This window comes from Musa acuminata, chromosome BXJ2-2, assembly GCF_036884655.1.
Source record: "Musa acuminata AAA Group cultivar baxijiao chromosome BXJ2-2, Cavendish_Baxijiao_AAA, whole genome shotgun sequence".
NCBI lineage: Eukaryota > Viridiplantae > Streptophyta > Magnoliopsida > Zingiberales > Musaceae > Musa > Musa acuminata.
In genome coordinates this window covers 34,130,683-34,679,294 of record NC_088339.1, presented here as the reverse complement: position 1 = coordinate 34,679,294, position 548,612 = coordinate 34,130,683, and the positions used below count along the sequence as shown (strand labels likewise).

The 548,612-nt window shown below is 41.1% G+C and overlaps 75 protein-coding genes and 14 long non-coding RNA genes across 162 annotated transcripts; 49 read left to right on the top strand and 40 right to left on the bottom strand.

The window, feature by feature from the left end:
* Nucleotides 1-4,883: 4,883 nt before the first annotated feature.
* On the bottom strand, nt 4,884-7,271 carry LOC135606293 (uncharacterized). The gene is made up of 3 exons (XR_010484758.1): nt 6,866-7,271; nt 5,494-5,623; nt 4,884-5,426 (listed from the first exon to the last, which is right to left on the bottom strand). It is a non-coding gene; the product is annotated as an uncharacterized LOC135606293 (long non-coding RNA).
* A 356-nt stretch (nt 7,272-7,627) lies between these two features.
* LOC135605096 (VQ motif-containing protein 8, chloroplastic-like) lies at nt 7,628-9,197 on the top strand. The gene has a single exon (XM_065094787.1). The coding sequence runs from the start codon at nt 8,576-8,578 to the stop codon at nt 9,113-9,115; it is 540 nt and encodes a 179-aa protein (XP_064950859.1). The 5' UTR covers nt 7,628-8,575; the 3' UTR covers nt 9,116-9,197.
* A 581-nt stretch (nt 9,198-9,778) lies between these two features.
* LOC103976661 (uncharacterized) lies at nt 9,779-18,491 on the bottom strand. Its single transcript, XM_009391949.3, has 9 exons — nt 18,081-18,491; nt 17,449-17,683; nt 17,135-17,307; nt 15,856-15,998; nt 15,508-15,685; nt 14,776-15,343; nt 13,200-13,312; nt 10,838-11,081; nt 9,779-10,138 (listed from the first exon to the last, which is right to left on the bottom strand). Exons 1-9 carry the CDS (start codon nt 18,269-18,271, stop codon nt 9,911-9,913), a joined length of 2,073 nt encoding a protein of 690 aa, XP_009390224.2. The 5' UTR covers nt 18,272-18,491; the 3' UTR covers nt 9,779-9,910.
* Nucleotides 18,492-19,022: 531 nt separating this feature from the next.
* LOC135606292 (uncharacterized) lies at nt 19,023-26,302 on the bottom strand. 6 transcript variants are annotated; one of them, XR_010484756.1, is made up of 6 exons: nt 26,148-26,299; nt 20,453-21,152; nt 20,317-20,383; nt 20,159-20,227; nt 19,990-20,067; nt 19,023-19,430 (listed from the first exon to the last, which is right to left on the bottom strand). It is a non-coding gene; the product is annotated as an uncharacterized LOC135606292 (long non-coding RNA). The 6 variants fall into 6 exon arrangements; XR_010484757.1 differs by lacking the exon at nt 19,023-19,430 and having other exon boundaries at nt 19,590-20,067; nt 20,453-20,838; nt 20,953-21,152; XR_010484753.1 differs by lacking the exon at nt 19,023-19,430 and having other exon boundaries at nt 19,590-20,067; nt 20,453-21,823; nt 26,148-26,302.
* A 553-nt stretch (nt 26,303-26,855) lies between these two features.
* LOC135605095 (uncharacterized) lies at nt 26,856-27,779 on the top strand. Its single transcript, XR_010484305.1, has 2 exons — nt 26,856-26,962; nt 27,088-27,779. It is a non-coding gene; the product is annotated as an uncharacterized LOC135605095 (long non-coding RNA).
* A 1,616-nt stretch (nt 27,780-29,395) lies between these two features.
* Nucleotides 29,396-30,902, top strand: LOC135605094 (transcription factor MYB78-like). Its single transcript, XM_065094785.1, has 3 exons — nt 29,396-29,585; nt 29,694-29,823; nt 30,007-30,902. Exons 1-3 carry the CDS (start codon nt 29,426-29,428, stop codon nt 30,596-30,598), a joined length of 882 nt encoding a protein of 293 aa, XP_064950857.1. The 5' UTR covers nt 29,396-29,425; the 3' UTR covers nt 30,599-30,902.
* A 2,466-nt stretch (nt 30,903-33,368) lies between these two features.
* LOC135606290 (uncharacterized) lies at nt 33,369-34,335 on the top strand. The gene has a single exon (XM_065097320.1). The coding sequence runs from the start codon at nt 33,487-33,489 to the stop codon at nt 34,261-34,263; it is 777 nt and encodes a 258-aa protein (XP_064953392.1). The 5' UTR covers nt 33,369-33,486; the 3' UTR covers nt 34,264-34,335.
* Nucleotides 34,336-36,479: 2,144 nt separating this feature from the next.
* On the bottom strand, nt 36,480-37,733 carry LOC135606291 (uncharacterized). Its single transcript, XM_065097321.1, has 3 exons — nt 36,978-37,733; nt 36,762-36,825; nt 36,480-36,665 (listed from the first exon to the last, which is right to left on the bottom strand). Exons 1-2 carry the CDS (start codon nt 37,659-37,661, stop codon nt 36,763-36,765), a joined length of 747 nt encoding a protein of 248 aa, XP_064953393.1. The 5' UTR covers nt 37,662-37,733; the 3' UTR covers nt 36,480-36,665; nt 36,762.
* Nucleotides 37,734-39,477: 1,744 nt separating this feature from the next.
* LOC135605093 (uncharacterized) lies at nt 39,478-40,694 on the top strand. The gene is made up of 2 exons (XM_065094784.1): nt 39,478-40,305; nt 40,467-40,694. Exons 1-2 carry the CDS (start codon nt 39,610-39,612, stop codon nt 40,527-40,529), a joined length of 759 nt encoding a protein of 252 aa, XP_064950856.1. The 5' UTR covers nt 39,478-39,609; the 3' UTR covers nt 40,530-40,694.
* A 4,635-nt stretch (nt 40,695-45,329) lies between these two features.
* On the bottom strand, nt 45,330-49,216 carry LOC135606289 (LEAF RUST 10 DISEASE-RESISTANCE LOCUS RECEPTOR-LIKE PROTEIN KINASE-like 1.2). Its single transcript, XM_065097318.1, has 5 exons — nt 48,444-49,216; nt 48,022-48,057; nt 47,670-47,933; nt 46,655-47,596; nt 45,330-46,573 (listed from the first exon to the last, which is right to left on the bottom strand). The coding sequence occupies exons 1-4, from the start codon at nt 49,213-49,215 to the stop codon at nt 46,659-46,661; spliced, it is 2,010 nt and encodes a 669-aa protein (XP_064953390.1). The 5' UTR covers nt 49,216; the 3' UTR covers nt 45,330-46,573; nt 46,655-46,658.
* LOC103976665 (uncharacterized) lies at nt 45,670-46,376 on the top strand. The gene has a single exon (XM_009391953.3). It carries the CDS (start codon nt 45,670-45,672, stop codon nt 46,189-46,191), a length of 522 nt encoding a protein of 173 aa, XP_009390228.3. The 3' UTR covers nt 46,192-46,376.
* A 1,020-nt stretch (nt 49,217-50,236) lies between the features above and the next one.
* On the top strand, nt 50,237-53,741 carry LOC103976819 (LEAF RUST 10 DISEASE-RESISTANCE LOCUS RECEPTOR-LIKE PROTEIN KINASE-like 2.1). The gene is made up of 3 exons (XM_009392145.3): nt 50,237-51,027; nt 52,101-52,139; nt 52,368-53,741. The coding sequence occupies exons 1-3, from the start codon at nt 50,256-50,258 to the stop codon at nt 52,826-52,828; spliced, it is 1,272 nt and encodes a 423-aa protein (XP_009390420.2). The 5' UTR covers nt 50,237-50,255; the 3' UTR covers nt 52,829-53,741.
* A 1,256-nt stretch (nt 53,742-54,997) lies between these two features.
* On the top strand, nt 54,998-57,472 carry LOC135584968 (protein PAL OF QUIRKY-like). Of its 2 annotated transcripts, XM_065097311.1 has the most exons (3): nt 54,998-56,282; nt 56,378-56,411; nt 56,484-57,472. In XM_065097311.1, exons 1-3 carry the CDS (start codon nt 55,096-55,098, stop codon nt 57,123-57,125), a joined length of 1,863 nt encoding a protein of 620 aa, XP_064953383.1. In that variant the 5' UTR covers nt 54,998-55,095; the 3' UTR covers nt 57,126-57,472. The 2 variants fall into 2 exon arrangements, with proteins under 2 accessions (XP_064953383.1, XP_064953382.1); XM_065097310.1 differs by having other exon boundaries at nt 54,999-56,282; nt 56,378-57,472.
* A 1,361-nt stretch (nt 57,473-58,833) lies between these two features.
* LOC135606288 (lipid phosphate phosphatase 2-like) lies at nt 58,834-66,630 on the top strand. Of its 5 annotated transcripts, none has more exons than XM_065097316.1 (8): nt 58,834-59,038; nt 62,406-62,465; nt 62,711-62,798; nt 62,895-63,004; nt 63,113-63,206; nt 65,219-65,407; nt 65,510-65,569; nt 66,130-66,630. In XM_065097316.1, exons 2-8 carry the CDS (start codon nt 62,415-62,417, stop codon nt 66,264-66,266), a joined length of 729 nt encoding a protein of 242 aa, XP_064953388.1. In that variant the 5' UTR covers nt 58,834-59,038; nt 62,406-62,414; the 3' UTR covers nt 66,267-66,630. The 5 variants fall into 5 exon arrangements, with proteins under 5 accessions (XP_064953388.1, XP_064953385.1, XP_064953389.1 ...); XM_065097313.1 differs by having other exon boundaries at nt 58,836-59,038; nt 62,406-62,630; XM_065097317.1 differs by lacking the exon at nt 58,834-59,038 and adding an exon at nt 61,461-61,614.
* Nucleotides 66,631-68,798: 2,168 nt separating this feature from the next.
* On the bottom strand, nt 68,799-79,900 carry LOC103976670 (uncharacterized). Of its 3 annotated transcripts, none has more exons than XM_065097309.1 (13): nt 79,296-79,900; nt 79,086-79,178; nt 78,910-78,996; nt 78,654-78,816; nt 77,877-78,587; nt 72,269-72,411; nt 71,980-72,168; nt 71,824-71,914; nt 71,586-71,754; nt 70,901-71,017; nt 70,722-70,818; nt 69,419-69,521; nt 68,799-69,216 (listed from the first exon to the last, which is right to left on the bottom strand). In XM_065097309.1, exons 1-12 carry the CDS (start codon nt 79,337-79,339, stop codon nt 69,425-69,427), a joined length of 2,001 nt encoding a protein of 666 aa, XP_064953381.1. In that variant the 5' UTR covers nt 79,340-79,900; the 3' UTR covers nt 68,799-69,216; nt 69,419-69,424. The 3 variants fall into 3 exon arrangements, 2 of the variants coding, with proteins under 2 accessions (XP_064953381.1, XP_064953380.1); XM_065097308.1 differs by having other exon boundaries at nt 79,086-79,183; nt 79,296-79,898; XR_010484751.1 differs by lacking the exon at nt 68,799-69,216 and adding an exon at nt 70,383-70,469 and having other exon boundaries at nt 69,481-69,536; nt 79,086-79,183; nt 79,296-79,899.
* A 3,752-nt stretch (nt 79,901-83,652) lies between these two features.
* Nucleotides 83,653-85,067, bottom strand: LOC103976671 (AP2/ERF and B3 domain-containing transcription repressor RAV2-like). Its single transcript, XM_009391964.3, has one exon. The coding sequence runs from the start codon at nt 84,854-84,856 to the stop codon at nt 83,840-83,842; it is 1,017 nt and encodes a 338-aa protein (XP_009390239.2). The 5' UTR covers nt 84,857-85,067; the 3' UTR covers nt 83,653-83,839.
* Nucleotides 85,068-87,606: 2,539 nt separating this feature from the next.
* On the top strand, nt 87,607-88,272 carry LOC135604871 (uncharacterized). The gene has a single exon (XM_065094525.1). The coding sequence runs from the start codon at nt 87,607-87,609 to the stop codon at nt 88,270-88,272; it is 666 nt and encodes a 221-aa protein (XP_064950597.1).
* A 4,636-nt stretch (nt 88,273-92,908) lies between these two features.
* On the top strand, nt 92,909-97,140 carry LOC103976672 (protein SUPPRESSOR OF K(+) TRANSPORT GROWTH DEFECT 1). The gene is made up of 8 exons (XM_009391965.3): nt 92,909-93,698; nt 94,258-94,363; nt 94,961-95,159; nt 95,987-96,055; nt 96,155-96,229; nt 96,363-96,461; nt 96,546-96,701; nt 96,784-97,140. Exons 1-8 carry the CDS (start codon nt 93,221-93,223, stop codon nt 96,907-96,909), a joined length of 1,308 nt encoding a protein of 435 aa, XP_009390240.1. The 5' UTR covers nt 92,909-93,220; the 3' UTR covers nt 96,910-97,140.
* A 1,215-nt stretch (nt 97,141-98,355) lies between these two features.
* Nucleotides 98,356-102,145, top strand: LOC108952134 (CASP-like protein 4A4). 12 transcript variants are annotated; one of them, XM_065097304.1, is made up of 7 exons: nt 98,356-98,815; nt 98,892-99,027; nt 99,102-99,770; nt 99,869-101,343; nt 101,439-101,465; nt 101,532-101,642; nt 101,740-102,145. In XM_065097304.1, exons 1-3 carry the CDS (start codon nt 98,502-98,504, stop codon nt 99,282-99,284), a joined length of 633 nt encoding a protein of 210 aa, XP_064953376.1. In that variant the 5' UTR covers nt 98,356-98,501; the 3' UTR covers nt 99,285-99,770; nt 99,869-101,343; nt 101,439-101,465; nt 101,532-101,642; nt 101,740-102,145. The 12 variants fall into 12 exon arrangements, with proteins under 12 accessions (XP_064953376.1, XP_064953377.1, XP_064953368.1 ...); XM_065097305.1 differs by having other exon boundaries at nt 101,526-101,642; XM_065097296.1 differs by having other exon boundaries at nt 99,869-99,963; nt 100,915-101,343; nt 101,439-102,145.
* A 1,121-nt stretch (nt 102,146-103,266) lies between these two features.
* LOC135606287 (probable serine/threonine-protein kinase PBL7) lies at nt 103,267-108,812 on the top strand. Its single transcript, XM_065097292.1, has 6 exons — nt 103,267-104,090; nt 104,176-104,436; nt 104,539-104,705; nt 105,162-105,241; nt 105,336-105,483; nt 108,362-108,812. The coding sequence occupies exons 1-6, from the start codon at nt 103,526-103,528 to the stop codon at nt 108,701-108,703; spliced, it is 1,563 nt and encodes a 520-aa protein (XP_064953364.1). The 5' UTR covers nt 103,267-103,525; the 3' UTR covers nt 108,704-108,812.
* A 102-nt stretch (nt 108,813-108,914) lies between these two features.
* Nucleotides 108,915-110,115, top strand: LOC103976675 (peptidyl-prolyl cis-trans isomerase FKBP17-2, chloroplastic). The gene is made up of 3 exons (XM_009391969.3): nt 108,915-109,391; nt 109,475-109,519; nt 109,595-110,115. The coding sequence occupies exons 1-3, from the start codon at nt 109,051-109,053 to the stop codon at nt 109,947-109,949; spliced, it is 741 nt and encodes a 246-aa protein (XP_009390244.2). The 5' UTR covers nt 108,915-109,050; the 3' UTR covers nt 109,950-110,115.
* Nucleotides 110,116-110,458: 343 nt separating this feature from the next.
* On the top strand, nt 110,459-115,542 carry LOC135606286 (uncharacterized). Of its 2 annotated transcripts, none has more exons than XR_010484750.1 (7): nt 110,459-110,603; nt 113,640-114,003; nt 114,116-114,197; nt 114,302-114,426; nt 114,522-114,558; nt 114,873-114,988; nt 115,085-115,542. It is a non-coding gene; the product is annotated as an uncharacterized LOC135606286 (long non-coding RNA). The 2 variants fall into 2 exon arrangements; XR_010484749.1 differs by having other exon boundaries at nt 113,507-114,003.
* A 488-nt stretch (nt 115,543-116,030) lies between these two features.
* LOC135606284 (DELLA protein SLR1-like) lies at nt 116,031-118,774 on the bottom strand. Its single transcript, XM_065097291.1, has 2 exons — nt 118,615-118,774; nt 116,031-118,533 (listed from the first exon to the last, which is right to left on the bottom strand). The coding sequence occupies exon 2, from the start codon at nt 118,170-118,172 to the stop codon at nt 116,334-116,336; it is 1,839 nt and encodes a 612-aa protein (XP_064953363.1). The 5' UTR covers nt 118,173-118,533; nt 118,615-118,774; the 3' UTR covers nt 116,031-116,333.
* A 641-nt stretch (nt 118,775-119,415) lies between these two features.
* Nucleotides 119,416-121,064, top strand: LOC135605092 (uncharacterized). 4 transcript variants are annotated; one of them, XR_010484303.1, is made up of 5 exons: nt 119,416-119,522; nt 119,985-120,301; nt 120,374-120,487; nt 120,576-120,731; nt 120,832-121,064. It is a non-coding gene; the product is annotated as an uncharacterized LOC135605092 (long non-coding RNA). The 4 variants fall into 4 exon arrangements; XR_010484301.1 differs by having other exon boundaries at nt 120,374-120,731; XR_010484302.1 differs by having other exon boundaries at nt 119,985-120,487.
* Nucleotides 121,065-131,779: 10,715 nt separating this feature from the next.
* LOC135605091 (uncharacterized) lies at nt 131,780-132,460 on the top strand. The gene is made up of 2 exons (XM_065094783.1): nt 131,780-132,289; nt 132,360-132,460. Exons 1-2 carry the CDS (start codon nt 131,780-131,782, stop codon nt 132,429-132,431), a joined length of 582 nt encoding a protein of 193 aa, XP_064950855.1. The 3' UTR covers nt 132,432-132,460.
* Nucleotides 132,461-134,652: 2,192 nt separating this feature from the next.
* Nucleotides 134,653-136,458, top strand: LOC135605090 (transcription factor TB1-like). The gene has a single exon (XM_065094782.1). It carries the CDS (start codon nt 135,331-135,333, stop codon nt 136,372-136,374), a length of 1,044 nt encoding a protein of 347 aa, XP_064950854.1. The 5' UTR covers nt 134,653-135,330; the 3' UTR covers nt 136,375-136,458.
* Nucleotides 136,459-145,988: 9,530 nt separating this feature from the next.
* On the bottom strand, nt 145,989-147,902 carry LOC135606283 (protein FAF-like, chloroplastic). Its single transcript, XM_065097290.1, has 2 exons — nt 147,334-147,902; nt 145,989-147,233 (listed from the first exon to the last, which is right to left on the bottom strand). Exons 1-2 carry the CDS (start codon nt 147,699-147,701, stop codon nt 146,111-146,113), a joined length of 1,491 nt encoding a protein of 496 aa, XP_064953362.1. The 5' UTR covers nt 147,702-147,902; the 3' UTR covers nt 145,989-146,110.
* Nucleotides 147,903-153,400: 5,498 nt separating this feature from the next.
* On the bottom strand, nt 153,401-158,003 carry LOC103976679 (probable plastid-lipid-associated protein 4, chloroplastic). The gene is made up of 6 exons (XM_009391972.3): nt 157,622-158,003; nt 157,294-157,407; nt 156,809-156,907; nt 155,542-155,616; nt 154,373-154,440; nt 153,401-153,690 (listed from the first exon to the last, which is right to left on the bottom strand). Exons 1-6 carry the CDS (start codon nt 157,922-157,924, stop codon nt 153,612-153,614), a joined length of 738 nt encoding a protein of 245 aa, XP_009390247.2. The 5' UTR covers nt 157,925-158,003; the 3' UTR covers nt 153,401-153,611.
* Nucleotides 158,004-158,411: 408 nt separating this feature from the next.
* On the bottom strand, nt 158,412-173,030 carry LOC135584944 (phosphatidylinositol 4-phosphate 5-kinase 1-like). Of its 10 annotated transcripts, none has more exons than XM_065097286.1 (13): nt 172,889-173,030; nt 172,413-172,471; nt 171,191-171,285; nt 170,977-171,093; nt 169,062-169,199; nt 167,822-168,871; nt 167,019-167,186; nt 165,405-165,570; nt 164,150-164,257; nt 163,886-164,073; nt 163,073-163,227; nt 161,083-161,254; nt 158,412-159,101 (listed from the first exon to the last, which is right to left on the bottom strand). In XM_065097286.1, the coding sequence occupies exons 5-13, from the start codon at nt 169,181-169,183 to the stop codon at nt 158,816-158,818; spliced, it is 2,415 nt and encodes an 804-aa protein (XP_064953358.1). In that variant the 5' UTR covers nt 169,184-169,199; nt 170,977-171,093; nt 171,191-171,285; nt 172,413-172,471; nt 172,889-173,030; the 3' UTR covers nt 158,412-158,815. The 10 variants fall into 10 exon arrangements, with proteins under 10 accessions (XP_064953358.1, XP_064953357.1, XP_009390252.2 ...); XM_065097285.1 differs by having other exon boundaries at nt 172,873-173,023; XM_009391977.3 differs by having other exon boundaries at nt 172,637-173,005.
* Nucleotides 173,031-175,109: 2,079 nt separating this feature from the next.
* Nucleotides 175,110-179,030, bottom strand: LOC108952165 (uncharacterized). The gene is made up of 3 exons (XR_001976755.2): nt 178,911-179,030; nt 175,613-175,710; nt 175,110-175,248 (listed from the first exon to the last, which is right to left on the bottom strand). It is a non-coding gene; the product is annotated as an uncharacterized LOC108952165 (long non-coding RNA).
* Nucleotides 179,031-180,596: 1,566 nt separating this feature from the next.
* LOC103976682 (WAT1-related protein At1g21890) lies at nt 180,597-182,796 on the top strand. Its single transcript, XM_009391980.3, has 7 exons — nt 180,597-180,834; nt 181,237-181,299; nt 181,391-181,507; nt 181,575-181,812; nt 181,908-182,066; nt 182,151-182,302; nt 182,395-182,796. The coding sequence occupies exons 1-7, from the start codon at nt 180,644-180,646 to the stop codon at nt 182,585-182,587; spliced, it is 1,113 nt and encodes a 370-aa protein (XP_009390255.1). The 5' UTR covers nt 180,597-180,643; the 3' UTR covers nt 182,588-182,796.
* Nucleotides 182,797-183,434: 638 nt separating this feature from the next.
* On the bottom strand, nt 183,435-186,232 carry LOC135606282 (uncharacterized). 2 transcript variants are annotated; one of them, XM_065097279.1, is made up of 5 exons: nt 186,089-186,232; nt 184,569-184,646; nt 184,380-184,483; nt 184,191-184,256; nt 183,435-183,754 (listed from the first exon to the last, which is right to left on the bottom strand). In XM_065097279.1, exons 1-5 carry the CDS (start codon nt 186,129-186,131, stop codon nt 183,566-183,568), a joined length of 480 nt encoding a protein of 159 aa, XP_064953351.1. In that variant the 5' UTR covers nt 186,132-186,232; the 3' UTR covers nt 183,435-183,565. The 2 variants fall into 2 exon arrangements, with proteins under 2 accessions (XP_064953351.1, XP_064953352.1); XM_065097280.1 differs by having other exon boundaries at nt 184,380-184,465.
* A 3,383-nt stretch (nt 186,233-189,615) lies between these two features.
* LOC135606281 (cold-regulated protein 27-like) lies at nt 189,616-195,407 on the top strand. The gene is made up of 6 exons (XM_065097278.1): nt 189,616-189,845; nt 192,485-192,685; nt 192,767-192,814; nt 192,896-193,175; nt 194,682-194,797; nt 194,916-195,407. The coding sequence occupies exons 1-6, from the start codon at nt 189,780-189,782 to the stop codon at nt 195,012-195,014; spliced, it is 810 nt and encodes a 269-aa protein (XP_064953350.1). The 5' UTR covers nt 189,616-189,779; the 3' UTR covers nt 195,015-195,407.
* Nucleotides 195,408-197,946: 2,539 nt separating this feature from the next.
* LOC135584933 (UDP-glucuronate:xylan alpha-glucuronosyltransferase 2-like) lies at nt 197,947-201,511 on the top strand. 2 transcript variants are annotated; one of them, XM_065097276.1, is made up of 3 exons: nt 197,947-198,263; nt 198,374-198,962; nt 200,222-201,511. In XM_065097276.1, exons 1-3 carry the CDS (start codon nt 198,099-198,101, stop codon nt 201,178-201,180), a joined length of 1,713 nt encoding a protein of 570 aa, XP_064953348.1. In that variant the 5' UTR covers nt 197,947-198,098; the 3' UTR covers nt 201,181-201,511. The 2 variants fall into 2 exon arrangements, with proteins under 2 accessions (XP_064953348.1, XP_064953349.1); XM_065097277.1 differs by having other exon boundaries at nt 197,949-198,268.
* Nucleotides 201,512-201,570: 59 nt separating this feature from the next.
* LOC103976688 (uncharacterized) lies at nt 201,571-206,113 on the bottom strand. The gene is made up of 3 exons (XR_010484747.1): nt 205,716-206,113; nt 204,164-204,279; nt 201,571-202,016 (listed from the first exon to the last, which is right to left on the bottom strand). It is a non-coding gene; the product is annotated as an uncharacterized LOC103976688 (long non-coding RNA).
* A 2,115-nt stretch (nt 206,114-208,228) lies between these two features.
* Nucleotides 208,229-209,409, bottom strand: LOC135605089 (cyclin-dependent kinase inhibitor 3-like). Its single transcript, XM_065094781.1, has 4 exons — nt 208,989-209,409; nt 208,850-208,899; nt 208,588-208,758; nt 208,229-208,494 (listed from the first exon to the last, which is right to left on the bottom strand). Exons 1-4 carry the CDS (start codon nt 209,322-209,324, stop codon nt 208,425-208,427), a joined length of 627 nt encoding a protein of 208 aa, XP_064950853.1. The 5' UTR covers nt 209,325-209,409; the 3' UTR covers nt 208,229-208,424.
* A 5,683-nt stretch (nt 209,410-215,092) lies between these two features.
* On the top strand, nt 215,093-227,821 carry LOC103976690 (uncharacterized). The gene is made up of 12 exons (XM_009391988.3): nt 215,093-215,428; nt 215,523-215,624; nt 216,429-216,509; nt 219,515-219,624; nt 219,735-219,870; nt 219,950-220,048; nt 224,227-224,332; nt 224,431-224,804; nt 224,882-225,064; nt 225,156-225,353; nt 225,878-226,195; nt 227,338-227,821. The coding sequence occupies exons 1-12, from the start codon at nt 215,111-215,113 to the stop codon at nt 227,428-227,430; spliced, it is 2,118 nt and encodes a 705-aa protein (XP_009390263.3). The 5' UTR covers nt 215,093-215,110; the 3' UTR covers nt 227,431-227,821.
* Nucleotides 227,822-228,556: 735 nt separating this feature from the next.
* Nucleotides 228,557-229,861, top strand: LOC103976691 (uncharacterized). The gene has a single exon (XM_009391989.3). The coding sequence runs from the start codon at nt 228,580-228,582 to the stop codon at nt 229,669-229,671; it is 1,092 nt and encodes a 363-aa protein (XP_009390264.2). The 5' UTR covers nt 228,557-228,579; the 3' UTR covers nt 229,672-229,861.
* A 1,801-nt stretch (nt 229,862-231,662) lies between these two features.
* LOC103976692 (patatin-like protein 2) lies at nt 231,663-233,719 on the bottom strand. Of its 2 annotated transcripts, none has more exons than XM_009391991.3 (6): nt 233,481-233,719; nt 233,209-233,390; nt 232,811-233,000; nt 232,568-232,729; nt 232,200-232,502; nt 231,663-232,118 (listed from the first exon to the last, which is right to left on the bottom strand). In XM_009391991.3, exons 1-6 carry the CDS (start codon nt 233,637-233,639, stop codon nt 231,864-231,866), a joined length of 1,251 nt encoding a protein of 416 aa, XP_009390266.2. In that variant the 5' UTR covers nt 233,640-233,719; the 3' UTR covers nt 231,663-231,863. The 2 variants fall into 2 exon arrangements, with proteins under 2 accessions (XP_009390266.2, XP_009390265.2); XM_009391990.3 differs by having other exon boundaries at nt 232,811-233,012; nt 233,481-233,704.
* Nucleotides 233,720-236,605: 2,886 nt separating this feature from the next.
* LOC135605088 (cyclin-D3-1-like) lies at nt 236,606-239,271 on the top strand. 2 transcript variants are annotated; one of them, XM_065094778.1, is made up of 6 exons: nt 236,609-237,624; nt 237,937-238,023; nt 238,140-238,244; nt 238,358-238,559; nt 238,651-238,772; nt 238,860-239,270. In XM_065094778.1, exons 1-6 carry the CDS (start codon nt 237,301-237,303, stop codon nt 239,094-239,096), a joined length of 1,077 nt encoding a protein of 358 aa, XP_064950850.1. In that variant the 5' UTR covers nt 236,609-237,300; the 3' UTR covers nt 239,097-239,270. The 2 variants fall into 2 exon arrangements, with proteins under 2 accessions (XP_064950852.1, XP_064950850.1); XM_065094780.1 differs by lacking the exon at nt 237,937-238,023 and having other exon boundaries at nt 236,606-237,624; nt 238,860-239,271.
* Nucleotides 239,272-242,262: 2,991 nt separating this feature from the next.
* Nucleotides 242,263-250,661, top strand: LOC103976694 (pyridoxine/pyridoxamine 5'-phosphate oxidase 1, chloroplastic). 4 transcript variants are annotated; one of them, XM_009391994.3, is made up of 14 exons: nt 242,263-242,622; nt 242,706-242,744; nt 244,751-244,918; nt 244,995-245,100; nt 246,247-246,413; nt 246,539-246,781; nt 246,962-247,050; nt 247,148-247,198; nt 247,328-247,418; nt 248,422-248,526; nt 248,617-248,687; nt 249,950-250,045; nt 250,153-250,222; nt 250,365-250,661. In XM_009391994.3, exons 1-13 carry the CDS (start codon nt 242,272-242,274, stop codon nt 250,217-250,219), a joined length of 1,644 nt encoding a protein of 547 aa, XP_009390269.2. In that variant the 5' UTR covers nt 242,263-242,271; the 3' UTR covers nt 250,220-250,222; nt 250,365-250,661. The 4 variants fall into 4 exon arrangements, with proteins under 4 accessions (XP_009390269.2, XP_009390270.2, XP_064953346.1 ...); XM_009391995.3 differs by having other exon boundaries at nt 250,324-250,661; XM_009391993.3 differs by having other exon boundaries at nt 242,264-242,622; nt 250,393-250,661.
* A 9,614-nt stretch (nt 250,662-260,275) lies between these two features.
* LOC103976696 (transcription factor bHLH96-like) lies at nt 260,276-261,908 on the top strand. The gene is made up of 3 exons (XM_009391999.3): nt 260,276-260,772; nt 260,853-261,308; nt 261,393-261,908. The coding sequence occupies exons 1-3, from the start codon at nt 260,518-260,520 to the stop codon at nt 261,483-261,485; spliced, it is 804 nt and encodes a 267-aa protein (XP_009390274.2). The 5' UTR covers nt 260,276-260,517; the 3' UTR covers nt 261,486-261,908.
* Nucleotides 261,909-263,414: 1,506 nt separating this feature from the next.
* Nucleotides 263,415-264,587, bottom strand: LOC135604870 (E3 ubiquitin-protein ligase RING1-like). Its single transcript, XM_065094524.1, has one exon. The coding sequence runs from the start codon at nt 264,585-264,587 to the stop codon at nt 263,415-263,417; it is 1,173 nt and encodes a 390-aa protein (XP_064950596.1).
* Nucleotides 264,588-269,797: 5,210 nt separating this feature from the next.
* LOC135605087 (uncharacterized) lies at nt 269,798-271,000 on the top strand. The gene is made up of 5 exons (XM_065094777.1): nt 269,798-270,070; nt 270,161-270,223; nt 270,307-270,377; nt 270,470-270,663; nt 270,752-271,000. Exons 1-5 carry the CDS (start codon nt 269,805-269,807, stop codon nt 270,869-270,871), a joined length of 714 nt encoding a protein of 237 aa, XP_064950849.1. The 5' UTR covers nt 269,798-269,804; the 3' UTR covers nt 270,872-271,000.
* Nucleotides 271,001-277,321: 6,321 nt separating this feature from the next.
* Nucleotides 277,322-282,291, bottom strand: LOC135606278 (uncharacterized). 2 transcript variants are annotated; one of them, XR_010484746.1, is made up of 5 exons: nt 281,773-282,291; nt 280,706-281,654; nt 280,408-280,491; nt 278,265-278,527; nt 277,323-277,834 (listed from the first exon to the last, which is right to left on the bottom strand). It is a non-coding gene; the product is annotated as an uncharacterized LOC135606278 (long non-coding RNA). The 2 variants fall into 2 exon arrangements; XR_010484745.1 differs by having other exon boundaries at nt 277,322-277,834; nt 280,408-281,654.
* Nucleotides 279,138-280,151, top strand: LOC103976699 (uncharacterized). Its single transcript, XM_009392003.3, has one exon. The coding sequence runs from the start codon at nt 279,347-279,349 to the stop codon at nt 279,875-279,877; it is 531 nt and encodes a 176-aa protein (XP_009390278.2). The 5' UTR covers nt 279,138-279,346; the 3' UTR covers nt 279,878-280,151.
* A 148-nt stretch (nt 282,292-282,439) lies between the features above and the next one.
* Nucleotides 282,440-285,371, top strand: LOC103976700 (small ribosomal subunit protein eS6). Its single transcript, XM_009392004.3, has 6 exons — nt 282,440-282,572; nt 282,733-282,797; nt 283,861-283,918; nt 284,005-284,113; nt 284,194-284,466; nt 284,954-285,371. Exons 1-6 carry the CDS (start codon nt 282,567-282,569, stop codon nt 285,190-285,192), a joined length of 750 nt encoding a protein of 249 aa, XP_009390279.2. The 5' UTR covers nt 282,440-282,566; the 3' UTR covers nt 285,193-285,371.
* Nucleotides 285,372-288,326: 2,955 nt separating this feature from the next.
* Nucleotides 288,327-291,196, bottom strand: LOC135606276 (uncharacterized). Its single transcript, XR_010484743.1, has 2 exons — nt 290,631-291,196; nt 288,327-289,068 (listed from the first exon to the last, which is right to left on the bottom strand). It is a non-coding gene; the product is annotated as an uncharacterized LOC135606276 (long non-coding RNA).
* A 253-nt stretch (nt 291,197-291,449) lies between these two features.
* Nucleotides 291,450-296,628, top strand: LOC135606275 (polyadenylate-binding protein 2-like). 2 transcript variants are annotated; one of them, XM_065097272.1, is made up of 6 exons: nt 291,450-291,620; nt 291,710-291,812; nt 292,594-292,664; nt 295,837-296,028; nt 296,127-296,254; nt 296,343-296,628. In XM_065097272.1, exons 1-6 carry the CDS (start codon nt 291,519-291,521, stop codon nt 296,386-296,388), a joined length of 642 nt encoding a protein of 213 aa, XP_064953344.1. In that variant the 5' UTR covers nt 291,450-291,518; the 3' UTR covers nt 296,389-296,628. The 2 variants fall into 2 exon arrangements, with proteins under 2 accessions (XP_064953344.1, XP_064953343.1); XM_065097271.1 differs by having other exon boundaries at nt 291,454-291,620; nt 291,704-291,812.
* LOC135606277 (uncharacterized) lies at nt 292,671-294,177 on the top strand. The gene is made up of 2 exons (XR_010484744.1): nt 292,671-292,856; nt 293,076-294,177. It is a non-coding gene; the product is annotated as an uncharacterized LOC135606277 (long non-coding RNA).
* Nucleotides 296,629-298,358: 1,730 nt separating the features above from the next.
* Nucleotides 298,359-303,143, top strand: LOC135606273 (14-3-3 protein 7-like). Of its 2 annotated transcripts, XR_010484742.1 has the most exons (8): nt 298,359-298,635; nt 299,619-299,925; nt 300,134-300,221; nt 300,338-300,447; nt 300,584-300,729; nt 301,469-301,503; nt 302,245-302,380; nt 302,899-303,143. XR_010484742.1 is itself a non-coding variant. In XM_065097270.1 (7 exons), exons 1-7 carry the CDS (start codon nt 298,572-298,574, stop codon nt 302,902-302,904), a joined length of 756 nt encoding a protein of 251 aa, XP_064953342.1. In that variant the 5' UTR covers nt 298,364-298,571; the 3' UTR covers nt 302,905-303,143. The 2 variants fall into 2 exon arrangements, 1 of the variants encoding a protein (XP_064953342.1); XM_065097270.1 differs by lacking the exon at nt 302,245-302,380 and having other exon boundaries at nt 298,364-298,635.
* Nucleotides 303,144-305,144: 2,001 nt separating this feature from the next.
* On the bottom strand, nt 305,145-305,709 carry LOC135606272 (uncharacterized). The gene is made up of 2 exons (XR_010484741.1): nt 305,571-305,709; nt 305,145-305,480 (listed from the first exon to the last, which is right to left on the bottom strand). It is a non-coding gene; the product is annotated as an uncharacterized LOC135606272 (long non-coding RNA).
* A 382-nt stretch (nt 305,710-306,091) lies between these two features.
* Nucleotides 306,092-313,812, top strand: LOC135585977 (LRR receptor kinase SERK2-like). Of its 10 annotated transcripts, XR_010484740.1 has the most exons (14): nt 306,094-306,224; nt 306,324-306,397; nt 307,829-307,938; nt 309,677-309,809; nt 309,988-310,059; nt 310,342-310,485; nt 310,582-310,653; nt 310,818-310,910; nt 311,061-311,131; nt 311,256-311,396; nt 311,759-312,100; nt 312,413-312,801; nt 313,066-313,465; nt 313,563-313,812. XR_010484740.1 is itself a non-coding variant. In XM_065097265.1 (13 exons), the coding sequence occupies exons 1-13, from the start codon at nt 306,156-306,158 to the stop codon at nt 313,378-313,380; spliced, it is 1,992 nt and encodes a 663-aa protein (XP_064953337.1). In that variant the 5' UTR covers nt 306,092-306,155; the 3' UTR covers nt 313,381-313,528. The 10 variants fall into 10 exon arrangements, 9 of the variants coding, with proteins under 9 accessions (XP_064953337.1, XP_064953333.1, XP_064953331.1 ...); XM_065097265.1 differs by lacking the exon at nt 313,563-313,812 and having other exon boundaries at nt 306,092-306,224; nt 306,327-306,397; nt 307,859-307,938; nt 313,066-313,528; XM_065097261.1 differs by lacking the exon at nt 313,563-313,812 and having other exon boundaries at nt 306,092-306,224; nt 306,327-306,397; nt 307,838-307,938; nt 313,066-313,528.
* A 324-nt stretch (nt 313,813-314,136) lies between these two features.
* On the bottom strand, nt 314,137-318,276 carry LOC135606271 (signal peptidase complex-like protein DTM1). The gene is made up of 3 exons (XM_065097269.1): nt 317,902-318,276; nt 314,377-314,488; nt 314,137-314,294 (listed from the first exon to the last, which is right to left on the bottom strand). Exons 1-2 carry the CDS (start codon nt 318,138-318,140, stop codon nt 314,401-314,403), a joined length of 327 nt encoding a protein of 108 aa, XP_064953341.1. The 5' UTR covers nt 318,141-318,276; the 3' UTR covers nt 314,137-314,294; nt 314,377-314,400.
* A 1,045-nt stretch (nt 318,277-319,321) lies between these two features.
* Nucleotides 319,322-324,474, top strand: LOC135606270 (ras-related protein RABH1e-like). The gene is made up of 6 exons (XM_065097268.1): nt 319,322-319,551; nt 321,435-321,505; nt 322,311-322,399; nt 323,357-323,468; nt 323,824-323,914; nt 324,001-324,474. Exons 1-6 carry the CDS (start codon nt 319,435-319,437, stop codon nt 324,142-324,144), a joined length of 624 nt encoding a protein of 207 aa, XP_064953340.1. The 5' UTR covers nt 319,322-319,434; the 3' UTR covers nt 324,145-324,474.
* Nucleotides 324,475-327,931: 3,457 nt separating this feature from the next.
* Nucleotides 327,932-333,507, bottom strand: LOC135606269 (putative pumilio homolog 7, chloroplastic). 3 transcript variants are annotated; one of them, XR_010484739.1, is made up of 6 exons: nt 331,899-333,506; nt 331,589-331,751; nt 329,757-329,920; nt 328,512-328,770; nt 328,259-328,437; nt 327,932-328,140 (listed from the first exon to the last, which is right to left on the bottom strand). XR_010484739.1 is itself a non-coding variant. In XM_065097256.1 (5 exons), exons 1-5 carry the CDS (start codon nt 333,236-333,238, stop codon nt 328,330-328,332), a joined length of 2,034 nt encoding a protein of 677 aa, XP_064953328.1. In that variant the 5' UTR covers nt 333,239-333,506; the 3' UTR covers nt 328,152-328,329. The 3 variants fall into 3 exon arrangements, 2 of the variants coding, with proteins under 2 accessions (XP_064953328.1, XP_064953329.1); XM_065097256.1 differs by lacking the exon at nt 327,932-328,140 and having other exon boundaries at nt 328,152-328,437; XM_065097257.1 differs by lacking the exons at nt 327,932-328,140; nt 328,259-328,437 and having other exon boundaries at nt 328,631-328,770; nt 329,708-329,920; nt 331,899-333,507.
* Nucleotides 333,508-339,699: 6,192 nt separating this feature from the next.
* Nucleotides 339,700-341,495, bottom strand: LOC103976710 (uncharacterized). Its single transcript, XM_009392014.3, has one exon. The coding sequence runs from the start codon at nt 341,177-341,179 to the stop codon at nt 340,091-340,093; it is 1,089 nt and encodes a 362-aa protein (XP_009390289.2). The 5' UTR covers nt 341,180-341,495; the 3' UTR covers nt 339,700-340,090.
* A 2,799-nt stretch (nt 341,496-344,294) lies between these two features.
* On the bottom strand, nt 344,295-346,562 carry LOC135606268 (probable trehalose-phosphate phosphatase 6). Its single transcript, XM_065097254.1, has 11 exons — nt 346,315-346,562; nt 346,095-346,235; nt 345,931-346,002; nt 345,740-345,838; nt 345,540-345,593; nt 345,339-345,440; nt 345,168-345,245; nt 345,015-345,084; nt 344,855-344,925; nt 344,679-344,771; nt 344,295-344,593 (listed from the first exon to the last, which is right to left on the bottom strand). Exons 1-11 carry the CDS (start codon nt 346,450-346,452, stop codon nt 344,513-344,515), a joined length of 999 nt encoding a protein of 332 aa, XP_064953326.1. The 5' UTR covers nt 346,453-346,562; the 3' UTR covers nt 344,295-344,512.
* A 7,405-nt stretch (nt 346,563-353,967) lies between these two features.
* LOC135606267 (acyl-coenzyme A oxidase 2, peroxisomal-like) lies at nt 353,968-357,575 on the top strand. Its single transcript, XM_065097253.1, has 7 exons — nt 353,968-354,474; nt 355,265-355,380; nt 355,490-356,373; nt 356,446-356,625; nt 356,717-356,883; nt 357,064-357,187; nt 357,275-357,575. Exons 1-7 carry the CDS (start codon nt 353,993-353,995, stop codon nt 357,428-357,430), a joined length of 2,109 nt encoding a protein of 702 aa, XP_064953325.1. The 5' UTR covers nt 353,968-353,992; the 3' UTR covers nt 357,431-357,575.
* Nucleotides 357,576-357,950: 375 nt separating this feature from the next.
* On the bottom strand, nt 357,951-362,833 carry LOC135606266 (protein ALTERED PHOSPHATE STARVATION RESPONSE 1-like). Its single transcript, XM_065097252.1, has 5 exons — nt 361,019-362,833; nt 360,842-360,919; nt 360,493-360,707; nt 359,999-360,222; nt 357,951-358,794 (listed from the first exon to the last, which is right to left on the bottom strand). The coding sequence occupies exons 1-5, from the start codon at nt 362,004-362,006 to the stop codon at nt 358,143-358,145; spliced, it is 2,157 nt and encodes a 718-aa protein (XP_064953324.1). The 5' UTR covers nt 362,007-362,833; the 3' UTR covers nt 357,951-358,142.
* Nucleotides 362,834-364,915: 2,082 nt separating this feature from the next.
* LOC135604869 (protein SOSEKI 2-like) lies at nt 364,916-367,075 on the bottom strand. Its single transcript, XM_065094523.1, has 5 exons — nt 366,853-367,075; nt 366,711-366,780; nt 366,508-366,620; nt 365,719-366,412; nt 364,916-365,309 (listed from the first exon to the last, which is right to left on the bottom strand). Exons 1-5 carry the CDS (start codon nt 367,073-367,075, stop codon nt 365,195-365,197), a joined length of 1,215 nt encoding a protein of 404 aa, XP_064950595.1. The 3' UTR covers nt 364,916-365,194.
* Nucleotides 367,076-371,968: 4,893 nt separating this feature from the next.
* On the top strand, nt 371,969-380,409 carry LOC135606264 (probable protein phosphatase 2C BIPP2C1). Its single transcript, XM_065097250.1, has 13 exons — nt 371,969-372,572; nt 372,704-372,786; nt 373,216-373,405; nt 373,936-374,075; nt 374,742-375,220; nt 375,386-376,635; nt 377,319-377,377; nt 377,503-377,572; nt 378,425-378,512; nt 379,195-379,355; nt 379,487-379,630; nt 379,733-379,861; nt 379,966-380,409. Exons 5-13 carry the CDS (start codon nt 375,025-375,027, stop codon nt 380,131-380,133), a joined length of 2,265 nt encoding a protein of 754 aa, XP_064953322.1. The 5' UTR covers nt 371,969-372,572; nt 372,704-372,786; nt 373,216-373,405; nt 373,936-374,075; nt 374,742-375,024; the 3' UTR covers nt 380,134-380,409.
* A 688-nt stretch (nt 380,410-381,097) lies between these two features.
* LOC135606265 (non-specific lipid transfer protein-like 1) lies at nt 381,098-382,919 on the bottom strand. Its single transcript, XM_065097251.1, has 3 exons — nt 382,283-382,919; nt 382,155-382,187; nt 381,098-381,453 (listed from the first exon to the last, which is right to left on the bottom strand). The coding sequence occupies exons 1-3, from the start codon at nt 382,899-382,901 to the stop codon at nt 381,290-381,292; spliced, it is 816 nt and encodes a 271-aa protein (XP_064953323.1). The 5' UTR covers nt 382,902-382,919; the 3' UTR covers nt 381,098-381,289.
* Nucleotides 382,920-384,544: 1,625 nt separating this feature from the next.
* LOC103976716 (formin-like protein 20) lies at nt 384,545-393,634 on the top strand. The gene is made up of 5 exons (XM_009392019.3): nt 384,545-384,961; nt 385,476-386,780; nt 390,498-390,692; nt 390,775-390,926; nt 392,817-393,634. Exons 2-5 carry the CDS (start codon nt 385,523-385,525, stop codon nt 393,294-393,296), a joined length of 2,085 nt encoding a protein of 694 aa, XP_009390294.2. The 5' UTR covers nt 384,545-384,961; nt 385,476-385,522; the 3' UTR covers nt 393,297-393,634.
* Nucleotides 393,635-395,118: 1,484 nt separating this feature from the next.
* On the top strand, nt 395,119-399,926 carry LOC135584882 (F-box/kelch-repeat protein At1g22040-like). 3 transcript variants are annotated; one of them, XM_065097246.1, is made up of 3 exons: nt 395,133-395,253; nt 395,375-395,615; nt 397,868-399,926. In XM_065097246.1, the coding sequence occupies exons 2-3, from the start codon at nt 395,576-395,578 to the stop codon at nt 399,349-399,351; spliced, it is 1,524 nt and encodes a 507-aa protein (XP_064953318.1). In that variant the 5' UTR covers nt 395,133-395,253; nt 395,375-395,575; the 3' UTR covers nt 399,352-399,926. The 3 variants fall into 3 exon arrangements, with proteins under 3 accessions (XP_064953319.1, XP_064953318.1, XP_064953321.1); XM_065097249.1 differs by having other exon boundaries at nt 395,148-395,253; nt 395,375-395,418; XM_065097247.1 differs by lacking the exon at nt 395,375-395,615 and having other exon boundaries at nt 395,119-395,253.
* A 2,839-nt stretch (nt 399,927-402,765) lies between these two features.
* LOC103976719 (small ribosomal subunit protein uS9) lies at nt 402,766-403,506 on the bottom strand. The gene has a single exon (XM_009392024.3). The coding sequence runs from the start codon at nt 403,425-403,427 to the stop codon at nt 402,990-402,992; it is 438 nt and encodes a 145-aa protein (XP_009390299.1). The 5' UTR covers nt 403,428-403,506; the 3' UTR covers nt 402,766-402,989.
* Nucleotides 403,507-408,952: 5,446 nt separating this feature from the next.
* On the bottom strand, nt 408,953-410,346 carry LOC103976720 (universal stress protein PHOS34). Its single transcript, XM_009392025.3, has 4 exons — nt 409,787-410,346; nt 409,528-409,637; nt 409,325-409,443; nt 408,953-409,227 (listed from the first exon to the last, which is right to left on the bottom strand). Exons 1-4 carry the CDS (start codon nt 409,962-409,964, stop codon nt 409,155-409,157), a joined length of 480 nt encoding a protein of 159 aa, XP_009390300.2. The 5' UTR covers nt 409,965-410,346; the 3' UTR covers nt 408,953-409,154.
* A 153-nt stretch (nt 410,347-410,499) lies between these two features.
* Nucleotides 410,500-416,232, bottom strand: LOC103976721 (4-alpha-glucanotransferase DPE1, chloroplastic/amyloplastic). Its single transcript, XM_009392026.3, has 16 exons — nt 415,814-416,232; nt 415,292-415,354; nt 415,059-415,147; nt 414,921-414,981; nt 414,028-414,106; nt 413,509-413,645; nt 413,260-413,418; nt 413,105-413,181; nt 412,228-412,367; nt 412,064-412,095; nt 411,908-411,982; nt 411,716-411,788; nt 411,480-411,568; nt 411,289-411,333; nt 411,040-411,192; nt 410,500-410,834 (listed from the first exon to the last, which is right to left on the bottom strand). Exons 1-16 carry the CDS (start codon nt 416,198-416,200, stop codon nt 410,730-410,732), a joined length of 1,764 nt encoding a protein of 587 aa, XP_009390301.2. The 5' UTR covers nt 416,201-416,232; the 3' UTR covers nt 410,500-410,729.
* A 3,574-nt stretch (nt 416,233-419,806) lies between these two features.
* LOC135584868 (HVA22-like protein a) lies at nt 419,807-425,728 on the bottom strand. 7 transcript variants are annotated; one of them, XM_065097239.1, is made up of 6 exons: nt 424,958-425,713; nt 424,012-424,789; nt 422,486-422,512; nt 422,268-422,390; nt 421,235-421,478; nt 419,807-420,402 (listed from the first exon to the last, which is right to left on the bottom strand). In XM_065097239.1, exons 2-6 carry the CDS (start codon nt 424,065-424,067, stop codon nt 420,148-420,150), a joined length of 705 nt encoding a protein of 234 aa, XP_064953311.1. In that variant the 5' UTR covers nt 424,068-424,789; nt 424,958-425,713; the 3' UTR covers nt 419,807-420,147. The 7 variants fall into 7 exon arrangements, with proteins under 7 accessions (XP_064953311.1, XP_064953313.1, XP_064953310.1 ...); XM_065097241.1 differs by lacking the exons at nt 424,012-424,789; nt 424,958-425,713 and adding exons at nt 423,235-423,323; nt 423,410-424,005; XM_065097238.1 differs by having other exon boundaries at nt 424,012-425,713.
* Nucleotides 425,729-428,458: 2,730 nt separating this feature from the next.
* Nucleotides 428,459-429,739, bottom strand: LOC103976722 (myb-related protein 306-like). Its single transcript, XM_009392027.3, has 3 exons — nt 429,532-429,739; nt 429,322-429,451; nt 428,459-429,234 (listed from the first exon to the last, which is right to left on the bottom strand). Exons 1-3 carry the CDS (start codon nt 429,662-429,664, stop codon nt 428,628-428,630), a joined length of 870 nt encoding a protein of 289 aa, XP_009390302.1. The 5' UTR covers nt 429,665-429,739; the 3' UTR covers nt 428,459-428,627.
* A 4,158-nt stretch (nt 429,740-433,897) lies between these two features.
* On the top strand, nt 433,898-436,581 carry LOC135606261 (cyclic dof factor 1-like). Its single transcript, XM_065097237.1, has 2 exons — nt 433,898-434,182; nt 435,306-436,581. Exons 1-2 carry the CDS (start codon nt 434,087-434,089, stop codon nt 436,344-436,346), a joined length of 1,137 nt encoding a protein of 378 aa, XP_064953309.1. The 5' UTR covers nt 433,898-434,086; the 3' UTR covers nt 436,347-436,581.
* Nucleotides 435,457-437,560, bottom strand: LOC135606262 (uncharacterized). The gene is made up of 2 exons (XR_010484738.1): nt 436,572-437,560; nt 435,457-436,479 (listed from the first exon to the last, which is right to left on the bottom strand). It is a non-coding gene; the product is annotated as an uncharacterized LOC135606262 (long non-coding RNA).
* A 3,745-nt stretch (nt 437,561-441,305) lies between these two features.
* On the top strand, nt 441,306-445,051 carry LOC135606260 (uncharacterized). Of its 4 annotated transcripts, none has more exons than XM_065097234.1 (5): nt 441,306-441,449; nt 442,066-442,323; nt 442,494-442,732; nt 443,558-443,706; nt 444,401-445,051. In XM_065097234.1, exons 2-5 carry the CDS (start codon nt 442,145-442,147, stop codon nt 444,623-444,625), a joined length of 792 nt encoding a protein of 263 aa, XP_064953306.1. In that variant the 5' UTR covers nt 441,306-441,449; nt 442,066-442,144; the 3' UTR covers nt 444,626-445,051. The 4 variants fall into 4 exon arrangements, 3 of the variants coding, with proteins under 3 accessions (XP_064953306.1, XP_064953307.1, XP_064953308.1); XM_065097235.1 differs by having other exon boundaries at nt 441,333-441,449; nt 442,055-442,323; XM_065097236.1 differs by having other exon boundaries at nt 441,340-441,449; nt 442,008-442,323.
* A 2,068-nt stretch (nt 445,052-447,119) lies between these two features.
* On the bottom strand, nt 447,120-448,491 carry LOC103976727 (expansin-A15-like). Its single transcript, XM_009392033.3, has 3 exons — nt 448,240-448,491; nt 447,839-448,151; nt 447,120-447,757 (listed from the first exon to the last, which is right to left on the bottom strand). The coding sequence occupies exons 1-3, from the start codon at nt 448,370-448,372 to the stop codon at nt 447,451-447,453; spliced, it is 753 nt and encodes a 250-aa protein (XP_009390308.2). The 5' UTR covers nt 448,373-448,491; the 3' UTR covers nt 447,120-447,450.
* Nucleotides 448,492-450,104: 1,613 nt separating this feature from the next.
* Nucleotides 450,105-453,750, top strand: LOC135606259 (exosome complex component RRP41-like). Its single transcript, XM_065097233.1, has 7 exons — nt 450,105-450,733; nt 450,894-450,972; nt 451,659-451,761; nt 451,846-451,966; nt 452,550-452,638; nt 453,252-453,401; nt 453,482-453,750. Exons 1-7 carry the CDS (start codon nt 450,595-450,597, stop codon nt 453,560-453,562), a joined length of 762 nt encoding a protein of 253 aa, XP_064953305.1. The 5' UTR covers nt 450,105-450,594; the 3' UTR covers nt 453,563-453,750.
* A 727-nt stretch (nt 453,751-454,477) lies between these two features.
* On the top strand, nt 454,478-466,902 carry LOC103976729 (uncharacterized). 2 transcript variants are annotated; one of them, XM_009392037.3, is made up of 20 exons: nt 454,478-454,732; nt 454,832-454,901; nt 455,600-455,642; nt 456,361-456,438; nt 456,570-456,654; nt 456,739-456,821; nt 456,993-457,050; nt 457,619-457,729; nt 458,026-458,083; nt 458,238-458,334; nt 458,487-458,519; nt 460,150-460,286; nt 461,562-461,632; nt 461,711-461,764; nt 462,817-462,959; nt 463,129-463,275; nt 463,806-464,039; nt 464,557-464,616; nt 466,083-466,313; nt 466,534-466,902. In XM_009392037.3, the coding sequence occupies exons 1-20, from the start codon at nt 454,621-454,623 to the stop codon at nt 466,678-466,680; spliced, it is 2,052 nt and encodes a 683-aa protein (XP_009390312.3). In that variant the 5' UTR covers nt 454,478-454,620; the 3' UTR covers nt 466,681-466,902. The 2 variants fall into 2 exon arrangements, with proteins under 2 accessions (XP_009390312.3, XP_009390311.3); XM_009392036.3 differs by lacking the exon at nt 461,711-461,764 and having other exon boundaries at nt 454,483-454,732.
* Nucleotides 466,903-467,351: 449 nt separating this feature from the next.
* LOC135606258 (ribulose-phosphate 3-epimerase, chloroplastic-like) lies at nt 467,352-472,862 on the top strand. Its single transcript, XM_065097231.1, has 10 exons — nt 467,352-467,610; nt 468,208-468,322; nt 469,008-469,148; nt 469,290-469,403; nt 470,300-470,378; nt 470,952-471,061; nt 471,148-471,204; nt 471,769-471,838; nt 471,999-472,108; nt 472,653-472,862. The coding sequence occupies exons 1-9, from the start codon at nt 467,498-467,500 to the stop codon at nt 472,046-472,048; spliced, it is 849 nt and encodes a 282-aa protein (XP_064953303.1). The 5' UTR covers nt 467,352-467,497; the 3' UTR covers nt 472,049-472,108; nt 472,653-472,862.
* Nucleotides 472,863-475,005: 2,143 nt separating this feature from the next.
* On the top strand, nt 475,006-475,962 carry LOC135606256 (late embryogenesis abundant protein D-29-like). The gene is made up of 3 exons (XM_065097229.1): nt 475,006-475,347; nt 475,418-475,483; nt 475,571-475,962. Exons 1-3 carry the CDS (start codon nt 475,062-475,064, stop codon nt 475,888-475,890), a joined length of 672 nt encoding a protein of 223 aa, XP_064953301.1. The 5' UTR covers nt 475,006-475,061; the 3' UTR covers nt 475,891-475,962.
* A 78-nt stretch (nt 475,963-476,040) lies between these two features.
* LOC103976731 (vacuolar protein sorting-associated protein 27) lies at nt 476,041-480,608 on the bottom strand. 4 transcript variants are annotated; one of them, XM_009392040.3, is made up of 10 exons: nt 480,370-480,579; nt 479,080-479,136; nt 478,920-478,987; nt 478,146-478,347; nt 477,959-478,074; nt 477,797-477,872; nt 477,647-477,706; nt 477,526-477,576; nt 476,893-476,971; nt 476,041-476,476 (listed from the first exon to the last, which is right to left on the bottom strand). In XM_009392040.3, the coding sequence occupies exons 1-10, from the start codon at nt 480,448-480,450 to the stop codon at nt 476,385-476,387; spliced, it is 882 nt and encodes a 293-aa protein (XP_009390315.1). In that variant the 5' UTR covers nt 480,451-480,579; the 3' UTR covers nt 476,041-476,384. The 4 variants fall into 4 exon arrangements, with proteins under 4 accessions (XP_009390315.1, XP_009390314.1, XP_064953298.1 ...); XM_009392039.3 differs by having other exon boundaries at nt 477,959-478,080; nt 480,370-480,578; XM_065097226.1 differs by lacking the exons at nt 478,920-478,987; nt 479,080-479,136 and having other exon boundaries at nt 477,959-478,080; nt 480,370-480,608.
* Nucleotides 480,609-480,817: 209 nt separating this feature from the next.
* Nucleotides 480,818-484,604, bottom strand: LOC135606257 (GRF1-interacting factor 3-like). The gene is made up of 4 exons (XM_065097230.1): nt 484,421-484,604; nt 483,840-483,916; nt 481,340-481,424; nt 480,818-481,263 (listed from the first exon to the last, which is right to left on the bottom strand). The coding sequence occupies exons 1-4, from the start codon at nt 484,496-484,498 to the stop codon at nt 480,949-480,951; spliced, it is 555 nt and encodes a 184-aa protein (XP_064953302.1). The 5' UTR covers nt 484,499-484,604; the 3' UTR covers nt 480,818-480,948.
* Nucleotides 484,605-485,696: 1,092 nt separating this feature from the next.
* LOC103976733 (RING-H2 finger protein ATL3-like) lies at nt 485,697-486,888 on the top strand. Its single transcript, XM_009392042.3, has one exon. It carries the CDS (start codon nt 485,799-485,801, stop codon nt 486,591-486,593), a length of 795 nt encoding a protein of 264 aa, XP_009390317.2. The 5' UTR covers nt 485,697-485,798; the 3' UTR covers nt 486,594-486,888.
* A 2,998-nt stretch (nt 486,889-489,886) lies between these two features.
* LOC135606255 (ethylene-responsive transcription factor RAP2-12-like) lies at nt 489,887-491,992 on the top strand. The gene is made up of 2 exons (XM_065097225.1): nt 489,887-490,161; nt 491,009-491,992. Exons 1-2 carry the CDS (start codon nt 489,939-489,941, stop codon nt 491,242-491,244), a joined length of 459 nt encoding a protein of 152 aa, XP_064953297.1. The 5' UTR covers nt 489,887-489,938; the 3' UTR covers nt 491,245-491,992.
* LOC108952130 (uncharacterized) lies at nt 491,331-491,750 on the top strand. The gene has a single exon (XM_018822107.2). The coding sequence runs from the start codon at nt 491,331-491,333 to the stop codon at nt 491,748-491,750; it is 420 nt and encodes a 139-aa protein (XP_018677652.2).
* Nucleotides 491,993-496,754: 4,762 nt separating the features above from the next.
* Nucleotides 496,755-502,692, bottom strand: LOC103976736 (sucrose synthase 2). 2 transcript variants are annotated; one of them, XM_009392043.3, is made up of 16 exons: nt 502,539-502,692; nt 500,962-501,085; nt 500,494-500,623; nt 500,258-500,409; nt 499,969-500,161; nt 499,685-499,803; nt 499,378-499,594; nt 499,209-499,304; nt 498,949-499,122; nt 498,706-498,822; nt 498,409-498,575; nt 498,086-498,310; nt 497,705-498,023; nt 497,369-497,613; nt 497,141-497,279; nt 496,755-497,050 (listed from the first exon to the last, which is right to left on the bottom strand). In XM_009392043.3, the coding sequence occupies exons 2-16, from the start codon at nt 501,057-501,059 to the stop codon at nt 496,994-496,996; spliced, it is 2,448 nt and encodes an 815-aa protein (XP_009390318.2). In that variant the 5' UTR covers nt 501,060-501,085; nt 502,539-502,692; the 3' UTR covers nt 496,755-496,993. The 2 variants fall into 2 exon arrangements, with proteins under 2 accessions (XP_009390318.2, XP_018677895.2); XM_018822350.2 differs by lacking the exon at nt 502,539-502,692 and adding an exon at nt 502,390-502,513.
* A 2,796-nt stretch (nt 502,693-505,488) lies between these two features.
* Nucleotides 505,489-506,349, top strand: LOC135605086 (uncharacterized). Its single transcript, XR_010484299.1, has 2 exons — nt 505,489-505,598; nt 505,714-506,349. It is a non-coding gene; the product is annotated as an uncharacterized LOC135605086 (long non-coding RNA).
* Nucleotides 506,350-508,418: 2,069 nt separating this feature from the next.
* On the top strand, nt 508,419-515,930 carry LOC135606253 (uncharacterized). The gene is made up of 2 exons (XR_010484736.1): nt 508,419-508,708; nt 513,744-515,930. It is a non-coding gene; the product is annotated as an uncharacterized LOC135606253 (long non-coding RNA).
* A 2,837-nt stretch (nt 515,931-518,767) lies between these two features.
* Nucleotides 518,768-528,556, bottom strand: LOC108951981 (uncharacterized). The gene is made up of 6 exons (XM_065097224.1): nt 528,399-528,556; nt 528,147-528,305; nt 526,165-526,257; nt 521,705-521,758; nt 520,990-521,123; nt 518,768-520,880 (listed from the first exon to the last, which is right to left on the bottom strand). Exons 2-6 carry the CDS (start codon nt 528,280-528,282, stop codon nt 520,866-520,868), a joined length of 432 nt encoding a protein of 143 aa, XP_064953296.1. The 5' UTR covers nt 528,283-528,305; nt 528,399-528,556; the 3' UTR covers nt 518,768-520,865.
* A 370-nt stretch (nt 528,557-528,926) lies between these two features.
* On the bottom strand, nt 528,927-531,516 carry LOC103976827 (probable flavin-containing monooxygenase 1). Its single transcript, XM_009392153.3, has 5 exons — nt 530,982-531,516; nt 530,659-530,899; nt 529,925-530,103; nt 529,485-529,834; nt 528,927-529,409 (listed from the first exon to the last, which is right to left on the bottom strand). The coding sequence occupies exons 1-5, from the start codon at nt 531,423-531,425 to the stop codon at nt 529,061-529,063; spliced, it is 1,563 nt and encodes a 520-aa protein (XP_009390428.2). The 5' UTR covers nt 531,426-531,516; the 3' UTR covers nt 528,927-529,060.
* Nucleotides 531,517-537,149: 5,633 nt separating this feature from the next.
* LOC135605085 (ethylene-responsive transcription factor ERF017-like) lies at nt 537,150-538,194 on the bottom strand. Its single transcript, XM_065094776.1, has one exon. The coding sequence runs from the start codon at nt 537,899-537,901 to the stop codon at nt 537,359-537,361; it is 543 nt and encodes a 180-aa protein (XP_064950848.1). The 5' UTR covers nt 537,902-538,194; the 3' UTR covers nt 537,150-537,358.
* Nucleotides 538,195-548,612: the final 10,418 nt, after the last annotated feature.

Here is a 548,612-nt window from a genome sequence, read left to right as displayed (position 1 = left end):
AAGACAATAAGGACAAGGGCACCTCTTACAAAGTGATGCTTGGATATTTAGTTAAGAAGGGGTGTGGTAGGTCTCTGGTCTAAAGATGGAGCCTCTGCATCATAGGGCCATCACGGAGTTGTACCTTCAGCTTCGGGGTGCCGTTGCGCTCTCAACTACATTTGACCAATCCGGGTGGTACTGTCGATTTGGTTGGATCGGGTTCGATTCAGATTAGCCTCGTTATCTACCAGAAAGCCATCAATACGAACCTGAGCTCCAGGACTTCTTTTCTTCCTCGATCTCTCTGTCTCTGTATCTCTCTCTCTCTCTCTCTTTCTCTCTCTCTCTCTCTTTACTACATTTTTTTTATTTTTTCTTTCTCCTCTGATGCGGAGATCCATATCTTGTATCTGATATGATGGGAGTGCTGTTTTCTACTCTTACACGGTGATTGGGTTATGGGGATGACAAGTTGTAGCAGTCTGCATAGCCATAGTTCTGATCACCTCTCATCAAATTCCTCAATACATTAATGTGGTCCCAGCTCTGAAATTGACATGGTTCTTTCCTTGCTGGTGCGTCCACCCACCAATTTTTCTCCCTTTTATCCACCGGAGGGAAGGGGGGAGTAGGGCTGAGTAAATGAGATGTGATAGATAGATTTCTAAGAATAGCTACTGCCTCATGACTGACAGTCGAGACTGGACCGTGGACGGGGGGGGGGGGGGTGTGGGTGTGGGGGGTGTGTGATAGGGAGAGACGGGAAGGGACGGGAGAGAAGGGGAAGCTTTTCCTTGCCCGTCTCACGTGACTTCGAAATCTTTCCTTCTCCGTCCTCTTTGTGTCTCTCGTTGCCGGATGTTTGCCCAGCACCTGTCTCTGTACCTCCATCGGGCATCTCGGCGCTTTGCCAAGCTGCTGTCGTCCTACCACTTCATCCCTCTTCCTTCTACCTCATCTCCCTTTTAAATCTTTAGTTATAACAGTGTGTCTGAAGGTTCACAACAAGCAGAGCAGGACAATAAGAAAACAACAAATCTAAACTCTCTCTCTCTCCTTCTATCTGTCTTTTTATAATTATTCTTGTAAAATCATGGTAGACCAATCTTGAAGTTTTATAGAATATGTTATTGGTAAGGATGGACAAAACTTTCAGAACTAGGAAACTAGAAGAAGAGATGTTTTGAGCACTGCATGGAAAACAAAAAAACCGAAGAGAAATTATTAGGATTCGGTGGGTCCTTATTAGAGCTGTCCTTTTGATTTCATCATCACTATCAAGGGGGATAATCGTGGAAAATGATACCATAATGATCGATCAGATGATTAAAAGGACATGACCAAGGTAGCTCAGTATTACCACACACAGCGCCAAAGGTGAGAGTCATTTCTACTGTTATATTGAAACATTGATCATCACATCTTTTATCTTATGACCTATTGTCACCACACACATAATAAGCATTATTCAAACCTTGGGTTCCTTGCTTCTTTGAACGTACTAGTTGATGTGTTGGCATATGACCACTTTTGAGCACACAAGCTGATTTAGATAGTCATAGAAACCGCATGGGAAAATTGGAAATGCAGTAAATACATCTGCCAAGTAACACACACATATATCTGTGTTCTTCTGGTGCGAAGGATTAGTTGACACTGTTACAACCTCCTCATACTCATGCCGAGTATTACATCAAAAGTAGAATGATACATACTGATATACGTATCTTGTGTGTGTTAGATTTCCCTCGAGAACAAGTCTTTTAAATAAATTGCCCCACCCATGAGGTGAAAAGGCAAGCTTCTGATAAGGGAAAAAAAATAACAGGGAACAACAGCTTGTCCGTTGTGCATTAGGGTCAAACCGCGTGGGACGTAAACAAATAGCCATTGCAGTAAAAAGCTGGTGCTGTCGTCTTTTTTTTCCTTTTGAGTTTGATATCACTTTCATATCAACAGCAGCGAAGGGTGTGCACCGTGCAGATAGGAGCCTCCCGAAACGTTACTGATAGAAATAATAGAAGATAAGAACAATAATTGAAGAAGCTTTATTATAGAAATGAAATAGCTTTAGCTTGAATGTATTAACATGTTCCCTCTCCTATTTATACATATTAGGAGGAAGAATTTCCCTCAACAGAATAAACAGAATAGAGAGATTTCCTCATCTAATTGGGGAAATCTTATCCTCTATCAAGTTGGGGAAATCTTATCTTCTATCATGCCCCCGCAAGATGGTGCTCATAACAAGGATACTAATCTTGTATCGATGCAGATCGATACAAAGAATGGTTTACAAGCGAGAGGCTTCATGAGTAATATAAGTGTAGATCGTTGCTGCTGCTTCGATTGCTGTTGCTGTGATGGCACAGGCGTTCCCTTCATTCTCCTTAAGTCTGCCGAATGTTGACAGATCAGCGAAGACTACCGCGGTGAGGAAGATGAGGATTGACCACGGAGCCTCTTAGGAATGCAACGGCATTGATCGCTGGCCGAAGGGTGAAGCTTCACTTTTCTCAGCGACGTTGGTCGCTGGCCGAAGGCAAGAGCGAAGCTTCGCTTTTCTCAACGACGTTGGTCGTGGTTGCGATTACGACGGCTACGACGGTAGAGAAGAAATCTACAGCAATGTTGTAGTGATGCTACTACAGCAAAGGAGGAAACTGCAACAGAGGAGGAAGCTGTAGCAGAAGAGGAAGCTGTAGCAGAAGAGGAAGCTGTAGCAGAAGAGGAAGCTGTAGCAGAAGAGGAAGAAAAATAGCTACAACGAGAAAAAAAGGTGGGGCAGTGCTGATGAGCAGCACTAGAGATGCCGTAGCGGAAGGGAACGGACGTTGGCACAGAGTGGTAACACCAATGATGATCTGTGGCAACACCTGATACCATGATAGAAATAATAGAAGATAAGAACAATAATTGAAGAAGCTTTATTGTAGAAATGAAATAGCTTTAGCTTGAATCTATTAACATGTTCCCTCTCCTATTTATACAGATTAGGAGGAAGAATTTCCCTCAACAGAATAAACAGAATAGAGAGATTTCCTCGTCTAATTGGGGAAATCTTATCCTCTATCAAGTTGGGGAAATCTTATCTTCTATCAATTACCACCTGCATTAGCATTAACCGGGATTTGCGAGCCACTGCCAAACTTTGCTCTCAGGTGCATGGGAAGGAGGAGGAATGTCCCGATCTGCATGAACAAAGTGTACGTGCCCCTCCCTACCCTCCCTATTTTGTGCCTCATCTTTCCCTTTCCCAAGCCCACCAGGTCTCACCTCACCCTGTTGAGCTGCTGCTCTCCCAAAAGCCTCTTGACTTTCAAGGAACGATGCTTGTTGTCTTTCCCAGAGGCCTCAATCTCTTGAGCAGAGAAGCGCAGTAATACAGTATATGATGTGCAGTGCAGTGCAGTGCAGTGCAGTGCACTGCTTTATGGGGTACGGGTGGTCTTAAACAGCCTTTGTTTTTGTTTTTTGTTTTTTTTGTTTTTGCTTCTGCCAAGTATATGACATTTATGGCTGTCGACGATATGTATATATACGTATGTGTCTCTTCTGGTTCACATAGTTTACCCGTCGTATAACTTCTTGCCATGTGTACAAACTTATGTAAACTTAGTTATTAATCTCTCACTTGTGCTTTGATTGAAAAAAAAAGAAAAGAGTCTTTATGTAAGTTTTGATCACCCAAAATTACACAGCTCCAGATACAAAGATCATCGACTTGAGGAGGACAAAATTAAACAAAGCCCATCGAGATTAATATCATCCAAGGGTAAATACTTTTGCCTCAAAAGTGTGAAAGTTGAGGGGCTGAAACTTGAAAGGGAACTGTGATTATTATTATTATTATTATTATTATTATTATTATTATTATTTCATAAAAATTGTTGGCCTTGTTGGAATGGGTGGGATTGAAGAGGAAATCATCTGACACTGTTGTCAAGTCGCCATCCATTTGGATATCATTACCTGCGGAGGCTCCTCCTCAAAAGACTGACTCTGGCTGTGGCGGCACATGAGGGGCACGACGCCTGAGACAAATCCAACAACTTTTACCATCATAGATTTTTGGTGGGGTTCTCCACATTCCGTACGATCCAATTTGGAATAGGGGAAGAGGGGAGGGGACCAAGGTGAGGTAAGATAGATGGTTTCTTTCATCTCTGGCGTTACATGCACGCTCTGAACCAAAGCGTTCAACTTTCAACAGTATTCACATGTCAATATTATTATTAAGTACGCAACCACTAAAGTTACTATTGGGATTCTAACTCAGATTATTATTGCATCTCAGTGCAGCTGCACCAACTGGACTCATAGCAGGAGTGCAATAATCCAAAACAATGAGATCAGAAATGTGATGTTGGCTATTGAAAATGACAGCGAGGGAGGGACCATCCTTTCATCAAAATTGCCCAGGTCAAACGTTCTCTTTTTCACCTTTTTTGGGCAAACCTATGTCCTGTTACACAATTTTACATATATACTTGGGGAAAATAGGAATATAATTCAGTATTTCACAGTTTTAGTTCACCTTGTCTGCAAATATATGTTCAGTTTTAGTTCACCAGGTTCATGGAAAAGTGCATGTAATATAACTTACAGCTCATGGTCCATGCCTGTGATAAACGTATCCATGCCTGTGAGCTTCTCCTGCCTCATAAAGATTGCCCCACTTACTATCAGGCCCATCTCTGTGGTGGCTTTGAGAAGATTGTACATTTATCCTTCAGCCGCGAGACTGATTTAGTTGAGAGAGAGAGAGAGAGAGAGAGAGAGAGAGAGAGAGAGAGAGAGAGTAATCATGTCTGAAACTGCTTGAACTGATTTGCAGAAAATAGATTCGGCAGGAAAAACAATGATCAACATACATATGCAGTGAGATACTGAGAGAGTAGTTACTTTCAACTAATGTCTTTGATTCAACAAAAAGATGCATGGTATTTTCTGACATGGAGAGAGGTACACTGTATCGTATTGTAGTACATGCTTCTCTGGCAGAAACATTTAGCCCCTTTCTCATCCTAAACTGCCAAGCATCAAATGAAGATTAAATGAACAGATGAGGCTTCATGAATTCTGTAGCGTATCTCCAAATGTCTTGCGGAATTCCCTACACAAAGGCAATGGTGTCTGAATCCAGACGGACATGCTGGTCATGCAGTGATCAAATGGCATCTGCAAGTAATGTCCCTTTTGGTCCGACTCCACTTCGTGATTAGTAGGCTTTCTGAACTTTCACTTTCCTGATGCTTCTGCAGAGTATGAATGACAGATTACAAACTTCCATCTTCCACAGCCAGAGCTTATCCTGAACCTGTCTCGATCGGTGCAGGTCCGGCCACAATGCCCTCGCCGATTTGATTATGATCGGAAAACCACCAGTATCATAATGCAGAGCTGGCTGGCCGGATGAAGTTCAGATTTGATGTTTGCATCCCCTGTCAGCTTGGGACATCAGATGCTAGCAAATTACCAAATATCCAGTGCTAAAGAACACCAAATTACCTTTCCTGAAAACTTGATGAGATATCTGATTGTTCCTGATTCAAATGGCTGCCAACTATGACTCATTTGTTCACCTGGTGGAAACTGAACTGGAAGGACAGTTTCCTATCAGCAAGAAGCAAGTACCTGCCTATATATTCACGGAAAGAACAACATGAGAGAGAGAGAGAGAGAGGTATGTCTTGAGTTGTCATGTGTTATGTGTTGATTAAACCAAATTTACATCAAGCTATCATCATCGAAGCCTTTCTGTATCAAAATCAGTGTAAATTATAGAGTATCATGCATATTTTATGATTAGTTATTCACCTGACACCAATCTTCCGAAGCAAGTATCATTCTGTCCTTGGATGAGGATAGAGAAGAGAAGTTCAAAAGGCCCGTAATGATCAAGAACAGAAGAGACAGATGGCTGAGCCAAAAAGAAGAGATTTGGTGTTTTCGCCTTTAAAAAGGATAACAAATATGTCTAAGGGCTGGTGTTATCCAATGCGCTTTACTAATATATTATCCATGTTTTAAAATGAGATATTTGCAACAGTAAGACATTAAAGAGATTTTATATTGACTCAGCTTTTTAGATTAGATTTTACATTTCAGAATGTTTTCGAAAAAATCTTGCAAAACAATATTATTACATTTATTAATTTCAGCAAAAGAACATGAACAATTTATGATTCGCTAGAACATCCACTTGATAAATTTGGTCTGATTAAATCCATGTATTGCGGTAGAATATTCCATTTAGGCTGGCTGGCTGGCTGGCTGGCTTACCAAATTAAAAAGTTCAATTGCCAGCCTAAATGATATTATATTATGCTGTATAACTTATCACCTGATAACCAGAAGAGCATAAACAATATTATATCCGCTACCAAGCATTCCTCTGTCGACCAAGAACACTTGAACTGAAGCTGTCATCAGACGATTAGATTAGATTAGATTGGAAGCCGGGCATAATATGTCTGTGATACTAATTCCTTTTCCTTCTCCCAGGTTTCTCTAAGACCAAAACATGCAACGTAGTTTCTATCATGGAATTCACCTACTTCTCTGTGTTGCCATCTTATATCTGAACCATAACTCCTTTGTATCAAATGATACTATTACTTGGACTTCCTGAGATCTATCCTTTTGTGGTGGATTCCACATCAAAAGACCTATTAAGAATTAGCTGATCTGTCTTCTTTTCGAGCAAAAAAAATCTCTCCTTTTTCGCTTTTAGTTTGAGATAAAAAAAACTCGATAATGTTCTAAACAACAATCATTCGAGTGGATATAATCGGCTGAAATCAGCATTAAATCATTGTAGTTTCACCACTAATTTATTTGTATTGAGCCAAAATATAATGCCTAAAACTTGCGATGGTACCTGACGGATTGGAACCCATGCAAAGAGGAGGAAAGCGAGGAGGGACATATGGCGTCGCAGTACACTCCGGCAGGCTTGTCCGAGACAAGACGATAACCGGATATGGTGGTCGAAGACGATGCCGGCGGCAGAGGAGGAGAGCCCCGGACCTCCCGGCGGCCGACATCGTCACCAGGGATCCTCCGCCTATACGCCGCCGTTGATGGACAGGGGACAGACGGCGGCTAGCAATGGAGGCCGAGGAGGGTGTTTGATGCGCTCAGACGACCAAAGGGCGGTGAGCAGACTCGTCTGTCAACGTACCGCCCTCCGTAAAGCGAACAAAGAGGCCCAAAAAAATAATTTTTCCTTACCAAAACGTCCAAATTTGAGTTTCTTATTCTCACTACGGTTACCGTACTCGACGCACGCGGTACCTTTTACCTCCGTGCGTGACTAATCGTGCAATGCCGGTGAGCAGACTCTCCCGTAAACTTACCGCCCACCGGAAAGCGAGCAAAGAAGCCCAAAAATAATTTTTTCCTTTCGAAAACGTCCAAATTTGAGTGTCTTATTCTCATCGCGGTTACCATACTCGACGCACGCGATACCCTTCTACCACGTGTGTGTCTAATTGTGCAATGACGGTGACCAGACTCTCCCGTAAACTTACCGCCCTCTGGAAAGCGAGCAAAGAAGCCCAAAAATAATTTTTTTCTTACGAAAACGTCCAAATTTGAGTTTCTTATTCTCACCTGTAGTTACTAACAAGAGTAACCACAGGTGAACAGACTCCACGCAGCATAGATGATCCAACAAGAGTGATTTGATTTACCGCAACCAAGAGCCCCAAAAAATAAAATTTCCCCAGCGAAATCCACCAGATGTCGGGTTCTCGATCTCCCCGATGGTGAACAGACTCCACGCAACACCGCTGATTGCCAGTAATGGCCAAGAGGTGGGGAAAGCGAGGAGAGGATGGCGCCAAGCCAGCAACCAAATACTTATCCTCGAAGACGATGTCAGCCACAGATGGGCGTGATTCCTCGGCAGACGTCGCCGGCGGGCGCTCCATGTTCTTCGATAGAGACGGGTGCGGCGGCGGCGGTGTTAGTGGGATCAGGTAGCATCTCATAGCACACCGCCTCGACGGAGCCATCCACCGATATGCCGCTTGACAAAGGAGGGGACGACGGCAAGTGGTTTTGGGTTCATTAATTAGATTCCATTAATTAAGATTATTATTTTTGTCTATAAAGTTCAAAAAAAAATTACAGAATGATACTGATTCAATCGCATCAAACCATCAGCTGACAACTTGATCATTTAGTTACATCGGCTTATTTATTTGAGGCAATTAACATTTCGATGACCGAAATCCCTTCTTCTTCTCCTCCTCCTCCCATAACCTTGGAAATCTGAACAACTTTATCCATCTGAGATTCTAAGATCAAAAATTGTCATGTAAGCCATATGTAACCCAAAACAACCATCCATATTTCTCTCCATCTCTCTGAATCAGATCCACCTCCAAACTTCCCCCCCCCCCTCCTCCTTAATCGAAGCGATGCAGCGTATGCATACATACTTACATATTTATTATATATATATATAAATATATATAAAAATCGCGTCCTCTTCTTCCGAGTTGTCATCTCCGTTGATTACTTCCCATATTTAAAGTCGTCATCCATCCACCTCCTCTATCTCTTTCCTAGTGACTCCGCCACCATGAGCCCGTCCGTACGAGAGATCAACGGCCCCCGCTCCGCCCCTCTCAAGATCCACAAGGACTCCCACCTCATCCACAAGTCTCCCTCGTCCTCCGCGGCCACCGGCGCCCGTTGCCAGCGCAACCATCCCGTCGTCATCTACACTCATTCGCCCAAGGTCATCCACACGCAGGCCAGCGACTTCATGGCGCTCGTCCAGAAGCTCACCGGTCGATCCCAGTCCCCCGAGGACGACAACGGAACCAACGACTCCGCTCCACCGCCGGACGTTTCACGTGAAGATGACGCCGCCGTGTCCGGTGATTCATCTTCCCGGTTCATAAGCTCCTCGTTGTCATCTGCCACGACGATGTCTTGGGCGGGGTTCGACACTGTGCCACCACCGAACCTGTCGTCGGCGGAGACACCGATGCTGTTGACGCCCGGCTTCCCGAGCGCATTCTTTGAATGCATGGATGCAAGTGGGGCAGTGTCGCCTTCTGTCGTCGAAGCGATGAGTATTGACAGCTATGGAGGGAGACGGCGTCCCCGAGAGTGAGTGAGCAATCAATAATTCTTCGTTTCTTTTCGTCCGCCGATGTTAATAAAAATGGGCTCATATGATGATCCCTTCTTGGTTACCACCCTTTGGCACGAGGACACGAGTGTTCCAATTTGGTCGCCCGCCGTTGATCTCCATCCGTTGGATTACCCCGTCGTTGTTGATGAAACCGATTACTTGTGCACCAGAACAGTAACGGAGTGTTCCAATTTGGTCGCCCGCCGTTGATCTCCATCCGTTGGATTACCCCGTGGTTGTTGATGAAACCGATTACTTGTGCACCAGAACAGTAACGGGGTATATGTAGATGATATCCAAGTCGGATCACTGTGTCACTTCTCTTAATTATGTCCTGCACAATTATGATCCGCAAAATATTTCATAATTATATCATGCACAATTATGACACCCGAAACATTCTCGTGACAATGGCAGCGAACACCACCACCCACTACTACTACTACATGGTCAAAACATAATGCACATGCCACGGTGCTATTAACTTTTAGGGTAAATTCAACCCATACTTGTGCATCTAATCCTCAAGAAAAAAAACAAAGCAAAAACAAAACAGCAGAGCAGATTTTTAAGAAGCCCTGTATACTCACGGGTGCCATTTCACCAAGATCAATAAGATCAATACAGCAAATGCAAGTACACTGAAGACAATTGCTTTTACATTAATAACATTTCATTTCTTGAACAGTTGACATTTTCTGAATGACTGGGCAATGTCATCTTATTTACAACCGCAGTGAAGAAATCTACGTTCATGCAACTATGTGAACAAGATCACCTCTTCTTCTTATCCTCCTTGTCTCTTTCAAGAACAACTGGAGCTGCAGGTATGCTGAACCACCACTCTCTCAATCTTCTGGTGCATTTCTCTGTGTTCACCCTTCTCGGTGGTGAATTCCTTGTAAATATTTCCAGAAATAGCATCAAGAGAAGCAGTTTACTAGGTAGAAAAGCTATCGCCAAGGCCATCAAAACCAGCACCAGTATAATTCTATCTGTAGCCTGTTGACAACAATTGAATGGTTCAACAAGTTTGACATTCAAATGCATGGCTACATTGTAAACTGCTAACAACATAGATTAGAAACAAAAAAGACAAGCAAACATTAGGAGCTTATAAGCAAATTCACATGCTAAATCAACATGTTGCAAACCATCTTCTGTAAAATGTCACTAAATCAACATTAGGAGCTTAGAGCTGATCCAGAATTATGTAAACCATCTTCAGTACCATGTCCAACTTCTCTTGATTAATGGCAACATATGATCATCCATGTTTCTTACTTTCCATCCATTTTGCATTTCACAAGTGGTAAACACACAATCAAGTCAAATTGTGCCGATATAAACTTTTTATAGTAAGACACAAATGTCTAGTCTCATAATAAAACTCAAACAAATGATGAATCAGCCATATAAAAAAATAATTTTGATTACATAGTTGGAGTGTATCAATTGGCAGTAGTTAATAAAATAATAATAATAAACAAAAAAAATTAATCAGGTTATGATACTTAATGCACTTTAGTGACCTGACAACATACGCTTGGATCCGTTTGATTATACATTGTTGATCTCACAACACATGAAGTAACTTAAAATAACTGCACTTCACGCCACATATCTTATAGATGAATATGAAGTGTGTTAACACAAACCAACAAGAATATATGGGACAGCAACAAAGGAGAAAAATAAAACCTGGGAAGAAACAGCCAGTAATAAAGCTCGTATTTTCAAGAGAACAATATTTCCATCCTGAACTAACTCTTCAACTTTAGAGATAGCACTCTGAACTGCCAAGATCTGCTCCATTGTGTTCATAACTGGAGGAACCTTCACCTTGATCTGATTTATTGGCCTTCCTTGATTAGTAAATCGAGTAAGCAGCATGAAGATGGCAACAAAGAGAAGCACCAGAACGAGGACATAACCAAGCCATCCCCTGCACAAGTTTAGAATAAAACATAAAAACCCATCATCAATTCTTTAAGAAGAAAAAAATCAGAAAGATAAAAAAGAGAGTATACTATTAATCTGATTGAGATGTACTTTCAGTTTCGACAATCAAGGATTTTCATGAACTTTTGCACTAAATGTTATTAAAGGAGACCTAAACAACAGAGGGCACAGAAATTACAGATATGCATAGAGAACCTGAAAAACAATGCAAAGTGGATTTAATCCTAGTGTCTCCCTATCCAAAGTGCCAGGTTTGTGGTTATCGAGCCACAAGAAGAGTAAATTTTCTTGAGACATGAGGATGGTATCAAACCAGCAGGAGAACTTGGGAAGGTTCATTAAAAGGCTCCGGAATAGCTACAAGAGCATAATTCACCAGCCATTTTACAGAATAGTAAATACGCACTTAAAGTTTTGTGAGATTTTTAAATAGTATTTCTTGCTGAAATAAACAACCCACCATCACATAAAAATAACTGAGCAATTGGTGATCTAGAAACCGTCTATGGATGAGACTTGGACAAGGCTCATATGAGAAATCCTGTAGAAGCATGCTTCACTCAAAAGCTTAATTTGCACAGATCGCCGAGTCAAACCAGCTGATATAACATAGAACAAGACTCAAATCTATTCAAGTGCAAGCCTATCCTATGTAGCCACCAAGAGAGCTAGAATCTTATCACTGAATTGAAATTTGCTTCTGCGTAGCTTTAATTAGATTAAGGCATAAGCAAACAAATACAAGTTTATGGCTCCGTCTGGTTAAAGAATAAACACTTGGGTATTTACTTACCCCATAACAAAGTCTCAAATGCAGTTCCTCCTCTGGACTCACTTGGTCTTAATAGGAATATTTTTCTTTTTTCTTTAATTGATATCTTATATTTTGTATAATGATTTATAATATAATTAATTTGTTTATGCTTTTTGACATAATTTGTGTATCTACAAATCTTCTTTATTTCAATCATTAAGTATGTTGCTTAGTTTTCTTTTTCATATTTCCTCTTCTTAAATAATTCTTCATTGTTTAGTTTTAGTGAATGTTGATCAAGGACAGCAGTACCGGATGACATGGTATGCCAGTTGACCTAGCCACCGGCACTTGAAACAGGGTCAAACTAGTCGTATACTAGATGATTGGTGGAATTTGATTTGGATAAAAGACAAATTGAAACTTGAGGTCTGATGGAATTTGATTTGGATAAAAGACAAAAAAAATGCTTATTCTACCATGTTAAATGGCTAATTCGGGGCTCATTCATGCATTTGTATTGATTTATGACATAATTAATAAGAATTTATATTTTCGACACATATAGCTTAGAGTTTCTACTGATTTATAGTTTAGACATTACTTTATTCTTATTTAATTTAAATTTATAAACCTATAAAACAGAGAAAAAAAACCTGAAATAAGTTTTTTTGGGTCTGATTTTTCCAGTCATTTTCTTAAAATTCTGGTATGTTGGTACATAGGGAACCAGCCATACACACCGGTCCAACCATGAATTTAGATAGCATTCATATACCAAAACAACATTTTCATTGTTGGAACTTCTTACAAATTATCTATGTTTCTTCACATCAATTTCATATTGATGAATTTCATTTTGTTCCTTGATTATTCTGTCAACCAGGTTACAGGCTTCTTCAATAAAATGTCTCCATTATATTAAAAAAAATGTTCTAATTATCACTATTGAACAGGTTCTGAATTCAAAAATGCTCATTTATGTGATGCACTAACCATGTATGTCTTTCTTGTTTTTCCTCGTGTCTTTTTCCTCAAGAGAGTTATGTTTTAGAAAATAGGTATTCTATTTTGCAACTATTCTTGGACAAATTTGAATAGAATATTTATCACTGCCTGAGAGCAATAGCGTGATGAACATTTTACATGTATACTTCAAGAATCAAGATACAGCACGTAATTTGTTCCATAAATCTGCAGGAAGCTTAATTTTCTAAAAATAAGAAATTAATTATCTTAATCCAAAAGTTTAAACATATAATAATGACCCTGAATCTGCAGGACAACTTCTTACCGTCTAAAATATTTAACAATATTCCAGTACAAGAAATATAAATAAAAACAAACCTGAAAATGATGAAACAAGATAAAGAACTGAATACGAGGGACTTGATGGGTTCATTCCAAGAAGCCATAGCAACAAAGAAATTTCCCAGTTGAATCATCGGTTGAAGCAGCTCCTGCAAGATTAATTCAATCAACAAGAATTAAATCAAATTGTATCTTTCTGCAAACAGAAATCCAGAGCATCCATAAATTCTACGGTCAATTGATGACACAAACTGCAATAGCCATTCGCATACTGTAGAACTAATCATCCAAAGTGTATGTATATTCACAGGGCAAATGGATCTTGCTCCAATTGTTAATAAATAAAGAAACATTAATCCTTTTCTAAGCAGAATCAACTAAGTAAGCTCTGGAGATATGAAGTCCCGTCAGAGTTTCAATGGGTAGGAGATAGCAGTAAGTGTAGAATTGGAATCTAACATAAAAAGAGTCATCAGGTATTAGTCAAATGCTTACAGATCCAAGCTGTGATTGGCTCGAGAGAATGAAAAGGCAGCAGAGAATAGAAGCAATTAATCATTTCCAAAGTCACACCCTGGATTCAACAGGAGCAAATATGCTGAGACACACTGTGCCTTGGAAGGAGAAAGAAACTAAAGCAGAATGTTGTCTTAAGAAGACATCTAGTTAAGGAACAAGAAGGTTTGAGAAAAGAGTTAAAAAGGAAAAGAAAACCATGAATAAGAGGGATACCTAGTGACCAATAAATCTAGAAATTCTCCTGTCATTCACCATTCTTGAAACCTCAATCTCTATATATCTTTCATTTACACAATACTTATAATTCAAACTGTCTGACTTGAAACTTCACCTCACTGACAGACATCTAGTTAAGGAACAAGAAGGTTTGAGAAAAGAGTTAAAAAGGAAAAGGAAACCATGAATAAGAGGGATAACTAGTGACCAATAAATCTAGAAATTCTCCTGTCATTCACCATTCTTGAAACCTCAATCTCTATATATCTTTCATTTACACAATACTTATAATTCAAACTGTCTGACTTGAAACTTCACCTCACTGACAGACATCTAGTTAAGGAACAAGAAGGTTTGAGAAAAGAGTTAAAAAGGAAAAGGAAACCATGAATAAGAGGGATAACTAGTGACCAATAAATCTAGAAATTCTCCTGTCATTCACCATTCTTGAAACCTCAATCTCTATATATCTTTCATTTACACAACACTTATAATTCAAACTGTCTTACTTGAAACTTCACCTCACTGACAAATTCCTGAAATCTATTATTTATGATATTATGTTGATTCATCTTTCAGTTAATTAGCATTTGCTGATATCAAATTGTATTGCTTTTGCATTATGGTTAACTGACAGCTATTCAGAACTCCAGTATCATTAAACTGTGACAGTGTCAACTACAACATATCACACATGGCTTACCTTCCAATACAATCAAGGACACTATTCAACATACTCAATTCTAAAGCAAAAGAAGTGTGATACTAAGATCTTAAAAGCACAAAAGTAGAAGTAAAAACAACTACAAGATAATTCCATGATTGTTTCACGTCATTAATTTTATCGATAAAGATAAATGTAATGCAAGCACAATACCTTCATCACTACCAAATTGGTATCGAGACCATCTACTTTAACTCCATCAACTGTAGCTTGTGCTTGCTCTACCTGTTTATAGCTATTCCTGGACTCATTGACAGCCCTTTCTAATGAAGTCATTTCCCCTACAACTATCTCACCAACAAGAAGCTTGTCATCTGCTGAGACTTGTGATACAAGACCCAGGTTTGACAAAATACCCAGAGCAGATATAGAGTACATTCCACCTCCTGAACTAAATTGGTTGGTCCGATCCAACTTCCTAGAGGCTATCATATTGGCTAGTGTTTCCAGTATTACGTCACCTCCAGGAAGCTGATCACAGAGATTAAACATCAGAAGGGTTTCGTATTTCACAGGCACCGAAGAAACTAACTCTTGAATAGCTTGCAACCGTAGAATGCCCAGTACAGCTTTTGAGAGTGTTTCTTCTTTCTCAACACCTTCTATCTCAAATTTCTGAATAAATCTATGGGCATAAAGAATTTCTCGCATTATGGCTAGCCAATAATCCCGACGAGAATGACCTGTAAGCTCGGGAAACTCCAAGATTACTGGTTCTGATCTACAAAAAGATATGGGAGGCCGTATTAATCGACAGGTCCATGGTTAATAATATCAGTTATGCTCTTAAATCCACTAAAGCCCCAGAACTAATTAAAAAAATTAAAAACATCAAGTTATTCACTATAAATTTTATACAGTAGATTGGTACATGGACTCACTTACAGTGATATTGATTTGTACATGACAGCCTTGTCAAAAAGACGTGAACCCCATGGCCCAGTCAACTCAGGCTTGATAATCTGTTTTAGATCATCTGCAAGCTCATATACCTTTGGCTTATCAGAGGTTACCAGTCGTAGTGCTTCAAAGTAGAGAGCATGGTCTGTCAATATTAATCTTCCTGCGGTTGACAAGTTAAAGAAATCAAGTAGATGTTCAGAACCATTCAAATATGAGCTTTCAGAATCTGAGGATGTGGTGATCTAAAACCATCTACTAAATTACCAATCACTTGTATGGCCTATACTTATCAAATTGCCTAAAACAAAGTGGACCATAGAAGAAGCACACCAGGCCATGTAGAAAGTCCTATGTGTTCAAGTACTGGCTGTGTGGTCAATGTTCCGTCCACTTCAAGGATCCTTTCTCCTCTATGGAGACGAAGACCCGATAGAAGAGATGACTCAGACTGAGTTTTCATCTTCTTTATTGCTCTGTAGAGTAACAAAAGGAAAACATTTAGAGAAGATACTGCTATTTTCAGTTTCTGGCACACTATAAGATATCTGAAAAAGTAAAAGGAGATGCCATACCACGTGTATACCAAAATGAACATCATCCAACCATGTAACAGAAAACACTTAAAAGTAAGCTGCTGTCCCATTTATTCAAACGTGGGCATAGCAGCATTATCTTTGGAATGATATATTGATTTGCAAAGTAATATAATCATATAGAGCTAACAAAATTCTATAACAGAAGGTATAAACAAGAGTCATTTGCCTCATGTACAACATCATCTCAACAGTTTCATGCTCTTAGGAATCCAAGATGCTACCGCATCTTCCATGTCAATAAGAAGCAGCACATCATATTTCCTTGTTGGTCCAAAATAATTCACCTATTAACTTGATCCAAAAGTATCAATAAATAGGAACAGCCTATTGATGCACTGCACGCTCCACAAGATGATGCATCATTCAACCAGAAACACAATCTAAACATATATGATCCTAAAGTGGGTAACACCACTAAAAAGCCTAATAGTCTCTTCTTTTCCGGATCATGATTCTTTGAAAAAACCACCACAATATCAAGGATTATATCATCACAGATGGGTGCCACTGGCCGAGGGCTGTGACATATGTGTGTCAATCATTTAATGATCATGAAGCACCATGACAATGTGGGCACACTATGAGCAGATGCACAGTGACAAGACTAGATGAAAGCAACGTATGATGACTAAACACTTCCACAAAATCAATGAATTCTAATTTTCGTAATTTTTTTTTCTTCATAAAGAAATACACTCCATGTTAGTATACATAGTATGAGCAAGGGTGCCACCCTTGCCCTTTTTTGTCCTGGAGGGAGACAAAAGAATGTATGACTTGTAGACTACATGGGCATAGTCTTGATAACAATTAAATTGTGACCAAAGCATCAAGGGCAAAGTGGAGTTGAATAGAAATTTATCAATCATAGATACATTGAAGAAGATGGGCTACATTCAATTTTGAGTAAAGATTTTCCAATTATTAGCAGCAGCTCTCTGGTTTGGATTACAATCATAAATCACTAATAAATAAATACTCTAAAGTATTAACCAGGTTGCTGTTGGCCGTACCTGTCTAATGCGGCTAGGTACTTCTCGTAGATAGCAAAAGTAAGCCGACCGCCAGTCGAATTGGTAAGCTTATCAAAAAGATTGAAGCAAGTAATTACATCTGCGATGGTGGGGATGGCAGGTGCTATTCGAGAAAAAGCCTCCACACCTGCAGTTCTCTCCTTATCCACCATCTGTAAAGCTAAACACCGATCAACTCACAATGACTAAGGAAACCTGTTGTACAGCTTACACTACACTAATTGTTCACACCAGTATTTACGGGCATAAATGGCAAAACATGGATGGGAAAAAGATGAATGGCAGATAGAGACCTTATGTATAGGCTGGTCTGCAGCAGCAGGAGCCTCCCAAGCAAACATCATATCAAACGTCAATCGGCGAAAGGCTTTATCCGAGAGGTGGCCAGCAACTTGAGTAGAAAGTGCAAGGGTTCTAAAACAACAGTACTCCAAGAAATTCCTTGCATAACTTGAGGAATGCTTGATAGCATCAGATGCTTCCGAATCAAAATTCCGTTGAAGTTCATCCATAGTAACATCAAGAATTCTGCAGAAAGACAGAACCCCGAGCACCATCAAGAATTCCGCAAGAAGATGAAACCCTAAACATATAAACATACATATGACAACATTTGTGATGATAATCCAACTGGTACAATAGTTCTTGCACCACATCATACATTTCACTAGGAATTATATCAAGAAGCCAAAGTATAACCACTAAACAAACACATACATAACCGCTCAACAAACACATCCATTCAAAGATTAGGAGCAATACTAAACTATGAATCGTTGTTTTACTCTGCTAAAAGAGAAGATATCTTTGTATTCTCTTTCTCGAACTACATTCAGGATTGTTTCTTCTTCTTTATTGGCACTGAGATCAAATTCAAGCTGGTGCGGCTGAATTAAGGAAAGGGGTGATGAAGAGACGAACATACTGGGAACAGCGGCCGACGATGACATTAGCCACTGAGGAGAGGTCCGATATCCACTTCCTGCGTCCGGAAGGCGACCGGCCCATCTCCTCGTACTCGTCCTCGAAGGAGGCACGGCGGCTGAGAGCCCACTTGAAAGACTTCTCTCGCACGAGCCCCTCGATTAGGTCGCGTGTCTTGCTCATCATCGCCATCTCCCTTTGCCCTCCTCCTCCTCCTCCTCCTCCTCCTCCTCGAAAGATCCGAGATCCCTCCTACGTCGAATACCAAATTCGTTCTAAGGGTTGCGATTTCTGCTTCTTGAACCCCATGTCCCCTCCGAGCGCTATGTTCGGATGCGTGGGGCGAACAATTGGGGGATTCCGCTTCTTGAACTCTCAAGAGAAGAGGGAGCAAAGCAAAGAATGCGATGTGAAGGGTAAAGAGGTGGATGCGACGCAAACGTGGGGGCGAAGGGAGTAAGTACATGGGCCTACCGAGTCGGTTCTCCGTTGTTACTCGCGAGGCGTCGGATCAGTGAGGCTCTGGGGCCTAAGGATCAATCGACTGCCTCGCCAAGCGCCTCGTTTAACCATCGGTGCTCATTTACCCGCGTTTTGGCTGTCGGAGAAGGGAGCCAGCGGGGCCCAGGACCACTCCGCTGCCTGACCAATCCCCTTGCTTACCCTCTGCATGCAGGTACGGGTGGGACAATATTACTTTTCCAAGAACATGACGAGCCTGTAACCGTCACCTCCTCCTTTTTGTCTCGATTTGCTTTATAGTCGGGGTTTTGTCGATGAGAGCCTCGTGAAATCAATGGTTGACCATCTCCGTGTCTTCATTCATGTACTAAATGCCGCTGATTATTCCGTAGGATGGAAGGATGCATGTTTTTCGCCCACCACCGCCACCGCCACCGCCACCGCCACCTCTACCTCTCTCGTGACGTCCTCATGGGCCGGGCTCATTGGGGGTCATGAGTTCAACGATCCGTGACTGACAGCAACATGCAACCCGCTTCATTCGATATCTAAACGACATGCACGATAACTTGGTAATAATAATATGGGTATCATACTTGCGGTGTAATCTGAGGTGCCACCTGATCTTACAGGTATCGTCTGTTTCATGTCGAAGCAAAACTAAAGAACGGAAGAGAGAGACTACTACATGCATATACATGGCATCCAGTGAACATCCATCCTGCTAATCATGCTGTTTCTGAAATCCACCTGCGTCTCATATTTAACGATCTGGTCTTTGCTTACAACTAACTATTCCTCGGTAGAGAGAGAGAGAGAGAGGGTAATGACGAGAGAGGGCAAATGAATGCAGGTAGGTGGTCAGGGAAAGTTCCTTTCCTGTTGTTACCTGTTAGGAAACACAAAGAAGCACGTATTATTATTATTAGGTTTGCTCTCGAGTTACCTATTAGGTTCTCAATATTAAATCTGGAAGCCTAATGCTTCATCTCTCTTGTTTTCTTCTCTTTCGCTTAATAATAATAATAATAAACAGTAAAGTGTGGATAACACATGTTAGAATGCATCAGGATGAGACTTATGACTCGAGACCGGAACTCATGTGTACCACCTAAGCTCTAAATTGTGGCCAACTAAAGGATGTTAAGTTCACCTCAGCTAGATAATATTTATCATGGGCATTGGTCAAACAATGAATCATCTCTTGCATCCTGTGCAGCTCTCGGATGCTCGCTCATTCGCTGTCATGTTGACAGCATAGGCTATTAGAATTCTTTGGCAGCGATGCTTTCTGGGGATTGGAAAACCGACAAAAACAAAAAAACTAGAGGCTCTGCTCCTTTCCTATCCCACGAACTGGGACTATTTCCCCATGATATGCCACTGTGTAGAATTGTTTGGGCAGCACAAGAACAAGATGAAAGGATCGTTTAATTTATTATGCTCACCCGCGATGTCAAAACGCTCTCGGTGTCGAGGCACTAGTCATAAATGAAGCTTGCAGCCGAAAGTTTAATCGAAAGAAACTGTAAAAAAAAAAAATTATTCAAGGTTTCAGAAAATGAAACAGGAAGCAGAGTGAAAACTCGGTTCTTTTAGCGTAGGAACAGATCTTACCTCGACTTGGTTCTGCAGTGACTGAACATAGTTAATGATCTCATCGAGCATTCCCGCCATGCCCATTGTCTAAAAGAATACCTCAGAGATCATCATGGCTGCAAAGCAGGAGAAATCTAATGACAAAGGCTACTACTACTAACTACCTTGTAACAGACCTTGTAACAGCCGGGAACAAGGGTCTTGTAAACATCGCATTCTTTCATTAATCTTCTCTCTTCTCACCTGAAACCATTCACAAAACCATATAAGCAACAAAGATATTCAATCAAAATGGAGTATAGCACACATTACATTCTTGTTCTTCATAGTCTTGACTTCCGTAAAGCCAGTCCATGAACGAGCTGCCGAAGAGTGATCATTGCTGGCCTCAGTCGCCTCCATGGTCCGCCTTTTTGGGTCTCCCTGACACTGCTCTGAAATAGACGCCTAGGACTGCGGCAGCACGGTGGCTATTTGGCATTCCATGGGCAACAGACCAGACGAGTGATCCGGGAAAGGCATGCAGAGGTCAGCCTGGTTGGACGAGTAAGTCTCTCGTCGGAATAGCACATCGATCCAAAGCCTGAAATCTCCATGACAGGGCCATCTACCTTCTCAAGTTGGCTCATCAATGCCAAGCTCCAATCCGTTTCCATGAAGGAGAGGAGGGGCTTTAGGCGGTTCCGACTCTCGACACACTCCTCCCCATGAGACCCCAACAAATCCAGCACGGAAAGAATGAGCAGGGAACTAATAAAGCCTCTGAAGTAGCATTTAAACCTTGTGGATTCACTCATATTTGACATCTCTACCTTGGAGTTGGACAGTCGTGGAAGGTTTTCTTCTGGAGCATGTTCTTCCCCTCCTTGCCTTCCTCTCGAAGATCAAGGAAATAGATTTTACTTCCTCACCAAATGATGGTTCTCCACAACAGAATTAAGAGCCCATTATTCTGCATCCAGCAGCTTTAGCCACAGTGCGGATATGATGATCCATTTTTCCGTCACTGTCACTGCAAAAAAGAATAGAATCCTACTGTTTAACTTAATGAGTAAACTGCGTTTATCCACACATCATCTACCAATCCATAACACAGTACAAGGATTGTTCCAATCAAGTAATCTTAGTTGCAGGCCGACTCACAAATAAAAGAACTATATCAAACATTTGCTCTCTAGATCTAGGACGCCTCTGCCGGTTTAAATCTAGCCATCCATCTCCCCATAAAGTTAACAAAAATTTGATCCAGGCGATGAATAATAACGTTTAATGTTTCATTTAGGCCAGAAAATTTAAGGATGGCCGATGGGCACCATACAAGCTCTTATTATTCAAACACGATGACTCCACTCAGTTTGAGATCAACAAAGCAGAGACTATTTTTACATCCTTCACAATCTTCTTAATACGGTCTCAATAAGGATTCTTAGTTGTTGAATTTGATACTAATGCAAAAAGGCTCTCTGTTATAACTGAATATCACCATCATTTCTATAATTTTCAGGCATCGAACTGATAGGTCAACGTCATATCCCAACCAATAGGATTGACAGGTTCGTAGGACTTGCAAGCACTTGTTCTTGTCATGCCTGAGCATTGAATGGCACATGAATTTGGACTGTAAGCTTCATCTGAATAGCTCCACATTAGGCACTTCTCAGTTTATAAACATATAAACTCAATCTGCTAATTTTAAAACTCATAAGGAAAAAATGTAGGCCAGATTTACTCTCAGAATACTAGAGTTAGAAAGCATGCATCATTAAATGGTTTTGAAATGAAAAAGATATGGTTAAGGCATATTAAAAGAAAGACTCACTGGCAATTTGATGACAGTCGACCACTGAGTTTTAACAACTCTCGGCCACAAAACATATGCTTAAAGAAGGCCAGATAATTACAGAAACCAAACGAGTTGAAAGCAAAATCATACTGAAAATGGGCACCTTGTTTTAAATACTAAACCTAACTTGAGAAAATAAGTTGCCTTAAATTCCAGCTCATTAAGTTTCACATGATCAATTGAACTGAATGGGAAACAAGCCAAGATTAGTCAATTCTAAGGAAATGAAAAAACAAAATTCACAAGGACCTCATAAGGCATCCTTATACAAAACTACATCACAAAGAAATGAATATTATATATATATATATATATATATATATATATATATATATATATATATATATGATACGATATGATATGATATGATATGATATGTTGAAGTGGAAAAATCTTGGTATCAGGCTTGAGATGAATGATCTCCAAGTATTGGCAATGCAGATCTAGTTTCCTTTTTAGAAATGAAAACATCTAGTTATGTAATACAACAGAGTCTAAAGCTATGTGATACAAACTAAATGACTCCTTTTCGCTCTGGCTGAAGTATGAGTACCAAGGTCTAAAGCTAAGAAAAAACCTCAGCATTCCAACCCCATGACCTCTTCAGTAGTTATCTGTAAAATGTGAAGCACAAGTCCATGATGAATGCCAGCTAAAGTAGCTAAAATGAGCCACCCACCTTTCTGCTGATATAGGCATAACAAACACCAAAATAGCCAATGAGAACAGGCTTCAAATATGGTATTATATTCTCTCATCTTCCACCTAAACTTTCTAATCTAGTGCCAAAGTTCCATTGCCAGCATCTCCATCAGTAGTTAGGCCAAACTGTGTGTTGCTTGTAAACAAATCGAGGAATGGTTGCAACTGGCATCATACTAACTATTAGTTGGTGAATTTAAGAAATGATATTGCCAAGTGGCAACCTAACATCCATTTAATAAGTATGGAGGCATATAAATCACAATGAAAGACCTTCAGCTTCCAAAAAGGTGATTTCCTTCAGGATTCGAACAATGCTAAAAAATGTTTAAATTTCAGAGAGGGGATATATATACCGTGAAGGCAATCAAGTTGTCAATTGGCTAGCAAATCATGCTAGAATGTACCTAACTTCAGCGTTTTGGAGAGCAGAGTGGTCCTATAGTCTTTCTTCTCTCATTGCCTCTGATCTAAGGGGTGTTATTTTGTACTCATGCGGTTGAGTAATTGATTTTTCTTTCAGAAAAAAAATGTTCAAATTTTCAATATTGTACTAGAAAATTTTCCTTTGGAATTGCAAATATTTGTACTAGAAAGATATTGAATAAATTATCCAAGTCATTCTAATAATAAAAAGTTGTTGTTGATAATAAACTGCCTAGCTATTCACAACTGGAAATGAAAACTTTAGTTCTGTTCGATCTTCCCCATATATCTAAAAGCGGTATTGCTTATTTACAGTCTAGGAAAGAACAAAGAACAATGCAAGTCTGCAAATTTAATGAACTTAATATTGTACAGCTGCAAGAATATTGGTCTACCAAACATATGGAATTGATGAGTGCAAAGTTTCCACTTAATGACCTGTGATGATTTTCCATAACCTTTATTGCCCCTGCAGCCACCATACAGGAAAGCAAAATCATCTTCATTACAAAAACTAAGCCATTAACTTTATGAGGCTAAAACCATGTGATCCAAAATGTTTCCACTCAACCAAGTGGTTGGGAGTCCATCTTACCTCATTTATCATCATAATTATTCTGGGACTATTTGGTGTGCCAGTAAAGAAGTCATAGATACTTCCAAGTAACACTTGGTATGACAAAAGTCATAGATACCTCAAGTAAGGTCTTGGTATTAGAGACCTTAGCGTGGCTCAGAAAACCATATGTGCTAAACGCCCCAGGAAAACCATCTTTGGGTTTGGATTCTTAAAGCTAAATATGACGGGTTAAAACCTTGGAGTTCTGAAAGATTGTACAACTGTTCCTGGAATTAGAGGAATCTGTGTCGTCTGATGAGGGATACGGAGGATGGGTTTAAGAAGTATATTGGCTCGAGTGTGGGTAGTCACCATTGGAATGAGGCTTGGGTGGGTACCATCCCATTTAGCCACTGGCCTACGCTGGTTTACATCAATTGTTTTAATGATTTTGATTCAGTTTCTAATTCATTATCTCGAATGACTGAAATGTTACCCCGCTGAATTCATGTTTTCATCCTTGTTTAATGAGTAGGATCTGAAGGAAACATTTGGCTAGGAACCCCAGTGATGACTGCTGGGTTTGGGCCTCCACTCCGGATGGCTGTGTCACTGCCAAAAGTGCATATCATTCATTGAGAGGAAGGTCTCAGCCTAGTAATCTCAATACTGGTCCAGTTGGACGACATTGCGGAACATGAAAGTTTATCCTAAAGTTCAAATTTTCCGATGGAAGATTAGGTGGAACAAATTGCCTGCTTCTGATTACATTGCTGGTATCATTCACTCACAAATTCTGTTGTGTCCTGTGTGCAAAAATGTGCTTCAGAATCTGCTAGGCATGATATGTTTCAATGCAGAACTGCTTCTCTGCTTTGGGCAAAACTGGTTGAGCGTTTCCAGGTTGATGTAGTGAGTTTGAGCAATGGTACACTGGATGCTGGTTGGAGGCGAAACAAAGGGATGCTAACATTAGCGAGGATGTGTTTTTAGCGCTGATTTGGAACACCTAATGGCAACTTTGGACAAACATGAATGACATTCACCTATCGCAACCATCAGACGAGTGTGGAAACCCTCTTCACGAAGGTGGCAGCGACCATTGATGACTGCTTGAGGGTTCTCCTGAAACTTGATGGGACTCCTAGCCAAAGGCCCAAGGGAAACTTACCACTAATAGAGGATTACAGATTCAGCATGGAGTGTGATGGGTCATTTAATGGTGATATGTTTTTGCAAGGGCTGGATTCATATCAAGGATGGATGGGGGCACTTAGTGGCAGCTGGGCATGCAGTTTGCGAGGTGGAAAGGGCTGTGTGTGGAAGGCAAGGCCATTGTACTGGCTCTGGAGAGGATGCAAGCCGAAGGATGGAGCGATGCTCGGGTGCAGTCTGACCCTAAAGAACGGATTGACTATATCAACAATTGATCCCAGGTACCTTGGTACCTAAGGACCCTTCATAGGGACATTTTGAGTTTGTCTAGTGAAAACATGTTAAAGGGTTTGTACACATTAGGCGTGATATGAAGTGAGGTGCCCACAGGAGGTTAGCTAACCAGGGAAGAGCCCAAGGAGTTGTGCAATCCTGGGGTGGAAGTTTTGGTTGGGGTTCTATGCCTCACTTTTTTTTGTAGCTGATGGCTAATCTATAGAAGTTCTTTCTTTTTTCAAAAAAAGAAACAAATGAGATGCACAGTTTGTATCGAATATATAGCATACTGCTTACTGATATATAATCTAGATGAAACATTTGTAAGAAAGCAATCTAGTTGATAAGTAATAGAATAAAGTCAACTATGTGTTGTACAGCCAATGAATTTAACATTAGCCTAGTTTGTATCACTTGGTATGACAGATATATAATGAGATGCATAGCTTGTATCAAAAATGTAGCATACTGCTTACTGATATAATCTAGATGAAACATTTGTAAGAAAGCAATCTAGTTGACAAGTAATAAGAACAAAGTCAACTATGCGATGTACAGCCAATGAATTTAACATTACCCTAACATCATTAGATCCTTTTGGAAATTTATTTGGTATTGCAGCAAATTTCAATCAGTCGATTCCTCTTATCTTTGGAACTCATGCTACATTACAATTTCTTCTTGAACTTGTCAGTGCTTTCCAGCGACAAGACTCGATCACATCTTCAAAGTTAAAGACAAATCCCACCTTTTTATTACCATGAAGAGAGAAATCCAAAGCTGGTCAAAATGCGAACACAACTACTGATCACCAGACTAGTCCCACGATTTCAGAATTAAACAACTCCGACGCACCCAACATCGTCGATCTTCCGATCATGCTTTCCTCCTCCTTCTTACCAAGACAAGCAATCACTACACGTCGCCAAAACCTCAGTTTGACGACAACCACTCCCATCACATCCCAGACCGAATGATTTCAAGAATCGCCCACAACAGAAGACATAACGAAGATATAGACCTAACGGGAGAAGATAAAGGATAACCTGAACAAAGACGCCGAGGGGGCAGCAATGGTAACCCACCCTAGCGAGGGGAAAGAAAGGAGGGCGGGCACTGACGCGGAGCTCAGCGCCAACAGAGACGGCACTCCGCTTCCGTCGCGTGCGAACGATGACGGGGCTCGGTCTTGTAAACTGACTCACGTGATACGCACCCATCCGGCCCAACAATTAAATTTATTGGGCCCAATGGGCTCCTATAGTTAGTTACTTGGTAGCTCCAAGCGAGAAGGTTATATTGATTAAAGTAATAATCTTGATGTATTAATATCCTCAGTGCTACCATTAATCGCATGCTTAAGTTATTGATTGAGAAGGTTATATCTGGCACTTTAGTCTTTTTCTTTTCTGAGTGTTGCTTGTATGGATGAGAGTTAACAATTTTGGAATCACAAACGAAGCAGTCTATTAATGCATTATCAAATCATGGATCTGTTGACTGTTGACTGTTGACTGCTTTCATTTCAAAAGGAACATGCTAATGACCGTGTGGAAACCATGATCTTCTTTCTGCTCATGTGCATGCACCACCAACTGGGTGATGAGAATCACATTTAAACAAATGAAGGTTGTTCACATTGACGTCTTTTGGTGATTATTTTAGGGTATGGATAAGGAGATGATGGCTCGAGTGCCTGTCTATAAAGCCAGCCTATGGGTTAATGATCCCAGCCAAGGCATTGGCACAAAGGATTTACTCTTAGCTCTCTTTTCTCGTCAGTCCTCCTTCTTCTAGAGCTGGTTTCGTTCGGCAAAAAAGAATATGGACCGGTGGGGATCAAACTCGTGGTCTCCATAATGTAAAGTCGATGCTCTTTACATTCCCTAGTCAAACAAGTTTCTTAAGCTTTGTTCTCCTCCGCATATGATCCTGTGTTTTCCTCTCAGCGAGAGATTTTTTATGGTCATGGATTCTTGCTTCTAGATTCAGAATTTTGTGGCATCAGAGGCAAGAAATTACTGCTGGATTTTGCGGCAGCGATGAGCAAAAGGCATGAAGAAAAAGTTGGAAGTTTAGATAATAGCATGACAACAAACACGTAGGAGATGCAATACCACAAGCTTTTCGCAACCAATGATTCGATATTATCCGTCAAGTGAATTAGATTTTAACTGGTTTTTTCTCTGTATAATGCTTGATATAATCTTGTTCTGTCAATACACCAGAGGCTCCTATCGATGCCAAGTCTTTATAAGCAAAAACGCTTTGTTTTCATGGCTTGGACTGTGATGCCAAGAGCGAGTGACCCTCCGAACATCCAGCCTTCTTTTTATGATGAAGCTTGACAAAGCCACCATCGATGCTCATTTTGAGTAGGTTATCCATGAGACCCCACCCCGCGATAAAGCAATTCGAGACTAAAAATAGAAACTGTGGTGGGACTAAGAAGAAGATGACAACCAAAGCAAACAGGCACTGAGTGTTGATAGTTCGACAGACTCTCCTGACCTTTAATTTCATGAGAAGCAAGTCCAAGTGTCGAGCAAATTGCTGTTTCTGATGGCCATGATCTCCACCGGTAGAAGATTTGATTGCACAGTCTTCTCGCGGTGCAAAATTTCCCTCGGAATAAATCATGTTCCTGAATCCAAGAACAGTGGAAGATTGCTTCTTTCTGTTTGCTGCATCACATGTAATGTTTCCTCTTGATCACGATGAGCCGCGGCCATCGGGTGTAGTCTTCGATCGGTATCCGTCCTTGGGATTGAAAACGTTATTTCCTCAAACGATTTTCACATAACATCAAAACTTTAAGAAATAATTGCATAAAAATGACCATGAAAAATCACATAACATCGGTGTCCGTCCTTGGCATTGTCAGCATCAAACTCGAGGAAGCTTACCCAAAGATCGACACTCGGACATTTTGCATGCAGAATTATCACTACACAGAGAGAGAAAGAGAGAGAGAGAGAGAGAGAGAGGATGACGACCGGTAGACAAAAGATGCTTCCAACTTGGTAATCTACTCGAGACTGGCATTTTCTATTACCGAGGTTAGAACAACTTGAATTAGATATATATATATATATATACACACACAAGGTAAAAATGTATATTTTTTGACTTGATGCATCCACTGTGCCATACAGAAAATACTGTATGTATTCTTCTCATCCGTGGACCGTGCAAGGTAGAGGAGAGTAGACTGGTAGGTGAAGCCTATGAGAGAGTGGAAACCTACATCACTTTCTCCACTTGGGATAGAAAGTGGTTGGAGTGGTTCTACCCATAGGAGCTCCAAATTGTTTCTCATCTAGGTTTTTATTAGTTGTCGAATGATAGAGTGCATATGGTATGCTTAAGATGCAAGGCCAATAATATGTATGGGCTTGTGGTCCGGAGAAAACTACACGATCATAAACAATGCTGCTTCTGATGCAAGGGAATGGAGGCATAGGTGATAGCTTATGCACAGTGATCGTTCACCGGCCTGCGCTGAGTTAAACAACGAAGAGGGTTCAGTTTCCTAACGTAAAGCCAAAGAAACTGTGTAAAATGTCCTTTCCCGACACCTGCGCACGTTGTGGAACAAAACACCTATGGAGGATGGGAAACCTCACGGTTAACTTGGCCATCGCGACGAGCACGATTTGCAGCAGGAAAGTGCCAGATGCTCGCTTTGTGAAGACCGGTGCAGAGCCGTGCGATGCATCCTTCGACTCGGATGGCACCGGGAATGTTTCACGTCTCATCCAAAGCAGAGACTCGTTCCTGCCGGACAATTCAGGCTCTCACACCTTCATGTCCCTGTCGCCAAAATGGAACGCATTTGTTTCTCTTTTCTTGCACGGGGGAGACATCCTCGACAAGAGACGTTCTTAAGATTCCAGCAGCCTAACCGCCCTTAATCTCTTTCGCTCTCTAAAAGAAATCCAAGTTCGACAGTATAAATCAACCACCGCTGTGATCTATTGTTTGGTCAGACACGTTTATCGCAGAGAGAATCCAGAGTTCCCACAGAAATTGACTCACATGATCTCCACGGAGCTCACTTTCCATTTTCGTTTTTTTTCCCATCCACTGTAAACCTCAAAAGTATATGACTAGAGAGGGAGGGAGTGAGCCTCCAAATATTCCCTTTATAATTGCCACAAGTCACAGAGAAAAGAGGTTTACTGTTCAAATCCCATTCCATTCATTATATGTAGGCTTTGACTCTTCTCGGCATGGTGATCTATATAACATGGAACCTCAGCCCTCTTCTCCGTGTAGCTTCCCCGAGGCTCCCTACAGAAAGAAGCTTGGTCAGGAGGCAACAATGTCTGAGAAAAGAGCATCATCATCATCATCATACGACAGAATCGAGCTGGGAATGGAGCTAAGGCGAGGGCCATGGACTCTAGAGGAGGACACCCTCCTCATCCACTACATTGCTTGCCATGGCGAAGGTCGCTGGAATCTCTTAGCTAGATGCTCAGGTAGCTGATGTGACTCCGATAAAGGCTACTCTTTGTTCCAATTCCTTTCTTGATGTTTGCGATTTGCTCCTAATCCGTAGCCTCCAAATCTTTTCTGCCAATTCATAGGCTTGAGGAGAACCGGTAAGAGTTGTCGGCTGAGGTGGTTGAATTACCTGAAGCCGGACATAAAGCGAGGCAATATCTCCCCCGAAGAACAGCTCCTCATCATTGAGCTCCATGCCAAGTGGGGAAACAGGTTTTATATCCACATATGTATATATACATATACATATAAATATGTACATCACTGGTGATTTTGCATGATTTCATGAGATCATATCATACTGCATTAACGTTTCATCACGCCAATCTCTCTTTTACTTGATGCATCACTCTGTCTAGGGTTTTGATGGCCAGGATCCATGATATGTGTGCGTAGGTGGTCTAGGATTGCACAGCATCTACCAGGGAGAACAGACAATGAGATAAAGAACTACTGGAGGACTCGAGTGCAGAAGCAGGCGAGGCAGCTCAAGATCGACGCCGACAGCACGACGTTCCGAGATGCCGTGCGCTGCTACTTGATGCCGAGGTTGCTCGAGAGGACGGGCTCCTCCCAAGCCGCGCCATCATCTATGGATGCCGTTAGCATCTCTGCAGCAACGACAGCAGCGGCCGACCAAGCCCAGCAAGCTTCTCTCCATGACATCTCCGATGCCAGCATGCGATACTACGAGCCACCGGGACCGGAGATTCGCAGCCCGAGCAGCTCGCCGTGCTCCACAGTGCTCCCTCGACTCCCAGACACCGTGGCCGAGGCGGATGTCGTAACCTTCGACCCATTCTCTAGTGGCTACTCTATGAACGACGCCTACGACCTCGACACCTGGGACATAGCTTTGATGTCAGCATCATTGCCTAGCTATGCAGTCTCCGATTACACGGTATGTAACAATAATTGCGGCAGAAACACCGGAGATAGCTTGTGGAGCATGGATGAGTTACATGATATGCTTAAAAAGCTTACCTGAGTGAGCAGAATCCAAAGTTTTGTTTCAGTGAGACCCCTTGAAGAAAAGAATACAACAAGCTTAAAGGTGTATGGTGTAAGAAGTCCGTTAATTCCCGTGCTGGAACGGGAGACCTCGAGTCCTTTTGTTTTCCATGTGACTGATCTCTTGGGTAAAGCTTATCAGCTCTTTTGCAATGGAAGAGAAGAATAAGGCTTCCTCGAGTCCTTTTGAGATTGTTTTTGGCCGTTTTAGATTGGTCTGCTACATGTCGGAGGTAAAGATAACGAGTCCCACTCGAGTGAGTTCCACTGTCGACCGTAGCAAGGGATCAAGGAATAATAATACTTTTAAGCAACCACATTGAAAGTTTATTTCTCATTCAAATAATTAATTGATTATTCCTATATACTCATAACTTTATTAATATTATTATGATATTATTATCGACCATCAGTGCCTTTTATTTTTTTTATAACCCAAAAATGCCCTTGATAGAATAAACCCACAGGGGGCGGATCGACAAGAGAACAGCTCTCTCTCTCTCTCTCTCTCTCTCTCTCTCTCTCTCTCTCAAGTACTTCACTCTCCAAAGGTCAGATTCCAAAGTGGCTTTACAACGATTCTTTGCAGAAAAAAGGAGAGAGAGAGAGAGAGGGTTATATGTGTGCCTCCCAATCAAATCAAGCTTTGGGATGTCAGAGAGAGAGAGCGAGAGAAAGAGAGAGAGAGAGACCCGTGACGGGACTCAAGTCCCAGGATGGGCCACATCATTCAGGGATGTGTATTCACTCACTGCCAACCCGAATAAACTCCACTGTAGCAGCATTAGTTTCACCTCCATTGGTGGAGCAAACCCCTGCTGCAACAAGCAGAGGGATTTGGCTACAGTGTCAGTGAGTGTATCGTATCCCCTACGTTTCCATCACGATGTTTTCCCTACGTTTCTTCCGCTGGTGTCAGACAGTCTCTCTCTCATTCGGTAAAGCTCTCGAGCGGGCAAACACGTCATCACCACATTGTATTGTGCTCCAATACGTCCCTTTCGAATCAGCATATGCTGCTCGAATGAGGAGTTAAGTAAATCCAACACCACCATTTGCACACGGCAAATCAAATAAAATCAAAAAAAGAAAGATCTACAAAGAATTGAAGTCATTGCAGGGCTGGGTTGGGTCTGACCTGAGTCCAGCATTCTTTTTTGCTTAATGGACTGGCCCGCCCAAGTCTCTTCTTTGTGTACGAAGACGACCATAAGATCATAAAACCCTCCTCACTATTTATGATCGACTGCAGGAATTAATTACTCGTCCAACCTATTTACTCTTGTACGTACGCCATCCTAACTCCATATGCTCTTTATTGGTTTTGCCTTGGCCTAATCAAGTTAACTTTCACGTGCACCGTCTGCGATCCAAGAACTTGTCAGCTGTCCATTTGACTACATTTTATCTTGTTGATTTGGGCAGGAGGCTTGGCAGAATAGAATGGCTTTGTCTTCCCGGATGAAGCTTTTTCTTTGTTACCAAATTAAAGCTCCGGTTTGGTGGTATGCACCTCAAAACTCCCCAACTTTTTAGGCTGATATGGTCTGCTCTCACTCACTAAAGGTCTGTGTCTGACTCCTGGGTGTGGCTGCTCCGGCATCAATTGTCATCATAACAGCCTTTCTGCACGCAAGGGTGAGACGAACGCCAACTTCCAACTCTTCGTCCTCTACCGCTTGTCTTCTCTTGCACACCCTGAGACAGCAGCAGAGTCACGGTTTCTGTGGCCGCCTCCTCCTCTCAACTGATGGTGAGTGCCCGAAAGCTGAGCCTCATCTCCACTCGGTTTCGATACCGTAGCATCGGTGGCTCTGTTTTGATGCCTCGTAGCAATCCGCTCTAAAAGAAATAAGGCATCTGGCCTTCCTGTACGTACATAAAATAAAAGCCGACAACTTTCCTTCTGCGAGCAATTCCAAGATGTTGCTGGCACTGTGATGGACCAAACACTCGCTGTTCATCACATACTGACTTCCAACTCGGGACCTGTGACTGCCATTGAGGATCCTCTTGTTCTGCGATGCCGCGCGCTCAAGAGGAGGCTTGACCACGTAGTACTGCTCGTAAACAGTAGCCCCATTCCACGCCAAATCTACTCAGTTCGTCATCGGCGGTGGTCAAACTGGAAGACATGAAAAAGTTGGAGGTCGTAATGCCCGCTGGGATTACGGACCGGAAACAGAGCTCGCTCGTCTGACATTATCTTTGTTCTGCTCTGCCTCCTACCTCAGTGGAAGGTACGCAGCATTTAAGCTCATGCAAACAGGTTACATGCATGGCATCGATGCAGCAACTGAGACTTGTGTCAGCTAAAACCAGCCTACTTAAGCGAAAGATCCGTCGATTTGGATACTGTGCTTCCCTAACAGGGAGAGGTTGACTTATATATATATATATATATATATATATATATATACGCAACAGGTGTCCCTTCTCGTTTATGTAATAGGCTCTTAAAGACCATCATCCGAATCTAGCTCTGTACTTTGACGAATTAGCAAGTATGTTAAAAGTACACCTCTCGTATATCCTCCCTTCGACCGACCTTTGCTATTGTAGTCGTCCTCTGTCTTTATTAGACGACCACTGGCCCTTAAAGAGTCGTTCTAAGTTCCCCAAGCACGACGAAACGTCTCCGTTCGTTGTTGGCGACGCCGTCTGCCGGCTACGGGCCTGCATGTTTAATCAGCCACCCCATGTACACCTCGTTGCCGTTAACTGCCGTTAACTTCCCCCTTATAATTCCCTCCTTCCTCTTCTGTCTCTCTTTACTCCCCTACTCTTGTTTGCTCCTCTCTCTCTCTCTCTCTCTCTCTCTCGTCTTCTCTTTTCGCTTCTTCTTTATGAAAGTTGAGTGGGGCAATGGAGAGCTCGGGATGGGCGGGAGTGAGCCCAAGGATCTCCTTCTCCCACGACCTCCCCCAGGCCGACATCTCCGGCGGCGACGATCACCGCCTCGACCTTTCCCTTCCACTGGATGTATCCGCGTCCTCCGACTTCGACTTCGTCCTCGGCGCAGACATCTTCTCCCACGACTCCTCCCTCGCCGACGACCTCTTCTCCGACGGCAAACTCCTCCCCTTACCCATCAAGAATCCCCCATCCTCCTCCTCCGCCGCCTCCCCGTCGTCGCTGCCGTCAGCATCAGCAGCCGATCCACCTGCAGCGCCGAAGCCGGCGAGCGCACGCAGGAGGAAGCGCGGCAGCCTTCGGGAGATCATGGCGAGCTGTAGCGAGGGCGGCGTCGGCATCGGAAGGCCCTCCCCCCGCAGGAGCAGCAGCCTCAACTGCGGAGACAGCAGGAGAAGCCTTTGTCCGTTCCCTTTGCTGCGGAGCAAGTCCTCGGGCTCGATGCCGATGAACCCATCGAGCACTAAGCACTGCGACAATTCCAGCATCAACACGATTGCCAGTTTTAGCAGCCCGTTCACGGAGTTGTTCAGGAAAGGCTCAAAGGAACCGAAGACCAGAGTCTACTATTACTCGGGGAGCTCGCGACGGTCACACGGGAATGCGGTGAGAATCAGTCCGATCATAAACGTGCCGACGCCGAGCAGTATGAGCATATTTAGCTTTCTACTTTGCAAGCATGGGGACAAGAACATGGCCAAGAGCTCAGCTGTTACCTGTTACCCGTAGTGGCGTGTGTTGGTTTGAAATTATTAGGAGGGAGGGGGCGGGACAACGGGGGGGTTGTTTGCTTGTGATCATAGGAGCTGCTTTTGAGAAAGAGGGGGAGGGGGGCTTCTTCCTTACCCTTCTTTTCCATGCCCTTCATCTTTATCACTTTGGAGTGCTTGTGGGACAGTAAGGGGTGCTTAGGCCATGGGGGACAGCAAGAACACCGCCCCCTCCCCTCTCCATGACTGGTGGGTTGCTTGGAATGTTTATGGACCATTTCATCTCTCTCTCTCTCTGTCTTCCCATTCCATTCCTTGGTCCTATGATTTTTCTTCGGGTTTGATAGTAATTTCGTGGAGGAGTGGTATGCTTTTATATGAACAACTTGAAGCTTGTGAAGCCTTTTGACTTTGGCTGCTACCTGCATCTATATATGTTATTGTATTTAATGCCTTCCGCAATGCTACGTTGTGTCCTATGTAACCACAGTTGGTGGAAAGATAAGAAGTCATATTCTTCTTGTCTTTATGACTTGACTCTGATGGCGCACCCACCGGTGAGGGATGCTTGGGAAAGTAATTATTTCGAAAAGAAGTCTTTGGATGTATTGTATGCAGTATGGTTTTTGGTAGATCTCTCAATCATTATGTCTGATGGCATGCAGTAAAAAGGCCACCGTGATGAACGTGATCTCTACAGAACCCAACCACCACATGTTTTGGTGCGTGCAATATGCTGTAGCATTATGTGTGGTTAAAAGCTGAAATAAGAAATCTAAATGAGTTCCTCAACGACCACAAGTAAACTACTCACCATCATCACCACCAAGTGTTTCCCAAGTAATAGCTTATCTAAAGTCAGAATAGTTTCACTTCCTCATGAAAAAAGGACAGAGACAACGAGCCTTGTTTTTAGTGGTTGTAAGGAATACTGTGATCACATCAGTTGACAAATCAAATTGAACTAATTGCAAACATATTTAGCATCACACTGCAACCTACACCATATGCCCAGTGAAAGACTGTAATTAATCTACTAATTTGTTGTAAAGCACACAGTTTTATCACCAAATATAGCTTCAGACTCCATGCCACAAGAACAAAGGGAACAACGGCTATTGACTAGAAGCGAAGTTTAATTACTACATGGAGTTATACAAAAGGATGGAAATCAATATATTCACCATTGTTCTTATAATAATGGTGCAATGGTTGGAACGAGTGATTGGGCAAAGTTATATGAATGTTCACTCAAACTACATAGAGCAGCATAGTTACAAAAAGAAAAGAAATTCTGAGCTTGTATGAGTGTTTACTCGAACTACATAAGTAAAATGAGGAGCACTAAAACAATACAATGATGTGCACATGCATGGACTATGAAATATTTCAGCTGTCCACAGGCAAGTTGTTGGACTATGAAATATTTCAATACTCATTCAAGTTTGAGTTACAGCTAAATGCAGATTTATGATGTGTTGTTGTCTTTGGGAGCTAAATGTTTGAAACAAGTGAAAAAGATAACATGTACCAGCACTCGATAGTTCAATTATGGCATCATTTCTGATTGGATTTTTGCATCTTTGCATGAATATGCACCTAAGAAATTATTGAACTTGTAACACTGCAGCTGGACAGAAGGAGCAGCATCTAAAGGCAAACACCAAGGGACCTGCACGAGGAATGGTTGTTGATCTCAAATCATTTTAGCATTTCCTACCCATCGAGTTGTGTATTTATTCAGAGGACAAGCACCTCTGTGGAACAAATGCTTGAATGAGACCTTTTAAGTGCCAATGTATCTTCACATTGATTGAAAGGTCACAGTCATCCACATCCACCAAATGTTGACCGACCTTCGTTAAAGATTGAACGTGCACAGAACCATAACGTATTCGAACTACTTCTCTAAAAATTCTCAGTTGGCACAGCACAAGAAGCCGACTTCTTCTTCAATATGGAGAGGGGTAGATGACATCAAAAGGCAGAGAAGATAAATGATGTATTCTTGTGGTTACTCTCCATAGATTTCCTTCCGTGAAATGCTTCATCAAATTTAACTTAGACAAAAAAATTACCTCCACTTATTTTATTCAAAATGACACAACTTTCAGGGTAAGAAGATCACAACTTTATCAAGTAATAATAATAATAATAACAAATCTCACTAATTAGCAAAAGCTCTTCTAAGATATAATGGAATTCGATGGTCAAAAACAATATTGACAAACCACGTTAATAAAGAAGCAATCTTAAAGAAGATTAAACCCAAACATATCTTACTTGTATTCAAGCTTCATTTCACAGATTAAAAAATAGGATACCAAACTAACCATGATACAGGAATGCAGAAATAATCAGCATCCAAAATCCATGAACGCTCCCCTTCGTCAGCGTACTCACCGACTTGTGTAGCAACAACTGCAACGACAAGATCGAAAAAGCAATTCATTCGGTTCAAATTTGAAAGGGTAATTCAAAAAATTGGGTAAAGAAAAATATTATTTTGTGTATTACCTCATTCATCGATCCTGTATGTTTCCGGAGTTACCTCCGACAACCACAATCCAGGAAAAAGCAACTGCAGAAAGGATTAACCAAAGGATAAAATTACATTGAAAGCACAGATTAGTGAAAGATAACAGCAAAGAGTTCGATAATGTAGCCATTTATAGGAAATTAAACCAAAACAATTGAAAAAAAAGAAAATCTCCTCTTTTCGAAATATCTTACATCGAGCTGTCGCTGCACGATTCGAAGTCTCTTCTTTGGCCTCCGGGGAAGCTTTCTCCCCTTAATCGCCCAAATGTCCTGTTCAATCTCGTCCCGAGATAGTGATACCGAGAATTTCTGGCGTTCCCCATTCTCCGATCCGCTGGATTTCCTCTTCATCATCTCCGCCGCGGGGCAGCTCTTCTCTGCCTCGAAAAGCGACGAGGAACCGGAAGCCAAGACAGGGTAGAGGTACTCCCCGTTCTCAGACGGAGCATTACACGCCGCCCTCCGGGTCCTCAGATTCCACGGCTTGGCGATTACCGCAGTCTCCGCCTCCGCAGCAGCAGGCAAAGAAAAGCACCTCTCGGCCTCCGCTTCCTCCCGTCGTCCCACTTCCCCCTCCTTCGAGTCCCTGAACCTCGCGGACTGCTTCTGCAGGAGAAAGGATTTATCCGGAGGGGACAGCGGCCGCCTCCTGCTCGCCCGGCTGTTCTGATCGACAGCGGGAGCCACCGATCCGGCGTTGTCGGGATCGCCGCCGAAGGGGAGGTTGGAGCAACGGAGGGTGCGATGGGAGCCCCAGCTGCGGGTAGGGAAAGTGAAATTGTGCAGTCTCGACCGGGAGAGGCGCGACGGCGGCGGCTGCGGGGGAGGGGACGAGGCAGCGGGGCCGTCTTCGTCTTCTCCGTAGGCGATCACCATGGCTCTCCGAGTCGTGGAGGTGGCCGAAGAGGAGGTTTCCAAGAAAGCGTTCCGTGTAATTTGGGAACCGGGATCATATGATGATGAAGGCGACGACGAAGTTGACTTGATCAGATGCAATCATGTCCACGTGATCAAATCGGTCTTGGCTTTTCCATTTTAAATTATTTGGAATACAAACAACGTTTGAAATAACGGCCTTTTGTACTATTCCTCCCTACGGAAGGACGCTTCCCTCGTTCGACAAACACGACTATGCCACCTATTACGGCTTACCTGCCGACCTGTGATTGGATTGAGCGATGCCCTTCTACGTGAGGCCCACATGATGTGCCCCTGCCTCTGATCACAAAGCAGGTACGTTTCGGGTACCAACCGTAGCCGTTATCCATTCCAACCACTTTTGTAATTATTTTGTAACGAATTTTCGAAAAAATAGAAATTTTCAGATAATACTCTAAGTTCAAAAAAAGTTTATAGCATATTTTTTTATTAATCATTTTATCCTATCGACCATCAACGTTCGTCGATCTTTGCCTATTCCTCCATCACACTGATTACCCCCTTGTGTCATACCGATCATTCTCCTTCGTCGAACCCATCTAACGACGAATACACAACAATCTGGACTCACGATGAAGGTGTAATATCTGCGATAGGCTATAGACAATGGTAAGTCATCCCACCTCCTTCCTTGTCCATATTCGATAATGAGAAAAGAGTATGAGGAGTTATGAGGAAACTACATGATCCTTCTACAATCATTGATGAAACTGTAACGATGTATCCGCAAAGAGGATAAATAAAGTTATCGATAACGATAGTTATTTATTATACAAGGGCTATAGTCGATACAAACGATACATGTAAGACGAAGGTGATGATAGATACAATGAAGATAGTGAATCGAAAATTTTTTTTAAAAAAATTATTAGGAGTAAAATAATTTTTTTCTGTGAAAAACTTTTTGAACTTAAAGATGTTGTCTGAGAAATTTTATAGTATTTTGTATTCGACAACTAATATACAGCAAACAACCAATGACTGGACAATTTGATACTGATAGAGCATGACGAGATGTGAAATCGTCCACACGTCATATCCTTTATCAAATGTGTTCCATCATAATATATATTGATAGAGCACAAAGGCCCCTCCCATACGGAGATAAGTGGCGCCTAGCCCAAAGGCAAGAGCGATAATCAAACCCACAAATACATCACTGAAACTAACCCACAGGATTATATAATCAAATTTAAGGAACGATTATTTTATTTTTATTTTTAGGGAACAAATCAGTCCTCAGTGCTTCCAGATGTAACTCTATTAAAAGCTATTTTGCCCATGAGCCCAAGTACTTACAACTATAAAAGTTATTATATATATATATATATATATATATATATATATATAAGCAATACTGTCCTTACACGTTTGCAGGACACCCGGGTCGCTTACCCTCTTTTGGGCTGGAGGTGGCGTCGAAGATCACACGGGTGCCACTCTTTAACCTGACCAATAGATGAGACGATTAAAAGTGGGGTAAATAACAACGCTGTTGGATATATATACACATATAGGGAGACGACTTTGATGCTTCCTGTTATTGTAGACGGAGGAAAGTCGTCCGAAAGGTCATTGAGATTTGTGCGATCACATGATGGACGTCCCACGTTGTTTCTCGAACTGCCTTGCGTGTGGTGGCTGCACACTCTCTTCCCTCTTATGCGTGACGCGAATAAAAAAAAATATAAAATCTTATATGCGCAAATAATTATTATATACTTATTGATTTCCTTTTATAGGCCGGCCTTAAGTGGCAGTCGGCAGTCCCGCTCCGGCATCCCTTCCCTTCCTCTCCTCACCCCCTACGCCAAAGCAAACGTTAGAAATACCTCCGGCCACCACCCGCTTTATTTCGTAGCACCGCCGCCAGGGTCGCCGCCCCATGGTCATCTCGGCGGAGACGACACCACGGCGACCGGATACCGCAGTGGCCTCGTCGGCGGCGGTGACGGAAGCTACGCCCCCTCGAGGGGAGGCGCAGGGTAGCCTCCTCCACCACTTTTCCTTCCCCATCTTGAACACGTGGGGGAACCACAGCGCGCTACGTTGCATGAGCGTGAACGGCAAGGAGGAGATCGTCGCTGGTGGCGGACGGAGATCGACGGCGTCCCCCGTGGAGACGCCAGAATCGCGGATCCGTGCCTCTGAGACTGGCCCCGGCGACGACCCTAGGATAGAGGAGGTCAGAGAGAAGCTTATGGCTCACCTTCGGGAGGCGGCGGACCGGATGAACCTGGTGGTCCAGCTTCTGCCGAAAGGTGGGGCCGACGAGGCGGAGCCGGCGCCAGAGGCGAGGTTGGATCCCAAGGCCGACGCGTCGGCGGTGCCGGCGGCGCTTCCCTGGAATCTGAGGACGAGGCGAGGAGCCGCGAGGGCTCCGATGGAAATCCAGCGGCACCTAAGCTTGCGCCCGCAAGCGGTGTGGCGCAAGTCGGAGGACGCCGAGCGGCGGCAGCGGCCCAAGTTTTCGATCTCGCTCACCAGAGAAGAGATCGAGGAGGACATATACGCGATGACGGGGTGCAGAGCTCCCCGGCGGCCAAGAAAGCGGGCGAAGGTCATCCAAAACCAGCTCGACGTGAGTGCCTTCGCCCCCACCTTCCCTTCCATCTTCTTCCATCATCATTTTTGTGCCCCCAAAACCCAATTTTTTTGCTGCTTTTCCCATTAAAAGAAGGAATTTTTTTCCCCTAAAAAAAGGACTGAAATCTTATGTTGGTTTTCTTCTTCTTCTCTCAGTCGTTGTTCCCCGGGTCGTGGCTGTCGGAGATCACCGCCGACTCCTACAGGGTTCCTGATTAGAGGTACGTGTACCTCCGGTGACTTGATACCTACTTCTCCGCCAAACTCCCTTCACCTCTCTCTCTCTCTCTCTCTCTCTCTCTCTCTCGGGTTGCTAGCTTCAAAATCCGCGGCCGCCGCCGTTGATTCTAATTCGATCAAAAGAAAATTCTGCTTTTTCATTAATGTTGCTTCTCTTAGAACGAAAATTACTTCTTCCTTGTAAAATTATCGAGTTAAATTCGATCAACTTCTCTCGGTCAAAATCGAATATATGTCTACTGTTGCTCTCTTGCTCATCTACATGAGGATTGGAAGCGGTGGTGGTCGTCGTCGTCCCCGTGACATTGCCTGGACGTCCATTTCTCGAGTTCCAGCGTGGCAACGTAATGGCACTGGCTCAACGCTGTGCATTACAGTAAGGCTGTGGTCGTGCTTACTGCATTCTGCCAAGAATTAGGAATTAGCCATATGCTCATAAAAATATGAAGGACATGGGTCAACACCAACACACACATCATGCTGTTCGAGGCTGGTGATGGATTAATTACCGCACCTTGTGTTGATCAATGTTCATGCGCTCATCACAATTTCGTCGATCCTTTTTGACTCACCGAATCATGATAGCATCACCACATCTGGTGAGGGAAAAAAGAAGCGTGTTTTATCATGAGTTTTTGCGAGTTGACTCGCTGACTCGGTCAAACCCCACGCGACTCGTCTCGTCTCGTCGCAGAAGATACGGAGATCGGATGCACTGCAACGTTCTCCCCTGAAGTCAACATATGGACTTCACGCATGCACGGAGTCAGTCGGGTGGCTTCTCCGAGTCAGGACCCGGCCGGAGCCAGGCTGAGCTTGACGTCCAGCCCGGGCGACTCCTCCGTGCCGACCGAGTCCACGGCCATGGCGCTTGGGCCCTTATTAATAGAAGACGTCTTCAACGAGCTCGACCTGGCCGCCACATGGCCCTCGGCATCGTAAACCCGCGCGTCACTGTCATCTCCGCCGTATCCCGCGACGGAGTGAGAGAAGACGGCGGGTCTCGATGCGATCCTGGTCACGGACGAGGAGGGGAAGAGACACCCATCCAACTAGTATAAAGGAGACGGCGGCGCCGAGCGAGAGAAGTAGATCCAGCGTTCGGCGCCAGTCCCGGCGGGGCCCGAGCCAGGGAGGAGACGAGGCGGCGGCGTAAAAACACACCGGGCGCGGCCCGGACACCGCCCAGAGCCTGCGAGTTGGCGAACTCGCGGCAGCAGCAGTCGCACTCGTACTTCATGCCGTCTCCTCCGCCACCGCCGGGGGAAGTGGTGGCCGTGGAAGAGAAGTAACGGGATCGCAGCCTCGCCTCGTCTCCTTGGGACATGTTGACGCCCGACAGCTTCAGCCTGGGGTTGCTACCGTTGTCAGACAGGCAGTGCTCGGTGCGTGACCATCTTGTGTTCTCTCCTCCTCTACCTGCAAAGCGATGTAAAGTATACGGACTCTTATGTCAAGAAGCAGCAGCTAATGAGGAGGAAAACAAACGGAAGAACAGGAAACAGGCGGATTAGGTTTGGTTTCCATGGCTTCAGCTCATGTCTCCCTGTACCTATATATGTATATGGTTCGGCTTGAGTTGTGCGAAGAAGAGCTCAAAAGAGTATAAGAAAATGGACATCAATCGGATGTGTTGATTTAGTTCATCTCAGATAGTCTCGTATTATGGAGTTGTACTGCTGTGTGATTGTGGATACAGTGTGTGATTGAAAGGTGCAATCGTGTGGGGACTAAACATCCACAGCCTTAGAAACTTGAAAGAGAGATCGTAGTAAATACAAAAGCCGATGGCAACAAAGGGAGACTTGCTGTTCGTTCCATGACGTACGTGCTTCCACAGCTGTTGCTGCTTTGTACCGCCATTGTCATTATTGGCGTATGCTGCAAACATGCATAGCTACCATTCTTGTTGTGCTGTTTCTCTGCAACAGTGCTTCACATTGATTCTGTCATCAGATCTACCAACACAAATTTTCTTGTCGAGTCCATCAATTTTGTCGTCGCCCATATGGATGTTCGATGACAAAGTCAGTAGTACCGCTTTTGGTCATCCAAGTTGGGCTAATGGGATCATTATCGTGCTATCAGAATTGGATGGAGAGTAGTGCTATCAAAGAAGTGTAATGCTGACAAAGAGAGAATCTAAGAATCCAATGTTTCTGTAAGTCGTCTCCGTCTGAATAGTTCATGGCGTGGATTATTTGTTTCACTGCCAATCCGGTCTTATTCTGTGGCACCTACCAAACTGTTCTTGCCAAAATGTGTTTGACCAATTTAGCTGAAATTTCATGGAAGGGTTTCTTGATGACTGTGAGGCCCATGTCTGGTGTAATAAAACTAGAATTTAAAATTTGTTAGATTACAAAATAATGCAAATATATTAGTTTTGAGAATTTTTTTTGGCCAATTGTAGTTCCCAAAAACCTTCCCTTCCTAATGTAAAGACCTTCCACATAAATTTAGACCAGAATTTGGGTGGTCATTTGCAGCTACGCAAGTCTTTTGCATCAATTTAGTCCCACCCCGCCTGCTTTTGCTTTCTCTCTTCGCCCTTTCGCCACTCCAACATTCGGAGGTCCCCGAGCGACTGAAGGGGCCCGTGTTTTCGACCTCGGAGGAAATCACTGAGGCACCAGAGTTGCGAATCTGTGTGCCGAAAATTGGCATCGAGGACGACTCCGAGGTCACGATGATCAAAGAGAAGCTTCCATCCTACCTTCGGAAGGCGATGGGCCAGATAAACCAGATCGTCCAACTTCGATCAAAAGGTGAAGTTAATACGAGAGGTAAGGTCAGCGTTTCCTTGGAATATGAGGAAGACGCCATTGAAGATCTTACAGCATCTAGGGCTGCACACGCCGGTGTAGAAGGCGGTGCATATAAATATAATAAACTTGATATTATTAACCTTCAAATATAAACACTGAACGATAATATTTTCCTTAGATATGAAAGAAAAGTAATGATATCATAAAAATTTATATATTATTTTTTAAAAAATATTTAAGGTTATAAATAGATTTTTTTAATTTACATCCGCTCGAAACCTACATTTGTCGTGGCATACAATGACACCTCTTCTCGATTGTTGAGCAACACCATCCAACTTAGGTGTTGATGCTTGTATTGCACGATGTGTCATTAGTGCACATAACAGTATATGTTGCAAGTAGCGATGCCACCGATAAACCCTTTTGCCACGGGTTGGTTATAGCAACGCTCGAAATGTCATGACTAGCACCATACTATCTTATTAGGATTGTTGCCTCCTTTACTGTCACCCTCAAGAGAGCTGGCAAATGCAACGTTATACCATAATATATGCAGCCATTGCATGTAGCGGTGTTGCTCGCATAGCCCTTGCTTGCGATAGGGTTGAAGACCAATGTAGGTTATAATGTTTGACAGTGTCACCATCGATAGCAAGCTATTATCAATCATGATAGGGCAACAACTTTTTATCCATAGTTTTGTTAGCTTAGGCAAGTAAATCTTTATCTTTTGAAAGCAAATGACTAGGACGAATAAGATAAACAAAATATATTGGATCATCCTTCGCATGCGAAGGACGATAATACAAAACAAATCTAATACTTTTATGATATATGGTATTTGATTTTAAAATATACTTTAACACCAAGCATAAGTATAAAAACTATAATCATGCTATTATGTAGAATATATTTAATTTTAAAATTTAAAGTCAAATGATAATTTATAATTTATCAAATCTAGGAGGTGTATCCTTCGAAGTTATTTAGAATACTTTCTTACTTTTCGATATCATTCATAGTAGCTTTCTTTTGATTTGTAAGCACACCATCATTCAATTATAAATGTAAGGAGAACTAGAATTATCTTTTTTCTTTTTACTTATAATTCATATGGCTAAACGATACAATGACGACTAAGGAGAGATAAAAGTATATATGTAATATTTTATATATGTATGATTCTTACGAGGTTTTACCTATTTATAAGTGAGAGCAAGGGTGTTGGATAAAAAATAAAAAAATTCATTCGATCAATATTAAAAAATATCATAATTAAATTTATTTTTTATTAATCGATAACTTAACTAGAAATCGGGCGAGGCTCGGCATGAGTTTCTTCATCCTCATATTTTCTTCCCTCATCATTATCTTTCCAACAAAGAAGACCGAAAAATTTATATTAGTTTTCTTCTTCTTATTCTTCTCTCTCTCTCTCTCTCTCTCTCTCTCTCTCTCTCTCTCTCTCTCGGTAGTTTTTCCCCGGGTGAATGCGATCATCCCCATGACAGTACCTCGACCTCTATTTTGCTAACTCCTACGAGATTCGAATTCTAGGAATATGTCTCGTGCTACATGAGGAATGGAAGCAATGGTCGTCCCCATGACACTACATCGACCTCTATTTCGCAAGTTCCCGGATTGGAACGATGAGATATTACTGTGCGTCGAGTCGATTGCATTCTGCCATGAATTGGAGATGCAGCCCAACGTCACGAAACAAACACACGTCATGTTGTACGTCACGGAGCGCGTGATGGATAACCATGACGTGCGTTGTCATTCCACGTACACGAACCGATCGAGACGGTAGCGCGCCCCAAACCCAACTCCGGCCCAGCCGAACCCGAACCCGAACCCGAACCGAAGCTCCTCTCAACCAAAAACCAAAAACCAAAAACAACCCTCGGACTCCTTTCGGAGAGAGACCCACTCGCGCTCGCGCCTAAAGCGTGACTCGATCCTAATCGAACATAGCCCCCGAAGCTGGCCGCAACCAATCAATCCGTAAGACAAATACGAAATGTTGTTTATGTCCAAAGCATCCATCCATCGATACAGAACAAAAACATCCCATACGTCTCCGTAGCACGATCACAGAAAACACCCGAATTGCTCAACACCACCCACGAACTCCCTCACGACACTGCTCGCGAGCTCGTATGCTTCCGATAGTGGGACACCGCTCGCATCAACGGCTACCTGCAGCTGCCTCGCTGTTTCAAATTTCAGAGCTAAAGTACAAATCCACCGACCTCGGCAGCATCGCTTTCCAGCTCTATACCCCACTCGCTCCGCCCGCGCCTCCCTCCATTAAGACCCCGGCCGAGGAAGGAGGATGCGCAGCCATGGTGAGAAAGAGGAGCCCCATCGTCAGGAAGGCGTTGGACCTCATCGCCCTCAGCTTCAGTACCCGCGTGGCCAAGGTCAGGCGGCCCATCGCCCGGAAGCTGCTGCTCCTCAAGCGGACCAAAAGGTTCAACCTCCTCCGGCACTACAACTACGCCTTCATCGCGGAGTACGAGTTCTCGCCCTCCAACTCCCCGCTCTTCCGCCGCCCTTGTGCCCCGCCGAAGAAGAGGAGCCGCTTTCTGTCGCTGCTTTGCGGCGGCGATGGCGCGGAGTCTGTCGCGGAGGGTGGCGTGTTCCAGGATGAGCACGAGATGCTGTCGCCCGGCGGAGCTTTTCGGGACGAGCTTCTGTACGATGACGATGGAATCGGAAGAGAACTCTCTCGTGAGTTCTCGGAGTACGGTGATGAAGAGGACGGGACCGTGGATCAGAGAGCAGAGAGGTTTATAGAGAAGTTCTACGAGGAAATGAGGAATCAAAGGCGGGAGTCTGATGCAGCACGCGAACATGCTATTTGAGTTACGCTGTGCAACTCGCTTGTGATGGGTTACTTTGTCATATTTGTGCCCTTTCTCTGCAGGTGACCTTTTAGCATCTCAGACCGTGGAGAGATTCCATTTGTTCTGTGTTTTCGTTTCTGGAGGTAAAAATCTTCTCTTTCTGTATCTTCGTTTCGATGAATTGAGTTCCTCTAGTTGTAAAACTTTATGTGGAACTCAATTAGACAGCAGCATTGGGGGATATTAAGTACCATTGAGTGTGCTAATGTTGATGTCTACTGCTGTCTGCCCCGTATTCGGCTGCAGAATTTGGCACGATCTTGGTTTCTGAGAAGCCGGCGGTTCAGCCGACCGGCAACCCATTAATAGCACACGTAAACATCGATCTCCCCTGGAAATCCTACAAAACAGAAACTCCATGCACTACGTCAATCTTTAAAGATACATAAATCGAACTCAGAGCTATCAGATTTCACATCACCTCATCAAGCACTATAGTTTGGTGTCGTCGACTTGCTTTCCCACCGTGTTGCAACAGAGTCTGGCGAATGTGGCGGCGACTTCTTCCTCAGCAAGCAATCTTCGTCATTTACCGTAGCATCAGCTTCCACACCCTTCGCGCCGTTCCGTCCCTCATCCTCTATCCCTTTCAGTACCTCGAGAACCTCTTTGATGGGAGGCCTCATCTCCTTCTCCGCTTGCAAGCACCTGAACGCTACTCCAGCCACCCGCTCGATCATCGTCCTTATGTTGCAGTCCGACCGAAACCAGAGCTTTGGATCGACCAGCTGATCCAGTTCTTGCTTTTGGATCTTGTCGATGGCCATGTTGGCCAAATTGATGTCACGGCTCTGCCTACTGACGTCCACAGCAGGCTTGGAAGATATGAGCTCTACCAGCATCACCCCGAAGCTGTACACATCACTTTTGTCGGTGAGCTGGTAGCACTGGTGGTAGTCGGGGTCGACGTAGCCGGGCGTGCCCTGTGGTGCGGTGGATACGTGGGTGGCGTTGACCGGGAAAAGCCTGGATAACCCGAAGTCCCCAACCTTGACATGGAAGCTCCTGTCGAGCAAGATGTTGGTGGTCTTGACGTCTCGGTGGATGATTTGGGGCGTGATGGCGTGGAGGTAGCTGAGTGCGTCGGCTGTCTCGATGGCGATGCTCATCCGGAGGGGCCACGTGAGGGCCCCCTCGCAAGCACGGCAGCCATGGAGGTGGTCTGCGACGGTGCCGTTGGGCACGTACTCGTACACGAGGAGGAGCTCGCGACTGCTGCGGGAGGTGCAGCCGTACAGGGTGACGAGGTTCTGGTGGCGGATGGAAGAGAGGATGTAGACCTCGTTGATGAACTGCTCGACGAGCCTGTAGTTGTCCTTGTAGAATCGCTTGATGGCCACCGTTCGACCATCACGGAGCTTTCCTGCAGGATAGAACCATCAATTGAGCAACGAGGCCAACCTCTTCCTTCCTTGGCAGTACCGACGATGACAAACCTTTGTAGACAGTGCCAAATCCGCCATCACCGAGCACATTTGAGGTGCTGAAGCCATCCGTGGCACCCTCCAGTTCTTCGTACATGAAGATTTGGGTATGGTATTGTTCGCTGCCGAATTCTAGATCACTCTCAGAAGTTGGATGGGAAGAGACGTTTCGCGATAGCAGAAATGATGATTGCTGTTTTCTCCTCCAGCTGCAATGGTAATAAAAGAAGCATCCGAAGCTTGCCATGACCAAGCAGCCTACGCCTACACAAATTCCTGTTCGCAACAACAGTAACAGCTGCTGCTGTTAATTCCTCCAATATATATATGTATATATATAATACAGAAAACTTAAAATGCTTACCTATCACAAGCTTGTTCATATTTTTGTGTCGTTTTCCTGCATCATAAAAACCATCACAGACTTGTAAACTAATAAATGAAGAATAATAAAAAAAGAACTATTCCTGGCTCCAAAGTTTGCCATGTCTCATGCAGATTGATAACAGTCTCCTACGATTAGGAGAGTGTAGCAGAAACGTCACAAAAAGGGCAGAGAAATGTCCTCTGAATCATTCATATATATATATATTTTCAGGAAAAAAGGGAAGAGATTATAGAATAAAAGTAAATAAATAGAAAGGAAGAGATGAATGTTGTAATCATGAATTCCTTTTCTAAAGCATACATCGAGAGGGACTTGGTTATGAGTGAAAGCCAGTAAATCTAAGAAGGAAGAATTGACAACAATTGAATCGGAAACAAAGAGATCGAAGCGGAACTTACCGCAACTGCTGGGTTCATCCCATCCTCGTGGGCAGTGACAGACGAAGTCCCCTGTTTCGTGATGAGACCCGCACTTCCTGCCGCTCTCTCTGCATTCCTCACAGTCTTCAGGGTTCGACCACCACTCCACCAGAAATCCGTTCTTGAGGAGATCCTCGTAGTTGGTACGTCCACTCTCTTCCTCTGCACCATACGGGAAAACCGGTGCATTGACCACCTCACACTCGCTCGACCAATTCGGCGGCTTTGGGTAGTCATAGCTTTCACCGAGTTCAGCGAAAGTATCATTAGCGCACCGTATCCTTTCGTGATGGCCGGGTGGGATTCCCGAGCAGTTACGAAACAAGAAGAGCACTTTGTTGGCGGTGCTGATCGTGAAGTAATGGTCGACGTGATCATGGAGTCCTAACTGGGAATCGTCGTGAGGGATCGGGCAGTCGCCGCGGGCGAATTGGGTGTTGGCAACCAACAATGACTTGTTACGGTGGAAGATCTGTTTGATAAAGTACGACCCTCCTCCCAAGGAGTTCGCCAGAATGGGGAGACCACCTGTGCACTCGACTTCAAAAGCGGGATCGCCACAGAATGCATCACCCCCACTGAGCCAGAAGGGGTCGCTAATGTCTACAGCATCTCCGCAGCGGCTGCTGACCTCGCACCCTCCCGTCTCTGACCCGTCCGCTGCGGCTGGTTTTATCTGCCGCGAGAAGCTGATCAAGAGCACGAGGATGGAGAGGATAAGAGTGAAGCTCGGCAATGATTTGGCACGCATTTTGTAGCGATGACACGGAGAAGGGATGAGGCAGAACGAGAAGAGGAAACAGAGATTTAAAGGAAGATCACGATGGTGATGGCTGGGTTCATCCTTGACCACCAAGTCTTCGGAGATGAGTTCGCCAGGGAAAGTTCCAAGTAAAGTAGTAGGTAATGAAGCTCTAAAACTGACATGAATTTTATTGCATTGCCGATTACTACGATCGTAAACATTACTTTATGGATCTTCTATTCCTTGTCGAGCTGCTTTGTGTGGTGGATCCAATTATGATTCTAGTTGGAACACTGCAATGCAATGAGGTGTGAAACCTCAGTCGTCCTTTTTGAGAAAACGGTCCAATGCCAACCGTGTTTTGTGGCATGCGTTGACATGACCGACTGTTTAACGATTGCAGGAACAGCATCGAGGTGATGCGATGGGCGCCAACTCCGCCGCGTATGACTCGACGACCTACCCGCCTCCCTTAACGACAATAACGGCTTATGGGAATCCTATCGACGAAGTCTTTGACACGGTACAAGTCTTGATGGGCGAGGAAGACGTGCGAGACGGAGTCGTTGCAGCGCGTAAACCCCAAACGATGCCGTGTGAATTGAACCCGTGGATTTCAATTAAATTGGTTGGTCGTGTAACATGAATCAGACCTGTCTCGATCCGATTCCATGAAGATTGAGCTCAGGATGTAAAAAGGGGGCTTCTAGGTCCAATTATTCGCACATTTATTTAATGATCCGATCCGATTTTGACCATTTTTTTCCTCATTATCAAGGGGTATTTTAATAATAATAATAATAATAATAATAATAATAATAATTGGCACTTATTTCCTTGTGCAAATCCGAGATTATTTTCTTTTTCTTGAAAGTAAAATCCAATATAGACTGCATCTATTTTGATTCCGCCACAAGGCCCGAGTCGTCCGCCGGCAAGACTTGGGGTCAGCAGTAGCTACGCCATTTTGATCCCTACTTCCGCAGTCGTCTCCTTCTCTCTCCCGCTACTGTTTGCTTCTCTCTTCTCCGTGTCATCGCCACAAAATGCGTGCCAAATCATTGCCGAGCTTCGCTCTTCTCCTCTCCATCCTTGTGCTCTTGATCAGCTTCTCGCGGCGGATAAAACCAGCCGCAGCGGCCGGGTCAGAGACGGGTGGGTGCGAGGTCGGCAGCCGCTGCGGAGATGCTGTAGACATTAGCGACCCCTTCTGGCTCAGTGGGGGTGATGCATTCTGTGGCGATCCCGCTTTTGAAGTCGAGTGCAGAGGTGGTCTCCCCATTCTGGCGAACTCCTTGGGAGGAGGGTCGTACTTTATCAAACAGATCTTCCACCGTAACAAGTCATTGTTGGTTGCCAACACCCAATTCGCCCGCGGCGACTGCCCGATCCCCCACGACGATTCCCAGTTAGGACTCCATGATCACGTCGACCATCACTTCACAATCAGCACCGCCAACAAAGTGCTCTTCTTGTTTCGTAACTGCTCGGGAATCCCACCCGGCCATCACGAAAGGATACGGTGCGCTAATGATACTTTCGCTGAACTCGGTGAAAGCTATGACTACCCAAAGCCGCCGAATTGGTCGAGCGAGTGTGAGGTGGTCAATGCACCGGTTTTCCCGTATGGTGCAGAGGAAGAGAGTGGACGCACCAACTACGAGGATCTCCTCAAGAACGGATTTCTGGTGGAATGGTGGTCGAACCCTGAAGGCTGTGAGGAATGCAGAGAGAGCGACGGGAAGTGCGGGTCTCATCACGAAACAGGGGACTTCGTCTGTCACTGCCCACGAGGATGGGATGAACCCAGCAGTTGCGGTAAGTTCCGCTTCGATCTCTTTGTTTCCGATTCAATTGTTGTCATCTCTCCCACTTGTCCCTCTCGATTGTTTTAATTAGCTTTAAGAACAAGCATCACTTGATCTTTGAGACAGACTCAAGACGTTCTTTCCTCCTTAATCTCTTCTTTTGTCTTCAAATATATTAATGATTCATTCAGAGGTTACTCCTCTGCCGTTTCTTGTGGGGGTTTTAGACTAGAATTTAACACTCCATGGAGAATGTGAGCAATTGTATTTTCTTTATTCATTATTTTACCTTCTTACTGGTGTATTTCATGCTTTCTTTCTTTTTGTGATTATTATGCATCATGCTTGGCTTCGGGTGCAGCATCTAATAGACCAGTTGCTCTTTATTCTCCCCTTAGATAGGGGAAGGGATTTTTGTTTAAGGTGATGGTGACTGACAGAAGGAGTCAGAAATGATCCTTTCAGATTAAATTGGCAAGCAAATTTCTTCTTCTCCGTGGAAAATGATTCGATGTGACTTGGAGATTATTATAGTCAGTCAACAAAGACTTTGGCTCAAGACAACCATCTCATAAGCCTTTGTATGGTATTGCTTTGCAAGTAGTGTATTATTATTTTACAAAGAAAATAATTTTCCCAGATAACAAAACATTGCAGTTTCTTTTTCTTTGTCCACATGACATTCATTCTCCTTGTTTACCAAGTCTTCTTGGGGAGTACAAAGTTAGGGGTGCAAGTAGAGTTGGTCCTTCCGAATGACCTCATTTTACTTGAAAGCAGGCCTCATCATGACCTGCATCTCGTAGTTAGTATGGTTATCTTTCTTCAACTACAAGTTTTAGTAGATGCTCAATCACCAGGAGAAACACATAAAGTCACAATCTCACATGGTAGTTTCCTCAATTACCCCATTCTTTTTTTTCACCTCGGGAATCTCATCCTTATTTAAGTTCATGAATCCTTTTAACCATATTTTCTTCATGTGAATAACTGTATGGATTTACACACGATGTCTGATAAACCTGTCAAACTGTTTATGTTATTGCGCTAATACCTGTCCTGTGGTGGTTATTTTTGCTGCAGGAAAATTCCATAATTTCCATAAGAAGTGGATTGCGATAGGTAAGAATCATATTTCGGAAAAGTCTCATGTATTATTAGATCTTCTGCCGAGCGATTCGCTTATTAAAGTGAAGTTCCTTTCCAAACTCCAGTTTGTGAATTATCATCCATCTCTCTTTGTTTGGTCTATTCCTCGGATTCCTCTAGCCTTACTAGATTTTGTTGGTGATTTAGATTTGTTTTCTTTGGGGCTAATGACAATTTGACCTTTCCTCTGTGGCATGTCAGGTCCAGTGGTAGGATTGGTGAGCTTCCTGTTGGTGTGTGCTGCATTATTCTTCTATGCGCAAAAAAGATTTGATATCTCTGACATATTTCTGAATAAATCAGATAACACACGAAACATAGAAGCCTTTTTAGATAATTATGGATCCTTGGCCCCCAAAAGATACAAGTATTCTGATCTTAAAAGCATGACAAAATCTTTTCATGAGAAACTAGGGGCAGGTGGATACGGAAGTGTGTTTAAAGGTACACTTGAAGATGGTCGTTTGGTGGCTGTGAAGATGTTGATGAGCGAGTCCAAAGAGAATGGTGCAGAATTCATGAATGAAGTCGCAAGCATCGGTAGGACGTCGCATGTTAACATTGTTAGTCTGCTTGGCTTTTGTTTAGATGGTCACAGAAGAGCTCTGATTTATGAATTCATGGCCAATGGATCTCTGGAGAAGTACATCTTTTCGGATTAGCCAAAGGCAACTCTTCCATGGGGCAAATTATTTCAAGTAGCAGTTGGAGTCGCGCGGGGGCTCGAGTACTTGCATCGTGGATGCAACTCTCGCATAGTACATTTTGACATCAAGCCTCACAACATTCTACTGGATGAGGATTTTTCCCCCAAGATATCTGACTTTGGCTTAGCTAGATTGTGCTCTCAGAAGGAATCCATACTCTCGGTGGCAGATGCAAGAGGAACAGCAGGGTACATTGCACCCGAAGTGTTCTGTAGGAGTGTAGGAGTGGCTTCAACCAAATCCGATGTCTACAGTTACGGAATGATGATCCTGGAAATGGTTGGAGGAAGAAAGAATGTAAAAGCACACGCAGATAGGACCAGTGAGGTGTACTTTCCTCACTGGGTTTACGAGCATGTCGATCGAGGTGGAGATCTTCGAGCTTATGACGTGACAGCTGAAACAGGGGAAATCGCAAGGAAGATGATATTAGTCGGATTGTGGTGCATACAGATGGTGCCAGCGAATCGTCCTTCGATGAGCAAGGTTGTAGAAATGTTGGAAGGAAGAATCAGCGACATAGAAAAGCCACCAAAACCATATCTTTCTTCTCCTCCTGGATCGGTTGTCAACACTTCATCCTAGTCTAAACCAGAAGAGGAAATTGGTTTCCTTTGTCTTGTGATGTTCTTGTGTACATCCGCAACGACCCAAGCATATGGAGACATTGACAAGCTACGAAATGCCTGGAGATTGAACCGTGCAATACATCTTTGGTGATGCAGCAGATGAGATCAAACATGAAGATCGAAGGTGGATGTGCCATGACTGGTGAAGTTTTTATGAACATCGTCTCCTCTGCAATAGATAATACATGTATGGAAAGCCTCAGAGCATTCCTCTGATATTATTATATTTGGATGTTTGTTGCTGATAGAATTTAATGTATAATTCATCTTCTGAAAGCTTAATTTTTTTAGATTTGTTGGACTCAATCAAATTAAAGAGGTTTAAACTTGTGAGGTTTATGATGAATCTGATCAGCATTTTAGTTGAAGCATCTTTTATGCATCAATCTTTAATTTGAAGTAATTGGACTCGAACAGAACGAGTTAGATGCAGATCGACTCTATTTGCTGTTACAATACTAATCCCGTGATATGAATCTTACAAGTTAAGATCATTACAAGTCAAAGTATGGTTTATGGCAGAAGTTATAGAAGAATAATATGAAATGAAGAAATTGGTCGATCTTGACGGGTGGAGGAAACAACAAATGGCATTCATCTTCTCAAATGTGCCACCACATCAGTCTTCGTCCAACCTTTCAATGATCACAGAGAGAGAGAGAGAGAGAGAGAGAGAGAGAGAGAGAGAGAGAGTTCAGCCTGGTGACCCAAACACACTCGAGGACTCCTCTCTGAAAGAGGTTGGTTTCTCAAGGATGATGAGTGAGAGTGAAGCTTTTAAAAGCAAGCTTGCAAAGTAGGCCAGCAATGTTAAAAAGAGGGGGACTGATTAAGATGGAAGGCAAGTCAATATTCTCCTCGACTTATATAAAAGATTAATGTTTCCCCCCATCGTGAAGAGGTCAAATGCCCAAAGATTATATTTAGATTGGCTTGCACAGTTGTCCACTTCCACAAGGAAGTGAGAGAAGCCACCTTCCCCACCTTGACTTCCAGCTTATATTACTGAGAGAGCAACTGAAGCGTGGTGGACGGTCTCAGTCACCATTAATTTGGAACAACTCTTCTGGTCTCTCACTCCATTATATACTATATTAAATGCATTTTATTTCACCAAACAACTAACTTTCCCTGAAATTAAACTCATCGAAAAACCATGCTGTTATTACTACTGTCCGTAACAAAACATTGGCTTTGATGGAAACTTAATGCAGTAGCAATCATTAAAACAGGAAAAAGAGAGCTCGAATTTGGGACCTTATCGCGGTTGAGCGGTCATTAAGGCTTTTGGATTCCAGCCCAGCCGTCGGATCGGACGGCTGTTGCATTTGGGAATTGGACTTACGGGGGCCAATAAAAAGAAATTAAATGTCGAAAAAAAGAAAAGAAAGACCTTTTCCGTGTTCCGATTTTGGACGCGACCCCACCGCTGGCATCGCCCCGTTGACGTGCGCCACGTCTACTTGTCGGACGTAACTTCAGTCCCACAACTTCTCTCCCCCATTTCTTCCCCCTTCCTATCCCAAACCCCAAACCCCAATCTCCGTGACTCGATCCGGGCTGGGCGATCCCTTCCTCACCTCGCGCACTGCGATGACGGAACCGGCGGCGACGGCCATCTCCGAAGGAGGCGTCGCCCCAGGCTATGCGGCCTCCGTCGACTCCTCCCCTCGCTCTCGAGGCGGCGACTCCTGGGACGAACCGTTCTCTTCGTCTGCCGTCGCGGCGATGTCGCCGCGCCTCCGGCTGATGTGCAGCTACGGAGGCCGCATCGTCCCCCGCCCCACCGACAGGGCCCTCTGTTATCTCGGCGGCGAGACCCGCATGGTCGTCGTCGACCGCAACTCCTCCCTCGCTGACCTCACCGCCAAGCTCTCCCGGGACCTCCTCGGCGGTCTCCCCTTCTCCCTCAAGTACCAGCTCCCCAACGAGGACCTCGACTCCCTCATCTCCGTCGCCACCGACGAGGACCTCGAGAACATGATCGAGGAGTTCGATCGCATCTCTGCCGCCGCGGGCGGCGGCGCCGGCGGCTCGACCCGTTCCCCCCGACTCCGGCTGTTCCTGTTCCCGTCGATGCCGGAGTCGGAGCATTCGTCCACGATCGGGTCGTTGTTGGACGAGTCAAAGTCGGAGACGTGGTTCGTCGACGCCCTCAATAGCGCGATTGGCTGCATGGGCATGGATGGCCTCCCCCGTGACTTCTCCGCGGACTCCGCCTCCATCAACGGCATCCTCGGCCTCGAGGACAACTCCTCCGTTCACTCTCGCAGCGGCGGCGGCGGCGGCGCCCACCGGGAGCCAGAGCAACTCGGTCTCCACCGCCCGGACTCGTCGTGCAAGCTCGGCCGCCATGGCCATGAGGCTCACTCTGTCCCCGATTCGCTAATGCTCGATAAGTCTTCCTCCTTCGGGTCCACCTCTTCGGCTCCATCCCTCTCTAATCTCCCACCTATCCCTGTCCCCACAGATGACCGCCCCGCGGATCACCGCATCGCCGGCCTTGACGACCACTTGGCCCACATGCGCCTCTCACCCGACTCGGCCACCAGCCAGAGACCTAACGAGGGTTTCAAAGAACCAATCTATGCACCCCAGCGGCCACCTCCGCCTAACCCTCTCCCGACTGACTCTGCTTCCTCTCCTACCATCTCCGCCACTGAAAACTTCAATAGGGTCTTCTCCGATGACGAGAGGTCCGGGCACGCTGGGCTCCGTAAGCTACCGCAACCTCCAAAACCCACCCACATCGGTGCTACCGCCTTGGATCCAGCGTCAAGGTATCGTCTTTCTTGATCTTTGGCGCTTTTATGTCAAAAAAGTTGTGGCTTTTTACTGAAAATTTGATGAATTTTACTCTGAATTCTTCATCCAGGCCTACGTACTTGAATCCGAATTCTGATCCGAAGGTCTCTTCTGATCTTAGCTATCGTGATCCATTGCCTACTGATGCTCCCGGTCATGTATTGCCTGTTATGCAGACGGAGCAACTCCAGCAACAACAATTCCATCCCCACCTATATCAACAGCAACCACAGTTCATTCCCAGGAATCCCCACTACATCCACCACCCAGCGGCCACCATGCCTTCCTACTACCCTACTGCAGCCCATCCGACGCAGCAATCGCCGCAAGCGCATCCATTCGACCCCCAGCTTCAATTGTACTACATGCCTGTTGGTCACCCCGTGCCATATCCTTTGGCTGCAGTTCAGCCCAATTTGGCGGATCCCAATTCCGTACCATCATCTGGAATGCTGGCTGTGCCAGTTCCGGGAGTTCCGACGAAGCCTGACTTGCCACCGAGTTTGTACAGGGCAGCTGCCCCGGGACCTGCACCTGCTGCATTGCAGCCACAACTGATCTCTGTTCCTTCCAACCAAGCTCATGCCTATGCCGGAACAGGGTATCATGTAATGCAGCAACCCCACCTTTCTCAGTCCCCTGCAGCAATGGCTAATTATGGTTATGAAGTCGCTGCTGCTTCTGGGCATCCCCAGATGTACTACTCGCAGGCCTCTTCACATCCGGCACACACCCTGCAGTATCAGACATTGAGCTCCACAACTGTAATTCCTGATGTGGCTGCTTCCGAAGATTCGAACGCATCCCGAGCATCATGAACACTGGTCGGTCCCCTCGTAATAGAAAGAAAAAGGCTTTGGGTGGAGGTGAAGGGAACTGCAGTAAGCTCTTAATTGTCTTTGGCAATCTTATTACTTATGAACCATGCTAATTGTGTGTTCTCATTTAATATGTTGTTTAGTGCTTGGCTTGTGTGTCTTTGTGTTGTATGTCTGTTCTTGTGATAGGAATAAAGGTAATGGATGTATGCTCGTGTTTATCCTGTCAATAGTTTCAGGGATCTTCCTTGAGTCATGGTGTCATAGTATCTTTCTCTTTGAATAGAAGACTGCTTTGCTATTATTATTGTTATATTAGAATAAAGTTACAGCACTGCTTGATTGAACTTCTTGTATATAAGAAAATTTACTTTTTTTGAGAAGAAAATATTATTTGTTTGTCTTTATTCTCTTTTGAATGAGATGTTCTCGTACTAATTATGCTCCTATCTACTTGACAAGTAATAATGATGTGATTATTAGAATAGCTATTCCCTCGAATGAGATGATGCCGTTCTTTGTTGCTTCATGCTCTGATGTTTTGTTCACAATCTATGGTCTTTCAATCCTTGCAATTTGTAGATGTGGGTTGGTCCAAGTTATACAAAAACACTAGTTGCTTAACTACTCTGATTTGCTTTCTTCAAATAAGAAGGTCCAATGTTCGATCTGCCCTTTAATTGTTATTGACATTGTGTGATTTGACTATGCCATTGCTGGCAGCAAGATTCTTAGATAGTAAGCATTCTTTTTATTATCTGTATAACCTTATAAATAAGGAGCTGATCACAGCTTAATTAATATTAATGGTTTAAATATTTCTTCTTTCTTTGTTGGAGGGTGAATTCAGCTTTAAAAGAATCACTTGTGTTCTATATAACAGCAAACCTAGTTTAAGAAGAAACAGGAGAAGTCTAATTGAGTCTATCCATCCTACTGTTTTGTATGAAAAAGCTACTATATCAAACTTTTGTTGTCTAGAGAACCTGGTTTGATGCAGCTATCCCTCGTGGTGAGGTATCAAATTGTTCAAACTCCTGTAGGAGAAGGTCAAGTTGTAAGGCATGATGCCTTGTCTTCTGGCACTTGGTACTGGGTTGTATACCATGCATTCAGATTCTGCCTTGCACTTGGGGATGCGATGGAGAAACGCCGAGTACTTATTGGACTTGGCTTACAGCAGCTCTGCCCTTATTCTGGTAGATGTTTTCTGTTGTTGTTCATGTGCTGAATACTTATTGGACTTGGCTTGCAGCAGTTCTGCCCTTATTCTGGTAGATGTTTTTTGTTCTTGTTCTTTTAGCAGCTATGGAGGGATAACATGGAATGCTCCATTAACTATAACCTAAGTAGGCACTATTCATATATAATGCAAAGCTCCATCTTCTGCTCTATTCATATTCAAACTCGATGTTCATGCCTTCACATTGTATTTATAAATGACCCCTCTCTCTCTCTCTCTCTCTCTCTCTCTCTCTCTCTTTATATATATATATATATATATATAATTCATGGACTCCAATGGAAACTACTTTTGATCTTAAAGTCCTTTCATCGGCATCACTAGTTAATTCAATAAATAAAACCATCCAATTGGGCTCTGATTGAGCCCATTGGGCTCCGAGTGCACGACGAAGGCGACGAACCCAATTGAGGAACTCCGACGGAGGGCTTCTTATGAGCGCGCTCTTCTTTCCGCCTCGTCAAATCAATTTCTCCCCGTTCCGTTTGCTCTCTCTCTCTCTCTCTCTCCTTTTGTGGCTGTCGCTTGTCTTGGTCTCGGAACGCTGAGCGTACTCAGAAACATCCCTTTCCTTTCCCTTTGCTTTCCGCTCCACTTTACTAATTGGCAGCATCCAAGAGCCTCCTAAGCTCGTTGCGGTGTGCGATCTCGTTCGAGCACAAGGTTCTTGGTAAGCTTTCCGTTGTCTGATTTCCCTTCTTTAAATCCTGTTCTTTTCAACGATTGATTTCTTGAGTGGGTTATTGTAGTGGTGAAGATGAACCAAGTCTTTGTTCCTCTTCCGTTTCAATTTAACTATGGATCGGAGAAGTAGGGAGGGAAACGAGTGGCATCTGTTGATAGGTTTTGGTTGGGTGAGCTTGCAGCAGGAATTGCAAGAAATGCTGGATTCTTGGTTGTCGAACCATCGTTTGTCAGTTTATTGTCGTCGCACAAGTTTCTTGCAGTTGATAGAAAGTAGAAACCCTAACTTGGATGTCTGAGACGTTCGTTCCTTCTTGGGGTTTAAGTGTTTATGTGAAATATCCCCTCTTGACTCATTGCTGAATACCTTTCATCCTAAGGTGATACCCTCAACCATAAGCAACCATTGGTTTGGTGCAATCTGATCAGCAGAATGAGCGATTTACTAAACTTGCTAGTATTAGTAGGGGAAGTGACAACGACAAGAAAAATGCGTCTAGGTCAGCTTTTCAATCTGAAACAACAATCTTAAGCTTCGTCCACAAGATTGCCTTGGCGGAAGCCTCAAATATATGTAATTGATCCTGCGAATTATTGAAATTGTTAGTATATGTTTTGGCCAAGCTCATCATTATGGTCATTGTATAAAGCTGCTAGGTGAAGGTGAGTTCAAATTCTACTGAAGCATTGGATGCCTAGGGTGAAGTAGATAAAGATCAAATTCTAGTGGCATCTGTGTCATGAATATCTTAAGAGTTGCCTGGGATCTTTTGAGGTAGGTAGTAGAGGTTACATTATGCTACAAAAATTAGCGCAAAACACGACAGCGACCAACTGGTGTTGGAAAATACTCTGAAAAATAGAGGAAAAGTGTAAATAATGAAGGAGCCACTTGCTAGATGGGTTTTAGTTTCTTTGAAAGAACAATCCTAGGTGCTTATACTGAGGCATATAGATACAAAATTTAATTGTAGAGCTTGGTGTCAAAGTCTGAGACATGGAGACATCCTCAGGATGCTGTAAAGCCTAGCTATGGACTGTAGATCAGAATGCTATATTTTCTATTCATGAAAAGTTTGCGGTGTAGATTATGGATAAAACGAGGAAGGCATTGAAGGTGTTGCAGATGTGTCAAAAATGCTATATTTTATGTTCATCAACAGTTAGGAACATGTAGATGCATCAATTAAGCAAGGTGAGTCAGTTCAGATTAGTGGTGAAAGGAAATATCTTAAAGATCCTACAAACACAATAAATTGTGGTTGAATAGTGATAGGTGGAGTGGGATTCCACTTGACATTTCATGCTTGGAAGTACTTCTAGGGTAAGTCCTCACAAAACTTCTAGTATCAATTTGCTAGAATTGCTGCACGGAACATTTCAAGGAGCATTGCCAGAAGCAACCAATCCTGAACCTGCAACAGGTCCACACAATACAAGTGCAGCAATCTAGTGTGGCACTTGTGGTTCACAGTGCATGAAAAAGGCAATTCTTCAAGATGTAATCATCTGATGGAAGTCATTGGCATACTGATCTTGTTGGAGTGTTTATCCTTCCTGTGTCAAACCAATTTAAAGGTTTCAGCTGCTGTCTTAGGATAACCCTTCTTATGAGAACTTAATTCTTCACTTTTTTTTCTGAAACTTAATTCTTGGCTCTCTCTGTTAAGTTATAAATAACTCGATCGATACAGGGATCTAGACTCAGAATGATACTTTCTTTCTACTGTTTAGAATAGTAAAGGCTACACTTTGGATGCTCTCTACGTGGCTGTGATCTCTCTGCATTATGTTTCTTATTTGTGCTCTTTTGTACCCTTTGGTGTCTTACATACAAAGAATGGACCAAATAAATATTTGGATCATGTCTTTGGCGGATGGTTCACCGTCACGTGTGGTTCACGCGGCTGTTGGCCAATGGTGTCGTGCGTGGGTCTCAACCACGCGGGTCCTTCTCCGTGCGTGGGAAAACGGCGTTCCCTATCTTAGGACACCTGGTCGAGGCAAACGGGTGCGGCGTCCGCGCTGATACAAACCACGCCAATTGCGCGTACGGCTTCTGCAGGAAGTCTGGTTTTTGTTTTCTTTTTGCATCGAACGGTTCGGGCGGTGCCAAGTCACTAAGCAAGCTGTGCTCGCAATAGAAGTGCGTCGTTCTGTATGACCACCGCATCCATGTGACAGAGTAGGCTCTTCGTGTTCCATGGATTGATGTAGCAAATGTATGTTGATCTTAGGGGCCCACGCCCTGCACCCTGCATCTTTTTTTTACAGAAGCTCATTTAAACCGGGACCCTCTCTTTGGAATGTGGATGAGACGGGACTCCACCCGTCTTCCATCTCTCTCTCTCTCTCTCTCTCTCTCTCTATATCTGTCTGGTTCTTGATTCGCTTATCCTCCATAGTCCAGCTGTTCCAGCCAATCACGGCCCCCAGCGCAGGAAAGAGGCCCTTCCAATCTGAACATCACCCACTCCCTACAACTTCCTAGTGCCAAGTGGACGCCTCGACACGCCTCTCTCCTCTCTATCATTTCTCTCCTTTCTTGGAGGCCGCTCTGAGGTGAAAGGTCATTTCATTTCTCCTGGGGTCGTCGTTAAGTCAAGTTCATCTCTTTCATCCGCTTCGTTCATCTTTTCCCTCTCCTCCTGTGATTTTCTTGTTTTGTTCTTCTCTTTCTCGAATCATTTTGCCCACCGGTGGCCAACGATTTCTGTGTTCTCGAAACTGAATCCGTGCTCCGCGACTGAAGTTGCCTCCAGTGTTACTGATGTCACGGGGGACTCAATGGGAAGATGATCACGGGACTGCGGAGTCTTGTAGAGGTTTGGCGGAGATGACATCAATGGCTGAGTTGATATGCGGAACCCTGATCTCCTCTCGATGTAAATGATCCATCCAGTCTAGGACCGGAGAATTCTTTCTAGTTATTACTTTTTCTAATTACTCGCCTTGATGTTATGGTGATCTCGTCTCCTTAAAAGCATTGTTGGATGCGTCGATGGTAGCAATGTATCTTACATTGATGAAGACAGGGAAAGGTATCTGGCATCCCATGTCCCACGTTGAACCTATAGAGCAGGCCACTAGGTGCAAGAAAGAAAGGCATCCTTTTGTACCAAACTTGGCATGATTGTTTCGTCCTTGGTTTGCTCTCGTGCAGCAAAATAATGCATATGACTGATGCATCTTCATTCGCATCAATTTGCATGATCTTGGAACCATGTATTACTCTATGACCATCTATTGTCCTTCCATCGGCAACCACTTTATATTGCTCTTGTTGCAATTTACTAGAGTTTGTAGGCCATGCTGACATTATTTGCTGAAGAAATTGTTCATGTCAATTCCAGGGAAAGACAATGGCGGATATACAGTTGGGTGCTCACACGGTGCAATCTCATGGGGTGAAGGTTGCAAGATTCCACATGCATGACTGGATAATACTACTACTTCTTGTTGTAATAGAAGTCATATTGAATGTTATAGAACCATTTCATCGTTTTGTGGGGAGAGACATGATGACTGATCTGAAATACCCACTGAAAAGTAACACGGTGCCATTTTGGGCTGTTCCAGTATGCTCTTCTTTGGAATTTTGATATTTTACGTAACTTTCTTATGGATGACGTACCCATCACAATTTGCATTATTACAGGTGATTGGGATTATCTTGCCTTTTGTAATCTTTCTTGCAATTTACTTCAGAAGAAGGGATGTATACGATTTGCATCATGCGATCCTGGGTTTGTCTACTATCTTTGTATCGTTTCAGGCGTAGAGCAAGTTTTCTTCTCAGTACAAGGTGGATTAAACAGTCTATTGGCAACATGTATGTGCAGGTCTCCTGTACTCTGTGCTCATTACTGGGGTGATAACAGATGCCATTAAGGATGCAGTAGGCCGACCTCGACCTGACTTCTTTTGGCGCTGTTTTCCTGATGGAAAAGAGGTGGTTTATAATTTATTTCCTTTGTCCTTGACCTAGAAACCCATATCTGTATTCACCACTGTGTATTGCATAAAACTCATCAGTATTTGCTGATACACATGCCTGTAGGTTTATGACAATGTCACAACAAATGTTATATGCAATGGAGAAAACAATGTTATAAAGGAAGGACACAAAAGTTTTCCTAGTGGCCACTCCTCATGTAAGTGATGCAGCAGTAAAACTCATTATAGTTTCTTGATCGTATCTTCAGCTTTTGAAACTTTTGAAAAGGATAATGCTACTAGACACACACAGAGATTTCTTCCAGTTTTTTTATCCTTCTGATGTAAATATCTCAAGTTCAAGAAAACATCAAAAAATTTGTCATGCATGAGATACTTTTTCTGCAACTGTTCAATTATCTGTAGCTTCAATCGCTTATAATGTCACTGTTTTATTTCCTGTAATATAATATAGGCAACACAGGTGTGAGACCCCTAATTAGTTCACATGGAATATAGCATGCCATGTGAATAGTATTTAACAAATAGGCAACACAGGTGTCAGTACCCATATTCTGAGAGCATCTTTGCAGTATTAGTTTAGGATCTGGTTGCAACAAATTGGGTACATGAGCAAGTGTAGGACTGCACCTATGTTTGTATTGGTGGACCCAGTGAGATTGGGCTAACTGTCGATGCATCATAATTTGAAGTCAATTATCGCTCCATATGCCCTTTTCGTGGGCATGGTCACGTGTTTTTACACTTGGGTTATGATTATTAGTCGCATGAGACATTCAAATCCTCGCTTCTTGTGACTACCACATGGTGACAGGTTTTAGGTCCTCTCGTTTGCCTGATAGCTCAACAAGGTGTTTGTTTTTGGTAACTGTATACAAGCTTATCGGGAACAATATGGAATGATTTGATATTGCCATCACCAATGGTATCTTTATGGAATATCTGAAGATATTTATTTAATGGTAATTTATTACTAGAAAAATCTTTCTCTTTTAATAGCATTTTGTAAATTAAGCTTGACAATGCATTAGATTAACCAAGTACTGAGGTTTAGTTTGTCATATTCTTTCACAAATTAAAGCATGCCCAGTTAATGTACTGAAACATCGTTTATTATCGAATTAGAATTTGATCTGCATATATTTTTTTATTTTCTATTAAACTGATCTGTTCATAATCTCAAAGATAATATTATGAACTAACCAAATGCATGCATGTTGTATGCTTAGTATACAATACAAATCTATTTAAGTTAATAGTACTAGATGGAAAAAGGCTTAAGGCTTCACATGAATGCAAATGCTGAAATCTCATATCCTCCAAATTCACTAGCAAGATTCTTTTCTTCTCAATTTCCTCTCCATGCCTTCCTTTCTCCTATCTTCTTTCTTGGGTTCACCTGGAATCAACCTGGATTTCTGTTTTAGTTTCAGTTACCAGCCAGTTTAAGGCCAATAAATTGACCATAACATGGCCACTCCTGGTTGATTCCAGTTCTGGGCTGGGTCATATCACAATCAGCTGATCAAGCAAACAATGGTGGTTTTACTTAGATTGGGTGTGATCAGGAAGGGCACCAGACCTATTCCCTCTAGTTTTAGTTGCCATGACTTGATAGGTATCATTTTATTACTAACTTCAACTTGTGAAGTTAGTAACTTCAACTTATTTGGAGTGTTGGGCAAAAATCCTTAAGGTGGTGCATTTTTTTACTATTGATCTTTTATAGAAAAATAGTGGGAGGTAACTATCGAAAGACTAATAGAAAAATAGGGAGATAAAATTCTTGGAGTTCTAAGTTAAAATTCTTTGTGCTCTAATTTTTTATTGTCAAAGCAATCTCATTTTCTAATTGATTAAATATGTTTATATGCTGCGCTGCCAACCATGTTCGATTCTACTAGGTTAGTATACACTTGGATTCATGTCTAAATATTCATTTGATGCATATGTAGTAAGCTTTAACTCAATGAACAATTCGAACCACAAAAGAACTGGAGCTTAACAACCCGTAGTCAGCCGCTTTGTGGCTAGAATTTGTTTACTCATTATGTTACTTAATTCTTCTAGTGCTTGTAGAATCAAATTTTCTGCAGCTACATTTTGTAGATGCCAGTAAACTTGTTGCTTATTGGAGAATGCGCAAAAAATTTATCACAGAAATTCATGCAAACTTGTTGTTCTACTCATCAAGCCCATGTGCACTCAGGGTCTTTTGCAGGACTAGGATTTCTTTCATGGTACCTTGCAGGGAAAATCCAAGCTTTTGATAGAAGGGGCCACATTGCAAAACTCTGCATTGTATTATTTCCCCTACTTTGTGCATCTCTTGTGGCGATTTCTCGAGTGGATGACTATTGGCATCATTGGCAAGATGTGTTTGCTGGTGGTTCTTTAGGTTTGTATTGTTAGGCTATATCATAATGGATTTAATGTAAATGTTTGTTTTGTTGATGCCAATTATATAACTCTTCCTTTGTTTTCCATTTCTTTTTTGCAGGACTGATAGTTGCTTCGTTTTGTTATCTGCAGTTCTTCCCACCACCACATGATACAAATGGTGCTCACGAATCCCCTCACTTTCATTTTCTTTGTTCTATTTTGGTATGATTTATGGTACTCGAGCAATTTGAGATTGAAGAGATCTTTAGTGTTGCCAGGGAAAATGATTTTAACCCGCTGAACTTCATAATTATCTTGATTTTTACTGTCAAATGTTGTCTCACCCTCTTAGAAGAAAAGTTAGGTACCAACCCCTAGGAAAAACAACTACAGTTTCCAACCGGCCATGTCCTTTATCCTTGTCCGGGACATCAGGACTGCTTATGGAAACTCTATTATAGGATACATTCATTATATGATACCTGTGGAACATACATTATCAATGGTGTAAACACCATTATTACACAGTACAATGATTTGATACTCTGGTGCATGAGCTCATGGTAATTTCTTATGATACATCTTGAAAGTTGATATATGGTGTGTGGTCCGTTCGATCAAATGCCAGTGTAGTTAATACATTTTGTTACATGTTTTATTTTGTGAAATGGATTCAGGATAGCCCTGACATACATGTTGGTCATTGGAAGCTTTTAACGTTTGATTCTTATTGTGCAGGTTGGGGCCCGCATGCATATTTCCAAACGTTGGCAGATACACAGAGTAATACTCGGATGACTCATGCTGCAAATCCTCTCAGTATTAGGTCATTGGAGGCCGAAGCTGGTTACATCTATACCCGACAACAAGTTTAGATCAACATATAGGTTCAACCCTGTCGTGGGACACGAGTCTGATCCCAGATGCTAAGATCTCACTTCAGATTGTCACAATGAGCCACTTCCGAACAGCTTGTAGATGTACAGGATCTAGAGATAAGTCTTCTGTCATTGTTCTACATGCACATGGTAGACTTGTATCGTGTAGTTCGTGCAGATATGTCTGGTATCTTGAAAACACAAGGTGTGTGTGTGTGGTGGAAATCCTGAAATCATCAAAATAGATATAGCCAGCCAGTATTTGTCCTCCAACCTTCACTAGTAATTCTTTATAAAGTACACAATGTGGCACTCATCGGTTAATATTATTGTCATTATAATATTAGGAGGTTTATCTTCACAGTGAGTTATCATTCATGTTTATTTTTTTTTGTTTGTTCTTTGATAATACTTGGGAATGGCGGCTATCAGTGTTAGTCATGCGCATCTCGAGTGTGGCCACCATAGGTGACCGTATGATTGCGACGTTTTTGTGGAGATTTAAACTTTCTTTTGTTGTGCTTTACTCTCTGAGGAGATATGGTAAGCCTACCCAATTGTCAGTGTACCTGGTTTCCATGTCCGGTTTCGGTTGACGCTCGCGCCCTCTGTTCCCGCAGAAAAATCTTCGTTTCGCGTCGGATTGCTTCATGTCATATCCTGCTTCTGCGAACGTCTTCGAGGACGGAAGAAACCGCCCATGGAGATGCGCCCCGCCGCCTGCCTTCGAGTCTTGCGTTTGGGCTTGTAATTTAATGAGAGAGACAAGAGCCGCCGAGATGGGTCGATCCGAGCCAGGCTTGTTTAACCCACAGACAGTGGGTACCATACCATCCGTGACCTCACCATACACCAGTCCGGCTTCAAAACGCCCGAAAACATTATTTTTTGCCGTCCAAATCGTTCGACTTCCAGTTCTTATTCCCACCTGCAGTGACCGCACCTCATCATCGATTAGTTATTCCCGCGACGCTCGACCGTCTCTTCCGGGCTCCACGGCGCAACGGCGCCCACGCCACGGACTCCTGCTTCCCACCCGTGGTCGTCGTCTGTAACGCCGCTCGAGCTTGCCGCTGATGATAGAGTGAGAAGAAGATAGTGAAGTACCAGAAGGCGGAAGAAGGGCGAAAAAGAGGGAGATAGACGATGACCGGAGATGAACATCGATCTTCCGCCTCCTCCTCCTGCTCTTGTGGCCACCTTCCTCCTCTACTGGTTCAGTCCAGCCTAACGCCACCGTCAGCCGACGCCCTCCTTCCCGGTGGCCGCTCCGCCGCAAACCGAGTTTGGGGGTGCGGAAAAAAGTTGGACCGCCTTCCTCCTCTTCTGGCTCACACCAGCCCAACAGACCCATGAAGCACGGACACCACGGCCCAACAGTGCCACCGCTATGACTCCCACAGCAGTCGTGCCCACCCTCTCCAACGCCGCCGACAAAAGACAAAGCAGGTGGCGGAGGAGTAGAGAAAGGCGGAAGAAGGGAGGAAGGAGGAAGATTGAAGAGAAGGATGAATGGAGATGGACACGATGAGGAATAGAGAAGGAATAAGGAGATGACCGAGAAGGAACAAATTCATAATAGAACCGATGTCGAAGCCAAATCTTCCTCTTCCTCCTCCTCCTCCAGCTCTTGTGGCCGCCGCCGCCCCTCCTCCCTCCCTCCCTCCCGGTGCCCTCTACTCCGTCGAACCGGGTCGGATAGGGTCGAAATGAATTCAACAGGGCCTTGTACCCGTAATTATGGACTCGAGTTAAACAGGCCCATGAAGCACGATTACGACGACCGATCCGTGAACTTACCGCGTGGGAAACAGAAGACAAACAGGCCCGAAAAATTTTTTTTTGGTCCTCAAACCCTCAAATTTGGTTTTGTTATCGTCACCAGGAGTGACCGGAATCTAAAACTTAAGTAGGCCCATCCAACCTCCCCCAAGCCCAGTCTTGTTGATGGGCCCCCATAGATATGACTGAGGAGGTTAAGCAGACCACGCAGCGGACTCACCACGTGAGGAAGTGACGACGAAGTGGGCCCCCCGAAAAAAATTGTTCTAAAAAACCATACGGTGTGTTCTTTTTACGGTATCCCACGGTGACCACAATTTCAATCTCACATTTAGGTCGTTCCAACTTCGTTAGTGAGCCCCCCTGATATAACCTTTCGGGTTCAGCGAATGGAACGAAACTTACCCGGTGCGCAACCGACGAACCCCCAAGGTACGCTGTCCTAACACCGTGGGTGAGAATACCGTGTCCCTATTTCCACCTGCGGTGATCGGAATCTACAACGTCCATCTCCCGTGGTCGGGCAGTTTCGTACGGTGGACTCGCATTAATAGCGTTAGCGCCCGATACCTCATTTCTTCGTCAAGGAAGAAACAGTGTGAAGAGGAAGAGAGAGAGAGAGAGAGAGAGAGAGAGAGAGAGCGAAGGGCTTTGGCTGTAAACAGTTGGCAGAAGATAAACAACGCACGTCACTCGAAGCGCGCATAATAGAAATCAGCACAACCACAGCAGAAGTTTCCATGCACATGACAACTTGTGCGCTTATATTTCGACCATGAACTGAGCTTTTGCTGTCACCTAAAAGAAACAGGGCACCGAGAAAGCATGAGCAGTGGGCAGCAGAGCAGAGGCAGGTCTTTGTTTCTCCCAATTAAAAAAAACAAAAAAAGATGATTTTTTTCTTTTTCTTTTCTGGCTACGCTACGGTAAGCAACGCAGCTTCAGCTTACAGGGCAACAATTGCAACAGAGAATAGCGGGTGTAAAAAAGAAATAAGTTGGCCAAAATTGACACACAAAAAAAAAAACCGTCACTTTGCTGTTGTGTAAACAGCAATTCAACACATTCCTTTTGTGTAAAGAGCAATTCAACTGGCCGTCAGTCAGCACTCCAATCGTTGTTGCATTATATTGCTCGTCTACTGAGCTTCCAATTCTGCATTGACCTATAGTCAAAATTAGAGATGCTAGCCTGCGTTAGCATAACATGAATAAAAAAACTCTTTTGTAGACAACTTGTAAGTAAACACATGCACATAGAAATAAGTACAAGAGGAACAGCTTTAGATAGATTAAAAAAAAGCAGCCACCGCATTTGCAACACAAGGACGTTGTTGAAAGGAAAAAAAAACTGCATTCTCATCTTACATGAACTCATTCTGCACCATGCGTTACAAGCTTCAACTTCAAATGTACATCCTCTGAGTCTTGTTCCAGAAAACCGCCACTCATCTTTTGCCTCCAGTTCCTCCTGTAATGTATGCAACTAATTGTCCACATTAGTAACTTTATTAATAAAATTAAAGAGATTAAAACATTAAATCATCTAAATTATTATATAAAAAAAAAAAAAAGCAGAGAAGGTAAAAACATGGCACAGAATGCAAAAGAACATGACTGGCAACAGAAATCATCAAGGGTATAGAAAGGGGTATTTGGGATATTCACAACTGTTTAATCCCGTTCCTAAGAGCACATGGATTGCATTCATGATGAAACATATAACACTGATATTCTCCCCAAAAAGTGTTTCAAGTCATAAGTTAACCAGATCAAAATGTCCATCGGAGAGTGTTTAGATTTCTATTCAGTACTCAAACTATTACCTCAATGTTGAATAATAAAAAAGATGGGATAAGCATGACTTCACTTACTACCTGTTCATGATATATAAGCTATTATTCACAATAAAAAATGTATTCTTAAGTAAACTAATAAATGTCTAATAGTAGCGCCTTGAATCTAGTTTTGCTTAACTTCCAAATTCTATTCATAATTCTTCACGGCTCTAGACAGAACCTGCCCAAGGAAGTTACAGGATCATGGTCAAATAAAAAAAATTGTGGTTGGACAGTGATTACCCAATCTAGGAAAATTGAGCCTTATGCTGACTGTTGAAGCTGCAATCGATTTGTACCTCGAAACTTAGTTTTTTTACTTTGTTCAAAATGCAGAAGACATACATTCACGTTTCAAATGTTCACATAACTTGTACGCAATGTCATGCTATATAAATCAGAAACATCTACCTCATAGTATATAAACTATCATCTCAATTTACCAAGCAAACATCATCTACCTCAAATCTATATGATCAGTCATCTCAACTTACTAAGGCAAACATCATCATCGGACCAATCTTGGCCAATTAGTAGAAATATGTTATCGCATATAGACACCACCATAATAGAAATCAAGGCTGCACAAGTTCCATCAAACAAGTATTAAGAATTGCCGTTAGCCATTCACTGGTCCACTTGAGAACACAATTTCACTGAAAAAATAGCAAGCAATCAAAAGGGAGCTACTCAAACCCAACTACGTAGGTACTTATCATCTGAAGGATATTTATGGACTATAGAATATCATCTAAAGCAACAAGACATGGATCAGACTGAAAGCCGACAGCAATAAGGGCAATTAGAAACTAATGCATGGGAAGAATCACAACCGTGAAGAAGAAATATGTCTCTCAACTGAGTTCTTTTCCTCTTCAACATATGTAAACCATTTATCCTCAAGCATCACTGAGTCCCAAGTCCTGATATCTGCAGAAAGTTAAAGACAAGACTTCAATATTGTCCTGTTATGACATTTAAAAGACAACAAAGCAATTCTAAGAAGAGAAACCTTGAAGTATAATTTTAGAATTACTACAAAACCCTCCAAGAGTCCAATACACGCGTCCTTCTCCTTCCAAAAATAACGGCTCTGTTCGAACTGCATCTTTTCTTGTGTTATCTGAATCTGTACACAAGGTGAAGAAAATAATGAATGTCAAAAGTGGCTCACAAAACATAATTCTTTAATCACAACTCCTTGTGATTCTCGTCCTGTTCAACCTCTGAATCACCATGGTCTCGAGGGACTCAACCAACCATGATGCTCGGTTAAGTCAACACCTTCGTTACAAGATGAGTCCGATTTGATGATATACACTCGAGGGACTCGACCAAGCATACCATGTCCTCAGGTCACCGGTGACATCTCTATGTCGTAAGCAGGATAGTGAGTCGCGATATAAGTGAGCCTCGAGGGACTCGACCATCTCAACCTACACCGACAATCGGTTCCTACTTATAACGATGGAAGGCCACATGGGTCAATCTAATTGCATCACATTTACTGACTTAATATTATCAAGAGAGATGTTTGTATGATTTGGTCTCCTAATATGACATTATTAGCATCCAACAGGTGAACTAGGACAATCCAATTTAAAGATTGGACATGGTAAGACAATGGAACATAGACGGTTTACAAAGAAACAAGTAAACCAACAAATGAACAAGTAGAAATCAATCTAAAGGCACACCTTTTGGCAATTGTTCCATTATCTCTAGCATCTCAGCATGAGCTTTTTCTGTCTCAGCTCTTATTTGTGAGACAAGATTCTCATGCTCAGCATCAGAATATGATCCTTCCTTCAAAGAAAGCATAGCTTTGGCCACATCATCCTTCAATTTTTTCTTTAGATCCTTTCCCTGCATAAAATCTAAATTTTTAATAACCAACTCAGCAACAAGCTATCAACTAAACTTTGCAGAAAAGACCTTTTTCTTGGCAGCAATAATTGTTTCTTTTGCCTCCTTGTTTCTTTCAATATATTTTTTGTTTTCTTTATCAATCCAGTTCCGTAGTTCCCTGGAAATAAATTGATCAATAAAAATCTGAATATATGACAACCAAGATAAAAGTATGGCACTCACTCAGTTCCAAGTGTTATATCACAGAGAAGATTCAACAATTTGAGCTTATCTGATGCATCCCAACTATCATATGCTAAGGAATCCTTGTTCAAGCATTCCAAAGGTACCTTTAAGGCACATTCAGATTCATTGATGCAGTTAACAGCAGATTGCAGCCACTTATCTCCACTGCTTGAGTATGAAACAGACCTAAAAATTTAGAATAAGAAACAAGTTCACCAGTCATTAGACTAAACATAAAACAAGTGACATAATATTCTATGCATAAATTAAGGGTAAAGTATCATACTCGTTGCCCATGTCCTTCTGAATAAACATCAATAATTTGATGTGAAATTTAACAATTGAAGAGTGCACTCCTCGACGTCCAACACATCCTCTTGATAGTTCTCTGAGAACATTTATAGGTTCTCCTTTCTTTATATCAAGCACCTAAATGATCATAAGTTCAGTAAGGAAAGAATTCAGCTTCCAGCAACATCCTAAATTAATCCAAAAATGAAAGAGTGTGTATAATTAAGTTTTTGCACAAATTAAAAAGAAAGGAACTGACTTCAGATGAAGAAAAAGCAACTCAGTTAAGAGTCCAAACTAACCAGTTCTGGGGACCAAGAACATGAGGACCTTTTTTTTTTCGCAAAATAGTGTAAATGAAGCCTTTGAGGATCAAACATAGTTCCTCATATGTGACAACCTAAACTAATGGAATTGGCAACAGTTTCCCCTGTAAAATTTTGTTGAAGATGATCGATGGGTGTATCTAAGCTTGTCTTATGTTTGTATATTTTTCAGTTTACATAAGACTTCATATATTGTTTTGTTGTTTTCTTGGTATTTTTCATTTTTCTCAGAAATGATTAATCTTTTTATTTGCTAATTACTTTCTTTATCAAGTGACATGGTAAAAAAAATTGTCAGCATTAATTTCAAGTAACACAAATAAAACATTGTGGAACAACTATCCTTCTGGTCAGAAAGAACAAGTTTGGCACCAAGTCCAATCTGCCAACCCAAAAAATTGTGGACCAAGCTTAGTTTACAAGCTGCTATTACATACAAACCAGACTTCTCAATACAAAAGATAATATGTGATTCAACTTTGGTAATTGTTTCCAGAATTTCATATAGTCAAGATTATCTTACTCTATATGTTTTCTCAACATTTATGCAGACTTTTAGAACATTACACAACAATCTATACAATCTAACGCACAAAAGATAGAATGAATTAAATAAATTCTACCATAACAGATTTGCAAAGGCAAAGATGAACGTGACATTCATAGGAAAAATAGGGACATCAACCCAACCCATCACTAAGAAAATCATGAACAAACTTCAGATCACCCAAAACAAGCAAGCTGACAAAACAAAACCTACATTGGACATAATCTGATAATATTAAAGGACGCCTGTCGGGTATGGCAACAGTGAGATTTATTTAAAATTTCAAATCATTGATCTGCATTTAGTCAAACAATTTGCCTGTCTGAAAATGTTTCCTATAAATCAACTTCATGGTTTACTTTTTTCACATCCTAGCTACCACCTTCATAAAGGTGATTCTAGTTTTAGAAGTTCACAATGAGCTGAAAGCTTACAATTTACAGTTGTCTTGCTTTTTTACATAGTTACTACATTTTCCTTTTTCTCTTTGCTAACAAGTTCCAAATTTTCCTTTTAACTTTTATTAAAAACATCAATATTCATAAACATAGTGGAAAAAGTTCTTGATATGAGAACAAATGACAAGAAGGCAGGCCACGACTCACGGTGATAATAGAATTGATAGCAAAACAGATATTGTTCATGCAAGACAAATTATGAAGCACCATCTCTAAGACATTTCATCAAAAAGATGCTGATATGCTATATTGTTACGATCAAATGAATAAAGATATGATAAGAGATCTGTCGATTTTGCAACAATATTTTATAAGCCCAACCCCATGAAATGAACCCAAAAAAATTAAAAGAATAGAAAAAAAAAAGAAAAGGAGGGAGCACAAATTTGATATGAAGAATTTTACCGGTTCACCTAATTTTACAAGCATTGGTACTTCTAAAAGATACCTCCCAGTTGCCGTTTTTGCTTGGAAGGTTCAAGAGAGAGAATTTTTTTTATAAAGCCATAAAGTTCCACAATAATATTAGTAAGCAAGAAGAAATATTTGGGCATAATTTTCCTGGAGATGGTGGTTTCTGCAAAACTCTCAACAGGAAATTTTAACAAAATCACAAGATAGTCATATGTAAAGAATTACAAATCAAAGTGCACACCTCCTCCATCCTGAATGCATCATCCTTATTCATGGATTCATTGATTTAAAGCCAAAACAGTAGTTTGAAGGATCATCTCAAAATATATATATTCTTAATTTTAAATGGAGCAACCATCATCTAGATTTCCCTACTGTATAAAAATCAACAATTCTAAGAAAAAAAGAAAAAGAAAATTCAACATACCCATCTATTTAATGGATTAAAATATTATTTTGACCTAGAGCTAATGAAAAAATGGTCCCAAATCAAAGACTAGCATATGCTTTCTTTAAGTTTCACATTGTGTACCATCTGTTTGCTTTTATTTACCCATCTATTTAATGGATTAAAATAATATTTTGACCATAGAGCTAATGAAAAAATGGTCACAAATCAAAAACTAGTGTATGGCTTCTTTAAGTTTCACATCACATACCATCTGTTTGCTTTTATTATTAAAAAGCATATCAACTTTCTATTTGATAAGGGTTAACTCCTATACTGACCAATGATCAGTAAACAAATTCAACTCGAGGAGACAACAGTCAACAGTGCAATCTAAACATAAGGTCTCTTAAAGCAGTGATTCACCTCAGCTAAAGATATTTAGATTTTACTGAACACTTTTGACATAATCTAAAGACAGAATGAAGAATCATTTCAGCTTCTTCAACAATTTTGAGCTTAAGGCAAAGTAGGTCTTCTCATGTCTGTAACCAGTAAGAACCTAAGAAGATGTATGGTTGAGTACCAACTACGTCTAAACTAGTGACCAAAAATATTACAATTTACCACTTGGTTCTAAAACATTTTGCTTCACATAAATCAGTACCAAACTTTTAGAAGAAAAATGCATATTTAGGGCCAATTATTAACCATAATAATTAGGCATAAAATACTTTTGATATGCCAAAGAAAGGTCCCTGATATTTTTGTCATAATTTAAAAGGCTTAATTGTTCATTAAAGGGGCCATTGCCATGAGTGTATTAGCATTTAATGCATTTGTTGACAGGCAATATCATAATTAATTTCAGAATACTAGCTTAATATACTCATCTAATCAATCAATTAATTATTGCACTTCAGCATTATCTTAATACTTTCACTCTTCAAATCCAGGTACATATCAACAACTAATTTGCAATACATTTAACAACAAACTTAATTTCAAGATGTCACAATTATCTAGAAGGCAAAAACATAGCTGCATAAGAAACGTAATATTGTAATGATCCCCTCTCTGGCCAAAAATATCACCAATTTTGGAACCCCGACTGTCGTATAGAGAGAGTCAATCAAATTGGTTGCAACCAGCATCTTATTTCCTAAACTGGTAGTTAAATCACTTTTTTTTGGAGATATTGATGATATTTGACAAAAACATTCTCTGTCTCTTCACTATAGATTCATATTCTATTTTTGTCCAAGGAAATAGAAGAAGAATAAAAAATTAAAGCGAACATCACTGAGATGATTTATTAATATATGCTGACACTAGGAGATAACGGAACATCAAAAGCCTAACAAGACATAGCTATCACTTGAAGAACCTGCAGAACTTACTATATGGAAACATAATGTTTGATTATAATGGGGAAGGAATGGCTTTCCTTTCTTCTACAGCCTTTCTCTCAAATTCTTCCTATCATAAATTCTTCAATAATGTCTTCATTCCAATTTCCTAATGAAATGATATTCAGATAGTTGACTTTACCTTTTTTTCCTTTACAAGAAAATTGTAATATCTTTAGTGGCCCAATCATCATCATTCTTTTGCTATTTCCTATGTGAATCATTATTTGTTAGGCACCTGCATATTCTGTTATACTCCTTTCTATTTCACATATTTTTGCCAATTTGGTCATCTAAAATCAGTATCACCAAAATCATTCTACTATGTCCTCTATTCTTTTGCCTTTCTGGGTTAAGCAAAGAAAAGCATAAATGGAAGAACCAATGAGTTTGCCAGTTTTTTTGGAAGAAATGGCAACCATCATCACCATCCAATGCTTGTCCCATCAATATGGGAACAACCGCAAAGCAAACATCAGAATCGAGAATGACACAACTTTTGCTAATTTTATAAATGAACAGCAACTCAATGTCAATTCCCTGTATACATTTCCTAGCCATAGATAATCTAAGCAATAGATAAACATGCTCCAAACCTAAAAGCTTGGATAGAATATAGAAAGACATCTAGGAGTGTAATATAGGCAAGCTAAACAAGCCTACCGAAAATTTTTACACCAATATGTCACAAAACCTATAAAACACAAATAATTCAAATTTCTCATGTTATCCACATTGAATATTTGTCAAACAAGAAGCATATAGATACTTCTTAGATGTCTTAAATGCTTTCTTAAAGTATCTAACTTAAAAAATAATTATTCAAAAGCACATAGTTTTAGGATACTTGGAACACTTTGCATATGCTTATTGGAAGAGTTTATTTGTCTTTTTCAAAGTCAATTTAGGCAAGCTGAGGGCGTCGGGCTTCGGTTGGATCAATGTACGCAACCTTATATCACCAACATATTTCGAGAGTCTATTACTTGAACCCCTAGAGACCAAAGGAATAACCTTATCATTATACCAAGCCCAACCTCTAAGTCTAGATAAGTTGAATATACGCTTAATATGTTCTTCTCATTCTACGAAGCATAAAATTAGCACCAATGAAATTAAAGTAATGGGACATCATTACGAAGAGTGTCCATCATTCTCAAAATTCTTGAAGCTCTATAACCTAAAATACTTTCCTATGATGAATAGTATAAGAAAACTAGGAATGACGTAATACAAATTTGACAATAGTCTCCCTAGCATAGGACCACTAGTTACTTAGTTGTTATTATTTAGCATGACACAAAATAAAACATAATAAGAACATAAATAAGAACTAAGCTTTGTCATACAAATTGAGAAGAACTAAATAATCCTTATGGCTACACGGGATACTAGTTACTTTTTTGTGATTATTCATTGTGATGTATAACTAAATATTATAATAATATAAATAAGCGTTATGCTTGTCATATAAAGAGTGTATATTTGCACATTTTAGTGTTGCAGAAGTTCCATATTATTATCCTACTTATTCGAGATTTACGCATTGGCATATATCATCATATATTCATAGATCAAGGGAACAAACAGAAATTGTTTTTTTATAACCACCATCATGTTAGGTATGAACCATTAATTAATATCACATAATGTGTTATCCATATATGTTTTGATTACAAAGCCCACACTAATGACAATATTTCCAAAGAAAACACTATAAAGTGCACAGCTTGGTGCAGTACAAACAGGGCTTTGATCTTTGCTCTGCAAGTGAGCAGAGATACAAATACAGACTTCAAATTTGCCATGCAAATGAGCAACTCAGTAGAATCACACCGTAAGAACAAATCTTAAAAACCTAAAAGTACTGCACTGAACCTAGTTGAGTGTTAGCAAAAGACCAGACCTAAAACTCATAAGAAAGACACTACATTTGCATAAACAAAAGGACACCCAAGCGCATAAGACTTCCACCAATGAGGCTCCTTCTAATGCATGATATCATATCAGCATTTAACATAATGATCCTTTTAAATCACACTAAGCAATGTAGCATTATACCTCTGAAAATGCATTGCAGAATTCCAAAAATTGCAAAGCTGCACCAACATCCTCAGCTGCCCAATCAACCCCTGCAACCTCTATTAATGGTGCACCCTGAGGAATCACAATTGCTAAATTCTCACGTTCAGTAGGGTTGTTGCTACCATATTTCCTGGACTTTCGATCTTTCACCAGTTGTTTGAGTTTGACTTTTTTGTTTGGTAAGCCAGCTGACACTTTTTCCTCAACAATATTTGAGTATTTATTACCATGTTTCTTGATCTTGTGTACTTTGCGCGAAGGTTTGCCTTGGACATTATGAATTTTTTTCTTGCCAGAAACTTTTATTGCATCTGTATTTAGCCAATTATCTGTATAATCATTTTGTTGTTCAGGAGAATTTGGCAAATGTTGCAAACCTTTGAGTTGATCATTAATGCAATTCATATGGACAGGCTTATCATTATTTGGCTGCATCTCTGTATTGCCATTCTTCACAAAGGGTTTCTTTTCATCCTGCTTTTGTGTATCATCATCCTTTGGTTTTGCATTGCTTCTACAGAGCCCAATTACATTCTCACCGCCACACTCACTGTCACGCTTTAGTTTTTTCGATGCTCTTTTTGTTTCTTTTTTCGCATGTGAATTACCTTTCTTGTCATCACCACCAACAGAAGGCTCATCAAGGTGATTTTCCTTGCCATGACTTCTTTTATGAGCCACCAACCCCTTCAGTGAACAATGCTAACTTATCAGCACAAGAACGGCAAAAAACCAAGTGAGCATAAATCAAACCTTTTTATAGACGTCAGGGCTTGCCGCGCTCAAACTTCTCAGTCCATTTGCAGCAGCCAACACATCAGATCCCTGCTTATAAAGTAATTCATGCACCGAAGAGAACCCAGTCGCCTTGGCGGTGTGGATGAGAATTCCTGTCGGCAGGTGACCCTTCTTCTTCCTACAAAGTTAAGACCCACAGCCATTTTTTATTGCAACAATAAAAGGAGTGAAAATTCATAAACCTAATTCCGAGCGCAGGGAGAGAAACTACATGCAGCAGCTACAGTTGCAAACGCCACGGCATTTGGGGCAACTCCAGTCTTGCATCAGAGCAACCTCTTCAGCCTTCTCCCCATACCTGAATTACCGCAAACGCCTGTCGTAGTTACCTCAGATCGAAACACGATCTAAAGCGAAAGCGCACGAACATCATAAATCTAAACAAACCTATTGAGGAGACATTTGTAGCAAAACTTTATGGGGCAGGGCTTGTCCTTCCGAATCTGCCTGCACGGTGCCCCAAAATCCGTTGTCCTCTGCCTGCACTGCGAAAATCGCAAATGAAAAGTATAAAAAAGGGAAACTCCGAGGATTCGGTCACTCAGATTAAGAAAGTTTGGATAGAGAGACGGGGTTCACAAAGATCTTCTTGACTACCTGATGGCAAGACTTGCCATTCTCGGAGTCGTAGGTTCGGCCATGGGCAACTCGAACGCCGAGCGATTTGTTGTGCTTGGATGGAGACGAGACGGCGGTCGGAGAGGCCTCGGCGGGGTTCTTGATATCCTCCGTGGCCGGGTCGCCTTCGGTGGTGGCGTTGTGGGGCACGGCCATGGGATCGGAAAGGCAGATGAGGGGGTGGGTCGACGGGGATTTCCTCTCTTTGGGAAGGAGAAGAATGGAGACGAGGGTACGAAGAGGGAAGGGAATTCGTGAAATTTTGGAGTTCGATTTGAAATGGCGCCCTAAATTTTTGGGGGAAGGGGAAATGCTTCTCGGAGTTGGAAATTTACCGGGCATGGTTCCGCCTCATAAATTTTGGCTCTACATTCTAGAATTCTACCCGCTTCTACACCTTCTACATCATTGGGCATGGAGGTGACACACTGCCCGGTCCCAAGCATGCGGACACCAAAGACTGACGGTGAAAAGAAACGGAAGCCGGTAACGAGCTGAAGCTGCGAACCGACTCTTCTCGCCCCTCAGATGTCCGCCACCGCAGATCGTCGACTTCAGTTGGTGGTGTTGGATGACCTCGGTGCGACGCAGCGTCCGCCGGCATCGACCCTAATTCTCTGTATGGGGCCCACTTACGCATCCAATGACCCACCGTCTGATTATAAAGAAAGCAAGTGGATGTGCGGCACGTCAGTCGTGACCTGAATTCGTTCGCGCGTTCTCGTCACCGACTTGCCATCCCAGCCGTCCGCTGTGGGATCCACGTGCTCCTCCAATCGTATACTTTATGGGTCCCACGACGAAACTGTGGACCCAAGTCAAGTCAACGTCGCTTTGTAACGTTGACCGAAGTGCGCCAAGCATTTATCCGGCCCCGTGCTTTCGGAATCTGCAGATAGAATACGTGCGTTGGGAAGCTGCATGCAACTTTCCTTCTTCCTCCAAACACGACCGCTGACCGATACAAAAGGAATAATTTCCATCTTCCGAAATCCGAAGAGAAAAAAATACAAGTGTTTTGTCATAATAATTAGTATTTGATCCACGCATTGGTACAAGAAAAGTCAACATTTTCATTGAATGCAAGCGTGAGCATAATTTAGAATAGTTTTATGAAATATCCAAATTTCTATTGAAGATAAAGTTTAATCTATCTTTGTATTTGGAATCAAATAACTTCTTCCGTATAATAGTGCCAACATGGATTAGCTGTGGTTCATGTTACGGCCGTATGACTAATCCATGATGGTTTTATGTAATCGCTTCGATGACAGATTCTTCGAGCAACTAAGTTAGAGATCCACCGACTTGGCAATATGTAGATGACAGATTTCCTTGATATAAAATAATTATCATTTTTATCCATTTTTCTTTGCCATGGTTGACACCGAATCAAAATATTTCCATCACAAACCCTTTTTCTTATTATGATCAAGGCTTTTGATCCAATTTTTGCTTCTTAAAACTGGTGCTCTCCAAAAAAAGGTATGTTTTACTATATCCTCAATTATTCAAGGTATATGTCCAATAAACTCAAGTTAACTACTACTAGTCATGGTTGTCGTTGAATTGTAATAAAATGTAAATTTTAATTACCTATAAATATTCTTTGATGCTCACATAAATTATTTGACTCTTCATTTTTTTCGATATTTTTTTAATGGAACATTAATGTCAGTTTTAGTTTTAATATTAAGTTAATGGTCAACTAACGGATATTAAATGCAAAATAGCATATCTTCAAGTTTTAATGGATATATATATATATCATTTTTGTCAAAAAAACTATTAGCCACAATTTGTTGGAGATGATTGGCATCAGACTTTAATGGATGATGCATGTCTTGGCGGTAGCCACTCGTAGAAGGTGAGGTTGTTCTCTGCTATCAGAGTCCTCATTCAAGTTCGGTGTGGACTTAATTAAGAGGAAGATCACACCGTTTGGATGGACGATCTCAAAAGATGCAGAAAAGGATAAAGGATTCGGATGCAACTTGTGAACATGATGATGTGAAGCTTCTAAGAGACGCTGAAATATATTCAAATAAACAAAAACAGTGTCAAATAATAGACTGCATGTTGAGCTACCCGACACGTAACATCTCAACCTCAACAACGAAGGTCGCCGCATCAGCAACTCAACTACGACGTGTAAATCGCACAAGGAGCGATTGAGCTACGTAAGCGACGCCAGCAGACGTTGTGCCACCTTAGCAAGTGGTTGAGCATAGTCAGCAAACGTTACGACACTTTAGGAGGTGGTTCAATGTCGGCAAACGTTATACCACCTTTGCAAGTGGTTGAGCCACATCAACGTCAATAAACGTTATGCCACCTTAGCAGGTGATCGAGATAAGTTAGCAGATGTTACACCAATGTGGCAAGTGATTGAGCCACGTTAGTTGTTCCACCTCCACCACCATCTCAGAAGGAGGTTACAACAATTGCCTAAACCGCCAACGACCACAAGGAGCTAGTTATAAATACAAACTCTTTCACCTCTATTTTTCTTCCGCCTCCGGTATTACTGATTTAAGCTTTGGAAAGTTCAAGTCGAGCTACCTACCCCTGGTGTCAGTAAACGATTATGCCAGCAAGTGATTGAGCCAAATCAGCAAATGTTACACCATTGTGCAAGTGATTGAGCCACATCAATGAAGATTATTCCCGATGAAAATAATAGAAAATAAGAATAATTATTGAAGAAGTTTTATTGAAGAAGTAAAATAGCTTAAATACATTAACACGTCGCTCTCCTATTTATACAGATTAAGAAAAAGAATATTTCTCAACAGAATAGAAGATTTTTCTCGACAGAATAGAAAGATTTCCCCGTATAGTTAGGAAAATCTTATCTTCTAACTATAAAGTGACTTAAAGTTTGAATGGATCGAATCGGGCTATTCCTGACCTCGGTGTTTTATATGATCTCGGATGACACATCAGGAATTAGATAATATCTAGATTCCAACGATAGATTTCTCTTTTATCATTCTGGATGTCTGATGAACTTGGAGTTAACACTGATCAAGCAATATGCAGAGTCATCTTTATACTCTTTGAAATTTGGCTCAAGAAAACGAAAAATATAAGTTTTTCTTTGAGAGGTGGTATAGATCCATGATATGAAACAGTGTTAATTGACTCATGACCAATAGAGAATATATTGGTCTACGTAATGCATCAGCTGCTCACATTTTGGCCAACCTTTTATGACATGCAGTTGATCTCTCATGATACTGTACTGTAAGTACGCGGAAGAACAAGAACTCAGATCTATCCACCGGTGGCAGAATCCAACATATGGTTTGGTTCAATAATCTGATGCAGTTGTTTGCGGTCCCAGAACATGGCCTAATATCTAGCCTGGTGGTGTTGTTTAACATGAAGAGTTGTGAGAGTTGACCATCGTCTACAAGGCCAGTAAGGTTGCACATCCTCTTCGAGGATTAACATGTTCTTCCGCTGGAGATCTGTGGTAGAATTAAGTATTGTTTAGTTCCTTGTGCAAAAGACAACTTGGTCATATGTTATGAGATTCAATATATAGGTTTACAGCTGCAGATACCATTCAAAAGTGGCCTGTGTCGTTCGGATATCCTGTGAATGCTATTAACACCCACACCCACCCATCAAGACTTCCACCTTTTCAGACATCCAATGTCAATGGTCCGTTAAAGGAGGCAAACCCTAAGAAGAATTAGAACACGAGGGCAATATTATAATAGAAAAGCACATAAGGTATTAATTGACCTGCGGCCAGCTATTACCATTGCCTTGGAGTGGTGGCTACCTCATTCGACCGTAAACCTTCTGCTCGTTGTTCGCTGATATATCTCCTCCGTTGACGAGATGGAACGCAGTCGAATTAGGAATTAGGCTCACAGAAAAGAAAACAACCGAGGAATACAATCGTTTTGCATGCTGCCCAGGAACAGATGCTGATTCATATCTACGAGGAATATAATTGAGCGAGCTTAATTATTAATTTGGGTTTGGCAATAATATTCTCCTTCCCTGTTTCCATATCTACGAGGAATATTTTACTCAACAATAATCTTTTGCCTACATTCTGACACGCACAAGAAGCCACATTTTTATCGTACCGGACACACTGTGCCTTTGAACTAAAAGCTTGCAGTGTTTAGACTTGTGGCTCAATTCATAGTTGTTTAAACAGGCAACAAAGTCATGAAAGACTTGTTTGAAGTGCATTGGGATCTCTGTTCTGGTCATTTGACTATAATTTCTGTCAAGTTAAAGCCCACTAGTTCAAGTAAATGTCAATTTGAATGTCTTGCTCGAAGGATACCCAGCTTCGTTCATGCTACCAAAGTCAATGAACTTTCAGATTTTTCTTTTCATTTTAACTTAATTTTAGCAAGCCAATTCTCCCTAATAATTCATGGATTTACAAGCAATTAACACATAACACAATGTACATTCCTTTTGTGTTTTGCGTTGTTTCATGAAACAAAGGCGAAACGAAGAACAGAATGGGAAGAATTTGGAGGATAAAATCACTACAATGTCTCTACGAATGGCTTCTCGAGGGGCTTTGGCGGTGGAAAAAACTCCGTCGCCTCCCTTCCCCTCTTCCATTCGCCATGGCTGGCCGGCAATTCTGATATGTTGACGCCGAACAGCCTAATAACCGATGGCAAGGATGGATTGTTGGCGACTGCACCAGTCCTGCAGTTGATGTACAGCTGCTTCTCCGGCCCGGTGGATCGCCAGAAACTGACCAGATCCCCGGCCTTCAGGCCCTTCTCCTTCACGTACCGGCTCCAGCCTTTGGTCAGCACGTAGCTCTGGCTACTGTTCCAATACGAGTACCTAAACCTCCACACCCTTCCACTGGCATCCTCGAAGTTGAGCAGCACTCCCTTGCATGCGAGGCTACTGCCGCTCTTCGACGGGAAATGCTTCTCGGCGTGATGCTTCGGTATCACCAGCCTGTTCAACTTCCCGACGTCGCTGGGAGTGACAACCTTGTCGAGCAAGAACTCGCGAGCCGATCGCGAGTAGCCGGGTGTCTTCCTCCGGCCCACGGTCGCGCTCCGGCCAGCCCCGAAGGCTCGCTTGCTCTGCTGGAGTTCGTCACGGTACGTGTGCTTGCGCAGCATGTCCACGATCTCGGCCTTGGAGTGCGCGGCGAGGAAGGAGAGCTCGCCGGCATCGTCGTAGGCGGAGTCCGACAGAGGCCTGAAGTTGGTGACGGCGTCGCGGCCCCGGAAGCGCTGTGCAGCGACGTCGTAGGTGCGTGCGGCCTCGGCTTCATCGCCGAAGGTGCCGAGCCACACTCGGTTGTGCCTCTCGTAGATCTGGGCGCCCCACCGGCCGTTCGGCTGGGGGACGACGCCTTTGTACTGAGATGAGGTCAGCTTCCTCGACTCGGCTTCGGTTCCTCCTCTGGGAATCGGGTCGAGCACCACACTCGCGCCGCTGCCCATTCGCTGCAGCGCCTCCATCACATGTAGCGGCGCCTGTAGCCGCTTCTCCGAGTCGCTCGATGCCTCTTCCACACAGCTAGAGTCCATGGCTGTGCTAACAACAGATGGTTTCGTACAGAAAGGCAAGGAAGAGAGGTTGGGTTGAATCCTTTGCAGGAGGACTCAAGGCCTCATATAGACTTCGATGTAAGCTTGTTGCGGTCAAGATTGATTGTGTGGCTTGCAAATGTGTATCCTTCATGTGAAGTTCTTGAGGAAGGATGGCGTGAGTCAACTATGTGGAGGTGGGAGGAAGATTCCAGGGAGCTGTTTCCCTCTCTATCTCTCTGCTTCTCTTCTCTTCTCCTCTTGTGGTGTCAAGTGAGAGAGAGAGAGAGTCGAATGGAGATGGTAGTGGGACCTGAACAGAGGCAAGTGGGATCGAGTGGGGTTCACATGAATGTTGTAGCATGTGGCCAAATGCATCCCCTGAGCTTTCGTTGCCGCAGCTGCTGACTGCCACATGAATGTCTCTCTCTCTCTCTCTCTCCTATCTATCTCCAAGTCTGCGCATGCATGCAGCTGCCTCCGAGATATGGTAATAAATAAATGTTGGGCTCATCCGCGAGGAACACATAAATGTAGGAGGTGAAATATTATCCATGTATTAATATTTTATTAGTGTAAATTGATTTTCCCATGTCAAGTATCACGGGTAGCTATGGTTGCTATATTCGTTTGGGTTGCTCTCTCTTTATGACTGGATCACAATCAGTGTTTCCATAGGTTCATATTTTTGACTGTTCAGTGTTTCCTTAGGGTTGAACGAACACCGATGGGAACCCCGGTATCCTCATCTTTTCTTCGACCTAATCTCGTAGAAACGGTCGTAAGTTGACTCGGTCGTCCCTCCTTTGGATGATGAGCCTCGTCGACTACTGGTGAAGTTGCTGACGGTGGGGAGTGTGATCACAACAATGAGCGAGCACAAGGAGAAGACGATGGACGCCAACGTCTGAACCTACGATTACGAACTCGAACGCCTTCGCATGCTAAAAACATTTCAATGTACAACCCAACAGGTGTCTTAAGCTGCACTGTCAAGATCATGGCCAACCAAAGCATTAAACCCAATGAATCATATGTTATCGTTCCCGAAAGGTAATACTTGATCATGGTGGCACTGTGGCACGTTGTGCATCAAATTATACACCTCGATGCTCGTAGATTGGTGATGGATTATGGAGAATACTAAAACCAAGAGATGACCCTACATCAACGGGACCAAACGAGGAGTCAGCCCATCGTGCTTAACGGAGAAGAGAAGTGTTTTCTTTTCCCATTTACAATAACAAAAAAAAAAAAAATCGACGTGTTATAGTTTCATGGCATAAAAATACTTTTTAACTCTGATAAGCTCGATTACTTACTGATATAGGGCATATTTTGGTAATCTGCCCTCTAACTACTATTCACGGTCACATCAGCATCAAGGACAACACATCGGATCATACCCCTCGGTCAACTCTATTCCGCAAGGGTTGGACGATGCCAATCGAGTACGGCGCTGTCCTGCAAAGATCGGGACAGCACCGACCGAGTACAATGCCATCCCGTAAAGACCGGGTCGGCGCCGACCAAGTACAACGCCATCTCGTAAAGACCGGGTCGGCGCCAACCGAGGACAGCACATTCTGCAAGAGTCGAGACGACGCCGACCTAGTACAACACCGACAATCATAAATATGACAGGTACGACTGGTCCCTTGACGGAAGGATAAAAACCCCTCGTGGGGCCAATAACAATAGGTCTTTGGCTCATTTTCCACCCAGTGCTAACAAGATCTTCGGAGGGGTCGAAGTTGGAAGCCCCCTTCCCAACCCCGACCTGTGTGCAGAGACTATAGATAGAGAGGCAGGCGGCCAACCAAGGGGAGCTTCCAGACTCTGAAGCCAGAGCCCAAGCCCACCCTCACTGGACGACGATCCCTACCACCCAAGAGCTAACGTGGATGATCTTGCACACCCGGGACCGAACCAAGCCATGTTGAATCCCTTTGCCATGGCGTAAAGGATTACTATCATATTGGTGCTAGAATGAGGGCCCGATGTCGCAAGATCATTCTCAGCCGGGCAACATAGCCGAATAATTAGGCAACAAATGCCTCTCGACCCAATTGACTCCCGGGCTCGGGGAACAACTCCCACCCACTCCTAAGCTAGAGGCGAATGGCTCCTTGGCCACCCCGGGGCGCTATTGGCGATTGTTCACGAACTCGGGGTTATCATTCCTAGGAATGGCTACTGCTCATCTTTCTACCTCCATCGAAGCATTCTTCAACCTGACGCACCAAGTTCAGGTTCTAGCGGGGATAATGCAAACCATCGTCACCCTCGGACAGCTCCTAACACACTCATCCATGTCGCAACGGGAGTTGCCGCCTCCTGTGCCCGTGTAGCCTCCACCCTCACCAGTGTCGCCTCTGATCCCCCAGCAGCCCGCAATGATGGATGTCATCTCCTCACCCGAGCGACGGTTGAACCCGAGGCCAATCCCCATGCGCAGCACACGAAGCCTCCGACACCCTCGTTCCGATAGTCCCGAACCCGACACATTGTCGTCCGACTCGGCAGACTCTCTCCGGGCACAACTGCGCTCGGTAAATCGGCACCTAGATGAGATTTAGCAAGAGTTCCACAAGTCCAAAGATGAGCTTGGTGAGGCCTCTTCAGGGGGATCGCCTTTCACCCCTAAGATTTAGGACAAGTCAGTCCCACCGAGCTTCCGCCTCCCGGTTCTTGAAGCTTATGATGGCAGCTCCGACCTGACGGAACATGTCACCGCCTTTCGAGCCCTGATGACTTTGTACGACACCTCGAATGCCCTCATGTGCAAGGCATTCCCGATCTCGCTTCGGGGCCCAGCTCGGATGCAGTACAATCGACTTAGGCCAGCTTCAATTGCCACCTTTGACCAGTTGGCCAGAGAATTTGAACTCAACTTCCTAGCCAGTGTGCGACCGAAGCCGTCCGCAACCCTGCTCCTCGGCCTCAGCCAAAAGGACGACGAGCCACTTTCTCATTTTGTGACTCACTTTGCTACTAAGATTCGGGGGCTGCCCGACACTCATCCCTCTTTAATAATGCAGGTGTTCTTGATGGGGCTCCGACCTTCTAGATTCTTTTGGTCGCTGGTTGAGCGGCCGCCAACGGCTATACCCGAAATGCTTCAGCACGCCAACCAATATGTAGCCGTCGAAGCTTTGATGGCGGGAAAGAGCAAGGAGCACAAGAGGCTGCTAAGAAAGAGGATCGACCAACCCGATGCACCACCCCCAAGGCTCCTACTCCTACCTTTGAACTCCTCTAGGATGAAGATATTCTTGCAAATCAAGGAAAAGGGACTCCTAAAGGCCCCTAACCCGATGAGGGCACCGTGTGAGCTCAGAGATCGCTTGAAGTACTGCTGGTTTCATCGCGACTACGGACACGATACCAAGGAGTGTCGTGACCTCAAGAACTAGATTGAAGAGCTCATATGTCGGGGGCATCTAGGTCGCTACATTGGGAGAACCCGCGAGCTGTCACGTCCGATCGAAAAATAGATTGATGTGATCAGCGATGGTCCGACATCATAGCGTAATAGCATAGCGGGGCAGAAGGCTTATGCCCGAGCAGTCATTGAAAAACGCCTGCAGTAATCACCGGTGCCCGAGATCACATGCCCGATGGGAGAAATCAAGTACCCGGAGCATGACAACGTGCTAGTCGTCTCGGCCAGGATCGCCAATGCTCGGGTTAAAAGGATCACGGTGGACACTGGGAGTTCGACCGACGTCTTGTATTTCAACATATTCCAGAAGCTCGACCTGACCAAGGAAGACCTCGCCCTGATTTAATCGACGCATATCGGATTTATAGGAGATTCAGTTTTGTCCCTTGGCACCACCATCCTATCAGTTACACTGGGCGTGGACCTGTGGATCAAGACGGTCATGATAACCTTCATGGTGGTGGAACTCCTCTCGGCATACAATGCCATCCTGGATCGTTCAACCCTCAACAAGCTCAGAGCAGTCATCTCCATATATCATCGGGCGATAAAATTCATGTCCCGAGAAGGGGTTGGGGAAGCAAGGAGTGATCCTCGAGAATCCCAACAATGTTACCTGACGACCGTCACATTACCCAAGAAGCCGAGGCGCGAGCATCCCATCGTCGACCCTCGGGACGTTGCTCAGCCAACACAATACCTCGAACTGACCGAGCACACCCAAGAAGTCTCGTTATGTCACAACTGGCCCGATAGGGTTGTTAGGGTTGGGTCGGGGAGCATGCCTGAAGGATTGCTACCCACTACCAAGGATTGACCAGTTGGTCGACACAACCTTGGGCCATGAGCTCCTCATGTTCCTAGATGCGTACTCAGGATATAAAGCCGAGGAATTTTCCCGAGTTGATCCCGAAGACACACTTGGCGGGGTCGAGGCGCATGCCGCACTCCCGCAATGTTTTGAATGTCTCGGCAAGGTCCATTAGGTGGGCTCGGGTAGATTTGCTCTTGATGATCATGTCGTCAACATACACCTACATGTTTCTCCCGATTTGGCAGGCGAACACCTTATTCATCATCCTTTGGTAGGTTGCCCTGGTGTTCTTCAACCCGAATGGCATGACTGTGTAGAAATAAACTCCTCGGTTTGTGATGAAAGTTGTGTCTTCCTGGTCTTCTGGTGCCATCTTGATTCGGTTGTATCCACCAGCCATTGTGACAAATCTTATCCAAATTTGACATGTCCGGACGAATGCTCAAGTGGTCAATCGAGCTCGAGGAATTCGATATACAATATGTCCTGAGTACGACCATCAAGGCCCAGGTGGTCACCAACTTCAATCGGCCAGTTGACTCCGCAACTCCGATATCCTTGGCACAATACCTGCTCTTCTTGGCCCGATGCCCGAGTCCACGACCCGAATCCTTCTGTCGATACGTCAACCGATCCACCGGCCCGACGTCTAATCTTCTGACATGTTCCTCCGGCACAACATGATTTTTCCTGCTTTAATTGTCTCATCTTGATCGAAGCATCCTGCGTCGCTCAAAACGCAGATTAAAACATAAACACATATCAAGTGGTTTCATCATCAAAATACGAGATTCAACACAACTCTCCTACCAAACTATTGCAGCCGAAGAGGTGGCACCGCAGATGCAACCCCGACCTGGGTGGAAGAAACCCTCCACTATAAAAAGGACGGGGCACTGCTAGCCAATAAGGTGGCCTACTGACGGCTCCGGTGCACCCAGGCATGGTATTGTGAGATGAACAAGCGACTTTACCGGAGGTTGTTCACCCAACCGCTCCTATGCTGCTTGGACCCCGCGGAAGCCCAGTCAGTGTTAGCCGAAGTTCATGAAGGAGTTTACGGGGAGCACATTGGTGGTCAGACCATGGCCTTCAAAGTCCTCCGACAAGGGTACTACTGACTGACCATGCGCCGAGATGCCATGACCTACGTACAACAATGCATACAGTGCAGAAGCATTCTCGAGCACCTCATCAACTTGCGGTTCCTCTGACCCCCCTGGATAGTGCATGACTATTCGCGCAATGGGGAATGGACATCCTCGGCCCCTTCCCATCGGCTTTGGGACAGCGGAAATTCCTCGTCGTCGGGGTGGATTACTTCACCAAGTGGTTGGAGGCCGAGTTGCTAGTGTCCATCACCAAGAAGCAAGCATTTCTCATGATGTCGCTTGGCCACATCAGTCATACATACAACGCCCGAGCCATGCCACTCGGCCACTTCAGTCATACATTGCCCGAGTCATGCCACTCGGCCACATCAGTCATATAGTGCCTAAGTCATGCCACTCGGTCGCATCAGTCATATAGCGCCTGAGCCATGCCACTTGGTCACATCAGTCATACAGTGACTGGGTCATGTCTCTTGGCCACATTAGTCATACAGTGCCCAAGTCATGTTGCTTGGCCGCATCGGTCATACGGTGTCAGAGTCATGCCGTTCGGCCACATCAGTCATACAACGCCCGAGTCATGCCACTCGGCCACATCAGTCATACATTGCCCGAGTCATGCCGCTTGGCCACATCAGTCATACATTGCCCGAGTCATGCCGCTCAGCCACATCAGTCATATAGTGCCTGAGTCATGTCGCTCGGTCGCATCAGTCATATAGCACCCGAGCCATGCCACTTGGTCACATCAGTCATACAATGCATGAGTCATGTCGCTCGGCCACATCAATCATACAGTGCCCGAGTCATGCTGCTTGGCCACATCAGTAATACGATGTCAGAGTCATGCTGCTCGGCCATATCAGTCATACAATGCCCGAGTCATGCCACTCGGCTACATTAGTCATACAGTGCCTGAGTCATGCCGCTCGGCCACATTAGTCATACAACTCCCGAGTCATGCCACTCGGCACATCAGTCCTCAACACATGAATCATACCGCTCGGTCACACCAGCCTACACCACCCAGGTTGTGCTTCTTGATCACATCAATCTTCGTTACCCGAGCCATCCAGCTCGGTCATACCAGCCTATGCCATCGAGGTTGTGCTTCTTAGTCACGTCAACTTGAGCTGTGACATTCGACCACATCAATCCTTCAGAATCTAAGCCAAGGTGCACACCGAGTCCAATCGAATCACCGTGCCCAACATCCAGCAACGTCGTTCGCCCAGCCAAAATCCCGACAATCTTTCCCGATGGACCTTGTCTACGATCAATCTCCGCTCACATAGGTTCCCAACGTCCCACCAACCATTACACATCAGACCCGACTTATGAGAGGGGGGGGGGGGGGGGGGGGGGGGGGAGGGGGGGAGGGAGAGAATGATATGACATATTTTGGTAACTTGCCCTCCAACCACTATTCACGGCCACATCAGCATCAAGGACAATACACTAGATCGTACCCCCTAGTCAACGCCATTACGCAAAAGGTTGGACTACGCCAATCGAGTACGACATCGTCCCGCAAAGATCGGGACGACGCCGACCTATAAAGACCGAGTCGACGCCGACCAAGTATAACATCGTTCCGCAAGAGTCGGGATGATGCCGACTAAGTACAGTGTCGACAATCATAAATATGACAGGTACGATTGGTCCCCTAATGGAAGGATAAAAACCCCTCGTGAGGCCGATAACAAGAGGTCTTTGGCTCATTTTCCACCCAATGTTAACAAGATCTTCGGAGGGGTCGAAGTCGGGAGCTCCCTTCCCGACCCCGACCTATGTGTAGGGACCAGAGAGGAAGGTGGCCTGCCAAGGGGAGCTTCTAGACTTTGAAGCCATAGTCCAAGCCCGACCTCACTAGACGATGATTCCCGTCGCTCGAGCGCCGACATAGACGATCTTACGCACGCGGGACCAAACCAAGTCGTGCTGACTCCCTCTGCCACAACGTAAAGGGTTACTATGAACTATTAAAATATAATTGACTTGCATAATGTTAAGTATATCAGACTTCATAGCACACCAAACTATTTCTTTGCTCTCACTATATAAGAAACTTGGCAGATAATCTCACTAGGGAAGTGATACGCATGCTGGATCATTCAATGACATCAGACATAAGATGAAATCGGACTAAAAGCCTCCTCAAATTCTAGTTGTCTAAGTGAGTACTCTGAATCGAGTCTAAATAACATCACATTTGTGTAGCGTGAGCTAGAAATCATGCTAAAGCGTGAGTTTTGATGCTCGTTTATTGATTAGAGGAATGCAAATTATTGCTTTCAGATTATTCTTCCCTTCCACTACATCATTTTTTTTCCCATTTTTAATCCACCATTTCGATCTTTAAAGACAAATAAATATTATACATATCACATGTAAATAGAGAGTGCAGGATTAAAATTTCAATATATTTATGCTAATAATTAATTTTCATTCTTGACGCAAAATCGAGATTTTGAAAAAAAAAAAACTTTACAATAAAAAAATAAATTCACTTTTTAATAGAAAGCGAAAAATAACATTTCATACATAAATGGTATTGTTTTATTTCACGTGTATTCATTGATCAAATGGGGGTAGAGGAAGCATCGCATTCTGCAAGGGACCCACACGCGTGGGATAGCCGCCTCTAATCAGAACGAAACGGGTAGATTACTTTGTACCGTATAGATCGAGGCATTAGCCCCATGTAGCCTCTTCTCCCACCCGGCCGTCTTCGTTCTTTCTTTTTTTCCCAAGTTGCCTAAAAACGAAGTCGTCGAACCCTTCAAATCTGTCCATCCCCATAGCTCAACCAGAATTGCCGATCGCAAATCCACCGATCCGAATACCCCTACAAAAATTCGATCTTGAATCGATTTATTAGGCTTTGCCCTTTCTCGACTATCGGAGAATTGGATCGATTTATAGGGTCGATCTGATAAGGTTTGTGATTTCTTGGCTCTCGGAGAGAAAATTTTGGTCGGATTGCTTATTCGATGTATAGCAATTTCAAAGAGCAGGCGATCGAGTACGTGAAGCAGGCGGTGCAGGAGGACAATGCCGGGAACTACGTCAAGGCTTTTTCCCTCTACATGAATGCCCTTGAGTATTTCCGCACCCACCTCAAGTACGAGAAGAACCCCAAGATCAAAGAGGCTATCACCCAGAAGTTCACCGAGTACCTCCGCCGCGCGGAGGAGATCCGGGCCGTGCTCGACGAGGGCGGCTCCGGGCCTGCTGCCAACGGGGACGCGGCCGTAGTCGCCAGGCCTAAGACCAAGCCCAAGGATGGGGACGGCAACGGCAACGGCGGCGAGGACCCTGATCAGGCGAAGCTCAGGGCCGGGCTTACCTCCGCTATCATAACAGAGAAGCCCAACGTGAAGTGGAACGATGTCGCCGGTCTTGAGAGCGCCAAGCAGGCCTTGCAGGAGGCGGTGATCTTGCCAGTCAAGTTCCCTCAGTTCTTCACTGGTTTGTGTTCTGTTGCCATCTTTGAAAATGTAGCTGTAATCGATGCAATCCTATCTTGCTGATTTAGTGTTTCGCTGAGAAGGTATACTAACAATTCATTTGAAATTCTGAATTAAAGAATCCATTTGTAATGCTGACAATGAGAAGGTGTTCTAACAATAAATTCATTTGAAAATTGAAACATATCTAACTGGTAATTCCTAATGATCCTTTTGGATTGAGAGAATTGAAGCGACTAGATAAGACCATTGCCTGTATTTTAGCTATGTTTCTCCTATGGGCATGGCCCAAGTGGTGTTAGTCGTTTATTGTGAGATGTACATCGAATCGATCGGTATGGTACAGGAATAAACTTGAGATATGTATTTTCAATGGTAATAATTAGGTTTTTGGTGGCTTCTGTTTTGTTGCTTTATTTTGTGGATTAAGCCTCATATATATACATCTGTTGTGGTTCTTTACTTTCTCAATTTAATTTTTCTTAACTAATTTGAGACCATTCTTTTTTTTGCTTGAATTGAAAACCAATTGATCAGAAAAATCCTTTGTTTCCTTGTAGGAAAGAGAAGGCCATGGAGGGCATTTCTTTTGTATGGTCCACCGGGAACTGGAAAGTCATACTTGGCAAAGGCTGTTGCAACCGAGGCTGAATCAACCTTTTTCAGGTTATTTTCTATCAAGAAAATATGGGTCAATTGAACTGTTGAAAGAGAGGAACAGAACTCTATTCTAGCAGTTAGTATTCATGTAATCTATGTTTTTTTGTATTTGTCCTTCCTTTTTTTCTTTTCTCGTGGCGCTTGTTGTTTACACATTTCCCCTCCCATTCTTTAGAGTGTTTGTTTTCGGGACCACTATCCCTCATTGCAAGCCAGATCCTATGGTCTGAGCCTTTTGAGCTAAATATGTTGCTTTATTTTGGAGAACTTGCTTTAAAGCATTACATTTCTGTAATGATTTGTTTTGCTTCTTTTAGTATGTTCTCCTTTGGAACTTGCCAGTTTCTTATATTTCACTTGAGTGATGCATTTTGTGTTTGCATGCTCAAGGAATATGAAAAAATAGTTGGCTTACTTATGTGACTAGTGGTTAATCGCCCAATATCTTTTTTTAGTTAAATTAGATGCATTTGAAAACAATATTAATGCTTCTGTTAGACTTGCAGTATTATTTACCTACATTTTACCTAATTATTGTCAGTAATTTAAAGCATAAGTATCTGAACAGTGCAAGGATGTTTACAATTGATTGAACTGTTGCAGTATATCTTCATCAGATCTAGTCTCAAAATGGATGGGTGAAAGTGAAAAGCTAGTTTCCAACCTTTTCCAAATGGCTCGTGAAAATGCTCCTTCGATAATTTTTATCGATGAAATTGATTCTTTGTGTGGTCAGCGTGGAGAAGGCAATGAAAGTGAAGCCTCTCGGAGAATTAAGACAGAACTTCTTGTGCAGATGCAGGTAACTTTTACACAATATGTGTTGAATGTGGATCTTCTCCGAGTCTTGAATGTCGAGGGTATAGAGCATAATAATGTTTTTTATTTGTGATCATGGTAATATCTCTTTCTATATTACAAGTCTCTGTCTCTTTCTATATTACAAGTCTCTGCTGGTAGTGTAGGGTAACTTGACAAAGGAATCATTGGAGCTGCTAGGTTGTTCAAGTGGTCTATGATCTTCTTTTATCCTTTTGCTATTAAGTATTCTGGTCCACATTGGACTGGCCAGACATTGTACTAATACGGTATATTGGTATGCACTAGTTTCTTGACTAACAAACACAAGCAACAAACAAAAGAAAAAGGAAAAAAGGAAAAAAAGAAGAATAGAGCAAGAAAAAAATGAAAATACTCCAAGCTCCTCTTCTACTCTGCAAGATGGGGTTTTGGCTGCTACCAATCTTGTCGAACCAAAGGAGATCGGAGCTAGGGCATTAAAATCTAATGATAGGGTTAAAAACACTGGGCCAGGCTCTAAAACTTCCCATAAACTTGCCTATGAGTGGTTTTGCACATATACCAGTTATTTGCTCGGGTCAGTGTATACCTGTCAGTGCAGTTGAGGCCGATGAATGTTCAAATCCTTGGTTAACAATGTATTTTATATTTTTTTTGTGTACATAATACTTCTAAAACAAAAAAAAGGTAAATCTGAATAGTATCTATTTTTTGCTGTTCCATACAGTTAGATGCTTGACATTAGAATACAAATTGAAACTGGAAATTGTGGCTGTCTTGTATCGCCCACTGTTGTGACCTATGCTATGTATGGTTCTGTTATTGCAGGGTGTAGGAAACAATGATCAGAAAGTTCTTGTTCTTGCTGCCACAAATACTCCCTATGCTCTTGATCAGGTCGTTGGCGTAGACACTTTTGCTATTAGTTGTTGCAGCTAATTGCTTTTATAGTCTTCAGAACCATCATTTATAATCGTTTGTAATAGTGAAGCACAGGCTATCCGACGGCGTTTTGACAAGCGGATTTATATCCCTCTTCCTGACCTAAAAGCCAGACAACACATGTTCAAGGTATTGTAAATATGACCAGAACACTGCTGGAAGTCCCAAGGATCAGTTAGTTGGCAGCATTTCATGCTCCCTGTTCTGTGGCATAAAATCTCAGTAATAGAGAACTCATAAAGCTCTTATGCTCCAATTATAGGTACATCTGGGAGATACCCCTCATAACTTGACTGAGAGCGACTTTGAGAGCTTAGCTCGTCGAACCGAAGGATTTTCTGGTTCAGATATCTCTGTTTGTGTAAGTGGTCTTTGGTGAACTCTTAGGGGGTTAAATCTTGCAGGGATCTGAATCCATAATGTTTTCTTGCTTTGTTCCAAACAGGTCAAGGATGTGCTTTTTGAACCAGTTCGGAAAGCTCAAGATGCCATGCATTTCTACAAGACTGCTGATGGCCTGTGGATGCCGTGTGGGCCAAGACATCCAGGAGCCATTCAGACCACATTGCAGGAGCTCGCTGCGAAAGGTCTTGCAGCCAAGGTGCACGATCTGGCTATCATTCTGCTCTCTAGTTCGTTTGGTTATCTTTGGCATATCATGTTTATTTCGAGCAACTGAACAGATCCTTCCACCGCCGATCTCAAAGACAGACTTCGATAAAGTACTGGCCAGGCAGCGGCCGACCGTCAGCAAAGCTGACCTTGAATTGCACGAGAGATTCACAAAGGAGTTTGGAGAAGAGGGCTAATGCATGAGGTATGTGATGGTACGTTGCAATCCTCAGAGATTGTTTGCTCCATAAGAACTCTACATGATGTTACCAGGATTTACTTTTTCTGGTGTTCGCTTCACAGCAGCCTTCTAAATAAGTGTTCTGGTTTGTACCCCTGGTGGCCTTTGGTGCCACCCAACTGTTCAAATTAGTCAGCTCTTTTGTACATGTAATTTCTGTGATCCATATGATATGAACTTTGCCTCTCTTTTTTTTTTGGCGCTACAACCCTTGCCCTCCCCATCTATTTTTCCTCGTCCGCCTGTATGATGCTTTCGTGCAAGAGGTTTCTGTTCTTAGATCTCTTGGTATTCTTTGAGTTCTTGCCGAAGCTTGGATCTGTATCTTGGGGCTGCTTCAGTATCATCATTGAGCACATTTAATATTTGCTGAGCTCGTAGTAAAGCCTTAAATCGGATGCTTTTTGGACATAATGTTTGTTTTTTGCACCGCACCCAAATGACTTGGCAATTTCGTGAAGTACTCGCCACTTTTCTTTGAACTGCAGCAATAGCAGCATGGTTTAGACTCTTGACCTTCGTTGTGAATGATCATTGCTTCTCTCACCTACTCCCACCTTCATGAGATACTTTACAATTTCAAGCAGTCTTTTTCTAATAATAAATTAACATAGTCTTACGTGTTTATCAGCAGGGATTCTCACAGGTCAATATGGGAAGTGGAAGCTTTAAATTTGTGCAAATATCACATCTTAAATAATGGGTGGAAATATTGAGACTTGCCCACATGATTGTTATGCTCAAATATAATCCAAGTGGCAGTGAATGGTTGATGACTTGAGAATGAAGCTGGATAGCATGTTTTGATCCCATTAATATAATCATCCATGGGGGGACTGACTGACTCCAAGCAGTCAATTGGGAAACTCCCTCAGACAATTTACTAATATATTTCTTTCTTAAACAATATTTTAGCTGGAACGCACGCCACAACATAGTTTTGTCCCAGTGCATCAAATCTCTACTCCATTATCTTCTCTGGTCTTCATATACAATCCTGCCTTATTCTTCCAAAGCATCTTAAGGCTGCAGCGGCCTCGGAAGAGTGTGCGGTGGTCGATCCTAATAAGAGGAACCACAAGTCATGCAGCAGTTTGTGGATCTCCTCTTAGCATTCGGACTTAATTTGGCATATTTATCAAGGCAAATAAAGCGCCTTAATCGTTTATTAACAGATATTAGTATAATGGGTATAAGAGAAGAACCATGATTAAGTGCTCTTGCCCGGCATGGATGCAGTGCAACAACACGATTCATGGCTTTTGCATGTATCAATCAGTCTTAACAAGCTTTAACCTTATCCTGTGTTGTTACTCTATGGGCTGAAGAGGATGGTTCAACCCTGCAAGCAACCTTCTTAATCATCCAAGCCGAAGAAGACCAATGAACCGTCTTATTCCGAGTGCAAGTCTTCTTCCCGGTGGAACAGTCAACGAGGGGCGCAATCGTAATAAGATAATATACAGCAAAGAATAGGAAGGAGCCAGAGTCAATGGTTTGCAGATTACTTCTTCTTCCACTGTTCTCTTCTTCGGCCTTGGATAGATCATGGCGAGCGGCGGCAATGTTGTGGTCACCCCGGTGGCCGTAGCGTCTCCCGCAGGCCAAAACCACCACTTATACCACTACCTCTCTCGGTTCACCGCCACCACCACCACCACTCCCTCCCCTTACGTCAACTCCTCGACCTCCGCCGCCCACTGGATTTCGCGGCCGTCCCTCCTGCGCCACCTCAACCTCCTTCTCCGTCTCCTCGGCTTCGTCCTCTCCTTCGCCTCCTCCCTCTCCCTCGCCCTTCCATCTCCCCAGAAAGCCAGTGGCAGTCAGCGACCCTTCAGCTTCCAGCACCACCCCGAGTTCAGGTCTCACCTTCCTCTCCTCTTCTTCTCGACAAGATCATCGAGATACGAGAACTGACGTTGTTTGGTCCGATCCAAGGTACTGCATCGTTGCGACGATCATCGCTTCGCTCTACTGCGCCCTGCAGCTGTTCAAAGGCATATGGAATATAGCTTTCAAGGGAATCTTTGTTCCCGAGAAAGTCTCAGACTACATCACCTTCTTCTGGGACCAGGTAACACCACAAGTAGGTTTGAGGACTCCGATCTAATGCACTGCTTCTGAAGCTCTGTTTTCTTCGGCCAACAGGTCGTGGCTTACCTTCTCATGTCTTCCTCCTCGGTGTGCCTGCTTGCCACCCAACTCAATACCCCGAGTAGGTTCCGAGCCGCAGCTATCGTTTCCACTACTGCTTCTTTTGCGGCCTTTCTTGCCGTTGCCGCGTCGGCTCTGCTCGCGGGTTACAGGCTCTGCAAGAGGATTATATGGTGATCTCTATACACAGGAAGAGGACGATCGCACTGACAAAACGAGTACGGCAACCAAACGACGTGTTCTTATTACTGGAAACTGGAGTTTTATGTAATTAATGTAAAATGAATTGAGATTAACAGTGAAAGTATATAATTATGTGCTCGGGAGGTTGATAGATTTTAAGACAGATTTCTGATTAATTGATGGGTGTTCAGCACATCTTATTGGCATAATCAAGTCCTATATATATATATATATATATTTATGTTTGTGTGTATATATATATAAATATATATATATATACACACACACATATATATATATAACCATGTAGTTGCTGAACTCTTTATGACCCGCTTCTTCCGAATTCTTATCCGGTTGTTGATTCTTGAAGCACACGTTCCTTTCGTTACTTCTCCCCCTTTGATTTGATTGAAGCTGCTACGTATGGAGTTGAGATTGTGGTGCTGTTCGTTCGTTGGTTGAAGGAGTTGAAGAATCAAGGTCGTCTATGTTTCCCCTTTGATTTATCCTGTTAATCGCTGGATGTATATGCGACCCTATGTACTTCGGATAAGAATTAGGCGTTTGTTTTCTTGTAGGCTTTATGTCAAGCATGTGGTGGGTGCTTCTACTTTCGGGGGTGGGGGGGTGAAGAAACCATCCTGTATAGGGGACTGGATTCTGATGAGCTCATGTTAGACTAAACCTCTTTCTGCTTTGCAAACATGTCTCTGTATTCGTTATCACTGCATGCAGTTCTTGAATTGAGATTCACCTCCTTGCTTATGAACATTCACCTGTTCATTGGATTTGGGCAGAACACTTTTGTTTTTTTTAATCAGAGTACCCCTGGCATGCTCTTTTCATCCATTCGTTGTCGAATTCCAACATATCAACTTTGTTTGTGGCCTGTATTTTTGGTGAGGAAAGCATCTCATGCTAGGTGTTGAGTGATTAATCATATGCCAACCAAGATATCTAGTGCAATTTGTGGATTAGGTTTCTCAGTTTAGATCCTCTAGGGATTCCATTCCAAGTTGTAAAATATTCTGCTGTGGGTTCAGCGGTTCAAAGGTGGTCTTTGAGCTTGTCCTTCCATGTCAATAGAGCTGACTGCATAGCAGGGTTCTCAAAGTACAACATTGTGCCGTAAGAGTTCTCAAAGCACAGCAGTTCAGTGTTGCTTTACCTCGTCTTACTTTTTGTTAAGGTATGTTACCCCATCATCTATAGGATTAATTTTCCAACTTGGCTCCCTTTTATGGACCTCTCAGATTTTTCTCATTTGAAGCTGAAATTTGATCTCATCGATCGAAAAAGATCAGAACACAAATCACTAGGATTAACCAACCCTTTTCCTTTTCAACTTGAATGATGACATTTTTTATTGGCTGTATTGAAGGTTGACCTCCTCAACGAGTCTATTCTGATAGATGTTAGCTCATGATTATCAAAATATATTTCTTCTGTTTTAAATACTTTAACTGGGGATGTGAAATGCAAGAAATGTGATTTATACAAGCAGAACATTCATGATTTGTTGGTAACCTGCTTAATTCTCTCAATGCAAAATATGATCGAGTGTTGTTGAGTGAGCCATGGAATGCCTGTCTCTAATAAAGCTTCATTGAGTTGTTATTTTTAGGATTCCTCTCGAGGACATCAAGAATCAGCAGGATATCTGCACCTGAAGCTACTTGATTATGTTGGAACTCAATACTGTATAATCTAATAGTGGTTGTATCGAGAAAACATGCCCTCCATCTTTTGGTGCATTCTTTATCCTCCTTCGAAGCAAACTTCAAACAGGCTCGACGCAAGAGCTTATGGATGCATTTTGATGCAAGAGTGGAGTGCCATTAGTTCATAAGCATGACACTGTGAAAATATGCTTTGTGACCTTTTTCTCTACGAGGGCTAACTAAATTTTCCTCCCGAGATTGATTATTTGTGTGATTGGGGCCGGTCTTGTTTGCCAAATACAAAACTATTTGCACCAAAGGAGGTCCAAGAAAAAATGTCATGGAGCTGCTGTTGATCTCTGTTCTGCGTAGCTTGGTAGATTAGCTTTTCGGTTAGTTTTCTTCTGCTAGGTGCACCTAAGTTCCAATTCCCTTGCATTCCATCATTGCTGTGCTAAAATATCTCTTATGATTATGCTTGTTGCAGGACACATCTTGGTGCTGCCATTTCCAGGTGTTATTCTTGGCTTTCTTACATGTCCAAGTGTTGAATTGACTGATAATGCATCGCCAGTTGCAGGATGAACCATGCATGTCACTTGATTACTCTGTGCAAAAGAGCCTCGGCTGTTGGAATGGAATGGAATGGGTTCCAGTAAGGACTAGTACTTGAATGGATGGTCGAACAAAGGTAAAGATCTGCTGGTGCATGTGCTTCTCATTTTTGATGTTGAACTGTTGCAAGAGACAGAGTGGAAAGATGCATGCTCACGACTATGTTGCAATAGGGAGATGCAGCTGATGGTAAGCAGCAGCAGTTGACATTCGAGTAGAATGTCAAGCAAAGCAATTTATACGTAGACCGACACAGGTCTCATGGCAATCATTGGCACGTTAGATCAAACTCAGCATTGATGTGTTCTTGCCACCAAAACCTGGTCCTGTTGTTGATGCCACTCATCATGTCTGTTGATGCCTCTCTCGACTGTTGATGGAAGAATTTGTGGGATCCAACACAAATCTGATGTATACTTTTTCTTTTATTTATACCCTGTTTGCATCCATGGTTCTCTGCAAGAAACTTTAGCCGGTCTACTGCTTACTGTTTGTTCGATCGAGTTCATTTTAGACTGCCCCTAAAACATTGTTCTGATATATTTACTTTTTTATTTATATCATAGAAAACTTTGGCCAGCCTACTGTTTATTTGTTCCGAGTTCAGTGCACCTGAAATCTTTTTCTGCTTAGATTGTGGTGGGATGATATCGATTGATGACCGGATTAGTTCGACTGGATTGAGGTTGGGTGCCTGTGGACTTTAAGAAGATTGGGGTTGGGTTGGTTTTTCTATGCAATACACTAAAGTTTGTAATGAAACAGAGTGTTTGAGTAAATAGTGATTGGTATCGATTACTATTTTACAATATGGATAGAATATTTCTCTAACATTTTATATTGAGTTGATGTTTGTGTGGACTGATTATTGATCGGAGCTACATCCTCCTGAGTTATCAAGTGATAAGTTTTGATTTGATTGGACTGGATAAAAATATTTCATAATATGGGCGCCTTTAGTATTTTATATTACATAAATGTCTAATATATTAGATCGAGCTCCATAATGAATATTTTTCTTATCAATTTGAAATGATAGATTAAAATATAATCATATAAATTTTTATACCTCAATTATTGATATACTTGATTCGGTTATCTTAAATGAGAATTGAAAATCTTATTATTATTATTATATATATATATATATATATTTAAAAAAATTGATAATTTGGCTGTAAATATTTTGATAGAAAGATAAAAAATTGATAATTTGGCTGTAAATATATCAATCCAAACTTAGATCAGATAAAACTTGTGTATCGTGAGTGCGATCATCCTCTTAATCTATTCACTTGGAAGCTTCCAAATACCACACCGGCCATGCAAGACAGCTAACAATCTAATCACACATCGACTCGCAACCATTTCTATAACCCCAACAGAGTACCACCACCAATTGACCCACGATTGACCGAGGGCCCCACTCGATTGACAATGGTATTTGCGTCTGATTTCCCCGAGTCAACGCCAATAGTTTAGCGCTACCGCTCTCTTGGACTCGGTTATTGGAGTCACATCAAACCCTTCTTGGACTCGGTTATTCACCGGAAACCGCTGCGTCTCGCACTGCGAACTTGGATGCGATGTGATGTTGCGTGGTAGCTGGGCATCGTAAGCTTTTTGGGAAGGTGACCCAACTCTGGCTTGATTTCTTGGTTCATCCATTTATTTTGACTTCGGATTGAATCTGGTGAAAGACGGGAAAAAGGTGAAGGTGGAGGGCATCTTTACTTCTCTTGCTGCAAGCAAAAGGGCAATGGGATGATGATGAGTAGCTGCTGCTGCTGCTGCTGCTGCTGCTGATTAGATTGACCTTTTCTTTTTACTACCTCCCTTTATGCTCGAGAGGTATAAAGAATTGGTAGCCGTCGGTTTCGTTCTTCTCTTACTTGCTCCGCTTGATACTTGGAGTTTGGTGGAAGAATCGGGGCCGGAGAGGGAGATCGGTTCTTTCAGATGGGATGCGCCCACAGCACCTTCGGCGACGACGACGGCGGCGGCAGCTGCATGGGCGCCAGAGATGGCCGGCCGCCTCCTCCTCCTGCGCGTGAGCTGGTAAATGCGGGATCTTCCGGGGAGAAAGTGGCGTGGAGTTCGACGAGCCTCATATTCTCGGCGGCGGGCGTCGTCCGGAGGGGGAGGGGGAGGTGGCGGCGGCAGCGGAAGAGGGGGGAGGTGGAGAACAAGTCCTGGTTGCTTGCAGAGGCCCGAGCGGAAGCGGAGGCGGCGGCGGCGGCCGACCCGGGGTCCGTGCACTCGTCGTTCCGCTTCAGCTTCGGCTCACAGACGGAGGCCGAGGAAACCATGGAGAATGCCGCCACTCCGACGGCTACCGCGGTGCTGCTTCTGGTGAGTTTGGAGGACGAGGGGGACCGGTTGGGCAATGGGGACGCCCATTCCAACAAACGGCGGCAATGGCAAGGGCTGGAGGTTTTGGAGAGGAGCATTTCATCCGCTGCTGCAGATTTGGCGAGATTCAGCTACTCCGAGATCCGGTCGGCCACTCGGGGCTTCTCCAAAGGTACCAATTTGCCATTGCTTTCTCTCGATTGTAGCCTAGCTTGCTTGCATTGGGTGGGCGACAAACGTTCTCCGGCTAATACCAGGAAGGGAGCTCGGCATGGGCGGCCTCAGTCGGGTGTATAAGGGAAGAATTGGGGCAAGAAGAAAGTCCGTGGCGATAAAGCGGGTGGAGGGGCGGGATCGAGACAGTGCAAAGGCCTTCTGCAGGGAGCTGATGATAGCAACCTCTCTCCGCAGCCCCTTTGTCGTCCCTTTGCTCGGCTTTTGTATTGATCAAGAAGGAATTTTCCTTGTCTACAAGTATGTCTCGGGAGGAAGCCTCGATCACCACCTCCATCGCCAAGGTACTATCCTTTTTCCTCGCAACAGGTTGTGTGATGGAATGTTAATGAATGTGTACCTTTCCGACTAAAATTGGTACTCAATGGTTGACATGGGGAGCACAGAGAAGAAGAAAGGGAGGGGGAAGGTGCTGTCATGGGAGGTGAGGTATAAGGTGGCAATGGGGATAGCACATGCGGTGGAGTACCTACACTTCGGCACTGATAGGTGCGTTATTCACAGAGACATCAAGCCCTCCAACATCCTCCTCACCTCTAACAACGCCCCCAAGGTGAGCTGTTTTCTTAATTTACGTTCCTTAAGAGTTCTCATTGAGTTGATCTTTGGCCTTGTTGGTTTGTTGAGTTGATGAAGTTACATCGATCAGAAGTTGCTAGCTCATCACCTGCATGCCTAAATCTTTATCTTGCCCAGTGAACTTATTTCTGTGAATCCTTTGGAATATGCATTAGAAGTGGAAGACTTCAAAGTTATAAGCTGCTCTTTTCTTCCAATGAGAAAAAAGATGCATATTGAATGGCTAAATCATCGTTCCAGAATAAATTCCCATCCTGGTTGTATGTAGCTAAATTATACTTATAGTTCATCATTTGTGAAATGCTTTGTTAAACAAAAGAAAAAAAAAAAGAGTGAAGTATAGAGATCTTGTTGGGAAAGTGCATATCTGTTATATGCTAATTTTGTTGAAACTTATATAATATCACCTGCTTGTGCTGGTCCAATGCAGCTTTGTGATTTTGGATTGGCTACATGGACGCATGGACCTTCTGTACCTTTTCTCTGCAAGTCGGTCAAGGGAACCTTTGGGTAAAAATATAGTTATTGAACCTCAGATTTCTCTTTCTAAAAAGATGTGTTTAAGATTTACTAGTTTTCTCTTTTCTTGTGGCTGCAAGTGCAGTTATTTGGCACCTGAGTACTTCCAACATGGTAAGCTGTCAGATAAAACCGATGTGTATGCATTTGGGGTTGTACTCTTGGAATTAATCACCGGGCAGAAAGCGATTGATCGGAATAGGCCTCAGGGAGAGGAGAATTTGGTCTTATGGGTAAGTAATCTCAGCTCATCACTGTGTTATTGCTGCTGTACTTGTTCTAATTATTCTATAAATTACCATCAAAATTTGAACCTTAACTCACTGCAGGAAAGAAGGTATATGCTTGTATATGATTTTTGAGTCCCTCGGTTCATGTTGATTATCTACAATTTGAGCACTTAGAAAGTTTGGAAGTTTTATATACTAAGCTCATTGTAAGGTTGAATGTCTATATCAATTTTGATCAATTGCAGAAATGAGAAATTCATTGATCTGCACTGATACACATCTACATCTTTCTCACCTAAAGGTTATTCCTTTGTCGGCCATAAATTGTTGTACACCAAACTATCTGCACCAAAGGTAAAAAAGAATTTCCAACTACAAGAAGGCATGTGATTTCAGGGCTTCTTGACCAGATATGCTTCTCACTTTCACATTATTTCTGTTCATGCAACAAATGACCTAGGACAGACTTCTCAAGAAGAAATGAATCAGCTACTAATAGAACAGTTGCGTGTACCATGTGCTTTATAAAATATGATCTATTTGGTGGATAGTAAAGACAAGGAATAAGGAATTATTGGTTTAAGATTCATTCTCTGTAGGAAGAGATGGTTTTGGAAGTGCCTAAGAAGGTGAACAATGATTTATCAACTGAGAGTTAAATGGCATAGTTTGGGGAGTTTGATTCTATTGAGTTTGGTTTATGGTATTAAAGATAACTGGACTAAGCTGGAGCATGTAAAAATTAATGAGGGTGTGAGCATTTTGTAGATATTATCACTTGAGAGAAGAGATATCTAAGGTCCTTTTATGTGATTCTTCATGTAGTTGATGTAGAAGGTACAGGAGATGTATATTGCATTTCCAGACATACAGTTGAGATCTGCATAGTCATAGTACAAATTTTGTTGGTTGATTAACAATTCTATTTAGGATATCAGACATGACGTAGAAAAGTCTGAGATCGAAACTATCTCTTACAACAATTAGGTAAAACAAATGGCTCACAAGTTCTTACAAAATTATTATTATTGTACTTCAATTCATGGAAAAGACTCGACTCGATAAGATTGTATAAATGAAACATGAGGACAATGTCAGGGAGATGATTTAGATTTGTGCTAATAAGATTTTGTGATCTTACCAAGCCTGAGGAGAATTTGTTGGAATATTCAAGGGTCTTGCGGAACATATATTGGGCAAGGTAATATTACATGCAGAAAATTTATTAGCTGCTTTTGGTTAAGGAACTGACCTTTTTTTTTTTCGGAAAAAAAGAAATTATATTACTTCGAAAAACCTGATACAAGGTAAAACTGTGCTCCTCGGAGCACAAAATTCAACCAAAATCTGTTGGCCATTATCCCCCCCAGTTAGTGCAAACATCCATACATTTTCAATGACTGAGGATATGGGTCAACTAGCAGCGTTTTCTTTGAAATTTCTGCTTAAACCAAACTAAAGTTATTGTCTATGTTATGCATCTCTACACAAGCACAAGCATTTATAGACACAAACATATGATACAACAGTGTCATATGAAAATTGAAAATATGCAATTCCATATGACATGCAAATTATAGTTGAACACACCCCATGTACGAGATACTAAATAATGCGATCTTTAAGCAAACAATTAACAATGTAGCATTGATAATGAACTAAAAATATTGGTATATGATAAACTAAAAAACTGCCATCCGTGGGTTTTTAGCTGTAGTCGTAGTAAAAAAACTCACCTACTTTGTTTACATCAGCATAAACCTACACAAAATTCTATATTGGATGGATAGTTGCATATTTCTTTGGATTTTGGTTTGATTTTTACTATTTGGTTATTGTTATGTGTACCTCTGTGCAATTACTTGGGTTTCTACCACACTTTTCTCACCTGCTTTTCTCCTACCCTGGATATGATTTAGTTGAGATGTTCTTGATTGAAATGACAAACTCTGTGATTCACTTGTCTCAATCTCCTCTTGCAAGCAACAGATAACTTTACATAATGGCATTTCTAGTATTTTTCTGATCAAATATTAATTCTCTTAGTATTCTCAGTTTAGATACCCAGGCTAATTGTTCTGGTGAGTTTTTTCCATTGTGTGTTCAACTCGAAACTTGCTGTAAATTGTCTTAGGTTCCGAGCATATGATGCTAGAAAATAATATAGTAGGTAGCAAGCAAAGATACCAGTAGCAGCAACATAATTGTGAAATATGAAATTTGCTAGGCAACAGGGAAGTAACATCTCAATTCGCGCTTTTACATTTTTCATCTATAGTCATCAGGTACTTTCAGTGTATCGGAGTCAGACAATTTTACGCATCATGATGAGGTATTTAGTGCAAATGAAATCTCTCTCAGCATGCCATGCTGGTCCCTTCAGACATGCATCATGTTGTTTCTCTTTTATATGCCTGCTTAGGCTCTTTTTCTTAGCCAGCAAAGTATTAATTTATCTCGTAGACACATGCCTCCACCTAGACTCGAAGAAGATCTTTGAAGTGGCTTTGGAGATGTCTCATGCCAGGTATTGCACCATTCATTGTTATCATGCCCTCCCCAGTTGCAGGAAAGGCTTGGATGTCTGCTGTTCTTGTAATATCTAAATGTGCTTTCTTAATTACCCTCCATGCCAACTACTAGTTTCTAAGATTCTTAATGATGTCGCTCTGAATTCTCGAGTATATGCAGGTCGCATGTTGTGTTCTTACTTAGTTCAAACTGCAAATTTAATTGTATGCATGTTGCATCAGTGGAGTTAGGATCCATGGACAGAGCTTACAAGGATTTAGGCAATTTCCTGGTCCATCAGAGAGAATAAAGCTTTCTTGCTTGAATACTTTTTTCTGCAAGCTTATTTATGAGGACGTGTGTTTGGCAGGCAAACCCTCTGTTGCGGCAAGGCACCATGGCTGCTGGAGAGTTGATCGATCCCAGATTAAAGCCTGGATCTTATCGTCCGAGTGAGATGAGCCGGATGATTCATGCAGCCACAGCTTGTCTCAACAGCGAAGAAACAGGGAGGCCAAACATCCTCGAGGTAATCGGAATGCTGCGAGGAGAAGACGCCTGCAGCGACTGGTCCATGCTCATGGCCAACGGTTGCCTGACCGGTTATGGAGCTCGGTCTCACGACGCATCGGCGAAGAGCGATATGAGTAGTCATCTAGCCCTGGCCATGCTCGGTGTTTCGGACGAGGAAGAAGACTTGTACGATCGATGATAATAGATGGGTCTCTTCTTGATCAGTGATCACATGGAGCGGCTCATGAATGTACATGCATTGTTGTATGAACGGACTGCTGGAGAGTTGCATTTGTTTCTTGTACAAACATCATGTCGTTCGATTTAGCTCAAAGCCAAAGGACAAGCCTCGTAAAGAAATTGACACAACGCCATCCATCATTAACTCGACCGAGCTAATCTATATATGATGGGCCAATAGAAGGTGACCTCTTTGATCCCCACGACGCGGCCGGTTATCCAGTCTTGTCACAAAAGATAAGGTCAGGACTGGTGGCTTTGGTTCGGTTCAGCATCGTCTCGTCTCTCCTCCCCCGTCGGAGAGCCATGGCTTCCATATTGGGATCTCCGGCTTTCCTCGCTCGCCCACTGACAAAGCCGCAGCTCTCGTGCTCGCAAACGCCACGCTCTCAGCAACCGATCCGATCCCAACCGGAACCCTCGGCGCAGCCTTCATCCCCTCCTACTCCTCCCCCTCCCCCTCCCCCTCCGAAGCCTCAGCAGAAGCCGAAGGTCGCCGCCGAGTCCACCGACTGGATAGCCTCCAGCCTGACCAGGCGGTTCGGCCTCGGCGCCGGCCTCGCCTGGGTCGGCTTCCTGGCTTTCGGGGTCGTCTCGGAGCAGATCAAGACGCGCCTGGAAGTGTCTCGAGAGCAAGCGAACACCAGGTCTGTACTCCCTCCACTTCCTCATTTCCTTCGATCACGACATGTAGTAGTACCGCTTCGACTACGATTGCTTTCTTATGCAGAGTGGTGGAGAAAGAGGAAGAGGTGGTGCTTCCGAATGGCATCAGGTATCGAGCTCTGAAGTAAATCCAGAAGAGGAGTAGAGTAGGCCTAGGCTTGACAAGGTAGTATCGCGTCTCCAGGTACACCGAGTTGAGGGTCGGCGGCGGGGCTTCGCCGAGGCCAGGAGACTTGGTGGTGATAGACCTCCAAGGGAGGGTGGAGGGCAGCAGCGACGCGTTCGTGGACACGTTCGGGGAAGGGAAGAGGCCGCTGGCGCTGGTGATGGGCTCCAGGCCGTACACCAAGGGGATGTGCGAGGGGGTGGAGTACGTGCTGCGGTCGATGAAGGCCGGAGGGAAGAGGAGGGTGACCGTGCCTCCCGTTCTGGGCTTCGGAGACGACGGTGCCGATCTGGGGGCGGGTCTGCGGATACCTGCTTCCGCCACGCTCGAGTTCATCGTGCAGGTCGATAAGGTCTCCATTGCGCCTTCTTGAGCTCGGAGGATCCACCCTGTGGATTCAGTTTTGGGTGCTCACCAGTGGCTTCGATTGCTATTTCTTCGTGCCCCGACTTGAAATAGCCCTTCTAATTCAAACAATTTATTCGTTGGATTGTTATATGCAGTACTCATTAAATCAAAATTACACAAAATTGCATGTATATGTATTCGTGTTACTCTCTCAAAATCGGATCTCCATCGATTCCTGTTGGAGTGATCTGTGATGATGGTAAAAAATTGAAATATATTTAAAAGTATTTTATATTCTTTGATATGATCGAATGGGATATTTCCAGATGTCTAAGGGTAAATGCGGTAGTTTTCGAACGGACAAGGATAGATATGTAAATGAACTAAGAAACGTAGACCAGGCCTGCTTGCGGGCCCAATCTCCCGAGCGAGCGCGGCCTCTTTTCCTTTCTTTGCGTAAATAAATAAATAAATAAATATTAAATTATATATTCCCTTCCCTGCCCTTCCCTCCCTCTTAACCGATCGAAACCACGGAAGCAATGAAGCCAGCGTTGGCTTCCTGCCGATCCGGTGTTCCTCGTATGTCCCCGGGAAGATATCCTCGGTGGGTCGTCAAGCGGCATGTGACCGGCTCCTTGTGGGTCGATTCGAGTTCCTCTCTCCCCAGTGCCGGCATGTAAGCCTAAATCATCCTTTCTTGATTACTATCGCTATTCCCCTTTTCTTGATTCATCGTCCGATCGTTGCCTCAACTTTGTGGGGAAGGTTTGTGATCGGATGGTCATATGATGGTGGTCTGTTGATTGTTTAGGTCGTACGTGTAGTTGCTTAATGCCGTCGGATCGTTTCGCTAACAACCGATCGTTGTCGAATGAATAGGGAATGATCAGCGAACTTCTGTTGTTATCGTGTAACCCTAATTTACATTTTGTCGCGCAATGTTGGAACGAACTCGTGCTCGTCACCAACCTCGGAGATCACTGATACTGGTTTAACAGAGCATAGATGACCAGATAAGTTGTCGATCTCAGGGTAAACCACTTTCTTGTGAGTTCAATGGGGAAGCGGTCTGTTGATGTTGGTCAAGGATTCTAGGATGAAATACCAAAAGTTCTATGAGACGTTCTTTTCATGGATGGATGCCGTAAACCCCACACTGTTTCTTTGTCTAATTATGCTTTGGTTGAAATATTTTCTCTTAGTCTTGTAGGACTACTTTTGCCATAAACTGATATAAAGTGCATTATGCAAAAGGTCTACAGGAGAATGAAGTTGGAGATTGCTATTGCATGCATTATGCTAGGGCAAAAACTATCATGAAGGTTGCATGATTTGTGATTCTGCATCCAAACAATGACAACTTCAAAAAGAAGAAATATAACAATGAATATAGTAATATTTTCCTTTATTTACATATGAAAATTCCTGCTGACAATCAGTAGTAGTTCCCTTAAAAATTGACTCTTCTCTTCGTTTCTGTATCAAAAGTAATTCTATTTGTGTGGGCAAGTTTTAGATGGGTGGTGGTGTTTTTTTATTCTGCTGGTTGAGAGGGTGTTAGGTACTTGCATAGGGAAGTCTGCTCTGGATATTGACTTGGTGCGGATTGGGTTAGGTTTGCAACATGTTAACCGAAGTCCAACCTAGTTTGATCATGGACTGGCTTTATAGCATGAGCAATACTATGCTTGGAAAAAGGATTATGATTATGACTCGTTAATAGTTCAGTTCCATCTACGTGAACTTGCTGGATAAGAGCGGACAAAAGAGAGGGAGGAGAGGGGGTAATTATTGCTATCAAACCTAAAGCAGAACAGCAATGAGATTGCAACTTTTTGTTATTAAACTTTGAGTGGATTGATTCTGCTTGGTCAGGTGCCTTGCTATACAGAATCAATTAACCTAAAATAAACTGACAAACTATTTCTGGGACACACCAAGCTTAATGCTTGATATGTTACTGAATGTGCCAGTTTTCTCTTATCAATCATAATGTTAGAGGTGAAAAAAGGGGTATAGATAGTAAATTCAATCTTCTCAAATATATTGGTGGTTTCTAATAGAAAGACATGATTTTGATTTAGTGTTTGTAAAAAATATCTCAAAAACTCAAACGTGGGAACTGGAGATGCAGGATGAGGATACGAAGCATTCACAAGAGTTGCTTCTAGTTTCTTGGTACACATGGCAGGTTACGTGTTTGAGAATACTTATTAGGTCAGATCAGGAATATGAGATACTAATGTTGTCCCCTTTGTGAGATTGGAAGGAGGCATTTTGGATGATTTGCTGAGGCATGTCCAGTCATTAGCTTAGTTATCAGTAACATCTAAAATGATTGGAAGATCACATACATTAATGGGCTGAAGTAGCATGATCCAACCAGGCAGATAGACAGTGTTGTATGACATGAACATGACCCAAAAATCATTTGCGTGCTGGATGCACATGCTGGATAGGCTAAGAAGGATCAGATTATTACAGAATTTCGATCAAAATTACAAACCTACGTTTTCAAGTGTCTAAAATATAGAATGTGGGGGTCTTTTACTCTTCTTATTCTTAAATTCATGACAGGTGTGGGTTATTCCATATATGACATTGTGAATTGCATAGTTGCAACATTGGTCTATGAAATACCAAATTATAAAGATACCCTCCTGAATTAAACTTCTTGTAGGAATGGTTTGGGCATTGAACATAGCCTGGTTTGTTGCACAAATTATGTCAAAAATGTAAAGATTACTTTAACATTGATAATGTTTTTTGTATGTCTCTATCTTTATCTTTTATGCTAATCTCATTTTAGATATCTATATTATAAAACAGTAATCCCAAAATAAAATTAGGTAAAGATTGGTTGATTACAAAATTATGCTTCCTATTTAGCTATGCTATATCTTTAATGACATCGATTCTATTTCATCAATTCTTATCTCTTGTTTTCCAAATGCTGGAATTGTCTTCTTTAGACTGACTTCTGCTTCAATTAATTATTAATTAGTTGTAGATATTTTGGAAATGCATTTAAACATCAAAAGATGATGGAATATGTTGTTACAGGGTTGGTTTTGCTTTCTTCTTTTGTAGTTGAGAATGGCACCTGAAGTTTGAAAAGTGATGGTTCTACAACTTGTTTTATACGCAGAACTTTTTGGTTGGCTACAATAATTAAATGAAACATTATATCGTTGAACTTGATATGGTATGAACTTATATGGCTACAATAATCAATCTGGTCAATTTTATCATGCTTCTGTCATAACAATAACTTGTATTGAAGAGTCATGTTCAACACGGTAGTATGATATTATTAGTTGCACAAAGTCAAACATCAATTCATAAAATTAAAAATGGTAGTATGATACTATTAGTTGCACAAAGTCAAAGATCAATACATAAAATTAAAAAAATCATAAACATCTACTTTGATTGGAGCATGCTGACATACTTGTAAATTTGCTGGATCCAAGATTCTTGCATGCTTGAACTTAGATTTTGTTTGTGTAATTTTCTGTCAGTAGAAGGAAAATTATGGAAACTGTCATAAACAAGTCTTGTGTACTTCTGCAATTGCAGAAAAAGAGTTGCAGTTTAGTTGGTTCGCTGGCTTTGCTAAGTAGCTCACTTGTTGCCATCAGAATTTTCCTGTATTTGAAAACCCTGTCAATGTCAGCAAGGAGGTTAGCTGATGATTGCTTTTTAATCGAAGGATGTCCAAGGTGGAGTTTGGTTAGGGGGACTTGTTTGATGCAGACAGCTTGATTCCACAATGATGCCAGATCACAGTGAGGAATAGATGCAACTCTGTCCATGTGAACCAAATAGAGCTGCATTCGGTCCGTGGATTGGAAAATCACTGATCCTCTTCGAATTGGCTTCTCAAATAAAGTATTTGCAGTGGCTTTCACAGGAAAGGAATATCCTTTTCCTGCACGAATGGGTTGGTGTGGGCCAATCAAACTCCAGGATTTTTGTCTTTCAACACACACTAGTTCGTATGAGTACCTTGAGCAGGATGAGGCGTTTGGTCATGTGTTTCACAGAGGAACTCTGAATGAACGATCCAAAATCGGGTAATCGAAATAAGCAGTCTTCAAATCCTATTCTATTCGCAGATCAATGCTTTTGATTACCACGATATTTACCATCTTCTTATTATTTTTGATCACGTATATGATGGTGCAGCTTGCTCAAAATAATGTTTCACCCGGGTGTAGGACAGGGTTCATGATGTTTAACATGCCCCGCTTAATCCGTAGTCATGGAAGTATGTTTGAAAAGTTACAGCACCAATGACTAGTCTCTTCGATTTTGATTCTTTACATAGTTATTTTCTCCTATGTTTTTGTGAATTCTATGGAAATGTTTCAGATTCATTCCGGAAGCTCACCGAAAATTTCAAGTGTCGGGTCGACATCATCAAGTATTGGATCCTTGCAAACCTGTCATGAGGAATGATTGTACTTGAGGACCTCACAGTGGTAACTTGGTGAAAGGTAGATTTTTTTTCTGTAAAGAAGCTAATAAGTTCGCTGAGTATGGAAACCATAAATGTGGCTTTTCAGATGTTTCTTCTGAATTGAATCGGCAGGTCATGATGATGGATGGAGTCGGTGTCCTTGTGAAAGGTGAATCCTTTGACAACAAAGCTAATAGGATAGTTTTGCTGACTAGCATGGCGACTACGGGCGTTGGCATTGAATCGCATCTTCTTTTTTTTCTTTTTATAAACAAGAATTGCATAGAAAATATCCAAAGGAAACATCACATAACCTTTGGAGAGTTCGAAACTCGCAGTTAGTTGGACTCAAGAAAAGACACTTGACATAAATATTAATAGAAGATGGTTTTCGTTTAGAGAAAATTGTTGGGTATTAGGGATATAATAATGCGTTCACAGTTTTGTTTAGTCTTGATCTGGTGATATCATCATGGTTGGCAGATATTTGATAATGCTGTCACATCCTGCCTTGGAATTCGATGCTTATCAGATGTACGTGAAGATGGAGAATACATCACCAGAGGTCCAGACTATGTAGAATCAAAAAGCAAGCACTGGTGAGTACATTGTTACACATACTAGTCGCATCACCGAACCAAATTATGGTTGTTATCAGGCACTGCACTAATTCTTCTTTTTATCTTCTTTCCAAGGAAGAAGAAACGAATGGCAGCTGGACTTCGCTGGTGAAGAAGAGGACGATTCACGTGGCGAAGGCTGACATAGACACATATGCACTCACCGTAGACCTTGCCTCTCGGGGTACCACGGTGCAAGGGCACCAAAAAAAAAAAAAAAAATAATCCAAGGTAAAAGCTTATGTGCAGAAATAATAAAGTGGATCGCCAGGCACCATCACAGAACCTTTGCAGTGCATTCCAACATAACCATGCATGGAATCAGGCAGATGGAGCCTGCAGCCTCCTCTTGCAAATCATTCACTAATACCTACTTACATACAGACAGCAACATCCAGACAACCATTTATCTTTTCCCTACACTCACTCGTTTGTTTACTGGCCCCGGTGATCCGGAGTCGAATTATTCAACAGTCCCAAGAGATACTCCTTTGATTCCTCCATTTCTTTATCTTTAGCATTATTGTGGCTCATCCATTTTACTAACTCAAATTTCTTTTTTCCTTTTCCTGTGCTCCGATCCTCGTCCGCCATGCACCAACCTTCCTCAGGGCTGCGGAGGCTGACATGGATGGATGGATGGATGGATGCGTGCGCGACGGGTCTCTGTCCGCCCCCAGTGATTCGATACGCATTCATCTAGTGGAGTGGCGATGGGGCCCCAATGCCCCCTCCTCCCAAGGCTGAGTGTCCCAATGCGTCTCTCTCCTGACATCCACCTGATCCTGATTGGACTGCTGCGGTCGGGACGCCTCCACTATCCCTACCAGGTAAGCCAGCCACCAGCCTCCTGATACTCCCTAATAATAATAATAATAATAATAATAATAATAATAATAATAATAATAATAATAATAATAATAATAATAATGCCTTCGTGCTCGCTTTTGTCCCAAGTGGCAAATTACGGAAGCTTGTTACTCCATAAACGTCAAGAAGAGAGTTACATAAAAAAGCTAAATAAGATAAGGCTGCTCTTCACTTATTTACCAGACTGGATGGTGGACAGATCGTAGATAGGCACGCTACATTTTCGAACAGGAGAGAGGACGAGAGGTTAAAAGGTAGGCAAACAAAATTAACACAAACGGAGAAAGAAGGAGAACAGGGCCCGCAGTGTGCCCAGGGCCAAGCCAGCAACCGCGGTCCATTGAACCGCACCCCAACAGGGACCCACAAAGACATGGTGGATCAGTAGAGCGACTAGAGAAGCCATCGGACGGCCGAGCGGCGTTCGAACAGGAGGGAGGGGAAGTTTTGATGATCAGCGGGCGGCGGCGATGGGATCACCGCCGGCGGAGGCGGCGACGCGCCAGGCAGAGGTGGCGATGAGGGGCCGGGTGTGCCAGCCCAGGGTGAGGCAGCCTTCCTTCTCCTCCACCCGATAGCCGTCGCCACCGGCGAAGAGGGCCAGTAGCATGCTGGCCTGCTTGAAGGCATTGGAGCCGATGGCGACGGGGTCGAAGCCTGCGCGGCCCATCCGCACCCGCCACTGAGCCAGCGTCTCGTGCCGCTCCGTCCGCTCCACCCCCTCGCACGACACTACGTTGCAGATCTGCCGCCCCAGGTACACCTCCGAGAACGCTTGGTCCCGCCTCCCTCCACCGCAGGCCGCATCCGCTGCCAAGGCTCCGCCCTCCAGCGAGTCGAACATGGTCGAGTAGTAGTGCAGCGCCTCCGTGAACCGCTCCACGAAGGTCCCTCCGTTGTGGTTAGCTTCCTGCTCCACCACCGTCACGATCCGCGGCTGCACCGCCCGGACCGTACCTAGCACCTTCTCCAGCGCTCCCGGCCGCGCCAGCAGCCCGTGCAGATCGAACACAGAGTTAACCGCCACCGCCTCTGGCTCCTCGTCCTCGCCTCCGTCGCTGCAATCGCTGGTGTTCGGGCCGAGCAGCATGTAAGGCTCCAGGTCCGCGAGGCTGGAGGCCACGAGGCCGCGATAGCGGAAGTCGATACGGATGGTGTCGGCTAGCTCGGCAAGCTTCCGCCCTACCTCCTGCAGGGCGTCCGAGTGATCGGGCTGCGGCGGCCCGATGCCGGTTAGGCGGAACGAGGGCGGGCCACCGGGGCGGAGGGCGAGGGCCTGAAGGAGGGCTGGCCACTGCAGTCCTTGCCGCATCCCGAAGTCGACGACGTGGACGCGGCGGCAGCCGGCGAAGGCCTCGAGGATGGCCTGGTTGGCGGTGAAGTGGGCAAACTTGAGGTAGGGGCTGCTCTCGTAGAAGTGCACGTGGAGTATGTTGTCCAAGGCCGCCGAGTCCTGGGAGGAGCAGCCCACGCCCCGGTGGGGCTGCGGCCGGTAGATGCGGCGAGCGAGGGCCTCGGCGAAGTACCCGGCGACCTTTCGCATCGCGCCGCCCTGGGACGTAGTCAGCACTGTGATCTGCTTCACGAGGGCGTCCGCCGCCTTGAGGCTCTCCTGCTGCACCGCTTCCGCGCACGCCATCAGTGCATGGACGAGGCGGATCCCCGCCTCCTGCGTGTCAACCACCACCACCGGCAACGCCTTGTCCGACTTCGCCGCATCTGTGGTCGAGGATGACGAAGGAGGCGAGCTGCAGACCTTCAACCTCTTCCGATCTCTCGGGGACGGGGCAAGGACAGACTGGGCATCTGATCCGTACACGATCCTACCGGCGGCGGCGTGAGGAGCAGGCAGTGGCTTGAGGTCGTAGTTGTCCGCCAGATGCCGGGGTGCGGTTGGGAGGTCGACGGTGATGATGGTGGATTGTTCCGGGGCAGCGAGTGGGAGATCAAAATGACGTTGGTGGTGGCGGTTGTGCAACGGGAGGGCGGGTGGTGGTGGTGGCGGCGGCGGGGCCAGAGGGGTAGGAGGTGCGTTAAGCTCCGAAAGGATGTTGTCGACCCATGTGAAGATGTCGGAGGGGTTATAGTGCACGGTGTCGGAGGCGAGGTGGGAGAAGAGAGCGTCATCGTTGGCGGCGGTGCTGCTCCCCATGGCCTTCTCCAGCTGCTCCAGCTTCTGCGCAACGTCGGCCATGTCCGACGACCGGACTTTGTACCCCAGCGCCGCCAGAAGCTCATCGACGCCGCCGTCCTCCTCAGCCCCCATCGTGTCCTTCCCCTTATCGTGCTCCATCTCCGCTGCCTCGGGTTACCAACTGCCTCCGCCGTCGACGGCGTCTTGATGCTCTCGTTTCATCTCCTCTTTCTTTAAATAGTGATACAGAAAGCTAATCCATCTCTTGTTCTCGTGTGAAAGGGCAAGCTGCGGAGCGAGGGAGGGAAGAGCCAATAAGAGAGAAGCAGGTACTCGGGAGGAAGGGAAGGAGGAGAAAGGGGTGTAGGAAGAAGCTCAGGCACAGGTATAATCAAATAAGCTGCCACCAATTAAACAACCGGCATCCCTCGCCATCCTCTCTCTCTCTCTCCCCTACTGAACTGATTCCACCTGCTTTCCCCTTTCACTGGGACTCGATAATCCACCAGCGCCGATTATTCTGAATTATAACAGGGAAATCAAAACTATATTTGGGTAATTTTTGCGAGGACAAACCAAGAAAAAAAAAAAAGAATCGTACCACCACCACCACTGCTATTTTTATAAAACTTGCCACAGGGCTGCAGAGAGCACTGCAAACAACAGCGACGCTACTCGCACCGGACCTTTGGCGTCTGCGTCCAGCATTTCTTCTCCGTGCACGACCCCTGGCGTCCGAGTGTAGGCGAGCTGGAAAACCGTAAAAATTTCTTCCTTTTCGAGGAAGCTAAAAAAGAAAAGCTTACAGTGTTTTTCCTATCCTCACTGCCGACCGGGCAGTAGATAAGTTTTCGTACCTTATCCTTTTCACAAGTTTTCGTACCTTATCCTTTTTTTTTTAAATTTATATAAACGTTATTATTTGTAATCTTTTTAATTATTTATAATCTTATTTTATATTTTTAAATTATTTTTTATAAAAATAAACGTAAATATTTTCCCCCTTTTTCTTTTTTTAAAGCTTTCTCCTCTTATCTTTTCTCCTCGTCGGAGGAGAACGAAGGTGGTAAACGACGATGGCGTTCATAGGGCGACTGCGTCCAGCGGGTTGAAATAAGAGATTATGAAAAAAAAAACAATTTTAGAATTATAAATAATTTAAAAAATTATTTTTTAAGAAATTGTCAGTAGTAAATGATTATGAATAGTAAAAAGAAGACTTTAAACAGTAATTTAAAATATATATATATATATGACGCAAAAAAATTAAAAGCAAGCATAACACTTTGGAGGCAGCGATATCCAATAATTCAGATTTGTTGAAACGTGTTTCCTTCAATTATTATATAAATTGATTATTAGGGGAGATTCTTATTATAATCGTTTTTTTTTTGGCTTTATGGATGTGTTATGCAGGGGGGAGGCACGTGAGTAAGAGGGAGGAACAGTGCAGCATGGAGGTACAACAGACTGCTGCAGCAGCGCAGAAAGATGAACGCGATGGTTTAGGTAAGGGACCCAACTCTGCACCCACACACGAGGGCGAGGGCCCAGCGGTCATTGTCACACGCAAATGCGCCGTGGGGACCCTGGCCACCTCCACTACCCATCCGGTCCCATTCCCCCTCGACTGCCAGCGCTGCCGATCCGGTCCCACTCCCCATAGACGGGCAGCAGCGCTAGGCCTCCCTGACGCTTCGCGGTCCCGTTCACGGGTCGAAACGCCGTCATCTCCGCGAATCCCCGTTGCGGGTTGTCAGACGGGGGCGGGGGCGTCGTGACGGCCATCCGTAACCGCCTCGGCGGACCTCCCACGACCTCCGTCCCCGTCGCATTCCGGTCCGTCATCGCTTATTACTTTCTTTATTCTATCTGATGGCGATGGGTGGACGGAGAAGCTTTTCTAATTCATTTTTTTTCAATTCAGGAAAATAAAATATCGTTTTTTAAAATAAATTCCGTTTGTTGCAGGGATATTAAATCGGGTCGGGCGTGGAGAGCAAAGCGAAGGGAGTCACGGCGCTTTATCCTCCACGACGCCCGTGTCACTCCCAACCGCACCCCCACATGAACGCAACGGCTCCAGCGCGGCATGTGGTCGTCCCAGGTGTCCAGATTCCTCGGGCACCGCGGTCCCCACCCCCTCCGACCCCCGTACTCTCCCCCCCTACAACTCGCTGATGGAACGAACGTGGAGGGATGGGCGCAGAAAGCAAAGTTTGGAAAGGCTAAATTGGATCACTTGGACATAGCCTTTTCCATCCATCGCCATCCATACGGGAGTAAACGTACATACATACATATATACATAATAATGTAGAGTTGCTAACATAAGCAGTTTTGTTTATACTTGAAACCAGGTTCCAGGCGTGGAGCAATGAGCGTCAAGGAGACGAAGCTGGGCGGACTCTCCGGAAACATTTAAATGACAGAATAATTAAATGCGAATGCTTCACGATCCCTATCAAACGAAAGTTTGACCACATCCTCTCTCTCTCTCCCTCTCCTTACATTATTTGATTAAATGCTACTGCTCATTTTTTTTGCTTCACCGTCGTGTAGGCACCCGGCCGTCACCGATTTCGCAAAGGGCTTTCAGTGCTAGTCATGGGCCTGGTGATGAGGGCAAAATGCAAGGCTGCATATGGGATGCATGCATGCTCTCACCATATCCCGGACAGCTGCACCCTATCAGCTGAGCCGCATGTGACATGTGAGGTTAGACGTTTTGGATCCCGATAAGCATCTTCCCAGAGAGTCTGGAGATTCCTTTCCACATTCTTTTTTTAATGATCGATCGAACACTTGGCACGTACAGATAAGGGAGCCGTAAGATATTGGAACCACCCACATCTACTTGGACACGGTGATCAAACGGAGGAGCTGTCAGTGCAAGCTCACACCGCCAACCTTTTCCGATCTAGTTTCTTGCTTTTTCTTTTTCATGGTTTGCATCCGTATTTATCACCACCTCCGATGACTAAGAAAATATTGGATTCATAGGCATTGACATTGGAGGTACTTGCTGTCCTGGGACGGCAGAATACGTTGCATTTCTATTTCATCCTTACTAGAAAATTCATGAAAGATCTAGTATTAGATTGCTAGGGTTTGCACATACCCAATGGCACCTGAAAGTGACCATGGTCTACTTTGTTCATCGGAGCAGGGGACAGACATTTCAACTAGTGTGTCGAGGGAAGGTGACAGTGGTGGTATGAATAATTAGATAGGTCCCAGAATGGGAGCATGTTTGAGGGTTAGCCTATCCTTATCACTTGGGCCCCGTGGGTTCCCGGAAGGGTAACTTATCACCATCTTCGTCCACTAAACGTGGACCCGTCAGTCATTCTACGTGAAAAGGACTTGCTAACCGGAGAATGAAACGGGAGACGAGGGACTCCCACCCAGTTTTGACGTGTCAGCGTGTGACCCCACCACTCGAGGTCAGGCTTCGCTTGGATGGCTCCGGTGGATGGAGATTCCTGATGAGATTAAGTGCACCGGCCGACAGAGACGGCGACGTGGACATCGCTCGTGGAACCAGCACACACATGGACCGCACCATGCGCCCCCCCCCCCCCCCCCCGCCGTCTTTATGCTGTTCCGTGGGCGCATCCAGAGTACCAAAGCTCACTGCTGACTTCGTATCCCAACACCTTTTGGTCAAGAGATTAGCATGAAAAGCGATGGGTCCCTTCGGTTCTTCTAATGGGTTAGCGGGAGGGCCGGGCCGGGCCTCAAGAGATTATCATGAAAGCGATCGGTCCCTTCGGTTCTTCTAATGGGTTATCGGGTGGCCCGGACCGGCCCGGCCCGGCCCTGGATCGAGTCGGAAGATCGAGGCCCGTGTGCTCCCCCGAATTCAATGTTGGGGGTTTGGATACGTGTAATAAAATATTCTTCTCCAAGGAGATGTTAAATCGAGCTAAGGCGGCGCACGCGCTGGCCGCACGAGTCGTTCTCCGCCTCCTCCCGCCTCTTCCTCGCCATCAAGATCGTCGCCCCCGCTTCCCTGGTCAGTTCGTTTTTTCACCCCGCTTGATTTCGTCGCCCCTCGCTTCCTTCCTCGTCCGAATGTGGTCGCCTATTTGGATTTCTTTCTTGAAACGGATGCGATTCTTCGATCTTGATGGTAGAAACTCCATTATTTTTGTGTGCCGCCGTCGATTGGACATCGGGAAAGCGGGGCGGGATGTTCTGACTAATTTAGTTCCTATTTTTTTCTAAATTTAAATTTATTTATGGAGCAGTCGCATGAAAATCATTGGCCGCCCGATCAGACTCTGTGCTGTCGGTTTGCGATCGACCAGAGTCGGCCGAAGAACATGGCCGGATCAGGATGTAGTTTTCGGAAACGAATTTGGGACTTGTGCGGGACAACGTATCCTTTCATTAATAAGCCTCCTCCATGTTGCATTGGCAATTTTATATAAGTAGTCTTGCAAAGATAACTACAGCATCTGCAAATTACGTGTGGTCTCTTAGGTTCTTCACATCGGGATGAGATGTGAAACAAAATGATATGGTCGGTTTTGTTGTGGTTTAAGGACAGTATTTATTTGTAAACATGTAAATGTGGTGGTAGGATGAAGGTCTCAGAGAGCTTAGCTTAGCTGGTAAAAGCTTTGACAGTAGCAACAAAGTTTGATAGGATGGCCCCATATTGGGCTCTTAACTTGGTGATTTCTGGTCGTAGCAACAAAGTTTCCCGACAATGGAAAGAAGTCTGTCGTAGCAGCAATATTTTGGATGCTGAACTGTCTTCTGTTTTAGCTGGTTAGTGATTGCACCTGTGCATGGTGATAATGCAAGATAGTTTAGTCGGTCATTCTTGTGGCTGCAAATGCTTTCTAGTGGTTCTTGTGGTCTTGTGGATGATGGACCAACTGTTTTTTCATTTAAACATGTAATAGTTTCATCATGGGCTACTTTGTTTCCTAAGTTTTGGTACGCTACCTCAGACTTTTTGCATATTGATTTCCATACATTTCATGCTGAACGTGCTCCTAACGGAACAATTGCATTTCTTCCCCTTTGGGCTTTTGAGATGATCATCCCTGTGGGCATTGTTGGATATTTTGTTTAATGCTGTCATTAATATTTATATTTATACCATATTTTGAAACTCGATGCCAAGAAAACGATCAATCTAACTGACACATATTTCAGACATTCTGACTTCTTGTTATTATTATTATTTTTTTGAAAAGAGAACACTGTATTAAAAAATAAGTATGAAAGTACAAAATGCTTGTGAGGTCATGGTAATCGGACAAGTCACCAATTCCAAGTACAAGAAAAATCCTCATGTCTTGCAAAACAAGCTAGAGAATGTGCCTTCTTATTACATTCTCTGTACAAAAAACTGCACTTAGATAAGGATACCTAAACAATCACTTAGAGGGCTCCTCGATACCAAGGCATAGCCTCAAAACTATTGAGAAATTTCACAGTGTGTAGTGAGTCCGATCGGATCCGTATATTTCTAAAGTCACCTTCAATAGCAAAACAAAGGGCTTTCAAAATTACCTCACATGTTTCTGGCAAGACTGAGTGAACCCTCATCGCTCTGCACCCCGCAACCGCCAGATTTCCCTACTGGTCTTTAAGGATGAATCCCAACCCTGCAATGTCATTGGAACTCAAAAAGGACGCATCAGTTTTAATGGAGAAATTAAAACTAGAAGGGTGACACATGAGTTCTTGTGTACCTCTTATTGCCACTGGTTTGAGGTTTGGACTTTGGTAAAAAGATTGAGATACTGCCTCCTGACAAGATGAGCACGTGTACCTCTTATTTGCCCAAGTGAATGTTTGTTCCACTCTATCTGCTCTTAGACTTAAAAGGACAATTATGTCTTGTGCCATCCTTGCACCTACCCAAATGGAAAAGTCCCTGAAAAAGCAATTACTTCTCTATTCTTCTTTTATTAGAATTACTGAGACATTCCTTTTTGTTTGATACTAAAGCCAACGGATGCTGTTTTGGTGTGCTCTAGATGTCAAGCTTTTTGCAGATTTCGGCGTATCTAGATGTTGTATCTTTATTTGGTTGTTTGGGTTGCCTTTGAATATGAAACATCGATTTTATAGATCTTGTGGGATTAGAGCTGTAAAAAATAGCATTCAGAGGTGAGAAATTTGCCTCATTCAACATGGTCTTTTTTTTTTTTTTTTTTCTCTCTTCATTTTGATTTGTTTTGAACGGTTCCTATGAATTAATGTGATGTGATTCGAAACTAGTATTTTGAGTTCTGTGTTGCTAAGCTGACTCATGTACTAGATTCATACTAAAGCAAAGCAAGTAAATTAAGTGTTCCGTGATACCTTCTTTCTGTTCTAATCATATTTTAATCAGTGATTTAAAAAACGCTAGGCGCTCGCCTGAGCGAAACGAGACGCTAAAATATAAAAATATAAAATATAATTAATAAATAAAAACATTTAAATAAAAATATGTTATTAAATTAAGAAAATTGGGTACAAAATCATAATAAATAAATAAATCATAATAGTATATTTTTTATTTTTAAATAAAAAATATTATTAAATAAATAAAATTAATAGTATTAAAATAAAAAAAATAATATATTAGTAATATAATAAATAAAAATACTATTATTAGTATATAATTAGTAGTATACTGTTAATATACTGTTGACGGTATAGGGAGAAGAGTGCGAGAAGATCGAAGCTGCTGAGGCAACGACAACGGTAGCAAGCGACAGCCGTAGCTGGAGCGGGAGCGGGAGCGGCGAGCGGTGGCGATAGCGGGAGTGGGAGCGGGAGCTGCGAGCGGCAGCGGGAGCGGCAACAACAGCGGCGAGCGACGACAACAGCGACGAGCAACGATTGTGGTAGCGGCGAGCAGTCGGCGAGCAACGATTATGGTAGCGGCGAGCAGTCGGCGAGCAACGATTGTGGCAGTGGCGAGTAGCAACAGTAGCGGCGAGCAGCGACAGTGGCAGCGGCAGCGACAGCGGAGAAGAAATCTCGACGGTAAAATCGCGAGTGTTAGGGTTGGGGAAGTCGAGGAAATCGCGAAAGGGAGCATGATATCGGTGATTTAGTTGGTTCGATTAAACTAACTAAGGTACCAGAGACCAACCAGACCTAAAAAATCTAGTTCGGTCGCCTGGTTTAACCCAGGCGCTCGCCCGAAGCGCCTGGGCTCGGGCGAGCGCCGCCTAGCGACGCCTCTTTGAAGTGAGGCACCTTGACATGAAGCGAGGCGCTCGGGCTTCACCTCGCCTCACCCGAGTGCCTATTGAAATCACTGATTTTAATGTTTAATCACAGAGGTAATTTGCTCGCCTAGCCTTACCGCTATCTGCATGCTGCACGGTGCCTAACTAATATCTGAGAGGTAAAAGCTACTCTTGAATTTATTAGTATCTACTAGACATGCGTACCACGCCATGCTACGTATCTATTAGTATCAACTTCAACATTTTGCTCACCAGCATTATCGTCAAGATGTGTGAATATATGTTTAATTACATGCTCATCATTTAATTTTCTTCACATCTATGTAATACATCAGTTTCCTTTTCGTGTTCTACATTCTCTTACCTTGCAACTACCTTTCTGTGCTGAAATCCTGAAATTTATGTAGGCTGGTGTTTACGGACTTGTTCATCGTCTTTTTCAAGAGAAAGTGGTCCATCAAAATATTCATGGTCCTCCTGTGTGGCGCCGCCAAATCCTATGCAAGTATGTTTTCATGTGATCTCTTTCTTGTTATGTGACTGTATAATCTTGCAGTTGATCGGCATCAAATCCTATGCAAGAGTGCTCTAGGTGTAGTGTCGTGGTTGATGCTTGTTGTTGTATATGACATTTGAGCTCACACGAAGGACCAGAAGTACGTCGAAACTTCTCATGGAATCGTGTTGATAATAGGAGACATTAAAGTTTGAGATATTCCGGCGTTTCTACTCTCACTCCACCGGTACGATGTGTTGAATCTCGTATTTTGATGATGAAACTACTTGATATATGTTTATGATTTAATCTGCGTTTTGAGTGACGCAGGATGCTTTGATCAGGATGAGACAATTAAAGCAGGAACATCATGTTGTGCCGGAGGAACATGTCAGAAGATTGGACGTCGGGCCGGTGGATCGGTCGACATATCGACAGAAGGCTTCGGGCCGTGGACTCGGGCATCGGGCCAAGAAGAGCGGGTATTGTGCCAAGGATATCGGAGTTGCGGAGTCAACAGGCCGATTGGGCAATAGGCTGCAGGAAAGGACGATGCGCCGAAGAATCGGACGAAGCGTCGAGGGACCAATGACATGCCGGACAACTTGGTTAATTGCTTAGGATTAATTGTCTCGATCGAAGTTTTGCTTTAATTGTGCAGGATTAACTATGATAACGATGAAGACATAAAGTGAAACAAAGTGTCAGAGTCAAGCGCGAAGGATTTGTTGCAAGTTCGAGAGTTCGACGGAAGTCCGAAGGTTCATCGGGAATGCTACCGGAACTAGCCGAGAATGAGTTGGGAGTTTGCCGAAGGATTTTCGGAAGCTCGCCGAAAGGTTCGTTGGAAGTTCGCGGAGCTCGCCGAGAAAGATCGAAGCTTGCCGAAGAAGCTCGTTGGAACTCGCTAAGATCAAATCGTGAAGTCTAGGAGCTTGCCGGGAGTCCGCAGAATGGTTTCCGAGAGTTCATCGGAAGACCGCCGGAAGTTTGTCGGAAGCTCGCCAGAAGAAGTCTTGACTTGCGGACTTTGTAATAGCTTAGAAAATGTCTTTAAAATCATAGTTAGCACGTTAATTAGGGTTAGGATTAGGTGTTAATCCTATAACCCAAGTAGGGGCCAATTAGGCCCAAGTTCGGACTGGTTTGGGCCAAGTTTGGAGCCAAACCAAGTGAGCTGAAATAGTGAAAGAGGTGGCACCGCCAGGGTCAGAGGTGGCACCGCCCAGGAGAGGTTCTCCCAACGAAGCTGGGAGGTGCAACCGCCCCAGCCAGGAGGTGCAACCGCCCAGGCTCAGTCTCCGAGCGAGACTGGGCGGTGCAACCTCTTCTGTCAAGAGGTAGCACCGCCAGAGCTCAAGTTTCGAGCTCTGCCAGGCGGTGCAACCTCTCCAGTCAGGCGGTGCAACCGCTTGAGCTCGGTCTTCGAGCTCTGGCAGAGAGGTGCAACCGCCCCTGACAGAGGTGGCACTGCCCAGAGGCTCAGTCTTCGAGCTCTGCCAGGCGGTGCAACCTCTCCAGTCAGGAGGTGCAACCGCCTGATCCCGGAATTCCGGGATTTGATCGTTTTGAGCTCCAAATTTGAACTGGGTTGGGGCCTATAAATACCCCACCCATTCAGCACTGAAAGCATAGAACACACACTCGAAATCTTGCTATCTTTCTGTGTTTCTTAGAGCTCAAAACTGCTAGTTCTCCTCTTTCTATTCTTCAAGTTTGAGTTGTAAAGAGAGGAGAGAAAACTTCTGTAAGGGTTGTCTCCTAAGCCCGTCAAAAGGAGTGAATCTGTAAGAGGGTAGTTGGCCTTCGCCTATTGAAGGAAGGCTTCTAGTTGACGTCGGTGACCTCGTCGGTGGAGGAAGCCAAAAGTGGAGTAGGTCAAGACTGACCGAACCACTCTAAATCTCTGGTTTGCTTTCATTTTGAGAACTTTATCATTACTGCAAACCTCCTACATAGCTACTGCTCTCTGCGCTTTTACGAACAAGTTTCTAAGTTTTGTTCTTTTCAAATCTGCATTCAGACGTAAATCGGTGTTTTCGTACGATCTCTACATTGCGGTTTACACTTACGTTTTGATTCTATTTATAACTGTAAACTTTCTTCTGCGCTTTTACGAACGAGTTTCTTTGCAGTTTACGTTTACGTCTTGATTCTGTTTATAACTACAAACTGATTTCTGCGAACGAGTTTCTTTGCAGTTTACGTTTACGTCTTGATTCTGTTTATAACTGCAAACTGATTTCTGCGAACAAGTTTCTTTGCAGTTTATGTTTACGTCTTGATTCTGTTTAGACGTAAAACTGTGTTTTAGACGTAAACTACTTTTAAACGTAAAACTACGTTTAGACGTAAAACTGCGTTTAGATGCAAACTGCGTTTAGACGTAAAACTACGTTTAGACGTAAAACTGCGTTTAGACGTAAAACTGCGTTTAGACGTAAAACTGCGTTTAGACGTAAAACTACATTTAGACGTAAAACTGTGTTTAGACGTAAAACTGTGTTTTAGACGTAAACTACTTTTAAACGTAAAACTACGTTTAGACGTAAAACTGCGTTTAGACGCAAACTGCGTTTAGACGTAAAACTACGTTTAGACGTAAAACTGCGTTTAGACGCAAACTGCGTTTAGACGTAAAACTACGTTTAGACGTAAAACTGTGTTTAGACGTAAAACTGCGTTTAGACGCAAACTGCACTGCGCTTAGACGCAATCTGATTTTAGACGTAAACTGCGCTTAGACGCAAACTGCGCTTAAACGCAATCTGCGCTTAGACGCAAACTGCGCTTAGACGCAATCTGAGTTTAGACGTAAACTGCGCTTAGACGCAAACTGCGCTTAAACGCAATCTGAGCTTAGACGCAAACTGCGCTTAGATGCAAACTGCGCTTAGACGCAATCTGCATTTAGACGCAAACTGCAAACTGCGTAAATTGCGCTTAGACGCAAACTGTGTTTAGACATAAACTGCACTTAATCATAAGTAATCTTAGAATTGGCTTTTGCATCAAAATAGTTTTTTATCGAACGAACGCAGCTTTCGTTTTTAATCGCTGAAAGATTTCTGCTGCACTAATTCGCCCCCCCCCCCCCTCTTAGTGCTCTCGATCCTAACACGGTGGTGCATACAAATGAGGAACCGAGTTCACAGAAAAGTCTAATTAGGCTCCTGGTCTCCTTAGCGATCAAAATTCGATGGATCTGTCATCCTCAAATGTGATCGGGGCACATTGGGTATGAACTCCGATTTATGTCTTCTAATTGTGGTGGACACTGTCCCATGCATCGTAGAGCCCGCTTGACATCTAAAAACTCTCTACCAAGAAGAGCAGCAGCAGCAGCCGAACGGTAGACCGGTAGGTAGGTGCAAGGGAGCATGTTTTGTAATCTGATACTCTTGTTGTTGTTTATGTAAAATTGAAATAGCCAAAGGCAATTTGGCTGCTTTGGCTGTGTGTTATTACAGCCTCGTTTGACGTTCCGAGAAATGTAGAAAGATAATAATTTGGTCGATTCCAAATACTTTGAACTTTGTGATTTTGTTATTATTGTTTAATATTTTTTGACCAATTGGAGATTTGTGGTTGATTGTGTATAATTTAGTCGATTCCAAATACTTGCAACTTTACAATTTTGTTATTATTATTATTTTATTTAATTTAGCTCGTTCTCGCAATTGGAAATTTGTGGTTGATTGTGCATTTTTACGGAAGAAGGAACCCACCACACCACAGTAGTCATTCAACTTGCGATGGCAGTGCTGCAAGGAATTTGGAGAAGATGATGCTTAAACAGAGAGGTCAAACGAACACGTGAAGCATGGAATGTGTATATAATAAAACATCCGTCGAGAAACGAAGGTGAGATCCGAAGGAGAACTGTTTCACGCCGCCCTCTTGTCCCGACGTGAAAACGACTGGCAACAAAAAACCAAAAACAAAAAGGTCACCAAATTATTTGCGGTGTGGTTACCACACATACGTTGGCTTCAAAGTGCTCCCAAAAAAACAAAATAATCCAAAACTATTTCGAATTTTAGTTTCTTATGCTCAACTATAGTTCTCGGAACCGGAAAATAAAAACAAGGTTACGGGCACTCTCGGTGCGTTTACCCCGCATCAGTCCGGTGTCAAAGGGCCCCCAAAAAAAATAAAACGGTTGCAAATCGTCTAAATTTCACCTTCTTATCCGGACCTTCGGTGAGCAGAACTTGGCGACAAAAACTAAGATACGGACACTTAACGGGACGCTTACCGCAAACCAGTCGGTTCTGAAAGTGTCAACAAAAAAAAGGAAATCGTTCGATATCATCAAAGTTTTTCGTTTCTTATCGTAATCTTGGGTTACTGGAACCTTGCTGATGCACTTAACCATCGTTCGGGACTAAGAATACAAATTTTAAGCGATTTTGCAGGAAAAAAAAAGGGTGCTTTGTTCGATTTGTGGAGTGGTAAGGTTACGAAAGAGTCTTCTTGTCACCGTTGGGGCGAGAATGAAGGTCACATCATTGACAGTCCACGTGTATAGAGTCTGGTCACCAAACCTAAGAATAAGTACTCGAATGTTGGACGATTTCACAAGAAAAAAAATATTTTTAAGGCTCTTTACCCACTAGGTAGAGGAAGGTAAGTTTACCGAAGAGTCTACTATACTGACCTTCTTCTTCTTCCCCGTGTCTCCCGCCCTGCGCGTGCGTTCACCCCTTTCCATCTGAAATTTTATCCTCCTCTCCACCGCATGCATCCGAACGAATTAACTTACTCGCACCGGTAGCAGAATGTTAGATCGATCGAGATACATATCATGATCAGAGATTTTGGAGAAGAAGACCCTCGAACAGAGATCGAAACGAACGTGGCGCGGTGATACGAAGGCAAAAAGAGGAAAGGTCAGGAATGATTTCCGGTGCGTTTACCGGACATCAGTTGGCGTAGAAGTTGCCCCAAAAAAAATTAAAATGATCCAAATCCGTCCGAATTTAAGTTTCTTGTACTTACTCGCGGTGATCAGAACCCGTTGAAAAGGAGAATACAGACACCGTCCGGTGCGCTTACTCCGGCGTCCAAAAAAAAATAAATTCGTTCGATGCCCGGTTTCTTAACCTGACGTCCGGTGAGCGGAACCCGAACAACGAAACGACAGGGACGGACGTTTTCTGGTAGACTTTACCGCACACCAATTGAGTCCAGAAATATTGAAATCGTCCAAATGTCGCCAAACTCTTAGTAGTTTCTTATACTCCTTGCGGTTATCGGAACCCTAAATTGAGGACGGTCGCGTGATGCGTCCGTCCGCATCATCAACCTCACGTTTGTTAAATTATACGTTTCCAATGATTTCTGTAATACACAGCCAAAAAGAATTATTTTGGTTAAATTCCTTAAAAATATATATATTTATATTTTTTTAGAATTATCTTATTTTTAGAAATTTTTTACATCATTTTTTTAACCCAATACCTAAATACTTTCGGCTACTTATTATTTTTCTTCCTCCCTTTTTTTAATTAGTATTATTAAATACCTAAGATGATGATGACACGTCATTACGGTAGCGACCGGCGATATCTCGAGACGAAGCTTCTCATCGTCTTACGAAGGAAACAAAAACGGCGAATACACTTACTTCTCGGAGCGCTTACCGGACACAGCGTGGGTGTCATATTTACGGATTATTCTAGTCCGGAGACGGTTAGCGACAGTCTCGGGTGCGCTTACCGCACTCCGCTAGGCCATCAAAGAGCCTCGAAAACTTCGGAATCGTCCGAATTCGACTTGTTTTAAGATTCTTAGCCCCACGGACAGTCACCGGATTCATAAGAAAGCACACTGGTGGGCCTTGCGGATGGGGCCCGCATGCTTCGTTGGGCCCCGATGGCTCGACGGTACGGTCGAATAATAACATGTACAATGGGATGTCACAACTGTATCGAACTACCAAACGCAAACCGATTCCACCGGAACTCCAAATTCCAAACTGGCTCGGACTCCTCCTGCCTATATATCCAAATCTATCCGCACGACACTCCCCATCCCGCCCGCTCTACTGTATCGGCATGGGGAAGTCAAGGAAGCCGGCATCGCAGTCTCAGGCACGCCGTCAACCGAGCGCCCTCCATGCCCTTCCTCCTCCTCCTCCTCCTCCTCCGTTGCCTTCCATCCTCCTACGCTGCAATCAAGAAAAGAAATGGAAGGCGGTGCTGGGCACGGCGCGCAAGGTTGAGGCTCCTGCTGCGATGGCCACGACGGTGCCGCAGGAGGCTGTGGCGGGGACGAGCATGCCGAAGGTGGAGAAGACGATCAGGATGACGACGAGGTCGAAGGCAGCGGCTCCCGTCGCTTCGACGAGCCACGCCGAGGACGAAAGGTGGCGGCGGTCCAGAGGACAAGCCGAGGAGGAGGAGGAGGAGGAGGAGGAGCGGGCGGCAAAGAGGAGGAAGACGCTGAGGTTTCGGCTCTCTCTCTCTCGGGAGGAGATAATGGCGGATTTCGAAGCGATCACGGGAAAGAAGCTGCCGTCCCGTCCCAAGCGGCATCATCCCAAGGCGGTCCAGGAAAACCTCAGCGTAATTAAGCTTTTTATCTTCCTTGTAGTATTTATTTGATTCTTTCTCATGGGGTTGTTGGGATTTGCAGGTGATGTTTCCCGGTTCGAATATGCCCCAATCCATCAACGCCAATCGCTACAAGCCGAAGAAATCTTCCTGATGATTTGCTTCGGAGTTTGCACGTCCTTCCTCCTCGCGGCCTCCTTCCTCGTGTGCTCAAGTCGTCTTTGGGATAAGGAGATTGATTCCTCACTCTACGTTGTGTAACATAACTAAATCCAAATATTATTATTATTATTTTTCTTAGCCAAAAAAGGAAATAAGAGATAGGCAATGTTGTGTAGATAGATAGATAGGAGGGTTGGTTATTGGCCACGGCTGACCAATTCTTTAGAACCTTTTGTGTGTCGGGCAGGATAAAAGAGGGTGTTGGTTAGATGGAATGAAGTGGTAGATGCAATTAGTGTTGCATATAAGTAAGTTTTGGATCCTTCTCTCTCTATACGTATTCATAAAACAAAAAAACTTCCTGCAAACAGGTTCTGAAATTGACCCTCCTTTTCTTCATACATTATTTTGGTCCACAGAAAGAAAAAACCAAATGCAAGTTTCAATGGGGCATCTTACGATGCAAAAAAATCAATATGTTTGGGTAACAATAACTATGTATTAGTGTTATATAGAGAAAGCCAAAACGATTACCTTTTTTTTCTCGGACTGACTTCCCATGATCGTCTGGAGCCATTTAAATCCTAGTCTTTATCAGGTTGTCTCTCATACCTTCCTAACCTAAACTTTATTGAAATCCTTTCCTTCTTAGCTCATCATCATGTTTCTTCTTCCTTCTCAAGGTAGAATTTACAGGGAGGATAACTTTTGATATCAATCAAAATTTTACTCCATGCTAGCATTTTCTTCTGCGCTACACTGTTCCTTTTGTTACCTTTCTTCCTTCCTTCTCCCTCAATGTGGCTTCAAGACCGCTCCGACATTATATATATATATATATATATATATATATATCGTATGACGTAGACATCAGGCAAGTGATGCCACGGAGATAAAGAGACATGTAGGCTTAAAAAGGACAAGGCGAGTGCGGGTTAGTACGAGACCCACTGTACCGCAAGAGATGGCATACGCCAAGACTAGATCAGCGTCCATTTCTCCTGGTAGTCCACCCTTTGTTGTTCTCTTCCACAAGGAATCTAACTAAGCACGACAGATGAGCTGACGTGTGTGTTGGTGTCCGAGGATGAATTGAAAGCAGTGGAACTCACTCATTCGCAGCAAGCTTCAGTTAGTAAGAGTCATACATACATACATACATACATATATATATACAGATAATATCCACCGTCTTAAAACATTTAACGGAATGCTAACAATGCTCCTTCGATGGTATTGGCCCTCCCAAGTATGCTCATATAGATCCGGAGAGTAAGCTAATAAATGTAAGCATCGAAGCAGCTCTACTTCTCCCCTCCATGTGGAGCAATTATATGTGGGCAACGAACGCGCCACCCTATACTTGCATTTCTTCTCCGTCCAATCATATCCTTACGAAGTGGAACCGGGCACAGTGCACGGGCTCGCAGGAGAAGGAACTATGAGTGGGAGGCGATGATTGGGGGCCTAAGCGGAAAGGGTTTGGATAAGGACAAAGGTGAGGAGGACGAAGAAACGCGGCATGTACATATGGAAAGATAAGATGCAGGGCATGGCTACAACATGGGAACCATTTGAATGACCGGAATGCTGCTACTGCCATTTTTGAGAGCATGTTTGATTTATTTGGCCCTTGTGCCGGCCCCTCAGACTTTGGCTTCCCACGGTTCACGAGCAAAGAGAAAAAACTTTTGAAGTGTTGTACAGTACGAACGAGATGGATGGAACGATTCTTGTCCTCCGCTATTGGCCACTATGGAGAGGGAGAGGGAGAGGGAGAGGGAGAGGGGGGGACGAGAGAGAGAGAGAGAGAGAGAGAGAGAGAGAGAGAGAGAGAGACTTTCTTTGTGCGGGCGGCAAAAGAGTACACGGTTAAGCCAAGAAAAGGACACCTCGCTTTAGTGCTGAGAGAGAGAGAGAGATGAATAGTCAAAGTCAGGGTGGATTGAGAGGGAAGGGTTGCAGAGGGGTGAGGATAGGCAGGGCTAATAGAGCGAAATAATTGTCCCTATTGCTTTACAGGATGAGGACACGCGTACGATCAAAAGGAGATACAATGTACTTAACTGAATGTACTGTTCAATTTAATAGACAAAAGATACAAAAACCAAATTTTCTTTTAGGATCACATCATCCCTTAAGGGCTTAGATCCAAACCCTAACCCTAACCCTAACCCTGAATTCAGACTATCGACATAAGTTGGTACCGTCAATCAAAATGAAAATGAAAATGAAAATGAAAATGAAGCCAACCAACTTGTTGCACTCGGACGAGACACATGGTTCGTTTTTCGTTATCCAACTCCTAAACCCCAATCCATCTAATCCAACACTTGTTTCAGCGATTGCGCCTTTGATAGATTGAGTATAATGTGGTAAAAAGTCTGTTTCCTCCCATCTTTCAACTCATCCAACATGTTGGGTGCTAGCTGCTCTCTCACTTTATCCGCTCACTCTCATGTTCTCTTCTTTGATGAATAGTGAGTGATAGGACACCTTCTCATTCCTAATAACTGCCAACCAAGCACTTCCTTCTTTCTCAAGCACCCTACACTCTTCTCGTCGTCTCCCATCTCATCTCCGGTTCTCCTTCCTTCCCCCATATTCCCATCTTCCCCGCTCGATTCCATCCTCCTCTTATCCATTCCTTTCTGTTAGCTCCTCCTACTTGTACATAGCTAGCTCTTAAGCTCAGACAGAGAATCTATTCGAGGTGAAACGTTCCGCGTCCAGTTCCTGAGCTCCATCAAGCAAAGGCCTCATACTGTAGTAATACTCCCCCCCCCCCTCCCCCATTTCTACCACGTAAGGTAGAAGGTTTGGTGCAGTTCATAGATTTCCTCTACCTCTCAACAAATATCTCTTCTTCCCCGTCCTAGCAGACCAGAAAAATGCTTCCGATCCGTGACCCCGAGTACATCTTTGACCAGTCTTTGAACGAGCAACTTGAGTTCAACCCTCCTCATCTTCTTCTTCCCAACAGCTCCTGCTTCCCCTCCTCCACTCCGACAATCTTTTGTCCCGATGCCTTTCGTGATCTCTTCTTAGCCTCCTCCAATATCGGCATCGCGAATGCGGCTCCAACATCTACTCGGCCAAGCCTTCCTCTCGGTGATTCAGCCACATCGGTGGAGAGGCAGGAAGGCGACGACAGTTGTAGCCGTAAAAGGTCTCTGAGGAAATGCAGGCACAGCAAGATAGTTACCGCAAATGGGCCGAGGGATCGAAGGATGAGGCTCTCCATCGATGTGGCACGGAGCTTTTTCCGACTACAGGACACGCTCGGCTTCGACAAGGCCAGCAAGACAGTGCAATGGCTGCTCACCGTGTCCAAAGCTGCCATCGAAGAGCTCGGCACCCTTTCCTCAGCCGAACATAGCGGTTGCAGCAACCGAAGCCCGAAAAGTGAATCATCCGCTTTGGTATGCCAGGATTCGTCCGCTATTTCTAGTTCCAAGAACAAGTCCTCCACCGTGACCGCTGCAGCCAGGGAAGTAAAGAAGAGCAAAGCCAGAAAAGGAGGTGTTAAGCCGACGAGGAAGGTGGAGTACCACTCAGCGCTTGCGAGGGAGTCGAGGGCCAAGGCAAGGGCGAGAGCAAAAGAGAGGACGAGGGAGAAGCAAAGGATGACTTCCTTGGATATCATCAAGGAAGAAACAAGCTTGAACAATATGAACTCATTGATGGAGTTTGCAAATATAGAGGAAGACGAATCTTGCGCACCGAACTGGTGCTTGAACGTAGCCAGCGACACAGCGGCAGCCTATGAAGTCCCAATGATAGGTGGACCAGTGCTGATTCCGGTCTTTGAGAATAGCCAGTATACCACGGCAATCAATCACGCAGGTGGCATCTTCGAAGAACAGTGGGACGTGGACGCACTTTCCTTGTACTCGACATCGCTGGTGGCCTCGGACAGCTATCCGAATCTGTAATAACGCAAACCCCTTAATTATCATTGTAGTTCTGTTTCGTCTTCTTTGCTAGTTTGATCTGTGTGGTGTTCCTTTTTTCGTTAATTTCGAACTGCTTTTCTATAGTAGGGACATGTTTCTACTACAACTAATATTCAGTTATCTCCCTGTAACCACACACTCATGCCTTCAACTACATATGACTAGTAGAATGAACCGCTTCCATATGACTCAATCTTTGCTTGCTGAATTATCCCTTTCTTTTTCTTTTGCCGGACACTCTCATAGGTTACCTTTGCTTAAGACTTTTTTTGGTAAATTGTGCTTCTAAGCATATGGCAAAAAAAAAAAAAAAATCATAATAGTCTGTAGTTAGCAAGCTATTAGTGGTCTTTCACTATCATTAAGAATGAAGCACCATGTCTTTTTGTTATATCATCCGGTCTCATACCACCGTGAATAGGCCTGGATTATTTACTTGGAACCTCTCATTCTTTCTGAACTCTCACAGTGAGATATCTTTGATCTAACAACAACCATCATTCTGTTAGTGGGCAAACACATGAATCCAAATGCTGTTAAAATCACGATATCGGTTTCTTATGTCCTTTGTTTCTCTAGCACAATACTGTGTCTCCAATTGTATGTATGACCACCAATCATTCGTCCAGCCACCATTCCCAGAACAGAAAAGAAGACCATATACTCGATCACGTTTCCAATGTCAATCCAAAAGATGGAAGCTTATTTTTCTGTATCTTCAATCATATCTTCTTTTTTTTTTTGGGTGACTACTACTAGGACTTTTGTAACTCACTCAATCATAGTTAACAGATATGGAAGTTGGTTCTTACTGATTCAAATTTCTTTAATTTGCTTTGCAATATAGCACCTAACATCTGCCACCAAATTCATGTCACCGTGTGTGGATATATCACAAGTCGTGTGCTCCAATTTGATAGTTATCTTTTCTGGTGTGATAATTAACTGTGTAAGATACTTCAAAAAGAGGAGATATGACAGAAATCATTTATTCTTACCTCAATATCTCCTGACGACTTTGTGGTTGAGGTTTCCGTCAACTACTCTCTAGTTTGGGTGGCATCTTAATCGAGGATATTGTCCCTAGGCTTGCCTAATGAAATAAAAACAGATATGACAAAGTTAAAGAGAATTTATTTGGAAATCATTACCAAAATATGTAATAAACTTGATGATGGAATAATAAAAGAACATGGGAGAATGTGAGGCAGATGGAGAAAGCGCGAATTGTATGAAACCAACTGCGAAAACCAACTACTCTCGACTCTGCACCTAAACACCACAAGCACATAAACATTCTACATCCATAGTATACTTCAAATTAACTTTTTGGTACCTTAAGGGTGAAAGGTACAGCATACCTTACTAGGGAATTCATGTTGCCACTTTCCAACTCCAAATTCTGCAGGGACAAGCTGCTTTCTTGAAGATGAGGCATCTAAAACTTGTGTATCAGACCTTGAGGTGAAAATCGAGGTGGTGATTTTCAAGCCAGGAATTTAAGATACTAACGAGAAATATACGTAAACATACATACATTCGAAGTAAATCTTGAAGAAGAAACATAAGATATCTTTGATACTGTAGGGTTATAAGAATAAAGTACCAAGTCTACAGTTTTTGTTTTTCTGGACCATCTCAAATGTGTTTCTTTAGGTGATTGCCAGTTTGTCTATGTCCTGATATTGATACATTTACAAAACAATGGTCATGAGAAGTTTGGAGTATAACTTGTATGATCAGGCTTGTGTGAGAAATTAGTTTCTAATCTTGTACATTATATGAACAGGTTTTAAACTTAGATTCATTATTTCTGGAGGCTCAATTTTTATGCAACTCACTCTTCTACCATTTAAATCTTTCTCTTCTATCATCTAAATCTTTATCTACGAAAATTTTCTAACATGTGCCTTCATATTTTCTTCTTCATCATATGCATGCCTCTTAATATTTTACTCTTGTCCAAGCCTTTCATAAGATTTATTTCCTACGAGACATACTGCCTCGATCTTCATCTGCTAGCAGGACTGGGTTGTGCAGGTTTTTATTTGTGCATCATCAATTTGTATCACACATGAACTACGACAGCTAAGCTAGACTTTTGACTTTGTCGATGAATATCCCAGACACGCACAATATATGATTTCCCATGGTAAGACGCAATGTCAATGTCTCATAATTTGCTCGAAAGAAACATCATGATGCTGTTTTGAAGTTTTTACATATAAGGGGCAGGAATAAGTGTCCAGAACTTGCATACAAGTATGCTTTGGTTTTCAGCTATCCCATTTTATAGCATCAAATTAATGCAACTCATGTGGGAACATCAAATTGCAGTTGAAAGAAAGTAAATGTTGTGGATTTAGAATCGTTAATTTATTTGCATAGACAAGAGACATTCATCCACAGTTTAGTCTCCGACCTTTTAGACCAGACTACTGTTACCTTTTCCTTTTCATATTTTTCAAGTTGCATATTGTTACTGCAACCTCTTTTCACAAGATGTTTTGGTCATAGCTGTTGGAGGCTATGAAGATGGTTAAGCATGGACATTAACTGCTCTAGCTAACACCAGGAGTTGATGACTACTAGTAATATCTCATCTTCTCTTTGTCAAAACTACGTTTTGCACAATGCCAACAACATATCTTTAAACGGTAGATACGGGAAGTATGTAATTTACACCTAGTCTTCCATCCAACTTTGTTCCTTTTTGTACACCAACACCAACATCAACTTCAATTTCTTTTTTTATGTGACAGAAAAAAAAAGGTCAAACATGCGATTCTCACATCATGTCATAGTTCTTATGATAAAAAGATGTAATTTATGTCACCGTCCACCATTTAGGAACTTGAAAATTCTTTCTCATTTGCTATTGTATTTCCATAATGTGGCTGAAACCCAATTTTACAAGCTTCTTCTAAGAAGCTTGAAATTTGAGTAGTATAGGTTCACAAAAACGTGCATGGTACAAGTGCTAGAATTTTCTCATGCAAATATTTTAGCAACAACTCGAATTCCTTTACACTGATAGCTAATCCGGTGAGGTAAAAAGAGATTTCTAGTTTGCTCTAAATGTAATATAATATGTTTTTTTTTATTAGAATTTCAGGCCGTGGAGGAAAAAGCTTCTCCTATTAATAGCACTTCTAGCTAGAAATGGTATCCTGAGCAGCGTTATGACATCTATCATTTCGTCCGAACAAAATCGGTCATGTGTCTGTTCCCCTTGGATGCAACTATTTAAATCTGAGCTTTAGCTCCTTTGCTTCTAATATTTAACAGAGTGTCTTCATTAGGCTGCCCAAATAGTTAGTTCTTTAACTAAGAAAAAAGCATATCACTCTGGTCCATTTTATGAAGACAGTGACATGCTTCCCTTTGGTCCATTTTCAATGGGAGGCATAAAAGAGCATTGAGTTTTTAGTATCACCCAAATCCAAATTTCCTTAACATACAGTGTGGCGCGGGTCCATGCACCATATAAAAAGCTGATGTCTTTTTTGCTTTGCTAAGTTGACCTAATTCTATATTGATCATCAGTCATCTAAATCATCACTTGCTCTTCATGTAACCACCAATGTGGATTCAATAAAGAACCGTCAATATAATGCCCCCAGACTGAGATTAGAGTTTGAGGTGATTTGAAAAACTTTTCAATCTGTTTTGGATGACCCTACCGGACCAATTTCGTAGTGAGCAATAAAGAGAATTATCCCATCCATGTAAACAAGCAAAGAGAGAAAAGAACTATCACGGAAAAAGGAAGATAGCAGAAGATTCGAGTAGTTATGTAGTAAAAAAAATCTGAGCACTGTCTTAAGCCATGGAAAAGAGAATAAAAACCTGCAGTTTCTACGAGAATGCAAATCTTAATCTAGTTTTGTTTTCTGAAAACAGAAACAAAAATACGCACGATCCAGAAATAATAGCACGTATAAAGAAGACATAGATCATTAGGATACATACCATCAGTCCATCAGCAATGGTCGGCGAATTCTACCAACTCCCAGCAGCCCTTTTCCCACCCCATCAAGTTCTTCAAGGCAAAATTTGTCATTTCAACGCCTCCACAGATCAAGGCAAAATGAAGAAGCAGGAGAAACTGCCTAGCTGGATGTGTAATGGTTCGCAGCTTTATCAGTCTTGTTTGACAATAAAGCAACCCATTATTGTCTGTAAAAGAGCACAATTTGCTTCAAAACTCGAAGAAATACAAAAAGATGGTTGTCAGCTAGTCGTGTGATACTTGTAGTGGAATGGGGGGATTCATAGGCCGGAAATTTCATCTGCTGCTATCTATAAACGTTGTTATCAGACGCCTCTACTTAGGCTGACTAAATCATACCCAGAAATTGCTAAAATTGGTATGATCTCTCATAGACTTCGTTGCGGTGGGACGTCCATGCTCACGAGCCTCAGTCATCAAGTTTGTGACATGACATTGGACTTCAGTCCAACTGAAGTACGCTGCTTCTTATTAGCACATGAAGCAGATATTTTTAATCGAAGCTTTACGACCGAAAAGAGAACCACAGACGACAACAACTACTGAAGAGGCTAGTTTACATTCATTGAACAAGAAGAGTAAAAAAAAGAGAACATGTCACAGTGATTTTGCTGTAGATAAATATATCGGTCGCCGTCCTTCTGGATTTGGACAGCGTACCAACGAGCAACAACGGATATCTTTCTTGGCAGAGAAGGCGGTGGCCGGTAGCTCGAGGCCCGATGCACAGCGCTACAGTTTGGGAACGCACGAATCCAGGCGTCGTCATCGCCCGAAACGGCGCTGTCAGTCCTATACGTCCGGTGCAGGAACACCCATTTTCCTCCGTGCGCGCGTGTCGTCGTAACAGTGAACTACCAGACGCACCAAAAAGACTGCACCCTAACCATAGTATAGTAGGCCTTCGATTCGGAAATTTTTTTCTATCTTTTTAAGCAAAGCCCGTACTCGTACTCCTTTGGGTTCCGTATGTATGAATTTGATTTGCTGAGTTTTAATTGAAAATCACATCATAACCTACTCAACCCGATACCACCCCGTGGCTTTCGTCACTAACTCATTTATGAATGTTCAAATGACCACACCATGGCCGTTTATTCAAAGCAAGGCTCGTCTGTCTATACATATTAATTCAACTAGAAACCTTTAGAAACACAAAAGTGGCAAGTTTCTCGAGGCCAATCACTATAGCCGTTTAACATCCCAAACCATATCACCACAATCCAATGTAGACATTCGAATATGTTCTTTCATAGGCCATTTTATGTTTTACACGCATGCAACTCGAGTTCTCAATAAGGTAAAAATAAATGGTGGAAAAAAAACCTTTAAAAAAAGAAACAACCTTGAAACGCCATTACAATGAACCACTCTTAAGAGAAAATAATTGAAGATACTGGTACAACTGGCTAATCACCGTATAAGAATGAAAATATTAATTTCAGAACGAGACACTAATCATGCTAAACTCTAAAATATTCCTCTTTCTTTGATCAATACGAATGAAACTAAAAGATCTTTGTAAAAAATTAAAATTAAAATTAAAATCATTGCTGCCTCTTATTTATGCTCAACATAAAAATAGTTGTATGTAAAAAAGGATGATTTCAAATAGTACTTTCAATGTAATAAAATAGCCGAATTATCTCAATCAAACTTACTATAAGTCTAAAAATATGATATTGTAAGCAATAACATTTAACAAGGCAGATATGATGTCATTTGCAAGGTTTTTTTATAGTGTTTATAGTATTTGACAGTATCTCAATAAAATATTATAAATACTATTAAAAAATATTATAAATGAGTTAAATGAAAACAATGTAACAATTGAAAACTGGTAAAAAAAAATGAAGGAAATAATTTAGCAAAGAAACTTTTGAGGGGTATGTTAAATTAGAGATATTGCTTGGAAAAAAAAAGTACCTTTTAAAAAAATCTAAAACATGAATTTTTTTTTTTAAATCATTCTTTGAAAAAAAAAGAGAGAGAAGATACTATCATTGTGGCACATGTAGAAGGTGTTTTAAATTATAATGAAACATCGTATACAGTTAAAGTCATCTCTTAAATATATTTGAATCTAATAATTGTCAGCTAATCTAGTTAATAAAGATCATGATAGACAGATCCTGATTTCGAATGCTGCCTTCTTCTTTTTAATTATAGTAAGAATGATCCAATAGCTGACAACCATTCCAAGATTTCATTATCATTGCCTCATAAAATGACTTCAATGTTAGTTTTTAATCTCTATAAATTTGATCTCAGTTTTAATAAATGAAAACCTGAAGTATAATTTAAAGTTTCAGTCCGACACTAACTTCGCCGAACAATTGAACCGGTACAGCACCAAAAGATTGTTTAATATTAATCCAAAAGGAGTAATTTCGGTTCAAGAATTGGCCTCTCAACGAACTAAACTGAACCAAATACATCAACTAGAACCAACAACGATGGCTGCATCACTACGCCTTGATCACACTACAGAAACCTAATTTAAATAAACATAGCAGGATATTTTATGGAAGTATGGGTGTGCAAACAAAATGAGGTCCGGATAGGATATCATGTATCTTAAAGATTCCGCTAACTTATTTTATTAATTAGATGAATCGTGATTTTACATCCAAATGTGTTCGTTTCCAGATCTTCCAAAACACACTTGAAAGAAATATAACTCCTAAATGTTTTGTCAAACATTTGCTTCTCATGATAAATCTAATCCCTCTACAGATGGTGCACACATCGTCATGATCAACATGGAGAGGTACAAATGTACATTCCCCGGAATGGTCACTCCGACAATAAGGGCGCGAACATAACATAAGCGCCCTTATCTCTAATGACCAAAGGAGACAACAAACAATGTATGGAGGGACAAATGTCACATAACATAAGCGCAGAAAAAGTAAACTGGGAAGGATATTGGATGTATTACCGAAATAAGTGTGCCAGCATGATTCCCGTCATCGATGTGAAAAGCGAAATGTGAATTGCCGACACTATGTCGATCTCTGGTCAACCGTGATGCCACCTCTTGTTCCGCTCCAACCTTGATCAAGATCATGTGTTTATCTCGTATTGAAATTAAATCGCATTTGTTCATCCAGAATAAATTTCCTGGTCTGACACACAAATAGGGTTAACAACAACAGGATCTCGGGACTCACTCTGCTCGGGCAATTTCCTCAGAGCTCCATCAACAGACAGATTGTCTGCGTCGAAGAAAGGTGAAATCGAGAGGGAAACGTGGAAGATGACGTGGGTGTCGGGTGACTGGAAGAGTTCCTCCGGGGCGGGGCGCGATCGATAGACTCGGTTTGGTGAGAACAAGAGACCATAATGGGGATCAACCAAGAAGTCTTTAGGGTTTGGACTAGCTATGAGACGAAGGCCTTAGGCGATAGGAGGAATTCGTCCAGAATGCGATCGATAGACTCGGTATGACTTGTATGGGTCCAGGAAAAGATGAGATCATGAAGGGAACCTCGAACCTGCACCAGATTGTGGATCAGCTAAGAACGAGTTAGGGTTTGGTCCTGGCAGATGACAAAGACGTCGGGCGATTGGAGGAGGTCCTGCAGGGCGGGGCGCGTTGAACTTCTCTGCGTCCAAGAAAACATGACGTCAAGAAGGGAACATCGACACCCCACCAGATCGGGACCGGCCACCACGAATGAGTTAGCGTTTGGACCTGGCAGATGAGGAAGATGTCGGACAGAAGGAGGAAGCAGGCGAGGCGCCTGCCTGCGAGAGATCTCTTAGCAGAGGGTTCCGAGATCGACGGAGAGGGAGGAGGATGGCGGCGATAGGTCAGGGAAGAGGGAGAGCTGGCGAATGAGGGCAGGAGGCGGTTTCGCACCACCATCTTTGTTGCGTAAAACGTCTCTCTCCTCGGTTTGGTATTTATACGCAGGGATTCTGCGAATGATGGCACGACGATTTGGGCTCTAATTCTGTTACGCTGGAAGCGGGAACGAAATCATGGATTCGGATCTTTTCGTTCCATGGATCCGATTTCGTGGATGAACTCCAAATTTACGTGGGTCATAAATCACGATCCGGCCCAACCCGGTGGATCGCCCAAGTCGTGGCCCGTTAATTTGATGGGGGCAGACTCGAATGCTTTCACTCTCCATCAGAAAACCAATTTCTCTTTTTTATCTACACTTGCAAAAATATCCATTTAAGAAAAGGCTGTGTAGAATTTTATGATAATCTTCAAGTCATAATAACATAAACTTATAGTGTTATCACACCTCACCTGCAAATAAATTAAGTGAACTTTACTACTTACTGATATAAGAGGGTCTTAACATGTGGATGATCCAACATCGCGTCATGCCAGATTGGATACACTATTAGCCTGACATGCGATCGGGCATTATTATGTGCAGCATCAACTCGATGTCACCTTGGGTACCCATAATGGTCATTTACACTCACTCATCGCTACAAAGCCCACCACATGGAAGATATCAAGTGATTCTAGTATGGGGAGTCTTTGTCTTTGTCAACTTTAGTCCTGACCCCATGGATTATGATAGACTGAGATGCCGGACTCGAACTGACTTGGAATCTTCTTGCATGTCGGACAGGAAATTTAGTGATGAGAGAGAGAGAGGGCAAAGTGACAAAAGCACAGCAGAGAGTTCCTTCAACAATGTAGGCTCTCTTTTGACAGACAGACAGCAGCAGCAAGCAAGCTTGCCAAAATGTGTGAACCATGGAACGAGACCGGATTCCGTGTGTCTTCAGGTTGCTCCCTGCTCTTTCTGCCTTTGCCTTACTAGGCTTTCTGAATCTGGCATCTCCATGTAACTACAAGGGGGGAAGAACATTGCCCAATACCTACCATCAACACTTGCAATGCTAGAGAGGCATGGTATGATAGGTATGTTAAAGCGGCTTTTCTATGGGTCGATGGCGAGCTGAGGGAGACAAAAGGCATTAGGTTCTCCTTCTTTCCTCTCCTTTTTGCCTTCGGCTCTACGGTGAGCTCTGCCTCTGCTGTTACCACTTGTATTTCATGATGATGTATGTTGCGCTAGTGGGAGCTTAGATTCCCGCCATCTCATGTTCTTCTTCCGCAATCCCTACTGTTACATTTAGGTCAGCATCCGAAGGTGCCGGCAGCTGCTACCTTCCCCAGGTATACCAAACACAGAAATCGCTTTGGCTTTAAGCAAGATCTCTAACGTTGCCTGGCTACTGTTTTCCCCTTTCCTTTTTCTCATGGTATTAAGCCTGTTCATGTTGCCGATCCATCGACAACTGTAAAACGAGAAAAATAAGCCGATCCCAGTTGAAGAGCAGTAAGAAACTGTGATCCCGAAGCTGATGGGATTTGCAGAGGGGAAGCAACACCCAGAAAAGAACATATAACACAATCCCTCCGAATCCATCTCTTTTGACTGAAATAAGATGCCTTTACGTCGACCGTCGAAAACACATGCACGTCTTGACACCTCTCACCACGGTTGTGTGCGCACATCTCAAAGCATCCATGGTCTTCCATAGCATGATACCGATATGTTTCCCAGATCAAACGAGAACAACATCAACAACACCCCGATCATCTATTGTAGTGTCCAACTTAATCATTGGTGGGAAGAAAAGAAGATTGACTGCGATACAGGGGAGATAGATCAAACCACACGGTGAGGGTTTGGACATGGTTAGGAATGCTAGCGAGTGGTCTTAAGAGGAAGTGGCAATGCAACAGGGCTCCCATATGAACAGCGGCCTCCGTAGCTGGCTGCACCTCCTCATGTTGTGCAGCAGCTCCTGGCGGCTCCGCCGCTTGGAAGTGAATAGGATCTTGTTTTCCTGCGGCGAGTGGTGTTCCCATGGCCCGCCGTGGCCGTGCTCGTTGTAGCCTGCCGTGGCTGCACTGAGCGTGGACGCCGCCGCCGCTGTGGTGGCCGTCGGTGATGCCCGCGTGGCTGACGGAGCTGATGCGACACGGCGGTTGTGTTTGTTCTGATTGCTTGTGCTGTCGTCGTCCGACAGCGGCGTGCCGCCGACGAACTTGTTGATGACGAGCGAAGACCGGTGCACTTTGGTGGCGCCACTCTGTTGCTGGGGCTGCCTGCTCACCTTCACCTCGACGACAGTGCCCCTGTCTACCACTTCCACTTCCTCTTCTTCTTCCTCTTCCTCTTCTTCACGGCAGTTCTTTTCTTCTGATTCTACCTCCAATTGCGTTATATCGGTTACTTCTTCGTCTTTAGCATCAACATCTTGTTGTTCGCGTGATTGTAAGGTCTCGGACTCATAACCCGGCTCGTCTTCGGACGTGGCATCGATGAAGGAGAGCAGGAGGCGGCCGTCCACGCGCTGGGCGTGAAGGTAGTTCTGACAAGGAACGAGGACGGCCTCGACGACGAGGCGCCCGTCGCGGCGGTGAGGCCGCATGTGGAGGCACGGCCCATTGCGTCGAGAGATCGACGGGAGCGGCGGGGGGAACGACTTCAGTGGCGACCGCCTGCCAATGGAGCAGTGGTAGTTGACCGACTTCAGCTCCTTCGCCTGGTGCCGCCGCACTCCGCTCGCCTCGGCTCCAGCTTCCGGTACAACGAAGTGCTTCTCTTCGCTATCTTTCTTCTCTTCTTCCTTCTCAACGTCGAAGCCCTGGAGTGGACCGCAGTAGTCGAGGTCATCCATGAAGGAGAAGTATTCGGAGCCCGTCTCGGAGCCGAGGTTCTCGGTGCAGATCTCGAGGCTTTCCTGGCTCAACAAGCTGCGAGACCGCCTCAGGAGGAAGGTAGTCGATGAGCTTTGCATGACAGCCACCGACATCCTCCTTGTACTATGTGGTACACTGAGAACGAAGGAGCAAAGGAGCGCGTATAGCTCGAAGCATGGGAGAGGAAGTCGAGAGCGGAGGCGATTGAACTGAGACCAGTCGGAAATATATTTACCTCAAAAAAGGACGGCACTCGCAGTCCAAGGTATCCTTTCCTTGAGAGTTGGGAAGGATGGGATAGATAGATTGTGCCGGTTTGTGCTTCTTGGAAGAGACAGAGGCAGGCTGAGAAGGAGTGAGAGAAAGGAGGGAGGGGGTGGTATTTGTAGTTGGAGAGAGAGAGAGAGAGAGAGAGGCTTCTTGATCCCATTTGGATTCTTGCAGCCTCCATAGGGGGAAAAAGGGGCTCCACCACCACCCCCCATCCACAGTCACAACACCTTCCTTGTGCTTTCCAGCTTCACCTGTTCCCTTCTTTCTACCTTCCTTCTCTCCCCCTGCATCGGTCTCTTGGCTTTGTGGCTCAATCATACTCCCCTGCATGTTGCCTCTCTGCTTCCCTAAGCAATAGCTTTTAGGTCAGTTTTCTTTGTGTGCCATTCTCCACATTTTATTACAACTTTCTTCCTGAACCTGCTTCACATTCTCCACATTCTTAGGTATTTCTCTCTGATTCTAATGCCCCTTCAGCTGGCGTTAATCTTCATGTTTTGATCGGCACTAAAACTCGTTCTCTCTCTCTCTCTCTCTCTCTCTCTCTCTCATAAACTGCTAATATTTACATCTACTATATGGTTTCTAAAAGCAAGGAGGCCAAAGAAAGGAAGACGGGATTCCAGTTGTTATTTATCTTCCTGTCTCATCTTCTCATCTCAGCAACGTGTTTTCATTGTTACACAGTCGATACGGCCATGCATACAATACGTACGCATAGAAAATACATGTATTAAGATGCCATATCGATGACGAGAGGCAAATTAGGAGCACGAGATTTGCATTGCACGCAATCCATGCGGTGAAGCTTCGGAGTTGGTGACTTGGTTGGGAAGACCTTTCCTTTCTTCTTTTCCTCCACAATTATTAAAGGGATTGATGTGATAAGAAAGCTTGTTGGGATGGGGTCCTCTTATGAGTCCCAACTCTTTGTCCGTCCAAAAGGTATCGATCTAATGAATCTGCTCTCTTTGCCCGTCCCATGAAATACTCGGTGTGCATGCAGATGTGGCCGGTGGTCGTACGGAGCCGCCCGTTTATGTGTCTCGCCGGTGTTCTTGTGAATTGTTGTCGCTTTGATCCATCTACGAATCGATGATAGTGTTACGCATGAATCAATGATAATGTTACTGATTTAGGTTGTCCTCTTTACCTGCAAATAACTATTATCGGACGATTTACCTACGAAAAGTATCTTTCTTATTCTTCCTCCTTTGCAAATAAACATAATAAATCATCAAATACTCATTCCACAAGCGAATGAAATTAGAGGTTGCGGAAAGGTAAGATCGGACTATAAATAGTAAAATTATATTATATTATAATTAGTAAAGAATTGTGAATAGTAAATAAAAAATAAAATAAAATAAAATAAAATAAAAACATTTTTTTTAGTGAATCGACTAGATTATATATCATCTCTCTCATACATGGATAACAAACAATAAAGAGGTAAATATAAGGTTTTTACTACATTGTTAGAGATAATTCTATCAAATAATAAATTAGTTAATTAATTAATTTGGTAGGAAAAGAAGCGCGACATGCGACCAGCAAAGTTTAGTTCGAGTGAGGGGATGTACATACAGTTCATGGGCGTTCGTGTCCTTTCACGGCCTCGGTCGTCCCTGCCATGAACAGCAGCAGACAGACATGACCGGGAACTGCACTCGCATCGCCTGCTCTCTCCTTCTTCATGGAAAATTACTTTCGCGTGTTTATCCACGGAGACCCGACAGCGATGACGTGACGCGAATGATCCACCTCTCAGGAAGCATCACCGGCACCCACTTTGCCTAGAGATTAATGGCTCCATCGGAAGCTGGTCATCGCTTCTCTTCCTCTCAACCACAATCACCGAGAAGAATAAGAAGAAGAACCGGGCTCGGTGGCGCAGGAGACAGCAACAGGTCGACTCAGCCTTTGCCACCAACCACTCGACCCACTGCTGCAGACCAACCTCCGGCACGCAATCTAGCACAGAATCTCCTTCCACCGCAGACAACGACTCGAACATCTCTCCCTCTCCCTCTCCCTCTCCCACTCATCCGAGCGAGAGCGGAGGAGGTTGACGACACAGGAAACTAGAGGACCGTCCTTGAAAGCGATACCGCAGGGGAGGGTGGCACGAAACATTTGAGGGAGGAGTTATTGTGGGGCCAGCAGCAGCAGAGGATCCTGGGAGACTTTTGTCCCCTTTGACGACACCACCGCCACCAACACCACCACCGGCGGAAAGAATCTGGAAGGCCGGACCATCGAATCGCTATTATACGTGTTGGGGAATGAGCGTGTCATCGCCCGATGAGTCAGCACGACTTGGTTCACGGGTCAATGTCGGGAGCCTCCTGTCGACTGAGCTGGTCATCGGAGCCGACTAGATCCTCGAGTCGAGGGGTGGGTTGGCCGATGACTCGCCACAAGGGCGTCGGTCTGCGACTCTCGAGGATGGGCTGCCTTCATGCAAAAATGGCATTCGTCGGGTGATCCCCGACTTTGGCTCCTCCGATGAGCAAGTCAATGATGGGTTCAATTGTTTTTTGCCCCCCTCTCCTCGGCCGGATGCCGGCCAAAGGTCTTTATACTACTGTACGAGGGTTGGCGTGGTGGACGTGCCAAACATTGCCTTGGTACGGATTCTGACTTGGTGTGTCTTGGGGGCGGCGCCATCCCGGGATTCCCAGGACGAGACGTGTCGAGCAGCGCCTTGGTACGGATTCTGATCTGACGTGTGGCATTGGCTGTGACGTGTCTTGGACCCAAAATATGCCCTATCACTTCTCCGCCCTCCCCCCCCCCCCTCGTCAAGGCATGTCGTGGGGTCCCTGAAGGGCCGAGAGGCATGCTTGGGTCGGACCGCTGCAATTGTGTTGATTGCTTGTGGGTGGAACTTGGATTTGTTCATCGTGGGGCGGTTTGGAGGGGCAGTGCCCCATGCCTCAGGAAGGATTGACTTTGGCGATTAGGCGTTTGGGGCCAGATAAGGCGAGACCGACGTATCGTAAGTCGGATAACTGGTTTGGCGCGGCTCCGAATTGGGGTCGACGAGTCCCAAGTTGTGGATCACGATGGAGCGAGTCGCAAGTCGAGGATCGACGAGTCACAAGTCGAGGATCGCAATGGAGTGAGTCGAAAGTCGAGATCGAGCTGGAGCACCCGGGCAGGATCTGAACCTATGGGCCGAGTGACCAAGCTCGAGCATAGGTTTTGGGGCCGACGGGTCGCAAGTTGGGAGCGATCTAGAGTGACCCGGGCAAGATTGGAACTGTGGGCTGAGGGATTAATCCCGGGCTCAGGCCTGGTGCCAGCGAGTCGCAAGTCGGGGGCGATGTGGAGCGACTCGAGCAGGATTGGACCTGTGGGCTGAGTGACTATACTCAGGCTCAGGTTTTGGGGCCGACGGGTCGCAAGTCGAGAGCGATCTGGAGCGACCCGGGCAAGATTAGAACTGTGGGTCGAGGGATTAATCCCGGGCTTAGGCCTGGTGCAGGCGAGTCATAAGTTAGGCGCGATCTAGAGCGACTCGGGAAGGATTGGACCTGTGGGCTGAGTGACTATACTCGGGCTCAAGCTTGGTGCCGGCGAGTCGCAAGTCGGGGGCGATCTAGAGCGACTCGGGCAGGATTGGACCTGTGGGCTGAGTGACTGAACTCGGGCTCAGGTTTTGGTGCCGGCGGGTGGCAAGTCAGGAGCGATCTATAGCGACCCGAGTAGGAGCTGGACCTATGAGCCGAGTGATTGAACTCAGGCTCAGGTTTTGGTGTCGGCGGGTTGCAAGTTGGGAGCGATCTGGAGCGACTCGGGTAGGAGCTGGGCCGACGCCTTGTCACACTCTGGTGGGAGACCTCTTGTCCCGAGCGACTGGTGGCGGGAGATTTTGGATGACGAGGCATCTTTCGAGGGGTCCCTTGGGACGTGGAGTTGCTTGGGGTTCTTTGAGACAGTGCCCGAGGTGACCATTTCGAATCAAGTCCTCGATTTGATTCTGGAGGTCATGGCAATCTTCCGCATCATGGCCGTAGTCCCGGTGGAACGTGTTCAGAAGGAGAGGTGGGGGCCTCAGGAGCAGTAGCTCTTGTCAGTCGAGCCTCTGGCGGGGTTGCACCGGGGCTGTTGAGGTAGTTCCCCGGGATTGTTCCACCCTTGGCCTCTTGCTGTCCATGCACTTTCCCGCCACTAGAGCTTTGGCGGCGATGTACTGGTTGGCGCGCTGGAGCATCTCGGGGATGGTTACTGGCGGCTTCTCGATCAGCGACCATAAGAACCTTGAAGGCTTAAAGCCCATCAGAAACGCTAGTCCTCTGAAGGTGGTCAGGAACGCCCGACACATCAGGGCGTCAGAGGTGCCGTAGAGGGCCATTTGAGCCCAAAATGCCGCGACATGCTCCGCAGGGTCAAAGCTATCGTCGTATGTCTCTAATGCCGACAACATGAAGTTGAGGGGTATAGGCTTGTCATGTTTTTCCTGAGTAAAAGGGAAACCACCCGAGCCGCCTTCGTTCGACTCGCTCCGTGACTTCTGGAATTCACACTGGAACTCATCCAGGCGTTGGTTGACCCGGGACAGCTGGATCCCGAACGAGTCGTCCGCTGAGTCAGACGATATGGTGTCAGGCTCGGAGCAGGGTGGTATGATTCGACAAGGTGCGGGTATGCTCTGCTCGGCGGACCTCTTGGGTCCATCGTTTGATCTTGGGCTTCTCCCGTCCCGACCTGCTCCCTACTCGGTTTTTGTCAGGTCGAGTCAGGGGATCGAGCTGCTAGTCGAACGATCTGGGGAATGAGTGGAACGAGCATCTGCATCATCCCTGCCATTGCCTGCACTTGCTTGGTCAGGTTGAGGAATGCCTTGGGCGATACAACCAAGGGTCCTGTGGTAAGTCCGGGGGGTGACAACCCCGGGTCATTAAACAGGCGCCAGTAGCAATCTGGCGTCGAGGCCGTGATCCCCCTGTCTCTAGGGAGGGGGAGGGACTGATCTCCAGTCTCGGCGAAGGGGTGACCGGTCGACGGTTCTCCTTCGAGGAGAGCTCCTGCGAGATGCTCCTATGACATGACCCTCATTCTAGTGCCAAAATGTTGGGGAACGAATGTGCCACGGCTGATGAGTCAGCACGGCTTAATCCACGGGTCAATGTCGGGAGCCTCCTGCCGGTTGAGTTGGTTGTCGGAGCCGACTAGATCCTCGAGTCGAGGGGTGGTTTGGTCGATGACTCGCCACGGGGGTGCCAATCCGCGACTCCCGAGGTTAGGCTGCCTTCCTGTAAAAATGGCCTTCGTCGGGTGATCCCCGACTTTGGCCCCTCCGAAAAGCAAGTTAGTGGTGGGTTCAATTGTTTTTTGCCCCCCTCTCTTGAGTCGGATGCCGGCCAAAAGTCTTTACACTACTATACGAGGGTCAATTGTACGCGGGTTGGCGTGATGGACATGTCAAACAGTGCCTTGGTACGGATTTTGACTTGACGTGTCTTGGGGGCGACGTCTTCCCTGGATTTTCGGGACAAGATATGCCGAGCAACGCCTTGGTATAGATTCTGACCTGACATGTGGCATCGACCGTGATGTATCTTGGACCCAAAATATGCCTTATCAATACGCATGCGACCAACCGATCGAGCGATATATATTGAGTTTGATCCACCTCTCAACATAATATTATGTATATGTAAATTAAGTTATCACAAGTATAGAATAATAAAAATAATGGCAAAGAACATGTCAAGAAGAAGGTTAAAATTCTGCCAAGAATTATCCATTTCTGGACAGGTGAAAGACATCGGAGTCGATGAGATCCCAAAGGAAAACCTTTTTCCTTGTAGGTTCTGTAAGAGTAGCATAAACTTTTCTGCATTAGTGATCACCCCCCCCCCCCCCCATCATCATTTTACTGTGGTGTCAGAGCAGATCCATTGTTTTCCTGCGTGACCAGCCGAGCACAAGACCAACCTTAGCTGAATTCACAGCAAGCAGGCATCGACGGATTTATACGCACAAGTGGAAGAAATCAGTCATGACTTGTTCCCCAACCATAAAAATTAAAATGCCATATGACAAGGAGTGCACAGGCATTGACTTTTCTTACTTTTTAATTTCTTTAGATTTACAAGGACTACTCACAATACATGCGTCTTCTTAGAAGAAATATTGGGAGGAAATCCTTGTCAGAAACTTGTCGAGGGGAGGAAGAGGAGATGGTACAGGAACCCAAATACTGCAACTGTGGGAATTACTGCATGCATGTCACCCTCGAACTGGGACTCTATATGATGGATCCACCATTTTTAGTATGAACAAGTTCCCCTTGTCACCCCTGGAAATCCTGCAAACCACAGAAAGCATGAATGCTTGCAACACAGCATTTAAGTTTGAATGAAGAAGACAAATTCCTCATACTCAACATAGTTATCTCAATCTAGTGCCTTTAACGTGATATATTCTAATGCACATTACGGTAGCAGCTAGCGTTCGAATGTTTAATCGATCGCACATCCCAAATTTCTCAGGCGACCTTAAATCTTCTTCATCCAAAATGCAAAACCTTTTGTATGCACTTGTTCTTGATTATACTCTGATGTGTTTTACATGTAGTAAGTTCCGATGATACACAATATACAGTGAGGAGTTCCAAATATTACACATCTAAAATCTTGTACTTCACATGCAGAATATATAACTGTTAATATTTCATCATGAGCAGCCCATTCATGCTCACTTCTAATCAGATGATTCTAACACAGACCATCGATCATATATTTAGGCATGTTCTTATGACTTGGAGGGAATACACAATTAACGTGTAAAAATGTTTTGAGCATGGACCGATTCTGCTAATAAATATGGTTATGTAACATACAATGAAGCAGCAAATTTTATGGTGATGACTCATTATTTCTCGATTCCCCCGATAAGTTAACTGAGAACTGATCTAGCACCGAAGCTAGGATATTTATCTTTAAGCTTGAGAGATTGTTACCAGTATTCACCATGCAAGATAAACTTACCGAATCTCTTCGTCCAAGTAAGTAATTTCCAGTTCACCACGGCCTCTTCCAGGTGCTTTTATTGGTATCTGTGACGAGTAGAGTGACAAGATATATGAGTGTCAGTATCTCATGAACAAAGTTATGCTAACAATCGAAAGGAAAATCTGTTTGATATTATTGTGACTCGCTTATTTATGGCTAGCATTATTTTGAGATGACAAAAATTAAGCTTGAAAAAGTTCATGAAATCTAGCATTGCTACACACTACCAGATGACTCCAAAACATCCCTCCAAGTGCAAAAAAAAAAAAAAAAAAACCACACTACAATTGTGTTGTGCAAGGATTAGAAATCACAATTTGATCCACTGGCATGCAGTCAGCGGATTCTATTTTCCCTATAACGCATGGAGATAACCAAATGAACCGAAGAGCAGCGAACACATTACACAAAAGAACTTCCTAACCTTCTCAAAACTGGCAGAAATTTTGGTCTTTCCTACCAAAACATATTTCGTATTGTAACAGCAGTTACACCCAGTAAACACTATGCTTTCAAATCTATATTGTTTTGCAACACTATCTAAAACTGTCGTAGGGTAGTAGGTGGATAAGCAGGCGAACCATAAAAAATACACACTATTCATATGAAAACAAAACATCATAGAATAATAACAGATCATCAGAAGCAACAAGGAATTTAAGGTTAAAAAAGTCAAGCTTCAGATCGGCCATCTAGAAAATCCGATTCGTCATGATAATAGATAGAACAAATGATCTGATGATCAGAAATTGGTGTTTCGACCAAATAGAGAATTGAAACTAAAAATAGAAAGAGAAAAAAATTACAGTGAAAAGAATTAGGAACTGTGAAAGTCATATTTATATTTTACATATGTTAAAAATCACCAAAAGGTCACAAATGCTAAATTTTCCATTCTTCAACACAACCAAAACGTTAAAACAAAATCCTTTTCCATGTCCATCAAATCAATTGGTCCAGCCAATTTCAGCACACATCAACCAATCCAAACTATTTGCAAATCTGATGGACTTTGTGTGGCCAAATTGGGATTAGCCTCGACAAATCCCAATTTTAATCAACCATCCATCAAATCGACACCGGATAAATCTTAAAATCCTAGACCCTTTTTAGAAAACATAAATAGGATGAATAATTTTACTCACCAAACCAAATATTTTGAAGGTATCAAACTGAACGTTCACCCTTTTGGCATTTAGGGGAACTAAGTTCGCTGTTACCTGCAAAAGTGTAATTTGATTAGAGAAAAGACATGCACGTGGCAAAGAGTTAAAAAATTAAGAAAGTGACCATAAAAGAGTAATATAGATACCAATTTTACTGTCTTTGTTAACAAAGTAAAGAATCAATATAAGTTAAACTTGTCCCATCACTGAAATCCTAAGACCTAAAGAGTCCATTTTAACAGGATGCTCGAAAAGAACTGCCTAGCAAAATTTGCAACTCTGTCCAATGATTACCACTTTTAATTTTTCAATGAGATCAAATTGACCATGCACATTAGGAAAGTTAGCAATAAATAAACTTGTACTGAGAAGAACAAAAGGGAGATATATATATTTTACTATGCAACTTTGGTCTTCATAATCAAGTCAGTATAGCACCGTATCTGCAGATATTCATGTTGTGGTAATATACTTCTTTCCTTTTACAGTGGTGATGGTAACCATCCTCATGCTCAAGAACAGAAACAAACAAGATCATTTCGTTTCAAGTATGCTTTAGGATGAATCATCTTTCATGTTACAGATAAATTACCATGAACTGTGACCGGACAAGTTCATCAGGTTTAGTAAAACAGAATAGTTTTGACTTTATGCTTATGAAGAAGTGCAAAGTAAAATTGAACATATGTAGCTACACTACTGTATTTTAGTATGTCGGCCACAACTCTCTAAATTATGGGAATGCTCAACATGCTATAGCAAGCAATATCTGGTGCTGCTCATGCCCAATGTCGATTACAATCCAAATTGTTAGTACGCCATATTGCTTCCTTTGATAAATGACAAGAATATCATGTACCATGTCCTTGTACAGTGCTACCGATTAATAACAAATATGGCAATCTTGAACTCATCACTGACAAGAATACTGTTGCAGATACATGAAAACAGAGAAAGTACTGACTCGAAACCTATGACCCTCAGTATCAGTAATGTTACACATTATTCTCACAGAATATCTAGGTACCATTGAAATGTACTACAACTTGTGCCAAAGACCACAGATCCTAATAAATCATGGCGGTTTCTATCTCCTGTCAGTCATTCTTTCTTGCAATTTCAAGGAAACAAAAAACTGATAGAAGTCAGTAAAGAGGAATTTTATGTTATTCAGCTATGGGAATGAGATAGACAATAAGAAAGAACAATAACCATCTTCCAAGCATGCATTTGACCAAAGAATCACCTGGTTAAAATAAGGCCAGGTTTCCATATTTTGAGCTCGTAGCGTGTCGGCATTAATTGCCTGGTAGATCTCTCCATTGGGCCGTAGAAATTTTGGTCTCTGAATCAAATAACTCACCGTGAATAATGCTCCGATGATCTCATAAACAATACCACACGTTGCAGTTAACTAGGACGTAAAAAGCAAAAGGAAAAACACCTACGATTACAAATTTCAGTGAAACAGTATAACTAATGGGATATGTTTCCAGAAAATTAGAAAAATGCATTATCGTACGCATGCATTTGCATTATATAAAAACAAAACAATCCACCCAAACCAATGTTTAGTGTGCAAAACATGATAAATAGGATACAAAAGGAGAAATAAAACAAGGAGTAATAACAAAGTCAACAAACAGACAGAAGCAACTAGGGACCAAGTTCTACAGGAGAAACTAAGCTGGCGCGATAAGCCAACTTAAGAAAACAAGAGAAAGAAGTGACCTGGACTTGCAGAATTGATCTCGAAGTAGTATAGATGAGCTCCCATTTTCCATTAATTAGATCCGATTTGAAAGGCTCCTTAACCGTGTTCACTGCTTCTAGTTCACGTGCAATCTAACCATCACAAACGATCGGGACAGGATGTTAAAGGCAGCAGACAACTACATATGACCCATTTTAGACCGTAGCATACGAAAAGCAATGAAGAAGAAGCATGCTAATTCCAACTCGCTAAATAGATTAGCTACGATAAGCTCCTATGCAAACATGAATCAACTTCAACCTTTCAAAATCGTCCTATAACAAACAGTACAAGATGGGGAACGACCTGATCGATCCTTTCTTGGTCGTCGGGCGTGGCGTCGGCGCCTCGATCGAGAGGCGCAATCGCCTCGAGCAACTCTTCCTTGATCTCCTCCGGGGACCTGGCCTTCTTCTTGAGGAAGGAGGGGAAGAAGGAGACACCGGCGCGCCATCGCAGCGAGGCGACCTCAGGCGGATCGGCGGCCCCCGTCTTCCTGGGCCACCTCGAGGAGGATGGGAAGGGGAGCTGGGGGCGGACGAGGTGGAGGCTTCTTGGGGCCGGGAGCGAGGCGGAGGGGGGAGCGAGGTGGGAAGAAGCCATCGCCATGGAGTCGGGCAGCAGGGAGGGGGTGGGAGCTTGTGGCGCCGAGTACGGCGACGGACACGAGCGGATAAGCGTGCTCCCTCACGTCGCCACCGGAAAATAGAAAACAATGTTTTCGTAAGTCTACCCTTCGCCTAACACCAAAATAACATATTTACCCCCGCTATTTAACAAAAGATTAATAATTCATCGTACTTTAATATTATTCTAAATTTATGTGGAGGAAGCCTTTTCTCTCTCTCTCTCTCTCTCTGCATAGGGACTTTTGTGGAAGAAGGGCGCAACTCCTATCATCGAATCGACAGTTCGACTCAGGCAAGTACAGCAGTGCAGACATGGTGGATTTCCATACATCCGTCATTTTCCACACACACACACACACATATATATATATATATATATATATATATATATATATATATATATATATATATATATATATATATATATACATATCTTGATTATGCGCACGCAACGGTAGCAGCATCCATACATCCACAGAGAAGTGTAGCTTTCAACGGCTAAAGAACAGGCCACCGTTCATCTTCAACGCAGTCCCACTGACACAAAACACACACACACAATCCCTACCGATTCCACCCAGGCAGGTTAGGATATCCAGTAATCCAAATCCACAAGCAACTTTGTATCCAGGAGAACTCCCTCGATCGACGACAACTTGTTATCGACTCTAACAGTCCAACTACGGAACTATTTTGTCATGCCTGTAAGTTGCATACAGTCAATAGGAAATTAAAAAGAAACAATCTATTGGCCAATACCTATCCCATCAAAAAACTATATCCCATTTTGCCCAAGCATCATCCATCCAACGGTGGGCAAAAGCCAAGGCTTTTGTGAAACACTGTCGGCCAAAGAAAGACTTTTGTGCCTTCAAACTGTCTGTTCAGGGAAAACTTTCTCCAGGAAACGGATGAACCGCTTTTTATACATCTTTGGCTCAACAGCAGAGATAGATACTGGGTCCAACTTGAGTGATTTGCACACATGCTCGATTTTCTTGTTCATGTTGTACTCCTGCAATATGTCTATGATTCCAAAATAGAGAACTACATCATAGACGTCAGCCGGATCCAGTTCCGTTGTATCAAGCCCTTCACCGTGAAGAAGCTTCCAACTAGCTTGCGCCGGCATGTTCACCCCTAGTTGTACACGCAACCTGTGGACATATCACTAGATATCTTAGCCAACAATAGAGCGATGACAGTATCCACAGTCGAAGGAAATCAAATTTCAAATACACATGTTTTATAAGGGTGCCTTTCTTGCGGCTTCCTGCCGAATAGCACATCACGCTTTTGTGAAAAAGATGACGACAACCACCTAGGGATGATTACTAACTCCAGGGAGCATATTATTGGGTATTATTAGTACAGAAAGATGTATAGTAATGGAATCCAAAAATTTCTGAGAAGACTTGGGAGAATCTAAGCAGGTTGGAACATTTTGCAATACACAAGAAATTAGAAAAAACTTAAACCACTCAACCGAAAGTGTTAACAAGGGCAACGCAGGTGTACAACATGTTCAACCAAATTTACACTAACCTTTCCCAGATCTATGGCAAACCTGAAATCTAAGGAATGAGAACCAAGAAACATGGTGTCTGCAGCATGTCAAAACTAATCAACAAACGTTGGTAAGAGATTTCATTAGTAAGCCTTTTACTTGAGGAAATTTTAAGTTGATGAACTTTCATCACAAGTCAGAGGACAATTAGGTCTCAACTGATTAGTATTAACACAATACAAACTGAAAACAGAAGATCGTTAATTTCAGGACATAGCTGTGTTTTCATGCATGGAGGTGGAATACGGATTCAAACAAAATAGTTTGGCAAATTCTTTGGTGCGAGTGTGATGTTAACCACAAACTCTTTCATAATGTCTGAAGGCAATAAGCATCACCACCATTTAGCATATATAAACTCAGCCCATCTTTGTAAAGGAGGACCAGATACTTACCTTTAGCGTTCAGGTCACAAATAGATGCATCTAAATGAGTACAACACTTGCTGGTGTTGGGGAAATAACTAATCCCCAGGAGAAAGCCAACATGTGAACTCCCAAACCATGGAGGATATCTACTTTTGCAAGCTCTGTTATGGTTCGATCAGCTCATCCACCATGTCGGCACTGTATCTAAAGTCTAAACAAAAAATAATTCCACCAAAAACTCGGATATAGGATCTTTCCATTTGGCCGAACCGTTAGCGGTTTCAATGCTATAAAAGGGGGTCTGACTTCAACATCGAAGAAGGACCTAGCTAGATACACTCTATTTTGCAGGGTTTCCCATTCTTCAATTCGGTCCATCTACTTTTGTGGGTCACCACCTTAGAAGCACCCACCTTAACACTCCCCACCTTGAAGGAATCCAACCAAAAGCTCTCGCAAGCTGTAATGTGCTTCTTACACTGAAAATTGCACCATGTCCTGCTCGTCTCCCACCACAGACAGACAACCTCAACAATTTTAAATATTATTCAAGATTCCAATAGAGATTTTTACCTTTTTTCTGTCCATAATAGTATGCAAATAGAGTGCAAGTAGAACACTTGGCTCTAAGACCTTTTAATTGAAAAGGAAAAAAGTCATTTGCAGCATAAACATTGGGGAGTATGAATTATGAAATTGTAGTCATACAGACCAAAACTGCCACCAGTCACATAAAAGGGTCTACCCTTCATTAGTCAGGCAATTTTGAGAAGACAAGAACCAAATCCAATCATATTACTAGAACTATGATTTTGCTGAACCAATCTGGCCTAGGTCTACTGGTTTATTTCCGACTTCACCAACAGAGGTTCTAGGTTCAAATCATTGTGGAGATGGTCAGGTAATTCTCTCTGCGTAGGAGGACATTCCCTTTCCTAGAGTCGAGCTTTTGCTGGTTGCAGTCAAATTATAAGCTACATCAGTGACATTAACAATTAATATGATGCAGTCTTATGAGATTGTAGGAGAACGTCGATATGATTCTTTTATCATATTGCTATGTTGACTACTAAATGAACAAAAAAAAAAGGTCAAAATGGAGATAATTGTATTTACCAAAATTTCCAACCATATGTTCCTCAGAAAAGGCAGAAGGAAATGATTATAGCACCAAGACATCGAATGGGGAAAAACACAGTGTACCTTCCTGTGCCAGGCAAAAGAAGATCAACTTCCTTATTGCCTGCTGCAGATGCTCTTAAGGTGCTGCCTCTCATGTGTGAACCTGGCAGGCTACTCACAGAACTTGGTTCATGAGCAACCAAGCGCAAACCCTTCGGCGGAGTTCTGACCTCATCACATAATTGGACATCAGCTGGAAGACAGAATGTCAGTGCATAGTTCTCAGCAAATATAAAGAATAAGCAAGCTGGAAACTGCAAAAAAAAATTTAAACTTAACTAGTTAAATCATACAGAATCAACTATTTGTAATAAAAGACTTTCTCTTGACTAAACACTTAGAACCTTCTATCATGGAACACTATTCAAACTATACATGACCACTTTCCCAAAAGATGAAATTGCACATGTTAATTTAAAAAGTTAACATCTTAAACAGGTCATCTTGATCTCAAGTAATACAACTTGTACAACATTTCCTGATTTACAATTTATGTACTTCAGAATATCTCCAAGTCTGAAGCTTGCTTATGCAGTCAGAGTTACAAAAAAGCCACTATCAACTAAAACTGCAAAATAAGATTATGTTTCTAATTGTTGGAGTAGCACAACTAGTGTTACTCACGAGGCCTATGGTTCATCCATATAAGAAGTTAATTAACTTTTAGGGCTTAGGACATGAAAAATAGAAGCTTTAGACATTGCAGAAATATTTTGAATCCAGGATTTTGAAATCAAACTAATGGAGTTCAACATAAATCATCATCTTTGCATCCAGACTAGGACACACTCATAACAATTAGGTCTCCAACTTCTCATGCCTCATGCACAGACAATATCATATCTTTTGAGAAAGAACACACACACACCCACCTTGGTTCATTAATTTTTAAAGCTACAGTAAGAGACGAGCCCTAGAAAGCTTCACAGGAACATATATCAAAGAAATTAATAATCAACAAGATTCAATAGTCTGTATTATTGGAGAAAAATAAAAGTTGTGATCTGGTGATTGACACTAAGATTGTCGTAAAATTCTACCACAGCAGAAGATCCTGATATTCCTATGTCATATGTGATATTCCCATAGTCCTACAACGACAGAAGATCGATGGGCATTTAGGACTAGATGGGCTTACTATAAGCATAAGTCATGTATAAACCAAGTTATGAGCCAGTAGGCTATCAGATCATGATGATTGAAATCACATGGGCTGAGGACCATGGTTTTCTGGATTTATGGGTCTAAGTAATCAAAGTTTTTCCTAGTATATAAGTAGTTCAGATTATATTATGAAATTCACTGGTGATCGCCTTCTAAAACAAGTGCATTGCCATCCCTTTAGGCCTTTTAATTCTTAATATGTGGTTCAGAGAAAATGTGCATGGCACAAGCTAAAGGCACAACGTGGGCAAGTGCATGGTCATCATAAATCATCATAGAACTAAAATCGATTACTTACTAGCTCATGAAGCTGAAGGCACAAAATATTGCACATTCGTCCACTTGATACTCAAAGTAACCTTCTTCATATTCTACTCTAGGCTGTTGCCAACTTAGGCCTCACTATGATTTACATGTAAATCTTATCAGCTAAAGAGCATCAATGTGTGCTAATAAAACCAGGTTGCTACCTAGCTGACGATAAAATGTATGTTAGGAGAACTTATGAGGCTTTTTGCTTTGCATCTTTCTGAAGGATTAGTTAAATTTTATCATTACAATACAACTATATCAAATATGTACTAGAATGACAATTAATCAAATTATAGAAAAAATAAAGCAACATAATATATTATTAGAACATAGACCATGTTATTAAGATTGATAATCAGTAAACAATAAGTTTCAGAAACTATAACATTGCTACCAATAGGTTACAAAATTAGTGAACCCTGAGAAAGAGCTGTTCAGCGACAAGCTACTAAATAGCATGCAGATGGAAGCTACATAGATGAACAACTTTGCATACTTAGCTTAGTAAGATACCAGAACTGGAGAAGATACCTACAGATATCATCTTGTGAATTTGCACTTCTCTTTAGTAAACTCTGAGATTCTGAATAAGCCTTGAAATGTTCAGGAGCTCTAAAATGCAGTCCTAACAACATGCTATAATCGATTATAGATTGTGATTCTAGGAATTCACAATCTAGAGAGATTTGTCTGCAAAAAACGAAAAAAATAAAAACAAGTCAATAAAGTTGAAGACTATCTTTACATTGAAGCCTATCTTCATCATGCAAGCAGAAAAATAGAGAAATAGTTACAACTTTTGTCCTACGCAATTTTCATCTTGAAAATATTGATCATAATTTGTTTGACTGTAGCATGCTTATTGAAATGGGCTCTAGGCATTTGGGGATTAGAAGAATCACCACGTCAATTGAAGGATCATTGGGTTATTTGTATATATGAATCTGTTCTAAACTTAGGGAGGCAGGTCTGAGATGGGATATTCTATTCCGCTGGAAGCTTTGGAAGGCCAAGAACAGAGATATCTTCGACAATCATAACGATAATGCGAACAACCATCTTAAGAGCTTGTGTGGTTCCATTCTTGGAGGGTCAACATCTCCAGGAAGTGCATGAAGAGCTTCTTTCCTGTTTGCTCTAAGGTCCCTCTTGTTAGTAGCTTTTGGAAAAGTTTCTGTGTCTTTTGTTTTGTATTTCAAGTTCGTTATTTCTTCTTCCCATTATCCTTTTTCTCTGTGTTTGCTTCCTTAACGAAATTGGATAGGCTGTTGCCTCTCCATTGCCTTATAAAAAAAATTCAATCCAAGCTTGAGCATCTTGAGGAGCAAATGGATCAGAAGCAGCTGACCTAAACAGTGACTCACGCCATGATTTCTCTAAATGAAAGACATATGTGAGATCAAGATCCTTCAATGTTGTATTCTCATTAATATTATGCTTATTCGTAGATCTTCCATGAGATGAACCCTTCAAGTCATACCGACGGTGAATCCGCAGTTCTGTGCGAAACATATTACCCATAACAACAAAGCGAACCTGCAAACACAAAGTGTTAGACTGCAACAAAATCATTTGCAATCCTGAAATGCATTAAAAAATTAAGAGTATATACCTTCTTTCCTTTTATTGTCAGCCTATGGAGACCAAAAAATTTTGTTATCAGAGTATTGTCATAAGCTCCTACATGATCATAATAGTTGGGAAGCATCTTCAGTAGAATCTACAATTGAAATTTGCACAATCAAAACCTGTGTTGATACTAATGCAGTTTGGAATCTGAAAGATTATGATTTAAAACATGGTTTAGAAATAAAGCCAACTCTATCACAATTCCAGATATTATATATAACTTCAATATTGCATGAGTGACTTTGTAGATTAGGATACAGTTTTAATTGTGAAATACTAATGATATGATATTATGGATTATATATGCATTCAAACACAGCATTATGTTGGATATGATTTTGCTGCATGCTGGCACATGTGCAGAACAGTGCCGGTGCATGGCCAGGCCAACAGTATGGAAGGCAAACTGGCATAGGGGCATGGAGAACATACTGCATCGGAGATATATTCGCGTATGGTCATATTTCACAAATTAGCAATCTTCACAAAATAACACAGCACTGTGAAGCACGTTAAGTAATCCAAGATAACAAGGCATAAGCACCGAACAAGGCACATAGATTCATACACTAAAGACAACCCTATAAGGCTCCTTGAAACCAGTGGTCCTAGCTTAAGTCCAATTTGAGAACTGAAGCACCCATCTATTTTGGTACTGGATCATGTGTCCTTGGACCTGATCTGATTCATATAATAGCAGCTAAAATAATTGCAGTTCTGATCAAGCATATAGATAAACTTTGTTGTGCATGTAGAAAAAGTACATCACGTTTAAAAAAAAAGTTGGCTAGATATTTTTAGAAAACCTGCTCAAAGGATCAAAAGGTACTTATTCACAGACAAAATAAATGCTGTTCAATCTCAGTTATAAAATAATATGAGTTCCAAATTTATATATAACTCATTTTTTCACATCCATTTTCCAATTAAATGCATCAAGAGTTATAACATAAACATCAAGAGCAATCGATATGGTTGCAAGTACCAACTAAACAGTATGCTACTCGTACTGTTGACCCACTATCATGAATCAAACAACTAATTCAAGCACAGGCAACATACTGCGTTTTATGAAAGTTGTTTTCTTTGCCATCATTTTCAATTGAGTGACGTACCAAAATAAGATGATTGACAGTGAATGTTTACCAACCAAAAAACTGCTAATTAGTGGCAAATGCCACGTTGAATGCTACACATCTAGTTTTGAATTTGATAGTGAAAAAAAAGCATATTCAAACCTTAAGTTCATATTTTCTGAGAGTCTTTATTACAAATCTCTCATCTTGTGATAGATAAAATATGCTTCCACTTTTCCCTGGAGAAGAAAGCTCCTTGAGGCCATCACCTCCACATATTGACATCATATAGTCAGCGGCATCTATCTTAAACATTTCACGAAGGTTCCTGAAATATATAACATCGGGCATATCTAGTTAATAACAATGCTTAAACAATCACATGAAATAGCAAGGTGCACAGAAAAATCAAACCAAGTCACTCGTTACAACGTTGAACTTGCCTAGGTACTTGGTCTACCACCTTGTAGGATGATAGCCCTCAAGTCACATAGGCACGCTGGCATAAGCCAGCATACATTACACATGTACCTCTACCAAATAACTGCACATATACCCACATGTATCTGTCATTGCAAACTGCTTAGATGAATGCACATGAAGCACATATTATGATAACTATGGTACATAAAATCTTCACAAGTTCTTTGAATGTTGAGTGCACTAATTAGGAAATTGGGAGTAAGAAATACAATGAATACAATGAGATGTATAATCAAAGTTCATTGTAATATAATAAATAATAAACCTATGTAGGATCTTAAACAAGTTATTTCTCATGATAACTTGGAAAAAAAATGCCTCCAGTTTCGAGAAATATGGAAAGCTGATGAAGCTCGGACGTCCATACTACCTGAACTAATAATCTAAAACTCTAAGAAAATGGTTGCTCATATTCTCTTATTTAGATTTTTCGATGGACAAATCTAAATATTGACTTGGAAAGTTCAAATATATCTTAAAGGTGATTGAAATGTCCCACATTCCAAATTTCGTACCTTCTAAATGCACATATCATAACAGCCCATCACGGGCGTGTTCTTATGCACAAAATTTAAAACGTTGCTATAAGAATCGGTGAAACTTTAATACTTGTAAGAAACCTAAAATAATTCAAATGTCATAATAAAGTATGATCAAGTAGTATTTTTGCCCATTATTTTGCCAGCCTGTGGCTGAGAAGATGTCAAAGAAGAATTGATCAATTTATTTCTATTGGACTGGCAAACTTCAAAGCATCTGTCGGTACCAAGGCATGCATGTTCTCGTCATTTTCAACAGTAGATTAAGCCAACTGCTAGAAAAAGTAAACTAAAACTTCTACACATGTAAATGGGACCACAGCTACTGTTTTGCAACCCTACATGAAGTGACAAACTTCAGATCCACATTGTATGAAATCATATTTGTGACATCGAGTTTGAGTACTCTCTTTGTTTGCAACTCAAGATTCTCCAAAGCATTTCACACATCACTTAACAGTGTAACAGAATACACATATATCATTGTTATTTTGTGTCTCTTATAAACAAAGAGGGAAAAAATCTTTAGAAAAATCTGAAAAATGCAACATTCAGAAATCTAAATCATTGGTTATCTCAGAGACTGAATATTTCAAGAAACAACTCCAAGACTATTGCTCTTTCTTGTTTGCTCCTAGAGTGATAAAATGAGCAAAATAAATATCAAAGTTGCTATAACAGCTGCATTACTAGAATACACATTTATAATAGTTTTTGATTGTCAAAGTAAGAACTCAAAAGGTTAAATAATTACCTAAAAACCATTGGGCAGTAGTCCTTCCAAAAGAAACCAATAGAACTGTGTGGAGGTGTAAATTGAGATCCTTTGCTAGGGAAGTACATTCGTATTCTAGCTCGAGTCCCAAAATCAGAGGAACGTACTTCACGCATAGGCACAGGTGTGATTTTCCCAACTGTATACCTGTGAACTCCAAAATGAGAACTCCTTTTTTTTCATACTGGGATTGTGGAAGCAAAAAATCTGTGCTAACTATTGGATACTTAAGGGACAAATAAAGTAATTCGCAATATGTTAACATTAAGAACTTCACATAATAATGATTACAAAAAGAAAGAAATTTTATTGGCATTTAAATGATCATATTATCATTCTTGACTTAATTAAAAATAATCTGTCCATTGAGCTGGTTTAAACATTCCAACAAAGTTCAACCCAGAGTTTATTTTTTTACACTTATTTTTATGGAGGGGATGTCATAAAAGAAAAGGAACAACTAATCTGGGTGAACTAGTTGGATGGACTATCAATTTTTCCTACTAAAGTAGGTAATTTCAGTTTTCACTTTAAATCTACTGACTTTGATCACATAAATGCAGGTTTACATTCTTGATCCAGTGAGACTTGGGCGTATTTGGTTTTTTACTTCTTCAAAAGTTAATTGAATACTAAATATCTGCAGAATCAAAAGAAAAAAAAAAACTGGAGAACATAAGAATTATCCAAATAAAGAAGTGACAGAAGGCACATGGGTTCCATTAGCGACAGAATGGTGCAAAAACCTGATCAAGCACATTAACAACTCAAGAAATGCTTACCTAATTCCAAGCTGCAAGTTTAGCATGAGATAGTAGCTTCTGTGGCCTTTATAAATTGTTTCACCAGGTCCCCTTGGTTGTTTCTTCATCTTGCAGTGCCATTTATTCTTTTGTGATCTTCTAAAGTCATAATATCTCATGCTTTCTGTTATCAGAACTCCTTGCATGTACTCTCTATCATAAACTAAAACACTGTCATTTTGGAGCCCATGTCGACCTTCGTCGGTTGAAGAGCATAAGGCATAAGGTGTGTTCTCTGACAAGCTGCTTTCGCAAGCATCACCAATATTCCAGACTCCATCAAGAAATGATGGCCTATGTGATATTCGTTTAGGATTTCGGAGATAACCAATCATGCTCCATCTATTGACTTTCTTTCTTCTCTTGCCGAATAATGAAATGGGACCAAGACTTTGCACCTTATTGCCATAAACAATATATTCAGAATATCTATGTTGATAAGGTAGTCTGCTTCCGGCTGGCAAAAAGGTTCCATGTCCATCCTTCAACCCTCTACTCCAGATTCCAACATAAATCGACCCATCGGCATATTTATAATAGCCTGAGCCATTTTCTAATCCATCTAGCCAATTGCCATCAAATAAATCACCATTTGTCCACTTCATAACTCCTTTACCACTCATCTTTCCAGCCTTCCAATTTCCACTATAAGTGTTTCCATTACGCCATCTGTACGTACCAATACCTTCTTGCAAGCCTTCCCTCCAAAGTCCATCATATTCATCTAAATTAGAATATAGCTTGATTCCCTTCCCATGTTGTTTGTTCATCCTCCATGATCCTCTATAAGTAGAGCCATCAACTCCAAAAAGAGTGCCAGATCCATGAAGGAAACCTCCACAGAGTTCACCTTCATATGTGGCTCCTGATAGCCAGAATATCTTTCCTCTCCCGGTAATTTTGCTTTCCTCCCATTGTCCATGATAGATAGTTCCATCTGTCCAGGTGTATCTTCCCGTACCATGAGGAAGCAAACCATCAAAATCTCCAACATAGACATCTCCATTTGAAAGAACCTTCTTGCAATGACTAGAAAACAAGGGATAATTAGAATCTCAACAAATAATAAACCGATATAAGGGTAATATGTATTACTTTTATGATGATCGATAAAAACAACCAACAACTAACATTTTAGAATGGCTATTTTTGTTGCTTAGCTGAAAGCTAAATAATGGAATATACAAGTAGATGAAAAGAAGAAGTGAAAAAAACTCACGTTTCACCATGTTCATAGCTCATACTTGCACCTGCCTTGTTAGATTCCAACCCAATGTTCATATGAACAAGAACAAAGGAAGATAAGATATCTTCATCTACTGCCAAGCCACAAACTAACATCTCCAAAGATGACTAGCTGCAAGACAGAATTTCCACATTGAACAACAACATGAAATAGGTTTTGATTGAAGTAGAACCGTCATATAGTAATCATAGTGTAGGTTCTAAAAAGAAGACAATAAGGACAAGAATACAGGATCATGTTGGGTGACTATTATATTTTGCTAGAGGTGACAGAGGAGGGGAGAGGACTTGCGTGAAAGAGAGAAGGAAAGGGGGACAGAGCATGAGAGGACGTAAAGGGGAAAAAAATAGAAAAAGACGGATAGCTAGGGTATTACGTAGTAAACTTACCACTATATGCCTGGTTTTAGGAATTAAAGCCGGACGATACGTTTGATAATGTAACCATACTATATTATTACTATATGAGTATATGGTAAATACAGAAACAGAAGATAATTCTTGCCAAAATTTCCAAATAATCACTTCAGTTTGTCTATTTGGAAATTTGGTTTCCCATTGTGGTTTCTTTTCAACAGATAAAAACACTAAACGTCTAGATGTTTTGGTTCATTTACTTGAGAAAAATTACATTTTAATACATAAATTAGTAAATAAGACATTGCGCCTGTGACCTTCCCTGGACTTCGAAGTGGTGGGAACCTCGTACAGTGGGCTGTCTTTTTCTTTACGATACTTTGTATTTGCACTCTGTGTAGTAATAGCATGATTATTTCTCAAGTACAATAATAAAGGCCCTGATAACAACAACTGGATATGGAACCTACATTTTGATATGCATGAACTTTAGTGTCGATTAATCTGCATCCATTACAATAAGGAAAGTGCAGGTCCACTAGAAGGTACATGGGATAGAATTTGTGAGTCCTAATTTGTTTCTTTTTTTCCTTAATGTTATACATGCTGAATTTTTTTACATGCTATATATGTTCTTTTCATAAAAAGGAAAGAACTATATTCCTTCAAAACTCTAATGCAGGGCAAGCTATGCTCCTCGGAACACAAGAACTGACCAAGTTCCATTGGCTAGGACTCCCTCCCTCCAAATACAAGAGGATTTAAGAGGTTCTAGCAAGACATGCTAGCCGATTAGCACTCATGTTTCCTTCCCGATAAGCATGACAAAATTTACAATCCTGAAAAAAGGTAGCCAGGTATAGTATGCTTCTCACACATGCTGTATACGTTAATTAATTTAATAACAACGGCAATTCACCTTGCACAATCATTTCTTTTACAGAGGAAAGAGCACAAGATGTGCTTGTTATATATCTTGAGATAAATTGGAATGCAGAGAACCAAGCTAAAACTGGTGGGAATGGTGCTAAGGTATTTGAATCTAGGTAATTCTCTAGGTGGGTTCCCTTTGTCACTGTTTTTGATGGAACAACTCCAGTGAGGGCAGAAATCTAGTATATTAAGATTCAAAGCGAGCATAGGTTAAAAAAGATGAGATGACAGTGGATTTAAGGATACTAACATCAAGGTTCGTCATACCGTGGTGTACCGCTCGATATGAGCGGTACATATCGATCTGATAGGAGGCCGACATGGGCCGTACATTGGTATGCCTCGTGCACCATGTGTTAGTATGCTCGGTACGGCTTGGTATATACCGTACCGATAGTTGGTCGGTTCACCGGTATGGACCGGTAAGACGAACCTTGACTAACATACTTTAGAGTTTAGATTACCTTTTGCTGGTGTGGCACCTATTATAAATATACTGCATTTTTTTTATGAACATGAGTTGAAGATTATACTGTCAGGGTATCTTAATATAAAAAGCAATTTAGTTCCTACTAAAAGAGCTCATATGACAAGCTGACCTCCTCATTACCCAAGACCATTGTGACCCTTAAATTTGCTTTCTCCGTCCTTGTCTGGCCAAATAATTACATCATTCATATGTAATTACGGGCTTTGTTTAGTTGTCATTGCATATCCTGCATTTCATAAAGACATTGTTCAGATTAGATTCTACAAATTGATGTCAAGAAATGACAACATCCTATAAGAGACTTAGCTCTCTGATTAAAGAACCTGGCTTATTATTACAACTTGCAACAAGATATCAACAAAAACCATTGCAGCTAGAGCCAAGAGGTTGCAAAAAAATGATGCTCTAAAGACTTCATCTGCACAGCATCAGTGACTGATAGCATGATCAGAATTATAATGTATAGTACGTTATAAATTTCTTGAAACAAACGGGAATAGTATGTCATTAAACAAATAAAAAGGAACAGCCACAACGAAAGTATGGTCTGTGCATCTAATCAAGAAACCGCTTTAACAAGTCATGTATGGCCTACTTGGTGGATTAACAACAAGAGTAGCTCAGACGATACAAAGAGCATTCAAATCTGTAAAATTAGTGATCAGTTACCCTTGAATCTCAAATCAGAATCCATGATAGTATACAAATTACGTTATCACTATTGCTCGATTACTCTCTGGCCTATGGACAGAATTTTAGCTATGCTTTACCATGAAATAACTTGAAAAAGAAAACGGTGAATGACAATGGTATTGGATTACACAAATGTATTTACGGTAACAAGAAATCTTACACAATTTCAATGAAGCTTTATTTTTTTTTTTTTTTTTTTTTTATAATAGGACTCTGTTTTAGTTGAAGAGTTGTATAGTGTTTCTCTGAACTTTTAGTAAAATTACACCCATTCAATTCAAGTTTAATGCTTAACATGCAATCCTAACGTACCTACGATCACGCAGCATCCTGAGTCTCCAAAATTCTCCTCAATCGCATGATGGGTCATCAACTCTTGGGGATGACAGATTGTTGAGCAAAGACTAAATTTCAGAATTGTAAAGAGCTCAATGGAAGATCTTAATTATAATGACTGCCATGTAAGATCTTAACTCTTGACCGGATTAGGACCCACAAGGGAACCTATGTAAATTTTGTTCCGAAAGGAAATGACAAGAGATAACGAAAATACGTTCCCGCGTGTCCTCAACTGTTCTCCTCCCAAATCGCAATATTTCCACCAGGCGGCGAAACAATCTAACCTGAAACTAACCCTGATGTTACTTTTGCCTACTTATTACGTCTCATCGATCCAAACTTGCTCGTCGATAACCTATCAAAAAGCATGTAACTGCGCTATTCATTTTTCGCAACGGATTGTGGCCCAAGACTAAGCACATGCATATCTTAATCAATTTCGCTCAAGAACTCCGAGACACCAATCGGGACACAAGGTCGATCCAGAGGGTACAATGGAAACGCAAGGCCTACCTCGCCTCAGCTCGTCCGGCCCAACCTCTCTATCTATCTCCGGAGATCAACAGTCCGCGCTGCACATCATGAAAAGAGAAGGCACAAATCAGACGCGTCAAGAATCAGGAGCACAACCAAAGAAAGGATTAAAGAGATGAGCTACGGCAAATCGAGAAACGAAACGCGCCAATCCGACGCAACAAGTATCAAAAAAGGAAAGAAACAAACAAACGAATCCCTACCGAGCAGAGGAGGGAGGGAGGGAAGGAGGGAGGGAGGGGGAGGATCGATTCCCCTACGCCGAAGGAATCAATGCCGGAGATCGCACCGAGGCACACAAAAGTCAAAGAATATACAATATAATAAATCTCCACTTCGATGCGAACCAATTCGTAGACTTCACACCGAGCAACAGAACAGAGCAGCAGCACGAGGGAAGGGACGAAGGATCACAAAGAAGAAGAAGAAGAAGAAGGACCAGATTCGTGGATCACCGCGTCGTCGGAATCCGTTCCTTCATCCTCTTCTTTTATCTGCTCTTCCCTCTTTTGCGGTCGTTCTCGTCTCATTCCAACCACGATTGCCGCTTTACCTTCTCCCTGTTGTTTTCCTCATGCCATCTTCTGCTGTTGCCTCCTCTTTTTCTCTCCCTCTGCCTTTCTTTTTTTTTCTTTTTTTTTCTTTTTTTTCCAAAAAAAATCAAAAAAGAAAAGCAAAATTACATTCATATCCTCTCAATTAAAAGTAAATACATTATATAGGTAGTAAAGTGTGGATGTTTGTATATATTAATTATATGCAGAAAGAGATTTGTACTTGGCATGTAGCAGCACAATGAGATGCAAAGAAAAAGACTGTTTTTTTATTTATTGGAGGGAGGGAGACATGTGGGGGCCAACTCCACACACGCTGCTTTATTATTATTATTATTATTTATTATTATTATTATTATTATTATTATTATTATTATTATTATTATTATTATTATTATTATTATTATTATTATTATCGTTTTACATTAATTAAGGATGAGAATGGGAAAGTCCAAAAAAATCCCACGTAAGCCATTTGTGGGCGTAGGATTCGTCGACGTGGTTCCTGTTTTGAGGAGTAGAGACAAGTAATGGCTGGATTTGTGCTGCTTTGTCCCCCTTGGATGGTGATTACATGGAGTAAACACCATGAATTAGCGGATGCCGAGTCTTATTCGCATGTACTTTGCTGTGCTCTATCTAATTGCACCTCCCTCCCTAATTTGTCTCGAATTAAGACAACAAACAAAAGTACCTAATTGGTAGGCACGATTTGTATTATTGCGTTAACGGTTGCTTTCGATGAACTATAAAGACCTTCACAACACACAAATTACCTTCAGCATTCGATCCCTAATTAAGTAAGCGATGATGATGATGATAAGGACGATTAGCGTGTGTGTAAATTGTGTGTAATAAACCACCGTCGTGACATCGCCAAACACAGCAAGAATTAACTACGTTTCGTGAGATCAACACTGCATTCTCCATCGTCAACAACCTCTACATAAAATAAATTAATGACCTATTTCTATTTGTTTATGACAACATTTTATAGGTTACGTGATATGTCCCAATCCAATCGATCCCCTTTTCTTGTCGACCTTACTAGCGAATACATCCAGCATTATTTTATTGAGTACGTGTCACGTACAAATACGTTATGTGATCCCTTCGATCCTTTTAATATACTCTCCTGTTAACATCCATACAGTAAAAATAAAATATTAATTAGTTTAGCCCGTAAAATTTTGGGCTCCAATCAACCTTCATCACTAATCTTTTTTTTTTTTTTAAGAATAATAAAAAAAATATATTTAAATATCTAAAATATTCTTAATACTCTTATGAATATGGTAAATTTTAAAAGATTATTAACGGGTTTAAGTGACAGATTAATTACGTTTTTTTATTGTGATTTTTATATGCTTTTAATGACGTATTTGACCTTTATAATTTTGATTTAAGCGTATATGCCACTAAATATTAGCATCCTCGACCAGTATCTCTCATAATATTAACATTCTTCGTATATATAATTAATCATAATTAGTTAATGTTAATTAAATTTGGGAAAAAAAAGCATGTAAAATGAATTTTCAAAGTATTTTAATGATGTTTAGAGTTTCGGTTAACTAAATGGCGCTATTAATCACAATAGGGATATTTGTTTAAGGGATTTTTTAATATTAATCACAATAGTGTTTTTTTTTTTCGAAGTGGGTTGACCTCGGTCGGTGGATTCATGCATGCATCAAGAGAGAGAGAGAGAGAGAGAGAGAGAGAGAGAGGAGCTAATGCTGTTGCGTCGCCATCGAGAGCTGGATATTTTCTGCAGCCCGACAAGGCATGCACGTTCGCCGCGGAAGTGGCCGCCGCTGGCGGGCCCACCTCGCTCGCGATGCCACGGCCGGCCGGCCATCAGCTGAGCTAACACCGGACGAGTGGCACGGGACCATCGGTTAGAGGCACAAACATGTGGAGGATGGAAAAGGAGGGGTGATGAGTGGATCCAGGGTTTCATGCCCCCCTCCCCCCACCTCCCCCCCGGGGCTAATGATGAGTCAGGGTCAACAGGTTTGGTGGATCCTAATGGTTTAGTCTTTTTCGAGCAACTTTCACTACTTGCCACCGTGCTGTGCTCTCTTCACCTGTGGTTTCGTTGTTTCTTTAGAAAAGACAGTTTCAAATCCTAATTCAATTTCAATTCCAGTAATTACCCCAACACTTCATCCTTCACCTTTTCTTCTTCGTCTTTTTCCATCTTCTTTCTTCTCCTCGCTTCCTTCGTTTCCTTGCGAATGCCTCCCTCGATTCTACTCCTGCATGGAAGCCAATTCCTCTGTAATTCCCGACACATAAAACAACAGACGACGACGACGACGACATTAGATAGAGAAAAAAGTGTTCCTCAAAATGTTCACTCGCTTAAGAACTAAGACAAGCTTATCGAGTAATCCTCGTCGTGTCACAAACTACTGATCCAGCAAAAAAATGTAACCAAATAGTTCTACAACATCTACGCACAACAAAGCACATGTTGCAAGAAAAAATAATCTTTGATAATAACATATATGCCAAATTTAAACGATTGCAAACTTGGTCATACGAATCAACAACAGGTGATATCTTTGTAAAATATGGAGAGTATCACATAATATGTCTACCATCGTAAAGGAACCTTACTGCTTTCTGCCCTGCCTCCATAAGAGCTGCTTCTTTTTCTTTCTCGAGTTGGACTGAGACCTCAATGGTGCTTTCTCATGCTTCGTCTCTCTATCAACCTGTAGCAGGTTTAAAATTGATCACAAGTATCTTGATTCCTCCTCTATTAAAACACAGTTCTCATACATACTATAAAATTGTAAGCTTGCATCAACACAAGGGACTATGGGATTTGCCATTTGCCTTTTCCGTGTTATCGAAAATCCTGAGTTATTACTGCTTATAAATATATGGCATGCAAACAAGAAGTACATGCAGCTGATGGTAAAAAAGCTTTGTATATGTGATCTCAAATCAAGCTTTAAAAAAGAAAAAAAAAAACATATGTTATTATAAGCATACTGTAACCTCACAAAACAAAACTTTTTCTACGTGTGTTGTACTTGGAAAATAAAGATAATGCATATAGACCACATTGTATCGTAATACAAGCTTGTCCAAGTAGAGGATTATGTACTACCGTTTCTTTCCCAACTTGTGTCTTTCAATAGAACTTTTACTCTCTAGGGACCCAAGAGTAGCTTTTCAGACTTGTTTACGGGTGAATTTAACATGCTCCTACTCCTTGGTCTTCTGTGTCGTCTTGGTCATGGAGGATGCCATATCTGTCTATGAGGACTGGGAGAATGGCTTTTAAGCCATCTTGGGAAAGTAGAACGACTTTTCCCCTTGTCATACGAAACAATTTCAGATATTGATGTGCACAATCTAAAATAGAAACAAGTTCAGCCACCTCAAATATTGTTATGAACAATCTTCACTGCTCCACCTTTACCAAAACAAAGTAAACAGGCAACCAGACAAAAAATTGTGAGCAGTCATCACCTGCTTATATAAGGGAGATTTTATCCACCTTCTCCAAGACAAAAAGTCTTAACCATTACAAAATTTTGGCTTCTATTGGATTTCTTAGCTGATATGAGTTTGCATCGACACAATTTAAGAATATTCTCAAAAACCACATTTACTTGATAAACCATAGAGAAATGCCAGTGGCCTACCAAAATGTAAAATAGGCCCGGATCAGAAGAATAATCAATGAAAAACAATGTACAAGCATGAATATAAATATGAATACAGAACTACAAATGCCAGAAAGTATCACTAATGGTGTTTATATAAGAAAACACTAAAAGCAGACTATCAATTAAGTAATTCACAAAAAATATAATTTTATAATTCTGGTAGAGCTCATAAGCAAAAGACTATGCTTCAAATTAAGACAGGCATTAGTTTCAGCAATACTGTTGATAGCATTTGTATAATCTCCTTCTTCACTTACAGCAAGGTATCCCCAGCTGAATTCAAGAAAGGCCGAGAGGGAGCCATCAATTCTTTTCCCCTTGTTTCCAGTTATTTCTGATATGAATTCATATTTTAAATTTTAATATCTACAAGCTGATCAACCAAGTTCACCAGGAAGCAACTAATTAAGGAGAAAAACCGGAAGTATACTTTGAGATCATTCTCAACAATAAAAATGCACTCGTTCGTCGTGGTACCGGTGAGTGCAAAACAAAAGGGACACAACTTTTGCACACAAAATTCTGCTGAAAAAAAGAATTAAATGTTCTGATGGTGATTCGGAAGAATTTTAAAACAAATCAAATTGAACATACTTGATACAAAACAAATAAGACTACCAATCTGAGAAGATAGCACAACAGATAACAATTCAAACCATTCATGACACGTAAAATGATGAAAAAAAAAACCAAAATTTAACCAAGGGTAGTGATGGATACATTTGTTTAACAGGCTTGACGGCAAAAGACTGCATAGTGCTATTTAAAGTCATGAAGCAAATAAATCCGATAATTTATGTGAATTTCAGCACATAAGACACAAGAAAATGATGTGAATCCAGCGGGTTTCTTCAGAGGTAGCCATAAGAAAACACATTCCTCGTGTCATCAAAAAGTAGTACGAGAGCATCAACCATATAAGCAGTGCCGTAGATAAAAAGCAAGTTTCTGAAACTTACCCCAACACAAAGAACAGACAACGTAGCAATTGTTGACAGATTTTAGGCATATCCCCATCTAGCCTACTGTTTAGAGCTATCATCTATAAAGTCCCTTCGATCACTGCCTATAGAATTTAAAGCGACCACTTAGAAGAGAAACCTGACATGCTAAAACATCTAGCCATGAGGCATACTTATTAACCAGATGCAGCCAAACTACTCTTACATATTGGTCGATGCACCAGCAGATAAAAAAAAGAAAAAAAAAGCTTTTACTCTTACTGTTTCAGTCTATGAGCGTTACAACATATTCTTCTTATCAAGCGGCAGTATGGCAGGCATATATGCGGTTCACAAGCTGGAATCTTTTAAACAAGATACATTAGATCTCAGGAAACAAGAAAACAAAGGAAGTATCTCTTAGCTTATTACAAAAGCAAATACTTTTTGTTAAATATGAGGAATCCTGGTGCTGGAAAAGATGAGAATGAGAAAGTGGGCAGTTAATCTGCAACTGCTTTTTCCTGGAATGGCCAAATGCATTATCAAAAAAACCATAAAATCCCTGTTTTCTAGAATTCTAAAAGAATTTGAATTGATTTTTTTTTCATTTCTCTTTCCCCCACGCTCAATAATATAGAAAGGATATGTCACAAGGAGAGACCATTGGATGAAAACAATAGAGGATTAGTGCAAGTTTCTTCTTTCTAAAGGGGGAGAGAGATTTGTCACATTCTGATACGAATTTACAGAGGGTTTTGGTAGAACAGATACAGAGCGTTCTGTGATCAGAAGAAAGAGGGTTCTTTTTTCCTGACAGTGGGTCGGATGAGGCAACTCCCACGCATCAAAGGAGTAGGAAAGGATTTGGTGACCTATCAGAACTGACTTCCTTACGAGTAGTAGTTTGCTTCCTCATAAGAATTTGGTAACTCCATACATTTATATTTCTTGATTTCGAACAAAAATAGGTATTGGCGTAGTAATACTATGTTGGCTTCGATCTCTGTAAGAGTGGGTGCGGCTGCTTTCCCTTCTGCTGTACCTGGGGGGGGGTGAAGGAGAGCAGTTTCTCCTATACGAAGGAGACCGATAGACACTTCGAGGCATCTCTCGATCGATCGATCGATTGATCTAGCGAAAAAAATAGTACACCTTTAACAAATCAGGTGACCAAAACAAGCTCCATTCGTCGTCCCAAGATCTTCTACACAACTATCAAAGCGAAGAAACCAGATAGGGAGCGATTAAACGCTTCGGATTGATGTAAACGAAACATAGTAATCTCTTTACCAATAATATGGCTCTGATTGTGGAGAGGCCTCAACCAAGATCCGGCGAAGAAGACACCGATCGAAGAAGGGAGAGCAGGGCAACGATAGAAGAGAAAGCTGTCGGGATACGAGGGAGCGGGAAAGACGGGGAAACCAAAGGGGGGCGAAGAAGCGTCTTATATACTGGTGGGTTGGGTTAGAAGTTACGACTCGTTTTGAGTCCGACTCAGAATGCACCGAGAAGGAAAGATTCCGAGTCAGCTTAGGTAATGGACCGAGTCGCCGAGCTGCATTAGATACGATATTAAATTAAAGGCTAATCTAATTGTAGGAGATTATGTGTTATTATTATTTTTCTTCCAAATGATAAGTGATGAAAGGGGCATTCTAAGACTACTATGTGCGATAATCTGTTAAAGGTTTTTACCGGTCAAGTTAATATGTGTGATCGTTATTATCTAATATAGCATAGCAAAAGTAGATAAAAAAAAAGAATTAACTCATTAATTTATTAAACTTAAATTATTAATTTAAAATATTTAAGTCTAAACAATTTAAACTTATATTATCTAAATAAAAATAATATTCATACTTCTGCACCCTCTTCTAGTTATACAATCAATGTATGAAACCTAAGCATGGCCATTGCATCTTGATTGATTCATTGATGTGGGTGAAGGAAGAATATTAGTCTTCTTGATGTCTCGATTCTTTTGATCCACCTATGAATGAAGATTTCAACTAAATGATACATTCAATATTGCATTTGTTTCGTAGGCCAACAGCATCTAATTTTAATCTTCTCAAAAGAAAAAGAAATCCAGTTAATTCACTGTGCCACCATCATATGACTCCTCTTTCTGGTCCTCTCAAGCAGACAGCTTGAAGAGCAGCAAAAGTGCAGCCGATGAACTGTGAAGCACGTCCATCCATTTATTACCAATGATCAGACTAGACAATTGGTGGAAACCCCACCGGTTTGAAGATTTGCTGATGCCTCAAGCAGATCATCTCCAGACAAATCTGGACATTATTTGCTTCAGTCTTTGTAGAGCATCACATAAGAGCACTCAGGTCTGTGCCCCAAAGAGCTTGCATGCATGGATAAGGTGATTTCTACAAGCAGCGGTCAGTGCATTACGTATCGGATAACTCCAGCCTTTTACTTCTCCAAAATGAAAGAAAGCAGATTTCCAGAACAGAGCAGAAGCTTTCACCTCCACGACATTATTGTGCGTGCACTTTATAATCTTCCTTCCGTTCTTACCCTTCATGATAAGATGATGGCCACAAATCCAACACCGGTGAGGTAATCGGATAAGCAACAGTCTAAGATACTGCTCGACTTGTGGCCATCAGATACAGAAGGCCGGACCTCATCAGACTGCACTACCTCTTTGCTTCCACTTGATGTCTCTTTGAGTCGTCATCGTGCAATACATGCAATTTTATACACCAAAAGAAGTGGAGAAAGCATCGAGTCTTTAAAGTCCCTTTGAGAATTATGGATCTTGAAGACGGAACTGCTCCTGTCCTGGGAATGGGCACTTTAATCTGGAGCCGTTTCTGGATGAACATAATGGAGGATGGTAGTAGCCTTTTTTTTCACTTTAGAGATGAACGAAGCTTTTGTGGTCGATGGAGTACGTAAGGGATACGTCTTCCTTTTATCTATAAATGGCTGAGTTAGGCTTTCCATCTCTGCATGCAGTGTGCGGGGTGATAGTACTAGAGTAGAAGAAGACGATTGAGATGGGTGTTGGTGAGGTTTGGAGGAGAGTGAAGCCGTACGTGGCCATGGTCTTCTTGCAGTTCGGCTACGCCGGCATGTTCGTCGTCTCCGTGGCCTCGCTCAAGCAAGGCATGAGCCATTACGTGCTTGTTGTCTACCGGAACGCCGTCGCTGCTGCTGTCGTCGCTCCCTTTGCACTCTGGTTCGAAAGGTTGAGCTCTCTCGCTCTCTCTCTCTCTCTCTCTCTCTCTCTCTTAAGAACACGCGAAGAATCCAAGGAATGAACAACATCTATGAACTTATAGCACAAAGAAAGTGAAATAAACCATGCATTTCATGGAACATGGAGTTGCAGTCTCTCCAGCAGCAGAATGCTTTCTCAGATCAGCAAAAGAATGCTGTTACTTTCCATGCCTTTCTAAGGTCAGCAAAAGAATGCTTTTGATTACCTTTTTGGCGATAAGGCACCACTAGCAAAAGCCTAGTGGCAAGTGAGGCCTGAGTAATCTTGCATGCTTCACTAACTCGAGTAATTTATAGAGCTAGAAAGATGAAAGAGAGGGCGTTTTTTAGCTTACAAGCACTGATGTTTGCTTCCTGCTTCACGCTACAGGAAAGTGAGGCCAAAGATGACCCTCCCCATCTTCCTCAAGATTATGGCTCTCGGACTACTCGAGTATCGATCGACTTTACCATACATCTGTTTTAGCTAAAAATACACAGTGTCATCAAATCACCTTCTTATGTGTCGGATTACTTTCATCCAGACCAGTTCTCGATCAAAACTTCTACTACATGGGAACCAAGTACACATCGGCCAGCTTTTCCTCTGCTCTCTACAACATACTGCCTGCAGTCACGTTTCTGAACGCCTTTGTTTTAAGGTGAATCCTCCATCTCTCATCTATCGGTTATAATTGGAATGCAACTGAGCTGCAGCTTCATGATCAGAATGGAGAAGATAGACATCAAGAAACGACACAGTCAAGCTAAGATTATTGGGACTCTGGTGACAGTGATCGGTGCACTGATCATGATATTATACAAAGGCCCGATCGTCGAGTTCATATGGAACAAGGGACGGCACCTCCAAGCCGAGGCTGCTGCCCAGAATGACACTCACTGGCTCCTCGGTACCCTCATGCTACTGTTTAGCTGCTGCTGCTGGTCCGCGTTCTTCGTGTTGCAGGTATGTAATATGCTCCCTCCCACCACCGAAGCAAAAGCCCGCCAAGAATCTGGTGATCGATACATGCATGGTGATCGTTGATGTGGTGCATGCAGTCACATACGCTGAAGTCCTACCCTGCAGAGCTCTCCTTGACAACCTTGATATGCCTCACGGGAACGGGGCAAGCCGGTGCAGTTGCTCTCTTCATGGAACGCGGCGCCAAGCCTTGGTCGATAGGATTTGATATGAGACTCTTCACGGCGGTCTACTCCGTAAGATGCTTGTTCAAATAACGATGATACAGCAGATCGAACTGCCTTCTCGTTCTTGAGCTGACAATGATTTCCCTTTTGCAGGGCATAATGTGCACAGGGGTGGCGTATTACTTGCAAGGGGTGGTGATGAAGGAGAGAGGTCCTGTGTTTGTAACTGCTTTCAACCCTCTCTGCATGATCATAGTAGCTGTGATGGGCTCCATCATTCTAGCAGAGGAGATCTCTTTAGGGAGGTAGGACTAGTAATCATTTCACTTCTTTGTCATCTATAGCCACACAAAACACTGCCAAAACTCATTCGAGTTCTACTTGGAACTGTTGATAGGGTGATTGGTGCAGTTGTTATAGTCATCGGTCTTTACTGTCTTATATGGGGGAAGAGCAGCGACCGGATGAACACCTCCACAGAGAACAGTGAGAAGACGAAGGCCGTGGATGATGTCATGATATCGAACTCCATCGACTACGTCACTGTTGTAGACATCCCACCGGAGAAGAAACCTGACGGAATTAATTAAGCTCTGTTGTGTTGCTGCATGTACGGCAACGACTGGATAAGGATGCCTCTCAGCAGCTGTTGCTGTCACGGTCGAGGCTAATCTCCATGCATCTTTCTTTTCTGCTTTCAGAAGATTATCCTATGCACAATAATTCTCCATCTTTTATCTACTGTCATCTCCATGATGCGGAATGAGAAGTGGTCCTAATGATCGATCACCTTTGATGAGCTTTACTTTCTTTTTGTTGATGGAGATTTGATGCACCGGTTATCTGCTAACATAGTTGAATGAGTTTTGAGTTCTAAAGAAGAGGCAATAGAGACCAACTTCTTGTGAAGCCTATGCATACATACTTGAGAAGAGGGTGTTGGATGAGAAGACAATGGTCTTAAATGCAGGAGAAATCTTTCTTCTGCGTACATGTGAAGATGAACTTGGATCAGAAAAGAACATATTTAGCTCAGCTGGTAACTAATTAGATTCTCCCTTGTTATAATATCCATGAGTGGTCCAGTAGTGGAAGCAAAAGAACACTGCTCTTGAGGCCTCATATAATTTCTCCAGATTTTTTGATTGAAAAGTCATGCTGTTTCATTTTTGACCCAACCACTTTTTGAATGGAAGTGCATGACAATAATACTCAACAAATCCATAAATTTATTACAAAAGAATGTGGGCAACATTTTGAGCAATGAATTACATATGAATTAAAAAGAAGTGTTCCTTTAGCAAACATCACCACCGTTGGATCAATTTGAAGGGATTCGCGATGATTCTGAATCTCACTTCTGATAAAATTCAGCAAGATCAAACTGTATCACATCACAATAACAATCTTGAACCGATAACAAGAAAACTGAACTCTTCTTCAGGTCAAGTTCACATCCTTATGCTGCTGAACGGTTCCTGCATCCATATGCTACCGAATGCTTCCTCGAGTGCCCTCCTCTTGCTTGATTTGGTTGTCCATCCCCCAGCTCTGCCTCCTCTCCCAGCTCATAGCTTCGTGGTCTCCTCGTCGTCGGTTGCATAGCCCTGCAGAGGATCAGCTGGGGCTCCGACAGGGACAGGCTGTGGAGCCACACCTGTAGGACGTGGTTGCATAAGCACACCACCGAGCATGGAGGTAGGTGCATACTGCCCTTGATTGCCGACATCGATCCCTTGAGCATTTGGTCCAGCACCCTGAGGTTGGATAATACGATGATGATGATCAAGGTAAAAAAATCAATTACATGTTAAAACAAACATAGAGTTGACGTAAATGCATTTGCAATTTGTAAACAACCAAGAATAATAATATGCAGTATGTTAAACAAGTGCATTCTTGTGGGAACCAGCAGAAGATACTAGTAAATACTCATAGCAAAATTTAATATAGACTTAAGGTGGTATGGAAAGTTTTAATATGATTGAAATTTGAGAAGAAAAAAAAAAGGTGTCATCGGTTACATCACTGTTTGGTACTTGGTAGACAAAAGAGCATAAGGTGGAAACAGGATATATGAATCTGACCAACGAAGTAGCATATATGGCCAAATAAATTCTTGACAAAAAAAAAAGATAAATGCCATTTTTTTTCCAGGTTGTAGGTACCTCTGAGTTTAGGTGCACAACTTACCCCATCAGTTGGATCACCTTGACCAAAATTTTGGCTTGCCTTTAGTGCTGCCGCTAGTTCTTCAGCCTGTACAAAATCATAACAACACCACCGACACCTTAGCCATGTAACTATTAGAAATGATTATCTAATAGAATATGCCATCAGAGAACACAAAATAGTACCAAGAGATGTATATACTCCAATTACCTTACGTGCTCGGGCATTGATGATTTGTTCAGCATTTTCTTCTTGGTACTTAGCAATCTTAGCTTCAATAGCAGCGACATCAATTCCTTCAATTAGGTTGTAAGCTAGTTACAGAACATAATCAAAACACGATCAACTAGCATGTTAGGCATGTAATGTATAGGGAAAGATAAGTTATACCACACTTACTCATATCCTCAACTTCTTCCAAATAGTCATTACACTCTTTAAGAGATGGAAAATCCTCTTCTCGCTTATTATATATATCTACAGAAGACATTAAGAGGATATATTTATCTAAAAGCCCACAAAAATGTCAAATACTTCAGATGTGTTTGCCATACAGGGTAAAATAATCCAACGGCCAATATACTATTTAGAAAGAGAGGTTACACTGAAAAAAATAAATTGAACTAATAAAATATAGTGATGAAATGATGAAGAAATATGTGCATGAAATTTAATCATATTTGTGCACTTTGTAAAGGCCTCGTGAGCTCTAAAATACGAAATAAAAGACTTGCACTTGTATGGTATTCTATAATGGTAATCACCAAATGACTTTCTCACTGGCATCACAGTGACCAGTGTCGATGGGTCAAAAAAGCACAGGCTTAAAAAGAGTGGGAGAGGAGATTGATCCACCGACGCAGTCTATCTTTAAAAAAGCAGGACACAATGGTATGGACAAACAAAAGCAACACCTGATTGTAAAAATATGTCTCTAATTTTCTTTTCTACGTTTACATCAGATAAAACCTTCTGTTGAGTATTTTTGCACAGATCATTGGCAATGATGATAAGTAATAAACACCAATTAAAATTTGAAATCAGTTGGATCCACTGACCATTAGAGCTAGAAACTCCATGGCAACATAAAACAAGCAAGGATGCCATGCGATACTGAGTTAATAAAGTCATGCACTTTCTTTAGCACAAAGGAAAGGTCAACTGGTTGAATTGACACAGCTTACGGCTTATGAGAATGGAATGTGAACAAATATGGACAGATACATGAATTACCATAAGAGAATGTTCAAATGGATCAACAGAATTGACGGAATCTCTAGGAGGTAGACAAGTTACAACTGAGCAATGGATCTATCACTTTCCTAGCTGCCTTCCAGATGATCAACTTCATACTGAAAGAAGATTAACTAATGGAACGCCAGAGGTTATAAACCTCTTTTAATTTTCCGTTTATGATGCATAGAAAAGAGGTTGCAGGAAGAAACTGAACAAAATATCTTATCATTAACTACATAGCGGTATGGATCTTCTCATTCTGTCAAAAGTTTGCTGTTCTAGCTCGATCCGTCGAACCTTTTGAAATATCAATGCAATCCATTTCTTTTTCACCATGCATAAGAAAATATTCCACTTTGATTGTTTGAACGCACATTACCCGCTCAGATTTAAACCAAAAATGAGATGATCAACAATGCCTTCATGACGACCTTTCAGATTGATGGACGGAATGGTCATGATAGACCGCTCAGAATTGCGACGACAGGGTTCAGATTCACAGGGCAGCAAGCACAAACTCGATCGTTCGATCAAAAATCAAACTTTTTGGTACCAAGCTGAAAACTACGGAGGAATCAAAAACGAGGAAAGATTCGCCGAACTAGAGATGGTTTCATTGGTTCTCTCTAGATTCGCTAAACATGGTGCTTGCGAAATCTAACAAGAGCGGGGATAAGGCTTACAATGTTGGCCATCCTCCTCCGGATGGCCATTTCTTTGGCTCATGAATTGGTTCCAGATGCCACCACCATCTCTACGCCACCGTGGCCGCCTTTGCCGCCGCTGGGAGCTCAGTCAGAGTGGAAAGAGGGGCGTTGGATGCGAAAAGAGGAGCAGCGGCAGCTCGCTGCAAACAAGCAGATATTGTTTTTCTATGACATGGGACGACGTTTTAGTGGGGTACACTTATTTGGACCAATAGGATTTGTACTTAAGGCCGTACCCTGTCTGAAGCCGAACCGCGTGTCCCTCGTAACCTAATCGATCTCTTCTTTTACACTTCGAGTTGTCGTCGAGGCGCAAGAGATCGAGAGAGAGATGGAGAGGGTCAGGACGACGTGAAGCAGCTCGAAGATTGCTCCGTTGCCAAGTAAGTCATTCTCCTCTTCGATCAAAATCCGTAAACCACCCCTGAATTGTTCGCTTGTGGCGTTAGGATTCCTCATATTGATTTATTTCTTTTTTTTGTTGCATTCCCTCGTTCAGAGGACCACTTTCGCCTAGAACTATCGATTAGGGTTCAAGGATTGCTCTGATCGGATGATACATCCTCTTCGTATAATTCATGTAACCGGTAATGTCAGCATATAATGGTAAAAGCGTTGTTATCATTCAGTTATGTTTCATATAAATAGACGCATGGAACAAGGCGGACGTGATCAAAGTGCTGTCCTTGTCGAAGTTCCAATGTCGTCACTTGTGGAACAAGTCCTACACTATTTCAAATATATCTCGGATCTTGATGATAATTGTTGTTGTTAATTTCGTCTGAAGTGAACAACTTTGAAGAACACTTATCTTCGCGTGCTGGTCACCGGCTGCAAAAAAAATCATCTGCATGACCATCAGCCTTCTGGTGTTTCCAGTTTAGATGGATTAGGGAAACATTTCCTATCAAAATTTTGTTGTAGGTCTAGAAACAATTCCCCACTCGATAAGTTCAATGGTCTACCTTAGAATCTGATGACACTAAAATTTTAAATTTGCCCCGGTTGGGGTAAAAGCTTGGGACCTGGCCCTGACGGGTTAATGTTGAATTTTAATTTTTTTTCATGTTTTAATGTTTACTTGTTTGAGGCAATCAAATCTTTCCATGCCAGCCCCATAAAACTTGGCAACTTAAGTTTGCTAATACAATTCAAGAGAACCTTGTATCTTTTGATGAGGGATACTTTCACTTACATTGCTGACCTTTTGCTGCCAAGTTTTTTGTTTCTTGAAATGTTTAAAGGCTGCATACTGTAGTGGTGTCCGAACCATAGATGGATTATGTAAAACCCTCTCCATTTTTGTAGATTTTGTTCTCTTTCTCTTTGGGATATTATGGAAACATTATGTTCTGTTATGGCCAAAAATGTTCATTTGCAAATTGACATTGGCAGAAAGATGCTCATGAAGAAATCCCGTGAGGTGAAGAGGGTGAGGTGTAGAAATTGAAAATGGTTGGGTCAATCCACTTTGTTTATGGTTAATCTATAGCTATCGAGACTTGAGGTGGTTACTCAAGAAGAATCTGTTTCATTTCTTGTGGTACTCGGCTTTTTTATGTGGATGTAGTTGGCATTCATAGAAAGATACAAAAGAAACAAAGAAATAAGAAAATTTTGAAGCATTTCCTGTAATAATTGTTGTAAAGCCCATGCAAGGTATTAATTTGTACTGAAGGAACTACAGATGAGTTTGGCTCAAATTTTGATGCTTGAGTTTTAAGAATATTCACTGTTTTTGACCACTTACTAAATTGTCTCTGTCTTTTTGGAACTAGGAGGAATAAAAGTGGTCAAATATAGATTGATCATCAGGAAATGTTACTTAGTGGTGGAAGTTCCATGATGAGCTTTTCAACTGGCACACGACATGTTATTGTATGCCCCCTAAAGCATTCATCCTAGTATGGAGAAATTTACAGCAGATACAACAACTTGACGTCTGGATCATATCGACTTGACCTTTGTTTTGCTTGCTTTTCCTCCGAAGGTACACATATTTTTATGCAATTTTGTCTTTTAAGAAAGCAAATGAAGACTATACTTTAATATGTTGTATGGTGAAGTCGGACTCAGCATCTTTGATGTTTACCAAAGTATCCTTCTTTTAGGATTGCAGGTAGATGTTCGTAAATTCTCATCTTTTATATAATAACTATTCTAGAGGTTGCAAGCGGTAAGGATACTCTGAAAACACAGGTTTTTATTTCTTTGTAACACTGAACACTCTTGAAGTATTCTTGTTTTAGGATTGGGTCAGATGTTTATAGTTTCTTATCAGGTAAAATAACTATTTCATAGGATGTGAGTGGTAAGGATGCTTTGGAAATATGATTTCTCTTTCTTTGCAACACTGAACACTCTTGAAGTATTCTTGTTTGAGGATTGGGTCAGATGTTTATAGCTTCTTTTCAGGTAAAGTAACTTATTTCATAGGATGTGAGTGGTAAGGATGCTTTAGAAATGTGATTTTTCTTTCTTTGTATCTGGTTGTTGTGGTAAAAATCACTTCTTTTTACCTGGTTATCAATTTTGTTCGATCTTAGGCTTTAGTCATGACCATGTTTCGGAACTTTATCTATGCACCGAGTATTTCCTAGTTGTCGCAATGGATCCTTTGGTTTCCAAGCAATGCGTGATCAGCTTAAGTACCTAAATGACAAGTTAAAACTTGTAATCCACCATGCTTTTTCGGTGCGAGCAGCTTATTTTATAGCAAACTTACGTGTAATCTCATTGGATCGAAGAGAACACTTCAAACTTATATTTGCTCATGGATAATGAAGATAACAGGCAGTCATCATGCTTGTTGGCATTTGCAGTGCGCTCGGTACATGGTTCTTCTCAGTAGCTGGAGCTTTGATTGCAATTGCAGTGGGAATACATAAGAAATCACTGGCGCCATTGGTCTTCTTCGGTACCACCGGCACCATGCTTGATATCATCGTGGGAATCAGCCAATGCGAAGGAGAGCAGGCAGAGCGCCAGATGAAGCTCCTGGAAACTCGAAAGACACAACTTTGCAGGCAGTGCTTCATCTGATGCCGAAAGCTATGTTGGATGATTTTTTTGCATGTTATGTTGTATGGAGAATTTTATTTGCTATTCTAATTAAACTGTTAATTCAACAATCACTGGATAAGTTGTTTCGTTCCTTTACGCTTTTCTTTGATTATTATGATCACTTCAGGAATTAGATTTCAGAGAGAGAGGTCATAAAGGATGCCGTGGCAGGAAAATATCTATTTCGGGTCCCACAACTGCGTCAGAGCGACCTGCGTATGTACGTGAAAAATCTATAATGGGTCCCACAGTCATGTTGGATGAGATAATGTTGTGGCACGTGGTAACGTAGATCTTTTGGCGACCTCGAAAATATCTGGCGCCGAGAGAGTTTGTCAGCCTGTTACGTGTCGGTCCTATGGCGGTTCCTCCACGTAGGAAAGCTGTGCCACGCGGGACAAAAACCCCGGACCGGCCAACCAAATAAATATCCCCCGCCCCTCTTCCTCCTCCCTCGTTGGGGTTTCCTTCTTCGCTTCTTCGGTTCTCCTCCTCCTCCTCCGCCTCCTCCTCCGGTGTCGAAGAGGCAATCCAAAGCGGCGGATATCGAGAAAAGAGTGTTTGATTCAGAGGAGAAGTTCGTTGGTAAGAGATCTCCATCCACATGGGTGACGGGTCTTCGAGTCAGCTGATCACGGCTGAGATTTCGGCGTCCGAGGGCCGGAGCGAGGTAAGCAAACCATGATTTCTCCTCACTCTACGGTTTTCCCAGGTGCGTTTGTTCAAAATCCATTTTTTGAACCTATAATCGATGAATTCGGGTCATTGAGAAGGAATCTTGGTGGGTATAACCTTGATTCGTTGAAACTTAGGTAGGGTTCTCTTGATTGGTTCCGCCATTTCGCCCCAGATCTTAAGAGAGCTGCGTAGATTTTGAATTTAAGCGAATCTTTCGATACCGTAAGGCTTTGATAATGTGCAAGAGTTTTCTTGTCAAGAAAAAGTAGAATTGTGAATTTCCGGAAGAGGGTGGATTACCTGGAGAGGATTCGGTTTATGTTGGTGGCTAATTATGGTCGGCACATAATTCCGACATTTTCATCATTGAGTAGGCTGATTATGCAGAATAATGAAAGAAAATTTTAGTTTTTTGTGAGCTGGTGATTTTCGTTCAGTTGAGGTAGATATCATCTTGCAGTCAGATTAGATTTAGCTTGTATCCGGTTCTTCCTTAACATCTGAAATCAAAGATAATGATCTGAGGCGATTTTTAAATCCTGCAGGAGGTTCTGCGTGAGATCAAGTCCAAGATCTGTAAAGGGGATTCTCTAGAACAAACATGAACGTGAAGGAGAGAATCTTTACTTGGTGTGTTAGGTAAAAATCTGTAGTATTACTCATTAACCTTTAATCCCATGGAAGTTTCTCTGATTCCTGTTAGTAGAAAGTCTCCCATTTTTCGCTTAAAGGAGGGACAGAAATTAAGTTTGGCTGGACAAGTACAGTAGACAAGAAGAAGAGAAGGGTTTTACTGGAACTTCTACCTACTATCTCAGTACTTGTTTGCCACCCTCTTTCAGTTGTACCCTTCCTCTCATCTTTTCTTGTATGACAATTGACCAGGTATCAAGTATGTTAATCTATTCCCCATGCTTGACTCGAACTTTTTTGTTTAAGTCACGATATTGTTGTCACCTTTGCATGTATCCAAATCCAGCTCATACTTATCTTTTGCAATGTCTTGCTGTTGTATTCGGAGTGATGGGTGCATCAAATAGTAGTCAGTTATGCGGCACTTTCTCTTCCTCTTCTGCAATGAGCTGACCAGGATGACAGTCTGGAGGTGGCAGGAAAATTAAGGATGCCCAACAAGCCAAGGGGAAGCACTGAGGCCTAAGGCATCACTGGAGTAGATTGGTGGAGGATCGTATGATGCCTATGTCAGCCAAGGGTAGAAGGAAGTAAATAAAGCAACAGTAGGCGTAGCCAAGTGTTCTGTTGTTTACCTTGGATGGTTGGAGATCCCTTTATAATTTGGCTGAGAGCTCCTCCTGACTGTGGCTATAGTTGACTCAGAGGGTGGTCCACTGGCATTGCTATAGTAGGTTTCTGAGGACAGGCCCTAGACTACAGTCTGGGTGCCTGCCAACAACTCAAACCCTGTATGACCCCAATATCATCTGTGGTCAAATGGGGCCTGTAGGGAGTGATGGTGATGACTGGCACAAGTATAATGCTTGTGTATGATAAGCAACACAACCCTCTGAAAGATAATAAGCCAACTACTCATGAGTCCTTGTCCTCAGATGACCGAGGTCAAGGAGGAGATCGAATATGATTGTGTTTGGTACTTGGTACTTGGTTCAGTCCTCAACGGCGCCATGCTGGAAGGTTCAGGCCATGTGGCAGTCGACATGGATGCCATGTCGTAGTGCACTACAATACTTATTCACGAGATATTTGTTGTTAAGGCATCATCAGGACTTGATGATGCTCTCCATTTAGATCTCTAATTATGTTATTTGCTTATATCTCTTCAATTATGTTTTTTGTAAAATGATACTAATTGCTGCCTAATAATCTAGTTGCAGGTCTTACTAGCTAACTTAGTTTTCATAATCACAATTATCACTCAATTTGTTGTATGTGACCCTGAAACGGGATTCCTCTTACTTGTGAGGATGTCATTAGATTCTCTTCTCTAAGATACTTTATTTAGCAATGTGGGGTTTAAGTAATGAGGACAAAGATAGTTCTCTATTGTTTCTTAATTCTCCATGTCTTCGTCTTTCTATATGCTTCTAGACTTTCTATTTAGGTTTCCATTTCCAATGGCATGTACTTGTACTGGTGGCAGTTGGCAATGCAGACTAGCATGCTAACAGACATGCAGCATAGATAGGCTTACTAGCGTGCATGATGAGCTGATGAGTGGTCTCTTAGTTTTTTTTATAATTGACACAGACATAGGACAAGACAAGCCCAGAAATCTTCAATCAAGATTGAGCAAGAGATGGACATCGATTGGGTGATGAGTCAAAGGGTTATATGATGAGCACGTATGCATATACATTTATATGTCTGGCAAGTCATTTTCCTGTTTAGAAGATTAGTGGGCAGGTGTGGTTTAATTATGTGTTCTGACATGCCTTATTCGGATTAATCCTGAAATCGAATGTAATTCCTTCTCAGCCTTGTTTGTTCATCTATCTGATGTTTGCTTTTTTTGAGTTATAACTATTTTTTTAATTTGGATCATCTCATGTTTTATTAGGCTTTTGCATTTGTGTATTAGGTCATGATATGATTCATAATTAAATTGTTGTATGCCCCTTATTATCTAAACTATGATGTTGCTCTATCTCTCAGGACCCCTTATTGATAGATTCTGGATCAAATAGATGGACAGATGAGAAACACACATTATTTCTTAACTCCATTGAAGCATCTTTTGTCAATGAGTTATACGACAAGCAGTATCATTCGAAGGCTTTTCTTGGTTGGTTATCAAGGATAAAAAAACGCAAGGAACCATCTGGACCATATGAAAATGATCTGAAATCTGGTCAGGTAGTAAGAGATTGCCCTTCCTCTTTTTGCCCAAGTGGTATGTTCCATTTCTAACATGGCATCTTAAATATAACTCTGCAGTTTAAGGAATCATCTGGACCATATGAAAATGATCTGAAATCCGGTCAGGTAGTAAGAGATTGCCCTTCCTCTTTTTGCCCAAGTGGTATGTTCCATTTCTAACATGGCATATTAAATATAACTCTGCAGTTTAAGGTATTGCGTAAGGGATGTTGGGAGAATCTCATATTTGAGAGGGATAATAGCCATAACGACATTGAGAATGGTTCTTTCACTTTATCTGCAAACCCTTGGTTTCAACATTTTCGATCACCTCTCATTATGAAGCAAAGAGATCTTAACTCATCTAACGGAATTGGCGATATTAAGTTCATTAGACCTTCAGCAAAGATAGCAAGTGAGAGGCTTGATGAAGAAGCAATAAGCTCAAAACACATTTGTCATCAAGACTCTATTGGGAGCAGTACAGGTACTTTTGTTACACAACTCTTATTCTCTCGCCTTCTCCTTCACTATCGGTCACATAGTTCATTTCCCTCAGGTTCTTGTTCCATATAAGGCAAAATTTTATATTTGAAGTGCAGTAATCATTCTATAGTGTTTCTGGTGTTAGTGCAATATAATCACTATTATCCATACAATAAAATTGTAAACTGTAGAGATTCTCAAAATATGAAAATGAATATGGCGCTTTCTCTCCAAATATGGACGAAATTTTAAAAAGAGATGTTGAATAAGGTGAAATCGATCTGTTTGCTTGAAAATTAAAGGTGAATAATCAAGAGCAAATACATTTTCAGAGAAGTTTAATCTATGCTGTCACCCTTTATCTATTTCTATTCTGAAGACATGACCAAGAAGCAACTGTGCCTTCAACATTGATCCTCAGCAAGCTAAATTTTGTGTTTTCTCTAGTGCCTTTTGGTTTATCTCTCCATCTTTTCCTCCGTATTCATGAGTCAAAATGCTTCCCTCATACTTAAAGAATGTTACACATTTGTGGTCTTCTCTATTTTGGTTTACCCCATAGTATGTCAAAAAGGTTACAACGAGGATCAAACACTTACTTTTCTGGTAATATATATAGGGTTTTATATGATCCCCTAGCTTGCGAATGACGTATATTAAAAGGTTAAATGGGGATCAAACACTTACTTTTCTGGTAATATATAAAGGCCTTTATATGATCCCCAGGCTTGGGAATAACAAATATAAATTGATCTCCTGAGGTGATTAGATGAATGGTGATAGTGTACCAGTAATATTGTGCGGAATATTTTTTTGGGACTAGTGTACGAAGAATCTTAAATATGAACGTCTTTCAGTTTCTAAAGTATACTTGCATAGCTTCAAAGGATGGTGGTTCTTTTTAAGTGGTTTGCTATTTTGTGCGATGCTGTGACCCCAACAAAGCAGTCTTATCATAGTGTATCTTAATTGCTTTCGCCTTTCTATCTGCATTCTGCTTTCAGCTTACCGATTTTTTCTTCCAAAATAATTACAACTACTGTTGACTTTTCTTTGAGCTTATTTCTACTCACAAGAACCACTACAAAATGCAAGCAATCAATGTAGTTTTCAGGCTAAATGCCGGCAGTCACTGCACTTTGGTTGTTGGTATCAGTGGGTCTATCTATGTTTGATCACAGCCTTTGGCTCGTCCTGTTCTTGTATGAATTTTCTTTTACAAAAACCTGCTTCTTGCTGACCAATCCTCAATATATGTTTTAGAACAATATAACAAGATCCAGCAGATGATCTGCTAAATGCACTTTGATTCCAGTTTCATAGAGGGTACATCTTTTGAAAGAGATGGATATTCTCAGAAGATTTACAAAGATACAGCAGGGTTTCTGCTATGTATATCCATTACAGTTTTATAAATTCCAAATCTGACATTGTGTTCAATGGGAAGATGAAAATTCATCCAGTTTACTCCAAATATAGGCTTGAAAGTGGGAACTTTATTTTGCAGAAATGTCAGATCAGAACTTTATTGCTGATGAACTTATAGTCGGGAAAAAGTCAAGTAGAATATGCAGGAAAAGAAGACCGGGAACTGCACTGGTTCGTGGACCAATCAATGATCAAGTAATGGGCGGACTCCCTGTCTATGAGGCTTGCTTCTAGCATAGATATCTAAGTTGAAACAAAGTATTATCCTTGTTGGTGATTTCTAGCTGATGTCTACATTTTGGTTGTTTCTCAGGTTATTCCTTGTAGAAAAGCACTTCTTACGACAAGCTCTGACGAGAACCAAGCTTGTCGACATCCAACAAATTCAGGATCTGGTGCCAAAAATATCTGAAGCAATTACAGGCATTGTGACCACTGAAAAACCGAGGCTTCACCGTGTAAAAATCAGGAGATCAACAGTTGAATTTTGGCAATGTCAACCGAAGCTCGAGATGCATCGTGGTACACAAGGTTAAGCATGTTTCCTGGTTTTTGAGATCATTTCTCGAGGAGAGGTGATGCGAAATCAAAAGGTTACTGACAATTTTCAAGAACGTAATATTGGTTCTGATTTCTGACACTTGATGTCAGCACAGAGTGAATGGCATGTACATAGCTTGAAAGGAGTGGCAACTGAAGTTTGTATGTGAACCAAGTTCCTGTTTCTATCTTTTGTATGTTGATTTGGTTGGTGAAAAATCTTCAGCTTTAACTTGTTGCATAGGTAAGATGGATCTTTTGAAGAGCTTCTTCTGGTTTCTTGTGTTTTTATTCTCTTTCATGCATGGTATCTTGGTAACTATAGAGAAAGAAGAATGTTCCTTTTTCTTTTTCTTTTGACTGCTCTTCTTAGTAGTAGTATAGGCTCTCTAAGTCTCTCATTCATGATAGTGAGGATAAACTATCAGATGATGCTGCGGAAACAGAGAAAACCGTGAGTTCCACGGGAGCATTATTAGCTTCCTCCGGAAAGGAGTTCGAGGAGGGAAAGCCAGCATTGAGAAAGCCAAGGATGAGGTTGATTACACCGAGGGTTTCTCCGCATGAATCTGAGCTCGGTAGGGACCAAACACGAACTAGAAGTAATTGGAGTGAATAGAACTATCCAATTTGTTGCAACAGGCAGCTCATGGAGCAGATGAAGCAAAAGTCTATTGCGAGATTGCATGACAAGTCCATGGAAGAGGCAGAGCCAGCAAAGGCAACCATGAGCACAATAGATCGCATGCAGCTTCCAAGGACATGGGTGGTTGGCTGTTGCAGCAGCAATTAAAGCCAGATTGATGTCCATATTGGAATGCATTCACTTCTGCAAGCTACCCACACTGACAGAATTAATCAGCTGATTGACCAAAATTTGCTGCAACACTCGAAGATGCTGTAGAAGAAGAACACTCCGAGCGTTCAAACTCACTGTTCCCGATCAAGAGCACAAGGACCAGAATGTGCAGAAACTTCTGATTTGTCTTCTCGTAAATAGAAAATTGGAAGACAAAAAGGTTTTTTTTTTTTTTTTTGCACCTTCATGCAAATCATTTTGGAATGTGTTCCTCTCACTCAGTTTCATCAAAATTAAAACTGCTGCATATGATGAATCTATGACTGTCATGGCTACTGGGCAAGGGGAACTTTATGACTTCGTGTCACCTTACAATCTCTACTATAGTTCGTAGTCATGTCCACAGAAGAACAAATATCATGTTGGGAAAAGAAAGGCAACTTTGACGGGGACAAGAAATGATAGCAAACCAACCATCACTCTCACTTCCTCAAAGGTCAAGTGCTTCATCAATTTGATGTCACTCCTCACCAAGATTAATGGATCAAATCTTGCAATTTTTTTTTTTATCTATCTATCTTTCACCCAAAAAGAAGAAGAAAACTTGCCTTTTGGTCGAGGAAGATTATGATGACAATGCCTAAGCGATCATGATAATTAAAGCTAGGATTGCTTCGATGATATGTAAGTTAGGAATAACAAAAACACTTTTGTCGGTGTCCATCGTTCGAAACGTCAATCATATGGCAGACCTCTTGTTTGAATTGACATCGAGTGAGAAGAGTCGGATGGCATCGAACAGCCAAACTTTGGCTTCTCTCCTCTCGAGGTGTTGAGTAGCTTTCGAACGATGGAGGATCAGCATTCCGAAATGGATGGAACCACTCTTTAAAGGGGGAGTTAATTTGTTGTTCTTCATCGGTCAGTTCGACAGAGACACACACTTGTGACAGGATCCACATGCATGTTTAGTTCTTCACATATATTCCGATGAGATGGTGACTCCAAAGATTTTACTTGTTGTAGTAGTGGTTCTTCTAAACACAAGAACATACAAATGACTTGAGAAGCATGGATTGCCACAGTCAAAAATATGAGAGATTAAGTAGCAGAACTAATACGATCGATATCTACTACCTATCACAGTTATAGCCATGATAACATTGTTCTAACAACTGTGAGCGAGAGAGATCTCAGTAATCTTTTCTCGGAAGAAAGAAGGGCTCTGCAATCTGATATTGGTCACCCAAAAAAAAGAGAAAAGAACTCAGCTTTGAAATGGCTCTGAGCACATCTTAGGCAAATCCAATATTGGGTTTGGATTGGATGACAAAGAGTGGTTGCTTTGGATATTATTTTGTGAACTGACAGAAATGGCTTCATAACAAGTGCTCGAGGCCGAGACTTGGCATTGCAATTGCAGTCTAGATTAGCAAAAGATGGTAGATTTATAAGAAGATAACTATTTCTTATGGAACACACATTATGCATGTCGAGGTTTAGAAATGTGATGATGACAGTGGAAACCTTGAGAAAGAAGATAACTATTTCTTCTATGGAAGTGCTTAAAGACAAATGACAAATGTTCCTATCATCTAATCTTCCTTGGTCAATTCTTTATGAAATTTGTTTACAAGACTCAAAGATTGACTGAGATTTTGTTCTCTCTCTCTCTCTCTCTCTCTCTCTCTCTCTCTGTCTCTCTCTCTCTCTCTCTCTCTCTCTCTCTGGGTTGAACAGTGTGAAGTTCATATTTGTAATATCTATAGATTATGACATACATTAAACACAAAGCACGATGATGGGATTGCCAACGGCGGGGTTATAGATTTGCCATTTTATTGCATGTAGTTGAACCATTTATTTCAGATACGAAAGCCTTGATCGCTTGGCGCAAGACGTACCAACCGCAGCGGCAAGGAAACTTCCTTGCCATCTTCTTTGGTAAGAGAAAGAAGCTTTCTTATGCTTCGCCCTTTTTATGTTTTTGACTACCCTACGCATGGGGCCTTCCCTCATCAACCCTCCCTCACCCTATCTTTAATTCCCCTGCGTCAGCGATCATCACCCTTTCTTCCCGCATCCAACCACACCCAAGGAGCATGGGCCTTCATATATACTCCTGCGGTGGCCAGCGGCCAACAAACTGTTGACAGCATGGGCTCGGGAGGCGGGATGATGAAGGCTATCGCATCAAAAGGTCTCGTCGTCAAGATCAATGTAGCCTTGCTCTGCTTCTTCGTCTTCGCCTACGTCGCCCTCTATGACCACAACGCCACCAAGATGGTCTCCTGTTCCTTACGAGCCTGCCACATGAAGAAGGTAAGGTGAGTGCTGGTCCTCGATTAGTTGCAGGCTCTCTTCTCGCTTGCTCCGATCACACATGGAATGGAGATGAGTTCTGAGGGGAAAGAAGCTGCTAAATCTTGCAGGTGGAAGGAGTGTCTCGGAGAAAGACTGGGAGAGAGACCCGGACGACGATGGAGACGGTCCCCAGCTTCCTCAGGACGCTGCTGCATGGCAGCACCAAGATCGGGTTGGTGAACATGGAAGAGGAGCAAGTGTTCGAGTGGGGCCTCGTCGGCAGGGCCACGGCCGTCGACTTCGAGCCGGTCTCCGACAACTTCAAGTGGGAGGACCTGTTCCCGGAGTGGATCGACGAGGAGGAGGACAACGAGGGTCCGTCGTGCCCCGAGATCCCGCTGCCCGACCTCTCGCGGTACGGCGAGATGGATGCGGTGGTCGCCGAGCTTCCGTGCCGAGCGCGCGACGTATTCCGGCTACAGGTCCATCTGGTGGTGGCCAACCTGGCGGCGCGGCGGGGGAGAAGGAACGCCCGGGGGGAGGTGAGGGTGGCGCTCCGGAGCGCGTGCCGGCCGATGATGGAGCTGTTCCGCTGCGACGATCTGGTGGCGAGGGATGGCGAGTGGTGGATGTACGAGGCCGAGGCGTGGAGGTTGGAGGCGAAGCTGGCGCTGCCGGTTGGCTCCTGCAACCTGGCCTTGCCACTGTGGGAGAAAGGTACGCGTCACTTCATCTCTTCTCCTCCTTCTCTGTCTCTCCCTTCTCATCAGTCACAAATTTACCTCGTGAGAGATAATTGTCTTCTCCGACCAAAAATTTCACATAATAGGAAATATGATTACATATATAGGCATATGAGAAAGAAAGGATGGGATTTAAATGGCCATTATCTCAGTTTTAACCGATGGACTCGTCTGACGAAACCGTGGAGCGGAAACAGAGGTTTTCTAATGGGAAAGACATCCATCCATACGTTAGCCATCAGAGATCGAGGCAGCTCGTAGCTTTGTCTTGGATGTATCGAGCCAGATGAGGCTGGCAAGATGTTGTGGTCGTAAAACAAAGAGAAAGGAAGGACGCGTGGGACCTGAGATTGCAGTCGGTGGCATTGATATTGGATTCAACCTCACTTGCAGATCTGAGAGTAAAAGGACGAAATGCGTCAGTCAAATTACTGTGAGCGTCCTCATGTGTCTTCTTTGGCTTTGCCACCCCCACCCGACATGCCGATCTACTTACTCGGAGCTCATCTTTTTTAACCTTGGCATGTCGGAGAAGCAACCTCTCCTCTCAAAGCGGTCTTCTTCTTGCTTTAACTTGAAGATTCACATTAACACGAGGAGTAGACGCGCGTTTTACCGACCACAAGTAGGCATCACAATCGGTGGGATTAGTTGGTGAGGAGAATCCACGTTTTGCTGCACCTCATCAGTAAGACATCTCTTATCATCATCTCGACAGACTAGTTTTAATCTCACTCGAAGATCTTTTTGGCTTGCCACATTCCTTTCTGTGATGTACAGACAGCAAGTACCTCACGTGATGTCGATTCTCAGATTTTTGAGAGAGAGAGAGAGAGATGGTGGCAGGCTTTTGGCCTTTCGCGATGCTTTTCCTTGGAGAAAACAATTCAACCTTTTAAAAAGCAGACGAGTGTTGTCACCTCTGTTTGCTCGAAGGCAAAAAGGAAGAAAAAGAAAAACATTTCTGCTAGCGTTTTAGAAATGTGAAGAATCATAAAACTGTGAGATCGATTGATAGTTATTACTTTTCTGAACACACAAAAAGTGTGTTTTCTTTAATACAATTATTGTAATTATGTTTTTAGAATTAATTTTGGTGAAGAATGTAATGCTTTTCCATCTTTCTTGGTCAAATTGACCGCTTTCTCCTCCTCCTCTCTGTTGCGCAGATCCAAAACCTACCATGAAACGTCCGTTATAGGCATTGACTTGTTTCTGCTCGACTGTTGCCAGGAACGGACGTGGTTTACGATGCGTCGAAGCTCGCCGGACCGGCGAGCCCCCGCCGTCGGGAGGCCTACGCCACCGTTCTCCACTCCTCCGACATGTACGTGTGCGGCGCCATCGCCCTCGCCCGCAGCATCACCAGAACCGGCTCCACCCGCGACCTCGTCCTGCTGCACGACACCTCCATCCCCCACGACAAGCTGCAGGCACTCGTCGCCGCCGGGTGGACGCTCCGCCAGATCGAGCGCATCCGCAACCCGCGTGCTCGGAAGGGCACCTACAACGAGTACAACTACAGCAAGCTCCGCCTCTGGCAGCTCACCGATTACCACGTGGTCGTCTTCATCGACGCCGACGTCCTCGTCCTCCGCAACCTCGACCTCCTCTTCCACTTCCCTCAGATATCCGCCACCGGCAACGACGGCGTCATCTTCAACTCCGGCGTCATGGTCATCGAGCCATCGAACTGCACCTTCAACGCACTGATGGCACTCCGGGAGGACGTGGTCTCGTACAACGGCGGCGACCAGGGCTTCCTCAACGAAGTCTTCGTGTGGTGGCACCGCCTGCCGAGGCGGGTGAACTTTCTGAAGAACTTCTGGTCCAACACCACGGCGGAGGCGAGCATGAAGAACCACCTCTTCGCCGCCGACCCGCCGGAGTTGTACTCCATCCACTACCTCGGCATCAAGCCATGGATGTGTTACAGGGAGTACGACTGCAACTGGAACATAGGAGACCAGCGAGTTTACGCGAGCGATGCGGCGCACGCGACGTGGTGGAAGCTGCATGACGAGATGGACGAGGGGCTGCGGAAGTTCTGCGTGTTTTCTGAGAAGAGGAGGGAGCAGCTGGAGCAGGAACGACGGCAGGCGGCAGAGTTAGAGTTTGGGGATGGCCACTGGAGGTTGAAGACACCGTCGGACAGGAGGAACGTGACAAAAGGAGTGAGCAATTTGGTTTAACTATTATCAGCAGGCATTACCGTTGATCTTGCTCACCCTCTTCTCGGGGATAATTAGAGTTCGATAGAGTTCATATACATCATGTGCTTGTATCAGATAAAGCTCAGAGGAGAAAGTATACATCCCTCAGTTCTCCATAATGTTCATTATGCTTTGCTTGAAACACTGGTGGAAAGTCGAGGATGCGTTACTTCCTCGTCTCTGTTCACCGGTCACAAAATTAACCAGGCCTGCACGGCAAGGTTGGATCATTTATTTGCCACTGCTTCCGAGAGTATAGCAGCCATCGTAAGACAGGAAGAGAAGGTGAGTACAACTTTGGTGACTGTCATCATCAAGCTTCAAGTTTGACCAGTATCATTACTCGTAGAAATTTGCTTACACCTGCCATCAGATGTCATAGAGTAATTCCGATTTAGAATGACATTTTATGCTTCCAGGATCAAAAAATTAACTAGGAAGATGCATTAAGAGATCACGATGAGACAAGCTTCAAGATATCACTCTCAAGTAACTATGAAGAATGAGGGAGAGTATGAATGAATCCTGGTCTGCCATGTATGAAACACATGCCTCTGGTAGGTCTACCATCCATCTTCTGGGGGCATAGAGTGTAGGTGGAACTGACCATCAATGTCCCCATGCAAGTATAAAGTGAGATGCCTCTCTCTCTCTCCCTCTTCAGCTTTTGTTCTCATCTCCAAGAATTGCTTAACCTACATAGCAAGCAGGAGACACAATATGCTTTCTAGAAACCTGTTAATGTCATGCTCCATCTAAAACAATTTTGGCAGACGTAGTAGTCCAGAATGCAAGATTACAATGAGATATCCAACCTGTTAGCACAACGATATATAGTTTAGAACAGAACAAGGCAGACCAAATGTTTTTACCTACAGATTGCTCCCAATAGTGGCATAAGAGTGACCGATTGAATGTATTATGCATTGAACTTGTAAATCTTATCTTGCTTAGGAGTAAACTCTTCTTATTCTTCATTGAAATACATACACAGGTTAATCAGCTTAGAGTAGATGTTCAACATTCCAAAACTTTTAAATTTTTATGACCTGTCAAACCATGTTTATGGACAAATAAGGAGAGGAAAGACATTCTCAAGCTCATGCAGAGTTTAAAAGACAAAAAGGTTGGGCCAGTGACAGTCACAGAGAAGAATGAGCTTCTGCCACTAAGCTGTTAAATATATTATTATAAAATAAAATACCCAAACTCTTTATAAAACATTTTATAAATCCTCTTATCATTGTCTTCAAGTTCTTGGGGTAAATTAATGGTCTGAACTTGCATACACTGAAGCTGTCATGGTATGTAAGGATCCCACATCAAAGTTGCCTTGTTAGTTTGCAATATGGTCTATTGAATTCAAAGTCGTGTCTCTTGGTCCTAAATGTTCTCCCATGTGGATCACAATGTGGCACTAATATTCCTTATGAGATCTGCTTTCAAGTTTATGCTACCCTTTTAATATGCCCATGAACACAATCCAGAATCAGATTCAGCTTGTAGGAGTTAGGAGTTGATAAGATTCGAGTGACTAAAGTTGTGGGAGCCTTGGTTGCATTCTCCTACTTTAACTTCAAAGGATTTAAGGAACTTTCCATCTCTAAGATGTTGACTGTTACACACATCTCTAATTACTCAAATCTACAACACCAACATTTTCACATAACTATTGTGATTTAAAAAAAAACACTCTGTTTTATTTCCATCTGCTATGAAATCGAAGGCTAAGCAAAGATTGTAGAAAGGGACCCCAAAAAATGATTAAAATAAAAAAGAACAGATTTTAAGGCTTTTCTAGTTTTCTTCACAAGCCAATCAAACAGAAATTGAGCTTGTAGATTCTCCATTAGCCTACGAGAATCCAAGATGACCCACAAGGCTACATACATCACATTATCTTTATTTGGTATCAAGGCACTAAAAAAATATCCAATAAGGAAGGCATACAAAAGATTCCTTCAATTATTTGAACTGCACAGAATAAAGGGGGGGAAAAAATCGAGTCATCATGATACAGAGGCACTTTTGTCAAAGTTAATCTTCAATAGCAACCAAAGGACATCTGACTGAAACCAGAAACATTCTGAAGAGAATCTCAAGAAACACTCCTAGATAACATGGAATAAAGGTGCCCATCAAGTAGTCCATGTTGCTCACGTTGTAAAGACCTTGCTGAGGTCTATATAAATGATCGGAGTTGCAAGCATTGCATTCCACTCAAGTTTGCAGACATTAGAAATTTATCATGCCTATCACACCGTCTCAGTCAATGAATGAAGAAATATCCATGGAGGACTTCAAAAGATGGCTGAAGAGTTTCGACGCCAACAAGGATGGACGCATCAGCAAAGCTGAGCTTCGGGAGGCCATCCGCAGCAGAGGAGGATGGTTTACAACCTGGAAGAGTGGTCGTGGACTCCGACAAGCTGACACAAATCGGAATGGCTACATTGATGATGGTGAGATTGAAAACCTCATAATCTTTGCCCAAAAAGATATGGGCATGAAAATTACTACATAGTAGCTGTAAAATAAGAAAAAAAAACTATTCACTACGAGTTCTATGCAGGCGATCATATGTAACTGCGTCCTATGCACGCAATCATATCGTTATGTAACTGTGTCCTTATGTCAGATGGCTATATCATCGTAGGTTGGCACGAAATAACAGCATAAAAGACTGCATGATACTATTTCGTGTTGCGTTTTCCTCAAATTGATCTGCATAATAGTTACTACATTGTATATGAACATGAATGCGGTCTATTACACAGGGGATGGAGACCACAGATAGAAAGCCTGTTGTCAAAAACACGAGTTTTTCTGTTTTGTTGGCTGTTTTCTGGTCATAGTTATGCAAGTTGAAGTTGGCTACTTTAAAACAAATTGACCAAAGATGGAGAACTTGTATAAGATTCAAAAGCATATAGATTCAAAAGAGAAAATTTTATTCACTTACTAGATGTGCAGTTCAAATTGGAGAAGTTAGGGCTGCCAAATCTTTATCTATGAAAATGCTGACCGATTGCGGTGACTAATTCTCTAAGCCAGCACCAGAACCAAAATGGAAAAGCTCTGCAAGACAAAATTACAAGTTAAATAGCACAAACCTTGACAAAGGACACTACATATTCCTTAGAGAAATTAAATAGGTATTCCGAAGACACGATGTAAGGGATGGAGACTAACTACAAACTAACCATAAGGAGCAATGTTATCAAAGGACACTTTGCTGTCAGTAGTAGATCTGTACTGGTCCAAATACAATATGGTACCAAAGTCAGATCAACATACATGCACTTTATGCAGTTTACAGTTTCTGGATATTCATAATTATGTATCACGACTTAGTAACATAAAATTACAAAGCAATCGAATGATATACTAAAGCTTGCAAATATAATAAACCAATAGAATAATGAAATATGGCCTATGAAGACATGGCAAATGATGAAGATTCAAGATAATGAAATCAGATTTTGTTTATGCAGATTCTGTTGTTAAGCTATCAATAACTTCTTTCCAAGTTGTTCAAAGTTTTAGGATTTATTTTTGGCATTCTATAAGATTGGCTTCATATTCCTGAAAAATTCCAAATTATTATGGATTTAGAAGGCATGAGTTTTCCTCATGCCTTCTAAATTCATAGCTAGATTATCATCAAAAGTCATTGCAACCAATATTTTCGCATTGCTGTGCTTGTTGATGAACATTTATCACCATTCATGGGGGAAGAAAAGCTTGAAGGGTTTTAGTCTGGACAAGGCACTCAATTTTGTCAATAAGTTACAAAGATATCAAAACCTCTAGTAATAATGAAAAGGATATCGATGATGATATATAGTTGATCCTACAATTTCTGATACTCAGATGCAACGAAGCCATATATTTATTGGAGATGCCCACATGTACAAATAACAGTATGAAAATTAAAAATATGGATTATCAACACCAATATAGTTTAGGCTGATATCTCAATCAATACCACCTTAAACCATTAATGAAGACATGTGCTTCTTCCTTATCCCGTTGCTAACTGCTGGATGACACCACAGACATTCACGTTAGTTAATATCAATTAGAGTTTAAAAGATAGATGAAGTCACAGATCAAATATGTTTAAGCAAGTGCATGTTCTTGCTAAATACTTGGTCAGACAGCTGTTTCATGTATAAAGTGGAAATAAATAGTTAAAATTTCATTTTGGTTTCTGTCAGTAGCTCTTTGGCAAAGAATCCGAAAAGAAGAAGAAGCTCCTGTTATTTCCCCCTTTTTCTATTTTCATTCAAATTCCCGCAATGAATACAGTTTCCATATAAATATCCTTTTTTCTTTTACTTTCACTCGTGTAAGAAACTACACGAGCATCAAACAACTACGATTTGGGACTTGCAAATTTCTAATCTTAATTTCCTGCCATTTTATTGCGATTTCCACAAGAATAGTCTACTGTACGTACAATTCACCAAAATCTGAAGAGGGAAAAAAAGGAAAGAGTGATTGAAGCTTACAAAGTGAGGAAATCGGCATGGCAGATGAGAAAGCGCCAACCGAAGGACGAGTAGAGCCGTAGATACGGTTTCGAGTGCCTCTCCTGGCTCGACAACCACGACATCGTCCTTCCAATCTTTACTCCTTCGGTAGATTCTCCCTCCCTCCCACTACATCTCCAATCTCCCACCAGCGATTCCCCCCCGGCTCAAGAATTGTAGGCCAGGGTTTCACACCTCCACCCCGCGGATCCCTCTCGTCAATCAGATTCAAAAACCCATCACTAATTGTAGGGTACAAAGAGGAGGAGAGAGAAAACGGCTAACGTGCGCGGGCGGACGAATCGGGTTAGGCTGGTACAGCGGTGTAGCCATTGATTTTGTCCTTATTTTCAGCGGTGTAGACTGGTATATATATACACACACGATAAAAGATCATTTTATCCTTATTTTCATCGGTCTCGTTATTATCATTGATTTTGTCTATCCTAACTCTACACATCTTATTCATGACCCTCGTACAAGTACGAAAACATTATGAGAACCATATGCAACACTCATCGTCATTGTCCTAAACCTACGCCTAGTCGCCTCGCCCATGTAGCTATTGTTGTGCTCACCCGTGGCTCTCGCACGAGAGAAGAGAGGATACGAGGGCCATCATTGCCTTTGAAAATCCTGCTAGTCTCATTGGATATGTTATCATCTCTACACATGCAAGAGGGATCCGACAAAAGTCGACAATAGCTCTTATATCTTCTCCTTCCTCGTATGAGAGTTGTGAGTGAGCATAACAAAAACGGTGTAAAAATTATGCAAGATGGAAGTGATGATGGGTTCGATGAAAATCATTGCCAAAATGATTATTTACAAAAAATAGGATGTTCTGCAAAAATTTTGGAACATTCAGTCAAATATTCTGAAAATCATATATATATATATATATATATATTCAAAAAATTCTTGAGTGAGATGAAGCCAATTGTCTTGAGGAGGGTCAGTAACTTTGGATTGGTGCAATCCATTTTTTTTACTGTGAATTGCTTAGAGTTCTCAAATTCGAATGCCAACCATGTTCTTTTTGTTGTTCTTGATGACGAGTAGAATCGATTCAGGGGGACCAAATATATATATACCCTTAATAGAACTTAAGCATCCTAGTATGAATTGATGATGAACCGAATCAAATCGATTCCTATTGGCCTGTATCAGCTCCATTCCACTTGAAATGTAATCATGCTCTCTGGTCATCAAGTCTCAAAATCATATGGCTTACAAATTTCTATTCGCCATCAAAACAATATGATCCAGTTCAAGACTGATCTAGCATGGAACTGCTCTGTTCTCCGATGCGAGTATATACCAGAAACAGAATCTTAATGCTGGGAAGAGTAAGACCAAGTCGGGCATGCAATGGAATAAAGTACAGGCCGGAGCATATATCTTCCACCTCAGACCTTTGTTTACATTACTGTTGATCTGGGGATTCACGTCCATGGATCTGTTCTTAGCTCATCATTCCAGTTCTCAGTTAGTTAAATCTCTATTCACTTTCAAGGATATTCTCTCCCTGAAGACCACTTTTGCTAAGTGTTCATCACCAATTACAGCAGTAGATCGACAACTCAGGCCTCAGCCATGGTTAGTGTATTTCAATTGAACACGAGGAAGACTGACGTGTGAAATCAATTACCAGGAAAAATACAATTTCAAGAAATTATCTAAAAGATAGAAAGTTTTAAGACGATGATATTACCAGCACCTCTAGCAACATTTAACAAAAAGAACGATTCCTATTTTGTCTTCAAGATGAGAATGCCATTTACTCTTCCATACATGGCAATCAATTGCATCTAAGTTATCCAGGGCCAGAGCGTGTGTCCCTTTTCCCCATACTTTTAGAGGATGGCGTATTTATATACCAATGTACAAAAGTTCAAATTAGTGTATGCAAAGCCACTAGGATGCTAAATGAAGTCGTCTCAAATGCAAATATTAATATGATAAAAAATCTTGCCTAGGACGAATGTTAAGCTCCAAGCATCGTCATAATAAAAATAATAATGATTCCATGCTGAGCAGGAACGAAGGAAATGGTGCCTTAGAAAGGCGACATTCCTTCTCCGGAAGAGCTTCACATGATCACATGTGCACTGGATCCAAAACAATCCCACACTACCTTATTCTAATCCCAACATCGTCTGAAAGATTCACAGATACATTCCTCTTTCTAACTCGGATGCATTAAATAAAAAGGAGAGAGAGCGAGTGAGAAATCATTTCAGAGGCAGAGTAAGGCTTCATCTTTCTGTTTTAAACCGCTTCGACTTTTGCAGTGAAGTGCGCTTCCAAAGTTTCCATGGGAGGAGAGGAGGCCACCTGGAAACAATCATGCCATGCATCAGGATCAGCGTGGGAAATGATGGAGCTTTCTTTTAATTGTCGTTATAGCTTCCCATCCCGTCCGCGGTGACCTCACCCTCATGATTTCCCTCACCGACACTTTCGTTTACGAAGAGAAGAAACAGACATAATTACTAATTAACAGCAATGACAAAAAATAATAACAAAAAGGCAATTGCATCGCAAAAGCCGTCTGATCAAGATGTAACGGATGGGAAAAATAAGGAAAATATGGTGGATGGGAATTGATGAGATGGATAATGAAGGAATACGGTTTCCTTTTTATTATCTCTCTCTCTCTCTCTCTTTTTTTCTTCTCCTCCCTGTTCACGGGGTCAACGGAATCCACTCGTAGCGGCCGGCTAATGGCACGTCCTTGACGACGTCGAAGTTGTACCTGCGTAGCACCGGAAAAGGCTCAGGTTAAGGAATTAAGGTCGAGAATCGCTAAACGAAACCGGCAGAGCGGGAGGAATATGAGGGGGTTTACCTCTCGACGAATCGCCGTCGCAGGTCTCTCTCTGCGCCCGCGAAGAACTCCTCCAGCTCGGCAACGGAGGGTGTTGCAATCGCCGTCGATCTTCTGCGCGATCCCATCTCCACCGTTGATTCAAGATCACTCGTCGCTTGTCCGTCGTTACTCGAGGCGGCCGTCTCTTCCCTGAATAAAAATTCGAAAGAATTTGAACTAGAACATGGAAATTAAGATAAATCGATGGAAAACCAGCAAAATCGAGAAAGAACGGGCAAACCTTTCTCCATTGCAGCGGAAGAAGGTCGCGTCGTCCAATTCCTGGCCAAGCTGACGAGACAGAGCAGACAAGGTAAGAATTGTAGTTCATGGGGCACAAAGAAACTCGAATTCTAAGAGAATTTTGTAGTACTACTCACCTCCGATGATCGAAACGGCGTCTCCGCTGCCTCACAGGAGGCGTCGCTGGAGGACCGGGAGATGAGACTGAGTTCAGGGCTTGAATTTCGCCGGCCGCCGGAATTCGCCGCGGATCTGGCGATCCGAGGTTTCAGGACGACGCTGCAACTTCGGAGCTCGAGGTTGGAGATCTGGTGGTATTCTCCCGTTGCTTTCCTCTTCTTCGAGCTCCGGCGGCCGTCCAACGCCGCGAGGGCCAGCCTTCTCGCCGTCCTCGTCCTCGCACCCATCGGCTTCGTCGCCTCCATCACCGCGAGTTCCCCGATCTGTCTCCTCTTGCTCGAATGCTTCCCCATCCCGCTCTCTCCCTCTCTTGATCAGTCGTAGTATGAGATGCGATGAAAAGCGCGGAAGTCATGAACAGATCCGAGTTGACGGCAACGGGTCGGATATAAAGGCGGTCGTTGCGTGAGACACGCTCTCCCCTTAAACGGAGAAGTCAGTGACAAACGGGGCCGTCACATCCGCTTCCCGTTTACGCTGGGGCCCAAAAGGCGAGCAAACCGTCGAGGGACGCGTGGACACTCTAATCGAACTCCCGTCACCAACAGAACCGGTGGGGCATCTCCCTGAGCCGGTGATCCTTTCGTTGTACCCCGGAGCACAAAACCGGCGGTCGGCGGTGAGTCGCATGCTGAAAATAACGATCCTAGCACTTCAGTTTGATCTTCCACCGTACGTTTACGATCGAACGACTGGTAGATCGGGATTCTAACGGTTGCGACGGACGTTAACACCACGGAGGCGCAATTATCACAGGTCAGGTGTACGAGATAAACGGTCCCAAAAGCCAGATTTAACGTCGATAAGACGCTCCCGCGTCTGCTGGCCGTCGCTCTCATGATGAACGAGATCGGGACGTCCACGTGACCAAGAAGGCCGGATCGCACGTTGTGTTAACTGAGGTGGGGGGGGTGACGTAGCAATTGTTCCACCGAAGGAATCTTCTCTTTTGGAGTCATTAACAGCAGCCGCCCATCCGTTCTGACGCGGAGGGGCCCGGTGGTACAATGGCTGTTGTGCGGGCCCCGAGAGGTCGGGACAATCGGGGTCCACAAGGGTAAGGACAAAAGAGTGGATGACCCGGAGGGTATGCCAGGGGGTGTTGAAAAAGCGTGTACGAACGGTTGGATGGAGCCAAGGGAGGGGGAATTGTAGGTTAAATATAAAAATTGATAGCCACGTATTTTTGGCTGCGGTAAGCCAGCAATGATTATTTTCTTTTATTCCAACGATGATTATTTTTTTCCCATTTAATTATAGTGCCCGAACAATAATCCTGTGGACGGTACAATTAACCTATGTGGAATGAACATTTTTCTCGAATTATAGGTTTCTTTGTTAAATAAATAACACTCTCACATTAAATATTTTCATAAATAATTATAAAAATACGTTAATTGTTAAGACAAAGAAGATATTACTCGAGAAATAGTAAATAAATTATTTATTATTACTTGCTAAATTTGAAAGTGGACGAAAGATAAAGATTAGTGTTGAAAATAATCTCTTTGAAATTGAGATAAGGTTTTTTTATATTAACCTTCCTTCCTTTTGCAAATTGGATTTGCTATTTTCTTTCTATAATCATGTCCGAATACATATAAGTCAATTATATTTGAATATTGATCGATCGTTAAATAATTTATTTTTATCTTTAATGATAATTTAAATTAGCGATCACATCGGACATACACCCAATAGTAATTTTTTTTTTTGAAGATAACCTTAGTTCAAAAAACAAACTATATCAACTCGATATGAGCATGAGCACATATCATTTTCATATTACCTCTCACACATCTTTTTCTCTCTCTTTTTCTATTCTGTCATAAATAGCTGCGTTTGTCTTCTTCCTTTCTCTCCCTTCTTAATGTTATCATAAATAACTATCACTTTCTTCTTCCTCTTACAGCCTCCATCCCTGTCTTATTTTGGTTGCAAATATACATCCAAATAATTAGACCTTCAACTACTATTTACATTCATTTTTCAATCGCAATCACCAAATTATTCCCTTCATTAACTTTCTAAGACTAACAACCAAAACCTAAGGGAGTCGAAAAGGTCACCTAGTTGTCAAAATTCACACCCTAAGCAATAAGTATAGCATCAAAATCACTATTAAATAAATTATGTCCTATGCATAAATTTAATATTTTGAATAAATTAACCATGATCAATAATTTGTCTTATTATGAATATATATATTTATATATAGTTTTAGATTAATCAAAGTAGTAAGCACAGGAATGACAAGTTAAACACTGCACGAGGACAGTGAAGTCAGTGCACTCAAGTGGTAAGAATAATAGTGCACAAAGGACAGCGAAACCAATGCATTCAAGCAGCAAGCATAATGGTGAACAAGGACAGTGAAATTAGTGCACTCGAGCAGTGAGCATAATAGTGCACGAGGACAGTGAAATGGGTGCATCCATCTGTGGTGCTGCTCGCAGAATGTACACACACACTATGTACTTGTTCGGCATGCTAATGCAGAGAGACGATCAGAACCTAATTCACATGCACAGCGATGTCGTCAACACATAGTCCTCCAAGAACTCCATTTGATGTGAGAATATGACAGTCTTTGCTTCAGATTTTAGAATGGAGTTGTGCAGATCTAAATCCTCTCTCTCAAAACTACAGAATTAATTCTGCAGCATGAGAACTACTGGCAAACTGTTCTGACCTTCTCTGACCATGTTTTCAGCCCACCTTTATCTTTCCCCCTCCCCCCCCCCCCCCCACCCTTTTTATACCGAGGAAAAGTGGGTATCGAGCAGAAAAGTCATGCAGCCCACACTGTGGATTATGGATTTCACCAAACCTCACCCTGGACCATCCACTGTAAAATGAACTTTTTCTTTTTACTCGAACAAAGGATAATTCTGCATGTATACATATATGTATAGCAATGGAAAAGAATCAGAGACAGGACAAGTATTCTCATCTCTTTTTCATCAAAGACTAGCTAAAAAACATCTTTTGCTTTGCTAAAAGCATACAGCAGATGAGGAATTTTGGCTTTTGTTGATGTTGTTTTGGCATTAAAAGCTTGAATGTGTTCTGTTGATAGATGCATATTCTTGTGTGAGGGTGTCTTGCATTTCATCATCATCATCATCTTCTTCTTCCTCTTTTCATCCGTTGCATGGATAATATCCTTTCCACAGCATCAAGGGAAAAAGAAGAAAGAGAGAAGACACAAAAGAAGAGCTTGGCCCTGCCTTGCATGTCCAGAACAATCGGGCAAATCATGTCCAATTTGATAGTGCAATCAATGGCGCTCCCGTGGATCCCCACCACCTTGGCTTGCCTGGGAAATGGTCGACCTGGTTCGAAGGCCATCCTATACAAGAAAGGACAGAGCACTGTTAGATCCAGATGGCAATCGGAAGTGGAGTCTGTTCGATGACCACAGTGTGTGTGTGGGCTGAGACTTCACGTAGAACAACACAGGGAAAGGTTGTCGAGGACAATGGAAGCTTTGAGAGCATGGATGCACATGGACGAAGTGGGCACGGACGACAAGGCCAATTAGACCCCTTGGCTAAAGGGCTCATCCCTTTCAGCAGGATTAGGTTTGCTGCGCAAAAGGACCACAGGCGCCATGGCTTTTATCCCGCGAGACTACAGTAGTCTTCCTTGGGTGGGCTTAAGCAGACAAGGAGGCTGATGACATGGGGAGTGGACCACTTAATGCCAAAGATTGCATCTACAGCTCGTGTCGTAGTCCAGGGGGAAAAAAAGCCTTCTTTCATGCCCTTCTCCTCCTCCTCTTCTTTCTTTTCATCGCTGGGAGAGATACCCGATGGTTAGGTCACAGGATGTGGGGCTTCTACTTTGCCTTTCTCCCGTGGACAGTAATGTGATCGAACCCCGGGGGACCATGCGGTTGATAGAGATGGACGGGGAAGTAGATGCCCACCAGTGGCCACACTCGGAGATGCTTCAACCAATGAACACCTACAAAGAGGTGGTCGGTCTTCTTGCTGAACGCGATACTTAATAATGCTGATATCGCATGACATTTCGACTGTAAAATTTCAATCTTCGAGCTCATTCCATCTGCTGGGAGATGGACTTTCCGGGGAATCACCTACTGAGATCTTTGGAAGTTCCAAGATCTCGGATCACTGTACATGATTCTACTCTGCATGTGATGTGCTCCAAGGAAATTATGAGACCCCTTGTGGTCCTAGGAAGGATGTCGCAGCCTTTATCACCTTTTTCCTGCTAAAGGTGGTAGGAACTTCCCTAGCTAGCCTCCCTGACGAGAAAGATGTGAATGAGAGCTCCACTCATCATGCATGATCCATACAGGAAAAAGACAGGAGTGGGGATGGGGAGCACTGAGGAATCTCAAAGCTTTTGGAGAGGGGACCTGACCAGTGCGAGAGAAAGAGGTGCCATGGGTTTGGTTTACTTTCATGTCCTCAGAAAAAGCTCTGTTAGTGCTCCGGTGGTCCTCCTAACGCCAAGGGCCTCCATCTGAGGTCTCGAGCAGTGTTGGCTTCGAGTCGTGCTTCATGGATGGAACACAAGCCCAGAGAGAACAAAAAGAGTGCAACAACACAAGAATCTCCACCATGGCTCCTCGAGCTAGATAGTTGATACCCACAGATAGACTGTTCTCGGTTATGGCCAAATGCAGATCGTAGATTCGTTCTATGGCCGAGGGAAAGTGCTGATTCTTGTTGTTGGGTTTCGAGTTTGGAATTCTTCTGCAGAGCTACTCGTGGCATGATGCATGCTCCAGCGATGCCGGCCGAACTAAACAAAGTTTGTAGCCCAAACATCATCCGAGAAGAATGGTCTTGAACGCTATTTCCTCGGGTTTTTACCACGATCGTAAGCTTGGGCTCATGGCAATGTGATCTCTGGTCCACTGAGAAAGAAATGAAGTGCGGAGCTTATATGGATCACATGCTTCGTGACAATCGACGCCTCTCTTGGACAAGAAAGAGGAGGAGAAGAGACGTGTCTTCGAGATGGCTCATGAACTGGGAGAACTTTAGCCACAAGTGCCGATGTTATGGTGGATTCAGAGCCATATGTTGCTGTACAAGGCAGAGCTATCCTTGTCGACGGAGAGCCACAACTGCAGCTCTCGAGCTGCCACTGTTATTTGCACTTGATCATGTCAATATGCCATTATTCTGCAGAGGAGGGGAATTCTCTGAGGCTGACAATGGCCACCAGAATGCCATATTTATTGACTGTGATGGTGCTGCTGCTTCGTGTTGTCAGCTTTGGTTAGATCAGGCAAAGTGTGCAAAAAGAACCAGAAATTGTAGAATGCAGGTGAGTTCGAAGAAGGAATCGCGTACCGGTGCACTCCTCGATCTCGTTCATGATCAACGAAAAAGAAGATCAAACGAAGGGCTTCTCAACTTGAACGATTAATAGAAAATTATCATACGACGATTGGAGGAGACATATAAGGAAGGAATGATAATAAATATCATTATATATATATGTATATAATGTTGACAAATACAAATACTCTTGTTGTAGTACATTATGACCATAATTAGATACATGTATTGTGTTACATCGAACGATTTCCATTTCACATAAATGACACAATGCATGTGCAACAAACATACACTATTCGTCTCTGTCTCGGTCCAATCCGAGCCCAAATTAAGACGTTTCGTCGGCCCAAATTTCTGAATCTTATGCTCATTAATCGATTCCATAATCTCACTATCAAGGCTCTGATCGATAAAAACACATGGCCAATAAAGACGAGTTAGGACATTATTACTTGTCGTTACTGCGTATTTGGCCAGCAATGTCCACCAAGTCGAGCCAAAAACGCTTGATAATATATAATATTATCATTAAAATAAATATGATATAATTTAGTAAATTAGAAATAGATACTGATCACTATCTATTATTTTATTAAACGTAATAATATTGCTCACCCAAATAGATAATTCCACTCCAATCGTTGAGTGTGGATCTTTATCTTGGATCCGTAACTGTTGGATCCGACCCGACTCCGAAACCGCACGATTCCTTGTGTCAAATATCTCCCCATCGCCTCCCCTCTTGTTCACGAAGGCTGATGATGGAGTCGATGCCGGTGAATTGGGAAGCGCTTGACTCGCTCGTCGTCGATTTCGCCAACTGCGAACGCCTCTTCTTCCTCGACGACTCCTCCTCTCCCCCGACCTCCCCGCCAATCTCTCCCTCCTCCTCCTCCTCACCCTCCTCCACTCCCATCCCCTCCTCCTCCTCCTCTTCCTACCGCTCGCGCCTCCTCATTCGCCAGATCCGACGGTCGATCGAGGCCGGCGACGTCGATGCCGCCATCCATCACCTCCGACTCCACGTGCCCACGGTCCTCGATGATCGCCGCATCCTCTTCTGGCTCCAAAAGCAGGTAACGTTAGGCTTCAACAAGTCATCCTTTTGTGCTTATTTGTTTGTTCGCTGTGGACGGTTTGATTAATTGCGGCGATTTCGTATATTTCTAGAAATTTATCGAGCTTTTGAGGAGGGGGACCGAGAGAGATCGTGATTTGGCCATCGAGTGCCTTCGCGTGGCTCTTGCTCCTTGTGCCCTCGATTCATACCCGGTAATTTTTTATCTTGATTATCCTTCAATAATTGTTTTCTTTGACCCTCATCGTGTGTTATCTTTAAAATATTTTATTAGTTAGGGCAGGGATGATATGAGGATTAGCGGGTGGGTACTGCACATTTGGAAGTTTAATTGCTTTTGTTTGTATACATTGGGAATTCTTGCTACTGATTCTAACATATGTTTGAACACTTTGTTGTCCCCAATTTTGTTGTTTCATACTGGAACTGCATAATTGTGGCTGTTTGAGTATATAATATGAGGCTCGAGGGTTGCCTAAATTAAGATAAGTAGCAGCTTTGCCTACCTTTGAGATATTGATAGTTGAGGATTCTACATGTTAGATATTAAATGTACTCTGCTGCTTGTACACATGGGAGTTTGGCATGGTTCATGTTAGCATAGTGCTTGTGGGTTAGGATCAAGTGCCATCTATTGTTGACATTCATAGCATACTTGTTATGATTGATTAGAAAGATAAACATGAGCATCATTTGATAACTAGAGTAAATTTTGTAGGAAAACATTTATCTTTTACTGCCATCTTGATGTTATTATGCTTATTCATCGATAAAAGTCAGACTTACTAAAAAGTTTGAAACATGGCATATATGTTTAGTCATCCTAGTGAAGAGATAACTATGCACAATTTGCTCAAAAATTCAAAATCTTTTAGGTTTGCTGCACGTTGTTGATATGTAATAGCACCTGTTATCTTTTCTAATGTTTAACACATGTTTCATGTCCATGCATTTTGTTTTTAATTCTGTATGTTTTTACATGTTTATCCATTCTGTAGGAAGCTTATGAGGAGTTTAAACATTTGCTCTTGGCATTAATATTTAATAAAGAAGATCAAAATTCTCCTGTGGCACATGAGGTAATTACATTAATCCTTTCTTGTTACACAAGAAATTTGGTCGTAATTTATGTTTTTTTATTGTCAAGAGTTATATCTTTGAGAAAACTTTTTGTTGTTTTCACATGTGTTATGGTTTGTTATTTGGAATATCTACCATACCGTTGCAAGATGTGATGATTGTGAACAGCACCAGCGCACCTCTTATTCAGCATCTTTATTCCTTTCATGCTCACCTCATATGTTGTCAGCGTCTTCAACTTAAAACTTGTGCCTCATCTATTAAGGAAATTAAGGAATAATTGACATGTTAGCCTACTGGGTTCTCTTCAAGATTTGTGCCTTATGGTATCACTGATTGAATTTTTTGAAATAAAATGTTGTTGAACTATTTTTGGAGAAATAAACTTCAAATATTAAGATACTACAGACAGAAGCCAGCCATTTATTCTTTCTGAAATATCATTAGTTGTAAAACTTCTCTGAGAGTTCGAGTTTCTTTGTTTTTTTCCACTTTGTCTGTGAGGTGGTAAAACATTAATTTAACAGTAAGAATAATATGGAAGGATCTCCAGTACAGTTTTGAAAATCAGATTTTTGCAATTTGAGAGGTATATATCCAATTGGACATGCATACTTGAACTTTTTCTTGGTCCTTACCTACAAAATGATTACTGGAACATGCCTGCAACATTGTATATTATGTTCTGGTAGTCCAGGTTCATATTGGTATGAGATGTGGTTGTTTTGCATTCATATTCATAAGATATATTTCAATATTAGCGGATTAGTGCAGTGCAACCTTATTTAATATTGCAGCTTGGTGTGTCATGGATAAAAGTCATAGAAATATTCATTCTACTTGCTGGGTTAAGACTCCGTAAATGAACCCTAGTTATACCTTTCTTTACTGGGATCCTTGTGCACTAGACTGCCATTTTATATGCATTGCCATATGTTAGAAGAATTTAATATTCAGATTATAGTTTAGGCTGAGTGCATGATTCTTCAAAGTTATGTGGTCAAATCTTATATCCATCTCATCTTATTTTTAGTTTGTACACCATGTGATCGTTGGGTTCTCATATTGATTTGATCCATATATTGGGTTGTAAGGGAATTTAATGCAAGAATGTGCATTTACTGGTGGGAGACATTCCAGAATTCTAGTCGAAGCTAAATGTAATTGACGAGATTGGTTCCATGTACAATAATGTATGAACTTGTCAAACAGTTTTAGTTGATATGCTATCCCCAGGTTCAAGGCTTTGTCATGTCATCTACACTGCGAATAAAGTCTTGGACCAATGGGTTTTTTTTCTGTTGAAAATGACAGGTTTTCAAGCATAGAATATTGTATATAGCACTTATGGGTTGCTCATGCCAATCCTGATGACCCATTCTGGTTGTCATGTACCATGTTGGCATGGTATCTTCTAAGGAATCACTCCTCTTATTTTAAGGTTTCTCTAGTTCAAAGAGAGACACAATCCAAGGGTATAATTAAGGATAACCGCACTACTATACTAATGCAAATCACTGATAAGTACAATACAAAATATTAAAAAGATGTCCAGGCATGTCTTTGGGGCTTGCAATCTCTCTTATATATGATATTCTAATAACAAAATTTCTAACTGATCTAGACTAATATTAAAATACCAATATGTTATTGAATATCACTGCTGCATCATCCTTAGTTTAATACCCCGATTAGGAGTTTCCAGGCTATGGGTGGCTCTCTGGAATTGTGTGATCAAACATAGAATTATGATCCCTTTCCGGTTGATGATAGGAGTTGGAAATACCTATTTTTTGAGTTGGATATGGAGGCATGCAGGATGTGATATAGCAGACAACATTGTGACAGCTCTCTTGCTAAGGCACACCCTTTCCCCAAGCTTGTGTAGCTAATTTCTGCTACAGTTCCATCCAAGATCAGACAAAATTGAAGTCTCAAACCATCTCTGTTATCGTCTGACATCTTTAGCTTTGTGCTTAAATATACTCTCTTTATGTTTCAATCTCATTGTATGGTGAGGAAGTCACACTTAAGTTCGTTAGTGTGATCCACAAGCCATCACATGCCTAGTATGATGCTGATACCATCCATATCAATCTGTTCCTACCTCGTACTTTTAGTGGAACATGGTTGCATCTTCTTTGACATTCAAACTAGCATCCATCTCCCAAAAAGACATCAAAGGTTAAAATTGTCTCTACTTTGAGCTTCAACTTCTGAAGGAAATCAAGGTTGTTGAAGTTATAGGTTAAGCTTTTATTTATCGGCATGCTGAGAAGGTAGTTGTTCACAGAAATTAGGCTTTTCATGTCCTTCAATTCTGGAGGTTCTCTGGACAAAGCATGTAGAGATACCTTTTGGACATTCTTTGGTGGAGATGTCAGATCAATTTAAAGTTTTCCTGTTCTTCATTGCCCTGGTTAGCCTGATATTAACTATGGTTTAGTGTCCACTTTTCGTCACAATGGAAACATAGACTTTTGCTCTGTGCTCAGTTAACTCGATGGTTGTTGGAGTTCTGGTTGCCATTGGCTTTGATGTTGTAGAATTAGCTGACTTTACTATCAGGGTATGGATTCCACCCTTGGTTTAAGGATTGGCCTACCTAACTTCATTGTGGGGTGTGGTTGAGAATAACTTACCTTTGATTTTGAGGTATGAAGTAGTCTTCTAGTATGATAGTCATTCTATGATTCCGGCCTCATCAAGACCATCAAAGTAATGTAGTGGGCTTGGCTAAACTTTATTGTTAACATGATTGTTGGGGTCACCAATAACATGGTTGGCCAGGATACTTGAGACAGGTCAGGTAGCATATTGCTGATGTTGTCAAACCCTTTCTAGTATCCCAATTCAAATTCTAACTGAAACAGCTATACTACCTGTAATATTAGAGTTGGGGTTTGCTGGTTAACCATGTGAATTCTATTGCAGTACTTTTTGATTTTAAAGATAAATTTCTGTAAATGCTACTGCATAAATGAGAATGTTTCATGTGAATCAGTGGTCTGAAAGAAGGAGATTTGACCTTGCTGGACTGCTATCTTCCATTCTAAGAGCTCATTTACATGCCTATGATCCAGTTTTTTCTATGACTTTGAGATATTTAATTAGGTATGTTTCTGGATCTCTTTTTTTTGGATTTGCAAAAGAAAATCTTTCTTATTTCTGTGAACTCTTTAACCTGCAGCAGCTCTGTGACCTTAGCACCCATTTATGTGCAGTATTCATAAAGTATTTTGCTGCCGTCAAGGTGTTTCATCCCCTATATCAGATCTCACTGAGCGATTGCTTCTAGAGGATAGGGACCCTTCAGCAACCCCTCAAGAGAGTTTGTATGAGGCACCTCCTTTTGATGAAGTAAGCAACCGCCTTGGTTATTACTTCGTCTTTAAAAAAATTTCTGGATGTGTTTTATGTTTTAAGTGATAACTCTCAGGTTGACATTCAAGCCCTTGCACATGCTGTGGAGCTGACAAGACAAGGAGCAATTGATAGCTTAAGATTTGCTAAAGGGGATTTATATCAGGCATTTCAGGTTATTTATTACCGACATGTCACTGCATCTTTCTATCTTCATACGTTGTGTATTTGATGAATATATAGTTTTTTCCCTATAGAGTTTTTATTGCAGGCATTGTACCTATAAAAGATAGGATGAAGTACTTGCACATCTTATGTCTTATTTTGGTAGCTAAGTCCTTCAAAGTTCAATCAATTACATTTTGCTTGAATCTGGTAATTCTTGCAACCAAGAATTGCCTTCTCTCTATTTATGTCATTCCTTTCCCCTGACAGATTGGTGTTTACATTACTATTCCATACTGTCATGGAATGTCATGCGTGCTGGTGTCAAGAGGAGGCTCTTTGACACAGTCAAAAAGAGAAAAATTAAAAGGAGAAGACTCAGATTATTACTCTGAAACAGGAAACACATGAAAACATTGACTTATCTGTTCTTTGGGCTCTTTGATAACAACTGGTGGTGGCCAAGAGTTATAGGTAGTTATCTGTAGAGGTGTTACGGCGCTCAGGTTTGACATGGGAAAGACATCAAGGAATGGAGTGACATGCCTAGGTGGTCAGGTTGGCCAGCAAGTACAGAGATGATGGGATCAGAGTGTGTGTGTGTGTGTTGAAGGAATGTACAGAGAGCACACTCTACATGACACAAATATATGGCTCCATGTCAGAATCAATTGAAACATGATTTTTGGCTGAAACAAGCTGACGTTCTTGTTTTTAGGTTTGGGCACTGAAGTTAAGATTGCCATGTAGCATTTACTACATTTTTAAACTGTTATGCTTTGCTCAAAAGGTTACACCTGTTCATCATGATGATTAAATTGGGCGATTTCTGAAGCAATGATTTATCTGTTAGGTTATTTTGCCGACATTTGCCCTAGAATTCCAAAATTTTAATTTGTTCTCTTCTTTATGGTATCAAAATTTGAAGTCAATAATTTGGGATTCCTAGTGAACAAGCTGTCTAACCAGGCAAACATGATGCTGTCCCAATTGCCTAATCTTTCTAGCTAATCCTCTATTAACATTGACAATATTCCTTAGGTCCAGATATGCTTATAATCGTACACACCAGGACACATTTGTGAATAAATTGGATAAAATCACATATAACATATTTGGAAATACTTGGTATAGAAAAAAGGTATAATAGGAACTAAGATGCATACTGGCAAAGGCTTAGTACTCAAATTAGAAGACATAAGATTTGTATAGTTTTCAAGTTAAAGAATATTTCTCAATTATGTTTTAGTTAATAAAATTTTGAGTTACCATGAGAAGAAGACACCACAGACGTTCGCCTTGCACACGGAAGCCGTTGGTCAGAGGCTGTCTGAGGGGGTGACAACGAAGGAGGAAGAGGAGAAAGAGAGGGGAAGGGTTAGTTAGAGGAGGACAACGCTATCACTGTTTGTTGGAGAGGAAGACAATGGCATCGTTGTTGTTCACCGAAAAGGAAGACGAATCTACCTCTGCCACAATTCATTGGAGAGGAAGACATCGTTGTCGCGATTAGGTTTCCCAAGGGGGCAAGCACTCAATCGTGTGGGGTGGGTGGGGGTTAAGATACATTGACTTTGGTCCAATTAAACCAGAATCAAGTAACTAATACATTTAGAACCATGTGGGTTAGGCATTTTGATTTTGGTGGTTCTAGAAATAGACAAGAGAATATAGTTAAATTGGATGGACAAAAAATCTATTTAAGTAAAAGCTTTAGATATCTTGGATCAATTATTCAATAAGATGGAGAAATTGATGAAGATATTATTCATAGAGTAAAAACAGGATGGTTAAAGTGGTGAGAGGCATAAGAGTCTTGTGTGATCATTGAATATCTTTAAGATTAAAAGAAAAATTTTATTAAATAGTTGTGAGACCAACAATGCTTTATGGATCTGAGTGTTGAACAGTTAAAAAAAAACATATACAAAAAGTTTATGCTGCTGAGATGAGAATGTTGAGATAGATGTGTTGAGTTACTAGGAAGATAGGAAAAGAAATACTTTTATTCGTGAATAACTAGGTGCCGCTTCGATAGAGGATAAGATGAGAGAAAATCGTTTAAGATAGTATGGGCATGTGCTGAAGAGACCTTCGGATACGATAGTCAGAAGAAGTGAAATAATTAATGTAAGTGTTATAAGGAGAGATAGAAGAAGACTTAAAAAGACTTTAGTAGAAACTATAAATAAGATTTAAGCACTCTGAACTTAACTAAACATATGACTTTTTATGAGTCTCAATGGCGACAAAAGATCCATGTAACTGAGCCCAAATAGTTGGAACTTACGGCTTTGTTGTTATTATTGTTGTTGGGTTAGGTGGTTCGATCAAACCAGAATTAAGAACCATATCCACACATCAATTGAATCAAGCGAGCACTTGGCCTGCCCAGTGCTTGGGCCTAGGCACACATCTAAGCTGTGCCTAGTTGAAGGCGCTCTCTTGGACCTATTCCCAAGTGCTCGGGCCTTGCCTTGCCTCACCTTGCCTAGGTGTGTAGACGAGCGCCCGAGCACCCCGTGATTTCCTTGGAAAATCTTAGGAGATAGCTTTGCAATTTAATTCTGGTTATTAAATGGAAAATGAGCATGTGAGATGCAGATTTTGACAGGTTAAATTTCTTACTGCAGACTATGTATGCTATATATAATGGAAGAGTAAGATGACATTGAGATTGTTGAGGGAAAAATTACTCTTGTCCAGGTGAATTCTCTAATGTTAGATTTTGGAACCAAACTGTCATATTAGAATAAATAATCTCTATCTATTTCATTGTATGTATTTTCACACAGAGAAAAGGAAAACATATTGGTTTAATGGATGTATGGTATAGTATAAAAGAAAATTGTCGGGCAATAATTAGGTTTAGCAAGATCTGGCATTGCTTTTGTAAGGCCAAGAGCAATAGAAGCTATTCAAGCACCATGCTTTCATCTTGTGAAAAACTAAATAATTCATATAGAGACTTGGAAATCACACTTTTAACTTGCAGATTTTCATGGTTGTGGAAAATTGTATGGAAAAAAAAAAAAGCTCGGGAGTTGGTTCTTGTTGGGTATGTGAAAACATTTAAGTGGAGGATACAGAAAAAATTATGGTGTCATAGAGAGAATTGGCAATCACTCTTTTTAGTTGCAGATTTTTCATAGTCATGTAAAACTTGATGGGAAAAATTCACACTAATTTTCTAGCTGCTTAAGTATTATCATGTGAAAAGTAGTAAGTCCCTTTCTCGGGGTTCTTTTTTTTCATTCTTGTGTTTCATACAACGAGTTCTTTTATTTGTTTCCTTGAGTTGGTTCCTCAATAATTAGTCGTTATACCTATGCTTTTGGTTTTATAAATAGTTGTATTTGAGCTGTCATTTTTCATTTTTTTTCTACATCTTGTTATTCAATAGAAAATCTAGCTCACCTTTAGTAGTCAAGAACCTCTGCAGTGGCTGCTGTTGTGATTTTACAGCTGCCTTGGTGGTTAAATATTTATTTAACACTACCTTACAGTCAAGGCGTAAGATGATGATGAAACCAGTATTGTGAGATCATAGCTTCAGCTATTGATACTATCGAGCCATTTGGTATCTGGATGCTGTCAATATTCATTGAGTTATGTTTATGTTTTTTACTGGATGATGGCTGTGCTGATCATATTTTGTATAGAAACTCATGGAAAATTAACTTCAACAATGAGCTTCAGTAATGAGAGGTTGACTATATGCTCTCAAGTATAATCTGTTATAACTCTGGAGCTATACATTAATAGTGATGATCATTATGTTCAAGCTGTCTGGAGATGTTGGAGTTGAGTATCACTGTAGATCTTCCACATTTGATATCTTATGCCTTTTCCAAGGGCTGAAGTTATCAACTGCCAATTCAACTGTGTTTATTTCATTGCAAGTTATGTCAACATGGTTGTGTATCGTTTACCTCAACCTCATACATGATATAAATAAGAATACCTTAAGAGGCTTGCTAGCTGCTGGATTTTCATATAGGAACTGAGTAGTCATTTCCAATGCATTATGTATCTGCCTTGGCACACAAAACCTCCATCCAGGCTAAGTATGCAGAATTTGTCAACTATGATGTTATGATTTGTGCTTAAGTTGTTTGTTTCCTTGATATCTTCTATTTAGTGAAACTCCTTAAGATAGTCACTGTTCCCTCTTCTTAATTATTTCAGAATGAATTGTGCCGGATGAAATTGGATCTTTCAATTCTTGACAAGCTTGTCCATGAGTACTGTGTTTATAGAGGCATCATTGATGGAGTTTCTAATTCTCCACCAGGTATAACATGATACGACATAGTCACTTTTAATTGTGAATACATTTGAATTGTGAGATCATCCTGTGGTATAACTATGATCTTGAACATAATTCATCAGGGGATTGCTCTTCAAACATAGAATGCACAAGTAGTAAACTCTCTGATGGTGAAACTTCTGTGAACAATGCTGATGCTGAAGGTTTTCCGGAATCTTATGCTGATGTCATAAGCATTGGTGAATCAAGATTTGCTAGCGAAGTGATTAACAATCATGAAAATTGCAGCATTAGTGATGTTAATAATCAAGAGACTTGTTATAGAAGGTTGAGAAGGAGCAGAAATTATTCAACGGGACATAGGAGACGAAAAAGGTGGAGGGGCCGGGTTGAGGAGCTGGAATATTCGCCACGTTCTTCTGTGCTGGGGATACCGAAACCAGAAGTTATGGGTTGGCCACCACGTGGTTCTGAGGATACAATTCAGGAAGAACTAGTAAGCTTGATTTTGCCAGAATAAATTTCCACATTTGCAGTTATAAGACTGGTAGCTGATTTTGTTCTCTTTTTCAGGACTGCAAAAACTTGTCTTTCTCTGAGAGTTTGAAAAATGTAGAGGATCATAAATATGAGATTATTTTAGAGATGAGGGAACTGGCTTGCAAGGGAATGGCTGCAAAAGTTGTGGAAGAAATAAATGCAATAGATCCAGACTTCTTTATCCAAAATCCTAATCTATTATTTCAACTAAAACAGGTGCAACTGTTGCTGTTTGTTCTAGTCGGTCATATATGTTCTCAATGAAGTTCAAAGGATCATGATGTTTTAATTTATGCATTGATGTCAGGTGGAGTTTCTTGCTCTTGTCCAGAGTGGTGATCTTGCTGAGTCTCTCAAGGTCGCATGTACTCATTTAGGCCCTTTAGCTTCACAAAACCAAGATCTGTTGAAGCCTTTGAAGGAAACTTTGTTGTGTCTGCTTAAGCCTAGTGAAGATGCTTTTACAAAAGGGACTCCTTGGCCTATCCTTGCCACATCTCTGCAGGTGATTTTTTTTTTTTTTTGCTTCTTTATTTGGTTAATTAAAAGTTGCTGACTTATTTGCTTGTTTGTCAGTTTCTCTTTTCCTTTCTCTTTTGTCTATGCTTGTAAATTGAACAGAATTTGTACATTAAGTTCCATTTTCTTGTTTGGTTGGCTGGCTTATATAAGAGGGAAAACACCTTGGAGAAATATCCATGTTGTCTTTATTTGGAGTTATCTTTCTTGGTCATTTGTCATGATTTGACATTTCACAGTACATTGACTATACTGCTTGGTAAATGCAATATACTGTTTAAATACCAACATTAAATAAATTGTAGAACATTCTTGGTGTAAACACAATATTCCAAATACTTGAAAATATTTTTTTGAATGTCCTGATTGGTATGTATTAGTCTGGTAGGGTTCATTAGTGGTACTGGACTGATATAATTAATTTTGTAGTTGACTACTTGGAGAAAGATGCTGCTACTCCTGCTTTATCCAAACCATTGTGCCAATTAATGCATTTTTCTCTATGGACAGGTTGCAATGGGTAAGAAGTTTGGTATTGAAGAACCACAACTTATGAGGATAGTGAGAGCGACACTTCATACGCACAATGAGTGGTTTAAGTTTCAGATGTGCAAAGACCGGTTTGAACAATTCCTGAAAATAGATCAACTGAAAGATATTGATACTCCAATGTCCAGTAATCCTGCAGCGAAAGCATTGTTAGATGACACTGCAAATGGATCTCAGATCACTATATGTTCAAGTAGCAAGATGCAGGAAGATGGTGGAAGCCCACAAGCATCATCTGGCGAAAATGTTTGCGATGAAAATGCAATACTTAAAGTTATGGTAAGATTTAGTTCGGCCTTTTCTTACCTTTGATTTTGGAAAATGGTCCATTGGTTGGATATTGTTTGTATCTATTCTTGCAACTTCTCTGTTTTCCCATACTACTGATCTACACAATTTGGCATTGCCAACTGTAGCCATTCCCAAAACTGCAATTAACTGTAGGAGTTTTGGATGTCCATATGCATCTCTTTCCATCTTTTGTATATTTGTCTTATGCTAATATTTTTTTATCAATCCTTACAGATTTAGTAAAATGTGGTCCGTTCCAAGTTCCAAGTTGGTTGCTGGATTTATATTGATGCTGGCGATAGCGGTTTATTTCCTCCGTAAAAGCATGACAATTTTGCTATTAGAAAAATACATATCTAAGTGCACTAAGTACACAGTCCGAAAATAAGAATTGCAGACTTTGCACTTTTTCACAACTGAAGAATGATATTGTTCATGATCATATGCAAAGTTTTGACTATTATATCTAGAGTGCAGTTGTTCATTGTAAAAGGAAAAATAGAAAATGCAGTTGAAGACTTAAAATCTTCCAATATGCAAGTAACAATATATGATGGATCCACTTAGGGGTAAGTTCTTTGAATCATATTTGGGATAAAAATTTGCCATGCTACTTGAAATATGGATTTTTGTTTGGGGAGCTAATTTCATATTCATGAAGGTGTTTACAAATTATCACTGCCATGTAACTCTTTCATACTTGTCTACCTCAGCAGTACCTATTAGTCAGCTAAAATCCTTTCACAGTTATGGTTTGCTTTTATGCCATGTCATTGTCACTGAGCCTGCCCTTTTTATATGCTATGTCATTGTCATGTCATTGGCTGCATGTTGAAGGAATAAATGCACTTTAATCTTTGTGTGGATTTTTCTGAAGTGTATATAAATTTGCATACTTGTTTGGTTTTTGCATCACTTGATAATTCCAAAAAAAATTGTAAACTCATCTGTGATCTAATATATGGAAGACGAGGCTGAGAGTTGGAAAAATAGGGATACCATCTTCACATAGAGTGTATCTTGTTGCCCAGTGGGGCCGTACTTGTGAATTTTGCTATCAGTCTTGAATGTTTACATGTCTTATCTTGTTCTTGGGCCACCTTGATGTGAATGCCTTGCATCTGTCGCAGGAATTCCTGGCTTTGCCGCGGGCTGATGCGATTCATCTTCTCATGCAATACAATGGGAATGCTGATACTGTCATTCAGCAGATATTCTCTTAGTTTGTCATGTAAATCATGATCGAAGATTTGTCAGGTTTTTTTTTTATATATAGTACATTTTTTATTGGATTGGTTTCACAGATATACTTAATGTGTTTTTCTCGGTGTACTACAGAAGCCTAATATGCTCTCACACCAAACTGTATAATTATTTCTCTGCTCTTCATAGAATCAATCCTATGTTCGTAAACATCACGTGTCTGTAATTGACATATGCCAACGACTTGGTGTATTCAGGAGCAGTCATGATCCTGAGAGTATTGTTTTTTTGTGTTTGCCGTGATAGCTAAAAAGTGTTGGAAGATGGGAAAGAGGAAAAGAAAAAACAGAAAAACATGTACTATATGGTTCTTTGATGTGTAAAGAAAACATGGAGATAATTGCTTTTGCATCTGATAATGTTCCAACAAGTGAATATATCTCTCATGGTATTGTACTTGTATGGTGTTGTTGCAGGAGAGGTTCTGTTAAACTCATTTCACATATTCACGATGGACGTGAAGCAGGAAAGGGTTGATCAGAAAGGTTGGTTCATTTCTTAGCTTCCCTTTTGTTGTTTCAGATACTAATACTACTACTGCGGTGATCTTAGGTTTTCCCCTCCCCTTTTTTTCTTTCTCTCATCGTCTTCTCTGTTTTCCAGCCCATGTCAATTTTTTATTTTCCCCTAAGAATACTCTTCTCTTCTCGTTTGGCTTAGTCTCTCTCTCTCTCTGCTCTTTATACTTGTCCGTTTTCTGCGTGAACACTTACTTTTGTCGACTTTCATTGCCAATTATAATCTTAATTAAATGATATTTTTCGAATATACTTAAATCTTTTAAGACTTTTGTTGATATGGAGGCTTGAGGAAAAAAAATCAATGCACGCACTCTTACCCCTTCAAAACATCAATTTCGTAGCCGTTATATCTAGAAGCATCACCCGCAAACAAATCGAGTAATCGAGATCGGTCCGCCGCCACAATTCCGTTTCAACAATTTCTGCCGTGAAGACGCCATCAATCATCGAGGATCGACATGTTTGACATCATCCTCCAAGGAAACCAAAGAAGGAAGATTAGACCCGCTTTGCCTCCCTGCACCGCACGTTGCATCCGAAGCAATGAGCCATGCCCTGAGCTAAGAGAATAATATCCTCAGCCAATCAATGCCCGTCGTCCGACACTCTTTCGTATCATTCCCAACCGCCTCACGGTTGCCAGAGAACAAACACCTTATGGTCAAATTACTCCTTTCCTCCCAGCTTCCAACTCCCAACAAAAAGCTCCCACCTCTCTCTCCCCTTATAATCCCTGCTCTCACCAACCCACACGAAGCCTTCGCAAAGCCAAGCGAGATGGTGGAGTTGGCCGTCGCCCTGGCGCCCGCCGACCCTTCCTTCTTCCTGAGCGCACCGTCGAGCCCGAGGCCGTTCGGCGATCCCGCCGGCTGCTACTACTACACCAGCGCGCCTGCCAGCCCTTCTCGAGCTGCGGCAATCTACACCGACTTGTACGGTCCGGAGGAGAAGCCTGCAAGCCCGAGACCGGGCAGCGGCGACGACGAGGTACCGGAGTTCTCCTTCTGCTTTCACGGGAAGCCCGTGGAGGAGTGGCCGACGCTGCCTATCACCGCTGCCGATGAGCTTTTTGAGGAGGGCATCATTCGGACCGTGACGCCGTCGTGGGTCGAGAATGGAGGAGGTGGTGCTCCTCAGATCGCGGAGGATGGCTTGAGGCGAGAGAGAGGGAGGAGGACTCTGTCTTCCTTTTCCGGCGCTTCTCCCAGAGGCCTGAGAGGGTCGACGTCCCTCTCTGCTCTAAGAGGAGGCTACGAGGGGGACCTGCCAAAGCCTCCCAGCTCCTCCCCGGCCACCTCCGCTTTGTCGAAGGGTGGCGGAAGCAAGAAGTGGAAGTTTTCCGACCTGTTCCTCTTCCGCAGCGCATCCGAAGGGCGCGCAACGGGACGAGGAAGCAAGGACCCGCTGCGCAAGTACACCCTGCCTCCTCCCTCCTCGTGTACCAAGCGGGGGGCCAACGGCGGTGGATCGACGAGGAGAGGATCTGCGAGTTTGCCGTCAGCACACGAGATATACTACTCGGCAAACCGAGCAGCGGCGGAGGAGCAGAAGAGGAAGCAGATGACACCTCTGGCTTACCAACGCCACGGCTTGTTCGGCTACCTCAGCGACAACCCGGCCATCCACAGCATCACGAAGGGGTTCGGTGGCTCCTCCTTGTTCTCTCGCAGGCAACGGTGACCCACATCCATCCCATGGAATCATTCTTCTTCCTGCAGCGTGCATTGTGTGTAATAATCTTCTTCATACGTAGATGAAAATACATTATTTGTTTTTTTTTTTATCTCAAATAAAGGAGAAAATAAAGCATCGATTGTAAGAAGAACTATTGATGAAACGAAGATGAGATTGCTGATGATTCCTTCTCTTATCCGACTGGTCTCATCTGCACAACACAGAGAGAGAGAGAGAGAGAGAGAGAGAGAGAGAGAGAGAAAATTTGTTGTAATTTCGACTCAATCCATGTCATTAATTTCTGCTTCTTGATCGGCGAACCTTCCACATTGGCTTCTCGACAAGGTTATTGCCATTGTCGACCAGATCTTGCAACTACTACTACTACTTCTTCTTCTTTGACATCTCCATCGATGCTCTATGATCTCCTTTCAATGTATCATCATAATATAGTTGATGTAAGACTAGTAATAGAAAGGATTTTTTTTTTTTTTTGAATAAGGAAATAGAAAGAGAGAAAAGAAACAAAAATATATTAATAATTTAAAAGGGCAACTGAATTTATTCACACAAATGTGGTGTCAAACTAGACAATTCAATTTATTGATTCATCCATCTCCTTTATAATAATACTGTTGCCCTTTTTATAGGCTCAAATACAAGGATAAAAAGAAAAATATAGAAATATATATATATAAAAAGTATAATTACATCAAACATATAGTCTCGATGTTTTTCTTTGTTAATGATATTCTTGATCGATAGATAGACTTTCGTTTTCATAGAGAAGAAAGAATCTTTAAGATCTTCGATATAGATTTATAATCTTTAAATAAGAAAAATTATAATTGAATCGAATATATAATCTCGATGTTCTTCCTTGTTAATGACCTTCTTAATTGATAGATTTTTATTAAATAAAAAAAATCTTCATGTTCTTCCTTGTTAATGATATTCTTGTTTGATGGATTTTCATTTTCATAGATATGCATCTTTAAGATTTAACCTTATTAATTCGATATACCTTTAAGATCAAATATGATTTTTTTTTTTTAAATTTTTTTTGTATTTGTTTTCTTTTTCTCTGAGCAGATATTGTCATGTGATAACTAATTATACGATATAAAATAATCTTATATTAATCACATTTATTTAAATAAAAAACAGTAATTCCTCCGTTAAAGTTTCTTACATTAGTTAAAGATTGAATATTTTTGGAGAGGCTCTGTTGTTGTTGGCGTCGGCGTCGTCGTCGTCGAAAAGAGGTTGGACATTTAGTCCCTATGTGAGGCAATGGGCTGTGGGTTTGGATTGAGTCATTGCCCAAGCATGTTAGAGTCCGGATTGGCCCTTCTCGCGAACCGAAAGGGAGCAGAGTCTTCTTGATGTGAAATGAAGGCCGAGCAAGTTTGGGAGTAAGAACAGGTAGAAATCTAAGCTGTTGACATTATCATTGCGCCCCAACTGGTTTGTTGGAGATTTATAATTAAGCAAGCGAAGGCAGAGCCAAAGAAATGGGCAGATCCATAATTAGGTGCTAATAAATAGGTATCATATATCCTAATTGTTTTCAAGAAGAAGACAAGAACCCATAGAGAGAGAGAGAGAGAGAGAGAGAGAGAGAGAGAGAGAGAGCCGATGGATGTCGGCTAATTAGAAGAACCATAAGCATCTTCTGCTTATTCTATCAAGCTTAGGATTTGGATGACTGCAGTGGCTGCTAATACGAATTATGAATCTTTGGCCTCTTTTGATTTGGTTTGGGAGCACCTCTTGTTCCCTTCTGCCTGCACCACCAAACCACCTCGACAAAAGCATCTTTAGCCACTGAAAGCTACTTCTCACTGGATGTATGTCATCAGTTTTAATTCACCTACATGTAAGCAAAGCATCATATAACCTAATCATCTACTCTCCCAAAGCATCAGTTTGGTGAAGATTATTCTTCTTCTTCTTCTTCTGTTCTGTTCTGTGATCAGAATATAAGACCACTTGGCTGGAGATAAGCAATAATATTTATGTTGAGAGGAATTAGATGGGGCAGTTTTAGCACTGTCACATCCTCCTCTCTTAATTGTACTTGGAACAATTAAGAGTACATGAAATCTACTTAATATCATTCAAGAATGGATTTCTCATGGAGATTATTGAACACACAAATATGACCGAGGTTATTGAACGCAAACATACGACCGAGACTAGTGCTGCGTGGCGTCGGAAGAAGTAAGTTGTTTGGATTGCCTGCGCCGCTTCTCGTCCGACAGCTTCTTGGCGAAGCCAGTAAGAGCGGCCTCGTTGGTTCCCTCCCCGTCCACCGCCTCGGAATGACCCGTCTCTATGTTCACCCTCGACACCGGCTTCTTGAGGAGGCTATTGCCGATGTCAACCAGATCTTGCAAGTTCTTCTTCGTCGAGACGTCCACCGATGATGTTTGTCCGGTCAAAGTATCATCCTGTTCACGTGAACATTAGAAACTCGATTCACATGATTCCTCCGTTACGGCCTTCGAAGGTTGGTGGTGGTGATGCGTTACCTCTATGCGTAGGTAGTTCTTCCCTTTGTTGAGGGCTTGGAAAAGGACGGATGCGTGGATGTCCACCATGTCTGCGCTCGCCTGAGTGAAAATATCGATCAAAGGAGTCGTGCCCTTGTTCAACAACCACCCGAGCACGCCCCACTTTGCACTCTCCTGAGCGGTAAACTTCTCCTCTTGCTTGGGTGCTCCCGTTCCCAGAGAGATGACCAAAAACCTATCATACTCCACCGGCTGGTACGAGAAGAAATCTGGATTACTCAGGAGGATCTCCTTGGAGACTTCCGTCATGGCTGTCAAAGTCTGTCGTCCCGTATGTCAGTACAATGATGACAAGATAGACATACGATTTAGGCGTCTAAACTTACTGGATTGTTTGCTGCCACACCACCATCGACGAGATTGAAGCTCCTCTTATTCCCGTTATCGTCTTTGGTCTCAAAATAATGTCCAGGAAGATAGGTTGGTGCTGCAGATGTGCCGATGCATATGTCCGACAGAAGAGCGTCCTTCAATGGTGTACTCTTTGTCTGCGTTTACGGATGAAACGAGCCACTCATGATTAGTGAACCCGAAAGAGGCTGCTGGTTCGGACGGAGAGTTAACAGTACCTGGTACGTGGAGAAGATGGTGGGCTGCAAAAGCTTGATGTCAAAGGTAGGGATGACGACGTTGGTTAATGTTTGACTAAGTCTTGTGTCGCCCAACAGTTCTCGGATTTTGGCGTGGAGATACTTGCCATCGTACTTGGGTCCAGAGACGGCACCCACAAGGTTCAGCGCCGAATCGAACAAACCAGCACTGCAACCAAATCTGTATCAGTCTTAATCGTATGCTCCTTGTGATTAACAATCATGTAGCAGCAAGTAATTGATGTTTTGGATGCAATAGACAGAATCGATGATCACAATAGCTTTATCATGACTCCGTCTTCCATCCATCCATCCATCCATCCATGCATGCATGCAAACTAGTGCCACCATCGATGGTGTTACGATGCAATACTAACTTCTTCTGAGGAAAAATCTTGGGGCTGTTGTCCAGATAGAACTGGATGATGTCCTTGGCAGCAAACAGTGGCCTCTTCTCCTTGTTAGGAGCTGTAAGCATCGCGGTCACGAGGCCGCCGGTGCTGGTTCCGGCGATCACGTCGAAGTAGTCTGCTATCCTCGCCTCCGGTCCATCCAGCTTCTGCAACAGCACCAAGAACAAAACAGAATTTAAGTTGGAGTAGCTTGTAGTCGCCGAAAGCCACCCTGAAAACCAGGTCACCATGCTTACTTGGAGCTCGGCTTCGAGGAAGGCGATGATGGTGGCGGGGATCAATCCTCGCACCCCGCCTCCATCGATGCAGAGAACGGTGACCCGCTTCCCGAAAGACGGCGGAGGGGTTGAGATTGGGGCGTCGGTGGTGGCCGGAGGTGTCTGGTTGCTGGCCATGGCGATGTCGGAGTCAATACGAGAACAAGATTCTTGGGTTAGCAATTTGCATTGGTTATATCACGGATATATCTATATATATAGACAATCAAGAGGAGGATGTAACACCAACTCCGACTTGGAGTAAGTCAATTTAAAGAACACTTGAGCCCGAAACATATGCAAGGCAGAATACTACAAACTTGAATGATTTCCTGACCAAGTCTTCCGTAGCTGTCCAAATCTTGTTAATTTGTGATGACAGATCAGCCAATCTTATTGTTGCTCGGGAAATATCGTCGGGTATCCTATTTAGATTCCCATTGTTCTCGTTGACTTACAAATACTCATCCGGTTTGCTGGTTTCTATCTCTAATTTGATTGAAGGATGGTAGGTAGAGTCTGCAAGCAAAAATCGTAGCCCCAGCTTAATGACCTTCCTGCCATCTTGGACCTAAACATATCTAATCCGAATTAAATTCGAAGGAATCTTTCATGATTGGTGGACCGACTCTCGTCTTTCTCGTTGTTGCGGCTTGCACAGCGTCGAGGATGCGGATGGAAGGTGCAACCGTGCAGCACATGCTGAATACAAGCAACTTGTTGGATTTAGATATTGGCTCCGTTTTAAATATGTTAGATGCAATTGTATGCGAGATGTGGAGAGAACATGTAGTCGGCACGCACGTCGATGGACAAGGAATAGCAGTCATTCTTTGAGGAAGAGCTGTAAGCTCGATACCTGGTCAGACGAGCTTATCCTGTTGACATAACTGTCTAATCTACACAACTCATGCACGGGAAGTGTTGTCTACAAGCCATTAACTACGAGTTTCTATTACATCATCACGTATAGATTTAATGGATCTTGGAGTATAGGATAGTCTTGTGAGGATCTGTCTCTTCGGTTGGGTTTCTGCCATCCCATCCCATGTGATAGTTTTGCAACCTTCACTGCAGGTAAGAAGAAGAAGAAGAGGGAGTCGTATGCTAGAATACTCATCGAAAGAAGTCGGATAGTTGTTTTCCGAGTAGCTGGAGTGAGTAATTCACTTCAAGACATTGTCATCCACATGAATCGCAGCAACAGTAACGTGGATTGAATTGACCACTCAACAAGAGATCGATTTCCTTCCTCGGTTAATTGTAATGTGGAGGAGTCAAACACGGGCGCTTTAATTCGGCCGCTCTCACTAGGAACAGCAGTGGGTGACCCACCCCAGAATTGTGTGACTGAGTGTCTCGATCACGTCTCAACTATGGAGAAAGCCATGGAAGAAATCGGAGAATTGATTGTGAGGATAAACAAAGCACTTGTTTCCTTTCGTTTCTCTCCTCACAGTACAACTTAGCAAATAGTGCACCACAAACTACCATCACTATTTAGATAGACTTTAAAGCTAGCAAACTCATCTCTTTTGCTTCTTGTTCTTGATCTATCTCTAATCCTGTTATAGGAGCAGAAATGCAGTAAGTCAAAGTGAAAGTAGAGCAACGTGATCATGAGTTCTTAGCTTGCTCGTAATTGACTTGCACAAAGTCGGAGTGGACCAACTATTAACTTTATCGTCGTTGCAACTTGCACAGTAGAGTCAAAGATGTTGCGTCTAATACAAGCAACGTTGTTGCATTGAGTTATCGACCACGTTTCAGAAATCCAAGCCAAGTTTAATGTACGATATCGTGAAAAGAATATATGGAAGGCCACTCAATTGGAGAAAGGAATAGCAGTCATCCTTCGTGGAAGAGCTGCAAAACACACAACCTAGTCGGACAAGCTTATCCTGTTGACATGACTGCCGTCGTCTGATCTATACAACTCATTATGTTGTTTATGGGGAAAGTGCTAGAAAAATCATGGTTTATAATTTGAAGTAACAAAGAAAGTTTATTTGTAAGAGGAGTCTCTAATTTAGGCAAGTAAAGGTTTCTATGCATCATCATAGATTTAGTAGATCCGACGATTTGTCGCGAGTTATTTGTCATCCGATGCGATCGGTTTCATTTTATGCTCATGAAAACTATCAACTCTCCGAGAGAAGAAGAAGAAGAAGAAGAAGAAGAAGAAAAATATCACGATGGAAAATATGAGAATGATTCAAATATTGGTGACCAAATACTATAAATGGGAGGTCTCTTCTTTCATCTCTCACTACTTACTTACTACTACCTGCAGAACTTATTAAGAGAAAAGGTCTAATATTGGTGTGGTTATTGTTGGTTCCTAATTGATTACACTAACTAGTTGAAGATTAATTGTGATTGTTATTGTTGTTTTCTCTCTTTGTGATCTTTGACTTTCATGATGATTATAAAGATAAATTTGTGTTATCCTCGAGATTAATCATGATCATTTATTTGATTGAAGATCGATAGTGAACATTGACATCATATTCAAATGATTAATTAAATCAAATGTAATTATTGATAGTATATAAGAACAATTGAGATCAGCTATCTCGGTCTTCTACCGCATCGGTAATAGGTAGTGTATTGGATTTGATAGAGTATGTCATATTTGATTTGATATGCTTCACTTTAGGGGCTTAAAAGGTGGAAGGGCTATTTATTAAAGTAACAGCCCCAAACTTCACTGTAAAATGGGTAACTAGATTGACTTATTCAAAACTAATATTGACTTGAATGTCATATGGGTGTTGTTAATATCACCCCCCTCGACTTAGTTTTGTAGGGTTAAGATCGGAAAAAAAAAATTAGTTGGCTTGCAACTCAAATAATCCAAATCAATTCTAATAGTTTAGCGCCAGAAGGATCGAGTCCAAAACCTCTTATCTTCAACCTTTACGTAGGACTCCAATGGAGCCCAATAAAATGATTAATCAAATCAATTGATTGTGCTCTTCCGTTTTGTCACTATCACCAACGTATTGGATCTACATAGAGCCCAATAAAATGATTAATCAAATCAATCAAGTCAAGTAGATCAGGTTGAGCAAATTGACTCGTGTCGACTTCATAAGAAATTCGAGGTTATATATATATATATATATATATATATATATATATATATATATGATTTGAAATCTTCAAACAAATAAAATATTACTTAAAAAAAACACAAAAATATTAGCACAATCGATGAAAGGAGAGAGAAAGAGACGACTAATCTAAAATGACTAACTATCCAAAATCAAATATCGTTTATCGATTGCGAAAAAGAAAACTATGTCAAACAGCTTCTTATCAAATTAAAAAGAAAAAAAAAAAAGAAATGTGGGGAGGAATCAAAACCACCTCTCACCAAACCATGCCTTTTTACGTGCTTACCACCTCCACCCTAGTAGAATCTATCGAGTCAGACCAGAGTCTCTCTCTCTCTCTCTCTCTCTCTCTCTCTCTCTTCATTTGATGCCTTGCATACCATATCATGACGTCATCATTTACGTGGACGAAGCTACAAGCCAAAATCCATCCTCGTATATAAACCACCCTCAAAGAGAGCTTCTTCTTTGTACTCCTCTATTCTCCCCTTCTGCATTGTTGCTTCAGACCCTCTCACATCTTCTCTCATCCTCACCACCAAGACCTCACAGAGACCCCCTTCCCACCCTCTTCGTACTATCATCTTCTCGTTCTATATCTAAAGACACCATTTTTTTAGGGAGGAAGAGAAGAAAAGCATCAATCTGTCTTAATATCCACTGCTTTTGATTCATCCGCAATGGGCCTTAGCTACAAGTATGCTTCCTCCATCCTCCTCTGTCCAGAGGATAGCAGCAGCATCCTGGGATTCGATGATGGGGAGGGGGAGGAGCAGGACTTGCATGGAGAAGCCCAAAGGCGTGACCTTTGCCAATCTCCCGACAAAAAGAGTGGCTTTTGTGGGGGCATTTTGATGGACTTCACCTTGCAGTCGGAGGACTGTGTTGTCGAGCTGGTCGAGAGGGAGTCCCAGCATCGCCCACAGGGTGACTACGCCGAGAGGTTGCTGAGGGGGCAATTAGACATGGTTGCCAGGAGTGATGCCATTGACTGGATCCAAAAGGTGGGTCGAGTTTCCCTCTGCTTTACCACTTCTTTGTTCCCTCTGATGTTTTCCCTGGATCCCGTTCTTCCTCTTATGAATCTTCAGTGGATGGGCATTTGATCTCCGAAACCACTGATCGATGTGATTAGAGTTTACTCTTTAGTTTTTCTTCTCCTTTCAGTCCGGGGATGCGCAGGGAAATCAATTCATCTTATCTTTCCCCACTCTGCATGCTCTTGATGATGGAGATATAATTTAGCTTTCTTTTTTATGTTATTATCTTCCTTCATTTACCCTGTGGCAATTTATCATTTGTTTCTCAATGATCAGGTTCATGCACATCACAATTTTGGACCTCTCACTGCTTATCTCTCTATAAATTACCTGGATCGATTTCTCTCCTCTTACGAACTCCCGGTAAGAGGAAAATACTATGACACCTACTTCTTTAATGTGATGCATGTAGCAATGTTAGCCACATAGTACGGAAATGTATGGCTTTTGCTGATGTACCGGTGTTTCGATTTCTCTAGTTTCAGCAAGATGAGGCTTGGATAACGCAGTTGCTATCAGTGGCCTGCTTATCTCTTGCTGCCAAGGTGGAGGAAACCGAGGTCCCTTTATCTCTGGAATTACAGGTTTAAGAAATAGAGAAACCAAAATAGTTATGTATATCAAATTTCATCTTGGATTATAAGATCCCATTACTGATCAATGAAATCTACCTTTTTCGTTGTGGACAAACAAACAGGTAGGTGATGCAAACCATGTATTTGAAGCCAGGACTATACACAGAATGGAGCTTCTAGTTCTTGGCACCCTCAAGTGGAGGATGCAAGCCCTGACACCTTTCTCGTTCATCGGTTATTTTCTGTATAAATTTAGTGATGGAAATTTGCCAGATAGCTTGTTAATTTCTTCTTCCGTGGACCTCATTTTGGGCACTGTTAGAGGTCAGTGATTTAGAGTGATATACCCATAATCTAGGGAGAGTTAGATTGGATAAAAAGGCCTAACATGACTGTGACTGTAACTTGATTGCAGAGATTGATTTCCTAGAGTACAGGCCTTCTGAGATTGCTGCAGCAGTGGCACTATCAGTCTTGAACGATACCCAAATTCTGGATCTTGACCAGGCTTTAGCTTGCTGCATCCATGTAAATAAGGTAAGATTGACCAAATGTTACACACTACTTCATCAATAAAATGCTATTTGTTTCCAAGGACCTAATTGGTTTGCACAATGAATTCAGGAAAGGGTCTTGAAGTGTCATCGAGTGATTCAAGAGATGACATCGATGAAGAACAGGACAAACAGGAACACCAGTCCATCGATATCTGCTGTGCCAAAGAGCCCGATTGGGGTACTGGATGCTGCATGCCTGAGTGATGAGAGTGATGATCTAGCAGTTGAATCACATGGAAACTGTCTTCTTCACTCCTCTCCAGCTGCCAAAAAGAGGAAACTGAACAGACCATCAACTTCATGAGTGTTCACCTGTTTGATAGTTTTTGCCAAATCCAATTAATTTGTTTGTGAAGAGACTTAAGTGTGGCCAGGATGAGCTGAAGTATGTGGTTGACTTGAAATTTAACAGAGGAGAAAATGAGAATAAATCAGTTGGCCTACTTCATCAACTCATGCTTATGATTTGAATGCAATTAACCAGATCAAAAATTTTCAAGCATAATATAATGGTGTGCAGCATGTAATGACAGATCAGATTGAAGCTATTATTTTGTGTGAGAAGTACAGATTGCTAAACAAAAGTTCAATTATTTGTGATCCAAAGAGGATGGATTACTCCAGAGAAAACAGAAACAAACTGCAAGTAGATCTGCATATAAAAGCACAATCAGGCAGCATATATCTATCTCATCCATTGATTCTTCATGTATTTGTACTTTTTCTGCTATGTTCTTCCAAAGTTTGACTGCTTGTCTGCTTAGACTCTGGAATTTGCTGACCCCACGATATGTAGATGAAGAGCCCATAGTTCAGTGGCAATCTTGGAATGGAAACATGCAGACAAGAATTTATAGGGAAGAGTGGTGGCTCCCCTTTGAAGTTTCAGGTTTTAGCAAAATATTATCAAAACAGTGTGTCATTTGATGGGATTTACCTTCTTCAAACTCCATCATCATATGTAAACATGGATTAAGCATTGTCCAAGACCCAATTCTGTGCCTCTTGGAGTATCATGTGTTGGGATCTGTGAACTTTTTAGCAGGACTTGGAACATAATGCACACAATGTTTGCAGCACTGTCATGTCCTCGTCGTTCCCCCATAAACGAAATGCAATGACTCTTTCACGTGAACATGATCATCAGCTCGATATGGAGAGGAATATCCTTTGTGCTTTCTTGTCCTAAAAATATACATATGAGATGACTTTGTATTTATGCCTATAGACAACAGTCAACTGGCCTTAGTTTCCCCTATTGAAGAATCTGCCATGGCGTCTTCTGCAGCAAATTTCGTTTAACTAATACTGTAATGACAAGCCTATGTATACTAATACTGTAACGACAAGCCTCCATCTTTTGGCCATTAACAAAAGCTGAGCAAGTTTCTTCGGAGACATGCAAGAGAAAATTTGGTCCTTTGGAAGTCCATGAAAGAGACCAAAGAGAAATTACTACTTCATTGATATCTGGGAAATGGAAACTGGTGTGCAATTTCGTAGGGAACTGTCTTGTGGCAGGGGGAGACAGCTTCATAAATACTATTGTGACTTTGAACTGTGAATCAATGCAACAAACAAACCACCAAAAAAAAGTGATTTTTGTGAATATTAGGATAGCAGTGTCACCGTAGATTTTCTGAAGCATGGAACTGAGGAGGGTTATGTACAAGGCCAATCTTGAAGGATGTTACGTAAAGGCCAAAGCTTAAATTTGTGGAATTAAGAGATTTGATCAAAGCATCTAAACTTCAGATAGAGTTCGAGAGAAACAATTTGGCAATAAGCTGAAGTTGGTATTGTCTCTTCCAAATTGTTTGGAGAGGTTTTCAAGTACAGGAGGCCAATCCCTTCTCGGAATACAACAGGCTAAGCCTGACAGATGCTCAGCATATTTGGAATTAGATGCATGAGAGCAACAGATGTCAGTATAGAATTTGAACTGTAACATGGATCTGAATCTGTTCTGTTTGGGGTATATCTTTTCCAATTCTGCTGCACTCTGTCTGATGCCACCATAACATGAAACAATGTAAACAAGAGATTAGCTCGAAGAATCTTTTCGCTGTTTCAAGTCCCACCTAACATGCTGTCTCAGCAGAGGTAAGTCATCGGCAAACACTCATGCTCGAGGATGGGACTACTTGGATGCGGTAAGACGTCACTTGTTGTGCTGAGAGATGTTGAAATCTTAATCATAGTAGCTCATCAGAGACCAACAGCAAGTGAGCCTCATCAAGTAATGTTCTCTTGGAGACTGGAAGAACACATCTGAATGGTGGTCTGACTTCAGATATAGATCCACTGACTGGAACACTTAAACCGATTTATACCACCTCAACAACTTCGGTGCAGAGGAAGAAGAACCAGGAGGTAATCATCCTGTTGTACCGAAGTGGTCACTCCAGGTTGGCAAACCTCCCATCTGCGATCTACAGCCTCATATGCAACAGATCGTCCACCAATTGCCTGGGGACCGAAATTTTATGGGAGTCACGCACATCAACAACTAATGCATAGCTACCAGGATCGAACACCGATGAGCGCCTCGATGTTCAGATACATTACCGGTCCCGGGACTCTGCTAGAGTTAAAGCAGAGACACAAACAAGTTTCATGGTCTCAGTTGGCTAATCGGCCAAGGTTTGGCTTTTGAGATGGGGTAGGTGAAGACAAGAGACTGATTCAGGCCTGATGTAGGTAGGAGAAACAGATTCACAAAGTGCTCGCATTAGATGAGACAACAGTAAGGCCGAAGAAGGATGAGACAAGCGGTGAATAATTTTATGGTAACAGATGCGTCATCTGTAAGTGTGCGTCAATCAGCTTCGAGGTCGGAGGAAAATGACAGACAAGTCGGTGAGAGGGCGACGATGGAGAGTGTCGGATGCGATTTATTGCCCCGTGAGCAGCTTAATGGTGTTCAACAGCCGACCCAACTAGTGGACACTGACTGCGGCCTCGGGGTTCCATCAAGCTGGAAGAGCTGGTCCCGGTCAAACTTTGACTCTTCATTCCCAAAATTATTATATCTCAAAATTATCCTTAGGCAAGTATTATGATAAATAGATTTTTTTTACGATTATGATAAATATTATGATAAATAGATAGAGTACCCCTTACTTACTGAGAAACACCTAAACAAAAATATTGTGTTTTTCGAAAAATCCAACCTTAGTTTTTCTCTCTTTTAATAAATGCTAATGTAATATTTATCTTAATTTTTTGATATATAAATAATCTGAAACATAGGTAATAAAATGGATAAAAATGAAAAATAATTAAAAATAAACAGACCTTAGTTACGTTTTTGTTCTCACATATCAATCAATACTCGATCTAACATGAACCGAACCCAATTAGAGTTGGGCCGGAAAATGGCCCAGTGGGCTTAATTAATCCGATATGAGTTCATGAACGAGCCCAAATTGACGAGGAGAAAAGAATAGCTTTACTGTGTCGTCGTCGCAACATAAGATATGTTACCTCGGGCCAAACGCCGCGGTATGCCATCCTTTCTCCTCCTCTCTTCGCTCCTCTTCACTCCCACCCTATCCTCCTCCTCAGCTGCCGCCGCCGTCCCGATTCCTTTCCCCAATCCCCTTCGCCGCCCGTTGTCAGTTTGCCCCGCCTATCCTTTCTGGGGTTCGAGAAGAGGACCGGGGTCGATCTGCTACGCGTCATCTCCGCCCTCCTCGCCTCGCGCCCGCGCTCTCTCCTCTACGGGATCGATGGAGGACCAATCCGTGTCATATCTTACCCAGCGAGAGGCGGCGGAGATCGATGAGATCCTCATGGGACCTCTGGGGTTCAGCGTCGATCAGCTGATGGTGCTTTCATCTTTTCTTCTCGCATTCTCAAGTTCCCTTCCTCCTCTAATTTGATTTTGATTGAGATGTTCTTCGTCTGGCAGGAATTGGCGGGATTGAGCGTGGCCGCGGCTATATCCGAGGTAATTTTGGTTCTCTTAAGCCCTTCTTGTTATCGGTCACTGAAATGCTCACAGGGGTCATATTAATGGAGTTAGTCATTGTTTGTGTTGTTTGTGCATTTTCCGTCTTGGGTTCTGCATGAACTTCTTGTACTGTAAAATACTAAAATTTAACATAGTTTATAGCTCAAATTCATAACTTTTGGTTCAAGCCAATGGAGAAATATGGTTTCTTCACTTATTGTGCATCGCAAATTCACGTTGCCCACCTCTGATTTGAAAAACATGTGGACTCTGAAAGATGTTAGCGGATACTTCAAATTGATTGAAGGATCTCTAGGACAGTTTTTGATCCTAGCCATTCTGTTTTACGTGGTAGATGGAATAATGATCACAAAGTTAAAAAACGGATGTTCAACTGTCCAAAAAGAGTAATCAGCATTCTTTCAATATGGCATGCTCACTACTTGTCCATTTTGTAGTTGGGAAAAAAAACTTTTGCAAATATCTAGTACGGTTTATGGGTGATACTCTGATCATCATGCTATTGTAGAGAGCTTCTGCATGACGATTAGCAAATATTGGTAAGAAACAAGTAACAGTGTTCACAGAAGCTTGAGGAAGAAACAAGTAGTTTTGATGACTTTTGGCAGCATAAACGAGTACAAGAAACTCTAAAAGAAACCTGAAAAGGATATCAAGCTGATAATCAGGTATATCCATTTTCTATGGTTTTCCTCGTATTAGCAACATAAACTTTAGTCCTTAGGGTTGCCAACAGGAAATGATAACCTTAAATAGGAGTAGCAGTGACCTTGACCTAAGTATTTTAAGAAGATACACCCGCTATAGGTGGCTACATGATATAGATGATCCAACTTTTCAGCCTCCTTTACAGATATGTTTTATGATGCTTCAGCTGAAGATATAGAATCACAGTCCTTTATATTTATGTGTCAAGACAAAATTACAAATTATATTGTTAAAATTCGCACAATCAATAGTTTTTATGATATTCACTGCCTTATCCATGGAAATTTCATTTTGCCATTAGATCATTGAGTTGTGCAACAAATATGACGCTGGATTTGCCTCTAAATTTTCTAATATAAGGTAATTGTGGTGGAGAATTCTAATATTGGAATCCATTTTAAAACTTAATCCTTTATTATTATATCCTGATTTGTCAAATTCTTTTGCACGAGTAACAACACTGGTAATATGAAGATTTTCGTGCAGCAGTTTTTTAATAAAGGATTAGTGGTGTGGACATGTCCCTGGTCGGACAAGTTGTGTTGACTACCTGGACGGTGGTTCCATGATAACTTGCTGAGATATATTAGAAACTGTCTTCCCATTTAGTACTACCTGGACGGTGGTTCCATGATAACTTACTGATGGTAAAAGCTAAATATGTGTTTGTAGTTTGAAAATCATAGGGGTAATATCACATTTTTAAGAAGGCATGTTAGATTGAAAACCTACTGAGTCCATTAAACAAATTTGTTGTGTTAAAGCTTAAATGTTTTTGATATTTGGAGATGGATTATGAGCATCTCCTGTTAGGGTGATTATTGTGGTGGAAATCATGTTGAGCAGAAAGATCATGTAAATGTCAATAATCCTGAACAGGCTATAATTTCGGTGGATTTAGTGGATGCATTTGCAAAGACATCTTGTCGGATTATCAGTTCCATGATTACTTCTCCAGCTGAACTTTCACAATTAAGCTAATATGTCATGAGGGGCTATTTTATACTCATTGCCAGTAAGATCATGATGAATCGGGCCACCTTTATCGGGAAATTAAAGTCTCTAATAATGTTTCATTCAATCGTTATGTCAAGAGGGAAAGAATATTACTGTGGACCATGGATCCTTTTGTATTAATTGATATTGTAGATATCAATGCTTAATCTTTTTCGTCAACTGTGAAGGATCTCATGGTTGTTTATTATTGGATCTCAAAATCTGTATATCTCAATGCTTTTGCAAAGTTAAAATAAGATGTTTATGGTTTTTAATAGGTCTATAAATCAAGTGAATATAGACGCGTCCTTGCTATCTGTGGTCCAGGAAATAATGGTGGTGATGGTCTTGTAGCTGCTCGTCATCTACATCATTTTGGATATGAACCCTTTATATGTTATCCAAAGCGTACACCGAAGCCTCTCTATAATGGCCTTGTTACTCAGGTATGGCTCATTTCCTTTTCTTTTCCAGTTATTCTCATTTGATTAGAGTCACTAACTATTTTATGTTATTTTGCAGTTGGAATCACTATCGATTTCTTTCATTTCTGTTGATGACTTACCTCAGAACTTAACGGAAAATTTTGACCTCATTGTTGATGCGATGTTTGGATTTTCATTTCATGGTAACTTAAGTGCCTATTTGGCATTAATTTGTTTTGTGCTTCTGTTTTTGAAAGAGATAAATGTTGTATACTAATGTAGGATACATCATGGTCTAAATTTTCACTTCCATGCCCAGTATCGGCATGGAACTCCACATATGAGCATCCGTTCCAGAACACAACAAATGTCCCCACTTTGATATTGGGTCAATGGTCTGACACGAACAAAGCTCTCTAGAATTTAAAACTGTAGAAATTAAGTTTTATTACTTTATTTTTATTTCTGTTCTTTTGGAGGAAAACCTGTACTTTAAGAGCTTTCACCGTTCTAAGCTTTGTAATCGTCTGACAATTACTGCTAGGCCCATGATTGCCCGACAATCTTTACTTGATCTTCTGATGGGTCTCTAGGATGAACTAAAAGTGTCACCATTAAATGTGCTTTCAGTAAAACAAAAAGAAACCTGGAAAGAAATATTATATTTTCATTTTTTTTATATGTAGAAGAACCCAAAATCAAGGCACTGCTAGATGGGCTGAAGATTCTTATCAAGTTTATGTTTCCACACATTAATAGTCGCAGACAAAATGCTTGAATACTTTTTCTTATTGCTCCATATTCAACATTAGTTGATGTGAATTATAACTTTTTCTAAAATTTGGTTAGTTTCACATCCTTGCATTAAGTGCTTACACATATCTTTTAGTCCCTGCTCTTGTATGATGTTTATTAGGGAGATTCTAAAAATGTAGGTATTGTGTATTTGGCTGAAGCAAACTGTATGTAATTGATTTTCTTGATTCGTTTGGTTCATATGACCAATTGTTTTTTTTTTTATTCCAAACAAACAAGATCACTGAATAAGCTTCTTTGGCTTTTTTCCAATAGTCTCTTTATTCTGTCTTACAGAATTTTACTTGGATGGTTTAATTTCATCAAGATACTTTGAAGTAATTCAAAGACATGTAAGAATAGATTTTTTTCTGCAACCTATTCTTATGATGGTGCCAAGATATTCTACATAGTTGCATTGTAAGTAGATTATTGTGATCTTAACCAAGACGAAAAATTGAAATGCTTATTACATAAAAGTAATGCATCCATAAACTTGGTTTTAGTTAACTACTTGTTTCTTTAGATGTTAACAATAATGAATGTGTATGTAGGTCAACCAAGGCCACCCTTTGATGATCTTATTCAGCGGCTTGCTTCTCTAAGTCGTGTTGACTGTGGACGCAAGAGATCATCAGCAATTGTTTCTGTTGATATTCCTTCCGGTTGGCATGTTGAGGAAGGAGATATCACTGGTGAAGGCTTTGAACCTGACATGCTGGTATCTGTCTAAATTGAATTTGGTTTGTTCTTGTACGTAATAGTATCTGATGGTGGATTTTGTACGCGCACATCTTTGTTATTATTCTGAAATAACTTACATCTGAATTTACTTTTTATATCTAGGTTTCATTAACTGCTCCAAAGCTCTGTGCTAAAAAATATGTCGGCCCACATCACTTTCTTGGGGGCAGATTTGTTCCTCCGTCTATCATCAGTAAGTACAAACTTAAGCTTCCTCAGTATCCAGGCACTTCAATGTGTGTGAGAATTGGAAAACCCCCATCTGTTGACATTGCATCACTGAGGGAGAACTATATTTCTCCTGAACTTCTTGAGGACCAGGTGCTGTCTCACCCTGTAGATCAGGTATATTTTCTTTGTTTTCAACTGGATCTATTATATGATTTCTTAGGTATTTCAATCTGCTCCTTGGCTGCTGAAACCACTCATGCTCTTCAAGGTCAAACGATAATAAATCTGAAATATTTGGATCAGGTGTATTTATCTTTTAACTTTGAATAACATTCTACCATGACCATATGCTAGTTCCATAAATGGTTTGATGAAGCAGTTGCTGCTGGCTTGCGTGAGCCAAATGCTATGGCCTTGTCAACTTCTGGCCATGAAGGAAAACCGTGTGTATTCTTTTTGAGCCTTTTCTTCATGAAATCAGATTCACAACATGTTAGACTTTTGGTCTATATTCCAAAACTTGAATTATCTTTTCTACAGTTCATCACGGATGGTCCTGCTAAAAGGAGCTGATAAACAGGGGTTTGTCTGGTTAGTGATGTTTGACTAATTCTGCAACTAACTGCTGAGTTGAATTTTCATATTAATTAACAAAACATATAGTTTATATTTCTTTCCATGAGATGGTTTTACATAAGCATGTTTATTTTGCTAATTTAGGTTTACCAATTATGGGAGCCAAAAGGCCAAGGAATTGTCTGAAAATCCTCATGCTTCACTTCTTTTCTACTGGAATCCTCTTAATCGTCAGGTTATTGCTCTCTCTTGGGGTATTTAGCTTTGTCTTCATGGAGACAATTACTTTTCATATGAGATTACAAAACTTTTTTTTGGAAATTTGATTATTTTGGTACAACTGAAGGGCTATGGTTTTTTTATATGATAAAATTTTGGTTGGATCAGCACCGATCTAGCATCAACTTGATGAATCTAGATCAAATTCATCCTGATTTAGGTTCAATCTACTCAAATATTGCCTAGATCTACATGAACATGGGTCAAATTCATGTGGATCTATGCCGGATGTTGTTCTAGACAAGTTTCGCATGGTTCTTGACCAGATACATAAGTATCTTGTTTGGAACCATGCAGTGTGGATCGACTTAGATACATATAGATCAATGCTGGATGTGCATTCAGCCTCAATTTAACAAAAACTTTATGTTCGAAAACATAAAATATCTAAATGAGTGAGAAACAACTCTTACACAAATAACAAGTTGGCTAGGTTTAGATTTGCCTCGAATTGAAGAAGAAACCACACTTCCTAGCAAGAAACCCACACCATAGCTTGAAAGAAAAGTCACAAACGTGATGTTTCTCGAGAATTTTGATAATAAAATGGGAGAAACTTGAAGACAAAATTTGAGAAAAAGAGAACGAAATAAGCTTGATATTATTGCTGATGGAAAAGAGAGGAAATGAGCATATTGGTTGAGAAAGGCGAAAAAGTGGATGGAAGAAATGTGAGCATCGAATGGTATACTTATTGCCCGACCAGTGACGATACTGGTATTCTTTTTGTATCAGAGAGACTTTCTAAAAATCATTGGTTTTAGAATTGTTTATTACTTTATTAGTTACATTGTTTTGCATCAATGATACTATTTTTTAATTATCATTGATTTTAGATGTGTGTTATGAGTAACATATTTTTAGTTGATATATATTTTCACAGTGAAGAAGAATTCATTCTTTGGCTTCTCCATCTGGTTGGGACTTTTGTCTGATGCGGTCAGTATTATAAGTTGCAGGTTAGAGTTGAAGGAACTGTTGAAAAGGTTTCTAGGGAGGAATCCGAGACATATTTCCATAGTCGCCCTCGAGGAAGTCAGCTTGGAGCAATAGCTAGCAAGCAGGTCTGATGTGTTTGTCTTGCTTTCATCTATGTATAAAAATGTTTTTATACACTTCAGTGGAGACTTAAATGTTTTTATGGGTTTCTTCAGAGTACTACTGTAATCGGAAGGCATGTGCTTGATGAAGCGTACAAAAAACTAGAGGAAGAATATGCTGATGGGTTAGTCTAACTAAGCCTTGTTTTGTGTCAGAGTATCTTTGTTTTTACCTCAGAGTATGTTTGTTTCTGTCATGTGCCTGTTGCATATGAGTTTGGTAATGCTGTTATTTGAGCAGAAGCTTTCATTAAGTTAATATGTTTAGCATTGCTTTTTCCCCCTCTTTATATTTGTTTTGACATCATAGTATGTTTGTTTCTGTCATGTACCTGTTGCATATGATTTTGCCATTTTGGTAATGCTGTTATTCGAGCAGTAGCTTTCATTAGGTTAAACGAGTTTGCTATATGCTTATGCCTTTTATGCCTGTCTATTATTCCAACTTCTAAGATGCAGTCTTGATTAATATATGCTATAACAAAAGTACCTCATTTTTTGGTTTGACGTGTTAGTTTTAGTTAATGTTTCAACAGATAGGCAAATAGAAGTCTAATAGATATTTGTGAATCCTTGGAAATCTCTTTTCTGTTTTTATGTGCACCTTTTTTTTTTTTGAGAGATGAGAGCCTTCATGATTTTTATGTCAACATGATCATTCTTCAGCTTTGAAGGTGTTACCCTTGAAGAACCCTGCACATATGTGCCCTGTAAATTTTAGTCTTCTTTTTAACTTGGATATCTTCAACCTTGTAAAGTGCTCATTTCATGTTTGAAGTGGATAAAGACTGTAAATATGAGGATTTCAAATTCTGTCCTTTACTAGAAGCCATTGCCTTGTGTCCGGTTAGGTTGTATGTTTGGTGCTTGTAGGCCAGAGTTTATTGCCTATTTTTCTGCTCAGGTCTCCTTTTTTTCATTATTTTTTGACTTTTGTATTATAAATTGGACTCACTCATGACTGTAAGAGATTCTAATTGATTCAACACTGGTTCATGTGATCCCTTATCATTTTCTTTTGGTTGTTGAACAAGTACGTTGTCTGACCCTATCATCCCAGCTTTACTATTTTTAGCATGATAGAAGTCTGTGGCTCTCTCTCCCATGGTTTTCGTATATGCCACTCGGGAAGAATTTGTACTCCACCCTGTTAATATGCACTCGGTCAACCGACCCTCACCATTGAAATGTCAATGTTGTTGAAGCTAAAACTGCTTTGCATTATGCATTCTGCTTCTCCAGAAGCTTGATCCCTATGCCTAACCTGCCTTTGCATTATGTAAAACCCTGTTAGTATGCACTTGGTCAATCTACCCTTATCATTGAAATGTCCATGTTGTTAAAGCTAAAACTGCCTAATCTGTCATTATGTATTCTGCTTCTCCAGAAGCTTGATCCCTATGCCAGAGTACTGGGGAGGCTACAGACTGAAACCAACCAAGTTTGAATTTTGGCAAGGCCAGCCTTCTCGTCTTCATGATCGGTAGGTCCATCCCGTTCGATGAGGCATCTGGAAGTATATGTTATGCTTCATGGCTTATGCATTAGCCAATTGAAATGAACTTTTTTTTTGTTTTTTGTTTTTTACAGGCTTCGGTACTCAATCAGGACAGTAAACGGAGGCCAAGTATGGCATATCGAAAGGTTGTCTCCATGACTGGTAGTGTCTTCTTCTTCAGCCTCTGCCCTGCGATAACAAAGAATATCTAAATTTAATCCTTTCTACTGCTACTTAATCATCTCTCATCATGTAAAGCTTAGAATTGTTTTGCATGTCATCAAACTGCCGATCCGCGTCCTAGAGTGCTCATGAAAGAAAGGTTTTGATAGGGTCGGAGGGGCACATGCTGCGAAGTCCAAGATCTGAGTTAGCTTAGGGGTCCTGCAACAGTCTCTCTGTTGCCCCAAACTGAGGTGTGTTGCTGTTTGCGATCTTCCACCTCTGTTTCCCTTCCAAACTTCTGGTTTGTTTGGCGACGCGACTTGTTCTATGTGCCGACATAAAATCAGAAACATCTGTTTTAGATTTGGTTCGTCTCGGGATGAGGCTTTATGTCTGAATCGATTTGGTGAACATTATATTCGAAGATTTTTGATGACGCTCTGTTGACACAACGAAATACAAATGGTAGCAGAAAATGTAGCCTTTTGTCAAATCAGATTTGTATAAACATAAAAGGTTTTACTCGATAGTACCGTAAACAGGACAAAACTGAACCAAAATCCTCGGTCCGGTTTAGATTTCGGCTTGCATGATTTCCTGGTTCGATTTCGGTCTATGAAAAATTATTATTCGATTTGTCACCGTCGGGAAGAATAATAGCATGAGATTTTGATTTCGTGTTGATTTCTTATTCGAAACATTTGTTTGACCTCAATCCCGATCGAGAATTTAGACTCATCTGATGCGCCGGACGTGCGCTTCAAATAATAATAATAATAGTAATAATAATAATAAAACAATGAATGAAGGTCACAGTAACTAACACGTGCGCTTACCGCACACCAGAAGAGCTTCAAAGTCGTCCAAAAATTATTAAATGGCTAAAAAATTGGCAAAATTTCGGTTTCTTAGCTTCACGGAAGGTGAGCAGAATATCACGGGTCACGAGACCGGAGTGTGTTTACCGCACACCGGAAGGATGTCAAAGTGTTCCAAAAATTCCAAAATGGTGGCAAAAACATCCGACACTCGGTTTCGTATGATCACCGGGGAGTGAGCAGAACTTTAATACAAACAAAATGAGGAGGACTACGAAGACCTCCTGGTGTGCTTACCGCATAACAGATGGATGTCAAGGAGCTCCAAAAAATCCAAAATTGATATCAAATCGTCTAAATTTTGGTTTCTTATTCTCATTTGCGGTGATCAGAACTCACGCCTTAAAGTCAAAAAAGGAATGCAGTTTGCGATCGATTGGGAACAATTAAGGAGACCGATTAGGATATGACAACCTAATGAACAGATCAAACACCGGAGGCTGTTTGGACTTGGCAATCGTTCCACCGGCATGAGCTAAACCCCCCAACCAGTAGTAAACACATGCATTTTGGGATGTCACGGTGGAATGAATACATTGGTTCTTGTTGCTTCTTGGTGGTGTTCATCAAGACAAGCAATATGATTCGATGGTGCTGTTGTGCTCCAGCTTTTAGTGTGCCGTCAAACAACGAGAGTAGCCATGTGATTTCGTCCCATGTCTTATTACCTTAATACGACCTCGTCATCTTCTTGTATAACAACACGCATAAAGTTGTACTGCGATGCGATGGCAGCCTCCTCTCCGATGCTCTCTTCCTCTATCTCTTCCGATCCGACGTACTAAACTCTTCTTTTTCATCTTCTTTATAGGTTCTCTTTATCTCCCTCGTATAATAATAATGATGCGAGAAGATCCCCTCCATATCTTTCTTTACCTCCTCGATCTCCTTGAGATCTTTGTCATTGTCGATTTAATCGCCGTCGTCTAGGCCATCATCTCCTTTCACTATGAGGGGGTTGATTTTCTCCTCTCTAATGTTGCCCTCACATTGCCACATCGATGCCATTGGCTCCCTCCCTTATTTCTCTTTGCCGATGATAAGCCCAATGAGATTGAGCTAGTGTCTCGACAATATCAAACGAAAGTGATGAAGTGGAGGAGGTCATATGGAGACAATAGGCCCTCGCAATAGAGTGAAGATGATGGGCAACGGTGAAGGGGCAAAGTCGACCATAATAAGATAATAATCGATATGAGATAATTATAGCTAGACCTATTTAGTATCTTGGTCTTTAGACTTAAAAATTTATATCGACATCCTTATATTTACGAAGGAAAAATATTTAACCCCAACTATCTTGATATCGTCGGCCTTATCAACCAAAGATACAGTACCTATGAAAATATTAATTTTACCAATGATAAAATAGTAATTTTAGACGTTAATTAAAAGATGAAAGAATGAGACTATTGACTTAGGCAATTGTATGATTTGTTTTTTCCCCAAATTATTGTCTTAGGATTTCTTCCCCTAAATCTATCTCTTAGGGTTTGATCAACTTAATATTATTGTATTGTCGAGGAGCTTTCACTTACGCCCTAAGAGGGATTCGAAGAAGAAGTGACCAACTTAACATTTCTATGTTGGACAGGAGCTTTGCCTTACACCCTAAGAGATCGATTTGAAGAAGAAAATCAATCGTGCGACTGTAATGATCTTTTTTTTTAATTAATAATTAAAATGATCATTTTATCATTGATAAGATCGATAATTGATGCACTGTTTTGTACCTTCGATCGGTAAAATTGAAAAGTAGAGATAATTTTATCTTTTATAAAAAAATAAGATTAGCATAATAAATAAAAAATAAAAAAAAATTGATATTATTTTATAAATTTTTTGTTGGCTACAGATCATCATCACTCGTCTTTTGCTCCTTCACGCACGCAAACACACGGCATAAACAGCACACACCTGTTCGATCAAATGACCAACGTCCCTGACTCCTCCGACAATATTCCTGCATCATTCGATTCACGAACCCACAGACTAAATTAATCCTCAGATTCTCTTGCCGACATTGTTTGCCATCGACCCTACTCAACTCTCGATAACACCAATGTATTTTTTTTTTATCGTGGATCACTCCATGGCTTCGTCAACCCAGATATCATTGTTTGGTACAAGGCACAAGAACAAGACTGGCAACTTCTGTAGACGAAGGTATTTGGATTTGGATGGAGCTGAAGTTGACAGTGTCTGAGACAAATCTCTCCGCTGCATCCAATCTACCGAGCTTTTTCTTCGACATGACGATGGCAGATTATGGTACGTAGCTCTTGTCTGCTCCCTCTGCAATCACACATTCATGGAGAGCCTCATGATTATGGATTACAGAGGATGAGATGAGATGCAAGCGACTGCGTGCTGCTTCAAAGGTAAAAGAACAAAGAGGAGAGTGATTTCTTGATCGATCTAACTCTCATTCTCCTCGGAGAGGCGACAATCGACAGAACAATTAAGTATGCGAATAATTAGCCAATGGATCGTAGTGGCCAATAGAATGTAAGATATTTTAATGAAGCCAACTTGTGTTTCTAAATCATTGTAATAGAAACACAATAAAACTAATGCGGAAACGAAATAGCGTACCTCCAGCCATTGTCGCCAAGAATTTCTGCAAAGATTTCTTCTTGAACTTTGGTTCTTCTCGGCTCAGAACTCTCGCTTTAGATGGTGTAGGAAAGCCTTTCGCTTCAAAGAGATGATTGAGCCAAGGGACCAAAATCCTCATGTATATATAGATGTTCTCCCATCAAGAACATTTATCATCACCAACTCATAACGTTCAAGAATTAATTCAAATTTGTAACGTTTGGACCATAATGAAGAACTTAATGATATTAAATATTTAATTTAATAATAACGGTTTCATGTCTAAAGAATAAGAAACTGAAATCATTTAAACGATAATAAATGAAGAAATTCATGATAATGAATTATGAATCTTAATAAGAACGGTTACGTTATTATTAAATAAGATATTTAATAATAACCGTTACATTCTCCCACTTGGTCCATACGTTTATCTTAATAATTTGAATTAATCTTTCTCGAACAACTTTTTAAGAAATAAATACATGAATCATAGCGATAAGTCCTCTAAGAGCGAGTATTATCATCCATGTATCACGATGTATTTAGTTTCTTAATCTTAATGTGGTAATATTACTTTATGAATAAACCTTATGTTTATTCTTGGTCCAACAACAATATATTTTCTCAAAATAATGTGCACATAAATGAGAAAATTTCATAATATATAAGAGTTTCAATATCATTACAAAGTGGAACTAAGTCCCATTTTCTTTACATGATCCTTGAATTTTAGAGGTGGCATGCCTTTAGTCAAAGGATCAGTAATCATCAATTCAGTGCTAATGTGCTCAATGACCACTTTCTTTTCTTTTACACGTTCTCTTATGGCTAAATACTTAATGCCGATGTGTTTACTTCGACTTCGACTTTTATTGTTTTTAGTCATAAAGACAGCAGCTGAATTGTCACAGAAAATTCTTAATGGCCTAGAAATAGAATCCATGATTCTAAGCCCAGAAATGAAACTCTTAAGTCATACACCATGTGAAGTAGCCTCAAAGCAGGAGACAAACTCAGCTTCCATGGTAGAAGTAGCAGTCAAGGTCTGCTTAGCGCTTCTCCAAGAAATAGCTCCACCGGCCATCATAAAAATATATCCTGATGTTGATTTACGAGAATCAACACAACCGGCGAAGTCTGAATCTGAGTAACCAATCACATCCAGATTGTCTGTATGTCTATACATAAGCATGTAATCTTTGGTTCCTTGTAGATACCTCATCACTTTCTTTGCAGCTCTCCAGTGGTCCATACCTGGATTACTCTGATATCGACCTAGCATCCCCACAATAAATACAATATCAGGTCTAGTACAGACCTGAGCATACATAAGGCTTCCTACGACAGAAGCATATGGGATGTTTTTCATTGATTCCCTTTCAAAATTGTTCTTTGGGCATTGGTTCAAATTGAACATATCACCTTTCACAATGGGAGCAACACTTGGTGAACAATCCTTCATCCAAAATCTTTCTAAAAGTTTATCAATATAGGTTTCTTATGATAGACCTAAAATGCCTCGAGGTCTATCTCTATAGATCTTAATGCCAATGACATAAGATGCTTCACCCATATCCTTAATGTCAAAATTTTTAGAAAGAAATTGTTTCACCTCATGCAGCAAATCCTTATCATTGGTTGCAAGCAAAATATCATCTACGTATAAAACAAGGAAACATATTTTACTCCCACTAACCTTCTGGTATATGCATTGATCCATGGGATTTTCAACAAATCCGAATGAAGAAATCACTTCATGAAATTTAAAATACCATTGGCGGGAGGCTTGTTTTAAGCCGTATATAGACTTCCTAAACTTGCAAACCAAGTGCTCACCAACACTAGAGGAGAAACCTTCAGGTTGTTTCATATAAACCTCTTCCTCTAGATCTCCATTAAGAAATGCTGTTTTCACATCCATTTGTTGCAACTCAAGGTCAAAATGAGCAACTAATGCTAAAATAATATGCAGAGAATCTATCTTAGATACAGGAGAAAATGTCTCCGTATAATCGATTTCCTCTTTTTGAGTAAATCCCTTTGCAACAAGTCTTGTCTTGTATCTCTCAATGTTGCCTAACGAATCTTTCTTAATTTTAAAGACTCATTTGCAACCAATGGCCTTTGCTTCATTAGGCAACTCTACAAGATCCCAGACTCCATTGCTCATCATGGAATTCATCTCTTCTTTCATAGCATCATGCCACAAATTTGACTTTTTGCAACTCATGGCTTGTGAAAATGTTTCAGGATCATTTTTGGCTCTAATATTATAGTCAGATTCTTGTAGATATACAACATAATCACTAGGAATTGCTGATCTTTTATTTCTAGTATATTTTCTTAATGTTGTACCAATGGTTCCTTGAGGAACTTGTGGTTCAACTAGTTGTTCAGGAGCTTGTTGTAATTCCTGAACTGTTTGATCTATTAGAATACTATCAACAACTTGTGGAATTTCAATGATTGGTTGTTCAGCACTAGTTTGTACTTGAGGAGTGCTATGAACTATAACCAATCTATCATTTGATGTGGAAGGTTGAGATTCTATATGATCATGTGCGGAAACTATGTTCCTGAAATGATCGCTCCCACTAATCACATCATCCTCAAGAAATTTAGCGTTTTTTGATTCCACAATCCTAGTTGCGTGAGATGGACAATAGAACCTGTAACCTTTGGACTTTTCGGTATATCCAATGAAATACCCACTAACAGTCCTCGCGTCCAGTTTCTTCTCTTGTGGATTATATATCCTAACTTCAGACGGACATCCCCAAACGCGCATATGTCGCAAACTCGGTTTCTAACCTTTCCATAGTTCAAATGGTGTCTTTTGGACAGCCTTGGTTGGAACTCGGTTTAATATATACACAGCCGTCTTTAGTGCTTCAGTCCACAAGAACTTAGGAAGATTGGAGTTGCTAAGCATACTCCGCACCATGTCCAATAATGTTCGGTTTCTTCTTTCTGCAACACCATTCTGGTCTGGAGAACCAGGCATAGTGTATTGGGCAATAATCCCATGTTCTTGAAGAAACTTAGCAAAAGGACCAGGTGCTTGTCCATTTTCAGTATATCTACCATAATATTCTCCACCCCTATCTGATCTCACAATTTTAATTTACTTACCACATTGGTTCTCAACTTCAGCCTTAAAGACTTTGAAGGCATCCAATGCTTCATTTTTATTATGAAGCAAATATATATACATATATCGTGAGTAATCATCTATAAAGGAGATGAAGTATTTCTGACCATGTATGTCCATGTCTGGACAACATATATCAGTATGAATTATTTCTAATGAGTATGAACTCCTATTAGCACCCCTTTTGGACTTATTGGTCTGTTTTCCTTTAATACAGTCCACACAAGTCTTAAAATTAGTAAAATCAAGAGTACTAAGTACCCCATCTTTAACTAATCTTTTTATTCTCTCTATGGAGATATGTCCTAATCTCCGATACCATAATATAGAGGAATCCTCATTAATATTACACCTCTTAATGCCAGCGTGAACATGCATTGAATCTTGAGTATTATCAATTTGTAATAAAATACGGTAAAGACCGTCAGACAAAATACCATTCCCAACACAATCAGATTTATATAATAAACGAAATGATGTGTCTTTAAAATTAAAGGAATATCCAAATGGTACGAGTCTGGAAACAGAAATTAAGTTTCGTGAGAAACTTGGTACATAAAAGGTTCTTTCCAATTTTAAAACAAAACCACTACTTAAAGTTAAAATGCATGTTCCAATTGCTTCCACATGTGAGCCCATCTTATTTCCTAATAAGATGCTTTGCTCACTTCCCACTGGCTTCCTTAGGTTTTGCATACCCTGCAAAGAGTTTGCAATATGGATTGTTGATCCAGAGTCAATCCACCAGGTGTTAATATTAACATTGACCATATTAGATTCATAACATACATATGAGGTTGGTTTACCTTTCTTTTCAAGCCATTGTTGGAATTTCGTACATTCCTTCTTCATGTGTCCCTTTCTTTTACAAAAGAAACACCTTGCTTCTTTCTTGATATCAGCTTGGGGTGGTATTTTACCTTTTCCCTGCTGATAAGCTTTTTGATTGGCTTGATGTTTGTCAGTTTTGTTCTTCTCTCGAGTGGTTACCATCAATGCACTCTCACCCAATTCCATTACTAGCCTCTCTTCTTCTTGAACACACATGGTCATTAATTCATTAATTGACCATTTGTCCTTATGTGTATTGTATGAAATTTTAAAAGGGCTATATTGAGGTGGAAGGGTGTTCAGAATATAGTGCACCAGGAAGGATTCTGACATATTAACCTCAAGTTTCTTAAGTTGAGCCGCAATATCTCGCATTTGCATTATGTGCTCACGCACACCCTTTATGTTTGTGAGTCTAAGGGATGAAATATAAGGGTGCTTGCTAGTGCCTTATCCGAAGTGATGAATTGTTCATCGATAGCCTTTAGCAAGTCTCGGACATTTTCATGCTGGTCAACAGAACCACGTATGCCAGCAGTTATCTTAGTTTTGATAAACATCACGCTGAGCCGATTGGATCGCTCCCATCGCTCATATAACGCGATCTCAGTTAGAGTGCTGGTATCCGTGACTATAGGTGGTTCGTCTTTTCTAATAGCATAATCAATATCCATCCACCCTAAATGGAGGAGAACCCTCTCCTTCCATATCTTATAGTTATCACCACTAAGTTCGGGAATATCACATCGAATATCAGAGAAATTAACAGTTTGAGAAACTGCATAAAATCAAACATGCTTATGTCAAAAATTGAAGCTTAATAGACTAAATTACATGTTTTACCAATGTGAAACATGCCAAAAATATGAATCTCATGACATAAAAATTGCCTGTGGGCTAAATTCTTAATTCAAATAGATTCAAATGATCTTTATGATAAAACTATCAAATTATATTCCAATTCATAATCCCTATGGGTAAATTATGAAAATAATCTGATATTTTATCCTGATTAATTATATTAAACATAATAAAAGATCCTGTGGGATAACAATTATTATACGAAATATAATCAATCACAATATGATGTCTAATTACTTATGTGATCCTTATTTTAACTTTATATATAATTTTATTTAATTAAGGATGTTGTGGCTAATTCTTAATTAATTAAGATTATATGGATCACTAGACATTTTAAACATAAAAAATTTGCTCATAAACATAATTTAATATAACTAAATATGCATACATAATATGAGCATTTTACCGACTAAAAATGTTGAAAATGATATTTCCTCATGATTTTCAATAAAATATATCAAGAAGTTTCCAAGAAGAAACCAAAATCAAATCATTTTCATGGCATAAAAATGAAAATTTTTTCATATCAAGGCAGAGGTCATTCGGCTCTGATACCAAATGTTAGAAATTTTAATGAAGCCAACTTGTGTTTCTAAATCATTGTAATAGAAACACAATAAAACTAATGCGGAAACGAAATAGCGTACCTCCGGCCATTGTCGCCAAGAATTTCTGCAGAGATTTCTTCTTGAACTTTGGTTCTTCTCGGCTCAGAACTCTCGCTTTAGATGGTGTAGGAAAGCCTTTCGCTTCAAAGAGATGATTGAGCCAAGGGACCAAAATCCTCATGTATATATAGATGTTCTCCCATCAAGAACATTTATCATCACCAACTCATAACGTTCAAGAATTAATTCAAATTTGTAACGTTTGGACCATAATGAAGAACTTAATGATATTAAATATTTAATTTAATAATAACGGTTTCATGTCTAAAGAATAAGAAACTGAAATCATTTAAACGATAATAAATGAAGAAATTCATGATAATGAATTATGAATCTTAATAAGAACGGTTACGTTATTATTAAATAAGATATTTAATAATAACCGTTACATAGAATACTAACTCCAATCTGTTGTTCTTCCCAAGCAGGCTTTGGAGGAGAGAAATGGCAGAGGAAGCCAGTTGATGCTGTTGAGCTTGTGAAGCTGTGGCTGAAACCTTCCATCGATTCACGCAAACATGGCGATTATTAGTAGCTGAGGCTGTCATCTTCCCCCTTCAACCAAATGTGCAGAATCTACTTGCACAAAACTCGTGTTTTAGCTGGCAACATGTTGGATTTTGTCGAGTGTCTGGTTGGATTCAGTCAGCCCAGTTCACTGCCGCTGATTTAGCTGGCTGTTCATTGATTGCAGATTAGGCTGAAAGCTAATCTTAGTAAAACCTGTAAACATTTAAATTAGATTTATTGATGCACACGCCTCTACTTTATTTCCCTCTCTCTATATCTAAGTATACTTAATTTCGTCAAAATCTTGAAACCATAATCATAATTAGGATGAAATTAATGGAAAGATCACATGCATTTGCAGCATCGTTCATACACCTACGAAAATTTGGTGACAGGACTCAGAAGCCGCAGATGATAGCAGTCAGGAAGAGACAAGGGAAAGCTCTGCTGCTGCTACCTCAGCTCAGCTGGTGATGCTCTCATGTTCTGTGATCTTTGAACTCACATCACTCGTCTCACTGTGGGTTGAGTAGAGGAAGAGGAAAGAGAGAGAGAGAGAGAACACGGACTCTTCTTCCTCTGCTTCTCACGTGGCAAGTCTGCAATTGTTTTCTTCTGACCCACCCCGTGCCTTTAAAAGGCCACCCTCGTCCTCCCCATGGAGCTGTGTGCAGGTGGAGAGAAATGGCATTGGAAGCTGTGGCTTTCCCTCACGACCTCTTTCGCTGTGTCTCCATGGAGCCTCGTGCCGCTGAGGGAGGAGCATGAAGCAGTGACTCGGGTGGGCTAATGGAGGATGACAAAGGGGCGGTGCAAGAATGTGATCCCTCGTGCTCCTCGGCGCAGAACCTCCATGGAGGAGTGGGGGAGGCCATGGAGGTGGCGGGGCGGAGGAAGAGGCGTTGCGGGAGGAGCATCAAGAACAGAGAGGAGGTGGAGAGCCAAAGGATGGCCCACATTGCCGTGGAGCGCAACCGCCGGAGGCAAATGAACGAGTACCTGGCTGTCCTCCGCTCTCTCATGCCATCTTTCTACGTCCAAAGGGTAATGTAATAGCACGATGTTTTCCTCTGATCACCATGAATTCATCTGCAAATCTTGAGAATTAGCACTTGTATGCACAGGGTGATCAAGCTTCGATTGTCGCTGGCGCAATCAATTATGTCAAAGAACTGGAGCAGCTCCTTCGTTCGATGGAGGTGGAGAAACGGCTCAAGCGACGAAAAGATGCGGCCGCCGTCGCTTCTGCCTTCGCCGGCTTCTTCAGCTTTCCTCAGTACTCCTCTTTCTTCAGTGGCGGCGGCGGCGGCAATGGCAACGACGATAACAGCGGTAAAAGGCACGGTATCAGCCACTCCGGTGCCTTTTACCGCAACACCGGCGAGATCGAGAACCAAACGGCCACTGCCAACATCGAGGTGACGATGCTGGAGAGCCATGCAAACCTCAAGCTGCTGTCGAGGCGGCGGCCCCGGCAGCTGCTCAGGCTGGTGGCGGGACTGCAGAGCTTGCGGCTCGTGCCGCTGCACCTCAACGTCACCTCCGTCGATCGCATCGTCATGTACTCCTTCAGTCTCAAGGTGTATCGAGCTCTTCGTCTCCAATCTACATCACTGCGATTCCGGATCTCTTCTGAACCTGCTCTGTTTGGTTTTGATCGGCAGGTGGAAGACGACTGCCGGTGTACATCAGCGGACGAGATTGCAGAAGCAATCCACCGAATGCTAATCAGGATAGAGGAGGAGGCAAATCTGTAGTCAATTCCTTTTGAATGTAAACGTGATTGCCACTCGTTCTTGTAGCCGACAAGGGTTTTCATAGCATTTACTCGATTCATAGGGGATCCGCCATTGACGATATCGGGTGTCACTGAGAACACCCGATACAAACAAGTCGCAGATATGCTTGGATCCAACAGTGCCACTGGGTCAGCAAGATCTTGATAGTATTGTCCCAAATCTACTTGCACTCTGCAGAGGGAATAGGCTGTCATGCTCAACTGACGTTTGCATCCAAATCCAGATAGAAATATTATTCCTCTGCTGCTTCAGGATTGATGTACAGTAGAGATTTAGTCAAGATTTTGTCGAATTAGTACTGGCAAATTTTTAGCAGAAGTCATGCTTTTGGTTATAAAGGTGAAGAAAAGAAGGATCATAAGAAGAAAAGTTGAATTAGGACAGGCAAATCAGAGCTGATCTCTGATTTGGCTTAAAAGAACATACGGATTTGCATAACCAAGTTCATTAGGTTGATGAATGAATGGCCAATAATGACTAAAATCTCTGAAAATAATATTGTGCAAAATCATCTGCTCTACATAATCAAAATGATTTTAGTATTTCGACTGGAGTAATTACCAAAACAACTTCAGGTTTCTGTTTAGCATCAGTTCATCTGAAGAACCCAATATTTGTTGAACTGTTGATCTCAGTAAATGAAGCTGGAGATGAAAAACCAAGTTACTAAGCATTTGGTTGGTGGGCCAAATGGAAACTGACAATCTTCAATTCTTCTGAAACTTGAAAAGCAGCAGCACAGAAATTTACAAGGAACAATGATCTAACAAGATAGTAAAAACAAAAGGAGACTGCAAGCACTCATATAAGTTTTTTTGCAAGCCAAGATCTAAAAATATAACTTCAAAGACTAAACTTGTGTGTTGCTCTGATTTAACATGAAAGTGAAGAATCCACATAAAAGTTCAGATCAGAGCAGATTTTCCAGACAGTTGACAGAAAGAAAAGATAAAGCAGCCACTCTGTGAATGAGCACTTGTAGGGGAAGTTCTTGCAGATGACACGCCACTGAAAGTTATCGGCAAATTAGAAATAGCAGAGAGTTCAAAGGAAACTAAGAAGTCACTCCAAATACTGAAAACCTAAGAGACAAGCAACATTTGCACTTGGACAATGTTATGCTATCCGATAACAATAATCTATGCAGATTATGCATCTAATATCTCATGTTTCCCTGATAGGACAATGTCTTAATCTAATAATACCACAAGAAAGCAGACTCTTGATGGGACTCAACTTCTTCAGCATGAAAGCAGAAACAAGGATGAGTTAAAGCCATAAAAGGTCAAGAAGATTCAACTTGAAGCATTATTCCTTTCATTTAGGAAATCACGCTATCATGCAGCACTGTTATGTAGAAATTAATCGGATACCGTCATGAAGATTCTCATTCAACTTAAAATTATATGCTGCACACTTCAACATTTACCTGCTTTAATTTGAGAAGGAAAAAAGAAATAGCCTTCATATGCATCAGTAACTTCTATCATTCAAACAACCACAACTCTTGGCAAAATTGCATGACATACCAAGAGCCAGATATAGGAAGATCAAATCCAACTTGATCGATTGGCATACTACATCAGAGTAAAGTTCTTTACATGCTGAAACTATATATGCAATTATGACCACATATAACCCAAGCAGAAGCTCTGCATACCAAGTCTTATCATCCATTTGTTTTGCCATGCCATGAAATCAACCCAAAACTCTACCTTTCAGCCTTTAACCGATGTAGCATTCATCACAAGTTTGCTGCTGTAATTTTTCACTTTACAAACGCAGATATATGATGGTGAAATGCAGCTCCCAACTTTATGAGAACCACTGGTATGTACAAAATGTGCTATGTGGTGAACTCGGCAATATACTGAAGTTATAGGACCATTACAGCGGCAGAAGGGAGCGCCGAGCTCGGCCTTGTCTTGACAAGAAGAAGCTCCCACTAATGCTCGATAAAGATCTTTCTGTTTCCTTGCACAAAGAAGCGCCACTGGAAAAATTCCATTGCTTTCTCCTGGTTCTATCATCCCACACTTCTTCTTCTAAGGAGGTTTTCTTCCTGTTATTGCTGAGATCCTCATCAGACTCCAATCCATGTATAAAAGAAGAACAAGTAAATGAATCCATAGAAATCGATCGCCGGATGGGCTGAAACCCATCTTCCCCAATATCAACAGTCACTCGCTGCTCAGAGCTCGTGAGCGGGAAGACCACAGTTCGGTTTCCAGCTCCAAGTTCCAATCTTTCGACCTCCGGTTCCTCTTCCAAGGCGCCTTGAGCAGATTCTGATTGCCGGCCATTGATCTGCTCGCTGTCCGCTACGGCCGAGGAGAGATTATTGGGATCCACGTGATCTGGGATAAACTCAGGGTGGGATGAAGGGGCGGAGGAGGAGGAGGAGGAGGAGGAGGAAGAAGAAGAAGAATGGGTACTTGTTCCAGTACCGCCACTGCTGGCGGCGGAGGTCGAGACTACGACGGGCGCACGGCACAGGGGGCAATTGACGTGGGATCGAAGCCAAGTGTCGATACAGCCGAGGTGGAAGGCGTGGCCACACTTGGGAAGGAGGCGAACGAGCTCGTCCTCGCGGAACTCGGAGAGGCAGACAGCGCAGTCGGAGGCCGAGGCGCCGAGGACGCCATCCGCGGCCTTGTACGCCAACGCGGAGATGGCCCTGATGGTTGACTCGTCGAGGCCAACGGTCCTGATGTACCAGACATGGTGCATCACCTCGTCGCCGTTGCCGTCGCCGCCACCGTCCTCCTCAAGGGGTCCGCCGGCGAGGGGTACGTCGGGGGATGCCGTGCGGCGGTGGTGGCGGCGGCGAAAGACGAAGTAGGCGAGGACGAGAACGAGGACGGCGGCGGCGATGAGGAAGGCGGCGGAGATGGGGAGGGCGGGGAGGAGGGAGGAGTGGTGGAACCGGATGGTGGTGGGGGGGCCCGGGGAAGATGGAGGAGAGGGTGGCGGCGGGGGAGGGGTGCACAACTCCATGAATCCACATAAGGAGGAGGCGTTTGGCGCCGGAAAGAGGAGGCGATTAGGCCGGACGGCCATCACCGGCTTCGATTCCTCTCAACCCGCGCTTCTGCTCCTTGCAAGTCTCGCTGCAGTCAACAGAGCGCGGAAATCTACAGAGACAGAAGACATTAATCGGTTTGGGTGGCGAGAGGGACGCACAACAACTCCATGAATCCACATAAGGAGGAGGCGTTTGGCGCCGGAAAGAGGAGGCGATTAGGCCGGACGGCCATCACCGGCTTCGATTCCTCTCAACCCGCGCTTCTGCTCCTTGCAAGTCTCGCTGCAGTCAACAGAGCGCGGAAATCTACAGAGACAGAAGACATTAATCGGTTTGGGTAGCGAGAGGGACGCACAACAACTCGATGCAATCAAACCCGATACAGATCGCACTGCGTAATGAATTGCTCACCACCTTACCGACAGCGACACGAATCTAATTCATTATGTGGTAAGCCAATTAGGCGTTATGGCCGACACCCACCAAATTAGGTGAATAGAAGAAGATAGCATAATGCATTGTGATCCGAGTCTTATTAAGCCGGCTTTAATCATACTACAGTTCGGAAATGACATCGATCCAACCTAATAAATCATGAGTTTGAAAGCTCATTGATCCTCCAATTCCAATTCTAAATCTATTTTTAGAATTAATTAAGTTTGGATTAAGATATCCATTAATTAAGTTCTAAAGATACATTTAGCATAACACAATTAGTACTTAGAATCCAGTTGGCAAATCACCTCTGACCGACCTTAATACCTGACTGATTAAAATTAATTCATAAGTAATCGGAATAAGATATATTTTTTTTTTTCGAAAATTTGTGGGTTCACAATTTTTTTTTTTTGGACCACATTTATAAGATGGTTTGGTCGAAATTAACCCTATTATTATACTTAAAAATGAATTAAAATAAACTCGTTCATAGTATTCACCTAAAAAAACATAATTTTTTATAATTAATTATTTAAAATTATCTTTAAAAATTATTATTAATTGTTAGAATAATGTTCTGAAAACTTGAGATGGTTTGATTTAAGTTGACTCTCTTACACCTGAAAATGATGTCTATTCATAGAATTTATATTAAAAAAATTTAATTTTTTTACAATTAATTGTCATAAAATTATATAATTTTTTTAAAAAATACTATTAATGATGTTATAGTCATATCCTAGTAGAGGGGTAAAATTTTGAGATGGTATGGTCAAAGTTGACCTAATTATACTCTGAAATAAACTAAAATGCATATGCTTATAAAACAAAAATCAAACTTTTGATAATTAATTATTTTAAAATATTAAAAAAAAATATTACTGCTGATGTTAAAATAATATGATAGTAGACCGGTGAAAGTTTGAGATGATTTGGTTTATGTTGATACTATCACACTCGGAAATAAGCTAAAATACACTAATTTATAAAAAATAATCTAAATTTTGATGAGAAATTATCTTTAATTTTTTTTTAAAAAAAATAAATATATATTAATGATGTTAGAATAATATCTTAGTATATTGGTGAAAGTTTGATTTGATTTGTTGAAGTTGATCCTATTAGACTCTAAAATAAATTAAAATATACTCATTTATAGAATCTATATAAAAAATCTAAATTTTGATAATTAATTATCATAAAATCATCTTAAAATATAAAATATATAACTAATTATGTTAAAATAATAACCTAGCAGATTAGTTAATGTTTGATATGATTTGATTAAAGTTAACTATTTTACACCAGAAAATAAACTAAAACATACTCATTTATAGAACTTAATAAAAAAAATTAGATTTTAACAATTAATTATCCTAAAATTCTCTAAAAATATAGAAAATATTATTAATAATGTTATAATGAGATCCTAGTAGGATGGTGAAAGTTGACATAAATTACTACTTGAGCCTATTATACTCGAAAATAAATTAAAAAAATAACCGTTCGTAAAACCTATACAATTGAGATTCTACAATCGACTATGGTTCAAATCAAATCCAGTATATTTTGGTGAAATATATTTAAAACACTTTTAACTTGTACATCGATATGGTTACAATATTTATTCATATATTTAAGAAAAATATTATAAATTTTAGAAATATTTTTAGAAGACAAAGACGAGAGGAGGAGGCAGGAGGTAGAAGAGGACACGAAAGATGAGAAGAAGAAGCATAAGGAAGTCGATGATGGAAAGATAAAAAGAGTGAGAGGAAACAAACGAGGAGGAAGGTGGGAAAAGAAAAAAAGAATTTGATTCAAGCATTTTAAGATATCATTATTTTAGTCAAATTAGAGAATAATGACATCCGTAGGTAAAAATGAATAGGAGATGACATTTCCGTAAAAACTCAAATAGTATAATTTTTTCCGATAAATTATCTAAATATCTTTACATTTATGACATAAAATGATAAATATATACTGACAGCCTGTCGTATAATTCAGTCATTTGAATGGGCATTCATAAGAAATACAACACCACAAAATGTGCTAAGATCACATGCATCACGTGACGTCAATAGTTTTCCTACTCGTATAAGCACATGGCATACATTGACTACTAAAAATTAATCGAATTTTTTTTTCTTCTAATATTTCGGAGACGGGATTGGATGTCATTATTTTATGTATGTAATATATTCACAATTTGAGGTCGATTACATAATTGTTTTTTTCTTCCAACAACATGGCAACAATTGATCATGATGCTATTAGCAACCATCTTCATGTTACACCATCCTAAATAATTTTGGGTACTATTTACATGTGTTATTTAAACTATATATATATATATATATATATATATATATATATATATATATATATATATATATATATATATATATATATATATATAATCATAAGGAGTCGAAAAGTATGGTGTCTTTCCTCTAAAATTCATCACAACAAAGGCACAAGATCAAATGTGCTCCAGGCATATAAGTTCAAAAAACTAGACCCGCATAAGGAGAAATTTGTTATGACGGAGACGCAAAGCAAAATATGCTTGAGGCAAGTGAGTGGAAAAAACCCGATCAGCATGAGGATAAATATACCACAGTAGAGGCAAAAGGTCAAATGTGCCCAAGACACATGAATCATGAAAACCCAACCCACACGAAGAAAAATTTGTCACGGTGAAGACGCAAGACCAAATGTGCCGAATGCATATGAGTTTGAAAACTCGAACCCACGTGAGGATAAATCTACATGATGGAGACATAAGACAAAATATGTCTAATGTGTATGAGTTAGGAAAACCTGACTTGCGTAAGGAGAAATCTGTCAGTATATGGTTAAATGTGCTTAAGGTACGTGAGTCGAGAAAATCTAACCCGGGTGAAGAAAAATCCATCACATAGAGGCGCAAGGCCAAATGTGCCAAGGCATGTAAATTAGGAAAACCTGACTCGCGTAAAAAGAATCTACTATAGTAGAGTCGTATGGCTAAATTTGCCCAAGGCATATGAGTCGGGAAAATCCGACCCGCGTAAGGAGATCCCGAACGCACTTGTATCGGATGAACTAAACATCGCACTTCAGACTCCTTTAGCAAGAGCCCCCTAAGCACACCTAAGGAAAGACAAATGATAGGAAATATACTATCAGTCAATTATCATCTGACACGTAGCCGCCACGTGAAGTCCTTGGTGGAAGGAAAAGAACCAAGTCATTTCCCACCTGCTCGTATGGACAAAAGTCTAACACAAGTAGTTTGAGGTTGTCTCCTCCCTTAATCACCCATGTGGACAAGACACCAAGAAGAGGATGTTGGGACGGTTAGAGGTTGTCCCATTCTAAGGCCAAGTATAAAAGTGAATCTCCAATGTAATAATAGGGGTTCTTTTCCTAACTTATTTTGACTATTCATGCCCGTATTCATTTTAGGTTACTATTTGAGTATCGGAGGGTTCGTGTCAAGAAATCTCTTTCGACCTCGATCTTCATCCAGGAAACACCTCGAGAGCTCGACGCTTCCACTTCGGAGGCACATCGGACAACCTCACGAATATGGGTCTAGACTACGTCGGGCTGATCAAAATGTCAATGACTTTTTTTTTTTTTTTTTCAGATAATATCAATTTCTAAAAAAATAATTTTTATTCGACTTTGAACTTATTAAAAAAAGAAAAAAAAAGTGAATTTTATATTATAGTAGTTATACCCAGATTTAAATCTTGGTAGAATCATTTAAATTTTTTTATTTCTATTTCACATATCCACAACCGTCATCAACGCTACCTAAGAAGGGCATTTTCATTCCATCATTTACAACCAATGTGCGGAAATTAAAATCATATATGTAGTTTCTTGAAATCATGTAACCTTTAAATCCTGTTAATTTCACATCTTTATTTATATTGGTCATCCACCTTAAATCTAGTATTTGGACTCAACTGAGTTGTTCATAGGCTGCATATCATAGTTATATTTCTCTTGCCAAAATACATACGTCGCAATAATAATAATAATAATTCACAATAGTATCTCATCTCTTTCCACCTTTCCAATTCGTCTACTCGGTAGCATATATCAACAACCCATGTTAGATATATATAATATGCTACGTTACATTATATAGAAGACCCCAATTTAAAATTGGCGATGCTCGTTTTTGTGTCATAGTGGGTTTCCTACACCCACACGCTAACCCCACTATTATTATATAACCCAACCACATGTGAGTTGTCTAATGGTCATTAGGGTTCAGCCAAACTGCTGGAATATGCAGCTTTTGTCTATTCGATGCATTCAATTCCCGTCTTCTTCACATTAACTCCACCTGTGAAAGGTTATGCTTTTGTAGGCCACACGTCGTCAGATCACTTATTGTAGGCTTCGCATGTGATTTGCATGCAGGAAAAAATAAACAAAGATCCTACGGATCACGATGATTTTTGTAATTATTTTTCTAATATTTTAAATCTTACGTACATAGATAGCATCGCAAGTGATCTTTTTTAGCTGACAGTCATTTTATAATCAGGAATATAAGAATATTATGGATATCTTTGCATGATAAATGTTTTAAAATTCAAACTCATTTTTCAGACTTATGTATTTATTATTTATATAAGCCTTTTTCCCAAACATCTTTAATTTTTTTGAGAGATTTTTAATCATCAAATCAATATCTTCAGCGTCAATTATTGTGGCTGCTTCACTCGGTCAAACGTGTTGCATGTTGCATTATTGGTCTCCTTCTCCTTCTTGTATGTGTATAAGAGCTCTACACACATGACTGATATATGCTCATCGAACATCCTCCATCTTCCTGCGCCCAAGCGAAGAAGGCGATCGGGACAACAATGGCGGGTTCCCTCTTCTCTCCCATGCCCTCCAGCCCCCACTTCCCCGTCTACACCGCTCACCGTCGCCTCGCCGTTTCCTACCGCGTCATCGGCTTCTGCACCTTCTTCCATGCACACCGGGCGGTGGTTGTCCGGGCGGCGACGCAACCTCCAGCCCCCGCCGGCAGCGACGACGACGCTGCGCCGGCCAACGAAGACGCCAAGTACGCGCTCCGTCAACATCATCACCGTTCTTCTTCCTTTTTTTTTTTTTTCCCCCGTAGCGTGATGATTTATTGATGCCAACTCTGCAGGAAAAAGAGATCTGACGGTGTTCCAGGCCTACCTAATCTTCCATTCCCAGACATACCCATATGGTATCGATCATCGTTGCCTTGGACAATGGCTGCGGATACATGATCTTCTTTTCTCCACTTGTAAGCTTTTGTGATTCCTGCAGGGCGAGATGGGCTCTGGGCTCGGTAGTCCTCTTGGCTTTACCGTTCTACAGGAAGGTTTTAGGGATCGAAGGTAACGCATGCGGGACTTGAAAGAAAGGTTGACATGATTATTCACATCTCACAAACTTCTCCGGCTCACAGTAACTAAACCGTGTGTGTCAGAGAAAGCGGAGAAGACGGCGGAGGCGATACTTGGGGTGGTGGAGAAGGTGGCTGAGGTGACCGAAAAGGTATCGTTGGAGGTGGCCGAGGTGCTGCCGGAGAATTCGGAGCTAAAGAAGATAGCTTTGGAGGTGGAGCACGTTGCTGAAGTCGTGATCAAGGATGCAGAACTCGCAGAAACCTTGATCGAGAAGGTAATTTATATGATCTAACACGTTTCTTTCTTGGATGCACACAAGAGTGTGACATGGTCCATTATGTGGTGGTATCTTATGTCTCTAGGTTGATGGAGTAGTCAAGAACGTGGATACAATGGTTGAGCCCATCGTCGAAGAGGTAATTGACGGGGGCCAGAAAGGAAGTGTGAGAAGAGAGAGCACAAACTCGAAGAGAAATGTTTAGTTAGTTAAAGAAACAAATTGTCTATTTAAATCGTTTACCATGTCATGTATTATTATTATTATATTTGTCTTAAACTATGAGAATTGGTCTTTGTTAGGAACGTCGTTTAATTGTTTGTGGTTTTGGTCATTTGCTGTAACGCTTCAGAGATACACATTACATGGCTGCAAGGCTGTCTGTGCCATTGCAGCATGGGTGCTGTCTACTAGAAATAATTGAACTCAACTTGTGTTTCTAAATTATTATAATAGAAACACAATAAAAATTGATACGAAAATCTTTTTTGCTTCAAAGAGATGATTAAGCCCAGCAATTAAAATTCTCATATATATATATATATATATATATATATATATATATATATATATATATATATATATATATATATATATATATATATATATATAGTCATCAAGAACATTTATTATCACCAACTCATAACGTTCAAGAATTAATTCGAATTTATAACGTTTGATCCTAATAAAGAATTTTAATGATATTAAATATTTAATTTAATAATAACGGTTTCATGTATAATGAATAAAAAACTGAAATCATTTAAACCATAATAAATGAAGAAATTCATGATAATAAATTATGAATATTAATGAGAACGGTTATATTATTATTAAATAAGATATTTAATAATAACGATTACATTCTCCCACTTTGATCCATACGTTTATCTTAATAATTTGAATTAATCTTTCTCCAACAACTTTCTTAACAAATAAATACATGAATCATAACGATAAGTCCTCTAAGAGAGAGTATTATCATTCATGTATTACGATGTATTTAGTTTCTTAATCTCAATGTGGTAATATTACTTAATGAATAAACCTTATGTTTATTCTTGGTCCAATAACAATATATTTTCTCAAAATAATATGCACATGAATAAGAAAATATCATAATATATAAGAGTTTCAATATCATTACAAACTGGAACCAAGTCTCATTTTCTCTACATGATTCTTGAATTTCAGAGGTGGCATATCTTTAGTCAAAGGATCAGCAATCATCAATTCAGTACTAATATGCTCAATGACCACTTTCTTTTCTTTTACATATTCTCTTATGGTTAAATATTTAATGTCAATGTGTTTACTTCGACTTCTACTTTTATTATTTTTAGCTATAAAGACAGCAGTTGAATTATCACAGAAAATTCTTAATGGCCTAAAAATAGAATCCATGATTCTAAGCCATACACCATGTGAAGTAGCCTCAAAACAGGGGACAAACTCAACTTCCATGGTAGAAGTAGTAGTCAAGGTCTGTTTGGTGCTTCTCCAAGAAATAGCTCCATTAGCCATCATAAAAATATATCCTGATGTTGATTTAAGAGAATCAACACAAACCGGTGAAGTCTGAATCTGAGTAATCAATCACATCCAGATTATCTGTATGTCTATACATAAGTATGTAATATTTGGTTCCTTGTAGATACCTCATCACTTTCTTTGCAGCTCTCTAGTGGTCCATACCTGGATTACTCTGATATCGACCTAGCATCCCCACAATAAATGCAATATCAGGTCTAGTACAGACCTAAGCATACATAAGGCTTCATATGACAGAAGCATATAAAATATTTTTCATTGATTCCCTTTCAAGGTTATTCTTTGGGCATTGGTTCAAATTGAACCTATCACCTTTCACAATAGGAGCAACCTTAGTGAACAATCCTTCATCCGAAATCTTTCTAAAAGTTTATCGATAAAGGTTTCTTGTGATAGACCTAAAATATCCCGAGGTCTATCTCTATGGATCTTAATGCCAATGACATAAGATGCTTCACCCATATTTTTTATGTCAAAATTTTTAGAAAGGAATTGTTTTACCTCATGCAGCAAATCCTTATCGTTGGTTGCAAGCAAAATATCATCTAGGTATAAAACAAGGAAACATATTTTACTTCCACTAACCTTCTGGTATATGCATTGATCCATGGGATTTTCAACAAATCCAAACGAAGAAATCACTTCATAGAATTTAAAATACCATTGCTAGGAGGCTTGTTTTAAGCCGTATATAGACTTCCTAAACTTGCAAACCAAGTGCTCACCAACACTAGAGGAGAAACCTTCGGGTTGTTTCATATAAACATCTTCCTCTAGATCTTCATTAAGAAATATTATTTTCACATCCATTTGTTGTAACTTAAGGTCAAAATGAGCAACTAATACCAAAATAATACGTAGAGAATCTTTCTTAGATACAGGAGAAAACGTCTCCGTATAATCGATTCCCTCTTTTTGAGTAAATCCTTTTGTAATAAGTCTTGCTTTGTATCTCTCAATGTTGCCTAACGAATCTTTCTTAGTTTTAAAGATCCATTTGCAACCAATAGCCTTTACTTCATTAGGCAACTCTACAAGATCCTAGACTCCATTGCTCATCATGGAATTCATCTCTTCTTTCATAGCGTCATGCCACAAATTTGATTCTTTGCAACTCATGGCTTGTGAAAATATTTCAGGATCATTTTTGGCTCCAATATTATAGTCAGATTCTTGTAGATATACAATATAATCATTAGGAATTGTTGATCTTTTATTTCTAGTAGATCTTCTTAATATTGTACCAATGTTTTGATGTGGAACTTATGGTTCAATTAGTAGTTCAGGAGCTTTTGTTCAGGAGCTTGTTGTAATTCCTGAACTACTTGATCTATTAGAATACTATCGACAACTTGTGAAATTTCAATGATTGGTTGTTTAGCACTAGTTTGTACTTCAGGAGTGCTATGAACTATAATCAATCTATCATTTGATGTGGAAGGTTGAGATTCTATATGATCATGTGTAGAAACTATGTTCCTGAAATGATCGCTCCCACTAATCACATCATTCTTAAGAAATTTAGCGTTTCTTGATTCCACAATCCTAGTTGTGTGAGATGAATAATAGAAATTGTAACATTTAGACTTTTCAGCATATGCAATGAAATACCCACTAATAGTCCTCGGATCCAATTTATTATCTTGTGGATTATATATCCTGACTTCAGATGGACATCCCCAAACGCGCATATGTCGCAAACTCGGTTTCCAACATTTTCATAATTTAAATGGTGTCTTTTAGATAGCCTTGGTTGGAACTTGCTTTAATATATACACAACCGTCTTTAGTGCTTCAATCTACAAGAACTTAGGAAGATTGGAGTTGCTAAGCATACTCTGCACCATGTCTAATAATGTTCGGTTTCTTCTTTCTGCAAAACCATTCTGTTATAAAGAACTAGGCATAATGTATTATGCAACAATCCCATGTTCTTGAAGAAACTTAGCAAAAGGACCAGGTGCTTGTCCATTTTCAGTATATCTACCATAATATTCTCCATCTCTATCTGATCTCACAATTTTAATTTGCTTACCACATTGATTCTCAACTTTAGCCTTAAAGACTTTGAAGACATCCAATGCTTCATTTTTGTTATGAAGCAAATATATATATATATATATATATATATATATATATATATATATATATATCATGAGTAATCATCTATAAAGGAGATTAAGTATTTTAGACCATGTATGTCCATGTCTGGACAACATATATCAGTATGAATTATCTCTAATAAGTCTGAACTCCTATTAGCACCCTTTTTGGACTTATTCGTCTGCTTTCCCTTAATACAGTCCACACAAGTCTTAAAATTAGTAAAATCAAGAGTACTAAGTATCCCATCTTTAAATAATCTCTTAATTATCTCTATGGAGATATGTCCTAATCTTCGATGTCATAATATAGAGGAGTCCTTATTAATATTACACCTCTTAATGCTAGCGTGAATATGCATTGAATTTTGAGTATTATCACTTTATAATAAAATACAGTAAAGACTATCAGACAAAATATCATTCCCAATACAATCAGATTTATATAATAAACGAAATAATGTGTCTTTAAAATTAAAGGAATACCCAAATGGTACGAGTCTGGAAACAGAAATTAAGTTTCGTAAGAAACTTTGTACATAAAAGGTCATTTTCAATTTTAAAACAAAACCACTACTTAAAGTTAAAATGCATGTTCCAATTGCCTCCACATGTGAGCCCATCTTATTTCCTGATAAGATGCTTTGCTCACTTTCCATTAGCTTCCTTAGGTTTTGCATGTCCTGTAAAGAGTTTGTAATATGGATTATTGATCCAGAGTCAATCCACTAGGTGTTAATATTAACATTGGCCATATTAAATTCATAACACACAAATGAGATTGGTTTACCTTTCTTTTTAAGCCATTATTAGAATTTCATGCATTCCTTCTTCGTGTGTCCCTCTCATTTACAAAAGAAACACCTTGCTTCTTTCTTGATATCAGTTTGGGGTGGTATTTTACCTTTTCCCTACTGATGAGTTTTCTGATTGGCTTGATGTTTGTCAGTTTTGTTCTTCCCGTGAGTGGTTACCACCAATGCACTCTCACCCAATTCCATCACTAGTCTCTCTTCTTCTTGAACACACATGGTCATTAATTCATTGATTGACCATTTGTCCTTATATGTATTGTATGAAATTTTAAAAGGGTCATATTGAGGTAGAAGGGTGTTCAGAATATAGTACACAAGGACGAATTCTGACATATTAATCTCGAGTTTATTAAGTTGAGCCACAATATCTCGCATTTGTATTATGTGCTCACGTACTAGCTTTTAGCAAGTCTCGGACATTTTCATGCTGATCAACAGAACCACGTATGCCATCAGTTATCTTAGTTTTGATAAACATCACGCTGAGCCGATTGGAAATTACATGCTTATGTTAAAATTTGAAGCTTAATAGTCTAAATTACATGTTTTACCCATGTGAAACATGCCAAAAAAATATGAATATCATGACATAAAAATTGCCTGTGAACTAAATTCTTAATTCAAATAGATTCAAATGGTCTTTATGATAAAACTATCAAATTATATTTCAATTCATAATCCCTATGGGTAAATTATAAAAATAATCTGATATTTTATCCTGATTAATTATATTAAATATAATAAAAGATCATATGAGATAACAATTATTATATGAAATATAATCAGTCACAATATGATATCTAATTATTTATGTGATCCTTATTTTAACTTTATATATAATTTTAATTAATTAAGGATGTTGTGACTAATTTTTAATTAATTAAGATTATATGGATCACTAGATATTTTAAACATAAAAAAATTGACTCATAAGCATAATTTTATATAACTAAATATGCATACATAATATGAACATTTTATCGACTAAAATATTGAAAATGATATTTTCTCATGATTTTCAACAAAATATATCAAGAAGTTTCCAAGAAGAAACCAAAATCAAATCATTTTCATGACAAAAAAAAAAAAATGAAAACTATTTCGTATCAAGGCAGAGGTCAAAAGGCTCTGATACCAAATGTAAGAAATCATTGAAGCCAACTTGCGTTTCTAAATCATTATAATAGAAACACAATAAAAACTGATGCGGAAACAAAATAGCGTACCTCCAACCATTGTTGTCAAGAATTTCTGGAGAGGTTTTTTCTTGAACTTTGGTATTTCTCGACTCAAAACTCTTGCTTTAGATGGTGTAGGAAATCTTTTTTGCTTCAAAGAGATGATTAAGCCCAAGGACCAAAATTCTCATATATATAGATGTTCTCCTATCAAGAATATTTATTATCACCAACTCATAATGTTCAAGAATTAATTCAAATTTGTAACGTTTGGACCATAATAAAAAATTTTAATGACATTAAATATTTAATTTAATAATAATGATTTCATGTATAATGAATAAAAAACTGAAATTAATAATAAATGAATTATGGAAAAAAATTAATAATAAATGAAAAAATTAATAATAATAAATTATGAATTTTAATGAAAACGATTATATTATTATTAAATAAGATATTTAATAATAACGGATACATTAAATTAAGAATAAATGAGAGCAGGACCACTGCATGTCCCACCAATCGTAGATTAATTAATGATTGGCTTAACGGGTGAGGATTTGCTGTAATGGTGATTTCTTGGCCTAATCATGATGCACCCAATCGATCATCACAATCCAAACACCACAGTGGTCATCGTTGTGGATTAACTCCATGATTGTTGGTGGAATATGTCGGCTCGATCTTTCTATGGCCTGAAAGAGAACTCTTCCTTTGTATTTCTCATTGGTAATAATTTAAAGTTTCTGTTAATTAATTAACAAAAGGAAACGAAAAAATCATGCCAAATCAAAGACTCGACGGAACCAATTTGTCTAATCGATTTCGACCGATGCGAGACCAAGTCAGAACGGGTCGGTGGTAGCGTGCGCACGTATGTTCGCTAGTGATACGGAAATTATTTTTGCCTATAACCATAGCTTCCCATGTGATTGACGATGGTATGGAACAAGAATCTGTCATATTCCATGACGGCTTACGGTCACAGGGCGTTTCGATTCCAAAGAGGGGGTTGATGTTGCATCAGGTTATATTATCTATCTTTCTATTACACATTAATCCATCTCAAAATCTTCAACTCCAGTATCACAGGAATCTTGACCTCGTCAAGAAGAGGCACCCTCGACGTAATAAGCCTTGCTCCAGGAGGAGAGACGTTTGCACCTTCGCTCTTGTTTCAGGAATACTTCTCACGCAGTAGTCAGTCAAATCTCGGAATTAGATCGGACTAACCTTCCACCTCGACAGAGGCTACCGACACCGACACCGACACCCATAAGTAACGCTCGGGAGCTATCCGTCACCCACGTGGGAACTACTCTCAACGGCTTACCAATCACACCCTTCTCCGGGTTCTGGCCAGGCTGGACCGCACCCCTCGTGCGGACATGTGGACTCCAACCGGTACGAAGACTTTGGAGTTGCGCGTTTATTTTATTTCACGGGAGGTCCCGCGTTCCTTGCACGTGCGTGGCTCCCACTTGTCTCACAACCTTCAACGCCCGTGCCATGCGTGGACCTGCGTGTCACCATACTTCACGTGTCAGCACGATTGATATGTGTCACACGCGCTCCCTCTGCCCTGCGCCGAGATTGTTTCAGACACCGATACCCCAAATTATGAGGTTTCTGACCGTGTGTCGAACGATTAAAATATGGTCAACAACAGGAATCGCAAGCACTGAGCTCACCAACCGATGGGGCGGCGTCGGAACGCGTAGCACTGTAATGCTGGGTATACAACGTGTCTGCACAGGAAGGCCTTCCCCCCTGTGCGTGGGTCCCACTTGGAAAAAGTTGCCGATCCCACGTGTCGGAAGCAGGTGATGTTTGGGGTCCTAAGACGGGTGCGTCGGTCAAGCGTATTCACTTTATATTTCTTTCTCCTTTTTTATTTTCCTGCGACACGTGGGGTGGGAGGGGGTGAGATGAGGTAAAGGCTGACGTACCTCACGCACGTGCGATCCCGGTCGACGCCTCGCGGTTGCTTCGACGAGATTGCGTCTTTTTATTCACTTCTTCAGCGCCGGTTCGTGTCGGTAACGGCCGCGTCGGCTCGGTGAGGGGCATCGGCCGATGTTGCCCGTCCGATCACAAGTGACACTGTCGGGGTCGCTCGATGAAGCGATCTTGGCCGTTCGTGCAGTTGACAATGACATGGACCGACTGGGTCAATCGTGGAGACCGAGTTGGAGTCTCTGGCTTTATTTGACTGCACCAGCAACCAAAATTATTAGGTCAGAGGCAGAACAAACGATAATTATTATAAGAAAAAAAAAACTCGCTATTAACGTATCAAAGTTTAATCAACTTTATGCAAATTACTCCTCAATTCTCATACCACGGTGTGCACAAGGCATTTGAGTTTATTTCTGCTCGATTATAACAAAGCTACAAAATAAAGATATTATACAGTCTTTACAACTTCATCTCCACAATTACTTTTAATCATATGACTTGAAATTTCATGAAGAAATACAGAAAAATGAAGAATTGTGGAAGCCATACATGTTAACTAGACCAAGTTAAAATTCAATAAACCATAAATTACTTGATCAGAACTCCAGTCTAATCAACCCACGTATTGGGCATGGTCAGCAATGGATGCAGGGTGACCCGAGACAAAGTCTCTTTCTGGAACTTAATTAATTGGATATAGGATGAAAGGAGACATAATTCTTGACCTGCCCTTTTTATTTCCTATGGGATGTTCTGAGTCCGAGTCACAGTTTTTCAGACTAAATGCTATGCTTAGGTACAACCTTAGCTCATACTTAAAGTAATAGCATCGGAGTGCAAGCTGATCAACATCAACATAGGCTGGTGGGTCCAGGTGCCACTTCTAGACTTCACGTAGTCTACCACCAGATGATCCAGGAACACAAGAAACGATAGACAACCCAAGGCCAAGTGCCAAGTGAAATGTGGAAAGATGAGAAAGTTGGAAGCATCCTAGAAGCTCACCTCCTCCTCCTCCTCCTTCTCTCTCTCTCTCTCCGTGCGAAGAGTCCATGCATGAGAATCAACTGAGATGGAGATGCATATAAGAGATCAGAGAAAGTTGCAGTCAATAAGCCAGAAGCAGATCATGGGGAGGTCAGAAATAGATGGGAGGTGCAGGAGGCACCCAGAGCACAGGCAATCCAGAGGGGTGTGCCCCTTCTGCCTCAGGGATAGGCTCTCTCAACTCTCAGCCTCTTCTTCTGCCACCACCACCCTTTCCTCTGCCGCAGCCACCTCTTCTCCAGATACCAACCTCTCTTCTGCTGCTGCCTCCCCTCCCAGTCAAGTCCACAACAAAGGCTTAAGGCTCCTTCTCAAGCCCGGGCCGCTGAAGAAGAGCCGGTCGCTGGCTTTCGTGATCGGCAGGCTGAGAGACGAGGACAAAGGGAAAAAGAAAGAGGAGGGGAAGAAGGAGAAGGATAAGAAGAAGAGGAAGAAGGGGGGGAGCTTTTGGTCTAAGATGGTACTTGGTTCAGACAGGAGGAAGGAGGTGGATGGTGATATGTTGCACTCCAGGACCATGAAAGAGAAGATTGCTACTAAGTGGGCTTTATTCTGATGTATGTTCCCTTCCCCTTCATCCTCTAACCCTGCAACCCAAGGAGAAGATAAAGAAGAAAAAGGATGGTCTTAGTATATGATATACTAGTTCAAAGATTTAGAAGATGTTAAGCCCTTTTTCATATGTCCCTTGTTGTACATAGAAATTTCCCCTACAACACACAGTTTGTGCTTATTCTCTTGAGAAGATTATATTGAATGTAATAGGGATCTTGTAAATAACATAAGGGCTATCTGATATTCACTACAATTAAAAGTTTCAATTGAGATCAGGGATGCTTCTTAATTATGATTGCTTTGAATAGATTTGTTTGTATCTTTTATAGAACAAAACCAAATTTGAACAGGTAATCTTCATCACTTTTAAGATATGGAATTGACAAGTCAAAACATGGTAATGACATCCAAAGGAAAATCCCTGTTCCTTCATGACCAAATTGGCAATTGTATTGATGGCTGTTGGGTATGAACATATACTCTTACTTGAAATCTAAGCAGGAGGATAGGGAGCTAGACAGAGGAGCATACCTTAAAAGGTTTTCTGCATCTTCATCACATCAAATCGATTACTATAGTTCAATAAATTCACCGATCTATAGGACACCATCTAAACTGCAAAATAACACAACAAAATGTTAGTACAAGGGCTGTTGCAGTGCCAGATCACAGACATAACTAGAAGTGCTTAAAGGCTCATCTTTGTTTGAATTTAAGAACATGAAACTCATCCTTCGCAACACCAACAGATAGATAGCAAAAGCTCAGGTCCCACCTTTGTGAAATTAGGCTAAATTATTTCAAAAGAAGTAAAATGAAAAAACGGCACCTCTTATCAGACTTTCATCATCATCTGCAATTCCTTCAAGAAATTTGCGGCACCTGCCTGCATACCTCCTCTTGATCTGACAAAGTACCAGTCACTAGAGCGAAATTAACAGCAATGCTGTTTTGAGTCCTACTGAGAACTTTGTTGTCATTAATAATGATCATGCAAGGAAACTGAATGTGGTGATATGATATCTGTAGATGTTTTGGTTATCACCACCTACTCCATTTCTGGTTTGGTCGAAACCAATGTCATAACATCATGAGACAAATCATCAGAGCACAAAAAAGGTATCTAGGAGTAGGAGTAATAAAGAAGCACAAGGACTAAGGTCAAGGACAAGCACAAGAACAATTAACTAATGGGAAAAGCACATACACAACAACCACCAAGAGTATCAGCTCCTTTGCCACGAACATTAATAGAATGACACAAGCCAGGATATAGAGCATATAAGAAAGCATAGTGACCACTAACCAGAATTAACTCACAGAATGCAATTGACCAAAATATAAACAGAAGAATCAGCTCAGGTATCTTTGATACTATCTCATGATACCATCTCTTTGAAATTATTTGCAGATTCAATCCTGCTTGTGCTAGAATTACTTTTAACTCTTACCTGTTATACATATTTCTTTGGGCTTATCAACAGTGAGTTCACAGTGTAAACATATTATCCATGTTTTTGGTGCCTGAATTTGAGTGACCACCACCGAATTATTTGAGGATCGAGTATAAAGATTCCATGGCACAACCACCTCAAAGAATAAAAGAAACTTGAGGAGAACATAATGAATGGCATTTTGAACACAGGAATCTACGAGCAGAAGAAGATAAAAGCATGCGTTGTGGAACCTTGTAATGTTCAATTGCCTCATAATACTATCAGATACCACCTGTAAGTTATCTTTTAACACAAAGACAACCAAAAAGCCGAGAGCTGTGCCTGCAGAAAAAGAGGCGAACTCGTGATCCTCAAAACTCGTCGATCTCTAGAGACGAACATTCTGCAGAAGAGATTCAGGGAATGAATCCGCAACCGGAATGAAAAGAGAGGAGCTTACTCAGCAACAAGGAGATCCAGAAATCAAACAGCAGCATGAAAACCGAAACCTATCCCCATCCGAAGACTAAAACCAAGGATGCGATGTGATGGCTGAAGGACGAAATCGATCAGAGCTTGCTTGTCTCGCGAAGAAGGCTGGACGTTGATGGGCTGCGAAAGGATGCAGGCGGAGGTCGGCGGCATGTCGGCCGGACTCCACTCCAACCATCGAACACCTGGTCGGCAATCGTCCTGGGTGACAAAACTAATTGATGTGACCAGATCTGGCGCGGCTGAGGCCAAAGGCCAAGCGCCGTGCGCGCGTGGACGGACCGAATGCTGTGTCAAGTTTCTCTTAAAGCCGGACCGGCGTGTGAATACCGAATACCTTATCAATTAACATAGAAAGACATTAGATGAGAGCAATCGAATACGCTATTTTAAGCTCACGTTGAGTGAAATTTATGACGAGCATATTAAATACTAAATACTATTAAGAAAGCTATTTAGAAGATTGATCGAAAGGCGTTTATGGCTTTTTATACCCTACCACAAAAAAAAAAGAAAAAAGAAAAAATCAAATCTTATCTGGTGATCAGAAAGGATGAACGGTGGAAGCCATTCGATCAGGCGCAACGATGAACGGTCCAGATTGAAGATCCTTAGCTTCCTAAGTCTCGCACCTTCGCTATAAATTAGGGTCTATTAGGGAGCGCTCCAAAGGGCGCAGAGAAACCCTAGCGGCGGGGACGATTGGCGATAAATCTGCTGTCGTCTCTCGCGTCGAGGAGGCAAGGGAGTCTTTGATCCGAGATGAAGGTATGTTGGCAAGCGGATGACGGTTTCCGATATTTCTTCCCGAGTTTTTTTATTGTTCGTGCCGGAAGTATGAGGCGCGACGAAACTTGTTACGTTTAATTGCTGATTCGTGGAGGATCTGAATGGCTAATGTTGGTCTTGGTGTTGTCTCCCTTTGCAGTTCAATATTGCGAATCCGACCACCGGGTGTCAGAAGAAGCTCGAGATAGATGACGATCAGAAGCTGTAAGTTCATGTGGTTTTTGGAGTATCATGTCGATGCTTTGCGTCTTGTTTATAGATCGGACTTTGTTGTTGTATTGTATTATCCTGTTCCATTGGTTAATTTATTTCATTGTTCTTCATGTAACAGGGGCAACATATGTCATGTAGTCTTGTCTTGCGATCTTTCTTATTCATTCGATCGATGCAAATTATTGATAGAATCTGTTTTGCTGTCATTATCGAGAGGGATTTTGAATTAGTGCATGTAAATCGTTGTTTGTGAGGGTCATTTTAGTTTATTTAGATTATCAGATTTTTTCGTAGGAAATAATTGCATCAATTTGCTGAAACTATGTTTCTATGGTTGTTTATGCCCACATGATTGGTATGCCTAAGTTGATTGTCAAATATCATCGGGTGTTTCATTGATTTAAAATGGTTATGTAAATGGTCAGAAATCATGCTGTTTATAATATGAAATATGGGTTTGAAATGATTTCCTTCAAGGAAACTCTGGTTTTTTGGAAGTAAGTTATTGCAAGCATTTCTTCCAGTTCTTTGAGAAGAAAAGCTAAAAACTTTCAGCTATAGTTTATACAATTCTTTGGTTGCGTCTGATAATCATCTCGACCATGATTTTCACCTGACAAAAGAACTAGCCCAGGTGTTCTGGATATCATATTTTCCTCCCAAAAACACTTAGCTCCTGATGCTGATAGTTAGTAGTGGCTGTAAAATATATGTTGGACTACCAAGATATCTTGAACGACACTATTTGTAACAGTTCTCTGTTGCTTTAGTTCTTTTTTTCTTGTTAATATTTTTTTGTTTGTTATATTGTCAACTAATGTATTGTCTCTTTTTACCTTGTTCTATAAGTCTCCTAATATTGTTTTTACCATTTAAAATTTCGGAATTCACAGAACCTATTGCTTACAATATTATCATATGATCTGTATGATTTCACTGTGTGGTCATATGATATACAACTTTTTTTTATTATTTTTCAGATTTTTTATATTCTTGTATAGTGCTATAGTGGTTATAATGAACATGCACTATGACTTCATAATTTGTTATGCAGTCGAGCATTTTTTGACAAGAGGATCTCTCAGGAAGTCAGCGGGGATGCCCTTGGTGAGGTATGTGTTACCTGTGATTTTTCTGTAAGAATGCTGGTAAAATAGTTTATGATATTAAAAATGTAAGACATGCAATTTCTTACCAGGAATTCAAAGGCTATGTTTTCAAAATCATGGGAGGATGTGACAAACAAGGTTTTCCCATGAAGCAGGGGGTACTCACACCTGGACGTGTTCGCCTGCTGCTGCACAGAGGTAATGATATATTGTTATTGGTTTTTGCAGCCATTTGGATTATTCTATTTTGTATTCTGACTTTAGTTAGTTTGTCACAGGTACACCTTGCTTCCGTGGGTATGGCAGGCGTAATGGGGAGCGCAGGAGGAAGTCGGTTCGTGGATGCATTGTCAGCCCTGATCTCTCAGTTCTGAACTTGGTTATTGTTAAGAAAGGTGAGAATGATCTTCCAGGGTTGACTGATATTGAGAAGCCTAGAATGAGAGGACCTAAGAGAGCCTCAAAAATCCGCAAGCTATTCAACCTTTCCAAGGAAGATGATGTCCGCAAGTATGTCAATACGTACCGCCGAACCTTCACAACAAAATCAGGTTCAGTTTGACATTACCAGACTCTTTACCTTATAGAAGATGTATTTTTCTCATTGCTATGTTGTCTTGCATGCCACATGAGCTGCTATACTATTGTTGACTTTTGGACTAAGTTTTGCTAGTGCTTGTGAGCATCATCTTGATTTGCACTTTGACTTTTTCTTAATGATCTTGCTGTCACCATAAAAGCATCAACACTAATGATTGTAGTTCTCTTTGTATTTTGTAGTGCTTGAAATTGCAACCATCATTGTTGGATGTCTTTTTAGACTTTGTATATTGTTTCCAGTAGAACGTCGGGTTTGATGCGTTAGTGGTAATAGGCATGCAGTTAGAAACTACTGTGACGCAATGTTATATCATGAACATAAAATGAGGGATACTTTGCCATGGATGGTAAGCCATGAGATGCCTGTTATAAGTCTTTCCTATGGGATCCTTTGCCCAGTTTGGTTGAATCGTGCTGATTCAGGTTTCATCTTTGCAGGCAAGAAATGCAGCAAGGCACCCAAGATTCAGAGACTTGTGACGCCATTGACATTGCAGAGGAAGCGTGCCAGGATTGCAGAGAAGAAGAAGAGGATCGCAAAGGCCAAGTCAGAAGCAGCCGAGTACCAGAAGCTGCTTGCCACCAGGCTCAAGGAGCAGAGGGAGCGTAGGAGCGAGAGCTTGGCCAAGAGGAGGTCCAAGCTTTCTGCTGCCTCCAAGCCATCCGTTGCAGTGTAGACCTTGTTTTTCCCGAGGGAAATGTGTAGCTTAAGCTCGGAAACTGTTTTGCCGTTTGAGATGATGCAAACTGATCGGTGACTTTTATCTTTTTAGATGATGGATTTTGATCGAACGATTTCCTCCAAATGCTTTTAGCAATTTGGATGTTGGATCTAATACGTTGTTTGCGCTGTGCATATTGAATGCTTCGTTTCTATTTGTGAATTAATAGGTTGTTTAATTGGTGTAGGGTTGCAGATATTGTTGACATTTGATGAAAGTAACAAAAAATTGATGCTGAAAATAAGTCTCTAAATGATTTAATTTGTTCAGTTATGAGCTTTAGCCGAATCTATTTACGTAGGAATCACATCTAAGCAGTAGAGAAAAAAAAAATCAGTTAATCGCAATATGATTTAATTTGTTCAGTTATGTATAATGGTAATTTTTTTAAAAAAATATTTTTTTTCTCATATCTATTTGATTTATTATTGTGGCGCAATCATTATTATTTTAAAAGATAATATCATCCTAACCATTGTTTTCATCGTGTCCTCATTTATCAGGTTAGCGATGCTCATGGACGGGAAGCTCTCGTTTATCGCTTTTCTCGATTTTGATGATTGATAAATTTAGACTCAGTAGATAAGTTTATCGGGCTAAGTAGATAAGTTTATCGGGCTAAGTATGTTTTTTAAGTGATACATAAAATATTTCGATCATAAACTTGGGTCAATTATTGAGCAAGCTAGTTGAATGTTATGTTGAAAAATTATTATGTTAAAAATTAGACATAAATGATTGATCGACGTATTAAAGATTAGATTTAATGCTATAGGTTTTGACATCATATTACATTAAAAGATCGGATGACATGGAAAAGTCAACATATCAGTAGAATATGTGATATGTCGAAGAAAAGATCGATGTGCTAGAGGTTCGAACGAAATGTCGAAAGATTGGACGACATGTCGAAAGAGCATGCAACTTATCGAAAGCTTCGTAAATGTGTCGAATATGTGGTGATTTGTTAAAGTCTTGATCGAGATTATTTTTAGTTAATTTAAATTGGTATTGGGTGAAAACTCATGTGAACTTATCGAGGAACCCATTGGACTTGAATTAAAGTTGAATTGGACCTATTAGAAGACCAAATCAGTGGCCTAAACCGGGCCTGGGCGATGGTACCGTTAGGCCCAAGTGGTTGTACCGCCTGAGTTAACAAAAAAGTATTGTTTGTTTTTTTTTCAGCATTTTCGATGGTAGTATTGCCTAGGGCAACGATAGTATTTCCTAGGCCAATAGTAGTACTGCTAAAGCTAAGATTCGCCCATTACAGTGGTAGTATCGCTCGGTGCCAATAATATTATCATTAATACCCTAAAATTTTGTGTATTTGAATTTTTAGCTCCATGAAGTATTTTGGGGTTAGTAAATACCCTACTTAGGCTTGGTTGATGGAGCTAAAATTTAAATCCTCAAAATTTTGGGGTATTGACAATACTATTATCGGCACCGGGTAGTACTACCGCATAAGGGGTCGTGAATATTGGATTTGGCAGTACTATAATTGGCCTAGGCAATGCTACCATCGCCCTAGGCAATACTACCATTGAAAATGCTAAAAAGGCACAAATATTACTTTTCAGTTAAATCAGGCGATACAATCACTTGGGCCTAACGATACCATCGTCAAGCCTGGTTTAGGCCATCGATTTGGCCTTCTAATAGGTCCAATTCAACCTTGATTCAAGCCCAATGGATTCCTTGACAAGTTAACATGGTTTTGATTCAATATCAATTTAAATTAATTTAAAATAATCTTGATCAAGACTTTAAACTCTCATTTTAATTATAATTTGAGTCTTATCCTCTTTAGTTGGTTATAATTCTATGTTGTAGGAAGTGAGAGATCCCAAAGAGAGTGAATGTTATCTCCTTAGTTTGAAAAGGAAAAAGTTATAATAAGAGTAGTTGATCTTTGAAAAGAAGATCGATAATAAAAACTAATAGCTTCGGGAAGACGAATCAGGAGCGGACATAAATCAGGAAGATCGAACCACTATAAATCAGTTTGCCTCTCTTTGTTTGCACTTTACTTATGACTTAATTTTATTTACTTACTTGCAACTTTAATTTGATTAATCGAGTTTTTGAAACATATTGATTTATCAATCAAATTTTATAATTAATTAAAAGTATTATTGTACTAATTTACCCCTCCTTTTCAATGCCATTAAGATCCTATCATCCTCCTTTCCTTTTGTCAATGTTGATAACATAGGTGATGGGACGAAAACAATGCTTTAGTAGTACCTCAATAACAATAAATAAGGATGGTGGATGAGAGTAAGGGGGTAGGGAATGAGATATAGACGATGGATGACGGGGCTAAGTATATATATATATATATATATATATATATATATATATATATATATATATATATATATATATATATATATATATATATATATATATATATATATATATATATATATATATATATATATATATATATTCTTAAAAAAATAATTTCACTTACTCCCCTATTTCATGTTTATAGAGTACCCTTCTAACCTTTGTACCATCGATAGTTGTTTCCATCACTAGTTCTCATTGACATTGATGCAAGTGTCACTTGCTCTTTCTAATTACTCTGCTCCTTTGATCAAGGGGTAGAAGTAGACAGGAGCATGCTTCCTTAGTGCTAAGGCCTTGGAATCTAAGAGACGATAGACGAAGGCAAGGGTAGAGATGACGAATGAGGACAAAAGTGGAGGTAACAATATATGACTAAGAGATGACTGGACGAAGAAGATGCTCTACGAGACGGACGAGGTCGATGATAAACACAATGAGACAAATTTGGAGCCTTAGAGACACCTCAGTAGTGGTGAACGAGGGTGACAACGATATAACACAAAAGAACGATGACACGACAGAGGCAATGATCGATGAGAGGAAGAGAAGGCAGTGATAATATATATATTTTTAAATAAAAATACTCTAAAAAATAAACTCGAAAGGGATGCTTTGCGGAAAAAAAAAACATAGGGACTTTTTGAAAAAACTTGTCCTATTTGTTAAACGTGAAAAATGAAAGGTGTCGATTACAATAGCTTATCGTCATGTCATTAGCTCTCAAATAATGTCGTCGTAATATAAAAAGAGAGTACTATAAGAACACACAGGTTTTCATCTGATTCCAGCAAATCAAAACACAGACTGCATCAGAAAAACTGACTCCCTCCGCCAACATACAGACACCAATTAAAATATCTGCTACGACCGGAAGATGAGAACGATTCTAGCAGACCATTCTGCTGTAAGCAGCTACCAGCGAGGAAACCAACATTTTAGGAGGTTTTACAGAATGTTTTTGTTCTTGGGTATCTCCTGAGCAGGGCCAGGGACGATGATCTTCTTTACCGGCAGTGTCGGTCTGCCAGTTGTTGCTACGAGGGTCAGAAGTCAGGTTCTTCCTGTTCACAATGTTGAAAATCTCAGTGAGGACAGTCCGGAAGGCATTCTCAACGTTTGTAGAAGGCATTCAAGTGCTGACGTTTCCAGGAAGAAGAGGTTCTCCTTCTGAGCAAATTCTTGGGCATCTTCCGTGGTTACTGCTCTCTGGTCCTCGAGATCGGCCTTGTTTCCGACCAACATGATCACGATGTTCCTGTCCGCATGGCTCCGCATGGCTCTGCAGCTCTTATAGCCACCAAGGAATATGATCAAAGCTTTGGCACTTGGTAATGTCGCAAACCAGCGAAGCCCCAACTGCTCCTCGGTAGTATGCACTGGTGACAGCTCTGTAACTATACCCGTGAAGATCCAAGCTCATCGGATTGCAGACTAGATGGTGTTTTCCTTTTTGACATAAAACTTCAAGCCCTGTAGGTATACTCATTCAATGCATCAGCAAGAACTCATGAAATTCAAACTAGATCTCGAATATGAAAGACATTAAGGTATCTGTTTCTAGATTGAACTTTTCATCGCAATGAGGGAATTGCAGATAAAGAAAGGTTACTGAAGAAAGTGACAAGTTCAGACGCTCATATCGTAAGGAGTCGTTAACGACAAAAGTCAATTAATTAACTAGTGTTTGATGTCTTGTTAAAAAAATAAAGATGAAATAGCTAAATAATAGTTAAGCACAAGAAACAGTAAAAAAACTTCACTATGCTGCAAGAAACACATGTAACTCAATATGAAGCATATCTGAATGTCATGCATCAATACTTCAAAATTTGGGATGGTTAACTACCAACCAACCTTAAAATGTTCTCAAGATATCATGTAAAATATTTGAGTTTTAATAGAACATACTTGGTCATCAACTACTATGTCATCCAGCCTTCTCTAATGCTGATGTTAGAATCTATTTCTTACTACCAAATTTCCGTGCTTGAAATCACGAAAAAGCAAAATAACGTTTAACAGTTTGTAATTGGATCACAAAAATTCAAGCTTTTATTTGAAATATTGCAATCTTATATGAAACTCGTATATTTTGTAGCAAAAAAATAGCTCCAGCAAGTGGTTCATTTTTCGTTGGTCAAACAAAAAGTTTTCATGGGAATTTCTCATGTCTATATGGCTTTTACAGATGTTGAGATTCTGCTGCCTGGTGCACAAGATTGGAAAATTGGATGGCAAAAAATGTGATTTATTTCTGAGTGAGTTTGAAAATGATAGTAGTAGGCAATTCTGGATGTCAAATCCAGTAAAGATTATGGAATGATGATGATTGTTCTACATTGGTGTCTGCCAGCAAGCATATTTTTTTGTCAAAATAAGATTCATCGGCTTTTATGGTGGTATATATTTGATTTTGCCATTTAGTCTCATATTGGTTGAGAAGTATCGAAACCAAAGACTTATAAATCCGTCTAATATCTCTTACTCTTAAAGGTGTCTTTCGGAACTCACGAAAGGGTAAAACTATGGGGGTATGCCCATCGTCCAAAACAGACAATTTCTCATAAACTTACGGGCCGCAACTAGAAGAAGGGTCCGAGGCCTACACCTCGAGTATAAGAATTATAAGCTCATAAGTCAATCGAGTCTCCATTTAATTCTTGGCTTTGTGCTGAGTTCGTCCATCATTCAAAATGGACAATTCCTCCCAATGGGATGCACCAATAGCCAACCGACCAAATGATCACTCATCACATCAGACTATGAGCCCTTTTCTCCCTACGGAATGGAGCAGTGATAAGGCCTTCAATCCCATTTTGTCCCTTATCACCCTTCGTACACTAAAATGAATCACTTCACGAGCAGTTAGATCGACAAGGCATTTCTCCTAACACCACTTATTGCATATGCAAATAGTAACCAGCAAGAACTACTGAATACTTCAGATACAAATGATCAAATCCCATCAGACGCGCAACAAGATGTAAATCTGAGGAATCGACTAGGGTCCCGGAGAAGAGCAAAGGAAGTACCTCTCCTGACCAGCGGTGTCCCAGATCTGCGCCTTTACGCTTTTGTGCTGGATGATGAGGGTCCTCGTCTGGAACTCCACCCCGATCGTCGCCTCGGAGTCCAGGCTGAACTCGAACCGCGCCAGTAACTGCGATTTCCCCACCGCCGAGTCCCCGATCAGTACCACCTTGAACACGTAGTCGATCTTGTCCCTTCCGCCCGCCATTCCCGCCGCTGCTCCGCTGCCACCACCGCCGCCGCGCTCCAGGTGCTTCCTCTGTTCTGACGGCAGAGTAGAGCGAGCGCAGCACCCGTGAGTGACCCGATCCCTCTCACGGTCACCTCAGCCAGCCGACAAATGGACTCCTCTGCAGGCGTTCGCTCACCGTCTGTCGTCGGTAAGCGCCGCGAAACTTCTTTGTCGAGCAATGTTTTCCCTACCCGCGTCTTTTACCTTCGTTGTGATTAATCGATCCAGTGGAATAATCATCTACGTGGTGTTAGATCATTGGGTGACGCGTAAGCGAGTACTATCTGCGGTAATACGGTTTCGTGATTGGGGTATACGTGGAAAACGGAGCGGCGTCGGGATGGTGCCACGTTCGCGCACTGATGGGTCGATGGCCGTACGATCCGCAACTCTATTGGTGGATCTGATGATGCTGTTTTACTCGTGGAATTTATTGGTTTCACCTGCGTAATGTTTTGCCACGTACGACTTGCTGCGACGAAGGCGTCGATTTGGTAATTAGGAGGTTATGTGTTGACTATAACGCCATACCAGTCATTCTATAATGGCTGTTATATCGGCACCGTTAAACACACACAAGTTTGTATGCGGAAGTGGATATTGGCTGTAAAGGGGCGAGAAACGCGCGAGCGACGCGTGCGGTCGCGGGGGTGAGGCGATGGAGGAGGAGGAGCACGAGGTCTATGGAGGGGAGATCCCCGACGAGGGCGACATGGACGCAGACGTCGACATGGCCAGGCCTGATGAGGACGCCGCCAAGGTCTTCCTCTCCCATCCGCCTTTCCCACTCGAGATCCTTCGAATCTGTAACCCTAATCCGCTGGTCATGTCGATTCGGTTTAGTTGCAGGAGCTGGACGAGATGAAGAGGCGGCTCAAGGAGATGGAGGAGGAGGCCGCCGCCCTCCGCGAGATGCAGGCCAAGGTCGAGAAGGAGATGGGCTCCGTCCAAGGTCCGATTTCCCTCCCTCCCCTCTCTCTCCTCCGTTCCACCTCTAGGGCTTCACCCCATCTCCTGTGATAGGTTGATCTGTTCACGATCTAATGTTTCGGTTGAAGAGATGTTTAATTGCCAGTATAGGAAGGCACGTTTGGCGCATCAGGATGTGAAAATAGGCAAGTATGGTTGGAAGGAGTTCAATCTTCGTGATGCAAGTTAGATATGTAGTTGTGCGTGTTAAAACACAGCAGTGGTATCAGATCCATGCCCAGTTAATAACAATATCTTTTCAGCATGTATATGTTCATGCGTAGATACCAACTACGGTAATAGTGTCAATCTCTCTGTGCTACAATGGATTGATATCAAGATTTAAGGTATCTTAAACTACCTCATTTGAGCTTGGGGTAATTCCCTTTTGGAATTTTGGATGTCATGCCCTGGCTTGGTACTCTTACTGGTCCAATAACTTGGAAACAATAACCTTATATCATGTGATCCAAAATTCGTACGCTCAAGTTATTAGTACTGTTAAGTTTCATGTACCACTCTAGTCCATCATTTATTTTCATCGTGGAACTAATTGTGGCAATGCATTTGTAGTATGGCTGTGCATAAGCTATTCATGAACATTCAGCTATATATGCTGGTTTCACAAACCAATATTGAGTTTTATTTAAACATGATATTCTGACTTTTATGTCTAGATAGGATTAGAGATATGTTGATTTCTTTATGCTTTTCCATGTATTCCATCAAGCATTCAATCAACGTTCATCTTGTCATATGTGTAGATCCTGCTAGTGCAGCAGCGTCCCAAGCAAGCAAGGAGGAGGTTGATTCTCGATCTGTATTTGTTGGCAATGTGAGTTTCATGATCTGACTATCTTGCATGTGTTGATTTGGAACATGTTCGTTCATGGTTTTGATTGTTCTGCTGATGTTTGTCAATCAATGACTTCATTTCTACAACATATATATCTGTGAGGTCTTGAATTGTACAGCACTCTATGATGTTCTAGTTGGACCCAAGAGCCTCGTTGATTTACGCCTTGCTGTAAGTAGATAAATGGATTTAATATATGATTTCAACATTGCTAACCTCATCTGAATATGTTATGCATAATTACGTTATCCTACATGGGCTAGTACTACAAATATGGAATGGTCTTGCAATGGATTTTATCTTCCATGCTTGTTAGTTATTGATTTACATATACCTTTTTTCCCTTGCCAGTTTACTTATGTAGTCACACATGGTATTCTTTATGCATAGATTATTCAAGAATTTGCTGCTAGAAGGAACCACCATTTACTGCCCAAATCAGTTTTTGAGGACTGGTATTAGATGATGCATTCTTATGACTTGTGAAGATCTTCAGCACTTTTCGATTCTGATGCTCATTTTTTGGTCCTTTTACCATCATATGTTTCTTCAAAGAGGCTTTGGAGCATCATGTATGCAAACTAGATATCATGATTCATTGCAGTTGAAAATAGAAAATGCTTGACAAGAGCTCCTTTATGTTCTTGATGTTACTTGATGGTACCTTAATTACATGTGTGAAGGGAAACCATTCCTCTGTCAAAATATATTATATGTATATGTTGGATGCATGAGAAAGATGCTCAACAATAGCTCACTTATGTTGGATGTATGTTAGCTTTGTTTTCTATCATCCAGCTACCAGCTGGTAAACCTTGTATATTAGATTTTATTAACTAGTGGGTTGTTGGTTTTCTCATTTTGTCACAAAAACTGCATCTAAGTGCATTATGGCTCCTGCACAAGTTGATCTTTTAAGGGTCATTGTCTTCTGGAGAAGATAGTTCATTTCTGGATACGGACCAAGAGTATATTAGTGATCTTGGATGATATCTAAGCAGTTCCACCACATCATGGTATTCCAGACATTGATTTTTTACTCTTACCTAATTGAATGGGTAAACTTCAGATTTTGCTAATTTTTGACCAGGCAATTTCTGGAACAGATACAGGAATGGTTCTTTGTTCCTTTTTTTTTTTCTTCTTATTTCGGGCAAATTGAGTATGTTTTTAGCTAATGTTTGATACTATATCATTCACAGAAAGTAGTAAATTTTTTTTCTTTTTACTTTGTATTTGAGCATGTATCAAATAAAATTGTCTGATGGAAGCATCATTTTGGTTTCTCTTTTGTTATTTGAAGTCCTTTTTGTTAATTGATTGAGTCATATCTGTTGTTATATCTTCTCAAATTTTGAGGTAATTCTTTAATGAAATGTCTAATAATGGCCGCAGGTACACTCTTCAGTGTTCTGAGTTCTCTGTTGCCCAGTATAATGGGGTGCCAGGAAGCTCTGATTTACAGTAAGGCCTTAATTAAAAAAAGAGAGAATTTCTTTTTAAAAAGAGTCACAAGAGAAAAAAGGGATGATCAAAAGAGCATGAGAGAACAAAATCCCAGGGACAATGGGAAACTTTAAAAAAAAAGGACTCAGTGTGGAAGAAAGATAAAAGAAAAAAAAGGGAGAGAGAAGAATAAATAATTTATGCAGTTCCTGTAGTTGTTTAACAGAAAAAGGAGGTGGGCCATATAGTAATGGGCCTGAAGAAATCTCAAAGAAAATTGAATGACTTGATGGTTTGAAGTTAGGCAATAGGATAGGTGACATGAAGTCCATTGTGCTTTGGCATAATGTAACTCCATTTGGGCACATGCAACTAGTGATGCTGAAGGCTGCCTATACTTGGTGTTGGAGTTGGAGAGCTTTGGATTATAATGTTGCTTAGCATTCTATGGTGAGAGGTCCTTGATCTCTTGCTTGTGGCCTTACCTTTTACTACTTCTGTCTGTGTTGTGAGCATTGGTTTGTACTGTTGCACAGAATTCTGCAGTGAGAGGTCCTTGATATCTTGCTTGTGGCCTTCTCACTTTCCGCTTCTGTCCATTTTCTTGTCAGCTCATGTTTTTTTGTTTAGTAGCACAGTCAATTTGCTGTTTAAAGTATAGTTCGCTATGTCATGAACACTTTTAAACACAAGTTCATCGCTAAAGAGTACTAGATGGATCCCTTTCTTAATTCTAAGTGGTCAAGGACTAGGAAATTAGTTCCTTTTTGAGCAGCCAAATAGTTTTGTGGCTGGTTTGGTTGGATGTAAGTGTTCGAAGTCAACAAGTTACATTTTGAAAGTGAAACTTGCAAGAAATGGCTTTAAATATATTGAAAGAGACACGTAGTACAATCACCTCAAACATTTGTTCAGTTAAAAATGAACTAATGCAGTCAGCTAATATATTGTTTGTTGGTCGACAGTCTCGAATCAAATCAGCCATCAATGTCTAAACGGTATCATGATGTAGGCCAGTCATGACTGAATTATAATTCATGGCAGGTCAGCTGTCATATGATACACCAGTTGTCAAGTGATGATCAAGATTAATCGTCACCAACAAGACTGCTGCCGGGTTGATTGTGAGTTTATTGGTTGCTAATGAAGCTGGCTACCATAAAAATATTACACTGTGGAAGCCTTTAAGCTCTCCACGATCTGAAGTGATCAATGAGAAAAATTATATAATTTCGTTTTGACATTTTGAATCAAATTGACTTTGGTGAGGCTTTTGGATGAACCAAACTAGTCAAAGTTGACTGCTTGCACAAAGTGCCCCTTTCTGCTTTCCACTGTCAATTAACCAAAGACACTCTAAATTAGAGAACCTTGACAAGAATGCTATTAACAAAGGCAGATTTTCCATGTTGGAGTGCAATCATTTTTCTTAGTGCATGACCGAGTATGATTGTGATTAACATTTGACCAAAAAGGTTCTAAACATCAGTTAATTAAGATCTTAGTGGCTGTGATGGAACTTCATAACTTAAAAAATCCTCATCTTGTTGAATGATAATCATGATATTATTGATTGGAAACACTCCCATGTATAATTGAAATTAATTTACTAGCAGTGGCATGAGTAAGCACAACCTCTGTTAGACTAATAACCTGTTATGTTATTAATTGCCTACTAATGCCGATAGCGGTTATGAAACTGCAGGTGGATTATGCTTGCACACCCGAAGAAGTGCAGCAGCATTTCCAGTCATGTGGAACAGTCAACAGGGTTACTATTCTGACAGACAAATTTGGTCAGCCAAAAGGTTTTGCTTATGTTGAATTTCTAGAAGTTGAGGCTGTTCAAGAGGCTCTCCAGTTGAATGAATCTGAACTACATGGGCGTCAAATCAAAGTTTGTTTAGTGTTAATGTTATGCTTTTAATTGCTACCTTCTGATTAGATATGATGATTTTTTGGGTTAATTCTAATGAAAGGGATGCTTCTTTGCAGGTAGCAGCTAAACGGACTAATGTCCCAGGAATGAAGCAGTTTCGTCCAAGGCGGTTCAGTCCATACATGGGAAACCCATATAGGAGGCCGTACATGCCTCCATACTTTGCTTCCCCTTACGGATATGGGTTAGTGCTCTGTTATCCTTCACTTTTCTTCAGGCGAAAGCTAATGCTCATGCACACAAATGTTGGAACTCCTTGACTATCTTTGCAGGAAGTTTCCAAGATACAGAAGGCCGATGCGTTTTAGGCCTTTCTGAGCAGTGGAGAGTCGGTTGCAATTAGCTTTATGTTGTCTGTATCAAACATTATGGGACCAGTGCAAATGTCTGTTGCAGTTCCGTTATGATATTTTATAGGTGCGAATTCCTACCGGTAGACTTTAATAGCAAGCCAAGGCCATAGGAATAAATTTGCACTGTATTATTATTGCATACTTTTGCTGTTCGTGGCTGTGTCTTGCAACCGATTAATGTGTGTGGTAATCATTGTCTTTCTTATGATATAATTGCCTGCTGCATGACTCATTTTTGCTGGCCATTGTGGATGACAACATTCCGAGTGTTCCGACTGGCGGTCTTGGGTGAGATTGTTTGTTTTCGGGGTTTGAAGATGGTCCAGACCATGTTTGGGAATGTGTGAGCATCTGCTTTAATTTTTTTACAAAGTGTTCTTTACTAAAAAAAAACTGACGAAATCTTCTAGCTGACAGGTTGAAGATTGTTGCAGAACTCTTGTCGAGTAACTAGGTTTGGATTCCATGGTTTCACCTACCTTACAGTAAGTCATATTCGAACTCTGATATCCGAATCTTTGTACTGTACCTTTAGAATAGTCGGTTGCAGATCGTTAATTTGTATCCTTGCGGTCGGTCTTTACTTTTTCTTCTTTTTTTTTCTCGACTTCAATATTCCAGATCGTTATTAGGATGTTGACATACGAGCTTCATTACAGTTCCCGAAGTAATACGAAAACGAAGGGTAGTGCTGAATGACGACATTGCATGCGTCGATGGACAACAATATTTTACTCAACAAGTCGTTTTGATGGGCCACCATTGTTTTCGTTGTTTCTCGGTATATTGTGTTCACCGACATATCCAGACGTACAAACTGTTCTTCGTAAAAGAAGCATTTGACAATGAGATTTTAGTCTTTTCTGCTGTATTGTGTTAAACCACATGTCAGGATTGTAATTTTATTTCCTCAGGTTTAGTGCAAGATAAAGAGGGTAATGATGCGACAAGAAATCGTGGAATGATATATAATTGCTGAGGGCGAGGGGATTGATGAACGTTTATGGTGAATAATGGGAGGGAGGGAGGGAAGGCTCCACTTCTTTAGGATTTATTTATAAAATTGCAAATGTGCTCACGTCTCCGAACGTTGGGTGCCACCCATATATATATATATATATATATATATATATATATATATATATATATAGTATTGTGAATAATAAAAATAATAATAAATAGGACCAACCATACCACCACCTGTCCAACTCTTTTTTCCAGACCAAATGCATCGCACCACGTTGCGTCTGCCTACTGACAGTGAGCAAGAAGAAACCGGGCCCAAAAGTTCATGCTTTCTCCTCTTGACTTGAGATTCAAACTCGGAGCCTGATCTAACTTTTTAACAAAATTCAAAGTAATCCCAACCAACGTGCTTGCTTGCTGCCTCCTTTTCCTATTATCCTGTACGCATGCATACACGCAGACATTTTGTGATCAGTCCCTTGGTAATCAATCAATCATGCGACGACGTCTTAGACCACAAGTATGCTTTCTTCGTAACACCCAAAAAGTCGACATCTGATTGGCCATTACGCGCGTCGAACCAGTGGAGTCGTCACTATAAAGCCACGTCCAACCTCCTCGGTGCCACAACCCTGAGATCCAACGGACGTCACCATCTCACCTAGCGATACCAGCCACCGCCAGGATCATTCATCACTTAGCTTTCACGCGCCGCCCAGCCGTCGGATCGAGCGGCCCCCGGTAAACGAGTCTCGCCCGTGGCTTCCTCTCCGGGATACGGATCCGGTGAAATCCCCGGGTGCGACTACCCGCGCTTGCACCCAAAACGCCACCTTCTCCCTGGCGGGACCCACAGATTGTCTCAGTGAAGGGGTTGAACCGACCGGAACCGCCGGACCCGCTCACCCCCCGATTCACGATTCTTGAAGCAACACCTGAACTGCCCGCTCCCCCGTGTATCCGACGGTGCGGAGGTCACCCGCAGATAGCTTCTCTGCGGTAAAACTCGGGCGTTCCGATCCCCTCAACAGAAACTTCCTTCCGCAGTTAATAGTATTATTACACGGCAGAGAGAAGGAGAGAGAGACAGAGAGCGAGGTGAGACAAAGGGAGGTCGGAGATATTTTTCCATTCTGGGAAAGAGAAGAAAGGAGGAGGAGGAGGAGGAGGTGAAGTAGGGGGATGGAGGAGCGGGAGAGGCAAGTGCTCATGGCGAAGCTCGCAGAGCAGGCGGAGAGATACGGTGGTGTGCACCCCGGACCCTTGTCAAACCAGAGACAAACGTGATGTTTTTTTTCCTTTTTCTTTTTGAGATTTCCCCGTTGCTTTCTTGGATTTTGTTGAGTCGATTGATTCTCACTTCCGATTATTTTTCTTCTTCTATTTGCAAGAATGATTTGCAATCTTTCTTGCAATCCTGAAGCTCCAATGGTTGTTCCGGGTGTTCTTGGTGAATCATGGCGCCTCCTTGTGTTCTGATCGTTTAAGCTTCTTCGATGTTTCTTCTTCTTCTCCTTGTTCTTCATGGTTTCAGGAATTTTAGTTGGGTTTTCTTGGATAAAAGTTTCGGCTCCATTTGTGGGATTTTGTGGCAAATAAATATAGGGATTTGTGTTCATGGTTTTACCGTTGTGTGTCATCACATCTGCAACAGAGGCTTATGTTTGTGCCGGAGTAAGTCGGTCCAATTTCTCTAATAAATGCTTCGCACATGGAGAAGAAGACCGATTGATTGATCTTTCCTTCCTTGTCTGTTAGCAATTGGTAGAATTGCATTGAATTAGTAAGTAGAGTTAGCCTTTTCTTAATGCTTTATGAGAGAGACAAAAATGTTGTTTCAGTTCGGGGACGGTTCCTTTTGGAAGGATTATATGCGTTCATGTTGGTTTTGATCTGCTTCCTTGGCTATTAAATATTTGGATTTCTTCCAGTCTAAACCTTTTTTCTTGAGGAAAACATCTGAAACCCCTTCTAAAAGACAAAAATTTTCAGTTATGTACTAGTTTTAATCACCCAAAGACAAACCCATTCCTCACTGCCAGCCTGAGATGTCGGGTGCCAATGTGTTAACCAGTGAATCCTTTGTGTTTGTTGGTCCTCTGATGGACTAGAGAAAATTATATGTAAAAAACTTAAATTCTTTAATCATTGCCGCTTGCCATCTTGACAAGATTACAAGTTCTCCTGTGTTGTTCGACTAGGTAATTTGTCTTATCGCTTCTATCTTAGAAATGGTGGAGTCCTTGAAGAAGATTGCCAGAATGGACATTGAGCTGACGCCAGAGGAGAGGAACTTATTGTCGGTTGGCTACAAGAATGTGATTGGTGAAAGAAGAGCATCATGGAGGATCCTCTGTTCGCTTGAACAGAAAGAAGAGGTGAAGGGGAGTGAGCAAAATGCGAGGAGGATAAGGGAGTATAAGAAGAAAGTTGAAAACGAACTGTCGAGGATCTGTAATGACATTTTGTCTGTCATTGCCATCCACATCCTTCCGTCTTCTTCTGCTGGTGAATCGATCGTTTTCTTCTACAAGATGTAAGTGGTTTTACTTTTTTTTCTTTATTATTCCCTTCTTCATTGCATTTTGCAGTGAATTTGGTGAAAAAATAAATGAATTCGATGGTTTCTTTCCATGTGCTTTCTAATTCCATAAACATCAGAACCTTTTTGGCAACTTTAGTTTGGTAGTTGTGCAGATGCATATTATTTTGTTGTTAATTTTCCTTTGTTGGGTCAATGCTAGGAAAGGAGATTATTACAGGTATTTGGCAGAATTTAAGACTGGAAATGAAAGAAGGGATGCTGCGGATCAGTCGCTTAAATCTTATCAGGTTTATTCAACTCTCTGTCTATTGTTTTTTCTTCTCCTTCACCAGCCACTGCTTGCTATAGGCTTTTTGTGGAGTTCTGAATGATGATCGGGAAAGCTAATATTCTGCCAATACAGGCTGCTACAAGTACTGCTATGACTGATCTTCCACCCGGTCACCCGATTAGGCTTGGCCTCGCACTAAATTTCTCTGTCTTTTACTATGAGATAATGAATTCATCTGAAAGGTCAGTGCAGACTTTTGTCATTCAGTTTCATTTTCATGTTCTCCTGTTTCCTAGTGCAAATTTTATTAAGATGTTATATCAAGTCATGCCATGGTTTCTAAAGATTATATAAACTGTATGCATTGCTGTTTCACAGGGCATGCCATCTGGCTAAACAGGCGTTTGATGAGGCTATTCCAGAGATCAATTCCCTCAGAGAAGACTTTTACAAGGATAGTACACTTATTCTGCAGCTTCTTAAGGATAATCTGACATTGTGGACATCAGATCTGCCAGAAGGAGGTAAATGAGTTTGGAATCTACCTTATTTTGAAGTTTCTAGTACACACTTGCGCAATCGATTTGCTCGTCCTGACTAGAAAATGTGATTATTTGCCCTTTTCCTCCACCAAGTGGTTATGTCGTTTGTTTTTCCTTGCATTTTAATTCAGTGTTTGAGTGCTTGATTATCATTGGATTCATATTCATGATGTTGATCCTTTTAATAACAGTTATTGGAACCATATGTAATAATAGTTTCATTCTCAATGTTTGGAATTCAAGGCAAAACGAGTCTATTATTCATATCTCTTGTGGGTTAGGTTGTAGAAATTCACTTTTTGTTGTCTTCATGTTAGTTAATTGGTGGCTGTTTTGTTAGGAGAATTATCCGGTCGAGCTGTCTGTAGGTTTAACATCAATTGTTTCCTTCATAGGACTGGTTAATAACAACCATACATACCATGAAACAAGAAATATTGAAGAAGAGTGTATTGCAGGAAAAGTCATTATGCCATGTTTATCGAACCATTCTTATCATTTATGGGTGATGGATGTTAGGTTTAGAATTTGTTACCCATAAATTTTTCTGTTGAATGTGCCATCTTTATTGTTACTTAATGGTCTTTGAGTGACCAATATGTTTGTTTTGTATATCCTGGCAGTTAAATCAGTCTTATATTCCTCCTTTGTATCTTTCAAACAACTCGACTTTGTGTGTTTAACACCATATCTAATATGGGAACGTTTACCGTTATTGCAGGTGAACGATCCAGAGACACCAGTACGAATATGGAAGTAAGGAATTTCCATATACATTGAATCTATGTTCTGATTATTGTTCTCTCGTACTTGATAACAATCCTTACTTTAGATTCCATTGTTTGGTGAAATTAATTCAAGTAATAGACAGTCAAGTGCATACACAAGTATATGTTTCCATAAATTGACATGCACATCTAGCTTCTTCAAATTGTAAGATTGCGTCTTGTCTTTCTTGTGACATAACTATACATGTTAAGCTTATTATATGTTCTCCTGCTTTTCCCTTGGATCAGCATGTTATGACAAAAACATCTTCTCATAGATGTATATACCTATGCCAAAAAAATGGAACTATGCACTTCTCATTTTTCCCAAGGATTTGTTTCTTTATCCTCGTCTCGCACTTGTGAATAATTTCTTTTAGGAGATTACCATTTGCAATCTTTTTTTATTATTTACAACCCTACAATAAGAACTTTGAATATTTCTAGATTATCCTTTTATAAATAGACATATATGTCATCAATTTATGATTTAATTTCAATAAAATCTTTTCACTCCTTAAACTCCTTTTCTTCCCCTGTTTTTCCTTCTCCTCTTGATCGTCGGAGGTGACATAAAATGACGAAAAAAAGATTGATGATGAAATGAGACAAACTGAAGTTCAAAGAGGAGGAGGTGAGAAATAATTTTTAACGTTCGTTAAAATGATTTAATATTTTTAAAGTTATTTGTATTCTTTAATAGCTCAAAAGACATCATCTTCTATGTCAGTTGCATTAACCCAGAAGATGCCATGTTCTGGACCTTTGCAACCTTCCCAGTAGGGTGCGCAGACAGTGGGGAGTGACGGTGGCAGCAGTGTGCGCAGGCGGAGGCTATGGGGAAGGAAAAGGAGAAAAAGAAGAGGGTAAAAGTTGGAACCAGATGGGTTATGAAGAGTAAAATATTATTTTATTATCTTTTAAGGAGTTGTGAATATTAAGAGGGTTGTGAATAGTAAGAAGGGGGCTCTAGATAGCAACCTCCTTTATTTTACCCTCGATTTCCTCCTATTACTAAATAATGGAGGTCACTTTCCTCCTAGTAACATCTATGAAGGTTGCAACTGTAAATTCACTCACCGTTCAAGCAACCAAATGTTAATACTTGAAGTAATCCTATGCAGAACTTCAGATATCTTTATCTACTACAAGAAAAGCCACGACGACCAATTGTGACTGCTAGACCAACATAAAAGAACTGAAAATAGACTCCATGCAAAGTGCCCCACATTTGTTTCTGCAATGCAAGTTCTAAGCATATGACACATTTACCACACCAGCAAGTGATGTATTTTGCACTCTATTTCTTTTCATGGTATCCATAATACAGATGTTTAGGTACAATTTTCTTGGTATCCTGATGTGTTTTTGATGCTTTTGGCAGGAGTAGTTGGTCCGTCAAAGCTGATTGGTGCTCATGTGAGGCCTTAGCTGCTGCTAATGTCACTGTTTGGTGATTCCAGTTCTTCATGTTCTGGTTTCCATTTACTTTTGTCTTGGTTTGACGGGCATGCAAGGGTTCATCCAATGTATAAAATGTTTGGGTGTGGGATCGATAAGCTCTTTGGAAATTCAACTCATGTTTACGTACGAATGAGCTGTTAATCAATATGACTTTCCAGTCTTGCAGGATTGCTGTGTGGTGGCTCTCTCTCTCTCTCTCTCTCTCTCTCTCTCTCTCTCTCTCTCTTTCTTTGTTTGCTGCTTTTTGATGGTTTGCTAGGGAGAAGTTGTAAATGATTCTCCAGGTCATTCATTAGTCTCTGGTTTAGTTGCGTAAATCACAAAATATTGTGTTATAAGCTATGTTGTCTTTTGTCATGAATAGTCTGTGGAATCACCTGTTACAGTGTTTCTCATGCTCTCATCTGTATGCTTTCATCCTCAAATTTGATGGAGCCAACATTAATATGATACAAGACAAGCTAGCTTTAAGGCTTTCTCAAATCAGATGAGGCAACAATTATGTGTTTAAAGTAATGTACAAATATTAAATTAAACTCAAGTGGATCATAGAAAAGCTAACAATTATGACCCAGTTTTTTTGGCCAAAAAATCTTTTTAATCAGTATTTTGATTCGAAGAAGAAGGTAATGCTGATTATAGTTACATCTTTTTAGTATCCTTATTTATAGTTATGAAAGTAAAATATTTAATTTTATTTATCTTAATGTCATCGATTTTATCAATGAAAAATGATAAGTACAAAGATAATTTTAACATCTTAATTATTTTTTTTATTATACTCTAATTATAACTTCTTAATTGATTATTGTGGTGATAACGGACGATGACATCATTGTGTCGTAGGCGACACAGCCTGCTCTTAGCAACAGTAATGGTTGAACCCCGAGGTCCTCAAGACGTTTCCCACGTTGGTATACTCTGAGGTTAAGGGGTTGAAGGTGGAGAAATGGGCACTTGAGTATGCGGTGTGTCTCAGCGAGTTCAAGGACGATAAAGAGCTTCGCCTCCTCCCTCATTGTAGCCATGTCTTCCACTTGGACCGCATTGACACCAAGCTCGCCTCCCACCCCATCTATTGTGTTGACCTTGTTGAGCAAGTCACTAGTGACAACCTCGACCTGCTACCCATAGCCACCCTTGCTATAGATGCAATGAGTCTTTAGCCTGAAATCACTGTCTCGCCACAAGATCATGTCACCATTGTCGTGGACCCACAATGGTGGCGATGAAAGAGGAGGAGCGAAAGTAGGCAGTCATGAAATTAGCACGGATTAGAAGCTAGAGGCGGGTGGCCCAGTCATGATCTAAGTGGCGGGCGACGAAGCTCACATGGTCTCATTCAATCGGACATTCTGAGGTCTGGTCAGTGGAGGACATCGACCGATACACCATTCACTTGTTGCTCTCCCTCCTCTTCCTCATCTGACACTACTCTGCATTTGAGTCAATGGGGCAGTGAGGCATTTGCCTTGGTGTCACCCGAATCGCGAGAACTTCGTTATAGGTTGCTTGGATCACAACTGGGTCACCCGCCCCTTACTTCCAATCTGTGCCAATTACATGACTGCATCTTTCCGCTCCTCTTTCATCGCCATTGTTGTGGATCCACGACAATGGTGATATGATCCTGTGGCAGGGCAGCGGTTTCGAGTTGAAGACCCATCACGTTTTAGTAGTGATAGCTATAGGTAGTAAGTTGAGGTTGTTATTGGTGGATTGTTTAATGAGGTTGACACGACAGACGAAGTAAGTTATATGGGAGGAGAGCTAAGCATCAAAGCGGTTCAAGTGAAAGACGTGACTGTAACGAGGGAGGAGGCCCTCATCATCTTCGAACTCGTTGAGACACACCGCACCCTCGAATACCCCCTTTCTCACCTGAGTCCCTTAATCTCAAGAACCTTGGAGCTCAGTTTTGTTGTCGTTAAGAGAGAGCTGTGATTGTACCATTATCCGTTATCATCATAATAATCAACTTAAGATTCTAATATAAATTTTTTAAATCCAATAAGTGAGATATCTAAAAATTCTTTCGTTCACTTATCCATTAAGAGTGCTCTCTGCTACGTTATGCTATGCTGAGATAGCAATGTGCTTAGATAAGTTATAATTCTCGTTAGCAATGTGCTTGTGGAATCTGTCATGGAGGGAGAGCTTTGATGATACATCTTTGAAAGGTCTCATAGTCTGCTACCATTTACCAAGACATGGATCAACTCTGTCTTCTCCTTCGCATATATCTCTTCACATCACCTGTCGTAGGAGACAGAGGGAACATCAAGCGACAAGGAGATGCCAAAAGCCGAGTAAGGAGGCCGTCGGAGCGGGAGCGGGAGCGATCCAAGCTCGCGAGGGACACAGGAGTGGGTGATGGAAGGACGAAGGCCGGCGGCGGGGGCGGTAGTCTACCTTCGAGATCGTGTTCGTCGGTTGGTGGCGTCCGCTTCAATGTAGAGGTGCCGTCGAGGCGGAGCAGGATCCCCTGTTCACCGCCCGGGCCTGACCTAAAGGAAGCGTCACATGACATCATCACAGCGGGCATCTCGGTCAGATCACCTTTCTCTAGAACAAGGATTTAGATTACTTTACCTAAACGCTTTAACTTAGGAAAGACGGATCAAAAGAATTGCATTCCCCAACAAATCGAAACTCTTCATCTATAGGTTTCGATCGTCCTGCTCCGGATCGCCAACCCTCGGTTGAAAGCGTGGCCAGCACAGCGGATGAGGTCCATGTGAGTGGCTGCAAGCTTCCAGGGCTCTGCCGTTACCACCAGTCTCCTCCCCTCCGCTGTACTCGATTTTAGCCAAAGGTCATTCCTTTCGACAGGCAAAATTTACTCGCTCCATCTCTGCAGAATTTGGGATCATATAGGTTGGCGGAGGTCACTTGGTTGATGTCACACGAGTAGATGAAGCAGCATTTACTTTTTAGGACACGGGTTGCGTGACCTTTGCACGAGTTGACTCACTCATCTGCATCTTATTAAATTGTGACACGAGGAGCATTTATCTGGGGAAACTTCGGTCCACCCAAGATTTTGACCAATCCAACTTGCTATCACCATCCTCTCGCTGGTCCCACTTGGACTCGGTGGATTCTTCGTAGCATTTTCCAGCTGCAGATAGCCCAGAAGCTTGGTCTGACTCTAGCTTGGCAAGTCTTCCCTCTCTTATGTTGCCTTTCTTCTGCAATAATCGAAGCTCCACCTTCCCTGTGCACCGCACCCTTCGGCCAAGCTCGGTATATTGTTTCCAGTATCTTCTGTTTGAAATTCCCATAAACACTTCACTAAATTCTTTGTTGTTTCCTGGGGTCCCTCCCTACTTTGTTTTTCTGCAGCAGGACTCCCCAAGTCCACCTAAATTATTGGATGTTGTTGCTCTTCCCAGCAAAAGATCTCTGCTTTCTTCCAGGTAAATCTACTTACAGACCTCCTTTCGTGGTTATATGGATGGATTTTTCTTGAATAACATGGTGGGACATTGTTTATTTTGTTATAGAGTCTTTTTGTAAAACTTAAGTCCCTCTGTGCTTCTAAGGCAACGTCCGCCCTTTTTGTTCTACCCTTTTAGCAGCTAAAGTTTATGGAACAAACTCTTCTATGACAAGCATAATTTTTTACATCAAACCGACAATTTTTCCATTCGTCCTGAGAGGAAACATTGGGTACAGCATCTTAAATAATTCAACGTACTGGAGAAATTGTCCATCCATGATCTGAAAAGAGAAAAACGAAAAACTGAGAACATCTCGGCAGCAGTACCAATTGATTTACATTGTAATACTGCAGGACCATACTTATATAAACTTGCCATTGATTTCTGAAGATTTTAGACAAAAATCAAGTGTGTAGGGCGTGTTATGAGGATGAAATGTTAGAACAAATGTATTGCAATTGTGAAATTTCGGTGCATAATCGTGTGGTCCTTATGCTATTAGGCAGCTACCGAAGGATACCAGTCACATACAAGAAAGATGGTCATTATATGTCTTTTGGTTTTGTTCCTTCTAATTTTGCCTTAAACACGTCTCTATGTGGTTGTTTAGCTCACTTGATTCATAGTGATTTGACAGTTTTCGAATAATTCTGGATTCAGAGAACCAATATCTTGGATCTATCGAAGTAAGAAAATAGGGTCCTAACTGTATTGCGGCTAAAGAGGCAAACAAAATGGAAAATCATCAAGTACACAGGGTTCATATGGAAATCACTATTCAACTTCACCCTAGGTTCAAAGAAAAGGCATCTTTTTGAACAAAAATATCGACAGTTCAACAGCTACATGTAGGAACGAATTTCTCCAGATTGATTCATATTAGTGGCTTCATGCCAAAACTTTTTCGTATGATTTCAGTTTTGCTGATTTTTTAGATTTTTCTTTTCCAACAAAGTAAATAACTTCTCTGTGTTACTAGCATTTTATCGATAATCTTGAAGGTATGGAACTACAATGGCATGCAATTTTTGGCCATAGATGCCAATCTAAAGCAGTAAATGATTTGCATGGCTTTGTTGCAAAAAGAAAAGATGACTATACATAATCGTGTAAAATGGCGTTATAGCATAGAATCTGATTTTTGATAGTTAAATTCCAAAAGGCACTGTTGGAGGTCAGCAGAAACGTGGTGTAGGCATACTTATAATGCAGTTTGAATTGTTGGATGGATAAAATTTGGGTTTATCTGTTCAGATGATCTCTTTGATACTTGACAACTTTGACACAATGCTTCTTTTGTCAATTATGAGTGGTTTCAGTAGTAATAGCTGTTTCATTTGGACGTACAACTATTCCTTGTTTGATAATTGAGCACATCTCATGCTTCGTATATATTTCCTTCTGAAGTGTTTCCAGTGTCTGTCAAATCAAAATTAGGATGATTACTAACAAGATGAAGGTGATCTTTATGCTGATTTTGGCCTCTCTGTATTCTTGCATTCAATCTGTTCGTGAAGGTAACTTACTATTGTTTCCTTTCCAGTTCAGTTTGATGTGACAATTCCTGCATATGAATTTTCTTGTTGTTTGATTAGGATACAGTTTATTGTTCCAGTACTAGTACTTCTGGTTTCTTCTGCTCTTTTTCAAGATATTTGCCAGCTTTATCTATACATTTTGTTATTTTGTTGAAAAAAATGAGTACAAACTTGTACTTCTATTGATGTACTGATTGTTGGGACAATTTTGCCCAAGATATTAAGCTGGTGGAGAAGGGCCCAACATTGCATATCAGATCTAACATCCCCATTTTTGTGCAAGCTGGTCGAAGGTTTAACTGGCTTCACACATGGACTCGAGTGAAAACAACATCACGAGCCAAAAGTTAAACAGGTTTTGCACAAAGCATATGAGGATGAAACCCTGAGTAAAGTACTAAGGAAAATGGACATAGAAAAGAAGGCCAGGGTTCAAGCCCATGATTACCGTGAAAGCTGAGGTGAAAATGATAAGAATTTCTATTGGGTATTATACCACCATTCTTATGCTGCTTGGAGGGCTTTAAACCACTCGCAGTTTGTCAAATAGCTGAAAATCTTAGACTGTTGGAACACTCAGTTATGTTACATCTGTAGGATTAACTGTAACCAGAAAAATATTTAGTTTTTGATCTAGTTCTGCAGATATCATGCAGCAAATGTCTCACAATTTCTTAGTTGATCGGTATTCTAGGATCAGCTCATCCTCTGTTATATGGAGATCTTGTTTGCCATTTTTCCTGTATCGGTTTATACCAATCAGTATCTAGCATTCCAAGTATGAACCACGATGCATACTGTTCCTTTTCACGTGTTTTGTTCCTTCTTTTTTCTAACTATGGCTTAGGGTTATCCTAAAAATGCTTCTTGGTTTCTCTCCCAGTCAAGGACTCTCTTGTGGTTGACCCCTTGCAATTCTCATCCATTGCCTGCCGCTCATTGTTCACTGATGCTGGTCCAGATACTTCTTCCTTGTTGTTCTCCTTTAGACAAATTTACCATCGGCTTAGGAGATTTTCAATGCTCCTCGCCTCACGTCCTTTCTCTGAGAATGATAGTTTAACTCATTGGTTCTTATCCTCAAAAGCATTTTTTTTTGATAAAAAGTAAAATTAATTAAGAAGTAGATAGTCTACAATATGACCTATCCAGGTCATCATACAAAATGGATAGTAAGTCCACTTGACCGCAATTGTCTTCCCCTGGTAGCAGTCCAATTTACTGCCCTATAACATTCCCTGGTAGCAGCCCAATTGACTGCCCTATTACATTCCCAGAAGCAGTATAAACAAACAAAAGATTAGAATTTTGAAGTGTAGTAACAGATGTCAGCCATAAAATTCCTGATTTCCCATGGTGGAGTTTGATCATCAGGAGGTATTCTTTGATGATCATCGAGTCAGTTTCAAGGATGATAAACCTGTCCATTAGCTATAATATCTTTATGGAGGCACTACAGTAATGGATAATAAACTTGCAAATATTTGTATGCACATATCCAGAAGATAGCTTTGTTGGATATCTAGTAGTCTGATTGATAAATTCAGTTGGATATCTAGTGTCTGATTGCTTATGATTACTTATAATGGATGCAACATGCAACTGGTGGAAAAATTGTTTCAGGTAGACACTAGGAAATTATGCATTGTCAGTTCTTATGCTATTTTGTTGCTACTACTTTCGTGAAAACTGCATAACAATTATTAATATTCACCAGGAGAAGTGCTTTATAACATAAAGGTGCAGCTTCAAGATATTGATAACCGGCTTTCTGCTTGGGCCATGAATCAAGTTACTCCATGCATATGGAACAATGTGCAGTGTGACAGTGACAATAATGTCATTCGAGTGTAAGTTAAACTCATGATAATTCTGTGCTCTGCTTTTTTTCTTTCTTTTTTTTTTTTCCCACATGACGGCTCATCTGTTATGGACTGTACAATATCTTCTTTATTATGCTTCAAGTTCATAAAAGAGCTATATCATTGGTCACAGATATTACAAATTTTTACTTTGATATATTTGCAGGATGCTGCCTTCAATGGGATTCAAGGGAACCCTGTCGCCTATAGTTGGAGAACTTGTATATCTTGAAGTATTGTAAGTAAATAATTATGTGATGAATTCTGACATTTTATGTTATACCTTATTGGTAGTATATTAGTTTAAGATACAGCCATATGCACACCGAACTACTTGGATGGATTTTTTTTTTCCATATATACTCATCTGTCACTGTGTCCCTGTAGCATATCCTTATTTATTGTATTATGATATTATCAATCACCAGATTTCTCTCATTTGCTTTCCATTGAAACAATTTGCTTTTGTTTTGATGTCTTTCCTCTGGAAGTAACTTATGATATTGCACTATCCATGCAGGGAGCTCTCGGGTAACAATATAACAGGTAATATTCCTGGAGAGCTAGGAAACCTATCAAGGTTGACGAGCCTGAAATTACAGAATAATCAGTTTACTGGAGAGATACCAGCATCCCTTGGCAGGCTTCCTAAACTAAAATTTATGTATGCAGGAACACCTGTTTGATATATCTATTCAAGATATAGTGCTACTTTCTCCTCATCTAAAGTGTATGTTGCTCTTTGCTTACATGTATGCAGGGATTTAAGTGAAAATAATTTAAATGGAAAAATTCCTGATTCCTTGTCATCCCTTGGAAGCTTGACTGACATGTAAGTGCAAGTGCTGTTTCCAGTGATAGAAAATATGGGTTGTATTTTTCATATATTAAGCTGAAATGTGTTTAAGGCTTTAAGCCTTAACTAAGTTTCAATACTGTGTATATAAGCTATATGTGCAACATCCTACTTCTGTATATCTTCTTTTGCAATACCAGATTGGTTCATTTACTCTGTGTTGGCAGTAATCTTGCTTACAACAAACTCACTGGTGGTGTACCCAAGCAGCTATATCAAGTGACCAAATTCAAGTAGGCAGAACTTCACCTTATTTAAGATTGTGAATCACATTTTGTGATTCTGGAATATTGAAAATGTTCTTTATTCTTGAATAAGGGCGAAACATGATTCATATTTGTTCTCAGTGTTTGGCAGTTAATCCATTTTCAGTGCTTAATCAGTTTTACAGGTAATAATCTTAGTTGCGGTGCACACTTCTTGAATCAATGTGAATCCGACTTACTTAATCAAGGTATAGCACATTGAATGTCAGTTTTTTAATATATATTTTTATTATCTTTAGTGTGTCATTCATAACATTTCTTTGTTTTGCTTCTTCAGAGCATTCCTTATTTTTTGCATCATAATCTTGACAGGAGGATCTCATAATTCAAAGAGAACATTGTTGCTCGGAGGTATTGGAGGAGGCATAGGGCTCGTATTTGTGACTGTTATATTTCTTCTTTGGAGAAGCAGGAAGAAGGATTATCTACATGATTTGTTTGTTGATGTTGCAGGTTTTTTCTCTTTAAATGAATTTTTTAAGTTCACCATTTAATCAATTTGGATCTGTTTTCATATCTGTTCTATCCACTGGATTTCATCTTTAGCTTGCTAATCATTGAGGTTCCTCATGAACCTCCATTTTGCTTTCTTTTTGCATTGCAAGGCATCACAAGAGTGGTTTAGGAGAATAATTAGCTTACCAAATTGGTACTTCATCTGTTGGTCAATCATATATGAGACATCGTTGTATGGTTTGAGTTATAAATCTAACTAGAAATCTCAAGACAGTTCTACATAAATATTGCATATTCCATTGGTTGCTTGGTGCTAAATCTCCATATCTGATGACTGACATTGATATCTAATTATATAGGTGAAGCAGACCACAAAATCGAATTTGGACAATTGAAGAGGTTTTCATGGAGGGAATTACAAATTGCAACTGGTGACTTCAACGAGAAAAATGTTCTTGGACAGGGTGGTTTTGGCAAGGTATTCGTAGGAGTACTTTCAGACGATTCCAAAGTAGCCATAAAACGGCTAACTGATCATGGAAATCGTGCTGGGGAAGATGCTTTTTTACGTGAAGTTGACCTAATAAGTGTTGCTGTTCACAAAAATCTTTTGCGGTTGATTGGTTTCTGTACGACACCTACAGAACGACTTCTTGTTTATCCTTATATGCAAAATTTGAGCGTTGCCTATCGGTTACGAGGTACCACTCCCTCAATCACTTGATTTCTGAATACTTTTAACTAGTGAGGACTTGAAAGTTGATGATCTACATCTATAGCTTAACAATGAATCTTACAAGTCACCATATATACCAATGAGTACTTTGCACCCCATTTTATGCTAAATCATTCTATATAACATTCAATGCCAATTCATTCTAGAAATTTTACCTTTTTTGCTTCAATTTAAATTGCGTTCCTGATGTGAGATGTTCAGAATGTTATATTGATGATGTAACTTATTCTCTCATTACTCTTTCTAAAATACCGTATTATGGCTTGAACTAGTGCAGAACTTAAACCTGGTGAGCCAGTGTTAGATTGGCCAAGAAGGAAACAAGTGGCTATGGGCACAGCACATGGACTGGAATACCTTCATGAACATTGCAATCCCAAGATTATACACCGTGATGTAAAAGCTGCAAATATCTTGCTTGATGAGAACTTTGAAGCGGTTGTCGGTGACTTTGGCTTGGCCAAGTTGGTGGATGTGAGGAAGACTTCGGTGACAACTCGAGTTCGGGGGACGATGGGCCACATAGCACCCGAGTATCTTTCCACTGGAAAGTCCTCAAACAAAACAGATGTTTTTGGTTACGGAATCATGCTCCTTGAGCTTGTCACAGGGCAGCGTGCTATAGATATTTCGCTATTGGATGGAGATGTGTTATTACTTGACAAAGTAAGATTAGTTTGCTAAGAACTTTTTCTTTCGCTTTACAAGTAGTATTACATGATTTATGCGATGGTTCAGCATGATGTTTTTTGTTCTTTTTGTGGTACATTATTCAGATAATATTACTTCATTAGGTATTGATTGTCACCAATGAATCAAATCCGTCGTGTCAGTTTCACTACATAATTACTTGTTTGTTTAATTCTTTTTTTTTCTGTTGCTACAGTTCAACAACTGTTCAACTGATTTTGTGTGTTCTTTCTTGTAAAGGTGAAAAAGCTTTGGCGGGAAAATCAACTCGAACTCATTATTGACCCCAACCTAGACAGGAATTACGACATTCTGGAAGTCGAAAAGTTGTTCCAAATTGCTCTTCTATGCACACAAGCATCACCGGAAGACCGTCCGATCATGTCAGATGTAATCCGGATGCTAGAAGGTGAAGGCTTGACGGAGCGGTGGGAGCAGTTGCAACAAGTTGAGGTGACTCAAAAGCAGGACTACCAGAGGATACAAAAGAGATTGAATTGGGACGACGACACATCGTATAACCAGGAAGCTATCGAATTGTCTGGTGCAAGATGATGTGTGGAGACCTGTAACTACTAGGGTTTCCGCCATCTCCGGTGCAACTCCATGCGGGGTAGACCTTCAATTTGAACTGACAAAGGTAACACCACTAACTTTAAACCTTGGATTTAACATTTGCATATAATATGGGGCTTTTCCTTCAGTTGTTACATTTTGTTGCATTTTCTATTACAAAGGGAAAATATGGAGTCATTCAAGTGATTGACTTCTGTTGCTTACTCCAAGAAAGTTTTAAGTTCTTTGGCAAGAGAAGTCGCATAGCAAAACACAGCTTAACCAGGAAAAGCAACACATGATGACATAGAATTATATTAGCATCTCCAAGTCCCCCATTACCTCCACAGTTCTTGGGATGTAATCAATACTTGTCTCACGGCAGATTAAGCTGTACTAACTGGATCATAATATTAAGAAACATGTTGAATACTTTTGTGTACACAAAGATTTATTGAAGTTGCCACAACAGATGCAGAAGAACAGATGTTCTATCTAAATTTTGTTGGTTAGCTAAGCACACCACATGCTTTTGAATCAACTGTGACAACATGGCACAAGAAAGCTACAGACCTGATGTTATTACCTCAAGTTGTATCTAATATGAAATGATCCTGAGTTCCTTTACAAACCCGGTGCTCGTAGCAGAGAAGCACTCCAGTTAAGCCAGCTTTGGGAAAGATATCTGCTACATCATCATAATGAGCCAAGTCCTCCACTGGGCTCGAGTGCAAGGATTATAATGAAGAAGAAAAGGAAAACAAACAAGCCAAAAACATCAATTTGTTGTGATGCGAAGCCAGGGTCACAATATAACATTGTTCAACTAAAACTGGATTGCATGTCTTCTTAGGGGCAAATCCTGACGCACGATAATTAAAATAAGAACAACATGGCCTGATCCTAAAACACTCCTGTTGAAACCAAAGAATGAAAAGGAAGGTTATAAAAGATGCAGTATCTGGAAAGAGAAACAACATTAGGCATTGTAGACACCTCATAAGCTAGCAAGCTGAGGGATTAGCTTGACACGAACATCCACCACTTGTACAGACCAAAGCTGTAGATCAGGGTGATCATTGCCACCCTTAGAGGGTATAACTTAAATCTGCATGAGGTAAAACAATAGTTATGATTTAATTAACCAGTTAAAAAGATAAGCTTCATGCATGAACAAATATTAACGCATGGTTCACAAAATTAATGTGCCCATGATGGACTGACTTCACGAGGGAAGAAACAACTTTACAGACGATGCAGTAAAGTTGTACGAGCATTAAAAATCAAGAAACTACAAGAAGTTATGTAGGCAGAAGCATCTAATTAACTGAAACCAAGAAATTGACATGGGAAATAAAGCCATAACCATCTGGCAAAGTAGACTGAATAAATATGGCAGATCTCAACCTTTCTCGGCTTCTCCTTCATATAAAAACCAATACTCAAAACACTTTTTTTATTATGGAGTCTCCTGAGCATAGACATCACCAGTCAATCTTTCTAAATATATCAAGCAGTGGCCTAGAACAACATAATTCAATCACTATATTTAAGCAAATTAACAATCATATGCTACGATGTCTTAAAAGGAATAGGAAAGACATTCAATATATTTGTTTGTGAAACCAGATACCAGATTCCTAAAACATAGATCATTCTATTGGAGTTGGTGCATTGATGACCAATATCTCACCCTTGTATTTCCAGAAGTTGACAAACACACAAAGGATCTTGAAAAGTTCAGTGAGTGAATCTTCTAATGCAGAAACAAAAGACCAACAAGCCTTCAAGTCACACCGGCGTAGATCAGCAAATTAGCAGACACCAAAAATATTTTGCTGTTCAAAATGATTGACTTCTCAGTCAATGCACTCTCTAGTACACTAAATGTGCATCATGGGTCATCAGCAACTTTTCCCCGCATTTCTAAAAATCTATTTTAGGTTCATTGGATTTTTCTAATTCCTTTTACTTGCAGTGACTTGTGAATTGAAATTTTAAAGGAAGATACTCAACTTGCTCTGAAGCTTACTTCAACTTGTCCATTTATGCACTTCCTTCTAGTATTCCTGGACTTATTGAGTGCACAAATATTCTCTACTAGATACAGTGATTTAAAAAGGCGCTCGGGCGAGGCGAGGCGAGGCCCGAGCGCCTCGCTAATCTCTCAGGTGGCGCGCTTCAAACAGGCGTCGCCTGGGCGCTCGTCCGAGCCCAGGCGTTGGGTGCTTCGGGCGAGCGCCTGGGTTAACCAAGGCGACCGAACCAGGATTTTAGGTCTGGTTCGATCCTGGTTCGGTCTCTGATGGTTAGTTGGTTCAATCGAACCAACTAAAATCAATATAAGTGAGAACTCAACCCTAACCCTCGCCGCTGTCGCTGCCACTCCCGATCTCGATCTCGCTGCTCGTCGCTGTCGCTGCTGGCAAAGGCTACCTCTGTCGCCGCTCGCGCCTCCCGTTGCTCGCCGCTCCTGCTCCCGCTGCCGCTGTCGCTGCTCACAAACGTTGCCTCTGTCGCCGCTCACGCCTCCTGTTGCTCGCCGCTCCTGCTCCCGCTCCCGCTGTCGTTGCTCGCAAACGCTGCCGCTGTCACCGCTCGCGCCTCCCGCTGCCGCTCCTACTCCTGCTGCCGCTACTCGCCGTTGTCGCTGCTCGCAAACGCTGCCGCTGTCACCGCTCGCGCCTCCCGCTGCTCGCCGTTGCCTCCTTACACTCCGCTGCCGCTACCGCTTCCTCTTTTCTCAGTCAGCAGGCTCAGCACCCCCTTACACTTCCTTCTTCTCCTTCTGTTAACAGTATACAGTATACTGTATACTGTTAATATTGTTAGGTTTATTTGAAATTATTAATTTTCAATACTGTTAATAGATTTTCTTAATTTAATAGCATATTTTAATTTAAAATTTTAAATAATTATATTTATTAATTATATTATATATTTTTATATTTTAGCGTCTCGTTTCGTTCGGGCGAGCGCCTAGCGCCTCGGATGTTTTTGGGCCTTGGCGCCTTTTAGCGCCTAGCGCCTTTTAGCGCTTTTTAAATCACTGACTAAATATCGTTTGAACGATCACATATCATGTCTTTTTCTATATATTGTCAATCTTATTAGGATATCTTACTAATTTAGTCTTCCTGATCCGTCATTTCCTACTGCTCAGAAAAAGGCCGAAGGAAACAACACCTAGCATGTAAACATATGTGCATAGTCATGGAAGCGTTTCATACTTCCACTATGGAAACAACTTTTCAAAACACAAGTGATCACAATATTATGTAGCGTGAACTTGTATCAGTACAAGTGCTCTAGCAAACCAAGTGAGTCTAAAGTGAACTAATTATGTTACATGACATTCACATAATTGTTATGTTAGCGTACTGGCAGACATTAGCAAAAACGTCTTTCTCATTCATTTTTCCTTTTTATCGAATGACTTCTATCTCCTGCAGAAAGTAAACCATTTTGAGTGAAAGAAAACACAAACTAGTCAAAACAACATGTGGAAATGATGCCTTCATTATTTACCCTTTGCAGAAAAAAAAAACTTGTGGATAATATCCTATAAGAAATGTATGATATATTTCCAGTAAATCTTGAATTTTTCATTAACTACTTCCTCAAAAAATTCCCATGGAGAACATGGAAAAATATAAAAATTAGTAAGCCATCATCCTAGGCCAATCTAAGATTTCTACACACCACAAGAACCTTGATGATTGTTTGACTTCTGCACAAGTGGCTAGCTTACAGGTAATTGTTTGACTGACCAATGACAAAAAAGGAATTGCTTATCCAAATCAATTAAAACGTCAAGACAGCAGCTTAGCCTTGGACATCTTAATATTTGAAGGACTGCTCAGATCTGCATGTTAAACACCCAAACGCACCAAATGAATTCTGAAGCTCTTAATTCTCAAGTCATAACATCTAAATGTATATTTCCAGTCATTCTGTACCGAACCATATAGACGATTGGCAAAGATTAGTTACATTCGTGGAACATGTATGATCTTGCACATGCGCCACATCATTCTGGTTGCTCATTTGTTCCACTAATTATTTTGTGAATTCATCCCCTTCTTTGTCCCCCCTTTCTTTTTCTGTTGTTCTCAGCACATCACTACATCTTCAACAGTATCCCATCAGCACTACTTCAAACTTAGTTCGACGCTGTGCGACAATCCCTATGTACCACATCAAGCAACCACAAGCTTCTTCTCTGACGAGAAGCATTCAATTTTTCACTCGAAAAGGAGCGCGGACTATTAGATCGAGGACTATGGATTTCACACTAGTGCTAGTTAGATTTCGAAGTTTATGGTCAGACAATTGAGGTGAATTTGACTCCAAGCTGATATCTTGAGACAAATCAGATCTCCAAGCCTAATCCCCAGTCCGACAATGGCCAAAACGAAAGATCTTGAGCTAAGAAGGGGAAGAAAAGATTAATCAAACCAAGTTCGAATCACGACGAACCCTTAAAAGAGATTCAAAGAGGGAGAGAGACCGAGAGCGGACCTCCAGCTGCCGGGAGCCCGATCGGTGGCCGGGGTTCTCCGAGCGGGCATGGGCGTGAACCACTGCGAGAAGTCCCGGTCGAAGTACTCCCAGTCGGGCAAGAGAATCCCGGCGATCCCCAGGATCCCGAAGGCGTAGGTGGTCAGCATCTTCTTGAGGGAGAAGGTCCAGATCCCGACGACGGCCATCAGCGCGGCAAGCGCCACCAGGCTCTTCTGCAGCGCCTCCTCCCGCCCCATCTCCGCCCCCTCCACCTTGCCCTTTTTCTTCTCCCAACCCCGACCAACCTATAAGAAGCAGTATAAGAAGAAGAGGAGGAGGAAGAGGAGGCGAGTGAGGTATGGCGAGGAGAGGAGAGAGAGCACGAAGGGCGTGAGGAGGGGGTTTGGGTGCCCATTGTGGGTGGCTGGGAGGTGTGTGCGGAAAGAATGCGTCGCTTTCTTCGTCCTTCAAAGCGAGCCAACTGCCCCGCGCTCCCCTCCCACAAGGATCCCATGCTACTAAAGATAATATCTTCACATGCAATTCGAACTGATCTTTACCACGTGTCCAATAGCTGATCGTAGGACGATGATGTGGTCACGTAGGACAGCGGAGCTTCGCGAGGGGATTTGCATCAGATCCTCCGCCACACCGTCCGGCCCGTGGGCTTCCACTCCGGACAGCTGCATGGTGGTTGATCCGGGGCGGGTATTCGACACCGCGACTTCGTTTCCGCAGACCCACATTCTGCACCCTCCCGCTTATTTGCATGGGCGCAGGTAACGGGTTTAAAGTATGACGTGTTAATGGCTAGATGGGTTTAAAACCCGCTAACTACTCACCGAAGACGCATCACTCGTCCCTCTCAATTAAGATCCAATTTAAATGTTCCTGGATGAGGATGAACCCCGAAGGACCCACGCATCTTTAACGTAATTGGATGTGCATGTATACAGATCTCTCTTATATGAATCCTTCACGTCCCTGTAATTTCCATGTCACATCCTTTGTGGAGCTCCGATGTTGGGACTCAGATAGTAGTTTGAAGGTATATCAAGGGAAGGTAATAGAAGTTGGAACATGAAGTGCACTAAATATGTACTTCAGCTCGTCGATAAATGCGAATTCGACATTAACTCGGTCAATTGATTGGACTCACAAACCTTTAGTTCCGGTTTGGACCGGGTTGACATATGAACCGGGCTGGGTGCACACCGTAACCCACGTGATTCTCACGTGACGTATTGGGACTTGGTTTGTTGACCTGAAATCGCTACAGTACTGGCGGGATTGCCAAACACATGACAGGACCAATCAAAACATTCCACGTATTTGTTACCTCACTTGGCATATCATATGCGGATCATTTTGGTGTTGTGCTGTTCTCGAAGAATAATGTGATCCCGAGTTGACGGTTACTGGTTCGTCAAGTTCTCTCCCTTCGAAGAGTAAACGACCTTTCTTTCCCCTTCGCTTCTTCCCCATCTGAGTTCTATCGATCGATCGAGAGAGAAAGAGAGAGGAGAAGAGGAAGAAGTGGAGAAGGCCCTAATGGCGGTGGTCTCGGCTCTGGCGAAATACAAGTTGGTGTTCTTGGGGGACCAGTCGGTGGGGAAAACCAGCATCATCACTCGGTTCATGTACGACAAGTTCGACACCACTTATCAGGTCCATAAACATCCTCGTCTCCTCTTCAGTCCATATGCTTTCATGTCTTACCCTTACTTGCTGGGGTCTCTGATTCGTGGTCTTTGAAAGAGGTTTGTCTTTGATCTGTTATTTTGGTGAGTGGACACATCCTGTGTTTTCCGGGTGTCTAGATTGGGATTTTGATCGATAGAGGGATTCGGCTAGCAATTGTGCTTGACGGAAAACCTAATTTGATTTTCTGTTGGAGGTTGACGAATCATGGGCTGGTCCTGATGGTTGATTGTGTCAAATGGGCTTTTGCTTTCCTTTAAATATTGGAGGTTGCTGTTACATTTCTGAGCATGCATGACCTAACCAGAAAGCATCACATCGGAATTCCCGATGGAAGATCGAAAGGGAGAATTTTTTCTTCTACTTTCTAGTCATAATGTTTACTTCTCATTTAGTCTTAGCATTATGGATTGAAACACATTTTCTTTTTACACATCTTGATCTATATGATTCATAGATTTGTCCATTTACGCCTTTACTGTGATGCAACTTGATTTTGAGTGCTAAGCTTTCTTGATCTGGTAAGCAAATATTATCTAGGAATATCTGCAATGAGTCCGGTATCCCAAATCAGATACACAAGTAAAGCAAAATGATCACACGGAAAGACACCTAATTCTAACCATTAATGACTTGCAATGTTGTTTCCATTCAGTAAAAAGGAAGCATATTAGCAGATGCATTACATATAAAGAGAATCATTTGTCGCTTTTGTAAACCTTTTGAATATTTCTATCAGGGAAAATAATAGGACTTATTTTATACATCCTATATATTCGCTATTTTAGATGATGGAAACAGATATTTGAAGTGTAATTGCCTTTTTGGTTTGTGTCCTTTACCAAATTAGTGTTGATCACATGACCATTCAAAACAAGATTTATTAGATTTATACATGTATCAACCTGGCATACGTGGACTGACCCAGCAATAAACTTTAGCAAATTAAACTTCTTTAGATGCAATTGTTCATGTATGATCAGAGTAATAATTAATGCTCAAGAAGTTCTCAAGTCCCAAGTCTCACTATCAAATGAAAGCAACTATAATTCTTTTTTTTGCAAAAAAGTAAATAATGAAAATGGGATTCAAGCTCAAAACTTTATAATTATCTGTCAAAATCTTTACCAATTATTCTAGTCAACACCTTCAAAGTAACTATAATTCTTATTAGTGGAGAAATTAAAGGCACCCCATGCTTTATATTTAGTAGTGAATTTAATCCCAATAAACAAGTTTTCTTGGAGAGATTATACTCATGCTCAGATTATTCGGATGGAAAGTAACTGCATGGTGCTTCCACCTTCTGATGCGTGAAGGCTGACAGTCATTTAGGCTTTACATTAGCAAGTATATATTAATTACCCTTCACTCTGGAGAAAAATATGTTGTTATTTCTGTTCTATTATTTCCTCAATTTGTTGAGAAGATATATTGCCTGCTTATAGTGCATTAGAAATTATATATCACAGATGTAATCATGGCAATTCTTACTGCGGAAGTCTAGAAGCTAGACAGATGGTATTAACAACCAATTGGTCAAACAACTAGTTTAATCACTTGGGAAGTTAGATATTTCTGCCCATTCTCCGAGAAGGATCTTGAAAGATAGGGTCATTATATGCTGTTTTTAAGCAGGCACCGGTGTTTGACAACTATTGGATATAAAAACATTTTTGTGAAAGCTAAATCGTTTGTGCAAACTAAGCCGTAAGGTCTTGGGGTCAGCAGCAAAACTATTCTGTGGTCGGGAACTTGGTCCTGGGGTCAGGAACATGGAGCTATTCCAGGCATTAAGCTGCATCCCAAACTATTCTGTGGTCAAATTTCTAACATGCATTTTCTTACAGGCCACCATCGGCATTGATTTTCTATCCAAAACAATGTACCTTGAAGACCGTACAGTTCGTCTGCAGCTCTGGTAACGTGTTCGGTTCTCTTTCTATTTCTTTGGTGACAACTTATCTTTGATAAAGTTACTGAAAAGTTAACATCACATGTTTGAGTTGCAGGAGTCACATTTGCCAATACAATTGTAATTACTGAGCTACTCATGAAAATTTGAAATACAAATAGAAAATTAAAAAAAATCTATTTTTTGCTGCCAAAAATTTACTATAAGGAAAATGAAATCCTGACAGTTCCCGTATTCTACATCTTCATTTTTTTTCTTCTAAAGGTCATATGAACCATGTCCTTCGTGTTTCTTTAAAACTTTTTGTATCCAACATTTTCCTTGTTAAGCGTTGTTTATCTTTTGCATGATTTGATTCACTCATCTTGTCAAAGCCAGTACAAAAACTAGTGGAGCATGGTTCCTTTAGAGGTAACATGGTTGCTTATACCAAGTGCTATGGAACAAATTCTCTGTGATTTTCCCAGGTCTTCAGTCCCTAGTATGTAGCTTGTAGCTTTCTAACACAAGCTTTCGATATCCTTCTCCTATGCAATGTAGTTCTTTGTTAGCACGTGGCTTGATGTGATCACAAACATCCAAGGGAACTATGATATGCCGCTATTGTCTTAATTTAAGAATACAAATCAAATTTGTTTTCTCACGTTGAATAAAATAGTTTAGCTTACTGGAAGTTATTTACTGAATGTCCAGTTTTTCGAAAAGAGCCTCGGGTTAATTTGACCTTCAATTGCATATTAGTTTCTGCATCTCCGACTCTTGAACATTAACTGATGGCTTATTCAACGCATATTTCTTACATAATTGGTAGGGACACTGCAGGACAGGAGAGATTTAGAAGCCTTATTCCAAGCTACATTAGAGACTCCTCTGTTGCAGTTATCGTTTATGATGTATCTAGTAAGTACTGGTTTTCTGGTATTGACTTGAAATTTTCAGGTAAAATATGGTGTTGTACATAGATTTGAAAGGAATAACATGTTATAGCATTAACCAGATTAAGTAAGAAATCGAGTGATTACTAGGATATCATGTTTGTCCTAATCTAGTCTAATTGCAAGTTGTAATTGTCAGATGAATCTTATTGCATATTTTAATCTGATAACTTTCATTTTTCCTATCCCTGTTAACGTCACCTTCAGAGTTTGACTACTTGGTCATAAAAAAAAACACAGGTTTAGTGCTATCAAAATGTTTCCTGTAGTAATAAAAGACCAAAAAAAAACCCATATGGTACTAATATACGAGGGTGAGAGCCTTAGTACTCCTAAATCACTCAGAAAAGGTAGCATTATTTGTCACTAACAATGCCTTATCCTTTATACCTTTAGCTATTGCAAATTTATGTATATTGCACTTTGAACATTCATATATGTTCTAGTTTAGCTTACCAAAGAGCAACACGCTGCTTAATTATCTTGACCTGATGATGCATAGGACATTACCAGGTGGTTGCCATATTATCATGTTAATATAATTGAAATAATTCACATTTCCCTCCTCTACATTAACTGCACCTTTTTACATTCTTTTCCTAAAGAGTCTGCTTGCATGAAAGAATCACCTGGTGCTAAAAGCATATGTGGAATTAGTTAGATCTCTCTTACTCTGTATATTAAGAATCACCTGGTGGTAAAAAGTGAGAGGTAAGTGACCCCGTTGTAGGATACACAAATAAAAAATTCTCTGAGCCTCTGATTAAATTTCATGCTGATTAAGTATCATCACTACTGAAATGATCATATGTTTCCATTAAAATGAGAGTATTTTTTCCCTCAGTTTGTATGCCTTTCTAAAATACTAGTTGTATCTATAGTAAGAGTAATTGTCTATTAATATGCTCCATTTTCTTTGCAGATCGGCAATCATTTTTAAGCACTTCAAAGTGGATCGAGGAAGTGCATACAGAACGAGGCGGTGATGTTATCATAGTTCTTGTTGGAAATAAGACGGATCTTGTTGACAAAAGGTCACAAGTGCTTCCATACGATGCCCAATAGGTCTTCATGTATATTCACTAGTTATAGTTGATTGCTTTCATGAATGCTAGGCAATCTGTACATCAGTTCTTTTATGACTGATGATTGAGAAGTCCCTTTGAGTATTTCTATACACGGTCGTTAGGTGCTTGTGAAACTACTTAGCCAATCTTATTTTTACTCACTCCACATTCTGGTGCATTTGGATACGAATGCATGGAGTCGGTAATTGTTTATGTGGAGAAGGAAGTTTGTTGTCATGTATTTAGTTGTTCCTACCATTCTCAATTTCGCAAGAAAATAATTCTGCGTCTTTGTCACTTTCTCTTTCTTTCTTGGTTGCAGACAAGTCTCGACAGAAGAAGGAGAAGCAAAAGCTCGTGAATTCGGAGTAATGTTCATCGAAACTAGTGCAAAGGCTGGCTTCAACATCAAGGTAAGCACATTGTAAGGCATCAAGTGCTATTTTTGCACGTTTAGCACCTTTATTTCTCAACCGGAAGAGACACTTGAACATTGCAGCCTTTGTTCCGCAAGATTGCTGCATCCCTTCCGGGGATGGAGACACTCGCTTCTGCGAAACAGGAGGACATGGTTGATGTCAATTTGAAGCCCACTGTCAGTTCACCAGAGACTCAGCAGCAATCTGGAGGCTGCTCGTGCTGAAGATATAACCAGGTTTAAGTACTTGTTCATTAACTAGGGGCTAAGAATTCTTGCGTTCACCTATGAAGGTTTTCCAATGACGTTATACAATGAGGGTTCTCTTGATTGTAGCATCTCTGTTGTTCCCCATCCCGCACTTGTTCGTTTGTTTGAGGTGGATATCTTTGTGCATACTCTTTTGATTTTGTTATTTTTATTATTATTTCAAGATAGATATTTGTTGTTTCTACAAATAAAATTGAAACTTTATTTATTTTTCTATATTATCTGAACATGTATTCCTACCATTAATTATGTTTCAAGTTAATAACATGTTATCTTTAAAGTTGATTATTGAGTGTGATGTTTCAAATGACATGGTTATGTCAAACCTGATACAGAAGTTAGGTTGATCTGAACTAAAGTTCAAGGAATTAAATTAGAATTTACTATTAAGTAAATGTTAAAGAACTAATGGGGAGCTCCTCAGGTAAAACTAAAGTGGAACTCTTGATCTCCCGAGGATTCTCACACTCTCGAGGTATCTATATTAGAAGATTGATGTCGGATATTTTTGACCTGATTCCTCATATGCATAAGTCAATAGAGAGTTCAAAGTAGAGTCATACGAGAGTTCAACAAAGGGTATTATATGGATTTTGTCATTTTGTATCATGCTAGTACCCATATTGATGTTCATCTATCAAGTTATGAAAGGATAATTTTGTTATTATCACTTGTCCCTCGTTACGCTTTGGTATGAAGTGCAATATTCATTTTGATTTGCACTAAGCACCATCTAAAGGATGATCATGTGAGGGCTTTAAGCTCTCGACATAATCTCTCAGATGTCTTGATCGATATGGATATCCCAAAAAAGTTACTCCTTAAGAAGGACACCTCAAGTGCGAAAAATATTTCTCTTTAAGAAAGTCCTTATTTCATGAGGTAGTCACCTCAAATACTAGAGGAGAGGCTTACCCGAGGTAGTCTTCAAGCTCTTGGGAGCCCTCTCAAGGTGATCACCTCGAGTACTAGAGGAGAGGCTCATCCTAGGTGGTCCTTAGCCTCTCAAGAGTCTTTTCAATATGATCATCTCGAGTGTCAAAGAGGCTCACCTGAGATAATCCTAGAGCTCTTAGGATCCATCTTAAGATGGTCATATTGAGTGTTTTAAGGAGAGACCTACTCAGGGTGATCCTTCGGCTCCTAAGAGCCTTTCTAATTTAATTATGAAGATACACTTAGGTAAATGTAAACATATCTTAAATCTTTTGAGGGTCTTGAAAGTCTCAACTAGGTTAACTAGACATGAGTTAATCTTTTATTTATTCATGAGTATGTTATCCATATAAGCTTTTATTTGAACATCTTATTCACCATTCATTGATAGGTTGCTTCAACATTCTTTAACCCAAAACATGACTTAGAAATAATGTATTGTTATCCATAATAAAGTATTTTTCTAGTCTTCAAGTGCAATTTAGATATGGTTATATCATAAGAAATATCAATTAAGATTATAAATTCATGACCTTAAGTGGTATCAACCAATTAGTTAATACGAGACAAGGGATAATTATCCTTCGTACATATCCTGTTCAAAATTAGTATAGTCACACATTCTCTACTATACTGAAAATATACATCCATTACCAATCCAATTTTATTAGTGAATCTAGAGACATAATTGACTATACTTTGCAATTAGCACATGCTTCATGCATCAACCACTAATGAAGTGTAGCTCAAATTGCTTAAATTGCTTTGCTAGTTAGCATAAATGTAAAGGGGAGAAAAGAGTGCTACTCTCAAGCTGCTACATGAAGTGTGAATAAAAATAATTAGCATGCGAGAGTGTGGTGTAGAGGTTTATCTATATTAGTTATACTACCACATGCCCTCGCATAGTTGACATTGCCTTTGAAAATCTCTAGATTCGATAGCCAAAACTCCTAGTGAAATAACTCATAATTGAATTTTTTTGAACGAAAACAAACTGACCACATGGGTATCTTCAACCCCATGAAATTCTCACTATATGTTTTTCAATCATTAGTTGATCTCTTGGAGTTACAGAGTATTATAATATGTAATCACTCTTTAACTAACCCTCAAGCTTGGGTAGAAATAATTGAGGATGATGCTAGTTGTCTACTTCTCCCGTGGGAGACAATAGGATCATCAAATTGATCGATGTTGGCATTAGCATTGAATTAGAATTCTCTATCATGGTTGAAGTCACATTGAGCTAGTGAAAGTCACTAAGAATTGTGACTTGTGATATTGGGTAAACACAAGCTATATCAATTGTGAGAGAAAAAGGACAATGGACTACATCATTCTTATAAGGGTCTGGACTTGTTGGGATAGCCTAAGAAAATCTTCTACTCACAAACACAAGACCAAACAAAATTCAGAATAGAAATTAGAGATTACTGTAAAGGAGGTCAAGAATCATAAGAAATCGTAAATGATCATGTTGTACTAGCAATAGGAGACAGAAATCAGGTGCAAAAGAAACACATTTAATTAAGAATCATATGAAATCCTTAGTTAAAATCATGAGATCACAAATGACAGTCAAAGTTAAAGATATAATCGCAACATAAGATCAGAGATTACAAGCTGAAATTAAAGATCACTGTCGAGGAAAGGATCATCCATGATCAATAACTACTCACATGACGATATCCAAATCATGTGCGAAAATGAAAGATCGTCTCAGATGAAATGAAGAATCACAAGAAATCACAAAACACATTGGGAATTTAAAAGATCACTATAGAGGAGAAGAAGGAAGAAGAAGAAGAAGAAGAAGAAGATTCGCGAGGAAAATCTACTTGACACACGAGAACAGAAATCACAAGCAAATGTGAAAGACATGCAGATCACGAATCACAATATGCTACACAGATTGGAGGTGCTCACGGACCGACCTATTCACGCGATCGTTTTTGGTTTCATGGAGGTCCTCACCGACCTATTCATGTATTTTATTTCATTGGATCTCATCCATCCTACGTGGCGACGAAGTCGCCTAGTGGGACCCACCAGCAGCAAGCAGTAGTAGGAAAATCGGGTACGGCGACGCGTGCCGCGCGTCCGGCTTACAGGCAGGGAGGGACTTTCCTTCTCCGTGCCGTATTGACAGCATGACAAATGGCGCGAGGACGAGCGTTTACGAGGTGGGAAGGAGTTGGGATCCTCTCCAACTCACAATTTTCGCGATTCACCCTCAGCCATGAGATCGCCAGCCATTATGGCTATGGCTGATCGAGATGTGAGGATGGGAGGGGTTAGAGGGTTAAACGGGAGGAAATATGTATGTAGAATTGAATCCACATGAATTGGAAGGGATCAGCAAAAGCCTTTTCTCTTACCTGAGCTCATCTCAGCTCAGCTCAGCTCGTGAGAATCTCCTGTGGGGGGGGCGGGCCAACCCTGCAAACTGATGTTTTCGAGTCGGTTCATCGGTCCATCAAACATAATGATCGATTGCACGTATAGAAAACGCGTATTCTGGATTGGTTTGATGTGTTTTACTTGGGATATTGTTATGCCAAGTCAACTAGCTTTCGTGATCTGAAATGGAAGAGACGAACACATCAGTAAATCACCTAAGCACTTGAAGAAATCAATGAGACTTTAGATGTCACATATACTCACAAGAGCGAAACAGCATCTGAGAAATCGATCCGACAAGACACGAACAATCCAACTGCATAAAATTCCAAGACCAATTCACATCAACAGGCCAGGGAATAGATAAATGTAAACAACATTATAAGAGTGTCATGCAACCGAGTACCACAAGTTGGATGGAATATTTATTATGAGAGCAATTTTGACATAAGAAGAAAAACAACAACATACATACAACTCACTATATTAGGGTGGCGCAGCCGTTTAGTCCTGCACTGTGAAATGAAAATAACAACAACATACATCGTTCACAGGTTTTGTTAGATGTTTTCTTTACACTATATAATAACCAAGCTGTAAGGGTGATTTAGCCTGTGAGACGATGACAGCAAAATATTAGAGAGGATATATTGTCGAGAGCATCATCCAAAGGCAAAACTGTTACTTTTACAACTCTTACAACTTGATAAATAAGAAACTACACACTTACAATTGAAACTCCATGACAGGTGGGTTCTATTGATGGACAACAACAAAGATCCGCCAACTTCAGAATTTACATCACTTCTTCAATAGAGCCCGTGAAAAGATTCGCTTGCAGTAAGGGTTGGTTCTCAGGGCTGCTTCATGAGGAAGCATAGCTTTTACTAGTGCAGCACGGACAGGGCCCTGCATCGGTATATATATGAGACGATGAGAGAAGGGATAAACCAATTATTGCTAAATTGATTAGATATAGGAACCTTGGAATTTAGAAGAGCAGATTTGATAACATAGTTTGCGTAAGGGTCTTGCAATAATTGCTCAAAGTGTGAGACTGAAATCAATTCCAATATTATAGTAGCTCGATCATCTTCACCCAAAATCTTCAAGCATTTTTCCACCACGTTACTGCTAAATTTCTGTATGGAGAGCTGTACATACTTCCCTTCAAACTGAGATGCCAAGTTTCCAACTGCCAAGGAGTTCTTCAGATCTAGTATATACTGGACAACATAATTTCTGGAACAAAAAAGAGATAAGTTTGCAGAAACAACAGCCACAGAAAAATTTAATATTTGAATAACCTTCTACGCAATCCAAGAATAAGTAAATAATACTAAAGGATCATTTAAGAATTTTAAACAAAGAAAAAACAAAATGGGTTCAAGAAGTCAATTGCAATTCTGGATTGCTGTTACTTGAAGTGAGTATTGAGGAAGAATATTCCATAGATTCATTTAGATCTCTAAAGATACTTGAGATCCTCAAAAACAGCTAATTTGTTTGTCTAAGTTTGGATAAACAGAGACTGCATATTCATAGTTTTCTCAAAGTCCAATTGACTAACATGTGGTTCATTTGACTGATCAACATAAGGATAAGTAATCTAAAAGCTACATGTAAAACTCAAGATAAACATTTATAGTCTGCAAGCTCAACTATTTTCGAAAATATCATTAATGACCATAGGCATGTTAGTTCATGAACAGTAAATACAAGAATAACTTGGGAATTCACATGTTGTTAACAGCAAAATAATGAAACCGAAAGTGGTGATGGCAGATACTGCCACTATATGGGCATTATATAGTGGTTGTTGTGACTCACTCTTCATAGAATATGCTTGCAAAACCTAAATAATTATGACTAAAGAAACAACATAATTCAGACTAGAAGATATCAGGTACATCAGGTTTCAATCTAGATTGGTGGTTCAATATGATTGATGCTTAAATATACCTACTAGAATTGATAAAGCAGTCATATATCTAGTAAATGCCAGGTAGTCAAGACAAATTCAATTATCAAATAGATGCACCAAATGGGTGCTGAAAAAATTGACTCTCTCCAATCCTTTGAGCCTATGAAGATATAAATGATAATAGAAATGAAATGTGCATATATTATTATTTTTCAAAAAAAGTAAGATGTTACTATAACTTCACATAAGTCTTACATGTTTCAACAGAAAAATAGATGCTGCAATTTAGCAATCAAATAATTACCCAAACGGATCTTGAGCAAGTTCATAACCATTAGCAGAAATTTCTGCAATCAACTTTGCTTGATTTTCTCCAGTAGAATGGGCTATGCATTTTTGCAACACACAACATCCATGTCGATGAGTAGCAATATCAACACAATGCTTTGCCGCAGCATCAAAAATTAACTGTCAGTATAGCATGCCATGCAAAGTTAGTGAATCGGAAAGATAATTGTAGAAACTGTAGGAGCAAGCGAAAACAAATTTGTAATTTTGTTTCTTCTGATAATAGCATAACACTATGATGACAACACAGTATAACAAATGCAGAGAAATAATAAAGGAGTTAAAGCGAGAAGCAAAGTGGAGATGTATCAATGCCAACAACCAACTACAATTTCAATTTTAATTCAAATTTGACCAATTAATGTAGTTGCATGGCCCTTTGCTGATATACTTTCTAAACCCAAAATCTTATTGAACAGAATTTTAATTGAAATCAAATATTTGATTCACAAGCTCAAATTCCAACTCACTTCTCTAAATTAAACTGTTTAGGAAGTAAGACTCCCCACAACTAGCATCCCAAGATAGGATTCTGTAAATATTTCAAGCAAACATTAAAAAGAAAAACGAAAGTTCCCTGCAAATACAACCATATACTCTGAGAAAACATCAAAACAGAAAACTTATTTGTAAATTCAGTTCTGGCTGCACTATGACCATAAGCTAATCCATCCTACACCAGCTAACAAATAAGTAACATTTGCCCTATAATAACTAATTGGAACATAATTATAAGATTTTCCTAGCATCTCCAATGATTCATGTATATTAGAAAAACTGCCGTTAATAGTTAGTATTTGCTTGCACATTGAGAAGTCATATAATGTTTATATTTCTGCTCAGTAATTCAGATGCAGAAGCTGTACAAATTTAATCAAGGAGGTTGTGAGCAGACACCTAGAAAGGCACACCCTTGTCCTAAGTCATGGATAAATAGAATACTGTCAAAGAACCATTTCTCAGAATCAGTAGCGCCTGCTACTTCAAAGAGTGCATTGGAATCATCTGGGAGGTTTCATGGAACTATCAGATCTGAATCTGAACTGTACTTATATACAAGTGACAACTATTTCCTTCATGATACCTGCTCTCAACTGCAAACTAAAACATTATCACTGCTTCTTGTTCTACTTCTCATCAGCCATTTTAGACGTTCTTTCACCGGATCTGTGAAATTAGGCAAGCATTTTTGTTTGTGCATGGATAACAAGTCATAGGTATTCCAGCATTAGTTTAGGCCGTACCTTACCTTCCCTGTTCCTTACCTATTCCATGTCATGATGTTTCGGTAAGTGCCAGTAATTTAAGTACAATGACAATAACTTTAAAGAAAGGAAACCACAAACAACATATAGGCTACAATTTCATACAAAGGAAAATTTAAGGCACCGGTATCTAACCATATTCATTTGGCACAAAATCATTTGACTCCCTAAGCATTGTACAAAGATAATAGCCGCATCAGAAAACACAGAATGAAGCATTCGACGACCGTACAAGGTATAAACTAATTACACTGTTAGCTTCAGATGTTATGCTTAAGGGGTTTTCATGTTAAATTTATCAGCAAGAATTGTTTGAACAGAATGGTGAATGAAGATGGGACATTAATTAACAAAAACATAAATTCTTGAAGAATTCAGAAGAAATACAAAATAGGCTTAGCAATGAACTAAACACGCTGACAGGCAATCTCAACCTCAAAACTAAGCTAGCATAACAGCATGAAATTAGAAAAGTTGAAGGTGATTCACCATAACATATTTTCCTCTGCTAAGAAACCAATACCTTATTGTCTTCAGGTGTAAAAGATTCCAAGCAGCGTTGGAGCACATGGCTGCCATTCAAGTCCTTGATGAGATCTAAAAACCCAGGTTGTATGGCTGATATAACCAGTGCAATTTGCTTCTTAGTTTTGAGGGTATCTATTAACTTCTGCACAGCCCTCGTCCTGAGAATAAATCTAAATCATGTTATTGGAAGTATGACGCCAAATGTCTAAGCATTAGAAAACTTATTTAACTGAACCTGCAAGGGCTAAAATAAGCTTCAGCAGAATAAGTTGATATTCGTAGGCAATGAGCAAACTTCTACTCACCCATGAACGTTCAGGGAGATTCTGATGAGGTTATCTGGATCCTTCAACACTAGGAGGATCTGCATCAGTTGTTCTTCACTGCATAATTCAAGTAGCTTCTGCATGAGATAGTTCCCAAAAGGATCGATCATGAGCTCACTGGCATGATTGATGACCCCATTAAAAATCACATCTACCACATGCTTCCCTTCATCAAGCTTCTGCTGCAAAAACCGACACCCATGCTGGTGCTTCGCAACAAAGTACATACATCCTTTGACATCCATCACATTGTCATACTTTGGCAGAAAATTTGGTAGCTTCACCGAGACTCCTCGTGCATACAGGCATCCATCAAACTGCGATAGTTTAGTCCCCTTCAGGGGATAATTCAATGGGCACCTCATGCAATGGAGCTCCTTACCCTCTATAATTAAACTGTCATCGGATCCAAACACCTCAGGGTTTCTCAGGATTCTTCCTGGCTGAACCTCAAGATTAGCAGAGGGTGTTTCGATGCATCCATTTGACACTGAAAAGTCAGGTAACCTCGAGGCATTTAAAGTGTTCCTATTCCAACTGGAATCTATTCTAATCTTCTCCGACTGCAAGAACATATTAGAAACTGGATAAGGTTGATTAATACGGGAAACAAAACCCCCGCCAAGATTAGCCCTACAGTGAGGAGTTCGTCCAAGGACACCATCAGTTCCCAATTCAGTTGCTCCATAAGGGAAATTGTCGAGCCATGGCTCGAAAAAATTAGCATCCGCATAGCAATGCTGCTGCTGCGATTGAGACGAGCATGGATTCTTATCCAGACCAAATAACAGAGAGTTGGGAATAACTGAGTGACAATTAACGCCAATCTGAAATGTATCGTCGGTATAATTAGTCTCAGGCACAGAAGGGTTGATCGGGTTGTTCTCGGATGCTGATGCCGGCATCAGCGGACGACCAATTGGTACTTTCGGATCAACTCCGAGATGCATACCGCTAAGTTTGTCGAGCAAGCCTAATCGTTCGACCATCCGCCCCGTATGCTGGCGAGCCAGTTCATCGGCGGCAGGGGAGAGAAAGCCCAACACCAACGATCCTTCCGAGGGGAGGGGCGGCGGCGAGAGGCGTGCATGGCGGTCACCATGGTCAGGCCCCCTCCCATGCCCACAGCCATGGACAGGATAAAACCCACGAACTGGCGATAGCTCATCGAGACCAGGCACATGCACGCCAAGAGCATCATCACCATGGAAGCGGCGATGATGACCGAGATGGGGATGAGGGAGATGGGGAGACGTGGCATGAGGGATTTCATCCAACAGCATCTCCATCTCCCTCTCTTCCTGCTTCCCCATCTTCATGGATTCCTCTCTCGCCTCTTCCGTCTCCAGCGTCACCTCCTCCTCCGACTCAAAAGCAAAGAAATCTTCCACAAAATTCACCCAAAAAAGAAGAAAAAAAATCAAGAAAAGGATCGCAGAAGGTAAAAGGTCGGATTCAATGGATGCGAGGGGGATCGGGAGAGGGAAGTTGGGATGGGATTGGGGATTGCAGTAGGAATTCGAGGAGTTGGTTGGAGCACACAAGAGTAGGAGGAGAAGTAGTGAGAGAGATAGAAGGGGGGGGTTTATATCGGCTTTATATATAGATATAGGAAGATTAGGAAAGAAGGCATTTGCATTGAGAGGACGGTGGTGGTGGGTTTCTCCACGAGTACACTACACCATTCGTTCCTTGTATAAGCTTCATACCATTTCCTGGGGAGAACTTATTCATTTAAATCTAAATTTAGCATTTAAAATCCCTGTAAAGACATAAATAAATATATATTAAATGTTACAAATACCCCTACAAACTCTTATGAAAATTTAAGATATATAGTGATTTATAGGGTAAATATGCTATTTCCGAGCATTTGGAGGGACGGATAGGTAAAAGGAGAGCACCGGATTTAAAGTGAAGAAGAGGCGGTGAGGTTACCCCATCTTTCTACGCCTTCTCGTTGGCGATACACGGGGGCGGTTATTCTTAGACGCGTTCTTTCCGGTGAAGTCGAGATATTTTGTGCACAATATCTGTGAGTCGACTGCTGAAAGATCTCTCTCTCTCTCTCTCTCTCTCTCTCTCAGCCGATCCTTTAATTCTTGATTTATTTGCTAAGCTTGGATTAGGATTTAATGGTTTTTAGCTATAACGTCTTCATGGAGGCATAATGTCTATAATGTCTTTTGTCGTTATACATGTTGACTTGATTCGTGAAAGACTCGCTTCTCTATGGATCGAATCGCTAAAACTATCATAGCTTGCAAAACAAAAAAAAACAAAAAAAATATTCTTAAATAAATATTTATTTATCTAGATATAAAAAAAAAATGCAATTGTTAAAAATAGGATCAATTGATGTTCTCTTGAAAAAACAGTGATATGGATTCCAACCAATCATGTTTCTTTCGATTTACATCATGCAATTATAACCCACATACACTCTGACGATAGTCAATATACACAGTCATATAAATCACAAATAACCCAAGTAAAAATGATGACACGTTTATTTAAGATCAAGAGCTAAAGTTGCTTTGGTGATGCTATAATCATATGGCCAAAACCCTAATCCCAGTGTCACCCAATGACTTGGTCTCATCATTGCTTGCTCTTTGGCTCATGGTATCGCCATGTTAGGAATTGATGCTTGGCCCACTCTATGAGATATTTCACAGCTTAAAAACACATTGAGTTTGTCCATTGCAGCACACTTGCAAGTATTATTTGGAATGCTTTGGGCTGGTACCCAAGCATCAAAGAGCACAGCTCTTATCATGCCTTTGGAAACTGGTAGTACCATCAGGTGGCACTTGAAACACTCTTAATAGCAATGCCTGAGGAGCTCAAATCAGAAGTGAACTGTAGAATAGAATATATGAACTGGTTCGATCTGATGACTTTTGTCCCTTGGATATATGTTGCTTCTTCTTTTGCTACAGAAACACCATCACCTGTTAAAAGGAAAAAGAAGGTCTCAGATAATAATTGATGGCAAATTAAGTACACAAAATGGTTGAAACAGATCATGAGATCGACAGAGTAGTGTGCGCATATACTGATGACCCAAGTTATCATTGTTTTTGTTCTTGAATTAATCAACTAAATCACTATAAATGAATCAACTAACAGCAGAAGAAATAAAAAGACTCGAAGAAATCAACTAAATGAATTGATTCACTAAGGATCGTGAGTAATTCATGAAAAAAGAGAAGGTGGTCCTGGGATGTGGACTGGTCCCTGAATTCATCCTAGAAATAAATTAAGTTATTCTGATGGCACCACTTTGGAATGGCAGTTGAAATGTCAATATAGAATCCAACATTGGTCCAGCATAATGAGAGGCCCTTTGTCTGACAGTCATCATCCTGACTTTTATCAATGTTGGTTGTCACTACAAAGATCTGAAGATGTTCTTGGTTTTGGGAATAGAATCAGAAAGCACAAAGGATAACTCTTCCAGCTTCATAGTTTTCTTATAACAAGAATAAGACACTGGAGGCTATTCTAATGATTACCGAGTCAGATCAATTATCCAACTGAAGATCTCCAGTAAGCTGAGTTGTGATACTCCGGTGGAGCAGAGTTGTATCATCGACTAATTTTGCCTACATTTTCCCGTTTCATGTTCACTTTTGGTGATGCCCATTTCTATTTCTACATCCTGTCACCATGATGACTGTACGACAGAGGCATCCTTGAAAATCAACGTCATAGTAGCAGAATCAACTTAGTGATTACATAAAATAGAAATTATTGCAATCAGTTGTTAGATGTCCCAGGAAGAGGAACAGTTCAAAGGTCAATGGCAAAACCGAAGCCACTTAGCATATTATGTATGAATGATGTCAAACATAACATCGACGGCAAAAGGGGCTCCTTAAACAGTCTGAATAAGCAACTTCCACAAAACAATCATGAGACCGTTAGACGTCCAAAACAAGCATGTCAGAGAAGTCAAACTAGCACAATGTTGCTCTTACCATCAAAAGGTGTGTGTCACCACCTAGATAGTCTTATGAAGGAGCCTTTTCCATTGGTGAAGATACCGCTATGGCTCGCCACTCATCTCTGTTAGCCTTGCCATACCGAGTTTGAAGATGCTACTGCCGCATCATGTCTGAAGATGCTACTGCCTGTCAGTTCTGCCAGTTTCTGAAATATGAAATTTCTTAGTTGTTTTTACCATTGGTTTTTCACCGAACAAGATATTACTGAGACCCACCACAGATTATCAAATTAAGCAACCAAAGCGTGAGATATATCATCATGCTAAGAGCCATCCTAAATGCATGCAGTGAATTAAATTTGATATAGAAAAATAGAGTTCAATATGCAGATAGAAGGTCCAACAACCATGATTGTATGTGTGTGTGTATATATATACATATATATATATATATATACATATACATATATATATACATATACATATATATATACATATACATATATATATACATATACATATATATATATATACATACATATATATATACATACATATATACACACACACATATATATTGGGGAATTAATAAGCCAGGACAATTCATAATCATTTAAACAACAGTTGCCATGAAATGGAACTGATGTAGAAACAAGAAATCAGTAAGCATATATGCCTACAATCCAAGAGTTGAAAACAGTATAATTTATATGTGAAAGACAATGAAGAACAAGTGAATGATCATCAATGCTGCCCGGTTCTTTTGCTCATACCTAACCATTTTGAATGCATTATGTTGACGTTCAGAACATGTACTCCGTGCAAGCCTCATGAGTCAACAAACAGATAATCATTGAAGTAATGTATATTTTCTGAAAATTGCTAAAAGAAAAGTCAAGAGATGCCCAAATTTATTGAATTTTTACCCAAGCAGAAATTAAAGTCAGCCTCTGGGTGACACCAAGGTGACTTACGGGTGTTTGTAGGTTTCACGAAGAGGTTTCATCATTTATCTCCAAAGTCCTTGCTTTCTCCTACTTTTTGATGTCCTCAACAGAACTTCAGGAGGAGAAAAAATGTCACACCCACTTAGTTCCTTGCATTTTGCATTACATAATTGCTTGTTCAATCTATTCTAGAACTCACTTTGCAGAGACCCGATTGGCTCTCGCGGCATTGCTACCTCAGCAAGTGAGGCTGGATTTTCAAAAGAAACAGTTTCATCAGCACCGAACGAGATATGGCAAATTACATTTATTGTCTTCTGTCTCAAGGATCAAAAGTATAATAGTCTGACAATAAACTTTACACCCTTTTACCATTCAATTAGTAGCCTGACTGTACTAAGCAAAGAAAACACACTAGAAACAATAGCAATTTTGTTCCAATCTATTCTTAAATTAAGTTCAATAGCTAGAGAATTCACTAGAATATATATATACAAGTAGACTGTAGCAGATGTCAATCATCAACAATTTTTTGCTGTTACAGTAAATGTACATCAAAGATTGTCATGCTAGAATACAACCACAACAACAAGACATAACGTCCCAATTAACTTTGTCATGAAAGTACAAACAAACTAGAATTAAGTTTGAGGTCAAACATAAGGGTTCAGAAATTTGCCTCGGTTATCAAAATTACAACTTTACTTTTTTTTTCTTTTTTGTGAAATGATGTGCGAATCATCAGTTCATGATTCGGTTTTCAGCTTTCCTCCAACTCTTAAGCGGAATTAGATGTGCAGTTGGATAAGAGATCACGAAGAAAGCCCAAATGTCTAACGCAAGATATCGTTAAAGATAATCACAAAATTGAGAGAAGGAAGAGGAAAGAAGGGCTAACAGGAGAGGTCAAGGCATCATATGGCGCCACTGCGGCCTCGTTGGGTGCCGTCGGCGAACCAGACGAAGAAGCGATCCCCCTCTCGTCGTACCCGAGGAACGGCAATAGCTTCTCATGGCTCTTCATCGAGATCGGCCACGTCACCCGATCCATTTATCTCTCGCACGCGCTCTGTCCTCGACGAATCGGGTTCATGGAGGCTCGGACCGAAACCCTAAGAGATCACCCCCCACTCTCCGGCGGAGGCTCCACGGCCGATTCAGATATGCAACGGTCCTCCGCGGAGAGGGATGTATCATCGCCGTTGGATCCGGATCCATGGGCGGAGATTAGCTTTGTAAATCCCACGTTGGACTATCCGGGGGATCCGGTCCAAGGGATCCGCTACGGGAAACGCGTCGATCAAGCATGTGCACGATTCTCAAAGCAGACAACCCGTTCCCAATAACGCTTGTCGAAGCTGCGCGTTCCACAGCTGCCTGCCTGCTTCGGTCAACAACATATCCGATGAAGGATTTTTATCCTTGGAATTTTGTTTCTAGCAGTCTTCTTTTTCTTCCCTCTTATTTGAGAAGGGAATATAATTTCTCTCACCTACTACTTAAGCCATGATGGTGCAAACATGGGTGAGAGGACATCATATCTGGAGATGCTCTGGGAGCAGGTCATCATGAGGAGGAGGGACAACCAGGGCCCTTGTGAAACCCCTCTAGGGTTTATTAGCTTTCCCCTTGTCTTTAGCTGGTGTTTTCGTGCCTTAGTAGAAGAGTAGCACTAAGTCTTTTTCTCATCATTCATCCAAAGATATACGTACCAGAGCTATGGCATCTTCGTGGCATTGGTTTGCATTATCCAACCCAGTGATTTGGAGAACAAATCCTTCCTCGTTAGTTGTTCGATCGACACCCCAAAATGATAAACAGCAAGCTCGGTGTTTTGCCAACAGCACGAGCAAAGGGAGTATCTGAATTCTCTGTTCCATCGATTGATTGATGCCCTGCAAGCGAGAGCATGTGAATGGCTCCATGAGTGCTGGTTATACTACTGCAAAGCCTACTGAGATGGGAAAGCAGCAGCATCTCCCTCAGATGCTGAAGATTGCATGTCCTTTCTCCTCAGAGGGAGGGAAGAAAAGGGTAGGCTGCAAAAACCCAACCCCATCCCTCTCGTTTAATCCCCCCACAAGTACTCTGCTTTCATCTGCACCTCAAATGGAAGGGAGGGGAGGACGCCATCATTGCTGGAGAACGCATTATTCTTGTGGCATGGGCCACCATGATTCCAAAAGCTTGAGTCACATGTCTCCCCTCTCAAAAGCCCCTCTCCCCTTTCCTCATCAAAATCCATGGCCAGGCTTTTCAACAATCAACAGGTTGTTTATGAGCAACCAGAGATGTTTCACACTTTTTCCTCCCTGCCCAATGCATATGTGGTAGCATCATTGAAATCCATGACCTCTCAACCACTGCATCAAACCCGATGCAACTCTACTGATGCCAGCATCAAATTTCACGAAACGAACTGCATTGATTCTATGGTGGATTTCATATCGGTGTACTCCCTATGCCAGGATTGCCACCGTAAGAGGAAGGGGGAGGGACTAAACGTAGTGACTGCATGGTGATGCACAACTTCTCCTCTATATATCTGTACATATAACGTGAGCTGAATGCAGAAAACATAAAATAGTTGATAGTCTCGAGATTAATACCGTTTGTCGTATTTATTTTTCATGTGATCTTGTAAATGACAGTATCTTATAGAGTTATCGACTTGGATCCGATCTAATAGTAGTCGGATTCTGAAAATCCAACAACTATTACTCGTATAATCTCAGCTTGCATATGTATGGTAAATTGTTGTTTGCTCGGATATCATATAGGAAGGATACAGGAAGAGACTAAACTGAAGCATAACAAGTGTGTATATATGTATAAATCTGAAGAATCTCGAACTTGAAGAGAGAAGAAATCATCACTGCCAATATGAAAAATCAACCCTCAGGAAATTGCTTATTTATTTGACTTCAAGATCTGCTTCTGGAGTCGATGGAAAGAGGGCCAGGAAACCCAGAAGAACTTGAGGATAAGCTTAGCTTGATAAAGACTCGAGGAAACCAAACAAGGCTGTCAAAACCAGTCCTTTTAGATGCACAGTGATCAAAGCAAGGATGCAAGCGAATCCATGTACACATGAACAAGAGAGAGTCGTCATATCTATGGTTACCGCTGGTGACGACGGTCAACCGATGAGCAGCAGCAAAGATCAACTTCCTCCTCCGCCCACACTCACACCACTTGCTGCCCCTACTTCCAATCCGAAGAAAGGATTCGTGGATCCACCACTGTATTCTCTGCTCGACGTTACATGGCTTCAGCTAGTCCTGATTTCTGTAGTTCCTGATGACTGCCTTTAGTCCGGCTTGTTCTGCATTCTCTTGTGCTGACTCACCGACCCAGCCGGATAGGGCATCGACTCTGTCGGTTGACTTCGTGCCTTCCGTCGCGATGAGGCACCCGAGGCCACCCATGGTGTAGTCTGGAGTCCCGTGCGGCGCAGCTCCGAAGGCGGGCAAGGCGTGTGAATTGATCTTGGGAGCAGCTTGGGATTGGAGGAGGGGTTGGGAGACGAGATTTGCGCTTTGCATGTCGAGCACAGGTTTTGAAGGTCGAGCATCAACGATCGATAATTGGCACTTCCCGGCGGAACTTGAAGTCGAGCTACTCGAAGAACTTGTTGCGGTGGTGGTTATAGGTAGGTTTATATTGGAAAGAGTACCTCTAGCGAAAGAAGCAATAGCTTCGAGTGCGGAGGAGGAGGAAGCCATGGGAGGGAAGGCCGCAGTCTGCGTCTTCTGGGGAAAGGGCCTGAGGTGGTAAGGCGGGACGGCGGCAGCGGCCATGCTGAAAAGGTCGAGGCGGGGGCGGGGGAATGGAGAGGAAGTGAAGGGCGGCGTCGGAAAGCCGGTGAACTGTTGCACCATGTCGCGGAAATTGGAAGTGTCGGTGGCGAGGACGGTGGTCGGAGCTCGCCTCGACGCCCTCGACCGCTTCTTGGAGCCTCTCGGGGCGACAGCGGGGCGATCAGCTTGCACCTGCGGTTGCACCGACGAGGGTCTCGTCGACGTTGATGCTGAGATCCGAGCGACCATCATGGGGCCGGGGGTTGTGGAAGTGGGGTAAGATAATAGAGAAGATGATGGGATTCCCTTGGGCCATGTGGAGTCGAGGTTGAGGGAGTTGGACTCCGGGGTCGGGAAGGGGAAGGAGGCGAGGTAAGCGGACAAAGGATCAAAGAGGGAGGAGGAAGAGGAAGAAGGGTGGTGGCGTTGGAGAGCAGTAGCAGCTGTTGTTGGCGCTGGTGGTGGCAGGTTTAAGAAGGAGGACATGGACTCACCGCGAGATTCGTACTCTTCGTTGTCGCCGCTGCTCGAGGACTGGATGCTCCCGCTGTGACTTGAATCCATGGCAGATAAGGAAGAAGAGAGAGAGAGAGAGAGAAGGGTAGAGTGGAATAGAATGGTTAGGGTGCTAAAGAAGAGGTTCAAGAGTATCTAGGAGTGGGAGAGACCTCTTCTCTCCATCACTTTTTCTCTTGTTCTTTGTTCCACTTTTATCTTTCCATGGATCTCTCTGATGGTCGGTAGGGAAAAGCTTAATGATTTTGTCTTGGGTGTGCAAGAGAGGGCTGGAAAGAGTGGCAAGGGAAGAAAAGTAGAGGAAGAGACCATACGTCTAAAAGAGAGAGGGCAACTTGAGCTCACAGTTCCACTAAAAAGATCCTCATTAGATTTCAGAGGTGGTGGACCAACCAGGTTTTCGGATTCTAGCCAGTCTCAGAGAGAGAGAGAGAGAGAGAGAGAGAGAGAGAGAGAGAAAGAGAGAGAAGCAAATGGAGAGTTGAAGAGGTCAAAGCCATGGATAGAGAGAGAAGAAAGCTTCGAGCCAAAGAAGAGGAAGAGGGTTACGTGTTACCCGAATAACCTCAAAAAGAAAGTAGATAACTCTAATTAAAATGACTTATCTCTGCTGGTCTAATCACCTTTGAATATAACACATTGACAATAACTCCTAAGAACGTCCACCTCTCATTTGAGTTATCTTTTCTATATAAAATATTTCTTTTATAATCAGATATTGTCTATAATTATAGAAGCAATCAGAGGGCCATATACATAATAATAATAATAGTAAAAATCATGTATTATTATTTTATAATAATGCATGAAATATTTTTTTAACATTGTTGAACTCTGCATGAAGCAATATATAGATTAACTTAATTGGAAAACTTGCTAATTAATCACTTAGATTAATGTCATTTCTTGTGGAGAAGGGAAAAAATAGAAAGTGGCCAGATAGATTATCCATCCTAAGAGTTGGGACCTTCAGCAGTTTATGCTTATATCATTAAGAACACAGATATGGATTTAATTAAGCTCTTAAATCTTTTGTTTTCAGCTTTGCTTGTTGTGCTATGAAAACAAACATTGTTATACATTTGGTAGATCAGTAAGGTGGGTTCGTTTGGTGGAAGCATCGGCAGCATTTAGCTGCAACCTCCAGCTTGACCTGCCCATACATCCGTCATCGACCTCCCAACCAGTCTTTTGAGCTCCTCATCTCTCTTTAGACCTTCTCACTGTGCTCGGCTTGAATCATGCACAAAGCTTGGGAACTTCACATTAGTTGAACCATGCACCAGTTTGGTGCAACCATCAAGCAACACACCATTTAATTAATAGTCATATATATATAGAGAGAGAGAGAGAGACAGAGAGACAGAGAGAGGAAAAAATATGCCCTTGTTGTTGATCTCGATTGGCTGAATGTTTAAGATATTGTCGTTTTTAATTGAATTAATCGATCCAATTCTAACAAGGAATGTAAGTGCATGAGTCATGTTATGCGGGGTTTGGCCCAACAAGTTGGACGATGGTTGCCCTGGGCCATGTCAAATCTCTTATGACTGTGCCTTTTGTAATGCGTGCTGACATCCAGTCCGCAATCATCTCCGTCCATATTCTGATTCATGGATGCAGCAACAGGTACGAGTGCATGAGCTACTTTGCATTTGCGAAGACGAAGCAATGATTGGCTCATGGAATATGAACGGTTTGGGAGAGGTATCTCCTCACGAGGTTCTTCCAAACATGCGCGAATCTTGTCCAGGATCAAAAGAGTGTTCCCATGGTGGCGTTGCCGAACGACCATGCTCGGCTAAAACGACCTTCGTTTTTGACCTCCATCTTCCTTCCATGAAAGTAAGGGATGAGGATGAAACATTTCGGATGACGATGCCTCAGCTGCATGTGTGCTTTGCCTGCTTTCTCATGGCAAGGGGTGGGGGGGGGGGAGGTTGCTGCTCCAGCCCACATGCAGCCTCCTCCTTCCGGCAACCTAACCCTAAAGCTTGGTATCACGATTCCTGGCTCCACTCTCCGAATTCATCATCCTGCCTTTAGGCAGTCACATCCGCGTCCATGGAGGACCACCGCGCTTGCATGTGTTCCGACGTGCCTGCTATGGACGACTGTCTCCTACAATGATCCATCATTCCCTTCCTTTTAGATTTTGGTTTTCAGTACCACACACGTCTCGAGGACGTTGAGATTTCATGATCGATTCATTTGTTTGGTGAGTTGTTGATGCGGGAGATCGCCTCCAATTATTTGGACACCCGATGGGATGTAGTGGCCACCAGCTTTCCACGCATGAAACGGTCGGCAAAGAGTCTCAGAGGGCATGTCAGTATCCCACTTAAGTCCCCCGATGTTGCTCGATGGGAAGGCCTTAAGTGCCTTCCAACTCCTTCCTCAACCGAAGAGGAGCACTTTCCACATGGTTTGGTGTTGGCTGTGCACTGCGCTGCTGCCCTTTCATGGCCTAACTAAAAGTAGCCCAATTCCCCTGCATTGAGATCAAAGGTGGTGCCACCGGTGGGGTTGTCTCTGAGTTCTGGACTTCCTTTTTTCCCTCGAAAGTTAGCAGAAGTTGCAGACCCTCTTTTTAAGGTTGGCGCCCATCGGATTAGTCCATGATGCCCTTTCACAAGCATAGCTCCTCCATTACCGGTACCAAGTATCAGTGTAAACACAGTGGTTGGTCCAGATTAATGCCATTACCTGCCCCCCATTTTGGCAGCAACAAAAATCCCAAGGTGAAGGTCATACAAGATGTTTGTGGGTTGATGAAGCACAGATGTGAAGAAGCATGGAGTGCAGCACTGTTCTCTTAGCTTGGGACTTAGGATTCCAAAGCAAAGAGATGAAGAAGCTTATGTGGTGAAGAGGACTGAGAACAGAATGCACGAAGGCTGTTGCATTGTGGGATACATTCATGGTGCAACCTACATCTTTTACCTTGAATCATGTTCACCTATAAGGTCATCTTTATGTGGGTGACAGTGATTTATATAGCACTAGTCATTAGAATTAACAGGAAAAAGTTCCTCATGAGAACTAGTCTATCATGTACAGCGGAACTCGAAATGATTCCCTCGGAAAGCTTTGACTAGTTATAGCATTCATTAGTTGGCGTCCGAGAGTCTGGGAAGAACGATTCCTTGTTGTCACACAACACTTTACATTGCAATCTTCTTGTACATTAACAATAGTCACAATCCATGGCAAGAAGACCAGTTCTAAATGGTCTCTCTCTCTCTCTCTCTCTCTCTCTCTCTCTCTCTCTCTCTCTCTGCCTTTCCCGCACAGAGGAGAAAAGGATTCAGAAAAGCTAGGAAAAAGAAACAGAAGAGACTTCCTTGTGTTCATGACTAAAGCATCCTCATAGCTTCGATCTTAGCTCATGGCATCCTTGTATTTGTTCTTGGAGGAAGGGAGGCGTTTCCACTCCACCAGGCGGCTCAAGAATTCCTTAACCTGCGAACACCATTCGAGGAAATGGTATTATCAACCGTAGCATTCGTGTGGGAAAGCTTGGTCTAACCATGAAGCTGATGCTCACCTCTGCCGGCTCTCGGAGCGAGTAGGATGCGTGTGTTTTCTTTGGGATATCGGACACAAGAATGCCCGCACCCTGTCCTCTGTCACGCAAAACCTGAATCATGGATCATCTTATGAGTACCCGGTGATTCGATCGACACGCGGTCTGACAAAGATAACAAGCAAATAACACAACACCTTGAAAGCATCTTCATCAGTGCAATCGTCTCCTATGTACACCGGAAACACATCGGTTCTGTCGCCGAATCCTGCAGATCAAAGAATAGCTCATTGAGCACGAGGTGTTCTGCCGGAGTCAAGCGTGCGAGATGCGATGAGATCTCTGTCTTGAGCTTACCAAGAGACTCCAACAAGAACTCGAGGGCCTTCCCTTTGTCCCAATTAATACTCGGGCGAATCTCCAACACCTGAGCGACAGAGCAATCGATTCATATCCATGCAAACATGTAGATGAGTGGAATCCGGTTAAACAATTCGAGATATGCTGTACCTTTTTTCCAGAGGTGCGCCGGAGTTCAGGGTAGTCTTCGAGCACCGATTCAACCATCTCGAATAATGAGCTCAATATCTGGCATTAATTCAGAGAGGCAGTGACGCTATGTAATGAACAATGAAACGAATATGGTCCAAATGGTGGTGACCGATTTATACGTATATCTACCTTGTCATCGACACATCGGTAGTGAACCGACAAAGAGAATGTGTTGTTCTCGACTCTGGATCCTGGGAAGAGCTCTGTTTTCTGCAACAATGTTTTATATACCTAAAGAGAAAGAGAATAAACTGATCAGTACAGCTGGTACAGGGAATATATATGTTCGTAAGAACAAAAGGAGGATGCTCGATCATGAGCAGAACTCACCTCATCTATCATGGGCAGGAACTCACTGGCTGGTTGACATAAAACACCTTTCCTCTGCATAGAGTAAAAGAATAGATCGGTAAACACTTGACTGTAGTAGCTGCTAGATAGTGTCTTCTTGGGATGAGAGAGAAACACACACGCAGAAAGAGAGAGAGAGAGAGAGAGAGAGAGAGAGAGAGAGAGAGAGAGAGAGTCACCTTAGCTTTTGTGTGTTTGGTTGTCTTACTCGGCCCTTTTATGTCCATGCCGTGGCTTCCAGCGTAGTACAACTCCCTCAATCGTACAAAGCGAAACACCTACACATCAAGCAACGCAGTCCCATGGAGTTAAAAAAGGGGGTAAAGACACACTAGCTTCATCCAGCGAGAGATGAGAAACAGGAATGCACCTTATCTCTGCATCTTCCGCTTACGATCGCAGTTGGAAAGTGCCTCGCTGCATCTCTCACCACCTCTCTCATCTGGATGCGATATAGTATAGATTGTGAGTTTAGGTAATTGCAGAGAAGAAACAGAGGAATAGCACAACAGTTCATGATGAGAGTGAGCATACTGCGTCGGACATGAAGGCACGATCAGGGTCGTCTACGATGGGAGACAGAGTCCCGTCGTAGTCGAGGAACATCACGATCTGGATCCCCTTGGATGCGGCGAAGATGTCGTCGAAGTTGCTCAACGCCGAAGGGTACTGTTTCTGCGCACAATTTCACCGAATCAGCGTCTCGTTCGCGTAGAAGACGGTCTTGTTGGATCAGTGAGGCCAGAAAACTTACCACCCATTTGTGGTACTCGTCGTCGTGGGAGGCTTCCTGGGAACCGGAGAGCACGGCGGCCGCCTTGGCGTGAGTAGGGGAGGAGGCCCGCATGGAGTCAACCCACTGATCCGGGACTATCACATTCTGCTTCCCCATCTCCTTGATAGAAATCACGCACAGACTCTTCGGTTCTCTTGTTACCCCCTCTGTTTCTACGTTCCAGAGAGCACCACAGAACGAGGAGAAGGAAGGAAGAAGTGTTGGGTCGAGGAAGACTCCCCATTGGCGGGCATTTATATAGCGTGCAAGGGGGTCGGGAGTTGCATGGGACGCGACAACGCACCGTGAGACGGCCCCAACTCAGCAGCCGCAAGAAAGAAACCTCGCGGGACCCAGTGCGACGAAGAGCCCCGTAGATCAGGGCCCCACCTCTTCGCTTGGCGTTCGCTTGGCGGCCCTGGTCGAGAGCGCACGTTCCGGCTGCCTCCCGGGATCTCCAGCACCAGCTGAACGGTCCACGTAAGACGGGCCCGCGATGTCAGCCCGTGACTAGACGACACGTCGGTTACACGTCCAATTCCCTGCTGCGGCACACACGGCTGATCTGAAACCACTCCCGTGACTTCCACCAAACTTTTATAAAATATATATGGGGTTTTATTATTATTATTTTTTTGGGCGGGAAGAAAAAGGGATGATTCCCAAACTGAGCCAACGCCCGTGGCTTTTGCTTCCACTGTGGGCTGCTCACGAAACCAGCTTCCCCTCACAGGCCTACTCGCAGCAATTACATGTGTTCAACTTCTTTCTCCCATCTCGATTTGCCAATCTACAAAACTTAATGTGGTTTGAAATGAAGGTGATTGCCAAGGTAATTACAGTGGTAGGAGATTCAACTTGGATGGCGAAAGAAAGAAGAATATATGCACATGCGATGTGCCCATTGGATTTGGAAGAGAAATAGACCATGTGGAGGTGCATAAATAAATGGAGGGGAGGAGTAGGTGAAGAGCGTGGAAGAACTTCTAGATGGGTTCTTGATGGCTACATTAACAAGGTGTAATTTCCCTGTGTGAAGTCTCGGACTCGGTCACCGTCAAAGTCGAGCTGGGGAAGTTCCTAGAAATGTTCGTGGCTTGCAAATCCTTGCCGAGTGAGTCTTCGAAACCAACTTCTTCTTCCGACAAAAGCAAAACGAAGAGTCTTCGAAGCTCGAGCGCATGCTTAAGACGAGAGATGCTTGAACGTGTATATACGGATGCATTGTAGAACCGAGAGTGCACAGAATAATCTCATGTTCTTCCACTCGAAACTCGAGTGTTTGGGTATCGCTCGCAGCCTTCCTTGTCATGAAAAAGCTTTGCTCGATCTCTGAAAAGAACATTTTCCATAGTATAAAGAAGGCGAAAACTTTGTCTGAGTTTCTGATGATATACGACTCCATCGACGGTGATGACATGGGTACATATATACGTATATTTTACTTCCAAGGGAGAACAAAGGGAGAACTTTACGTTGGCATTGCGTGCATGCAAGATCTGAGAAGCGAGAAAGCTGTCCGTAGGATGTACAAATGCCTGCGACCATCACCTTTTCCATGCCTTTCCCGATCGACCCTCTCGTTCTCTTTTCTCTCAGGAGACGGAGAACTCGGTCTCTCCCTACCCCAAAGTCCTTCTGGTCGGTGCAGACACTACACCCTTCGTTAATAAAATCACTCGGAAACAAAACTTGCCCATGCTCTCGACACTTGTCTCATCTCTCTCTATCTATGTCTCTGTCTCTGTCTCTGTCTCTGTCTCTCCCTCTCTCTCTCTCTATATATATATACATATAAATGTATATATTCTCTTTGTATTAATAAGGTGGTCCCTTGGAGACACAAGAGCAATGTCCACATGCCTTGGTGTAAAGGGTCATGTCAAGTCAGACATGTACTCATGAGAGCCATACCCATTTATTATTTTTCTCGTATTCGTCTTCCTAAGGATCGACAGCTTTTCTAACTATATTGGTTTTTTCCCTTTGTCATCTTGGGCTGTGTTAGTGTGCTGACTGCATGCCTGCATTTCCATCACTCACATGTCCAATGCTACTCTACGAAGCACGCCAACATTAAGGTTTGTGGCCTATGTATCCATCGACCACACATTTTCTACTCTTCCTTCCTTCACATGAGTCCAACGTTGGTTGATGTAGTAATAATATATTCCAAAGAAGAGAAGGAAGAAGAACGTGAACTAGTAATTTATATGCTTTTAGATCACTCGACTCTATATTTGCTCTGCGGTAAGAATGCTACCGGGTAATGTCCCCCTGCATCAAAGCATCACTTTCCACCGCCCCCGTGGTGTAAGTTTGGAGTCAAAGTCAATGCCATCCTTTAGGAGAAATAAAGGGGCGACCGAACAACCAACTTTTAAGCGACACCCAAACGACATCCCCGGGAATGGCACCACGTTGATCCGCTGTGGGGCCCGGGCTCGTGATCCGAGGAGGGAACGGTCGGTGATCGCTTTTCTTTTCTTTTCCTTTTTACCCCCACCCACCCCTGCCCCCCCTCATCTTCTTTTCCTGTGGGTCCCGCCGTCACGTAAGATTTTGCGGTGTCGTATGTACTGTTTCTTCCCCGTCTCCTCCAAATAGAATATACATCGCCTTACCTGGCTTCTAACTGGCAGCTGTCGATGCTCCGAATGGTTGGTCTCATGCGGACCCCACGATCTTCGAATTAGGAGGCAGGTCTAACACGTAAACCAAGCTAACACAGTATGTTGCCTTCTATCTCTCCCTGTCTCCGGAGCAGGAAGAACAGACTGCTACTAATGCCACTGAATTCTTCGTGGACTCACTCTCCCGTAACGAAAACATATAACTGTTGGCACACATTAATTAACCCGATGGAAAAAAGAAACACTTAGCAATGACTAGAGAAATCTTCACTGTACGATCCACCTCAAGAAGCCAAATCCCGTGGTCCGGTGTTCTTCGTAGACTACTGTCGAGCAAGAAACTTTGGTGAGGGTAGCAAAAAACAGTGTCATGGCTGCGAAGAAGAAGAAGAAGAAGAAGGGTGGTAAGTAAAAGAGGCAGTCCTCCTGTAGCTTTCGGGCACGTACAAATCGACTGTTGACTTTGACGTCTTGTCGACCGTCACCTCACTTTGACTTCCAAGTCTCTGGTGGAACACTGTTCACATACGTCTCAATAAGTTCTCTGTTCCCGCAGAACGGAGACATGAAGAGTGGGTCTCAAAGCCTATGCTGAAGTCTTCCATTGACCATGGGTCAAGGCAAGGAGCAGTGTGGTGTTTGATCGATGAGAGAAAGACCCATGGAAGCAGGCCTAAGTCCGGCCTTTCTCGACCATCAAGGATTAAGCCCGAGAATAACTACGCGATCAAAGTTTCAGACGCGTTTCATGGTTCGGTTGCAAGTCGATGGCCTTCTCTCGAGCTCTCCTACGAATGAATCACCACTGCCAAGCGGCTTTTATTCTCTCTCTTCAGTTGGATCACTGGTTAGCAAGTACAACAACACTAATAAAGCTATTACTTCTGATGGATTCATGATCTTTCTTTCTGATCCAAACACTGAATACATCACAAGCCAAATTAAGTCAACTCATAAACAACACCATGCCTCTTGCCATGGATCCTTGTTTCACTAGAATAATGGGGGCATAATTATCATGAATCGTGTAAGCAAAGAAGGGATCCATCCAAATCTCTTTTTCTTGGTCCGATCTCCATGAGAACTGTGATGCCAGTTTGCTGCCATCAGCCTGCCACACAATGCTAGATCATAAACCAGACGAGGCATTAAAGTAAACCTCAGAATCTGCTTTCATAAAAGAAATTGTTCTACTTAAGAGTTGAAGCCTACGAATGGAAAGGCATACAGCCATCTGAACCTTTCTATCTATCTTCATACCTTATCTTCTCCTGAGGCATGCAGACTACTATTTGGAAAGAATCAGTGATCTTCATCACATCTGTGAAAACAGTGATTCAGTTTAGTAAACTTTTTTTTGTTATTGTATATATATTATTATTATTTTTAATTACCAAACACTGGAATTTATAAAGTATAATTGATCTAACAATAGTTTTATATAATTCTTTAAACTAAGAGAGAACCGATAATCACATAAAACTCTCTAACTTTATTAGATTCTCATGTCTACTCCTAATATTACTAAACCTATATCTCATATATCAAGCCTTAGTCCTCATTGATTTTAAATCCTACTTTCCAAAATTTATATCTATGACTAATATTTAAGATTAATTTTATTAAAACTCTCATAAATTAAATAATATCATCGGCAGATAAATACACCATGAATATTTATTATGAATATTAGTTACATTCAGTTATAATTAATATAAAAAGTAATGACTTAATGTAAATCCTTAATATAGTATTATACTAATAGAAAAATCACTGGATATACTCATTCTAACTTTTATGTCAGGTGAGTCGCACATATCTTTTGTAATGTTGATATAACTAATAAAAATATTTTTTTGAATCAATAAAACCATATGAAAATATTTCTCCTTCTATATATATTTTATTCATTAACTATCTTAATAAATAAATAGCTTTGATCGTCAATTGTATAATCATAAAACCGAATTTATTTTTGAAAATAATACTTCACATCTTATTTGACTTTGTATCACTCTCACCCAAAGTCTTATAATATTACCTATAATTTTAATTTCTTTATGATTAGAACAGTGTTAGATTTCACTTTTATTCTTATAAATTAATCTATTAATACTTTTTTACATCTTAATATTTTATTAAATAAATTAATCAACTAAACTTTTTCTGTCATTAGGTCTCACACTTACTATCTACTTTTCGATGCTTCTCTAATCTCACTCGCTCTATCTTACTAATAAATTTATTATTATTAAGCCTACAACTAGCATTTATATTTAAGGTTTAATTTTTTTAATATTTATTAAATTATTTTTTTTAAATATCAATCTTTTTTAATTTTATATTCATCCTTAATCAATTGATCCAAGATATTCAAATTTTTTTACTTATAAAATTTCTTCCATGTCTAACTTTATTCGATTATCATGTCTACGCTTAATATTAATAAAACTATATCTCATATATTAAGCCTTAGTCCTACTTAATTTTAAATCTTGCTTTCCAAAATTTATATCTATGACTAATATTTAAAATTAATTTTTATTAAAACTCTCATAAATTAAATAATATAATCGGCAGATAAATACACTAAGAAGATTTATTATGAAAATTACTTACGTTCATTTATAATTAATATAAAAAAGTAATGATTTAAAGTATATTCTTAAATAGACAATTCACTATATACGCTCATTCTAGCTTTTATGTTATGTGACTTGTACATATGCTTTACAATATTGATATAACTAATAGAAATATTTTTTTTAATAAAACACACAATAACAAATCTTGAAGAACTGAATCAATAAGACCATATGAAAATATTTCTTCTTCTCTATATTTTGTTTCATTAACTATCTTAATGAATTAATGGCTTCAATCGTTAATCATAAAACTAATTTTATTTTTGAAAATATTATTTTACGCCTTATTTGACTTTCTATCATTCTTATCCGAAGTCTTATATTATTACCCGTAATTTTAATTTCTTTGTTATTAGAACAGTTTTAGATTTCACTCATATTCTTAAAAATTAATACTATTACTATTTTTTTACATCTTAATATTTTATTAAATAAATTAATCAATTAAACTATTTATGTCATTAGGTCTCATACTCTTACCTACTTTTATCTTCTTCGATGCTTCCTTAACCTCACCTACTTTATCTTACTAATAAATTCATGATCATTAAATATACTACTATTATATATATTTAATGCCGAATGATTTTTAGAAATATTTATTAAATTTCTTTATTAAAAAATCATGTCATCATTAATATTAATTTTATATATTCATCCTCGATAAATCTCATAGTACCTAAAGCTCTATTCTTTCTTTTCGTAACTTTAGCACTTCTACATATATAATTTTCTCTATCTTTAGTAATTAATTTATTAATAAAAATTATTATAAATTTTATACCTTTCCACACCGATAGCTATTTTGCCCTTTTTTCTAATTTATATTTATTTATTTCATCTTTATTCACTTTAGTAATATTTAAAGTATAATATTTTATTAATAATTAAAATTTAAACTTCCTCACATCATCATGAACTCTTTTCTTAAATTTGTACCTCTACTCTTAATCCCCTAATCACACTTCTATCATGGTCCACCGAATGTTACTATCCTTATTTGAGTATCAAACCTCCTTCTTTTTTTTTTTTCCTCCCATTCTATAATTTTTTAAAAAAAATAATTTATCATTTTTGAAATTTCATCATTTAGTTATAGTAAAATTTTCTATTATATTTTTTTTATTTTTAATAGAAAACATCTAATACCATTAGTCAATGCTAATCTGTCAAGTTTTCGGTAGATTTATTATACATAACATTATTTATCTATTCAATGAGAAAAAAAATTAATATTATGACTAGTCTTTTAGGTAATCAAATATTTAATTTTCTTTTTAAAGCATGAGTTAACATCATATAGAATGATAAAATATAGGATTATACTCTCATGAATATTCTTTTATTCACTCCTTTTATCTAAGTTGTATATTTCTATATATAACAGTTAAAATCTTCATTAATTATAAATTTTTTATTTATAAGTATTCATACCATCATCTTTTTAGATGTTTTTTCCTACTAATTTAATCTATTATAAGTCAATAATATTTAATTTTCTTTTAATCATCATATCCATCAATTCTACCCTCTTTCTTCCAATATTTCGTATAATCCCTTGTTCACAGATAAATTTTATTACATATTTTATATTACATTTAGATGCCAAAAGTCTTCTTGATTTATAATTTATATTTTGTGACACTTACATAGTGAAAATATTTTGTGTCATTTATGGAGAACGATATAATCTAATGTTAAAATTAATTATAATTTATATTCATAAAATCTAACATAATTTTTTACTCGTTGCTAATGGCTTAATCAATATGGGGACAATGTTGGCTACAAATCTTCAATCTATTACATTAATTAATTTCACACAATCACAAAAGATATTGTTTTTGCACAGGAGTAATTAATAAATGCAAGATTCAGTACGCACAATGGATTTTCTTTTGCATTTTAATAGGAAAGGGCAAAAAAGGGAGGATAAAATGCCTTATTTGCTGATGTGGATCGACAACAGCTTTGTTTGTAGCTCTATAGTAAAAGACAATATAATTATCAATGGATAAGGCTGACGATTTGCACGTCGGAAGTTCATGCGAACACCTCATTCGACGAGTTACGTCAACTCGGTGCAATAGGATTTAGAAGCCGTCGGATTCGGACGCTCCGCTTTGATTGACCGTTGATAGCCACATGCGGTCGCAGTCATAATATCCCACCAAAGTGCCCATCTTTATCCCAAACGCATGCCTCCACATCACAACCACGTCATGAAAGCCAATCTAGTAAGGGATTCCCCGTCGGTCCACCAGTAGGCACATTCCACGTGTACGTTGACTGACCCTTACCAGAGCGTCACGCCTCCTCCCGTGTCGTTATAAACGTGCCTCCTCCTGCAGGCCGACCCTCTTTCTTCCCGGAAGAAGGATGGATCAACCGACGACGACGAAGACGAAGGCGATGATGACGGCGGCGACGACGTCCCAAGGAAACGAATCGCCGGCGCTCCGCCGCCTACGCCTGCTCTCCCTCCACCTCTACCAGCCCTCCCTTGTCTCCCCCGGTGGCGGCGAGCTCGCGCTCATGCCCTGCAGCTCTGGAAGGGGGCGGGGGCGGAAGGTGGAGGCGAGCGGCCCGGAGCTGGCGGCTTATTTGAGGGGCCAGCACCATGAGATCCAGATGAGGGTGTTCGACTTTTTCCGGTCGCGGCCGGACCTCCAGACCCCGGTGGAGATCTCCACCGCCGACCACCGCGAGCTCTGTATGCGCCAACTCGCCGGCCTCGTCCGCGACGCCGGTATCCGGCCCCTCCGGTACGTCCTCGAGGACCCCTCCGTCTACTTCGCCATCATGGAGGCCGCCGGGGCGATCGACATCTCTCTGGGCATCAAGATGGGGGTCCAGTACAGGTCAATCTCTTGCCAAAAAAATCCTTTTTTTTTTATGCGATCGTGACTTCAAGTATGATCTTTCCTTTGTTACCAGAAACAGGTGAATTAATTTGGTAACCTTCTTTCTCGAATCGCTTTCTAGGTTTTCGGTTGGCGCTCTCTCTCTCTCTCTCTCTCTCTCTCTCTTATCTGATGTGAATATTGTGGATCAGAGGACATGATTGATCCCAAGTCAAAATCTTGGCGATTCCAAATGCCTAGGGATCCTGTTTCAAGATAAAGATCAGCGCTTCTCTGATAAATTTTATTAAATGGAATTAAAATACAATATGTGCATAGTGAGTCCATAATACCTGCTTTGGATTGAATTGCATATTCTATGAACATACAGTTCTACTTTGTTTGTTTTGCACTGTAATGTTTTGTTAATATCATAATCAAAACTGGTTCTACCCTATCATCCCTTTGCCCAAAAACTGTTATCAATGTCTTCAAACCCTATCCTATTTTGTCCGGTAACCTTCTGAATTCTAAGACTTCTTACTCCTTGTACTAGAAAGTACTGTATATATATTTTTTTCTAAAATCGGAAGAACATGGATGAAAGGCATAAAGAAATATTCTTTGGCTAGCATGAAAGGGATAAATTGCCCATGATACATGGCCGAATCGGAAGTTATTGTTGTCAATCAATAGGCTAAAAACAACTGTTTTGACATTTTATTTAATTGAATCAGGGATCTACTTCTTTTGTGATTAACTGCTGCTGCCTTTTCTTACATTGACTTTAAGCTTCTTCCAAATGCAGCCTCTGGGGAGGATCAGTACTAAATTTAGGAACAAAGAAGCACAAGGATAAGTACTTCGATGGAATCGACAATTTGGATTATCCTGGTTGTTTTGCTATGACAGAACTTCACCACGGTAACCGTCAAGCATCGATTTGGTGTATTCATTTTAGAACTATGTGATTTTACTTCTTGTGAGATTTTGATAGTGCGGCACGAAGTTACAGTTTATATTTTGTGAACAGGCTCCAATGTTCAAGGCTTGCAGACTACAGCTACCTTCGATCCTGTTACCGATGAGTTTGTGATCGACACACCAAATGATGGGGCGATAAAGTGGTGGATTGGCAATGCTGCAGTTCATGGAAAGTTTGCTACTGTTTTTGCAAGGTTGATTTTGCCTCTCCAAGGTAAGGGGGGAGATTCTGCAGATATGGGTATTCACGCTTTCGTCGTCCCGATCAGAGATCTCAATTCCCACTCAGTTCTTCCTGGGATCGAGATTCATGATTGCGGTCACAAAGTTGGCTTGAATGGGGTAGATAATGGTGCTTTGAGGTTTCGTTCCGTGAGAATTCCTCGAGATAACCTACTCAACCGATTTGGAGATGTCTCACGCGACGGAAAGTACACGAGTAGTCTTCCGACTATCAATAAAAGATTTGCAGCTACTCTAGGGGAGCTTGTTGGAGGTAGAGTTGCCCTTGCATATTCCTCTGTAGGTATTCTCAAGATTGCAGTTACTATCGCCGTGAGATATTCTCTGCTTCGCCAGCAATTTGGACCTCCGAAGGAGCCAGAGGTCTCCATACTGGATTACCAATCTCAGCAGCACAAGCTCATGCCTATGCTGGCATCCGCATATGCCTTCCACTTTGCAACACTTCACTTGGTGGACAAGTATTCCGAAATGAAGAAGGCACATGATGATGCTGTTGTTAGCGATGTCCATTGTCTTTCGGCTGGTCTGAAAGCTTACGTGACATCATATACAGCTAAATCTATTAGCACATGCCGGGAAGCTTGTGGCGGCCATGGTTATGCTGCTGTGAATCGGTTTGGCATCCTGCGGAATGACCATGATATATTTCAAACTTTTGAAGGGGACAACACAGTTCTGCTGCAACAGGTAACAACTCCAACTTGCACAGTATTTGTCTAATGGTGGTGTGTTTTGAGCATTTCTTATCCTTTATTGCAGGTTGCAGCAGACCTCTTAAAGCAATATAGAGAGAAGTTTCAAGGAGGGACCCTTGCAGTAACATGGAACTACTTGAGAGATTCTATGGCTTCATATTTGTCACAGTCGAATCCAGTCACTGCTCGGTGGGAAGGAACAGATCATTTGCGGAATCCTAGCTTCCAACTGGATGCTTTTCGGGTCAGCTGCACTTTCATACTTCCAGTGTGACATGTTTCTTGTGATAGTGTTTCATCTCATTAATTAGCTACTCACAAGCTTCTTCATTCAGTATCGAACCTCTCGACTACTTCAAAGCGTTGCTATGCGGCTTCAGAAGCACAGCCAAACACTCGGGGGATTTGGTGCATGGAACAGATGTTTAAATCATCTTTTGACACTTGCAGAATCGCACATTGAGTCTGTTATCCTTGCGAAGTTCATCGAGGCAGTGCAGAGGTGGGTTCTTTAGTTTATCCTATCTGCATGATTTCCTTGGAAATCGTAGAGAATGTTCTTCAGTTTGAATCATCTTGTTCTAAGTTTGGCACCAAGAGTCGTGATGTTTCAGCCGGCTGTCCCTCATCGATGTTACGATTCATAAAAGTTTGTAACTAACATCTCGTTTTTCCACTCCAGCTGCCCTGATAAGAAAACAAAGGATGTTCTGAAGCTAGTGTGTGATCTGTACGCGTTGGATCGAATCTGGAACGACATTGGGACATATCGGAATGTAGATTATGTGGCTCCCAACAAAGCCAAGGTAAGCTTTGCAAGATTCTGCTTTTGAGCTCGCATTATCGTTTGCGATTTCACATTTAGTTTATACTAATCTCGGTGTTTGATGCAGGCCATTCACAAGCTGACAGAATACCTAAGTTTCCAAGTGAGGGGTGTTGCCAGAGAACTAATTGATGCATTTGATCTCCCAGATATTGCGACTCGGGCACCAATTGGAATGTCATCAGAAGCATACTCACACTACACACAATACATAGGATTCTAGTTCAGAACATGAAAAATACCCAATTCAATATGGTGAACAGTAGTGTTAAGTTAATAAGCTTCATTTTGCCATGGATGTAAAACAATTGATACTTAGCTTAATTGTCAAAAAGAGATGCGAGATAAGATGCATTTGTTACTGTTTACATGTCAACTTGTCAGATGTTGATGTGTTTTCTCCTGCAAATACTGGTCAATTTGTCAGATGTCCATGTGGTTTCTCCTGCAAATACTTGTGTGTTCATAAACCTGGTAGAAGAAAGCAAGTAGTTGAATGATTAAGAATCACCAGGTTTTACATTAGAATGTCTCTAATTCAGAGCAATGGTAACTCACTTTATATGATGTAGCTGTAATGATTTGGCTTGTTTTGCAGCTCCTATTTCACATAGTAAGTGTCAAAAGTGATCTAACTGAATCATTGGAAATAAATCTAAAGCATAAAATGAGAAACCAGCAAGAAGATATTGCAGGACCAAATGTGCTCATCCACAAATAGTTTTCATCACAAACAAATTAAATAATTAAACTCGGATAACCCAAAAACCATATAAATCATCTGAAAGGATCCATGTGAAAGGCACCAAACAAATAGTTCATCCCCATTTATGTACTTGACATGACCACCATTACTTCCTATGGCACTGATACTTATTTCCTGAAGGTAATGGTAGTTAATTTACATAGTAGTGCCTAATTAGGAACACATACTACTACCTTAATCCAGCATTTGAATAAGCAACACGAGCTATCTCATTTCCCTGCTTGACATCTTCATAAACTCTCAGTGAGGCCTCCGCAAACTTTGTCAGCCAATCGAATGCCCTTGTCAAACATGCCTGCAAATTATCCAAGTTTAAATATCTTTTGCAATGGTTGCCTTCCTTGTTTTCTGGTACTTCAGTCTTTTCAGGTTCATCAGGCACTTTTTCCATTTGCTTCTCTTCTATTGGTTGCTCGAAGGAGTCATGAATGACTGAAACAATGCTCTTGATTGAATCAAAGAGTTCTTCGGCGGGAACTGATTTGAGACCTGCAAGCCAGTCATTGCAAACCACAAATATAGGAGGAGAAATGGCGTGACGAGGTGGAAAAATGGTCCTCCTCCCTTTTCTGCGCTCCCGGGGCTGCAAGATACACTTCTGAAGCCAGGCACTGAGAGCTTCCACATAGAATTTATGAGCATTGATCCAATTTGAGAAGCTATAACTGAAGTATTCAATTTCATGTTGAAGGTGGATTAAGGCCTGCTTGTATGCTTCTCTGTGTGTTGCAGCTGTTGAGGTCTTCGCATGATATGCTAGTGATATCGTGATGAATTGTGCATGATGACATTCGAGCATAGCTTTCCACATCCTAATTAACCTGAAAGGCCACATGTATTTAAGTTTCATGTGAATGGAAATTTAGAGGGAGATCCTCCCCAGACCCTGCATTAGTGGGAATCTCATGCACTGAGCCATTCTTTCTGTTTCTGTGATTGGAAATGCAACTTGCAGTATTAAAAAAAATGATAAGGTATGGTTCAGATATAGAAGTAATTGTTGTGATCTAAGGTTACTTGCCAACTAATCTTCTAATAATTTTATCCAGTCAGCTTGTATATATCTAATAATTTTCTACTTAACGGCAACGAAATCAAGAATCATAGTTATGTAATTTCAAATTCTTTTGTCTTTCATTGTTATGCACAAAAAGTTTCAGTTCTGATTCTAACAAGATCAGAATTTACATTCAAAAGGGTTATATCATCCAAACATAAACTATTAGTGGCAAATATTCTCTTTTGGCTAATCCATCAGTTTTGGGAGAAAATGATATAATGTGCATTGTTGAAGAATATTTCATTTGCCAATCAACAGTTTGAGACCTGGGAAATCATGTGATGAAAAAAAACTCAGATATCTCGACCCTCATCTTGTTGTTATAATGAAATTTCAATCATTAATCTTGTTATAATAAAATTTCAATCATCTGGTTGTGGATGTTAACTATAGCAACTGGCAGCCATAAAACTGAGAAGCACTCAAACAGGGGTTACAAGCCTGAGTCCAATAATCTAAAAGCAAACAAACAAACACAGTCACAACTGGGTGTCCAAAATTGTTTGTTCAAGAAAACTAAATTTTGCAGCAGATGCTCATGGTTATGGAATTCTAAATTTACTGCTTCTTCTTGTTGTTATTTTTATTGTATGTTCATGGTAATGGAAGAGATGTTCGCTATTGGAAGCAAACAGCGTATTGTAAGGAATTCTAAACTTACTGCTGCTAAATTTATTGGAAGAGATGCTCATGGTAATGGAATTCTAAATTTACTGGTTCTTGTTGTTGTTAGCATTATTGTATGTTCATGGTGATGGAAGAGATGTTCGTTGTTGGAAGCAAACAGCGTCTTGTAAGGCTATTCTATATTTTAACCAAGGCACTTGATGTCAAAGACTTTAATGAAAAACCATAATCATAATTAACATATCAAACATGTCTTTTTGATCAAATTAGTTTTGCATCCCTTACCAAAATCAACTCCATCTAGTAAACTGAGAATAAAGGAGCTTATTAGAATGTACCCTTGTATCAGCTCCACCAGCTGCGGCAGTAATTCTTCATCTCTCATGTTCTCAATTCTTTTTGAAATTGAATCAACCGACTGGATGGCCACCGTTACTCGAGAGTGCAGGTCCTTGACAACAGCTCTAGTTTTGTCAATCAATCGTGGACTTAGATCTTGTGCAACTTGATGCCTCAGTTGGCTGCACTTTTGATCATATGCCTTCCTGATATGCTCACTTGCCTGAAATTGAGGAAGAAACACAGGTTGGGGGCTAAAATGAACTATCGAATAACTATATGAAATATTTTTTATTGATTAACACAGACTATTGGGTGCTTAACAAACAATTGTAACTTAGAACACGACGAGAAAATTTAAGCAAGGGTTGATTTCCAAGAGGGATATATTCATTTGTCTTAAATTTCTGCAGAAGTTCAATATCTTACGTGGAAGTGTCATGCTTGCCTTTTACTGATTGTTCAAGTGAATGGTGTCATATGTAGAGTGTACCTTGATTTCATCGTAAAGTTTTCGTTCCCATGCATGTAACCTTTCCAATGAGGATGAGTGGCTTCCTGATATCATAGAAAATTCATCGATAAAATCACTACTACTGTCTCCAACATCATCTTTTGTGGCTGCTGCAAGAGGACTTTTAGATGACGATGATAGAGAAGAGAGGGAACGGTTCCAAGTGATGACCTTTGTCACATTCTGGCTAGAATCTAAAACAAACCATTATTATTAGAAATAATTATACAAAATAGTCTAAATTAGTGTTTTATATGACATATATAGTTCTGTACTCATTCCGAAGGTTCAGTTGAATTAAATTCCACATATTTGTGTTTTCACCAACCTCTGTGCTTTCGGAAAGTTTCTCCTGTACAGCATACGTGATTTAAGGCTGCCAGAACTCGGAAAGCAGGTGGTTTACCTGTTAAAACCGGAATTTGATGTAAAAGGTACAGAGATTAAAACCTGATGCCCAAGATTTTCACACAAAAACAAGTTCTGAAATTATTCAGAGAGTCACCTGCAGTCTCAGAAGAGATGCCGAGCCTGATCTTCTTTGTCTCGAGCATCCTTGACACCTCATAGCCAGCTTCTGCTGCCCGGAGAAATCGGTGTTCGATGTCCCTCATACTGGACACAAAATCTTTAGCTCGGTGAGTAATGAACTCAGAAAAATCCTCCCTTTCTGGACATATTTCTTTCTGCAGCTTAGTGTTCTCCATATTTGATCCACATGGCTCAGATGACGCAATTCTAACAATGGCATCGACTGACCCAGTAAGACTAGTGGATGCAAACTTTGGTCCTCTAACTTTATCACCCCTTTTCTCCACCAAATTTACCAGCTGAGGTTCTTCGTTGGTTCTGTTCAAGCAAATATTATCTTCCTTCATTTCCTTCTTAGAAGTACTAATCCCTTCTTCTTCAATCAGAGGAACAACTTCCGATTCCTTTAACTGTCTCAAGCCCCTCAGCCTACCAACATTAACATTAACGCTCCGACCACATTCACCAGCCTGAGAATTGATGCTGCCTGCTGCATCTGTGGGATAAAAGAAGTCCCATGATGGTGGGGGTGGTGGCGGCAGGGGAAAAGTAATAGAGTCTTCTTCGACGAAATGAGTTGTCGATTGATCGATTGTCACCCTTACAGCAGTGGCTCCTGTTGCCCTCATGTAACTCACATTGGAGACCTGAGGTGACAAGGGGCTCGCACTCAACGACGGCGAACCGGCACATTCGACAAAGCGCGAAGGCGATGGGGATGCATAGGATGAATGTGATGGAGACTTCTCCACTTCAGAAGTAGATATGGATGACTCTACCAGGAGATCAGCCTCTGCGAACTGCCTCAGCGCAGCCCCGACACTGCGAAGAGATTGGATATAAGACAGATGAGCTGCCGATAGAGCATACCTAGAATCAATAGCCTGCTTGATGTACTTTATGCGCTCTTTGCAGAGAAGCAAAGCATCATCTTTAGCAGGTTTCGATACTGTAGAGCCCATATGGATCCCAAATTTGATCGGTGCTCTATAATGTCGACGATACTAAAATTCATCAATAGATGGTCATCTCTGTCTTAAAACCCCCAAAATCTGTTCCAGAAACAAAACCCTAATCAACAAGAAACCTTGTGCTTCTCCACCTAATCGATAAAGCCAAGCACTCAAAGTATCTATCTCATTCAGAGTCCGAGCTCCTTCCCTCCCCGGCCAAATCCAACACTAAAAATGCAACTCTCCTGATCCAAAAAGGATCTTTTTTGTCAGGAGAAATGCAAACTACTTCAAAGATGTAGAAGAAAACCCAGCCTCGACGATTTCCGAGATGAATGGGGAGAAAAACCACGACTTTCTTCCACCTGGCCGTTCAGGACGCCAAATAAATCAAGAGATTAGTGTCGAGATTAGACTCTGGAGCCTCAGGAGGAAGACGATCGGAACACCACCCAACACGGGGCCGAGGCTTAAGAAGGACTCTTCTGCTCGAGTTCTTCGCTCGGTCCTCCGCTTCCCGTCACCAAGTTCCGGTTTTTCCTTCGCAAAATCTCCCCTTGCCTACAAAATCTGATGCCCCACTCCACAATACAACCTCCGACGGCGGAATGACGGCGTCAAAAGGAAATGTGGTTCCCCTGTTTCGATCAAATTCCTCTTACTTCCATCAAACGCATCAGCCGCTCCTCTTCCCACCGCAAGATACTTGGGTGCCGTTGCAGGAACAGAACGAGGTGGTGCAGCGCTACAACCGAAGCAACCTCCTTTCCTCTGGTTAAAATGGGCAAGGAACCGTTGATATGAGTGAGAGAGTGACCGAGCTAGAGAGAGAGAGAGAGAGAATAAGACAAAGGAAATAAAGCAACGGGATTCACCGAGGAGGAAGAGATAGAAAAATGCAGCCCGTCATATGCAGTCCAAAAGCAGGATGGAGAAAAAGTACGAAGGAAAATAAAGAAAAATATCGATCTCTCTCTCTCTCTCTCTCTCTCTCTCTGCGGGTGGGCTTTGTGGTGCCTTCTTCGGTGCTCTCTGCAACAAAGTCTTTCTCTGCTGCTGCCTTTGCTTTGCTTTGCTTTCTTTATCTTTTATTTTAACTCGTTAAACTGCACCTGAGATCACAAAGGCAGTCCAACGTTTTCATGATAAAATGCACTCCGCATATACTCATTTGACGTGCTGTAAAGTTTCTTCTTCTCCTTCTTCTTCATCATCATCATCATCTTCTTCTCCGACATGGAATACATCAAAGTTCTCAATCTCATGGCAGGCAGTGGAGATAGGAAAGTGGTCATGTCAATCGAAAGCTTTTAATAGCCTTAATTATCCTCCAACGCAGCAGTTTTCTTTTGGAACATATAACAAAAATTATTATTGCAAACAGCACTTTTGTATTATCAATTCTAAAACTACTCACACCCAATAGCCGGAAAGAAAAAGAGAAATCATCCCCAAGAAATGCAACACACGATATAAATCATCACCTAAGAACCATCTCCTTCCTCCAAATTGTTAAAAATGCTTTAGCGTTCCATACAATATGCATGGAAATCTTTTGTATTAATATATATTACACACAAAAATATACATCAAAGCTTTTTTATATAACAAGTTGTCTTTGATAACAAAGGAAGAAGATGAGCCTAAAGACAATGAGGCTTTGGTGGGTGCAATGGGTATGTGGCGGTTCCATCATTCCCCGCACGATGATCTCTGCAAAGCTACCATTCCATGACAAGAAGCTGTTTGAGATAAAGATTTCATCTTGCGTCGCCAAATGATCTGTTCATGAGCCAAAAGAATGCAAAAGTTGACCTTGGCGAGGAAGCCATCGGAACAGGGGAAGCTGCAATTGTTGTCGAATGAACACAACACGAATACAATAAGATTACTAGTAGCCGCTGAAGTCATGCTCAAGATAGAATGACCAAAATCAAAATTTGGCCACGATCAAGAACAGAGAGTTGACTAAAGAAACAAAAAGGTAGCAATACTCGTAGCCACTTAAACCAGTTGAAATGCCATAACAACATAAAGAAGGTAACATCAACGTATAAGATAAAGTAACCCATAAATTCGCAAGAATTCTCTCCTAAACTTCATTTTGATCAATTCTGGTTTAAATCCAACTAAAATATATTACAATTCAGCGTATGTAGTTCAACAAAGATGATCAATGAGCTATGTGTTAATGAACAAAGATACCGTGCCTGATGAGTCAGCACGGCTAGGTCCGTGGGTCAATGTTTGAAGTTTTCTATAAAATAAGCTAGATGACGAGATGGTTGTGCCCTTGGGAAGGGGTACTGGTTGGCGTCGGTCGGGGTTCGGGCCGATTGATGGCTCGCCTTGGGGACGTCGATCGATGACTTTCAAGGTTGGGACGTTCGCGGGCAGTAGGTGATGATGCTTTCCTACAAAAATGGTCTTTGTCGGGTGATTCCCGACTTTGGCCCCTCCGACGAGCAAGTCAGTAGTGGGTAGAATTGTTTTTTGCCCCCCCTTGCCGGAGGTCGACCGAGGGCTTTATACTATTGTACGAGGATCGGTAGCACGTCGATTCGACGTGGCTGTCGACCTTCGAGGGATGGGACAACACCTATAATCGGTCGCCGTCTCGGGGCATGCAAAGCCGCGTCAGACGGCACTGCCCCAAGCTCTCGGGATGAGACACGTGGAACAGATACGGTTCTAACGTGTGGCGTCATCCGGGGTCCCAAAATATGTCGTATCACCGTGGTAGAAGATAGCATTTTAATTCAACACCCAACGAACTTAAAATGCTTCCAGAAGTTGCAATGGCAAGCACTCGAGATGATCAATGAGCTATCGTGGTAGAAGATATCTCATCCTTTCTGAGAGTAAACATGCACAACCAATTCTGCAGTGACAAGCACAGGTAATTAATTCAACGCAGCTTCTTGGCCTATTCTTCTCACAAGTTACACCAGTGGCAAATCCAGACATCAAATCTAAGACCCTAACTTAGGGAGACACCGCAGAGGAACATAACCCAACATCCTTGCGGTTCTTTAAATCTCTCACATCTGTGCATGTCGTTTATCCAAAGTCGAACAGTGTGCACAGCTGCACTGCGCAAACACACAAAGAGAGACCTTTACATGAAAAAGCTGCACGAGCATTAACTCACACTTTTCCGTTCTTACAGTGTTGGATGGCTACCGCTACTGTTGTTGTCACTGTTGCCTGCCAGAGGACCTCCTCCTTCCAGGGATACACTTCCCTTTCACACCCCCACCTCTGCTCTCCTCAACCTCCAACTTGCCTGCTGCAATCCCAAGCCTTGAGATCCTGTCTCCACACCAAAGTACACATACGTATACACATGTATTAATCACTGGAGAAATGTCATGGATAAGTCTATTCTCTGACAGTGACTGTGGAGTTCAAAGTTGACGACGACCAAAACAACACCAAGGTTAAAGATTAACAGAGTAATCGAGGTAGACTCTTGATGCTTCAATTAATTATAATGATGTTCTTCTAAGGATTAATTTATTGATTAAACCAATGTTATTGGCCTCATAAATGTTTATAGAATGCCAGCTTCGTTGACTTATTGGAGTCAAAACCCTTTTTGGATGCATGCAAAGAAATGGGAATCCTTGGCGAGGTTGACTGGTAAGAGGTCAACTGATGGAGCAAGTAGGTGGTGGTTTATCCCAATGCAAAGACGAAGGATGAGAGGAAGTGTTGTTACCTTTCTTCGTTAAAGGAGGAGGATTTCTTGAGTGAAGGCTCGGTTGGAGCTCTGCTTCCTTCGACGATGCTCCCACTGAAGTACTCCTTGTCCTCCACCAGGGGGTGACACAGCCGGGGGTTCTCCGAGAAGCACCGGAGCTCGTCGTCCTCGATCCCCCGACTCGCCAGTCGACTCACCATCCCGCGGTGGCGCCCGCTGCCGCTACCACCACACGGGGCGGAGGAGGCGGAGGCAGTGGCCTTGCTTGTCCCGCTGCTGGGACAGCTCCTCCCCTTCAGCGCCGCCGATCCGCATGCGATGAGTTGGAGCAGGACCGAGTTCCGAGTCTGGCCCGGCTCGGCCGCCTGGTCGGTGTCCTCAGGCCGCCGCGAGGCTCCGCCGGCAGCGTGGGTGGGAGGCTTGTCCGACGAGGTGGAGGACGGCGGGGAGGAATCGTCGAGCGGCAGCTCGGTGGGCGTCGTCCGGTGCTCGACTCGTTCGATCTCGTCCGTCGAAACGCCGCGGGAACAGCGAGTGTAACCGGTGCCGACCGTGGTGCGCTTACCGCGTCTCGCCTCCTCTTCCTCCGTCGCCTCGTCTTCCGACTGCTCATCCTCTTCTTCTTCGTCTTCTTCCAGTTCCACATGAAGTTTGTGGGAGATGGGGAGTGGTTTCGGCTGCCTGCCGTTTGCAGGAACATGCCGGAAACGTTCTGCAACACAAATCTGAAGGTGAGTTTCGTTGATCAAGTGGAAATACTCGATAAACAGCACCAAAAACAAGAAAGAATCGAGGGTGGGAAGAAACCGTAAGCCCCCGGGATGATCTCAGAGCCTTTCAGGACGTACTCGACGCCGTCGACGGGGTAGATGACGTCGTTCTCGGCCAAGTCGTTCCACACGTACCCATTCTTATAGCTCCTTTTTCACGTTCCACAATCGATCACAAGAAAAATATACGTCGATAGAGATTACCGCTCAGACCAATCAACGGACGTGGACGGAGATTACCTCTTGCAAGACCAGGAGAAGAGAGAAGGCATGCCTTTGCCTCTGAGAAGCGTCAGCCTTTCCATCACATCTGTAAGCAACAGAGAACAGGACGTCAAGTGAGAAGAAAGAGAGCAACGTGGAGGATGGGGGAGAAGGTAACCCCTGAGGCGAAGCTGTTGGTTGGGGAGGTGAGGAAGCTCGATGAAGTGAGGGTGCTCCAACTGGCCATTCCTGCTGAGGTAGTAGATGACCTGAACCTTCCTCTGTGGCCTCGTGAGCCTCTGCTGCTCCTGCTGCTGTGAGTAGCTCAGCCTGGCTCGGACCGGTGGGCTGGTTTCTCTGCTGCTCGTCCCCCTCCTCCCTCTTCCACCGCCGACCTCCATCTCCCCCCAGCACAACAAGAGCAGCAACTAAGTGAGGGGTTGCACCGAAGGGAAAAAGAGGACAAGGCGAGTAGAGGAAAGGAGGGGAATCCTGTCATGTACCAGTTGCCCACCCTCTGTTTCCCCCGCTAGACTGATCGGTGTGCCTCAGCGTACTTCACTGCAGCACTGTGCGCTTCTCTTTCCTTCTTCTCGTTGCAGGAGACTGGATTTGGTAATATGACCAACCTGCAAAGGATGATTTAATGCAGTATAATTCTTGTTTCTTCACTGCTCTTCAATTGCAAGAGCAACTCAGTGATTCTTCACCAGACAAACACTAACTAAGCAATGATCTTTGCCCTCTGTTCTTGTAATTGTTGTGTGAATTCAATTCAGTGAGAGTAAATTTAGGAAGACTATTGCAATAGAGCTATGACTGATTTCTGTGATTTTTTTTGTTGGTGCTTATACTCCCTCAGAAAAAAAAAGAAAAGAAAAGTGCATTCAGATGTAAACTATATATATGGTTTTTCACATATCTAATCTATCAAAGGTTGAAGATATTATATTTGTCCCCTAAATTTTAATATTGCATATCTATATCCAATAATTTTAATTTTGCAATTTAAATATCTAAAGTGCCTTATTATATTAACTAACTATTTGATCTTAAAATTTCTTATCTTTTAATGTAATTATTTGACCAACAAAGAAGACACAAAAGGTGGACCAAATTTGATTATTATTTTTTTCATGTGTGATTAATGATACCTACCTTATTAGGTCTCATTAATTAATAGTTAGATGTTTTAGCAATGACAATTATATTTTCTATTGATATCTTTATGATATAGAAAATATAATTTTCTGTTTCTGATTGATCCATTGTTACAAATTTTGTAATATGTAAACAAAGATGAAAACATTTAAGGATGGACTAAATATGTGTTTAGCATTAGGCGGATTGTCCGAAAAAATACTTTATTTTTTTTTTATTTTTTTTCCGGATGGTACCCTCTTTTCAAAAAATTTTAAACCATCACTCCTATTTCAAAAATCTCAAAAATACTCCTTAAAAATTGTTTATTATATTTTCCCAACCAAATCTAATTTTTTTTTATCAACTATTTACGGTGTTTGGTAGATTATTGTTTATCCATAAACATTATATAGTGTTTTTAAAAAATACTCTATAATATTTATGGATAAATATCAATCCATAAAATTTTTTTGGATTTGGATGGGAAAAAATGATATATTTTTTATTGGACATTTTTGGAACATTAGAAATATGAAGTGATGGTTTGAAAATTTTATAAAGGAGGAATACTATTCAAGAAAAAAAAAAAAGGAATATTTTTTTTTTCCGTATATTCACCCTTTAGCATTCTCTATATTTTTATTAATTTTTTTTTATGTTTGCAGAAAGGTATGGAGTTCAAAATCCTTCCCAAAATAAGGGTGATTAGTTTTCTTATTCCTTTTTTATTTTGAATTTGCCAGTTTTTCTTCATGAGTTTATCATCACTGCTTTCCTTACGTTGCATTAATAGCCATTGATTCAAATATATATGAGGAGAGGCAGCAGCAGACGGCATGGGGCAAAAGCTTACTAGATCTTGACAATGCAGAATCCACAAGTTTCAGCGTGATTTAGGAGAAAGAAGGTGAAGCAAATCAGACTACGAGTGACAAGCAAAGCATGGGTCAGTCAGTTCTTGGTCGCATTGGATTCTGCAGATTTGATATCCGCAAGATGACACTCTGCTACTCTTTCCCCACCACCGGAACACTTTTGCCTTCACAGCCCAGGAAACAAGGGAGATCTTTTACTACTATTACTCTTGTGATTCATGATAGGAAAGAAGTATGGCCTTATCTACCTGCACTCTCTCTCTCTCCCCATACATTAAGTGAGTGTTCCAATCATTGTTTCTTATTGAGAATTCAAGATTCTGATATTGTTTCCCAGCTCTTAATGGGGTTTGACGATTCCAATTCAACTCTTCTAATGAAGATCCTCTCCCTGTATGGAATTGATGTGTGTGCCCTGGTGACCAGAAACAGTGCGACCATGCTGGGGAAGGTCCAAGGTTCATGGGTGATCATCAGAGAAGAAGACACAAATGTCTGACTCCAGAGACCTGAAAGTGACCAAGAATCTCTTTGGATCTGCCCAAAACTTGGTATGACATCTCCGAGGCAATAGAGTCCAAACACAAAAGCACTCAACACTTCTTTAGAGCAGCCCAGCCAAGAGGACAAGGAGAAAACACCAATACGATCATGTTGACATCGAACCAAGACACTGTCGAACACACTTTTTCTATCTCACACACTTCATCTCTGTTCCCCAGAAAACAACGTTTGCTCATCACATTCTGCAACATGACATGGTTCCTTTTCTCTCTCTCTCTCTCTCTCTCTCTCTCTCTCTCTCCCTGGGCTGCAAGGTTTCAAGTGTGGTGGTTCACCTGTGAAAGAGGCCAACGCAGAGAAACACAGTCAAAACATGGTTCACATGAACAACACTATGTTCTACAGATTGGGATGCAACCAAACTCAAAAGTGCAATAATTGTATGCATCATGGTACAATAATTGCACTTCATTCACTTATGCCACCATCTTTAATTGCCAGGAAACTCTTTTGGGCTACACCCAGCGGAGTGACTCAATGCATTCACTGGCGACTGTGCTTTGAGTTCTTGTGATGGTCTGATGAGATCGATGAATCTTCTTCTTCCCTCTGAGATTGTTATTTTAGACATGGATTAATGAACCTGTTAGAAGCTAAACAAGTCTTTAAGGAGGAGGAAGGCAGGTGGGGAAGCCCAAAGTGTAGACAGCTACAGCAACATAATCTTGCAGAATAATTTTTTGAATAAAAAAATAAAAAATCTGATAATATAGAAAAACACATGTAATTGGATAATATTGATTGTAGTGAGAAGAGGTTGACTGAGTATTTTGAATAAATATTAATAATAAATATACGATATATGTGTTAGAATTAAACTTGTTCGAGTGTCATAAAGAGATTCATTTCATAAAAAAAAAGGGTTTATCGTATCAATCAAGATAGAGATTTGTTATGTCAAGAAAAAAAAATAGATTAAAAGGATAAGTCAAATTGATTATTGGTTCTTGAAAAGATTTCTTGAAAGAGAATGATTCATCTTCAATACAATTAATATAATGTATCTTTGGGGATTATATAAATCTCATATATTGGGTCATGTAACAGATATAATTTCTAAAATTATAAAAAGAATTTTTTGAGAGAAATATAGATGATCGAAGCTTGTTCTACTCTTCCTCGATAACTCAAATCAATAATATTCAAATCATCCTAATATTAAATTGATATATATATATATATATATATATATATATGCTATGTTATTTTTTTATGTAATTATGTTAGCATGCATATTAAATATTTCATTAAATAGAAAAAAAATACATAGTAGAATATGATGGTGAAGTGTATACATGGATGTTTAGATTCCAATCCTTTAGATTCCTCTTGCTTGGCTGATGCCCCTCCTCTCTGTGTAGAGTCCCGTCGCCGGCTACGGCTCTTCCTTTGTGTGCACCGCGAGAGAGAAGGAGATGGCGGCGGGGAAGGGCGAGAGAGGAGCGACAGGAACGCTGCTCGTAAAGAGGCCGTGACCGCCCATGCGGCGGAGGACGAGCTTGACGGAGGATCTGGCGGCGGCTGCGGTGGCAGGGGAGGGGAAGAGAGGCGATTCTGATCCGTCGCCACCACAGGCTGCGGCTGCGGAAGTGATCACCGCAGCTTGAGCGAGTCGACGGGTCAGTTTTTTATGGCAGGTGGCCTTTGCAATCGCCGCCTCCGCCCTGGATTCAATGCCTTCGTCTATCGGTGCACAAAATTTTCTCTTGTTTGGATTTGATTTGAACTATTTGTTGCTTATTTCTTAGATATCCAGGAAGAAAGATTGGCTCTTTCTGGGTTTAAAATCGATCTTGATTGCATGATAACTGTTACATTGGTTTACGATGAATATAACTTCATTTTTCGTCAGATTAATCTGTCCACGATACAGAAGTCCTTTCCTGTTAAAAGCATTGTTTGGTGTGGACATTGCACTCACGATTGCTTTTGTTAACGATCTGTCAAAAACTTGACTTCAGAAATGCTTTCTTAAGGATTAGCTTGATAAGCCTCTTATTACTATTATGGAATCAAATCTTGGGCATAGAGGCTATTCATTGGAATATAAATCGCCCTAAATGTGTTTCTTAACTTGAAATTTCTTTACATCAAAAGGATACCAGAATAGCCTTCCGTTAAAACTATTTATTAGATCCAAGGACTTGATTGACAAACTTATAGTGGAAATTTGATGTGTGCACATTCTTGATGTCATTTAATTCTTTATAGACAATTAACGTACAAGTTAGTTTCCTATGAACACAGAGTTTTTTTTTATATATAAAGAACAACCAGTTCATTAATTTAACTATTTGGGATAGCTATATAGCTCTTTATTTGTCATCGAGCTCTATGCAAGATAATATCTCTAGTCGAATTGAAAGCATTCAAATCTTCTTTTTTTCTAGAAACTTTTCTTAGATCTCATGTCACTAATGTTAATCGAGTCACCTTATCTAATCACAATACATAAACATGAATATCTTTTAATATATCTTAGGCGAATGATTCTTTCTCGTTTTACTTGATGTGACGGTTATATTTAATTACTTTAAGATTGAATTTTTTTTCAAATCTTTTTTTAATAATTCTATGCATCTGCCTCAATATCATTATCTTAGTTACAAAATTTTCTGTGCATATTATTTTGTAATGTTTCTCGGGGAAAAAAAAATGTAAATGCATTGTTCAACTTTAAATGATTGTTAAATGCAACATTGTTACTTGTAAAGCTTTGGTGGCACTGGGTGTTTGTCTCATAGTAGAAAACTTCCCTCATTGAATAGCACTCCTCTGGTTTGGCAACATGAATTCAATTCATATTTAACTTACACACGATTTTAATAGCAAAAAATGCTACTTTATCAGGCTCTGGGAACCCAGGTTTTATGCCTCATACTAGAAATTTTCCACCAGTGAAGACCAGGCCCCCTGGCATTCAGGCACTACATGGATGGTTGGCAACTTAGTTTGTCTAACTTGTAATTTATGATTCCTTTTTACAGGGGTGGGAACAGTTATGTAGCCTTGAGTTCAGGCAATATAAAATGAACCAAGTTGAGTTGAAACATAAGATTCTGTTGACATCCATCAAGATTGATGGCACCTCATCAACAACTGTGGCAATGGTCAAACTGCTGTTGCTGCTTAGGCTGGGCAAGAGTCTATTTGTTCTTGGGTTCATATCGGTTCTTCAATATCACTGAAAGCCCCCCAGCTACCTCAAAAGGTTAACCCATCCATCTCTATTGTTCTTGTCATGCAAGCATGCCTGCTAAACTTTGGTGAATATCAGTTCTCCAATGTCACCGAAAGTCCCCAGCTACCTCAGAAGGTTGAAACCTGTCCATCTTTATTATTCTAATTCTCATGAAATGTAGCCATATGTTGTTCTGTCCATAAATGTGTACCTACAAATCCACTGAGATCTCTGGTTGGAAATTAATGTTGCTCTTTTTATTTCAGAGTGGAAATTAAAGAATGAAGGGAAAACAAAGCTGTTCCTGCTGCAAGTGGCACCGGCACGACGCTGAGTTGTCTATTACATGGTAAGGAAATGGACATCACTAGAATTTTGTACGGTGGTCTTTCATTGAGGATGTGTGTACCAGTTTTTGAACATAATCTTCCATCACCTTTTCAGCTGTGCAACACTGCAAGATTGGGGTTGACATTAATTCCACGTCTTTCTCTTATTATAGAGCTAGATGATCCACTAATGCATGGTTGCGATAGATGATCACTCTGATAGTTCAGTTTACCTTGTATGTATTTGATGCTAGTTGTCCACAAATATGTGGAGGTGGACAGTCTGCCTAGTGTGGTCCACTTTGAAAATGGACGAACATCTACCCTCACGGCCTCAAACTTGTTTCTCCAGTCAATTTTCACTGTTTCACTCGTTCTCCTTTTCTAATTACTTGCAGTTTCTTTATTGCCTGTTCTAAAGTGACTTCCCTTGGTTTCTATCAATATAGGTTTGCTTGTAAAATCTTGGAAAGCTTTCTGCAATGGGGGTTGATCCACTTCAGCTGGATCTCAAATAAGTTCTTCAAAGTGTTTGGTGGTAATCAGACCAATCCATGAAGTCATGATGCAGAGTGCAGTGCAGCAAAGTGTTTGGAAAGAGGAAGAATTTGGCTGCTGATCTCTCTACTGCTTAGTCCAGTAAGAATCTTAGACAAAAATAGCTGACCAACGGTAGCACTTTTTTATTATCAAGTGAGAGTAATAATCTATGGAAAATTAACTTGAAGCATCTAGTTATTTTTGGTGTAGGGTAGCACTTGCCATCATGTCAGGTCCAGAGAACAAGTAGGTGATGCATTAGTTTATTATGGATAATTGCATGAGAACTAACCTGACAAGTACTGATGTTCACCTCTGAGTTGTTGACATATATCATGCTTACCAAGTCCTCCAAAATTATTTGCTTCTCTTAATCTAACACATTGTTTCAGGCTAGAATGAGGACAAAAACCTGATTCATTAAATTAGGGCTATGATTACTGTAGAGTTGATGAATTACTTCCTATTTCTTGTAGATGCAAGAATAGTTTATGAGGACAACAACAGTAAGTTATAGTGTGTCTTTGTAGGACAAAAAAATTAAAGTTCTTCAATATATATATATATATTTTTCCTTTTTTAAAGATTGATTCCGTTTCTTTCTCCTTGTTGATAACCCTTGTGGACAGGCTTGCATGGGTATGGGATAATGCCTTGGACAAATGATGTCTCTATTGCCAGCCACTCTCTCGGGCATCATCTTGTTGTCATCTCAAAGTTGGAAGGACCTGTCACTCCCTTCACCCTCTTATCACTCTAATTAGATCTGGTGACGCTCATAGCATCTTCATGAATACTGAATCATGATAATAAATCAAGCATGTTAAGCTGCATGCAAGATCAATTCTCTGTTATTAGTTCAATGCATCTGGCAAGATATCGGAATAATTCACTTAACTTAACGATATATTTTGAGCGAATTCTCGCGAAAAATCCCTCTTTCCATTTTTTTTTCCGCAGAATATTTTTTCTCTAAATTTTCCACAAGAGTTAAGCTTTTTTTTTTTTTTTTACAGAAATTCCTAAGTATTATTTTTCTCATATTTCTATTTTGATAGTTTGAGGGGCATTTTTTATGTGGGTAAAAGAAAGACTGACTGTGTATAGATTTTGTAAGCTTTTTTTCATGACATTTTGTAAGCCTTCGATCCAACAATTATTTCTTTGTTGTGCAGTATGATTGATGTGAAATAAGATTCTTGTAGTGGTGCATTTTAACGAGTATTTTTCAGATGTTGTAGCATTTTGTTGTTGTTGAATTAACGTCTAAAAATACAAGATTTCTTTTTCGTAATAGCATTTTGTTGGTGCATTTTAATGAGTATTTTTCAGATGTTATAGCATTTTGTTGTTGTTGAATTAACGTCTAAAAAGACAACATTTCCCTTTCGTAACAGTATTTTTATTTTCTTAAAAAGTGTTTCTGCTGCTGCAGCACATGAATCGGAAAACATTTCGAAGAAACACTCCCCAAGTGTTTTCGTGTTGCAGAGGGCAAACCTAGCTGGCACGTGTCGAGGAGCCCGTCCGGATAAGGTCTGATGGGAATCGTGTTTCCCCGGCACGTGTCCCACCACCCCACTCTCATCTTTATCCCTCCTCCTCCTCCTCCTTCCTCCGCCGCGATGATACCGAACAAAACCGCCGCTTTCGGCCCCCTTCACTTCTGCCACTACTAGTATGTGAGTACCCGTCTCCGTCGCCGCAGCGGATCGTTGATGGCGGATATCCCCTTGGCCGGGCTTCTCGACCTCCGCCTTTCCCCCGCCTCCTTCAAGGTCTCCCCTCCAGGTCCGCCGCCCCTCCCCCTCCGCCGCTCCTTCTCCGGGCCTCCGCCGGCCCCGACGACGACGAGGTCCAAGGTTGTTTCGCAGGCCCTATCGCGATCCACTATGGAGCTCTTCTCCACCACCGGTACTCGAGATTCCTTTCCCCTTTGCTAGTCCTCCTCCACTTCCTCTTCCACGATTCTTCCCTAAATCGGGGATCGTCGTCCTGGCTTTGACGCCTTACCACTCTTTGTTGTTTTTTTTTTTTTCTTCTGTTTCTTGATTGGGGATTTGATGGTGGTATCGGCAGAGTGCTCCGACGGCAGCGTCATCTTCCGTTTTGGTGATGCGACCGAAGCGAAGAGGGACGAGGTTGCTGATGTTGCTCCTTCTGAAAGCACCGTTCTGGAGAAAGATTTGGAAACGTTGGGGAAATCGGAAGCGAAAGATTCCGAGGAGAAAGGTTCTTGTGAGATAAACCAACAAAAAGCTGAAAGATACGATCTTGAGATGAAGGAATCAGAGTCGGTGGTGATAGGTGAAGTAAGAGATGAACGGTGGTCCGTTTCGGAGATTAGAGATCTGGGACTGGTTGAGACAGATCCAAATATGGATGACGGGATCTGTCTGAAGGAGAGTGTGATAGCCAGTGATGAAACAATTACTGCTGTGGAGACTGAGATGCAAGAAAAGCCCAGGGGGTTTGATGGTAATGAAGAACTGAAGAGGACAGTTGCAGAACTAAGTGAGGAGAGTTGCATCTCTGTTGTTGATGGTGTTGAATCTTTGATCGAAGATCAAGAAACAGATGTGAACTCTGTGGATGTTGGCAAAAGGATTAATGAAGATAAATATTCTGACGAGCTGACAAACAAATTAAAAGGAGGAGATGCTTCTGCCAATGATAAGGTAGCAGAAGATATTGATTTGGACATTCATGTTTCATCAGAAAGTCTGTTAGTTGAGACTCCTGACGAAAATTCTGATTCGTCTCTGGAAGCATCAGAAGTATATGTCGCTCCAGTTAATGACAATGAAATAGAAGTAAACTCTGTCTTTGAAACTTCGCCATTATCGATTGGTTCTGATATAGATGAGTCAAAGGATGAATCCGGTGATGGAACTACCATACTGGAGACACTAAAACACAGTGAAGAGAGAATATCTGACATGGATTTTGAATCCGGTAATGGAACTAACTTAGAAGAGACACTAAAACAAAGTGAAGAGGGAATCTATGACATGGACGTTGAGCTTAGAGATGACTACCCTGATAGAATCACCACTGAAGCAACTCAAGAACGTAATGAATTGAGAAGTCCTATGGATGTTGAGGTGGAAGATGATTCTAGTGGTGGCTTGCTGCAGCAGACTGGTCATATTGAAGCTGTAGAAATTCCAGTTCATGAGAGAGTTGAAATCATGGAAACTCAATTTGAAGGTTCTGAGGCTTCACGAGTGTCTAGTGCAGCCAAGGACATTACTGACATGGCTGTGGAATCAATCCCCTCTTGCGCAGAAGATCATGGGAACAGCGGTGATGTTGAAATCCTAGCCAGAGTAATCCCTCAACATCCTTGCTTAGTTCTTGTCTTATCTGTGAATTTTGTGAGAAATGAATATTTGAAAAAGAAACACCCTATACCCATTTATGAAATAGCCAGTTGAACACCTACCCCTTGATCTGGTCAAATGTTCTTACCCGTGCCAGTCACTCCTTGATGTGGTCGATTTGCTTTCCTGACCTCCTACCACAATTATTGCTAAAATACCATATTATTATTATTATTATTATTATAATATACTTGAGGGTTTTGGAAACATTAGCCAATACACCATGTAATTAGATGCAACAGGAACAAATAAATTACTGAATTTGATTTCTCCTGGTCTTGATATAAGGCTGATTTGGTAGTTCATTTTCTGCGATATTCTTCATATGAAATGCCTAGTGATCTTAAGGAAAGTGATTCATGATCAAAGAACATATTTCATACCTTTTATAACATCCAATATTTTTTCCTTTTTTAATGCCCACATGCGGTCACCGACTTTGCATGGATAGAATAGGATGTAAAGAAAAAGGATGGATAGCATAGGATGTCTTAGAATTTATAGCTAGTGCAATGTTGTTTTTAGTGTCAATGAGCTTGACTTCATGCCTGTTGTTTTAACATGTTATACTGAAGAAAATGATTCTTTTATTGAGACTTGTTGTTACAAAACTCCTGTTATGTTTATAGGCTGAAACTACTGAAGGGACCAGAGATGAAGAGAATGGTGAAGGTGCAGATTCTAATAGGTATGATAGTTTTCTCGTCTAACTTTGAACTGATGTAAAAATAGCACGTGTAATATTTTTCAGACTTGTGCATCATACACAACATGCTTTTGTCCATGGTTTACACTAATTTTATTCCTTTGTAGGGTGGACCATGTACCAGCAAGCTTACTTTTCTTGTCTTCAGGAGCTGCAATCTTGCCCCATCCTTCAAAGGTACTGAAGCAATTCCTGTTTATAATCTGAAACAAATACATTAGATAATCCTGCCATGCTTTTACTGGCTAAAAATGATTAACTCCTCTTGATCAGCATGTAGAACTCTTCAGACTGGCAACTGTATTCATTGTTTCATTATAAGATCAGATTCTGAATTTATAATCCTGATATTACTTCTATCATAGTTTGTGCTTTTCATTGTGTCCTTCATTCCTTTCATGATTTTCTGTTGAATGAAGCACCTTGCTGCAGAAATAAAGAGCTTGAGCTTTCTAAAAGACTATATACATGGAACAACAAACCTTGATTTATTTTTGCTGTTGAGCTCTGTTGAGGGCATGTCCCTGGATAATCCAAATGCCATGGCATTCAATGTGTGGGGTTGGAAGAGGGGGGGGGTGGGTCCAAACAAGTTTCCTTTGGCTTTTATTTCTCCCAACACCTCTAATTTACTTTTGATATTAAACATGTCATATATTATAATAATGATTGCACATTTCACTTCCTCATGAGCAGATATGGTTTCTATGCAAGAGGATTAATTCAATGCTTTAGTGCTAACATGATGATGGATAGCAAACCAAATTCTTTCGATTTTGTAGTAACCAATAGAGTGTTTGTATCAAGTAAATTGAAATTTGAAACAGCTGGAAATGTGTGTTTCTAAACTTTTGAAATGTTCTCATAGCTCTCATTTTCACCATTCTTGGTCTTCCATTAAGTTGTCTGTTTTACTTATTTATGTTATGTTTCAGAAAGGACAGCATTTAACTTTTCATATTATTTTACTTTACTATGTCTATGGTTTAAAAATATCCATGGTTAGTGATCTAAAATTAATAATGCCAGGCGTTGACAGGTGGTGAAGATGCTTATTTTGCGGCTTTGGATAGCTGGTTTGGTGTAGCTGATGGAGTAGGCCAGTGGTCGTTTGAAGGTGTTTCCTTGCTTTGCGCTTTGTCTATTTATTTGGTTACTGTCATAAATTTTATCACATTAGTTGACAGATTCCATTTGAATTGCTATATACTTTTCTTAACATTTCTTAAATGAATATAACCAACAGGATGTCTGGTCAGTTATTCAGGAAATTCATTTTGATAAGCTAACCTCAGGGTCCGAGTCTGAATCCGAAATGTATTATGTAAATCTCTGACCTCATTATTACCTGATAATTTTAATTGTCAGCCTGAGTATGAGTTGGTAACTGATGGATTTTTTTGAGGTAGTTACTTTATCACATTTCAAAGCGCGTTGCTCATCTTTCACCAAGATATTGTGGGGATAGTGTATTTAGTTACCAACTACAATTGAAGTCTTCTAGTGTGGTGTATCATAATTTTAATTTCAGTGGTGTATCATTATTTTAATTTCAAGGCTTCAACTAGAAAAAAGAAACATTATACTACATTATGCTATTCGAATAATTAAAACTCTGACACCATCTTCTTACATGTGCTAGACTTCTATGTCTGTTGTTCCCAAGTCCCAACTATGTTTGTACAAAACAACAGATGAAAATAAGACTTGTATCTGTGTCTGTAGATGGCCTTGCATGTATCTCTCGTTTTGTTTGCTTTATAGCGATTGAACTTCAGTCATTCAATCTTATGTTTTAGGAATCAATGCGGGGCTGTATGCCAGAGAACTGATGGAGAATTGTGTAAAGTTTGTCTCAAAATATGAAGGAACTAAACCAGATGAGATCCTGATCAAGAGTGCTGCTGAAGCAAGATCTCCAGGCTCATCTACAGTTTTGGTTGGTTATTTTGATGGAAAGGTGTGCATTCTCATACTTCTTGACATGTCGATAATATTATTTACTATTTCTACTACTGCAGCATCTGAGATGAATCTTATGTTCAGCAGCACGGAGAACTCGTTTAACAGTTTCCCATTTCTGCTATACAGGTCCTTCATGTAGCTAATATTGGAGATTCTGGATTTATCGTACTAAGGAATGGCACTGTTTTCAGAAGGTCTACTCCAATGGTTTATGGGTTTAACTTCCCTTTGCAGATTGAAAGGGGTGATGACCCTTCAAGGTACATAGAGGTATAATTATCTTCGCCTATCATTTTTTCTGAAACTTGAAATTCAGTGCATTAGTTTGCTTTTAGGAACTTCATCATCCTCATGCATTTTCTTGAATCATAGATGTACGAAATTGACTTGGATGAAGGGGATGTTATTGTGACTGCCACCGATGGACTATTTGACAATATATACGAACAAGAAATAGCAGCCATTGTATCCAAATCACTGCAAGCAAGTCTGAAGCCAAGGGTCAATCCAAAACTATTAACTTGTGTCCTAATGAACTTAGGTTTTTTATATTCTGATAAATAATGATGACGATGAGAACACTGACAAAAAAATTGACATTGCAGGAAATTGCAGAGTTCCTGGCAATGAGGGCACAGGAGGTGGGCAGATCAGCATCAGCTAGGAGTCCATTTGCAGATGCAGCCCTTGCAGCTGGATATCCTGGCTTCACAGGAGGTAAACTCGATGATGTGACTGTCGTGGTCTCCGTCCTACAGAGATCCAACCAATGACTTCATCAGCAAGTTCTCCTATCCAGTAAATTCCAGGTTTGCATTCTGGATTTTAATTCCTGGAATCCATCCGTGCAAAAGCAGAACAGAGCTTTTCATTCTTTGTAATCACAAATTTTGAGTTGAAGTGATTTGATACTCTTTGATCTTTCAGTCGTGCATCTCTTGTTGCCTTGTCCCTTTTTTGTTCATATGTCGTTAAAACTGCAACCTCAGTACAATCACAACGAAATCGTGATTATAATATGATTTGGAAAATAATCATTCATTTTAAGAGATCCATGAATCTTTGTGTGTGTGTGTGTGTGTGATGCTGATGTGTTCTCAAACAGTTTTGACCGATGTTTGTATAGGCTATGGATTAGATGACATGAGACATCAGATTCTTGAATCTTGATGACCTAGTGGTTACTTGTTTCTTTCTTTATGGAAAGGTAATGAGAGTTCTGATTGATTTAGTGTCTTCAAACTAATGGGAAGTCAGGGCATAGGAGGCATATCAGATTTGATCGCATGATCACTATTTGCTACTTTACAAATAGGCTGTGATTCTCTCAAGGTTAGGATAATCATGTTAAAATTATTCTAGCCCAAGTTTGACTTTTTATTTATCCTTTCCTTGTTTGACCATTGTCAGGATATATGTTGTGTTGGTTAAAACATTTTGACTAAATTATTGCAAGCATTTTTTCTGGATAATGTTTGATAAGTTAACCCTGATTAAATGGTCAAGTTATTCCTTTTCAATATAGGTTGGACTTGGTATCAAATTGTTTCTAGTTTTAACTGTGCACACCAATCCTCCTCAGATTCCACATTGATAGGATAGGAGCCTTGAGCACTGTAGATCACTTGAACTGAGATAAGAGAGTCAACATGGTCTCTTTTTCTTCTGAGATTAACAATGTAGTTGGATATATATTGATGCAATTTTCTTCAAGATGTTGAAGATTGATGCTAGATATAAATCCAATCCCAAAAGCCAAAGACATCTTATTAGACCACTGAAGAAAATACAAATCCTCCAAGGTAGCTGGTCAATTAGCAGAAGAGCAATGGAAAACCAAGGTGGTAGAGCAATAAAACCACAAGGATCTCAACTCATAGAACTCAGAGCAAACAAGTGGCAAGATAAAGTAGGATAAATCCCTCGGAGCTAGAGTCCCTGGAACTGGTGGTGCAGCCACAGTGTCACTCCCATGCTTCCCAGGAGGCGGAAGCATGGACCTGGGAACAGCGACACAGCACTTGACTTGCCCGGTAATGGAGATGGAGCTCCAGTAGACACCGAGGAAGGAGCACCAGGTGAAGGAGATGGCACTGCAAGACAGAGAGAACTCATTAATCTTAGGTGTAATGAGGTTTGTCCAACATAGCAATAATATACCAGTATCTTACTGTGCTTATATTGACATAGATGAAACCTCTGTAGAGATGGAGTCACAAGGATGAGAGAGTCTTCCCAGAAACTATTTTGGACAATGCTATTTGGATCAGCATGTAGATTCTTTCTGTAATCTGGATGAGCTATCTCATCTCACTCTTTTATTTGTGTTTGAAACCAAAACCCAAAGGGGATCAAATGGAAAGCCAACAGACAGTCACTCTTAAGGGTTCTGATTCTAATCATCAGCAACAAACATAAAGGCTGCAAGATGGAAGGGCAAAAAGGAAACATCCCCATGAATGACATGATGCTGGCTTTTTTGAAGGGTCATAACCTTTTTCTCCACTCTCTCATCAGTCAAGTTGACCACTAAGTGGAGCTATAAGTTCCTTTAGGTTAAGTTCAGAGATAATGGAAGCAGTACTGAAAAGGAAAAAGGCAGGAAAAAGGTTCCCAAACATGAAGTTCTGCATAAGGTTTTGATTTCTGTTCTAAAGAGTGAGAAACTATGAAAACCAATGCCAGGCAGGGCCTAAATCAATTACTGATGGTCTTAGGTTGTAATCGAGAAAGAAAAGAAGAAGAAAAAAAAATTGGAGTTGTAACATGATCTGCAGAAATGAGAGGATCTTACCAGGAGCTGCTGCAGGAACACCAGCAATATCAGCTGCAAAACGATATTAGCCAACTTAGTTGAACTCCTACTCGTAATATGCAGAAAATACAAGTGTTCAGTGACAATAAGAGAGAGAGAGAGAGAACTGTTGCACTTGCTGAAGGGAGGAGTGGACACCCCACAGGCAGAGGGAAGGGTAAGGGCCTTGGTGATGTTGACACCAAGGCTTGCTCCTTGTTTGAAGACATCACAGAGGCAGGAGACCTCCTTCTTGACCACCTTCTTGAGACCAGAGCAGCACTTCCCTGCTGGCTTGGCCACAGTGCTGCCATTCTCCACAAAGGTCAGGCAGTCAGTCAGCTCAAGGAAAGCAGATGAGCAGTCCAGGGAGGGTGCTGGTGCACTCACAGTGACACCATCACCATGCTTGGCTGCAGCTACCCACAGGATGACCCAAACACAAACCCTAACCCCAACCATTGTTGTCAAAATGTAGCAGCGTTTGCAGGAGTATGTGCAAGTGTAGGAACGGCTCTTGGCTGAAACCGAGAGGGAGGGAGGAGGAGGAGGAGGGGGAAAGGTTTGGTGGCCTTGGAGTTGGTGGTAGTGGAGTATGGAAGGTGTTGGAAAAGCAGGAAAGTCGTGTGAAGCTTGCTGTGCAGAAGTAAGAAATGGCACTCCAGGAGATGGGTGGAATGATGGAAGGTGGTGATGGTGGTCGGAGCACTTAGTTTTGGAGCACACCTTGAAAAAGGTGTGTGTCATGAGGTTTTCTTCTGCAGCATCCTATTGAGAGAGAGAGAGAGAGAGGAATGGCCCATTAAGGTTCAGCACATGTGAAATGTCATCATTGATGGCCATGTATGGGGATGAGAACTATTCTGGAGATTAGGACTTGGACCATAGAAAGGTGTAGAGATTGACCAAGGACAAGTGGGTGCTTGGAATCTCTCTCTCTCTCTCTCTCTCTCTCTCTCGTGACAGGAGATCAGTATGAGGTTGAGGTATTTGGAGTGTGTATCTTCTTCTTGCCACTCAGATCACTGAAGGATAAGGAAAGCTCTTTGAGACTTCCTTTCTACTCACAGTATGAATTGTAATGAAATGGTTATATCGTTCGGTGTTGGTTTAAGAAACATTATAATTTAGTTTCACATGTTCTAAAAGGAAAAGTAATTAAAATTATGTCATTAATTAATATTTTGTTCCACTACAGTAAAAAATTATTTTTATACAATAAATATTTTGGAAATGTTTTGATTTTTATTCACATATATTGAAATTTTGTGCGCTTCTAATTTGGTAAGTCGAATTTATAATATATATATATATAGGTAATATAGTATAAATATAGAAATTATTTCTTTGATTTTAATCTAAGGATAAAAATACAAATGATTTTTGGTATGAATAATAAGACTAAAATTTTGTAATATTTTCTCAAAAGATATATAAGAGATTGACATTTATTTGATGAATCCCATGAAATTTATTATTTCTAAGAGTTATTTACTTTTTGAGTTTCAATATTTTTGATTATTAGAATAATTGAAAATAACATTATATGCAATTGTTGCATACCCTTTATGTGGTAACAGTGGACACTAACGTTTTGGTTAGTGTATTGTTATATACTAAGTCTCAAATTTGACTCCATGTATAAGTATCATGAAATGTCATTTAATATAATAATAATAATAATAATAACAATAATAATAATAATAATAATTTAAAAATATGATAAACACGAACGAACGATATGAACAAAATTATCCTTTCTCAACTTAGAAATATGGAGATAATATCCGTTAGTTGAATTTGTCATGTCAACAACTATTCAATAGAAAATATTATCTTAAATAAATAAATATTAGTTTATTAATATATATAAAATTATAATTTTTTATTATAAATTTTTTATTCGTTCAAAAAGATAAATAAAAAATAATCATAAGCTTTATCGAGAAAATAAGGTTTGATTGACTTTTATATAACAATAAGAATATATGTTTTTCAGTGTTATTAAGAGGTTATTCTTAAAATTAAAAATAAAAAACAATAAAAAAAAATTCAGTAACACTGAGTAGAAATATCTATAAGTTAATTATAAAACAAATATGTAGAGTAAAAATCTCTATAAGTTAATTATAAAATAAATATATATTATAAAATTAATTATCTCACCAACTTATATCAAATATCTAAACATTAAAATCCTTCGTAATATTGGTTGGTAGCTTTGAAGGAATTTATATAGAACTAGACATATGCAACCGAGTCGAACCGGTCCGAACTCGAGTTTGGTTGATTGGACCGGTTCAATTTGAGGCTAACCCGATTGTATTCAGTGCGCTTCGTTTATACACCGAAAGCGACTATAAATAAATCTCTAACCCGCAAACCCTTCCGCTTCTCCTTCCCCCTTCCTCATCGCTCTAGTCCTCGAAGTTAAATCCAAAGCCATCCTCCACCGAAGCGGGAGAAACCCCAGCGACGACGAAACCCAAACCCTAGAAATCGCGAGCTCCATCGTCCCTTTCGCCGCCCCACTTCCTCTCCCGAAAGATCTCGCCCTTACTTCCTATCCTCCTCGTTCTCCCTCACGATTTTCTCTTTTTTTTTTCCTTTTCGATTTTTTTTGGCGTTGGTTGCAGGAAGGATAGACGGTTTCCGAGGAATGGGTTCTTCTTCCGAGATTTTTCCTGCTGGGTTTTGATTTGTTCTGGTCTAACGCCTGTTTCCTGTTCTGGAATTAGGGTTTCGTCTGGCTCTCACCTGAGCTCTCGATCGCCTACGGTGGTCGCGCCTGCGGAGCCCATTCCCCGGTTGGTTCTCTCTCCTGCCTGCTTCTTTCTAGGAAAGATTAATTTTTGGAGCTCGCGTTAGGGTTTTGGTTCTGCTGTGCGTGTGTTTCAGGAATTAGGGTTTGTGGCTGTTGTGACAGTCGATTTGTTATTCCTTGATGCTGCATCCTGAAAGGTTCTTAATTTTTCTCGAGTAGTTTGTTTCAATAGGCGGTTTTTGTCACTCATTCTCATTTCACAAGTCACCCCCAAGTCTTGATATCTTATAACCTAAGTCTGCTTGTGATTTGGGTGTCGTTGTTGTAGGCAACTTATTCAGGCTAGTCATATCAAGGGTTTACATTTCCCATGCATGCTAAGCTGTACCATTATCTTATGATATCGTGTTTGCTGGAATCATTATGCACACTGATTACTACGATACTTTCTGATTTTTGTGATTTTTTTGGTACTTCACATATGCTTTACAAAACGTGCATTTGTTTTTGTGCTCCTGGCGCACTTAACACATTTGAAATATTTGGTGGATGAATAGGCTGGTGAACATAAACTTAAAGTCAGGATTTCAGCTGTTTAGAGAGTATGGCATCACAATATCCGGTGCTCAACAACAGACCCATTGATCAATGGAAGGTTACAGAGTTAAAAGAAGAGCTGAGGAGGAGGAAAATCCCTGTAAGGGGTCTGAAGGAGGAACTGGTAAGGAAGTTATTTGAAGCAATTCGCAATGAAGAGGTGATCAAAGAGCAAGAAACTGGTGATCAAGTGCAATCGGATTGTCCTGATCCGACTCTTGATGGTGATGGCGATCAAAAGCAAGCAGAAAACTCAGCAGCAGATCATACCAACATTGTTCCGGATCCAATTGGACAGGGTCACTGTGATGCCAGTGCTATTGACATCAATTGTTCAGACGTCATTCCGGATCCAGTTGGAAAAACTGACTGTGATGCCACTATCACTGACATCGACATCAATCGAGAGATCAAGGTTCAAGATGCCATAACAGCTATTTCAGGATTGGATGTGACAGTTATGGAAACACAAGCCAATACAGTTCTGTTGGAAGACAGTACAACTGAAAGCCAGACTGTGATCACTCAGTACGACTCCCGTGTCATGGTTTCAAGAGCTGAAGAAAAACAAGCGGAAGAAAAGCAAGAAGACTCGAACGTACCCGATGAGGATATCAAGCCCAGCCTTTCAGATTTGGACAATCAGGTATCTGTGGTCAGCCCAGATTTAGGTTTCCAGGTTAAGTGTGAGTCAATTCCTATTGATTCTGTGTCAATTGTTGAAAAGAATAAACTAAAGGATAATTTAAATGCTGATGACTTTCATTTAGAGCAAGAAGTTGTTAAGCCGGAGATGGTTCAACCATCATCCAGCAGTGTTCCTTCCGTAGGTGGCGATTTGCAGTCACTGGGTGATGGTAAAGAGCTGCAGTCGTTGGATGATGATAAAGACCTGCAGTCATCGGGTGATGATAAAGAGCAAGTAAAGCACCTAGTCTCTTTGGAAGATACAGATGTCAAAAGCAGTACAAATTTCAATCTCAGCAAGGAAGATAACATAGATGAAGGATCTCCAGAAAAATTGAACTTGGATAGGTGTTCGAGTGATGAATTGATGGAGGAGGATGTCTTGGAAAGCAAGCAAATTGATCCCAACATGAAGTCTGAGGAACTGGCAGAAAAAACTGAGGTGAAACAGGAGCCTGCTATAGGAGCGAGAACAAATATTAAAGATGGGTTGGGTGAGTCTATTCCAGACAATAAAGATACTGTTGATGAAGACCATAGGAAGCCAGAAGGTTCTACCGAAAAGAGAAAACTAGAAGGTATCCCTAGCTGATTTATGGAGTCACAATAATTTTTTTACTTGATTTTTGCTGTTGAATGATATTTTGGATATTACACTTAGTTCAAATTGTTGCATATTAAAGCATCATTTTGGCATTAACTGAAATGTCATCCAAGCTGCCTAGAAATAGCTGATCAAACATCTCACCATTTTGAAGCCTAGTCTATGAATGTAGTGATTCTTCCCTGCTAAAAACTTCGTCTTAGAAGCACCACACACATAAATTATCGTTGCATCTACATTACCATTATGGCATCTCCTGAAACTGATATGTATATTATCCTTTCCTATTTATAGTTTTACTTGATCTCCCTACTGATTCCGTCTTCATAGATCGTCTCTTGATTTGGGATTTCTTATCCAATTTGTCTGTAAAAAGTAATGCCCTAATATTTGTAAGAAGCGGTAGTATATCCATTTGCTTGAATTCCTGAAACAGTTCTCTTTGTCCATTGATTGAAATAATTCTTTGGTGTTTATGGTCTATATATACTGTTTTAAAGGAGGGTGTCCTAGACTTTTCGGTATGCATTGTTTGTTCTAGTATCAACCTGCCAAATGCAGCACTATTTTGGTAAAGGAATATGACATTGGATAATCGTGACTCATTTTAAGTTATCTTTCATCAAAAACAGTTCCATGAGTATGCTTTTGTGCTGGGAATGCAGTATTTTGAGAAACATGTTTTCTTGTGGGAATGTTGCACTTGAAGAAGCACATATTTGGCTGCAAGTGCAGCACAAAGCATGTCAATGCTCATAGTGTGCCTCCCTTTCTGATCAATTATTCTACAATGTCTTCTTTGTTTCTTAGCCTCTTGCAGTCTTCTGAACTGAATTGATATTATTGCTTATGGTTCTTTTAAGTTAAGATAAATGATGAAATTCTAGCTAGTTTGCTATATTTTTTTGGTCTTTGGTGTTATACATGATCCATACTAGGTTGAACTTAGATTAGGTCTTCATTTTTTAAGGAGCTGTGATTTGTTTTTTTATAACTGTCCTTAATAAATAAATCACCATGGAAGTATCTGATGTTTTAGATTTATAGCCTTACTCAAAGAACTGGTTTGATATTTATGCTGAAAGGTCTTAAGGAATTTCTTTTCAGTATCAAGTTGTTTTCTTTTCAGGTGAACTCTAGCTTTAGATTTGAATAGAACACAGTTACCCATGATTCTTGTTGAGGATTGACAATCTCAAAATAAGGTCGCCTATGCAGTAGCTAGTTTGGATTTTTTTTTTTTTTTTGTTAAGTGATTCTCAGCCAATACACCTAATGAACTTTTTGTGAGAAGAGGGAAGTAAATCATTGTCTAAATTTGTATAAGTTTTGCACGCATGGGAGATGTGTTAGCTACTTCAGCAAAGGAAGTGGTGGTTGTGTTTTCGGTTTTGTGTTTTCTTGGCTGTTCTGTACTTTTTGTAACAAAATGCATGTGTAGGTGCTTATCGTAGAATGTGCATATGCTTGGCCTTTGTAAATGTCCTATTTAAGCAATAGTGACTTGCATTAAAGATATATAGAAGATGAACTATACCATTTATGAACCCACCACATGGGCTTATAACAAGTAGATTTGCAGCTATGGAAAAAATACTTGGTGCTATTTTTTTGTAAGTAATTTAATTTATTTACAGCTATGATATTGACACAATCATTTGTAATATTGTTCATTGCAATTCTGATCTCTGTCTTTGCTTCTTTTACCATTTTGTTCCTATATAGCGAGAACTTCTCTTTTTGCAATTTTCATGTTACTAAATGTGCAAAGCATAGAATGATTGCTTATATGTTACATATAACAACCTGCTAATCTAGTTTCTCTAGAATCATAGAAATGTATTAACATTGAAGCCATTGAGTAACTAGAGACTTGGAGACATGCTAGTTGGAGAGAATTTAGGAGGATGATCTTATCTTGAATTTAATGGCGATCTTAGCATGGTTCAGTATATGTTGTTTTAACAGGAGGCTTCAAATGATAGGATGTGCTCTTCTTCTTCTTCTTATTCTTTTTTTTAAAATATCTCTGCTGAGTTGGACCTTGAACAAAGGAAAGATCCTCATCTCATCCTTGGTGTGAAATCAAGTTTCAATCTTTGAGAAAATGCCATAGTACAAGAGTGTTGAGAAGGAAGGGAAGAAAAAAAAAATCCAAATGCCAATCCATCAACCCGGTTGCTGAACCACAAAAGAAATGCTTGATTTCTGCCTTTGTATCTTGACAAGTTCTATTGTCCTTTTCTAGTTTTCAAAAGAAGCTGAAGATGACCTCTCTGACCACCACTGGAGGGAATAAAGGAAAGCTATGACGGCTATTACTGTCAATTTGTACAAGCCCAATCGAAGTGCTCAAAAAGTTGAATATGTTCTAACGTGATGGGTGGCTGTGAACTATTACATGGGTGGGCTATGCAAATTCAGTGTGGGCTGTTCTCACTTTGTGCTGTGACCTTTGGTCCACAATGATCTGCTGGATGAAGATGCCCTAATCTGATGGCTCAAAACTCAATGAGCTGAACACAACCCAAGTGGCCATTATATCTTTAGCCCAAACCTGAACCATGAACCTGACAGGTTATCTTAAAAGTGTCAAGTGTCTGCTTGGGTTGGTTTGATCTAACAGGTCTAGGTTCATATTTTCAGGTTGATTTTGAGTTGATGTGATGCTCTCTGGTTCTCAAGGACAAGATCTGTTGGGAATATCCAGAACAGCTTAATTTTGTCTCTCTCATAAGAAAGTGGGTATTAACTGCATAATATGTTAAATGTGAAGTTGATTCACATCTCAGGCCCTCAGACTATTGGATTGAGTTGTTGAAATGTTGGTCTGCTTCTAGACATCAACACTTTGTCATCTTTATGGTATATTATCAATTGCTGATCTTAGTAGCCTATAGTTTGTAATCAAGCAAGTTAATGACAGATTGACAGGTGCAACTGTTATGTTCTGAAATCTGCCGTGGATGATGTGCGTACTAGCAAAGCCTCTTCACTATAAGATACAAACTAAGATTATTTGGTACCTGTTTGTTAGCTGATTTTATGAATAGTTATGTTATGGCCTGACATCCAATTAACAAATACATGATTGGTCTGGCTTCATGTAGTTTATCATTATTGAATGATGGTTACCTTTTTTCATATTGGTAAATTATCTGATTGTGACATTTTTTTCAAGCTTACACTGTTAGCTAATTGATTTTATTCTTGTGTCTGAAGGATGGGCCTTGCCCCATGATAATCTTGTTAATTGATTTTATTCATGTAGTTGCCCCTTGGCAACTTGGATGACCATGATTCTATCAATGTAAATAGCCTTCCTCTTTGCAGGAATAAGTCAGTCCTATTTTATGTGGAGTGTATAAGCAACAATGTATCCAGACAGTATAAGTAGCCATGTGTCAGATTTCTTCTTTTGTAGGATCACTGTCTCTTGGTTATTGCTAGTATTGAGCCATATCTATTTATGAATATAACAAATATCCACAATTGAACACATCAGAATCTGATTTGTGAAGTTACTTTGCGTTTGTCTTTCTTGGTTGCTTGCATTCTGCTATTTTTTTGCTGTTTAGAAATAACTCATGTATAATGCTGGGCAATTCCTTTCTGAATTAGATGATTCTGTATTATAAGCAGTATTCCAGTATTAATCTGTTTCTGTTTTTCAAACGATTCTTTGGTTCAGACCAAGAAGCTGTTGGAAGCAGTGAGCCTCCAAAGAGGCAACGCCGCTGGAATTCAGAAACCATAAAAGTTCCTGAACAAGCATCCAATCTTGGTACATCAAGTACACCTAAGGATGCATTTCAACCAACTCCTAGACGGATATTCCCGAAGTCTGATTCAAAGCCCAGCGGAGATGCCCAGAAGGAACGCATTGGTGAGATTAAGATACTTCATATCCACAATGTTTGTGTCAAATGTAAATGATTTTATTTGACTGAATGTTGTCTACATTGCAGTGCCTCCATCACAGAAGCCTGCAACCACTTCACTGAGAATTGACAAGTTCTTGCGTCCCTTCACTTTGAAAGCAGTTCAAGAACTGCTTGCAAAAACTGGAACCGTCTGCAGTTTCTGGATGGACCACATCAAAACCCATTGCTATGTGACCGTATGTTGTTCATGCTTTATTATGTTTTTCTTAGCTCTTATATTTATTACCATTTTGTTATCATAATTCACAGTTATATTGGTTTTCACCTTTGCTTGCCATTTAGTTTCTTACAGTAGGACTGACTAGTTCAATCATTAATTTTGTGTATGATTCTGCTCATTTATAATCTTATATTAAATTTTTTTTAGACATCAAGGGAGAAAAAGATAGCATGTATCAGTATTTATATCAGGATTGTTTTTGTAGATGTTCTATACATTTAAATTTTTTGATAAAAATGGTGACTGTTAGGGTGGCAGGAGGTTGCCTTCTTTGTGTCTTTGCTTGGACCTTGACAATCATCTATCAATCTACACCTAGGCAGATACCTAACAGCTGAGGAATGCCTAGGCTCAGTTTAATCTGGCCGTTGAGCGTAAGTCTGGATCAACTTTCTAGTGGCCCATGAATCAAACAATTAAATATTACTGGCTCAAATTTTATTATTGGTCTCATGCCTCACTGTAAGATAAATATATTATTAAACATTGTGACATGAATGCACTGATTAGGAGACAGCGGACTTGCTCATGTGTTGGGGCCACTGGCCAAGTTTATAGTTTGAAGGCTTCATCTCAACCCTCATTATTCTTCATTTGGTGGTTACTTGAGAGATACCAAGCCTATTCTTGACTATTAAATCAAGAAGATGGTTGAAACCGCCAGGCTTTAAGATGAAACCTTTAAACTGTTTTTCTCGATCCTACCCTAAAGATGAAGGAAAAGAGGGTGATGACATTAATTCTTCTCTCATTTCCATTTCTCACTTTGTATCCATTTGTTTTCTCTTATTATAAAAAAATTCTGGTTGTTAAGGTTTTCCACATTTCTTTTTTTTTTTTACTTTTCTATATCATGTTTGAGGAAGGTTGTTTTGATTATGAAATTAAATTGAATAGATATCTATTGTTTTGGCTTTTCATTATATATAGTTCTTGTTGATTTTCAAATCACTTCTATTGTTACTCCTTTGTTAGCATCTTGACTGTTTGAGGAAGAATGTTAGGCAACTGGCTAGCATCTAGATTGGCTATTGGCCACCCGTTTGCTGCCTTTTCTGCAATAGTAATTTGTAACTGTTCATCCTTCTTTGTTAGCTATGTGCCATCTGGTTGTGCATTTTATGGTGGATGCTGTTTGTCAGATGGAGCTTCATATCCTTAATGGCGAAAAGGGAGGGGAGAAGGGTGAGGGGGAATGTTAGGGTGTCCTGTGGAATGGAAAAGGGAAAGATGAGAGAAAAGAGCACTGACAAAGAACTAAGTGAATGAAACAAGTTATTTGATATCCAATTATCAGCTTTGGAACTTAGACTTTTATGTCTGGCCACTTTTTGTAGGAACCTTGTCGGTTGAATAAGGCAATATAATCTTAAAAGTCATGATGTAATGCCTTTGAAAATTAGAATATTCTAACTATCAAAGATGGAGAAAACTGAAAAACTTCAAGCCAATTATGAGCTTTGGAACTTGACTTTTATGTCTGGCCACTTTTTGTAGGAACCTTGTCCGTTGAATAAGGCAATATGATCTTAAATGTCATGGTGTAATGCCTTTGAAAATTAGAATATTCTAACTATCAAAGATGGAGAAAACTGAAAAACTTCAAGCCATAGACTGAAAAACTATCAAGGATACTTGCTCACTCTGCTTGCTTGCTTGCGGCCTTTGTCTTGAACTGTGGTTTAAAATTGGCTTATGCCTATGGTATGGAGCTCAGCTGCTGAAATGGTCATCAGCAATTAGGAATAGTAATAATGTGCATTCTTTGAACTTTGTAATCTAGGTATCCATCATAGTTGTCTCTCCCTGTGTTTGAACATTTCTTAACTCTGTTTATCATTTGCAGTATTCTTCGGTGGATGAAGCCAATGCTACACGAAATGCTGTTTACAATCTCCAGTGGCCTCCCAATGGTGGGAATCTTCTGATCGCAGAGTTTGTTGATCCCCAAGAAGTCAAGGCACGTGTTGAGGCCCCACCACAATCACCGGCACCTATCAGCCCAAGCCCGACCGCAGCCAAGGCTACAAACTTTCAACCACCTCAGGCAGCCCAACCCCCTACTCGTCAACATTCTTTTAGGCAGCAGCTGCCTCCTCCCCTTGCAAAACCTCCGACACTGTCTGATGCACCTACCGTAAGAGAGCGACTTCCCCCGCCACCGCCGCCACCTTCCACGGAGCCAGAACCACCTGCATTGACACTTGATGATCTCTTTCGAAAAACCAAGGCTACCCCCAGGATCTATTACTTACCCTTGTCCGAAGAAGTGGTAGCATCCAAGCTTGCAGCACAGGGCAAAAGCAGCAGCAGCATCAAGGGATAGGTAGAGCTCCAAGCTGCAGCAAGAAAGTAGTTTGTTTGTTAAATGGTGTGTAGTTTTGCAGACAAACTTGATGCCTATAGGTCCAGATGTTTGTCAGATGAGTCCCATCTCTCTCATTCAGATCTCCATTAGGTTTTTATCATCTGCTGTCCTGTGAGAGACCAAACCAGCAGGGAAATATATTCAGTAGTTAGTAAAAGGACATGTTGTAGCGTAGCTTAGCTGCTGAGACGCTATGATGTAAGGGAACACTAAGCAGAACTTGTTATGCTTCTTGCTGAGTAGAGTAGTTTAGCACTATCCAATTCTCGACTCTAATGAACGATACTCCTTTTTCATTTTTTGGATACCAATCTGACATTTTTGACCTGGAAACACCAACACCTTATTATTAGTTCATTCATATGGACCACCGTGGAGACACTGACCGACACTCTGGCATAGCTTTTCCTACTGTTTGTGCATGGTGGCCCGGCCGAGGAGACTTGCTCTTCTTCTTGCTTGCTTGCACGCTTGGTCTTTTTTCCACAGTTGTTTTCATGCTGGAAAAAGGAGATGAAAGAAAGACTGGCCAAATTCTAGAGTTCTTTTAGTGGCTATTTGAATACTGCCATTAGCAACAAGCTAAAATGCCAACTCACGATCATGGCTATCACATTTAATGCTGGAGAGGACACGAAGAAGACTATGAGCACATCCTATGGTAAGTAAATAAAGTTGACTGGTTGCAAACGTAATACTAACTTTTTTAGTTTTCTCCTACAATGATGACATTGACTACTAATAATCCCCCCTCCCCTCCCCTCCTCAAGTCTTGTCTTCCATATCCATCCAAAGATGCTGCCTGTGGTTTCGTTCAGACCTACCGTCCAAGTAGTTCCGAGTTAAATCTTACTTATGCTCCGATTAGTTTAAGATCTTACACGATGATCCAAAAATTAAGATTTCGAATCATGAGATTAGACTCGATGAAATATCTAATGTAACTTGTTCCACATCATCAAAGAGAGCAGCCTATGTGAAGTCATCTATCGATCTCACTGTCATCCTTTGTGAACTCATCTGGTGATCTCATCACCTCATCGGATTCAATGCCATTTAGTACTTACTACAGTCTGTGATGTTGACATGATCGAGAATGATCGAACAAGGCATTTTCCATACACAAACACTTGACCCTGCCACATTATCATGCCGAATAATTGTTCGCATTTTAGATATGGACAATTAGGGTTGACATCAAGTCAAGTTGAGATAGATTTCTATCCAAATCATTCCCATTATCCCAACCATACGCATGACCACTTGGAGAAAGCTTTGATTGATGGCTCCGGAAATTTAGGGGAGCCTCACCGATGGAAACCCGCATCTAATTATAGAGATCGATAAGGACCCTTTCGATTTAGTCGAAGCCAAGCCAATGGTCACATGAACACAGCTAATATCTGCTCAGCTCGACTCGTCATCTCTCCGACAGCAATAGGTGATTGTAGCTCGAAGAAGGAAGGAAGGAAGGAAGGAAGGATCCAATATGAACTCACATCTAAATCGTTGTTATATCTAAAAAAACAATGCATATTTTAATTTGTTGGTTGCAGAGTTATGCCATTGACTATTCTTTTTTTCCATTAATATAGGAAGGTAGGAAAAGAAATAACGAATCAGGTTTCCATTATTTTACAGCCGCAAATTTGGAAAACACAGGCCGCAAAATGGGGAAAAAAAAGGAGGATGATGTAAGAAAATGGCGGATGCTGATGTCCAGATTTGGATGTGTCCACTTGACGCATCGTTTTACTGTGTCCAGATTATGTTATATATAGACAAGCGAAGAGCGAGACGATATCTCCTTACCGAGAGAGAGAGAGAGAGCAGTGAAGCTATATCTACTTACCGCTTTCGGTCTTTGGCTGGGGAATGAAACCCTGGTTAGGGTTTCGTCGCTCTTCTATGCAAGGTATGCCCCCATTCTCGAGCTGCATAAAAAAAGTTTCGATTTTTGGGTCGTTTTTGTAGATCTTGGAGAGAGAGAGAGAGCAGTGAAGCTTTATCTACTTGCTGCTTTCTGTCTTTGGCAGGAGAATGAAGCCCTGGTTAGGGTTTCGTCGCTCTTCCTGGCAAGGTATGCCCCCATTCTCGAGCTGCATAAAAAAAGTTTCGATTTTGGGGTCGTTTTTGTAGATCTTGGAGAGAGAGAGAGAGAGAGAGAGAGAGAGAGAGAGAGAGAGAGAGAGCAGTGGAGCTATATCTACTTGCTGCTTTCTGTCTTCAGCAGGGTAATGAAGCCCTTGTTAGGGTTTCGTCGCTCGTCTTCGCAAGGTACGCCCCCATTCTCGAGCTGCATCAAAAAAGTTTCGATTTTGGGGTCGTTTTTATGGATCTCGGAACTTCTCGATTAATTGGGTTGATTTGGCTTCTGTTTGTTGATTCGTTGTTCTATCTGTGCTTCCGCAAAGAAATCGTTGCCATCGATGGATATTTTTTCTTTCATTTCCTAAATTGAAAATTCTTTAATTAGGGATTGGGATTTTCTTTGTTTAGTCGTATTCATTTTTTCCTTAGCCGAATTAGAAAAAAAAATCTAATTAAATACTTCCCTTAGTGAGCGGGTTAATTAATCAAATGATTAATCCAAAAAAATTTGCTTCCTTTGAGAGAACCCTTCTTCCTCTCTGGTCACACCTCTCATCAATTCATCAATAGTGTCAAGAGGAGAGCGACGACCGTCTTGGGGGAGGAGAGGTCGGCCCTCTCTTTTTTTTTTCCTTTATTTGAAAATTTTTATTTGCTAATGTTTTTGAAAAATTCGAGTCTTAAAATATTATACTTTAAAAGATCATGATAGATAGATGATAGTATCACTCGAATTAGTTTAACTTCGGATCACGATTAATGAAATGTAATTTTATTTTCAGTGGATTGGATTGGATTTGATTAATTAATTTTATGAAACCATTCATTTTAAGTGGATTTAACCATTTTGCAACATCTTAAGTATTTAGTTTAGCATGTTTATTTAAAGAATTTCATGCATGCATTCATTAAGCAAGTTTGTTTATTATTGATTTCATTAGAATTTCATGTTGCATTGAATTAGATTGCATTATTCAATTACATGTTGTACTAAAAGAGGAAAAATTAAAATTCATAGGTGTAATATAAAATGGAAAAATTAAAATTGATTCGATTGGGCCAGGCCGATGGCCCACAAGGGCCCATAAGTGCGCCACGTGCAAGCTAGCCCGTGGCTCCTTGTGGCCTAATCTGAGCCTTGTATCTTGGCTGAACCAGACCAATTTGACTCGTTCATGTCGGTTTACAGTGATTCTAGATCAATTTTGATAGGTTTAATAAGCCTGTTTGGCCCAAGTTAGACCAATTTATGATGATTTCAGACCGAGTCGATAAGGATATGTGGTCGGATCCTAGCTGAATTATGTCTGGTTTGAGTCAGTTGGACAAATTCAGCTAGGGTTTAGATTAATTAAGGGTTGTAACGAGATTGACACATTTTGATTTTATGATTTAACACATTCAAAAGATATTAAGTTATGTTATTAATTGGGCAATCAAGTCCAATTAGACCAGTTTAGGATGATTTCATACCGAGTCTATGAGGATATAATATATGGTCGAATCCTAGTCGAATTATGTCCGGCTTGAGTCAATTGGACAAATTCAGCTAGGGTTTAGATTAATTAAGGGTTGTAATGAGATTGACACATTTTGATTTTATGATTTAACACATTTAAAAGCCTTATATTGAGTTATGTTATTAAATTTGAGAATGATTTTCAATTTCTAAGTTTAAATGATATTTAACATTGAAGTTGATAATATTAATATGATTGTTATCATGGGATATATGTGATTATGGTGAGTGATCCGTATTGGAAGTGTCAATGAGAACGTAGCTTAAGAGCCCATCGTAGTGCAAAGCCACCAATAGATCGAGTCTCTCATGCCATATGCCAAGCATAGTCGATCAATATATTTTTATCACATGGTCTCTTTGGATGCATGCACGAATAAATGGAAATGAACTATTGTGATATATGATAATATTTGAAGACTTTGTTTCCCTACTGAGGGTGGGAAGGATAGTATTATTAGGGAAGAGCGGACTGCTAGATGTGACCACTCAACAGTTCCTCCATTCGTCCTTGTTGGAACATGTCCCACCTTGGTTGGTGAGGAATACCGCTTCATTTGTTATTGGGAGCGCGACATGAGTTCTCTCCGTCCGTTATTGGGAGAACATAGAATTCATATTGTGTCGTTTGCCTTTTCATTCGCTATTGGGGGATGTGCTATCGAGTGGCTGCTGATCGCCTATGTCGTATGTGGATGTCACTCGATAATTGTGTATATGATCAAGATATGGTACATGAGTTTATCGCATAAGAATGATTATTGCTTATGATGATTCATAAGTTCTTATTGGATATGAGTTTCATGAAGTATTACTTTATTTTTATTTCATATAGAAGTGTATTATAATGGTCGGAAATGTTTAATGAATAAAGCTTCCTTTTTGTTGTTTGACGATCGCTTGGTGTTGCGTGTTGCAGATTCCCTCGACGACTGTAACTGTTGGTTTTCTGAAAGGGTTGTCGAAGCATTCGGGCCAAAAGAGAAAAGGCCAATGGGTTCATTCTTGAGTTTACCTCATAGCAAAGCTCGACTACTGCAGCATCGCAAATCCTTTGAACTAGAAGACTGTAAGAGGCTAAGGATGTCAGCCAACTACGGTAGTGGAAACACAAGGTTGATCCCTTGTTTGCCTGATGAGATTTCACTAGAGATCTTAGCCAGAGTGCCTAGAATTTGCTATCTGAACATGAAGATGGTTTCTCGAAGATGGAGAGCAGCTCTCTCTGGTGCTGAAGTTTATCAGTTAAGAAAAGAACTAGGGAGAACTGAAGAATGGGTTTACATATTGACAAAAGTCGAAGATGGTAAGCTTGCATGGCATGCTTTAGACCCTCAGTCGGGGAGATGGCAAAGGTTGCCGGCGATGCCAAACACCCAGAGGGGCTCCTTAGGACTGTGGCCAAGGATCCTGATGGATCCAAGCACCAAATTTGCTGACATGGTTAGAAGTTGGCTTGGTACGACGGATACCTCGGTAAATATGCCATTCTATGGTTGTGGTGTCGGCACGGTCGACGGATGTCTCTATGTGTTAGGTGGACTGTCGAGTTCTTCAGCAATCAAGTCTGTCTGGAGGTATGATCCATGTGCCAATTCATGGCAGGAATCGAGTCCAATGACGATCGGAAGGGCTTTCTGTAAGACGAGCGTGTTGGATGACAAGCTTTACGTCGTTGGCGGTATTACGAGGGGCAAGAAAGGTTTAACTTCTTTACGGTCTGCCGAAGTATATGATCCACGGACAGGGTTGTGGGCACCGGTGCCGAGCATGCTGTTCTCCAAGTTCACCAGGCCTGTTGCGGCGGGAGCGACGACGTACAAGGGCAGGCTGTGCGTGCCTCAGAATCTATACTACTATCCATTCTACGCCGATGTCGGCGGCGAGATGTACGATCCCAAGACGAACACCTGGGTGGATATGCCCGCCGGCATGGGCAAGGGTTGGCCGGGCAAGCAGGCGGAGACTAGTCTGAGCATAGGGAGTAATCTGAGCACGGTGTTGAACGGCGAACTGTATGCCTTGGATCCGTGCGATGCTGCTGCGGAGGGTGCTCAGATAAAGGTGTACGATCAGGAAGATGATGTATGGAAAGCGGTGATGGGAAGAGTTCCCGTCCATAACTGGAGCAATTTTGGAGCACCGTATATGCTCGTCACTCTCCTCGGGAAGCTCCATGTGATCGCCAAAGAATTCAACAATGAGACTCGTGTATTGCGAGCAGATCCGAAGCATTCATGTTCTTCCTACTCCACTTGGTCGTCGTCATCTTCTGCTGCAACCATCTTCTCGAGTCGAAATCCCGACAAATCACCTGAGACGGAACGCAACCTCTGGGAGGTGATCGCCGCTAAGAATTTTGGCACAGCACAATTTGTCGCTTGCCGAGTGCTTGCTATTTAAAGGATATCAAAACAGTGGTGATGTGAAATTAATCGAGTCGATCTCTCGGATGGATGAATCTAAATAGTTTAGGAGAAAAGAGAATCCATTGTAGATTCTTCACACACACACAATCAAAAGGAGACGAGTGGCATCATCACAATGACCAAATCAAGCAGAGAAGAGACCATCAAAGGCGGCCACACCAAACGAGCTTCGTGGTTCCACAGCGGTCTCCACTTCCTTGGAGGAAGATACCTTCTCCCTGGCCTGCCTTCCGAGAGCCGAACCAGCGAAGGAAGCCGAGGAACTGAAGCACTCCTCTCTCCTACTCTTCCTCCTCCCATGGTCTTCTTCCGTCTCCCACCGTTTTCTGCTCCTCTGGAAGTCCTCCGCCACCAGAAGAGCTATGTCTGCCATCCCGATTCTTCGAGGTCTGATGCTGATGCTCTAAGCCTCGATGGGTCTCCTTCGCTTATATGATGTGAAGAGCTCATCCCCGTGTCCTCATTGCCGGTGTTCGGTGCCATTATGGATAAGGCATGCTTGTCTTTTTCTGCTTTGATTACTGTTCCCTGTTCGCAGGATGCTCCTCATTGGATTGGTTCTATCCTTGTTGGTGTCAACAACAGTGGCCACCTGCTAATGTAAGTTGGCTAAAAACCTACTAACTAAGAAGGCGAGTAGTGATTTGTTAGCTTCAAAATTCCTTCCACATCTTCAAGAAAAATACCAAAGTTACTTTGGCAGGAAGCTTCACGAGTGGATCCAAAGCAAGCCAAGATAATGTTCCTTAATCCTTTCAAGTGTGTGGATTTGGAGGACGTCAGATGTAATGTGTCTCATTAACAAAGACCTCCATTATCCACTCTATCCATCCTGTGATGGGAATGTGACGAGACATCAATGGCTACAGGGAAGAAGGTGCTCTGTTTCTGGTCTTCGATATGTTAGTCCGCCCCTCTCGTCGCTCGGTAAAGTTCATGGTATGTTGCCGCCTGAGCCACATGGGTTGTGTATTGCCTGATAGCTACACAATCTTTTGGAAGCATGTAGCCATGAGAGCTTGTCATCTTTAAATGAAACTGGAACTGCAGATCACATGGGAAGACAGAGGAACAATGCATATGATGGCCATTCACAACACCTAATTCTAAGCATCATCAAGTTTCCTTCGGCATGTCCATCCAATGTAAAGCTCAACTGGGCATTACATTCTCTCTCTACTTTGACACCTGACATCCAACCTAATCTGATGGTTCTATGTTATAGCATATCATTTAGCCCCTTGTGTAATAGATAGATCCTTTCCTTCTCTAAATTGACTTTTATCACATTACAGTCATTACATCATATTGATCTACAGATTTCACAAAACATATTTCTGACATTATCAAAATCATCCATCTATCATCATAATAAGGGTGAAAAGATAACATTCCCCATCATCAAAAGTCAAAACATAAGTTGAGACTTTTACTACAGATGAAAAGAGATGCATCAGCTACAAAGATATTTTACTACATATCTCCTCCATGTGAACATTAAATCCATTCAACATACACAATTCTCCTACACTACAAGAACAGAAACCAATTATCCTCCTGATAATAAGCTTACAAATCAGCTGTGCAACAAACTGCTGATGGTAGAACTATGGAGAGAGAGCACACAGAAAACCAAAAAGCATCCAAAGTGCATGAGAGAATGATATTACATTGGCAAATCCCACCTTCATGGCAGCCTGGCTTTAGTTCTAATTTTTAACCAAGGGATACACAACGCAAAATATCAAATCAAACAACGACAGGTGATTTGAGAATGCAAGACTAATTCAGTGCACCGGAAGCCTATAGAGAATCCAAGTGGTTGATCAAGTCCCCATCAATTCTAAAATGTAGGAACTAAAACATATTTCAGTGTTACATGTGCACATTGTTGAAAAGTGTAACCAAGACTGCAACGAACAGTATACAAGTGCGCTGACAAATTCAGCATAAGATAAAAAAGGTAAATATGATATGCTACGCACTCAGTTATCCTAGACTTCAGATATGTATCCATACAGCAATTTGGTATTTGCTCCAAAGAACAAAACAAAACAAAAACAAAAACAAAAACAAAAACAAAATTTTAGTGCAAACAGAAAGGTTCAGCATGGCAGTAGTCCTTAATATAGCTGCTTTCTGAACTACAAATGAAAAGATACATCAGAGACCATGGAAGGAACATGTGATAGAGAGACAACCGAGTCTGATAGAGAAGCATAGCGATATGTCACAATCTCTAGCATTTATATGTCCCAAAAATAAAAAAACAACCGAGTTTTCTGGTTTCAGCTGTGCCTAATAATGTATAAAGAATTCATCAAATAAATTACTTAAATTTAAGAAAAAAAAATGTAGATTGTCATATTAAACAAAGCCAAGTGTAGAAATGGAAGCTGAGACAGACATTTGAAACAGATTTATGGTCTTCCAAGTGGGAATATGAGTTTCTAAGCCAGAATATGTAATAAACACCACAAAATGAAAGTTAAGCGAGTTCAGTTCTAAGTGACAGCTTCAAGAAGTCAGACAACAAGACAGGCAGGCAGACCAGTCAACCACTGATGTATAAATGTTAAAACACACCCAAAATACCTGTCCACACTTTGCTACTAAGAGTTGCTTTAATTAATAAAGTCACCACGAGAGAATATAATTTCATCAAATTACAGAAATATAATGACCTAATATTTGCTCAGCAAGTTTTGATTATGAGAATCATTCATGAAATTTATTAAATATGTGTCATGCAACTATAACAAATAATGTACTCTAACCTACCAAAGCTCATGAACTCTCCCATAAGAGTTTCATGTTCTCCAGTATTCCATTAAAACTATCTAATGCCTGACTTAAAAAGCACAACTAATTACATGGTCGGATGTCGCATTCTACCTTGATGGCTTGCTAAGTGCAAATCTTAATAAAATGGTCTCGGACTCCAGTGTATACAGTAAAATTCAGTAAATAAGCTACACTACATGTATAACCACTTATAGGCGGAAGCCATAACAAGAGATGACATCTCTGACAAAATGATTACCAGAGACAAGAAGCCTTGTGGTACCAGTTAAAATAACAATGAGAGAGGCCCGAATGAAATTAAACCTTCCTGCTTAAATGCTCACCCTTTCCAAGCTCCAGGTTAGCTTCCACTGTAGTTATCTTTTACGATAAAGTACATGGAGAAAGTAGACAAAAAACCAAAATTGTTTGTGAAAACATAATATATGTACTTTTGCATACATCCAATAAGACACCATTTGATAATGTCAATGCCTGCCTCCTGCTTCAAAGCGATAGGCAATCAGCCCATCGATAGAAGACATTGATCAAGTACTCAGCAACCGCAAGTGCCACATGCAAGTACTATCAAGAAAACGAAACATTCAGGGCTAAATATTGTATGACATAGTTTGACCAAATTGCATAATCCAGGAAAGAGCCAGTAATAATCTAAATCACATAATCGAATCTAATAAGGGAAGTTTCCTCACAATCATAAGAATAATAAAAATCCAGAACGAAAATGAACTGGAGAGCCAACGATAAAAGAAAAGCATGAAAGGTCGAAACTTTCCGAGGAAAGACAGATTGCAGAACCCCTCGGAGCTAACGGTACGACTTCTGGAACCGAGCGCGTGCGCCGCGACCACCGAACTTCTTGGGCTCGCATCGGCGGGGGTCGGCTACAAGGAGGGTGCGATCGTAGCGACCGAGGATGTCCTTAATCTCCTTCTTGGACTGCTCGTCAACGTACTTCTGGTGGTAGGCTACAAGGGCCTTGGCGATACTCTGGCGTATGGCGTAGATCTGGGAGGTCTTTCCGCCGCCCCGGACGCGGATGCGGATGTCGACGCCCATGAAGCGCTGCCGCCCGAGGAGGAGGATGGGCTCGAACGCCTTCAGGCGGAGGATCTCCGGCTTCACCAGCTCGATCGGGACGCCGTTCACCTTGATCAGCCCGCGGCCGCCCTTGCAGTGCGCCACCGCCACAGCCGTCTTCTTCCTTCCGAAGCACTGAACCGACTCCACCGCCGCCGTCGCCATCGCCGCCGCTTCGAGCTCGGGAAGAGATGGGAGAGACGAAACCCTAACCTCGGGAACTCTCGGCGCGTTGGCGAATCGAACTGCGCATTGTCGCTTATATAGTGGACGGGATTAAGAATTAGGAAGCGGTCGAGCCTTTGGTCTTTATTCAGACCGGACGGAGCCGGTTTGGTTCAATTTGTCGTAAAATATTACTTTTGTACTCCACTTTATTTCTCATATTTACATTTCACCCAAACTGGGGACTTAAATTAGAAACAATGGAAGGAGGAGGCCCTTTTCGAAGAGTTCCCCGAAAACGACGCTGCCTTCGTATGCGCTCCTCGTTCAAATCCGATCGCTCCATAGATCGAAGCATCGGCCACTGCGACGGCGATTACTTCCTCTGGTCTCCCCTGCTGCCTTCGAAACCCACCTCTCACCCTCCCCGAATCCCTTCTCCCAATGCCATACCCCGAGAAAAACCCTAAATCAGGAATCGTTCCCGCCCGATTCATTTCAAGAATCCGGTATTGAAGTCATAGTCCTTCTCTCGTCGATCAATTTGGAAAATCCTTGGCGACGAAGCTCATCAGCGTCTCCGATGCTCGCTACGCTCCGATCTCGCTTCCATCTGCTGCCCTTCGTTAATTTCAGGTAATTTCTGCCCTTTTTCTCTCGCGCTGTTGTCTTTCCCTTCTTGACAGTGAAGTGTATTAGTTTTCTGAACGAGAGAGAGAGAGAGAGAGAGAGAGTCTCTGATAATGCTGCATAGGAATCATGTATCTTCCGATTCAACATGTATCTTCTGGAGATCTTATCCAACAGCATGTTGTAGGCCTTATCCAACAAAAGTTACCTCTTCGGCAACTACAAGTTTCGAAAGACACATCTAACCCTCCCTGAAAAATTATAAGTACGTTTAACCATGGCAACTCACTTAGAATTTGGCTTCCGTAACCATATGTCATCGGTAGAAACATGAGATAGTCTATCACCGAGATTCTATTCAGAGCCTTGGAGCAAAATTATGCATATATACTTTTTAATCCAGCTTCCAAATTGATAAATATTAGCTACGTGAATAGGATCTGCATCCATATTCATGTTAGGAAAAGGTAAGATTCAAAGCAATAGGGATCTGATAAAGCCAATTATTTCATAAGATGTTGATAGTTCCACAATCAATAAATTTAAGCAACCCTGAATGAAGCATTTCTATATTTTTTAATAGGAGTTTCTAGCACCAACTCCCCTGGGAAGAAGTATAACACAAATACAGAGCCGCTTCTCCTGGTTCAGATAATAAGTACATTACATTCTCTCCTCAAAGAAAATTTTGGTGATGTGCAAGTCATGAGTCCCTAAACCCCCTTGATTTTAGGTAGGATGACTTTCTCCTGTGTAATGAGATGCATATTTATGGTATTGAAATCCTTTTGCTAGAGAAACTCCTCGATACGATGTTCAATTGTATTAAAGATAACGTCCAACGTCCAAGATATACTAAAACTATGGAAAAGAAAAACATTATTAACAAGTTAGTCAACACGAAAAATAGAATCATGTCAGTTACCTAGTTTACTATTTATACACTGTAAAATGCAATCATAAACACCAAAAGATATTTGTCTAGGGGCTGTTAAAGCTTTAACATATTTAAAAGGATATCGTCCTTGTTTAATATTGAAAAGGAGCATGCACCATCTGATCAATAGGTTACTGTAACATGTCCCAAATAGACATTTAAAAAAAAAAATACAAAAAACTTGTCCCAAATGAATGGGTCACCTTGCTGTGAGGGACCTTAGATCTATAAATTTCTTGTTTGCCTGATCTATCTGTTTAGGCTGACATCATATGGGCCAAATATGGGTTACAGACCCCTTGATATATAAATTTTCATTTAAGGCATGCTTGGAGTGGGTGGTTGCTTACCCAATCTATGCATCTTTAAGCCTGGATTCTCTAAAATAATTGGAAATGATATGTTGGAGCCTTTGTATCACTGAAAGAGTTAGAACCAACTTTCTGTTTATAGAGTATTATAGTAGTCAGTAAACAATATGTAGTCAGTATTATAGTATCTTGAACCTTTTGTTTCTGTTGACTTGCATTTTTGGTAATTTTAATAGGTTGCCGAATATTATTAGTTGTACTAAAGAAGTATTCCTGACCAAAAAGCTTCATTTTAGTCATTGTCCTTGGCAAGGTTAGGTTTCAATATTTAGGTTTTGACAAAGCATGCTGACACTCATAAACAGTGGCGACTTGAGCACTAGTCTGACGTGGAGTGTTGTAAACGTTAATCATGTTTGTTCTCCATCTTGCTTTCTCAATGGGTATTAACAACGATGATATTAGATGTGGCAAATTAAGTTTCCATACCATACATGGCATCAAAACAACTTTAATCTCAGTGTGCATATCAAATTGTGTGTTTGCTATAATAACACTGTGCTGTGACCTAGAGGCATCGAGAGAAGGGTGGAGGTAGGTGATTGCAAGTGAAAGCCACGTCTCAATGCAATCATAAGAAGCATTTTATTACGGTTAATACCAATACTGTCGCTCTTCTTCGTATGCAATCTGGTTCTCGTAAGCACTAAGCAGTAATGCAATTCTCTCTCTGTGCAGTTTGAAATAGCAAGCTCAGCGGCTGCATGGATCAGTGTGGAATGTAAATTCTGTAGTTTCATCAAGGTGCTTAGTGGTGAGCACGCCAACGACGATAGTAGTGGTGAGTCTATGTACTATTTTGTCTTTCATAAGTAATGTCCTTAACAAATTTGTTATACTTATCAGCCAAATCCTCGTAAAGACAACTCACACTCGGATGCTAAGTTTTCTGTACTCTGCTTCGATGCTCCGAGTTTGGAAGTAGGCATCCCAACCACCATCACCGTAGCAGTTTTGAGGTCGAAGATGTTGATTACCGTAGCAGTTTGGAAGTAGGACGAGTTATCTTCAGGTATGCATAAAAACAAATTAGCAAGGAACTGGTAAACACTCTTTAACACTGTTATCATGATCTGGATTCTCACTCTTGCAGGGAAATTAGTCAGGCCCAGATTTTATACATATGCATATATATCTTTTTCCAACTAGAATACGGATGTTTTGATATATATATATTTCTTTTTTTTTTTTCTGTACCAGGATGAGAAGTTGGTGATGTGCTGCCTGGTAATATATATCCTTGAATTAAACATAAATTTATTATTTGGTATTCTTGGCACTTTATGTTAATTGTCTACTATTTGTTGTTATAATTAATTTATACTATGTACATATATCAGTGTTATTGATTTACTATCAGAAAGAAATAGAGTACAATTAGCTGAAGAATTACTTTGTTATACGAATTAACATATGTCCAACCAAAGCTATACATAAACGTTGTAACGATAGATAGTTACCTTCTTTTATCAATTATTTATGTTCCATGGTTTCGATGGTAGTAACATTCGTATCGAGATGCATCTGCACAATGATACAGAAAAATAAGATAAATGTGCTACATACTATGCACATACAAACAAATAGACGTATCTACGAAACGATCCAGAAATATAATGCCTCCTTGACATAGAATTTAATTTTCAAATAGCTTATCATTATGATATGAATGATAGATAGATATTATAAACGTAAAGGCATGTTAGTTTATGTAATTATATATATATATATAAAGATTCCGATCAGCTATGAACCCTTTTAATTTTATTTTATTTTATTTTATTTTTTGTTTAAAAGAACTAAAATTTAATTTCTCACGGGGAGGGGAGGGGAGGGGAGGGGACTTTTTTTTAACCGTATGAATTATGATGGGAGAAAAACTTGCTTGGATCCAATAAGAAATGGTAACTGTTGGATTCTGAATCGGACGGCATCCCTTCCCGTCGTCGTCGATGGTGAACGGATCACGGATACCCGACGATCTTCGAACTTATGTTTCTACCGCGACGGCCTACTTGCATTGCCATTGGCGGTCGATTGCGGGGTCCGAAGGCCCGGGTGGCCGGACGACTGGATTCTGATCACCGTAGGTGAGATTAGGAAACCGAAATTTGGACGATTTGGAACGATTTTGAATTTTTTCGGGCTCTTTGGCATCAGTTTGGTCGACGGTATATACACCGTTTGGTATCGGGACCTTTATGTTTGTTTCCTATGACGATGATTCTGATCACCTCCGGTGAGAGTAGGCAAACGAAAATTTCACTATATGAGCCCATTTTAAATTTTTTGGGCTTCTTTCACCCCAATCTGGTGTGCGGTAAGGGCACCGCAGGTTTCCGTAATCTTTTATTTATTGTCCTTAAGATCACATCGAGTGAGAATAAGAAACAGAAATTTGAACGATTATAAATTATCGGGCGCCCCTTTGACGCCTTCTAGCGTGCGGTAAGCGCCGCTGTGCGTGTTCCCAATCCCGTTTCCTTTGCCTTTACGTGACTCGTCCGTGGGTTCTGCTCACCTGCGTGAGAACAAGAGATGGCGATTTAGATGATTTTGGGTCACTTTACCAATTTTTGGGCCTCTTGGATACCCGTCTGGTGTGCGGTAAACGCACAGGCAAGTCGCGTGAGCCTTTCACTTCTGTTGTTCGCACGGTCTTCTTCCTTAAGGTGCTAAAGTAGATGGAGGAGAGTTCATCTCTCTCTCTCTCTCAAGTATCCCATGGCGTGTCGATGAACATCTCTAACCACAGTAAGCGAGAGAGAGAGAGAGAGAGAGTTATTTCGCGTACCTGCGTCGTCATTGGGGAAAAGTGGGTCCCATGGGACCCACCGGACTGAGTTGTCCCAGAGGAGAGACGACTGGCTTTTATGGACTGTGGGTGAGAATAAGACACCGAAAATTTTGGACGATCCGGTGGGACGACCCCCTTGTCCTGGTTCTGCTCACCTTCGGCGAGAATAAGAAACCGAGATTTGGACGATTTGGGACAATTTTGGATTTTTTTGGAGCGCTTTGACAACCTTTTGGTGTGCGGTAAGTGCACCAGAAGATTCTGGTCACCTGTGGTGACGAGACGAGACCGACATTCGTGCCATTTTACTGCCATCTTAGAATTTTGGACCTCCTTGACGCACGCCTGGTGCGCGGTAAGAGCACGGGCAAGTCTCCGTACCCACACTTGTGTCTTTCTTGCTAGATTTTTGAGTCCCATCACCGCCGTTGGGAATAAGAATTCGTAATTTGACGGATGTATAGCAAAATAATGTGACAACTGTCGCCGTGCGGTAAGCGTGCCGCCAAGCAACTCGTCATCCTCGACAAGTACGGAATCGATCAAAGTGCCATCCTGCTGTAAAACTCGCGAAGGAGAGCTAATATTCGTATCCGACGACCAGGAATGAATCAACAAACCAAGCACGAATAATTCAGACATGTAATCTCAAACGAATTCGAACCAAATAACAATAATAATAATAATAATAATAATAATAATAATAATAATAATAATAATAACAATAACAATAACAATAACAATAACAATAATAATAACAATAATAATGATAATAATAATAATAATAATGTAACAAGAGAACCAAAAGTTTGGTTATGCCATTACGTGGAAGCCTATCATACATCATGGAGAAACACAGAGACCAAATCGAAGGTAATTAGCAATTACCAAACCCCAAAGCTGTATCGAGGCTGAAACAGTACACCAAACATGATTATTACAACCCATAACGGTGATGCTAATCTGTAGTGTCTTTTTGTAAGAAGTTGGATCTACTGCTTGACAACAGTCACGGGGCACGCAGAATTGCTCACTACATAGCTGCTTACGCTCCCCAAGAGCGCCCTGCGAGGACACGAGAACAGGTCGTGCCTCAAAAACATGCTAATTTGCATTATTTTGGATAATTAGATGAAATGAAATAATGACCGAGCAAGTTCACCGTTTCAGCTTGCTGAGTCCTCTGCTTCCGACGACGAGACAGTGCAGTGGGATCTTGTCGATGGCTTCGCAGAGCAACGCCTTCGGGTCACCGTAGTATATCTTCGCGACGACTTCAACCTGCGATGAACAGAACAAAGCATAATTAATATACATGAAGCACCAGAGAGAGAGAGAGAGAGAGAAGAAGAAGACGAAGCTTACCCCTCTCTGGTTGGCCATGTGGCGAAGGATCTCGAGCGTTTCCGAGTCGGGTGTGACGCCGTATTGCTTGCCGATAAGGGGATCTGCGAATTCATCCAAGGGAATAAAGGCTGCAAGGATGGAAGGCACTGTCAGATTACCTTATGTCCCTGACCCGCATCTCTTGTCTGGATGCGATAGATAGAAAAGGCGCTTCGACGCTCGTGTTCTTGGCGTCATGCATGCGATACTAGTTTGGGAGAAGATGGAGAAGGCATACGTGAACCAGCACGCTGCCACAGGTGAGCCATTCCTTGCTCATTCTGGAAGCAGGAGTTGACATGGAGGAGGACGACCCGATCACCTCCTCTCACGAAGTTGTCTGAAGCCCATCTCAGTGCCGCCTTGCTGCATGCAGAGAAGTCCACCGCCATCCCCACGTTCCTCTGGCACGCCATCCCGACGCTGCAACCAGTGACTCCAAACTAGACCAAAGAGTGATTAGTACGATAGAGAGAGGAAGCAGCAGCAGCAGCACAATATAAGGATAGAGAGACATCCAGGAGTCTTCAAGTTGCGTCAGATTCTGCTGTGGGGCAAGATATCTTGCTTTCCAGTTCTCCTTTATTCTTCCTTCGATGTTTATCTTAGACCCACAGCTGTTCATCCTCTAGAATGCACGAAACATACAGTGAGCAGATAAGAGGCAAACAAAAACCAGCATAAGAAAAGGAACCACAGAAGATAAGATTCGAAAGCGATGTTTTTCGCCCGTGGTTAAGCTCTCCAGCGGTTGGTCATCTGCATCTTACAGTGTTAGGACGTGAGAGCATAAGATCGAACACTTGATGTGCATGCATATGATGAATCCTTGGTCGTTCTTGATTAGTCTCACTTCTCGGATGTACCTGATGATTCAGAAGCATATGAACACCTGCATCACTCGTTAAAGTACAGATGGAAAGTAGGAATGGCATTTTGCCTCCCAGCTCATGAACACACACCAAACACCGACTTCCTGGATCAGATAAGATAACCGCCACCAAGCTTACAGTCCGACGCATACTTAGTGAACGTAAGCATAGTCTTAGTGAACGTAATTTGATACAGCAGGTAGAACTCAACGTCCAGTAGCTAAGAGCAAACTGGAAACACGAAAAGCCTCAGACAGATGAAACGACGATACAGGGGAATAAGGTTGATTAGATGCGATCATCATAGCATCACAGGCGGTTGTACATTGCGATTAAGCCCTTCAGTTTTTCTGCTTCGGGCTTTAGGTTGTCAAAACTCATCGAGCTGGGAATCCTCCATTTCCAGTTCCCTAGCTGCAAAAGGATGCAGAATGGTGCGACACCTTGATGTCAAAAGAAATGAACTAATGGTGTCCTGTATTTTGTTTAAACTAGAGTGATTAGTCAATTAAAGCTTTAACCATTTCAGAAATGTCATGATGAAGAGGAAAAGATGAATTTACCGAAGAAACTTTGTGCAACTATTCTGCAACAAAGAACTCAATATAAGCTGATTCACCTGTGTTGCCGGAATGTTCATCCTAGCAGAACTTCCCAGACCGAGAATGTCTGGCATCGGTACAATAGCAGTCCGGGCAACCGAAGACATGGCACACTGAATCAGAGACCACGAGATGCCAGTGCCCTCGGCAAACGAAAGGTACTTCTGGACCTGTATGAAAAAGCATCAAGACATCACAAATAACAAAACTAGAGAATGGTGGTCCAATCCATGGTTTGATGCAGCAAGAGACTGAAAAGTGCTTACAGTATACTTCTCCTCCTCCCCCAAGTTTCCCCACCAACCGAGGACCTGGAACATTCATAGGATAAACAATGAAATTTAAAGACAAATTTTCGAATGGATGTTTTGAGAAATATCGAGGCAAATGGCAGGTTTATAGATAAAATGTTCTTGTTCACAGACACAAAATGCAGAAAACAAAATTGGAGTCTCACTGTATCATTATCATGAGTTCCAGTATATACAACTTGCTGCGGTTCATGATTATGAGGCAAGTGCGGGTTGTCTGCATCACTTCCAAAACCTGGCCAACCAACAGCAGATGAAAAAAATAACATTTAACTATCTGACTAGAATCATACTGCATAACAAAGTATGTTTCCTTAGCTGATTTGGAGGAAGCAAAAGGGAAGATCATGTGCCCTACAAGCAAGGAGAGATTATTGTATACCAAATTGGAGAATTGCCATTCCAGGAGCATCAATATCTTTCCTTAGTTGAACAACATCCTCCGTTATTACTCCCTAGAATTAGAAGTATGTATCATGGATAAAATTACAAAGAAACTTTAAAATCACATGTGATACACAGAAAGATAAGATGATATGAATCTCATGTGTTATTGTGACATGGTGAGGCATACCAAGTCCTCAGCAATTATATCAATGTCCCCAACAGCTTCGAAGACAGCATCAAAAAAAGCTTTTCCTGGTCCAGCCTACTGTCAACCAAATAAGACGTACACTATCAATTAGTGTTCTAGCAAGAAAGGCATGTAACCTATTAAATCTGTGCTTACTTTCCATCTTCCACACATTGCCACTTTAGATTCTGCATATTTACAAATTTGAATAAGTCATCAAGAAATGTTCTAGTGAGACAATCTATCTAAATTTATGCTTAGCAATCCACATTTTCCTTAACATGGTGAGGAAATAATAGTCATCAACTAACTAGACCTACCAGAAGGGACAGCCCAAAAGCCAGAAAATCCTCGAAAATGATCTATCCGAAATTCATCATAGAGATCAAGTGCACGGTTGATTCTTTTTATCCACCATGCAAAACCATTCTCCTCCATAGCTCTCCAATCATATAAAGGGCTGTCATGTAGATAGAGAATCCAAAAGAATTAGTGTATACACTATATTTTTGCTTCAATAAAGTAACGAATAGAAAGCAAAATTAAGTAAGCTCCTGTGGTGGTCCTTGTTCAACGTTCCACTAATCAAGACAAAACCCTCAAATTAACTGCATCTTAATAAGCACATAAGACATCGAATCCCACCTCTGCCAGTTCTTTTAAGAGCAGTTATGTCATTGAAAATTGATATTGGATAAATCATCTATGCATGACATATATTCTTCTAAATCAATATTGGCATGGTATAATACATAACAGCATGGTGGATCATAATATCTATCCTAATCCATTCTTAAGCTTAAAATGAACAGGATAGGATCTCGAAGCAAAAAAAAAGAAAAAAAAAAAAGAGAGAGAGAGAAAGCAATATATTACTAAAAATCTCTCAAATCTCAATAACTATCAAAAGCATGGATATAAAAGAACATTCTCAATGTAATTAGATACTCTAAACTCTAAAGTAGTGTAAGCTAAAAATATTTGGTCAGTGAACTGAATGCAGGGAGGCAATACAAAGAAAGAAGAAAAAGGGATTAGATAAGAAGATATATTCTTGAACGAATTTGATGTGCATGTCGTGTAAAAAGACTCATGTCCATCAAATAAATGACAAATCAATTTCATTATCAAAGAAGTCAGGAACTACTCTGAGAGGATATAAATATCGAAAGAATCAGTCTGTCATGGAATATTAACCTGCCCCACAGTTGTCCTGTTTCACTGAAGGCATCAGGTGGCACACCACTTACAAGAATCGGAAAACCACTTCTGTCCTGAAGCAGAGAGAAAATGAGTAGTAAAGACGAGCACCTTAGCCAGTCTGATCACTTGACCATGTTAATGGAACATACCAGCAAGAATGATTTTCTATTAGCCCAAACATCAGCACTATGATAACCCACATAAATAGGCATGTCACCAATTATCTTAATTCCCAATTTTCGTGCATGCTGACGAACCTTTTGCCATTGTCTTTGGAACAAGAATTGTTGAGCAACAAATATGTCTATCTGCATGATGAAGAACATACTCCTCAGATGACATAATGGAAAATTAATTTTGGTTGTTTTTAACTGGCTATAGAATCACAAGGTACTTACAAAGTCCTCATGCTTTCGGTACACATCTTCCAAAGCTCCAAGGTGGCGATTTTTTAAAGGATTGGGCCATTCATTCCAGGAAAATGCATTAACATTGTGATCAATTGCAGCAAAGAGAGCTGCATCTTCAAGCCAAGCTAAGTAGAATGACACAAAATATATTTCAATTATGATGATAAGTAATTCAATCCACAAAAACAAAAAAGAGCTGCATGTATCATGTACAGAGAAAAGATTCATGTAAATATACTGTTCTTCCAAATGCTGGTTTTATTATATTAATATATGAACCAGTTATGGATCTTAGTTTGACTTGTAATATTACCATCCAACATGGCTCAAAAGCAGGAAAAAATCCTAGCCAACCATTTTGGACCTTCTGATGTTATTGTGGTATTATGTGGTCATGCCAAACTATATTTGTTCTTCCAACAAATGGTGAACAACTATCCATTACTGAGTACAAAAACAGTTCAGCAATGATGCTGCAAAATCAACATTGCAATGAGAAATGTTTACTTGAAATGCCAGGATCCTTCCGGAAATCATTGAGCTGCTGTTTGAGCTCCCCTTGGCTTAGAAGAAGCCGCTTTGCTGCCTGATAAAGAAATAGCATTTAGCCAAAACTGATCATCCACCAGAATCTCCCAATCATCATATAACTTAAAATTTTGTTAATTTCGATGGGTGTGATGAATAATTATGAACTATGCACAGATCAGGATAGCTAGCTCAAAGTTAAATTTATTAATTAAAAGGGCACGCATGTCCAATTCTAACCAGGACATACAAAAAAATGAGATGCATATTTAAAAATAAGTCATGATCAATTGCATAAATCTCTTTATGCCCTAAAATGGGTTTCATTTATTAAATCGGAGTATTTCACAAATAGGTCTTCCATGGAATAAGTAGATTCAATAATTTTGTATAATTGTTTAATGTGGTAACAGGGGTCCATAGTGCATTTCCTTCGATGAGGGGAAGCGACTAGTAACACTTATTTATGCAACAATGTAACTGGTGGTGGACTATATACAAAGCATTTGTGCCAGAAATATACTACAAAATCCTTTCTTGTACAAAATTTGGTGCATGAAAATCTAAGTGCTTCTGGTGGTGAAGTAGTAAGATGGCATAACAGTTCTTCTTAAGTTCAATTCAAAAGAATAATAACCTTAAAGGTGGTTCTGATATGAACAATTGAAATATATCAGCCTACAGATTTGTCTCGAAAACCTAGGTTTAGGAAAACTTCAACCAATCAGCTTATTCTCAGCCTATTAAACATAAATTGTCAGACAGTATTGAAAATTATTACACCAAAAGGTTAAATCCATAGAGCGAATATTGCACTCGACAATGTTCCGCATGCAACATCGGCCAAAAATGTCTAAAGTTATTCTACCAACCTTTGCTATCAAAGGGTCCTTTAAATCTTCAACTGTTTTAAAGTCAACATGCTCCACATCCCTAGAAATGAAAAAAGAACATGTGACAACATAAATGGGCAGACCCAAAAAATCAAACCAAGCAATTTGCAAACTCACATTGATTCTGGAAGTTCATTCTTCATCAATAAACCATCCTGGACTAGCTCTATAAGAGAAATCAGAAGGGTATTGCCACAATTAGCGTCCTGCAGATAACCATTCGATGGCACCCATGACTCAAACTGTTTTTGACGTAGAAAAAAATAACGACAAAAATTGGAACTGCAAATGCTAATCGAAAAACAAGTATTTCATGATCTTTCCATTTAAAATTGTATGACTACACGTACCTGGCCAGAGTAGGGTGATCCATCTTCCCTGGACTTCCTTCCTGGAGGAACAAGTGGTAAAACCTACAGAACATAACAAATTATATGAGTTTTAGATATTCCAGAGTGCTCTGTGAATGAAAATAGCTTTGCAAACAAAAATGGAACAGGAAAAAAAAAAAAGAAAAAGGCCCACTTTGCCAATGTCATCATGGGAAGCCCTGATTGTACTTTATTAATTTGGCCAAGAATCACACCACAACCGTGGGACCAAACAAACACCTGATGCTAAGTTTCCAGATCGGGCAAGTTCAAGGCTTATTTAAAAAGAATTAAAGAAGAAAAGGATTTCTTGACATGGCAAATCCACCATCAGCACATAATGACTTTGAAGGAGAAAGAAACATAAGCTACCAGAATTGGGCAAGCGATCATTCCAAGTCCCAACTCCCTCAACATCAGCAACATCATAGAAGAAACTTCAAGAGTCACATAAAAGAAATCAAGGAACGGAATAAGACGATGGAGAGAGGGGTCTCGGACCTGCCAAACTGATGCGCCAGCTGCGTGGAGCCAATCCAAGAAGCGGATGGCCTCGTCGCCGAGATCCCCGATCCCGTGCGGGCCAGGCAGGGAGGTCGGGTGGAGCAGCACCCCAGCCCTCCGCCGCCGCCTCGGATCCACCGCCGGGAACCGCGTATCGTAGTCCTCTGGGAGGTCCTCCCCAGTACGGACGGCATTCGCCACCGCAGTGGCGTACGCCATCGGGCGTCGATCATGAGACCGCCGGCGGCTCCTTCTCCGGGAACGTTCCGCCGACGAGGATCGGATCGGCCGGGCGGGGAGCGAGAGGGCGGCGGTCCGGCGAGGGGTGATGAAGGCGGCGAGGACGCCCGGGGGGAGGGCAAATGCGACCTGGGAAAGAGCCATTGGAGATTGTAGAGAGAACGGCGCGCAAGGCGACTGATATAAAAGGCCAAAGATGTGACATCGTGTCGCGTGATCCTAAACCACCGTCTTCGCCAACGTCTCCCCGGGACTAGGTGATGTGCAGCTCACCTGTCTCGACCAAGGCAGGCAACTGGGTCTTGATGAATGGGCCCCGCGGCCTGAACCAACGTCGGGGATTGCCGCCACCTGGCCTGGTAATTAATAGAAACAGCTTCTCGCACCCAGGACAGGCACCCAACACACTTCCCGTGGACCCCATAGCTCGGACCTTGTTTAGGCCACCGCTCGGACATTATTGGGTTTTGTTTAGACCACCGCTCGCAGCTTGAAATCGAACCACGTGACATGTAAATGTTTTAATGGGGCTTTAAACCGTAGGAAACTCTACAATTTTTTTTCTTCTTATTTTTAACATATTTCTCTCCCTATTTTGACATTACAAAATTATTTGAAGCACACCAATAGATTTGAATTTTGAAACATCTACTGATAATATATATAATTTTTTATCTAAATTATCTAAACATTTTATCCTCCTCTAAAAATCTAACATGCCTAATCATTGGCACTAAAGAAAGAAAAGAAAAATAGCATGCCTCCAAACCACAGCCAACTTTGGTACTTTGTTCTTGCGTGAACCGATCACCTAAATGATTGGCATCATGTACTAAATGAATGAGACACGAGTAGCAACATCAACACTCATCATTACCATCTATACTGAGATTCCCTCAAACATCCAATCAATAGTGAGAATTTTGTCTCAGTTATGTGCCTAGGGAGATTAACACTACAGTTCATAGAGTTGCAAACTTCTGTAGAGAGCCAAGTGCTCCAACCTCTTGCTGCACAGTTTTTGAATATGTAGTGATACTCTATGTCTCCTTTTTGTTTCAAAAAAAAAAAAAAACACTCGTCATTACCCGTAATTTCATTCCTTTTTATGCAAGCGAAACTTGCAGTTCTCTTATTACAATATGTTTCCAAACCATGACAAATGGATTCTAATCACCAGTTTCTCCAAGGATTTTTTTTCCTGTGCTTATTGGATAGGTAAAATATCATAATTTTGGTCAGAATTAATAAAAACATACAACAATTGAAGGGATCCGCCTTGCTCTACACGCTTAATAACGTCTTACTGATACTAAATGGGGCCTTAAACTTCATAAAAATCTACTGAGGCACTGGAATAGCGACAATGATCACCTACTTTTGTTTGACATCTTATGTTCCTCTTTCCTGCTATGGGCTGTTGATCCATTCAAGAAAATGAGATGAACCAAGGAGAAAGGAGAGCTTTTGCTATAAGCTTTGCATGCTGAATTAACTGCACTTTATGCTTAAGACACTAATCAGATAACCTTATGCAAGGATTTTAGATCATATTTCTGAAATTGTATCAACCACTCCACTTCCCTGTTGTAAGACTTGTAAGTTATAATATACCTACCTAAGGACTGCTCTAAACTCTTACCAAAGGCAGCTTAAGATCAATATCTGGGGCCTGCATAATAACCATTTGCTGTGATAATTAACCTAAGAATGAGGGAAAGCACATCTCAGATAGGTGACAAATCTACATTGTCAAGTTTTGCAACCACTATATAATTATTTTCTAGGAATCATAGGGCAATTATTTTGCCCATTATTCTTCATAATTTTTTATCCACGGAAGATCAGTAACACTTCTTTTATAGATGGCGACTGCTGCCACAATTAATCACGCTTCATGTGAATACCATAAGCTAAATAGTACATCGAAGGTGACTGTTTTTAGCATGTTAATAGGATCCAGTCAATTAAAAATTGTTTGTTTTGAGGCAAAACTTCAAGCCACAGAGATAGAAACCACAACTCCAAGAGCATAGCTGACAATTGGATGTTTCGGTCAATTAACAGTACCCACTCAAGCTGTGTTTCTTCGGAGCATTACTTTGTTTAACATCCCAACCAGCTGTTACCAAGTCTGCCTAACTACATTCCCAGTAAGCCACAAAATTTCTGCAAGATCCAAACTAACATCACATTTCTTACACTTGGAAGAATATAGAGTACCTCATGGTGGAGAGTAGTACTCTCAAACAAGGATTTAAATCACATTCTGATACCAATTTCAATAGTTGGTCAAAATGATATGGTATCGACATACATATAGGGGGGTTTAAGGCTTCCAGTATCAATTGAAAAAATGATAAAAGGAATTAGATACCAAGAAGGTTTCAATCTTTGGTCAGACCAGTAACCACCAATTGGTAGGTATCAGTCGACCAGCACCTCGATATCTTTCTCTTGAATTATCCCGCTGGTTTTGTTAAGCACCTAAAGACGACGCCAATGTAACTTCTTGTTGCAAGACAAGGCTGCCCTAAGGATGACATGTTAATACCAACCATGTCAAGATATGATTTCAAACTAACCCCTAAACCCCCAACTCTAAACCCCCTAAGCCCCAAATCCCTAAACTCCAAACCACTAAAACCCTTAACCCCCAATCGCTAACCCGTAAACCCTAATCCCTAATTTCTAAACCCTAAACCCTATTCAAAGAGGAAAATGTAATTTGGATGTGTTTCTACTTCTCCTTTCATCTTTATCTCATCTCTTCTGCAAACATCACAGCTCATCTGTTTCCAAGGTGATCACCACTATCAACTACTCTTGGTGTCATTCTTAGCCTCATCACCACATTCACTCCAACATCTTGAAAGCTTGCAGCATCCATGGCCACCAATATCTACCTCAAACTCGTACGATACTAGTAGCCCTGAGAGAGTCCAGCTTCCCTCGTCCGCTAGTGATCCATGGAGCGTTCGAGCCACCCACTAGATCCTCACTACGGATCCACCATCCATCATGACCAACCTAATCCAAAAAAGCAACCAAATTTAAGAACCCTGAGGCCAGTTCCGGAATACGGGTTGCTCCGACTCCAAGAACTCGACCAAATTCCAAGAACACCAAGAAACTGAGACTAACCACAACATCTGTGATAAAAAAAGGATCCGAACAAGCAAGAGAACTGCAAGCGAGGCATCACGAAGAGGAAGAGAAGGAGAAGAACCTGGAAGACGACGCAGGCGAATCTGGGGTAGCGAACATGGGAGGAGACGGCTCAATCGAAGACGGAGAATGAAGAGAAGAGGAAGAAGAAGAAGAGAAGGGAGGCGAAGCATCCAATTCCGTCTCATCCCTCGGGTTTGGGCGGTTTCTCCCTATCCTTTATTTTTTAAAAGGATATATATATATATATATATATATATATATATATGCTAAACTTGAATTTTATGGAAAATCACTAATTTTGGAGGAATACACAATGCAATTTTACCATAAAAATTACTGCTTAATCACAGAAATTGGTAATTTCTAATATCTCTTTGTACAGTCACCTTATTGTTAAAATAAAAAAGCTTGATAATCTAAAAGAGTACACTAACAATAAAAAAAGACTGAAACATTTCTTTAGTATTTATCGTATTGGAATGGCCACATCCAACATATTCAGTCTTTAGTATTTATAGTATGTTCTCTTTGTACTGTATTCAGTCATTGTTATTGCTAATAAGACACCTCAAAAGAAACTACAGAATGGACTGAATTGTTTAATTATATCAGCAAAAGGAAGTGTTACTGTTAGTTCAATATTTACATCACATGAACTTCCTTAATCTTGCAGTCTATAGGAGTTCTTAGACAAATGGAAACTACAGCAAAACTTAAAAAGGACAACTTTAGTTATGCCGTCTTAGTGCACACATATCTCCAGTTTCACTAGCAAGAAGTAGACTACAAGATCACTGGATGGAAAAACCGAGAACACCATGAATCTAGCTGTTCAACAGGAAGCTGAGAGGATATCACTATGTTACGTATTGTTTCCAAACTATTAGAATGTTTTCAGATTGCCAAGATGACTTGAAGTTCTAATTCCAATATCGACTACCTTCATCGAAGATTGTAAGACTGCTATTCATCCAGGTCCTTGAATCCTTTTCATGCTCCGTCTCAGCAAAGGTCACAAACCGATTGCTCTTTGAAGATTTTGATTCCTTCTCAGCATTCAATTTACTGAATCTAACATGTTTGTTGCCTTTCCCGGACTTGGATTCCCTTTCAGCCTCACCCTCGTTGAAGGTCACACGCTTGTGGCTCTTCTTCGACTTTGGCCCACCTCCAGCCTTCAAAACAAGAGGACTTCACTGCTGATATTTCTATGATCCATTAGAGATTCACGCAAACTGTGGAACTTCTTTCAATGATCCACAGGAAGTCATCTTCATTCAGAATTGTATACAATATGAAAAAAGAGAATATTCAAATTCCTTAAGACAGCATAATTTCCAACATTTTGAAGACCAAAACAATCTACTTGGAGGTAAAACAATGAGATTTGAGACCTGATAGAGGTATGATGACAAAATCTGACTTAACAAAACCCAAAAATGACATGATAGAGTGAGGCTTTCGTCGAGTTGATGCATCTCTGAAACAATTTTCTGTGAAGGGGTCTCATGTGCAATTGCCAAATAGGATCATTACCAACCTAGTATATATCATGCTTGGCAACACATACAGATAACCAATTAATAATGTTAACAGCAATTTTCTGATCCTAAAATCAGGGAGACTTGGAAATGCATACTTATTATCTTACAGCAGGTTGGGTTTGTATTAGATCTCGTCAAGCAATCCACGGAAGAAACACACATACCAGAATGATAGAATAATACCCCACTAGGCATGGGCTAATTAGATACACATTAAAACATCTTTCTTTTCTTTATCTTTTTTCTAATAACGACATATCTAGATCACAGCCACCAACAGAATTGCACAGGTCAAGTATTTGGAGTGCCACCTCTACGAGTACTCGAACTCGAACCTACAACCTCTTCAAGATGAAGAGGAGAACCAAGTCCACTAAAAAGACTCAAGCTATTACTTGCAGTCCCACATTCAGCTTTGACACAAAAAATTCTCGACAAAGAACTAGAGGGATTTTGGACATACCTTGTTTATTAGCTTCTCAAATGCTTCAGGTCCATTTTCTTCAATGAATTTCTCTGCAGCTAATAAAACATCGTCTGGCTTACTGAAGATACCTTTATCTGGAGGGACATACCATATGTTCACTGTCTGATGATTCAAAACCAGTGGCCTCACAAAACGTTCATAAACATATGCAGCACCACTGAAGTATGGAAAAACCAACCAGCAACTGAAAGTCAGCTTTGCATAAGGCCAAAAGGGGAGCCTGCAACAAGAAATAACATTGCAGCTAAATTTTAGTCCATACTAAGTTCATTTAACTTACAAATTCTAGTTATTATTTAGATACTCGAAAGAAATCATAACCTGCCCAAGGAAAATCATGTCTTTACAGGAGCAGTTAAAGATAGCAAACCATACAAAGCAAATAAGTTCATACATATATGAAACTCATTTATCAACAGATAGAAGTTTCAGAGTCTGCAAGCCATTATCCAAAAGGGAAAAGAACAATAACCAGTTGTAAAAAAGAATTATAGACAGCGTAAAAAAGTGAAGCAACTTAGTTAGCTATATATTTCTACACCGCCTACTTATAAAACTGCAAAAGAAATTAAATATCTGGATCTAGGTTTTCAAGAAGAAAAAATTAGCCAAAGTTACCATCTGCACATCCTACCATCTTAAAACAGCCTCTCAACATTCAATGGTCATGCATGGTCAGAAAAATCACAAAGGATGCAACATAAAAAGAAAATAAAATACTGTAAGCTGCGAAACAATACATGTAATTGCCTAAACATGTCAAGTTGGTTACAGTATCCGACAAGGAGTAAGTTCACCAAGCAAAAAAAATTATTATTGCCTTAGCTTTAATGGATCAAAGAGATTTAACAAAATAAAATTTGAGAATGGTTATCGCTGGTCAAGTCAGAAGTACCGGCCATCAATATCACGAAAATTGAAATTTTAGCCAAAAGACAGAAGAAAACAAGAAATAAATAGATCCATATAGTAAGAAATACATGATAGGCATCTTCCATAAAGTAATTACCACTCTATGATTTTCGCAAATGTCAACTCAAAGATTGTAAGTAAAGAATACAACACCCAGTAAGTAAGCCACTGCTGATCATCTACAGGAGATTTAGATTCTATTGCCCTCACTGAAGCATACCTGCCAAAACAGAGAAGCACTTTCTCATTTATAAGCCATTTGTGAAATAAGAAAATTCTATCATATTGCACTTAATTGTTCAGAATGGTACTCACAAAGGATAGGCAAGCGTAACCAGAGGCCTGTAAAATGCAAAAGCAGTGTGTCAGAGTAAGGAACAATTCCTACAATACAACATTTATGGAAGTAACAATATTACAGATGACAAAATTGCTTTTGATATTATTCTCAAGTGAGAAGACAAGTAGAAATTTCAATACCAATTAAACAGTGTCTGGCTGGTTCTTAAATGAAGAAGTAAAAAAACAGTCATCATTTTTAGCTGAAAGAGGTGCATATAAATATGACTCTCCAACTCTTCTAATGGCAAATAATACATCAAAGCTTCATTAACTGTATATTCTCTGCTATTGTGAAACAGCAATAATAGTAAATGTCCACCAATGATCCAAACCACGAAGCTTCTTCTTTAACTAATCTTTAAAAATGTCAAAGCAATCCTTTTGTGATTATAAGTTATATAAATATCAAACCAGTTCACCTTTCTAAATGTGCTATTAAGAAACGTAGATGTCATAGCATCTACAACAGTCATGCTAAAATAGCTAAAGAAATTTAACGCCGACAAGACTTAGAGTCCAATACATTCAACAAGTTTAAAAATGAGTTGGAGTTTAACAAATTAGGAGCTCAATGAAATACACATAATTTCATTAATGTCACCAAAAAAATTTCTAAAGGTACACTTAGATATAGCGAATCTGGAAGTTAATGGAAAAAAGAAAGAAATCATAATTAACTGTACTAAAAGAAAGACAATTCACTGTACTAAAATAGCACTGACCTTTTATTCATTTAACACCAATAAAAAGAACAACATTCTGTAGCTTATGGTAAACTAAGCACGATTGCATTAACGCCAACAACCATATGCTGAATAAACACGGAAGAAGAATTAATGCCTGCATACGCTGTTATTCAATAGAAAGAGGGAGCAAAATCTGTGTTTGGACACGAACAGGGCCTTTTCCTAGGGGATGACTTCGTCCTTTATCTTGAAGAGTTTCCAGGTTTGAATGCTTGTGAAGATTGCGTCCAAGTCTTTGACTCGTGTAACACTCTAGGATGGCAGCGATTCACTCTGTGATCTCTAAAAGAAGATAATTGCGATTTCCTTTTTCTTTCCTGAACAAAACTCGCTTAAAGCTTGAATTCGAACAGAAAGCACATTCATGGGCCGCGATTTTAGATGCTCTCATAACTTAGACTCAAAGAGGGACGATTATTTCCCCCAAAGTTTTGATATTTAGCTAGAAGATAAACCAAAATAAGATTTTAAGATATCAGAATTCGCCAGAAAGAAAGCAGCACCTTTAACACCCAAGCATCAAAATTTAAGAAAACAAGAACAAAAAGATCCCTTCTTTTTCTTGGTTGATTCCGAAGCAAGTGGCGAACTTTCCCGACAACTCGTCAAGAAGGTTGATTGAAACGAACAAAAATCACAGAATAAAAGGTAGAAATTTCCGACAGGAGCAGAAGAACAAACTAATGCCAGGACATGACAGAAAAATCTCAACACCACCAGCAATGGAGCTTGATTTGTTGAAGGGACACTTACCCGGCGAGAACATCGAAGTTAATAACAAGAAACCTAAGCAGAGCACCGGAACCCATTCCTTCTTTTCGCGTGCTTCACACCAACTCCACTCTCGGTTGCTCGAACGCCTGGAGGAAGTCCCACGCTTCTCACTCTCGCGTTCCCTAAGTAGGTAACAGACGTGACGAATTTCCATCTTCTCTCTCCCTACTTTCCGAAAAGGCGTGTCCCGATGATATTAAAGGCTGCATGACTATTGCAAAGAGGGCCAATCAACGCAAAACGATACCGTGGGAGTATATTTAACACCACAGCCGCTTCATCGAAGCCGACGAGGGATCTGCCTTCGTCCCGGGCTTTAAGATTCGCGCCCAAACTTTCCCTCGTATGATGTGCCGGAGGGCCTCGCGCTTTAAGAGTCGCACACGAACTTGATCGTATGATCGGTGGGGACATCTTACGATTGCGCAAGGGACCCGCACGTCGGCCACACAATCGCAGACGTGGTTGGTGTTTTGGTGCTGCCTGTGGGACCCACACGGCCGAATCAACCGGGACGAACTACCCGCCCAACTGAATCGTAATCCGACTCCGACTCCGAATCCGAATCAGACCCAGCAACCTTCTTACCCGAACCCGTCCGACACCCAATTGATAAAATTACATACTTATCCCTCAAGGTATTTTTTTTATGTTTAGCCTTCAAAATTCAAGCTTAAAATATAGACCCTAAAAACTTCCCAAGACACCATTGGCATGAATGACCCCTTCATATCCTCAGGTTCAAAAAGCTTCACACCTAAACCAAAAGGGAAAAGTTAAGAAAAGGAAGGCAGAAATAAAGCATAAAACACAAACTTGCAACAGATGATTATACTTGACTGCTTCTCATAAGCAATCAAGGTAGAGGTACCTAATAAGTTTTTGGATAATTATTAGTCAGAGTAAGAGAGAAGGAAATTACCACCTGAGCCAGTTCAAAAGAAGGTTTAAGTTGACATCAGTAGAAGATTCATCTGCAATGTGAACATTCAACCTTCTTCTTCTGAGAATCTAAATTCTTGTTCAGAAGCATTAAGCAACCTAACATGGAGATCTCAGCAATTGTAGGAACAACATTCATCACCCATCATTTTGGAGACTCGATTGCCGCTGCAAGACTACCAAACCTGCATTTATATCCATCTATGTTGTGGTACCTTCCAGTGTCAAATAATTTATTGATATTTCTCATAGGCTTTCACATGCTTTTGCCACTCTGTTGACCTTTTTTATAAGATTTGACTGAGAACCCAGGCACAGAATCACTAACTATTCTAGGTGGAATGGTGTTTTACCTCCGAGGGAATGAAAAGCTTTCAAGGATGAAGCTTGGTTCCCACAGGATTGACAGAATGAACTCAGGGAATAAAAAGAAGAAACATCGTCGTCAGTTCTCACTGTTTGGATCCCCTGGAATCAAGCACCTTGAACGAAGTGAGACATATCAAAGGCTCAGGTTGGGTATGGAAGCTTAATTGATCCAAAAACACCTACAACTGCAGGAACACCTAATTCTAGTGTGAAATAAATATGCCTGTGCCTCATGAGAGTCACTTGGTGCAAATGACATGCCTAACACATTTTTTTAATATAAGCCAGCAACCTAATGCAATCAATCGTACAAAGTCATATCCAAAGCAATGGCCAAAAGTTTCCAAGAAAATAAGTTTTAGACAACAAAATTTATCAAAAGAAAGGGTTTAAGACAGATGTTGCTTACCCCGTCGCCAGTGCCTGATGCAAGTTCTGATGGTTCCATTACCAATTGGAATAACAGATGCAAGTTGGTCAATATATTTATCTTCATCATGAGGGAATTGCATTCATCCATCGTCGAAAACTGAATACATTGCGCTGATGCTGAACTCAGTTCTGAACAGCCTTTTCAACTGTCGAGCTCTAGGATGGACTTCAGCATTGTGAACATGATCATGGCTCTTAGGCCATGGAATAAGGGTAACATACCCCTTAGGAGCCAGTATAAGACAATAGAGTTTCTCCTTATCAGTTAGACACTTCCTCTCTCTGTAGATCATGTTCTCTCAAGGAAAGGCCATCGCCACCGGCTTTTGATCCTAGCGAAGAGGGAAGTCGGTGTAATGTTCACGGCCTGCCTCAAATTCTTTTTTACTTCTGAATCGCCTAGATCACTCGGGCTGCCTGATCCACCATGGCGGTTCTCGAAGTTTAGATTCAGTGAGATCATGCATTTTGTCTGCTGAGTAACAAGGGATATGTTCACCCTTTCAATGCCACTCCTCTGCCATGCACCCTAACATAGAAGAAGAAACAGAGACCAACAGTGATACCCATCGATAACGAGCTCCTGATCCTTCCCTCACCTGAAGTCAACTTTATGTCTATGGAGTGTGCCTGAAAGATATCCTAAGATGGCTTAGAACTGATCCAAATTCCAGTCAATTAATCAACTTCTATTAGTTTATATCAACCAAAGTAGGAGAAAAGTACACAAAAAAAAAAAAGGCTACAGAACCACTACAAAAACCATACTAATTCCAAGGAAAACAAATGAGAAACAAAAATGTGACTTATTTCAGCTAAGAAGAAAGAAAATGCTTACCATCATAAAGGCAGCACAACTATCCAGCAACTGTTTGCAAGAGCTAAACAAGCAATTAATGGCATCTTAAAGAACCTGTAGATTGACACAAAACAAGTATCTTGAACCCTGCATTAAATTTGCTTTTGCTCTATTAACAGAGAAGCAGTTCGCTTAAGCAACAAATATAAGTCCCAAATGATAACCAAGCAATCCTTTATCTTACTTACACGAACTGAGAAAGCAAGAACAGCCTTCCATATCTTACGGCAAATTCTCCTTATTTAAGCAGTTATTCAGCAATCTAAGCGCTAGAATGGGATTCCAACTAAAGTCAACCAGTAATTTCCTCCTGCATTCAACAAATCCACAAGGTCTACGCATCACGCCCTAAGATTCTTATGGACAGCTCAAAATCCAAGCAAATCAGGAAAAGAAAAACGAATTGAACGAAGAGAAAAAGAGTCTGCGGCGGTGGAATTCGAATCGTCGTCTTACCGATCCGAAGGGAGACGATCGAAGTGGATCATCGACCAAACGAGATCGAGAGCGACCTGCTCGCCTCCGCTTTCTGCAGCGTCCGATAAACCCCTCGATTCCGTCGATTTTTCGATTCAGAAAAAGAAATAAAGATCCCATCCTTCGCCATCTCCATGATCTCGATTCGACACGGTTGTTCCTTAGCAAGAAGAAGCGTCGAGTTGCTATTGGTCAAGAGTAACGAATTAGTGCTGCTTGCTAGCGTAGGATCGGATCTAAGGCCTAAATCGCAGAACAACGTAGAGTAGCCGTGACAAGCGTCCACGTATTCCTGCGTCTCGTAGGCGGGAGTTTTAAGCTGCGACTTCAGGACCCACACGCATCATAAAGAACAGATGAAGTGATGACACGTGGCAGTCCGTGCAGAGTCTCTTCAATATTAATATATTAATAAGAATATTAAGATGGAATAGTATTTATTGATCGACTCTAATAGATGTAAGTAACTCTCTAGTTTATGTCATAGCAATTATTCCCACATAAAGATGGGGTGAAGATTGCATTCAACAGGACGAACCCAAACCAAGCTTTCATGGGCAATCACGGTTTAGTAGGAGGCCTCATTCATGGTGCTGTACCTGCTCTGGCCAATCCCTCTATGCCTCCATTTCAAGGTTGGCTGCACATGGTGGTGTCTTGTCCCTTCAAGACGACTGCAGAAGGAGGGGAGGACGATGGGAAGGACACCTCACCATGCACGACTGTGTAAGCAGCACCTGTTGCTACCCCTTCGAACGAAGCTTCCTTAGCTTTCTGATGATGCCACAGAGGAGTGTTCGATGGAGCAGGAGCGAGCACGGCCTCTCAAGTCCTCTGCCATGAGCCGGCTTACACCCATGCATGCGCACAGTAAACGCGGCGTCTCCCAAGTGAAGTTTTCTGTAAGTCATCTTCCTATCTCGCTTTTATCTCTATCCGGTGATGAAGGAGATCACTCCTTTGCTGCTGCTGCTTCTTGGCTCTCAGCTTTGAAGCCGGTCACATGTGAGGTTGGGTCGGCAGCATTTAATGCTGCCATAGCATTCAAGACGCTCAGCTCGGAGTTGATTCCCAAAGGCTGCACTGCAATGGTTTCCATTTGCTCATGTTGCTCATGCAATCCACGAGTCTTTTAGATCCATCCTTTTTCTTCACAGGTGATGGTAGTTTTGTGAGTAGAAAAAGATCAAAACACTTCACATGTGGTGCATTTAAGACCCACTTGAAATGTTTTCTTGTCTGCACAAGATAGTCAATCCACCATCTGCTGTCGATATAGATATTTCTGGTGATTAAGAATGGAAATTTATGGGGCGACTCAAAGCGATAGATTCGAGCCAAGAATCATAGGATAAATTAACAAAGTCTCGATCAATAGATAGATAATTACATTCTCATATAATTGATACGACTAAGCAAGCTTTTTACACTTGTTTGACTATGTTGACTGCCACAAGGATGAACCGTGATGATCAGTCCAATTGCCAAGTACGAACACGCATCCCCTGAGAACAATTCACATGTAATCTGTCGCCATGTCAAGAAAGTTCTCTTGCTTTTGCCCCGCATCTTCGTCGAGCAACCATGACTCGAGCAACGACAATGGCGCTTGCGCCTCCGACCCCTCCGGCGTGGAGTCGTGGAGCCCCAACAGCGACTCGAGCGGCTCCGGCGACATGATGCAGTTGGAAGAGCTGGCGCTCGCGCTCCCCTGGCTCGACGCTGTGTCGGCCCGAACGCTGGCCGAGCTCGCCTGAGCAACGCCGGGCTTTGACGAAGTACCACTCATCCAACCTGCAAGAAGCCGAGATATGTTCTCGGTGCTCGACGCGTAGGTCGAAGAAGGGCGACTGCTCAGGCTGCGGTCAAAGGGTGACGCCTTCGATTCCTTATCCATGGACAAGGCCTGGGACAGAGCTCGCTTCGCCATGTCGACGTCGGTTTGGAGACACCTCTCCCACTGGCCTTTGGAAATGGAACGACGGCCCGACTGCACGCTGCCGATCGGGGAATCGGTGCCGCCGATCTCAAGCTTCCTAAGCTTCTTCTTCAGATACGTGTTCCAGTAGTTCTTGATGTCGTTGTCTGTCCTCTCCGGTAGATAAGAAGCTATGGCTGCCCATCTGCATTCCAGCAACACCACTGGCATCAGTACATTGAATCGTAAGAAGCAGGATCAAAGTCATCATCTCACGTCCTCTGTTCTTGACCTGTTGCCTAGAAGAGATTGGAGATGAACTATAAGCTTCTCCTCCTGATCGGTGAAGTTCCCACGCTTGATCCCAGGCCTGAGGTAGTTTGTCCACCTTAGCCTGCAGCTCTTACTGCATCGCCTCAGCCCTGTTAAGGAAACAAGACATGAGAAGAGCTACTACAAGCCAAACCAGAGTAGAAGAATACTACATCCTGAACTACTGTACCAGTGTTGGGAGGAATAGCTCTCCAATTCCCTGGACCATGCTGTTGGATGTAGGAGACCAAGGTTATGTCTTCTTCTGGTGTCCAAGGTCCTTTCTTCACGCCATCTTTGTCACAGCATGGTGGTCTTCCCATCTCACACCTCTAAAGACACAGTAAGGGAGAGAGAAAGAAGGGTTCACAACCATGGACAAATGAGACTGTTGTTTCCGAGCCATCTAGGGGTAGATATATATATATACAAAGAGAGAGAGAGAGAGAGAGAACGGAGGCAGTGATCAGAACGCTCCGGGCCTCAGAAAGCAACGGGGAGAAGAGTCAAAAGGGGGACAGCAAATTGCTTTTACACGGAGGTACCTTCAAAAGTCAGCTTGAGGGAGTTCCTCACAAAACCGCGTGTATTCAATGTGGTTCAGCCCTGATCTGATCCAACACCCCCTCTTCTGCTCGGGTTATCAGTACAGACTACGAAGCTGTAAAGCTCTTCTTTACTGCATCAGATCCAGCAATGGAATCTGGAAGTTAAGTCCCCACCTTGCTAGTCTCTCTTCTCATGAAGGAACCCTAACTCACTGCAGAGTTGGTGGGTGCAGTACAGAAGAAAGAAAACCTTGTTCTGCAGCAGATTAGATTCTGGAAGCTGTACATTTTATTATGGGTTGGCGTAAATGCATCTCTCTGCTGCAGAGTTCATTGTTCACCTAACCAGGGAGCTGATGTACTAGCTTCGAAGTATGTGGTGAAGAAGGTGAGCCAGAAGATGCTGCTAAAGCTCTCATCATCATTGAAGTGACGCAGGTGCATAGGCGTACAGGAGATGTAATACCATGACATTGTGGTCGGTCATTCTGCATGGTGCAAATTGGGCGGCAGGAAGAGGACAGCTTCCGTCTCCTACATGTCTCCTGGTGCCAACCTTTTCAATGAGGGATGGTGAAAGCTCTCGGTTCTTCCCTCCAACCATTAATCTTCCATTAGATTTCAGTGAGTGCTGCTTTAACTTGCTGAAAGTTGATCAGATAGAACACTGTTAAATCAGAATTTTGTTGTTCGATCTGGATGATGAGGTCTCTCTTTCGTGTTCGATCTCAGACATCTCCGATTAATTGGCTCTGAATCTATGGACATTTTCCGATAATGCGCCCGATATAATTCTATGAGATTCGACGTCTCCAGGGTTGGCTGTGGGGCTGGATGAGTATGGTGTCGGTCGAGATTCAATTGTGACAGACGTGAAAAGAAGACCTCGGTTGGCCTCGGATCAACATCTAGATCGGACAACCAAATTCTAATTTCACAACCACCAGAACAAGCTGATCTGATAGAATGATAAAAGCATAAGAACAACAATTTGTAATCTGGTCTTGGATCAGTGTTCAGACATCATTGTCAGCCAGAAATCATTAGATGGAAGGATTTCTCGATTAATATTCTCATGATTTATTGAGGCTGGCAGCATCGCCGGCAGCGGAAGGGAAATGAATTCATCATTACGATATTGTTTGGAAGAAAGGGATGACAGAATCAATCAGCAACACCAACAAGAACACCAAAGACAAGGGAATAATAATGCATCGGTCTCATTGTTCCTTCATTTTTTTTTCTCTCTTTGAAGGTTGTTGTGGAATATATGGCTGTGCTTCGATCTGCAAACAAGACTCTGTAGGTAGGTAGTGATTGTGGAAAGTAAGTTAATCTTTGTTCTATGTTGTCTCTCATGAGTGATTCCATCTGCTTCCATGTTGCACATCTCACTGGTAGCTGTCTAACAGTTCCTTAGGACATTCATGTGTGCCTAATTAAATGTCCATCAATATGTTTGAATGATCACTGCCATGAATCCTACAAAAAATGTATGTGTCATCACCTTGTGGCTCAGCCAAATTATACATCTCTGAGGTCTCTATCCTCACCATATAAATGGCTGAGAAGTACTTCACAGTCTATTCCAAAGATTTAATGGAAAAAAGAAAAAGAAAACACTTGCTTCCATTCATGAAATTACACGAAGCATCCAAAGCCAAGAAAGGGGTACTGATTTCATTTAAGCGATTTGTGTTTCATAAATTGCCTTCAGATTATAGAATTTGAAGTTTCTATCCATTGTTTCTTCAGCACCAGAAGAAACAGAGCTCCAAACTTGGGAAGGAAGATATAGCTATTACTTGGAGGGAGCTGAATCGCCGATAGTTTGTTTGTTGATGGAATTGGATGGAAGAAAACAAGGAGGTGATGAGAGAAGGCATGTCATCTTCTTCTCCATGAAGATGCTGCCGTTGCTCCCACTTGAACAGTGCCCTGTTTTCACTCCCAGTTTGATCTGAGAACACCAAAACCCTGTTTGCGTGTCACAGCATGTGCACAAAGTAAAGGCTATTTGTTCCATGCCACTTGCACAGTGTTGCAGTTGCAGTAGGAAGCAGACGCCACTCTGTCTCCATAAACGCTCCTCAAACCATGAGCAGTGCTCTCTGGTCACCCACACAAGTGACCCCAAACAATGCGCCCTGCTCGGCAAAGAATGTGGCAAAAAAGCAACTTGTTTTCCTCTTAAAACTCCATGGCAGAACTGAAAGCTCAAACCACAGACCACCAGCTGATGGCTTTTGTCTCGGAGGAATCATTTCTTCTCCAAACCCCTGTTTTCAGCCACTACCTACTACCCTCTATGAACAGGCAAAGTGAGGAAACAATGATATAAATCATTGGGCACAAAACCATGTTGATGATTCTTGTGTTGCGGTCCTATCCCATCCCAGATCAACAAAATCTTAGTAATGATTTATAGTCTCTGCACATGAACACAAGATAACTCCACACTTTTCTGCTTGAAAGATCAGTCTTTATGGCCAATGTGTTGGGCTATGTGTTCAGTTTTCCTAATCTTTTCCTACATATTACATGTGTTGCACATATAAGTTACTGGTCATCTTGAGGTCAATTATATTAGACACCAAGTCTTCAAGATAACACAGTAATAAAATATAGATGCATCCTTTTTTGTTTATCATTAAAGTAAAAGTGGATGCTTCCTCACAATAAAGTAAAATAAATTAGATGTTAGCAATCCAATCATCAAAACTGAGCATCACACAACTTGAGTTGCAGAAGCCAAGACAATAGGTAGGAATAGGCAGATGTATATATTACAACAGAACAAACACACAATAAATTTTTAGTTTGAGATCTCAAAACCTCAGCTTCCATAAGCTGAGACAGGATGCTATTTTCTTTAGCTCTCCCACCCATCATTAAACAGCCTTAATTAGAACAAATCACCATAGTTTTAAATCCACATAAAAGTGTCAACTTTACACTTGGAAAGTGTCCACTTGCAAAACATGGAATAATAATAATAATAATAATAATAATAATAATAAGAAATTTCTGGAAAGAAAGTGGAAATTGGAACTATTTTATGGACTGATGTAGTCATAAAGAATAGATGCATCCTCTTTTACTTAGTTTATATAGATGCTTGCAAACAAATAGCCAATCCTAAGCCTCACTCACAGCTTGAGGAGCAAAATACAGGAGGAGAAGAGAGGGATACAAAAAGACCAAATGAGAACTGTATCAGTGCTTTAGAATTTTAAGGAACATAATAATATGATAAACAATGGAGATGAGATGGTATGTTCTCTCATCATATTAAATCATAAAACACCATATAAGTAAATCATAAATGAGTACTTAACAACCACAGAACACCATTTTGTTAATTATACATAAATGCATCAATTTACTGTTATAAAGTGTTCAGTTGCCAAAAAAAAATAAATTCTTTTCTAAAAAAGAGCAAATTTGAGACTATAAATTGGCAGACTAGTCAGAAATTAATATTATCTATATAATTCGGTATGAACAATATATAATTATGAGAAATTGAGCAATTCCGATATAATATTAGTGTTAAGATAGTAACATATAATTCTTAATTTTTTTTAAGATTCAATATATACTAATTTATCGATACATGAAAGATCAAATCATATCGATTTTGATTGGGTAAGATATGAGTTTGATACCTGAAATTATAAAAACCTTTAGGAGAAAAAAAAATGATAAAGGATCAGATTTGTAGTTAAAGAAAAAGGCAATTGAAGAGGAAGAACAGTAATAATGGAGATATTGGATGCTGAGTGGGATTGAAGGTAAAAGGCAGAGACAGCCTCCCCTTTTCTTCTCCTCTTTCCAATTACCAGCAACGAAACCATGTAATGCTCCACAACACTCCAAACAAGGACTAAACTGAGACACTACATCACCCGAGCATGGTCAAACACTGAGCACAGTAATCCATTTGGTGCCGAGAGTTACACCATTGGCCCAAAGTGTTGCTCCCAAAGGCGAAGAGAATCAAATAACGCCACCCCGAGGCCACAAAGGAACTTGTGGCTCAGAATCCTCTTCGCCCTGCTCACGTGGCCTCCCCCGTCCTCTTCCTCCTCCTCCTCCTCCTCGTCTGTTAAACCCCGAGGCAGGTGAAGAGAGCACAAAGTTACAGAGGGAAGAGGCAGAGGCGAGGTGAAACAGAGCAGTAGAACAGGGCAGGAGATGTCAGAAAACAGAGACACCGCAATCAAGCTGTTCGGCAGGACGATCCCCCTGCAACGCTGCGGCAGCGGGGACGGCGGAGGAGACAACCAGAAGGTACTTCTTGTGGCTTGTCGTTGCAGGGAATAAGAAAGATTGGTTCTTTTTGCCTGCTGGTCTTTGCTTACTTGTCTCTGGGTTCAAAAGCTTCCTCTTTTCCTTTGTTTTTGAGCTGTTGGTACTTGCTTGTGAATTGTTGTGCTGCAGAGAACAAGAAAAATGGTTTCTTTTTTAGCTTTACGGTCTCTGGATTCAAAAGCTTGTTCTTTTCATCTATTCCGAAATGTAAGGTTTTGTTGTTGAGTCGTTGGTACTTCTTGTGGATTGTTCTGGTGCGGAGAACAAGAAAGATTGGCTCTTTTTGCCTTCCGGTCTATGCTTACCTGTTTCTGGATTCAAAAGCTTTCTCTTTTCCTTCATACCGAAATGTCAGGTTGCAAGAAATGCATGATGGTTTCTTGCGGACTGTTATGCTGCAGAGAACAAGAAAGATTGATTCTTTTTGCCTTCTGGTCTTTGATTACTTGTTTCTGGATTCAAAAGCTGGCTCTTTTCCTTCACACTGAAATGTCAGGCTGCAAGAAATGCATCCCGGTTTACTGTTGAGATGTTAATCACTGTTCATTTGTGCTGTGAAAGAGATCCTGAGTTCTCCTCTGTTTTAACTTGTTTCTCCTTGCAAATCTTCTATTTCTCAATTTCTTTCCTTTGATTTTTATTAGACCAAATTGTTGCTGTGATTGTGAGGTGGGAACATTGTTGTGAATGTTCCTTGGTGATAATGAATTCATTGGTGTTACACAGTATTTGTAATGTGCAAGAATCATCAGCTTATCTAGACAACTCCAGAAAGAACAATATTGCCTCCATACACTACTAATGAAAGCAAAGCAAACCCACCACTATTTATAGATTTGCGTTGGATTTCCAGCTTCAAATTTCTTCCTTTTGTCTTATATACTGTATTTTCTCTGACCACGAGAGAGTTAGAAATGGGAGAATTTAGCTCGTCTTCTTTCTTGGTGTACCAACTGTGATTGTCGGCTATGTCCACCTTAGCATCACCAATCGTTCTTTCTTGAAGTGCTTAGTTCATCGATTCTATCTTGAGATCGTATGAGGCAGCTGAAACCTATGGTTGGTGAGAAGAATTCACCCATTCTTTGCGTTTCGATCTCAGGATCTTCAAGTGGAAGATACTGCTGCTCGATCACAGGACAAGAATGAGTGTACTACATCGACGAGCGAGATGGATAAACCAGCTTCCGCAGATCAAGAGGATGCGTCGACCAAGAACTCGGTGGCGGAAGAACACTCGAAAGACAAGGCTGTGAAGAAGCCGGACAAGATCCTCCCTTGTCCTCGGTGCAAAAGCTTGGACACCAAGTTCTGCTACTACAACAACTACAACGTCAACCAGCCGAGGCACTTCTGCAAGAACTGCCAAAGGTATTGGACCGCCGGTGGCACCATGAGGAACGTCCCCGTTGGAGCTGGTCGACGCAAGAGCAAGAGCACGTCTCACTTCCGGCACATCGCCGTGTCGGAGTCCTCCCTCCAGTCCGTTCGATGTAATGCACGTGAATCAGTTCGTTACCCTCCGAAGCCAAATGGCACGGTACTCAGCTTTGGCACGGATGCGCCGGCGAAGGCAAAACCGCTACCTTCGTCTGAGACATCCATGCTTAGTCCGAACGAAAATGGTGGCCAGAATTATCAGGGATCAGCTGCTCCAATTCCATGTTTCGGTGGATCCCCCTGGCCGTATCCTTGGACACCAGCCGCTCCTCTCAGCTTTCCGATCCCGTTCTATCCTGCTGCGGCTTATTGGAGTTGCGCTGTTCCATCCGGAGCTTGGAGCGTTCCATGGCTGTCCCCCTTAGCTTCCTCTCACCCAGCGGCAGCACCCAATACTGGCAACTTAGGCAAGCACACGAGGGATGGAAGCAATCTGAACAATAGCAGTCTACGGACGGAAGAAGACGGCGGTTTGGCTCCGACGACGCTGAGGATTGATGACCCTGAAGAAGCTGCAAGGAGCTCCATATGGACCATGGTGGGCGTCAAGCGCAGCAAGAACAATGCGGTTAGCAATGGAGGGCTTCTCAGGGCCTTCCATCCGAAGGTAGACGTCAAGAACCATGTGCTGGTGGCACCATCACTGCTGCATGCCAACCCTGCTGCGCTGTCTCGATCTCTGAACTTCCATGAGACCTCTTAGAGAAGCAAATCGAGCAACTGCAATTTTGCAGAGTAGAAGGAAGATGGTGAAGAGGAACTCAGGAGTGCGTCCTTGCTGATGTAACACTATAAATTAGTAATCTTGGCTTAGATATGGTGGCTTGGTGAGTCTTCTGCATGTGAAAATAGATCTGTAGTGAGAGGGATGTCTGTTTGTACATAAATAAGTGTTGGAACTCGATTGAAGAGAATGATAGTGAGTAACCTTTTGCTTAGATTCTGCATCGGCTTCCTTCGGAGCTACACCTTCTTCTGATTCCTGGATCTACTTAGACAAGCATAAAAGTTTAGCGGATTGAAGTAGGACCAAAAGCTCAGATACCAGCAGAAATGTCCACATTGGCTAGGCTTGTTGGGTCGTGCGGAAGGTGGGGAAAAGGCAGGGTGGGTGAAAGAAACATCTGCTTGCAGATGTGCTCGCAATAATACAAGGCACTACCGAATGGGGTGAGGAAAAGGATGAGAAGAAGACATGGAAAAAGGAGATGGAAGTTCTCGTTTGGCCCACCTCGTGTCCCACCGAGGAGAGAACTGGATTCCTGCCACAAACAGCCAAGCATCCTACCAACAACTGAAGGAGGCAAAAAAAGAGAGGAGGGAGGGAGATGATAATGGAGAGAGATCTTTTTCTTTCTTTTCTTTGCTTACAGTAACAGGTGAAAACGAAGCAATCCTTCGAACATATACTGACCTTTTTGTTCTATAAAGATTATTCTGTAACACAAAGGGAATCTGGAATTCTTTATGACGCACGATCAAACTCACGCTGTCATCCTCTCGGAACACATGAATTCACTCCATTTAGATCGAATGTTAATAGACACATCTATCGATCACACTGATTTCTCCTAAACGTAGCACCTCCTCCTCTTTCGACTTCTTTCGGTGGAAGGTAGAGAAGCATTTGCGGTCGAAGGGTTGAGCTCTGCCGTGTGATTTCCACTCAAATGTGTCATTTTGGAGTCTGGCCAACATCCGACTATCTTGCTTAACGTTTGACCTCAGGTTGAGAGTTTTCTCAACATCCTACAGTCGATCACGTTGGAAGAGAAGCAATAGATGGGGAGAAATGTGCCTTTCAGCATCGTGCTGGTGAGCACCAAAGCACTAACTTCTGTCATCTCCTCTGTCATACAAATTGTAGGTGGGATATAAAGAAGCCATACATGAAGTTGACTCCATGATTCATCAAAACAGGTGAAATGAAAGATCAGAAAAGAAAGAAAAAAAGATTAAAAGGCAAGAAGGAATGTTCAGTATATGGCAGTGTTTTGCTTCATGCACTGTTAGCAATCAAATCTTTTGTGGCAGAAGATTTCAGGATGGTTTACATGGACTGGTGTCTGAATCCACCTCTGAAACAGGGCCACTGTCAGGTCATGCCTTCCCTGTACAAGCCTACGATTAGACTTTTTAGGTCACTAAACAGAGACATCAGCTTCTTTGACTTCATGAGGTTGCATTTAGAATTTTGTGCATCCCCCTCTGTCATCATCTGATTGGAAGTTTCATGTGTGATCGAGGCACTCAGCCTCAAAAGTAGACCACTTTGGCAAAGCATGAGTGCACTTTCCTATCAAAGCTAGGAAAAAGTTGCAAGCATGGCCCAAGTGACCTCTCCATGGCTGCTGGTGGAAGGGAGCTTGAGAAGATAGACCATGACCAAGGGGAATAAAGACCATATAATAGAGAAAGAGCTCTTGCTTTTTGATGCTTGCTCTTCTTATCAGTGAGGTGAGCATACAAACAAAAGACAGAATGCAAAGGATGGCCTGATTGTATTATAAGAATCTATAGTAAGTCTCATCCTAATTTTATGCTGTACAGTAAGATGTTGTCCAGTATTTATTTACATGTGCTACTCTATCTGTACATTTGAAGTGATTGAATTAGAATAATTTAAAAATAGAAGTTGATTTTTCTTGGAATTTGGAATGCAAATCTGCAAATTATTGTATTGATCCAATTGAAATCAATGAGTTGGATAATTCCAAGAGAAAATGCTGTGGAAGAATTGCTGAGAATATGTCATCCAAAACAACTAAGAATAAAGGTAGGAAAAGCATGAGGGAACCTAGGACAAGTTAAGATATCCAAGGAAATGGAACATTCCATACAAAAGAAGGTGAGCACCAATGAGCAAAAGCAGTTCAAGTGATCAAGATGTGGTGGGGAGTTAATTCAAAGTTGATTCATCAGGTAATAAGAAAAGCACAATTTTCCCACTCTCTTCTTTATCTGTAGATTTGATGATCTCAAGGCAGACAAAAGGCAGTGACTGGAGAAGAGGCATAAAACCAACCCACAGGAGAATGTGGAAAAAGGAACACAAGAATTCACTGACATTTATGTGACATCAAAACCACAAGAGAACATGTTTCCTCCTGTAACTCTCCTCTGATATTTATGTGTTCTAGCTGAAGTCAATCCATTTTTCTAGTGCTCGTATGACCTCCCAGATAAAAAGAAATGAAAAGGAATCATGTCAACTTCCAACAAGTGCTGGACACATTAATAATTGTCACTCTCAAATTGATGTCTTTGTTCTGTAGTCAACAGCACCACTGGTGTCTGGGCCACTACAGGAGGTTTGACTGCTGTTTTTGGCCAATTACAACATGGGAATTCAATGATTGCTGTCAGGATTAAAGATAACAAATGATCAGAGTAACAATGTCACATCTCTAAAAAAATCACTTTGTAAATAAGTTTTCATGATCAAGAAATCTCAGAAGAGAAATGAAAGATGGATAGAGATATTCTCCTCTTGAGGTCATGACAAGTATGTGAATGCATGTTTGTGATGGCAAGAATACTGCCTTGGAAAACCAGCAGCAGTTGCTTGTTTCAGAGGCCAAAAAGCTACATTTTAATGGTCCCAAAAAGAATGTTTCACATTGAAGAAGCCACTGACTTGTTTGTCCTCCTCCTCCCAGCTCAGTTGACCATATGTTCTGGCAGCAAAAAAATTCTTGCCAAACCACCATTAACAAAGCATGCCAAACTGCTAACCATGAATAGAAATTACCTTTGACTTACATAATGTTTGGTTTAAGGGCATGATCTTGATCTGTGATGGAGGTTTGTCATGTCTTGTTCTAGGCCACATGGGAGTGTCAATTACTAGTCTTCCATCCCTATCCACCATTAGACACTGTGATAATAAGTATAGAGGGAGGAGTTGGAGGGAGATTCCTGTTTGATATGCATCCCAGTCAGACATCATGGTGGTGAGGAGGTCTTGGTTCTTCACAATCTTCATCATCTCAGCTCTTCTCTCACTCTCCATGTCCCAAGGTACACCTCCTCTGATTTATTCTCCCCCTTGTTTATTTGTGGGAAAGGCTTGCAACTGATCCCTGCTTGCTTGCTTGTTCTTGATTGGTGTCAAGGGTATGGAAGAAGAACCATTCTTGCGAGGTCTTCAGCAGCTGTGAAGTCTCCATCTGAACATGAGGTGAGTCTTCTTGTTCTTTGTTTGCCTCTCTCTCTCTCTCTCTCTCTCTCTCTCTCTCTTTCTCTCTTCAATTGGGCCATTTATTTAACAGGATTATGTCAGTAAAGTTGTTCTTGGTGATTGTTGTTTCAGGAAGGGATATGGGAAGTCAGGGAGATGGTGGAGACAACCATGGACTACAAGGAACCTGGAGCTAACACCAACCCTAGAAGTGGCTTGTCACCCCCACCCCCAACTTAAAGACCTTCTTAGCCTACCTCTAAAGCATTACTGTTAGTTGAGAAGTATGTCACTGTGAATTGTGTGCCCTTTGGTTCCCTATAGCTTGCAGTGTTTATGTAGCAGAAAAGTGTCGTTATTGTTGAGGAGACTTGGTGATGTAAATTTATTTATGTTGAATCAAAGCATTTAAAGTTTATTAGCATACATATGATATGGAATTTGTGGAGGAGGAGGGCATTAAGAAGATGAGCTGCATATTTCAAACAACTCCATACAGGTGTGTGTTCAATCAGAGAGGAATCTACACACAATAAGATATATTGTTGGTTTTCTTCTTCTTCTTCTTCTTCTTCTTCTCTGTGACGAGATTGTGGCTGTCACACATTCCTTGATGGAATTAGTGGTTCTGAGAACTGCAATGATTGCAAGAAAAATATCTTATGCTTGGATGGACTGTGTGCTAAGAAGCACTGGCAGCTCTGCAATGATACAGAACAAAAGGAAAGAAAGAAGAAAAGCTCGAATCAACATGGTGCAAAAGACAGATTGCTCGATTGCTACAGGTTCTGATACTGAGTTGTTCATCACCTTTATGATCTGAACAAGCAAAAGAGATTTGTTCTAATGCTTGAGAATGTCAAATTAGATGAAACCAATCTGAAAAGCTTTTGTGTGATTTATTCTGCTCTATTGGTTCCCTCACATGAGTGTGGTTTGGCAGACATGAAAAATCATGAGGAAGCTCTGTCCTAAAAGTCAACAGGAGCAACAATGTCAAACGGACAAGTCAAATAAATTTTGGCAAGATTTAGAACACTTCCATGATTGCTGTGTTTACAAACATATTATGCTTGTCCTTATCAAAAATTAAGTGCACCACCTGAAAAGAATTCAACCATCAAATCATTTCATGTTGAAACCGCATCGAATGATGCTTCTGATAAGATCAGTGTAAGTGTTACCAAGTTATGGGTAGATCTAATCTCCATGAACCAGTAAACTCCTACATTAGAGAGAGAGAGAGAGAGAGAGAGAGAGAGAGAGAGAGAGAGAGAAGTAAATCTGTCAATTTCCTCGGTAGATATTGTGTGATAGAAGGTTTGATGCTTTGTGATCTGTGTTATCTGATAGGACGATGACGATAGGAAGAAGATCCAACCGAATTCGGATTCGGGTTCATTTCCAGATTTATCTTAAGCGGATACGGATTCAGCTGAGGCTGGAAGATTTTTGACTACCGGATACAAATATGGGTTGGGTCTGAAGTGCTCCTTGAGAAACGGATCCGGATCCATTTGCCCGTGCCCTAAATCCCTCGAGTCCGCATCGGTCGACGGCGTTGGAATCTCTCGAGGTCGCCTGCGATAGCTCGATCCACAAGTGCCACCATCACTCCGCTGTCCGGTAAGCGATCCACAAGTGCTTGTTCATTTGATGCTCTGGCTCTTGGATCTTTGTGGTTTCGATTTCTCAGTTTCGTGAAATTAACGAAGAGAGAAACCAAAACAGGATCTTTCTGGCAAAATCTTGGAAAAGATCTAATCGTTAGTCATTAAGAGTCCGATGATGCTGATTCAAGCAAGATTATTGAAAGAACCTCATGACATTTTATGTTTAGGATTCTAATTCGTTTCTCCCTTTTGGCTTGTGTCATTTCTCTTTCCTATATAAACAGGAATCTTTTGGGCAAAATCTTGGAGAAGTTCTGAACTTATTAAGATTTGAGTGATGCTAATTTTAGGAAGATTATTACAAGACTCTCATGGCATGTTTTATCCAAAATTCTTGTTTAAAAAGGGGTTGTTTGGCAGAAACTTGGAAAAGATCTCATATTTAGTTATTAAGATTCTTTAAGGAGATCACAAGACCCTCTTGACATTTTATTTTCAAGATTTTTTAATGTGATGTCGTGTCATTTTATCTTGTCTATCTCTTTTTGAATTCAGAAACACTCATTTTCAGTTTATTGATGGAGGAATCTTGGGTTCCAATTAACAACAATATCTTAGTCGTGATGCAGCTCGGGAGTCCTCAACTAGCTGCTCGTTTATGATTTAGAGGAAGGAAAGAGATTTTTTGTTGGAATCGTGCATCTGAGAATGACTTTAGCTCAAGCTAGAAATGTCGTTCTGCCCTGCATGAAGCTTCTCAGGATGTCGGCTGTGCCTATTCTAGAGCAACTACATCTGGAGGAAAGGTTGCTCAGGACATCGGTTGATAATTGGTGCATTGTTAATGATAGGACAAATCGTCCTACTATAGTCATGGGAGTATCTGGGTAAGAACTCATTTAGAAATACATTTGTTTTGTGTTTCTGTGTTCCTTTGATTTTTCAGGGTCATCTATAACTGTTTATATTCTCTCTTCATGCATGATTTGGGTATCCAAAGATTGTATTTGGGGCTATTGATTAAAGTCTGACCATGAGCATGAAACTATACCACTAGGAGGCCTTCAGAACTTATTGAACTGAAGTCTGTGCTTCGTGATCAAATTCCTGTAATTAAAAGATTTACCGGAGGAGGCACTGTTATTGTTGATGATGGAACAGTCTTTATCTCTTTCATTTGCAATAAGAATGCTATCCCGGGGCTTCAACCATATCCTCACCCTATCATGTCATGGACTGGCCAACTTTACAGTGAGGTGCTTCGAGGATTTGGTGACTTCCATCTCCGTGAAAACGGTATGTAGGAAGGAACAATTTATGCTACTTCCTTACATGCTCAGCAATATTTGGTATCTACATTGTCTTCATGTGTATGCTTTTCTTTCTCTTTTTCTTGGTTTGTTATTCTGCTGTGTTACATCTGCTTGACCCACACTTCAAAAATTATTCCACATCCACCCTACTTATATTTGGATGGATCATGTTATTTTTAATAAAGTGGACTTATCATTGTAAGATGGATAGTGATACCTCTGCTGTGAGGTAAGTAGATTTTGACCAACTTTATGAGTGGTCTCTTTCTGATGTTTGTAGACTCTGTTCCAATCATAGGTGAGTAGATATATCTCAACATCTAAAGTTATTAATCATCCTGCGATTAGAGAGATAAGAAATGGATTTAAGTTTTTATAGCATTTGAGCTACCAGCATGAATAATGGCAACATGGTCCTTGACTCATTGTGCCCAGACCCATGGGTTTTTTTTCTTCTCAGATTCTGACCCTGTTTTCTTCCTTAAATTCATTGTATTTATTTTGTCTCAGCTAAACCATAAGTAAAAACTGATAATTGTTTTTTTTTTATCTAAGCTAGACCATAAGTAAACTCTGATATATAGTGCTTGATGGCATCGCAAAAGTCATGGAAACATCTCTCTGGTACTTGCTATTATATTTGAGGATCTTTTTGTATTGAAAAAACTTCTGATATATGATACTTACAGTTTCCGAAAAGTCATCAAACTGAAAACAGTCTTACTTGTCTTGTTTATGACTGCAAAGCATCATGTTTTGTCAGGTTTTGCTATCATTTAAGATGGCATTCCTTTATCCTCATTTTCAGATTATGCATTTAATAGCCACAAGTTTGGTGGAAATGCTCAGTCCATAATTAAAGAGCGATGGATTCATCATACGTCATTTCTATGGGATTATGATATAAAGAATATGGAATACCTAAAGCTTCCCACCCGTGCTCCAAAATATCGATCGGTATAACCTATTGACAGTCTTTTAATATTTCTTGTAATTGTAATAATTCTTCTGACAGCCACTGGGATTCTCCTTTTCATTAAGTTGATGGATACTTTTTTTGTTTTGGCATCATTTCAAGAGTGATTAGAATATCATGTCGGAAGAAGATATGTTTTGACTTATTCTGTTAAAATAATTGTTTGACTCAGTCAGCATCACACTAACTGCATGTACAAGTTTGATGATGAGATGCTCTCAACTTTAGTTGATACCAATGCTGACTTGATCAGCTAAGTGATGTGTTACACTGTGAACCCTTTGTTCTTCTAACTTGCTGTGTGCACTTTGACGCTCATCCCTTAAGGTTATGCCATTTGGTAAAAGGATCACATTTCCATTCAGTTATTAATCATCATATAAATGGCTGTGTTATTTTAGCTCCAATATTTTAAATTTTCTGATTCTTTTTTCCCTTTGATAGGCATCTATATTTCTGTTGATTCCTATTAGAATTTTATTATTGTGTTTTTTTAATTTTCTTTTTGTCAGTGATAATTATTGTCTTTTGTAGCTATTGAAGCTCGGATCCATGTATCAAATGTAAATTATATTATAAACCGCTAGCAATTTTTATATTTGAATATAGCGACAGATAGATGATATGGTTATCTGAATGTTAATAACTCTAAAAAGTCGATATTTTCTTTATCAGGCACGACCTCATGTCGATTTCTTATGTCGGATGAAAGAGTATGTGCCATCCAAATCAACATTTATTGAAAGAACAATCAAATCTCTCGGAAGTTACTTCTTAGTTAAACCTTTTGATTTGGATGACATTACAACTGAACCTCCCTGCACCCTGCCGCATTCCACCAAGCTGTTGTCAAGACAGGAGCTGGAGGATGCATATTCATCACAGTGTGAGAATTTGTGATAGCTGACTTTCTGCTTGTGATCAGGATCAGATACTGTTTACTCAGTTTCATTGCTACATGAGACATTAAATTCAGATTAAAAGGCATTCATTTCTTCTGGGATAATATTTGTTGTATAAAATGTTGCATTTCCTTCTTCGGGAAGTTAAATACATGCCTTCTTGTTTTGACTTGTATCTCCTGTTTCGACATGTGGCAGTGCAGGCCTGATTTCAGGCTTGCATCAATGGAAACATTTGAGACATTATTATTGATTGAAATAAACTAGTGTTTCAAATTAAGGCTAGTTTCGTTGGGTCCTGACGATTGATATTATTATCTGGATGATTACTTTTAAAGACTCTTGTGCTTGTATGGTGCACATGTTGTTTACAATTTTTCATTTTATATCAAATGATCAATGAGTTCTGCCATGAATTCCTCCATGTCCTCTGTCATTTGAAGTCATGCCAGACTCCTGTGTCTCTCTCAGTTTGGCTTGTATCATATCAAATCTCTTCCTGTGCTCATTATTCTCTTTTAGGTTCTTTGTTCCCAAGGATCTTTCTCTGAGATGGAACACCAGCTGCACAACAAAGTTACTTCAGGTAAATGTCTTTTCATGTGTACTCGTGTTTTTCCCTTTTTCAGCTACTCCCATGATCTTGGATATTTAATGTGGATAGAATTACTCCTTACTGGAAACTCTGGAGAATACTAGGATATAATTGCTGCAAAAGAACAAACAAAAAACATGTTTGCTTTATAATTTATTTGGAAATATATCAATGGCCACACATTATCTGAACACCTGAAGATAAACTATATGGCACAAACACTGAACTTATGGTTTTGGTATTATTGTTTCCATAACCAGTGAGTTACATTGGTCATATCTAACAGTAACATCCACATTAAATCTAATTTAAACATGACAAATGAACTGAAAATAACTGACTCCCATCTCTGATTTTGATTCAAGTTTCTCATGTTTGCTCGTAAGCATACAGTCCACAACACACAAGAAGAGACATGCATCGTAAAAATTGTTAAAGCAGGAGTGTGGAAAAGGTGAAAAATAGACAGATGAGAAGAAGAAAATAGTATGCCACCCAACAAAGCAATTACTGTAGACAGAAACATCTGGCAGTATGATAGTTTCGGACAGCTCAGGAGCATGTGTTTGCAGCTTTGAACTAGCTAAGCTATTCACTACCAAAAAAGTCTGATGTGTGTGCACTTTTTGAACTAGTTAGTCACTATTGTAAGTCCCAATGATTGTACTCTCAGTTTGGTGGATGTACATCATTTTCCAAGCCTCCTTTTCTCTCTTGGCATCATTATTTAGTTCAAGATTAGCTCAATAAATATCAAACAAAATTTATGAAAGGATAAGTTTAGTTTGGCTTGTCTAACATTCATTGAAACACTGTATCATTGGATATAAGAATATACTGTCATTGTTAAGATGCTTGGTGTGCCATAGGAAGTTAGGGGTTTAAGCTCCACTGCGATTAATCTTGCCTATCACATTAAATTGATAGTAAAATCATGTGATTGATCTCATTTTCACTATCTATAACATATTAATCAAAGAAGTAAAATTATGTCTGATCTATTTAAGCAAACAATTGAACTATCTGACATAATTTTCTGTTTTTTTTACTTCTGTTGTTTTTTTTGGGGCCTGCAAACCAAAGACTACTTCATATAAGGAGTGCAGGAAAACAGGGATCTGCTTTTTCTCATCTTCTGTTGTTGTTGTTTTTGCTCCTCAACTAGTAATTTCAATGCATTCACTGCAGAAGACAGCTGGGATCTGCTTTTTCTCTTGTCAAAGATATAGTCTGTCCTAACCAGGAATCTTGTTTAATGTTTCTGCAAGGACTGCTCACAGTAGCCAACATCAACCTATTGCTTCTCTGAGCTCATCAAATCAGTACTGGACACAACAACAACATTGTGTCCAACTGAGGAAAGAAGAGTTGTTTACTTCATGGAAGAGTGAGAAGGATCACAGACAGCACATTAACTTCCCATCCAGTGTTGATGGTACCTCCAGAAACTAAGAAACCCAAGATTTTGAACAGTTTTATAGGAAGTGATGATAACATAATGTGGAAATAAAGTAGTGATTGCAGATTACTTGTGCCTTCTACAAGATCTCATAAATCTGAAACATGTTGGGACATCAAGATGTGAAGCAATCCCCACTCACTGTTCAAGTACCTTCAATTCCCAGTTCACCAACCATCCTGTCCTCTCATCTCTGAGAACTACAGTTTGTAGCAGAATGGATACCTCAGAATCCCCAACACATCACAACCGGGAAGTAATGGTTCATATTTATCAGAAGATTAAAGCATCACATGGTCAATAAAGCTCTGTGACCAACCAATGATGGATATGGTGATGGATTCTTACCGAACTTACTGTTTCCTTTCATCTTCTTCCCCGACTGTTCTTGCTCTTCTTGCTTCAATCCAAGGCACAAATAGCATGGCATAACAAGCATCATTAATCTGCCATATAACTTCACTTGCATAAATGACATGATACAAGCAGTGGTGACGATGAGTCACAGAGAAGAAGCCTTCTCTTCAGATGCGCCTCAGGAGAAATGAGAGGTAGAATGCCACCACTTCTGACTACTCCCTAAGAAGACGAGCAGCTTCTTAAGCTGTGTCTTCTCCTCTAAGAACAGCAAGCCATTGATATAAGGCTTACACACAGACTCTAACACCATGAAAGGCCAAGGTAAAATAAGCCCTTTTAATCTTCATCCATCACTCTATGCTTAGAATTATGGGTTACTCTCTAACGTGAAGCACGTCACATGTGCTTCTCAGTGGAATTGGCCACCGCTGAAGGTTTGTCCGAAGGACCGGGTTGCAGGAGCCACGTCGTAGGAGACGACGGAGCGGCCGTCGCTGGTGGTGACCTTGAAGGAGAGGGACTGGCCGTCGAGGAAGGCGTTGCTCTGCCAGTTCTGGCCCCAGTTCCTGGACATGGACTGCCACCCCGTCCTGGTTCCCCTGACGGCCACCGCATGCACGTCGCCTGCTCCTCCGACGTTGGTGATGAGCACCAGGTTGAAGTAGGAGTGGCCATTGACGGTGAACCTGATGCCGCCTCTCTTCCTGCAGGGGACCCTGACATCGCGGAACCAGAAGAAACGACATGAGGGCGGAAGGCAGAAGAAAAAGGAAGGAAGACGCAAGCTGGTCGCCTACCTGCGGTATGCAACCGGCACGATTCCAGCTCTGTACTGAGCGATGCGGAGGAACACGGGCTGAGATAGGTCGAAGTGCTGCAGGGGGGGATTACACCACCCACCGGCGTCGTTTGGGAGGGCGCTGTTGGGTGGGCAGAAGTTGGTGGCGGTGACCACAACGGATCCTCGCAAACAATTCCGGCGGTCTTTCACGCACACAATCTGGTAGCAAGCTCCACAGCTGAGGCCGTCGCCGAAGAGGGCAGTGCTCAGAGCTGCGGTGTTGGTTCCATACCCTTGGCTGTACAAGTTGCCATAGCCACAAGCTCCTCCTGCAAATGCCAACAGTCGCCATTCATCAGATTCGCGTGTTATTACGCTACAGCTTCGCGAGCATAAAAGACTGTTCCGCAGTCACACCCATCGTCCCTGACGCATCACTTCCTCCGTAGAAGGTGGCATGTGCTCTGCTCCACCGTCCTCTTCCTCCGTACCCCTCCCCAGCAGAGAGCAGCGAGGCAAAAGCAACCAAAACCAGCTCAAGCAGCGCCATTCCCCCCCGCACGACGAGAGGAGAGGTTGGATCTGTGCGAGGAGGGAGGGAGGGAGCGGTGTGGGCATAAATAGAGGTTGGTTTCACCCTGCGTTACGATGCTGACGACGACAAAGCACTGTCGTTCGGTACAAACCAGCCTTTTTGGTCTCAGGAAAGTTGTTCTTAGCATCAAAACGTGTGGTCTTTTGGGGTGTTTCCCTGAGAGTGAAACTGAAACCACTCTTCGATCCATCCAAAGAATATGATCATTGCTGTCAGTGTTGGAGAGGCAAAAGATATTAAGAGCCACGTGCATGGACCCTTCGTGCTCCGACCCTTCCACCAAGCAAAACCCTACTCCATCTTTCATCCGGATCACAGCCCCGCGAGTTCACGGTGACATGCATCTGCAGACCCGCACTCGGGGAGTCGGATCGCATGTGACAATAAATACGTCAAGCCAACTGTGAGATTTCAGTGTCATCCCACAGCTGGTATCTCTTGTTTCTGCAACATTGTCGTGTGGCATTCATTGGATTCCATGTGTTGAGAGAAGCAGCCTCCACTGCAATTGTAGGTGTAACCACTGCATTAGATACTCCCACATGAAATCCCACAACATCTTGATCTCTGCTGATTCAGAAAAGAGGGAACATCTCGGCTGGAAACTTTGTTCTTTCTTTCTCTGTCACTTGTCACAAAAATGTCAGAAAACAAAAATCATATCTTGCGAAGCTTTTCTCCTTTGTGCAGAGTGGAAAGATTTACTCGTGCAGCACTAGAATTTGAGGAGAGAAGAAGAAGAAGAAGAAGAAGAAGAAGAAGAAGAAGAAGATATGGTGCAGCTAAAATCCAAATGATTTGGTGCCTCACATTGCTCTTCCCCACTCCTAGATAAAAAGGACAAAAAATTGAATGTAAAGGACAAAGATAACATGAAAAATATCAGGATCTAAGATTAGCATGTCAGGCATGCATGCAGCACATGTGTTTACATGTACCACCAAAGAAGAAAAAAACAAATCATAAACCCTTCTCTCAGCTGATGATGAATTTTGCAGAATATCATATTAATTATCTGCAGAAGATCAATTGTCAACAGGGAAAAGTTTAATGATAGTTTTCCTAGTGGCGTGTGAGCTTAAAAATCTTAAATCCATTGAAAAAGCTGTGTGTTTGGAGGAAAAATTTAATGATACTTTTTAACTGTCGATAACCAGCTTTCTTCCTTTTGGAACCTTTAATTGATGCTTCTCCGACCACCCCTCCCTTTTCTTTTCTGCATCTTTACATCACATCTGTTGCCAGGATTAATCCTCCTGCTTCTGAGTCCGAATCATACTAGAATTTAGCTGTTCGAGTTTAGCCCCATTTCACCTCCCAAACCATAGGAGGACTCTCTTGAGATCAACTTGCTCAACCTGCCTTACTGTGTTGTTACTGCCTGTAGTCTTATTTCGATGTGACTGGGAGAAGTAACAGAGTGAAACGAGAGGCATTCGAGATGCTCTGTCGGTGCAATTCTGGTCTCGAGTCCCGATCAACCACCACAGGTTTTTGATTTGAGGTTACAGTCATCTACACCCAACCGGTGGTTGCAGAACCGTGCTCGGAACATTCTTACAGGATCCTTCGTGTCTCCTAAAGCATGTTTAAGACACGGAAAGCTTCCGTGTTGACGACAAGGTTCTGCCATGCTTCGATGTGGAGGAGGACATCAAAGCGATGGAAGAACTCGCCGGAGTGTTCTGCGAGCAGTCTTGGTTGGTCTGCAACAACGAAGCCTCGAGACAGCAAGAATAAGGATTTGATTCCTTGGGAGAGACGCAGAGGGCCGTTCTTTAGCAGACCGCGGTTGACGCTACATGTATCTCTTTGACGGATATGGTGGGCCATCACCCTCCAAAGCCGGAGATCATGAGTTAGGTTCGGCGTCCTCGGGCAATTGTGGTCGAACCAAACCAGCTCCATCGATTGGTTCGTTTCACGGGTTCAACGCTCTGCGCCTATCACTAAACCGAACCGAAACCCAACCCAATCCGGTCCAGTATCTTCGTCGTGTGGGGTTCGGGTGTGAACCCGCTTCAAATTGCAGGCAGTTCGCAGGAGCCCTTCGCACAGTCCATTTCGTCAGTGCCGCCGCCGAGAGGGAGTGGAGAGCCCAGACGTGGCCGGGGGCGCGGTGCGTCGGCGAGCGAGCGAGCGAGCGCACGCGAGAGGTAGACTCGTAGGAGGTAGAGATGGCTACGAACCCGTCGACGTACGCTCTGTCTCAGAGCTCGGACAGCAAGCAGCGGCTGCAGCAAAGGCGGAGACTGTTCCAGGAGACCGAATGGACTCGATCGGATGGGCGCAGCTTCCATCAGTGCAGACCTGCGTGTTCGTGTTCTCGACTCCTTACGGTTATTGTTAAACAATGACCGATTAGCTTTATGATTCGCCCGCGAGATGTTTGATGTTTTGCCCGTAAAACATCTTAGTTGTAGTATCATAACCGTGGAGTGGGAGCTTCATTAGGAATTGGTTTTTTGTCGTGCAGTTCTCAGGACAGGTGCTGCGAATGCTGCCTCTGGATCTGCTTATGCAGAATTTGGAGCGATCAAGGTCATTGTGTCAGTGTAAGTAAATTCCGCTCGTGCTAAGAATGTGAGCTTTCTGAGAAAACGTTTTCATGAATTATCTTTTGTCTTTGTTTGATATTATTAATGTTGTACGGTATAACTCTCTGTAGGAAGTAAGCATTTTGCGAATGATAAATCTGTACATAATGCCTTCATGGTCCTTTTTCTATCATCCACACTTAAAATTATCAATCCTGGTTCTCTCCTCTTTAACTAGAAAAATGAACTGACAAATGTTTTTGAGGTATGTACTTCAAAAGTTTTGTCACTTTTTAGGTTACCAATTTGGATCATTTTCTAAACATGTATGGTGCCTACCGTGTCAATGTAACTCCTCAAGGAATGGATACGAGGGACAATTTAAACTTTAACTAAAACTAATTTTAACATTCGTTGTTGTTCATACAAGATAATATTGAATTGTTACTGTAAAAAAAAAGATATTTGATCATCTAAACAGAATGAATGGAGCCTTTTCTGATTGATTTCCTTAATCATTGTTAATTAATGGTTTATATGAGGCCATGTTGCTTTTTAATTCCACTTAAGCTGTGCAAGTATGTTTGCATTGTCTTGAAACTGGTGCAAAATTTTCAATTAATAGTCTTTTGAACGTAATTCTATGTGTGATTGGCTTTCTTTCCATGATCCTGCTGAGCGCTGTTGATAATTATTTTCTTCAGGTTTGGTCCAAGAGAGAGTAAGAAAGCTATGATGTATAGCGGTACTGGAAGATTGAACTGCAATGTCAGCTACACAACTTTTTCAACTCCAGTTCGTGGACAGGTTTTTGCCATCCTGATCTATGCATTCTGATTCTGTGACGGACTGAATATCATCTTACGATCATGTGAACAAATCAATGTGCAGGGATCAGACCACAAAGAGTACTCGTCGATGCTTCATAAAGCATTGGAGGGAGCCATAATTCTAGAAACATTCCCAAAGACTACAGTCGATGTTTTTGCATTGGTTCTGGAATCTGGTGGTGGTGAGTATCTAACTCCAATTTACTTTTGTGTCTTATTTATGTATACATTTTGTGGTTAAAGTTGTCCAATCATGTCAAAATTTTCATTCCTTGTGATTCCACTTTTTCTATTCTGAAAGAATGTTGGTAGTTGAGGAATCAATATGTCAATATTTGAACCAAAGCGATGGATAAGGATTGCCTAGCAGTGGTGTTTCTTCTGTATGCTTAAATAAATCTGTGGGACCTTTTAAAGTTGTATAGTCGGTTGAATTAGAAGAACTAATTGTCATATGTTCAGGCATCGCAGAAGAATATAGAAAAAAACTATTCTTCACTTACGTATCTCTAGCACAAGGTGTCTTTTGGTTTATAAAACTTTTGGGTGGTTATGTTATCATGTTCTTTGATTTGTTTTTCAATATTATCATGAAAAGCATGTTCCCTTTGCTCTGGGAACCAAACAATTAGTTTTCTTCCTACTTTTCTTTAATCAGATTTTCGTAATGCTGTGCTTTTAAACATCTTCTTACATGCTTCAACGTATTGGCAGAGGGCTATGTGCTACCATATTTATCGGTTTCCTCATAATTTTTTTTTGTAGGAGATCTTCCAGTGATCGTAACTTGTGCCAGTCTTGCACTGGCAGATGCTGGAATTATGATGTATGACCTCGTTGCATCAGTTTCTGTGGTATGTTTATTTCTTTTACACATTGAGACAACCAAGAGAGACTGTGTAAATCAAATACTTCAAATTTCATGCTCATTTTCATCATTTCTTGTGTGCCGTACAATCATCACGTTGTACTTTGAGGTTAGAGTGCATACACATTTTGATCTAGGTAGGCATAGTTTTTAAGTCTCTCATGCAATATGCATTTGTGTTAATTCCTTATTATTAAGCATTCAGTTTTATATATAATCAATTCTTCGGCTAAGGTTGATACAGGCGGTCATTTATTTGAAGACCTAATAATCGTCATTTCCTTCGTCATTAAATTCAATATTGCCATAATTATAAGTCCCACCAGGGGTCTTTTACATGTGGAACCATGAAGAACCGTAGTCTTCTTCTCTACAAGAGCAGAATTATGGTACATGAACAAGAACCATAGTCTTCTTCTCTCCAAGAGTAGAATTATGGTACATGAACGTGTTAAATTATTCTAATCATGGATACCGTTGAGCTTCTATCTATCCTCTACATATTTTTAGATACACTTGTCATTGCTTCATCAACCTTTACATTAAATCCAATGCTTCTGATAGTTGATCTTGATTTACTTGGTGTCTCTTCTCCATAGTCTTGTTTTGGGAGAAATCTTGTCATTGACCCGACATCGGAAGAGGAAGCCTGTCAAGATGGAACCCTCATGATTACATGCATGCCCGCCCGAAACGAGGTCACGCAGCTTATGCTCACAGGCGAGTGGACAACTGCCAAAATTAACGAGGTAATTATATGCTTAGAAGGGGAAAAAGTTGTTCTCAATTATTTCAACCAAATTAACACATTGTCCTGTCCCATAAACAGGCAATGGAGCTTTGTCTTGATGCCTGCTCTAAGCTTGCTGAGATCATGAGGTCATGCCTAAAGGAAGCTGCTTCTGGGTAGAGCTAATACTTTGAAGTCTTCTCTAGCTGTTCATACAGTGTAACTTGACCCGACTCGGAAATTATTTTACAGAACTTGTGAGACTGATAGAAGTTCATGACAGATTTTTTTCCCATCCCATTTATTTAGCTTGAAAATTGTGCTCCTGTGAATTACTGGATTGAAATATATTCAATTAATTTACTTCATGTAGCAAGTGATCATTGAACTTTCTTAATTGGAAACTAAAATCTACAAATGCTTATGATTTTTTTTTTTTGATGGAGTTAATTAGGGGTCCAAAATTTACTATGACAATTAAGAATTTATTGCCGGATACAAGTTAAATCAAATTAAAACAAAATATTGCCAAGAAAATTAAACTAAAATAGATCTATATACCCAATCCAAATTCTCGGGATGAACAGTTTTCCGATCACCTCCATCCATAACCTAAGTAGATCAATAATTCCATAGATGATATTAGAAAAAAGATGCAATGGGAAAAGTGCATCCTACAGATTAACACTAAAATTATCAAGGTTAACATATAAAATTTAGATCAAACTAATCAATTACTTTCATTATATAACCAAAAATAATAGCTCATATATTAAAATTATAGTAAGACATCATCATCATTATCCCTCGATCCTTTGCCATAATTTTATTTTAGATAAAATTAATAAAGATATATATACATATATATATATATATATATTATATTTTAGTCCTTTAGATATTGAAATTTAGAAACAAGTCCAACATATGTATATTATACGCGTTCTTTCATTTTTAGTCCATTACAAATTAAATTTTACAAAAGAAGGTCTCTGGGATAATGTCACACGTAAACTTTGTTATTTTAGTCCCTTTGATATGTTTAATTATATAAAAGTTCCTGAAGCGGCTAAAGGAGGACTTCTCCCCCGAAGAAAGAAACTACTGTAACAGATCATATTCCTCCTTTTTCCCACAAATCTCGAGTCGCCCTTCGCTGCTCCGCCCGGTTTCCTTTTTTCCTCCCTCTCCCGCACCTTCTTCGAGGGTTCCTCCGTTCTCCTTCGCTTGCCTTCGCAATGGCGATCGCCGCCGCGAAGCGGTACTGGCTTCCCCTGGTCTTGTTCGCCCTCGGCTTCTTCTTCCAGCTCGTCGTCCTCCCTCGCTCCTTCCCCCCCTCTCACTACGACGGTACGCGATCTTTTTCTTGGGCGGGACTTTCCTATTGCGGTTATGGGATCCCTCGAGCGTTCTTTATTCCTGATCCTTGATCCGTGATCCGGTGGCCAGTGCTCGGCTTGAAGAGGAATGCGTCGATCGAGGAAGTCGGCGATGCATATGACGAGCTGTCGGCCAAATTGTACTCTCCTTCCCTCTTCCTTTTCTGCCTTTTTCTTGGTTTATATCATTGGCATGAATTTTTCTGCCTTCTTCTGTCTGGTGTACGACTCTTCCGCGATTCCGTTTTTCTTTATATGACAAGCGTCAGCAATTTTGTTGACAGCTTCTTGATTATTATTATTATTATTATTATTTTTTTTTTTGTCTTCTTTAAGTGAATTTTGTTGTACATGGTTTGTTAATAGCTTCAACGCTGCCTGTAAATGCACTTGTGCTTGGGATCACTGAGTAATATGTAGAGATAATATACAGGATTTGATTTACTCGAATAATTCTTAGCCACCGAGGCAGGGTTACAAACTCACTTATTAACTTAGTATATGGTGTTTGCAAGCCAAAATATATAGAAACTTATGTCAATATAGTGTTTGCAAACCGAAAAATTGCCTTTCAAATGTTTTTCTTTTATGTTTATTAGAAACACTACGTCCTTGAGAAGAATAATTTTGCTATCCTTTTATTGGCCGTCAACTGGAGTCTTGCTTGCCAAGTGTTTATGCAACATTATTAGAAACAGAATGTTGCACTTCAGATAACTCTTTGTTCCTAAAATTTCCTTATACTGATGGAGACCTTTCCTTCTGTACCTTTTCTTTAAATTCAATTGTTGTCCTTGGCACTTAGCGCTTGCATACTGTAACTTGATAACTGTTTCAGGTTCTCGGAATCGGACCCTCCAGTCACGACTGAACTCGTTAAGGTGTGTTATAAATTATTGTCTTCTAGTATTTCGACATTTGAAGGTTCTCCAGATGGCCTATGTGATTCTTTTAGAATGACAACTGAAATTGCTTTGTATTTGTTACTATTCAGTAGAATTTCTTTCCTTTTAACTTTCACCCAGATTTTGGTTGATTTGATGGAAGAAGTTCTCATTAATATATTCTGTGCCAAAATCTGTAGAAGGGCCACTCTATTTAGTCTACATTGAGCTTTCAAGTGGGTGGATAAGTATTTGCTTTTCTGAATCTTGGTTTGTAGAACCAGTTTACTTTACTAGAGAGCTTAAAATTGATTTTTTCCTTATGCTTAAAGCTGCAGCTTTTTGTAACCTGAGATTTCAGAATACCGCTAAAATTTGGCTTTCATGTTAGCCATTTCTTCTGATAGAAAAAAAATCCTCCTTCCTGCCATACCTAAGGTGTTTGCCTTTCAGTGTGTCCAAAAAGGTCACCAAATGTCTGATATAAGCTGTCGTTTCTATCCTAATATGCTTCTAGAAGTTGTTTCTTGTTATACAGTGGAGCTTAAATCGAGATGTTCTTGTATACTAACATTTGAATGATATTCTTGTATACCAGAAGTTGTTTCTTTGGATCACCAAATGGTTCATGTAGGAAGCCCCATTCCAGGCTGAGGGTTTATAAGTTATCTTTCAATAATTAGATATATAGTTCAAAGTTTTGTTGTTCTCGCAGATTCGTTATGCATTTGAGCTTTTGACAAATCCCTTAGGGAAGAGAGATTATGACCTTTTTGGCATTGATGAACAGCTGGTTAGTTCCATCTATTTTTATAGCTGTAAAACTTATTTAGGTTTTATAGTAACAAGCTTGTTATTTGGTTTATTGTTTCACTACAAATGATTATGATATATAGATGGTTTGTTTTTGTCCCCTGACTTTAGCATGTCATTAATAAAGTTGTGAATCAATATGGTGGAGAGACCTTCTCAAAGATAGACCTTCCGCTGATTAATGCATCTTTACTGGGTACATTTTACTTCCAGCAAATACATACATGTAATAATTGTGTGCCTTTCTGAGTTGGTGTTTATATACAATCTTGTGTTTTAGGTTTGTTCAGTGATGCACCTAATAAGTTGACACCTGAGGAGGTCATTTCTGTAATTGGGAAATCAGAGCCATTGCTCATACAAGTAAGTCCATGGAATATTTTTCTAATAATACTTTTTGTTCAAAATCAATTTAATCCATTTGACAATTAAACACAAGAAGCATGAATCATGCTACTAGTAAATATTATTACCAGGAGAAAATTGTACAAGAACTGCAGCAGCATGACTTTTTTTTTCATACTCATGAATAAGGTTTATTCTCTTGGGAGTCCTCGTTGTGCGCAATTCATCGGCGCTTGGAAGATGATAGGTACAACATTTACTTCAACACATGTAGTTATTTACTTATTTTATTGCATGTTGAGCCGTGTCATAGTTGTTTAGAGCTTCTAATGCCAAACTTTATTGCATGTTGAGCTTATTGTCTTGTACAACTCGATAGCGGTCAGCTTAACACCTGGTAAGCTCGGTGCGAGCTTATCAGGCAACAAGCACGGTGTCGATCGATACAGCCAAAACTTTATACCATGCCATGTGCTTTGTATCCTGTGTTGCTCAAGACCTTAACCATTTAGTTTTTTCTGTTTACCTTTGAAGCTATGGTATGCATTTGACGAACTTCACTAGTTTTCATCAAGTAAGTGAAATCATTGTAATAGCTTGTAAATATATTTGCAGATAAATAATTTTGTTTAATTTAGTAAGCTAAACTACTGCAGTTTCTAATGCTTCACATTATAATCTTGTTATGTGATGCATGCTATCTGTTTGATGCCTTCTAGTTCCATCTTTTTGTTTTTGGTGGCATCAACATTTAAGGTATTTTCTCCCATGATTTAATTTGCTAATATCTTGTTACCTGGTCTTGTGCAAGCTAGGAAGTTTATTGGAAGGTGTTGCACAGACTGGCATGGTGGAACTTGGTGATGTTCAACTGGCATCTTACCTTGCAGAGACAATGTTCACCAAGCAGCCGTATTTTCGGAAAGGTATGGATTAGTAATTTTATTACTTGCATTTCTAAGAAACCAGGAACTAGTTTAAATTTTGTTGTATCATCATTGTCCACTTCCACCACAAAATCAATATGTAGTTACTGAAACAGCAAAGGTTTGTTGATTACATAGCATGCAGACTTATTTCCATATATTAAAATTGCTGGTGACAATGTTCTACTTTTCGCCTAAGAATAAATTAGTGGAAAGTTAAATGTTATGTTGATACCGCATTCTCTAATGGAAGTAATATTGGCTAACTTTCACATTCTCATTCATGATTCGTATAGGTCTGCCTGCCCTTGTTGCTTTTCCTCCTAATTGTTCAAATGCTAATTGCTATGTGAGGTTAGTGATGTTACATCTTTTTATGATTTCAATGTCAATATGCTAACTACAACACAGCTGTCATTCCTTATTTTTATAAAACTTTATTATGTTTAATTGTTGAAACTTCTTCCTAAGTAGTTATTGGCATTTGTGACTTTTTTTACTTCTGTAGGTATGATGGGCAGTTCTCAGTTGATGCAATTGTTGACTGGATGGCAACAGACATTATTGGTCTACCTCGCATTCTTTACCATTCAAAAGAATCTTTGGTATTGCATACTAATGATTTTCTAACTGCTTAGCAAGTTTTTGATATCTTCTGAGTTATGTTGACAGGATTCATGCTTTAATGAAATTCCTCATGATTAAGTTTGGTTTTGATTTTAACTAAACACCATATTCTGTTATACATTTATTTCAGGCGAAGTTCATTGTAACAAGTGGTCGACATAAGGTACTGACTGTGTTGGACAGTTGAGATCCAAAGAATATTTATTTAAAATGCAATAGCAGCTGTTATATCCTTAATGTTTTTCTAGGTACTACAGAGACTAGTTTATTGGGCAGCTTATGTTGCAAAGTAATAAAATTGTTAAGCTGGTTTATTTTCGTTGTTGCTGGTGGCTAATCTTCTATTCTATCAACTGAAAATGTTGTTTGTAACAAAATTTTCTTTTTGTTTACTTGTTGTAGATACAATTTTTTTGTTTGTTTTCTTAGGTGATCATAAAAGAAATGGAAGGGCAGTTTGTAAATTTTCTTCTTTCATATTTTTAGAAAAGAAAAGATGACCTATATTCTGTGGCAGAAGGTATCTAACTCAACTGATCTGGTTGTGTGCTGCCATTATTTGTGCACATTGGCATGGTTTGACATGATAACTTCGTTGCTGGTTGTCTATTTTGTCATATACGCACAAAATTGTACCCCTTCGACTATTTAATTTCAGCAAGCTGTAGACTGAGATTAATGACACCTGGGTTTAGAGTTTTGGAATGACAATCTGGTTTAGTTTTGTGATTTTGACTTAGAAAGCTCATGGAGGAGGAAATAATGTTGCCTGATGCTCATTTATACGAATGACATTTGCAATAGTGCAAATATCATATATGTCCGAGCTGAATTTCCGTAAAATTTATTGTGAGCAAAACAATGTTCTATACTGAAAATTAAGCCGCTGTCTTTACCCTAATATCTTGCAATGCATCCTATTCAGAAATGGAAAAGGGATTATGTTAATTTCTTCACTTATCTACCACCATGTTTCAGCAAGCATAATCTGAACATATGGTATGACTCAGCAGTTGATCTAATGTGATCATTCTTAATTGTGTAGCTTGGGCCTCTTTGTCTTTATTCCACATTGTTCCAATCACTTGTGTGGAAAATATTGTACGATATCAACATAATACCAACAGTTCAACTAATTTATCATTTTTTCTTCAATAATATATCTTTGTATACTGTATACCATTCTGACATGCTATACTGATCTGAGAGAGGAACAGTGCAAGATCAGCACCTAAGTTCAATTTGTCGACTTAGACAGTTGAGTTTTTTTTTTTTTTTTTGAGAAAGTGCAGTGGGCACCATCTCAAACTTTATAATGTTAGCCTTTGTGAGGGTTTGTTTGAGATACTGCAGTTGGCTGTAGAGTCATGTGTTACTTTAATTCCATGTAGTTGTTCACTTGTTCAATCTTTCTCTGAATACATCTTTGAGCCTATACTTAGATTTATGTTAATTATGTTGGATCTATGGCATTATGTATTCTTTTAGTTATATTGTAATCCTAGTGTGAGTAATTTACATGTGGGCATTTATGTTGTGTTAAAAAGCAACGTGTTGCTAATTGTCATGATAGTTTCTGTAAAGAGACAAGACTTAATGGTTAACAAAAAGACTTAAGCTCTCCCAAGTACATGTGTGATGAAATGGAAGGCAAGTCATATTAGCTCTTGAGGTTATTCACTTCCTGGCATGAGAGTATGAAGAACATATTTTAAAGCAACAAGTTGACAATATCTTGTCAAAAAACAAATTACACCATGTCGCTCATGTATTTAACTATCTATGGCTCACAGGTCAAAGTCATTTGCTTCTCAAAAACTGGGGAACGTGCCGCTCCATTCATACGCAAGGCTGCCAAAGATTATCAGGCGGAAGCATCTTTTGCATTTGTTTTGTGGAAAGAACCGGAGTTCTCCCTTTGGTGGAACATGTATGTTTTTTCATGCCAATTAATTTCCTTGAATTTCATCATGAACAATCGATATGCAACTGGAGTGTGTGCTAAAGTGTGCCACTCTCAATTAAATTCACTTAAGAGGTCTTTGTTCAGGTAATCAATGTCTCCGCAAGAAGGTGTTTTTTTAATTATATTTATTTAAAAGAATAGAAGAGATATACTTTTGGGCAAGTTCTTTTTTTTTTTTTCATCATCTAACATTAAAGGTTTATCCCCGTTTGATGTGTATCTGTTTTGACCTTTGTTTTGTCTTCTACATCCAAAGTTAATCGACAATTTTGGTTATCGGGGCTTGATAAACTACGACATTTGTGTTGGTTTTTGAATCCAAATCTTGGTTAGTCTTTTTGAAGAATGTTTAGGATCACGGTGTTGAGCTTGGATATCTACCTTTTGGCCATGTACCTTCCAGAGGCTACTTTGTGATGTTATGGAATAAGTAGAGACATGTTCAATGATTTACCCATTGTTTGTCAATCTTTGGCAGTTATGGTTGGTTGTTAACAAAGACAAGTCAACTATTTGTTGACTAAAAGAGACTTAGCACTTGCCTAACTACCTAACATAGTAGGAAAATTAAGTATGAAAATTCTTAAAAATAAGAACGCATGACAGATAATTATGACAATAACCATAAGATTGACTTATCTTTGATGCAACTTAATCAATAGACAATCTTTTTATTTGGCTCAAGATAAACTTGATCTCAGAATTTTCATCATGTGGTCATTTGCTTTATTATGTTTTACCATAGAAAGTCCAAGGCCTGTCTCTTCATCATTATAGCATGCAATTGTGTTCTGGTATATTTTAGTTTTGATGTTCTATTTAGGTTTGAAAGGCTTGAGGCTTATTAATCTTGAACATCACCAGGAAAATTCTGTCAATCAGAATGAGCTATGCATGATTTAACTGTGGATCAAATTTACAGTTATCTCTTGAACTCCATGTGATGGCCTGCGTATCAATAATATTCACCACTTAAAATGTAGAGTTATTTACATTTCCATGGCATTATTTTTGTATCATGCATTATGTTACTTTTAGATAGATTGATTTTAGATGTTTTACCCAAGGATGTTGTTCCTATACCTTCTTTGCATCGTGCGCTATGATTTACACTGACATTTGCCAATTGATATGACAATTCTCATTCCTGTATATCTGTGAAAACAATGTCCTATCCTTGTTTCTATTGTTCTGCTGTGCAAACAAGTGTAACAAACTCTTTTTCAACTTTATCATTAGGTTTGGTGTGGAATCAGCACCTGCTTTTGTATTTCTGAAGGATACATATTCAAAACCATTCGTCTACCATGGTATGCTTGGACATTTGTTCCCCATCTATAATCAAGATTGATAACTTGCTCGTCATTGTGGATCTCCTTCTGTTGTAGGAGCTCTGGAAAGTTCACAGTTTCAGAAGATAATGGAAGATTATAAGCAAAATGGTATATTTAAAAATTACTGACATTTTGCGACTGGTTTACAAATTTCCATCCAGAACTATTTATAAGTTAATTTATCTTACTTAAACCACAAGGAAAAGAAATGGAGAAGAAGCATTATTGCTTGTACCTTGATTAAACTCTACTTTTTTTATGCTGTTTTATGAAAGGAGTTGAAGTTGTCAATTCTTTTCCCCTTCAAAGATTTATGTTTCAGGTGTATAGGATCAAAAACCTGTCTTATCTGTTTTTGGTCAAACTAGGCCAGTTCACCTCCACTGAACATTAAATATTGAAAATGCCTGAAAATTGTTTATAAGGGCTGAGTTTTATGCTGTTATTTAAATCCTAGTGACTTGTAGAATGAGAATTAAATAAGTAAATTTTCCTAATGATTTAGGTGATCATATATCATTATAAAGATTTTTGGTATTTGTGAACAGCCATTATGGCACTTGGTGAGATTTTCAAGTCGTTTATCAAATAGGATGCATCTCACGGTAACATAGGTTCTCCACTTAAGATCAATCCACCACCATAGTGCCTTCTGCTCAGAACTGGTAGATGTAGTATCCAAGAGTTGAAATTGATGAACTAAAACCTTAGAAGGACTAAGTATGGAGACTCGAGTAAAAGATGCTTCTTCAGTATATTACTAGAGGAATTAGTTTAAAGTTTATACTATATACTACAATAACATAATTGTATACAATAGAAGAGATAGTAAAAGAGAAACTTCAAGAGATGGTCAAAGTTGAAGATTGCGTAGTCTACTTGTAAACATATATTAAATTACCTTTACTGTCTTGTATATTTGTGTTATCTGTTTTTCTTATTGATGCTTTTGGATGTCACTACATTAGTGGCACAGATTCGAGTACATTCTCTTTGAATACTATTCTTTGGGAATTATGTGGTCAACTATATAATGTATATATTCAATCCTTATATGTTTAGTGTATTTAACATCTTAATGAGCAAATAGTACATAGTTGGTATCTGGTATAATTTCAATGAGAAAAATGTGAGATGATGAAGATTCTTTTGGCATCCAGAACTTCCTCAACTAAGGAGTGTAACATCTATGGAGCTAGGTTGTGATGCAAGAGGTTTTTCTCGTGCTGGGAATGACACTTTAACCTGGTATTGCCTCGTTCTTGTTGGACGTGCAGGCCGCACAATGGCTCAGATGCGTGAGGTCAGTTTAGTTTTCTTGGATATTTTTTTTTGGTTAATTAGTTGCAGCCGAATGTGGCTGTCAATTTGTTTTTGGATTATCATTTAATTTAATATTTTTTACTTAATTAGGTGCACTTGCTTATGAATTTTCTATCTTGTTCCATCACATGTAACTGAAACTATTATAGACCATGTACAGGGTCCGAGATATGCTAATGACTGGTGATGATTCAGATTATGCCAGAAAGGTCAACGCTTCAGTTCCTATGGTAGCTGCCACTGCCGTGAAAGAGAATCGTTTAACATTTACATGGCTTGACGGAGATGTTCAGCTGGTGAGTTATTTTGCATATATTTCATATCTTCTTTTTTGGTCTGTTTTAGTTCATATGTACACATATAAGTATCTATATGGAAGTAATTTTTGAAGATATATCCACAAACATGGCCATCTTTATGATTTTGTATATGATTCTTGAAGGCAATGATGATTGCGGATTACAAGCTTAAATAAAATTCTAAGAAACTTTTGGGTTTAGATGGATAATGTGGTGGACCAGACTGATCTTCCATGGGCCAGTTGTCAATTGTGATGATATGGACGGTATCAGATAACAAACAAGAGCTTCTCCCTCCCTCATAAGATATTGTCTTGTTCTGTAATTTCAGTAAGGTCAAACTTGTTCACTTTTACCTAACCTTGTTGTTGGACAAAATTTCAGAACATCTAGGATCATTTTTGGTTTTTTTATATTTTCTGCATTATTTTGTGTAATAGGGTAAAACAATATGTTTCAACTAAATCATTCTTCAGTTTTTAAATGTAATTTTATAGTTTCAGCTAATGTTTGTGACTTCCACGCAGAAATATTGTCAGTTTTTCCTCGATTCAGAATTCTATAAAAGTTGTGGCCCCCGAAGGTATGAAAATGATATTGATGTGCCTCAAATATTCATTGTACGTTATTTAAGAAACTCATCAGAGGACAATGTGGAGGCCGATAAGTGGAAACATTTACGGGACCAGTATATGGGAAAAGATGCTAATGCTGCCTCCCAGCTTATTGCTAGATATACTGGTTCTGATGATGTCAAAGAGGTACGTGCTTTAGCATTGAGTTTCTGTTAGAAATCTGCATTTCTTACTCTAATGCACTCTCTTTGTGAACTCATTTGGTGTAAAATTATCTGCATTGATGACAATCCTAAGATCATGTTTATTGTTTACTTTGTGAAGTGGAAACTTAAATGAAGTAATCAAATTTGTTGCATTCCAAGGTCTTTCTGATTGTACTTACAAATAAAGGGCAGCCCAGTTCATGAGGCTAATTGTACTTACAAACAAAGGGTGGCTCAGTTGAGGACACTCCTGCCATTGTAGGGTTTGGGAGGGGTCTTCTGTTTGTAGTATAATTTAAACTCTTCTTTTGGGTTAATGATACTTATACTGTCATGCTAAGTTTAACGTTCAAGTATCAGCTCATATTGCTTGACGTGGTCATATTGTTACTAATATAAGTTGATATTTGGTCTTCGTTTAACATGTAGTCACTGCTATGCCGTAACCAATACTACACTATGATTAACTAGTCATTCTGTTATGGACTAATATGCAGATAATTCAATGGATATCACATATTATAGAGCGTGGTGACACTAGAGAATACCCATATTTTGTAAGTGTTTCTTTTCCCTTGTAATTAGTTTTTAGTAGTTTATACATGACTGAGGTATACAAGCTTCTTATGCAAACCTTCTCTTGAAAGCATTGTGTTCCTTCTTTAATTGAAGGGCATTGATGGTGAATTAGTGTACCTTTAATGTTTGGCAAACTTGTTTATTGTGGCATTCTGTATCTTTTAGTCCACATAACTGTGCACTGGTTATAGATGTATAACGTCCTCTTGTTTTTTTCTTTCTTTGATGGTTCTTCTATAGTGAGTTCGTATGATCCACTTAATGGATCAAGGATGTTTGATATTTTGCAACTGTAATAAATCATCAAGAACTATCACTAGAGATGCTCACCACCAAATATCAGATTAACATATTAACCTTTCCAATAATATGCTTATGACAAACTTTATATGTTCTTCATACAGGACCCTGTCATCCGTGCTGTTAGCCACTTGTTGCCCATAACACAGTCAATGATGAAGTCTTTTATTCTATATGACACAAACTTCAAAGATACATGTTTTATCTTTGGTTGCAAATATAGGGTAGAGATACTTGGGTGATCCAGGATTCATGTTGAACACTTATATTTTCTTTTTTTAAGTAATATTTAAAATTTTTTGGGGATATATTATGGATATTTCCTGAGTTTCAGTAGCCTTCCTTTTTGTCAATGAAAACTTCTTATGAAGGTGATCCTTACTGAGCATCTGATAGTTCTCAACAGATTATGATGATGTCTTTCATCTTGCTTTACTTTTCATCATTAAATTTTAAGTCTACGTGGTGACTTTGTGGGCCATGTTGCTCTCAAAATTAACTTCTTTGATGTATAGCTTATGTATGCTTGTTTGTAACTGGTTGTTACTTCCATTATTATTATATACGCCAAATTTTAATCATAGTAAGTATTTTCATACCATGGCATTTTAAATACTGTCTGAATTTCCAGTATGGAGTTTGGTTACCATGTTGTATTTACCCTTTATTATGGTTCAGGTTATTGTGTAGTTCTTATGTCTTTTACGACAACAACAGTAACAAAATTGCAAAGTCTCATTTATTTGGGGTCTGCTATATGGATTTTTTGTGTTGTTGAGGCCTATTAAATTAGTGTGGATGTTACACTTGTGTCCTACATTGATCCCTTTTCTGGATAGCAACTATTTTAGCCTAAAAAGTGTAGCATGATACTTACATTGATGATTATATTGGACAACACTGATGGTTAAAGACATTGCAGAATGAATGGCTTTTAGATCCTTACTGTAAATTGAGCTGTGTTTGCTGAAGTCTAATTTTATGCTATCTGGATATGCTTTTGCTTGCATTTAATTATAGGTTCATATATTACAATTTCTGGTTTTAACTAACAAAGTCTTTTCCAATTGAGAATTAGATACCTCAGATATGAACAAAGTTTATCGGCTACAATATTTATGACTCTTTTTCGTGACTAATGCAGACATTTTCAAGTCCAGAGCTTGTCGCTGAGGATTCAGTTACAATCTGGTCGAAATCACAAGGCATTCTACCTTCTAGGGAGAGTATAAAACGCAAATTAAAAAAACTTTATTTCTATATCAGTGATTTGGTGACAGATCCGAGGATAGGCCCAAGCTTTCTCTTAGGTGCATGCTTATCTTTTGCAACTATTTGGCTGCAAAAGAATCGGACAATTCAGTCTGCTACACCAGTAAGTCACCAAAAAGTATTATCAATTCAAACCTTTTCCATGCATTTATTTTATTTATTGCTCGTGCTGTGGAAGTAGGCATTGTTTTTTTTTTTAACTTTATGAATTGTTCTTGCAGTCCTCCTGACCAAATGGATCCTTTTTGTTATTAATGTTTTTTTGTTGGATCTAGTGTTTTTGCCAATGTGGTCTTTAAGAACACTTGTATATTGATATGCAGGGTGATGATACAACCGATAGTGCAAGAAGGCGCAGCAATAGAAAGGGGAGGGCAAGAAGCTCAAGTCATGGTGAGCCTTCCTCCATCACCGATGAAGAACCCAAGGATGCCCATCAGCTGCTATCATCAGGTTCCGACTCGGAGTAGCCTTGTAATTTATATTGGAGTGGAGGAGCACGCGGGTATTTGAAATTATCGTGCAATGGCACATCACTTTTGAATATCTTTATCGTCAGACTGGAAAGAAGAAAAAGAGAGAAGAGAAGATTAAAGGTTATTTCTCAACCAATTGATTGATGAGGTTTTTGAATTGTCGATACGAGGATTTGCATGTGATTGCAATGAACGGAAAATATGTCGGATTTAACATGTGAGTTGATCGGTTGGGTGTTACATGTACACTTTCCTGGCGAGCCATCTAAGCTCGATTCTCCCTTCCCCAATGAAAGAATGGAGTTGGAGGTCTCGATCGAGTTAGGAACCAAAGTGGCTGATTTGAGGGTCGATATATAAGGTTGAGTTGCTGAGAAAAAGAAGAAGCTCAACGAGTTTATTATTAAAAAGGATTTCTCCTAGCCAATAGTGAGTGAGGTTTGGATAGTCGGTCAATCGTCGCTTTGGCGGAGCCTAAAAAGGCAGGTTTTCATATTTCGTAGAGCTTTGGATCTTTGTGCATCTTTCATCTTTCATCTTTCACTGAGAGATTTGTCGAAAGTGGGAGGGAGGTTTCTTACCCGCCCCCCTCCCCCGCCTTTTGGCTGGCTTTGTGGTTCATTTAATTCCAACCCCAAGCAAAGCGGATAGCACACGACGCGAGGCTGAGGCTGAGATTTTTACGACCCTTTTCGACTCCCATCTCCATCTCCCTCTCCCGTCTCACAAATGTATATACACATTTATAGCTTCGTCCGCAGCCTCTGTTTGGTTGGTAGCCTTACCGATTAGGTGAAGGGCAGAAGAAGACATGATCGCCTCAGCGACCGCCGCCTCTTCGTCGTCGCTGGCGATTGCCGTCCCCCACAGCGGTCGACTTCGGAAATCCTCCCTCCTCCTGTCTCGCACCAATATCGCCGTCAGGTTATTCTCTCTCTCTCTCTCTCTCTCTCTCTCTCTCTCTCTCTCTCTCTCTCTTCGAAACCCCGATAGACAGATCTGGAATTGGGTACAATCACTTTGACTACGCAGTTTGTGCATCTCCGTCACGTTTCAACCCACCACCTCTCTCTCTCGATTTATTTTGACCATAGATAGTTTATTTCCTGCCATGGATGCTGGGAATTCTCAAAAATGGATCTTGGCTTGAATACACTCTTTTTGTTTTCTGGCAATTCGTGTTTCGAAAACGGTCTTTGAAATCGACGTGGCTATTTGTCCGATTCTTGTGAATCCCCCTCTCTGAGAGGTTCCAATTGTTGATTCCCATTCCGGACAAAATTCTAATTGGCCATTGTTTACCTGCCCTTTAATATGACATACTTCTGCTTTTCCAATGGTTGTCAGATGTTAGATGTCCGAGTTCCATCTCACTACTTCTGTAATGTGTTTATGTCTTGCTTCCACTACAGTATATACTCCTGGAACCGTATAATAGTGTTCCATGATGACGTTTGATACTCTCTGGTAGCCAGCTACCTTGATGCTACTCTTTTAATGTTGTATTATGCAAACTTTCAGAAGGAATTTCCCAAGTGTGGTGAAGGCATCAGCTCGCGTCGATAAATACTCTAAGAGTGACATAATTGTTTCACCATCCATTCTCTCTGCTAACTTTTCCAAGTTAGGCGAGCAGGTTCGCTTCCAACTCAGATATGAGAATATGAAATGGTTAATACTCGAGTCTTTTCTTTGGTTCATACTTTTGATGCGTTGTATGTGTTCAGCAATTGCTGCTCTTAAAGATTTTGTTTGCAGACTCTCATTAAGGAAATAATCTGCCTTAAGATGTAATGATATTCATTTTCGTTATTGAATTAGATTAACGAAATCTTTTCATTGTCATTCAAAGTGTTCCATCTATTGTGTTTGTTGAATGATTTAGCTTTTATCAGGTTCAGATACCTCTGCTTGAAGGGTTTAGCTCAATCTTGGCTCTTATGTTCCTTAGAAACATTATAGTTAACCTATGCCGTGTAAAAGAAACTTTTCTTTGACATATTCTATACACCTTATTATTCATCTTAGTGTGACCTTTTCACTGTCGGAGCTCATGTTATGCAAAATTGATATAGGAGATTTATGATCATTGTACATTGTATTTTGTTTCTTCTTGACATTATTTAGAGATGACATATGTTAGGGTACTCTTGAGAAATATTTGTATTTGGGATCCATTACTTGACAGTTTATATAAGAGGAGGATGAAGATAGGTCTGTCATGTTTATGTTTTCTCTGAAAGTGTCAAGTGAAATTTGAAGAAAACAGGTGATTTAGAGCTTGTAATTGATGAAATTAATCATTAATGTCACATGTACAGGTTAAAGCTGTCGACGTGGCAGGGTGTGACTGGATTCATGTTGATGTAATGGATGGACGCTTTGTGCCAAATATCACAATAGGACCTTTAGTTGTTGATGCCTTGCGCCCCGTAACTGATCTTCCATTGGATGTGCATTTGGTATGATTCCTAGCTGGTTCTTTAAGTTACAAGCTTGTACTCATGTTTTTTAGTTTATATAATTCTGATGCCTTCAATAATTGCAAATTTATTGGCGTCAAGTCATATTGACGATTTTCTTTTCGGGAATCCAAATTCTAGATGATCGTAGAACCTGAGCAGCGGGTTCCAGATTTTATCAAGGCAGGTGCAGACATTGTCAGTGTTCATTGCGAACAGTCGTCTACCATTCACTTGCATCGGACAATTGATCAGGTAACTTTTACAATCAAGTTTATGTCTCAATTAAAATGATATTATTTTGTGTGGCATGTGTCTATAATACTTAAAATGTGCAAACTTCTTCATCTGATTGCAGATGAGAATTTATGTACTCTCAAACTTTGCCATTTAGTGAATTTAAGGGTTATTTCATGAGACTGTTTATGTTGGTTAATAATATGACTGATTTTGTCCCTCATATTTTGAGGTTTGTTCCGGCATCTATATAATTATGCTTTTGATGTTATCTATTCCTAAATAGATAAAACAATTAGTTGAGCTTTCTTTCAATAATCCATTTGTTTTGCTATCTTGATGCTATGCATGTTTTAGGCAAAATACACTTAATGCAGTTGTGATATGAATTGACTTAGTTTGGTGAAATTATTACAGGTCAAATTTCCTGCAGTTTGAATTGCCATTACATACATAGTTTGGTGAAATTAGTTAAGCTTTCCATGCCTTGTGTATTGAGTCATCATCTCATAGAATTGATTATATTAACAAACATCTTGCTCATATCATGAGATGATGATAATTTCCGAACCTCAAATTTTGCAGCAAATTTTCTCAAAGATCTTTCCATGAAAAAGACATTGCTTTGATTGGAAACTTTTGTTTCACTTCTTGGTGACTAAATTTGGAAAATGCATTTTCAAACAAATAGGATAGTCCATAAATGGAAAATAACAGAACTTTTACTTGCAACTTTTGAAGAAATTTATGTTTTATTCTTCTGTAAAAGTTGATACTCTGAAGTTTGGACTTTGAAGTTTGTTCCCAGATGTCATTACACATCTCTCCTGGTTATAAATATGTATTGTATCTTAAGTCTTTGAAAATGGGTGTTAGTTTTACAAGAGACAATCATGTACTTCCCTTGATTTCAGGTAAAGAGTCTGGGAGCAAAAGCTGGAGTTGTTTTAAACCCTGCAACCCCATTAAGTGCCATAGAGTATGTGCTAGATGGTAAGATTTCTATTCCAATCATTGTTCATATTTGATAAAGAAATCTGATCAGGTAATGCAAAACTTGTGGGGCAAAGTTCGGGAGCAAATGTTCTTTAAAACTGTGAAGGGATTGCAGCTTCTCTTTGATTTAATTTGGGAATGTAGCACTGAATTCAAATTGCAGAATAAATAATTGGCGTCCTTTTCAGCCTAATTGTTAATATCATTCTGCTATGGTCTTACCTCTCTGTACTTCTGAAGTCAAGAAATATGGTATAAGGAAATCATTGATGTTCTTAGAAGAGTTTACATGCTTCACCATGGCCACTCATATTTGGAATGAGAACTTCAGCTATAATGATCCAGGACGTAATAATGAGCTAATAGCAGATGAGCCTAGAAACATGGTACAATATTTATGTAAGATTCTAGGAGCTGGCCCACAAAGTTTGTGATTCTCCATATGGGTCTTTCATATTTTTTATTTCTCTTTTTATCTAGCGTTAATGTGAAATCATTGCTTTTAAGATGACACATCATGTATCAGCTTTATAATTACTGAGCAGATTTTTCACTTTTTTGCATGGGCAGTGGTGGATCTTGTCTTAATTATGTCAGTCAATCCTGGGTTTGGTGGCCAGAGTTTTATTGAAAGTCAGGTGAAGAAAATTTCAGATTTGAGGAGGTTATGCGCTGAAAAGGTACATACGAACAACATTTTTTTTTTTTTTCAATTTTTTTGAGTACAAAGAGGCTATGCAATTCATAATTTCTTCCTGGGATGCAGGGTGTGAATCCATGGATTGAAGTGGATGGTGGTGTTGGTCCTTCAAATGCATATAAGGTGCCTTTCTTGAGTCATATCAATTAATTGTTTCAACTTCCACATGTATGGTCTTTTCTCAATTGATATATTTAACATTATCTCAGTCCAGGGTGGTAATGATAGGCAGTTGAATGAATCACCCTATCCACATGATAGGCAGAGGAATGTGTAAGATATTCAGATGCACTAGGTTCAAACGACTGCATCATGCATAACAGAGGATTCAAAACCCCAAGCATAGGAAAGCTTCCCGAGTGGCTCAATCACCAGGCTACTTGGGTGGTGGCACAATATGCAGTGGAATGCAGTTTATAGGTTTTCTGCCCTGATGATTGTTTTGTCCATCGTGTATGCCTTTGCCATGAGGGAGTAGATATGAGAAGTTTGTTCAAAGGATGGCACGTAAGCTTGATCATTTAGGAGTTTGTCGTACAACAGCCAGGAAATTTTATGAATGGTCATTGGTGCTGTTATTTTCTGCTGCATCATGTTTACTGACACCACCAACTAACCTTGTCTTAGCAAGCATTTTTGAGTTTTCAAGGTAAATCAGGTAACTTATTTGTTCTTTGTGCATCGCAGGTTATTGAAGCTGGCGCTAATGCTATAGTTGCAGGTTCTGCAGTCTTTGGTGCCAAAGATTATGCAGAAGGCATGGACCTTACTTTTTCATTCAGTAACTTAAATCTTTATACTCCTAATTAAACTGGTTTACGTAAAACATGAAGGAACAACGAAAAACTATAGTTCTTTGAAGTTTAAATAATTATGTGCCCTCAGGGTTATTTGAACAGTGACTTTTGGTTTTGCAGCAATAAGAGGCATAAAGACTAGCAAAAGGCCTTTGGCAGTTGCAGCATAAAGGACATTCTCCCCAGTAAGGATTACTTGGATGGCTTTATTTATCGGGGTTCACTCCACTGTAAGTTTATTACTGCAGTATTGACGTTAAGATGCGAGCATCTAATTTTGTAGTCATTTTAATGCACTGGAAACCAAGTAGGGAATAGAGACTTGTCCCATAATAGCTCAGCAAACAAGCTTATTTTGTGAGACGGTATGTTTATTTGGTTAAAGGGTGCTAAGCTTATTCTAACAAAATGGTATAAGTAGCTACTCCTTCCCTCTACACCATTATGTAAATCTTTTGGAGAGAAAAAAAGTTTCCTTCTGATTTGTTTTTATCAATGAAAACTAAAAATCCTTTTGCATTGGCATATTCCACAAAAAATGTATGACACGAGTTATTTGTATAGCGTGTTACTTTGTTTCTACTTTTTTTTTTAATGTTTAAGAAAGATACATTATTGGCATTCCTTCAGAATTTAAGTTATTCCACAGTAAAAATTCTCTTCTTTTTTCTTTGATAAAATATGACTTTGCATGTTTCTCAAGCAAGAAATTGTGAATTCTTTCTCAAGATTAAAGCTGTTTGTTGATTCGTACAATTTGCTTTTCTTTTACAGCAACAAAAAGAAAATAAAGAAGTCTACGACGGCATCCGATCGACTGTTCAATGACGCTCGAAGCTATTTTGTGCTGATATAAGTATTCCTTTTACAAATTATGATGTAACTTGAAATTGCTGAGAGTTGTTTATTATAAGTTGCAGTGAGAATAAGGATGTGGATTATAATTCTATTACATTATCTATACTCTCCTGTTTATTCCCTTGAGTTGTGATGTTGCTGTTTCAGTTCTCAGTTTGTTTACTTCAATTACCAAGAAAACTTGATTTGTTCTTTTGCTTGAAGCGATGATGTGATCACGACGTTGTTGGATCAAACATACGTTTTTTCTTTTCTTTTCATTTTTTTTGGTTTGGAAAAAGCCAAATAGGATGGAATGGAATGGAATTGAATTGAATTGTTGTTCTCAGATTCGTTCTTCGTTCTCTTCGGACGAATCAAGCTGATGTCCTGACAAAATAAAAGAAATTTTAGAAGCCACTTTGTTGTCCGAGTGCCGTGCGGTAAGAATACGGCAAGTCTACGAAACGCGCTTTCAGCCAGGGTTAGGGTCACCACCGGTGACAGTACGAAACTGGAATTTGGCTGATTTGACAAAGAAATTTTTTTTTTCGAGCCACTTTGTAGTCTATGTACTGCGCAGTAACTTCACCGTGGGGCTACGTACTCCGCTTGTTGGCTTGGTTAGGGTCACCGCCGATGATGGTACGAACACGCAGTTTAACAACCGAAAGAAAAATCTTTTGAAGGCACTTTGTCGCCTGAGGGTTGTGCGGTAAGTCCACCACGAGTTTTGCGTACCCCCGTTAGATTAGCGTCACTTCCGGTGACTGTACGAAAAGGCAATTTAACAGATTCGACCAGAATTTATTTATTTTTGAGCCACTTTGCCATGCAAGGGTTTTGAGGTAAGGACACCGAGAGTGCAGGTACTCCACTCGATTCACTGGATTCCGGTCACCATCGTTAAGTTACGAGAACCAAATTCGACTGATTTAAACCAAGAAATGGTGTTCCTTAGACCAAGGATAAGCTCAACCAGGAGTAGTCTTCTTTCGGATAATTAGAAATTATCATATAGTTAGACGTCTTTAGTATTTTAATCTTTATACTTATAAAATTTATATTAAAATTTGTATAATTATGAAAGTGAAATATTTTACTTCGTATACCCTAACAAAATAATGAAAAAAAAAATAATTTTAACATCTTAATTACATTTTCGACGATGACGGACAACGATACAACTAGGGGCCGCGAGTGACTATTATGATTATGATCGACGAGAATGATGCAATAGTCAAATAAGAAAGTTATGGACATTTGCAGCTTCTTGTGGGGGCGGGGGGGATGAAAAGGATGAGAAAGGAGAGTGGTGGCGAAAGGGAGGAAGAAGGAAGAGGATGATGCAGACGTTAACACTTTGCATTTGTGTTGATGCTGCTCAACAACTGAATTAGCGTCGACATAGATGTTCCTTCTCGCATCATTGCTAGGGTCGACGTAGATGCAAAACGACACCGCTCTACATTTGTATTTTCGTCAATATCGAGTAGAGCAACACCATTATTCCCTACATCGTTATAGCATCAACATAGATATCGAGTAATGCTCTACATCTATCAATGTCGATGTAAATGTCGAGCAGTCCTTTCACTGTTAATGCAGCGCAACGTTACCCTTCCCCGCATCATTATTAGCATCGACGCAAATGCAAAGTGATGCTGCTCTGCATCTGTATCTGCATCGACATCAATGTAGATATCGAGCAGCCCATTTGCTGCTCTACATCTGTGTCGACATCAATAGAATTATTGAGCGACAGTCAATGCAAATGCATAATGTCGACATTTGCGTCGTCGACTTTCTCCTCTATTTTTGTCTCATCTCTCGTTATCGCTCTCTCTCCTCACTCATAATAATCACGCTCTCGATAGCGACATCATCCACCAACATCGAAAACATAATTCGAATATTTAGATTATTCTTTTATCTATCATTTTCGTATTATTTATGTACATAAAATATACTCCGTCGATAAAATCGAGTTAGATGTTTCAGATTCTAATATAAATTTTTTGATTTTAACAATTGAGATGTTAAGAAAATCTAAAATAATATATAATTAGATCTCTTATTATTATTATTATTATTATTATTATTATTATTATTTACCTTTTTATTCCTTCCCATCTTCCTCCTCGACAAAAGGCCGAGCAGGGACGTCTCGAACGGTGAACGTGTTCGACCAAATGCACGTGGCACCGAGTTCGGACACGGGCGACACGCGGCGCGGAGAAGACCTCTCCATACCATGCACTCCATTCGCTTAAATTCCCCTGGCGAACTCGTCACCAATGCCGAGCTTCCAGAATCGAAGCGCCGAGACATACCAAAACCGCAGCCATGGCCGTGGACACGAGCAGTAAGCTTTCTCGCAGCGTCCTGATGCTTCTTCTGCTGCTCTCTGTGCTTCTTGTAGCAGCATCAGCAACAACGGAACATGAAGCAGAGGAGAAGGGAAGGGAAGGGGGGGAGCCGTCGGAGTCGTGGACTGCCTGGGCTAAGGATAAGATATCCGGTGGTTTTGGTCTCAAGAAGAACCAGGAAGACGAGGAGGAGGAGGACGCAACGAGGAAGGTCGAAGAGGCTGCGACGACAGGTCGGGAACGAGGCCAAGAGATGATTCATGGTAAGTCCGAGTAGGCTTTGGACGCCGTTGAGAAGATGTTCTGGATTTAATGCCTTGATCTTCGTTGCAGACAAGGCAGGGAAGGCCAAGGAAGCAGCTGAGACGAGCACAGAAAAGCTGCAGGAGATCGCCTCAGGTTGGCTTGATCTGTCTCCATAACCCGCTTAACGTTTTGTTGGCTTTGGTCGTCTTGTGCTCGAGGTGTGGACATGGGGTTGTACAGAGATCGGAAGCGAGGCGCCGGAGAAGATGGGCAAAGCAAAAGAGGCTGCCGCGGAGAAGGCAGCGAAGGCAAAGGAAGCGGCGGGGAAGACAGCAAAAGAGGCAGCGGCCGAGGCCAAAGAGAAGGGGGCCAAGGCGAAAGAGGAGGCGGTGAAGACAGCGGAAGAGGCGGCGGCCAAGGCGAGGGAGTCTGCCACGGGCGCGACGGAGAAGGCAAAAGAGAAGGCGAAGGAAACGGTGGACGCGGCAAAGGAGAAGGTCGAGGCGGCCAAGGAGTACGTCATGGGCGGCGGGGCTGAGAGACACGAAGAAGAGCTGTAAGAGCTTCGAGTCACAATCCATCCTGCTCGCCCACTTTGTGATCTCTGCAATAAAATACTAATTTCGTGTTTACTTCGAACAACGTGTAATATGCCCCCAAAAATGCTGATAATACGCACAAAAAATCCATATATGTATATCGAAAGAAAATATCCAAATATGAATTAATTATTTGATAGATAGAGCAAATCAAACCTGAGCACAGCCGAGTCGTAGCTTCCACAGTGCACAACGCGCCATTGTTTGGATCACCGCGGAGGAGGAAACACTAACATTCGAGTATTAAGTATCGCATCGAAGATGGAAGATAGCATAGCACGCGACATGAAAAATGACAGGAGATTTTAATGGCTCTACGAAGAACGAAATAGTTGAGTTATTGCTGGGTTAAGCCCGATAAGAAAGAGCTCATCTTCTTCTTCAGGCAACCAGAGTCTTCTACCACCACAACTGGGAGTGTTTGACGCCTCTCGACTTGGGGGAGACTGAGACAGTTAAATTGCTTGTGCAGTGCCTGCGAGTTCTTCTGCCTTCTTGCGCATCTTGTACTGCAACATGGTGGGCGCACAATCCAAAGGTGTTTCACCTGACAAAAGAATACTACTTATTAGTAGCATCAAGGTATGAATCATGGATGCACTCATTGTTGCATGGACTCCGAAAATTGTTGTCAATGGTAGTTAGAACAAGCTGTGCTTTCCAATCTGAATCATGGATTTTCTGTTGGTTCCTGCTGAACTGATACACATTTAATCATATTTTCCAATCTGAACAAGATGTGCACAGGGATGTGGGAGATTCTCTGTTATTTTTCTTTTATATGGAATCAAAAAAATAGTTCGTTAACATGATTGGTGTTCGATGTAAAAGAATTTTAAAGAGGATAATTCGACATTTTGCAGGATGAACTTTGAACCGTAGCATAGGATAAGCATTTGTAAATTAGACTACCAAGGAACTGAACTGTCCTACTAAATGACCGGTAGACGAAATAACAATCACCTTGAGCATTTTTAGATTCTGTACTTGCTCCATGATCCATGAGAATGAAAGCTATTTCAGTCTGATTAAAAACTGCAGCCTGCAGTTGGAAGAAAGTTTTTTATCAGAGAGAGAGAGAGAGATTCTGCATATATAACTTTGCTCTTGCAATTGATCAACCAATTAAACTATCGGATATTACATCAACAGAGAAAACAAACGATGGCAAACCCAAAACATCATAACAAGCAACCGAAAAGCATGCCAAGACATCAGGAAAATGTATTTGATGTGAGGAACCATATAGATGACTCCGATGCACAAAACTTCCAAGTAAATGGTGCTTTTATTTAATGATGGCAATATTTGAAATCCAAGGCTTGCGAACCATGATCCCTAAGAAGATCATAAAGCTTGAATTTTGCAAGGTGTGATGAATTTTGAAAACTCTAAATAATCACTAACCAAACAACTGAGATTGCTGAAGAAACAGCGACCAGGAGAATATCTAATAAATGAACTGGCTAACTTAAAAGATTTTCGTAGATGCTTTTTATTCTCTCAAAAAAAGATGCTTCAACCAATTTACGCATGCCAAATATATAGGAAAACACCTGCAAGAACCATTTTCATCTTATTAGAGGGAATACATACAAGATGTAGCAATGTCAAGCCTTGCTTGTCACAGTAGTTTGGATCCACCCCCTGTCCCAGAAACAAAACATCAGCTTTGTATCAAAAATGTGCAGAGCAAGAAAATCAAGAACATATATACCTTACTAAGAAGTTCTCTGACGGCTGTAGAATCACTGTTCTTAATTGCTTCTCTTAAGCCCTGAAGAAAAACAAGTATCACCTTAGTTATATTTTCTAGAATTGAATGATATGTAACCATGAGACAGAAACACAACCTATTACACTTTACCTCTCCGCTGACATCATAATTTGCACAAGCCTCATCTACGGCATTGTTGCTCGCTTGACCAAGGTTGAAAAATGAGCTGTAAATGTTTTTAACAAAAATGTTACAGAACTCAATTTTAAGTGCTTATGCTGGAAAACTTGGGACAAACAGATGATGGGTGACCTTGGCTTGCTGGATGAAGTAGCAGCATGCTTCCTTGAAATGGATTCTGCCGGTTGCTGGCTGCTACTAGTCTTCCTTGGTTTTGGGTTGGACTGTATGTTTAACATGGTAGTGCCCTGCATCTACAATTAAGCAGCTAAGTTGATGCAAATAGCAGTGGCTCAAGCGAAGTGTAATAAGAATCTACCTGCATGGGAGCTGGTTCTGGTGTTGGAGTTACACATATGCACAAAGGCATCCCACACTTGCACTCAGGAACACCTACTATGGATTCACCTGAAGTTGCTTTAGCCACTAAATCAGTGTTTTCATGCAGTGTCAATCTTGAAATTGAGTCTGCTCCAACATCAGAGGAATTTGCCAAAGCCTGTGTATCATCTTTTTGAGACCTAAAGAACGAATTTAGGAAGCATCATTTTGTATAAAATCCACATGATTGGTATGAATAACAAATAAAAAGAAAATCTAGTTTATAAATAAAAGTCATTTGATATCTCCTAAAGCGGAATATCAGGTCAATGTCATCTCTCTGAAATTGAGGCATCTTGTTTGTGAGTTTGAGTCGACCAACAATAGTCCTATACCAAACTCTAAGCCAAGAGCAAGGATAAAGGAAAAGTTATAAGGATTCATCAATTCAATGTGAAAACCAAGAATAGCAACCATTGCCATCGCGATGACCAAATAGAAGCCTAGGCGCAAAACAAATGAAAAGCTAGTAAACATTCATCAATTTTGTGTGAGCTGATAAAAGAAAGCTGTCAAAGTTCTATGTTTAACACGTAACATTAAACTACCTTCAGTAAATGACAGATTTTCAGCTCGTCTAAAAAAGACCATTTGTAATGCACAGCAAATTACAAGCAAGCATTTAATAGGATTTATAAGGGAAAAAAGATAATAGGGGCATACCTCGTTAAACTAAGAATGATACAGGAAAAAAAAGGGGCAAAAAATTTACCGAGGGGAATTGTTTAAACAGTCGGAGCAGACTCTGACGTCAGAGTATATGCCAAATTGCGGTAAAGCCTAAAAAGATAAGTAGTATCTTAGCAACACATATTGGTCTCAGGCTTATGTGTATTTACATTAAAACCAAGATAGGTACTAGAGGCAAGTACCATGTAGTTTGATGAATGTTCATGACAGAGTGTCCTGCCACAACATCGACAATGATGCTGTACATAAATATTACCAAATGAGCGACACATTTATCTTTAAAACATAGAAAAAATAATCAAATTATGTATAGGAACTTGCAGAACTTAAACCAAATATTATCAATTAACATATCAAACATACCTACAAATCATATGCTGCACATTTATCCTATGTCCAAGTGCTCATGTGAAAGGTAATGTAATCATATTTTCAGAATACTTGTAAAAACACTACTAGATGACAAAAATCGTGCATTTGCAAGAACCTCCCATGTCTCCCTGAGAATTCACGTTATTTGTAATTTGTCACTTCATGCATCAAAAGTGATGCATATTTTGGTGTAATCAAGGCAGCAGAAGTATCCTCAGCCACAGACTAGAACTTATTAGGACCCATTAATACGAGGCTCAGTAAATGCCTGATTCTTGTAGGAGGGTAAGTATGGACCATATCTTAGAAGGCAACGAGTTTCTACCAACCCTATGATTAAGTCACAATGATCGACTCACATCCAGCGAAAAACAAGATACAAGCTGGTATAAGTAAAAAAGTCAAACTACATATCTATGTCAGAAATTTCACGGAATGATTTCTGCTTCCACATCAATTAGTTACATCAAGAAACTAATGAGAAATTTTGGACTTAACAACATCATTCATCAAATATTATAAGGTAAAAGAAATTTAGCATGCATCTAACTTATGGCAATATGTGGCATTTCTCCTTTTTATATTAACTCTTAGCAACTAATCTGCTTGAAGCACATAAAGAACTTAACTCCGTTTATAACGAATAGCCAAATGTCGACGGATTTAGTCCATTAATGTACAAAAAGCGAAAAAAAAAAGAACACATAATAGAACAAAGGGGCTGACTCACGAACACCACATAGTCAGTCAACACCATCAATTAACACGAGACGATGATCCAGGGAAGAAATAAAAATGAATAACAGTAATGCAATTGAAAAAAAATATTCAGTATTTATTGAACGATCCGTAGCATCATAAGAATTCTGTAATGAAAATAGTGCAACTATGCACCCCAGTTAAAAATCAATCCTGTCAATATCACAAACACCTAGAAACTGGAAAAGTTTGGACTAGGAGAGGGCTAGCAGCAATCTCCGGTGTCGTATTGCCTGATACTAGCTAAATTCGATCCACCCGCATCGACAATTGCTTTTGGCATCATAGAAATAGACACGCGAGAAAAAGCGTAATATCTCTCTCGATAGGGAACAAGGTACCCGGCGGCGGAAGGTGGTGAAGCTACAGTTGCAGACGTCGCAGCGGGAGGATTCCTGGAAGGGCGGCGGCGTTTCCGCCATGGATCCGATCTCCGATCTGCTCCTCGGATCCTAAACGCGGAGAAGTTCCAAGGGCAAAAGGTGAAATCCGCAATCGAGAGAGAGGGAGAGACAAGAGAGGCAGAACGATGCAGTATGCGACGGTCGACGCATATAAGATGCATTTATTGAGCAAGCCTCATCTGAGAAAGGGCTAATGATACCCGCTCGGCTACCACTCCCATTATTGGACAAAATTTGTGGGGCCCGTAGCAAGTTATGTGGCGCACACAAACAAGATCCAAACAAGCAAAATAAAAAAAAAGGGTGACACGGAGGAGAGAGAAGCGATGGAGGAAGGCTGAGCCTTCACGGCAGACCTCAAAACACCAAAACCACAACACCGAGATGAAAAGTGTCATTCCTTAGCAGCTATCGAGGATTCAGTGGCAGAGTCAGTCAAACAAGAGGGCGATACAACACTGTAGCGTTTCAAATACATTTGCGACACAGACTTGGTACGACAGAGAGACAGCGAGATCATGGCGTCTTCAAGTCTTCGGGCCTCTTCGCATGGCTCTGTTCTGGTTCCCTGGCTCCTAGGTCGGCCGCGGAGGCGTCTTGCTTGCTTCCCTGTCCATCGTGAGGCTGCCGAAGGGTAGCAGCATGAGAGGGTGGCAGGGGGTGCATGTCGTTCATGGCTCCCGTCCTCATGTCCATTTGGACCGGGAAAGGCATTGCTTGGACTTGGTGGTGGTGCAGATGCTGCTCCGGCCTTTGCTGTGGGAACTGCAGTGGAACTCTGGGTGGGAAAACTGGCGCCTGTTGCATGAAATGACCTCCCTGTGGCATCATCTGCTAACAAGAATTATGAGACAACGTGTGATCTCAAACAACAGCACATATAGATCCCATGGAAATGATGCCTGACCGGAGGACGAACAGCATGTGCCTGTGGTTGTGCGTCTGCAATTGCAGCTAGATACAGGAGATTCCTTTGAAGCTGGGCTTGATACCTGGATCGTATAATGCAACATGTATGAGTTAAAGACGACAAAATCCAACATTTGAAAGTTTCTTCCCAATGAATTTTCCTTGATTTGAAGGTGGCAAATGTTGAGGCGGAAGAAAATCTATAAATTCACAAAAGGGTAAACAGCGCAAGTACAGATGTAACAAATGATGTAGTAACAGTTAGACAATATCTCATTAAACAAAACAACAAAAGGTTTTAGGTTTGCAGATCCATCTCTATTCACAGGGAAACATTCATCAGCCATAAACTGCTAAATAACAGGGAACTCTCGTTATGGCATTCACCACCATCGACTATCCTCATTCTGCTATCGATTTAAACATCATGGTAATTAGATGATGGCCTTGGCAGCTAATGATCTACTGAAAAACGTGGATTTGTTAAGCAAGGCCTGATGTTGTACAACGTGCTTTGTGCAAGGTCCTCTTTAATTATTCCCCTTTTATCTGACATGAGCAAATTGATTACAGCAAATATAGTTGGCAGCAGAACATCTTATGTTCATCATTATCATCATCCCAGTGAGGATATTGATGGGAGTACCAACTGTTACAACAATCATAAGGACAACAATTGACATCCCAAAGGCTGCTGCACTTGCTACTTGACATTATGTCTCCCCAACCGTCACAACATCACAACAGACTGCCTCCTCCTTAAAACTTATGGCATATGATATTATTTAGGTATCAGCCATGTAACCATGTGTGCAAGAACCTCATCCCTCAGCCTGCCTGACTTTTCCCACCACACTGTACAAAAAGGGTGACACAGTACATGAGGCTCCCACCACATTATATGGGTCAGCTATATCAACAATAAGAAAAAGTACAGTGCCAAGATCCTTTCATAAGTATAGGCAATGGTAGTAGCATCACCATGACTACCATCAAAATTGTTGATAGCATCCTCGTATTCATCCTTTTCAAAGAATATCCAACATGATCAATATGCGCTCATCTTCTACTAATGCTTCAGGCACGCAAAAATTAACTACATCAATTTATTTCCTATGACTAACCAATAAAGCAAGCAACCTGATCATCATTAACCTATTATAACATTTTTCCTAACTCTCAATATCATAATGACTAATACCGAGTGTGCAACTTATCTATCGGTAATGAAGAAAAAAGAGTCTGGAATTTCTTCTTCCTCTTTACTAGGAATTTCTTCTCCCACTTCTATCTTATTACTCCCTACATTTTCCTCTTTCTTTTCTTTCTTAATTTATTCCCTTCTCTCTCTCCTGTCTTACAATTGGTGCCTTTTCCTCTTTGTGGGTCTGGTGACCCTTCTTAAAAAAAGAAAGGATAATTATCTGCATGATAAGTACAATGAGTCATTTACAGAATGAATAAATGTATTAGTTAGAGACTAAGGTCTGATTAGTCTAGAATTCCTCCTCACCAGTTTTCAGAAACTTTTGGAGAAATTTAGGTGTATTATCAACTCAGGTGTGAAACTATAGAAAGCGACTGATCAAATTTGTTGTATATATAAATGATACATTAATTCACAGAAAATTCTTGTTTTCATCTGCGAAATGTGTTTATGCCTATTTTGTTAAACAAATGGTAAAACAAATATTCAGCCCCTTCAAATAACGAACTTCCCTTCTCAAAAAACACCATTTCACTCCTTTAATATGGTCACAATACTTTCCTAATTTCGTTCCACCAGCTGTGTTTCAAACGTTGATTATCACCTAGTTCCTTGTTAAATTTGATAAGGTGTTCGGCCAGTGGGTCAGGATGCACTTCTCTTTCTGCCCACCTTAAAGTTCTCAGATTTCTACATCCTCTTTCACTACTATATATATATATATTTTTTTAAATTGTACTTACAAAAGATTATTGATGTTCTGTGTTGCCCACAGCAGAATAGCCAAAAGATCGCTCTGTTTTCCGACGCACTCCACAATCTTTTGCCAACAATAGTGTGCGACTTTTACTGACTTTTACTGGTTTTGAACAATTTATGGCAGAGAGTAATTAGAACTAAGCCTAAAACATTTATTTTCCTTTCCTTCATGATCGTTTGCTGCATCAACCAAACCAAACATAAAATAAAACTGAGTAGATACCACCAATAAAAATAATCAGAAACTACATTTTAAATAAAAAAACCATTAAAAACGTAATGATATCTTGTTTCCAAACTATACTTCACCTGAGGATCAAGACAAATACCAATCAGACTAGCATCCATATAATTATATTTGTTTCTCACATTAATCAACAAAATCATACAGAAGTAATCAGTCGACACTTCACAGTTAGAAGAATTATGTGAGTAAAACTTGATGAAATTTGATTGTAAAATGGCAACATATAAGAACAATAGTGACATATCTATAGATAGCCATAAAAAGAAAGGAAAGTTAATCACTTACTGAGCACATTCAGCTAACTTCCCCAAATTCTGGTTTTCCAAAATAGCCAAAATCAGCTGCTTGTTCTCATCCAGATACTGCCATGAAGACAAAAGTTACTTCAATCTCCACAATGATTTATAGCAGAATGTTAGAAATAATGGCACAAGAACAAAAACATAAACATAAGAGGACAAGCCTTCAACAACTTAGTTGAGATACCTTTGAGCAAAGATGCACACTATAACGACCAGAAACAATTGCAAAGGACAAATATTCCTTTTCTCTTTCCTTTTCTTGGGCAAAGATAAGCAACTACACATGTAGAAGTTCTCCTATAGCCCAAATCTCACACATAATGATTTAATGTTAATTATCGTAGAAAAGTAGCCCTCGCTCGACCCCCAATAACTCCAAACACACGTCGGCATCCCCATCCGCAGCCACTCCATTAAAGACCAAGAAGATAAATAAGGAATCAGGCATCGATTAGTCAAAGGATGACATAGGAGACGACGCATCGGAGCGTCGAACCCTAGAGTTCAAACCAGGCGAACGGAAGGAAAAGGGGCGGGAAGTGGGAGCGGTTCTGGGGTGATTACCTTCTGAATCTCTTCGGTGGTGATGTTGGCGGTGAGGATCGGAGCCATTGGGGTCATGGGATGCACTGGTTGCTGCATGCTTCTCTTCTCACTCTATGGATTCTTGGACTCTCGAAGGATTCCTGCGTCGAGGAACTCTTCTTGAAGCTCTCTCGGAGGGGAAGACCAGAAGGGTTTATTCGCAATTCTTTGATCTTTGATTGGCGGAGTCAGCGGCGGAGGCGACGGTGTGGGTGCGGGCCGTTCCGAAAGACGGGCCTCGTGGGCCGATTATGCCCATTATATATGTATAGACGGGCCTCATAGGTCTCTCCGACAACGGGATTCCTCCATCAACAATCGAGAACAGTGTTTAACATAGAAGAACAGTCGGTGTCGATAGCCAACGGATTCATTGTCTCAGCAGCCATTGTCTTCTTCAGTCTCTGGATCCACGTCATCGCCCAGTGCTTTCAACCGCAGCGCCGCTTGGTAGTCGCCGCCGAGCTTGCCACCGTCCCGCAGCAGTATAGCGGCCTCCATGCTGCGGCCCCCGCGGCGCTGCTCCCACTCAACCTGCCCGCTCGGCCGGAGACCTGTGGTGCTCGACAAGTGGATTTCCCCGGCGAACATCATTAAACCTTCAAGAGCCAGTCAGTGTTGAAGGCAGTTCGAGTTCTTCAGACTCCTCTTCTTCAAGGAGCCGAGAGGACGCAGTAGAGAACGAGAGATGACAAGAAGAGCAGTGGCCGGATTCCAATCTGGGATCCGCCATTGCCGGTGAGTAGGCTCGCCGACGGAGAGGTCCGCTCGCTGGGCGTCGTATCAGTAATCGACTCTTCGAAGACACTAAGACGATCTTGGTCCTAGCTGACCTACCTGTCCGGCTGTGACTGGTCGTCAAACTGGGACCCACTTTCGATGGCAGACGACTGATCAAATGCCCATCACTAAGTTAATCGACGAACGCAACAATACACGTGTACGCTGGAGATAGTGACACGAGCAATGTTGCCATGCAGCGCATTCAGTCATCGGGACACCGACAGAATCCTGCTGACGCTAATAAGGTCGCACTTGTACTTCTTCGACAACCCACTACGGACGTGTACGCAACCAGACACCGACGGCGCACCCAACAGGTGCGTCGCGACAGATCCACCACCGTTCGAAGAGGAAGCGGCAGCTGCAATTGCAAAACGTCTCTCTCTCTCTCTCTCTCTCTCTCTCTCTAATCGATTACCTTTCCTTAAAGAACCACTTTTACAGACGTTATATTTACTGCCATATCCTCCATTGCAGAGCAGATTTCCAAGATTCTTGACTGAGACATTGCTACAGTTGCTTCTGCGACCATTAGGCCAAATCCTGTAAGTTGGTCGTTGATTTCAGCTTTGCAATGTCGGGCACAGGGCAGGCGATGGGCGGAGTAGGCAGGCCGTCGCTGACGGCGACCGCCGGGATCATGGTCGGGGGGGTGGCCGCATCCTTCGCGCTCTTCGTTCTTGTTTTCTTCCTCTACCTCCGCGCCAAGCACTACTGGGGCGCCATCCCGGTCTCCGTCGGCGGCCGTGACCGCTTTGCGGCGCCAGCGGCTGTCCCGCAACGGCGCGGCCTCGATGCGGCGTCCGTCGCTGCGCTCCCCTCGGTGGTGGTCCGTGCCGGGGACTGCAAGGAGGGCCTGGAGTGCGCGGTCTGCCTCTGCGAGCTGTCGGAGGGGGAGGCCTCCCGGCTGCTGCCCAGGTGCGGCCACGCCTTCCATCTCCACTGCATCGATACGTGGTTCTCCTCCCACTCCACCTGCCCCATATGCCGGAGCCCGGCGGTGGTGGACAAGCCCGGAGACTCCGAATTCGTCTCTGCCCTGGTTCCCGGCGACCTGCATCCGGAAGAAACCTCACCGGAGATACCGGCGCATGTCCTGCGTTGTGCATCAGAGGATTCGGAATCACAAGAAGGGAGTTCGGGTTCTTCTGCGTCTTCTTCAGGGACTCCTCTGGGTGTCCACGCTCCAAATTCGCCCCTTCCTGCGAGTATGCCATCCGAGGAAGACATAAGGTCGCTGGCAACATTGAGGTCGCTGCGAAGGCTTCTGATCCGCGGAAGCAGGACGGGCGGCGCTTCCTGTGGTCCTCGAGGATGCGATGTCGAGCAGGGACGTCTTCCCGTTTCAAAAGCTCCGACCAGTTCATGAATACAGCATTCTACTTCCACTGAGACAGGAGAAGACTTAGCATTCTGGGTTTCCACTAAATGTGTACAGGAAACTCCATGGTTAAGATAGAACCATGAGCGCATGCATTGATCTGAGTTGCCGAGTTTGCAAGCATTCTTTCATATCTACTTCTCTTTGTTGCTATGTTGTGAGTAGTTTCCGGGTGGGATTGGGATAATGGATATCTCGTGCTCTCACTCTTCGTCCTTCCTTTTTGTTGTTAGTTCTGAGATATTGTAGATTGGCACCACGAGAGAATGAATTCATCATCCCCAAATGCTTCTGAAATTGATTTGCCTTTGTTTTCCTTTCTCTTGTTACTTACTGTTAGGTTCGTGTTTCAGCTAAGATCTGCAACATGGTCCTTCCAGATTTCACATCGATGGACAAGATCTCCGATATTTTTACTGCCGTCAGCTCATTATTTTTCTCTCAGAATCTGTCTACAGTGATCGGTGGGTCCGTATAGTTCTTGAGCTGGAGGACGTCCACAGAAATGATTAGCATCTGCTGTCTCTTGACAGCGATCTTTCTGGTTTGCAGAGAGCAAGCATTGCGGTAGATCACGGTTTCTCGGCCGTGCGAATGTGTACGGGGAATTCATGCTCTTCGGCACCACGGCAGACCATCTCGAGTGGAAGTAGACATCACAGAAAGCACAGACCGTGAAGAGAAATCTGAAGTGTCTGGTCGAAGCTGCAGAGGGAAACATGAGGCCAAATGATACCTTCCAGATTGGTACCCCACCGACACTATGAATTGTCTCACACAGAGGTACATCACATGCGTGGACCACGATCGTTCTCTACACCTCGCACCGGTAAGAACCTCGAGCACCGAATCACCTTGAAACCAGAGTAATTAGAATATTCAAATGATGTATATCACATCTAATCATCCCCAGTCCCATGTGCTATCGCTAGTTGATCATTGAAACCCGATGCTCTTCTTTGTGGTGTATGCGTGTTGCTGACTCTGTTTCAGCTGCTAAAGGCTTCCTTTCTTCTTGTTCTTGCTTCGATTTAGATAGCTCCTCCAGTTGGATCAATGTCGGTTTGGTTGACTAATCTCTTGCTTGTCATCGGTTCTTTTAGATCAGGTCAAATTAAATGTGTTCTTTCCATCGAGATGCAGTCTGCAGCCAAATGTGAGAGCAAATCTAAAACAAAATCTGGCTTGATCCGCTGCTTGATTTGATCAGACAGTAATAGTCCAGTGGCATCTAAAAGGTGATGTTGGCATTATCAGTCATTCGTTTAATCATTGGTTTCGGTGGCTGTCTCAGGAAGGATTTGTCCGCTACATCTGAAGAGAACTCAATGCATCATCGCCTTCTTCTTTTTTTTTGTGTCACATGAACAGTGTTAGAGACGACGAGTTTTCTAAAGCATGAAGGAAAGAAGACGAAGACTCCGATGTTGTCGCAGTATCACATAAAGATTAAATATCCTATCAACTAGTAAGAGCTTTTTAGCAGAAGAACAAATGAAGAATCTTCTACAGGTGAATATTCATTCATTTGTCTGTAAGAGAATGCCATTCCACATATGAGTACAGTAAAAGGGCAACGAGAGTTTAATCCAACATTTTCTTCTAAAAGAGACTGTATCGGGGGATATCCAACACATGCATCACATCCTCGAAGCTCAGAAAATATCATAGTTTCCTGCCAGTGAAAGCAGATTTAAATATGAGGTGAAGTGGAGCTTCTTAATTCCTCGACAAGGTCAGGGATGACGAAGAAGGCCAACAAAACAAGTCAATGGTTGAAGAGTTATTAGGTCTGCTGCTTTTGCTTCGGTGGTTGACCAAATTGCATTGCATTATGAATCTCAAACTTGCTGCCAGCAGTCAACTGAGCTGCCTGTCCTCAACCTCTCCAGCTTCCTGAATTCTTTTAGCATTCATAACATTAATTTCATGTGTCATCACATTTATGAAGCATCAGAGCTTGCAGCCTCTATGTAATAAATCCACAAATTGACTTGCAGAAAATCTTTCATAAATTGTAGGCTGTGGGTGTGCCAAGAACTCCCTTTTTCCCCTTTCTTTATGCAAAAGTCAAGATGGCATTTCTTTTGCAAATGACCTTTTTTCTTTTGCAAAAGTCAAAAAGTTTTCTGATGGGGACAAAAAGGTTCCATAATCCACAAATATGTAGATGGAGGGATGAATGAGATTAAACATGATGTGCCAGCATCAATACATCTTGCTACCAGTCACTTGTCATTTTGTTTATACACTCACTTGATACTTGCTGTGTTTAGTAGTAATGAATTGAGGTCAAAGGTTTCATCATCCATCTTTGATTTCCATGGTAGATAGATAGATAGATAGATAAGATGTGTTCAGCTATACATAATCAAGCTTGTTTTGTATTTAAATGTCTTTATAAATTTTGAATATTAAAATTTTCTCACCTATACCCCTCCTCTTAATGTCCATATATAAGACTTAGGTTAACTATTTCTATGGAGATTAGTATCAGCTAGTTTGAATTTTAAAAGATATAAAATGTCCAAATAATTTTAATATTATTATTCTTTAAAGGATAATTATGTGATCTAAAGTTTCAAACTGTAGTCAAAAGATTACCCTAAATTGTAAAGATTAAAAAAAATTAAAGATTACCCTAAATTGCAAGTGGTAACCCATTACTTTGTATAATCACCTAAAAATAATAAAATATATTTTTATCAAATATAATCCCTCAATTACCAATGATAATTGTATTTGTCACACACCTTCAATTATCACTACTTTATACAATCAATTTATATAAATATTCATGATATGATATTTTTTGAGTTGATATAAACTCTTTCAAAAGATAAAAGATGGTGTCTTCTGAACTATTGTAAAAATGGTCAAAATATCATATTTTTAAACATATAATCAAAAATGCTAAAAGGAAAATATTCTTTATATCCTCATTTTACTATTTATAATTTTATTTAAATATTTTTAAACTATTTTTTTAAAAAATATAAATATTATCATCATCTTCTCTCTTTTCGTCCTCCTCTCATCCCCTTTTTCTTCCTCTTATATTTCATTTTCTTCTCAATATTAAGTGTGCCGTGAGTGATATTAGCAAAGATAAAATACGAGATTATAGGGGTAAAATAAAATAAAAATCATTATTACAAGGACTGTAAATTATAAAATAATAATTTATTATTTTTTAAAAAGAATTATCAATAACAAGGTATAGTCAATCCTATAAAAACCGTCACCGTCCCTCTCAACAGGTAATAAAGAAGACAGGTAAGGAAAGGCCAAAACAGGAGGGAGCTTTCGACGTTGGAAGAATGGGTTCCGGGGATGTCCGGAAATGCAATCATCTCTGACTTCATACCGACGACCGCCTTGTGGCGGGTGACGGCAGAGCACCTGTGGCCGGGTAAGCCGAAGAGGGGGAAGCGTCTCATGGTGGAGGTCCAGGAGGAGGGGAAGGCTGACTTCCAGGAGTTCAACGATGAGTCCGAGGAGGACGAGTTCGATGCCATGCGGTTCTCCTTTGGATCAAAATCCATTATTTCCCGAGGTATTAGACGCGATCTTTTCCTCGAATTTTGATGTTGTTAGGTCCATATTTTTGTTGATCTTTTACCATTATTTTGCTAGATCCTATGAAATGGATTTCATTTTTTATTAACGAGTTATTGAGAATACACGATCTAGAAACTAGAAGAAACAAATATGATTAAACAGTCGATTTCTAGGTTACTTATGAATTGTGGAAATCCGGAAGCGTAACATGAAACAACTAAATTGTAGATCTGAAGGTTTCATTGATCAAATACAAGTTTTTGTGATTCTTATATTTACATTGATGTGCATGACTGTTGCTTGTGATGTTCTTGTGATTTCAAATGGAGAGATACTGGAACTCTGGTAGTCAAAATCGTATTCTTTGGATGTCTTAGCATAGAAAGATAGAGACCTAGTGACTATGAGGACTGCTGGTAGTCAATTTGTATTAGATTTCTGTATGTCTTTTTGGGAGAAAAGCCTTAATTTGAGATTTGATCTACCTAATCACTAGTTTCATTGTTTCTTCGCTAATCTAACCGAGTAAATGTTTGGATGTACATTATTGCTTGTACCTTGATTAAATTTATAATTTCTTATAAATTTGATATCATGTAGCAAGTGCTATAATGAATACAGGTGACCTTGTTTTTTTATGATGTGATGAATGATGAAAGTAAACATCAAAGGAAGGAGTCTGTAAGATAGTGTGTATACTTTTGATATAACCAAAAGAAAAGAAAATCTCTTTGTTATTAGAAAAAGGTGGTGCTCAAGAGAACTCTGCAAGAAAGGGATATTCCGAGTTCATCATTTCAGAGCTTTTACTATAGCACTTCAAATTTTTGTTTGGTTTGCAGAGGGCTCAATGACCAAGTCTGTAAATTTTAATGGACCTGCTGCTAAATCGGCTAAAAGAAAAAAAAAAATCAGTACAGAGGAATCCGACAATGCCCATGGGGCAAGTGGGCAGCTGAAATCAGGGATCCTCACAAAGGGGTTTGTGTCTGGCTCAGAACCTTTAACACTGCTGAAGAGGCCGCCAGAGCCTATGATGTTGAAGCCTGTTGAATCTGGGGTAAGAAAGCGAAGGTGAACTTCCCTACCGCACCATTGTCAGGTTCAACAAAATTCTCACCAAAACCTACTGCACGAAAAGTTTCAAAACCAAAAGTGTCAGAGATGATTGACTACAAGCAAACTACGAAGTACCAGAGTGACCAAAAGTCTGATTTCTATTTAAGGTTCATGGAGGGCAGGGAACTAACCGAGCCTGACTACTCAAATTCTCTTATCACAATACCTGCAGCACCTTCAGAAGTAACCGGACTGAATTTCTGCTCAGAGCAGGGAACTAATTCTTTTGGTTATACATACATTGGCTGGGAGCTTGAGGCCAAGATGCCAGATATCACATCAATTCTTGCTCTCACTATAACTGAAGGTGATGAACCTGAATTATTCGATGATATCAGCCTGTGGAAGAAAGTGGAGCCTAATAATTTTAAAGAGGCAGTGCCAGCAGAGGAAAATGCTGCAGCCAAACTCTCAGAGGAGTTATCTGCTTACAAAATACAAACCATATATGAAGTTCCTCCCTGAGCCTTGCTTTGAGGGTAGTTTGGATGCATCGATTGACAGCTTATTTGGTGGTGAACTGGTACAGGATGATGTGGACCTTTGGAGCTTTGATGACTTGCCAACTAGAGCATCATGTACTGAGGGATTCTGATCCTTGCTACTGTCGTTCTAGAAAAGAACAAATGTAAGATTATCTTTATGATCTTAGGTTGTTCTACCATGCTTAAATGTAACTATTATTTTGGAAAATGAGCTTTTCCTTACATTTTGTTACTTTCTCAGGAATCAATATTGCTGAAGGATATGCAGAACTGGAAACAGTAGCCAGATATAATAAATTCATTGTAATTTGATTTGCACTAGTGCCTTCAAGAACACCTTTGTTTGTAGCTGTATGAATTATTTCACTTTGTGAATTCGATCTTATACTGCCTACTAATGGTCTGCCTTGACTTCAATAGTTCTTAATTGTTAATGGTTCAGGAGCTTCAAATTCTAGTGGTTATTGGTCTACAAGTCTATGTTTCCAAATGTTATGTCTATGATAATCTTTTAAATTATTTGTGTCTGCTTGTTTTATAAAACTGGTTAATTGTTATCTAAATGGAAGCATAGATATTGCTTGATGAAAGATGGCTTTCAAAACCCAGGGGCAATCTCATGGGTGGCAATTAAGGGATTGGTGGTCTTTGACAAAACGTAATCTAAATGTGCTGTGAACGCTGTCAACTTTCAAGTTTGCATCTTTTGTACTAGCATCATTGGTTATTTCTGTGATAATTGAAACAACAAGACAGCAGTTGCAGATTCATCGTTTGTTGTCTATTATGCTGGATCTTGATCTAGCCTATATCTTTGTGGATTCATATGGATGGAGACTACCATTGGGATTGGCAAAAAACGAGTTGGTTTTCTCCTGACAGTTTTGGAATAACTACTGGAATAAAAGTGGTTTTTCTTGCCTTTGTTAAAGGCTAGTTGTGGGGACTTTGATATATTTAACTTTCACTCGGTGTTGCTTCTCCCTTGGTTCAAGAAAGGGACCAGCTTTGTGGGGACTGTGAGCTTATTTTACCATTAGTCTTTTTGGTAATCTGCTTCACTTGGGATTCCTTTTTCTCGATTTCATAAATTTAGTTAACCCGTAATATATATTTTCAAGCACCACACACACAGCTCTTCTTTGTTAGCTTCTGACCTTGATCTTGTTTCACCATTAATCATTTTGGTAATCTGCTATACTTCAGATTCCATTTCTTGATTGCATTAAATTTAATACATCTATTTTTAAGCAGCACATGCATAGCTCTCCTTCGTTAGCTTTTGACTGAGCTTGTTTCAACATTAATATTTTTTGTAATCTACTGTTATTGGGGTTCCATGTCCTTGATTCCATACATTTAGATAACCTAAGTACATATTTTTAAGCAGCGCATGCAGAGCTCTTCTTAGCTTCTACAGAGATTTGTACACGATGCTTATGTTTCCTTTTTGCTTGATTGCTTAATTGTACCAAATTTATTCTTAAACAGCAAAAGCAATGCTCTTATTTGTTAATTTTGTATACCGAAATTTGTTCGGTGAGCATGGATATAAACACTGACATGCTAGTTTATGTTTTGCATTGACTAGATCATGTTCTAGATCTCACTGTATTGGAACAATGTGATATTGTGTCGTGTGTTTGCTTTTGACTAATAAAACATCTGAATGTTAATAAGAAATCATTCTATTGAATAGTTTTTCAACTGATAATGAGGATTAAATTTGATTGCAGGGTGTACGGATCAATGCAGATTGAAGATCTGGTTATGTTGGTGTCTTTTCTCTTAAATGATGGCTCCAGCTATTCCCCTTTCGAAGGAAATGAATGATTCCACTACAAACATCATCTTCTCAGGCACTTCAAGATTTGGGGAAATCTTTGTCGTTCTTGATAAATATCTGCTTGTATGAGATGTTCGTTGGCCCACTCTGCTTTTAGGTACATTTCTCTGACTTGTGAAAATTATTCCCCGATTTAACCATGCTGGGGATGAATATTTTAATCAATCAACAATGCTGCTGAATCTTTGAAGCTTATTCATATCGGACACTTCAAGGAAAACTAAATGGAAAAAAAGAGAAGTTTGACTTTTTATCAGTCAATGACAAGTTTTCTCTCTTGATTTGAACACAGTAATTAAAATAGACCGAACATCAAGTCAGTCAAGTCTCTGGTTTATTGTTTGAATCGGTGGATCAATTATTCGAATCATAGATTTAATAGAATTTTAAACTAGATAAAATTTAAATAAATTATAAAATAATTTTTATAATAGAAAAAACTTGAGGATAATAGTAAAATTAGAATGATTGGGTCTACAATAGAAAAAGTAAACAAATTGAGGACATGAAAGAGCAATGAATCCAATAAGATTTTTTTCTAATGCTTCAAAATATTCTTGAAAAATTTTCAATACTTATGCTAACAAATAAAGAGGTAAGGATCTTTTGTTCGTTTAAATCTCAAGTAGTCAAATCTGTATGCAGGATTTTTTATCAAACATTGTTGTGGATAACAAGGTGAAAGATCTTTTTTGTGTGTGGATTTGCAGAGTTTTAACAGCTTGATTGCTTGAACTCCCTGCGGACATTTGTGTGACTTGATGGAAAAGCTATGCTTCAGGAGAATGGGGCTGCCCTCCTGTAGATCAAACACCCCACCTGTAGGGAAAAAAACTCTGATCAAAATTCACATTTTTACAGTGCAAACAGCTTCCCTGCCAACAAAGTAGTAATTCTTAAAATAAACCACCTTGTTTCTTTCCTTGTGCAGGAAACATGCACTCACTACAAGTGAGAAAGAACTCCGTGGCCTCTTTGGTGAACAAGCAATCTCAACAATTCCCCACGACACAATTCTCCCAAGATTAGCTCTGGCAGAATGATATCTGCCCACTGTTGACTGAAAACAGACAAGGAGAACAGGAAGACCAGCAGCAGTAGTTGCCTTTGCAGACCACAAGCTTCACAAGTTTTGCACTTAGTAAGACCAAGGTTTGTCATTTCGGGTACCGGACCCGTCTCAGAGATTTATCGATACGATACATATCAGTCTGTACTGATATACCGGTGTACTGACACATGATACGCCGAGACCTACTGATGTGGATTCGGACAAACTGTATCTCGGTGATGAGTCGAATCGGTACGTATCGCTCATACCGTACCAACTCAGGTGGTACAGCAAACCGTGGGTAAGACAATAAGTTAGTGTCGTGTAGAGTCGAATACTGATGGGGCTTGGTGTTACAAAGATAATACAGGGGTGTGCGTTTCTTAATTAAGAACTCTAATAGCAGATGTTTTCATTTCTGGTGGCAGGTTTGTACAGGACAGCTCAGGTTGTAGCTGCGAAGCCTTCATGGTGAAGGATGGGTTGCAATCACACGACTATTGGTACAAAGTGATGTTGCCAACTTGGTGGAGGTTCTCAACAAAAAGAAACCATTCCCTTGACGACAGCTTAATATTTTTGATGCAATCAGCATCAATCATATACAGGGAGACCAACAAAGATGCCAATTGGGTGGCTGGCTTTTCTCGGACCTTCAGGTCTACCTTTTTGTGTCCAGTGTTTCTTGATGTTTAGTGCAGTTTTTGCCTCTTCAGATGTCGAGGGGAGCTTTTGTTGAGCTAATCAAATAGTTCTTTCCCCTTTCTTGCCATGCAGATTCATGCACAGATAAATGGAACTGTAGATGTATACTGAAAGGGCTGTCAATTTTTTGAAGCATGCTCGGACTAGAGAAAGTGAGAAGAGGAGTGTAAGTTAGGTTTCCACTATTTTCACAGTGATCTGCTGCTGCTGAGTTCCCCTGCTGTCATTATCAAGAATCTCCCCACAGTGATTGAGCTATAGATCTGCAACTTGTTCCAGACATGATCACTTTATGAAGGTTGGCAAGCACCCACAAACTCCTTGTCTCTTTGTGAAAACCAGATCAACATTGTAGCAGGAGTCCATCCCATGTCATGGATTTTATCTTGTTTCCATCTGGAATCTGAAACACAAAGTCCGATTCATGTCTTCTTTATCTTATCATGTCACCATAACTTATATCTGAGTTCCTATCGTATGAAAGTAATAAGATGTTGCTAGATCTACAACTCGAGTTTTTGGATTCCCTCAACAGTTTGCTCAAGTTATATCTGCAGTTTCCTGCAAGGTTTTCCAGGTACTAATCAGAAGAACTTTAGACTTGAGCAAGAACAAAAAGCATCTCAGAATCATTTCAACTTTACAATGCTTTATATATGCCTTCCATTAGTTTTTTGACTTCTACTCAAAGTTGTCGGCCATATGATCTCAAAGATACGCACATTTCAAAGCTATAGTCAACTTCTCACAGTAATCTTTGGTGTTGCTTTTGGGCAGGTGCTAATCCTCTCCAATCATGCCTTCGACTATGGCCGTTCAATTCTCCTATCAGTACTGTCAGCTGATCTCGATTCTACCTACCACTGATGAGTCCATTAAGGATCACAACTCCTTTGGCTACTACTACTATTGGATAAGCTTGTCTGCATCAGTTGTTCATAGACTCGGTTCGACCTACAAGTCAATGACTTGCCAACTCTGATCTACTTTTCCTCTGATGATGAAGTTTACCTCTGTTTGCAAGATCGAGTGTCGTCCTGGCTGAATAGAATTATTGTGATCCTGAAGCCAAATGTCACACAAGACATGCTGCCAGCGTTGGTCATTAATCTTCCTGCATTGTTCAGGTGTTTGTGCTGCTGCTATTGGTGCTTGATACTTGCAAACCTGCTGCCTATCGGAACAAGGACACAACGCCCACAAGATTCAATTCTGGTATTTTGGTGATGAGAAAAGGAGGCTAATTTTATATTGCTGCCTGCGTCGATCATTAATCTTTCCGGCATCGTTCAGGCATATGTGCTGCTATTTGTGCTTGATACATGCAAACGTGTTGTCTACTGGAACAAGAACTCGATGCACACAAGACTCAATTCTCAGTATTTTGGTAATGAAAAAGGAGGCTAATTTTATTGCAACAGAACACTGGCATTCCAGGCTTACACAACACTCTGAAAACATCAAAAGACGATCTTTTTTGCATTTTTGATTTTGCTAAGCAGCAGCAGCTCATGTTAATTGAGACGAAAACTCGCGACGAAAGCCTCTCCCTTGTAGTCCTCTGATTCGTAAACAGACAGATCAACTCAGCGATGACAGTGACGACGCTTCCCACTCAGTTCTACTTGGCGCCATTAACCGCAGCTTCTCCTTCTACTGCCAGTGGTACAGACACAGCCTGAAAACAAAGATCGAGCCGACACAAACATTAGTAGAATGACGATATGATAAGCTTCTCACTGGACAAATTCAGGCCTGTGGCATTTACCAAATTGCGGTATTTGAGGGCGTAGAACATCTCGAGGTAACGACGAGTCTCACGCCGGTCCAGGTTCGATACGTACTTCCAGAAACCATAAACTCCAGTCAGTGTCATCAGCCTCTCAGAGTAGAGCTTCCAGGTGTACCTAATCCGAGTAAGATAGTGGTTTAGAATTCCTTGTTCGTGGCATTCTTGGATAACAAGAAAGCATCAGCAAAGAGGAAAAAATCTTACTTCTCTTCGATTCTTTGCAGCCCTCCTAGGGAAATTTTGTCCCAGTGGCTCGGGTCTTCCTTGCACTTATCAAAGAAGTTTGTGACGATTTCGGCAGCTTTGTCGCCCTGGTAAGGATCGATGTGGAAACCAGACACCCCATCCACTATAATTTCACCAGGTCCTCCATGAACAGTGGCAAATGTCGGCAGTCCGCAAGTCATGGATTCAACGACAGTGAGCCCAAACGCTTCGTAGAATGCAGGCTGAAGGATAGCAAAGCAAACCAATGCAGGTTAGTGAAGCTTCAACTCGAGAAGTAACAGCGTGCTATTTTTCCAGAAAGAAGAGAAGTACTTGAACGAAAACTCCTTTTGTGTCGGCAATGTATCGGTAGAGCTCCCCATTGCGAACTCGGTTCATTTGGGCAGAGATCCACCGGAAATGCCCATGCAGATTGTACTTCTCGATGAGACTGTACATCTTCTTGAATTCTGCTTGTTCCTCCAGATCCTTTGATTCTTTGCCATGGTCTCCACAAACCACTACAAGGTTCGCCAGCTCCTTCAGGCGATCATTCCGGCCATAGAATTCGACCAGACCTGTTAAGTTCTTCACTCGGTCCAGTCTCGCCATGGAGAATATAATGGGTTTCTTTTTGTCATTCAGAACACCCCTGCAAGATCTTTGTGTCAGCCACTGCATCAACCACTAGACATGGTGTATAAAGGTGCTTACTTGTGCTCGGTGTTATCGACAGGATTGAAGAGCAGCTCCTCAATCTCTGGGTGGAGGGAAGTGAGTCTCTTGTGCTTCTCGGTGTACGGGAAGTAAATGGACAAGTCAGCACCAGGAGAAACAATGTTGAACTTTGGGTCGAAGACATCAATTCCGTGGACGACTCGGTAGAGCCCAGGAAGAGTGAAGGCAGTGTGAGACTCGTACTGCCCCACGGTGTCCTTGCTGAAATCAAATAAGATACAAAGAATTCATTAGGATCCCAATAGTGAATCACAGATGACAAGACTTTGGAACCGAGAGTTCTGCAGCCTGATCATTACCTTCCAGCAATCTCCTGGAAGGTGCTGGTGATGATGAAGTCGGCATGGTTCATTGCGATCAAATCAGCCGTGAATTGGCACGAGAAATGATACTGGTCCTCAAACTTCTTCCAGTAGATGTCTGAGTTGGGATACTTGGTTTTCTCGAGCGCATGGGCAATGGTGCACTGCATGTGAAAGTAGACGAGCATGACTGAGAGATTTGAAGCTTATACCAGATTTAATTAGCATATGAGATTAGTGAGAGTAAGAAGCACCAGTTAAGTACAAACTAAACAAAAGAAAATGATATCCAACCTGGGTGACTCCCAATTTATGTGCAAGCAAAGTTGACACCAGATTTCCATCGCTGTAGTTTCCAATGATTAGATCAGGAGTGGCCTGCAGTTCTGCTGCCAACTCATTTGCAACATCCTATCATCAAAAAAGGAAGGATTGTAAACCTTGATGAATAAGTTCAACAGTGCAGATTCATATTCTCCGTATTCATCGCATTGAGATTTCAGATTTCAAAACAAAGGTATTGTGATTAAGGTTTACCTCGGTGTAGGTCTCTAGGTAAGGCCACACTTCAAAACGGGAGATCCATTTGCGGACAATTCCATTATCCGTTCTAAATGGCACTCGAAGTATATGGGTGTGTTCAGTTCCAAGGACCTTCTCAAGTCTCTGCCCGCAAGTGGTGCCTACTGCATCAGGAAGCAATCTGGAAACCTGCATTAACCCGATATCATGAGCTTGAGATATATTCTCAAAAACTCTAAGTGGGAGTTGCCCATTTAATCTCATTCCAATCTTACAATGAGAATTCGAGGTGTGATATCAAGCCCTTGGCGCTTGATCCTCAGTAGCATCTCATTTTCTAAGGCACGGACTTGATCCAGAATGTAGACAACCTGCAGACGAGTGCCCTCATGAGAAACACATTTCGTGTGATGAATGTCTAGACTAGTTAGGATCCAATTGTACCTGACCACCAGTGTCGGGATACCCCAAGACATTAGCTTGAGCAAAGTAGCCGTGCGGAGAAAGGATCACGACGTTGAACATCATAGGAATTGTTCCGAGGAAAGTCTCCAAGGTGGTCGGATCAGGGGCCTCAAGAAGATCTAGTAGCAGGTGAATATTCTCGTACACACGCTGAGATTTGTCACCCCAACCCTTTTCCAAGCCAAGCTCTTGGAATCTAAAATCAGCAAAATAAGAAAAAGCTAGATCAAACACGATGCAAGTCTGGAGAAAATTAAACAAGAAAAAATGAAACATTATTGATTACCTGTGGTGGAATTCCGAGTATGGCGTGTCCGATGGGATGCTCAACAGATGCTGCTCTGCCTTCCTTAATGCTGCTCGGAGAGCACTAAGGCTTTGTATTCTGTCATTCAGCATCATCGACTGCAAGCATTACAAAGAATGAGCACATATTAACTTTGATCACTCCAATAAGTTTAACTGTGTCTATGATTTAAACAATTTAATCCTAACTATTCGGCATATAGTTATCGACTATATATGCCCCTCATGATTGCATGATAAAGGATATAGAGAAGAGATAAGTACCATGCCCTTGTAGTTATGCTTCCGGAGGAAATTAAGCAATGGGTACAAGCTTTCTTTGTCCTGGAACAACTTTGAAGAAAGATGACGGTTGAGGAACTGCACTCCATTCCCGATAGATTTTGAGAGCGAGGGACGAGGAAACGAAGCATTGAATGGCTCAAAATCCAACTCCAGCACAAAGTTGTTCTGCGAGCTGAAATGGCACAAGAAAGGCAAGACAAGATCAACATAGTTGCCTCAAATTATATAAAGAAGAAGATAGATAATATTCTGTCATGGCATCACCTACCTGCCATCAACAAGTTCTTCCTTGAAGTGCAGGTACTCCGGCACCGTCAGCTCTTCCACGGCAAGCTCACTGATATTCACACGGACATATTCCCAGACTCCTGGCCTTGGACGGATAGCTAAAGCAACCCATGGAGGGATGACAATGGCTTCCTGCATTAGAGGAAATATGGTGTCATGAAAACACGCAACCACTATAATTTGATCGCAAGAACAAGCGGCAGTCCTGACTTATACCTGTGCGGCTTTGATGACATCCTCAAAGGCACCATCCTTGAGCTTTTCCTTGTCTGCTTCAGAGAAGGCGGCTGCATATTCAGCCAACAGCTGATGAGGCTGCAGCATCCCCTTTCCCTGATGAATGAACCTGCAGGATGATGCGAAATCAGATACGATTTATCGTGAATAGCCATATAAACCACCAAATCAGCTGCCATGAGTACTTGGATTTACAGGATAATGATCGACACTGAATAAATGATAGGTAGCAATCCATAGATGGAGATCACACTATCTTTGATGCTTACATGCCATGGAACAGTCATAAATTATACAGATCGATGGATGATTCCAATTTTCTTTCTTATCGGCTATTAGAGCAAGCATGCAGAGATCCAACACCAATCCGAAAGGACAATATGTGATCTTCTGTAGCATTCATCATAATTCATCAAGGATGGATTTAGATCCAAGATGGTTGCAAACCTTGAGAAAAGAGCCACCAGTTCATTTGGATGGGAAGAAAGAGAGTCGCCGATGCGCTCCCGGACGCTGTGAGCACGGGTCAAGCTGCGCTGAGGCATTGCTACGGGTGATCTCCTTCAAAAGCCTAAGATACAACACAGCCAGCGAAACCCAACAAATCAGTGATCAGATAATACTGCTAACAGATCGATGCATATCAGACTGAGATCAGTATATCTAACAGGGATCTTGTTTTATTCCCAGAATAATAAGAGCATGGAGTTGAAATCTTGATGATGGCATAAAACACAATCTAAAATAACTAGAAAAATGCTTTCACTTGCCGTAAAAGAGCAATAACATTTTACTCACTATCAGTGGCTGATATAACTAAATGAGATCCAAGTTAAATAAGTTTGGAAATAGGAAGATTTAGAAACATAAAACATAATAGAATAAAAGCTCAGCTGTAATCAAATGTCTACTTGGGGAGTGCATGACCAGGTAACAGCTTAGATCTAAAACAAGAAGAAGCTCCTATAGAATCACAGAGAAAGAAGATCTTATCAGGAGCAAATTGCACAGAGAAATGATAACTTTAGCTGATCCTTTTGTCATTGACCAAACAAACAAACACAAGCTCTCTAAATGGATCAGCAGAAAACAACAGAGGAGAGAGAGAGAGAAGGGTGAGGAAAAGTGTTGTAACGCACAGACGAAAGAAGGTTTTCAGGCTTAAGCTCAGCTTCTTCCTGGCTTCTCTAAGGTTTTCTCAGGGGGCTTCAGCATCTAGAGTGAAAACAAGTTGGAATTTTTGTGGACAATATTACGTCAATTAGAGGAAAAATTGCAGAAAAACAACATTAGGGAAGGGAAGTTTTCTTTGATGTTCATGGAAGTCAGAGTATTTGACTTGACGGTGGGAAGAGATGAGTTTTGTGTGGGGAAAAGTAGGCACGGACTCCAACTTTCTCTATGTTATCTGCAGAGGAAAAATGGAGCATTAAGACTTGTTTGCCGGATTTCTGCATCCTTGGGTCTAAGAACACACACTCGAGAAGTGGCCCTTTTCCTCCTCGTCTTGTAACTACAAGAACATGGAACAACTTTCTTTGCCTGCATGCTTCCAAGAACTCAGCTAAGAGGTTTTGCATTAACATCCGTAGTTTTCACTTCTTTTTCTGATGAGTATTACTGTAAGGAGTCAAACACCAGATTTGCGGGTGGGTTTTGTTGCATGAACTATCGGCAAGATCAACATAAACCCTACTAACAGAACAAAAATCTTTGGTGCCTCTTTGGCATGACAACCAGGAGGACTTCTCTACGCAAGAGAGATCGGCGCAGAAAAGGTCGGATTTTTCGCCAGAGGTTTGGCCAAAACGCAGATTAGTGCAAGAAGAAGAAGAAAAATCCTGCAGCAACTCGGCTGCAATCCGCAACACTCACAGATCTGATCTCCGGAGATGGTGCGAGGACAGAGTTTCGAGCTAAAAGAAACAGCCACTGAGCTCCCGAGAGCTCAAAAACAAAGAAAAGAAAGAAGAAGGGGGGAAGACTAAAAGGGGAAGAAAAGAAAAGAAAGAAACGCAACGCACCAAAGTGGAGATCAAGAAAACGGAGTGAACGGAGTTGGGATGGATTGGTGAGAAGAGCAGCCCTCTGCAGTCCATTTTATACTCCCAAAAAGGCCCCACCTTTAGCTTTCTTTAACGGAGGAATTGGTTGGTGTCTCCTCCCTCTTCTCGATTCCTTCACCCCAAAACCACCTCCCCATTCCCGGTTTTACCACCTCCCTCCTCTCTCTCCTCCATCCCGATGTCTTTTCTTCCTCCTCCTCCTCCAAAATACTGCCACCGTATTAACTCTCTGTTCTTGGCAACTACTAAAAAATCTCAACTTTTTGGCAGAAAAAAACTGGAATTAATCGAACGTAATCGAAAGTTTATCATCCTCGGTTGCAAACAACATATGCACAGTGAGCATTAATCCAAGTAATTATCCACTTGTACGATGAGCTCAGAGCTCAGAGCTCAGCTGGTGTCATGTTTTTCCCTTTGTTGACTTTATGTTGTTACGAACGAACACTTAAAGTATGCGTATATAATTAGTGATGAAAAGAAGGAGAGAATACTATATGCGTGACATGATATCTGACGTGTGGGAACCAACCAAGCGGGATGTGCGGGTGACATAACCCGTGTCAGTTTCCAGGCTGATTCATATCTACAATTTTCTAATTCTTGTTCTGAAAATTTAGATTTTTTTTTGTATAGTAATTTCTTTTCTAAATTTTCATTTTTTTGCACACTAAATAAAATATTTATATCATTTTTTGCATCATCAATCCATGTCGGGTGACGTTATTTTTGGGTACAAAAATACATCCATGAAGACCTGCGACCCTCACGACACAAGTACCGCCGACCGACATCGCTTCCACCCCGCCAAAAAAAAAAACATTTTCTTTTCCTACTCGGATCTTATATCGAATCCGTTTCGGACCCCTGCGACCAGTCCGATCCGCACACCCGTGTGGGTTTTCTCGCCGGAAGTTATCGGATCCACACGTGGTGGACTCACGGGTGCGTCCGACCCTTATCCAACCCATGTTGGTTGTCGGTACAAGTCAAAAAGGGGCGGAGGGACCAATGATTCTGACCCGGACGCTGAGCTGGCGCCAATTCAGGCGAGGAGTGGACCATCAGGGAGTGGGCCCCAACCGTTGTCGGATCCGAGGACGCCCCACGTACCCGGGGCACGTGCTCCAGGTCCCGCGTTTCTGGTAGGCAAAATTACACTTATATCCGTCCGATGTAAGTAATTTGAGTATTAAGCAAGCTATTGTAACATTTTAAATATCTTCGACTCGATTTGGCACACACGAGTTATTGATAGTTGAAGGCACATGCATTGAATGTGAAAGGGGCAAATATGACATTCGAAACTATGCACGCGCACATTCCCTTGTAGGATTTATGAGGACTAATATCATTTTAGTTTATGCGATAAGAGCAAAAGAAAGTTTATGCGATAAGAGCAAAAGAAAAAGGTGGGGGGAGGGGAAAAAGACGAGGGGGTTAGGTGGACGGCCACGGACGAAGCACGTGACGCAACGGACGTCCCGAATACAAGGCACCGCGAGCACGTTAGGGCGACACGTGGCACCGACGCTGGCGGGGGGGGTGGGGGCCCGGGGTGATTAGCCTTTCACGGCTCCGTCGATCGGATAAAGCTAGTGGGCCCCACCGGGGATTAGGCAACTAAACCGCGCCGGCATCGAGCGAGTAAATTATCAGAGATGGATAAGCAAGCAAGTGTAGGCGGATCACATTGGACCGGTGGGGTCGGGTGGGACCCGCGCGTAGGTGGACCGAGATTTCTCGATTGGCTTAAAATAATAATTTCTATTTATCGACCCATTTTTGGAGTTTGCGATTCGAATCCACCGGGTTGAGACAGGTAGGAATGAATTAACCCACGAATCTTGCAAATGATCAATTAGAAAAACTTATAACTAACATAGAAATTTTATTACTTCTCCAAAGTTGTGTATTTAAATATGTTATAACTAACATAGAAAAAAAACAATTTTTTGGGCACATTATTATTCTTCGACGACTAATTGAAAAATTACACAGTAATTTAAAATATAATTATATTTTTTTAAAAAAATTAACCATGAATTTTGACGGTGAATCGAATCATCATATAAATTATTCAATATAAAAGGTGAGATTGTTTTTAGAAAAATAAAAGATACTATCGGGAAAACTTTTCCCTAAGAATTTGTCCTCACACCTCTAATTCTTTATCGGGGGGAGCCGTAATGAGTCAGTCAGTAGCTGTGTTGATCTTATCCATTTCCCCCTCAACCCCATGGACAGACGGTGTGGCCGTGGGCTCCACCGTCACATAAAAAAGGATCATCTTGCCCATGGGGGAGTAGTTAACAAGCAAACGAAGAAGAGGATAACTTAGTTTTCCTCTCACTCGACCAAAAGGAATGCATCATGGCCACATCATAATGCCTGTGCCCGTGAACTCGTCGTCATGATGCATCCGTGTGGCTTAAATCTACTTACTTTGTAATTTAATTACCAAGTAAATAACACAAAAGGACATCTCACCCGCCGTTTCCATGGTTTTAGCTCTTGCAAGTCCCATCAACTTGGAAAATCTTGTTTCTCCTTCCCCTAGGGTTTTGTTGCTTTACTCCTCCCTCCAAGGAGGGCATCAAGATCTGCACCGCAGGCTTCTTCAACCTTAAGCTATCGATTAATGGTGGTCGATGAATGGCTCAGGGGCTTCGTGGGACGTGAAGGTGATGGGTGTAGATATCATCGACGGTGGGTCAACCCAACCGCTGGTTAAAACTGCAGCTAAAGATGGTGAACCACCGCGGGTCCCACCATGTTACTGCAACTGCACGGAAAAAGTCTCGCAATCATTCACGGAGCAGCTCAGACGTCAGAAGCTGCACAGTGTCCACCATTGGATGTGTCCTCCCGACCCAACTCACACTTGTCGTCCCGCTTACTTCTCCCCCCCCCCCCCCCCCCCCTCTCTCTCTCTCTCTCTCTCTCTCTGGAGCAAAAGAATGATTTCTTGCCTCGGTGAACCCTTCATGTAGATCTTATCCATGGATCAGATCTTAGGTATTCTCTTTTCACAAGTGGTTGTATTTTCTTGTTGGAGATTCTTTAGCTGTTGCCGCTCATGTGACTGTGCCAGACTTTGAAGATATATCACGTCTTTCTTACTTTTCTTCAGACTCTAAGGAGAACAAGTCATGTGTGAGATCAGCTAAAGAAAAGAAGAAGAAGATGAAGATGATGATGATGATGACAGGAGCGGGGGTAGAAGTAGAAGCTAGAATTACACACCATGTGGAGGCCACTGTGATGCACAGGTAGATCTTAATCCCAGATCTACTTTAGCTGCAGGAGCACCTACCTTGACAGAGAAATAAATCTTGGTGGATTAGCCAGCTAGATCTGACATGGCGATGGCATCCACACAACTGTTCCACCTTGATTAATCCCAAGCTGCAGCATCGGAAGCAGTGATCATACACATCGGTAAACATGGAAGACGGTCGACTTTGGACGGATATGCAAGCTTTCCACGGAAAAGGATGTTTAACCATGCACAGAAAGATCCATTTCTCCTTCCTACTGATACACGTGAAGCATTCCCTCGGCTGCATGCCTCACCTCCTCCTCTTATCTGCCGCTGGGCTACGGTGGAGGGACAGTGACAAGTCACTGAATGCAAACAAACCTCTCTCTTCCTCTTTCTTCGCCAGCGCAAAGGTTTGTTTCATAGCTTAATTTAATGCAATTTGGCTAATTTTCATTAGGTTGCATGGGTAGGTGTAGTATATATATTATGTTGCTGTCGACGTTAGGTTGTGGTTGATTACGGATCTAAATCTAACGTGCTTTGGACGATTAATTTAGTCGTCAATCTTGTTTTAGTCGAAGCACCAAGCATCAGAGATCTAAATGGCAATCTACGAATCGAGGACTGCATGCATTATGTGCGTATTTAAGGTGTCAATTTGTAGTAAGCTGGCAAAGTTCATGCCTGTTTCTAGGTGTGCAATGACATCAAACTCGATTTATTATGATAATATATTAATGATGGTTACAAGGTGGTTCTAACTTACATGAATCATTAACTTATACCATATGCAGACACTTAGGTTTCATTCATACATCAAGCCTAATCGATTTACTCACGAGAGGAGATGTTTAAAATATATTATTAATTATTTTTTTGTATCTTGTATTCTCAAATACAAGATTTATTATATTTTTAAAATATTTCGGGTGTTTATACATACGAACGAAGAAATATTTGAGATCGAATAATTATGTCAATTTTGATTGAGTAATATTTGGTAATGCTGATATTAAAATATAGACTACAAACAGTAATTGAATCGATATCATATGTTTAAACAAAAAAGTTGAAATCATTGTGCAAATTATATATTTAGATCCAACAACTAAATTCTAACTTGTTTAAGGTATCACTAAATGATACTTACTATAAAATTTATTTTCTTCTTGAATCACGATAAAAAGTAAAAAAAAAAAAATCAATAGTATTGATATGGGAATGTTGTTTAGGGCACAGTTTTTTTTTTTTTTTTTTTGTAGCATTAGCATAGGGGGGTGTGTTCATAAGTGGAGCCCACATATTCATATAAAGGGCATTTATCATATTGTCTGAAGTCAAATATAACAAATTACAAATTTAAAACAAATCTCACTTAAGAGTCTCTGAAGTATGATCTTAAGTAATTTAATATATAGGCTTTAAGATAAGAATAAAGTAAATAAAAAATTAAAAAAAGAAATTGATGCCAAATTTTCATATTTTATTAGGTGTTATTATTGGTTTTGCTACTCTATTAGATGACATATTAACATAATGATATAAATATATGAAAAATATTTATATAATCGACCCTAAATATTTTAAAATATTAATTTATTTTTTAAAAAATATATATATATAAAATTTACTAACTAAGATGAAAAGCTATATCCCATTCACATCAAATGGAATCAAAAAATTCACAGGCAAATCAATGAGTAGCCATTATTATTATCTTGTTTACTTATGGGTGACTCCATACTTTGAGAAATATAAAGACTTATAATTACTTTCACTCATGAATAAATTTATTTCTAATAACCTTTATATTGAAACGGGGACTCAAATACCTACCTACTTATTCAATACACACACACAAAGAGAGAGAGAGAGAGAGAGAGAGCCATGAATACATAATACAATATAAGTTGCATATATATAATCTATCTGAAGTCTATAATAATATACATGAAATTTAACACATATACACACATTATAATTGAAAATGACTAATCATGGACTTTAACAGGATAAAGGAGGATATTAATATTTGCAAAAGGTGACAAATATTTTACTTTTTTTTTCAAATAATATCCTTAATTTATAAAATACTTAAAATACCTCTCAAAAGTTTTCTCATCAAAATGTACATTTATTTTTTAATCAAAATTTAACTATCACAGTATTTTTTTTACTCATTTATAATATTTTTAAATAATATCTATGATGTTTTATTAATATATTGAAAACACTATAAATGTCATTAAAAAAATAACATTTAATAATAATTATTATTATTCATATATCATTACAATATCATAGTTTTAGGCTTTATAGTTAGTCCGGATAAGATTAAAATATATTTAAATCATTTATGATGTTTTTATTATGACTGTCAAAACAATATAACAGACAAAAAATACTGTAAATAAACGATAGTTTGGATATATTTTTAAATCAGCGATACCGTTTGGAAAGAAGTAAAATAAATATATTAATTAAAAATTAAAAATATGAGTAATTGCTTTTAAAATCGTCGTATTTGCAATGGCAAATATGTTATTTTTAAACGTTTACAGATATAAATAAGTGAAAACAACCCAAAGAAGTGACCGAGGCGGTTGGGACGGAGAGAAGTGAGACGACGAATTGGGAGTCGAAAGGCAGACCCAGGCGGGGCGTGTAGGTCTTCGATCGTCGCAGCGTAGATCGATGGTTCTGGTAAAGAAGGCGGAGGAGGAGGAGGAGGAGGAGGGAAGCGGGGGCCGATGGGCGTCTCCTTCAATGGCTCCCGGGACGCGGATCCAGCCAAAACCAAGATCGATGCCGGAGGGAGGTTGGACACTCTCGTACCTTGTCGAAGCTGGGTCGGAGCGCCCAGGTTCGACCCTTTCTTCTCGATTATTTTTTGGTTTCCTTGTGCGTTGTGGTTTCTTGATTTTTGATGCGTGGTGGTTGGTCGATTCGTTTTGGTTTCTTTGAGCGTTGTGGGGGAAGGGAGATCGGGTGGATCTTGGTTTTCGGTTTGTCGCTTCTTTGGCGACGGAGAGAGATGGGGATTGGCAGGACTTCGTCGTGAAAGCTGCTGCAATCTGTGGTTTGCGCATGTTCACCGCCGCCTGGGATTTTGTAGTTCTTCGGTACCTTTTCTGGGTTTAGCTCCTGGAACTCTTGGAATGCTTACGATCCGGTGTATCCGAGATCACCATGTTGCCGAATTCGTTTGTTTTGGTGATGATCATGACTTGTACACCGTGGGTTCGAGTTTGGTTCTCTTTCGTCCCCTCTTATCTTTTTCGGTCATCGATCGCACTTCCTATAGGTATAACCTTTTGGCCATAACATTGAAAGAACTTCGAAACTAACGATTAATTGTAGATATCTGAATTTTTGCAAGTCACCGAAAAAAGGAGGAGAATGGAGTATTGCAGACGCAGTTAAAGAAATGGTAACAGAGAGAAAGAGAGAAAGAAAGAAATGACCGATACCATTGCTCCGTATCAATACAGATTCACTCTGTCAAACACATCATTTTCAGGTGGGCACATAAACTATATCTTGTTTGTCTTAATAGATCAAGGTGTGTTAGGTTATGAGTTTTGGTGGTATACGGAAATCAAACCTTGTCAAGAAATAAGTATGTCATGATTACATGTTTGGAATAACATGGAATGGATTAAATTAGTGTCTTAGATCTTAATTTAGATTGTTAGTGTAAATATAAGACCACAAATTCCTTTTCTCTGCACAAAGTGTGATAGGTTATGAGTTTTGGTGGTATACGGAAATAAAACCTTGTCAAGAAATCAGTATGTCAGCTTTACATGTTTGGGATAATATGGAATGGATTAAATTAGTGTCTTAGATCTTAATTTAGATTGTTGGCATAAATATGAGACCAGATATTCCTTTTCTCTACACAAAGTGTGTTAGGTTATGAGTTTTTGTTGTATACTGTCACGGATAAACTTCTAAACAGGATGTTTGATATAATGCTTATGTATGTCCGTGTCTTTTGGTATGTTCATGCTCTGCACAACATATAGAGGGACGACCGAAGGCTTAATAGTCTCATTTTAGTTAGATTGGTGGCCGCTGTAGGCTTGTAAATAAAGGTTGTGTCATGTGGACACGTGCGAGAGATTTTTGGTCTGTAATGGACCATTTTACCTTTTGTTGTGCAACTATTCAGAGCTTGTAAAGTATGTTTGTAATTTGCATTGTCTATGAAGTGTTTTCGGAAATGTTTGCTTGTGGATCCCGAATGAGGCATTTTCTCTAACTCGTTCTCTCTTTTGTGGGTCCTAAGGGACATGAGAGGTTTCGGGGAGGCTGACCTTTGCGGACGGACACGCAAGGGTGCCGCACGACTTAGGCAAAACCAGCTAAGTCTGTGACAGATGGTATTAGAGCGGGACAAACACTCATAGAAACACTTAGCATGTAAACGTGGGGGACCTAGCGGGGCTGCGTTGAGGGCAGTCAACATACGAGCGACCGTTTGGGGGAAAACAGGCATGGAAATGTAGGGAAAAGGAGTCGCTTAGAGGAGCGGACATCTGAGATTGACATTCAGAGGAATGGCCAACCCTTCGCGCAAGATGCACCACGAGAACAGACAAGCTTGGAAGAATGCGGAGCGCACAAAGGTTGGGATGGCTGAGTTTGAGCTACGGCTTAACGTTGACAACTATACTTGATGGTGCTCAAGGCAAGCGAGGCGCTTGGTAAAGGATGAGACCATGCAAGGTGGAATGAGTTGCTCAACGACTGAAAGAGTTATGCAAAGCTCACAGAGGTGAGGGGAATTGCTAGCTCGAAGAATTTGGTACTCATGCATGGGCTTGTATGCGGACGATGGAATGTTCGTTGCTATCCCAAGGCGACCGAAACTCGACGCCATGGAGCATTGAAACTTTTTCTTCGGCATGTGAAGGATACGTCCGTAGGAGGCTGAAGTGTGCAATGAGTTCAGCATGTTGCTAGGCCTTGAGTGGTGCAGCGGGGGTTGTATTGACGTGGAGTCACAATCTAGCAAGTGCGTTTGCAGGAGGCAGAACAATGCACAGTTTGTTCAGCAGATCGGAGTAGTCCAAGGGGATGGTGGTCTCCGAAACGAAGAGAGATGTTGCTCTAACGGGACAGTTATCCAGGAGGAATAAGTCCCGGCTCTCCAAAGGGAGAATCATGTGGGACAGACCTCACATGTTGAGGGGGAGTACCTCAACAAACAACTCCACGAAGCTCAATGGACTGAGCAAGCGGCGAGGAGTCGTCGTATGATCTCGCTCGAGAGAATGCATTGGTAGATACACTGCGAGATTAAGTGGGGGAGCGACCCAAAGCAACACAAATGAAGGCACACTTGGAGTCGATATAAGATCGAACTCAAGGGAAGGCTGACCCGTGGAATGGTGGGCGCGAGGGCCACCATCAACTCAATGCAAAAACGAGGAGCGGAGCAACTTGTGTAACTTGGCAAAATACCCAAGACGCATGAAGGGAGCCAGCATAGAAGATGGAACATGGAGCGTAGGCACAGTGCTTTCCTTGGACAGAGGTCAAGGACATGAACTCTTGTAGAGGCAAGAGCAGGATCATGTTGTTCCATGGGTCCTTCATTCTGACGAAGCAGACTCATCTTGCATGGTGTCAAAGGCGAAGGGAGCTTCTGGGCACATGCACATTATCTCGGAAAAGCATGTGATGGAGGAACTAAAGTGACTCAATTTGCGGAGGCGAAGTTGGGTTCAGAAGGCCTTAGCACGGGGCAAGAGGACGTAGAGGCGGGTACTCTTGAAGAATATGCCACAGTGTTGCCATGAAGGAAGCGGTGCGCAGCGAAGATTGTGCTGGTAGGGGCAGAGGCCCAGGATCCAGACAATGGTGCACTAATTGCAGCAAAGTCAGGGGACTTCGGGAGCTACTAGGCGACGGACTGTCCTAGAGCGGTGCTTCATCTAGGTGTGACCCAATAGTGGGTGGATGAAGGTCGATTGCCAAAGGAGCGAACAAAATTGAAGGTGGAAGAGACCCTACGATGTATTGGCAGAGGCCACATATGGAGGGACCACAATTCGAGTTCATCCCACAAGGATCAGAATGCAATGGAGATGTCACCAGGAGGCGACATGGTGCAGCGGATCGTGGTAGAACAGTTCGTGGCAATGCGATACACATGAACTAGTCCCGTGAGGGACTAGATCATACGGAGGTATGATCGGGAGCTACTAGAAGCTCCACTTCGGTGAACAACACGACGACAAGAAGGGCTATGGATTCAAGGAGTGAAGGCCATGGTACCGCAGAGGCGGTTCTTCCGTGTTGTCACGACCTTAGCTGGAATTGCCTAAGGCGTGAGGCACCCTTGTGGCCAATGACGCGAACTTAGCTTGCGTTGCCTAAGTCGCGAGTCACCCTTGTGGCAAAGACGCGAACTTAGCTTGCGTTGCCTAAGTCGCGCTTCGCCCTTGCAATATTGCTCCGTAAGGATCGACCCACTTGTAACCTCTCGCAGGTCCCGAAGGACCTGTAAAAGAGAAAGTTGGTTAGTTCGAAAGAATGAGCAACGGACAAGTCCCGAAGTCTCGCGAAAAGGGGAAGCTTTAGAAGCAATTCGACGAGCACCTTGCGTGCACAAGAGAAAAAAGGGAGAGGGAGAAAACAAGGCTTTAGAAGGATGAACGAACAGCTGGAAGCCCACAAACAACCGCTCACCTGGTCCTGGGCGCGAAGACAAGTTCCCGTAAAGGCCACGTGTGAACTTGCGAAAGAGAGTTCAACGCCCGGTATATAACCGAAGCCCCATCCAGCCCTGTGCCACCCGGGGGGTTCAAAGGGGCTGAGATGGCTGACGTTTTGGTGAGCGGAGGCAGATTACCGCAAGCCTCCCGCGGCACGCGAAAACGGAGCTGTTTTGGGGCTGTTTTGCTCGGTTCGGTGAGCGGTCGCTTTGTAACGCTGCAGCTTGTTCGAACTTACATTTTTACAAACAAAATGACCCAAAACTAAGAGAAAACATGCTGTAAAGCAGCTGTACATGCAGGTGTGAGCGACTAACGGTTCGTTGAACGGAATTGTTGCGGGTGCGCGACGACCGTTCGTGACAGTGCGTGCATCGAATTTTGCATCGGATGAAAACCTTGGTCATCAGCATATGGGGGCTAGGTTCCACCAAGGGAAAAGTTCGAATGCAAGTACCAATGAGTCCCATGGGAGGGACTTGATCATGCAGAGGTATGATCCAAGCCGCTGGAGAGTTGGATTGCTCCAGAGCCCATATTCGCTTAAGGGTGCCCGACAAGTCAGAGGACAAGGTCGAGTAAGCGAACGTTGCTACCAAGGAAGCTAAGGAGAACAGAATCGGTGCAAACCCCACAACGTGATGGCAGAGGCCGTGCATGGGAGTTGCAGTCTGTCTTTCCATCGACCAAAGGGAGCTGCTTGGAGAACACAGAGGTGTTGAAGCAGGGGGTCGAAAGGGGCGAGGAAGCGACGACGAGTCCAGAGGGACTTTAGGATCTTGTTTAGGATCTTGTTTGATAATATATTTGTTCTACCTGCGTATATGCAATTTCTTTAAGATGGATTCATTTGATTCCCAAAATGCAAGAGCATTTTATATGTCACTAACATTCCCTTTTCTCCACGACAAATGTAGATCTACCGAATATGTAAGGCAACTTCTGAATTTGGATTAAGGATGTTGATGGTGCCTGATAATCTGAAGCCTACAGATCCTACTTTTGGATCTCTTAATATTGGATCTCAATGGAGGCAAATCTATCTTTAGGATCTTGTTTGAGTATAGATTTATTCTACCTACATGTATGCAATTTTATGAGATGAATTCATTTTGATTCCCAAAATGAAAGATCATGTTATATCTCACTAACTTTCCCCTTTCTCCATGACAGATGTAGATTGATTGAGGTTGTGAGGCAACTTCTGAATTTGGATCAAGGAAGTTAATGGAGCCTGACGTTCTGAAGCCTGATCTGAAATCTCAAGCACAGATCCTAGTTTTGGATCTCTTTATCTTATCAGGGTACAATTCTTGAATCTTTATCTGAGAACTTGTTATAATCTAGAACATGACTCTGATCCAACCTGCAATGTTGCATGTAGATCCACATTTTGAAACTATAGGTGGATCGGTCCAAAATTATGTAATTCTTTAACCTACCAAGATTAGTCCAAGTCTGTGTTAAGCTAGGTTTAAGAATTTAGATTGCAGCAGGTCCTGATGCATTGATCTCCTTCCTTGCCAATCTTCCAGACTAGATTGTATCTAATTCCTTGCATGATACATAAGCAACTCAAACAATAACATCGTTTTGGGCCTCTAGGTTGATAAAAATGTTTGTGATCTCAGGTTCATGCGTAGAGAGATGATCAATAAAACTTTGTTAAGGTAGATGAAGAAGCAAGATCGCCGGCTAGTACCATTAATATATTGTGATTGACTTGTTCCATCGAGAGAATTTCCTTTTTAGTGTTTCCTTTTAAGGTCTACTTATCCTTTTGCACTATTAATGGTGAACCTGTAAATCTTCTTTGAACATATTCCTGACATCATAATCTCTTTTGTTTCAGGTGAAGTTATTTTAATCATAGACAAATACAAGTTCTTTATAATAATCTCACAGATTATCTCTTAAACAATCTAAGATATAAATGAAAGATTAGTAAAAGATATTTAACTCAAATGTACTAGTTTTTTGCACACAAGTACTGTTTGCTTGGGAGATGTTTACATTCCAATTGGTATGATCTTCCATGGGCCGCTGGAACCAATCAATGAGACCTCACTTCAGGTATGTTGATGGTGCTTCTGTCAACTATACTAAATTCATTAATAAGACTTTGCAGGCAATAGGATAAATCTTTTTCTACCAATTCTTTAACTGTCATGAATACTTTCAAGGTAACAAGTAAATGATTTGTGCCGAATTTAATCTGATCTAAATTTCTAGTCTCCAACCTATTCCTCTGTCATGCTACTCTACTCTCTCCTCACCTCTTAAAGAAATTAACAGCAAGTTCCGGCTTAGTTTTGTGGTTGTTTCAGGATGCACAATCAACAACCATGCAGTCTTATGGATTTTTCCTGGTTTCTTGGTCTCCATAATTTTTTTTTATTAATGTGAATTTGCTTCTAAATTTTGGTCTTAGTCAAATCCGAATCAAATCATGTTTTTCGATACTTTGGGCATCTGGTCTTATAGGTTGGAGCTAGAAAACCAGTGGCAACTATTTTCTTGGGAGCTTTGTTGTAGTTAGTTCCTTGTGGTTCTGTGGAATTATCTTAATAATTATATTGCACAATCATCATGTCCAATTTAAGGGGATTGCTCCTTTGCAATATACTTGAATAATTGCATGGTGGTGGACTTCCTATTCTTTGATTTATCTTTGCTCCCATCTAAATATTTTCTTATATAATATTCTTTTCTGAAGAGTCTTTACTTTCTTGATAAGGAAATTTCTTGATTCTTACTATTCCTAATTCTTAAAAATATAGAAATTTCAGTTCTCTAGATATATGTTTTTCTTAAGAATTCTTTCAATCATAACCATATAGATATTATTTTCTGATTTGCTTTGCCCTCTTTTATCCCCTGCTCTACAGTATTCGTCTTCTGTAATCTCTCTCTCTCTCTCGGCAAAATGGTTTCCCTCCATCCTCCTCATCTTAAACATTTGCACCATCTACCTCTCCTTATATGATAATGCTTTTGGACGTCTGTCACTCTCATTGTGTTTACATAACACTTAGTCTCTTTCTTGATCTTTGCATCCCAAGCGGACGTGACGCTTGACGGTCATGGAGATTCGACCCGCCTACGTGCCCTCGGGACTCCTTTATCAACTACCTCGCTAGAGCGCTCTCTTCTCGTCTCTCTCCGGACGTGGGAGGTGGTGGCTTATCGACGATCGAGGATTGCTTTCGGTGGTACGGGCTACATAATATCTTGTTTCTTTTGATATCTTATTTCGTTCTGACTTATTCAAATCTTGTCGTCGGCTACAACACATAAATCTTGGTATCTTTGTTTTTGGTTGCCGAGGTAAATCTTGACATTCTTGATTTGTTGGACGTACTCCGATCCCTGTCTTTTGGTTTATGCGGTACTATTAGTTTTATGACAACACTAACAAACTGCTTGTACATTGCGACCATTTATTTTGTGGGAGTCATGGCGTGAACGTGAACAAGCAACACCGTTTTTTGGAAATTTTTGGGCTTTCTATGATGTGATTTTGTTTGTGCGCTGCAGGAAGAGCTTTGGGAAGACCAAATATGTTAGTCCTCATTTATGGAACGTACGTAATATACCAACATGTTTTGGGCCTTGGCTGGCCTATCCGGGTCAATTGGGAGGCCGGCCTAAGGTTTTATTTTTCTTATTGAGAATATAAAATTATCCACGGTTAAATTTTAAGATTCAGTGTGAAGAGTTTTAGGTTTCATGGTCATGTTCTTACAGCTTGTTTCACGGTGTCGCATAGCATTCATTTTCTTGCACACACTCTCATTCTATGATTCTGCCATTTTCATTTTCTTCGGAATGTTGCAATTATTTCAGAAGTGTGAGCATTTGAATTTTGGTCTTTGAATTTCCTAAAATTTTGATGTTAGTGTTAAATGTGCATGTCATACTTCACATAAGCCATCAGATACCTAACAAGTTTTTGGTTTCACGGTGTCACACATATTCATTGTGTGATTCTGCCAAGTTGATTTTCTTCGAGAATGTTACAGACGACAAGCATTGAGAGCTTTGATTTTGATCTCTGAAATTGCTAAAATTGTGTTATCAATTTCTTATCAACTTGTTTACATTTGCACATACGACTGCACAAAGAGCTGAATAATTCACTCCTTTTTTATTAAATAAGTAAACGAAGAAAGAAAAAAAACAATGTTGTCAAACACGTTAATCTGGCAAATAATTCATTCTTTTCTTTTTCTGACGGGTGCTTTGATACTTTGCCAATGAAGTTGCACGTCAAGGCAAGTATATTCGAGCTTCCATTCAAATTTCCTTTTGATCCTCCCGACTACAAAATCCCTGAGGCGGTAAAAGTTATTTTTAACGACTGAAATATGCTGAGGAGTTTTTTTAAATAACTTAATTCTCCTGCAGGTAGAATTAAGTTATTTTACAAATATATGCTTTAATAATTATATATGCAAATAATAATAGTATCCATAATAATAATATTTATGTTTGATTCTAATAATTGTATATGAAAATAATAATAATATTCATAAAGTCACATTTATTGGACCAATAAAAAAGAGTGATAAAAAATCTTAATTAACAGAATAACTACATCTCCTCATGATGAAAAAGTATTCTTTGTTTTGATTTAATTTACCTTTTAGAAGTGGGACCAAAGAACGCATCTCAAAATTGAATATATAATTCCCAAGAAACGTATGTAGAAAAAGAAAAAAAAAATAAATCAAGATTGATCCTTTAAACAGTTGGCGGAAATTTTTTTAGATTTGAACAGAAAAAAAAAAGACAGCTTTTTAAGGAACATTTTCGGAATATAAAAAATGTGGAGGATGATTCAGAAAACTTTTAAAATAAAATATTTTTTCGAACAATCACCTATATATATATATATATATATCAGCAATGCGAACCAGACAATATAACAGGACTCCCTAGTAGCTCAAACCCGATGTGGTTGTCAGAAATTTCAAGCCATCCAAGGAACAACAGGAAATCTAAAGAAATTCTCAGAACGAAAAAAGAAAGGGCCTAAATGGTACAATTTCAAGCCATCAACCCTCTCTCAATTCAGCTTTCGGAAATAAAACAAAATGGCCTAAATGGTACAATTTCCAGGTTCTTGTCCACCTAAGGTGAACACAAGCAATGATTCCTCCCAGTCCGTTGCCAAAGGAAGATGGAGGGCTTGTGTTCTACCACAGATGACACAAGAAGCCTGTGTTTCTTTCTAGTTATGCTTATGACCATTAAATCTTACAAAAATGATCATCATATAGTAACTAAGAAAAATACATGCCTACCTGAACTCAACAAAATTAAGTATTTATTCAGTGATACAATACACACACACACTCAGATGCATATTTCCTTATTTTTGGGAAAGAAGTGACTTACCTAAGCATCCTAATTTGGTCCTTAGATCTTTAATTGTCCATTGCCTTAAGCTGATCTGGAACCTAAGCATCCTAGTTTGCTACTTGGATCTTTAGTTGCCCAATGCTTTAGGCTAATCGGGAAAGCCACAAATGATATTGTTTTAATAACAGAAGTACATGTCACTCTACAATTATGTATGGGGCCGTTTCATACGCAATGAACAGTAAATCAGATGTAACGACTGAAGAACATAGGAGGTAGGCTCATAAAATTGTGGTGAAGTGTAGACCTGAAATTGGATGGTTCAAGCTAAACACAGATCGAGTTTTTAACCATCAAAGTTTGGATGGTGGAGCTGTTTTTTTAAATAGAAACTCTACTGCCATGTGTCTTAGCGCAGGTTTCGTATTTGTGGAGCAAAGCAATAGTCGGACTAACGAGATACTGGCAATCAAGAAAGGGTTGGAAGCTGCGCTGCACAGCAGCATTGAGTGCATCATTGTAGAAACTGTTGTGCTGCAAATCGCGTAAGCCCTCAATGGAGAGGAAACACCACCGTGGTGTATTGCAAATTATGTTAAAACTGTGAAGGAGATGCTGAAACCATTTAGGGATTGGAAAGTTTTACACATATTTAGAGAGGGTAATGGTAGTGCGCATTGGCTTGCGCAGTTTGCCATGTCCACCAAATGCTGTGATGTATGGTCTGATAATTGGCATCCTGAGTTCCATGACATTTTGAGCTCCAAGGAGCAGGCTATAGTTGTAATGGCACTGTTTCTGGGTCAATATAATTCCTTTCTTTCTTTTGGTAAAAAAAAAAAAAACAGGTGATGCTAATTTATTTTAGAAAATAAGCAATCAATAAAAGATAAAATGATTATGAAAATAATAATAATAAAGTAAAATGCAACTATTCAACCGATAAAAAAATAGTTAATATTTGTGACAGAAAAACAAGTTCCATAAGTCATCATCATAATAATCCTAAATAACAGAATAACGTGATTTTGTTTTCATATCGAATAGAAATCTCATGCCGATGCAATATAGTTTGCTTCATGCTTAAAGCAAGATCAAGCATACTATCCTGCCAAAATGGAATATATTGAAAAACACAAGTAAAATGAGGGGGAAAAAAATGAAGAATCTAGGATTTCCATGCCTCCCCTAATCAGGATTCGGCTCCGCCCATGGCGGGGGGCTCCTGTGACACGCCCCTGGATCCTTTTTAAACCAAGATCAATCATCGCACGAGTTATCGACTCCGAAGAAATACTTGGTTCTGACAATACCCGATGGGGATCCGTATGATGGAATCCTACCGCATCGACAGTGAAAGATGGACACGGCAACATGTAAAAGAAATACGAACCAAATAACCCTCCAAACCCATAAGCTTATCATGATGCAACAGTATTCTCGATCTCAAACCAAGTAGCTCAAATCCGATTTGGTTCTCAGAAATTTCATGCTTCGACACACGAGGACCAAACAAAACCATCGACTCGAGCAGGATTACCAGATAAATCGCCGTCCAAGAACAGGAAAATCTCAAGAAATTCTCAGAGAGGACAAAGAAAAGGAAATAAAACATCGAAGAAACGGAAGATGACTCACCGATCCCGTCCTAGAATCTTCAGGATGATCAACCACAGGCGCAATCGGAGACGCCTGTTTCTACCCACCATAGTGCCACCGCCTCCTAATCGCTTCCCTTGCTAAATACCAGAACTCATGTGGAAGACTCCAAGAAAAGCTCCGATTCCCGCCAAAGCGCCTCCGCACCGGCATATAAAGGGCATACGGAGTCACGTGTTCACCCGTGCGATTACCGCCCATGCGTCAGGTAAAGTAAAGCCCAAAAGTCCGAGAGCGGCAGCAAATCACCGAAAATTCTGCTCTTCTTACTCTCACACGAGGTGACCAGAACCTCAGACGTCGGTGGCGCTCCCACTCGACCAGGTCATCTGGACATTCGAGGTTAACTTACCGCTTGTCGTGGATTAAGCTGACCACCCGACTAACGCCTTGTTGTGAGAGAAGGCAACCGTTCCACATACGGGTCCCACATGGAATCATCCGTCGATTCCAACCACGGCACTGACGGCGCATGACGCCACATAGAGCGAGTGAGCATTCTCCAGCCGTTAATTTTATGATTCTCATCTTTGATCAAAATCCACGGCTAGATATAACTGTATTGCTACCTTCGATTTCCGCCCGTAAAAGACTTCGTTGTCTTTTCATATACATGTATATAAAAAAATAATATAGACAACAACCATTCTTTTGTTGTCTTTTCATATATATAGATGTATACCTCTGATTTCGTTGGCTTCTTATATATTTTTTTATTATGCTTGTAGTCATCACATAAAAATAAAAAAAGAACTATCATTGAAAACTTACTTTTGGAAGTAACTGAAATCCTACACAGTGGGGTGGGATTTCAGTTCAAAATTTTTGACCGACTAAAGATATATTTTATTTAAATAAATTATTATTTATTGTACGTATTGTACAATTATCTTATTAATATATTATTTTTTACATAGACCATTCTACGTGGTCTCTCAAAGGCCCATATGCACGGGCCCCCACCGCAACAGACCTGCGAGAGCGTAAATCACAGCCGATCCACATCACCCCTTTAATGTTTTCCGGGTCGGTCAACCCTGAATGCGGGGGGGGGGGTATCAGATGTGCAATCATGATCATTAAGGTCTCGCACCTCTTAGAGAGGAAAACTCGTGCGGAAGCTCGATGGGCTCTGCTCAGATCCATGCATGGTCTCCAAATAGAGAAGACGAGTCCAATAACTTCGAGTCAAACAAGAAACACATGTTAGCGAGGAAAACTTACCGGATCAGTCTTCGTCATCCTTCAACGAAAGAGTCTGTGCTTTTTGCTTCAGTGAAATGAGGCCTGCGGAGTAAGGAAAGGCCGCAACAATTCAGCACCGGAGAAAGGAGCACAACAACGCAATGAAACAGCAGCCATGATCGGAGAAGGGAGTCCCGGCCGAGTTGAATACCTCCATAGCATGTTCATTCGGACTTGGATCCTGCTTCGAGATGCACGCAGGAGACTTGATCGACTCCTTTGAGATTCGTTCGAGAACTTGTGGATGCCAGATCTTTAACTCAACATATTGGAGTGGAGGCAAACCTTTCAACATCAGATATCTACAATAACCATTAGATGATACAAAAATTACAAGTAAAAAACACATTCCCTGTCAAGGAGTATAAGCTAAAAAACTTGGAGAGGCAAATATAAAAATCTTCAAGTATAAATTCTTTAATTCCATTGTATATTTACCGTAATTGGGAATGTGTGAAAGTGATTGTATATTTACTGTTTGAAAGTACATATCATTTCTCATTCATTGCATATTTTTTCCCCTTATGTTTTGCTTTTTATTATTCATTGTTTAAGGATTCAGAATTCCCTTCGCAAATTTCCAGAATATTAAAAAAAACAAAATCTTTGGCATCTGTCTTCTGAGACTAATATTTGAAGGGATAAAAAATACTAAGGATTGCTTTTTTGTATGTGTGTCAGAGACAAAAGTGTTTGGGGAACAAACCAAGATAATGAAATTAAGTTACCAATTGGGAGCATTCTAATCTAATTCAGTGAGGAGCATGTATAATTTTCACATGGAAACTTACTGCATAAGGAGTAGTACTCTTTTGCCATCGTATTTCTATGAAAGAACTTGTTAAACCTGTGTCTCAAAAACTTACATGCACATTGATCACTGCAGCTGCAGCTACCATGGTGAATGAAGCATATAAAACCTGAAAGTTTAAATGGTATTAGGAACATGCAAAATTCATGTGGAAACTCAACAGCACAAGTTCAATGCTTTTGATAAGTGTCTGAACAATGATTGTATGTCTCACAACTTATTCACTTTTCTACAATATATACAGAAAAAGAAGAATCAAAGTAATCAGAGACACAAAGCATAGAGTGGCAAAACTCTCAAGATAATGAAAATGGACATGATAGCAAGAAATATCAAACACACAAGCTCGTGGTTAGCCAAATTGTTCCAAGGTTTTCTTTTCTGTCAAAGTCAAGTTGTTGCATGTGACCTTCAACGTATCCTTTCTCTTGCTAATCAAAAGACTAATTTCCATCAACCTCAGACGAACCACGTATATTAAGATACCTGGTTCTCTAGCAAATCTAGACTGTTACAAGTAAGATGCTTATGTCAACTTTTTTTTTTGTTATGAACCTGTCTTATGGGATTTCACCAATATTCAACCTAGTAAGTTTCCATAAATATACCCCTGGTTTATGAATTTTTTTATTGTCTCTTCCATACTAAGTCTAATCAACATATCATATCCGTAAAATGATTCATTATGATTTTGCATTTTTCTAAGTTTCTCTGCATTCAATCTCCTTTAGATGGTACTTGGAACAACATATTATCTTTTGGAGGCTATCGATTCGTTTGTAGGGTCAACATATTATCACACATGTGACAGAATACGACCATGATCATCTGTGCACATGCCTCAACAACCAAAATAGTGGTCCTCCTCTACTTTCGGCACCAAGGGAAAGACCATTCGATGAGGCCAAAGAATCTAGCTACCTGCAAACTCAATTCACACCCTCCTTGGTACCTGATCTCCTCCTTCAAATGATCATGAATCATGTCATGCATCTGCGCAAGCAATCAAGCTCTTGGTTATATAGGATAAAAGTTGACAGGATTTAAATCTACTATAATATATATATTTTGTTGTTTCCATCAACACAACTTCCCAAAACCCCAGGCTATAGAAAGATCAAATAGTCCTCGATCATGATGGATATTTTTTTTGGTCTACCAAAGCCTCTAGAAGCTAGCAATTAGACCATAGTTATGCCTAAAATCATCAGATTGTGGTGACAAAGTGTGTTATGATGGCTTGGTCCAACCTCAACCCCACCACCATCCCTAGTATGCAAGGGGACCAGACTCTTATGGGCAAGTAGTAAGAGAAGCCTGTGCTTAATGAGAATTTAAAGGCATAGAAGCCATGCATGCACCCAATGAATGAGAAGCTAAGATGGGGGGTAAAAGGGAATTGAATGGCTGGTTTGAGTTAGGCTATGCTTGAAGCTGCCAAAACAGCACCTTCACCTTGCCCTCTTGCATGTTGCCATGTGCCACCTTCTGACTGTTTCGGAGGCACGTGGGGCCAACACTTGGGACCACAACAGCAGCAAATGTAGGACCACCCACCCATACCAAGGGAGACAAAAGACTCAAGTGTGTTAGTGTTGCCTTAAATGCCTAACAATTACAACCATTCATTTGCTTGATGGTTCACATGTTGTGGTATTCCAGTGTGCATTGGTTGTCAAACTTATGACAAGGGACCACCTTTTTGGCTCACCTTTTGTATCTACTATGTCTTCATGTTTTGTTGACAAGGTCGATCTCAATCAGGTAACCTAACATCACACAATTGAGTTAATGCCTGTAGTGACACTAAATATATTTCAATAGATGATGCCACATATGACTCCTACATGAATTTATAAGAGACTTACTGCACCCATATCATATGCCAAACAATTTACGGTATCACCAGCAAAATGAAAGAATTCCTCTTTTTGATCTATATAAGGAAAATGACAAATATATATATATATATCAATTTTCCATGAATTTCCCATTTTTCACAATGAAGCATGGCGACCCATAAAGTTGGTAAGAACAAAGAAAGTGGTAAGAAAAAATGACATCATTTAAATTTTCTCTCCATGAACTGACTGATCAATGTAAAATAATCATGGAAACTAACTCATAATAAGGACTATCACAATGATAACATGTACTGTAAGTTCAAATAGAACCATGCACAACTGTCATTTGAGTTTAAACATATATGAATTTTTTGCTTTGATCGACAATGAGAATAAACTAATGGCCATTATGCTTTTCATATAGCAGTCATTAGCTTATTTCTGCTTTGTATACATAGTTATCTTTGTATACATATTTATATGTGTATAGGTACAAATACAAAATGGCTGCCATCATAGAAACAGCGGTTGTTACATTAAGCAATCATAAAAACTAAGAGCACCTGTTCTAATTGATATAAACTTCACTATTTTCTTATGTGGGTCAGCTGCTAAGAACTTTCAAAAAGCTAATGATCGCACTCTCACTACCAATACCAAAGAGACCAAAACAAGGATTCTTAACCTCATCAAACATGGAAAAGTATAAGAAATCCTAGAATGACTTCTATTATTTATAGCAATACATCAGGACATGTAACCTGCTCTGTTCTGTACGCCTCTGACCCAGGAAAGTGCCATGATGGTTCGCTAGTTTCACCTTAGCAGAGCCAAGACCTACAGATGTGAACCACACTCCAAAGAGCCAAGACCTACAGATGTGACCCACACTCCTTACATTTTAAGAATCCTGGAGAGAGTGAGAGAGATGGGAAGGAACTCCAATTCCAAGCATAGCAACAGGATCATGGTGGTGGAGGAGCCCATTTTACAACATCCTCAACTCTCTGGTGCCTACATCCGTAGTCTTGTCAAGCAGTTAAGGTCTTCAACAACCAAAGATCCCATGAAATCAAAGTCTAGAGATGGAGCAAGTGCAGGTAAATTTTCCCAACACTCTGCTAATGATAGCGAAAGTCTTGGTGAAACTCAACAACAACAATCACCACGTCCAATGAAACCATTGCTACCGAAGAAACAAGTGAGAAGAAGACTCCATACGAGTAAGCCTTATCAAGAAAGATTACTTAATATGGCAGAGGCTCGGAGAGAGATTGTAACTGCACTTAGACTTCATCAAGCTACCATGAAACAAGCAGAAGAGCAAGAACAACTGCAGCAACATGAGCGACAACAGAAAAATCAACCACCTTCTCCAACCCTGGAACTATCCCCAGCAGAGTTACAAGATCTAAAGCAGGAGCTGAATGATTGTAGGAGCAACTCTAGAAGGTATCCACCTAACAACACCTTTCCTAACTATGCTGAGAGCACCAATTTGTCACCCCTTGCTTATTCTTATTTCTCTTGGATTTATCAACCAATTACACCACTGTCTGTCTCCGATAACCTCAACATCCCTTTCCCTGACCAATCATTAGGCTTAAATCTCAACTTTCAAAACTTCAACAACAATGACAATTTGTTTTGCAACAACCTCGACATGAAATCACCCATCCAGCCATCATCACTACCAACTCTGTCTCGTTCAAATTATCTTACCAGTATCATGTCAAACACCAAAGTACCATTTATCTCTAAGGCATACTGTCAGGTCTCTGGGGTTGCATTGGACCCAACGTCAGCATCATTGCATCCAAGGATGGATGATGATGAGATCGCAGAGATCCGTTCGATCGGAGAACAACATAACATGGAGTGGAATGACACGATGAATTTGATGACATCAGCATGGTGGAGTATGTTCCTCAAAAACATGGAGGGTGACCTATGTGAGAGCGAAGAAGTAGCTGACGAGGGGTTTCATATGTTTGATGAGGTTTTTAATTTGCCATATTGGTTGCATAGTGAAGGGGATGCTCCGCAGTCTTGCCTCTTCCAACAACATATGAATAGCTACTACAATGAAGAGGACTACTTGTATGATGCTGCCTTGCCATGGTAATAGAAAATTTTCAACTTGGAGATTTATAATTTTATATACATAATTTCTTAGGCCTTTATTGATTGCAGTTTAGTATATCAGTACCGTCGTTTTTACATTGTTTGGTTGTCCTTGAATGTTAAGATCTTGCTAATTTTGCTAAACATTAAATTCTCAACAGCATGCTTTTTGTTAAGACACAAAGTTTCAGCTTTTTGTTAGGATTCAGGATTCAGCATTCAGCGAGACTTATCATTTTTAATAAAGAATAATTCATCATAAATATAATATTCTTCTCTTCCATCTTTTGTATTCCAATAAAAAGCATGCCAAAATGTAATGGCGAAAGGGAAAATTAAATACTTTGACTTGTCAGGTAGTTCATTGCAAGCAAATGATCAAAAGAAAGGCTAGACACATGTTGGAATGCCCAGATGTAGATCCAACTGACCACTTGTAAGTTATTGAGAGCAGCAGAAAATAAGAGAATTCAATTAATGAGATAGATCACCAAAATATTGCAGTCACCCAATCAAAGGAAAAAATTTCAGTCGAGATTACCCATACCTTTTTCCCATGGATCAGAACTCAAAGCCTTAAGAATGCATTGAGACTGATGAGTCACTCGAGACTTGCTGCTTTGCTTAGCTCCATGGATTACTAAGATTGAGATTGAGATTCAGGTGGTCAATAGGAAAGCTATTGACCTAAGAATTTATCCAATAAAAGTTGCTAAGACTTAAGATTAAATAAGTTCCAGACAGATTCATTCAGTTGCCAAGTTTATGAGGCTCTTAACAATACCACAAGCAATTGTATACAATTCAAATAATCTAGAAATTTTGAATACTTCAACAAAGTTTTTTTTCATTCAAAAACAAACGTTGACTTCATTGCCTACCAGAATGTGCATTTTTGACGTCATAAAATATGCAATATTTAAATGATCAATAAACATTAGGAGAAGCACAAGTAATAATAGGACGGTCTTCTAGATAATTATGAAGTTTAGAAATTAATGAATTTCTACCTAATAATTCTTGTTCTCTCTTCCCTAGAGGTCGTAGAAATAATGAGAGAGAGTCCTTGGATCATGATGATGATGTTAGATGCTTTTGAAATTTAGGTTCCATTTCAATTCTCTCCCAAGCAATCTTTCCTCGAAAGGCATCCTAATATAGAGTTCTTTGATTCATTTCTAGTAGGAAGACCTTTTTTAAATCTGATAAGATATTTGAGTAACTCATGCTGAGTCAAACTTTTCTACCCTCTTCAAGTCTCCAGTATGAACTCTACTCTCATGGGAGCCTTTCTGCACTAAACAGCATACAGAAGAACAAAAGTAAACATTTTAAGGTCTTGTTTCAGAATCATGGCGTCATTTGCCCACTGAAGTATCTCCCAAGTCTAGTATATTCATGGGTCTCTTTTTCTTCATGGCTGTGTTTTGTAAAACAAATAACTAATTTAATAATCTAGCAATGCTAGATCCGCAAGTTCTGTTCATGATCCCAAACTACATAAAGACCTGCAGAAAAGGTCACGAAACTGACCAAAAAACCCATTACTACCACAAACTCTTTTGATTTCCCACTTCTCTTCCTTTGGAGCTTTTCAAAAGGCATCTTACATCATATTTGAGACAAAAAAATGCTCCACAACTCTCTCTCTCTCTCTCTTATGAACAGACATGAATAAGAATCCTTTAAATCTGCAGCAAATTTCAGAGGTCGCGACAGCAGATAAGATTATGAGAGGCATTACAGTTGCAAGGAGTAATTCTGCTCCTCCTAAACATCAACAACAAGCTAACCTAAGCTCTTGCAATTTTCTAGACCATCATCACCTGAAACTATTTCATTGTTCAGACTAAAATCACCACGACCGAGTTGCCAGGAATTATGGGTAACACCACTACTTCCCAAGAATCATGGATAGACCATATGACTTTGAACAGGATTATTAGTTCATACATTTGTCTCCCTCTTCTCCTGTGTAATTAGCCTTTCCGCAGATGAGTGAGTGTTAAAAAGTATACTATGCAAGCCAAACAATCATACGCATGTATCGATTCATACAATTCAATATTTTTCCAAATATTGTATCCAAAATAATTTCTGTGCATTCACATACCATATTTTAACAATAGCAGAATTTGCATCTATATGCCTACTGGCAATATGTCCAGATGTCGTGTCTCAAAATAACTACAAAAAAAACAAAAATAGAGTGCTTGAGGTACTCTTTTAATGGAAAAGTATTCATTAATTAACCAGATGCTTCACATCAACTAATACAGTCAAAAGATCAAACACGTTGTAAGCACATCAGCAATACAAAATCGAAAGTGTGTTATTGCTAGGCCGTCGTCATTTTTAATATCTAATGATGCTACTGAAATGCTATTGCTACAACAAAACATGATGGGCAACAGCGAGATCTAAAAGCATCGAACACGGAATGTTGCATTTCAAAGGAAAGCAACTCAGAACATAACACAATAAACAGTTGGGTAAATGGAAAACCTAAGATGGTTGGGACGAGCTCACTTCTCCATAGACCTGTTCCCACCAATCCCTTCATCACCATTCCAGAAAGGAGGTGGCGCAGACAAATGAGGATCACCCACCAATCCCCTAAAAGGAACACTGCCTCTTGCAACTGCATCCCAATGCTCAATTTCATATCTTCCCCTTGCGTGAAGATGCCTGTAAGACAAACACGAAAAGTAACTCATTAAATGTAGTGGTACCAACTACTGAGCATTACAGATCAAAGCATGTGAATGCCATCAAACCCACATCTCTCTCTCTCTCTCACTGGATCATAATGATACGAAGGCCAGTCATCCCTGACAGTATTGATTGACCCTGAGGCGGCGATCACTGCCCAAGAATATGCCAAACCACTATATCTGCAAGCTATTAGTAGCCATTCATTATTTAGAATGATAGGTGGTCCAAATGATCTACAGCTGCAGTAAGAACAAAACCAAAAATACAAATAAATACAACAACTGGTCTTTGTTAAAAAGAAAAAAAAAAGGATTATTTAGCAAGAAATTTTTGTTAATTGTGTCACTTTGGTTGTCGATGTCTATTACTGATATTTTTGTTTTCCTTGAATGTTGAGTGAATTGTGTATATTTTGGGGGGATCAAGTTAGACCTTCCATGAGCTTGCAAGGTGCATCAGACTGTATCCCTAATGGTGGGCTCAGGCCCAATGTGATGAGCCATGAGAACATAATCTGCATGCATGTTTGCATACTCTACAATATTTCACACATCCGTACGCTGATTTATCTTCTTATAGATGAGTGATCGCACATTAGAAATAAAATTGTATATCGATTATATATAAATGTAAAGAGCACATATCGCTTGACATAGCTTTATTTCCACCTGACCAAATTAATATTGACTATTTCCTTGTTGATGGCACGTCATCGATCTATCGAAAGCTTATTCGCTCTTGTCTTCCTTGTAATCCTGGTTGTTGTACGCACTGAAAGCCTCAGAGACCCAGCTGCCCTTCCGCCATGGACTCCAGCCCATCTCCTCGCACATGTCGTCGCTGTGGTTGATGCTGTAGGTGGAGATGCAGTGGCGGCGGTAGAACCTGGTGGTCCGCTTCATCACCTCTATCTCCTCTCTGGTCTGCCGGAACATCGCCTCCACGCTCGGCAACTGGAAGTGCCCCTTGAGCAGCCTCCCCAGCCACTTGCACCGCAGCTCCGACGTGTGCAGGTTCGATACGCTCTCGATGTACCCCACGAACGCCATGTGTGGGATCAGCGGATGGATTGTGCCCCTGCCATGAACGAAACGACCAGACGTTTAGCTGAAGCAATCGATGGAGGGAAAGAGAAATCTTTTACCTACGTACCTATACAGCGGCATGACACCGGAGGAATCCACTATGAGTCCACGGTAAGGCTCGGGAAGCACTGATCTCAGCTTCTGCTTGCCGTCGAATCCCGTCGCGAGGAGCACGACATCAGCCTCCAACTTGGTGTCGTCGTCAAGAACCACACCACCTTCCCAGAAGCGCCACTGCGATGACCGCTTGAACATGATCCGCCCTTCGTCGGCCTCGGCGAAGAAGTTCTCCGGCAAGATGGCCATCTGACATGAGGCATAGTCTTCCACGAAAGGATGGTCTGGTTTCAGCCCGTACTTGTCCAGAGGAAGCTTCCATGTGAGATACGATTCAATAAACTTCGACACACCTCTCCTCTGTATAGATGTCAAAAGCGAGCGTTAACATAAACCTAACGTACTCTGTTCGTCGTAATCTTGATGGAATGCGTTGGATCAAGCAATTACCAACGGGGTTAAAAGGTGGGAGGCAAGAGATTTCATCAGTCCTTGATTCGGCCTTTCATGGAGGAACTGAGAAAACCTTGTGGAGAAGAAGAGGAAGAAGGGCAGGCCCCATATGGAGTAGGAGGGAACAGTCCAATGGAGGGTCCTTATCACCATGGTACATGGCTGGCCATCTTCCCCTGCAGAACACATTCATCAAACACAGGATACGAAGTCAACGACACGGGCATGCCAAGCTCTGAAGATGCGCAGGTAAACTAATAAATAAGTGGACTCTCGACCGGTATCAAGTGGCCAAGTCAACATCTTATTTAATCTGCTTGAGTTCTTCGCCTTCTTCTACAGTAGACAAAAGACGACGTCTAATCCTCTTTTCCTCGCGGGTTTGGCGGGTGGCATGGGAAGTCAACCAGTCAATGTTCGTTGCTCATGTCTGGACTTTGACCACAATCGGGACCGCTACTTTCGTCCACCAATGTGTAAAATGCATGCGAACCCAAGAAAGGCATCATGATCCAAGAACATAAAATGCCTTGAGAGAGAGAGAGAGAGAGAGAGAAAGAGGAAAGTTTGACCTTTCTTCCCCACACATGCATGTTACTCTTCTTTCTTTTCGTTTCTTTGTCTTGCTTCTCAGACTGGTTATGAGTTTGTAGTTTTCATGCTTTCATGAAATCTCGCTGGAAATTGTTCGAAAAGGGAAACACAATGGAGTGAAACGTTAAGAAGGTTACCTCGGTTGGCTTCAGCGCATTCGACTGCGAGGTCGATGGAGGATTTCTTGTAGCCGATGACGACGACCTTCTTCCCCTTCATCAGTTCCTTGGTGGCGTCTTCGTCGAGTTTGCAGTAGTCCAGCGAGTGCATCACCTTGCCTCGGAAGATCTCTGCTCCCTTCCCGGGGGGAAACTTGGGCATGTTTGGGATGTCACCGTACTTTCCGAAGCACATCACGATGAACTCGAACTTGTACCACTAAAACATATCGAAGGAAATCGCTCTTGGTGTCTCAGGAACGATGTACGTAGAAGCGCGATATTTAAAGCAGTATGGGCACCTGAACGGTGGCGGAGTGGCCGGTCACCACGCCGACCTCCCACGCCGGCTGGTCGGGGATGGTCCGTCCTTTGTCCCCCCAGAGCTCGGTGAACCAGGTCTCACGGTCGTCGCCGATGGAGCGGATCTCCACCGCCTTGGTCTGGAGTTTGATGAACCTCCACAGGTCGAAGTGGGTGGCGTAGCCGTGGAGGTACTCTAATATCTCGATGTGGGTGGGGAACGTGGCGTCGTTCCGGTCGCTCCACTGGTAGTCGGAGAACTCGTAGTCCGGCCGCGGAGTCTGCAGCCTTGTGGAGCGGAAGGAGCAGTGCCTCCACACCCCTCCTATGGAGTCCGTGGCTTCGAAGAGGACTGGCTCGAGCCAGCGGAGCTCCTTCGCTGCCGCAAGGCCACTGATGCCTCCCCCTATGATCGCCACCCTCGGCTTCCCACTCTTCTCCATCCCGTCTCTCTATGTCTCTCTCTTAAGGAAATGGAATCGATATGAAGAGTGTAATGGAGTACGAGATCTCTCTCTCCCTCGCCCTCCTATATAAGCGATAAAGAGATGAAGGTGCTGAGTATGGAAGTCACAGCATGATGCGTATATATAAGGAGTTGTTCGGAAGTAGGCACGTGACATGCATGCAGCTAAGTGAAATCTGCCTTAGCAAAAATTGCTGATATTATATATATATATATATATATATAGAGAGAGAGAGAGAGAGAGAGAGAGAAATCTCATAAATGGCTGAATACAAGGGGAAATTGGCATGTTATTTCCATGAAATAGCATTGTTTCAAAGTAGGAAGAAGGTATGCATGATTGAAGCTGGTAGCGAAACTTAATACCCAGTGGGGTTGACCTCAAGACCTCTCAGTATAGTAGTAGTAAACCTGGGTTATATTTTGCTTGTGGCTTTAGGAATGTTGACTCCTAGTTTGAATTCCTGGGAGCATTCAAAGGTCTGGGAGGGCATCAAGAATGGACTTCTTGTATTGGTGCATCCATGAAAGGCCACTTCTTTAAGCTTCTTGGTGGACAAGACCAAGTTTCGGTAGGATTCGGTGGCTTATTCTAATGGCAAGAACTGAGGCTGCATGTATCAGAAAACTAGTATAATTCGAAGCACTAATTAATTCACTTCAGCAAGGGCCTAATTTTTCCTGTTCTCTCTCTCTCTCTCTCTCTCTCTCTCTCTCTCTCTCTCTCACACACACACACACACATTTCAGCTTTGTATGGTGATGATAGAATGAGAAACAACTTAGAAGTTGCCGTGGCATGTCAAAGAGATGAATGAAGGCAAACAGCTGCAGAAAAGAATGTAAAAGGTGGGGAAAATAAGAGTTCATCGGACAGGAAAGTTACATGGAGTTGCCAAATATGAGGAACATGATGGTTCTCCTAAACATAAAATGCTTCTAACCATTTGCTGTAAATTTCTTGTTGCATTTGATGTGATTTATGAGGTCTATCTTCTGGAATGCTTTTCCTTGTTCGTCCCACCAAAGCAATTTTCATGGTCTTGTTCCTCCTGGTAGTCAGTTCAAATGGCGTCCCGACTTTGAAGAACAAGAACACACAACTTGGAATCATGTTTTTTCCTTGATTCAAAGTAAGCGTAAAACAAGGGTTGGACCTTGCTCTTACTTTCCTAATACTAGATTTTGTCTCCTTTTTCTTGTCCACAAATTCTTCATTGCAGTAAACTCAGGGTGGGTTTCTTCTGCAGGGTGCGATGAAGGGAATAACCCACATGGAATTCTGCGAGGAACATGCGGCAAATCTCCATTGACCGATGTCACAGTTTCCTTATCCCTTCCTAGCCTCTGATTTGTTCGTCAAAATAAACTTCAGGACAAGCACAAATGATCTTGTTTTCATGGGTCAAACGATATTTCCTGCTATTATATATATATATATATATATATATATATATATATATATATATATATACAGTATGATAGCAGAAGAAAGAGAAGTTGCATTGAACTGATCAAAGCAATCACCTTGTAATGTGGCATGAGTCTGCAGTATCATCACTGATGCCATCTGCTTCAGGGAAGGTCAAGCCATAAAAAAATGATGATACTCGGCATCCCGGTCAGTACAAGCAAAGCAATGGTGATTTACTTGGAAAGCCATTGAATAAACATTCAAAACCCCATTCCTTGACTGTTGAATTATGTTCTCGTGGTAACTTGGACTGGAGCTGATGGAGATCAACTTGAGGTTGTGCCTGTTGTGCTTGGCAATTTCCAGCGCTCTCCCTGTCACATGTGCCATGCCGACTTCTGGGCTTAAAGAACACATGCGTTGAACTTTTGGTCAACTTGAAAGACTTGAATGAACCGAAGGTCAAACTGGCATTAAACGTATTCTGACCTGCACAACCAGATTCCAGCAACTTACACCGGCATTTAATCACTTGTGCCCTATCTCACGAAGGAACTGCTGTTCAAATGCTCCAAGTGCGGGTCATAGCAGCCAACATTAGCCGCCACAAAAGGCATTCGGCCTAAAAAGAAGAACTGGGTGGAAGGAAGATGGCAGGGGCTTCAGGTGTTTGGTCGGGAAGCATTGACATGGTGTCTAATCTTTTTGCATGGGGAAAAGAACACCACACCAGCAACAACAGGATGCAGTATGGACTCTCTCCATCAGCTGACAGCTACTTGAAAGAAAAAGGCATGAGGAGTTGGGCACTCACTAATCGATTACCATAGTCATTGCACCACAAAAGCAAAACTTGTGAACATGTACTGAGGACCGGCAGAAACAGTATCATTTTCACCTTTCAATTTCTCTATAAATTTCATCTAACATACTCCAAACAATTAATTATCTTCTTCTATATGTCACCACTGCAAGCTTGTGTGAGATGATGTCATGTGCCGTTTTCTCCATGTATTTATTGCCTCTCTCATATGCAAGCTGCTAACCTTGTATCACTTCATATCCAGCTCTCATTATTTATGTGCTCGCTGTGGCTGGGTCAAAGCGATTACATCAAACCTCCATGGCCATGTGCAGGAATAATAAGTTAGAAGCTCGAAGCCCGTGTTGAGCTGTTCTGGTTTCATTGGTAGGAGTTTGTATCGTAATCCATTGACCACCTGTTGGAGGGAGATGAAGCAGTGAGCTAATAAATAAATAAATCACATGAGAGCTTAGAAAGTTTGATGTGAACTCGGGCGATGATAGGCTGTTCCCGAGACTGGTGAACTAAACTAAGAGCACTTCAGTCAGAGACCAGCCTTGCACCTGAGAACTCGTCAAGACTATTTCCTCGTCCTGCACCTCAGAAACCTACATCTCTCTACTTCCTTCTTGCACTGTGTAGGTCGGTCAAAGGGCCCATAATTTGATTGCGAAGAGCCTGGCTTCGACCACTACCTCAACTGTTACCAGATCTCTGGTCCATCTTTCTCCAGGTTAGCAATGGCTCCCTATGGAAATGTGGTCGTTTCTTCAATATGAACATAAGAGGTATGCTGCAGGAACATGACTTGAAGGTTGGACAGTACATTGATGCCAATATCATTGCATCAAATATCCTCCCTGACAACAACAAAAAACTATAGTTGCTAAGTCCTTTAAAAAGACTTGGCCATGGTTTCAAATCAGTTGTTCACATTGCTGACCACAGACTGGTGGAGCAGGTCTTTTGGTTTTTGAGAGCATGACTGAAACTAAATTCCAAGGATTCAGCTCAATGCTTGGATTTTGTATGAATTTAAATTATGAAACTAAGGTCAAGTGCAGATCAATCAGCATTGAAATTCCAGGATTGAATTTACTACTACTATGACTGCAGAAACCATTTTTATTTTTTTCTAATCTTCCACATGAATAAATACTCACACATTCACTTTGTTGGATTTTGATTCCTAATTCAACTAGTATCAGATCTATCTAACATGGATGGCTTTTGTGCAACATCAGCGGGCCTATTATTATTAACTTTAATCATTTTGGGCCAATGATCCACACCTATCAAATCATTATATATATATATATATATACATATATATATATATGTATCTATATATATACATATATATACATATATATATATGTATGTATATATATATATATATATGTATAAATACATATATACATATATACATACATATATATATATACATATGTATATATATATGTATATATATGTATGTATGAAAATTCAAAACTTAGATTGTCTTATGATATGTTTGATCAAGCTCCAAAATAAAAAATAATGATAATAATAATTCTTTTTTGAAAAAAATCACATTGTAGCTTCAAAATTTTTCTTCAATATAAATAGTAAAATCTGTCATCTTATTTTTATATGAGAAGACCTGTTTTCAAGTAAGCAGCATAAAATTGGTGTTGATTTATCACATGATTAGCGCCGGTATGATATGTGAGTAATTATGCCAAAAAATGGGGCAACCAGAATCCCTAACCTAATTAGATGAACACTGTAGAAAGGCAGAACAGAAACCAATCAATCATCAACACAAATTTACCATGCAAGAACAGAAAAATGGCTACAAAATATCACAGCTGATTCAGACTTCAGTCAGCCAATAATACACTGTATCTGCTTGATAAAGTCCACCCGATCTTATCCATCAGGTTGGTGCATCTGTTAAGCTAGCAGGTCATTGCTAAGAAGAGTTTGGGCTGAGAGCAATCACCTGTTACATAGCAAAAGAGAAGGGGAAACATCATTTAAATTATGGCAAATACCCTGCACAGCAAAATACTTGGAAGAAACTTTAAAGCTTAAATGCTGTGGTTGATGGAAGTAATTCGTTTTGTACAAGCTGAAATGCACAGGAATACAAAAAAAAAAAAAAGGAGACAAAAATAAGACTGTTCTCTCCATAAAAACTACAACATCTAATGGAGAGAGAAATGAGTGGAAATCTTCGCAGCCTCAATCAACAGCAAACCACCAGTGGTCTTCTCTTCAGCTGCAACCTAAGATGAGGAAAGGAAAACACAAACTGTTCGGTAAGAGTGGATGGATTCTCCATATTTGCAAAAGCAGAAAAAAGAATAGAAAATGTAAAAGATTTGCAGCACCTGGAATTTCTTCATAAGCTGGAAATATGAAAGCCCTTGCTAAAAGCGAAGTGACGATCAGATTCATACTTGTTATTTAGTCGATTGGTACAACCAGCAGGCATCAAGACAGAGGATCTATGGACCCGACAAGGTGATCCTAGGTAAAAATCCAACATGAATGAATATAACAAAGTACAAGGAAGGCTAAAATAACCCCATCCTTCAAAGCTAAAGGCTGATAAAACTGGATTTCCCAACGTACGTTGCAGGTACTGCTAATATTCTAACGCTCACGACCTTGAAAGCGTTCAGGAAACATATAAATCCACCTGATCCTGATGCCACATCGAGGAGCCATGTGCCTCTCCTGGAATGCGCCATCTTACTGACACGAAGCTGCTTGTCCACAGACCTGCAGATCGATCTGCTGCCAATTGTTTGAGTCCTTTCTTCAGCACATCCATTATGATCAAAACCTTTCTCGGCTCCTGTTAGAGAAATTTGGAACACCGAGAACACAGCGTGTTGACATCGATCCTGTTCGATCTTTTCAGGCAAAGTGAGGGGAAAAAATTCCTCCTTTTCTCATGCAACGAGACGGGAGTTTCTTCGCGCGCGTCTTGATAATAGCAACTACACGAAGCAAATCACAGGTAGCCCGATCGACACCATGGAATAAATGCGAGCGTCAAAGATCAAGAATGCGTGAAGCAACAGAATTGTGTGGAAGCGAGTGTAGACCTCAAGTTAGCGGCTTACACCGACTGCCGAATTGCTCGTTAAATTGCGCCAACCTAACTCTTCCACGAGAGAGAGCGAGAGAGAGAGAGAGAGAGAGAGAGAGAGCATGTGGATCTTACCTTAGCAAAAGGGGAGAGAGGATTATCCACCAGGGGACAAAACACTCAGATTCTGCGCTTCTCCCACCTGAGACGAATGAGAAAGAACGGTGACAGGGTTCGCGGGGCAACTTTTGGATCTGCATCGTACCAGTGATGTCCAATTAGAAGTCAGCTGAATTGGCCCCCTAATCTTAACATACAGGAAACAGTCAACCAGCGTTCTCGTCCTAAACTAGTCGATCAGGACAGGGCTCGAATATTAAAGCTAAACAAGTCGATCAGGAAACAGTCAACCAGCGTTGTAAGTGCGGATTATGTATCTGATCGAAGAATCTACAACGTAAAGCAAATAGTCAACGACCATATCCAATTTGACACAAGTCAACCAGGACATGGCTCGCATAGTGAGGCTGGGGCGTCTACGAGTATAAGCGCGAAGAAAGCGCCTCGAGTACGAATTTACGGGGTGTTCGATGAACAGTGGCATTCGTTCTACTGATGGAAGTTCCAAAGAGGAGACGATCCATAGATATCGCCATCGTCGATGCCGCCCCCGGCGTCATACCAGAAACCATCGAACCATTCCCCACCGCTCGCTGTGGCGTCGTCGAAAACCGGCACTGATGATGACGGCTCGGCCGGCTGCCCCGACGGCGCCCCTAAACCAGAGCTTCCCGCACCAGGATCCGCCACTTGCTCGCCAGCTTCCTCTGCCTCCTCCCGCTGCGGCCCTTCGCGCGCGTGCCGCTCGGCCGCCTCACGTATCTCGTACCGGCTCAGCTTGTCGGCCGACGGTATGCTGGGTGGGTGGCTCGGGAAGTTGAACGCCGCGCCGGGGCCGCGCAGGCAGTACACGGCGGCGTCGTAGGCTCGCGCAGCCATCTCGGGCGTCGGGTAGGAGCCGAGCCACAGCCGCCGGCGGCTGTTGGGGAACCGCACCTCGGCTACCCATTTGCCCCACTTCCTCAATCGCACTCCCTTGTACCTCGCCGTCGTCGGCTGCGCCTCGTTCGTGCCGATTTCCTGGTTCTGCATGCCGTCCAAGGGGAACGTGCCGTCTTGGAGTCCTCCGTCACTTGGCGAGTACCGCAACGAATCGTTTGGCACATAGATCACTAGCGAGTATTTATAGGTGCGGAGGAGGAAGCTGCAGCAGAAGAGGAAGACGAAATGGACGGGGAGGTCGGCAGTTGTGGAAACTGGACCGAAGCCAAAGGAAATCCGTGGCGTTATTTTGCGGCGAGGTCAACGGGGACTATGGACGGTGAGGCAACGGCACCCGGGTTTGGAGACACCTGATGGGACTCGAGGCGTGGGATTGGCGAAGGGCCATCGCGTATTACCTGCACGCCTAGGTTGATGGTGGCGGGATACCGCTGCTTCGGAGGCCTTCGGCATCTGCACGGTGGGAGGAGTCGTCATCGATCGATTCGTCCCTTTCAAGAGCGTAGTTTTGGTTCACATTCACTGTATGAAAACGCAAGTAGTTGATGGAATTGGTGTTCTCTCTCTCTCTCTCTCTCTTGTCGTCAGATTTGATTCATCAAAGGCTGTTTGATTATGTTCTTGCAAGTTTAACTCAATCTAAATGCAAAGGCGAACTTAACATAAATGAAGAATGTGGAGCACTTTGGGTTTTTTAACGAAAGGTTTTCTTGGTTGCAACAATAAAAAACCAATCTCTCTGCCTATTCCAATCTTAATTTGGATTAATATATATATATATGATAGGGGTAAAAATGGCGATGTGACACGTCATGACAGCATCCCCCTGAGCGATACGATCCCCGAGGCTCGCCATACCCTGCAGCAGCTCGGCCTCCCACGCAGCCCCAGTGGCAATGTCAGACGCCACCGAAGATACAGTCCTGCCCTGCAAACGGGCACGTCAGGTAACACCCAAGCTCATCTATAAATACCCCCAAGTCCCAAACAAAATGAGACAAGGTGGAACACACTAGAAAGCACTTCTGCTTCTCTTCCTCCGAAACCCCCTCCACATCTTTCTCTAACTTGATCGTCGAAGGGGTCGGGTCGAGCACCCCGACTCGACCTGTGTGCAGGTGCGAAGACGGTGTCGCCTCTTCCCGGAGCTTCCTCTCGACCCGAACCGCCGACCTGCCGACCCGAACGACCGATCTCGAACCACGGTGCCTGGCCGCAGGGAGACCCCGAGGGACGTCCCCCGAGATCCCCGACATCTGGACCCTAGAACAGAGCCGCGTCGGCCCCGAGGCCACGACTTAAAAAGTTACTTATCGTAACAGATTGGCGCTAGAAGGAGGGCCCGAATGTCGAGGGATCCTTAGGTTGATCCTGACGACCTCCCCGCGACCCCTGAACGCGGCTGGCGTTCAGTCGACAATCTGGATCCGCTTCCGCCCGAGGGCGCTCCGAGCGTCCCCTTGCCGGTGTCGTCCGAGGCCTTTCACAACCTCGCCCGTCAAGTCTGAGCTCTGACGGATATAGTGCAAACCATCATCCCGCTCATCTCCCAATCGACACCCCCACTCATGACTCAGCCGCTACGGCAACAAGAGCCGCCCGCTCGGGCCCACATGATGCTTCTGGAGCCTTCCGCCTCTCCTCGGGTTAGACCGACCCCACTCGGGGATCCAGCAAGGACAAACCCGAGCGGCCACCCGGAGCCCGAGGTGTTATCTTCGGGATCAACAGACTCCCTGCGAGCCCAGCTATGTCTTCTCAGTCAGCGGCTCGACGAACTGGAGAATGAGTTTCACAACTCAGAGGGAGAGCTTGGGGTGGACTCACACCAAGGATTTCCATTCGCACCAGAGATACGAGATCTCGTCGTTCCCCCGAACTTCCAGCTCCCTTCTCTGGACGCATACGACGGCGCCACGGACCCAGCAGATCATGTTGCCGCTTTCCATGCCCAATTGGCGCTGCATGGAACGTCTGACGCTTTAATGTGCAGGGTGTTTCCCACAACCCTCACAGGTCCAGCCCACACGTGGTACGCCGGCCTGAAGACTGGAACAATCAGTTCCTTCGGCCAACTCGCCAAGGACTTCGAGCTCCACTTCGCAGCCCATGCCCGGCCGAGGCCCTCCGCGGCACTACTCCTCGGACTCAAACAAAGAGAGGACGAGCCCCTCTCATGCTTCGTGGATCGCTTTACCGCGCAAATCCAGAGCTTACCGGATACTCACCCCTCTTTGTTGGTGCAGGCGTTCATGGTAAGCTTGCGACCTTCCAGACACTGTTGGTCCCTCGTAGAGCGACCCCCCACCACAGTACCATATATGCTCCAGCGAGCCCACCGGTACATCGAGGCGGAAGCTTGGGCGACTGCAAGGAAGAGGAGTGACTCTGGGCGACGGGCCCCGTAGCAGCGGTCAAGCGCTCGCGTTTGCTATTCGGCGTAACCCTCGTTCCAGGAATCTAGCCCCTTCCTCAGTCTCTTCCAAGCGAAAGCTCCATGTTTGCCTGATCGCCTCTCGGCTCACGGTTAGCTTCAGCCTAACCCCACTCCTTTTTGCATTCGCACGACTCACCCACATGCTGCCGAGCTCCCCTCGGAACGGCTTGCCCACCTGAGTGGTGTCACTCGGTCGCAGCCTGCCTGCGCCGAGCTTCTCGGCCCTTCATCGTCGAGTTCACATCTGCACGGTCTGCCCGCCCGAGTTCTCTCGGCCCGAGCCTACCCCCTCGGCCTGCGTCGTGCTACTCGGCCGCATGGTCCTCGCGACCACGCCTGCGCGGTCAGCCCGACGCACGTCATGCTACTCGGCCGCATGGCCCTCGAGAACACGCCTGCGCGGTCACCCCGCCTGCGTTGTGCTCCTCGGCCCTCGGCTCTACGCCATCCTGAGATCACACCCGTGCGGTCACCCCGCCTGCGTTGTGCTCCTCGGCCCTCGGCTCTACGCCATCCCGAGACCACACTTGCGCGGTCACCCCGCCTGCGCCGTGTTCCTTGGCCCCATGTTCCCGAGACAGACTTGCACGGCCTGCCCGCCTCCGTCGTGCTCCTTGGTACCATGTTCCCGATAAGCGCTTGCGCGGTCGGCCCCTCTGCGCCGAACCCCTCGGCCACACTCTGCCCTCAGAGCGACCTGCCCCTCTGAGCGATGTCACTCGGTCGCAGCTTGCTTGCACCGAGCACCTCGGCCAATCACTGCCGAGATCCACCTCGGCGCGGCCTGTCCGCCTCTGTCGTGTACCTCGGCCGCATGGTGCCCAAGTCCACGTCCTCGCCACCTGATCGTGCTACTCGGTCGCATGACCCTCGCGACCACGCCTGCGCGGTCACCCTGCCTGCGTCGTGCTCCTTGGCTCCATGCTCCCGAGACAGACCAGTGCCGCCAGTACGCCTGCGTCGTACCCCTCGGCTCCATAAACCCCGAGACCACACCTGCGCGGTCACCCCGCCTGCGTTGTGCTCCTCGGCCCTCGGCTCGACGCCTCCCGAGATCACACCTGCGTAGCCAGCCCGCCTGCGTTGTGCTCCTCGGCCCTCGGCTCGACGCCTCCCGAGATCACACCTGCGCAGCCAGCCCGCCTGCGTTGTGCTCCTCGGCCCTCGGCTCTACGCCTCCCGAGATCACACCTGCGCGTTCACCCCGCCTGCGTTGTGCTCCTCGGCCCTCGGCTCTACGCCATCCCGAGACCACACCTGCACGTTCACCCCGCCTACGTGGTGCTCCTCGGCTCTTCGGCTTTACGCCACCTAAGACACAACCGCTCGGCTAGCCCGCCTGCGCTCCTCTGCCCTCATCGGCTCCATTGGCCCCGAATCCAACCCTGCGCGGCTTCCTGACTAAGTTGCGCACCTCGACCTCGCACTGCTCGAGACACGTTCGCGCGGCCAGCCCGCCTGCGTCGTGCCCCTCGGATCCGCATGAACAGCCCCCCTGAAGTAAGAAGCCATGCATCGGGCTCCCCGCATGCAAAAACCGACGCATAGCTCCTTTCGGGGGGGGGCATATGATAGGGGTAAAAATGGCGATGTGACACGCCATGACAGCATCCCCCTGAGCGACACGATCCCCGAGGCTCGCCATACCCTGCAGCAGCTTGACCTCCCACGCAACCCCAGTGACAATGTCAGACGCCACCGAAGGTACAGTCCTGCCCTGCAAACGGACACGTCAGGTAACACCCAAGCTCATCTATAAATACCCCCAAGTCCCAAAAAAATGGGACAAGGCGGAACACACTAGAAAGCACTTCTGCTTCTCTTCCTCCGAAACCCCCTCCACATCTTTCTCTAACTTGATCGTCGGAGGGGTCGGGTCGAGCACCCCGACTCGACCTGTGTGCAGGTGCGAAGACGGTGTCGCCTCTTCCCGGAGCTTCCTCCCGACCCGAACCGCCGACCTGCCGACCCGAACCGTCGACCTGCCGACCCGAACGACCGATCCCGAACCACGATGCCCGACCGCAGGGAGACCCCGAGGGACGTCCCCCGAGATCCCCGACATCCGAACCCCAGAACAGAGCTGCGTCAGCCCTGAGGCCACGGCTTAAAAGTTACTTACCATAACAATATATATATATATATATATATATATATAATATTTTTAAAATTATAAAAATAAGGATAATATAAATATAAATTAGTAAAAAAAGTCAAAAAGAGACTATAATAATTTTTATAATATAATATCTTGTGATGTGACGAATAGTGGAACGATTCATTTAGCTCGTTCGATCATTTATGAGAGAGAAGCGTTCACAAAGGTTGTTTGGCGGTGAGATGTTTGGTTGATGTCTAATCCTTATTTATTATTGGAGTTTGGATGCGAAATGTGTTGTCCCTTAAATAGACTTCCGTTTAAATCCCAAAACAAAATGGTCAATTATTTGCCGACTCGGCAGCCGTGTGACGCGTAGGACAACTACGCGGGCACGAACTGTGTTTTATATATATATATATATATATATCCTTACGCAATTTCGAAATGGCACATTTGTCCCCCGAGAAAAAAGGAAAATAATAATAAAAATACAAATTATAAGGATATTTCTAATGGGTTAATATTTTCCTTTTTAACATTTTTATTCTAATAAATTATTAATATTACACGTGTCCCTCTCCATACCTCCTTATTACTAAAAAAATAAATAAATGAATTACAGTCATTTAAGGATATTTTTGAAGGGTTAATATATTTTGATAAAGATTTCCATTGAGAGATGGGTAATCTCGAAAGCTTAAATTGTTAAAAAAAATTAAATATATTTATGTGTCTTAACATATCCTCTGGACGTATTAGATTTAATATGTGAATGGAATATAAATGTATGTTGTAAATTGATTGAACATCGTAGATATAAGATTTGCATGCCATGATGAAGATGGGTGATCAGAAATCTCATAGGCTTAATATTTCATCATAATGTTCTTTTTGTTTATGAGATTTAACATAATTAATAAGTCATCGAAAATCTTTATTATGATAAAATTATATATATATGTGTGTGTGTAAATTTTAAATTAGATAAAATTTTTAAAAGAGTTTTTAACCTTTGATTTTTCTCGTAAATAAAAAAAATTCATTAAAAAAGGATTATTTTACTCTCGTAATATTAAAAAGAAAAATATAGCTTTATCTAGTAGTATATTCGCCCGTGTCGACCGGTCGGCCCTCGCTGTGATGATGATTGGATTTTGGTGACATGACCAGTGAAGAATCCTTTTGATCAACTCAACTATTCCCATCTGTTCTCTCGCCGTCCGTTCCGGCGGGGGAAGATGCATTCACCGGTGGAGCTTCACATCGCGGCTCCCACCCGCGACAGGAACACGAAAAGGGACCCCAGTTACTGGGATCTCACCCGAGACCTACTTTTGCGAGCTTGACCAGGTCATGACCGCGACGACAGAGCCGCGGATAATTAATATCCCCAAGCACGCTACTACTACTACTACTACTTGAGTTGGGTCGTGTCGTGCGGAAAGATCCAAACGTCAGAAAGATCCAAACGTGTTCGGAAAGTATACTTTTGGATGTTTGACTTGAGTAAGAATACGTTGAGGAACAAAAGGGCCGTAGTTGGTGAGTCGGCATGATTAGGTCAACGGATCGATGTCGGGAGTTTTCTGTCGACTAAGTTGGACATTGAGATAGGTCGAGCCTTCACAACGGGGTATTAGTCAGCGTTTCTTGGTCCAAGCATCATCTGCATCGAGCTGCGTCTTTCCGTTCCCGGGATAGATGACAGCCCGTCCTCGTTCACTGGATGACGATTTCTGGATGAGGTACTTGTGGCTCGTGGGTGATCGCTTCCTTGTAAAAAAAGGCCTTCATCGAGTGATTCCCGATTTTGATCCCTCCGACGAGCAAGTCAGTTGTGAGTGGTATTGTTTTTTTTTTCCTTTTCTCTGAAGGCTGAGATAGAGGTCTTTATACTAGCGTGAGAGGGTCGGTCGTACGTGGATTGGCATGGTGAACACAGCACGACATTAGTATGGATTTCGACTTGGTGTGTGGGGCGTTGCTGTCCTGGGATTGCTGGAACCAGGCATATCAAACAGTGTCTTGGGGTACGAGTTTTGACGTAGCGTGTTGTCACGGACAAACTTCTAAATAGGGTGTTTGATGTAATGCTTATGTATGTCCGTGTCTTTTGGTATGTCCATGCTTTGTACAGCATGTAGGGGACGACCGAAGGCTTGATAGTCCTATTTTAGTTGGGTCGATGGCAACTTTAGGCTTGTAAATAAATGTTGTGTCATGTGGACACGTGTGAGAGATTGTCAGTCTGTAATGGACCATTTTACCCTTTATTGTGTAACTATTAAGAGCTTGTAAAGTCTGTTTGTAATTTGCATTGTCTATAAAGTGTTTTTCGGAGATGTTTGCTTGTGGATCTCGAGTGAGGCCTTTTCTCTGCCCTGTTCTCTCTTTTGTGGGACCTAAGGGACCATGAGAGGCTTCGGGGAGGCTGACCATTGTGGACGGACACGCAAGGGTGCCGCACGACTTAGGCAAAACCAGCTAAGTCCGTGACAGATGGTATCAGAGTGGGACAAGCACTCATAGAAACACTTAGCATGCAAACGTGGGGGACCTAGCGGGGCTGCGTTGAGGGCAGTCAGCACACGCGCGATCGTTTGGGGGAAAACGGGCATGGAGATGTAGGGAAAAGGAGTCGCTCAAAGGAGCGAGCATCTGAGATTGGCATTTAGAGGAATGGCCAACCCTTCGCGCAAGAGGCACTACGAGAATAAACAAGCTTGGAATAATGTGAAGCGCACAAAGGTTGGGATGGCTGAGTTTGAGCTACGCCTCAACGTTGACAACTATACTTGATGGTGCTCAAGGCAAGCGAGGCGCTTGGTAAAGGATGATACCATCTAAGGTGGAATGAGTTGCTCAACGACCAAAAGAGTTATGCAAAGCTCACAGAGGTGAGGGGAATTGCTAGCTCAAAGAATTTGGTACTCATACATGGGCTTGTATGCGGACGACGGAATGTTCGTGGCCATCCCAAGACGACCGAAACTCGGCGCCATGGAGCATTGAAACTTTCTCTTCGGCATGCAAAGGATACGTCCGTAGGAGGCTGAATGGTGCAACTAGTTCAGCATGTTGCTAGGCCTTGAGGGGTGCAGCGGGGACTGTATTGACGTGGAGTCGCAATCTAGCAAGTGTGTTTGCAAGAGGCAGAACAATGCACAGTTTGTTCAGCAGATCGGAGTAGTCCAACGGGATGGTGGTCTCCGAAACGAAGAGAGATGTTGCTCCAACGGGACAGTTATCCAGGAGGGATAAGTCCCGTCTCTCCAGAGGGAGAATCATGTAGGATGGACCTGATAAGTTGAGGAGGAGTACCTCAACAAACAACAACTCAATAAAGCTCAATGGACTGAGAAAGCGGCGAGGAGTCGTCGCATGATCTCGCTTGAGAGAATGCATTGGTGGATGCATTGCGAGATCAAGTAGGGGGAGCGACCCAAAGCAACACAAATGAAGGCACACTTGGAGTCGATATGGAGATCGGACTCAAGGGAGGGCTGACCCATGGAATGGTGGGCACGAGGGCCACCATCGACTCAATGCAAAAACGAGGAGCGGAGCAACTTGGGTGTAACTTGGCGAAGTACCCAAGTCGTATGAAGGGAGCCAGCATAGAAGATGGAACATGAACCAGAGGCATAGTCTTTCCTTGGACAGAGGTCAAGGACATAAACTCTTGCAGAGGCAAGAGCAGGATCATGTTGTTCCATGGGTCATTCATTCTGTCGGAGCGGACTCATCTTGCATGGTGCCAAAGACGAAGGGAGCTTCTGGGCACATGCACTTTATCTCGGAGGAGCATTTGATGGAGGAACTAAGGCGACTAAATTTGCGGAGGCGAAGTTGGGATCAGAAGGCCTTAGCACGGGGCAAGAGGACGTAGAGGCGGGTACTCTTGAAGAATATGCCATAGTGTTGTCATTCAAGTTGCTATAAAGGAGGCGGTGCACAGCGAAGATTGTGCTGGTAGGGGTAGAGGCCCAGGATCCAGACAATGGTGCACTAATTGCAGCGAAGTCAGGGGACTTTGGGAGCTACTAGGTGACGGACTGTCCTAGAGCGGTGCTTTATCGTGGTGTGACCCAAGAGTGGGTGGATGAAGGTCGATTGCCAAAGGAGCGAACAAAATCGAAGGTGGAAGAGACCCTGCGATGTATTAGTAGAGGCCACACATGAAGGGTTCACAATTCGAGTTAATCCCACAAGGATCAGAATGCAATAGAAATGTCATCATGAGGCGACATGGTGCAACGGATCGTGGTGAAACAGTTCGTGGCAATGCGATTCACACAACCTAGCCCCGTGAGGGACTAGATCATACGGAGGTATGATCGGGAGCTACTGGAAGCTCCACTTCGGTGAACAACACGACGACAAGAAGAGCTATGGATTCAAGGAGTGAAGGCCATGGTATCGCAGAGGCGGGTCTTCTGTGCGTGCATCGAATTTTGCATCGGATGAAAGCCTTGGTCATCAGCATATGGGGGCTGTGTTCCACCAAGGGAAAAGTTCGAATGCAAGTACCAGTGAGTCCCATGGGAGGGACTTGATCATACAGCGGTATGATCGAATCAACTGGAGAGTTGGACTACTCCAGAGCTTATATTCGCTTAAGGGAGCCCGACAAGTCAGAGGACAAGGTCGAGTAAGCGAACGTTGCTACCAAGGAAGCTAAGGAGAACAGAATCAGTGCAAACCCTACAACGTGATGGCAGAGGTCGTGCATGAGAGTTGTAGTCTGTTTGTCCATTGACCAAAGGGTGCTGCTTGGAGAACACAGAGGTGTTGAAGCAGGGGGTCGAAAGGGGCGAGGAAGCGACGACGAGTCCAGAGGGACTTAGTTACCCAAAATCAAGCATCAGTTAGAATGGAGGTGGACTCAGAGGAGTACCACAGAGGCATGCCTACTGATTGTGAAGAAAAGAGATGCAGATGCGAGTCAACGGATAGTAGTGCCATGGGCATGGCAGCGCCATGGTACCACAGAGGCGGGACTTCCGTGAAAGTCATTGATCCCTTGCTCTCATGGAGGGAGAGCGCTTGGTCGTGAAAGGGGCCGAGGAGGTGGAGCATGCAGAGGCAAACTCCAAGTACCGAGACAAGGCTGAAGGGCAGAGGCCAAGGAACTTCGTAAGACCGGTGTCAATGAGTTTCTCATCAAGATAGCCGAAAGTGAAGGACTTCGGGTCATATAAGAGTGCACGACCAAGGAACGAAGTAGTCAGTACGCGGTGCTGGACCTTCGCTACTCAGGGGAGTAGGCGGCAGAGTTGATGGAGAAGACGGTACAATCCTAGTGGCGACCAAACCTATTAGAGAATTACTCCAAGTTGGGGTGAAAACTTCTCGCATTCCAGAAGTTCAATGGCATTGAGAAGGTGAATCACAGTAGCTAACTCAACGCAAGGAGTGCAAACATTTCAAGTGCTTCAGAAGTGTGAGCAAAGAGCAGGCGAAGGCCAGTAACCAGCTCGATGCATGGAGTACAACCTCGAGGAGGCAGGCGAAGTCAAGTAACCTTTGTCTTCTCAACCCTTAAGAGAATGGGCGAAACCGAGTACCCCAATTCTCTTATCTATCCAGCAGAGGAGCTATGCAAAAGTTCAAAGACCCTTCGAAGATAATGGAAGATAATAGTTGTCAAATCCTCACCAAATGGTGATCAGTGTTACTGAGAGTAGATTGTCCGCTTGATTTCCCAACGAAATGCCAATCGAAAGCGGAAGTGATGCGAACCTACTTGGATGTGACAACTAAGTGAAAGAAGAGTCAATGAGCAAATTTTGTGGAGGAAGGACTCAAATCTTCATAAGTTTGCGAGACGATACTCGTTAAAAGCTCCAACAAGCATCCACCCGGTTCAAGCAGCATGAGGCATTTGAGAGACAGGCGCAGTAAGGATGGTCTTTTCCTTCATTTGAAGGATCCGTAGGAATCAACAAGGATCAACACAACTCAGCCAACCCCACACCGGAGTCAGAGTCATTGGTGAGTTGAAGCAGCATAGCGGATCAAAAGGTTCGACGACTCGAAAACAATAGTGGAGAGCAGTTGGGAGCCAAGGGACGCATTGCAGTTGGAGCAGAAGATTGAAGACTCAGCAGAGGCAAGGAGTTGCAGTGTCGACAAAGGCTTCGACGAGGATGTCGAAGGAATAAGTGGGGGAGAAAGTCACGGACAAACTTCTAAATAGGGTGTTTGATGTAATGCTTATGTATGTCCGTGTCTTTTGGTATGTCCATGCTTTGTACAGTATG

Coding starts and splice junctions, on each gene's coding strand:
- LOC135606266 (XM_065097252.1), bottom strand. CDS start 362,006: ATGGGCTCTACAGTATCGAAACCTGCTAAAGATGATGCTTTGCTTCTC. Junction 360,920..361,018: donor CATCTCTTCTGAGACTGCAG/GTGACTCTCTGA, acceptor CGGTTTTAACAG/GTAAACCACCTGCTTTCCGA. Junction 358,795..359,998: donor CTGGTGGAGCTGATACAAGG/GTACATTCTAAT, acceptor GTGGCCTTTCAG/GTTAATTAGGATGTGGAAAG.
- LOC135606287 (XM_065097292.1), top strand. CDS start 103,526: ATGGGATGCGCCCACAGCACCTTCGGCGACGACGACGGCGGCGGCAGC. Junction 104,091..104,175: donor CACTCGGGGCTTCTCCAAAG/GTACCAATTTGC, acceptor GGCTAATACCAG/GAAGGGAGCTCGGCATGGGC. Junction 105,484..108,361: donor AGGAGAATTTGGTCTTATGG/GTAAGTAATCTC, acceptor TGTGTTTGGCAG/GCAAACCCTCTGTTGCGGCA.
- LOC135606289 (XM_065097318.1), bottom strand. CDS start 49,215: ATGCGTGCCAAATCATTGCCGAGCTTCACTCTTATCCTCTCCATCCTC. Junction 48,058..48,443: donor GGATGAACCCAGCAGTTGCG/GTAAGTTCCGCT, acceptor TTTATGATGCAG/GAAAACGACACAAAAATATG. Junction 47,597..47,669: donor ATTTGGCACTGTCTACAAAG/GTTTGTCATCGT, acceptor TCTATCCTGCAG/GAAAGCTCCGTGATGGTCGA.
- LOC103976675 (XM_009391969.3), top strand. CDS start 109,051: ATGGCTTCCATATTGGGATCTCCGGCTTTCCTCGCTCGCCCACTGACA. Junction 109,392..109,474: donor CGAGAGCAAGCGAACACCAG/GTCTGTACTCCC, acceptor TTTCTTATGCAG/AGTGGTGGAGAAAGAGGAAG. Junction 109,520..109,594: donor GTGCTTCCGAATGGCATCAG/GTATCGAGCTCT, acceptor TCGCGTCTCCAG/GTACACCGAGTTGAGGGTCG.
- LOC108951981 (XM_065097224.1), bottom strand. CDS start 528,282: ATGAAATTGAGCATTGGGATGCAGTTGCAAGAGGCAGTGTTCCTTTTA. Junction 526,258..528,146: donor GGGAACAGGTCTATGGAGAA/GTGAGCTCGTCC, acceptor TCTCAATCTTAG/TAATCCATGGAGCTAAGCAA. Junction 521,124..521,704: donor CTGCAGTGATCAATGTGCAT/GTAAGTTTTTGA, acceptor TGATGTTGAAAG/GTTTGCCTCCACTCCAATAT.
- LOC103976670 (XM_065097308.1), bottom strand. CDS start 79,658: ATGCCCGGTAAATTTCCAACTCCGAGAAGCATTTCCCCTTCCCCCAAA. Junction 78,588..78,653: donor GCCCTGACGTCTATAAAAAG/GTTTGATTTATG, acceptor TGTTCACTGAAG/GGGTTGGTGGCTCATAAAAG. Junction 69,522..70,721: donor AGACATATTTCTTCTTCACG/GTTGTGATTCTT, acceptor CATACATTACAG/GAGGAACTGGAGGCAAAAGA.
- LOC108952130 (XM_018822107.2), top strand. CDS start 491,331: ATGATTGACTACAAGCAAACTACGAAGTACCAGAGTGACCAAAAGTCT.
- LOC103976671 (XM_009391964.3), bottom strand. CDS start 84,856: ATGGACTCTAGCTGTGTGGAAGAGGCATCGAGCGACTCGGAGAAGCGG.
- LOC103976661 (XM_009391949.3), bottom strand. CDS start 18,271: ATGGCGATGATGAGCAAGACACGCGACCTAATCGAGGGGCTCGTGCGA. Junction 17,308..17,448: donor CAGACCAGCCTATACATAAG/GTCTCTATCTGC, acceptor TTAGCTTTACAG/ATGGTGGATAAGGAGAGAAC. Junction 13,313..14,775: donor CCAATTTGGTAGTGATGAAG/GTATTGTGCTTG, acceptor TTAATCTTGCAG/GAGCTGCTTCAACCGATGAT.
- LOC103976719 (XM_009392024.3), bottom strand. CDS start 403,427: ATGGCGACGGCGGCGGTGGAGTCGGTTCAGTGCTTCGGAAGGAAGAAG.
- LOC103976720 (XM_009392025.3), bottom strand. CDS start 409,964: ATGGCGTGCCAGAGGAACGTGGGGATGGCGGTGGACTTCTCTGCATGC. Junction 409,444..409,527: donor ACATGGCCAACCAGAGAGGG/GTAAGCTTCGTC, acceptor TGTTCATCGCAG/GTTGAAGTCGTCGCGAAGAT. Junction 409,228..409,324: donor GGACTCAGCAAGCTGAAACG/GTGAACTTGCTC, acceptor GTGTCCTCGCAG/GGCGCTCTTGGGGAGCGTAA.
- LOC103976665 (XM_009391953.3), top strand. CDS start 45,670: ATGGTGAGAAAGAGGAGCCCCATCGTCAGGAAGGCGTTGGACCTCATC.
- LOC135606290 (XM_065097320.1), top strand. CDS start 33,487: ATGGAGAGCTCGGGATGGGCGGGAGTGAGCCCAAGGATCTCCTTCTCC.
- LOC135606268 (XM_065097254.1), bottom strand. CDS start 346,452: ATGGGGAAGCAGAATGTGATAGTCCCGGATCAGTGGGTTGACTCCATG. Junction 345,839..345,930: donor GCGGAAGATGCAGAGATAAG/GTGCATTCCTGT, acceptor CTTGATGTGTAG/GTGTTTCGCTTTGTACGATT. Junction 345,085..345,167: donor GGCGCACCTCTGGAAAAAAG/GTACAGCATATC, acceptor TCTGTCGCTCAG/GTGTTGGAGATTCGCCCGAG.
- LOC135606259 (XM_065097233.1), top strand. CDS start 450,595: ATGGCTACGAACCCGTCGACGTACGCTCTGTCTCAGAGCTCGGACAGC. Junction 450,734..450,893: donor CCATCAGTGCAGACCTGCGT/GTTCGTGTTCTC, acceptor TTTGTCGTGCAG/TTCTCAGGACAGGTGCTGCG. Junction 452,639..453,251: donor TCGTTGCATCAGTTTCTGTG/GTATGTTTATTT, acceptor TCTTCTCCATAG/TCTTGTTTTGGGAGAAATCT.
- LOC135606284 (XM_065097291.1), bottom strand. CDS start 118,172: ATGGAGCACGATAAGGGGAAGGACACGATGGGGGCTGAGGAGGACGGC.
- LOC135606267 (XM_065097253.1), top strand. CDS start 353,993: ATGGATCAACCGACGACGACGAAGACGAAGGCGATGATGACGGCGGCG. Junction 354,475..355,264: donor AAGATGGGGGTCCAGTACAG/GTCAATCTCTTG, acceptor TTCCAAATGCAG/CCTCTGGGGAGGATCAGTAC. Junction 356,626..356,716: donor TCCAACTGGATGCTTTTCGG/GTCAGCTGCACT, acceptor TTCTTCATTCAG/TATCGAACCTCTCGACTACT.
- LOC103976727 (XM_009392033.3), bottom strand. CDS start 448,372: ATGGCGCTGCTTGAGCTGGTTTTGGTTGCTTTTGCCTCGCTGCTCTCT. Junction 448,152..448,239: donor TGATGCGTCAGGGACGATGG/GTGTGACTGCGG, acceptor TGGCATTTGCAG/GAGGAGCTTGTGGCTATGGC. Junction 447,758..447,838: donor GTGCCGGTTGCATACCGCAG/GTAGGCGACCAG, acceptor CCGCGATGTCAG/GGTCCCCTGCAGGAAGAGAG.
- LOC135606281 (XM_065097278.1), top strand. CDS start 189,780: ATGGGTGACGGGTCTTCGAGTCAGCTGATCACGGCTGAGATTTCGGCG. Junction 189,846..192,484: donor CGTCCGAGGGCCGGAGCGAG/GTAAGCAAACCA, acceptor TCTATCTCTCAG/GACCCCTTATTGATAGATTC. Junction 192,815..192,895: donor ATGATCTGAAATCCGGTCAG/GTAGTAAGAGAT, acceptor ATAACTCTGCAG/TTTAAGGTATTGCGTAAGGG.
- LOC135606273 (XM_065097270.1), top strand. CDS start 298,572: ATGGAGGAGCGGGAGAGGCAAGTGCTCATGGCGAAGCTCGCAGAGCAG. Junction 299,926..300,133: donor ATCGTTTTCTTCTACAAGAT/GTAAGTGGTTTT, acceptor GGTCAATGCTAG/GAAAGGAGATTATTACAGGT. Junction 300,448..300,583: donor ATAATGAATTCATCTGAAAG/GTCAGTGCAGAC, acceptor GCTGTTTCACAG/GGCATGCCATCTGGCTAAAC.
- LOC108952134 (XM_065097306.1), top strand. CDS start 98,502: ATGGCGAGCGGCGGCAATGTTGTGGTCACCCCGGTGGCCGTAGCGTCT. Junction 98,816..98,891: donor CAGCACCACCCCGAGTTCAG/GTCTCACCTTCC, acceptor GTCCGATCCAAG/GTACTGCATCGTTGCGACGA. Junction 99,028..99,101: donor TCACCTTCTTCTGGGACCAG/GTAACACCACAA, acceptor TTCGGCCAACAG/GTCGTGGCTTACCTTCTCAT.
- LOC103976692 (XM_009391990.3), bottom strand. CDS start 233,639: ATGGCCAGCAACCAGACACCTCCGGCCACCACCGACGCCCCAATCTCA. Junction 233,391..233,480: donor TCCTCGAAGCCGAGCTCCAA/GTAAGCATGGTG, acceptor GTGCTGTTGCAG/AAGCTGGATGGACCGGAGGC. Junction 233,013..233,208: donor AAGATTTTTCCTCAGAAGAA/GTTAGTATTGCA, acceptor AGACTGATACAG/ATTTGGTTGCAGTGCTGGTT.
- LOC135606283 (XM_065097290.1), bottom strand. CDS start 147,701: ATGCAGGGGAGTATGATTGAGCCACAAAGCCAAGAGACCGATGCAGGG. Junction 147,234..147,333: donor GAGTGCCGTCCTTTTTTGAG/GTAAATATATTT, acceptor CTTCGTTCTCAG/TGTACCACATAGTACAAGGA.
- LOC135584944 (XM_065097286.1), bottom strand. CDS start 169,183: ATGTTAGTTTGTGGCTTGGCAGTAGATGAAGATATCTTATCTTCCTTT. Junction 168,872..169,061: donor AGCTATGAACATGGTGAAAC/GTGAGTTTTTTT, acceptor CTTGTTTTCTAG/TCATTGCAAGAAGGTTCTTT. Junction 163,228..163,885: donor TGGCGTGAGTCACTGTTTAG/GTCAGCTGCTTC, acceptor CGTTTTTTGCAG/ACAAATCTCTCTAGATTGTG.
- LOC103976729 (XM_009392037.3), top strand. CDS start 454,621: ATGGCGATCGCCGCCGCGAAGCGGTACTGGCTTCCCCTGGTCTTGTTC. Junction 454,733..454,831: donor CCCCCCCTCTCACTACGACG/GTACGCGATCTT, acceptor TCCGGTGGCCAG/TGCTCGGCTTGAAGAGGAAT. Junction 464,617..466,082: donor CTAGAGAATACCCATATTTT/GTAAGTGTTTCT, acceptor TGACTAATGCAG/ACATTTTCAAGTCCAGAGCT.
- LOC103976722 (XM_009392027.3), bottom strand. CDS start 429,664: ATGGGAAGACCACCATGCTGTGACAAAGATGGCGTGAAGAAAGGACCT. Junction 429,452..429,531: donor AGCTATTCCTCCCAACACTG/GTACAGTAGTTC, acceptor TTTCCTTAACAG/GGCTGAGGCGATGCAGTAAG. Junction 429,235..429,321: donor CAATCTCTTCTAGGCAACAG/GTCAAGAACAGA, acceptor GCTGGAATGCAG/ATGGGCAGCCATAGCTTCTT.
- LOC103976696 (XM_009391999.3), top strand. CDS start 260,518: ATGGAGGATGACAAAGGGGCGGTGCAAGAATGTGATCCCTCGTGCTCC. Junction 260,773..260,852: donor CATCTTTCTACGTCCAAAGG/GTAATGTAATAG, acceptor TTGTATGCACAG/GGTGATCAAGCTTCGATTGT. Junction 261,309..261,392: donor TGTACTCCTTCAGTCTCAAG/GTGTATCGAGCT, acceptor TTTGATCGGCAG/GTGGAAGACGACTGCCGGTG.
- LOC135606288 (XM_065097313.1), top strand. CDS start 62,415: ATGGCGGATATACAGTTGGGTGCTCACACGGTGCAATCTCATGGGGTG. Junction 62,631..62,710: donor TGCCATTTTGGGCTGTTCCA/GTATGCTCTTCT, acceptor GCATTATTACAG/GTGATTGGGATTATCTTGCC. Junction 65,570..66,129: donor ACCACCACATGATACAAATG/GTGCTCACGAAT, acceptor CTTATTGTGCAG/GTTGGGGCCCGCATGCATAT.
- LOC103976672 (XM_009391965.3), top strand. CDS start 93,221: ATGTATAGCAATTTCAAAGAGCAGGCGATCGAGTACGTGAAGCAGGCG. Junction 96,230..96,362: donor CCAGACAACACATGTTCAAG/GTATTGTAAATA, acceptor CTCCAATTATAG/GTACATCTGGGAGATACCCC. Junction 96,702..96,783: donor CGAAAGGTCTTGCAGCCAAG/GTGCACGATCTG, acceptor GCAACTGAACAG/ATCCTTCCACCGCCGATCTC.
- LOC135605091 (XM_065094783.1), top strand. CDS start 131,780: ATGGGGAAGTCAAGGAAGCCGGCATCGCAGTCTCAGGCACGCCGTCAA. Junction 132,290..132,359: donor CGGTCCAGGAAAACCTCAGC/GTAATTAAGCTT, acceptor TGGGATTTGCAG/GTGATGTTTCCCGGTTCGAA.
- LOC135605089 (XM_065094781.1), bottom strand. CDS start 209,324: ATGGGGAAGCATTCGAGCAAGAGGAGACAGATCGGGGAACTCGCGGTG. Junction 208,900..208,988: donor CGCCGTTTCGATCATCGGAG/GTGAGTAGTACT, acceptor CTGTCTCGTCAG/CTTGGCCAGGAATTGGACGA. Junction 208,495..208,587: donor CGACGGCGATTCGTCGAGAG/GTAAACCCCCTC, acceptor GGTGCTACGCAG/GTACAACTTCGACGTCGTCA.
- LOC135605096 (XM_065094787.1), top strand. CDS start 8,576: ATGAGCCCGTCCGTACGAGAGATCAACGGCCCCCGCTCCGCCCCTCTC.
- LOC103976716 (XM_009392019.3), top strand. CDS start 385,523: ATGGCATCACAATATCCGGTGCTCAACAACAGACCCATTGATCAATGG. Junction 386,781..390,497: donor CGAAAAGAGAAAACTAGAAG/GTATCCCTAGCT, acceptor TCTTTGGTTCAG/ACCAAGAAGCTGTTGGAAGC. Junction 390,927..392,816: donor AAACCCATTGCTATGTGACC/GTATGTTGTTCA, acceptor TATCATTTGCAG/TATTCTTCGGTGGATGAAGC.
- LOC135606275 (XM_065097271.1), top strand. CDS start 291,519: ATGGAGGAGGAGGAGCACGAGGTCTATGGAGGGGAGATCCCCGACGAG. Junction 291,813..292,593: donor GGAGATGGGCTCCGTCCAAG/GTCCGATTTCCC, acceptor TCATATGTGTAG/ATCCTGCTAGTGCAGCAGCG. Junction 296,029..296,126: donor TACATGGGCGTCAAATCAAA/GTTTGTTTAGTG, acceptor GCTTCTTTGCAG/GTAGCAGCTAAACGGACTAA.
- LOC135604870 (XM_065094524.1), bottom strand. CDS start 264,587: ATGGCCGTCCGGCCTAATCGCCTCCTCTTTCCGGCGCCAAACGCCTCC.
- LOC103976827 (XM_009392153.3), bottom strand. CDS start 531,425: ATGGAGAAGAGTGGGAAGCCGAGGGTGGCGATCATAGGGGGAGGCATC. Junction 530,104..530,658: donor ATGCGCTGAAGCCAACCGAG/GTAACCTTCTTA, acceptor TGTGTTCTGCAG/GGGAAGATGGCCAGCCATGT. Junction 529,835..529,924: donor CCCACCTTTTAACCCCGTTG/GTAATTGCTTGA, acceptor ACATCTATACAG/AGGAGAGGTGTGTCGAAGTT.
- LOC135606261 (XM_065097237.1), top strand. CDS start 434,087: ATGTCAGAAAACAGAGACACCGCAATCAAGCTGTTCGGCAGGACGATC. Junction 434,183..435,305: donor GCGGAGGAGACAACCAGAAG/GTACTTCTTGTG, acceptor TTTCGATCTCAG/GATCTTCAAGTGGAAGATAC.
- LOC103976699 (XM_009392003.3), top strand. CDS start 279,347: ATGGAGATGCATATAAGAGATCAGAGAAAGTTGCAGTCAATAAGCCAG.
- LOC135584868 (XM_065097238.1), bottom strand. CDS start 424,067: ATGGGTTCCGGTGCTCTGCTTAGGTTTCTTGTTATTAACTTCGATGTT. Junction 422,391..422,485: donor GTTACGCTTGCCTATCCTTT/GTGAGTACCATT, acceptor CTGTTTTGGCAG/GTATGCTTCAGTGAGGGCAA. Junction 420,403..421,234: donor TTGAGAAGCTAATAAACAAG/GTATGTCCAAAA, acceptor CTTGTTTTGAAG/GCTGGAGGTGGGCCAAAGTC.
- LOC135605085 (XM_065094776.1), bottom strand. CDS start 537,901: ATGCAGAACCAGGAAATCGGCACGAACGAGGCGCAGCCGACGACGGCG.
- LOC135605090 (XM_065094782.1), top strand. CDS start 135,331: ATGCTTCCGATCCGTGACCCCGAGTACATCTTTGACCAGTCTTTGAAC.
- LOC135606291 (XM_065097321.1), bottom strand. CDS start 37,661: ATGGTGATCGCCTACGGAGAAGACGAAGACGGCCCCGCTGCCTCGTCC. Junction 36,826..36,977: donor TCGTGCAGCGACAGCTCGAT/GTAAGATATTTC, acceptor TCCTTTCTGCAG/TTGCTTTTTCCTGGATTGTG.
- LOC103976679 (XM_009391972.3), bottom strand. CDS start 157,924: ATGGCGATGGCTTCTTCCCACCTCGCTCCCCCCTCCGCCTCGCTCCCG. Junction 155,617..156,808: donor CCTGGCCTTATTTTAACCAG/GTGATTCTTTGG, acceptor ACACTTTTGCAG/GTAACAGCGAACTTAGTTCC. Junction 154,441..155,541: donor CCTTCAAAATATTTGGTTTG/GTGAGTAAAATT, acceptor TACTCGTCACAG/ATACCAATAAAAGCACCTGG.
- LOC135606270 (XM_065097268.1), top strand. CDS start 319,435: ATGGCGGTGGTCTCGGCTCTGGCGAAATACAAGTTGGTGTTCTTGGGG. Junction 321,506..322,310: donor ACAGTTCGTCTGCAGCTCTG/GTAACGTGTTCG, acceptor CATAATTGGTAG/GGACACTGCAGGACAGGAGA. Junction 323,915..324,000: donor AGGCTGGCTTCAACATCAAG/GTAAGCACATTG, acceptor TGAACATTGCAG/CCTTTGTTCCGCAAGATTGC.
- LOC135606260 (XM_065097234.1), top strand. CDS start 442,145: ATGACTTTAGCTCAAGCTAGAAATGTCGTTCTGCCCTGCATGAAGCTT. Junction 442,324..442,493: donor ATAGTCATGGGAGTATCTGG/GTAAGAACTCAT, acceptor CTATACCACTAG/GAGGCCTTCAGAACTTATTG. Junction 442,733..443,557: donor CTTCCATCTCCGTGAAAACG/GTATGTAGGAAG, acceptor CCTCATTTTCAG/ATTATGCATTTAATAGCCAC.
- LOC135606265 (XM_065097251.1), bottom strand. CDS start 382,901: ATGACACACACCTTTTTCAAGGTGTGCTCCAAAACTAAGTGCTCCGAC. Junction 382,188..382,282: donor TCCCTTCAGCAAGTGCAACA/GTTCTCTCTCTC, acceptor ATCGTTTTGCAG/CTGATATTGCTGGTGTTCCT. Junction 381,454..382,154: donor TGTTCCTGCAGCAGCTCCTG/GTAAGATCCTCT, acceptor TCTGTCTTGCAG/TGCCATCTCCTTCACCTGGT.
- LOC103976694 (XM_009391994.3), top strand. CDS start 242,272: ATGTTACCTCGGGCCAAACGCCGCGGTATGCCATCCTTTCTCCTCCTC. Junction 246,782..246,961: donor TGTCTCACCCTGTAGATCAG/GTATATTTTCTT, acceptor ACCATATGCTAG/TTCCATAAATGGTTTGATGA. Junction 250,046..250,152: donor CCTTCTCGTCTTCATGATCG/GTAGGTCCATCC, acceptor TGTTTTTTACAG/GCTTCGGTACTCAATCAGGA.
- LOC135606255 (XM_065097225.1), top strand. CDS start 489,939: ATGTCCGGAAATGCAATCATCTCTGACTTCATACCGACGACCGCCTTG. Junction 490,162..491,008: donor AAAATCCATTATTTCCCGAG/GTATTAGACGCG, acceptor TTTGGTTTGCAG/AGGGCTCAATGACCAAGTCT.
- LOC103976690 (XM_009391988.3), top strand. CDS start 215,111: ATGATGGAGTCGATGCCGGTGAATTGGGAAGCGCTTGACTCGCTCGTC. Junction 219,871..219,949: donor AGGCACCTCCTTTTGATGAA/GTAAGCAACCGC, acceptor GATAACTCTCAG/GTTGACATTCAAGCCCTTGC. Junction 225,354..225,877: donor TCCTTGCCACATCTCTGCAG/GTGATTTTTTTT, acceptor CTCTATGGACAG/GTTGCAATGGGTAAGAAGTT.
- LOC135606257 (XM_065097230.1), bottom strand. CDS start 484,498: ATGCAGCAACCAGTGCATCCCATGACCCCAATGGCTCCGATCCTCACC. Junction 483,917..484,420: donor CCACCGAAGAGATTCAGAAG/GTAATCACCCCA, acceptor TCTTCATGGCAG/TATCTGGATGAGAACAAGCA. Junction 481,425..483,839: donor AAGTTAGCTGAATGTGCTCA/GTAAGTGATTAA, acceptor TATACGATCCAG/GTATCAAGCCCAGCTTCAAA.
- LOC135604871 (XM_065094525.1), top strand. CDS start 87,607: ATGACTTTGTACGACACCTCGAATGCCCTCATGTGCAAGGCATTCCCG.
- LOC135606271 (XM_065097269.1), bottom strand. CDS start 318,140: ATGGGGCGGGAGGAGGCGCTGCAGAAGAGCCTGGTGGCGCTTGCCGCG. Junction 314,489..317,901: donor CGGGCTCCCGGCAGCTGGAG/GTCCGCTCTCGG, acceptor TACCTCATGCAG/ATTTAAGTTATACCCTCTAA.
- LOC135605087 (XM_065094777.1), top strand. CDS start 269,805: ATGCTCATCGAACATCCTCCATCTTCCTGCGCCCAAGCGAAGAAGGCG. Junction 270,071..270,160: donor CCGGCCAACGAAGACGCCAA/GTACGCGCTCCG, acceptor CCAACTCTGCAG/GAAAAAGAGATCTGACGGTG. Junction 270,224..270,306: donor TTCCCAGACATACCCATATG/GTATCGATCATC, acceptor TGATTCCTGCAG/GGCGAGATGGGCTCTGGGCT.
- LOC135606269 (XM_065097256.1), bottom strand. CDS start 333,238: ATGAAGATGGGGAAGCAGGAAGAGAGGGAGATGGAGATGCTGTTGGAT. Junction 331,752..331,898: donor ATCTCCCTGAACGTTCATGG/GTGAGTAGAAGT, acceptor ATTTATTCTCAG/GACGAGGGCTGTGCAGAAGT. Junction 329,921..331,588: donor TTACACCTGAAGACAATAAG/GTATTGGTTTCT, acceptor CTATACTGACAG/TTAATTTTTGATGCTGCGGC.
- LOC135585977 (XM_065097258.1), top strand. CDS start 306,156: ATGTTGCCTTTCTTCTGCAATAATCGAAGCTCCACCTTCCCTGTGCAC. Junction 307,939..309,676: donor CATTCAATCTGTTCGTGAAG/GTAACTTACTAT, acceptor AATATTCACCAG/GAGAAGTGCTTTATAACATA. Junction 311,397..311,758: donor TTTGTTTGTTGATGTTGCAG/GTTTTTTCTCTT, acceptor CTAATTATATAG/GTGAAGCAGACCACAAAATC.
- LOC103976733 (XM_009392042.3), top strand. CDS start 485,799: ATGTCGGGCACAGGGCAGGCGATGGGCGGAGTAGGCAGGCCGTCGCTG.
- LOC135606282 (XM_065097279.1), bottom strand. CDS start 186,131: ATGAGCCAAAGAAATGGCCATCCGGAGGAGGATGGCCAACATT. Junction 184,257..184,379: donor TCAATGCCCGAGCACGTAAG/GTAATTGGAGTA, acceptor GATTTTGTACAG/GCTGAAGAACTAGCGGCAGC. Junction 183,755..184,190: donor AAGGTGATCCAACTGATGGG/GTAAGTTGTGCA, acceptor ATCCAACCTCAG/GGTGCTGGACCAAATGCTCA.
- LOC103976682 (XM_009391980.3), top strand. CDS start 180,644: ATGGGTGTTGGTGAGGTTTGGAGGAGAGTGAAGCCGTACGTGGCCATG. Junction 181,508..181,574: donor CTGAACGCCTTTGTTTTAAG/GTGAATCCTCCA, acceptor CTTCATGATCAG/AATGGAGAAGATAGACATCA. Junction 182,303..182,394: donor GAGGAGATCTCTTTAGGGAG/GTAGGACTAGTA, acceptor AACTGTTGATAG/GGTGATTGGTGCAGTTGTTA.
- LOC135584968 (XM_065097310.1), top strand. CDS start 55,096: ATGACGGAACCGGCGGCGACGGCCATCTCCGAAGGAGGCGTCGCCCCA. Junction 56,283..56,377: donor GCCTTGGATCCAGCGTCAAG/GTATCGTCTTTC, acceptor TTCTTCATCCAG/GCCTACGTACTTGAATCCGA.
- LOC103976731 (XM_065097226.1), bottom strand. CDS start 480,593: ATGCATCTTATATGCGTCGACCGTCGCATACTGCATCGTTCTGCCTCT. Junction 478,081..478,145: donor CAGAACCAGCTCCCATGCAG/GTAGATTCTTAT, acceptor GCTTAATTGTAG/ATGCAGGGCACTACCATGTT. Junction 477,577..477,646: donor TCAGAGAACTTCTTAGTAAG/GTATATATGTTC, acceptor TTTCTGGGACAG/GGGGTGGATCCAAACTACTG.
- LOC135606256 (XM_065097229.1), top strand. CDS start 475,062: ATGGCCGTGGACACGAGCAGTAAGCTTTCTCGCAGCGTCCTGATGCTT. Junction 475,348..475,417: donor AGGCCAAGAGATGATTCATG/GTAAGTCCGAGT, acceptor TCTTCGTTGCAG/ACAAGGCAGGGAAGGCCAAG. Junction 475,484..475,570: donor GCTGCAGGAGATCGCCTCAG/GTTGGCTTGATC, acceptor GGGGTTGTACAG/AGATCGGAAGCGAGGCGCCG.
- LOC135606264 (XM_065097250.1), top strand. CDS start 375,025: ATGGCGGATATCCCCTTGGCCGGGCTTCTCGACCTCCGCCTTTCCCCC. Junction 376,636..377,318: donor ATGTTGAAATCCTAGCCAGA/GTAATCCCTCAA, acceptor TTATGTTTATAG/GCTGAAACTACTGAAGGGAC. Junction 379,631..379,732: donor ACCCTTCAAGGTACATAGAG/GTATAATTATCT, acceptor CTTGAATCATAG/ATGTACGAAATTGACTTGGA.
- LOC135604869 (XM_065094523.1), bottom strand. CDS start 367,075: ATGGAGGTCGGCGGTGGAAGAGGGAGGAGGGGGACGAGCAGCAGAGAA. Junction 366,413..366,507: donor GATCATCCCGGGGGCTTACG/GTTTCTTCCCAC, acceptor TTTGTGTTGCAG/AACGTTTCCGGCATGTTCCT. Junction 365,310..365,718: donor TCCTCCTTTAACGAAGAAAG/GTAACAACACTT, acceptor GTGTGGAGACAG/GATCTCAAGGCTTGGGATTG.
- LOC135584882 (XM_065097247.1), top strand. CDS start 395,214: ATGAAACCCTGGTTAGGGTTTCGTCGCTCTTCTATGCAAG. Junction 395,254..397,867: donor TCGTCGCTCTTCTATGCAAG/GTATGCCCCCAT, acceptor TGCGTGTTGCAG/ATTCCCTCGACGACTGTAAC.
- LOC135584933 (XM_065097276.1), top strand. CDS start 198,099: ATGGGCTCGGGAGGCGGGATGATGAAGGCTATCGCATCAAAAGGTCTC. Junction 198,264..198,373: donor GAGCCTGCCACATGAAGAAG/GTAAGGTGAGTG, acceptor TAAATCTTGCAG/GTGGAAGGAGTGTCTCGGAG. Junction 198,963..200,221: donor CTTGCCACTGTGGGAGAAAG/GTACGCGTCACT, acceptor GACTGTTGCCAG/GAACGGACGTGGTTTACGAT.
- LOC103976691 (XM_009391989.3), top strand. CDS start 228,580: ATGCCCGTCGTCCGACACTCTTTCGTATCATTCCCAACCGCCTCACGG.
- LOC103976710 (XM_009392014.3), bottom strand. CDS start 341,179: ATGGATTCAAGTCACAGCGGGAGCATCCAGTCCTCGAGCAGCGGCGAC.
- LOC103976819 (XM_009392145.3), top strand. CDS start 50,256: ATGCGTGCCAAATCATTGCCGAGCTTCGCTCTTCTCCTCTCCATCCTT. Junction 51,028..52,100: donor GGATGAACCCAGCAGTTGCG/GTAAGTTCCGCT, acceptor TTTTTGCTGCAG/GAAAATTCCATAATTTCCAT. Junction 52,140..52,367: donor TAAGAAGTGGATTGCGATAG/GTAAGAATCATA, acceptor GTGGCATGTCAG/GTCCAGTGGTAGGATTGGTG.
- LOC135606258 (XM_065097231.1), top strand. CDS start 467,498: ATGATCGCCTCAGCGACCGCCGCCTCTTCGTCGTCGCTGGCGATTGCC. Junction 467,611..468,207: donor CGCACCAATATCGCCGTCAG/GTTATTCTCTCT, acceptor GCAAACTTTCAG/AAGGAATTTCCCAAGTGTGG. Junction 469,404..470,299: donor TGCATCGGACAATTGATCAG/GTAACTTTTACA, acceptor CCTTGATTTCAG/GTAAAGAGTCTGGGAGCAAA.
- LOC103976721 (XM_009392026.3), bottom strand. CDS start 416,200: ATGGCTCTTTCCCAGGTCGCATTTGCCCTCCCCCCGGGCGTCCTCGCC. Junction 415,148..415,291: donor GATCACCCTACTCTGGCCAG/GTACGTGTAGTC, acceptor GGTTATCTGCAG/GACGCTAATTGTGGCAATAC. Junction 411,569..411,715: donor AATGGCAATTCTCCAATTTG/GTATACAATAAT, acceptor TTGGTTGGCCAG/GTTTTGGAAGTGATGCAGAC.
- LOC103976736 (XM_009392043.3), bottom strand. CDS start 501,059: ATGCCTCAGCGCAGCTTGACCCGTGCTCACAGCGTCCGGGAGCGCATC. Junction 500,624..500,961: donor CTGGTGGCTCTTTTCTCAAG/GTTTGCAACCAT, acceptor ATCATCCTGCAG/GTTCATTCATCAGGGAAAGG. Junction 499,595..499,684: donor TACTCGGAATTCCACCACAG/GTAATCAATAAT, acceptor TGCTGATTTTAG/ATTCCAAGAGCTTGGCTTGG.
- LOC103976700 (XM_009392004.3), top strand. Junction 282,798..283,860: donor ATAGATGACGATCAGAAGCT/GTAAGTTCATGT, acceptor TTTGTTATGCAG/TCGAGCATTTTTTGACAAGA. Junction 284,114..284,193: donor TCGCCTGCTGCTGCACAGAG/GTAATGATATAT, acceptor AGTTTGTCACAG/GTACACCTTGCTTCCGTGGG.
- LOC135605088 (XM_065094778.1), top strand. CDS start 237,301: ATGGGCCTTAGCTACAAGTATGCTTCCTCCATCCTCCTCTGTCCAGAG. Junction 237,625..237,936: donor CCATTGACTGGATCCAAAAG/GTGGGTCGAGTT, acceptor CTCAATGATCAG/GTTCATGCACATCACAATTT. Junction 238,024..238,139: donor TCTCCTCTTACGAACTCCCG/GTAAGAGGAAAA, acceptor CGATTTCTCTAG/TTTCAGCAAGATGAGGCTTG.
- LOC135605093 (XM_065094784.1), top strand. CDS start 39,610: ATGGTCATCTCGGCGGAGACGACACCACGGCGACCGGATACCGCAGTG. Junction 40,306..40,466: donor TCATCCAAAACCAGCTCGAC/GTGAGTGCCTTC, acceptor TTCTTCTCTCAG/TCGTTGTTCCCCGGGTCGTG.
- LOC135605094 (XM_065094785.1), top strand. CDS start 29,426: ATGTCTGAGAAAAGAGCATCATCATCATCATCATACGACAGAATCGAG. Junction 29,586..29,693: donor TCTCTTAGCTAGATGCTCAG/GTAGCTGATGTG, acceptor GCCAATTCATAG/GCTTGAGGAGAACCGGTAAG. Junction 29,824..30,006: donor CATGCCAAGTGGGGAAACAG/GTTTTATATCCA, acceptor ATGTGTGCGTAG/GTGGTCTAGGATTGCACAGC.